Source organism: Podarcis liolepis, assembly GCF_965112155.1.
Source record: "Podarcis liolepis genome assembly, chromosome: 5".
Taxonomy (NCBI): domain Eukaryota; kingdom Metazoa; phylum Chordata; class Lepidosauria; order Squamata; family Lacertidae; genus Podarcis; species Podarcis liolepis.
This window is the reverse complement of record NC_139556.1, coordinates 94,018,351-94,595,066: the sequence shown is the minus strand read 5'-3', so window position 1 is coordinate 94,595,066 and position 576,716 is coordinate 94,018,351. Positions and strand designations below refer to the sequence as shown.

The 576,716-nt window shown below is 45.0% G+C and overlaps 13 protein-coding genes and 1 long non-coding RNA gene across 45 annotated transcripts; 11 read left to right on the top strand and 3 right to left on the bottom strand.

Annotated features, from left to right (window-relative positions):
• The first annotated feature begins 5,478 nt into the window (after window positions 1-5,478).
• AHSG (alpha 2-HS glycoprotein) lies at window positions 5,479-20,125 on the top strand. The gene is made up of 7 exons (XM_083504476.1): window positions 5,479-5,852; window positions 8,953-9,063; window positions 11,637-11,721; window positions 13,168-13,334; window positions 14,431-14,541; window positions 16,758-16,874; window positions 19,163-20,125. Exons 1-7 carry the CDS (start codon window positions 5,526-5,528, stop codon window positions 19,415-19,417), a joined length of 1,173 nt encoding a protein of 390 aa, XP_083360602.1. The 5' UTR covers window positions 5,479-5,525; the 3' UTR covers window positions 19,418-20,125.
• A 4,474-nt stretch (window positions 20,126-24,599) lies between these two features.
• LOC310707318 (fetuin-B-like) lies at window positions 24,600-36,539 on the top strand. Its single transcript, XM_083504384.1, has 7 exons — window positions 24,600-24,914; window positions 26,152-26,262; window positions 28,953-29,040; window positions 29,643-29,809; window positions 31,645-31,758; window positions 33,901-33,990; window positions 35,381-36,539. Exons 1-7 carry the CDS (start codon window positions 24,678-24,680, stop codon window positions 35,963-35,965), a joined length of 1,392 nt encoding a protein of 463 aa, XP_083360510.1. The 5' UTR covers window positions 24,600-24,677; the 3' UTR covers window positions 35,966-36,539.
• Window positions 36,540-43,014: 6,475 nt separating this feature from the next.
• Window positions 43,015-58,246, top strand: LOC310707326 (fetuin-B-like). The gene is made up of 7 exons (XM_083504395.1): window positions 43,015-43,319; window positions 44,569-44,679; window positions 46,682-46,769; window positions 47,380-47,546; window positions 48,714-48,827; window positions 50,932-51,021; window positions 57,104-58,246. The coding sequence occupies exons 1-7, from the start codon at window positions 43,083-43,085 to the stop codon at window positions 57,602-57,604; spliced, it is 1,308 nt and encodes a 435-aa protein (XP_083360521.1). The 5' UTR covers window positions 43,015-43,082; the 3' UTR covers window positions 57,605-58,246.
• Window positions 58,247-66,382: 8,136 nt separating this feature from the next.
• Window positions 66,383-79,339, top strand: HRG (histidine rich glycoprotein). Its single transcript, XM_083504253.1, has 7 exons — window positions 66,383-66,772; window positions 68,631-68,741; window positions 69,481-69,568; window positions 70,898-71,064; window positions 72,994-73,107; window positions 75,248-75,343; window positions 78,450-79,339. The coding sequence occupies exons 1-7, from the start codon at window positions 66,569-66,571 to the stop codon at window positions 79,248-79,250; spliced, it is 1,581 nt and encodes a 526-aa protein (XP_083360379.1). The 5' UTR covers window positions 66,383-66,568; the 3' UTR covers window positions 79,251-79,339.
• Window positions 79,340-81,721: 2,382 nt separating this feature from the next.
• KNG1 (kininogen 1) lies at window positions 81,722-109,828 on the top strand. The gene is made up of 11 exons (XM_083504228.1): window positions 81,722-82,123; window positions 89,453-89,563; window positions 94,050-94,134; window positions 97,425-97,597; window positions 99,488-99,595; window positions 103,319-103,400; window positions 104,335-104,501; window positions 106,193-106,300; window positions 106,750-106,839; window positions 108,010-108,048; window positions 108,536-109,828. The coding sequence occupies exons 1-11, from the start codon at window positions 81,935-81,937 to the stop codon at window positions 109,070-109,072; spliced, it is 1,689 nt and encodes a 562-aa protein (XP_083360354.1). The 5' UTR covers window positions 81,722-81,934; the 3' UTR covers window positions 109,073-109,828.
• Window positions 109,829-127,866: 18,038 nt separating this feature from the next.
• EIF4A2 (eukaryotic translation initiation factor 4A2) lies at window positions 127,867-136,339 on the top strand. 3 transcript variants are annotated; one of them, XR_014526439.1, is made up of 12 exons: window positions 127,867-127,984; window positions 129,985-130,027; window positions 130,108-130,240; window positions 130,487-130,626; window positions 132,070-132,238; window positions 132,465-132,574; window positions 132,832-132,975; window positions 133,294-133,431; window positions 133,826-133,915; window positions 134,149-134,228; window positions 134,792-134,892; window positions 135,535-136,339. XR_014526439.1 is itself a non-coding variant. In XM_083504459.1 (11 exons), the coding sequence occupies exons 1-11, from the start codon at window positions 127,956-127,958 to the stop codon at window positions 135,677-135,679; spliced, it is 1,221 nt and encodes a 406-aa protein (XP_083360585.1). In that variant the 5' UTR covers window positions 127,867-127,955; the 3' UTR covers window positions 135,680-136,339. The 3 variants fall into 3 exon arrangements, 1 of the variants encoding a protein (XP_083360585.1); XR_014526440.1 differs by having other exon boundaries at window positions 134,792-134,896; XM_083504459.1 differs by lacking the exon at window positions 134,792-134,892.
• A 2,146-nt stretch (window positions 136,340-138,485) lies between these two features.
• Window positions 138,486-157,150, bottom strand: RFC4 (replication factor C subunit 4). 3 transcript variants are annotated; one of them, XM_083504497.1, is made up of 12 exons: window positions 156,969-157,020; window positions 156,513-156,580; window positions 155,165-155,318; window positions 153,540-153,618; window positions 147,384-147,463; window positions 146,165-146,284; window positions 145,306-145,449; window positions 144,904-145,024; window positions 142,058-142,183; window positions 140,943-141,023; window positions 139,456-139,572; window positions 138,486-138,675 (listed from the first exon to the last, which is right to left on the bottom strand). In XM_083504497.1, exons 3-12 carry the CDS (start codon window positions 155,296-155,298, stop codon window positions 138,580-138,582), a joined length of 1,098 nt encoding a protein of 365 aa, XP_083360623.1. In that variant the 5' UTR covers window positions 155,299-155,318; window positions 156,513-156,580; window positions 156,969-157,020; the 3' UTR covers window positions 138,486-138,579. The 3 variants fall into 3 exon arrangements, with proteins under 3 accessions (XP_083360623.1, XP_083360624.1, XP_083360622.1); XM_083504498.1 differs by lacking the exons at window positions 156,513-156,580; window positions 156,969-157,020 and adding an exon at window positions 157,128-157,150; XM_083504496.1 differs by lacking the exon at window positions 156,513-156,580 and having other exon boundaries at window positions 156,969-157,070.
• Window positions 157,151-173,056: 15,906 nt separating this feature from the next.
• MCF2L2 (MCF.2 cell line derived transforming sequence-like 2) lies at window positions 173,057-404,627 on the top strand. 10 transcript variants are annotated; one of them, XM_083503911.1, is made up of 35 exons: window positions 189,458-189,485; window positions 190,066-190,210; window positions 216,436-216,519; window positions 230,473-230,587; window positions 235,946-236,036; window positions 242,672-242,791; window positions 244,170-244,286; window positions 253,536-253,685; window positions 255,815-255,939; window positions 256,914-257,028; window positions 258,517-258,636; window positions 260,042-260,233; window positions 261,794-261,985; window positions 262,786-262,963; window positions 269,293-269,396; window positions 270,699-270,787; window positions 327,682-327,748; window positions 328,059-328,174; window positions 328,901-328,970; window positions 348,258-348,350; window positions 352,707-352,799; window positions 356,425-356,550; window positions 358,922-359,143; window positions 363,024-363,116; window positions 364,059-364,137; window positions 367,299-367,371; window positions 377,587-377,696; window positions 381,694-381,789; window positions 389,166-389,255; window positions 390,424-390,495; window positions 392,683-392,769; window positions 395,194-395,312; window positions 397,012-397,124; window positions 399,830-399,933; window positions 401,441-404,627. In XM_083503911.1, exons 3-35 carry the CDS (start codon window positions 216,444-216,446, stop codon window positions 401,539-401,541), a joined length of 3,708 nt encoding a protein of 1,235 aa, XP_083360037.1. In that variant the 5' UTR covers window positions 189,458-189,485; window positions 190,066-190,210; window positions 216,436-216,443; the 3' UTR covers window positions 401,542-404,627. The 10 variants fall into 10 exon arrangements, with proteins under 10 accessions (XP_083360033.1, XP_083360031.1, XP_083360039.1 ...); XM_083503907.1 differs by lacking the exons at window positions 189,458-189,485; window positions 190,066-190,210 and adding an exon at window positions 173,057-173,217 and having other exon boundaries at window positions 242,672-242,785; XM_083503905.1 differs by lacking the exons at window positions 189,458-189,485; window positions 190,066-190,210 and adding an exon at window positions 173,057-173,217.
• On the bottom strand, window positions 272,404-295,245 carry B3GNT5 (UDP-GlcNAc:betaGal beta-1,3-N-acetylglucosaminyltransferase 5). Of its 4 annotated transcripts, none has more exons than XM_083504489.1 (2): window positions 294,934-295,245; window positions 272,404-276,062 (listed from the first exon to the last, which is right to left on the bottom strand). In XM_083504489.1, exon 2 carries the CDS (start codon window positions 275,739-275,741, stop codon window positions 274,608-274,610), a length of 1,134 nt encoding a protein of 377 aa, XP_083360615.1. In that variant the 5' UTR covers window positions 275,742-276,062; window positions 294,934-295,245; the 3' UTR covers window positions 272,404-274,607. The 4 variants fall into 4 exon arrangements, with proteins under 4 accessions (XP_083360615.1, XP_083360618.1, XP_083360617.1 ...); XM_083504492.1 differs by lacking the exon at window positions 294,934-295,245 and adding an exon at window positions 290,243-290,265; XM_083504491.1 differs by lacking the exon at window positions 294,934-295,245 and adding an exon at window positions 278,237-278,775.
• An 8,141-nt stretch (window positions 404,628-412,768) lies between the features above and the next one.
• Window positions 412,769-425,361, top strand: LAMP3 (lysosomal associated membrane protein 3). Its single transcript, XM_083504394.1, has 6 exons — window positions 412,769-413,166; window positions 415,384-416,153; window positions 417,670-417,792; window positions 420,159-420,216; window positions 422,649-422,816; window positions 424,777-425,361. Exons 1-6 carry the CDS (start codon window positions 413,115-413,117, stop codon window positions 424,914-424,916), a joined length of 1,311 nt encoding a protein of 436 aa, XP_083360520.1. The 5' UTR covers window positions 412,769-413,114; the 3' UTR covers window positions 424,917-425,361.
• Window positions 425,362-429,819: 4,458 nt separating this feature from the next.
• MCCC1 (methylcrotonyl-CoA carboxylase subunit 1) lies at window positions 429,820-453,078 on the top strand. The gene is made up of 19 exons (XM_083504128.1): window positions 429,820-430,069; window positions 432,754-432,800; window positions 433,522-433,661; window positions 434,570-434,665; window positions 436,324-436,445; window positions 437,210-437,357; window positions 439,107-439,228; window positions 440,649-440,760; window positions 441,805-441,886; window positions 443,338-443,465; window positions 444,319-444,502; window positions 444,721-444,830; window positions 445,402-445,618; window positions 445,865-445,951; window positions 447,618-447,667; window positions 447,876-448,013; window positions 448,857-448,964; window positions 450,531-450,602; window positions 452,836-453,078. The coding sequence occupies exons 1-19, from the start codon at window positions 430,005-430,007 to the stop codon at window positions 452,953-452,955; spliced, it is 2,148 nt and encodes a 715-aa protein (XP_083360254.1). The 5' UTR covers window positions 429,820-430,004; the 3' UTR covers window positions 452,956-453,078.
• A 7,246-nt stretch (window positions 453,079-460,324) lies between these two features.
• DCUN1D1 (defective in cullin neddylation 1 domain containing 1) lies at window positions 460,325-477,207 on the top strand. Its single transcript, XM_083504560.1, is given in 9 exon segments — window positions 460,325-460,407; window positions 460,409-460,462; window positions 460,464-460,485; window positions 466,793-467,009; window positions 467,854-468,022; window positions 469,034-469,164; window positions 470,238-470,320; window positions 471,478-471,574; window positions 473,094-477,207. Coding segments are annotated over 9 exon segments (921 nt in total). The 5' UTR covers window positions 460,325-460,339; the 3' UTR covers window positions 473,174-477,207.
• A 5,895-nt stretch (window positions 477,208-483,102) lies between these two features.
• Window positions 483,103-565,557, bottom strand: ATP11B (ATPase phospholipid transporting 11B (putative)). Of its 16 annotated transcripts, XR_014526346.1 has the most exons (34): window positions 565,037-565,531; window positions 542,162-542,278; window positions 540,080-540,169; window positions 535,694-535,774; window positions 533,260-533,367; window positions 532,922-533,050; window positions 531,879-531,982; window positions 530,637-530,684; window positions 528,111-528,175; window positions 526,340-526,421; window positions 525,317-525,467; window positions 524,318-524,515; window positions 523,444-523,602; window positions 522,087-522,262; window positions 521,067-521,135; window positions 519,415-519,488; window positions 519,165-519,268; window positions 517,933-518,114; window positions 516,433-516,636; window positions 516,019-516,172; window positions 515,047-515,149; window positions 513,052-513,197; window positions 511,579-511,638; window positions 510,418-510,545; window positions 508,730-508,868; window positions 504,525-504,590; window positions 503,842-503,945; window positions 502,919-503,084; window positions 497,922-498,007; window positions 495,888-496,025; window positions 493,347-493,425; window positions 491,830-491,953; window positions 489,155-489,288; window positions 483,103-485,199 (listed from the first exon to the last, which is right to left on the bottom strand). XR_014526346.1 is itself a non-coding variant. In XM_083503939.1 (31 exons), the coding sequence occupies exons 1-30, from the start codon at window positions 565,061-565,063 to the stop codon at window positions 489,186-489,188; spliced, it is 3,423 nt and encodes a 1,140-aa protein (XP_083360065.1). In that variant the 5' UTR covers window positions 565,064-565,531; the 3' UTR covers window positions 483,103-485,199; window positions 489,155-489,185. The 16 variants fall into 16 exon arrangements, 10 of the variants coding, with proteins under 10 accessions (XP_083360065.1, XP_083360067.1, XP_083360064.1 ...); XR_014526349.1 differs by lacking the exon at window positions 483,103-485,199 and having other exon boundaries at window positions 486,218-489,288; window positions 493,342-493,425; XR_014526347.1 differs by lacking the exons at window positions 493,347-493,425; window positions 495,888-496,025.
• LOC310707469 lies at window positions 554,647-558,850 on the top strand. Its single transcript, XR_014526476.1, has 2 exons — window positions 554,647-555,951; window positions 558,552-558,850. It is a non-coding gene; the product is annotated as an uncharacterized lncRNA (long non-coding RNA).
• Window positions 565,558-576,716: the final 11,159 nt, after the last annotated feature.

The following is a 576,716-nucleotide window of genomic DNA, read 5'->3' as shown; positions in this document are numbered from 1 at the left end:
CCCCCCCCATCCCTATTGGCAAGCCATGATATACTCCAATGAACAGAAATCAAAGCACAGTGGAAAAATCCATTCCACTTAAAATTGTGTGCAGGAGTCCACCACCAACACTCTGAGTTAAACTATCACCCGAGGCAATGAGATAAGATAAGAAAGCGGGGGTGGGGGGGAGGCTATTTTGTTTATTCACTGAAGTTCAGAGAGAAATGTCTGAACTAACAGCAAGATAAGAAGCCCGGCAATCTGAATTATTAACATAGCAGACTTGCTTTTGAGATTGTCCAATGGTTGCAAATGCAGAATAACTCAAAGAAGCTTTCATGGAAGCCTCTGAACATTTAAGGGAGGTGATATGTACCAGGAGCAGACTTCTAAAGGATGTGTGCAGAGCGGATCCAGCAGCCAGTGGTGCATGCAATTCGTCCTGGGAAGAAAATAAATCTGAATCCAATTCTGCACCCGTGCCAAGTGTTGCTGCCCATTTTGCAGCCACAGGCCTCCACAGTGCCAAAGCAGAAGTCCTGGTGGTTTGGCTGCTGCCCTTTAGCATGCTTTGGTGAGGACATCGGATTTCCCCACCTGACCCCTGCAAAAAACAACAACAGCGGCAATGAGCAGCAAGAATTTGCTCATCATTCCAACCTTCCTTCAGATCCATTTGATGGTAGCCAGGAGCATTTAATCAGGTCATTGGTCCATTTATCTCAGTATTGTTGTCAGGGAGCCAGCCAGGAATAAATCACACAGAGTAAGGGAACTTAACTCTTTATTAGAAGAAACAAGGCCCGCTCAGGGGTGCCCGGCCTAATGAACACAGCAACTCTTCTTGGTAGGTCTTGCCCCTATGAGGCAGTTGTGGAGGTTGAAGTTCCCTGTCTTTCCACCGCTGCCTAAATCTCCTCCTCTCCCAAGTCCTTCCCAGGCAATCTGAGACTACACCAGGGCACCTGTCTCCGCTCCTAGCTCTTCATACCTCTCCTGGTTCTTGGAGACCAGGGGGAAGGGGAGTTTTTTGCAGCAGCAGGAGACACCCATGCCTCTTCCCCAGCCGAACTCATCTCTGCCTCTTGGCCTCCCTCCTCTTCTGCTTCTGGACTTCTCTGCCACAGACTCCTCCTGCTCACTAAGCCCTGTTCCTTCTTCCTCTTCCCATTCTTCTCCCTCCGACCACTCATTGTTGTCCCACTACTACTCCCAGGGCTCTGAGCCTTCTTCCCTTGAGGGTTCCCCAGCTGGTTCCTCCTGTCATTCCCCTGCATCCAAACAGTCCATGACAATTGTTTACACCAACTGGCAGAGGCTGTCTCCAGAGTTTCACCCAGGGGGCATCCTCAGCCCAACCTGGGGGTGCCAGGGATGGAACCATGCACAGCAGGTGCTCCACCACTGAACCGCAGCCCTTCCTCTAAATGAAGTCCCACGGTCATTCTCCAGGACATGCCCTTCCTTCTGTACATGCTGATCAGTGGGTAGAAAAATTCCTCATGGGACTTTTGCACAACCCTGCTTTCCCCCACCACACTACCCCATGCTAGGTATGTGGATCCTTTGCCAGGAATGTCGCAGTGTGCCAGACCACTGGATCAGCCAGAGACCCCCCTCCATACTTCACCTTCACCTGGTCAGTGGACCATCCCTGCAGAGGCACTTATGAAAAGCACCACTCCTGCTGCAAGCAATTGGTTTGCCAGCCAGGGCCTTAGGAACCTAGGAAGTTGCCTTGCACCCAGTGGCGGACCTACATTTCTGGAGCCCCAAAGCTTGAACTGTTATAGGGGAGCCCTTTGCAACCAGCATCGAGTTCTGGGTAACCATGGTCATGTTCTTCAATGGGGTTTACTTACAACCACCTTTGCAACACCTGAGCTACTGACTCTCAGACTTTGGGATTGTTGAAATATAGACAACATAAAATCAATTTGAGTTCTGTGACTCAAACTGGGTCTACTAAAGTTGGACTGAAGTTGCTTCTAGGGCCCTTCTGGGATTGGGGTCCCTGGAACTTAAGCTTCATTTGCAGAGGGCCTTCTCGGTAGTGGCACCTGCCCTGTGGAACACTCTCCCACCAGATGTCAAAGAGAAAAACAACTACCAGACTTTTAGAAGACATCTGAAGGCAGCCCTGTTTAGGGAAGCTTTTTAATGTTTAATAGATTGTTGTATCTTAATATTCTGTTGAAAGCCACCCAGAGTGGCTGGGGGAAATCCCAGCCAGATGGGCAGGGTATAAATAATAATAATATGTTGTTGTTGTAAATCCACCCCTGGCTGCGCAGAGTCAAGCCATTGCTCCATCTAGCTCAGTATTCCTTGACTAGCAGATGCTCTCCAAGGTTTCTGATAGGGGGCCATTTTTAGCCATATCTGGAGATGCTCCACCACCAAACTAACAGCCCTAATAACCTTAATGTACAATCAGCATCCTGGATCATTAGTGAGTGAAAGAGCAGCCAACTGGGGCAGAGATGGAGAGGGAAAGGGTTTGCTGCAAGGAACCACCGCTCTGACTGCTGCCTGCACACAGATGGGGCATGAATACAGCCATGATGTTCCCTGCAAAAGCAAATACCTGTAGAAACAGCATGAAGAGGCCGGGGGGGGAGGGGAGAGAAGGGGGGGAGGGCGTGCAAAACTGTAGAATCTGCAAAATGAAGGGAAAACATATATTTCAATATTCTACTGCAACCACCCGACCATGAACCCAGCGCATCAAGCACTGTTGGGTTTGGCTAATTTTCAAAGCGATAAGCTTGCTATGTTGATTTAAACCTTGCCCATTAACCCTTATATGAAACCAAGCATTTGACCTTGAGGGTGATTGATCCCCTTGTCCATCAGGGAAATGGTCTCCCCTCCTTGTGTTATGTAACCTATTGGTGCATGCCCCCACAATCTCTGAGCGGTATAATAATAATAATAACAACAACAACACGGTTTTAGAAGTGAGTCCCTAAGTGACTATGGAGGCCAATTCTGGATCCACACGTCCTTCCACAGCAGGAACATAGGTTTCCTGGCAGGAGTTGATCACGGTGAGGGTTTGCCAAGCGTGCCTTCCTCTTAGCGCGTTTCTTCCTTTCGTCCTGAGTTCGAGCGTCTTCAAAGCCCATGACATCTTTGGTAAAGGCTGTCCTCCAACTGGAGCGCTCGCAGGCCGGTGTTTCCCAGCCGTTGGTGTTTATACTACTTTTTTTAGATTTGCCTTGAGGCAGTCTTTCAACCTCTTTTGTTGACCACCAGCATTACGCTTCCCATTTTTAAGTTTGGAATATAGTAGTTGCTTTGAAGACGACCATCAGGCATCTGAACAACATGACCAGTTCAACGAAGTTGATGTTGAGGAATTGTTGCTTTGACACTGGTGATCTTTGCTTCTTCTAGTACACTGGCATTAGATCACCTGTCTTCCCAAGTGATGTGTAAAAAAAAAAATTCGGTCCAAGATGGTGCTGATTTGAGGAAGAACATCAGGAACCTAAAAGGAAAGCAGAAGGAGTCTTGCAAAACCCCTTAATGTGAGTCTCCTCCTCCATCTTTAAGCAGTTAGGACAGTCTCTGTCTCTCTACCATGTTTATGCATCAAAGCTTCTTTTGAATTAGCCTCTTAAAGCAGGGGAAAGTTCTTCCAATTGGTGCTTTGTTCTGCTTAACATAAGAGCACAACAAGAGCCTGATGGATCAGGCCAACGGCCCAATAAGGCCAGCATCCTGCTGTCTTATATTTTCTGAGAATCCTTCGGAAAAATAATCTCTCAAAGGACCTGTTGATGGCATTTTACAATTGTATTGTTCAGAGTGTGTTAACTTATGGTCTCTGTGTGTGGTGTGGGAGCTGCACGGTCAGGGGGGAAAACATTGCTGTCCAGGGTTGTGAAGACTGCGGAGAGAATAATTGGGTGCACTCTTCCCACCTTGGATCAAATCTATGCTTCCAGGTGTCATAAGAAAGCTGCAGAGATAGTGCAGGATAGTGTACACCCCGGAAATGATCTCTTTCAGCTTCTGCCTTCTGGAAGAAGGTCCAGGGTTATAAAGACTAGGACTAGCCGCCTGAGAAACAGTTTCTATCCAAAAGCGATTTTGGTTTTAAACGCAGTGTAAGGTAGTCTTTATGTGAGTATATTATATTCAATTATGGGGTATCAGAGTTTTTAGGGGCTAACCAGGCTGGGATAGCAAGCTTGTTGGTTTTTGAATGTCTGTTGTAGATTTTTCCAATTTCGTTGTTCTGTATGGGACAATGGCAATAAAGATTATCGTATCGTATCACAGTGGCCAACCAGATGCCTGTGGGAAACCAGCAAGCAAGATTGTAGCACAAGGGCAACTCTGCCTTCCTGTGGTTTCTGGCAGCAGGAACTGACTGTTTTTACTGAAAGGGATGGTGCCGCAGTGTTCATATTTGCATTGTTTTAATAAAGAAAAATCTATCAATGCTTATTGTTTTTATTATTGGTTCCCCCCCCCCAGGTTTTTAACTATTGTTATCTTTATCTGTAAGCTGTCTTGAGTCCCTGTCAGGGAAAATGTGAGGTATGAATAATGATATTACAATTGTTGGCTCGAATATGTTAAAATGGGTGTAAAATGAGATTTCCCTGGATGCTCAGGGTTTGGGCAAGTACTGTTTGGTGAGAGAATTCCAGCAGAAATCTAAAAGCACTAAAAAGCAGCAAAGTAAAACATGGAAATATAGGCTGTTAGACCTTTAAAATATTCCCTTGTGAGTTCCACATTTTCCCTCTTCCCCTAGCATCGAAAAGGACAACACATTTGGTAAGTTAAAAATGGTTTGGTTACAAACTCTCCAAAGGTCAGATTCATGTGCTTCTCCTTACAGCATTCAGGAAAAGTTGCACAGGCAGTAAAACTTGGCTTAGCTACAGTGGGGAAAGATCCTAAATTATAGGAACTCAAGAACGGCTTCGGAGAGCCGTGTGGCTGAGCTGCAGCAACCAGCTTAGGCTCTTCACCTGCCGAGCTTCTCAGGTAGACTGAGGGGGGACAACGGCTTGAATACCAAGTCCCTCCCAAGTCCCTCCCAAGGCCTAGCAGGACAGATTACTCAGTGGTTTTAAGAGAGACATTTTGTGACAACAACAATAATAAATAGTTACACCCTGGCTGCGTGAACCCGTTTCCTGCTGGCAACAGACCAGTGCAGCCAAGGCAGGATCAAACCCTTCTGCCCATCAGATGATGTCACCAGTGATGTCACCTGATGGGCAGGTGGGTGTGGTTTGGGGAAATGGCCTGGCAGGACACACTGGACCCCTGCCCCCCCAGCCAGTGAGCTACAGCCTAATTCCCCATAATGCCCTTTTAGTGTCTGGCAAATGGGACCAAAATGACGCTTTGAGATTTTTTGCCCATGCCATCTTCTTTCTAGCAAACTTTGCAATTTCCCCCTTATCTAATAAACCTTTAACTCAGTGTCCTGCGCATATTTACTTTTCCCTTTCTGTTGTTTGCGGTCGCTTTTTTGGACCCAGAACAAATATTGCAGGCCTCCTCATGGGCCGAGGATGGGAGGCGGGGGGCATCATCTTTGTATAAATGGGAGCTCTGCTGTGGCTCCTTCCACCCTTCCTTCCAGCACAACCCTCCTCCCTAGATCTTCTGCAGGCGAAGCCATGAGATCACTGGTAGCTCCAGCGCTCCTGGGTCTGATCGTGGGATGCATAGCAGATACAGGTGTACTCCTTCCCCTCCCTGAGGGAGAGTTTCCTGGTTGCGATGACGTTGAGACGGAGCACATGGCAAACTTCGCAGTGAAGTACATCAACGCAAAAAATAACCACGGGTATCAGTACGCCCTAAACAGGATCGAGAAGGTCAAGATTCTCCCTCGGGTAAGTGCTTCCCGGCGGGTGGGGAGGAAGGTCATTCTCCAGATCATACAAGGTGTGAGTGAAGGCTATGTAAGATCTTCAACTGTGCGGCACCAGTCCAATAGCCTGCTTCAGAACAAAACCTTCATTATGAGGTTTCATCATCATAATAATATTATTTTTTTGCACCCCACTCACCTGACTGGGTTGCCCTAGCCACACTGGACAGCTTCCAATATATATAAAAACATAATAAAACATTAAACATTAAAAACTTCCCTATACAGTGGTATCTCGGGCTACAGACGCTTCAGGTTACAGATTCCGCTAACCCAGAAATAGTACCTCAGTTTAAGACCTCAGGATAAGAACAGAAATCACACGGCAGCAGGAGGAGGCCCTATTAGCTAAAGTGATGCTTCAGGTTAAGAACAGTTTCAGGTTAAGAATAGACCTCCAGAATGAATTAAGTTCTTAACCCAGGGTACCACTGTACAGGGCTGCCTTCAGATGTCTACTCAAGGTTGTATTTTATCCCCTTTGCTCGGGGGTTGCATAACTCCATTCCCTCCAACTTTTCTCCGATGAAAAAGGGGGTGGCCTAAGGAAAAGCGGGACATTTAGGGATCAAATCAGAAACCAGGATGGCTTCTGTAAATCCAGGACCGTCCCTGGAAAATAGGGACACTGGGAGGGTCTGTGGGCAGCTTCCAAGATATATAAAAACATAATAGAACATTACACATTAAAAAGCTTCCTTCAGATGCCTTTTAATAGTTATATAGTTACTCATCTCCTTGACATCCGATGGGAGGGTGTTCCGCAGGGCGGGTGCCACTACTGAGAAGACCCTCTGCCTGGTTCCCTGTAACCTCACTTCTTGCAGTGAGGGAACCACCAGAAAGCCCTTGTCGCTGGACCTGTGTTCAAGCTGAATGATGTGGGTGGGGACACTCCTTCAAGTATACTGGGCTGAGGCCGTTTAGGGCTTCAAAAGTCAGCACCAACACTTTGAATCGTTTATTCAATGTTGGTTTATTTCACTACCAACCTTCCACTGAGAAGCCATTGGGGTTCAGTTGTTGTAAATAAAAATATGCCCTTTTCCCTTATGGGGTATCCAAGAGCCCATATAGAGTCCTTACATAGGTTCCCTATTGGTAGGAGAGAATAACAGAGGCCAACCAGAGAATATTGAGAAGCAAAGCAGCTAGTAAGCTTGATCTTTATTGATCTGTTGCAACAGGGTGCTCCCCTCACTCGCAGGAGAGGAGGAGGACCCCCAAAAATGCTGTCCAAGGGCTTATAAAGACCTTTGAAATTCCCATCCTGTAGATCAAGACCACCCCCAGAAACATTATACATACATCACAGAAGGGGTGTAACCTAAGACCACTCCTCAGATACATCACAGAAAAGGTGGTCTTAAAACAGAAGTTTCAATATTGTTTTTCTCTTGTCGCTTGTTTATTTCCTGTCTGGCAGGTTACTTGATTGGATTGCCTGAGCAGCCTGGCCATTCTTTTGTAGTGGTAAAATACTTCTTTCCTGGGCCAGGTCACAGGCTCACACCCTATTCATGTTTTAAATGTGTCCTTAAGACAGGATTTGTGAGGAAAGAGACAATGGGGAGACTTTTCCAGTTTGACCTTGCAGAGAAAACATTTGCTCAGTTTAGGAATCAAAATGGTTCCAGGTTGGCCCTCCTGTGCCGATCTATGTACGTGCGGTTATGAATATTGCCATATATCTAAGACCATAAAATTCCTATCACACAGTGTACCCACACGGACAATGGAAGCTTTGGTGTGGATTGCACCTGGGCACGTCTTACTCAGTTGTTTAAAGGCATCCAAATGTCTGATTGTCCAGTGAGTGTCCCTATTGCATTTGGAAGAATCACATCTACCCAATTCTGAAGTTGTGCAAGTCCTGAATGGCTCACCGAAAGTGTTGTGGGAATGAAGGGGTGGCAGTTATGCAGAGGAGACCCACTGAAATTAATTGCCCTAATTTACTCATGCACACTCGTTTCAAGAGGTGCCGGAACGCACCACGAATACCCGCCTTGTTTTCTTATAATGGCAATGGTGTCCACCTGAGAGGTGTTGGAACTGAGTTCCGGTTGAAAAAAGCCCTCGATATAATTAGTTGTACTTAGCTGAACACCACTCAAAGTCTGCACCACTCTCCAGGAACATCCACTTGTTTGCTTGCTTGTTGCATTTATATACTGATGGCTCCAATCCCCACTCAGCCATGAAACTCACTGGGTGACCTTGGGCCAGTCAGTGCCTCTTAGCCAAACCTACCTTGCACAGTTGTTATGGGGATTAGATGAGGGGGTTAACCACATATGCCACCTTGAGCACTTTGGAGTAAAAGGTGGCGTAAAAGGCAATAAATAAATAAATAAATAAATAAATAAATAAATAAATAAATCAAACATAAGCTTCAAGAACAGGAAAGAAGCGAGCCAGGCTTCCAAGAAAGCTTCATAATGCCAGGAGTTCAGAGTAAGTCTCTACAGAAGCTCTCAGACCAGGAAACATTGATAGATTTCCCTTTCCCCTTCATCCTGCCCTCTTCTCTTTAAGGGAGCTGAAAGGAAGTACCAAAGACAATGGCATACCATTTTGAAGATATTTCTGTTTTGGCACATCTGTTAAGAGGGGAACTGACACTGTGAAGCACTCTATGGATTAATAATAATAATAGTTGTTGTTGTTGTTGTTGTTTAGTCGTTTAGTCGTGTCTGACTCTTCGTGACCCCATGGACTAGAGCACAACAGGCACTCCTGTCTAATAATTTATTATTTATACCCTGCCCATCTGGCTGAGTTTCCCCAGCCACTCTGGGCGGCTCCCAATCAAGTGTTCAATACAGCATTAAATATTAAAAACTGCCCTGAACAGGGCTGCCTTCAGACGTCTTTTAAAGATAGGATAGCTGCTTATTTCCTTCACATCTGAAGGGAGGGTGTTCCACAGGGTGGGCGCCACTACCGAGAAGGCCCTCTGTCTGGTTCCCAGTGGGCCTTTTAGCTGTATGCTGGTTAAATAAATGTAAGCAAGTTGTTTTTTTTAATCTACTCACCTTCTCTCATTTCCTCATCCACAGAGGCCATTTGGGAAGATAGCCTTCCTTGAGTTGGACTTATTGGAGACTGAGTGCCATGTGTCGAACCCACTGCCTGCTGAAAATTGTACCGTAAGGCCACAGACACAGCATGTGAGTTCCTGGACCTTTTGCTAACCTTGTGGAGAATTTAAACATGGATTCTTAGGTGCATGCATCATATATTTAGTCAAATTAATAGCAATAATAATAAAGGCATGTCAATACCGGCTGACTGCTTGCAACTCAACTGTCCTGCTCACCAGGACGGTGCTGATTTTACTTTTCAAAGTTGCACCCAACAAAAGTTTAATTTACACAGCAAGCGTTCTTACTCAGGATCCCTTAACATTTTAAGGCATAACTTGCCTGAGCTATATAACCTCAACCAAGTCTCTTGATTGAGAGCGTGGGAAGTGCCTTTATGGATCAAATCAAGATCCACTTACTCAACTACACATTGCAAGGATTTCAGCAGGTACTAGGCTGTCCACAAGAACAACCGAGTTACAATTTAATGGACGACCAGCCGCTAAAGATTAGTCTGATTCATTCCAGTGGAATTCAGCTACCCTAACCTTTCCCAAACCTCAACGGGTGATGATGCCCAACATTCAAGGTCTGTGACTCAGTGATGGAGCCAGTGGTGGAGAAACCCTCTCCGGCTCCCGGGGCAGGACGCCGATGGGCAGGGTGAATCACCTGGTGGCGCACACATGACGTCCATATGGACTGTGCATGTGTGGCATCCTGTACGGAGTGCGCAAGGCACTCGCACACACCGTCCATATGGCTGGCCATCCAGACTGCCATGCAAGTGGCATCCTGTATGGACTGTGCATGTGTGGCATCCCGTACGGAGTGCGCACGCACGGCAGCCCGTATGGATGGCGTGCGAAAGCAGCAGCACCCATATTGACTGTGTGTGCCCTCGGCCGCTCTACAGCTGGAGGGAGGCAGGGGCCATCTTATCACACACAACCCCCCAGAGTGGCACCCAGGGCGGATCGCCCCCCTCTGCCCCCCACTTCGTACGCCCCTGGATGGAGGACCTGTTTTGCATGCTGAGGGTTCTAGGTTCATAGAGTCATAGAATTGTATAGTTGGAAGGGTCATCTAATCCAACCCCCTGCAGTGCAGGAATATTTTGCCCAATGTGGGGCTTGAACCTATGAAACAGAGATTAAGAGTCTCATGCTCTACCAGGTGAGCTATCCCAGACCTCCTAATTTTCCATCATCTCCTTGCCTGAAACCCTGGAGAGCCACTGCCTGCCCTTGTACACAGTAGTGAGATAGATAGACTGACTCTGCATAACCTATTGTGCCAAAATTTGAATTGACAGTGAAAGTTGATTGTGTTCGGGATCACAAACACATCCTAAAATAATAATAATAATAAAAATACAACCTCCCAAAACCTAAATATTTGCCACACATAAAAGCTTTAGTGTTTGAATCTGTGGTCTCAGATTTAAAATCTGGACTCCTTTGAATTACAGTGGTGCCTCGCAAGACAAAAATAATCCGTTCTGTGATTCTCTTCGTCTAGCGGTTTTTCATCTTGCGAAGCAAGTCCATTGACGGATTAGCGGATTAGCACTATTAGTGCTATTAGCGGCTTTTAGCAGCTTTTAGCGGCTTATCAGCTTATCAGATCAGCTGATAAGCGGCTTAGCGGCTTAGAAAAAGGGGGGGGGAGGAAAAAAACACCCGCAGGAACTCGCAAGACATTTTCGTCTTGCGAAGCAAGCCCATAGGAGATTCGTTTTGCAAAGCACCTCCAAAACGAAAAACTCATTCGTCTAGCGAGTTTTCCGTCTTGCGAGGCATTCGTCTTGCGGGGCACCACTGTATATGGTACGTCGTCCAAGTTCTATTTCAACTGGTCAAAGTACGAGACAGAAACTAAGTAAGAAATTCAAATCTATCTCATTATTTCTAGAACGGCATCTTTTCCCACTTTGACTATTCGTGGAAGTTGTGCCGTGGCTCCTTTGTTTATAATTGTCAAGTGCATTGGCAATTCTGGTAGCTTATTACAATTTTCTTTAGTGTGGGCCTTCCAGCCTGAGGGACTTGTCATACAAGTTTAACAGATGGATTAAAAAATAAATAAAAAATGTGTTGACTAATATCAACAATGTGGCTAGAGAAGCAAACAGAAAAATGATCATGGTGCAGTCTTGTAATGAAGTCTACCCAAGTCCACCATGCTCTTTTTAAAGACACCTGTCATCCAATATAAATGGTTAATTGTGTATTTCTGTGCACAATAAACTGGCTATATTAGTCACCGGAGCACCAGGATAGCCTGAAGGTATGGGGAGCATTATTCCAGTTTGCAAAAACTTCCCAGTTTGCTTACCTCGAGGCATTTCTTACCCACCACAGGTGACCAGGGCAGTGACTGCTTGCTAGGCTGGGTTTTGGTCCCTTTTGGGTTCAGCATCTGGGAGACGCATAGCATGGTGTACCAGCCTTGGCCCACCAGGCATTCCCCAGATATTTTGGACCAGAGCTTCCGACAGTCCTTGTCAACACAGCAAACGGACGTTGAGGTCCAAAACATTGCCAAACAGGTCAGCGTAGGCCGATGTACAAGGTGTACAATGATGTACAATGCTGTGGAACAGGGTTTTGCTCACATCATAACCAGCCCATAATCCTCTTCCTTTGAACCGCTAGGCTGTTGAAGGGGACTGCGATGTCAAACTCCTCATTGTGAATGGAGCCTACAAAGTGCTGTCCAGCAAATGCCACTCTACTCCAGGTAATCTCTTTGGCTGCTCTGCAGTCCTCGGTCACCAGGGCTGAGAAATAGGGGGTCAGTGACCCATGCTCCAACTCACCCCATTTACCATGACTCTCCCCAGGGCACACCTCTCCCCAGCCCGGTTTGGCACATCCCTTGAGTCGTTCTGCCTGGCCTGGGGATATGCCCTGCCTCTCAAATGCCTTCCATGTGGCCTCATGAAGGGTTCCCAGAAGGCACTGCTAGCTTGAAGAAGGTTCTCCACCTCAATCTAAATTAGAGAGAGAGAGAGCAGCTGCAGGTGGGGCAATGAGAACCAGTAGCACAATGTGGGGGGCTGTGTTAACCCTTTCTCAGCCCTAGTGAGCACCACTCTTTCGCAGGTGCTGTTTGTCCCTGAGACATCTGGGGCTCCCCCCCCCCAAACTGTGTAGCACAAGATTAAACTCTTGCTCTGTGAGATGTGGATTTGATCCTGACTGGATGTCGCCACACCTGGCGCTCTTAAAAACAACAACGTACATCCGGCAGGTGTGTCCTGTGGCCCTCAGTCCACCTGTGTGCTGTATCTTTGTCTGGAAGGCACGTCCCGGCAAAATCATGGAAGGCACGTCCTGGCAAAATCATGCACATGAATGAGGGATGGAAAACTTGTGGCTCTCCAGATACTGTTGGATTCCAGATCCCATCACCCCCTGCCAGCCTGGACAATAGCCAAATATCAACATCTGGAGAGGAGCCACAGGCTTCCTGTTCTTGATATAAACATGAAGGGACCACACAGCTCTTATAATGGGTTGGTAGGTCTTTTTCTGTTTCCTCTCAGTGTCTCGTTCTCCCAGTCTTGAGTTCACTTCTCCACATTTCCAAATGAGTTTGCCAGTTGGTTTTTCTTTTCTTTTTTTAACCCTCAGGAAAATTGCCCAGCATTTTCTTCTGACACGCACATTTTCTGGGCAATTTTGCATAAAATACACACAACAACAACAACAACATATTATTTGTACCCTGCCCATCTGACCGGGTTGCTCCCGCCACGTTGGGTGGCTTCCAACATAATATAAAAATACAGTGAACACTTCCTGGTACAGATGTCTATGAAAAATTGTGTAGTCATTTATCTCTTTGACCTCTGATGAGAAGGTGCTCCACTACCGAGAAGGCCCTCTGCCTGGTTCCCTGTAACTTCACTTCTCGCAGTGAGGGAACTGCCAGAAGGCCCTTGGAGGTGGACCTCGGTATTTGCAGGGCCATCGTGAGTTCTTGGAGGAAGAGCAAAATAAAAATATAATAAATTCCTTAAATGTTCATTTCTTAAGTTTCTGCCAACACAAAATGGCTGCAACAGCCTATGTCAGCAACTGATCAGCTATCCTAAACCTTTTGGGCCAGCCAGCAACAAAACATTACTCACTTAAATAAATAAATAAAAACACCCTGTACTTTTCTCTTTTTCTTCCTTAGATTCAGTTGAAGATATTATCAATGTTTGCCCTGATTGTAACCCTTTGTCAAAACTGGATGACCCTAAGTTGAAGGAGGCAGCTAATTCTGGGCTCGCCAAGTTCAACGCTGAAAATGTCAATGGAACCCACTACCAGCTCCTTGAGCTTTCAAGAGGGTTTACCTCAGTAAGTATTCAGACAGGGCCACTAGCAGTGCTGCCTTAATACAGAGAGAGTAGAGAGCAGGGATGTTTGAAGACATTGTTCAGTCCACATGTTTAAGGGAGGCAAGCTGATCTGCACTTCTAGTACTGATGCACAGATCTAAACGCAGTTATCCCTTCTACTTTTGCTCTTTCGGATTTTTGCAACACAATTCTCGGCTCCCAAATGGTCCATTCTGGTGTGCAGGTTTCATTCTGGCGGTCCACGCCGTCTGTAGTTGGAGGAGGGAGACAAAATATTCGTTGCATTCAATATTCAAATCCATTTTTAATTTCATTTTTATTACTCCTTCTTCTGAATTGCATTGCGTTTAGCCTAGTGCATGTCAATCACCACGACGGGCAGACCAATTATGAAGACCATCAGCAAGTTTCAGTTGATCAGGCAAGGGCAGAGGTAATTTGGGCACAACAGATCAAAAACAAAACCAAGCAACACCAATTAATTAAAAAGCAGTAACGGCAAGCTTATCCTCTAAAACAAATAGTCCAAACAAGAGTGTTGGACTAAGAGCATTTTTGCTGGCCGCAAATAGTGAGCAGTGAAGGGTTAAGGCATATCTTTCTTGGAAAGATGGTCCAAATGTGGGGGGGCCATGGCAGAGAAGGCCCTGCTTCCAGTGCCCGCTCACTTTACCTCCAACCGTGAAGGGACCTGGAGAAGGGAACATCTGGAGAGAAGTGGTTCCTGAGACACCCTGGTCCCAAGGTCCTCGAGGATTAAAAGTCCAGTCCAGCGCTTTGAACTGAGTCTGGAACAAAGCGGCAGGCAGTGAAATGGATCAAGGATGTGTGTGTGAAGTGATATGCTACCAGCTCCACTAAAAACGCAGGTTCCCCACAGCTGCCCTGAGCCTAACTTCCATTGGAAAGAAGGACTGGTCTGAGTTGCTAGAAGGCAGCTTCATAGGCTGGGTTGGTGGGAGGGAGTGGAAACTGAACAAAAGTGCCCCAGCGTTGCAAATGCCCATTTATATCATTAATATTCTGTGTGACTCTTTCTGCTCAGTTGCGGCATTTGAGAGAGACAGCTAAAATGTTCCTTATTACGTTCCCAGCATATGCCTCTAGGTACACATGTGGAGTTTGCAATTGCTGCCACTAACTGCTCAAGGCAACAAGCCCAAGACCCTGCAGAACACTGCCACGTGGCGACAGATGAGCATGCGGTAAGTAGATGGGATCCCAATTAATTCAGTGCAGATTCCAGGACTGGTAACGTCTGCGGTCAAATGAGGCCTGCCAGCCCTTCTGCATTGCGGGGCCCCTGTGCCTTTAAGAAAGCATTTGAAAAATGAAGTCCACACATTTCTGACCTCCGTGGCTACAAGTCCCTCTCTCTATAGAAAAATACATATATAAACTCGAAGATTTCTAGACTTCAGGTCTAGAAATGCCTGTTTTTCACAAGTGAAAGTGATTTAAATCTGGCCCATGTTCACAAGCGAGTTGCTAGCTCTGCCAGACTTCAAATCGCCAGACCCTGGAAGTTTGCATTGGGTTCCTCAGGATTTGGGTTCCTCAGGATTTCATACCCTCCAACATCTCTCCGATGAAAATAGGGACGTCCCATTCCGCAGTGATAATTTTATTATTTATACCCCACCTATCTGACTGGGTCTCCCCAGTCACTCTGGGTGACGTCTAACATGTATAAACACATATTAAAACATTAAACATTAAGACACTTCCCCATACTGGACTGCTTTGTGTACATTTCATTGGTTAGAACAGCATTGCTGTTACTGGTTTCAGCTGTCTCCTAAAGGTTGTATAGTTACTTAGGGTTGCCATATTTCAAAAAGTAAAAACCAGGACACCCCAAAGTTGTTGAGCTTTTTGAAGGAAACCACCAGAATTCTTGAGCCAAAAAACCCCACAGTTTTTGGGTTGACTTCTCTAAGATCCAGGACAAAGAGCCGCCTTTCGGAAATTCCCCCCGGACATCAATTCTGCCTTTGAAATCCCAGTAATGTCCAGGAAAATCTGGACGTGTGGCAGCCCTGTAGTTACTCATCTCCTTGGCTCAGGGATTGCATAACTCCATACCTTCCAACATTTCTACGATGAAAATAGGGACGTCCTAAGGAAATGCAGGACATTCCAGGATCAAATCAGAAACTGGGGTGGCATCTATAAATCTGGTGACCTTTTTAACTGTACATTCAACCTGATACGCTTGCGCAGAGCTTGCAAGGAGGATAGACTTTATTGAGCATTCCTTCTGTGTGGTTTTTTAAGGTGAGGTCATGTGCATTCATCCTGATATTTATTTGCTTACAGGATATTTATATGCCTTGCCATGAATCATTTGTTCACCCCAAGGATTTCAACGCATTTCCCCATCTCTTTCCTAACTGCAAAACAATATGTTTTATTTCTTGGCAGCAAAGAACTTCAATTTACTTTTAAATTGCACAGATCTAATTAACAGTGGAATTGCCTGCAGAATACTGGCAGTTTTGAGCCATCCCTGATCACCTGATGTCAGTCTTGTGTGGTCTTTCAGAATGTTGGACCACAATCCCCACAGTTCACTTACATATTCTATCTGTAAATAATTTTTATTAATTTTCAATTATTAAAATCCAATAACAGCCACATTTTTTCAATATCAAATTACAATTCCCACCCAAATATAGATCAATTATACGGCCAATTATACATTTTGAATGACTTCCCATGTGGTGGGTTTCAGGGTGTAAAGTTCTTATTTCTTTCTGCTTCCAAAATCTTAGTTAATCCAATTACATTCAGTCCTGATCTTAGTCCCTTATCAACAGCTACTGATTTCTTGACCTCCATTCATGCTGAGATATTCAATTTTTAAAAAAAATCCACGAAAACAGTTTTGTATCCTGTAAATTCCCTGTGTGAGATGTTTATTTTCCCATTTGTTTCTTCATTGTTCTAATTAGATCACTTACATATTCTAATTTACAAAGTCGAGAAGGCATTCTTCACACCTGTTCATAATTATTAATTTGCAGTGCCTACTTGCTCCCCATCAGTGATGTAGAATGCAAGACCAACTACGCTTGCATACCCCACTGAACTTTATTATGTCCCTAGAGTAAAGGTCAACAGGTCTGGGACTTGTCTACAGGTGGGTGGGTGACCTCACTGGGAATAACATGAAAACTGTCTTAACTTCCATGATGGAAAAAAGGCAGTATATAACCTACATAAGTAAAACGGTTTTACTCACATCTTCAGATGCCACTCTAGTCCATCGATTCCCACACTTTTTGGATGGTTTATGTGAGGAAGATGGGAATGAATGGAATTTTCTACACCATGCTGCCTGGCTGAGATGAAGTATTTTCTTTTCGGATGTCCCTGTGGGGATATCTTAACTGCTCTCTCTTTCTTCCTCCTTATCAAGCGTAATGGGTTTTGCAAGGCATCCGTTATCCAGTTGCCTCCTGTTCCTGTTCTTGGTGGTGAGCCCATTCCACCTGCAGAGGATATCACCCTAGATTGTGCTTTATATGATCACCAGGTAGGTGCAATTTTTAAACATGGTTTTCAGCAATTCATACACAGAGAGAATTCACAACCGGTTGCTTGCTCTGAGGTTCACTGGGGAGGGTCTGATGGTGTACACGAAAGCTAGTTTGGAAACCAAAGCCCTTTGGGACTTGAAACACGACCACTTCTCCTCTTGCACCAAATCCTGTAGCACCCAGACTTTGAATGTTTCTAATTATTTGGCCTTCCCCAATTGGCTCCCGTTACCTTTCCACCCACCCACTTTTCCAGAGAAGCATCCTGACCCAGCTCCTCCCAAGGCCAACTTCCCTGCTTCCCTGCAGAACAATTAAGGGATTCTTCATCCCTAGAGCTAAAGAGGCTGCTATCCACGCCCCTGTTGCAGTCCTGCTGCACCCCTTTCCTAGCACTCATGGCATTGCTAGGTACTTAAACTCAGGGCATTGGTCTGTGGCACAAATCTGCATGAAACTTGCTTGTGCATGTGTCTATGTCTCTGTGCATGCCTTGGTAGCTCGGTTGGTGGAGCATGAGACTCTTAATCTCAGAGTTGTGGGTTCAAGACCCATGTTGGGCAAAAGATTCCTGCATTACTAAGGGTTGGACTAGATGACCCTTGTCAACTCTAAAATTTTATGATTCTGTGAATTAAGGTAGGTGATGGGTCGTTATTTAGCACCATTGTGCTCAGCTGCCCTATAATCCAAGAAAGATGCATTAGTTGAAAAGGCGGGGAAGGGGGAGGAGATCATAGAATCATAGAATCATAGAATCATAGAGTTGGAAGAGACCACAAGGGCCATCGAGTCCAACCCCCTGCCAAGCAGGAAACACCATCAGAGCACTCCTGACATATGGTTGTCAAGCCTATGCTTAAAGACCTCCAAAGAAGGAGACTCCACCACACTCCTTGGCAGCAAATTCCACTGTCGAACAGCTCTTACTGTCAGGAAGTTCTTCCTAATGTTTAGGTGGAATCTTCTTTCTTGTAGTTTGGATCCATTGCTCCGTGTCCACTTCTCTGGACAGAAAATAACCTTTCTCCCTCCTCTATGTGACATCCTTTTATATATTTGAACATGGCTATCATATCACCCCTTAACCTCCTCTTCTCCAGGCTAAACATGCCCAGCTCCCTTAGCTGTTCCTCATAAGGCATCGTTTCCAGGCCTTTGACCATTTTGGTTGCCCTCCTCTGGACACATTCCAGTTTGTCAGTGTCCTTCTTGAACTGTGGTGCCCAGAACTGGACACAGTACTCCAGGTGAGGTCTGACCAGAGCAGAATACAGTGGCACTATTACTTCCCTTGATCTAGATGCTATACTCCTATTGATGCAGCCCAGAATTGCTGCAAGGATACAAGGGCCTACCCCAAAAGACCGCCTGGGCCACCTTAAGCAACAGAATTACCTGCCATACATAGGAAGAGGTCCTTTCATCAGCACTAATACCGGCTGGTTTATTTATTTCAGTGAACCATTGTCATTTTTAAATTAGGTTGCCCATCTAGATTTACCTCTGTGAAAGAGGTCTAATTTGCTGGCTGGGAACCCAGACACAACAGAGGACTTTTAATGGCTCAACAGAAGTGGCGATTTCACCATGCTGGTGACCAAAGCTCGTCCTGTTAATGGTGAAGGATTTCTGCCTCCTGTTCCTCCTTCTGTAGGGCCGTGAGGCTGTGCATTGGGGAGAAACACAAGCCGTATAGATCTCTGGGTATGTCTCCTAGGATTGCCTCTGGCAAAATACAGGGCAGGGGAGGGCAGAATGGTTAGGGGACGACTCCCCCCCCCCCCATCTGCTGCTGAAGTGACTTCAAAGCAATTCATTACAATCTTTCGCATCCTAACAGAATGGTCCCTCTACAATTTGTCACTCACACACACAAACACACAAATTTGTAAATCTGTCTGTGCTTGGCTACCCAGAGCTTAATTACATGACCTTTCCCACACCTTTCAAACAGTTGCATTTGGAGAGAATCCCTAACTTGGCACACACACACAGAGAGAGAGAGAGAGAGAGAGAGAGAGAGAGAGAGAGAGATGAAGACCTGAAATACAGGACCTGGCATTTTACACCGACAGTCCTGTATTTTACAGGGCAGGTGGCAACCCTAATATCTCCCATGCCCTCTTTGTTTATGGGAGTGGATGGGGAAAGTCATTGCACCTCATGAGATTTGCACCGGCTCAGAGCTTCAAGCTGAGTGGTCTGTATATTATTTATTCATTTATTTGGACTGTGTTCTGGCTAGCACCAGCAGACTGGACATAATGGTTTTCTTTTCTAGGCCGGCGGTTCCCATTTCATCAAGCATTTCATGCATCATCTTGGGAAGAACATCCCTTCCCCTGGAACTGGCCGCAGGGTCCTTGACCTCATCCATTCGCACAACGACACGCACGCATCCCATGAATCTCACTCTGCCGAAGCTCCAGCCGTCGTGGCAGCAAAGCCTGTCGTCAAGAGAGCAGTGGAAGCTGTGCCACTCCCAGCAATTTTGCCACAATTATGCCCAGGGAGGATTCGCCACTTTAAGATATAGGAGAGCCTGATAGAAACTACGGGACCTGCCCAGTCAATGAAATTCCTTTGTATATTCTCCCAAGCCTGAACTCACATTCTTGCAGCAAAATAGTGATAATTTCTCTCTCACACACACATCCCCCCTAAAAGCCAAGCCTGTCCTAAGAAAGGCTGTGAGTATTGTGTCAGCCTGCTTTCTACCTGCGCAGATTTTGGTGCTTCTGACAGATCCTGCACCTTCTAGCTTCCCTGCTATCTTTAGTTTCTGCCTCCTTTAGACAGATGCAAGGTGGAAAACAAGGACTCCATGCTTGGTGGAAAACTCAGGGGCAGGAGGGGCAGTATTAGGGTGGGGCTTCTGTCCTGTGTGTCATTCCTTGTCCCTCCCCTTGATGGGTGGCAGAAGCCGGATCAGTTGTGCAAATTACATAACAATTTGCTAATCTGCATACTCTACTATTCAGCTAACAGATTGATGGCACTCTTGGGTGGAGAAGCAGGTGTGGTTTGGGGTGTTTCTCCTTTCAAAAGGGAAGAATATACACAGCACCGGACAGAAGGGACCGCAGTAATATATCAGGTGTATTCTCTAGGAATTACTGTTCTTTCCTTCCCCGGTGTCCAAAATTGCAGTGCTACATTATGGAGACCGTGCTGGAAAATGCGTATTCTAACAATACACAAACCAAAACAAAGGTGCTTCCAAAATAAAACACGAAACTCAAAACGCTCCTCGCCTTTTTTTCCGCCTCTAAACTCCCATCAGCCCTGAGACAGTGTGGCAATTGCCAAGGATGGTGGGAGATTCTGTTATCTGGTGGGTCAGATGTTTCCCTCTCCCGATATAAAGGCTTGAACATGCTGTGGCATGTACCCCAATATCCAAGCGAAAGGAAACTCCTGGGTTCAGTTTCCTTGGAATGAAGGTCAACAGAGACTGTAGTGTCTTTAGGGTATGTGGTTTTATTTACACATACAGTGGTACCTCTAGTTGCGGACACGATCCGTTCTGAAAAGTCTGCAACTAGAGCGGCGCTTCTGCGCAAGCGCGGAGCGCAGTAGAGCACTTCTGTGCATGTGTGAAGTGTGCAGAACGCTTCTGCACATGCACGAAGCATGCAGGATGCTTCAGCGCACGCACGCGCAGTGAAACCCGGAAGTATACACTTCCGGGTTTGCCGGGTTTGCAAGCCAAAAAGACGCAACATGAACCTAACGCAACATGAGGTATGACTGTAAATACAATCTAGGATGGAGGGGCACACAGTATTAACACTCCAACAGGTCTTGCCTCCCTGTTGGATTTCTAGGAAGGCCCCAAGCCACAGCTCTGAGTCCAGCAGCGAGCAAGACAAGCCTGTCTCCCAGCTTCCAGTATCTGCCCCAAACTCTCTTCACACACAGCCCCGCTTCGCCCATTCTTACCGCAGCTAGACTAGTGACTGGGAGTAGCCACCAGAACCATATAACACTGGTCCTAAAGGATCTCCACCATTTCCAAGCACAAGAATTCAAAGTGTTGGTGCTGACCTTTAAAGCCCTTAACGGCCTCGGCCCACTATACCTGAACGAGCATCTCCCCCACCATCACTCAGCCTGGACACTGAGGTCCACTTCCAAGGGTCTTCTGGCGGTTCCCTCACAGCGAAAAGTGAAGTTACAGGAAACCAGGAAGAGGGCCTTCTCGGTAGTGGCACCCACCCTGTGGAATGCTTTCCCATCAGATCTCAAGGAGATAAAGAACTAAAAAACTTTTAGAAGACACCTGAAGGCAGCTCTGAATTGAAAAGATTTTAATGTTTGATGGTTTATTATGTTTTTATATGTGCTGTAAGCCACCAACCAGTTGGGTGGGGTGTAAATAATAAAATGATGATGATGATGATATGGCATCCAGCCAGGTGAGGTGGGTAAAGGCCTACCCATATGTCTTATGGCAACAGGGCAGCCTCTTTGGACATGTAAATGGTGGTACTTAATAAGCCAGCCGAGGCCATTACCTTAACAAAGGAATTGGTTCGGCTGGTTCATTTCCTCTTATACATTCTAACCTCAGCTATTCAGGATCACAGGTTTCGAAGGGACCCACGTGTATCATCCACACTGACCTCCAAACCTTTAACATTATTATGCAGATTTTTTGGGGGGGGGGTCATTAGTCATCATTTAGGGCAGTCTTCTCCAATGGGCAATGCCTCCCCAAGATTTCACCTAACTCTGTTGCCAGAAGATGCTATGAACTGAATTTGTTTAGTTAAAAAAAGAAACACTTTGCAACCTGCCTATTATTATTTTTTGAAAGAAATTACATTTTGTATAAACGATCTTGATAAAAAGTTGCACACTTAGTCAGGAAGAACCAGCTGCATAAATATAAGATGAGGGACACCTGGCTTTCCAGCAGTACATGTGAAAAGAATCTCAGGGACTTGGTGGACCAGAAGCTTAACATGGGTAAGCATTGTGACACAGCAGCAAAAAAAGGCTAATGCTATAGTAGGCTGCAGCAACAGAAGTATAGTGTCCAGATCAAGGGAAGTCGTAGTACCACTCTATTTTGCCTAAACAGACACAACGGAAGGGAAGTGGACCAGAAAGGCAGAGGAGGAAGATCTGTGCTTCAGGGCCAGAACAAGGAGGTGAACTTACATGGTATTGATATGGCCAGGTTGATCTTCTTTTGCTGATGTTCTTGCTTGAATCGCAGTTGGTAGTCCTTGTTCCTTTGGTCAATAGATGGGGCAAGAATGACCTTTCCCCCTTATTTGTGCAGCACAACAGCACTTGGAACAGAATGTACTTTTTGGGGGAAGGAGGGAAGAGAGCTCCCTGCCGCTGCTGATGTCCACCCAATTTCCAAGGCATGTTCAGCAGCAGTAGGAAAAAAAAATTCCCCCCCCTCAAGGGGAGGGAATAAGAGCCCCAGTTCTCGGGCTACAGCTCTAGACTGCCATGTTCCAAAGGCTGCAAGTTCATTTGTATAATTGGACAGATAACTGCTCAAGTAACATCAGGGGCAGGTAAACAACTTTTATGTACCTGAGAGTATGTAAAACAAACACACGTAGGATTTGGGTAAATAAACCTTTTTAGAATTGCAATGTAGGGGGGGGGAGTTTGGATTTGATATCCCGCTTTATCACTACCCATAGGAGTCTCAAAGCGGCTAACATTCTCCATTCCCTTCCTCCCCCACAACAAACACTCTGTGAGCTGAGTGGGGCTGAGAGACTTCAGAGAAGTGTGACTAGCCCAAGGTCACCCAGCAGCTGCATGTGGAGGAGCGGGGAAGCGAACCCGGTTCACCAGATTACGAGTCCACCGCTCTTAACCACTACACAACACTGGCTCTCCAGTGTGGTCTTTCTCTCTTTTTTTGGTCTTCCTCTCTTTTTTGGCCACATTTCCAACATTAAAATTGGGAAATGATTTGCTGGTTATTAACATGGCCACATGTTTTCAGCAGAATTCAGCTGGTTTAAAGTGAAGGTAACAGCCTTTGATGTAGCTGGGAGTAAGCAAAACAAAAATGCCTAAGATTTGAGTAGAGTATGAGCCTCTTAACCTCAGGGTCATGGGTTTGTGAGCCCCATGTTGGGCAAAAGATGCTTGCATTGCAGTGGATTGGACTGTTACCCTACAAAGGGGGTTCTGGAAGTACGCTGGTCCTCTTTAGCCAAATAAAGGCAGCAGCATCGTGGAAAGAGTTCGTATTTATTGCGGGCCACAGCGAGAATAAATGATCCAGAGGAATTCTCCAAATTCTGGACCCCGAATACAAAATTGAAGACACTTTTATAACAATTGCATGTGGGATCACCTCGTGCATGATCCTTTTCAGCAATATGATTGGATAACAGAACGCATGGACAGCTTGTGGATGCTTAAAACAAATTTCACCGGTCAGAACAGCCTGCTCCTAATTGCTATGGCAATGGGTATCTTTAAGCAACGGTCACACAAAATGTGCCTTTCTCTGCTATCTGCTACATGAAGACTTGCATGGGTCAGGAGAATGTATGGTTCTCCTAGCATCGATGCCAGCCCCCAGTCTTCTGCAGAAGGCCAGCGAGCTCTTGACATGTTTTACTGACCTGATAAGGTGAAGTGAGAGGCCCATGGTGGGTGCAGTCTCAGCAAAAGACAGAGAGCATTGGTGTGCTTGGTTCTGACATACTTCCTGGGCTGCAACATCTACCTGGGTCCCACGACATCTACCTGGGTCCCAGATCATGACACCCACATATCAGAGATGACTCCCATGGTCTCTTCTAACTACACAGTTCTGTGGTTCTAGATAGTCTGGCAGTGATAAGTTAACATGACTTTTAGGGGTGGCAAACGGTGTTTTCCTCCCATTCTCGCCACAATCTCCCACTGAGGTTCAAATTCTTCTTCTTCCTCCTCTCCTCCTCCTCCTCCTCCTCCTCCTTCTTCTTCTTCTTCTTCTTCTTCATACCCCGCCCACCAGACTGGATTTCTCAGCCACTGTGGGCGGCTCCCAAAAGAATATTAAAAACATGATAAAACAATCAAACATTAAAAATTAAAAAGGGCTGCCTTCAGATGTCTTCTAAAAGTCAGATAGTTGTTTATTTCCCTGACATCTGATAGGAAGGAGGGCGCCACTACCGAAAAGGCCCTCTGCCTGGTTCCCTGTTACCTCACTTCTCGCACTGAGGAAACCTTCAGAAGGCCCTCGGCACTGGACCTCAGTGAACGGGCTGAACGATGGGGGTGGAGACACTCCTTCAGGTATACTTGGCCAAGGCTGTTTAGGGCTTTAAAGGTCAGCACCAACACTTGTAAAGTGTGCATTGGTTAGGTAATAAGTTCGCTTCCAGGCCACGCTCCTAAACACACTTGCCTCTGGTGTGTAACAGAACATCCTCATCAGAAACAGTGTGACTTGCTTCTCGGTAAACCTGTGAAGGATTGCACCATAGATCTTCTTGTATCTGGCTCCTGCCCGGAATTTATATAACAAGTGGTTAGTTTGGCACCATTATTGCTAGATGTTTTCTGCGGACTTCAATCTGAAGCCAAGGACACGGGTCCAGAGCTGGTTAGAAAATCACATTTTCAGCCTGTGAACACAACCTTCTAATCATTGACTCACTGTTTGCAGTTTGAATGTCCAGGTTCAAAGGTGTTGGCCATGGTGAGGAAGAAGAGCAAATATTAGTGACTTACCTCAAAAGTATATAAAGAAACCTGCAAAGCCTGCTCTTCCAGAGGGGCTGCAGAATCTCCCTCCCTGGTACCCAGGCCTTTCCAAAATGGCCCTTTTAATTTCCTTCCTGGTCGGGATACAGGTATTGTGTTCCTTAGCTGGTCTTCCACCTCGTCCAGAACAGCTACCAAGACCACCACTGACAGGACTGCTCTCCCCAGGGTGCAATAATTCTGTAGTCAAAGCAGCTGCAGCTCAGGCCCTAGACTTGATCAATTCCCATGAAAAAAAGGGGTACGTGCTTGGTCTTCAGCGAATCTTTGATGCCCGGCAACTTCCGCAGGTAAGCAGCTACCCTGGTTCTGACTTTGCTCTCTACATTGCAACCACCTTCCAAAACATCAGATAAAAGAGGGGGAGATGAGGGGGAGCCATTGTCCTATCTATTGAGTGGACACTCCAAACCAGGAGTAGCTAACATGTTGCCCTCCTGATGCTGGAATTGTAGAATTGCAGAGCTTGTAAGGGATCCTAAGGGTCATCTAGTCCAACCCCCTAGAATACAGGAATCTCAGCTAGACAGATGGCCAACCAACCTCTGCTTCAGCCCATCCCAGATCTGCCTGCATGTTCCAGCACTGGCCTCCCCATGGCTTCAGTTGTACAGAATGAAAGCTGCAGCCTGTATAATATTTACTGAATTCTAGCTGAGAATTGCTCCATTTTAAAAGAGGAGAAACTGAGGCAGAGGAATAAGCAAGTGTTGGGGCGGATGCAATAGTCCTGGGTGCTATTATCATATCTTCTTCTTTGGCGATCGCTTGTAGCCAAGTAAGATTGTCTTCCATAAACACAGTTTTAACAGTGGGTCCGTAAGTGACTGTGGAGGCCAGTTCTGGATCCACACATCCTTCCACAGTGGGGACATAGGTTTCCAGACGAGAGTTGATCATGTTGAGGGTTTGCCAAGTGTGCCTTTCTCTTAGCACCTTTCTCCCTTTCGTCCTGAGTTCGAGTGTCTTCAAAGCCTTTACACCTTTGGTAAAGGCTGTTCTCCACTTGCAGCACTCACAGGCCAGTGTTTCCCAGCTGTTGGTATTTGTACTACATTTTTAAAAGTTTGCCTTGAGAGAGTCTTTAAACCTTCTTTGTTGACCACCAGCACAGGGATTAGCATATGCTCTCAGAAAGGAGGACCTGGCTGCCGGCATTTTTAGAACACCAAAACGTAACGCTAAGAGCCATTATTTATTGGGGGGGGGGCTTTCTAGTTTAGTTGTGAGACCCTTTTCTTTAAAGGTTTCGAATAAGTGGTTGCAAAAGAAGCAGCTGTTTGAATAAATGATTCCAAAAGGAGGCATTTTGGATCTTTGTGATCCTTGAAATCCCAGGAGAACGAAAGTCTAAGGCTGTAGTCAAAACTTACATGGAATAACTTTGTTGACATCAATGTTAAATTTACTTAGTTCTACAGAAATTGTTTTGTGTGAAAGGCAGCCAGCCAGGCTTGCCTTTTCGAATTCTGCTCTGTCTTGTGCTGCAAAGGGTTTCGTCTTCTTATCGTCTTTCGTCTTCTATAGGAGCCTGAAGTCTCTAAGTATTTTCTCACCTTGGATGTGCTGGAAACCGTGTGCCATGTTCTCAGCGGAAAACAGGCAAAGGATTGCAGTTTCAGAAGCGCCCATGAGACAGTAAGTATTTGATCTGCCAAGTTCAGAAAAGGACTGAACATGCTCAGTTTTGTTTTTAAGCTAGGAATGCCTCCAGACGGCCACTATTTGGTGGGAGGAATTCAAGTGCATACTAGGAAACTTAAAAAGGTAAAGGGACCCCTGACCATTAGGTCCAGTTGCAGATTACTCTGGAATTGTGTGCTCCTCTCATTTTACTGGCCAAAGGAGCTGGCATACAGCTTCTGAGTCATGTGGCCAGCATAACTAAGCCACTTCTGGTGAACCAGAACAGCACGCGGAAATGCCGTTTACCTTCCCGCCAGAGTGGTACCTATTTATCTACTTGCACTTTGACGTGCTTTTGAACTGCTAGGTTGGCAGGAGCAGGGACCGAGCAACGGGAGCTCACTCTGCTGTGGGGATTCGAACTGCCAACCTTCTGATCGGCAAGCCCTAGGCTCTGTGGTTTAACCCACAGCACCACCCACTGTGCAATTAAAGTGGATGAAATTTCACTGTCACCCTAGAGCAGCGGTTTTCATCCAGTGTGCCGTGGCACCCTGGGGTGCCTGGATTGATGGTCATGGGTGCCACGGGCAACACTGGCCTCTGTCCTTCTTTCCTTCCCTCCCTCCTCTGATGACTTCATGTGTCTCTGCCTCCCAAAGGCTTGCAATGAAGCACGTGAAAGTCAGTGGTTTCTTGCCAGGTGCAAAATAAGGATCAGGCAGACTCAGCAATGGAGAATAAGAAGGTGAAGTTTATTGCCAGGCAATAAGGACCCAGTTTGGAATCGCTTCCAAAAGGAACTGGGACCCCGATTGACAGAAATCCAGAGCTCTTTATACCTGAGCAAATCACTGCAAATCATAGATCATGAGACAACCATGAGGGACTCACACTATTGTCAGCAAGAATCAGCCAATTAGCAAGCTGTTGTCACGCTACCAGCTCCTGGTCAAGCACAGGGTTCTAGTTCTGCTTTCCGATGCTTCCAGTGACGCTCAGTCTAACCTTTCCCCTAGTTATGACAGGACAGGGAGTTTGGAGATTTTGTGGTTTTGCTCTTCCTCTTCTGTGGATTAATTTAGCCTGTATCTGAGGGGATTTTGTACCAGAATCTCTGATTCACGTCTTCCCCTTTGTCCAGGGTACACGGATGTTTGTAGGGGAAAGGTCGGTTCCTAACTTGCTGTTTCAAGCAGTTTGCAGTTAGCTAAGGCACAGCTTCCTTTGGTTCAAAATGGATTATAAAGTACTGTAATCCTTGATTTGTATAAGCCTATGTGAATATATATTGAATATATTGATTACTGATAACTGATTATATGGATAGCATAGGGATAGCCCTTCTTCCTTGCCTCAGCACAGCTGTTTGCTGCAGCAGCCCTGGCTACAAGCTCCACAGGAGAATGGTGCCTCTGGGGCTGGCCAGGAGGTTCTGGTTGCCAGGAGTCAATGTGGCCTCGGAGTAAGGTTCTGGCCTCACAATCACCTTTGGCCAGTCTCTGTCAGGTTGCTAAGGCTGGGGGCATCCTCTTTCCATGCCTCTGTGGGGTGGCGTGAGGAGGCACCTCTCTTTGGGGCAGTGGCGGCTGCTGCTCAGAGGACTCCAAAGGAGAAAGGAGAAGAGAGGAGGCTGCAGGAACCCTCCACAAGGGAGCGTGTTCAAAAAAGGGGTGAGAGGCTGCTAGCTCTGCAGGCAAGGAGTGAAATAACTGGGGTCCTGAGCTGCACAGGGTGCCACAGAAAGAATGTAGTTGGTCAACGGAGCCATGGGTTCAAAAAAGGTTGAAAACCTATGTCCTAGCAACAAGTTTGGTTTCAAAAGAAAATGACTTTGTACAATCATCTGGAAGAGCTTTGCGAAGTCAGGATCTGGTGCGACCTGAAAAGATCTATAGTGTATTTCAGATTTGAATTGCTTCACAAGAAAGGTTAAGGGGTTCACATCACCCACCTTCTGCACATGTCTGCACGGTTCCCTTTCTCTCCCCCAAAGCCTTCACCAAATACAAAGAAAATTCTAGTGAGGGAAGCAGATGCCGGTGGCAGTATAGAGTGTGGTGAGATGATTTGGGACTGTGGGAAAGGGGCAGGATCCTGCTGTTTTTAGAGTAGCCCCATTGGGGAGGGAGGTGTAATAGATCATTCTGCCCAGAGAGTTCTGCCAGGCCAGGGCTTAATTTGAAAACAGGCTACTGAAATATCATATATTGGTCATTGGCCACAGAAGTGTTGTTGATTTAATTTACTGGTGACTTCTGGGAAAGGGCAAATCCAGACTAAATTGGGGAGGGAATACAGACTGTCATTTTGAGGCCAGTGAAACTGAGTGGAAACTGCAAAACACAAACAGAAAAACAAAAACTTGCATGCATGGAGAGCCAGAGAGAAGTAATAACAAATAATATCAGTCCAAATAACCAAAAAAGATTTTAAAATGTCCAGTAGCACCTTTGAGACCAACTAAGTTTGTTCTAGGTATAAGCTTTCATGTGCATGCACACTTCTTCAGATACTCAGATTAAAAATAAGAATATTATAATATTATATTATAAAAATAATATCAGATTTTGCAAGGGGGGAGTGATTCTGCATTGCAAGTTGGGGGCTAAGCTGACTCCTTGGTCTGCAAAAGGTGAAGGTTTCTGGTTTGGCAAGACAAATCAGTTCTACAAACATCACTTACCTTTCTGTTGCTCCAGGTCTATGGACAGTGCAAAGTAACAGTTTATGCAGATAACCACGGGAAAGTTTCTCAGCTGTGTTACTACGACTGCGTTTTACGCCCACGTATGTATTTCTATACATTTGCTTGAATTAACGTTTGTAAGGAAATTCATAGTAAAGGGACCCCTGACCATTAGGTCCAACCGTGACCGACTCTGGGGTTGCGGCGCTCATCTCGCTTTATTGGCCGAGGGAGCCGGCGCACAGCTTCCGGGTCATGTGGCCAGCATGCCTAAGCCGCTTCTGGCGAACCAGAGCAGCGCACGGAAACGCCGTTTACCTTCCTGCTAGAGCGGTACCTATTTATCTACTTGCACTTTGATGTGCTTTTGAACTGCTAGGTTGGCAGAAGCAGGGACCGAGCAACGGGAGCTCACCCCGTCGCGGGGATTCAAACCACCGACCTTCTGATTGGCAAATCCTAGGTTCTGTGGTTTAACCCACAGCGCCACCTGTGTCCCCATTGTAACACATAGGAAGTAACAAACCAGAAAGGATGCTCAATAAAACTGAAGGACGATGAGCAAACCAAAGACGTGTCTTTATTTAACAAGATTAAGAAGCAAAGGCCTTTTGCGACTTCTGCTTGCCCAGTAATTTACTGGCCTGTATAAAGGAACATTTAGCTGTGCAAATCCAACTATGCTTGTTTGTTTTCTAAATAGTTTCATCACGGGCTATCGCAAAACTTTGTCCTGACTGCCCAGTTCCCGGGGACCCAACTGAAGCCAGGTTCCAGGAGGCGGCGGCAGAGAGCCTTGCCAAATTCAACTTAGAAAACAACCATGCTCATTATTTTGCCGTCCTCAACGTCACCAAGGCACGGTCACAGGTAAGTTTGCGACTGGACATCCTTGAAAGCAGGAGCAGGGAACCTGTGGCCTTCTGGATCTCGCTGGACCACAACTCCCATAATCCCTGATCCTTGGCCATGCTGACTCTGGCTGATGGGAGTTGGAGTCTAACAAATACCTGGAAGACTGCAGCGTTGCCATTTAGAGGGGAAGTTTTCTCCATCACCCACGCCCCCATTCGTCACAGGATAGTTGATTTCGTTGCCTAGAGGCCTTCTTGCTATCTATAAGCCACGAATAGCTGGAAATTCCATGTTTGGGGGCACAATACTTTCTAATACCAGCATGATGGCATGGTTAGGACTTAGGAGACCAGGGTTCAAAGCCCCTCTCATCCACGAAGATCACAGGGTCACCCTCTCTCAGTCTAACCTACCTCACAGGGTTGTCGTAAGGTTAAAATGAAGAGGAGAAGAAGCTTCAGCTCCTTGGAGAAAAAATTGGATATAAAAGTAGCACTCTCCTGGTGTGCCCCGCGGAGGACCTTAAGGTCCATAAATAACAACACTTTGGAGGTCCCAAACCTCAAGGAGGTTAGATTGGTTTCAACTAGGGCCAGGGCCTTTTCAGCCCTGGCCCCGACTTGGTGGAATGCTCTGTCACAAGAGACTGGGGCACTGCAGTGGAGGGGTGAAGGTCAGGATGACCAGTTGAGAGCCAGGCCAGAGCTAAACGCAAGCAGCTAAAACTAATTTTCTCTCTCTTGCCTTGCAAACAGCAAGCATGCAAGCTTGTGGGTGCAGCTAGCTTGCCCCTGCAGGAAGTTTGCCAGTTGAGGTTAAGCCATTTCTGAGAAACGACCCCTGACAAAGGCAAGTAGCAGGATGTTTGCTGACCGCCAGGCTCCAGATATAACGCTTAGGTGTGAAGTTGCTAAACCACAAGGACATTTCTTGGAAGCGGGGGGTTCAGGGGCACTTCCTGGAACTAGTAAAGAGGTTAAGTAGATTATAAGCCAGTAGCGCCACCTAGTGGAATAGGCAACTTGGAACCGAAAGGACACACCAATTTATTAATTGGTTGAGCTTCAATGAATATGCATCAATGACCATAGGAAATTGTCAATCATTGGCTAAAGGGATGCCAAGGGGCTGAACTATGCTTTGCAGAAAGGTATATAAGTTACCTGCCCCTAAGGAGGGGTGGGCATTCATCATTTTCCTGAATGCACCCTATTTGCTTTTTGTCTGACAAAATCCAAATAAAAACTTTTTCTTTAAGAAACTTTGCTGCCTGATTTTTACATTCCTGGTCTGTATTTCTGAAGTCCCTTTCAGCAGGACTTGACATCTTTCCGCAGGGCCTGCAAGACGAAGCTGTTCCGCCTGGCTTTTGGCTTAGACTCACTCTGACCCCTTATATGGGATTTGGTATATAAATTTTCCCTTGGCTTTTTTGCTGGCCCATGTAGGACCAGCATGGATAGCTGGCTCTGGTGAATATCTGATGTTTCCTCCCTTTATGGCCTTGATTTATGGGCTACTACTAAAATGAGGGTGCATTTTAAGCTGTATTTTAATTAACTGTTTGGTTGTTGTTGTTGTTGTTGTTGTTGTTGTTGTTGTTGTTTCTATTACATTTTATTGAAATTTTATTGTAATTCATATTTGGTGTTAGCTGCCCTGAGCCCGGCCCTGGCTGGGGAGGGTGGGGTATAAATAAATAAAAATTATTATTATTAATTGCACCAGTTGCTGGGGAGCGAGGCGGAGGGCCAACAGGAATGTAAGAGGGCTGTTGTCTTCTATCTTGCTTGCACTTCATCCAGACGACACAGACTGCTCTAACCCGTTGCCTCTGCCCTTTTGCACAGTGGGTCATTGGGCCTTCGAACTCAGTAGAATATACGATCCAGGAGACATCTTGCACCAAAGGCAAGGGTGTCCCCGACATCTCCAATTGCGAACTCCTCCCACGTGAAACGGCCGTGAGTATTCCTTCACTTGGTGCTGATTTTTTTTGTTTTGTTTTTTTGGTACCCCGTCCATCTGGCTGGGTTTCCCCAGCCACTCTGGGCGGCTTCCCAAAAAATATATTAAAATACTCTAATACATCAAACATTAAAAGCTTCCCTGAACTGGGCTGCCTTCAGATGTCTTCTAAAAGTCTCGTAGTTGTTGTTCTCTTTGACATCTGGTGGGAGGGCGTTCCACAGGGAGGGTGCCACTACCAAGAAGGCCCTCTGCCTGGTTCCCTGTAACTTGGCTTCTCGCAGTGAGGGAACTGCCAGAAGGCCCTCGGAGCTGGACCTCAGTGTCTGGGTAGAACGATGGGGGTGGAGACGCTCCTTCAGGTATACAGGACCGAGGCCATTTACGGCTTTAAAGGTCAGCACCAATACTTGTACTCGGAAACGTACTGGGAGCCAATGTAGGTCCTTTAAGACCGGTGTTATGTGGTCTTGGCGGCCGCTCCCAGTCACCAGTCTAGGTGCCGCGTTCTGGATTAGTTGTAGTTTCCGGGTCACCTTCAAAGGTAGCCCCACATAGAGCGCATTGCAGTAGTCCAAGCAGGAGATAACCAGAGCATGTACCACTCTGGCGAGGCAGTCCGCAGGCAGATAGGGTCTCAGCCTGCATACCAGATGGAGCTGGTAAACAGCTGCCCTGGACACAGATTTGACCTGTGCCTCCGTGGACAGCTGCGAGTCCAAAATGACTCCCAGACTGCGCACCTGGTCCTTCAGGGGCACAGTTACCCTATTCAGGACCAGGGAGTCCTCCACACCTGCCCGTCTCCTGTCCCCCAAGAACAGTACTTCTGTCTTGTCAGGATTCAACCTCAATCTGTTAGCCTCCATCCAACCTCCAACCGCCTCCAGGCACTCACACAGGACCTTCACCGCCTTCACTGGTTCTGATTTGAAAGAGAGCTAGAGCTGGGTATCATCCGCATACTGATGAACACCCAGCCCAAACCCCCTGATGATCTCTCCCAGCGGCTGCATATAGATGTTGAAAGGGACATCCGTTAGCTAGGGATGATGGGAGTTGCAGTCCAAATACAGCTGGAGACTCAAGTTTGGCAAACCCAGAAGCAGAACATTTTTGCACCATCCCACCCCCCGCTCTTCTCCAAAGATATGAGTAGAGAGCATAAGAAGAACTGTCCTTGACAACTCCAGACTCCCCATTCATGCCCTGGATGTTTGCCTAAAGGGACCCCTGACCATTAGGTCCAGTCATGACCGACTCTGGGGTTGTGGCGCTCATCTGACTTTATTGGCCGAGGGAGCCGGCGCACAGCTTCTGGGTCATGTGGCCAGCATGACTAAGCCGCTTCTGGCGAACCAGAGCAGCGCATGGAACCTCCTTTTACCTTCCCGCCGGAGTGGTGCCTATTTATCTACTTGCACTTTGATGTGCTTTCGAACTGCTAGGTTGGCAGGAGCAGGGACCGAGCAACGGGAGCTCACCCCGTCACGGGGATTCGAACCGCTGACCTTCTGATCGGCAAGCCCTAGGCTCAGTGGTTTAGACCACAGGGCCACCCACGTCCCTTTGGGGTGTTTGCCTAAGCCTCCAGGCTTTCTACTGTGGGTATAGGGCGGTATGCACATCATCATCATCATCATCATCATTATTATTATTACACAGTTGGACTTGTGCACGTAGTTGCCACTATCCCTCCCTGTCTCTCAATCTCTGGTGAATGCGCAACTGAGACATACGTCGCCAACCTTTTTGGGGCATATGGGCCCATTTGCAACCTGGAGAACCTGTTGCGGGCGCCATGCACATGCCACAGCTCCCCACACCCCAGCTGCAACCTCCTCCCTCACCCCCCAAGTTGCATCCCACACCCAAGTTAGGCTTTCATTGGCTAAAGAAGGCTTCTGCCAAGCCTAATTTCAGTAGAGGTGTGGGAATGGGAACCTGCGGGTGCCAGAGAAAAATATTGTGTTTGGAAGTACATTGTTGACCTGTGGCCATCCCAGCTCCATCACATTCGCTCCAAGGACGGAAAGGTTCCCCACGACCGCTTTAGTTATTAGAACCTAAAGTCTAGGGAGGCTTGTTTTTTTTATCGCTCATGCTTTCCTGATGGAGGGATCTGGTTTATTTCATAGGAGACAGGCCTGTGCAGAGGTTCCGTGGTAAACAGCCGGATAGATTATCAGAAGTATGTCAGTGCGCAGTGTGAACTCTACCCCCCAAAGGTATGTGGCTCAGTCGGGCATATAATAATAATAATTTATTATTTATACCCCACCAATCTGGCTGGGTTTCCCCAGCCACACTGGACAGCTCCCAACAGAGTATTAAAAACAGGATAAAACGTCAAACTTTGAAAAATTCCCTGAACAGGGCTGCCTTCAGATGTCTTCTAAAAGTCAGGTAGTTGTTTATTTCTTTGACATCTGCTGGGAGGGTGTTCCGAGAAGGCCCTCTGCCTGGTTCCCTGTAACTTCACATCTCGCAGTGAGGGAACCGCCAGAAGGTCCTCAGTGCTGGACCTCAGTGTCTGGGCAGAATGATGGGGGTGGAGACACTTCTTCAGGTATACTGGGCCGAGGCCATTTAGGGCTTTAAAGTTCAGCAACAACACTTTGAATTGTGCTCGGAAATGTACTGGGAGCCAATGTAGGTCCTTCAGAACTGGTGTTATGTGGTCTTGCCAGCCACTCCCAGTCACCAGTCTAGCTGCTGCATTATTTTCTGGAAGTAATAACCCACAGTAAATGAGCATATGCAAGGCATTTATATCATGGGTTCGTAGAGCTGGAGGGGGTCTAAAGCGTCATCAACTCCCTGCAATGCAGGAATCACAGCGAAGGAATCCCTGACACACGGCCACCCAATGTCTGTTTACAATCCTTCAGCGAAGGAGAGTCCATCACCTTCTGAGGTAGCCCATTCCACTGTCAAACATCTCTTCCTGTCAGAAAGAGCCTCCTAATTTTTAGTCGCCTGCTAAATGAAACTGGGCAGAATCAGCCAACAACAGAAACCCCAATAAGAATATCCTTTGAAAACACCAGATTGAATGTGTTAAAGCTCAGAGCTTAAAACCTCCAGGAGAACAAAATGGTATTTTTCACCTGGTGCTGAAAAGATATCAGCTCTGGTGCCAGGGAACGCTCTCAGGTGAGAATGTTCCACGGATTTCCCACTGCCCAATCCCTGGGTGCCATCCACTCTGGGAAGCTGGAGGAAAGCCTTGGTCACCAACCAGTACAACCAAGACAGCTTTCCGGGTCATGTGGCCAGCATGACCAAACCGCTTCTGGTGCAACGGAACACCGTGACAGAAACCAGAGCAGTGCACAGAAACGCTGTTTACCTTCCTGCTGCAGCAGTACCTATTTATCTACTTGCACTGGTGTGCTTTCAAACTGCTAGGTTGGCAGGAGCTGGGACAGAGCAACGGGAGCTCACCCCGTTGTGCGGATTCAAACCGCCGACCTTCCGATCAGCAAGCCCAAGAGGCGCAGTGGTGTAGACTTTGGGTAGAAGATAAGTCCCAATAAATGCTGACGTATATAAAGATGAGGAAAAAATTGCAAAGTGATTCAGAATGAACAATTCTAATATTTTTTTCCCTATTAGCCACTCAACACGGATGATCAGAATCCACAACCTGGACCTAAACCTGGGCAGGAAGGACACCGCGAAGATCACAAAAGCAGTGAAGAACTCCATCACCAGAAAGGGCACGGACACGGCCATGGCCACGATCATGGTGACAGTCAGGGTCACGGTCACAGTCATGGTCATGGCCGCGGCCACAGCCACGGCCATGGCAATCGCCACCACCACCACAAACATCACGGGAACCACTCGCATGAGCACCAGAGTCCACCAGGCCAGCCAGAAACACCAGGCCGTGTAGTTGTTCTCCCTCCTTCAAATGAACATGTATCTCTACATTCCCTGCCAGAAATTCAACCTGAACAATTAGATGGGGAACCCGTTCCCCCCGGGGCAGAGAGCCCAACAGGAACCCCTCAAGTCAACCGCCCTGATATAGATGGTGCTCCGGGCAAACCACTGGCTAAGCCAAACATCTTTGCATTCCCTGTTGGGTTTTCAAACTCGGCTACGTGTCCAGGAGACAGCACAATAACTATCCCTGGTGTTGAGCTGCGCCAAAGGCCTGCGATAAAATTGCCCCCAGAGCCCAAGAAGGCCTAAAGTTTGGGTACTGTAGAATCCCCAAAAGCTATTCAACATGTGGTACCTCACAGCATGAGAGGAGCGGTTTTGGAGGAGGAAGGGAAGGGAGGAGGAGAAAAAGATGGTCATTATAATCTCTCACCACAAAAGGTAATAATAATAAAAATTCCAACTGGTTGTGCAGTGAATTGACACAAAGGGCACCAGGGGAATCTTTGTGGTACTAATGTTAGTACCACTAATGTTAGTGCTTTGCCAAATGAGCTCCCTCTTATAGTATTCCCATGCTGTTTGGACCAAAGTCCACAGAGGGAAGGAATGACTGACAGTGAATAGGGAGCCCATCCTGGGCCTTATAGCACCCCAAAAGCAACACTTGAAAAGCCCCAAACGTTCACAGCTCAGCTGTGCATTCTTTAGTCCCTGCGGTGGGTGGGATATTTTCATGAATCTAAACAACATGGTGGCCAGAGATTTCTGTTTTTCCTTTCTTTTCTCCGCCCATCCCTGACCTCCTTGTCCTTGTGAATGTGAGAAGGTTTTCTCTGCTGCAAGGAAGCTTAACAATACTCAATAAACGAGCGGTGTGACATTACTGCCTCTAGAGTGGCTTTTTTGGAAACCAGACCTTTCTCATTTTCGCTTTGAAAAACAAAGCAGGCCTCTAGACCTCCAGGCCTCCAGGTGGTAACCGTGAAGTGTGTGTTTGGGGCAGTTTAGCCTGAGGAAACCAGGAGGTACTGGAGGTTTCTTTCATGTAGAGTGAGAGAGATGAGACATATATTCTGAAATATACTCGGAGTCCTGTAGTGATTCCATGCTCTTTATTGCAGCTTGTAAAACAGTGATTGAATTGCCCCCCAACCCTCAGGTTTTTATATACATTATTTACACAATGAATCCCATCTGATTGGCTGATTCTGCTTCCCTCCTGGAGCCTGATTGGTCTTTTCCCGCAGGCCAATCAGTTGTTGCATTCTAGGATCCTACCAGCCTAATAGGCTGATTAACTTCCTCCTGGAGCCTGATAGGTCTTTTCCTGCAAGCCAATCAGTTGTTGCATTCTAGGATCCTAAAGGTAAAGGGACCCCTGGCCATTAGGTCCAGTTGTGACTGACTCTGGGGTTGCGGTGAAGGGGTACAGTTAGGGTTACCCCAGAAAGCCCTAAAAACTGTTTGTGAATCTCCCCCCCCCCCCAGCCAGCCCTCGGAGTACGCATTTTAAAAACTGCATTTTCCTCTAAGACAAAAAGCATGAGCTAAGCAGTCCTCTCTGTAACAAAAACGCTGTAACAACTCAGAGCTGAGAACAGTAAAGCTTTCGCTTCCCAGATCCAAGCTAACCTTGTCCTGGTACATTGATTTGCAACATACTTCCGGGAACAGAGCCAGAGAACGAAAAGCAACATTTCTATGTAAGAATCTGTGAAGGGGGAGAGAAAAAAAAGGGGTTTGAAAAAAGGATAAAACCTGCTTGTAAAATGTTTTCGGTGCGGCCTGTCTTTTGTGAACTGAATCACACAGGTGCCTTCTGCCCCCCCGGATGGCAGAATAAAACGCTCTTTCTCTGGATTAACCCCCTGGTGTTGTTTGGCTCCTTTTGTCTCTGCTCGGGTGCAACAATTATTCCGACCCATGGATTAATAAGGCTACATATTTCTGGTGCGTTGGCCGGGAAAAAGCACGTTCCCCGAGATCGAGGGACAAAGAGGTCCAGGGCGTCACTGCAAGGCGAGCAGCTCGGGATACCGGGTCAGCAGTTCCAGTGCACATCCTGCCAACTTCGTGGGAGGGACTGGCCACCCGTTCCTGAGTGGACACGCGACAAAGTGACGGAGAGAAAGAGCAACGGCCGTGCAGAAAGAAGGTACCTCGAGAAAAAAGGTAAGCTCCACAGGGTATAGGTGGGAGCAAGCTCCACAAGGATAGGTGCGAGCAAAAAGAGAGCCTGATCAGCTCCGCCAGCAGGGTAGAAGAAGTGCCACTGGTTTTGGTGTCGCCCAGAAAAAGCAGCAAAGGGTGCTGCTAGGGCCCCGGTCGAAGTCTAAGCGCTGCCGGTTATGGTTGGTTGTTGGTTTTGTGCCCAGAAAAAGCAGTAAAGGGTACTGCTGGGCCCCGGTCGAAGTCTAAGCGCTGCCGGTTGTGGTTTTTTGGGGGAAAAGGGATTGGGGGAGGTGCATGGGTTTTTCTGAATGTGCGTGTGGGGACACTCCAGTGAATGTTTTGAGTGTGTGAGACGTTGACAGCAACGTCTGGCCTGTGACTGAGTGAAAAAAATAATGTTAGGAGGGCTGAGTGTCCCAGTGTCCCCAGGATCCCAGAGTCATGGGAAATAAAAGAAGTAAAACAATCCTTGAGACACCACTACAGAGCTTTCTGGAAAACTGGAAAAGTGCCATGAAAGCAGAAGAGTGGGGATGTAAACTCAAAAAAGCAGACTCCAACATTTATGTGAAGTTGACTGAACTTTGTATTTACCAGAATGGCCTCCTGGAGGATCCTTTGATCCAAACTTGGTCAACATTTTATGGAGTAACATTTTCAAGGCTCACACAGATCAGATTCCCTATATTTCTATCTGGAAAGCCAATGTGGATCAAAATCCCTCATGGCTTCGGAAAAATAGAATTTTGACTGCCCAAGTCAAACTGTGTTCAGTACAATTACAAGTTAAGAAGCCACCAGTTTTGCCAGTCCTAGAAGAGGAGATAATTACCCCACCACCACCATATGCAGCCACTGCGCCAAGGCAACCAAATCTGGGAGCAAATAGGGCTGCTTCTCTGCCCAATGCCCAGACTGAGGACCCAAATGAGAAGATTCCCCCCTCTGCCCCTCCCCAACCCCCTTGTGATGCAAGCAAGGAAGGTGAAGAGAAAGGTGATGATGATAGTGATGATGATGACTTCAGGAAAACTCTAGATAAAGAGATAAGATGGACTAGTAAGCAGTCTGACAGAATGTTCCAGTATGTAGAACCGTTTAAAACAGAACTGGATGTGGCCCCCTGGGTTCTAGAAGCAGCCCAGTGCCAGGATGAGAATTGGAGAAAAAAGCAAAAAGTTTTGAGAACAGCATGGGACAGAGCAACAAAACATGTAGAGACACTTAAATCTAAGGCTTTGTCCAAGCCCACTGTGGTGGCCCCTCTTAGGCAAGTGTATGATCCTTTGGAACAGCCAAATGATCGGGGTGTTCGACCCCCAAGGACCTTTACCATTCAGCATGTCCCTTTTACAAGCTCCGATATTTGCAATTGGAAAAATCAAAATCCTTCTTTTGAGGAAAATCCTGCAAAAATAATTAGACTTTTTGAAGGTGTGTTCAAAACCTATATGCCTACTTATGATGATATAAGTCAGCTTTTGGACACAATTCTGACCACTGAGGAGGTCCGCAAGGTAAATGCCTGTGCCAGGGAACAGCTCAAGGCAGCAAATAATACTGACGCTGCAATTGAGGTCTCTTACCCCAGGCGGACCCCCCCTTGGGATTACAATACTACAGAGGGAAGGGCGGCCTTAGAGACTTATCACAGAAATGTTTTAGAAGGCATGAGACGGGCAGCGAAAAGGCCTACAAATATGGCAAAATTATCTGAGATTTTTCAGCTGCACAATGAGCCTCCAGGAGTAATTTTGGAAAGCAGGCTGGGAACAATAAGATTTCTCAAAAATGATTTCTTCTCATCTCTGTTCTTGCTGAAAGACTGTTGCAGCTAGAAGCAAGTGAACTAACTGTTTCTAACATTCATTCATGAAAGTAACAGGACATCAGCTTTTTTCCCCCTTGTGCCAGGTGCTTGGAGTAGCTTATCTCTTGGCAGCTATCTCAGAAGGAAAATGCTGCATTCTCACCACCCAGCTACCCTGAACCTCACACTTTCTGGATTTACAGTTTCGCCACATAAACCAGAAGGCCAAGGGTTACCCACCCCCCTGCCCCAAGAACTAACCTGGAAAAGTGACTTTCTTAAAAAAGCAAGTGAATGCTTTCTGTGAACTTTGCCAAGTTTTTCTTTTTAAGGTGCAATTTTACTCTGAAAAAGGAGCCGCAACATAACATAGGAATTTTGAAACTTTGCCAGAAGCAAGGAGCGCATTGTTCTTTCTACAGACACTGGCAAATGAACTGAAATTTGCAACATGGCTTAGAGTTCTGAAACTTAGAGCACACAAATAAGACTTTTGAAAAATCTCAGCTAGCAAACTTAACCCAAGGAACAGAACTGTTAACCCCTTGCGAAGAAATGTTATCTATCAATTTGTTCTGTGCAATCGCTGCCGTCTTTGTTATCTCTTCTCTTAACAGGTGGACTTTTGCCAGGATACCTCTGCATCCCTATGATGAGGACCCAGATTGGACCCAGACGCCCAGACATCGCTCCAGCTTTGTTGGAAGGGACCCAAGATGCCCAACGCCCACCAGACGACCCGACGCCCACCAGACTACAGCCCTGCTCACGTCACTCCTGGACGCTGGCGTTTTGCACGGCTCAAGAATCCAGCATGGATTGAAAGAGGACATTTTCTTTTCTTTCCTTTTGCATAACTGAACTTTATTGAAGGTACCTGGGCCTGGTTTGCGACCTGGCAACACTTGCAGGTGGCAGCTCCCAGAATTGGGGCAAAAATCAGTGGCCTCCGGAAAGGATACTGGCCCATTATGCTCCAGCCTCATGGAATCGGAGAGAGAAAATCTCTGGGGCAAGGGGGCCGATCTATAACTTGAACCGCGTAATCAGACTCCAGGCAGTGGTAGAGATTGTTGCTAACACGACAGCCACGGCCCTTAGGCTAATTGCCACGCAATTGGATGAGACACGCAATGCGTTTCTCTCAGTCCGATTAGCGTTGGACTTTCTTCTGGCGCAACATGGCGGCTTTTGTGCAGCGTTAAATCTCACAGGTGGGGCCTGTTGCTTTAACATCTCTGATCATGGTGAGGCCATTCGTAATTTGGCAGCAGGACTTGAAACAGTGGCCCATATTCCTACCCAAACCTGGGAGGGATGGGACATGTCATGGCTTGACTGGTTGCCAAACCTTGGATGGGCAAAAGGCCTGTTTTTGCTGCTGCTTGGCCCACTTTTCATTTTGCTAATTTTTTGCTTTTCTGTACCTTGCTTCCTGCAATGCTTGCATACAAGGACACGCAATATGATTTCTCGCATGCTTCGCCCCCAGATTATAGCTCTGACCCGAGAATATCAGCCTGTGCCTTCCTGGGACGAGCCCTTTTAAGAAAAGGGCTGTCCAAAATTGAGAGGTATGGAATGAAGGGGTACAGTTAGGGTTACCCCAGAAAGCCCTAAAAACTGTTTGTGAATCTCCCCCCCCCCCAGCCAGCCCTCGGAGTACGCATTTTAAAAACTGCATTTTCCTCTAAGACAAAAAGCATGAGCTAAGCAGTCCTCTCTGTAACAAAAACGCTGTAACAACTCAGAGCTGAGAACAGTAAAGCTTTCGCTTCCCAGATCCAAGCTAACCTTGTCCTGGTACATTGATTTGCAACATACTTCCGGGAACAGAGCCAGAGAACGAAAAGCAACATTTCTATGTAAGAATCTGTGAAGGGGGAGAGAAAAAAAAGGGGTTTGAAAAAAGGATAAAACCTGCTTGTAAAATGTTTTCGGTGCGGCCTGTCTTTTGTGAACTGAATCACACAGGTGCCTTCTGCCCCCCCGGATGGCAGAATAAAACGCTCTTTCTCTGGATTAACCCCCTGGTGTTGTTTGGCTCCTTTTGTCTCTGCTCGGGTGCAACAATTATTCCGACCCATGGATTAATAAGGCTACAGCGGCGCTCATCTCGCTTTATTGGCCGAGGGAGCCATGTTCAAATATATAAAAGGATGTCAGATAGAGGAGGGAGAAAGGTTGTTTTCTGCTGCTCCAGAGAAGCGGACACGGAGCAATGGATCCAAACTACAAGAAAGAAGATTCCACCTAAACATTAGGAAGAACTTCCTGACAGTAAGAGCTGTTTGACAGTGGAATTTGCTGCCAAGGAGTGTGGTGGAGTCTCCTACTTTGGAGGTCTTTAAGCAGAGGCTTGACAACCATATGTCAGGAGTGCTCTGATGGTGTTTCCTGCTTGGCAGGGGGTTGGACTCGATGGCCCTTGTGGTCTCTTCCAACTCTATGATTCTATGATTCTAAGGAGGGAGGGAAGACCAAGACCTTACATGGTAATAGGAACTTATTATAAGTTTCGATTTCCCAGAAATCAGGTGACTTACAAGAGATCAGGTGACTTACAAGAGATCAGGTGGTATTCTATTCTGCAAATCTATATAAAGAGGGCACACCCTGATTGGGTGTGCAGGTTGCGTACTGATCGCCCTGTACCTTTGCTTTGCATATGCACTTCAAATAAAAATCCTGTTAATAACCTGCAAGGACGTTTTGTCACTTTGTGTGAACCTGTGCTTCAGGGACCCAATAGCAGATATGTGTGGTCCTTCAATGGGAGGAAGGGCGCCACTACCGAAAAGGCCCTCTGCCTGGTTCCCTGTAACCTCACTTCTCGCACTGAGGAAACCTTCAGAAGGCCCTCGGCACTGGACCTCAGTGTCCGGGCTGAACGATGGGGGTGGAGGCGCTCCTTCAGGTATACTGGGCCAAGGCTGTTTAGGGCTTTAAAGGTCAGCACCAAGACTTGTAAAGTGTGCGTTGGTTAGGTAATAAGTTCGCATCCAGGCCGCGCTCCTATACACACTTGCCTCTGGTGTGTAACAGAACATCCTCATCAGAAACAGTGTGACTTGCTTCTCGGTAAACCTGCAAAGGATTGCACCATAGATCTTCTTGTATCTGGCTCCTGCCCAGAATTTATATAACAAGTGGTTAGTTTGGCACCATTATTGCTAGATGTTTTCTGCGGACTTCAATCTGAAGCCAAGGACACGGGTCCAGAGCTGGTTAGAAAATCACATTTTCAGCCTGTGAACACAACCTTCTAATCATTGACTCACTGTTTGCAGTTGGCATGTCGAGGTTCAAAGGTGTTGGCCACGGTGAGGAAGAAGAGCAAATATTAGTGACTTACCTCAAAAGTATATAAAGAAACCTGCAAAGCCTGCTCTTCCAGAGGGGCTGCAGAATCTCCCTCCCTGGTACCCAGGCCTTTCCAAAATGGCCCTTTTAATTTCCTTCCTGGTCGGGATACAGGTATTGTGTTCCTTAGCTGGTCTTCCACCTTGTCCAGAACAGCTACCAAGTCCACCACTGACAGGACTGCTCTCCCCAGGGTGCAATAATTCTGTAGTCAAAGCAGCTGCAGCTCAGGCCCTAGACTTGATCAATTCCCATGAAAAAAAGGGGTACGTGCTTGGTCTTCAGCGAATCGTTGATGCCCGGCAACTTCCGCAGGTAAGCAGCTACCCTGGTTCTGACTTTGCTCTCTACATTGCAGTCGGGGACAACCACCTTCCAAAACATCAGATAAAACAGGGGGAGATGAGGGGGACCCATTGTCCTATCTATTGAGTGGACACTCCAAACCAGGAGTAGCTAACATGTTGCCCTCCTGATGCTGGAATTGTAGAATTGCAGAGCTTGTAAGGGATCCTAAGGGTCATCTAGTCCAACCCCCTAGAATACAGGAATCTCAGCTAGACAGATGGCCAACCAACCTCTGCTTCAGCCCATCCCAGATCTGCCTGCATGTTCCAGCACTGGCCTCCCCCTGGCTTCAGTTGTACAGAATGAAAGCTGCAGCCTGTATAATATTTACTGAATTCTAGCTGAGAATGGCTCCATTTTAAAAGAGGAGGAAACTGAGGCAGAGGAATAAGCAAGTGTTGGGGCGGATGCAATAGTCCTGGGTGCTATTATCATATCTTCTTCTTTGGCGATCGCTTGTAGCCAAGTAAGATTGTCTTCCATAAACACAGTTTTAACAGTGGGTCCGTAAGTGGCTGTGGAGGCCAGTTCTGGATCCACATAACCTTCCATAGTGGGGACATAGGTTTCCAGACGAGAGTTGATCATGTTGAGGGTTTGCCAAGTGTGCCTTTCTCTTAGCACCTTTCTCCCTTTCGTCCTGAGTTTGAGCGTCTTCAGAGCCTTTACACCTTTGGTAAAGGCTGTTCTCCACTTGCAGCACTCACCGGCCAGTCTTTCCCAGTTGTTGGTATTTATACTACATTTTTAAAAGTTTGCCTTGAGAGAGTCTTTAAACCTTCTTTGTTGACCACCAGCACAGGGATTAGCATATGCTCTCAGAAAGGAGGACCTGGCTGCAGGCATTTTTAGAACACCAAAACATAACTCTAAGAGCCATTATTTATTGGGGGGGGGGACTTTCTAGTTTAGTTGTGAGACCCTTTTCTTTAAAGGTTTAGAATAAGTGGTAGCAAAAGAAGCAGCTGTTTGAATAAATGGTTGCAAAAGGAGGCATTTTGGATCTTTGTGATCCTTGAAATCCCAGGAGAACGAAAGTCTAAGGCTGTAGTCAAAACTTACATGGAATAACTTTGTTGACATCAATGTTAAATTTACTTAGTTCTACAGAAATTGTTTTGTGTGAAAGGCAGCCAGCCAGGCTTGCCTTTTCAAATTCTGCTCTGTCTTGTGCTGCAAAGGGTTTCGTCTTCTTATCGTCTTTCGTCTTCTATAGGAGCCTGAAGTCTCTAAGTATTTTCTCACCTTGGATGTGCTGGAAACCGTGTGCCATGTTCTCAGCGGAAAACAGGCAAAGGATTGCAGTTTCAGAAGCCCCCATGAGACAGTAAGTATTTGATCTGCCAAGTTCAGAAAAGGACTGAACACGCTAAGTTTTGTTTTTAAGCTAGGAATGCCTCCAGACGGCCACTATTTGGTGGGAGGAATTCAAGTGCATACTAGGAAACTTAAAAAGGTAAAGGGACCCCTGACCATTAGGTCCAGTTGCAGATTACTCTGGAATTGTGTGCTCCTCTCATTTTACTGGCCGAAGGAGCCGGCATACAGCTTCTGAGTCATGTGGCCAGCATAACTAAGCCGCTTCTGGTGAACCAGAACAGCACACGGAAACGCCGTTTACCTTCCCGCCAGAGTGGTACCTATTTATCTACCTGCAATTTGATGTGCTTTCGTACTGCTAGGTTGGCAGGAGCAGGGACCGAGCAACGGGAGCTCACTCTGTTTTGGGGATTCGAACTGCCAACCTTCTGATCGGCATGCCCTAGGCTCTGTGGTTTAACCCACAGCACCACCCACTGTGCAATTAAAGTGGATGAAATTTCACTGTCACCCTAGGGCAGCGGTTTTCATCCAGTGTGCCGTGGCACCCTGGGGTGCCTGGATTGATGGTCATGGGTGCCACGGGCAACACTGGCCTCTGTCCTTCTTTCCTTCCCTCCCTCCTCTGATGACTTCATGTGTCTCTGCCTCCCAAATGCTTGCACAGCTGTTTGTTGCAGCAGCCCTGGCTACAAGCTCCACAGGAGAATGGTGCCTCTGGGGCTGGCCAGGAGGTTCTGGTTGCCAGGAGTCAATGTGGCCTCGGAGTAAGGTTCTGGCCTCACAATCACCTTTGGCCAGTCTCTGTCAGGTTGCTAAGGCTGGGGGCATCCTCTTTCCATGCCTCTGTGGGGTGGCGTGAGGAGGCACCTCTCTTTGGGGCAGTGGCGGCTGCTGCTCAGAGGACTCCAAAGGAGAAAGGAGAAGAGAGGAGGCTGCAGGAACCCTCCACAAGGGAGCGTGTTCAAAAAAGGGGTGAGAGGCTGCTAGCTCTGCAGGCAAGGAGTGAAATAACTGGGGTCCTGAGCTGCACAGGGTGCCACAGAAAGAATGTAGTTGGTCAACGGAGCCATGGGCTCAAAAAAGGTTGAAAACCTATGTCCTAGCAACAAGTCTGGTTTCAAAAGAAAATGACTTTGTACAATCATCTGGAAGAGCTTTGCGAAGTCAGGATCTGGTGCGACCTGAAAAGATCTATAGTGTACGTATTTCAGATTTGAATTGCTTCACAAGAAAGGTTAAGGGGTTCACATCACCCACCTTCGGCACATGTCTGCACGGTTCCCTTTCTCTCCCCCAAAGCCTTCACCAAATACAAAGAAAATTCTAGTGAGGGAAGCAGATGCCAGTGGCAGTATAGAGTGTGGTGAGATGATTTGGGACTGTGGGAAAGGGGCAGGATCCTGCTGTTTTTAGAGTAGCCCCATTGGGGAGGGAGGTGTAATAGATCATTCTGCCCAGAGAGTACTGCCAGGCCAGGGCTTAATTTGAAAACAGGCCACTGAAATATCATATATTGGTCATTGGCCGCAGAAGTGTTGTTGTTTTAATTTACTGGTGACTTTTGGGAAAGGGCAAATCCAGACTAAATTGGGGAGGGAATACAGGCTGTCATTTTGAGGCCAGTGAAACTGAGTGGAAACTGCAAAACACAAACAAAAAAACAAAAACTTGCATGCATGGAGAGCTAGAGAGAAGTAATAACAAATAATATCAGTCCAAATAAACAAAAATAAAAATAAAAATGTCCAGTAGCACCTTTGAGACCAACTAAGTTTGTTCTAGGTATAAGCTTTCATGTGCATGCACACTTCTTCAGATACTCAGATTAAAAATAAGAATATTATAATATTATATTATAAAAATAATATCAGATTTTGCAAGGGGGCAGTGATTCTGCATTGCAAGTTGGGGGCTAAGCTGACTCCTTGGTCTGCAAAAGGTGAAGGTTTCTGGTTTGGCATAACAAATCAGTTCTACAAACATCACTTACCTTTCTGTTGCTCCAGGTCTATGGGCAGTGCAAAGTAACAGTTTACGCTGATAACCACGGGGATGTTTCTCAGCTGTGTTACTACGACTGCGTTTTACGCCCACGTATGTATTTCTATACATTTGCTTGAATTAACGTTTGTAAGGAAATTCATAAGGTAAAGGTAAAGGGACCCCTGACCATTAGGTCCAGCCATGACCGACTCTGAGGTTGCGCCACTCATCTCGCTTTATTGGCCGAGGGAGCCGGCGCACAGCTTCCGGGTCATGTGGCCAGCATGACTAAGCCGCTTCTGGCGAACCAGAGCAGCGCATGGAAACGCCGTTTACCTTCCCACCAGAGTGGTACCTATTTATCTACTTGCACTTTGATGTGCTTTTGAACTGCTAGGTTGGCAGAAGCAGGGACCGAGCAACAGGAGCTCACCCCGTCGCAGGGATTCAAACCGCCGACCTTCTGATTGGCAAATCCTAGGTTCTGTGGTTTAACCCACAGCGCCACCCGCGTCCCCATTATAACACATAGGAAGTAACAAACCAGAAAGGATGCTCAATAAAACTGAAGGTCCACGAGCAAACCAAAGACGTGTCTTTATTTAACAAGATTAAGAAGCAAAGGCCTTTTGTGACTTCTGCTTGCCCAGTAATTTACTGGCCTGTATAAAGGAACATTTAGCTGTGCAAGTCCAACTATGCTTGTTTGTTTTCTAAATAGTTTCATCAAGGGCTATCGCAAAACTTTGTCCCGACTGCCCAGTTCCTGGGGACCCAACTGAAGCCAGGTTCCAGGAGGCGGCGGCAGAGAGCCTTGCCAAATTCAACTTAGAGAACAACCATGCTCATTATTTTGCCGTCCTCAACGTCACCAAGGCATGGTCACAGGTAAGTTTGCGACTGGACATCCTTGAAAGCAGGAGCAGGGAACCTGTGGCCTTCTGGATCTCGCTGGACCACAACTCCCATAATCCCTGATCCTTGGCCATGCTGACTCTGGCTGATGGGAGTTGGAGTCTAACAAATACCTGGAAGACGGCAGTGTTGCCGTTTAGAGGGGAAGTTTTCTCCATCACACACGCCCCCATTCGTCACAGGATAGTTGATTTCGTTGCCTAGAGGCCTTCTTGCTATCTATAAGCCACGAATAGCTGGAAATTCCATGTTTGGGGGCACAATACTTTCTAATACCAGCATGATGGCATGGTTAGGACTTAGGAGACCAGGGTTCAAAGCCCCACTCATCCACGAAGCTCACAGGGTCACCCTCTCTCAGTCTAACCTACCTCACAGGGTTGTCGTAAGGTTAAAATGAAGAGCAGAAGAAGCTTCAGCTCCTTGGAGAAAAAATTGGATATAAAAGTAGCACTCTCCTGGTGTGCCCCGCGGAGGACCTTAAGGTCCATAAATAACAACACTTTGGAGGTCCCAAACCTCAAGGAGGTTAGATTGCTTTCAACTAGGGCCAGGGCCTTTTCAGCCCTGGCCCCGACTTGGTGGAATGCTCTGTCACAAGAGACTGGGGCCCTGCGGGATTTGACATCTTTCCGCAGGGCCTGCAAGACGAAGCTGTTCCGTCTGGCCTTTGGCTTAGACTCACTCTGAACCCTTATATGGGATTTGGTATATAAATTTTCCCTTTGCTTTTTTGCTGGCCCATGTAGGACCAGCATGGATAGCTGGCTCGGGTGAATATCTGATGTTTCCTCCCTTTATGGCCTTGATTTATGGGCTACTACTAAAATGAGGCTGCATTTTAAGCTGTATTTTAATTAACTGTTTGTTTGTTTGTTGTTGTTGTTGTTTCTATTACATTTTATTGTAATTTTATTGTAATTCATATTTGGTGTTAGCTGCCCTGAGCCCAGCCCTGGCTGGGGAGGGTGGGGTATAAATAAATAAAAATTATTATTATTATTATTAATTGCACCAGTTGCTGGGCAGCGAGGCGGAAGGCCAACAGGAATGTAAGAGGGCTGTTGTCTTCTATCTTGCTTGCACTTCATCCAGACGACACAGACTGCTCTAACCCGTTGCCTCTGCCCTTTTGCACAGTGGGTTATTGGGCCTTCGAACTCAGTAGAATATACGATCCAGGAGACATCTTGCACCAAAGGCAAGGGCGTCCCCGACATCTCCAATTGCGAATTCCTCCCACGTGAAACGGCCGTGAGTATTCCTTCACTTGGTGCTGAATTTTTTTTGGGTTTTTTTGGTACCCCGCCCATCTGGCTGGGCTTCCCCAGCCACTCTGGGCGGCTTAAAAAAATATATTAAAATACTCTAATACATCAAACATTAAAAGCTTCCCTGAACAGGGCTGCCTTCAGATGTCTTCGGAAAGTCTCGTAGTTGTTCTCTTTGACATCTGGTGGGAGGGCGTTCCACAGGGAGGGTGCCACTACCGAGAAGGCCCTCTGCCTGGTTCCCTGTAACTTGGCTTCTCGCAGTGAGGGAACCGCCAGAAGGCCCTTGGAGCTGGACCTCAGTGTCCGGGTAGAACGATGGGGGTGGAGGCGCTCCTTCAGGTATAGAGGACCGAGGCCGTTTAGGGCTTTAAAGGTCAGCACCAATACTTGTGCTCGGAAACGTACTGGGAGCCAATGTAGGTCCTTTAAGACCGGTGTTATGCGGTCTTGGCAGCCGCTCCCAGTCACCAGTCTAGCTGCTGCATTCTGGATTTGTTGTAGTTTCCAGGTCACCTTCAAAGGTAGCCCCACATAGAGCGCATTGCAGTAGTCCAAGCGGGAGATAACCAGAGCATGTACCACTCTGGCGAGGCAGTCCGCAGGCAGATAGGGTCTCAGCCTGCATACCAGATGGAGCTGGTAAACAGCTGCCCTGGACACAGATTTGACCTGTGCCTCCATGGACAGCTGCGAGTCCAAAATGACTCCCAGGCTGCGCACCTGGTCCTTCAGGGGCACAGTTACCCTATTCAGGACCAGGGAATCCTCCACACCTGCCCGCCTCCTGTCCACCAAGAACAGTACTTCTGTCTTGTCAGGATTCAACCCCAATCTGTTAGCCTCCATCCAACCTCCAACCGCCTCCAGGCACTCACACAGGACCTTCACCGACTTCACTGGTTCGCATACTGATGAACACCCAGCCCAAACCCCCTGATGATCTCTCCCAGCGGCTGCATATAGATGTTGAAAGGGACATCCGTTAGCTAGGGATGATGGGAGTTGCAGTCCAAATACAGCTGGAGACTCAAGTTTGGCAAACCCAGAAGCAGAACATTTTTGCACCATCCCACCCCCCGCTCTTCTCCAAAGATATGAGTAGAGAGCATAAGAAGAACTGTCCTTGACAACTCCAGACTCCCCATTCATGCCCTGGATGTTTGCCTAAAGGGACCCCTGACCATTAGGTCCAGTCATGACCGACTCTGGGGTTGTGGCGCTCATCTGACTTTATTGGCCGAGGGAGCCGGCGCACAGCTTCTGGGTCATGTGGCCAGCATGACTAAGCCGCTTCTGGCGAACCAGAGCAGCGCATGGAACCTCCTTTTACCTTCCCGCCGGAGTGGTGCCTATTTATCTACTTGCACTTTGATGTGCTTTCGAACTGCTAGGTTGGCAGGAGCAGGGACCGAGCAACGGGAGCTCACCCCGTCACGGGGATTCGAACCGCTGACCTTCTGATCGGCAAGCCCTAGGCTCAGTGGTTTAGACCACAGGGCCACCCACGTCCCTTTGGGGTGTTTGCCTAAGCCTCCAGGCTTTCTACTGTGGGTATAGGGCGGTATGCACATCATCATCATCATCATCATCATCATTATTATTATTACACAGTTGGACTTGTGCACGTAGTTGCCACTATCCCTCCCTGTCTCTCAATCTCTGGTGAATGCGCAACTGAGACATGCGTCGCCAACCTTTTTGGGGCATATGGGCCCATTTGCAACCTGGAGAACCTGTTGCGGGCGCCATGCACATGCCACAGCTCCCCACACCCCAGCTGCAACCTCCTCCCTCACCCCCCAAGTTGCATCCCACACCCAAGTTAGGCTTTCATTGGCTAAAGAAGGCTTCTGCCAAGCCTAATTTCAGTAGAGGTGTGGGAATGGGAACCTGCGGGTGCCAGAGAAAAATATTGTGTTTGGAAGTACATTGTTGACCTGTGGCCATCCCAGCTCCATCACATTCGCTCCAAGGACGGAAAGGTTCCCCACGACCGCTTTAGTTATTAGAACCTAAAGTCTAGGGAGGCTTGTTTTTTTTATCGCTCATGCTTTCCTGATGGAGGGATCTGGTTTATTTCATAGGAGACAGGCCTGTGCAGAGGTTCCGTGGTAAACAGCCGGATAGATTATCAGAAGTATGTCAGTGCGCAGTGTGAACTCTACCCCCCAAAGGTATGTGGCTCAGTCGGGCATATAATAATAATAATTTATTATTTATACCCCACCAATCTGGCTGGGTTTCCCCAGCCACACTGGACAGCTCCCAACAGAGTATTAAAAACAGGATAAAACGTCAAACTTTGAAAAATTCCCTGAACAGGGCTGCCTTCAGATGTCTTCTAAAAGTCAGGTAGTTGTTTATTTCTTTGACATCTGCTGGGAGGGTGTTCCGAGAAGGCCCTCTGCCTGGTTCCCTGTAACTTCACATCTCGCAGTGAGGGAACCGCCAGAAGGTCCTCAGTGCTGGACCTCAGTGTCTGGGCAGAATGATGGGGGTGGAGACACTTCTTCAGGTATACTGGGCCGAGGCCGTTTAGGGCTTTAAAGTTCAGCAACAACACTATGAATTGTGCTCGGAAATGTACTGGGAGCCAATGTAGGTCCTTCAGAACTGGTGTTATGTGGTCTTGCCAGCCACTCCCAGTCACCAGTCTAGCTGCTGCATTATTTTCTGGAAGTAATAACCCACAGTAAATGAGCATATGCAAGGCATTTATATCATGGGTTCGTAGAGCTGGAGGGGGTCTAAAGCGTCATCAACTCCCTGCAATGCAGGAATCACAGCGAAGGAATCCCTGACACACGGCCACCCAATGTCTGTTTACAATCCTTCAGCGAAGGAGAGTCCATCACCTTCTGAGGTAGCCCATTCCACTGTCAAACATCTCTTCCTGTCAGAAAGAGCCTCCTAATTTTTAGTCGCCTGCTAAATGAAACTGGGCAGAATCAGCCAACAACAGAAACCCCAATAAGAATATCCTTTGAAAACACCAGATTGAATGTGTTAAAGCTCAGAGCTTAAAACCTCCAGGAGAACAAAATGGTATTTTTCACCTGGTGCTGAAAAGATATCAGCTCTGGTGCCAGGGAAGGCTCTCAGGTGAGAATGTTCCACGGATTTCCCACTGCCCAATCCCTGGGTGCCATCCACTCTGGGAAGCTGGAGGAAAGCCTTGGTCGCCATGTCGCGTATTCCACGCGGCATTTTCAGCAAAGCATTAAGAGTTCCAGGTTTTTCAGTGCAGTCCTTTTTAATGTGAGCTATACACAGGCTATATACAAAAGAAACAGTCCATACAGAGTACTTACAAACGAATACTCTCCACCACAGCACCACCACACTACAGCACAACCACCAACAACACTGTTAAACAGGCTTTCCTTTTTAAAACAGGTGATAGCCAATTACACTAATCACACTCCTGCTGAGTCACTCTGACCCAGCAGAGTATTGCATCATCCTGTTGAAGCCTGCAGACTTATCCAGTATCCTGCGAATCCCAACACTCCTCCTTAAGTCAAAGGCTTGAGACCCAATAATTCTCTTAAGTCTCGAAATTTAGGAGCATCCAAACATTTTGTATACAAATCTGCCACATTACATTTTGTGTTACAGTGCTGTACCTTTAACACATTTCTTTCCAAAGCATTTTTCACATTTTCGTATCTTATCGCAATATGTTTACTCTTGCTCTTAAAGTTCTGTTGGTTAGCAAGCTGTTGTGCAGCCATGTTGTCACTTAGCACAGTGATTGGCATTTCAGAAGGTATTCCAAGCTCTTTTGTTAGGCAAGCAAACCACTCTATTTGTGATACACATTCGCTTATGGCTGAGTACTCTGCTTCACAAGTACTTGTGGCAACAAATGTTTGTTTCTGGGATTTCCACTGAACCAGGGCATTTCCAATATATATGGCATAGCCAGTGGTAGACTTTCCATTTTCTCTGTCTCCCCAGCTGGCATCAGCGTATGCATACACTTGCTGATCATGTCCTGTATCCAGCACCAGTTTGTAATCTTTTGTGCCTTTCAGATACCTTAGGATTCTTTTAAGTGCTACCCAATCTCTCTGAGCCGGGTCTGCACTTCTTTGGCTTAACATGTGCACTGCCAATGTTATGTCGGGTCTTGTCCAACAACTTAAATATAACAGAGAACCCAACAGAGAATGAAACGCCGTTGCATTCTCACATTTTTGCCCTTCTGGTTCATTTTTGTACTGGGTAGTTATGGGAGTGCCAACCTCATTTGCCCTCTCCATTCCATATGTCTTCAGTAACTTTTCGATTTTTTCCTTCTGACTCAGAGAGTAAACACCCTCTTCATTTCTCTGAACCTCTACTCCTAAGTAATTCTTAATCTCTCCCAAATACTTCAGTTTGTATTTGTTACCTAGGCTGTTTATAAACCAAGACACTTGCTTTTGTGCAGTTGTTATTAGACAGATATCATCAACATACAAAAGTAAATAACAAACACTTCCTTGCACCATTGCTGAATATAAACAGGAATCAGCCAGGCTTTGTTTGAATCCCATCTTTTTCAAAGTTGTGTCTATGCATTCATGCCATAGACGTGCACTTTGGTGTAAACCGTATAGTGCCCTTTGCAGTTTTAACACCATACTGTCTTTTCTAGCTCATAACCTGGTATTTGCTGTAAATATACCTCGGCGTCAATAGGAGCATTTAAATATGCTGAGGCAACATCAAAATGATTAACTTTTAACCCTCTCAGACTTGCCATTGCTAAAACTGATTTTACTGTTTCAGCCTTTGCTGTTGGGGCAAACACTTCATCATAATGTATCATTTTCCTCTGTGTAAAGCCCCGTGCAACCAACCTGGCTTTCCTCTGACAACTACCATCAGCCAGCTTTTTCACTTTAAAAACCCACTTACAGCTTATGGGCTTTTTACCTTCAGGCAATTCTGTAGGTACAAACACATTGTTGTTTAGCAGAGAGTTATACTCTGCCTGCATTGCCTTTAACCACGCCTCTTTCTCTAGAGTAGGTAACTCTTGCACTTCTTCAAAGTTTTCTGGCTCAGTTACACAAACCTGGTTTATGGTGGCTGGGAACCCATAACGGTCTGGAGGTTGACCTTTATTACTTCTTGCAGACCTCCTTGGTTCATTAATCTCACCCCCTGGGCTATCTTCAGGACTCCTTTTGGGGTGGATTGACTCTGGAAATCTACCTCCTCCTGTCCCTGTTGCACTTTCTTCTCTCCCCTGCTCCATGCTAGCAGCTGGAGAAAAATGCTCAACCTTTATTTCCTCCCTTTCAGTTTCTCTGGGAGAGCTGCCAATTCTTAGCTTTGTTTCAGCTGCCCTATCAGGTATGCTCGGCAGTAAAACTTTTTCTGGCAGCAGGTGTGCATGTATCTTGGGCCAATTTCTTTGCTCGTTAAAGCTGGCTGATCTACTATAACTCAAAAGGTTTTTATCATCTTCAAACCTGTAGGCTTTTGTACCACTTTCATACCCAAGAAATAGCAACTGCTGTGCCCTTTTCCCACCTTTTCTTCGGTTTTTCACAGGTATGTCAACCCATGCCTTTGTCCCAAAGATTCTTAAATGTTGCAAACTGGGACTTTTGTTATAGAGAATTTTATAGGGTATGTCATCTAGTACCCTTGACCACAAGCGATTCCCAATATAATTCGCGGTCTTAATACTTTCAGCCCAGTACTTAATTGGAAGATTTGCATCTGCTAACAATGCTTTCATTTGTGTCTGCAAGACACCTCCTCTACGCTCTGCTACTCCGTTCTCCTGAGGCGTGGCCACATTGGTAAGCCTATGTTTGATCCCTTGGGAACGCAACCAGTTTCTTAGGGAGCTTGCCATAAACTCCCCTCCCCTGTCTGACTGAATAGAGGACACCTTTTCACCAAGTTGCCTTTCTACCCTTCTTACCCAGAACTTCAAAGTTTGGGCAACGTCAGACTTTTGCTTTAATGGATAGACCCAGCCAAATCTAGAAAAATCATCCACTAGTATCAAACAGTACTTGTTGTGGGAGACACTTGGTGGAAAAGGACCAGTTACATCAGCATGAATCAACTCCAGTGGTTTTTTAGTTTCTCTCTGGCTTGCTCTTGCTACTGGGCAAGCCCTGCTTTTAACCTCCTTGCAGATATTGCAGTCTAAGTAATTATCACAACTTTTTATGTTTTTCATCCCCCCACACAACTCCAATGTTTTGTTTAGCACCTTATAGCTAGCATGTGCCAGACGCCTGTGCAGGAGATGAATACACATATCATGGGTCGGGACATTTTGCACATTCGCAACCTTAGACTCACACTGCAGTACATACATATTACTTCTAAGGTTAGCATTTGCCAACACTGCCCCATTTTGCTTTATCTGGCACTGATCTCCCACAAAATTTACTTCAAAGCCTGCTTTTGCCAAGTCAGGAATGCTCAGGAGATTGTTTTGCAAACTAGGCACACACAACACATTCCTGAATGTGTGTCCCAGCTGTGGGAACACAACCTCCCCCTCACAAACCACATTAGCTTTCTGGCCCGTAGCAAGACTTACATGTTTTTTGTTTGAAGCCCTAGCATCAGTTAACAGTCCTTTTCTTTTACAAAAGGTTTGAGAAGCTCCACTGTCCAGAACCCACAGCTCCTCATTTTCTTGACCATCTGCAGACACCCAAGCGGTAGACTCCCTCTGCTGCCACTTGTGCTTCTGCTGTTTTTGTTGTTTTCTCGGGCAGTCCCGCAGCAGATGTCCACTGGACTTGCAGCAAAAACACCTTTTTACTTTGTTGACCACCGGCTGGTCTGCAGCAGCTCCTCCTGGCTGTTTCTCCGGCTCCCGACACCTCTGCTCTTCCCGGCTGTTGTTCCCTCTGGGATGCTCCAACAGCTGGGCTGAGGTCATCTTTCGCTCTGCACGCCTGTCCTCCTCTGCATACAACCGTCCGGTCACGTATTCCAGAGTCAGCTTATCAGTCTCTACAGACTCGAGGGAGTTGACCAGCATATCATAGCTGTCATCAAGGGAACTCAGGACTATAAAGACTTTGTCCTCTTCCCCCACAGGCCTCCTTCTTAAGGCTAGCTCCTGGAAACAGCCTGTTAGGAATTTTAGGTGGTTTACCAGGGAGTCCCCCGGTTTCTTCCGACACCGGTACAGTCTCCTGGTCAGTGTTATCAGTGAGCCAGCCGTCTCTCGCACATGGACAGCCTTGAGCGCATTCCACGCCTCACTTGCCGTCACCTTATCAGCTACGTAGACTAGCTGGCTGTCGTCCACTCCAAGGATGATCATAGCCAAAGCTTTCTCATCCTTTTCATCCTCCTCAGGGGGCTGCGGTGGCTCTTCCACCACTTTCCACAGGCCCTCACGCTTGAGGAAGTGTTGCATGCGGACCGACCAGGTGCTGTAGTTCGTGGCCGTCAGCTTCTCCAGCAACACGCCAGTTCTGGACTGCTCCATCCCTGCAGCTCACCTCCAGCACCCACGGCTAGATAACTGCCACCTGTACTCTTGCGCAGCGGAAGCGTGCTGGGCCCATAACCCTGTCGCGTATTCCACGCGGCATTTTCAGCAAAGCATTAAGAGTTCCAGGTTTTTCAGTGCAGTCCTTTTTAATGTGAGCTATACACAGGCTATATACAAAAGAAACAGTCCATACAGAGTACTTACAAACGAATACTCTCCACCACAGCACCACCACACTACAGCACAACCACCAACAACACTGTTAAACAGGCTTTCCTTTTTAAAACAGGTGATAGCCAATTACACTAATCACACTCCTGCTGAGTCACTCTGACCCAGCAGAGTATTGCATCATCCTGTTGAAGCCTGCAGACTTATCCAGTATCCTGCGAATCCCAACACGCCAACCAGTAGAACCAAGACAGCTTTCCGGGTCATGTGGCCAGCGTGACCAAACCGCTTCTGGTGCAACGGAACACTGTGACGGAAACCAGAGCAGTGCACAGAAACACTGTTTACCTTCCTGCTGCAGCAGTACCTATTTATCTACTTGCACTGGTGTGCTTTCAAACTGCTAGGTTGGCAGGAGCTGGGACAGAGCAACGGGAGCTCACCCCGTTGTGTGGATTCGAACCGCTGACCTTCTGATCAGCAAGCCCAAGAGGCTCAGTGGTGTAGACTTTGGGTAGAAGATAAGTCCCAATAAATGCTGACGTATATAAAGATGAGGAAAAAATTGCAAAGTGATTCAGAATGAACAATTCTAATATTTTTTTCCCTATTAGCCACTCAACACGGATGATCAGAATCCACAACCTGGACCTAAACCTGGGCAGGAAGGACACCGCGAAGATCACAAAAGCAGTGAAGAACTCCATCACCAGAAAGGGCACGGACACGGCCATGGCCACGATCATGGTGACAGTCAGGGTCACGGTCACAGTCATGGTCATGGCCGCGGCCACAGCCGCGGCCACGGCAATCGCCACCACCACCACAAACATCACGGGAACCACTCACATGAGCACCAGAGTCCACCAGGCCAGCCAGAAACACCGGGCCGTGTAGTTGTTCTCCCTCCTTCAAACGAACATGTATCTCTACATTCCCTGCCAGAAATTCAACCTGAACAATTAGATGGGGAATTAGAGAGCCCAACAGGAACCCCTCAAGTCAACTACCCTAATATAGATGTGATCCGGGCAAACCACTGGCTAAACAAAACATATTTGCATTCCCTGTTGGGTTTTCAAACTCGGCTACGTGTCCAGGAGACAGCACAATAACTATCCCTGGTGTTGAGCTGCCCCAAAGGCCTGCGATAAAATTGCCCCCAGAGCCCAAGAAGGCCTAAAGTTTGGGTACTGTAGAATCCCCAAAAGCTATTCAACATGTGGTACCTCACAGCATGAGAGGAGCGGTTTTGGAGGAGGAAGGGAAGGGAGGAGGAGAAAAAGATGGTCATTATAATCTCTCACCACAAAAGGTAATAATAATAAAAATTCCAACTGGTTGTGCAGTGAATTGACACAAAGGGCACCAGGGGAATCTTTGTGGTACTAATGTTAGTACCACTAATGTTAGTGCTTTGCCAAATGAGCTCCCTCTTATAGTATTCCCATGCTGTTTGGACCAAAGTCCACAGAGGGAAGGAATGACTGACAGTGAATAGGGAGCCCATCCTGGGCCTTATAGCATCCCAAAAGCAACACTTGAAAAGCCCCAAACGTTCACAGCTCAGCTGTGCATTCTTTAGTCCCTGCGGTGGGTGGGATATTTTCATGAATCTAAACAACATGGTGGCCAGAGATTTCTGCTTTTCCTTTCTTTTCTCCGCCCATCCCTGACCTCCTTGTCCTTGTGAATGTGAGAAGGTTTTCTCTGCTGCAAGGAAGCTTAACAATACTCAATAAACGAGCGGTGTGACATTACTGCCTCTAGAGTGGCTTTTTTGGAAACCAGACCTTTCTCATTTTCGCTTTGAAAAACAAAGCAGGCCTCTAGACCTCCAGGCCTCCAGGTGGTAACCGTGAAGTGTGTGTTTGGGGCAGTTTAGCCTGAGGAAACCAGGAGGTACTGGAGGTGTCTTTCATGTAGAGTGAGAGAGATGAGACATATATTCTGAAATATACTCGGAGTCCTGTAGTGATTCCATGCTCTTTATTGCAGCTTGTAAAACAGTGATTGAATTGCCCCCAACCCTCAGGTTTTTATATACGTTATTTACACAATGAATCCCATCTGATTGGCTGATTCTGCTTCCCTCCTGGAGCCTGATTGGTCTTTTCCCGCAGGCCAATCAGTTGTTGCATTCTAGGATCCTAATAGGCTGATTAACTTCCTCCTGGAGCCTGATAGGTCTTTTCCTGCAAGCCAATCAGTTGTTGCATTCTAGGATCCTAAAGGTAAAGGGACCCCTGACCATTAGGTCCAGTTGTGACCGACTCTAGGGTTGCGGCGCTCATCTCGCTTTATTGGCCGAGGGAGCCGGCGTACAGCTTCCGGGTCGTGTGGCCAGCATGACTAAGCTGCTTCTGGCAAACCAGAGCAGGGCACGGAAATGCCGTTTACCTTCCCGCCAGAGTGGTACCTATTTATTTACTTGCACTCTGTGCTTTCGAACTGCTAGGCTGGCAGCAGCAGGGACGGAGCAACGGGAGCTCACTCCGCCACGGGGATTCGAACCGCCGACCTTCTGATCAGCAAGCCCTAGGCTCTGTGGTTTAACCCACAGTGCCACCCATGTCCCCTTCTAGGATCCTATTTGCCTATTGTTCTAGGATCCAAGCTTAGTACATAACATATTCTCACAGGAGAAATTTCACCTTCAGCCTGGTGGAGGTGGCTGAGGATGAAAGGGGGAAATCCCTCCCCAAGATTTTCAAGGTGGAGGAGTGAACAGGGGAGCTCATCCTGTTTCACCGCTTGAGGCAAAATGGGAGGTGCTGCCCTGCCATGCCATTGCCACCTGAAGCAGCAGCCTGAGTCCACCTAGTGTCAGTATCGGCTCTGGGAGTAAAGCTCATATAGTGGGCATGGAAGAGAAAAACTCATTGGGTCAGCATCTGCGCTTCCATTCATGCTTGTCCCAATGGTCATGTCGGCCTTTTTTCTTTTCATCTTTGCCCAGAATGGTACCGTGTTATAATATAGCATAGCTTTAGCTTTCGGGGGGGAGGCCAAGAGTGCCTTCCATCACAGAGCAGAAACCTCTCTCTTTATAAACCCAGAACCTCTTGTGACGGTGACACTTCTATATTTTATTTTATTTTTTAAAAAGGAGTGTCCTGCAGCTAATGGGAGCAGCTCTGATGGTTGCCAGACACACACACACACACACACACACACTGAGTTTTGCCCTGTGCCCAAAATCATCTCCCATTTTATTGCCTAGCAAAAAGGTGTGTGTGTGTGGAGCAATACTTTTTTTAATAATCATTTTTATTAATTTTCCAAATTATTTCAAACCAAATTACTTTAATTTAACACAATTTATTAAAATCAGGTTTCCCACTCCTGTTGCATCGTAAGTCCAGGGGCGGGGGGCATAGCAAAACCTTATTAAATTCCTTGTAAAGCATAAATCAACCCCCCCTTTTTTCAAATTGTCTAGCAGAGTAGCAACTACACATGTCTCTTCATTATGTAGAGGAGGAGAGGCAAAAAAGACCATTAGAAAACCATCAGAGAGCACAAAAAAGCACCTTGCCATCCCCCTTTCTTTTCACGGTTGTGGTAGGGATTCTCAAATTTCAGGAAACCATTCAAATACCTTTAGTCCCTGTTCTTTTGGCAGCTGATTGATTGCAACCTATTTGCATGTGACGCTTCGGGAGCGCCTCTTGATTAACGCCTATTGTCCAGATTGAGGAGGAACCTTCCACAAATCATGATGGTAATGGCCAAATTGCTGCCATTCTGCCTTCCAAATTGGCAGACACAGGATTGTGCAACACTGTGGGATACAGTGAACTTCCCAGCCCTCCCTGGAAAGCATCTGGAAGATTAATAATAATAATAATAAAATTTTATTTATATCCCGCCCTTCCTGGTTCAGAAAACCAGGCTCAGGGCAGCTAACAACAAATTTAAAACACTTAATTGATGCTACAAAAAACAGCATAAAATAAGGTATAAAACGTGAATAAAAATAAAATCAAAAATCAACTTAGGGGGGAAATCCATCCAAGAAACATTAGATGATCACCAGGGCTAGCTGGCCAAATTAGTCCTATTTGGGCCAGCGAGGAGACCAGGGGAGAATTAGTTGTGGGATCCCAGAGCGGGTAATCTTCATAAAAAGGGGAGAGGGAGGGAAGGAAGGAGAATAAAAGATCAGGCTAAGTTCAAATTGAAAGCCAGGCGGAATAGCTCTGTCTTACAGACCCTGTGGAAGGAAGTTAAATCCTGCAGGGCCCTGGTCTCATGGGACAGAGCATTCCACCAGGTCGGAGCCATCACTGAGAAGGCCCTGGCCCTGGTGTTTGTGCCTCATTCCCTCCCTTTCCCCTGCCTGAACTTTTTCACAGCCCCCAGAGGGGCTAAGGAGAGCCTCCCCCATGGAATTGTGAGCAAGGCCAGACACCATGTGTGGAGTAATACTTTGCCCATTTTACGCAAGCACTATACCTAATTTCTGTCCCACAATACCATCCAATCAAAGAAGTATTTGCAGAGTTTAGAAGCATGATAAACCCCTGTTTGACCAGAGACAATAGCACATTTGGGAGGGATGAAAACCTTTATATGGAGCAGCAGAAGAGCCATGGGATTCTGTTAAAAGCAGACACGCTGTGAGACAGAGAAATGGAAAGGGGTGCATTTCAGATTCTGCCCAGTGCATCCTCTTTGCCAGCAACAAGCTACAAAAACAGTCTTTAGGCGCACCAAGGAATCTATTACAGGTCAGTGCAAAGCAGCAAAAGGCTTATTATCAGTGGATTTGTATGCTTAAGACGCTTCTTTTTTAAAAAACGACAATTTGGGAAAACATTAAAACAAACTGCAGAAGAGACTGTCAGTCATCCGGCCACTTATGCACTCATTGGCCATTTCATGAATATACTCATATTTATGCCCAATATGTTGTTGTTGTTTAGTCGTTTAGTCATGTCCAACTCTTCGTGACCCCGTGGACCAGAGCACGCCAGGCGCTCCTGTCTTCCTCTGCCTCCCACAGTTTGGTCAAACTTATGCTGGTAGCTTTGAGAGCACTGTCCAACCATCTCGTCCTCTGTCGTCCCCTTCTCCTTGTGCCCTCCATCTTTCCCAGCATCAGGGTCTTTTCCAGGGAGTCTTCTCTTCTCATGTGGTGGCCAAAGTATTGGAGCCTCAGCTTCACAATCTGTCCTTCCAGTGAGCACTCAGGGCTGATTTCCTTAAGAATGGATAGGTTTGATCTTCTTGCAGTCCATGGAACTCTCAAGAGTCTCCTCCAGCACCATAATTCAAAAGCATCCATTCTTCAGCGATCAGCCTTCTTTATGGTCCAGCTTTATGCCCAATATAATTTACCCTAATATATGCATTTTTGCATTTCACTATACACACACCTAGGGACATGGGTGGCACTGTGGTGTAAACCACTGAACCTAGGGCTTGCCAATCAGAAGGCCGGTGGTTCGAATCCCCACGACAGGGTGAGCTCCTGTTGCTCGGTCCCTGCTCCTGCCAACCTAGCAGTTCGAAAGCACGTCAAAGTGCAAGTAGATAAATAGGTACTGCTCTGGCGGGAAGGTAAACGGCGTTTCCATGCGCAGCGGCTTAGTCATGCTGGCCACAAGACCCGGAAGCTGTACACCAGCTCCCTCGGCCAGTAAAGCGAGATGAGTGCCGCAACCCCAGAGTCATCCACGACTGGACCTAACGGTCAGGGGAACCTTTACCTTTACCTTTATACACACACCTGCTATTTCAGCCATGCACCTTCGTTCCTCCAGTGGGCCCATAACACCCACACAACTACCCTTTGTGATACTTGGGCAACACCTGCTATTCCAACCAGCTTGAATCCAACGTTCCACTTTTGCTATTCTGCTCTGGCTCCATTTCTGCATAAATCATTCATTTTCTGTTTACATTTCTCAACCCGGGATCAAGACAGCTGCCTTAGTTACACTGATGCTATATCTTTTTTCTTCTTTAATAAATGAAACAAGTCGGTGTCCTGCTGAGCATCAACCCATGTGCCTCTGTGGGGGCTTTCCTGGTGCAAAGTCTTCACAGAGCACAGAAGGGGTGAGGTGAGCTCCTAGCACTTCTGACAGCTTTGTTCTGTTCTGATGCCCAAAGCCAGGGATCCATGGTTTCTGCAGGCTGCAAGGTACAGAAAAGGAGGCAAGGGTGGCCCTTGACTTGAGCACAGTCCCAGTAGGCCCTTCCTCCCCCCACCCACAGGGAATAAGAACAGCCTGACCCTTGCCAGCCTCCCATGTAATCTCCCGCACGCTGATAAAACTCCTGAAGATCATGCAGGGCCTCTGCTACTGCCCTCCTTCTTGTGCATCGACTCAGAAGGCCTCTGAATGCTATTTTTAGTGCAGTGATAGGATCAGGTAGAATAAGCTCCCTTAAAGCACATTCTGCGTCCCCAGGCGTGTCCCTAAAGGGTCCCGAGAGGTTGGTCCTTTTGCGGGTAAGTTTGGGCTTCTTATTTTCAGGGGTCGTCTTTGTGGGAAATGAGTGCCCTTCTCCCCAGTGCATAGATGGGGGAGGAATCATGCTCACAATGCCCTTTCGGCAAGGATGTCAAAGAGTCTAGGCATTTATTCAACGTATGCCCATAGCCCTGATCTCAGAGTAAGGGAACCCTGAGCACTCGGCTGGACTGTGATGAGTGAGGGTTGAGGTTATTGTCCCCTCCCCTGTTTTGCTTCCCCCCCAAGGACACGCTCCATGGGGAGTTGGGCACCAGTCCCACGGGCAGATGTGGCATTACAAAGATTTCTGCAAACATGGCACGAAGGCTGGCAACATCAAGCCCGTCATGACAGCCGCAGTGCCTGGAGACAGACAGTCAGGTCATGTATCCACAGCAGTGACCAGAGGAGGAATGGTCGCTGGGAGGAGCGCAGAGAGAAGAAACGCCATGTTGCATCTGCAGCAGCACACCTTCATCTGCCCCAGCTGCAACAAAACATGTCTCTCCCATATCGGTCTCTACAGCCACAGCAGATGTTGCAACCTTCCAACAGTTTGACAATGAAGCACTTCTCCATTGTCTCCCGAGACAGACAGATGCCAAGCAGGTTTTGCATTCTCCAGGGTAACACCCTTCGTGGTTTTGTTTGACTAGCATCTGAGCAACGGATCAAGCCACTCTGCAATTTAAAGATGGCAAGCAGGGTTGGTACCACATGAACCCTGGTCCCCGAATGAAGCACCAGCAGGCACTTGCGAACAACTCTCTTCCTTGAATGAGCAATGGAGGCCACCCTGTAAAATAATGGGCATCCCTTTTGTAAGCTGTGTGTGTGTGTGTGTGTGTGTGTGTGTGTGTGTACGCAAGCTGAGAGTGACAAGGTCCAAATAAAAAAGAGCAAAGATTGTGTCTTTGATTTGACAACAAAACCTACTTCTGCTTTTCTCTCATGTGAATCTAATATGGAAGTAAGTTTTTTAAAAATGACACGTGCCAAATTCAATATACAAAGGTTCAAAGAAAACAAGATAAGCAGAGCCAGGCTGTGTGAGCACTGAACCTTTCGCAAAGCTGGGGAGGAATTCAGTCACTGGACACGTGAGCCTGTTGCAGCACCGCGTTGCCCAATAGGCAACTGCCCCCAAAGGTCTCTGTTATGCGCACCTCAATTTCCAAGCAGTGGGAGACTCAGAAATGCCAGTCCACAGCTCAGGCATGGCTTCCTTAGAATGAAGGTCACTGAAGATGGTGGCGTCTTTGTGATATATTATTACTATATTTATTGAATCTGTATACTGCCTTTTATCTGAAGATGGTTCACAGCATAAGAATACAAGACAAAAACACAAAATGCATAATAAAAACAAAACAATAACCCTCCTCCCACAAATATATGAATATATGAGATTCATGAGATGGAAAGGATTACAGCAGTAACATTCCAATAGATCTTGTTCCCCTCTTAGGTTTCTAGGGGGCTCACAAAAAGCCATAGTTTTAGATTCAGCACAAAGAGCAAGTCAAACTCATCCCAGCTCCATGCAAGACTGCCTATTTCCATTGTTTATTTGATTTTATTTATTACTTAGCAAAATGTATACAGTGGTGCCTCGCAAGACGAAATTAATCCGTTCCGTGAGTCTCTTCGTCTTGCGGTTTTTTCGTCTTGCGAAGCACGGCTATTAGCGGCTTAGCGGCTATTAACGGCTTAGCGGCTTAGCGGCTATTAATGGCTTAGCGGCTTTAAGAAAAAGGAAACAAACTCGCAAGAACTCGCAAGATGTTTCGTCTTGCGAAGCAAGCCCATAGGGAAATTTGTCTTGCGGAACGACTCAAAAAACGGAAAACTCTTTTGTCTTAAGCATTTTTCGTCTTGCGAGGCATTCGTCTTGTGGGGCACCACTGTATCCCACTTGACGGGATTAGAACCTCTAATGAATTTACAAGAAATACAGTGGTGCCTCGCAAGACAAAATTAATCCGTTCCGCGAGTCTCTTCATCTTGCGGTTTCTTTGTCTTGCGAAGCACGGCTATTAGCGGCTTAGCGGCTATTAACGGCTTAGCGGCTATTAACGGCTTAGCGGCTTTAAGAAAAAGGAAACAAACTTGCAAGAACTCGCAAGACGTTTCGTCTTGCGAAGCAAGCCCATAGGGAAATTTGTCTTGCGGAACGACTCAAAAAACGGAAAACTCTTTCATCTTGCGCATTTTTCGTCTTGCGAGGCATTCGTCTTGCGAGGTACCACTGTATTACAATTATCAGTAAAAATATGTTTAAAAAATAATAATAAGGAAGTTTAGAAAAAAATGTAAAATTTGTTACTATTAAAAAAAAATAGAAAAAAATTGTAACAAAGATTCAAATATGTCAACATCTATGTGTCTGGATAAGGTTGCCTTAACAAAAATGTTTTAGTGTCTGCCTGATGTTCCCTTATACTCAGTGATAACATAATCTCCAACCACAAAAGAGGGGAAAGCAGTGCTCCCTTTTGCTCCGCTTCTAGATCTGAAGCATCCCCAGCTAGCCATTTCTATGGCAATTCCAGTCACCTGTGCTCATTAGTCTTACAAAGAGATGCTTAACTGACTTGATTGGAGCCGTTAACTTCAGAAAGCGGCAGATACAACCACTTTAGCAGCCTCCCTTTCTGCAAAATCTTAAAGCCCCAAAGATGCTCTCTAGGCCAGGCATAGGCAAACTCAGCCCTCCAGATGTTTTGAGACTACAATTCCCATCATCCCTGACCACTGGTCCTGTTAGCTAGGGATGATGGGAGTTGTAGTCCCAAACCATCAGGAGGGCCGAGTTTGCCTATACCCCGCCTTCCCCCAGTTCTTCCATTTCTGCACACCTCTTGGGTATCCCTTGAATGTAGAGCAGTTTATAAATCCTGAAGTTATGATAGCCATCTTCAAACATCTCAAGGGCTGTCACATGGAAGAGGGAGCATGCTTGTTTTCTCCTGCCCTGGAGGGTAGGACCCAACCAATGGCTTCCAGTTACAAGAAAGGAGATTCCAACTAAACGTCAGGAAGAACTTTCTGGCAGTAAGAGGTGATGGACAGTGGAACAAGAGTCCCTCAGGAGGTTGTGGACTCTCCTTCCTTGGAGGTTTTCAAGCAGAGGTTGGACGGCCATCTTGCATGGATGGTTTAGTTGAGATTCCTGCCTTGCAGGGGTTTCCACTAGATGACGCTTGGTGGTCTCTTCTAACTCTAAGATTCTATGATTAAATACAATAGATAAAATGCACTCTCTTCATGAGACCATCACATCTGTGCAAAAACAGCTGCCTCCCTATTTGCGGACGTTTTATTTCAGCCAAAGCCCACATACCTTTGTTCCTTCACACATGGCTACTTGGCCAACTTGAATCCCGTTCTGTTTGGCTTCCTGTCACTCCATTAATGATTCATTTTCTATTTGCCTCCCTTGACTGTGGATCAAAGCTTTAGCTTTGCAGATGTTGCATCGGTATAAAACGGTGCACCTTTAAGCATCCCCCTGCGTGTGTGCGCATCTCTGGAAGGACACTTCACATGTAAACTCCGAAGGGAGAGCAGAGAAGGGGTGAGCTGAGGAAGCCAGTTTCTACCACAGCCAAAATGGAGCTTCTGGCAGCTGCTGTGCTGATGGCGGTGCTGCTGGGCTCTAATGGCGAAAACCAAGCCGCCGTGGTTTCTGCAGACTGCAACGATGCAGGAATAGAAAGGGATGCTGGAGTGGCCCTCGACTTGATCAATAAGCACCGCAAGGATGGCTATATTTTCACCCTCTTGCGTGTTGCCGATGCTCACATACAACATGCGGTAAGTACTACAGCTCTGACTGGCTCCTTTGCTGACTTTTCTCTTAGGAACACAGTGGTACCTCTGGATGCGAACGGGATCCGTTCCAGAGCCCTGTTCACATCCAGAAGCGAACGCAACCCGCGTCTGCGTGGGTCGCGATTTGCCGCTTCCGCGCATGCGCACAACGTCATTTTTACCATCTGAACATGCGCAAGCGGCAAAACCTGGAAGTAATGCGCTCCGTTACTTCCGGGTCGCTGCAGCGCACAACCTGAAAATACTTATCCCGGAGCTACTTCAACCCAAGGTATTACTGTACAGGGAGTTGCCTTATACCGAGTCCTCTGGCCCATTGTCTACACCAGGGTATCCCAAATTTGGGTCTTCAGCTGTTTTTTGGACTACAACTCCCATACTCCCTAGCTAGCAGGCTCCATGGAGGACAGCCAAACCTGTCTGAAATTGTCTCAAAGCGAGACGTTTCAAGAACACACTGGTGTGAAATACCTCTATACGTCTGATGCGAACTGGAGAAATGTCAAACCAATGATAGCAGACATTCTGACCAAGCCACTACCAAGAAACCATTTTGGGAATGAATCAAAATGGGGCTCTGGGTGGTTCCTTAATTGTGCGTGCAATTGTTTATATTTGCCAGAGAGGGCGTTGGTGGGATAACCCACCTCATATAACCAACATGCTTAAATCTAATTGATGCATGAAGAGGTTACTGTCATAGAATAAGCTGTCCTCCCAGGTTTAGCTCTGTGTGGGATGAACTAGGCAATCAAGACTTTGTCCCCCTCCAGTCTACCTGAGAAGCTCAGTTTGTAAAGAGGACATAGCTGGTTGCTCCAAGCTCAAACCACATGACTCTCATGAGAAGTTTTGTAAGGAGAAATATTGCAGAAAAGATTTATGAGAATGGATTTTAAGCTATGGATTATTAAAAGTAATAGTTAGGATAACAAATGTAAGATTAAGAGATGAGGTTTGAAGACGTGGTTGATGGAAGCCTCATGCTAAAATAGCCAAAATGCTGTATAAGATGAGATGAGATAGATGTTCTGGTTGGAAAATATATGTAAAAACTAATAAAAATGTGTATTTTAAAAAAATGACTCTCAGAAGCCATTATAGAGTAACTATACAAATAATTTGGGAACTTTAACCACTTTGTAACAGCTGAGTTTTACTGCCTGTGCAATCTATTTGGGAGCACATGAATCTGATCATTGGTTAGTTTGAACGTTAACCCTAAAAACACACACACAAAAAACCTTACCCAACATATTGCCTTTTTATATGCTAGGGGAAGAGGGAAACTTTGGAAGGAACTCACAAGGGCATATTTTAAAAATCTAACAACCTATACTTCCACGCTTTAATTTGCTGCATATTTTGTTGTTTAAAATCTCTGCTGCGGTTCTCTCACCAAAAATTACTTGCCCCAAAGCTGGATCTTGGAGCCCAGGGAAGTCTCCTTTGATACCTGTTTCTTTTCCTTGCCACCAATTCAAGGCATGCTGTAAAGGTGCCTGCCTGCTGAGAAATACAGCATTCCCTAATTTATTGCTGCATATATATCCCGCCTTCATTTAATTCCCACAGCAACTGGCAAGGCAGGTTAGGCTGAGAGAGAGGACGACTGGCCAAGGCGAGTTTCACAGCTGCAGCATTTGAAATCTGGCTTCCCAGGTCCAAGTCTAACACTAACAACTAGGTCACACCAATCGCAGGGGGAATTACTAAAAAAAACCCAAACTGTTGGATTGCACAGAATTGGGGGTGGGGGGTAAATGGGGGGTAGCTGGATACTGCCAAAATATCTTCTGCAGAAATGCATTTGATTTTGTTGCATTTCCTCCCATTCCAGGGAAATGATTCCATCATGTACTTAACTCTGGATGTGCTGGAAACAGAATGCTCTGTATTATCTCGGAAAAACTGGTCATCTTGTGGAAACAGGCCGTTCTATGGCTATACAGTAAGTAACAGCATCTTTATTCCTTCCGGCAGACTCACGGATACTGCCGATACTCTGTGGCAGGCATAGGCAAACTCAGCCTACAATTCCCATGATCCCTAGCTAACAGGACCAATGGTCAGGGATGATGGGAGTTGTAGTCCCAAAACATCTGGAGGGCTGAGTTTGCTTATGCCTGCTCTATGGATATCAATGTTTTTGTGACTAAGGATGTGTACTGCAGCTCTGGCACACTCCCACCACTGGCGTTTGAAGCTGAGAGTGCTTGTCATTAGCCACAATCTCTTTGCATTCTGTGGGCCCTTGAGAAATTCTACTGCTTGGTTGATTTCCCCTCAAACCGGCTTCCATCCAGCTTGAAAACGTATGCCACGGTTAAGCTGAGATATGCACATTTGAGACAGCTGCCGCACATGTGCACATGGCTGCGCATGCACTGAGGACAGCTTCAGGCAACAGGAGTTTGCGGGGGTTGCAGGTGCAAGGACACAAATCAGGTAATGTGCATCAGGTGAAGACATTCCAAGCCCCTCATCGATGTGTACAAAAAGGTAAAAATGTGACTTGAATTGCAACAGCGGAAATAACCTTCCAGCGTTTTAAGTCACTAATGTGTACACAGCTTAAGAAAACTACAGTAACCGTCAGAGCAGGGAGGCAAACATCCCTTGTGTCTTTTGGAAAAGACGGGTGCTTGTATCAGAGCTTCCGACAGATGTCTGTCTTTTCCCTTCTCCAGGACTTTGGGCGATGTAAAGCTGTTGTGCAAATAAACCGGTTCCTTGAGGAAGAGAAACTGCATAGATACAACTGCACTATGAGCCCAGGTATTCATAGCTTCCAAATGAAGTGTCTGTGAACTCAGGCAGGATACAGACAAAAAGATGAGTCACTGCAATCTGGTAGCTCACTCACAGCATTACAGGGGAAGCTGCCTTATAACGAGTCAGATCATTGGGTCCATCTTGCTCAGAATACCAGGGCTGGGGAACCTTTCTAAGGCCATTTCCCGTGGAAAGTCTCCTAAGGGGCGCATGGGTGCCGGGGGCAGGAATGGAACGGTAGATGTGAGTCTTAGCCTTTGTGCACAAGGCTACATTCCAGACACACAAAAGCAGGTGGTTTAGTCTAAAAGGACTTGAAGTGGCCCTCTAGAGATGCTAGCTACCTTTGAAGGTGACCTGGAAACTACAGTTAATCCAGAATCCAGAATGCGGCAGCTAGACTGGTGTCTGGGAGCGGCCGCCAAGACCACATAACACCGGTCCTGAAAGACCAACATTGGCTTCCAGTATGTTTCCGAGCACAATTCAAAGTGTTGGTGCTGACCTTTAAAGCCCTAAATGGCCTCAGCCCAGTATACATGAAGGAGCGTCTCCACCCCCATCATTCAGCCCAGACACTGAGGTCCAGTGCTGAGGGCCTTCTGGCGTTTCCCTCACTGCTAGAAGTGAAGTTACAGGGAACCAGGAAGAGGGCCTTCTCGGTAGTGGCACCCGCCTTGTGGAACGCCCTCCCATCAGATGTCAAGGAAATCTTACTTTTAGAAGGTAGTCCTGTTTAGGGAAGTTTTTAATGTTTGATGTTTTATCCTGTTTTTAATATTCTGTTGGGAGCCGCCCAGAGTGGCTGGGGAAACCCAGTCAGATGGGTGGGGTATAAATGATAAATTATTATTATTAATATTAGCAGGGATTGAACCTGGGCCTTTTCCATGCAATCCAGATGGTTGGCCACTGAACCACAGCCCTTAATTGTCATCATATGAATTATCTTTTCTCCCAAGCTGACCCCAGTAGAAACCTTCCCCCCCCCCCCCCCACTTTTCAGCAGATGCTGGCAGCAGACTTTGGTGATTTGTGATGTCAGAAACCTACTTTTCAGGACCATTTTTCAGCTTTAATTTTAAAAATGCACCGTCTTAACTTTCAAAGGTATAAACGCAGTATCTTTAAAAACACAGCCAGGTAATTCACCTGAAGAGAGAGAATTCACTCGGGATTTGATACGGAGGAAGATACAGGGCGAGGGAAGTCAGGGATTAAAGGACGACACTGGGACATCCGACGTGCTATAAATCAATGACTTCACCATGCATGTTAATTATAATCCCAGGCAACAATAATACAATGCTGATAACTGCTCACTTTTCTCAGTTCCACCTGAAATATACGAGTGCAAGGATTGTCCAGTGAGGGTAACAGTCATAGAAGCCACTGAAGAGCACATGAAGTACGCCAACGGGGTCTTGGAGCAATACAATCAGGACAGCAACCAGACAAACTATTACAAGGTGGAGGAAATAAAAAAAGTTTTCAGTGCGGTATGTATCAGTCTGCCCTGGAACTTAAATTGTTGGGTACAGGTGAAGCTTTCCCCATCTCCCATTCATAGCTGTCAACCGTCCCTTATTTGGTGGGAAACTCCCTTATCCCAGCGCCATTTCCCGCTGCTGTCCCGGATTGATGATGTCCCTTAAATTTCCTGGCTTTCAAAGAAAGCAGCTCCTCTCCCTCCCTCCCTGCCGGCCAGGGAGGAGGGAGGCTCCAACTGTGTTGCTTGGCTGTGTTGCTCACCCAATAAGGAGTCTAAGAACGACTGAGGGGTGGAGCTTGCATGCCTTGTGCCGATCAAAGTGGCCGCGTTGCCCGGGGACTCGCCTTTGCTCAGCGCTTCCCGTTGGTTTTCCTTGCTGCATCCCCTTTGCCAGGTTGCTGTGCTGTGGGAACCACCGCTTGAGGCTTTGATTGGCTGCTGGTTGACTAAAATCCCTTATTTTGGCTGCTGGTCCCTTATTTTCGAGGCTGCTGGCCCCTTGTTTTCAAATCTGTAAGTTGACAGCTATGCCCATTTCTTTGCTAGGAAAGAGGCCATGTGCTCTTTTGTGTACTATTAGGATGGTGTCAAAGGCCCACAATGCTTGGCATGTACATTCCCAGAGTTCACTGGGGCAAACCATGTCTAATCAGTTAATTCGACAGTGCAGAACTGGCACTGTTACAAAGGTGACACGTAATGCTTGTTCCGCGTGCAAAAGAAATGGATTTCTTTAGTGTGGTGGCACCTGCAGTCTGGATCTCAGTGCCTGTTGACATCTGACAAGCTTTGGGAGTAAACCTTACATCACAAAACCCAAGGAAAAATCCATACCTTGCAGGACATCTTCGGGAGGAGGAAAGACCACGAGGAGTAAAGCCTACACAAATCTGGAGTGGAGTCCCTAAGACGGTTGGATGGCGCCTTTTATGCTCCCTTCCGGCAACTCCTGTGGCCAAGCTGGTGCCAAATGTCTCACTCTGCTTTCCTTTGGACCACATCAGTGAGTCCGAGAGAGGGGTCTTCTTGTCTGGGCAGCCCAGGACCTCCATACACACTGCCCAGGCTTGTGGCCTGGAGAGATTGTTGCAGTGCTGCTTATGCAGCAAAAACAACACAGGAGGCAGCCATTCCAAGTTACGGGTCTCTGCAGCCACAGCAGGCGCTGTGATTCTGCAGCAGTTTGACTTCACCCCCAGAGGCATACTCCATTGTCAGATGCCAACAACAAAGGCACCATAAATGCACGCTGTTCAGCGCCTGCTTAAATCACTTTTGTTTAGGGAAGCCTATCCCAACACAAAGAAGTTACAAGTGTTATGTTTTATGTTTTAATCATATTTTGAATATTTTTAAATACCTGCTTCCGACTGTTTTTAATCTATGATTTTAATGTTTCAATTTATATATTTGTAAACCTTTTAGAGGGGCAGTGATTTGGGGTTGTTATTGGTTTTTTACAATCATGTGATATATAATTTTTAGTAATTAATTAAATTCAGCTGGTTTAAATTTGTCGTGTAGCTACCAGGGGCCCAACGCAAAGAGGAAAGGTATGCATTGGCATTTCAAATGGCTGTGCCACCTTCATCATTCTGCCCGGACACTGAGGTCCAGCGCCGAGGGTCTTCTGGCGGTTCCCTCGCTGCAAGAAGCCAAGTTACAGGGAACGAAGCAGAGGGCCTTCTTGGTAGTGGCTCCCGCCCTGTGGAACGCCCTCCCACCAGATGTCAAAGAGAAAAACAACTACCAGACTTTTAGAAGACACCTGAAGTCAGCCCTGTTTAGGGAAGCTTTTAATGTTTAATAGGTTATTGTATTTTAGTGTTCTGTTGGAAGCTGCCCAGAGTGGCTGGGGAAACCTAGCCAGATGGGCAGGGTATAAATTATTATTATTATTATTATTATTATTATTATTATTTGGGATCCCCTGCAGATGGCCGATCGTACGGCGTACGTTGTTGAGTTTACCATCAAAGAAACCTCGTGCCCCAGAGCCAGTCTTGCAAGGAATATCTCGGCGTGTGAATTTCTCCCTGACAGAACTGCGGTAAGCGAAGACTCTAGCATAAGCTCTGCAATGTGGCGCTTTCTGGGTGTTTTGAACGACAACTCCCACCAGCCACAGTTCGACAGGCTGTGGGTTAGCTAATGCTAGAAGCTAAATCGTGAGGGGAAATGTGAGAGGTTTCTAGACACACACTCACAGCTCTTCGCCGCCTATCCAGGCAAGCAGGAGCCATTATCAGAGTTCAAGGATGCAATCCAGCCCTTGAGGAGGGTGCAGAGGCAGGGGGTGTGGCCTGGGGAGAGGGCGTGGCCTAGTGAAAGCCCCAAGGGCCTGGTGGAGAGGTCTTGAGGTCCACATTTAGCCCACAGGCCTGAAGTTCCCCCAGGCTGATTTAAATATCATCACAATTACAGCGTAAGTCTTCCTCACAAATTTATTAACAGCAACACGAATTACGATGGCTAGGAAGTGGAAGGGGCAAGCAGAATATAAAATGGAAAAATGGTATAAAGAGGTGTGGGATATAGCTATTAATGATTAATTCACATGTGCCATTAAGGTAAGACGGGGAATATGCAGGAGAAATGATTTTGAGGAGATATGGAGGGCATCTGTAGAATTTGTACTGTTAAAACGGAAAGGGGTCAAACCATCGCAAGAGGTGTTGAAATTTTGGGAGGTTGGATAGTTACAATGGAATGGTCTCAGTGGTGGGGTGCACATTTTTATTCTTATTTGTTTGTGATTATTACTATGTAAATAAAAATATAAAAATATAAATAAAAGAATGAATGAAAAACAAAACAAAACAAAACAATTACAGGGTATATCATGCAGAATAACAAACAAATCATCAGTAAAACAATTACAAATCTTCAGTAAAGGTATCCTGTTAAAGGGATCTGGGGTGTGACATACTGTCCAAAGCTCCTACAGGGACCCCTTGGGGTGGTGCCTCTTGTTTGAATTCCTCCTCCATGGTGGCAGTCATGTTGTCTATCACATGACGGTGTGTGTTTTGACTCCACAGAGTGGGAACTGATGGAGACAGGATGTTTGTGTTACTGTGTTCCGTGAAGTGGGACTATTGTCCTTTGTTCTCTTTCTTTGCTGTCTGATGCTAGAGAGAGGGGGAGCCATGTTGCAGTGCTCCGTGTGTGTTTATATGTAAATAAAGTAGATTAGCCAAAATGCTGAGTTGCTGAGGTCTGTTACGCAAGCTGTGAAGACTCTGCGGATCCCAAAGTGTGCCAGTATCTGTTGGCATCGGTCGCTGTGACTGTTCGGGCTGAGGAAAGCTTTTGAAGCTCCCGAACGATCGACCAGGAGGGAGAGAACATGCCAGTCGGGCATGTTTCTCTGCCAGGGTCCTACTTGAGTGTAGGACGAGCTCCTGACACCTCTATCATAGGTATAAGTCATAGGACACCCCTTATCAGTGGTTTACCTTTCCATGGACTCCCTACAGATGGTCAGGAGTCAAGATTGTTGGATTCTTAAGCCTTATCAGAGGAAACTGGCCACTCTCCAGGCACTCGGCTTAAGCTCCTTGTTGACCTCCCCATCTGCGTCTCCCGGCAGGATCAGGCTAGGTCACTATCGGCGATCCTCCTCAAGTGTGAGAAGAACACACCACTCTTCCCTCCTCCCTGCCTCCCTGCCTCCCCCAGGGAGGGGAAAGAGACAGACAGAAATGTATTTACATGTCTTTATTTCTGTCCTTGCAGCAGTACAGAGAAACGCGTCTGTACTCATCAGACTCCAACAGTAGAGAATCATAACTCCACCCCTGTACTTCCAGTACAGGTCAGATGACACTCTGAGCTAACATCCGGTGCTCAGTACAGTGAATAGACTGCCCCTTTGTTCCCATGGTACAGTCCCAAACATCAACACCCTGTTTTGCATTCCAGCAACTTGCAGCTCGCTCTCGCATTGCTGCTTTTCCGTAATAAAGATATAGCCTAGCTTCACCCCAGCGCCTAAGCCAAACTGCTCACATCTGTAACCAATGAAGTTGTGGCATATTTGAACCCATAAACCAAACTACTCCGTGACAGTGTGTTTTATTGTTCTTCTGGGAACTTTGTGGCTCGGGTGCCTTGACACCCAAAAGAATCCTCGGCATCATCCAGCGCAGGGGCACAGATTCACATTGACATTTCCTCCTTCTCCGCAGCACAAAGGACTCTGCAGAGGAAAAGCCGTTAAGGAGTCGGATGCAAAAGATCCCAGTGTGATTGAAATAGAGTCCTGTGAAATCTACGATATTCAAGTAAGTCTATTTCCCTGCCCCCTGCTCCGTGGCTAAAGGGAGTGGCCTTCCCACCTACCTTTAAGTCAGGCTTCCTCAACCTTGGCCCTCCAGATGTTTTTGGCCTACAACTCCCATGTTGCCTAGCTAGGAGGACCAGTGGTCAGGGATGCTGGGAATTGTAGTCTCAAAACATCTGGAGGGCCGAGGTTGAGGAAGCCTGCTTTAAGGCAAGGACAGAAGCAGGCAGCATCGACAGAAACAAGCACGCCGCCTTGCCTCCATAGTTGAGGGGGCCGGTGCCCGCAACATGCGCAGGTGACATCAGCACGCCACAGGACGTGCTGATGTCATGCGCCATGTGCCATGCTCGCACTGTGGACACACGATGAACTGCATGCTGATGGCAGTTGCGTGACTGTGTGCAATTAAGGTAAGCATGTTACACAGCATGCACACACAGCCGCTGCAGGTTTTTTGGGGAAGCGGAACATGAAGGGGGGAACCTTCAAGGACACAATCTGTGCAGCATAAACCAATCCACCAGGTGGCAGCAGAAAATTTAGGTGCACTGCAATTACAGTGGAACCTAATCCGTTCCGGAAGTCCGTTTGACTTCCGAAATGTTCAAAAACCGAAAATCAAAGAGCTGTTGGCAAAGTGAATGGTGAAAATGGAAGAATGTGCCACAGAAGCCGTTTGACTTCCGAGGCATGTTTGAAAATGGAAGAATTCACTTCCAGGTTTTCTGAATTGTTTGGCAGCCCAGACATTCGAAAACCAAGGTTGCACTGTACTTCCGTTAGCAAGTGGCAATAGCAAATTTGTATTCCACCCAGCAGAGAGCACCAAAGAGGGTTCTATACTGTGCTTTCTTTTGGTCTCTAGAGTTTCAATGAATAGGAAGTACAAGCTGCTAATGTGGCTCACATTAATTGGAGATTTTGCAAAACAAAAACAAAAAACTCAGCAAAACTCAACAAGTTTGTGAAAAAAAGTTAAGCAACTTTTGTGCCCGGAATTTCACTTTTGGAAACATGGCAACCGTATACTAGTGATTTATTGCAAGAAAATGCAACCCACTTATAACGACATAAGCCAGGAAGAACTGCAGCATTCCTTAAAATTAGGAAATCTCTTTTCAAGGATCCAGTACTGCAGCAGTTCAGCTCCCTTCAGTCTTTACTCCACAGGAGAAGAGAGCAAGTGGCCCATTTCAGCCTCCTTGCCTGACTTCTGCAGCGCATCAGAAGCCCCAATTTCACATTTCATTAGTGTGACACCAGGTCTTCCTTATCGAGAGTGGCTGGAATAGTGCCACAAATGTCCCAACAAGCAGTGGTTTGCTGGCTAATATATTACAAAGGTGACAATTAAGCATATGTTGCAGCTCTACCCAACGTGCAAATCAGGCTCCTTCACAGCAATGCATCTGAGTATTTTTGGGTGCTTTTTGCAATACCTGTGCGCTACCTGGCTCCATCATTTGGCGGCTTCTGTTTTTCCTCCACAGCTTTGCACATAGACTGCTATATCGGGGCCATTCAGCTGTAAACTAACACATGTGTTGAACACATCACAGTATATCTATCAAATCCAACTCGGCATTGCAATCATTGCAGGGAAATCGCCAATCCTGATTGGCTAGGCTTATGTCCAGCTTCTCTGCAGGAAGGGAAGGTTTTCTGGGATCTAAGCAATATCAGCAACAGCAGGAGTAACTTTGCGAGGGAAGAGATCCTAAGGAAGGAGGGGAAGAGGAAAGGCTTCAATAGGCACAGAAAAGACCGAAAGGATTGCATGTGTCTAATATCTAGCAGGAGAGAATCCATGAGGGTAGGTGCCACCACACCAAAGCCTAATTCCTATTGCAAGCAGACAAGACCTCCTGATAAGGATGCCTTTTCCTGCGGGACACAGTGAAAAGTGCAGATGAGACAGATAAATAAGGCCAAAAAAGGCAAGTGAAAGAGAAGATTCTAAGGAAATCTCACACTGCTTAAGGCAGGGGTGCCTAATTGTGGCCATTCACAGGATCATAGAGTTCTGGAATTGGAAGGGACCCCAATAGTCATTTGGTCCAATCCCCTGCAATGCGGGAATCTAACTAAAACACCCATGACAGGTGGCCATCCAACCTCTGCTTAAAAACCTCCAAGGAAGGAGAGGCCACAACCTCTCAAAGGAATCTCTTCCACTGTCAAACAGATGTTGTTGGACTCCCATCAGCCCTAGTCAACACGGCCAACATCCAGAGATGGTTGGGTTTTGTGCTGGGCCCGGGGGTAACCCGTGAAACGCTGTCCTGGAGCGGACCAGAATCTGGAGGTTCTGCTAGGAGTCAGTCCGACAGGGCCAAGGCAGGACACAAGGCAGGAAACCAGGCAAGGACAGGTGCAGGATCTCAGGCAGGATCTAACATACAGCAATGTTGCTCCCACAACCTGGGGTGGGGTTGAACAGCCTTTTATCTTTGTTGGGGTAGCGGCCGGTCCTGATCCCCCCGCAACTCACCTCCCTGTTTCGCCCAAAGGCGAGCTCTCCTCCTGCGAGTACTCAGGGGTTACTAGACCCAGGGGCCGCCTCAGCCTCCCCTGACCAGAGTGGAGCAGCTGTAAGTGATGGCCCAGCTGAAGGCAATGAGGTAATCCCCGCATCTGGAGCCAGGGCATGCTCAGGCCCCTGACTCGGCCCAGCTGGTGCTTGTTGCAGGGGAACCTGTGCAGACTGGGACTCTTCAGGATCAGACCCTAGACCTGATTCAGATGATGCCTGAGGCAAAGGATCCGGTGCAGACTGAGACTCCTCTGGATCCGAGTCCCAGGCCATCACAGGCTTATAAAGAGCACAGCTTACAGGCTTACAGGCATGGAGAGGACAAATGGTAGGCTGCTGTTTCATGGTGAGCGTGATAGCAGCCCAAAGTCCAAGGACTGACAATCTACATCCAAGGCAAAAAAAAGGAGTTGGGTGCATTCGCTGGTGCAATGAAAATTGTGAAAGGTTCGTAAGCTAACTCTCTTTCTTTCTTTCTTTCTTTCTTTCTTTCTTTCTTTCTTTCTTTCTTTTCTCCTTTTGCTTCCCGTTCTCATGTGTGCTGCATGCACACCTGGTGGCTGCGCTCCAGGATACAGGAAAAGGTTGCCATGTGTGCGGGCACACATGCAGGCACCCGCCACATGGGCACCATCACAACCATGACCACCACCACCATGGTCCTTGTCGCCATCATCACCATCACAGCTTCGGACCTCACCATCGGCATCACAAACATAATGGGCATCACAGGCATGGGCATCATGGGCATCACGGGCATGGGCATCACGGGCATGCAGGGCCCAGAGATGACCACAATTGCTCTGAAGAATATCCTGACTTTCCCCCTCCTCCAGGACCTTGCTACCCTCCTCCACCCCCTGGCGGACCACACCATTTCCCACCTGTTAACGGTCCCCCGCCTCCTCCAGGGCCACCACATGGGCCTCTTTGCCATCCTCCGCCCCCTCCTGATGTCACCAACGATCGTCCCACGTCTCCCCCAAATCAGCGGGTTCGCAGGAATAGCGGCCACCACAAGCGCTGTCACGGCCCCAGGTGTCGTAGGAGGTCAGCTGGGAGAAGAGGAGGAGGAACCTCTGAAGAGCACAGTTCCTTTGAAGACCACCACCCTTTCCACGGCAGCAAAGCCGGGTCGGTCTACTACATCCCAGTTGCGAGTCCAGACAAAGTCCTCCAAGTTCCTGGGGCAGACTTCTTTGGCAGCCCAGACAGTCAGCAGGGAGGCGACAGGGGGCCGCCTTTGTGCGGCAAAGGCCTTCGCCAGAAACCAGCACTGCAGCCATTCCCAGAAGCTGATTCAGAGTCAAAATCATGCCCAGGGAAGCCCAAGTATGACCGGCCGGGCTTTTTGTCTTTGTATCCGCAATGAAACACATTCCCATTAAGCCGAAGTGTTTCCGTAACTACATAGCTCCACGGCCCTCAATAGTGAAAAATAAAACATCTCTATAAACAAAACAGTTTCTTTTATTCTGAGAGGGAATGAGCATTTATGGAAAGAGGTATGTCTCAAGCAGAAAACCTATGTTTGGTTTGTTGGTTTTATTTGATTTATATATCAGCCTTCATCATAAGCTCTCAGGGCAGTTCACAGAATAAAATACAGGATGAAAAACACGGGAATAAATAAAACGGAACAGCACAATAATAGCACACACACCCTTCCCACACACACATTTAATAGCCTGTAGAATATTAATCTGGCTGAAGAGGAACGTTTTCGCCGGGCACCTAAAAATATATAATGAAGGCGCCAGTCGAGTGTTGCCACCTTCTGAACCTCATGTGAAGGAGGCACATGAAGAAGGGCGTCAGATGATGAGTGCAGAATCCAGGATAGCTCGCTCCATCTTCCATATGACAACCCTTTAGATATTTGAAGATGGCTATCATATCTCCTCTCAGTCTCCTCTTATCCAGGCCAAGCATACCCAGCAACTTCAACTGTTCCTCATAAGCCTTGGTTTCCAGACCTTTTATCATCTTGGTTGCCCTCCTTTGTGCCCATTCCAGCTTATCAATATCCTTCTTAAATTGTGGTGCCCACAACTGGACACAGTATTCTAGGTGGGGTCTGACCAAGGCATCATCATCAACCTTTTATTTGACCATCAGTCAGAAAAAAGTACATTTGTCAATACACAGTTAAAGCTCCAGGAAGGTTTTAGAACTTAGCCAACACTAAAATGGGCTAAACAGATAGCCCCATATCAATACAGTCAATTATAGTCTTGCGACGCTTAAAAGCTAAAAAAAGAAATTTGGCCACCAAGGAAGGTATAGCTCTAGTGACATAGAGCTAAATTGGAAGCTAAATTGACATAGGAGTGGGTCTATAAAATTTTGTCTAAGCTCTGCATAAGAAGGGCAAGTCAAGAGAATGTGTTCGGTGGACTCAACCACACCCATGGCACAATGACAGGTTCTCTGGGCGTATGGTACTCCCCTGTACCTCCCCCACAATATCGCAGAGTCAAGGATATTTAATCTAGCCGCTGTAAGAAGTCTACAGTATTCCACATAATGAATTTCTGCAAGGTAGGGGGCTGGTATGGTCCGATAAATCTGGTCCCCTAGGAACATCCCTGGTTTTACCTGGGCTATGTCCTCTTGTCTGGCAATGTCTGACCAAGGCAGAAAAGAGCGTTACTATGACTTCCCTTGATCGGGACACTATACTTCTCTTGATGCAGTCTGGAATAGCCTGAGGTTTTTTCTCTTTTTTGCCGCTGCATCATGCTGCTGACTCATGTTAAGTTTGTGTTCTACTAAGATCCCTAGATCCTTTTCACATGGCAAGCCAGGTGTCTCCCTTCTTGTATTTGTGCTGGTGGTTTTATCTTGCCTAAGTGCAGAACCTTACACTTGTCCCTATTGAAATTCATTCTGTTTGTTTGGGCCCAGTTCTCCAATCTGTTAAGCTTATCTTGAATTCCAATTCTGTTTTCTGCAGCAAGTTGCTACTATTGCTTCTTCGTATATACAGCCCTTCACATTTGGGGATCAGTTTACTTGTGAGATTGCCTTACCCATATAGGACCGTGCAACTGCTTTGATCTGAAGAATTGGTACGGTTACAGGTGCAAATATTCATTCTGCAGTTTTAAGTAATCCGTACTTTACTGCAGCAGCATCTACACTTTGGAACTCTCTGCCGATTGAAAACAGGCAGGTGCCTTCCCCTTGACTCTTTTTGGCACCTGTTTGAAACATTGTCGGCCTACTTGGAGAAGTGTTTTAATCTCTTTTGCTGTTAATTTCAATTATCTTTAATTGCTTCTAGTTTAGTTTGTTTTTTAATCATTTTAAACAAACTGGTTTTATTGATCATTGTAATATTATAAACCACTCAGAAGTTTTGTTGCAATCACGCGGCCTTCAAATTTTAGCGAAATAAACAAGCAAATGCCAAGGTAAACAGGTGCCAGGTGTGTGTCTCAGGGCAAAGCATCCCACAGTGACTGCCTATGCAGCCAGGGACCTGCATCTCTCCCCTAAGTCATTTTCTTGGTTCTCACCTCCTTGGCAAACTTGCATTCTCTGAAGGATGGTGTTACAGAGGGGGAAAGGTCCCCTTTGGGGGCTGGAACAGGGGCTCTTGGTCTGTTTTCCTGAGGTTCCACTTCGGCTTTCTCTGTATGCATCTAAGTTTTGAAATCGGCATATTCACCATAAGACTGCAGAATGTTCTAGGGCGTACAAAACATGACCTAGAACTGATAATCTTTGTTCTGACCCTGACATCCTGAGGTTCGCCCTGTAACCAGAGCGGCAGGTGAACAAACGTGGTGTCATCACAGCGCAGGGCTGCCTCTTTAAAAAGAAAACAGCAGATGTTTGGATAAACCCAAAAGGTTGTTTGCACTGTACACAGGAAGCGACAAGAGTCCATCAAGCCCTCCTGCCCTCTTTCTGCTTTCGCTTGATTACCTTAAATCAAAAGAAGGCTGTTCCAGTCTTCCACGGCAAGGCATTTCCCCGTCAGGCTTTTGGAGAGTCTTTTCTCTCCCTTTCCCTCTCCCCAGGTTTCAGGACCTTCTTCCTCGCCTGGACATGGGACTCTTCATTCTGTTAGCCTTCGCCTTCTGCTGCTGCCATGCCAGCCCTCTCCAAGGCCAGAAGGTAGACTGCGATGATCCTGGAGTCTTTAACGCAGTGGATCTAGCCCTGAAGGAACTGAATCGAGGCATAGCTAGTGGCAACAAATATGCACTCAGTGTAGTCCTTGATGCCAGCAAAACAGTAAGTAAACTCTGGAACAGCAGAAAAATCATCTCTGATTATTAATCTTCTCATGCAAGGACTATTAATTTGTTCTACAAGAAGACATTTCCTACAAATCAATGGGATCGGTTGCAGGAGGGGACATTGCTCATGAGTCAGGAGTACTAATTTTCTCTCTCTCCTATTGTTGTTGCTCTCATATAGTTCTCTCTCTCCTTAATATTGAAGCACTCTAACTAGTATAAAATTAAATGAGCACCAATTATGACTCCGTTTACTGAATATTTCAATTGTATTAATAATTATCACTGCATAGAGCTCATGCCGGACTTCAGAAAGTGTTCACCCACAGAGTTTTATGCTGGTAACTTGCAACTTACATGAGGGTCCGGTTCCGTGGGTCCATGCAAGTACGCAAAAATACGTAAAGCCAGAAATTCCGGGAACACCGCTCCCCAGCAAGGCGGAGGGGTGCTTTCCCAGTTTTGTCTTTTTCTAAACCTTTAGTCCTTTTTTTAAGCACCTCTCACAATTTGATTAATACCTCCACTCGGTAGCTGACGATTGTGCGGTGGGATGGCAGTGCTCAAAAGACCACCCGTAAGTTGAATGGTTGCTGTTTACTGGGAGGTAGTACTTAGTTTTAGCATTATATTCCATCTTTTCTCCTGAAGGAGCCTAGGGTGGCAAGAGTGGGGGGGGGGCAAGGCAGCAGGGAGGGTGGCACGGTCCAAGTATAATGGCAAGAAGTGCCAGATTGGCTCCAGTGTCAATCTCATTGCTGCCTCTCCTCCTCTAAGGCATCAGTGTGACCAGTTAAAGGTCAGATGAGCATCAGCATCCACTACTGTCTCTGCTCTAGGCCCAGATTACATTGTTATTATTACAGTAATACCTCCAGTTATGTAACCCTTTGGTTACGTAATCTTCAGGATGCGAAAGCGGCAAACCCAGAAGTATTTGACCAGGTTTCGCCACGCGCACATGCGCAGAAGCAGTCCTCAGTTTGCGGAAACCTCGGGATCTGACCGGACCTCCGGAACGGATCCCATTTGCAACCGGAGGTACCACTGTATTATTATTATTAATTGAAGTTATATTGGCAAACTGGCCAAAATGTATAAAAAACCTCAAATGTTTGTTGGAGATTTTAAAAGGGGGATGGTACCTTCATGCACATGTGGTGGGACTGTGTGAGGATACGAGAATTTTTGGGATATAATATACAACAAACTCAAAAAGATCTTTAAATTCTCCTTCCAAAAAAACCAGAAACCTTTTTGTTAGGCATTATGTCCACTGAAATCCAAAAAAACATTAGAACCAACTTTATGTATGCAACTATGGCGGCTAGAATTTTAGTAGCAAAAAACTGGAAATGTGACTCAATTCCTACAAAGCTTGACTGGCAGGTAAAGATGATAGAATACTTGGAACTTGCAAAGATGACTGGGAGAATGAGAGGAAACTCAAACCAGAAAGTGTGTAAAGAATGGATAACATTTAAAGAATATCTAAAACAATATTGTGAAAATGCAAATCTCCTGACAGGTCTAGACTGAATCTTGAATATTAAGGGAAACTATAAATGTAGAAAAAATTCTGGATATGTAACAGATATAACAGGAAATGCGTAAAGTTTAAGAATATGTAGAAAACACAATGAGGTGAATCGGAAGTCAAAAGTGTGTGTGATGTTAGATGATATGTTGTTCATTAATGTTTAGTTGTGGTTCGAGGACCCGATCCCCGCGTAGTGGAATGAAAACACGTGATATAAGGTTAATGGGCAAGAAAAGGCCACAACATTATTGATTACAGCAAGTGAAAAGGTATTGGCTTAGGCACTGGATTACGTCAGCTGACTCCACCCACTCGGAGAGGGGTGAGTCTAAAAGGGGGGGGTTTATTCACCAGTAGGTGGAGCCTGTTGATGCTAATCCAACTATAAGCTCTCCCCTGATGTTACCGAGGGTCGTGCCATGGACCCCCGCCACGCAGGCATCAGACAGAATACACGACCGCTGGATTCCTTTAACGGAATACCCAAAAATTGAAGGCGTAGGCGATGGCCACACCTAGCCCTTCCACACACCACAACACATTATTCCAATGCCTAACCTACCCACCAATACCATGAAAGTTGTGACGATTGCTACGATGTAGGCGAAAAAACCAAAAAGCCTAATGCCAAATGGAAAAATTCCTACCAGGCCCCCCGGACAACCAGGGTGACCAACCTAAGGTCCATAGCAAGGCCAAAAGAAAACTGAGACCCTGAGCTCTAAGGGAGTGGAGGGTGGGTGACTCGCAACGGGACGACGAAGAGTGAGGCCGGGTGGCTGGCGCCGCCGCAATTTACGCTGCCGTTCATGCCCCCTTGGAGGCACCTGGTTGGGTACCTGTCCGTGGGCGTGGGCGCCAGCCAGGTGAGTGGGAGGCAGGGGGTTAACGTCCCCTGCTTGAGGCGGAGACCGGCTCCTGCCCACAACCACTCCCCTCTTTTGCAGGAGGAGAGTCTTTGTCATTGAGGTGTTGTCTTTGTTTGTCTGTGTTGTTATATGTAAATTGTTTTGCAATAAAGTTTAAAAAGGGGGGGGTTATATACCGCCCGATACCAGGGGGGTCTCACAGAATAAAATCAATGTTTCTAGGCCTATGTGAGTGAGTGTTTTAAAGACAAAAAGTTCCAATGACTTTACTTACCTTCCCTTTACATATGTTTTAGATCAGAATGTCCTTCCCAGAGAGGCTTGCTCGCTTGGTACTACCCTTTATGGTCATTTTGGTGCTAGGTGAAGACTTTTAAAAATTATTCCCTAGCTTTTTAAAAAACAGAAAACCTGAGATTTTAACAAATCTGTGATTTTAGTATTGTGAGGTACTGTTTTCACATGCTGTGCATTGATCTGCTTTTACGTTTTTCTCTGCTCAGCACCGCAATGCTGCAATGCTATGGTATTTTTGCACTGCGTTTTTAATTGTATTCTGACATTTCGTGCCAGGAGCTGCCCCCAAGGACCATGTCTTTGGGTAGCTTTCTATTAATATTGTAAATAAGTAAGTAATTTGAGTCCGCATTAGAAATAGTCGCTGCAGCGTTGTAGGATGGAATTCCACAAGCACTGTGTGATGAATTGCTTCTTATTGTAAGACCAAATTGCTGCAGATCAGTTTCTCTGAATCACCCCAAGTTCTTTGTTACTGTGAGAGGGACTCCAATAATCCCACTCATTTGTGACACTTCTGAACGACACACCAAGGTGGCTGCTTCTAGCTGAACTTTGCTTCCCATGAAATTACATGCTTTGGAGTTCTACAGTAATACAGTGGTACCTCGGGTTATAGACGCTTCAGTTTACAGATGCTTCAGGTTACAGACTCCGCTAACCCAGAAATAGTACCTCGGGTTAAGAACTTTGCTTCAGGATGAGAACAGAAATCGTGCTCCAGCGGCGTGGCAGCAGCAGGAGGCCCCATTAGCTAAAGTGGTGCTTCAGGTTAAGAACAATTTCAGGTTAAGAACGGACCTCCAGAACGAATTAAGTTCTTAACCCGAGGTACCACTGTACTGAAATTAAAATGGTTTTTTGAGCTGAAGTTGATGCTAACATAGGAGAGATTTGGCTCATATCTATCTATCATCTATCTATCATCTATCTATCTATCATCTATCTATCATCTATCTATCTATCTATCTATCTATCTATCTATCATCTATCTATCTATCTATCTATCTATCTATCATCAATCTATCATCTATCTCTATCTATCTATCTATCTATCTATCTATCATCTATCTATCTATCTATATCTATCTATCTATCTATCATCTATCTATATCTATCTATCATCTATCTATCCATCCATCCTTAATTTATTCTAGAATATAGGCATTGCTGCCCTGCTGGCATTTCTTAAATGGATCGTTCAAACCCATCTATTATTGATGGACTAATTAAGCATAAAAGCTTGCTTGTACAAGAGACCGGTGTCACTCTGGTTTCAAGCACAGTGGGTAGGGCTCGCCATCGTAGGAGAAAACAGCACGTAGCTTTATCAAAGGAGCCAAATATTGATGTTGCGGTGGGGCAAGTGCAAGTCTGGATGCAGCTGTAGATCACACAGTGCGTTGACCGCAGCAGAATTTGGAACAAGTCTTCTGCTTGGAAAGTTCACAACACGTCGGCTGAAGAGCTAGCTTTGTTTACAGAGGTTAAATATTCCCATCAGTTACCTTTCATTTATGAAATGTTTGCTCTGCTTTGCAGCTTCTGGACAACGGTTCAAAGAATGCTTAGCTGAAAAGGCTGTTTCACGGCATGTAGCAGAGAAACACAGCAGTGTGCTACGTCCAGTTTCATTCTGTTGCTTCTGTGTTAACTCGGCACAAATTACTGCAGTTGAGTTAATGAGTCTGGGTGTTGTGTCCGATTCTGCCGTTTCACACGTGCAACACACTTCTGCTTGTGCAACTCCTCTCTCACACAGCTCCCCCCATGCACAATCAATATCTGTTCCAGAGGATTGAGGGACCCTCTGGAGCAGATTGGGGGAGAGGGCACAGAGAGAGGAGAGGAAGGGAAAGTCCTGTTGTGAAAGCAAAAATATTTATTTATTTGAAGTGCTTAATATTTTTTTAAAATCTGTAAGCGGTATACAAAAATGACACATATTAAAAACAGCATCAGATAGATAGATAGATTGATAGATGATAGATGATAGATGATAGATGATAGATGATAGATGATAGATGATAGATGGTAGATGGTAGATGATAGAGATGATAGATGATAGATAGATAGATAGATAGATAGATAGATAGATAGATAGATAGATAGATAGATAGATAGATAGATAGATAGATGATAGATAGATGATAGATAGATAGATAGATAGATAGATGATAGATAGATAGATAGATAGATAGATAGATAGATAGATAGATGATAGATAGATAGATATAGCTAAAAACAGGAATTCAGAAATTATGGGCTCTGATCTTAAGTGCCAGGGAATTACCAGGCAAAACAATAAAACCTCCAAGAGATATCTGAATACATCTGATATATGCTACGATTTGGCATGTGCTGTCATCTTCTTTCTTATGTGTAGAAGATTTTTTATTTTTCTTTATAGAGAAGTGTATATTATTTATTTCATCTGCAAATTGCTTCCCATAAGGCATTCCAAAGTGATTTAGCATCAGGCTATGAGATTCCCCCACATGCAATGGGGCTACCTAAACACAGGTTTATCACTTCATTTGCCGTTTTCAAAAAACTAGGCCTTACGGCAGGGGGCACCAACCTTTTTGGACCAGTGGGTACATTTTGAATTTGAATTTTGATGAAGTGCTGCATTCTACGATTCTATGAACAGAATGGGAGCTGCTATCGGTTCTCCCACCACCACCCGGCTTAACCGCAGACAACTTCAAGCTTACTATGAGAAATCGTCTATATGTCCTGCTGGTTTTGACTGTGGCACACAACTCGGGCACATGAATTTCATTGGGTTTTCTTTGAGTAAAACCGAGCTGGACACAAGCTTAAAACACAGATGAAATTGGCAGCACCTTCAAAACAAGCATAGGCGACTGAATCGTATGTCCGGATTAGGCTTGCGGAAAACAATGATAAAAGGGTTTTAGATACTTCTTCCACCTCCCAAGTCCTCTTTGCACACCCAAAATCTGCTCTGGAGGATCTCCCCAACCCTCTAGAGCAGATGATGGGCAGGTGTTTGCAAAGAAGCTATAGAGGGGAGGAGAAAAAGAAGGTGGTTTGTGAGACCCTTCACCATCAGGGTCCCAATGCAGGCTACAACAATTTAAACTTGGCTCTTGAACTTAATCCGTTCTAGGAGTCCGTTCAACTCCTGAAACTGTTCAACAACCAAGGTGCAGCTTCTGATTGGCTGCAGGAGCTTCCTGAACTCAAGCGGAAGCTAATAATAATAATAATAAAAATCCTTCCAGTAGCACCTTAAAGACCAACTAAGTTAGTTCTTGGTATGAGCTTTCGTGTGCATGCACACTTCTTCAGATACATGTGCATGCACATGTGAAAGCTCATACATACATAGAAGTGTGCATGCACACGAAAGCTCATACCAAGAACTAACTTAGTTGGTCTTTAAGGTGCTACTGGAAGGAATTTTTTTATTTTGACTATGGCAGACCAACACGGCTACCTAATAATAATAATAATAATAATAATAATAATAATAATAATTTATTATTTATACACCTCCCATCTGACTCGGTTTCCCCAGCCACTCTGGACGGCTTCCAACAAAACACTAAAATACAATAACCTAAGCTGCGTTAGATGTTCAGCTTCTGAAAAACCGGAAGACTTAATTCTGGGTTTGCGGCGTTCAGGAGCCAGGGTGTTCGAGTTCCAAGGTACCACTGTACCAAAAACAGTTCAAAACTAAATACAGTGTGACCTTGAAAAGTATAAATTACAGACTATATAACTAAATGAAAGTACAAAAACACATAAAATAAGGTATCAATTTGCTGTTTATTTTCATTGTAAAGAAAGCAGGGGATGGAGGACGTGGGGAAGTCCAGTTGATTATGAAAATAGATCTGAAAAAGTGAATTTTCTTTTATAATTTCTTTCCTTTTCTGTAAAATCGCTTTTGTTGTCTTACTGACGATGTATTCTGACCTTGGAAAAAAAGCAATAAAAAAAAATTATTAAAAAACAAAACAAAACTAAATACAGTGAAGAATTTGGGGTATTTACTTAATTTTCATGAATACTGATCCAAGGGTAGCGGCACAGGGTATGTGTTTGATATATGGTAATTCTATTTTGATATTTAATTTGATTGGGAAAGTCTTTATCAACCTCCTCTAAACTGAAGCCATGTGGTTTTTTTAGACTCTAGGGCCATCTTCCCCAGTTAGCATGGTCAATGGTCAGGGATGAGGAGATCAGTGGTCGAAAACATCTGAAGGGCCCTATGTAGAAAGCTGATTTAAATATTCATTTTACTATGCAACTCCCTCTTTGGATATTTAGGTGTAGTGATTTCAAGTTGTCTACCACTGGTTGAACAAAAGCACTGAAGTATTCTGAACAGAAACATTTAAAATGAAAAAATGTAAAAAAAAAAAAAAGCTGAGAATATACTGTCTACCAAACAAAATTTCTTGCACACTTTTAGGAAAATGGGTTTCCAGCAGAGAAGAGCCTGGTCATTTATGATCCTGGGGAATAGGCCTCATTTAAAATGCTGCACATATTAATAAGTCGTTAAGAAATCCTTCTGAAAACGATCTTCCTGGCTCGCTGTGGAAATGATGAGCACTTACATAAATGTTTTCTTCAGCCAGGCCCTGGCCAAAATTACATTGTGACATATCAGCTAAAGAAAACCTCTTGCGTTGCTGGAGATGCGACTCCCTGGCAAAACTGCGAGTTCATGCTATTATCGGAGGGAGTAAGTATCTCTATTTTCTCTCTAAAATGTATGTATAATTTAGCACAAACGTGGTGGGAAGGTGCTACAGGAGAGGGCAACAGACACAGGCGTATACCGCTAAACAGTCCCGATTTCTGATTGGATCAGACCAAAAGACGCCCATTTTATTTTATTTTATTGGTCTCATGCTGTGGTGCAAGTCAGCGGATCTGCGCCAGAGTGCCGGGCCAAAGGGCTATCGTTTTTGGGGTGTCTCATGTTCTTGAGGGAATCCTCTGGTTTCCATGAAAACTGGAGATCAAAAAACCAAGCATCCCAATTTTGATCAGCAGGAAGTTGGAGGGTATTCAGTGTTAGGATATAGTTCCATTCCACCTTAAAAGGGTACAGGCATGACGTTTGTGTATTACATGCCTGTTTACTGCCAGCACTGTCTGCTGGGAACTTCCGTTGTGTGTTGCTTTTGCTATGCGGCTGTTTTTGCTGGACACAAAAGCAAGCAGTCATGTTTTCCTTTGCTCCTGGACTACGCTGAATAAATGCTGTAAATGATGCTGGCACAACTCTCTTTGTCTGCCTCTTCCATTGTGGATGATTTATACACTCTGCTGACAGAGTGTGCACGGGTCTCGGAACGTATCTGAGGCTCGTGTCGCTGACTGACTGATGCTGTTCCACGGGAGTCCGGTGATCATCCAGAGCCAGCTGGGGGCCAGCCTGATGCCCGCGTCTCCCCGGCAGTATCCCAACATGCAGGAGTGCCCATGTAGAAATGCTTTACACAGAACATGGGAGAACTGTGCTCTGGGTACAAGTCGCACTGACATCTTTTTTTTTTTTTAATAAATATTTTTATTATATTTTCCATTAAAAAAAACATTTTTACAAAGTTATACATCCATTTTTAACTTAAACCCTTTTTTCCAGAACTTCCCTCAGCTTGTCTGATAATTTTCCGTTTATTTTTTATCCTCGTCTCACATTTCCCAATATTATATTGCACTCAAATACTCTTAATCACATCATATTTTTAAAACAATATTTCTAACAGTAATTTCACAGAGCTTCTTGAAAGCCAACGAACGTTATTTGCTCATCACAGAAATTTTTGATATACTCTGTAAATTTCTTCCAGTCCTCGGAGAATCTCTGATCACGTTGGTTCTGTTGTGAAGTGGGGTTTGTGATTTCAGCTCTCTTGATATAACATGCTGGAGACAGTTCTCTAGTAACACTTCTTTATTAAAGCAACAAGACTAAAGACTGGGGAGAGGAAAGCTACATTTATAGGGACAGGGAACTAGCAAGAAAGGATACATTTTGGAGGGAACAATATCAGGCAATCACAGTCCTGCCTTTTGGAGGGAACCAATAATACAGAGGATCCAAATACAGCAGCTTAAATGAACCAATAGTAGCTGTACCCTCTGGAACCAAAAGGCAGTTACTTTACCCTAATGCGAATACAGACAATAATAATACAGATATAAAATCCTTTGACTCAATACACAACAGGTTCCTAATTCTCCCTGTCAATCTGTCCATTTCTGCGTATTCCATCAGTTTCCTCCTCCATTCTTCTTTCGTGGGCATCTCTTCCTGTTTCCATTTCTGTGCCAGCAAAATTCTGGCTGCTGTTACTGCATACAAAACTAATTTCACATCTTTTTTACTAATTTCATTATCCAGTATTCCCAACAAGAGAGCTTCTGGTTTTTTAACCGCACCGATATCTTTAGCAGGGATTCCAATGATGAAATTGTGTTGGTTGCCCAAGCATGCAAGCTACAGTGTGTATGACCCTTTGCTTGTATATACAACTCACCAGCGTCTGAAGGACACATCCCTAATGTCAATAGACATAACAGCAGTTTCCAAGATGGAAACGGAAGAGAAGCGCTTGCTGGATCTGACCAGAGGCTCTTGCATTGGCCAACCAGATGCCTAAGGGAAGCTCGGTGTGGAATAAGGGCTTGTGTACATCAGAAAGCTGATCCGCGAGAGCAAAAACAAAATCCTACCAACTGCTATATTGTAGTGCTACTATTGATATATTTACTGCTGAAAAACCCAGAGATTCATTTCCATGCTAATTCCATCTTTACAGGGATCAATATATTCGCCATTAGCACTACATCAGACTACATCCACACAGGGTTTTTTTCAAATAACTAAGCAAGATTATCCCTGCTTCAAAGTACTTTGTCATTCATTCGTGAATTACGGCTAAGCAGTTCTCCAGCAAACATTAATCTTTTTAATAAATAAATAAATAAATAAATAAATAAATAAATAAATAAATAAATGAAACCACCCACAATGGATAAAAAAACCCACATTTGCAGCACTGATCCATTATATGATCAATTTTCCTTTATCACGTGCTTTCAACTGACTTTCAATGTGAGATTAATCCTTTTCGGAAACAAATCACACGATATCACCTCAGGATATCGTTTTGGGTAAAGAACGCCTGCTTGGATTAGTTCTGGATGAGAACATTAACAAATGATGGTTTCCAAAGAAGGAGTTGGCTAAATCAGCTTCAAATATCAACCCTAAATTATTCACCTAGTTTTCCATTTACACATAGTCTGCCTGAAGGCAACTGAGGCGATGTTTGAACACACCCTGAAACAATAATAAAATAGAGGGCCATAGAATAATTTTGAAACATTAGTTAAAAGCCAACGGCAACTAGAGATGGGGAAATATTTTTATTCAGTCCACTTTTTTAAACAAAAATGACCTAAATTGAATAATAATAATAATGATAATAATAATAATAATAATAATTATTATTATTATTATTATTATTATTATTTATTTATTTATACCCTGCCCATCTGGGTGGGTCTCCCCAGCCACTCTGGCTCCCAACAGAATATTAAAACACAATGAAACATCAAACAGTAAAAACTTCCCTAAACAGGGCTGCCTTTAGATGTCTTGTAAAAGTCAGATAGTTGTTTTATTTCCTTGACATCTGATGGGAGGGCGTTCCACAGGTCAGGCGCCACTACCGAGAAGGCCCTCTGCCTGGCTCCCTGTAACTTTGCTTCTTCATCTTCCCCTCCCAGCTCCCAATCATAGGCTTGCCATACGTCAGGAAAATTCCTGACATGTCCTAGTTTTTGGATGTAAAAATGGCGTCAAGGGGGGATTTTCCTGAATCGGCAAAATGTCAGGGAAAACCCAGGTGTATGGCAACATGGTGGGAAAAGCAGAAACAGCTCCAAAAACTTAAAATTACCCAAAGTAGCTCAATATTTTTTGAAATATGGCAACCCTACCCAACCACATGTTTAAAAGGTAAAGGTAAAGGGACCTGAGATAGTTAAGTCCAGTCGCGAACGACTCTAGGATTGCAGCGCTCATCTCACTTTACTGGCCGAGGGAGCCGACGTTTTGTCCGCAAACAGCTTCTGGATTATGTGGCCAGCATGACTAAGCCGCTTCTGGCGAAACCAGAGCAGCACACAGAAATGCTGTTTACCTTCCCGCCAGATTTATCTACTTGCACTTTGACGTGCTTTTGAACTGCTAGGTTGGCAGGAGCAGGGACTGAGCAACGGGAGCTCACCCCGTTACGGGGATTCAAACCACCGACCTTCTGATCGGCAAGCCCTAGGCTCTGCGGTTTAGACCACAGCTTAAAACTGTAATTAAAGTTGTGAGTGGGGGAATTGAAGCCACATCTTCTTCCCCTGCCCAACTCCTGGCCACAAGTTTAATCAGAGTTTTAAACCCTGATTAGCACTAAGGCTGGCCTGCAAATTGATTTGAGAGCTTGATCTGAGTCAGTTTGGCCCTGGGTCAGTGCTGAGCCAAAGTGCCAGACTGAGGGGACCTTGCAAAGCCTTAATTCTTCTTCAGGTATTCCTTTATGTATCAAGTTTCTTTCCTTTTTAACAATTTTTTAATTAAATTTTCAACAAAAATAACAAAAATAAAAAACAATAATGAATACAACAACAAAGAAAGAAAAATATACACGAAAACAATATCAGTTCCATAAAATGGGATTCTCTGAATCCTGTGACACACACACACACACACGGTTCCTTAATTTTTTCTTTTCAGCTGCGTATCATTTCTACTCCAAATTATTTTTTATCTCAAATTTCCTATACTATCTCTATACTTACAAATGTTCTTAAAATGCTGCCAATACATTAACCTGTTTACAATACTTTTGCAAATATATAATAAACATTTCCCATTCTTTTTTAAATTTCTTGTCGTCTTGATTTCTGAGCTCTCCAGTTAATTTCGCCATTTTAGCATAGTCCATTAACTTGGTTTGCCAGTCTTCTTTGGTTGGGACTGCTTCCCTTTCTACCCTGCCCTTCTTCCCAAAGAATCCCAGGCCTGCATTTCTCAGAATTTTGCAAGTCTTCAAATTTTGAAGCACAGTTCTAGCAGTAACTAACAGCGTAACTACCAGGGAAGAGGAATTTTATGTCTGGTAAACACTAATCATTGTCCTTCTCACTCCTTGTAGGACTCCGGCGAGTGTAAAGCTGAAGTTCACATCGATGACTCCGCTGAACATTCCAACATTTTGCAGAAATGCACTAACATTACTGGTAGGTGGTATTTTTAAGTTAGCACACAGTAGACTGACCGAATAGGAAAACAGGAATGGGCAGAAGAATGGTCCATGTTGATAAATGCAAAGAAATGCTCCCCAGGAAAAGATGAAAGCCCCAAGCTTGGTTTTATGTTGTTGTTGTTAAGTCGTTTAGTCGTGACCCCATGGACCAGAGCACGCCAGGCACCCCTGTCTTCCACTGCCTCCCGCAGTTTGGTCAGACTCATGCTGGTAGCTTCGAGAACACTGTCCAACCATCTCGTCCTCTGTCATCCCCTTCTCCTTGTGCCCTCCATCTTTCCCAACATCAGGGTCTTTTCCAGGGAGTCTTCTCTTCTCATGAGGTGGCCAAAGTATTGGAGCCTCAGCTTCAGGATCTGTCCTTCCAGTGAGCACTCAGGGCTGATTTCCTTAAGAATGGAGAGGTTTGATCTTCTTGCAGTCCATTGGACTCTCAAGGGTCTCCTCCAGCACCATAATTCAAAAGCATCAATTCTTTGGCAATCAGCCTTCTTCATGGTCCAGCTCTCACTTCCATACATCACTACTGGGAAAACCATAGCTTTAACTATACGGACCTTTGTCGGCAAGGTGATGTCTCTGCTTTTTAAGATGCTATTTACTTAAATTAAAAGGAGCCCATTTTGTGATGGGTTACTTTAGTACGTGTGGAGCAAGATAGGAATTGAGAAATGGGCCACATGGAGATATTCAGCCAATAGGTCCGTGTATTTGAAGGGGTTTGTGTGTCTATGAATATATTTGAGACCTATATGCTACCAGTACTTACCCTGAGGCAGAAGGAAGCCTGGCTAAGACTCCCATTAATATTTCCCAACATGTACATATTTCGTTTAGATTTATGGTTTGTTGAGGTAATTAAGAAACAAGGCTAGGAACTGAAGGCCAGGCTGGCAGGACTGAAGCAGAAGCCTACCAAATTCTCAGATGGACACATGTGAGGGGGCAGTGCCCAGCTCTGAAGAATCGATGTGTCCGAGGCCTGAGGATTTGCAATACGGTTTGTCAAAGCCATTTAGCACTGAACTTGGAGCTGCAACTCCAGCTTCGTGTGGCAGCGCTGTGGAAAAGTTATGTTGTAGCGCCTGTGCAAATGCATCCCCGATTGCTGAAAACCTGAACTGCTTGCAAGCACCTTAGCTAAGCTCCGTTCTGCGAATGGCTGTTTGGCTTTATTTTTACCTACCAGCAAGTCTTCTAAATTCATTCTCAAGCACATTTATAAGGCAATGGTGACACCTAGTTGTCACTGTTAAATGGTAGCTGTATGCGTTCTGCAGGGACACTTTCTGGCCCCTTTGTGAAAGCTGAAATCTAACATGCGCTGTGCACCGCCGGAAAATACGGCTCTGATTCCGAAGTCTGGGAAAGTTCCCCGTTGTATCTGAAGAAATGTGAAAACTAGAAGTACTCTCCAAATCTATTGAATAGGATTTGCTACGTTCAGGGTGCCTTGTCAATCACAGGAGCCAATTCCTAGGGACTATGGGGGCTTCAGCCGCCACAATAAAATATTTGAGGGGGCCACCTCCCCAAGTTTTGGGACATTTCCTTTCAAAGCGGGACTGCATTGTGTCACGGCCTCCACAATATTTTATTCAAATGGCACCCCAGTTGTCAATAGCTGGATGAATTCGCATGGCCATGGGGACCAAGAGAAGGGGAGATTGCCAGTTTGATTAATGCTGCAGCACAGCATTAATCAAATAAAAATTGCCATGTTCAAGCCCAGCGATGGACTATTTGTGTACAGTGCTCAGAACTACTCTGCCTTCAACTCCAGTCCTCTGGTCCTTCACCTCCTGTGTTTTTTATTATCTGTAAGCTGCCTTGGGTCCCTGTCAGCTAAAAAGGTGGGGCATAAATAAATTTATTAGTAGTAGTACCACTTATAAACGCCATCTCTAACTCCTCGAAAGATTCCATCAACGGTGTCTCCAAAAAATTTTACACATCACTTGGGAAGACAAGCGAACTAATATAAGTGTACTGGAAGAAGCAAAGATCACCAGTGTTGAAGCAATGATTCTTCAACATCAGCTTTGTTGGACTGGTCATGTTGTGCGGGTGCCTGATGGTCTTCCAAAGCAACTACTCTATTCCGAACTTAAAAATGGAAAGCGTAATGCTGGTGGTCAACAAAAGAGGTTTAAAGATTCTCTTAAGGCAAATCTAAAAAAATGTAGTATAAACACTGACAACTGGGAAACACTGGCCTGCGAGCGCTCCAGTTGGAGAACAGCCTTTATGGAAGACAATCTTACTCGGCTACGAGTGATCGCCAAAGAAGAAGAGTAGTATTTCTTTTCCCTTGCCTCCCATAGGAGCCCAATGCAGCAGAATAACAAAACAAACAAAATGAAACAAAAGCAGTGTTTTCACATGCTCATTTTCTCCCGCAGGACTATAGCTGTACAGTACAAAGTTGTCCTTCTGGCTGGTGTTCTATGGCAGGTGTATTACGCAACATGTTCCTGACTCAATAATAATACATTAATGGTCAGTTGCTTCTGCTATGCTTCCTGAAAGCTACCACATTACTACTGTCAGGAGGCACTATAATAGCGCAACAAACGCAGGGCAAAGCCAGAAAGTTTGCAATATGAAATGTCACACGATTTCAGCAGGACGTTGTAGGATGTGCACCAATTGCAAGTTAAGCATTGACTGGATGTTAAGCAAAATAAAAAAAATTCCTTCCAGTAGCACCTTAAAGACCAACTAAGTTAGTTCTTGGTATGAGCTTTCGTGTGCATGCACACTTCTTCAGATACCAAGTGTGCATGCACACGAAAGCTCATACCAAGAACTAACTTAGTTGGTCTTTAAGGTGCTACTGGAAGGAATTTTTTTATTTTGACTATGGCAGACCAACACGGCTACCTATCTGTAACTGGATGTTAAGCAGTTTGCCCACCCCTAAGGCTTTGCAGGTGCAAAAGTGGGGTGACGTATGACCACTGAGATCCCATCATGAGCGCAAATCATCATGAATGTGCAATAAAAGGGAGGTTTGGAGGGGCCCTACATTTTGGAGAACTGGGCTCTTGCTTCTATCTAAATTTTGATTTCTGTAAAAGCAGCCACAATTAGACTGGGACCACAGCACTGAAGGAAGAGGGTTGAACATTTTTCTTAATGTTGTTCATCGACTGTGAATGTCTTACCTGAACCACTATTTCCCCCAGGAAATTTCTTTCTGTCTGCATTGTACCAGCTTACCGAAGCTGGCATAGTGCTGTCCTTGTTTTGCTTGTTCTTCAGTCCCAGACAAGGTGACCAGGACGCATGCCGGATGCCTAGGCTGCTGGCAATCCATATCCACCAAGATTTTGGAGTTGCTGCCCATTTTGAGACACGCCATACAGCTACATAACAACCAGAGCGGAATGCCAAACCTTTTTGAAGCTGGAGAGATAGTGAAAGCCCAGCGTCAGGTTTGTATATGTCTGGGGTGGAGGGAACCTAATGTCATGCGCCCCTTGACATCATCTGGGTCTCCATCATCTGGTGTCATGACCTCAGGGTCTGCCTCACCCTCTTCGGGGGATAATAATTATAAATTTTAAATTTTTAAATTTATATCCTGCCCATCTGACTGGGTTTCACCAGCCACTGTGGGCAGCTTACATATACAGTCGTACCTTGGTTTTTGAACAGCTTAGTTCTCTAATGTTTTGGCTCCCGAATGCCACAAAACCAGAAGTGACTGTTCTGGTTTTTGAACGTTCATTTGGAAACCGAACGTCTGACGGGGCTTCCACAGCTTCTGATTGGCTGCAGGAGCTTCTTGCAGCCAATCAGAAGCCATGCTTTGGTTTCCGAATGTCTTGGAAGTCGAACAGACTTCCAGAATGGATTGTGTTTGACTTCCAAGGTACGACTGTGTGTGTGTATATGACATAACATCAAACATTAAAAACAAAATATCCTATACAAGCAACAGACCAATAAATCAATAGAAACCAATTACAATAATAACAACAATAGTGATAATAATAGTAGACTGTTTACAGTTATACCCAAATTAAAGTAACCGCCAACCTCAACTACTGTATTGTTCGCTCCATAGGACGAACCTTTTCCTTCTTAAAAACTAAGGGGGAAAGTCTGTGCGTCCTATGGAGCGAATGCAGGGGGGAGGCAGGCAGGAAAAGCCCCCAAGAGCCGCACACAAGCTTTGCGTGGCTCTTGCGGACTTTTCCCCAGGAGGGAAAAGGGACCGCCACTCCCTGACCTGTTCTGGGGGCTGGGGTTGGGGGAAGCTCGGGTTTACCCCGCCCCCAGCCCCACAAGCTCCAGGAGTGGAGGCAAGGCTGCAGGCAACCTTGCCGCCGCACCCAGACCTGTTCTGGTGGCTGGGGAAGGGGAAGCTCGGGCTTTCCCCGTCCCCAAGCACCGCAAGCTCCGGGAGCGGAGGCAAGGCTGCCTGAAACCCTTGAGCGCAGCGGCAGTTCGAGCTGTGCTTGGGGGCTTCAGGCAGCTATCCGCAAGCCTTCGGAGTGCGGTGAGAGTTCCCCCCACGCTCCGAAGGCTTGCAGCGCCAACTCCCGCTGCGCTCCCCGGGCTTCGGAGCGTGCCCCCAGCCCCGCAAGCTCCCGGAGCGGCGGCAAGGCTGCGCGTAACCTTGCCGCTGTTTCCGGACCTGTTCTGGGGGCTGGGGTTGGGGGAAACTCAGGCTTCCCCTGCCCCAGCCTCGCGGCTAAAAACGAAGCCATGACAGCTAGCGGGATCCATCCCGCTCGCTGTCTTCGCTTCTGCCAAAGCCGCGTGCAGCCTCTCCCGGCTGGAGAGGTTGCAAGCGGCTAAAGAGGAAGCCAAGACAGCCAGCGGGATGGATCCCGCTAGCTGTCATGGCTTTTTTGCTCTTTGGGGCTGGTGGGAGGAACTAAATTTTTTTTTCTTTAATTCACCCCCTAAAAACTAGGTGCACCCTATGGTCCGGTGCGCCCTATGGAGTGAAAAATACGGTAAACATTTAACCAACACCAACCGGACAAAAATGAAACAGAGGAGCCAAAATTAGAACATTTTAAAACATTTTAGCTAGTTGCCCCAACCCAAGATTTGTTCCAGCAAGACTGTGGACTTGGAACAAAAACAATGGGAGGAGTGGGAGTTGCCCACAGAGCCCTTCCCAATGGTCCTCACTGCGACAGAAGGTCCAGCATGGGAAGAGACGTTCACTTCTCCAGCCTGAAGAGGTTTCATTGCCCCTTGTGACTTTGAGAACTGCAGCCCAGAAGCTCAGCAGAACCTCCATCTCCCTTGAGCTGTAGGGGAACTTTTGTGAGTCATTTACAACCTCTCCTAAACGTTTCTTCCAGGTGGTGGCTGGATGGAAGTATAATTTTGAGTATTTGGCCAGAGAGACAAATTGTTCCAAGGCTGAATTTACAGATTTGACTGCAGAATGCAAAGCTCTTCCTCAAGGCGTAAGTGAACCTCTCTGTTTATTCTGGAATAAAGAAGGGTTCCAGAACTTTGTGCAAAAACCACTTCAAAATGTTAGAATCACCAAACGTACATGAACCAATGGATGAATGAAACATACAAATTGGACAAATTAGTATTTTTGAAAATTGCATACAATGTGCATATTTGATTTACACAGAATTTGGGAAATAAGTCTGAAGGAGGACAAAGACAGATGGAATTGTATGTAACCAGCAGAAAAAATACAGAGAGCATAGAAATGTGATAGCATTTGATGTACCTGAGTTTGCCCTCCATCCGTAACCTCTCTCAAACTTTATAATGTATGATGGAGATTGTGAACAGAATCGCCAGGGAGCCAGAGCAGACAGACCAGTTCAGGGAAGGGTTTCTTTTTCTTTTCTTGAACCATACCTAGGGACGAAGGGAAAACTCAATTCAGCTGGTATTTCTTTTATTAATTTATTTATTGTTTTATTAATTAATTTTTTTATACTGCTCTTTATCTGTATATATCTGTGAAGTTCACAACATTTAAAGGCGAACTTACGAAGTTAGCACTTTCCAAAGCAATACACGCACCAAAACACAGTCGTATACTGAAATTAACACTTCTCTGAATTTTGCAAAGCAATTCTAGAGTCAAGTGATATATACAAAAATGCAGTGCTTTTTCCCTTTAAAAAAAAAATGTTTAGGGGTAGTCTCATTTTGACTCAAGAAAATCACTATTTTATAGTTCAAATCGGGAAAAATCAATACAGGAAATGGAGAAAAGTACAAAGATTCACAAAATGTTTCAGGGTATACGTACCCCTGCGTCTCCCCTCCCCAGAAAAAAGCACTGCAAAAATGCATATACTAGGGGATATAAATGTATGTATGTATTTGTGAAAATAGCATACAAAAGCACATTACACATGGAGAAATTGCTTTGCAGAAATGTGTATATTAGGAGACATTCTTTGCAAAAATTTGCACATGGGAAGAAGTTAGCAGTAAGATGCTGTTAAATTTTCATGAGAACGTAAACATTTTTTTAAAAAAAGATTTCAATACTGTTTGCACCTGCAAAGGTTTCAGGGTGGACATACTGTTTTGTTTCTAATCCATACATGTCCCATAGCTTCCTGCTGAAGTCCTGTATCTTTTCAGACCACAAGTGTTCTGGTCCCGTCCCCCGTCCCCCGGTTTTGTTGTGCTATACTGCAAATATTGCCCCTCCAGACTGCAATATTGCAGTAACGTTAGGCTAGCTTCCCTGAACAAGTAATAAAGCAGAATGATGTGTGGACGCTTCGGTATAAATCCGCCTTCGACGTATTATTATTGTGTCAATGACGTGTTGCAGAACGCACCTGCAAAAACAACACCAGCCTGGTGGGATCCCGGGGCTGAACAACACCATAGCAAAAGTGGGAACTAAAGTCCTGTCTAGCTCCTAGACGGTAGCTTCCTTCAGGGATGTTTGGCTGGGCAGCCAAAAGCACTTCAGGAAACAGCAGTCTAATTCATTCTGTTTCTCCTCTTGGCCAAGAGAGCTGTGCTGGAAGAGTTGCCAAAAGAAATAAAAAGATTAAGACAGCAACCAATTTAACTCCAGGCAAATATTTCCATAAAAAGGAAGTTGTTAAACGATCCTCTAAAGCGCATATATATCTGCAATGCAGTTCAGAGGAGGGATGTTTTGAGTGGGGGGAGATTATATATATATATATATCAGCTAGGAATTTACTAGCTACTGCATTGTTAGAGACGCCTCTGAGTTAGAAAGAACAGCTGATTTGCTTGTTCTTGCTCTGCGATTCTGCCTCCTAATTCCCCCATCAGTGGTCCAGGCCAGATTACAGGGGATCGGGGGAATGTGGATCAGGAACATTGTTTGGAGACCCTGCAAAGCAGGCGTGGAGAACTGCAGCTCACCAGACTACAACTCCCATCATACCTGTCCATCAGCCAGGATGGCTGCAGCTCATGGAAGCTGGATTCCGACAGCTGCTGGAGTTTCTCAGGTTCTCCACTGCTGGAGTAGACGAGAAAGAGGAATACATAGGAAGAGCTGTTAGCCATGAGAGCTAATTGAAACCCTAACCCCTATCATAATGAAAGCATGGTACTGTTCTCGCCCCCTCGCCCCAACAGCTATGGCTATTGCCTACCCAACTTTCTTAAGGAACTGCCCAGCTGAACTTAAGCCTCGAGGGAAGCAATGGACATCAAAAAAACTCCGAAACAGAAACAAGGTCATGAGAGGGTAGGAGAGGGTATATTAATTGCAATTCATCCCTCCATATGTGTGAGTTGAATATACACTGAGCAGATCTTAAAGTCCTACCCTTGGCAGAAAAATGGAACGAGGTGCCTCTGCTCAGCTTCTAAACTATGGGTTACTATTTGACTACAAGAACTCAAGGGATGCGGATGGCGCTGTGGGTTAAACCACAGGGCCTAGGACTTGCCGATCAAAATGTTGGTGGTTCGAATCCCTGCGATGGGGTGAGCTCCCGTTGCTCGGTCCCTGCTCCTGCCAACCTAGCAGTTGGAAAGCACATCAAAGTGCAAGTAGATAAATAGGTGCTGCTCTGGCGGGAAGGTAAATGGCATTTCCATGCACTGTTCTGGTTCGCCAGAAGCGGCTTAGTCATGCTGGCCACATGACCCGGAAGCTGTACGCTGGCTCCCTCGGCTAATAAAGCGAGATGAGCACCGCAACCCCAGAGTCGTCCGCGACTGGACTTAACAGTCAGGGGTCCCTTTACCTTTACCTTTACCTTTAACTTTACCTTTACCGTTACAAGAACTGAGCTTAATACAAATGAAATTTCATCAGTAATTTAGTGCCCGTTTCTCCTCATGTACATAGTTTTGTATACAATATTACCTTATTTTTGCAAACCAATTTCCCCCTAATTTAACACAATTATGTATGTTATTCTTTGTAATATATCTATTTTAAGCACACTTTGCCCTAGTATATGCAGCTTTGTGCATGTTGCTTGTCGGGAGAACTGCATTGCAAAATTCAAAGAAGTGTGAATTTTGAAGGCGGTGTTTGGGTTCATGTACTGTTTCAGACAAGGGACGCAGGTGGTGCTGTGGGTTAAACCACAGAGCCTAGGACTTGCCAATCAGAAGGTTGGCGTTTCGAATCCCCGCGACGGGGTGAGCTCCCATTGCTCGGTCCCTGCTCCTGCCAACCTAGCAGTTCGAAAGCACGTCAAAGTGCAAGTAGATAAATAGGTACTGCTCCGGCGGGAAGGTAAACGGCGTTTCTGTGCGCTGCTCTGGTTCGCCAGAAGCAGCTTAGTAATGCTGGCCACATGACCCGGAAGCTGTACACCGGCTCCCTCGGTCAATAAAGTGAGATGAGCGCTGCAACCCCAGAGTCAGCCGCGACTGGACCTAATGGTTGGGGTCCCTTTACCTTTACTGTTTCAGACACTGCAAATTTGGGAGGATGAACCAAATTGAATTTCTCTTCCATCCCTGCTGCCCTATGAATATTAAAAAAGGAATGGGAATGGGGGGGGAGGTGTGGTATGTCCTTAACATCTGGGGATTCCCTTTCTCCTTTTCCAATTCAGCCAAGAGAACCACATCAGGACATCAAAAAGAAGAGCAAAGCTTGAGATGTAGCGGCCAACACACAGCATTTGCTTTTATTTTCGGGGTTTAATGACCACTTCACCTTGTCTTCTTTTTGCTTTCTGTCCCCCCTCCAGCACATAGCTAGTTGTGTAGTTGATGCCGTTGTGGACTTGAAAGGGAAGCTTGTGCATGCTGAACAGAAGTGCATCCTTCGAGGTTTGTAACTGCAGCATTATAAAAAAAAAAATTGGGGGGTGAAGTTAGTATTCATCATCTCTACGTGGGGGCAAAAAAGGTAGGGCACTTTTTGGCTCTGTTTGGGCCACAGTGCTGTGTCACACGGGACCTGGCATTAATTCCTATGGGCCAAAGAGACAAGTGAGAAATGGACCGGATGACAGAGCGCAGGCTCAGCTTACTTAGGACAATGCGGAGATGGGAGACCAAAGCATAGCCTCTTCGACGTAGCTATGGCAGCAGGGGACTGCCATCGGGACTGGAGAGGGAGGGGGATACAGGGGGCCTCCGGCGCTTCTGAGGAGCAGCCACTCGTCAAGCGGTGGGGAAAGCCACACCTCCAGTGGAGCGGAGGGGGAAGGGGATAGCCAGGCAAGGGGAGGGCTTGAAGATGCTACTGAGAGCCCAAGCCTCTCACCTAGCCTGGCTGGCCAGCAGACAAACATGCCGTTTCTGTTGCCCAGCTTACGCAGAGGGGTGAAACATAAGGAGGGGAGGCGGAGATTTGGGGTGTCTAAGTTCTTATGTCGGGGGAGAAACCGGAAGGGGCCACTCCCGGAAACTGCAAGCGACTAGGACGGACATGAACTTTGCATTTCTGCACTGTATATAGTTTGCACCAAATAAAACCTGTAAAAGACAGGTCTGAGTCCTGCCTGGTTACTCGCGAGCAACCACCACCAGCGCCTGACACCCACATAGGCCTTCTATAAGCTTTCTCTGGGCTTCCTCAGCAAACCCCGCTGAAATTAGGCTTGAAAGAAGCATTCTGTTGTAACCAATAGAATGTGGTCATGGCATGTGCTCAGTCACAATGCATGCGTGGTGCCTGCAGCGAGGTCTCCATTTTGAAAATTATTTGATTTTGATGAAATCTAACATGTTTTACTTACGTTTGTTCGTTTACTTACAGAAAAGGAAAAGTTTTCTGGCGCTGTTTGTCCTGGTTGCCCTCAACGTATTCCAACAGACAGCCCAGAACTGAAGGAGCCACTGGCAGTTACCCTGGAGAAATACAACTCGCAATGTGGTGGCGATTTCTATTACAAAATTGAAAACATTACAGAAGCTTCAAGCCAGGTCTGAACTCTGTTGCTACCGTTATATTTCAATGTAATGTTTTAAGAAAATTGACTCAAATTGGGATGAACTGTTCAGTCTGTCTCGAGAGACTATGGGAGGTGCCTCGGGGGGTGAAGTCAAACCGCTGGGGAATCACAGCGCCTGCTGTGGCTGCAGAGACTGATGACTCATAACCGCTGCCCCCTGTGTTGTTTTTGCTGCGTTATCAGCACCAAATTGGCCTCCCTGGGGCACGAGCCTGGGCAGTGTTTATGGAAGCCCTGAGCTGCCCAGACTAAAAGACCCACCTCTCAACTTCCAAGACCCCCTTCTCAGCCTCACTGGTGTGGTCCAAAGGAAAGCAGAGCAATCCGTTTGGCACCAGCTTGGCTGCAGGAGTTGCAAGAAGGAGGCATACAAGACGCCATCCAAACACCTTAGGGACTCCACTCAATTTGTTTTGGGTTTACTCCTTAGCCTTTTCTTCTCCCAAATATATCCTGCAAGGCAGAGGAGCTTTAGAGTCAGAGCTTTCCTACTAGAAGGGCCACCTTCCCAGGTTGATGAGCCCCACCTGTCCCTTATGGGAACATACAAAGCTGCCTTTTACTGAATCAGGCCAACGATTCATCAGCTCAGTGGTGTCTACACTGGCTGGCAGTGGCTCCCCAGGGTTTAAGGCAAGGGGCAATCTGAGCCCTACCTGGAGACGTCGGGGATGAAACCTGGGACCTTCTGCATGCAAAACAGGCAACCCATCACACTGAGCTACAGCCCTTCCCCAAAATTTAGACTTTCCCATACTGGGAGTCAAACCTGGGCCACTTGGGTGAAAACTGTGGGAATGTTCAGGGATGCAATTTAGCAGAGCAAGTTTCCCCTTTTTTAAACTTGCACAGCGGATGTGTTTGCTCAGGCTCGCTAAAGCCTCTAAAATACGTTTTCCTTTTTGGTAATTCCCCATTTAGTCCCTCATAAAAAGATAGACATGACACAGTCTTCTTTAAAAGTATAAAAAGAGTTTACTCACACATTCTGTTCACAATTGGATCACAGAAGGCAGACTTAAGTTGGAAAAGTAATATACACCTGGAAACTATCCCATAAGGAGACGGCTCCTTTGTCCATTCTTGGCTGCAAGCTAAGAGAGAATCTTAGGCAAAGCAGATGTTGCATCTCCGACAAATGTGGTCAGAGAGAGAGAGAGAGATGGCTGACCAGTCGTGCTCTTTTGTTACCTGGGCAGGTGAGCTCACGCCCACCTCTAGTCACATACAGAAGAAGTCTGTCCCAGCCAAGGAGAAACAGGAAGTTCCAACTGGCTGGTCCAGACACCCCTTTTTATGTCCACTCTAGGGATGTTGTACTTGACTGCTCTTGTGTTTCACATCCCACAAAAATCAGGATTCCTAACTGCTAGACCACATGAGAATATATACATTAAGCCAGATAGGATAGTAATTTTCATGCAAGACATGCCCCTACTGCTTAACCCTTTCTGTGCAAAAGTCCTGACTTAGGTTTTGAGGCTGCGCTTGAACTGCGTGAAGGCTTCACTCCCAACATGAGGTGTGTCCCATCTCAACGCCATCCTGACAACCTCCACTCTGTTTTTAAATATAACAATACTAAGTATTCACAGTGTGCTCTACAACATCCATTCCCCTTTACTCATGCTTTTCCTGATCATCTTTCTCCTTAAATTTCAGGTTGTCGCTGGAATAATGTACCGAGTTCACTTTCAAATTAAGGAGACAAATTGCTCTAAGAACATTGTCCCGAAATTGAATGATGATTGTCAGACTACAGAAGACAGTGTAAGTTACTGGGAGAGGTTCTAAGATGAATATTTTATTTCAATCCGCTAAATAAATCTTAAATTTGGATGTGGGTGGGAATATTGCAGATCCATGTGGTTATTTGTATTCTTACTTTTTGAGAAGTCCATTCCTGATTCACTTTGATTTAAGCTTCTTTAGTTCCCTGGTTAGACCTGAATGCTATTTAATTCAGTTAAGATTTGTAGCCTTAATTTGTGTTTGGTTTTGGCCTTAACGTTAATAAATTTTATTCCTCTTCACATGAAAACCCAGCACAACTGTTTATAAACGAAAAGGTTTTTTAAAAAAAAAAAAAAAAATACAGATAAGAAAATGCCACAAGCTTTCACAATAGCATTCTGAGCTATAATAATTTGCCAGGGTTTGTATTTCATGATAACCTTTGACTAGAGATGTGCCGCTGCTCTGTCTTGTTTCGGCTACAGAAACTGTTATACTGCTACGCGTCTATTTACGAGAGACCCTGGACGTCAGAAATCCAGCCCAAATTGAAATGTGATGAGGAACCTCAGGAGGTATGAAAATCCATATTGTTACAGAACCACACCCACTCTGCCAAGCGGTAGCAAAAGTCCAGGGGGTTCCAGGCACTCATCCAGGGTCTGTGTTCCTTTGGAGAATTGAGACACAGCAGGGACTGTCGTAGCTTTAAGAAATATGGTTTATTCACTTATTTACAGCTTCTGTTTGCACGGAAGGAGTCCAGATCTTGCAGCATGGTCATTTCAAGAGGGGCTTGGAGTCCAAGGCATCTGTCCCAGCCAGCCTTTAGCCGACCAGCCCAAGATGGATCCCAGTCTTTCTTCTTCCCAGCACACTTTGCTAAAGGCTCTCTTTTCCTGTCACCTCACATCTAGTTATCCTGGCAGCCTTCTGTCTGCCCAGGCCCAAGATTCCTCTTAGACAGGCCATCAACCCATTTTGTCATATGAATACCTCTATCCCAGGTGATAAGAGTTTTAAGATGAGGCACTGCTGTTTTTAATATTGAATTTTAAATTGCTGTAACCTCTCCTTAGAGGAAGAGCAGGTAAGAAATTGAAATAATAACGAGCCAGATAAACTTGGAACAGTCTTGTCCAGTGATATCTAGAAGGCATCTGGTTGGAGAGCCAGTGTGGTGTAGTGGTTAAGAGCGGTGGACTCCTAATCTGGTGAACCGGGTTCGATTCCCTCCTCCTCCACATGCAGCTGCTGGGTGACCTTGGGCTAGTCACATTTCTCTGAAGTCTCTCAGCCTCACTCACCTCACAGAGTGTTTGTTGTGGGGGAGGAAGGGAAAGGAGAATGTGAGCCGCTTTGAGACTCCTTCAGGTAGTGATAAAGCAGGATATCAAATCCAAACTCTTCTTCTTCCAGTCAAGATGTTGATTGCATTTGGCCTATAAGACTTAATGCTCTTAGCCCAATGTACAGTGGTACCTTGGGTTACATATGCTTCAGGTTACAGACGCTTTCAGGTTACAAGACTCCACTAACCCAGAAATAGTACCTCGGGTTAAGAACTTTGCTTCAGGATGAGAACAGAAATCGCGTGGCAGCGACAGCAGGAGGCCCCATTAGCTAAAGTGGTGCTTCAGGTTAAGAACAGTTCCAGGTTAAGAGTGAACCTCCGGAACGAATTAAGTACGTAACCAGAGGTACCGCTGTATCTGAGATTCTTGCTTTTCTGTGTGCCATTGTAGGAAACAGAAGAAAGCTTGAAGAAACCAGCCATGACGCAGGTACAGGCAACACAATAATGGGGGGGGGGCGTGTTATGCTTTAGCCATTTTGGAGCCACCCCTAGAGTCTAGTCACTCTGGGCACATCTGTTGCTGCAACCTCATAATTTTAATAGTCATTGTGACTTCTCCCATAGAATACTTGGATTTGCAGTTTAGTGAGGATTCTGTTAGAAATCCTGAACTTCCCCTCATAGAACTGCAGTTCAGTAGATCCCTGTCTGGGCTGAGGGAATGGCTTTTAAGCCAGTTTTAAGCCTGAAGTGGAGCTATGCCCTCAAAGTTCAGAACAACTTCCAGAAGGTTCATTATTGGGGCTTGTGGGGGGGTGGGGTCCTGGATTCAGCATGGTCCGAGTTTCCAATTTACATTCCACCATATTTTAAGAGTGAAGTCTAATTCTTGTCTGTCATTGCGCAATCTTGACTTTCGGGATGTGTTGGTCTGTTTTAAGCACCTAATTAAATACATTGTGATGGTTTTTCAGCTTATGAGGAGACCTCCAGGTTACACCCCATTCCGAAGTGCTCGTCTAGCCCTCATCACAGGAACAAGCGGAGGTGAACCAAGTGGGGCTTGTAACCTAGGCTTTGGCAGCAATAATGGCCACAGCCACAAACATGGCCACAGCCACAAATATGTCCTTAAAAAGCCCAAAAGCAAGCCGAAAAACAAGTCTTCTGAAGAATCTGATGAAGACAAAACTACACTTACGCCAGCTGCTGAAATCCCAGAACAGCTACCTACTTTAGACGTGCTTCAAGAAGAGGAAGTTGAGACACCACAAGACATCAATGGACCTCCACCTTCTTTGTTTGAACCTTTACCGGATCTGCCAGAACCACCAGCTCCTAAGTGTCCAGGGAAACCGTGGAAACCCATTATAGCCCTTCAGGAACCTAGTCGTGACTTCACACTTGAAGATCTTTTACCTCCCTCTGTGGACACCGCTGAACCGATCGAAACACCACCAGCTCCCAACCCGTCAATCTCCCTCGATTTTGATCTCACAGATGCTCTGTAACCAGTTTATTATTTCTTCAGGAATTCATGAAATCCCACAGCAGTTGAAGTGGGAAAGTGACTGGGATTTTAAGGCTGCGTGCAAACATAACACTGAAACAGGAGTTGCGGCAAATTGTTTTCCCACACAGCAAACCTGCCCCCCCCCCTTTTGCAATGCAATTGGCAGGTGTGCAACCCCGAAATTTAAATGTTGAGTCAGCAACCTTGCCTCTCACATGCTTTTTTTGTTTTGTTTTTCGAATTATTTATTTCAGCATTTGTCCTCTTCCTCCTTTTCTTACACTGGGACAAAAAAGCAAAATTTAAGAGTTACCAAAGTGTTCCAAGGACGTGGGGGTGGTAGGTTCAGTATATCACAGGCAACCTGCCAATCTGCAATGTATAGATGGCTCCTATAACAAAACTCTCAGAACTAGTTGCCTCTGTACCAATCCCTGGAAAGAATCATTTGTTTGAACAGAATGTCCTAATTGCACTTTTCAAGCAACCTCGCTACACCAATAGTGTTATGTTTGTCTGCAGCCTTGTTAGCCAGTAATTTTCTGAATGAATTCCAAGTATGATCTAGCGTATTGCACCTGATTATTTCCCACTCCCGCCCCAACTCAGTTGAAATCAGTAGAATGTTCCAGCATTGAAACAGTAAGGATGAAAGCAATGTAGCCTACTTACTCTAATGTAAAGTACATTTGGTGATTGAGCTGTGCTCTCTTCCCTGGCTATTGCAAATAATAAAGCAAGCATTGAAAAAGCACTCAAGTACTAAATATACTTTGTTGGCAACAAACCAGGAAGATCTTTGAAGGCTTGGCCAGAGAAACTCAGTTTTCTCAAATGCCTCTGGGCCTCAAACTCAGAGCTAAAGCAAAATTTAAAAAGTGATAAACCTCGCTAAATTTAGGCACCCCCTACTTCATGAACCACAGCAGATGAAATCTTGAATTTTTCAAAAATAGGTTGGTTATGAAATCCAAAATGATGACTCTCATTCCAGGCAATGTATGCAGCATCATCTACTGATAATAATAATAATAATTATTATTATTATTATTATTATTATTATTACTACTACTACTACTATTTATTAAATTTGTATACCGCCCTATACTCGCAGGTCTCAGGGTGGTTCACAAGATAAAATCACAATATAAAAACACAGAATACATAATCAAAACAAAAACAACTCAATAGTCATGTGGCACCGTGAAGCCCGGAACGCATCATAGGATATTGTCACCTGTTGTATCTGTAAGGAGTTCAGCCTACACTCAAGTAGGACCCTGGCAGAGACACATGCCCGACTGGCATGTTCTCTCCCTCCTGGTCTTTCGTTCGGAAGCTTCATAAGCTTTCTTCATCCCGAACATCACATCAACCGATGCCAACCATCACCGACACACTTAGAGATCCACAGAGTTTGCGCAACTTGTGCGTGACAGACCTCAGCAACTCAGCATTTTGGCTAATCTACTTTATTTACATATAAACATACACGGAGCACTGCAACATGGCTCCCTCTCTCTCTAGCATCAGACAGCAAAGAGAAAAAGAACAAAGGACAATAGTCCCACTTCACAGAACACAGTAACACAAACATCCTGTCTCCGTCATTTCCCACTTTGTCAAAACATACACCGTCATGTGAAAGACAACAATCCCATGACTGCAATCATGGAGCAGGAATTATAACAGTATCTGTTTGAAACTTTGCTTTCTTTCCCTTTCCGTGTGATGCTTTATACATCAGGGCTTTTTTGTTTGTTTGTTTGTTTGTTTAAGGGCCACATTCCCTAGTGGATAACCTTTTAGGGGCTGCAGGCCAGGTGTGGGTGGGGTTGGAGGCAAGAGGGTGGGGCAACAGGTGTGACTCATACCTTTTGCAATATCAGACGTTTATACACATACATCTCCCCTTTCAGGAAAGCAAGGTTCATCATCATGCCGCAGCCAGGCAAAAAAACTCAAGGAAAGCAGGACATAGGGTTGGACTAGGGAGAGGTAGGGGTCATGGATTGTCCCAGGGCCTGATAGAGAGGCATGGAGGACTTTATTTGTCCTTTAGGGCTGGAGTTCCCCATCGCTACAGAGCAGGGATTTGAAGCTTGACTTTGGCTGGATCTAGACACATCAAAGAAGCTTTTCAGTTAAATGCCCTGCAAACTTTGTATGAGAAATCGTGTTGGCAGAAACAGAACTCCACATCGCCATCTGGTGTCCCTGCATTAGAATGCATAAACAACACATATAAAGCGCCTTTTCTTCGCCAATGTAGCCGAGTCCCTGGTCAAAGGCAATAAACTAATACTTGTATTTTGTAGGTGAGGACCACTGCAGCCGAGATATAAGAGACTGGCACAAAGCCAGCCACAGCTAGGCATGGACAAAAACTGTTGTTTCTCTTTCTCAGTCTTAAATTCAGTTCTCCACATTTCCGCAGCAATTTGCAATTGATTCGTTTTTACATCCCAATGAAAGCTCATCAGCATCTCAGTGCAAATTTCTCGAACACATTTCAAACACACACATTTACCCCCTTTTTTTTTTCTTTTGGGAGCCAGAAACCCTTTGCCAATCAACTGCAAATCACCCAGACGTGTACATTTATTTATTTATCTACATTACATTACTTATATCACTGCAATTTTTTTTAAAAAAAGCCTGGCCTCCTGCCCCTCAATTTTCCAAAAGGGAGGCCAGCACATAACACCCACCAACTCCTGAATCTACAACTCCAAGAAAGACCGTTGTCTGGCAGGATGTTTGAGAAATCCCAGTGAGAATTTATACCATGGGTAGGAAAACTAAGACCTGGAGGCCAGATCTGGCCCAATCACCTTCTAAATTCGGCCCGGTCTGGGAATCAGTGTGTTTTTACATGAGTAGAATGTGTCCTTTTATTTAAAATGCATCTCTGGGCTATTTGTGGGGCATAGGAATTCGTTCATTTCCCCTCCCCCCCCCCCAGATAGATAGATAGATAGATAGATAGATAGATAGATAGATAGTCTGGCCCCCCACAAGGTCTGAGGGACAGTGGGCCAGCCCCCTGCTGAAAAAGTTTGCTGACCCCCCCCCCGATTTATACCAGTGATAACCATCTTCTGTGTCAGCTATCTCCTCAAAAGGTGTCAAACCTGAAGCTGACCACCTATGCTGTGTTACATGAGAGACAATAATAATCTTTATTTGCATCAGCCACTAGCCACAGCAATAAAATAAAATGTACTGTGTTACATTTGAGGGGGCCAGAAACCTGTTTGTAAGTAACTAGGTCGGCACAGGTAGATTTGAGCAATAGAGCTCCTTTTATTTTCAGAAATTCTACTTTGTGCTCTCAATTTATTTTACACGAGGCACAAATAGTGTTAAATTTTCCTGTGTGTGCAATCCAGCCAATGTTCCCCAGTGTTTGTTGTAGGAACATCTCATTTTCCCCAACATTCAAACTGCTAGAATAAATTGCTGGAGGGAAATGTGCTGGATAGGCTTGGATACGATGGAAACATTGTACGTTTTGAATTCTGGGTGGATATTTATTTATTTACTACATTTAGACACCACCGTTTTCCTTCCAAGGAGCTCAAGGTTCTCCTCTTCCCCATTTCATCCTCACCACAACCCTGTGAGGTGAAGGTTAAGCTAATTGATGGTGACAGGCCTAAGGTCACCCAGTAAGCTTCATGGCTGAGTGGAGATTCGAACTCTGGTCTCACAGGTAATAGTCCAATACTCTAACCATTATGCCACACTGGATAGTGGTGGGTGTTTTTGCAGTTGTTTTGGATTACAGTCATACCTCGGGTTGAAGTAGCATCGGGATAAATATTTTCGGGTTGTGCGCTGCGGTGACCCAGAAGTAACAGAGCGCGTTACTTCCGGGTTTCGCCACTCGCGCATGCGCAGTCAAAATGACGTCACGCGCATGCACGGAAGCGGCGAATCGCAACCCACGCACGTGCAGATACGCGGACGCGGGTTGCACTTGCTTCTGGAAGCGAATGGGACTCCAGAACGGATCCCATTCGCATCCAGAGGAACCACTGCATATTGTATGGAGGGGTTTTTAAAATCTAGATTTGATAGATGGCACTTGTGCCCTCACTGTGATCTGAAATACAAATCCCTCTCTCTCTCGCATAATAATTTATTATTTAGACCCCACCCATCTGGCTGGGTTTCCCCAGCCACTCTGGGCGGCTTCCAACTGAATATTAAAAACAATACAGCATCAGACATTAAAAACTTCCCTAATAGTTGTTTATTGCCTTGACATCCAGTGGGAGGGTGTTCCACAGGGCGGGTGCCACTACCAAGAAGGCCCTCTGCCTGGTTCCCTGTAGCTTCACTTCTCGCAGGGAGGGAACCGCCAGAAGGCCCTCAGCGCTGGACCTCAGTGTCCGGGCTGAATGATGGGGGTGGAGATGCTCCTTCAGGTATACTGGACCGAGGCCGTTTAGGGCTTTAAAGGTCAGCACCAACACTTTGAATTGTACTCGGAAACGCATACCATTTTCTGATTTAGCTTTCAGCCTTCTTCCCCCCACCTTCAGAGGCTATGCATTTTTCCTGCATAGTCATATTCTTCATTTATCTTATGCAGCAGCCTTCTCTGTTCTTTGGATGGGCCACTGGCTGAGAGATACATGAATCATCCCTGCCCTGCCAAAAATGAAAACAGGCAGGCAGCCATCTCAAATTGTTGTTACCCTCTAACTGCCACACCACCAGCAAGACTTTTTCATCTTTTGGCTGCTTCTAACAAGTTGTTGTTCCTTCTCTTTGGCCATTAGAGGGCAGCTTGTTCTGAATTTATTCCAGGTATCTCCTTGTCTGTTGACCCTGCCAGTTTGCAGAAAGGGGTTTGTGCAGATAATGACGCACCATGCCTCAGCTTACTCAAAAGGTGACGCTGGCTTGGCCTATCAAACAAGGTTGCTCCCATTATCAGTGAGAAGATACAAGGCATTTTCACGTCTAAAACGGACGGCTAGTATCTCGCTTGCAGCACGCAGGGCTTATCCAGACACAGTGGTGTAGGAAGGGGTGTGTGCAGGGGGTGCGGGTCGCCCCGGGTGTCATCACTGAGGGGGGGTTGACAAAAAATAACTCCCGCACCCACCGCACGCCCCTTCCTACACCACTGCAGGAGCACTCTCCCCTTGCGTGATTTCCAGAAACCAGAAGCCATTGCTGCCTCCAACTTTGCAGGCAGAGCACAGCCTTTATGGCTAGTAGCCTTTGACAGCCCTCTCCACCTGGAATCTGCATAAACTGCCTCCTCCTCTCTGTCTCCCTCGCCTGCTCGCTTTGGCATAGTATGTCTCCGTGGAGGAAAGCCGCTTCCCTCTGCAGGAATCGGGAGAGTCCTGGCATGGCCAGCCGGGCAGAGAGCAAGGCTCCCCCCTGGAGGCCAGGAGGGGCGGCGGGAATGTTCCTGCCAGCTATCAGTTGCCTGGAAGGTTTCCAAGACTTGATTAGGTTGAAATGGGCTGAGGCTGCTTGGGACAGGTTTCCGTGAGGGCTGCCTTTCTGGTATTGTCGGGGATGGGTGGGAGTGAGTTAATACTTTTTGCTGGGTCTGGGTTTTATGACTGCATGGTGGGACCTGCCTTTGGAGGCTTGTTGCCCTAAAAAGTAGCTTTTGAATAAATAATAATAATAATAATAATAATAATAATATTTATACCCCGCCCATCTGGCTGGGCTTCCCCAGCCACTCTGGCTTCCAACAAAATATTAAAATACAGTAATGCATCAAACATTAAAAGCTTCCCTAAAGAGGGCTGCCTTCAGATGTCTTCTAAAAGTCTGGTAGTTGTTGTTCTCTTTGACATCTGGTGGGAGGGTGTTCCACAGGGCAGGTGCCACTACCGAGAAGGCCCTCTGCCTGGTTCCCTGTAACTTGGCTTCTCGCAGTGAATCTCTGCAAAAAGCCAGAAACCCAAAATCTGGCCCCATTTCTTCCACTCTCAATAAGCAAGCTGCATTTCTCTCACCACCGTCAGCATATGTCCAGCCACAGTTCGGCCGCTGGCTCCTATGGCAGGGTCAAGAGCAATGAGGTGAGGGCTTGGGGAATTGAGGGGGAAGAGTTTGGAGACCCACACTTAGGCAAGCATGAAGGCAGAGGCATAGCTAGGTGAGGCGGGGGGCACTGGGTGTCACACCGCGGGGCCTGCAGCGTGCCTGAGCCACACGTCTCTCCTGAGGGGAAGGCGGTGGCAGACTGCCTGCAAGCTCTGCACTGCATTTTTGAGCAGCGTGGAGCTTGAGTCTGCCCACTGCCTCAACCACCCTACAGCTGAGAGGGAGGCTGCGGAGAGGCTCCAGGAAGCGCACCCTGCCTTGGCTCGCCCTGCCCCCATGGGCGGCTCGCTCCACCCCTGGCTGCAGGGCACGTGCGCCTCCTGCGCACCTGAGCAACTAGCTATGTCGCTGTCCAGACGTCCCCATGTGCTGCAGCTTTCTCCTAGTGCTCAATTGGAGCAAACAGCAAGTAGAAAACTGCTTGAACTGTGCTTTCTAAGCAAAGGAAAAACAGAATTGTAGACGAGCCCTCGGTGAAGAATTCAGCTCCTTTGGGGCAGGAGGACGATTCAGAAATGTAATAAACAAACAAAACAAAACAGACTTCCATACATTTGAAGCACATTCCTGCAATAATACGACTGGAAGCAGGCCTAATTTCAATAGAATCTCAAATATGGTTGCATAGGTTCCGCTTTTGGTTGTAAGTGATACATGTGCCTGTGAAACTGGCTCCCCTTCGCATTGACTGATTCTTTTTTCTCCAAGTGGGGTGGGGGAAACCATCTAAATACCAAATTATTAAATTTGGGTTTCTCCAGCAGCGATATCCCACCCCAAGGATACGATAAAGCAAAAATGAACATTTCAGAGAGATCAAATTACAAAACCACTTAGACCAAGCTGATTCATATCCCGTGCACAGGACAAACAGATTGGCGCCGGCAATTCCCAAATATTGGACAAATTTGACTATCCACAAATTTAGAAAGGCATTTTTACGCAAGCCGAATTTAATGTCATGCCATCTGCTCTACTGGAAGGGAGATACAGAAAAATTCCTCACAGTGAGCGGAGCTGTCCATGTCAGAGTAGTCAAATAGAAACAGTGGGCCGTGTTCTATTTCATTGTAGATTTCATTCAGATTCCAGAGCCTCCCTCATAACTCCTCTGGTACGAAAAGTGCCAGTGAGAATAGAGGAATACTATTTAAAATACCTCTTGTCTGACTGGAATTCATACGTTACTAGAAATGTAGCAAGATTTTGTGCAATAGCCATAAGTCAAAGAAAGCAAAAGATTAAACAGCTACATAAATTCTTAGCTAAATCTCTTGATCTTTTAAACTTGTATGGTGTTTTATTCCTCTGATTATGTATTTTAAAGGTAAAGATAAAGGACCCCTAACAGTTAAGTCCAGTCACGAATGACTCTGGGGTTGCAGCACTCATCTCGCTTTACTGGCCGAGGGAGCTGACGTTTGTCCGCAGACAGTTTTTCCGGGTCATGTGGCCAGCATGGCGAACCAGAGCAGTGCACGGAAACGCCGTTTACCTTCCCCCCCATAGCGGTACCTATTTATCTACTTGCACTTTGACGTACTTTCGAACTGCTAGGTTGGCAGGAGCTGGGACCGAGCAACGGGAGCTCACACCGTCGTGGGGATTCGAACCGCCAACCTTCTGATCGGCAAGCCCTAGGGTCAGTTGTTTAGACCACAGTGTCACCCGTGTCCCATGTATGTATTTTAAATACACTTAATTAGTATACTGGTTGTTAAACCCCAGATTGATCGTATTTATTGTTTATGTAGAGAATTGTGCAGACATTCTGGTTTAAATATGTTGGCTGTTTGCTGTAAAAAACATTGATTGATTGATTGATTGATTGATTGATTGATAAAGCACACACACAGAGAGAGGGGGGGGAATCCTTTGAACTGTAGTTTACCCCTTACAAATGTACAATGCCCAGCACCTTTAGCAAACTACAGCTCCCGGGGGGGGGGGATTGGGAGAGTGCTTTAAACTTATGGTGTGTAAGCAGTCAGAGATGGAGAATTGGAAAAAGCAAAATGGTACACCGCCACCTCTGTGACTCTGTAGCTTCCCAGCACTTCCCATCAAGTGCTGGCCCTGCCAGTTATTGACAAAGCATCAAATTCCTGACCTGCAAGCCGTTTTATGAAATGGAAACCCGACAAAAGGTCCCGCAGCAGCAAAATTGCCTTCTGTAAACAAGGGGAGATGGAGATGCCATCTGAAGCCTAAGCTCAGCTTCAGAACTTCAGAGCAAGTTAACAGCCTTTGGATCTTTAAAAGAGCTTGGAGGAAATAGGAGGAGGGACTGTTGCTCCGTTGGGGGGAGAAATATCCTTTGGCAAAAAGAGAGAGAGGAAATATGCAGCATCGAAAAACAGGGCACAGATCTGCATAACATTTGCATGCCCAATTTATATGTCTGGATGCACATTTAGAGTTGCTGAAATTTAAACAGAAATACATCTCTCCATAATGGGGGAAGCCTGTAACCAGGTGACCTGAGTGCATCTGCTCAGTGTGCTACCCAGGTGCTTCCATTTGATTGACAACTTCAAGCCCCTCCCTCATGCCACCCTGCTCTCCCTTCTTCTGGATCTCTAAACTGTACTTGAACCAGAAAGCCCGTCAAATAGGAAGCTGTCCTCTGGAATGCAGGGCGGACGGCTATCTGACTTTATTTTGACATTGCTGGGTTGGCTCAGTAGGTAGAGCATAAGACGCTTAATCTCAGGGACGTGAGTTCGAGACCCACATCACCCAAAATATTCTTTCATGGAAGGGGGTTGGACTAGATGACCCTCATGGTCCTTTCCAACTCTACAGGTCTGTGTAGACCCATAACAGGAGGTTCTTTGGACAAGCTGCAATAAATAAGTAAAATAAGTTCCTTAAAAACCCACTGAAATACGAAGGAAAACATAAAAAAAGAAAAAGATGGGGATCACATAAATATGATAAAATAGAACTCACTGCCTCCCCCTTAAAAAAAAAACATATTTAAGAATTAAAAGCCTAAACTACCTCAATTAAAAGGCCTGGAGAACAACAAGGTCTCTGCTTGTGCTGAAAAGATCTTGTTCACTGGACCTTACCTTTATTTCTATTTAGCAAGATTTACATACCAGTTACTTTTTTAAAAGTCTCTAAGCAGTTTACATAAAATGGTACAAAATATTCATTTAAAAAGCAGCAACAAAAGCAGACTTTGGGCTTGCTTCTCAACTGACTTATGCTTTGCTCCTGACTACTGCCTTGTGCCTCAGCTCCTGATTTGAATAGCCAAGTCCTCAAAGTGGGCATACAAGATTACTTAACACCAAATTAGTTACCCTTTTAATTTGCAGAGCCCCTCACCCTCACAGTCAGGGTGATGAAAGGCTGCATTTTCCCACCCTTTCAACTGAAGTACAAATGGGCTTGTTCATTGCTCCAAATTAATTAATCCTAGAAGAAGGTAAGATACACACAGAGAGAAAGAGAGAGGGGTTGCTATTCTACGAGTTGCAAGGCCATCGTTTCAACTGCTATTAAGCAGGCTATTCTGATTGCTTAAGTGTCAACTCCTGCTACAAAATGCAGTTCAGTGCTTCTGAACAGCCTGCAAGAAGCTGCCTTATAAAAGCCCCCTGCAAAATAACAATTTAAAAACATTCCAAACAGATTCTTTCCTGCAAGAGGGCACGGGTTAAAGACATGAACAAAACAACTCCCCCAAACATTCCCTGCCTCCCCCAAAATTGACTACCTGGCCGACCCCAAGAAAACTTTGCTGTCAAAGACGATTCCAGCCTAGAAAAAGCAAAATCGCTTGGGCAGTGCCGAAAATCGAGACAGTGAGCTGACAAGGCCATTCAAGGATGAGGAATAGAGGGCATCTTTTTGGCTCACACAGCCCAATTTTTCACACACACACACACACACACACACACACACACACTCCCCTTTTCAAGTTGCTATTCAAGAACTATTCAAGGGACACAGACTGGCTGCATTAAATGCTTTGCTGAATGTCGGAGACGGCGCTCAGCCTTTCAAGGATTATAGGGTCTTCCTTCGCAAAGGAATGGGAACATCTGCCACAGTAAACAGGCTGGGGGCGGGGACTTGGTTTGAAAGAATAATTGCAAACTAGAAAACAGCAAAAGAAAAGAAATCTGGTTCAGCAAAGCTTGAGTTGTTGAGCATCTGATGTAATAATTAAAAGTGTGCCTCTGAGTATAAGCAGGGTAGTTCCTTTCACCCTGTTGCAAAGGCCTCCAACACATCTGAGATTAAGGGAAAGGGCTGGCTTCCAAGAAAGCTTGAGATCTAGTAACTTGGTTTTGATTAGTTAAGGGCAACAAACAGACAAGAGCTTGCCAGGAGAGATTAGCATAGCTAACTTCACCTATCCTAACAGAATAGAGGAACATAAGAAGCTGTCTTTCACCAAGTACAGTCGTACCTTGGTTTTTGAACAGCTTAGTTCCTGAACATTTTGGCTCCCGGACATTGCAAACTCGGAAGTGTCTGTTCCGGTTTGTGAACTGTTTTTGGAAGCAAAACATCCGACGGGGCTTCCACGGCTTGGCTGCAGGAGCTTCCATTTGTTCCCTGTCAAAATATCACCACCAAACTCAGCAAGAGGGCTCCTGAGGTGGGGGCGGCAATCTTTGTTGATTTTTGGATGCCAGGAGCCATTTTGAATCATGATGGCAGCCCAAATGCGACTTTGGCGTGGCCTTGCCCATTTTTTGGCATAGGCTCAGCCACCTCTCCAGATATCAACTTGGTGCAAGGGTTTCCAATGTGGGTGGGGGGCAGTGATCTGCATCAATGTTTGGTTGCCAGGTGCCATTTTGAATCATGAGGGCGGACAGAAATGCCACATTGACATGACGTTGCCTGGGGGTTTTTTGGCATACAGAAGGCAGTTTGCTATGCTCCTGAGTTCTGCCCCTTTCCCATAAATCTGCTCCACTTCCTAGTGAGAAGTTGCAGTGGACCGCGTGACCATCCACTCCCCACCGGGGGACTTTGTCCCCCATTGCCCGGGGGATCCCGGCCACGTCAGAGCCCGGCCAGCCAATCTGCTGGCTGGGGGGGCATGGCCGGGTCCGTTTAAACAGAGGAGCGAGTCCGGAGGGCTTCCTCTTTGGCTCGCTTCCTCAATCACCCGCCCTCCCTCCCTATTTTGAAAGGTTTAGGCCTTGCTATGGACCTTGGTTGGTCGCCGTTGAGGGGCCTGGTAGGAATTTTTCCACTTGGCAAATTGGCACTGACCACTTGGTTTTCGCCTACTTCGCAGCAAACGTCACAACTTTGTTAGGGTTGCGGTTAGGCATTGTTTGACCTTGTGGGGGGGACGTGAGGTGTGGCCATCACCTGCCCCTCCAAGCTTAAGGGTATTCCGTTAAAGGAATCCAGGGGTGTTGATCTTGTCCGAAGCCCAGGTCGGGGGCTAGGGCCATGACACGACCCCGACGGGAACACCAGGGGGAGCTTGAGTTGGTCTGCATTGACAGGGTTCCCCCTACTGGTGGTTTGCCCTTACCGATTTCCTGCACATCGGGCAGAAGTCAGATATAGTCGGGTCCAATCAATGCCTAAGCCAATACCACTCACATTCTGTAATTCAATAAAGTTGTGGCCAAATTTGCCCAATAACATTAACCTAATATCTGTGCCCTTGTGTGAGTTATTTCCCAATGAAGGTGTGATGGCCTGGGAATCTGATTCAGAGGCTGAACCTGAGGAATCCCAGCCTACACAGGAGACCCCGCCTCCAGGGCCGGGTGAGCCAGGGCAGGGGCTTGAACCTGAAGGGTCCTCACCTGTGCCGGATCCTCAGGAGCAGACACCAGCAGAATCCGCTCTGGCTCCGCAGGTGATCGAGGACCCATCGCCTGCAGGTGCTCCTCTCCCAGCCCTGTCAGGGGAAGGTGAGGTTGCCTCTGGGTCCAATAACCCTCCAGTCTCTCCTGAGATGCAGAGGCTCAGGGCAGAGAGGCGGAGGGAACTAGGTTCTCGCAGGAGGAGTGCTCGCCTCCAGGCCAGGAGAGGAGAGTCACCTGTGGGCCAGGACCGCCCTAGGCCTCAGAGGAGATAAAGGCCAGTCAGCCCAGTCCCAGGTTGTGAGAGCAACATCATTGGTAACCTGTTCCTGCCGGCACCATGACCTGCTCTTCCAGAGTTCCTAACCATGCCCAACTCCCTGCCTTGGACCCTGCTTCAGCCTCGGACCGGACACGGACCACACCGCATGGTAAACCCCCCCCCCCGCCCCGGGACCAGCACAGAGGGGGTGACTGCGGGGTCTTGACACGTAATCTTCCTCTGCAATGTACAGCCATGGGGAGATGATCAGGCAACACTCTCTGCTAACTTGAGGAAGCCACAACGCTAAAGGCCAGGAAAACACCCTGTGTGAATGGGGCATGCCCCTCATCCAGGACTTGCCCCAGAAGTCTCTAGAATTCGCAGGGATCCCATGGCAGGCAGAGTGATGTGGAAAGAGATGCCTGGAATTTTAAAGTTTGAAGGAAAAAAACTGCTTTCTTATTTCTATCCCAATTGCCAGCACATCACTGCCAGGAAGCGGTAGATGCAGAGCTAAGCTAGTGTCAAAAACATTGCAAAAGTGACAAAAAGAGAGAACTGCAGTGTGCAGGGCGGCCGGGTGGAGGGGAGGTCAGGGATAAGCGGCTCTGGAGATTTCAGCAACAGCCAAAAAAAAAAAAGGCACTGTAAGCTTCTGTCTGTGTTTGTGGAGATGACTCGCATTTTCCTGTAGAGGATTTTCATCAAAATACGACAGGCAGAAATACACAGAATGCCACCTGAAGAGATATAGGGTTGCATATGACATTTTCGCCCTCCCCACAGCGTTCTGGCCTCATTCTGCTTGCAAGATTTCACTGCTTTCTCCAACTGCAGTGGAAAGTATTTGGGGAGGCAGCACATCAAAATGTTTCGTGGTGCAAACGATGGCTGTAAATATGCCTCAGTAGACGGGACTTTGATTCTGACCCGGCAGGGCTCTTCTTGTGGTTGCATGTTCCCCCTTGACCCATATCAGGTGGCGTAAAGGGTGACTCCGAGTATTGGCAGACATGAACAAATTCTCCCCAAGTCCTGCGCAAGTCCGAGCTTTTGCCCAGTGAAGTCAACCCAGGTATATTTAGCAGTCCTTTCTCGTTCTCCTCGCTGCCGGCCAGACACACTGTACTTGAATAGCTTTCAAGTTTCAGTTGCCCTCTGACCAGCGGAGCTTCTGCAACAGCGGTGCCAACAAGACAGCTCCCACAGCAGCAAAGAGCTTCTGGAAATTTTCACAAAAGTGGCTCGTTCCTTAATTGCGGTGTTTCGTCAGCAAAGCGGAGTGCTGCCCAACTTGCTTGCTCAAAATTCTTTGCAGCCCTGTGCAGCTGAACTAAAAAAGAATCTGTTGGTCATCAGTTCCTTTTCTCTAACATGCCGTTTCCCTTTTTTAGACAGCAGCGAGGTCGTAGATTTTGTTTCTCTCTCAACTCCTCGCTGCTGCTGCCTCGGAGTTTTCATTGTGCCCTCATCTTATGTGGCTTCCCCAGGGGAAGAACTCCAGGCTGAGATGATTTTTTCCCCTTTCCGAAGCAGCGCTATGGCAACAGCACTTCTGAGGCAGCAGTTCCCTCTGTTCATGTTTATGCGCTGCCATTAGCATGCAAAGGAATTGCTTGCTTGCACGCTGTAATATTAAAAAGACACGGTTCCAGTGCGCCTTTCTACGGCAAATAGTTTCCACAAAACTGCAAAATTTGCTTATTCTTTTTTTCTTCTCTCAGGATGCTCGCCTTATTCTTCCCTAGGAAAACTAACATTTGTTTTAGATTATATAAAGTAAACGCCGTTGTTAAAGCTGTAACACTTGTTGGCATCCATCTATCTCGAGACAATGGAGTGCACCTCTGGGGGTGAAGTCATCTCGGGGCGAAAGCCTGAGCAGTGTGTATGGAGGTCCTGGGCTACCCAGACGACAAGACCCCACTCTGGGCCTCACTGATGTGGTCTGAATGAAAGCAGAGCAATACATTTGGCACCAGCTTGGCTGCAGGAGTTGCCAGGAGGCGTACAAGGCGCCATCCAACTGTCTTAGGGACAGTAGTGGAGAGTTTTCCTTCTCTTAGATGAGCTGCATTCCCAGGTTGAAGCCTTTGAGAACTGGATAGAGATGGGTCTGTATCAGGCACCCCGAACAGTTTTGGGGTTTTGGGTCCAGATCACAATGCCTTTCCTAAACAAGGGGAATAAAATATGGTCACCATTTGAGCATGTGTTGTAGGCCAGACCCTTGTGTATTAAGCTGTGTGCTAGACCATGCTAATCCTCTGGAATCAGCATGTGTTAAATGATAATTAAGCCAGGCTGGCCTCCTATGTGAGGCGATAGCCTGGGGACTGGCCATTAGGACAACACAAAAACCAGAGGGAACTCAGCAAAATAAGTGGGGTCTTTCACTCCAAAGATAAAGCGGTATGAGCTAGAAGCTTGGGGCAGGAGTTATGCGACAGGGAAGCAGAAAGGCAGGAGGCATGGCATGATGGCTGATGTTTGCTTGGATCCTAAGCCTCACCTGTGGAGGAAGCAATACCTTCTTGGGGTGTTTGGATTTGATATCCCGCCTTTCACTCCCTTTAAGGAGTCTCAAAGCGGCTAACATTCTCCTTTCCCTTCCTCCCCCACAACAAACACTCTGTGAGGTGAGTGGGGCTGAGAGACTTCCGAGAAGTGTGACTGGCCCAAGGTCACCCAGCAGCTGCATGTGGAGGAGCGGAGACGCGAACCTGGTTCCCCAGATTACGAGACTACCGCTCTTAACCACTACACCACACTGGGTGCAATGCTGGGAACCCCTCCATTGTAGGATAGGGTTGCATTTGGAACTCTTGTTGGAGGAAAGACACGGCAGTGAAGTGTGCATTTTGGAATGAGGAACTAGAAACTGGTAACCTGTATAAGATCAATTTCTGAGTATGTAGGTTTTAGGTATTATTCAGAGAGCGCAATAACAGCCTTAGGCATGCAATGGAGCCTCTTCCTTTCCTCCCAACTGAATAGCCATTCTCTCAAGCCACATTGCAAGCTGTTATTGAAACTCTGAGAATTTTTCTAAGCAGCTAAGAATACAGGATAAATAATCTTCCTTGTGAAGAAACCATTCCCGTTACATTCTGGCTTTCACCAAGTGTTGTATGTGAAATGAAATACAGTGCACTGTAAATGAAATGTTAATGCAACACAATTTCAGAAGTTTATCAGCAGCTATCACCTGCTTCAGCTCCCTTAGTCTATCTCTGTGCAGCCTGAAGGGCAAACTCTGCACTCAAACATGTGCACATTTCCTCCCATTGACCACTGTGCATCACTTTCCCATTCAAGATGTAAGTCGGTAGAGTATGGGACTCTGAGTCTCAGGGTTGTGGGTTCAAGCCCCACATTGAGCAAAAGATTCCTGCATTGCAAGGGGTTGGAATAGATGACCCTTGGGGTCCCTTCTAATTCTACAGTTTTGTAATTCTATGATCTCTGTATGCTGGGCATTGAAAGACTGTACCAAAATGTTGGAGAAAGCTCTTCTCCTCTAGAACGGAAGGCCATCTTCCTAATAGATTTTATGAGGGCAGAGCAATATAAGATTTTTTCCCCATGTTTCTCTTTGTGAGATCCTATCTGAAATTTCTCCTGCTAGCTTGCCACAGAATTACTTGGGTGAATGACATGCTTCTTTGAGATGGTTCCACACCCCAACTCAAGGACTAGGCTAGTTTTTTGTTTTTAAAAAGTCCTCCTGCAGTCCAAACAGTAATAACAAACAGCCCTTGTCCAGTATAGTATTGGCATTAAGGTCCATAATCTCACCAAAGAGGTTGTCATCCTTTATATACTTGACAATTTGTATACCTTTGACAAAAAATAAATTAACATATTGAGCCCTGGATTTTGGTGACCAATTGGCCCCTTGGCCCACATAAATCCCTGGACTTAACTTTTTCTTTCAAACCTATTTCCCCTTGTACTATTTTGCTTGGACAGCTTCAGCTATTTGGAGTTGTTTGCTCAGCTGACAGCCTGAGGAGATGCTTCTACTCTTTCTGATCATAGCACCACAGTGGGCAGACTGAAGCTGTTCTTTTACAGACAGCTACTGAAATTGCAACATTAGCATGTGGCTATTGGAGCAACTGACCCGAAGCTAATGTACTGCTTCAGGTTTACTCCAGGTTCATTTATTTTTGAGGCAGCAAGCTTTCCAGAATAACTATGTTGCTTCAAAAACGGGTAAAATCAGGCCTAAATGGTATGCGGTGTCTATGTGGACGGTAATGGTGGCGAGCTTGCCAGATAAATCCAGCTGTAAAGACTAGGAAGGGCCCAAAGTGTGGTGGAATGCATGCAGAATGAGCCAGGTTTGGTGCCTAACTCCTCTAGCTGAGCACCACAGGGTGAGGAAACAGGGCTGGGAAATAAGCTCTGCCTGAGGCTCTGGAGAATTGCTGGCAGCCAAAGTAGACAATCTGATCAATGATCTGGTATGGCGTAGTATAAAGTAGCTTCTAGCAAGCAATACACCCATCAGCTTTAAAGCTGCAATCTTATACTAATGAACAATCTAATTTTACATACTAAGTTGCCATTGTCTGCAATGGTGTTCCTTAAACTGCTTTACACGGCCGCACCATTTAGGCCAGTATTGCCTTGCTTTACTTTCGCTGGCAGTGGCTACAAATCTTTCCCAGCGGTATCATTTTGAATTATGAGAGCATGTGCTCGATGCTGCTTTAAACAAGTTTTCAAAGTGTTCCACTGAGCCCTGCAAGATAGACAACCTGAATAATCCCCTACTGCAGGCAGGAGAGTCGAGGCAGGCAGAGCAAGAACAGCGTTGCCAAAGGAGCTTGCGCTCCAAACGAGATATGAATCAGGACCTTCCAGGTTCCAACTGTCATTTACTTATTTAATAATAATAATAATAATAATAATAATAATTTATTATTTATACCCAGCCCATCTGGCTGAGTTTCCCAAGCCACTCTGGGAGGCTTCCAATACAGCATTAAAAACTTCCCTAAACAGGGCTGCCTTCAGATGTCTTTTAAAGATAAGATAGCTACGTATCTCCTTCACATCTGATGGGAGGGCGTTCCACAGGGCGGGCGCCACTACCGAGAAGGCCCTCTGTCTGGTTCCCTGTAACCTCACCTCTCACAGTGAGGGAATCGCCAGAAGGCCATAGGTGCTGGACCTCAGTGTCCGGGCTGAACGATGGGGGTGGAGAAGCTCCTTCAGGGATACGGGACTGAGACCGTTTAGGGCTTTAAAGGTCAGCACCAACACTTTGAATTGTGCTCGGAAATGTACTGGGAGCCAATGCAGATCTCTGAGGACCGGTGTTATGTGGTCCCGGCGGCCACTCCCAGTCACCAGTCTAGCTGCCGCATTCTGGATTAATTATAGTTTCCGGGTCACCTTCAAAGGTAGCCCCACATAGAGCGCATTGCAGTAGTCCAAGCGGAAGATAACTAGAGCATGCACCACTCTGGCGAGACAGTCTGCGGGCAGGGTCTGGAACTCCCTGGGTGACCTTGGACCAGACACAATCTCTTATCCTAACCCACCTCACAGGGGTGTTGTGGGGGGGGGGTGAAATGGAGAGATCCATGCACACCACCTTGAGCTTCTGTGAAGATAAGGGTGGTATGTAAACGCAAAGACGACTGGTGGAAACTGGGCCAGGTGGTGTTCAATGGATTCTGGGTGCCCGGGAAGTATAAGAAAGAGGAACAAAAAAGGAAATCAGGTTATAGATATAAGTACGGTAAGTAAGAGATGGAGTGGCCGGGAGAGGGGCAGAACTGGAGTGAAGAAGGGGGAAGAGAGGAGAAATAAGGTACATGAAGCAGCCACTTTTGCTGAGGCAAGCCAGATCTTGAGTCCGGTCTCTGCCTGGAGAGCTCTTTGTAGCCTGATTATATATTGTTTCAGGTGCCTTATTTCTCCTCTCTTCCCCCTTCTCGACTCCAATTCTGCCCCTCTCTGGGTCACTCCATTTCTTACTTCCCCTCATGGATGCCCTCAGCCCGTCCGTCTTGCACCCATTTTACAGTCTCCCCTTTCACGCTTTTTCCTCACATCCATTTCACCGGCGTCCTTTCCCTCGTATTCCTCATTTATCGCCCAACGCCCCCTGGTTTCCCCTCCCCCTCCCCCTTCTTTACCCTACAACTAACCTCCCCTCCCCCATTCTCTCCCCCGTCCTGAAGCAGCAGCAGCAGCCACTAATTCCCCCCCTCGCCCTTCCTTCATTGCTCCTCCCCACTACGATTTCAACCCAGCCGCCTTCCCCTCCGGGGCAGGGGCGAACTCGGAAACCCCGTTTACAAGACTCGGGGTGGCGGGAGGAGGGGGAGGGGGGAAAAGCGGGACGCAGTCGGCCTCCTCAACTGCTGCAATATCCCTCCGCGACTCACAGCGTAAAGTAGTTCCACGCAAGGTCTCGCCTTTTTCCGGCTTGAAAAAGCCAGAATCCTCGTTAGTCTTCATTAATGGGGGTTGGGGAAAACATACAAAGCAACCGGTCCTTCTCTGGACCAGCACGTGGGAGGAAATGGCTGGTTCTGTGGTGGGCTTGCTCTTGCTCTCCCTCCCCCCCGCCCACGCCGTGCCGCAAGTTGCTGTCCATATCCCTCCGCAGCAAGAGGAAGGGGGAGTAAAAGTAGTCCCGGCCAACGGGAAGGCTATATAAAGCCGGCGCAGCGGAGGCGCTGCCTTTTCAGTTGAGCGGTGGTTATTGGAACATGTCAGGCGGCTCCGCGGATTACGGCAGGTAAAGTGTGGCGCGCGGGGAAAGGGAGGCGCGGCCCTGCCTGCCAAGGGCGGCGTCGGGCTATTTAAGGCTCGAAGCGGAGGCGTCGAGAGTGACGGGAGAAGCGCTTTCGAGGGCCGTGACGTTGGACAAGCGGGGCGGCGAGAGGGACGCGCCATGGTCGCCGCGCTGCCTTTCAAGGCCGCTGCGGCTGCTGCCCTCTTCGCCCTCCCCTCGCCCCGTGATCGAGGCCCCGCTCTTAAAACGTCTTGATAGACATCTGCCTCCCTTTCACGAGGCGACGCGGCCGCTTTTCCCCGCTCCCCTCTGTAAATGCCTCGAATGGTACAGCCCGAAACGGCTGGTTCCCCCCCCCCCCTTATCGCTTTCATGATGGGTGCCCTTTCCCCGAGTCCTAGCTGAGCCGCATCGGGGGACGGGCCTCTCCCCCCCCTTTTTTGATGGAGGCCGCATGGTTTCGTCCAAGCGGCGGCCGAGGAAGGCTGCCTCCCCGAGCGCGCCTGCTTCGGAAGATTCCATTTTCACTCTATCGAAAGGGGGGGGCAGGGTCGGGAGGGGTGCGGCTCGCAAGCTGTTCTCGTCCGTCGGCGGCCTCGCCAGTCCCCGGCGTGTCCTCGACTTGCGCAGTCGAGGCTCCGGGGCGGGATTCTCGCGAGATTTCGGCGAGAGGGCTGAGCACGGGAAGGACGGGGACAGGAATGCACGGGTTGAGAGCGGGTCGCGCTGCTGATAACGCGGCACGTGCCCTGCCTTCATTATTCTTAGCGCCCCCTCTTAGCACTCCGCTTTGCAGGCATTGTAAGGTGCGGAAGCTGCTTGTCAAAACCAGCTTTCCTTACATTGCAACCTGTGCTGACTGAAGATAAATGGAGAAGCCTCTCTTCCACGTGTAGGCCAGGGTCTCCCTTTAACGCGAAAATGCCCCCCCCCCAAAAAAAGATCCCTCCTTAATGCAATGCATATTGCTGATGTGAAATTTCCATAGAAAAGGACTTTAACTTACTATAGCCGGGACTGTAGGTGGGGGGTGATCTGGATCTGCTCAACCTAAAATGGCGGAGACAAACTGTTTGCAACGGTGAAGCAACCTCTGAGCATTTTTTTGAGGTAGCAGATAACATGTGAGAAGTAGACTGCAATCTGCTTCTAGCTTTCTTTGAAAAACAAAAACACCTACCAATTTTCCTTAGTTTATAAATGACTTTGTATTCCTGATGGTGGCCTGTATGCAGCACGTGCTGTGTGTGGCCATGTGATTTCCATGCCAGCATCATACCACACAAACATTTCAGTTCTTAGTACAACTGGTGTTTGATTCTGGTCTAAATAGAAATTGATAAATTATCACGAAGACTTAAATGTATTAAGTCTTTAGTGTATATTGGTGGAGCTCACCACCTTGTGGAAAAGTAGGTTGAGTGAAGACTTGCCAAGTTAGTCTTGGGTCTAAAAATTTCCATTTCACAGTACACCAAGTACATTTCTGACAAAGCAATAAATGTGGGTGCTCATCCTGAATTCTGAGAGTGCATTTAATCTGGGTCTTACCATTTTATGCTTACAAAATATACATACTGAAGGGTTTGGAAAATGAACAAAACCAAATCCCTGATTCTTTTGAAATGGCATTCCTTGTGTTTCCTTTTATTTTCTGTTTTTTTGTTCTAAGTGTAACTGGAAATTTCAATTTAAAAAAGAGGGGGGGAAATGGCATTCCTTGATTTAAGGATGATTTTTAAAAATACTTTGAGTACAGTGAGCAGTTCAATAATGGTGATATTCAAATACGTTGCTTAGAGTAAACCAATTTAAATTATTGGCCCTCATTTAGTCACCAATTTGTTTATCTGTTCTAAATAAAGGCAGCTGTAACATTGTTGGTAGATGTGCTCTGGAGTAATTCATCACAGTGTTTGTATCAGTATTTAATTGGCTGCATCCATAGAAGTTAGAAACTTACTGGTTTGGCTGACAGCTTTGGCTTTTTTTTTTTTAAACAGAGACCATGGCCCAGAGGGAATGGACCCCGATGGCGTCATTGAGGTTAGTATTTCATTGATAGTGCCTTTAAAATGTCATTAGGGATGACGAGTGAAGTAAAACATTTTTTTTTTCTTTTGCAGAGCAACTGGAATGAAATTGTTGACAATTTTGATGATATGAACTTAAAAGAATCCCTCCTCAGGGGCATTTATGCATATGGTTTTGAGAAACCTTCAGCTATTCAGCAGCGTGCTATTATTCCATGCATCAAAGGTAAGCTAGTAGTAATGTGCTTATTATTGGTAGGTCCTAAGTACTGTTCTTTGGCTTGAGTTCCCAGCCTTGGGGTGGAAGTAAAACACATCTTTCCTTGTAAAGTGAGATGATGGTATACCATCTTTCGGGACTGACCTGAAATGGAGATAATTTGTAACTGCTGATCACTTGAAAAGGAAATAACAGTTAAGCTGAATCCTTGATGTGTTGTGTGGGAGCAGTAAATATCTATCCTTTTTTTAGGGTATGATGTGATTGCTCAAGCTCAGTCAGGTACTGGCAAGACAGCCACATTTGCTATTTCCATCCTGCAACAGTTGGAGATTGATCTCAAGGAGACCCAAGCACTAGTATTGGCCCCAACCAGAGAACTGGCTCAACAGGTATTGATAGTGTAGTTAAAAGCTGCTTACATGTTGCATAGGTTTCAGGTTTCACAACTGTAGGACAGTTAACATTCCTTGCAGGGTGACTTCTTGTCTCTGGGTTATAAAAATGGAAACAGGCCTCTGTCCCACTGACTTTTCTCCTTTAAATACGTGGAGAGAAGTCAGCTGGGACAATGGGCCTCTGAAGTTGTGATGAAGTTGGGTAACAGCTGTGTAGGAGTGATGAAGGGGCATATCCACAAGTCTCCATTATATTAAAACATTTTAATCTGAATTTTAAGCCTTCGTAAAATAATAATAATAAGGGCACTCTTAAAAAATGCATGCAGTTGTGCAACATGGAAACTGCAGTGCGCATGTGATCAGTTGATTTTTCTCTGTATGTATGTAATTTGTACTGTGTGTGCTTCAGTCTCTTAAATCTTCTGTTTTGAACAGCTTTTTGTGGCACTACACACTTCCATTAAATTCTAGTTCTTCTGAATAGAACATTCAATATTGCAATAAATGTTTAAGACCAACATAGAGCTTCTGGAGAATTTTATAGTTTGACTGAGTGCATAACAACTTAAAAATATTTGAAACAATTGTCCAAGTGACTTAGGGGGAGGGGGAGGGGGGTGGGACCTATGCATTTGCTATTAATACAGTTCAACAAGAAGATCCTAGTGAACTTTTGAGTTGAATTTTACATCATTTCTTGTGGAGGACAGCAGCATATTAGAAATGAAATTGAGCATTGACAGCAATCCAGAACTTGCTTCAGGGAAGGAAAGGAGACTAGGATGGGTTGACACAGCATCAGTTACTTTTCAGTTTAGATTATTTTGCCTAAGTTAAACTGCTTTAAATATAGCATTGTCAAGAAAGCTATCTATAACTGGTAATTTGCAGTTCTTAAGTGGATATACCAAGCTGTTTGATAAACGATAGGTGGACATTTGTAAAGAACCTGCCAAGTTTTCACCTCTAATCTCTGAGGGTCATTTATTTAAATGTTACCATAAAGTTGTACTGTAAGTTGTACACTGAAGCAATGTGGCCCAGGTAGATCCTAGTATTAAAAGACACTACAATGCTTCTGCATGTGTGGTGACTGGTAGCTATTTTCTGTTCCGATGTGCAACCAAAACTAATCTGCAGTTCTACATTGGGAGTACTTTATATCGCTTTGCAAAACCAAGGCTCCCCTCAGTGTAGAAGAACAAATACTTCTCTGTAGTAAACTACCTGACTGAGGACAGCTGCAGATGTATTACATTTCTTTTGGAGATAACGTTTGTGGATAGGAAAGGCATTGCAAGCTGCATGTAAAATAATCAAGTACAAGTTGCATGTGTCAGTCACTGCAGACAGTATCGATTCATTGGGAAGCTGTGGCTGGTGAATAAGTGGAGCACTGCTTAATAACATTCTAATTGAGACATATTATTTCAGATCCAAAAAGTTATTCTGGCTCTTGGCGATTATATGGGTGCAACTTGTCATGCTTGCATTGGTGGCACAAATGTACGCAATGAGATGCAGAAGCTGCAAGCAGAAGCTCCCCATATTGTGGTGGGAACTCCAGGACGTGTGTTCGACATGTTAAACAGGCGTTATCTGTGTAAGTAGTGAAGTACTAATTAAACTCTTAGTGGGAATGTGTTTGAACAAGCAGTGACTAAAATATCTTAATAGGTGTTCTATTCAACTGAATAGGCAGAAGTTCCAGATGTAGGAATGTGCAAGATTGGTGGTTTAGCATTGATTTTTCCTGCTGAAGATGAAATCAAAAGCGTAGTTTAAAAGAACCCTTATAATGCTTCCAAAATGTTTCCTTTTCGTTCTAGCGCCTAAATGGATCAAAATGTTTGTATTGGATGAAGCAGATGAAATGTTGAGCCGGGGATTTAAGGATCAAATCTATGAAATTTTTCAGAAATTGAGCACAAACATTCAGGTAAAAGCAATATCGCAATAACAATGGCCATTAAATTTGGCTGCATTGTACTAGTGCAGGTAAAGTTACAATGTAGCTGTGTAGTGCTGTATTGTCGTTCCCCCTGCACAAAGCAAAATTGTTTCTTTTCTATCCTTGTCTGTTTTGATTCCATGGCAGACAGGGACGCTTGGTTTCATACATTATCTCCTCATTGACCAGCTTCTTGAGCAATTTTAGAGCAAACCACTTAAAAGAAACACTCCTTTCCTGTTCAGGTTGTGTTGCTGTCTGCCACTATGCCAATGGATGTGCTGGAAGTGACCAAAAAGTTTATGAGAGATCCTATTCGTATTCTTGTGAAGAAAGAGGAATTGACCCTTGAGGGTATTAAACAATTCTACATTAATGTGGAGAGAGAGGTAAGGGGAAAGTTTAATAATCTTGAAGGCACTTCTTGTACAAGCACTGTGCTAAAACCACAGAAGCTGGGGTTACGCCTTGGCTTCTGTAGTAATGCTAGTACGGTACACACAAGAAGAAGAACAAATGCACTGGATCAGTAAAAGACTTGGGTGGACCTCTTTCTTAATGTCCAGTGTCCTAGTCTGGAGTTTTGGTGCAACACTACTTAATGTCTAGAAATACGAGTCACCTTTAAGATTCTACTTCGGAGTTTTATGTGTACCTCATGCAACTCTCTTCCTTGTGTGTACATGACAATTACCTTAACTTTACAGGAATGGAAGCTTGATACTCTCTGTGATTTGTATGAAACCCTGACCATTACGCAGGCCGTTATTTTCCTTAACACAAGGAGGAAAGTAGATTGGCTTACAGAGAAAATGCATGCACGAGACTTCACTGTTTCTGCTCTGGTAAGTGTTGATACTGAAGATGCATTGCATGCTATAGTAATTGAGAAGCAAATACTAAGGCGCAGTGTCATGGGAAGTGGCATTCCTAGTCCTAATGGCATGGTATTGCATACTTGAGTGGTGAAATTTGAGCACTGGAAGAGACTTCTAGACCCCTTGGAAGCAAGGTTCCTCTCTTGCTTAACTCCATTCTCAGAGGTTTAAACCTGCTACAGTCTTCATCCCCTCTGTATTTTCCCGTATACCTGCTTACTGCAGATAAGAAATGTACCTGTTACCAGAGGAATAGTTTAGCAAAGTTTTGAATATTTTATATTTAAAAGGCCATAAGTTAAAATGGAGAAGTCTTTGGATACTTAAAAAGTTGGTTAACGAGCTTTCTTTATCCATACAGCATGGTGACATGGACCAGAAGGAGCGAGATGTTATCATGAGAGAGTTTAGGTCAGGTTCAAGCCGTGTCTTGATCACTACTGATTTATTGGTAAGTATCCATGGTCCCTGCCTTTTGTGCGAACCTACCCAAAGCTGTTTTGTTTGGTGCAGGTTCTTGTAACCTGAGCTACTCAAGCTGTTGGAAGAGTAAAGACCATGCTCCACTATGGACTTGCATTATTGTAGTTCATCACTATAACATGGTCAACAAAGCTATAAGTATACTGTGACCCTGGGGGAAGTTTCTTTGTGTTTATAGTAATTTATTGCTTGGGTTTGTAGGCTCGTGGCATTGACGTGCAGCAAGTATCGTTGGTTATAAATTACGATCTGCCGACCAATCGTGAGAACTACATTCACAGGTCAGTTGACTTTCCACTCAGTTTCCATTCCAAAGCTTCTTCAGAATCTGCACACCCTGAATACTTGTCTTGCTTTCTTGCATCATATACTACAGTGTGTGTGTACGTGCACATAGTGTTGTGAGGATGGGAGGGGCAGAGCTTCTTTGTTAGCCAATGAAACAAAACAGTGGGAAAACTTGTTTGTATTGGAACCTCAGCAATTAATTATTGGTTTTCGGGATAGAGCTGCTGAATTAATGTTGAGTCTGCAAAAGTTCTTTAAAGAACTATTACTGTTGTATTGTGATTAGGAAAGCAGAGGTTTATGTTGTTTCCAAAGTTGCTATTAGTTTTCCTTCCTAGAAGTAAGTGCCTCTTTCAGCTTGTTCTGTTGCTTTATTGGAAGTTTCTTTGTGCCAATACCTTCACTGCTGCTCTTTGGTTCTTACAGTGGGATTCTTTCTCTGGTGTATCTTCTAATAGCTTTCAGTTTATCTCCCTAAGCTTAGCTATCTATCATAGTGGCTTTGTCCCCTAAACAAAGTAAATTGTACCTTGTTACTTGATGTAAAAAAATACAGGAGTCGCTAGCCCAGTTGATGACGGGATGGTGCTCAGAAGCGACGTTGGCGTAATTTAGGACGTGGATTCGTAAGCGGCACACTGTTTCAATAAAGAGCGAGTTGGTATTTATATACTTTTCTTTTGTAATGATTGTTGTGAGCTATGTTTTGTCTTAAAAGCTCTTAATACCTTGGTCAGGTGAAAGCAGAAGTTGTGGGTTTTGTTTTTAACCTATATATCTCCAGTGTGCCCTGTAAATGATACTGAAAAAACTGGTGGTTCTGCAAAAAGTGGTGGTAAGTTTTCCCACTGAATAAATTTGTGTCTTTGAGGAAGTAAATGTAATGTTTGGCTTCAAGGGATTTGGATTTGGAAAATTTTGGTTAAAAAAAAGGTTTGTAATTTGTAGGCTGACATCAAGCTCTGTCCATGTTTAAAAGCCGATAGTGAGCTTATAACTTGCCTGAGTTATGCAGAAGGGGGGTGGGGGTGGGGGAGGTTAAGTTTTGCTGGGTATAACGTGGCTTGTCTGTGCTGCCAAAACCTTTCTTTAGTTGGTATCTGCCAGTACTCGAGTAAAATAAATCTTGCATATGCTTTCGGCGCAAAAGAATAACGGTGCTATAGTACAGCGCAACAATGTGTGACAACATTAATCTGCCAGTGAGTACCACGTAAAACAATTTTTGCCCCTGGAAACAGGCTATTTAAAATGAGTTTAAAAGTAGCTTCTTCATACTCTTTTCCCTGTTCTGTGCAGGATTGGCCGCGGTGGTCGTTTTGGCAGGAAAGGTGTGGCTATAAACTTTGTCACTGAGGAGGACAAGCGGATCCTTCGGGATATTGAGACTTTCTACAATACTACAGTGGAGGAAATGCCAATGAATGTGGCTGACCTCATTTAATCCCTGGGATTGAGATGTTTTTGGAATGCAGTGCTCGCTGTTGCTGACTAGGCGATCCACAACGGGCATTGTGCTTCTTTCTTGGGAGATATATTGAATCTTGTCTCAATGCTCATTACGGATCAGAAATACAGATTTTTGATAAGCGAAACGACATTTTGTCGTGAGCTTTTGTGGGGAGAGCCTTTGGCTTTCTCCTCTTTAGGGTTTTAGACTGTTGGGGTTGGGTGGAAAGTCATGGGGTCTGTAAATTTTTTCTTTATTAGAAAATTATTTCCTAGTTCTATAGAAGTGGTTGTGCTAGATGTTCTTTTTCATTTAATTATTTACTTATGGACTAAAAGGTATAAGTGCTGCATAAAATCAGCCAATTATGTTAAACTGGCATACCTACTTTTATTGTATATTATAGTTCTATAATAGACTAAATTGGCCTTTCAAAACGACTAATCTTTTATAATAGCATTAAAAATGCATTTTTGTTTGCTATGTATTTATTGAATAAAGTATTTAATTAGTGTTAAGTGTGATCTGGACCCTGTTGCTAAACCCCAGCAAGCAATCATTACTATTGTCTTAGTTAGGGTTAAACCCATTAAAATTGCCATTTGCACATGTCTTAATGAAGTTTGAATGTTCAATAAAATGCTTATATATTCACTTGACTGAGCTGCAGGTTTCTTTGGATAAGTGCCTATAGTCTTGCATTAGATGCACCAATATTTCATTCTACCCTTGGGAAACTATCATATTTACTCAACTCTAATGTGCCAGAGTGTGTTTTTACCTAAATTGATGCGTTAAGCTTTTGCTCAGTGGTGATAGGCCTTTATAATCTGGTTTTGGCGTATGGGTGCTGTGTCATTCATTAGATCAACAATAAATCTCTTGTTTCTTCTTCAGCCCAGGACTGTTGCGTCCTTTCCGGCTATATGACTTGCGCTTAGACTCACAGAAAAACTTTAGTCTGACATTACAAATCAAATAAAAATAAATGATTCCAGCTTGCAGAAAAAGAAAAAAAACTGGCAACCCAAAGGAACATAAATCAAAACTGGCCTCTGTCAGTGGTATAATTTCACAGAATTATCTGCTGACACTTAGACTAGGAATGAATAAGCCTTTCTAAATACTGGAGCAGGTAGATTTCCTGAGGAAGCTGGTATGTCGGCCCATAAATCGCACATAACCTTACAAATTTTACGGGTTTAACTTAAACCAACGCACCCAACTCTGAGCCCTTGACAACACAATCCTTAACTTCCCATGTGATTGATTGACAGTCTCAACTTTGAGTTCTGTGTGTGTGCTTTAGATAAGGGATTACTACTTTCATCAGGAGAATAGCAGTACTATAGCTCTTGCTACTGTGGCTGGCAAGATACATTTCTAACATAGGTGATTTATAAACTGATTTAAACAGGGGTGTTGATGCTATTTAACTTGTAGTTCTTTATATCCTGCAGTTTTGGCCTCACAAAAACCAATAAGTTAAATGGATACCTTAAGATCTAGTAAAAACATAACCAGAGGTACCACTGTACTTGTCTCACGGGGCTGGCTTTTCACTCGTGCCATGGCCAGTAGTTTACATAAAGCCTACTACTGCTACAACTTGTTGCTTTCTGCCATAATTTGTGAAGTAAAATAAATCACATGTAAACGAACAGCTTCCCCATTGGTTGCTGCCAGTGATGGTTTGATTATCTCAAAAGGGGGATATAGATGCAGCTGACAACCAAGGGGCCAAACCAAAGGGCTTTACTCTCCTGGGCAATTTGGGAGGTCAGCTGTGAATGTACTTTCTCCCATTACCTGATGCAGGGGGGGGGGGGAGGGGGTTGCAGCCTTTTATTCCTTCAGCTCAACTACAGTATAGGCAAAAGCAGTGGCTGGTCTGGATCCAGGCTTTGCAAATGGGGACTATGTCTTGGGACTTTGAAGGTGACATGATAGAAGTTTATGTGTTGGAATGAAGATAAATGAATTTTTTTTTCACACTAGAAAACTTGTGGACATCCAAGGAAGATTGTTGTGGAACTTGCCTCTGCAGGAGGCAGCGATGGCCACCAAAGGATTAAATTCATGGGGGATGAGGCTTTCCATCACTATTAGCTATAATAGCTATAGCTACAATATTAGCTATAATACTTCTGAACACACCAGATCCTGGAAACTGGAGGGGGAGATGGCTATTGTGCCCAGATCCTGCTTAGGGTTTTCCACAGGTATTGGCTGCTGGCCACTGCAAGAACAATGCTGGAAGAGATTGGTCTCCAATAGGCTGTACCTCTGTCCTGTGTGTCATTCCCATGCCCCAGCAATGTTAGGTCAACAGGAAAAGTAAAATCAATGCAAAAATGCATGGTGAAAGGTATTTAGGAGTCAGATTCAAAGTTATTGGTCAAGGACAAAGTACTGTGCTTTCTTATGAAATGTAGCTCACACTAAAACTTTCCTGGAGGTAGCCCTGCTTAAGACACAAGCAAAGTCTGTAAAGCTTATGCCATAATTTATGTAAAGTCTTCAAATTCCACGGGATAATTTATTTCAATAAGACCGCTAGGTGTAGAAAAACGTATCCTGAGTTCTTGTGCATTCCACAGCAACCTAAACCAAAATCCCAGTGAATGACAATACAGTAGAAGGAATGACTATGAAAGGTGAAATGACAAATGCTTAGCTAAGGCATTAGTTTTAAATTTTAAAGTTTTAAAGTATAACATTTAGGAAAAACAAGAATAAAAAGTTGCATTCCTTTTTTTAAAGCAGCTGTAAAAGTAAAGCTCATTTTCGTTGTACTGTTAGGCACGAAGGCTGTATTTTATTATCAAAAAGTACCACAAATAGCTGCATCAAATAGGATGAAGTAATGAAAAGGAAAATATTTTGCCGTGCTGTTAGTTATTTTGAATTAGCTGCTGCATCACCACCGCACAGAGGCTAATCAACTGCAAGAACTCATCAGACCCATCTGCCAAGCACTTGTCTGTCTCCTGCCAAAAAAAGGAAAAGTTACAAGTTTTCAAGATCTCCCAAGATAACTATATAATGCAATCAGAGAAGAGCAGGCTTTTACATCTCCCTGCTTCTCAGGAGCATAAATTAGTTTTTCAAGCTGTTATAGGGAGCTTCAAAATCAAACGTTTGACCACCCCCAAGTACACTTTACTCAAGCCAACATTTTCTAAAGCTGGTTGGCAGAGCTCTGTATGACCATTTGTTAGAGGAATCCCTACCTGAATTTAAATTTGCATTTCTCAGCCAGTCTTACAAGCAGTCACTGTAGTTGCCTGAAACTAACAAGACTGGTCTACAGGTATTGTCTCCTTCCCTCCCAGGACAGAAAAAGGCACACCCAAAAAGTTCTGCCTTTATTTCTCCCTAGCAGGAGTGAAAAGCACACCTGTGAAATCCGTGTAAACTCATTGTGTCTGAACAGGAATAAAATATCTCTGTTAATCACTGCATAAATGTAGAGCAATGCTAAAAATCTTCCCTCTGCTTTTCCATTGTGTGTAATGACTAGACAGGTAGCTCAAGCAAGTTGGCTGGGGTAACAACGGCCAATGTCCATTTCTCTTGAATCCCTTCTTACCACTGCCTGTTACCATAAAAGGAGAATTGCCTCATACAGGGAGAGTACCATTAGTATACCATTCTTTGGGAAGAATTCACTAATGCACAAATACTGTAAAGGATTTCTTATGGCCCCCAAACCACAAGCAAACATACATTCTAGATATAAAAAGAACTGAAACAGAATGAAGACTCACAGCAAGCTTCTCTGCAATAACAGATTTCTGCTTGTCACTGAGATCCTTCCTCTCAATAATGGCATCGTGAAGCTGGTTTATAAACTGAGTAGCTGCGTAACCTTCATTGATCAGATTCTGGACATAGGGGAAAACACATTGAAAGCAGCTAGCATTAGCCAATTTAAACTAATAAGCGACAGGCTTAGACAACCAAAACATTACATCAATGCAGATGGAAAGTACTCCTTGACTTACTGTAAATCACAAAAAGCTAGGAGAGACAAAGCTTAGTTTATCGTTGGCGCCCTACAATACCACATAAGATACTGCAATATGAGATTTCTGAAAATGGAGAGTAACGGTATTACCAAATACAAGCGTGCTATGTGATACAAATTCAGAACAGGTAGTTTAAATTGGATTTGTCTAATACCCAGAGGATTATTTGATGGTTGAGACAACAGGAGGCTATCTTGTTTTATTGTACACAAGTACCATACCATTGTTTAATGAGTCATTTTAGACACAAATCAGATTATTAGCTTAAGTGAAGTCTTGGAGTCAGCCTCATTGAGTATTCTGGAATACGTGTGTGTGTCACATGCCTAAGCACAGACCAGCTGCCGGGAAAGACTAAAGAGGTACGATAAACTAAAAATTCATCTTCACAATTCATCTATTCCATCACCCAATTGTAAGGAAGTATATACAACACTCTAAAGCAAGAAGGAAGTTTGGGGAAGCTCTAACCTTAAAACAGTTGTAGTTGGCCCCTGGTGATGCTAAAAAACTTTAGCTAAGTTGTGATGAAATGTTAGCCACTCACTCCTGCTTTTAAAGTACTAACGTGCACTGTTAATCACAAGCCAATGTCTCATCCACCTAGCCTCATACTACAGAAAGGCCATTTCATATGCAGCTACCACTTATGCTTAGTAGGGCAGCTAGTGAAGCTGCCAAGAGGCTTGAAATGTCAGGCTTGGCAGCAAAGGATCTGGGATTATCAAATGTGCCGCCCCACAAAAAGTGTGCTGGAGATTAATGCAAGCCTACAGTTTTTGGATACACGTTGCAATAAGGACTGCAGAGCTGTTTGCAGGTGTGTAAGGCACATTTTGTAGCTGGAGGGCCCCACTCCCTCTGGGAAACCTTTGGGGAAAGGGGCACATATCGGTGGACAGAACCAGGGACAAAAGTGGGCAATGCTTTTGTGGATAAAATAAATTTTACCCACGCATAATGCATTTACTTCTGGGGATTTTTGTAACCAGGGAGTGCTACTCCTCCCTTTGAGAGTGCTTTCCCACCTAAGGTCACAGGGAATAAATGTCAGAGAGTTCATGTTACATTTACATCATGACTGGCTTAAAGACGAGCAGTTTTTTGTTTCAACATGCTTACATAACCACTACTACCACCTCTACAACTTGCCAATACAGAAAGAAAAGTAGCATTTAAAAAAATCTGATCTGATCCCTGTACATTTTCGATCTAAAGCAAGCTACCTTTGTTGCAGCTTCCAGTTTTTCAAATGAGCCACTCTGACATGCGGTTAGTAGACCATCTAAAATTCCTTGAGGGACAATCTAAAACAAAAGTTGCAAAAGAAAAACATCTCATTGAAGCACCGAGAATAAAAAAAATAAAAACAATGACTGCAAGTCCTGATGTGTAAGCAAAAGTTCAGAAGCCATCACTAGAACATACCATTTTCCATAGGTCTTCTTCACTTCAATGTTCTAGGGTTTACACACACCTTTTAGGTAGGAAAATCCTCATATGGCAACTGCTGCAACACTGGTTTTTTCCTCCAGTTTCATTCATCGCGCAATGCCAAAAAGGGGATGGCAGTACCCCTTTGCCCCACAGTTAGTGAGAGCCAGCAGTTAGATTAGCAGTAAAGCAGCAGCAGTAGATTAGTGAAAGTCGTGTGTAGTTGCAGTATCTGTTGGGGATACCGTAACTTCACCCCATGGCCTCATTTCCCTCCTGACAAATGGTTCAGAGTGGATTAGGTATCCTTCCTATGTTTTAACGACCCCTTCGTCATGGAACCAAGATGGTAGAAACATCAGTTCTGCCACATTTGCAATGCAATTTATGAAAGATTATGAATCCCCAGTGTTGATTTCTGCCATATTCTATGCCTCTCTGTCTTCTGCTGGATCAGCAAACATACTTCCAGAACCACAGATGTTCAGAGACAACATGGTCTGACCCAAGATTCTGCTTTGGGAATGGATTTGGTCTCACATTTCCAAACTTATAAATGACCCTGTGACATAAATCGGTGAGATGCAATAGCATCCACCTAGTAAATAAACATGTAATAAATCAGTCAGACCTAACAAACAGAAAATTAAGCAAAATGAAAGAGGATTGCATTCAAAAGCTTTTCTTCATGTTTGAATGATTCACAAGTTTCTATGGAATATATTTCTGTATGCCCTGTTTTGCACCCCTGTGAACTTTAGTATTCAGGGCAAGTCATGAAAGAAAACGCAAGCGTGGTACAACAGAACAGATAGCTGTGAAGAAAAAAAATACCATTTTATGGAAGCAGTTTTCCAATATTTGCAAGCATAGACCGGGCCAACTGAAATACGCAAACTAGACCTACCCCTGCAATTTCAGTGACAACTTTCTCAGTGACCTCTTTCCCGCCTGTTAATCGTGTAGCGCTTTGAAGAAGTGTGATTGCTTTTCTCAAGTCCCCTTCTGATGCATGGACAAGGTAAGAGACTGCCTGTGGAAGAAATACTGCTTTATAAGAAAATCAAAGAAGAGATGAGACAGTTGAGATGCTTTTCTGAAGTACCGTATTTTTCGCCCCATAAGACGCACTTTTTCCCCTCCAAAAATGAAGGGGAAATGTGCCTGCATCTTATGGGGCGAATGCAGGCTTTCGCTGAAGCCTGGAGAGCGAGGGGGTCGGTGCGTACCGACCCCTCTCGCTCTCCAGGCTTCAGGAAGCTCTGCGCAACCCTCGGGAGACCGGCTCCGAGGGTTGCGCAGAGCTGCCTGCAATCCCGGGACCAGCGCAGCTCTGCCCGGCCACCGGGAGCCGGGGGAGAAGCTCCGCCCCGCTCCCGGTGGCCGTGCAGAGCTGCCTGCGGTCCTAGGACCAGCGCAGCTCTGCGCTGCCATCCGGAGCGGGGCGCTAAGCTCCGCCCCGCTCCCAGTGGCCGTGCAGAGCTGCTTGCGGTCCTGGGACCAGCGCAGCTCTGCCCGGCCACCGGGAGCCGGGGGAGAAGCTCCGCCCCGCTCCCGGTGGCCCTGCAGAGCTGCCCGCGGTCCTGGGACCAGCGCAGCTCTGCGCCGCCATCCCGAGCGGGGCGCTAAGTCCCGCCCCGCTCGGGATGGCGGCACAGAGCTGCCTGCCGTCGCGGGACTGCAGGCAGGTCTACGCCGCCATCCCGAGCGGGGCGCTGAGTCCCGCCCCGCTCGGGATGGCGGCACAGAGCTGCCTGCCGTCGCGGGACTGCAGGCAGGTCTACGCCGCCATCCCGAGCGGGGCGCTGAGTCCCGCCCCGCTCGGGATGGCGGCACAGAGCTGCCTGCCGTCCCGGGACTGGTGCACTTCTCCCCATCGCCAGCCCCACAAGCTCGGGGGACAGCTGGGAGGCAGAGCGTGCCTTCCCACTGTTCCCCGACCTGGTTCTTCCAGCCCCGCACCTGGGGGGGGGAAATAAATTTTTTTTTCTTTATTTCCCCCCAAAAAAACTAGGTGCGTCTTATGGGCCGGAGCGTCTTATGGGGCGCAAAATACGGTACTCTTCTTTTCCTACAGCAGATTCCATATCTTACCCAATTCAGTAGGAAGGCTAACACATTCAGGGGGGGCGAACACAGCACTTTCCCCATTTGTCACATGTAGTTACACATTTTCCTTCTCAACTACAAATCAACAAATGCTCTAATGGTAATCACGTTATAAGTGGTGTGATCTGTCCCCATGGCTTTTGTCCAACACTGTCAGATCTCTGTATCACAACACGGATAACGTTCTAGGAACACAAGAGTAAGCTTTATGTTTAATCTCACAAGTTTGAGCTAGAACAGAATGCTTCCTTTAGCAAAGTTAATCAAATATACAAATAATTTACAAATAAGGTTTCCTCCTCCCTCTTCTGTAACTATGTGTGAGCTCTCTCACTGCTGCCAGAGAGGCCAACTGTGTTTATTTAAACAGGGATGCTGTACAGTGTGACTGTAGATGCCAGGACTGGTATGAATGGGTAGGCACTATTTGCTCCAGACAAAGCCCCGTGACGCTGGCAGCATGAGGCTGCAGCATTCCTGAATAAAAGCAGGGTAGCATGGGTCTTGATATTGCAGAGGCAGGCCTAAGCTCAGCCTCTCCAGCACAGCACTGCACTGCAGTCTGCACCCTAGCTTAATAAACTTAATAAAGCGGTAAGGCCACACCATTGCACTGCAAAACCACTTGTGTACTCTAGAATCCCACTAGTCTGTACTTTGAACTTGTGGCACACTTGCCAAAAATACTAGCCACCACTGACCTGGCACAGAAATTCCCTAACTATGCTTAATTACCCATATTTTTCGCTGTATTGGACACATAGGGCGCACCGGACCATAAGAGGGGGAGAATAGGGAAAAAAACTTTTTTCTTGTTCTCCCCCTCAAAAACAAGGTGCGTTCAAGAGCAGGCCTTGCCGCTGCCCCCCGAGCTTGTGGGGCTGGCAGTGGGGGGAAGCGCTGCTTTCCCCCACCGCCAGCCTCAAATATCCCTGAAGCCTTTGGAGCGCAGCTGCACTCCAAAGGCTTGAGGCTTCGGGGACATCCTTTGTAGCCTCCGCAGGGCGGCGGGGTGCCTTCACCCCGCCGCCCTGCGGAGGCTTTCTGCAGCCATCCCAAAGCTGGAACAGCGAGACGGAGGGCTGCGCAGCGACCCGTCTCGCTGTTTTGGCTTCGGGGACAGCCTTTCAAGCCTCCGCAAGGCAGGAGGCTGCGGAGGCTTTGCGCAGACATCCCAAAGCTGGAACAGCGACATGGAGGGCTGTGCAGCACCCAGTCTCGCTGTTTTGGCTTCGGGGACAGCAGGCTGCTATCCGCAAGCCTTGGGAGCCTGGTGGGAACTCCAGCCGGGCTCCGCAGGCTTGCGGAGAGCTGCCCGAAGTCCGGGGTGCACAGCGCCGCGCTCCCCGGATTTCGGGCAGCTATCCACAAGCCTGCGGATAGCTTCCTGAAGCCTGCATTCGCTCCATAGGACGCACACACTTTCCCCCTTCATTTTTGGAGGGGAAAAGGTGCGTCCTATAGAGCAAAAAATACGGTATTTTGACTAAGTTGTGGGACCAACGCCCCTTCTGTAAAATATGGGTAATGATTATACTATGCATGTAGCTCAGCAGTGACCCAGAAAAAAAATACACTAAGCATTGCGTCCGTCTCTTTTCACAGAATTAAAAACAATGAATCTCTGAATGAACAGAAATCTACCTCACTGCTGACTGTCACATTCTCCTTTTCAGCAATGTCTAGAAGTCTCTGTTGCTGGATTTTGTCTGAAAGGGGCTTGAAACGAAATTTGGAGCATCGGGATGTTATGGGTTCAATTATCCTGTGAAAAAGAGAAAGTGAAACGCAAATACAAGAGGAATCCGTCCTCTCTAGTTTCCGCAGAATGCGACAATACATTTTCCACTACTTCCTGCCCCTTAGCAAAAAAATACATTTAGCAATGTATCAATTATGCTACGTTCTTCATTTTCCAAGGGGAATTAAGGAACTCTTTACAATGCAAGTTTAGGATTTTTACAATGGGAACTAGGAATAAATGTGGGATACTAAATCTTTTCCATCAAATAATAAGTAAGAAAGCATGGTGAAACCCATACATACCTGCTGATGTAATTACAAATAAGGCAGAAGCGTGTTGTTTTGGATTCTCTCTCCATGGTGCGCCGTAAAGCTGCCTGGGCTGCTGAGGTCATAGAATCCGCTTCGTCCAAGATTATAATCTTAAATGGGGGACACGGCCTGCCACTAAACACACACCCATTGCAAAAACATGCATTAACAACTTAAGCTACTAGTGCAGGTAATATTTGCAAATCCAACAAACGATGACATCAGCATTGCTTAGCCACTTTAATCCATTTCTGAGATTTGAAATATGTCTTAATATTTTGGAACTTTTATTTCAAGGATGACACGTGTCTCCGAACATATCCTGTTCAAGTTCTGACAGTGTAATCAGGGCCGGCCAAGGCAATCTGCTTCCTGTTGTGAAGGACAAGATAACGTCCCTCACACTGTTCCAGCGTACTGCAATCTTGAGTTCCCTGGTGTTGTGGCCCACAGGCTCCCATCTTCCCCAGCCAGCTTGGCCATAACTCAGCCAACTCTTCAAGTAACTGACAGACTGAATGTTGGAAATAAAATGTCACACACAACAACTGACAAGCTGCTGTCTGTATGCCAGCACCTGAATCATTCAGGGTGCAATAGAAGACAAGTGCATTCAGCATTTGGGAAGCTTGCACACAATTTCACGGCTTCCATAAATGTCCTATCTGGTACAGTGGTGCAAGACATGTGAAGGATAAATTCCCTCAGAATGCAGTTATGCTCCCGTGACTCACTCGAGAGCCCAAAATCCACCGTGCGATGCTGACTCGTGGCTTAATTTAGCATTACAGAGCGAACCCTTATAAAACTAAATACAATCCTACAAAGCAGCTTTGATCATTGTGCTTACTCTGAACGACTTCCCGACACTGTTAGTTGAGCAAAGCTCTTCACTTTCTCTCGAATGACTTGTATTCCACGTTCATCGGATGCATTCAACTCGAGGACTCTCTGCCGGAACAGTTCGGGCCTGTTTATCAGAACAGAAATTCAGCCAATTTTTAACCTATTTGTTAAACCGAGCTATTAATCTGGTTTTGCATTCTGAATTCTGGACGTTGGTTTTCCTTGGTTAAAACAAGGTTTTCTTGCTCCCCTTCCTCTCTTTTGTTTGGGGACCTGGACTACATATTCATTATTTATTTAACTTATGAATCACTTAAGGCATTATTAACATCCCAAAGTGATTTGACGACAAAAACATGAAACTATAAAAACAATTGTGCCCAATACAGATACAGACTAGGATAAAGCATCTCAACTTGAAAGGCTCTAAGCTCTGGATTTCCCGCATGGAGTAGGAGGTTGGTCTAGATTTTCCAACCAAATGTCCTCCGTATGTTCCCTACTACAACTCCCATCAGCTGTACTTGATAGGTCTGGTGGGAATTGCAGTCCAAAACATCGAAAGGGCATCAGCTTAGTGAAGGCTGTACTAGAAGGCATACAAGGCCTTCTCTAGCTCTATGATTAGTGATCAGAACGTCCTAAATTTGTTAAAACTTCTATGTTGATTGTAAAAGGAGCTGACTTGGATAACTAACAAAACACTCAAATCACTGAGTGACATTCCCCCCATTTCTGTGCATCTCTTCTCTATTTATACATGCAAGTTATGAATATGCAACTGAAGGCAAATCTCAGTTTTAAAAAACCCACCTAGTCTCACGGAGAAGACTGCATGAATGCAGGTGGGCAGTTCAAGTACCTGTCTCGCTCCATAATACATAGTGTTAGACTTTGTGGCCACAAATTCTGCAGCCATGCATTCCTGTTTTGCTTCCAAACACTCAAAATCATCATGATCTCAGTTTGGAAAATTAACTTTTGGTTACCTTTCTTAAAGTCTCAGCTTCAGTAACTATGGCTTAAAACTGTTCTGCCAATGTTAACTACAGGTTTATCTCTTCTGGAGGAAGAGAAATGCCTGCAAACTCAAGATTCACTCTGCCTAATTTCTGCTTCTTCATGTTGCACTAAACCAAGTGCCTACTATTAAGTCACCAAAAGTACTAGAGGATTGTCGGACTCAAAACAGACACTTGAATGCCACTAGATCCCACACTTACCCAAAGAGTTCTCTGGCTGCTGCCAATATAGTGGATGTTTTTCCAGTTCCAGGTGGGCCATAGAACAAGAGATTGGGAAGCTGCAACAGCAGGAGGTTGAACAACGCTGTCATACAATATTTGTAAGTGGATATTTTAGAGGAACAAGAAACCTCAGGCGATGTTATCATTGAGTATTTGTTTTACAACACTTACATAGGTGTCTATGCCACAACTCAAGCATGGGACACGATTTTGCAAATAAGAGTTGTGTATAATTGCAGGCATAGATTTTAATCTGATCAATATTTAGCGGCCTGTTTCAAATGCTATCTTTACGCTTTAGTTTTTTATTTTCAAAATGTTGAAATTGGTAACCCCAAGACAGAAGGAAAGAATTGAAACAGATGCTTTAGATATTTTAAATACTATACAGAGATGCATACTTGAGTTGGACACAGGACAGGACAGGTCAATAGATGATTTGGTCAAATAGAAATCTAGTGTTGTAATTAATTTAATGCTTTAAAGTAATAACAAAAGGCAATTTAATCATCAACAGGTCTGATAATTATGCTAACTATGAAATGAACTAATTGTGAATAAATGAACTAATTGTGAATAAATAAAAAAATGCTTTTTTTAAAAAAAGAATTATAACAATTATAACAACGTTTTCTGTTAAAATCAACAAGAGTTATTCGCTTTGGATTTTGTCACAGAACACAAACAGAAGTATCTTTTGTGTTTTTCTTCAACCAATTTCCTTCAGCTTTTTAAAAAGAAATAGTGACTGTTTATGCCCAATCCCTCAAAGGACCTTTACAGGGGGGGAAATAGCCAGATCACATTGAGGATGTCCTTCAGCAAGGAAGACTTTTGTCGCAGGGCAAGTCTAGGGGTCCAGGAGCCCTCACACACCTACTGACAAAATGACACTATAATAAAATTGAAATACGTAAATGGCCACCTATCCAGCAGCATTTTTGGCTTCATGGAACATTGGGCTGCAGGCAAATAAGTAAGTAGGCTGTCAATTAGAATCACAGAACTGTATAGTTGGAAGGGACCGTGAGGGTCATCTAGTCCAACCCCCTGCAATGCAGGGATCTTTTGCCCAACATGGGGCTCAATTGACAATATTTGATCAGTACATACTAACTAATGAACATGTATGTTTTAAACATTCGGGCAAAAATAGAAAGAGAAAGAAATCAGAGGGATTTCTGGTCCTTTCTCTTGCAACCACAGAAATATCAAACTGTCTTTTGAAAGTCATCCTCTCCACTCCCCTTTTTCAAAGAAGCTCATCCTTGCATTTTTAAAATCTGTGTGTCTTTGTCTCTGATTACAGTGGTACCTCAGGTTACATACGCTTCAGGTTACATACGCTTCAGGTTACATACGCTTCAGGTTACAGACTCCGCTAACCCAGAAATAGTACTTCAGGTTAGGAACTTTGCTTCAGGATGAGAACAGAAATCGTGCTCCGGCGGTGCGGCAGCAGCGGGAGGCCCCATTAGCTAAAGTGGTGCTTCAGGTTAAGAACAGTTTCAGGTTAAGAACGGACCTCTGGAACGAATTAAGTACTTAACCCGAGGTACCACTGTACTGCAAAAGATTTTTTAAAAAGCCAATTGCCTTTTTAAAGAGCCATTTGCCACTTGGTGCTCCATGGAACCCAAACGTCCCCTTGGGTGTGCTGAGAGCTCACTGCTTAGTTCTGTGGATTCCAACCTCCATGCTTCAGAGCATGTTTAGGATTATACAGGACCCATCTGAATTTTCGTTTTCATAATGGTATGGCAGGAATAATGCACTATTCTGCAGGTTTGTGGGGTTCATACACAAGCAGAGCCGCACACCAAACAGCCACTATCCTGCTACTTTACTCAACATTTGGTACTTTTACAGAAAACCTACACCTGCCAATCAATGAATGAATACCACAAACTTGAACAGCACATTTAGCCGGCACCTACAGTAAGGTCTGATGAAGGATCTCCTAATCCTTTATCTAACTTAATGGCTGTATTTTTAGCAGAGCTGTAACATGACCAAGCTGCACTATTTCTGACTGTTGCCAATGATGAAGTTATGGTGCCTATAGGTAGCCTATTATCAGCTAAAGATACATGGAAATTTACAACACACGGTGCAAAACACTTTCAAAGGCATGGACATTTCTACGTAGAAAACAAGTTAGAATCGTAGGGTTGGAAGGGACCCTGAGGGTCATCTAGTCCAACCCCCTGCAGTGCAGGAAAATGCAGCTGTCCCATATGGGGATCAAACCTGCAACCTTGATGTTATCAGCACCACGCTCTAACCAACTGAGCCATTCTAACAAGATGTAGGCTAATTTCAATACATTGGTCAATTGATTACAGTGGTACCTCGGGTTAAGTACTTAATTCGTTCCAGAGGTCCGTTCTTAACCTGAAACTGTTCTTAACCTGAAGCACCACTTTAGCTAATGGGGCCTCCTGCTGCTGCCGCGCCGCTGGAGCACAATTTCTGTTCTCATCCTGAAGCAAAGTTCTTAACCCGAGGTACTATTTCTGGGTTAGCAGAGTCTGTAATCTGAAGCGTATGTAACCTGAAGCATATGTAACCCGAGGTACCACTGTACTTATTATTTAATGATGGTCAAATATCCCATGTAGTACTCTGAATCATCTTAAAATGAAACTATTCAATACAATGGCCAGGACGCAAATAGCTACTTCAGGTGATAAAGAGACTGGACATGTTCAGGGGCAGATTAAGGGGCCCTGGAGCAGTGCTGACAAGAGATGTCCTGCTTTTTAACATGCGAGATGTTTGTTGTAGTAGAGTTCTTAGAAATGAGCCATGTACAACCCATCATTACTGCCCTGCCCTTCCCCCACAAGTATTAGTAACTAGCCTTAGCACTTGCTATCTCCTCCAAAGAATGCATGAGATAGAGTGGCAATTTAGCTGCAAATTTTAAGACGTTCCAGTGGAAGCATATCTTCTTCAAACTCCAGCTAAACATTCTTACCAAAAGACTAGGTCATCAACTTGGGATAAAACATCCCCTACCACTCTCTGGAAGCTAATTGGATCCATTAAGTAGCAGGGGCGGACCATCCGAATCGGTCCCACCTCCCTGCAGAGGGGAAGGGTCGCGGAGAAGTCCAGTTGCAGCAGGAAATGATCTGACCATGGCACTTCTTTTGTTTCGCTTTTAGTTAGTGTCAGATCACCAACATCCGTAGAGGTAAACACCAAGTCTAAGGCGTGTCCGCAGCTATGAGTTGGGCCAAACTTATTCAGGGACAGCACCATGGAGGCCATGCTTTCCACGAAGTCCCGAGCGGCCCCTTGTAAGGTCGTGTCGGCATGGATGTTAAAATCCCCCAGGACAACCAAGCTAGGTGTCTCCAGGAGCATATCTGCCACGACCTGAAGGAGCTCGGGCAGGGAATCCTTGGTGCAGCGGGGAGGTCGGTACACCAAAAGGAATCCTGTACTGCCCCTATTGCCCAACTTCCAGAGCATGCACTCAGAAAACTAGGTCTTCCCAATAGGACGCCTGGTGCAAACTAATGACTTCCTAAAAATCACTGCAACCCCCCCCCCCACCCACATGACCTGGGTTGCTGTGCGTAAGAGAAACCTGGTGGACAAGCAGCGGCAAGGACAGGCCCATCTGCTTCATCCAACCAAGTCTCTGTCACACATGCCAGGTCAAATCCTCCATCCACAATCAGGTCGTGGATGGCAGTGGTTTTATTCATCATTGACCTGGCATTGCACAGCAACACTTTCAGGTCAGGTAATGAACAGCTGGAATGAAAAGATTACAAGAGTAGGAGGAGCCAGGCACTACTGGCCTTTCGTACAAAGCAGATACTGGGAAGAATGATACGAAATATGCGTATGATTAAGCATGATGCACATTTCCCTAGGAAGGCAAGATCGAGCTCTATGTGAAACATCAGATACAGAAAAAGGGTGCTGTTCAGCTAATTTTTTGCTCTAGGGCAAAGGTGGTTCCACCCTCCACACATGCCCTATGCTGTCCCTAAATCTGCTCTGGAGGCTTGAGGGAAACCCCTGAACAGATCATGGGGGCATGCAGAGAGGGGAAAGAACATTTCATTGTGCAAGAGGAAATCCTTGTACTGATGGAAAGCTCATCTTAGCACTAAGTTGAATACAAACCAATACAGTGAAGAAGTTCGGGTCTATGTACAAGAGGAACAGACTTCCATTCATGCAACAGGACTTCCCCCTCTTCCCCTCTCCCTGAAGCCCCCCAATATCTACTCCAGAAGATCCCCCAATCCTTTACAGCAAATTTGAGAACTGTTCAAGGAACTTCAGGGCAGGGGAAGGAGAGGAAGGGGGAAGTCCCACTGCAAGAGCAAGTCCACTTGTACAATGTTCTATTTCACACAGACAAGGCCGGATTTATAATGGTGCCATCACATTAACTGTACCAGATTATTTTTTGTAGCCCTTGAAAGCTTATGCCATAGCCCTTAATATACCACAGTATTTATTTTGTAGTACCTTCATGTGTTCCTTTCAGGGTAAGGGGGAGCCCTATTCGGAAAGGCCCTAATCTCCTCAATCAGGCCTTGCACCCAGACATCCAGCCTTCTACAATTTAAACTGGTAGGTCTGGAGCCTCAGAATTACCTGTCAATCATTCGTCAGAAGTCAATCATCACCACAGAGACCAGGGAGAAGAGTTGGTGAAAGAAGACTGGAAGAAATTTAAAGACTATTTACAGAAATATTGTAAAATTAATGAATGTTAGAAGGATGTTGGATAGAAACTAAGGGGTTTCCAGCTGTAATGCTTTAGGAGATACGAAAAAAAGGTTTATAAATGGGTAAAAGCTTAATGGTAAGGATTTGCTGAACTAACAAATTGAAGTGGAATACAAAGAAGGGAGGTATGAGGAGGTCTGGGGAAATAAGCGTAAGGAAGATATGTTATGGAAAATTATTTGTTTTTTAATTGTTTTTATTTTGTATTTTGTTTTGTTTTTCATTTTCATTGTTATATTTTAAAAACTTTAATAAATATCTTTGGGGGGGGGAATCATCACCACAGAGGTAGAAAAAGGCAGGAGGTAAGGCACTGTGACCTAAGGGTTGGCTTGCTCTGGTTATTCGATGTTTTGCTGAGACAAAAGTGCAATGGGTAACTGGCTGCAAGCAGGTCAATGGGGTGTGAAATGTCTGCATGCAGTGGAGTGCTGGATTTGGCCTGGGAGGGAACCTGAGATGGGGCAAGCGAATTACACTGACCTTTTCTGTGACCCAAAGTACGGGTGTATTTTTGGGCCAGAGAGCCAAACCAGCCACTAACATAAACGACAAGAGAAAGGCCGGGGCGGGGGTTGGGGGCAGAGTTGTCTTAGCTTCTATTGCCACATTTTAAAGCATGGTTTAACAACCCTAAAAATACACATGAGGTTGTACCTAGCTAAGTTCTATGCGTAGAGGAAATGCATTAAAAAATTAATGACTGTAAGTTAGTCATGCCTGTTAACTTCAGTGGGTTCGTTCTGAGTAGGACTAGCACTGGATATGCAACCCTGGTTGTTTCAGAGTTTGGTGTTCATTTGCTTCTTTTAGGAAATGCAGAGGGAAGCCTTTGAAGTTTATTTCAGCAGTGGCACTGGGAAAGGGCTGATTAAATTGGGCAGGAGGTGTAGCTCAGCGGCAGAGCAGCACATTGTTCAGTCTCTGGCATCTCCAGAAAGGGCTGAGAAAGATGTCTGTCTGAAGTCCCAGAGAGCTGCAGCAAATCAGTATAGACTGTACCAAGCCAGATGGACCAACGGGACAATGCAGCTTCCTATACCATTCCAGAACCTTCACTTCTGGTTGTTTTTTTGCCATCAAAATCTATTCCCCACAAAAGGAGTCCCAAGAGCATGATACTCCTGGAGACTCACTCAATAAGTTGTCCCATATTACACGTTAACTCTCAACTGTTAAGGATTTATTGTAATTTTTGTTGTTGTTCTGGGAGCTGTTCTGGTAGCATACAGCTGCAGAACAGCCAATAAATTTTATTCTGACTATATAGACACAAAAGTATGATTCATAAGACTACACACCATAATTATCTTCTACTGGAAAAATTAACTTGCATATGCCATGAAGCGCTGGGAGAACTGCAATACTCACGTCAGCTCCTTGTAAGGTTTTCTTCAGTACTGCAACAACTTCCTCTTGAAATGCAACTTCATCCATGCATTTTGGGCGGCTAAATAAAAAAAAGAATTAAAAAAAACTTAGCATGTATTATTAATATTTTCTGAACAGAAGTATCGATACATGTAGCTTCTCTGTTCCTTTAGATCAATGAGCAAAGCAATTCTCTTTTATGGAAGTTAGTGGTCCAAGGATGCAGAGCACAGCTGTCACAGTTGTGTCACCCATCCTGTGGAAATCATTCCAAAGACCTGCTTTTGGCTTCCTTGCTATTTTCACTGCCTGCTGAAAATGATTTTAGGAAAGCTTTTAAATGAATACACTGCAGAGTCTAATAAATTTCTGCAGCTGCCGGCTTTTCTTTTTCTTTTTCCAGAGATAAACAAGCAACTAACCCGTCAAATCTGGAGCTTAACAAATATTTCAGTCAAAGCAGCAAGTCTTAATAGCTAATACTCTGGTGCAAAAAAACAGACACCTGGCGATGTAGTAGCCAGCCACAGATGAGCAGCCTGGCCTGCATGTGCAAGCATCGCAACATCAAAGAAGCTGTCAACAGAAGTTCAGCTTCTACTTTTCCACAGAAAGAACCTCTGCAATCTTCCACAAGCCACTCCTCTGACACTGCACTGCTTATATAGGAGAATTAACTTTGGACTGGCATTCATATAACACTGTCCTGAAGTGAAACAGAGCACCAACAGAAGGAGGCATAATATAAGTGGAGACATCTAGTGGTTACAGTCATAGTCATTATTTAAAACAGTGGTTTTCAACCAGTGTGCCCTAGCACCCTGGGGTGCCTTGACTGATGGTCAAGGGTGCCGAGGGCAACACTGGCCTCTTTCCCTCTTTCCTTCCCTTTCTCCTCAAATGCCTTCTCGGGTCTCTGCCTCCCAATGGCTTGCATGGCTGCTTGTTACAGCAGCCCTGGCTACAAGCTCCCCAGGCGAATGGTGCCTCTGGGCTTGTATGGGGTGCTGGTTGTCAGGAGCTGAGGTGGCCTTGGAGTAAGCAAGCAAGGGAAGGGAACCCAGCCAGCCAGTCCACCAGCCCCAGGCACCTCTCCTTGGGGTGGGGGAGCAGCTCAGAGACCATGGGTGGCAGCTGCCCAGAGGACTCCCAATGAGAGGGGAGAGGAGGCTGAGGGAACACTCCACAAGGGAGGGGTGAGGGGCTGCCAGATCTGCAGGCAAGGGGTGACATAACTGAGCCCCTGAGCCCCACAGGGGTGCCGCAGAAAGAATGTAGTTGGTCCAAGGGAGCCATGGACTCAAAAAAAGTTGAAAACATATGATTTAAAACACCTCCGATGTAGATGATCACATTCCCCTAGCAATGGGACTGGGAAACCTTTTATGCCAAAGGCCACATTTCCACACGGACAACCTTCTGGGGGCTGCATGCCAGCGGTGGGTGGGTCAAGAGTAAATAGTGGGCAGATCAACAGATGCAATTCTTTATCTTTGCACAGCAGGCTACATGCCAGCCATACAAGAGTCAATTTCTACACACCCCTTCACTCAGTCAAGCAAGAGGCATTCATCTTGGGCAATTACACCACACATTTAGATTCCAAAGCAGAGTCCACTACTTACTATTTTTCCACCCAAGGAATAGCTCTGACCCTTTTGCCCTCTCCACTGCCTCCTGCAGTGGCAGCTGTTCCCCGATCTTTGGTAGATGGGGGTTTAGTGCTGATTGAAGATGGTCCTTTCAGAAATGCCTGCATTGTTGCTGTTTCTCACCAGTCTGCAAAGGAGGAATGGGAAGGAAATGATGCACATGTGTCATTTGAAAAATTAGTTTTGTAATTTGATAGCTCCACTCATTTCTCAGTTGCATCAATCCTAACACCACTGATAAGAATAAACAGTGAAGCAGTTATTTTTGTTGAACCATTTCATTTATAAGCAGAAAAGCCTTCAAGCCTATATTTTTTTCTTCTGGTATAAGAACAAAAAGGGTGAAGTCTGCAAGGATACGTTGTCATATGATCAAGAACCAACAAAGTCTTTTTACTCAGAAATGTCATGGCTTCTCTATGCACATCCATGAAACATACACTACAATCTGCAAGCAAGTTGCACAGAAACCCTGATGACAATTACACAACTCCTCCAATGTCCATGCATTCTTCTATACAGTGAACAGTCCTCTATCTGAAGGGCTGTCAGAGAACAGTTTTCTGTTTGAAGGAGTCCCTGACTTACATCTCCTGTTCAAAGATAAGCAGACTGTATCAAGCTCCCAGTTCTGAGATCTGGAGGGGCGAAGGGATAGCTGTCAGTGGAGCATGAAACTCTTAATCTGAGAGTTGTGGGTTCAAATCCCAAATTGGGTGAAAGATTCCTGCATTGCAGGGAGCTGGATTAGATGATTCTTGTGGTCCCTTCCTACTCTACAATTCTGTGATTCTATCACCCTGCCAGCAGTTCTGCCACTATCTAAAATCCTGCGAGGCAGTCAAGCAAGAGATGGCCTTTTCTGCAGTAGCCACACACACACACACACACACACACACCATTGTTGATCACTCTCCCTCCAGGAGCATTTGGCCCCATCCCTACATTTATTTAAGGTGCACCTTTTTTCGCACAAGCCCCTTTTGGGTGGGACACTACACGGCTTAACTGTAACTAAGCTGCATATAGCCCACCCTGAGACAGCATGGGAGAAGGGCAGACTATAAATACAAATAAGCAAGCAGCCCTAAGGAAGGGGAGCAGTTGGGGCCTGGAAGCTGCCTGTCAAAAGCAGGTGGGCAGCGACAGCAACCCCCACCCCCATTCATGCGGGAGGGTATTTCTATCTCAGTTTGTCCAATATTTCCAAATTTAAACATCAACATACATACATACAATATACAGTGTATATGTGTGTGTGTGTGTATACACATACACATATATACATACATAGTTTTATGCCTATATATCTATTACCTACATATCTATATCTATCTGTGCGATGATTTTTGTCTCTGGTTGGTTGAATGTAAGTCGCTTTGGGCTGCCCTGAGCAGGATAAAGCAACAAAAACAACAACAAGTGTAAGCAACCACCCTCCGGCCACCCCCTCAATGCTCCAGCTACATAATAATAATAATTTATTATTTGTACCCCGCCTATCTGGCTGGGTTTCCCCAGCCACTCCGGGCGGCTTCCAACAGAACACTAAAATGCAATAACCTATTAAACATTAAAAGCTTCCCTAAACAGGGCTATGTTATCTAAGTAAACACAGGGACTCTCGCGGCCCACAAAACACAGCAGTGCCCCGGATCCCTGAAGGGGGTGGGACGGAGGTGGTGGAGGAATAACATCCCTTCTTCCCCCCCCCCCACCCGCTCGCTCCTTCAAGGGGTTCGCCACCGCGTGCGCGCGCCCCCCTCATTAAAGGCACCTGCGAAGCGGCCGCGCGCACAAATCTCCTCAGGCCTCTTTAGCGCGCAGCTACTTAGCCCCCCAGAACTCCCGCCAAAACCGATCGTTCGGGTCAAGGGGCGGGACCACTTCCGTGTATATACGTATGCATGAGGGCGCGCTAGCAATACGAACGGACCATAGAGATCCGACGCAAGATTCCGTTCCCCGAGGGAGGGAAGGGCACTGGCGCATCACGTGCCGCGCCATATATGGAGATGTGGGCAGGCCGTCCCTCGCCGAAAGCGGAGAGGCGAACGTCGTTTGCGAGAGGGAAGCGACGCGCGTGCGCTGAACTGTAAGCTCCTCCCCGCGTTGGATAGAGGAGGAGGACGGAATTGCCCGCGTGAGAAGAGATTTGAGCATGCGCGCAGAAAATATTGCCGACCATTCCTTGCAGGCGCGGGTCGTGGGGCGCATGCGTGCGCGAGAGTGTGCTTCGAGTATTGAACTTGTGTTTTAGCTGCAGGCAGCGTTTTGTTAGTCATACGGCGCTGTCCGTCGCTTATTGGAAACGATGTAGAAATCCAGGCAATTTGAAACGTTGAGGGTCCGCACCCACCAGCCCAGTCCTTTTATGTTCACTCACACCAGGGCCGACCCTAGACATTTAGACACCTGAGGAGAAACACAAAATGGTGCCTCACCCTCCCTGTCAGGGAAGAAGGCATGAGGAACAAGAGCGAGGAATAAAGATCTATATTGGGAACAACAGACAAATAAATACCTACATCATGATCTGCTGCCCCTGTGGATCCTGCCGCCTGAGGCAATCGCCTCATGAGTGGGCCGGCCCTGATTCAGACTGATACTGTGAACTGTGAAAATACCTTTTGGGTGTTTTCCCCCGGCCTCCTCTTTTTTTATGCATTTTTTACTAAATTTTCAGTTTTACAATTTAAAATACTCGTTTTACATCCTTAAAATAACAATCACTTCCCTTCTCTTTCCGTGGTTCATTTTAAGTAGCATAAATCCCTGCATATTTTATAAAAGCTATGCCATTCAGTATTCCATTATTGCCGCCATCAAAACTTGTTTACGCTGCTGGATTTATCTTAACGCTGCTAGCGTTTTCAGCTGTACACAATCACACCAAGGAGGAGGAAAGCAACCAACCACCTCAGATGGTTGGCATCCGCCAGTCTCGAGAGACAAAGGAGTGCGCCTCCGGGGGTGGAGGGAGCCAGTGTTAGCAGCATTGAAGTGACCTCCCTGGGGCGCAAGCCTGGGCAGTGTGTCTGGAGGTCCTGGGCTGCCCAGATGAAAAGACCCCCCTCTCGTCCTCACTTATTTGGCCCAAAGGAAAGCAGAGCAAGACGTTTGGCACCAGCCTGGCTGCAGGAGTTGCCGGAAAGAGGCATACAAAGCACCATCCAACCTCCTTAGGGACTTAGGGTCTACTGCTCAGCCTTTTCCTCTCCTGAAGATGTCCCACAAGGCAGCAGGTACGGATTTTTCCTTGAGTATAGTTGCAAGGCAGTTGAGGTTTAGGATCAGAGTCCCCCCCCCTACAGCATGTGCAGAAACCGCCTTCTTGACTATTAGACCTGTTTTTGGTCCTGTCCGCTCAATCTACCAGATCCTGTCTTTGCATGCAGGGGAAGTCCCTAACTCACCAAGGATTTGAGACCCACTGGCTACCCTCACCTGGTAGGCCTAGCTGGCCAGTCGAAGCCATTTCCACAATGCCATGAGCTGACAGCTTGTTGAAGCCAAAGGTGAGGGCTGAGTGCAGGATGGGGGACCAAAGGTGGACAAACTAGCCCAGAAGGCATGTCCCCCACCAGGGGTACTACCCCTCCCTTGACACCCCAAACATCTCAACATAATTATCCATAATTACCCAGAAAGGGCACATTTCTCCATTGCCTTCCGAGACAGATGGTTTCTGTTATGTACTGAGTTGTATAGGATCCAAAAGGCAGCAGTCTGATTTGTCCTAGAACAATAGGATCCAGAATGCAGTAGTCTAATTGGTCCACAGGAGCCACCCAATCCAGCTCCAGGTGGAAGGGAATCCGCAACCTGATTGGCCTACAAGAGAATCCCGGAATTAGCCAATCACGTGGGGCCCATTGTGTAAATAATGTATATAAGGCAGACATTCTGGGGGAACTTCCATTCCTCCTCACCACTATGAGCTGAATAAAGAGCATGAAATCCACTATTGACTCCAAGTATATTTCAGTTTCCAACACAGGCAGTGGGGAAGAAAGTTTGAGGTTAAGGCAACAGATAAGTTGCAAGAGATTGTAACAAACTTGCTGAGTGTGTGTGTTTTAATGCATCTTTGTGGATTGGTTGATTGATTGGTTGGTTGGTTATTTCTTTGGGTAGCCTTGGGCAAGATAAAGCTATTAACAAATGTAATTATTACTAATGATAATCCTTATGTTGTGGATAAGGTAGGTGGAGGAGCCTCAAGAGAGGCTTGTGATAAATCTCCTTGCACTTTAATTCAGCATTATTTTCAAAGATGGTTACGCACTTTCATTTGTTGTTGGTTTTTTAACTGAATAAACTTCTTTGAGGTGGTGGTGGTTGTTTTTACAATCAAGCGGTGTGTAAAATGTTTATTAAATAAATAATCAGACGCCTACATAAATCACGTATCATTGCACATGGAGGTGAGTGACACTGAAAGGAAGTAACACAGAAGGCAGTGTTGCCCCATCTACGTCCACACAGATACATTGTGCTCTTGAGATGGAGATCTCATACATATTGGTTGGCAGGCATAATATGTATTGTTTTCTGCACACAGTTTTTCCAATGTACCAGATTTGCACAAAAGTCAGTAGAGTGGTTGGACCTGCTGAAGTGTCCTCCTGCTCAAGGATGCTGAGGCAAGTCCTGTGACTACTTTTTCCTTCCTTTCAGACTGGCACCAAGCGGTATGGCCAGCTCGCCACTGATAAGAGTCTGTGCAACAGGGACTAGAAAGGGCCCATTACTTTACTGTACAACAAGTATCTATAGATGAAGTCCAACTCTCTCAGCAGATTTGTAGCTATCCTGTTGTCGTGGCCCTGATTGTCATTGTAGAGTCAACAGTGCTTACTTGTACAAGAAGTGCTCCGCTACACGCATTATTGAGCAAAAGCAAAGGCACAAACTGACAATTAAACTAGACGGCAACAGGAGTAATCACTTGGGAGAGGAGCTATACAAGGGCGTACAGCTAACCTGGAGAGGGTCTCTATAGCAACAACAGTTTATTGAAAAGGAAGCTGCAAGGAAGGCAACATACTGAAAATTACATCATTCTACTGGGAAAGGAAAGCTATAATTTTGTTTTGGGCAATTTGAAATAAATAGCTTCCTGTTATTGGGCACAGTGGCGGCATCCTCTATTGAATCAGACCAAATCACAACTCAAGGGCAACAAAGGGTCAGCAGTATTTGTGCTGTTAAAAAACACACACAAGAGTTGTTTTCTGTACAGTACAAGGGGGGGGGGATGTTACTTGTAAAGAATGGATTGATTATAGACATTTATTTAAAGAAGAAGAAGAAGGAACGGGTTGTGGAAATTCTGGGTGTATAGAATTGTCTTCACAGAGTTGAAGGGAAGCTCATTTGCTCTGGCACAATATGCATCTGGCTTTCCGTGAATTATTTCTACACAACAATTTATCACACCCACCCTCCATTTAAAATGAATTTGCAGGGCAATCCTACAGTCTCTGTACACTTGCAGCTTAGGCCTATACAACAGAAAGATGATTCTACGTTCTCCCAGCAGTTGTCAGGGGTTTTTTTGGTGTTTCTTTAAAAAACAAACCACTAGAAGGGCTAACCATTTGGCTTCTGTGCCTTAAGTGACAAAATGTATCACCCCAGAATACACGTTAATTATTGCATGTGCAATTAATTACGGTATATTAATTTACAAAGACCTGAACAACTTTTGTCCAGGGTTCCTTAGGAACCACTTAAACCCTTACATCCCGGTTTGATCACTGAGAGCATCTACAGGAGTATCCCTGGCCTCAGGTCTGCAGGCTCCAGAGAGCTGCAGAGCTGGCAGATTCGGCCTCCATGGAGTGCGCCACTCACAGCCTCCTGCCCCTGTCTTCTGAAACCATCACTGCACACCTGCCATGCATCCATCCCCAGAAACGCAGCAGAGGATGCAGAAGATGGCATTTTCTGTTTGGCCCCAGCAGCAAAAACGTCCAGGGCCAGCCTTGCTCCCTTGAATTGGCAATGCTCATTTGGTGTAATTCACTTATCTGAGTCTTTCTGTGCATGTTTTATGATGGAGGAGACTTCAAAGTATGCTGCTAGGTGGAATTCTGATTACCGTAAATACTCGTAAATACTCTATCCAGCTAATGGTTCATCTCCCATCCCTTAACCACAAATTCATGCCATAAACTTTGAAGCAAATGCAAAAGCAAAGGTATAGTTCAGGCCCCTTGTCTGTATTTCTGTACTCTCAGGAAATACCATAGCTCTGAGGTATCTCCAGCTTCAAAGGAACAATACAGAAGGTGGTAGTGGTTAGTTTATTTAAAGGAATGCATCTCAATAAAGAGTATTGAGTATTGGAGCCTCAGCTTTATTGTTATGTAGTGTAGTTTCACCCTGGGCCAACAGGGGGATACTGTATATAGTTTTCACTCAGGTCTGTAGATAGTTTTCACTCAGGTCCGCGGCAGTTATTTTAGGCGGGAACTCTGGGCTGTTGTGGTTACAATGTTGACAGCCGGCTGCCTATAAATACAGGCCGGCTGAGCTGTTCGCAGTCAGTTCTATTCCAGCTTACCTTAATAAAGAGCTACTTGAAGAAATCGCTGTGCCGGCTGCTATGTCAACCCACTACCTAACACTGGCGACGAAGGTGGGATTGATGGACATCAGAGCACAGCCAGATGCGGCGAGCCTCTGAACTGAGCTGAATCACAGAGCGAAATCACTGAGCGAAATCACTGAGCGAAATCACTGGGCAGAACCAATTCAGAGCTGACTGTTCTGGCTAGAGCACTGTGTTCCATCCATCGCCCTTCACGCCGGCATCGGAATCATGGCTTCACTTGTGCCTCTACCGCCGTTTGCACCAGCCTCTGAGTCATGGGACTCCTACCTCGCTCGGTTCAACTGCTACCTCCAAGCCAACGAGCTGACAGCAGTATCAATGGATCGGAAGCGGGGCCTATTCCTCAGCCTCTGTGGGCCTGAGGTGTTTGAGACGGCCCGAGCATTGGTTGCGCCTGAAGCAGTCCAGGCAACACCATGGGACACGATCCAAGAGAAGCTCCGCAACCACTACGCACCAAAGCCGTCCAAGATTGCTGCCCGCCATGCGTTCTACCACCGGAACCAGGCAGAGGGGGAGTCAATCAACAACTACGCCACCGCCCTGCGACAGGCTGCAATGCACTGTGAGTTCTGAGACTTAGACGATGCCCTGATGGATCGAATCGTCTGCGGGGTCCGGGACATCCATCTGCAACGGCGTCTCCTAGCCAAGCCAGACCTCACGCTACAGAAAGCCATTGAGGAGGCTGTGGCCTCAGAAGCTGCTGAACGCTCCGCCCAGGAGATCCGCAAGTCCAGCAGCCCGCGTCTTGCTAGGGAGCCAGTTCCGGTGCATCATGAAGAGGCCAGCAGTGATGAGGCATCCTCCAGTGAAGACGATGACGTGCACCAGACAAAGCGGGAGCGCAGGAAGTTCCAACAGAAGTCCAAGGGCCAACCGGAATGTGCTGGCTGCGGAGGCAACCATTCCCGTGCCAAGTGTCGATTCAGAGACGCCATCTGTAGGAGGTGTTCCAGAAGGGGCCACATCGCTAAGGTCTGCCGATCGGCTCCGTCTGACACCCCCCCTTCATCGACTCGCAAGTTCAAGTCTTCACTCCAGTCTGCCAAGGAAAGTTGTTTCGCTCTCACCAACTGCCGCTGCCCGTCTGGAACCACGATTGGCCAAACCGACTCGCCTACGCGACGCAAGCTGAACGTCACGGTGCTCATTGAAGGAGCTCCATGTGACATGGAGATCGACACCGGGTCTGCCCTGTCCGTCGTGTCATGGAGCACCATCAAAAGACTGGTACCCAGAGTGTCCAAAAGGCAACTCGACTCTCACCGCGTACACCTGAGAGACTACCAGGGAAACGACATTCCCATGGTAGGCGTTGGCCGGTTCCGGATCGCCTTCAAGGATTTTTCGGGCCTGCTCCGGTTGGTGGTGGTCGAAGGTCAGCGGCCAAGCCTCCTAGGGCTAGACTGGTTTGATGCCCTCGGCCTGGAAGTCACCGGCATCAACTGCATCTCTAACGCAGAGACTGAGGGTCTGGTCAAAGACTTTGCCGAGGTTTTTGACGGCACCTTGGGACAATATACTGGTACGCCCATCTCCTTTAGCCTTGATCCACAAGTCGCCCCCATCAAGCTAAAGCCACGCCGGGTTCCCTTTGCTCTCAAGGCTAAGGTGGACGAACAACTGGACAAACTGATCGCCCAAGGAGTTTTGGAGCCCGTTGACCACGCAAAGTGGGAAACCCCCATCGTCACGCCTGTCAAGCCAGATGGGTCGGTGAGAATCTGCGCTGACTACAAGTGCACGATCAACAAGGCACTTCAGCAGCACGCTTATCCGGTTCCTGTTGTCCAACACCTGCTGCATTCCCTGGGTGAGGGTAAGGTCTTCGCTAAGCTGGACCTTGCCCAAGCCTATCAACAACTGCCAGTCGATGATGCCACTGCTGAAGCCCAGACGATCGTCACCCACCGGGGGGCATTCTGTTGCCGCCGGTTGCAGTTCGGGGTGAGTGTGGCTCCTGGCATCTTCCAAAGCCTTATGGAGCGTCTCCTGCAAGGGCTTCCGGGCGTGGTACCATATTTTGATGACGTCTTGGTGTCTGTAGACTCACACCAGCAGCTGTTCGAGCGCCTCCGTGCCGTGCTGACCAGGTTCCAGGAGGCCGGGCTCAAGGTAAAGAGGGACAAGTGCCAGATCGCCGTTCCACAGGTAGAGTTCCTGGGCTATCTTATCGATGCCTCCGGCCTTCATCCAACCACATCCAAGATCCGCGCTATCCAGCAGGCCCCCACCCCAAAGGACAAAACGGAGTTGCAGGCATTCCTGGGGCTGCTGAACTTTTATAACATGTTCCTGCCCCACAAAGCCACAGTGGTTGAGCCTCTTCACCGACTCCTTAGCACTAAGACGCCTTGGGCCTGGGGTCATCGAGAGACGGCGGCCTTCAACGCGGTCAAGGCTCTCCTTTCTTCAGACAGTGTGCTGGTACAGTACAGTGAATCCAGGCCGCTGGTCCTTGCCTGCGACGCCTCACCTTTTGGCATCGGTGCTGTCCTTAGTCACCGTTTTCCAGATGGAAGAGAAGCACCGCTCGCCTACTTTTCCAGGACACTATCTCCGACGGAACGGAATTACAGCCAGCTCGACAAGGAGGCATTGGCACTTGTGGCTGGAGTGAAGAGGTTCCATGAATACCTCTATGGCAGGACTTTTGACCTCATCACTGACCACAAGCCACTCCTGGGCCTCCTCGCCGGTGATCATCCAACTCCACTGGTCCTCTCACCACGCATGCTGCGATGGACTGTTTTCCTGGCTGCCTACCACTACCGGCTCATCCATCGCCCGGGGAAATCGATGGGCCATGCCGACGCCCTCAGCCGTTGCCCTCTTCCAGCATTTGTGGAAGACCCGGCTCCAGCTTCATCGCTCCTTCTGATTGAGGATCTTCCGGCAGCGCCTGTATCGGCTGCCACTGTGGCCTCCGCGTCTGCCCAGGATCGCACCATCAGCCGGGTGCTCAACTGGGTGTGGAGGGGGTGGTCACAAGGGCCTTTTGCATCGGAGTTCCAGCCCTTCGCAACCAGACAACATGAACTCTCAGCTCATCGCGGCTGTCTGCTGTGGGGAGACCGCGTCGTGATTCCCCAGGGACTCCGTCAGCGCGTCCTGGAGGCTCTGCACGTTGGCCACCCGGGAATTGTCAAAATGAAGGCGTTGGCTCGGTGTTACGTCTGGTGGCCTAATATGGACGATGCCATCACTGCCTGGGTGTCCGCCTGTCAAGCGTGCCAAGAGTCGAGGCCTGCACCACCGGCAGCTAAGGGACACACCTGGGAGACGCCAAAGACACCCTGGTCGAGGGTGCACATCGATCTGGCTGGCCCCTTTCACGGCCGGACCTTTATGGTAGTGGTGGACGCCTATTCCAAATGGCTGGAGGTCGCCCTGATGCCCTCCACCACTACCGAGGCTGTCATCCGGGTGCTGCGAGGCCTGTTTGCAACGCATGGGTGTCCTGATGTCCTTGTCTCTGACAACGGACCGCAGTTCACGTCAGGCACGTTTGAGCGGTATCTTTTGGGACTGGGCATCCGCCATGCCCTAACGGCACCTTTTCATCCATCCAGCAACGGGCAAGCGGAAAGAATGGTGCGCTCGACAAAAGAGGCACTGGCGCGCCTGGACTGGGGAGACTGGCATGAGCGGGTCGCCGAATACTTGTTCGTGCAACACATCACCCCTCATGCGGCCACAGGGAGGAGTCCTGCTGAACTGCTTATGGGCCGCCGCCTCAGGTCACCGCTCGACCGGCTACACCCAGACTTTGCCGTGGCTGAACCCCCAGGCTGTGCCAACGCACCACGGTCATTTGTCCCAGGAAACCAGGTCTTTGCCCGGAACTATGTGGGGGACATCCCTTGGGTGCAAGCCACAGTAGTGGGAGTCACTGGACCTCGTTCGTACCAGGTGGCACTCGAAGACGGACGTTTGTGGCGACGGCACATAGACCAGCTTAGGCGCAGGGTTGGCGACTTGGACACTACCGAGGTGCCCCCTACTGCGCTTGCGGCTCCAGAAGAGACACGTACAGATGGCGAGGCCCCACCTACACCTCCCTCGCAAACTGCCAGCGTGGAGCCGAACCAAGCCGTCTCAGAACAGACTCAGACCACTCCACTTGCGGAGGCTCCACCCACAGCAGCGGATCCAGGGGAGTTGGTTCCAACGCCACCTAGGGTCGCACCACAGCCGCAGCGAGAACTGTGTGGCCCTCCGGACTTGGCTACCAGTCCCCGGCGGTCTGGCAGAGTTTCCAAGCGCCCAACTTATTTAAAGGACTATGTTGTTGGACAGGTATCACTGTTGGTCTAAGTATGGGAAATGTAACCGATATGCTTTTGTGCCTAATTGAACCATTACGCGTAGTGCTGTATATAAGGAAACCATTACGATTGTAACTAACGCCTTATCTCGGTGGGGAGGGGTGTTATGTAGTGTAGTTTCACCCTGGGCCAACAGGGGGATACTGTATATAGTTTTCACTCAGGTCTGTAGATAGTTTTCACTCAGGTCCGCGGCAGTTATTTTAGGCGGGAACTCTGGGCTGTTGTGGTTACAATGTTGACAGCCGGCTGCCTATAAATACAGGCCGGCTGAGCTGTTCGCAGTCAGTTCTATTCCAGCTTACCTTAATAAAGAGCTACTTGAAGAAATCGCTGTGCCGGCTGCTATGTCAACCCACTACCTAACATTTATGATCTGTCCTTTCAGTGAGCACTCAGGGCTGATTTCCTTAAGAATGCATACAAATGTATATATTTAGTGGCTGGGGAAACTGAGCCAGATGGGCAGGGTATTAAATATTATTGTTGTTGTTGTTGTTGTTACTACTACTACTGAAATTGGCACTAAAAGGCTGGTGAATTTTCATTAGATTTTTTAAAATATGTAAACTGCTGTTGAAATGTTAAGAACTGAACTTAAGATTGGCAAAATTGGATATGGAGAGAAACTAAATTGAACAAATTCATACATCCCCAACTGAGAGTGCTTACTGTACTTGTTTTTTATACAAGTTTTATACCACCTGGCTTTCTGCAGCCCCATGCATGCAGCAAAAACTAGATTTGTTGAACCTCTACACTAAACTGACAGTACAGTACATACTCTGATTTTTCTCATTTCTTCCAAAACTATTGCTTTGAAAAATACCAGGCAACAGGCAGTAGTAACCCAGATACAACCGCATCTTGTGCAGTTACGGTAACTTACATGCCAAAGCATTTTTCTCCCTTTTCTGTAATCAATCCCATGTACCTTGACAGGTACAAGGTCAAAACAACTGTATCGAAGGCCAAAACAAATAAATATAGAATGTTTAGAACAAGACCTAACAGCCATATTACCCAGTTCATAGAAAGCTAAACTTATAATCTCAGACACTTTCTCTTTGATACCTCTTTTAAACCATCCACTGTGCGATAATAAATATAAATTTGAACAATTTAAAGACTGGGAGAAACAAGGACTTTATTCCTTTAAATACATTTTCTCTGGACGTAATCCCATATCAAATGCTGAAATTAAGGGAAAGCTAGGTTCCACTAGACATTCATGGTTACAGATACAACATTTTATTTCTATAAAAAGAGGTGACTAGACACTAGAGCATTTACATGTATTGAGAATTTAATTTCTCAAAGATCATTTACAGATAAAGAATTGTTATCAGAACTTTATAGCATATTGTTATTAGAAATGAGAGGGTCCCTGTCTTGAATAAACCTTGGAACGTGACTTAAACATAACTATTGATCCAGCAAAATGGGGTGGAGTGTGGGAAAGGGTGCCCTTTCATTCAGTATTGGCCAAGTTGAGGGATAACTTGTTTAAGCTGATCCACGGTTTGTATCTGACTCCCTACACTCTTAGCAAAATCACAGAAACCACCAGTTGTCTATCCTGTAGACGGTACGGGGAGACAGGTATCTTCTATCCTATGTGGTGGACCTGCCCAGTGGTCCAGGATTTCTGGGCAATGATATTTCACAAAGCTGGTATAATAACAAGCCAAATAATAAAACCTAACCCCTTGATAGCACTCCTGTGTGCAGTGGCGTAGTGTGGGGGGTGCAGGGGGGGCCGGCCGCACCAGCCGCAACATCTGGGGGTTAGGGTTAGGGAGCGCAAATCCACGGGTTAGGGGGCGCAAATTACTTGCCTTGCCCTGGGTGCTGACAACCCACGCTACGCCACTGCTTGTGTGTACATGAAGGGGACCTACTGACAATTTTGTGGCAGCAAGAATCATAATTGTGAAGCCTTGAGCAATGGCAAGCTTGAAAATGATTAATAACTGGTACAGCCAGGCCCTAATGGAAAAACTGACAAAACAGACTAGAAAAATAACAAATAGAAGTAGTATAGATACATTCAATGAACACTGGTGTAGGTTTTATTTCATATTTGTCCCAGCTATAACATGCCTGAAGTCAACCCTCAACATGCAGAAGATTTCGGAGGGATCCCTTGAGGTGACTTGTATACGGTAGTTATAAATTTATGTATACCATGCTTGGTACAGTGGTACCTCGGGTTACATACGCTTCAGGTTACATATGCTTCAGGTTACAGACTCCGCTAAGCCAGAAATAGTACCTCAGGTTAAGAACTTTGCTTCAGGATGAGAACAGAAATCGTGCTCCAGCAGCACAGCAGCAGCAGGAGGCCCCATTAGCTAAAGTGGTGCTTCAGGTTAAGAACAGGTTAAGAACAGTTTCAGGTTAAGAACGGACCTCTGGAACAAATTAAGTACTTAACCCAAGGTACCACTGTACTTTATTTTTATTATTCTATATGATTGGGCCAACTATATGTGTAATTGATATTGATATGAATGGTATGATTGTTTTGTATCAAATTGTTGTATGACTATGTAATGATATTACATTAATGGTTCCTCGTGGGAAAAAGGGACAGGTGGGGTGCTGCAGGGTTCTGTCCTGGGCCTGTTGTTGTACAATGTCTTGGATGAAGGAATTGAGGGACTACTCGTCAAATTTGCAGACGACACCAAACTGTGAGGGGTAGCTAATGCTGCAGAAGACAGAAGCAGAATTCAAAACAACCTTAATAGATTGGAGCACTGGGTGCAAGCTAACAAAATGAATTTCAAATAGGGACAAATGTAAGGTTCTACACTTAGGAAGAACCAGATGCACAAATATAGGATGGGGGGCTCCTGGCTTACTAGCAGTACATGTGAAGAGGATCTAGGGGTCCTGGTGGACGGCAAATTTAACACCAGTCAACAGTGTAGTGCAGCAGCAAAAAAAAAGCTAGTGCTATTCTAGGCTGCATCAACAGAAGTAAAGTGTCCAGATCAAAGGAAGTAATAGTACCACTCTATTCTGTCTTAGTCAGACTTGGAATACTGTGTCCAGTTCTGGGCAGTTCTGGGTACCAAAATTAAAGAAGGATGCTGAGAAACTGGAACATTTGCAGAGGAGGGCGACCAAGATGATCAAGGGTCAGGAAACCAAGCCTTACGAGGAGCTCTTGAAGGAGCTGGGTATGTTTAGCTTGGAAGAGAGGAGACTGAGAGGAGATATGAAAGCCATCTTCAGATATCTTACAGGCTGTCACATGGAGGAGGGAGCATGCTTGTTTTCTCTTGCTCTGGAGGGCAGGATTCGAACCAATGGCTTCAAGTTGCAAGAAAAGAGATTCCAGCTAAACATTTGGAAAAACCTTCTGACAGTAAGATTTATTCAGCAGTGCAACAGACTCCCACAAGAGGTGTTGGACCCTCCTTCCTTGGAGGTTTTTAAGCAGAGTTTGGATGGCCATCTATCATGGATGCTTTAGCTGAGATTCCTGCATTGCAGGGGGTTGGACTAGATGACCCTTGGGATCCCTTCAACTCTAAGATTCTATGATTTAAAAAATATGATTGTAATGCGATTGTCATTGTCCATTTCATCAACTGCTCTATCCATTTTTTATACATCTAGTCCAGCAGACCAGCTGGACTCCAAATTGGGATCAGAGCTCTCTGTCCATTATGGCTTTTACGAAGGACATCTGGCAATACCCAGGGGATCTATCAGCATCTATCCAAAGGCAGCTGCTCCTCTCATGTATTCAAGCTCAGGCCTGCTTCTGGACAGCCCTGATCTGCAATTCCCACTCTTATTTAATTTATTCCACCCGATAGGTTTTGCTCCTGTACCTTTCCCAATTTAAACAGTCAGTTCTCGCTCTCTCTTCCTCCATTTCTAAAAATTGCTACCAGCCTGACCCAGCCCCCTGAGAGCATCCCTCAGTGCGCACAGGGAATCACATTAATGTTTTATTTTTAAATGATGAGAAAATGATTAATTTGGTGTCCCATGGGATTTCCTGCATATGGATGCTACGTTTGCATAAGGCTTCTTTTTTCTTGCCCTAACAGCAGAATTAGGCATAAATTAGTCTCTGTGCTGGTGTAATCTGTGATAAACTGTATTACCATATTCAGGTTTATACACAGTCACCTGCACAGTGTACAAAATGATGCTTACTCCCCTTGCCAATGACTTTTATGGCTTGTCATTTGACATATTAGGATTTCTTCATGCATTACAATTTGCAGATTTGAGGGCTGGTTCTGCTACCTTCGTTTGCGTACATACAAAAATATACTGTAAAATGCTGTATAAAGCAAAAAAGTAAAATCATAGTTGGGCTACACTAGATATAATCCTCAGAGCACAGTGTGTTGTGGTCAAGCACAGTGAATTAACTAAGTTTCCTTAAGCACAATACCACTAATAATAATAATAATAATAATAATAATAATAATAATAACAACAACAACAACAACAATTCATTATTTATACCCTGCCCATCTGGCTGGGTTTCCCCAGCCACTCTGGGCGGCTTCCAACAAAACACTAAAATACAATAACCTATTAAACATTAAAAGCTTCCCTAAACAGGGCTGCCTTCAGATGTCTTCTAAAAGTTTGGTAGTTATTTTTCTCTTTGACATCTCTTTGACATCTGGTGGGAGGGCGTTCCACAGGGCAGGTGCCACTACCGAGAAGGCCCTCTACCTGGTTCCCTGTAACTTGGCTTCTCACAGCGAAGGAACCGCCAGAAGGCCCTCGGCGCTGGACCTCAGTGTCCGGGCAGAACGATGGAGGTCGAGACGCTCCTTGAGGTATACTTGACCGAGGCCGTTTAGGGCTTTAAAGGTCAGCAACACTTCCACTCTCATTCCCTTTCTTCTCTTGGCCTAGGAAGAAACCTGCTGTAGACCTGTACTAAGGGCTCTTTCCAGAATCCTGCTTTCAGTACTGTTTGCGCCTGCAAATGTTTTGGGGTAGAATCACTGCATGTCCCATAAATTCCTCCTGAAATCCAGAAAGCAACACCGGAGAAGCATTGCAGAGCTGCTACTAAAATGAAATGATATGTGGACAGTCTTAATACAAATATACAAATTAATGCATTATAATTGCATTGATAATATGTTGCAGAATATACTCACAAAAACGACACTAACACAAAAAACAGGAGAGACCAGGTTATTAAATCTAGATATGTTACTGATATCGTGTGAAGCCTGAATTCAATAATCAAGGTATATCATCAGACAATACACACAGCAGAAGGGGAGAAGGGAATCACATGTAAAAATATGTGTGTGTTTTCTCCTGCGGGTGAGAGAGACCCACTGTCTGCAGCTGTCACGCTGTTTCCTCGTATAGCATAGTGGAGGCGTTGCCAATGTGAGGCTCTCCAGTTGTGGACTACAGCTTCCATCATCCCTACCCATTGACTATGCTGGCCAGGGCTAGTGGGAACTGGAGTCCATCAGCATCCTAAGGGCAACATATTGGCTGTCGTTGCCTGAACTGGGAATTTCCAGGTTCAATTTTTACTTTTGCTATGAACTCATTAGGCAAGTCACTCTGCCCCAGCCTTCCTACCTGCATTATAGTGTGTGTGTGTGTGTGTGTGTGTGCGCGCACACACACACACACACACACACGTGTGTTGAGTGTGTGATCAACTTGATCTATGTTACAGGACTGCCCTTTTTTGTGTATTTTATGTATTTTCTGGAATAATATCATTAGAGCACTGTAGATACACCAAGATAATATATACAAAACACTTTAAATGCTCTACAATGTTCTGTGAACCACCCTGAAGTCTTACGATGAAGAGCAGTGTATAAATGAATGAATGAATGTTATATACATGCTAGCTATCACCATCAACATTTTCTTTCTACACAGAAGTGTTTTCTGTGCAGCAGGTTCATCACATTTGCAGTGGTCCGTAGGCTGTATGCCTTTTTGTTCCTGCAAGTTAACTACTGCATGTATGAACTGTCCACCACACACAGGGTAAAAAAAATATCCAAGCCTTAGCCAATGTCATTTTGTTGAAAGGAAGTACATTTTCCTGCACGCCTTCCCTCTTGCAAGAGGCTCATTTGTATCGTTAGTGGTCTGTTCTATGCAGTAGTGTGATTTGTGCCTATTTCATGAATCTTAAGAAATGACTGAATTACTGTAGACCGATCCTGGTACATGTCTATCTTTGCCAGCAAACATGTGTTGAAGATCCTGCTCTCCTCCCTAGGCATCTCTCTCCCTCCCTCCCTTTCTCCATCTCCATCCACGCACCCGCGCGTGCGTCCATGATCCCATTTGTGCTTTCCTCATTCTTCCCTGCCTCTTCCTAGCCATCAGCCTTGAGTGCCTAACCCACATCCATCCCTTTAATAGCAAAGGTGGAGCTGGGAAGCGGAGGAAGAGAGACGGGGTGGGGGCGCGCGAGGGAGACGCTTGATGCCTCTGCCTAAGAAAAGGGAAGCGGGGGGAATGCATTCCGGGGCCCTGGGTCCAAAAGATCTCCTTGTGCAAGCCCGCTGCTGCCTGTTCTTCCCAGTCTTGCAGCCTTAGGGTCCCCTTGGAACAAGCTCTCTTATTCTTATTAGCATCACTCCTACTAGGGATTTTGTAATCCAGGAAAGGTGGCGCCGAGCAGCCGGCTGAGTGGCACCAGGGTTCAGTGTGCCAAGAAGATTTGGGGGGCAGAAGGTTGAGGCCCCCGGCGCCCGTGCGCTTTGGGGAGGACCTGGCGAGGGGCGGGCCAGCGCGCTCAGGATGTGCCCAGCGCCGGCCAATGCCGAAGCCGGTGTAAGACCTACGAAGCCCGGTGGCGGCGGCGGCGGCAGCCGGGAAGGATCCTGCGCGCAGTGGGAGTGGCACAGGCGCCGTGTCTGTGGCTGAGCTACATCTTGGGGGCGGTGTGGGGTGTGGGTAGGCGCTTTCCTCCTCTCTCCCTCTCTTGGATGCTGTGTGGTCCTTTCGGTGGGAGATGCTTTTTTGGCTCAAAGAAGAAGAGATGTCGCATCAGGAGCTGAGCCAGCGGCTGGCTACGGTCATCACCCATGTGGGTAAGGAAAGCATCTCTTTCTCTCTCTCTACCTGCCTGCATTTTTCTTCGATCTCCCCATTATTATTATTTCTGTGGATGTGTTGGGATCTCCTCCCTGCAGGGCTGCGATGGTGCCATGCTGCTCACTCACAAAGGCTAGGAAGCGTTGGTGTGTCAGTGTTACACCTGGGGAGGGTGCGAGTGTGGCATCCTGGTACATCTGTGCCTTGCCCAGAGGGAAGGCGGGGTGGTGCCTCCTCGTGCATCTTCTGTGCCTTGAGCTATCAAATATGGTCGGTGCCTTTCGCCAATTAGCCGGATACTTTTAAGGTTGGGCTCTGCCTGGCTAATTGTTGCATCTGATGCACTGAAGCGAGCCTGGTGTGATCCGTGTGGTTTTGGTTTGTAACTAAAGGTTCTGGAGGTTACCTTTCGTGCTAAATGTGGCTTCGTCCTACTGAGCTAAATTTGCAGAATGTGTGCAAAGGTTGCACATGCATGAATAATTATTGCAGATGAATTCTAGAAGGCGAAGCCATTTGGGAGCGGGGGGGGGGTGGCTGTTACATGCAGCACGTCCGCGAGCGTCGTCTTGTCAAGCTGAAAAACTGCAACCGGTTGAAACGTTCAGAAGCGAAGCGCAGGTGCTCCCTCTCTCCCAGCCATCTGTGCCGCTTCAGCGGTTCTGGAATAAGGAAGCCGAAGGGTAGCCCCAGCCTTGAATTCTAGATGGATCATTTTCCTGCTCCCTCTTTTCCCCCCTGAATGAGGTTACTGCATGCACATCATCTTGTACAGCTCAGTAATGCCGTCGGCTCATTGGAAAGGGAGCCATGACGCCATGCTTGGCACATTTGACAAGAGAATGCAAAGGAAGAGATGTTCCACCCACAAGAGCCCATTTCGGATTAGAAGATGCAATGTGTTGTATGACATGCCCATATCATATAGAAGAAAACACAGCTTTTGCATCTATCGCTGGTTACCCATCTGTGGGCAAGAGGCAGGTGTGGTGTGTCAGAGTAGGACCTGAGGGACCAGGGTTCGAGTCCTCACTCGACTGGAGGGTGACCTTGGCCCACCTCTCAGTTTAACCTACCTCGCAGGGATGCTCTGAGGATAGTGTGGAAAGGGCCATATACTCCGCCTTGAGCTTTTTGGAGAAAGGATGAGATATAAATGCAATATCAATTTAAATAAAAAAGTTGCTTTCCATGGGACCCTCCTCCTCTTCCTCCTCTTCCTCACCTTGGCTGTAGCTGTCAATTCAGCTGCTTCTCCTTTTGGACCACCTCCCAAAGGGAGAGGCAATGGATGTTGAAAACTGCTGCTCTTCCTCCATGTTCCTTTCACTGCTCATTTACTTGGAGAGGGAATGTGGGCAGGCAGCAATGGTGCCAGGAGACTCCAGGGATGAGCAATGGAGTTGAATCTTTGAATCTTGGTGGGTTCTCAGCAGTGCCAACCCTCTGATGCCAGCCTTGCTCTGAGCAGGTATCTTTCTACCCCTTTCATTGATTTGCCTCTTTGTTTGCAAAGTCCTCAATGTTGTTAGGGCTTGTGCAAATTACTAAAAAGAAAAGCAGGCCCTGCCCGGAGATCTACAGCCTAATTAGTCTTTTTACTAGTAGCTGATGGTGATGATTTCTGCTAGAAAGCAAAGGCACTGATTGGTAGTAGTTCTGTTTGTACAGGGCACTCGAGAAATAAAGGGTAATCTTATTAAATAAAAAATTAAAGGGTCTATCCACACAAAGCCATTTGTGGAGTGGGTGGGTGTCCAAGCAGTACTTATTTTATATGAGGCTGTTTATCCAAAAATGATGATTATTACTTTTTTATTTATGTATTTCTACAAATTGGTATTCAAAGCAGTTTACAAAAGAAAGTACATCCAAAACATACGTACATTATACCATGCCTGTCCTCTGCCTCTCAGCCTAACCTCTCATGGGTTTTTGTTGTGTGTGGATGAATTGTAGTGATAGAGGACCTTGAGTTCCTTGAGGGAAAAGGTAGGATAAAATTGCAATTAAAATGAATAAAAATGCATTTAATACAAAATCTAAAATAAACCAAATACTTTTAAAAATGGCAACATTTAATACACACACACACATGTATACAATCACTAAGCAGAACTACTGTATAAAATTGCATGGGATCGGGAGCTCATCTTGGGCAGAAATAAAATTAACCTCTAGTAACCAATGCTCTTGGATGGCAATAATGTCAAAGGGCTGGTTGTTGCAGAAGTGCAGGGTCCACCAATTTACATCTCCATCCTGTAGCATTCAAAGAGAGGATACAAATAGGAGTCAGACCTAATCAGTCATTTATTGAACCAATTGGTTGGAAGCAGTTAAACAAAGGGACATCTCCACAGATTCTCTCCCTGTCCATTTTATCTTAACTCCAAAACCCACATCTAGCTTCCTTTATAGGGCAAGTCTCAAGAACCTTATTTGGTTTTGAACTCTCTTGGGAAGATCCTTTCATTTTCCTTTGAGGACATAGCAATTTTTTTTTAGAATTATTTTGTACCTGCAGCGGGGGTAGTAGTAGCCGGTCCTGCCATAAGCAAGAATTCCTAATGGGAATGCCATTTGGGAAAGTCAGTGGGGTATACCTCCTCTCTCCTCACTCCAGTACTTGTGTGTGTGTTTGAGACCCACCAGTTTCAGCAGAACTAGACTCCTTCCTAAACAAGATGGAATAGATTATAGAGGACCTTGCAGTGTTTGAAGCACAGATAGTTATCTGCAAATGCATGGCCAACCTGTCTTTCAGATACAGTGGTGTTCATCCTTGAGCCACAAGGGATACACTGGCAGTGGGAGTTCACATACATATAATGTAGTAATCACTAGATAACTGCAGCCTTGAGTGATATTTTTTAGTGGAGGTAGTCACATGTGTGCCTTGAGAGGTGGGGTTATTTGAGAAATGTGAATTTTGATTATATGCATACGTCATAACTGCATTTACATTACAGATGCAAAGGGAGGAATAGAAGTTTGAGAATGGGGGTGATGTCAAAGTTTGGGCAGCACTCCAAACTTGTTCAGCCAGGCTGTTGTGGCTTTTGTTAGCCTCCTCCATGAGCAGCAAGAGGTTATTTGTGTGGTGATTCCTTTCCATGTCTTTGCAAACCATGTCAGCACCACTGTTAACCTGGGACCTGTGGCACATTCAGGCACCTCTATTTAATGCACTGCCTGCAGTTAAAGCTTGGCCTAATTATGTTAAATTAGGTTGCTTAGCGCTTTTAAAAAAAAAAAAAACTAAGCTAGAATCACCATGGAAGCAATTTTAATAGCTCCCAGTTCCATTTAAAGGGTTGTATGTAGTAAATTTGTCTTTGAACTTTGCCCACTCTGTCCTAGACATGCCTTACGTGTGATCTGTATATGCTGTGGGTTTTATTCTCTTGTTTCCAGATGATTTGCTATGGACAGCTGACATTTCACCACATCTGGATGTCGTTTGGCATGTCTCTTTCATTGGCTTTTAAAAATCAAAAAGTGGGCACAGAAGATGAAAGCAATTCATGGACTGCTTGTTGCATTACAGAATTCCTTTAAACAGGAGCTATCAGCTGGCTAAAGAATGAAAGAAAATCATCTGCAAATGGCTAATTTATTGACTAACTGAATTGGCTTTTGAAAGTGGCTTAACTTTAGGCTAATAAAAGCGAGCCAGGAAGGGCTGGGTGATGGGCTCTGCAGGGTGGTGAATGCTTCCCTCTGTGAGGGAGCCTTCCCAGACCTGCTGAAAGAGGCGGTCATTAAACCACTTAAAAAAACATCTTTAGACCCAGCCAGTATGGCCAACTATCGCCCAGTCTCAAATCTTCCATTCTTGAGCAAGGTGATTGAGCGGGTGGTTGCTGAACAACTCCAGGCACGCCTGGATGATGCGGACCATTTGGATCCCTTCTAATCAGGATTCAGGCCTCATCATGGGACTGAAACTGCCTTGGTCGCGCTGGTTGATGATCTCCGGTGAGCTAGGGACAAAGGTGAGAGTTGTTTCCTGGTTCTGCTGGATCTCTCAGCAGCCTTTGATACAATCGACCATAACATCCTTCTGGACCGTCTAGAGGGGCTGGGAGCTGGAGGCACTGTTATACAGTGGTTCCGCTCCTTCCTCCTGGGCCGTGTACAGAAAGTGGTGGTGGGGATGAGTGTTCAGACCCCTGGGCCCTCACTTGTGGGGTGCCTCAGGGTTCCGTCCTCTCCCCCATGCTTTTTAACATCTACATGAAGCCACTGGGAGAGATCATCAGGGAGTTTGGACTGGGTGTCCATTAATATGCAGATGATACCCAGCTCTACCTCTCTTTCAAATCAGAACCAGCGAAGGCGGTGAAGGTCCTGTGTGAGTGCCTGGAGGCAGTTGGAGGATGGATGGCGGCTAATGGATTGAGGTTGAATCATGACAAGACAGAAGTACTGTTCTTGGGGGACGGGGTGGGCAGGTGTGGAGGACTCCCTGATCCTGAATGGGGTAACTGTGCCCCTGAAGGACCAGGTGCGCAGTCTGGGAGTCATTTTGGACTCACAGCTGTCCATGGAGGTGCAGGTCAATTCTGTATCCAGGGCAGCTGTCTACCAGCTCCACCTGGTACGCAGGCTGAGACCCTACCTGCCCGGGGACTGTCTCGCCAGAGTGGTGCATGCTCTAGTTATCTCCCACTTGGACTACTGCAATGCACTCTATGTGGGGCTACTTTTGAAGGTGACCCAGAAACTACAACTAATCCAGAATGTGGCAGCTAGACTGGTTACTGGGGGCGGCCGCTAAGACCACATAACACCGGTCTTGAAAGACCTACATTGGCTCCCAGTATGCTTCCGAGCACAATTCAACGTGCTGGTGTTGACCTTTAAAGCCCTAAATGGCCTCGGCCCAGTATACCTGAAGGAGCGTCTCCACCCCCATCGTTCTGCCCGGATGCTGAGGTCCAGCGCTGAGGGCCTTCTGGCGGTTCCCTCATTGCAAGAAGCAAAGCTACAGGGAAGCAGGCAGAGGGCCTTCTCGGTAGTGGCGCCCACCCTGTGGAACGCCCTCCCATCAGATGTCAAAGCGATAAACAACTACCTGACATTCAGAAGACATCTTAAGGCAGCTCTGTTCAGGGAAGTTTTTAATCTGTGACATTTTAATGTATTTTTAATCTTTGTTGGAAGCTGCCCATTACCTGATTTGTTTCCCCATGCCTACAACCCCCCAAACTCCTGTGCAATGAAGCTATTGTCTGCACACACAAAACTGATGCCTAAAATGTGCAACCCTCAGCATCACTATTATGTTTCCAGATCAGATGAAAGGTAGCTTGAGGGAAAACACATCAGACAGCAGCATCTCTCAAGAAAAGACATGAAATGTATGGATTATAGAATCATAGAGTATGAAGGGCCCACAAGGGTCATCTAGTCCAACCCCCTGCAATGCAGGAATCTCAACTAAAGCAGGCTATAATATACCGTAAATTTCGCTCCAAAACACGCACTTTTTTGCTCCGAGAAAGTAAGGGAAAATGCCTGTCAGTGGCGTAGCGTGGGGGGTGCCAGGGGTGCCGACCGCACCGGGCGCAACATCTGGGGGGGGCGCGAGTCCAGAGGGAAGGGACAAGTTCCTTCCTCCGCCGGGCTCCCCGCCGCCACCGCCAGCCTTGCGCCCTAGCGCGCGCGCCCCCCGCCGTCGCTGTGGCTGCGCTCCGCTCACTGCTCGCAGGAGGAGCAGCCGCTGCAGCAGCGCCGACGCCGCCACCGACGCCTGGCCGGGCACGGGCAGCCTCTGCACCCTGCCGCCGCCGCCATCCCCTCGGCCGAGCCACAGGCGGCGGCTGCTTCTGCCTCCATCCTCCTCCGGGCAAGCAGCGTTGTTTGCGCGGCAGCGCCAGCGGCAACTCGCAGGTTAGGGGTTGGGGGGCGCAAATTACTTGCCTTGCCCCGGGTTAGGGGGCGCAAATTACTTGCGTTGCCCCAGGTGCTGACAACTCACGCTACGCCGCTGATGCCTGTGCGTGTTAAGGAGCGAATGCACAGATCAGAGCCATGGCTGCCGTCAGTCAAGCAAAGCGGGAGCCACTTACACGCTCTACGAGGCTCTCACTTTGCTTTCTTTAAAGCGACCTGGAGCCAGGAAGGAGGGAGGGAAGGAGAGCCATAGCAGCAAAGCCGGCAGCAGCCGCTTACACGGGAGGAGGGACAGACGCTAGCAAAGGTCTGCGCGCTCTCTAAACAGAGCAATGAGGCTGCAGAGAGACGGCAGGAAAGATAAAATTTAAGCAACCAGCAGCAAAATAAAACCAACCTCGAGCTCTGAGCCAGCGCAGTGAAAACCAGGAAGTAAAAAAAAAGGCTGGGGAGGGCATGAGGGAGAGGGGAAAACTTCGCAAATCCCCCTTGTCTCAGCTGATCGGCTGGGATGGAGCAGCTTGTTTTCAGGCAGGATAGATTTGAGCATTGTCTGGGTCCTAGTGCCCCTACCGCTTTGTTGTGCTCCATTCTATTGCTGCTGGTGGCTGCTTATCATTCAGGCTGCAAGGAGGAGCACTTTTACACAGCTAATGGCGAATCCCCTGCAATCCAAGTCCTCCTCACTTGCTCAAATCTATTCCGCCTCAAAACAAGGAGCGGAAGGAAAAGGCTGCAAACTGTTAAATGGAAAAAAAAACCCAGGCACAGGGCAAATACCTTAAGTATACCTTTAAAGCAACAGTGCTCTTTCCCTCCCTCCTCCCCGCGGAAAAGCTCCTTGTCCCTTGAGTTCTTTTCCTTCCCTCCCCACTTAAAACGTGGATCCACATGGATCCTCAGGATTTTTGCATTGGGCTACCCCAAACTCACTGTCAGATCACATGTCTGTGGCCACAGCATGAACCATAAAAATCATACATCCACTGTTTCATTTAGAATATTTTTTCCTCGTTTTCCTCCTCTAAAAACTACGTGCGTGTTATGGTCAGATGCGTGTTATAGAGCGAAAAATACGGTATTCAAAATACACAAGGAAGGGCAAAAGCTTGCACAGCTTTATGCCCAGTCATCAGGTGTTCCACTCTGCTTTTCAGTCTCTTGGCCACAACAGATCTCTGAGGAATTAAGCCAGGCCTGGAAATAGTTGCCAGAGCAGACAGATGTTAAGTTGTGGGTGAACATATCAGACGACACAGCAGTTCTTCAAACAGCTCTTGTTTTTTCACAGGTCAGAACTGAACTGAACTGAACTGAAGGGTTCAGCCAGCCTGCTTAAATAGAGCTCCACCACAACACAACTGTAACAACTTTCTGTAACTATCCAATCACTGAACTTCACTTTCAATCCCTTATTTGCATATGTGGACCTGAGTGAAAACTATCTACAGTATCCCCCTGCTGGCCCAGGGTGAGAACCTCAGTACATAACACACACCATGACTTTAAAGCACATAGCTTCCTCCCAAAAAAAGAATTGTGGGAACTACAGATTGCCCCTCACAGATAAAGGCAATAACGCCCTTAACAAACTACAGTTCCCAGGATTCTCTGGGGGAATTAGCTAATCAGATGCCGATGGAAAGCCCACATCTTACGCAAAATTGGAAGGGACCTATTTTGTAAAGTCTCCTTATTTATTTTTTCTTTGTCTGGACCAGTCGCCTGTGTTTTAAATAGTATATCCTAGTGATATACTCCAGCTCAAATGACACAGTCAACCATGAATCATGTTATAGCTGAATCAGCACCAGCTTATTAGAGGTCAGGAAAAAGAGCACCTTTTATGGTGGCTGATGTGATGTGTTTGAAAGGCAATTACAGTGCAGCGGCAAGCACTATTTTACAAGAGCATATTTCATAAGGTGTGTTGCAGTCCCTGCTTCCCCCTCCCAGCAATTCCATAATTGCTTGAAACCAACTAATCCACAAAACTGTGATGGCCATCAGATCAGAGATGGAGCAGCTTCATTCCTGTCCTGTGTGGTACATACTCAGTGAAGGCATAAGTGATCTGTGTTAAGTAATTCTGAGTGTGTACTCTTCCTGGAGAATGTTAGAACGTTCATTTAAATAACCAGCATTGTCTAATCTCTCTGCAAACATGATGAATGTTTAGCAATTCACCTAGAAGCATTCTTGACCTGCTCTGCTCCAAGAAAGCAGTTCTTCTGCTCTCAATTAATCTGTGGAACTCATTGTCACAGGATGTTTTCTTTTCTGAGTAGGAGGATGGTGTGCTTTGGCTGCTCAGGTTTACGGCTCTGTGACTTTACAACCAATTCCACCCACCTTTGCACTGAAAACTAAGAGTTCGAAAAGCGACTGGACTCAGCTATGTTAGTAAAGAAACAGTGATTTGAATATGCTATAAGACTCCCTGGAAAAGACCCTGATGTTGGGAAAGATGGAGGGCACAAGGAGAAGGGGACGACAGAGGACGAGATGGTTGGATAGTGTTCTCAAAGCCACCAGCATGAGTTTGACCAAACTGCGGGAGGCAGTGGAAGACAGAAGTGCCTGGCGCGCTCTGGTCCATGGGTCACGAAGAGTCGGACACGACTAAACGACTAAACAACAACAACAATTAAGCATGCAACACCAGATGATGATAGAGAGCAGGACATTTTAAAAGACGATTTTCCATGGAGATTTCCCCCCTTTTGTTAAAACGATCTAATTTCTGACTTATTTACAGCAGGTTTTTTCCTGTGTTTAGATCTGCCTTCTGCCAAACGTGGGAAAGTTCTGAACACTGATATGCAATGTTCTCAAGTCTTTGTCACAGGATAATTCCTGTTTTGTAATGAGACAAAGGTAGTAGGAAAACAAACAATAACTACAATGGCATCATAAAACTCTTAGCTCTAAGAATAGATCAAAAGTAAGGGTGGATCTACATATGATAGTACCTTGATTTGCATAGGTTTTGGATTACAAACACTTCAGACCTGGAAGTGCGTGCCGTGGTTTGCAACCTTTTTTGGTATTACAACCCATTTTTTTTGGATTACGAACAAATTTTTTTTGGAGGCCCCATTGGCGAAAGCGCACCTTGGGTTACAACCTGTTTTGGTTTACAAACAGATCTCTGGAACGGATTATGGTTGTAAACCAAGGTACCACTGTACACTTTTTGAGATCTACATCTTTTTACCTTTCAGGGCAGCAGGGGATATTTTTTAGCTCAGGGGCCACATTGCCTTCTTAGCAGGCTTCTGGGGGCCACATGCCAGTGCTGGGTGTTATGTACTGAAGTTCTCACCCTAGGCCAGCAGGGGGACACTGTAGATAGTTTTCACTCAGGTCCACTTATGCAAATAAGGAATTGAAAGTGACGTTCATTGATTGGATAGTTACAGGAAATTGTTACTGTTGCGTTGTAGTGGAGCTCTATATAAGCAGGCTGGCTGAACCCTTCAGTTCAGTTCTGTTCTGGTGTGTGAATAAACAAGAGCTGTTTGAAGAATCGCTGTATCGTCTGATATGTTCACCCACAACTTAACACTGGGCATGGCCAGAGTCAGAAGTGGCCAGAGCAAGGAATGGAAATTTTACCTTGGTACAGTAGGGTAGTGTCTACGCACTCTTCTCTTTCCTCCATCTAGGAAAACAAGAGTCGTTATCAGAATTCTAAGACACAGTAAGGTTTTATATATATATACCCACTCAAGAATGGCGTGAAAATAATAGTAGAGGGGGAAGAAAGAACAGACCCTAAAGGAATAAGGAGTGAATTTATAAATTTCTACAGTAACTTATATAATGATCAAGAAAAGATAGGACAAAGGAAGATAGAAAGATTTTTGAAAGAGAAAGGGGGACAAAAAATTCCACTGGAGGGAAAACAAAGACTGAACATACCTATTGAAAATAAGGAAATAGAGGAGGTAATTAAAAACTTGAAGAGGGGAAAAGCCCCTGGCCCAGACGGGTTTACGGCAGGCTATTATAAGGAAATGAAATCAGTCTTAGTAGAACCCCTGAAAAAGACAATGAATATAATATTAAAGAAAGGGGAAATCCCGGAAACCTGGAAAGAGGCGTATATCACATTCCTACCCAAACAAGATTCGGACCTAACCCAAGTCAGAAATTATAGACCAATCTCATTGTTGAATGTAGACTATAAGATATACGCAGGAATCCTGGCCAGAAGACTAAAAGAGGTACTGGCAGATGTTATCCATAAGGATCAGGCGGGATTTCTGCCAGGCCGGCAGATGAGAGACAACATAAGACACATTGTGGACATGTTGGAACTTCTGTCTATTAGGTTTAACAAACAAGTCACAATGATGTTTATTGACACCGAAAAGGCGTTTGATAATGTGGTATGGAACTTTATGTTGAGAAACCTAGAGGATATGGGTGTAGGCAGTGACTTTTACAATGGGGTGAAAGCTATATATACAGAACAGAAGGCCAAGCTGATTGTAAATGGTACAATAACGGAAGAGATTAAGATAAGGAAGGGAACAAGGCAAGGATGCCCTCTCTCTCCGTTACTATTTATAACAGTGTTAGAAACCCTCCTAAACTCTATAAGGAAAAATGGAAATATAAAAGGGGTGACTTTAGGTCAGAACGTATACAAAACCAAGGCCTTTGCCGACGACGTAGTAGTGATGACGGAAGAGCCACTAACATCAACAGGAGAGATAATGAGAGAGATAGAAACATTCGGAAAGGTGGCTGGATTTAAATTAAACAAGACGAAAACAAAGATGATATATAAAAATGTGGATCCAAAGACAACAGAACTAATTCAACAGCAATGGCAGATAGGGAAGGTAAAGAAAGTTAAATATCTTGGCATTTGGATAACATCTAAAAATATGGATCTTTACAAAAACAACTACGAGCCGGTGTGGAGGGAAATAAGGAAAGACTTAGAGAAATGGGGACGCCTAAAACTATCTCTATGGGGAAGAATAAACATGATAAAGATGAATGTTTTACCAAGACTGATGTTCTTGTTTCAGTCCATACCTATAATAAAAGGAAGTAAGACTATAAAAGAATGGCAGAGAGCAGTCTCGAGGTTCATATGGCAGGGCAAAAAGCCCAGAATCCAATTTAAACTACTTACAGATGTAAAAGAAAGGGGGGGGTTTGCGCTGCCAGATCTTATGCTATACTATGAGGCGACATGCCTAAGTTGGCTAAAAGACTGGGTCAACTTAGAGAACACGGAATTACTCGATCTGGAGGGTTTCGATAACCACTTCGGTTGGCATGCCTATATGTGGAAAAATGAAACGAAAAAACACAGGGGATTTAGTAATCATATTTTCAGAGGACCGATAATAGAAGTGTGGGAGAGATATAAAAATATACTAGAACCGAAAACACCCCATTGGTTAGCACCACTCGAAATAATAATAATAATAAGAAGAAGAGTTTGGATTTGATATCCCGCCTTTCACTCCCCTTCAGGAGTCTCAAAGCGGCTAACATTCTCCTTTCCCTTCCTCCCCCACAACAAACACTCTGTGAGGTGAGTGGGGCTGAGAGACTTCACAGAAGTGTGACTGGCCCAAGGTCACCCAGCAGCTGCATGTGGAGGAGCGGAGACACGAACCCGGTTTCCCAGATTACGAGACTACCGCTCTTAACCACTACACCACACAGAAAAACTACCAACATGGGAGGTAACCGGGTAACATACAACCAACTAGTAACTAAAGTGGATGGGAAATGGAGAATTAAACCCTATGAGACGATTAGAGAATATGTGTACGATTGGTTTAGTCACCAACAGATTAACCAGATGTTTAGCAGAGACATTAAAGAAAGAGGGTATGTAGACAATGACTCAAAATTCCAGACGGAAATAATAAACAGCAAGGTGAAAAATATATCTAAAGCATATAGGATGCTGTTAGACTGGAATTTGGCAAATGAGGAGGTGAAATCAGTAATGATTTGTTGGGCAAAAGACGTAGGCCACAGTATTCAATATGAGGATTGGGAAAGACTATGGAAAGATGGATTGAATTTCACAGCGTGTACGGCGATAAAAGAAAACGTTATGAAAATGTTTTATAGGTGGCATCTGACACCTGTAAAACTCTCAAAAATGTATAAGGTGAGCAAAAAGTGTTGGAGATGTAAAGATGCAGATGGCACGTTCTACCATATGTGGTGGGAGTGCGGAAAGGTAAAACAGTTCTGGGAAAAGATATATACAGAACTGAAAAAGATATTAAAGTACACGTTTAGGAAAAAACCAGAAACTTTCCTATTAGGAATATTACAACGAGAGATAAGAAAGGAGGATTGCAGAATGATATACTATGCGACTACGGCAGCAAGGAACTTAATAGCTCAAAGATGGAAACAGGAAGAAACCCCAACAGTAGAGGAGTGGAGATGCAAATTAACAGAATATGCAGAGTTAGATAAATTAACGGGAAAGATCAGATATATAAAAGACCAAGTGTTTATCAGGGACTGGGGAAAATATGCAAACTATCTGGAAAACATCAGCGATGGGCAAATAACGCTAAGGGGGTTTAGAGATGTATTGTGATAGACTAAGGTTATTGTTTAAGGAAAATAGAGATCAACAATGGACATAATGACAATATAAAAGAAGAAACGTGTGACCTTACTTATTGATTCCGTATGATTTGTGGTCAGGCTGAAGGAAGTCCCAAAAGAAAGAAATATGTTATGAAAAAACTATGGAAATAAGAACTTTGCGCGCTTTTGTTTTTCTTGTTTGTTGTGATTGAGAACTTTTGTTTTTTTCTTTATATGTTTGTGTCTCGCTGACTTTCTGTGTGTATGTTGTCTTTACGGAATAAAATAAAAAGAATTTGAAAAAAAAAAAAAAGAATGGCGTGAACCAAAGCTAGTGAGAGGTGTGGCCTCATAAGAAGGTGTGGCCTGACTGGGAAATATCAAGGCCCAAATTGAGAGACCTGGAGGACTGCCATACCCCTGTGGTAGGAAGAAAATCAGATGAGTATTTTGAATAGACCAATGGCTACAAAAGGAGAGCATTAGCCTTCCTCCCCTTCCACAACCCTCCACTCAAGCTATGCATACCCCATACTTTCAAAGCACATATCATAGAGCGATGGAGTTGGCAGGTACCCAAACCGCCTGCAATCACTGCCAGTTATTTCCCACAAAGAATTCTGGGCACCGCAGTTTACACTGCACAGAGTTATAACTCCCAGCAATCCTTAACAACAAACGACAGTGGCCATAACTCTTCCTAGGTGGAGGATTTTGCAAGGCGTACAACTCCAAGCAACAGACAAAATGACAAACCTGGCAGGCAAGCAAGGATCACACTCTAGGCATCTAGAGCATGGAGGAACATCTGTGAACAACTTTACTCCTTCTCAGTACGCATATAGCATTGTTAAAAATATCAAGGTTTTTTTTCCTCCTTGCCAGCATTCAGGAGAAATTGCTCACTTCATTTATTGGTGTTAATCACCCCCTTTTTATTTATATAACTCTTTGATGAATGGGTGGAAGTGAAGCTATTATTAAGGAAAAGCCAAGGCGGCTCCTTTTTGCATAAATGGGAAGAGCAAAATAACAGCATCGCTTGCAATTAATGCCTGGTGCTGTTTTCTACATTCATTTGCCCTTGGATGGTTGCACTTCAGCTTGTGTCCTTGGTTTCTTTTTATTAATGCTGGTCTTTCCAAGACTTTGCAGTGAGAAGAGATGGGCTGGGACAATAATCTCCATTTGTGGCCATTAAGTGGGGATGGGCAAGTTTGTCAGTAAACGTACCAAAGTTGTTGTTGTTGTTGTTTAGTCGTGTCCGACTCTTCGTGACCCCATGGACCAGAGCACGCCAGGCACTCCTTTCTTCCACTGCCTCCTGCAGTTTGGTCAAACTCATGCTTTGAGAACACTGTCCAACCATCTGGTCCTCTGTCGTCCCCTTCTCCTTGCGCCCTCAATCTTTCCCAACATCAGGGTCTTTTCCAGGGAGTCTTCTCTTCTCATTGAGGTGGCCAAAGTATTGGAGCCTCAGCTTCACGATCTGTCCTTCCAGTGAGCATTCATTTCCGTGGGTTGGCTCCAAGCAGGGCTAGCTCTGGATACAGCATGTAGAATATTTTTTTGTATTTATACTTTGTGCATAAATCTTGCTAAAATATTCACAAAAATAGTTGGAAGACTGATAGCTGGGTGGGGAGGAGTCAGGTTAATGACTTTACAGACGTTAGCCAATAGGTGCCCATCACAGCTGGCTTTTTCAGTGCATGATGCTGAAAACCTTGGATTCTGCACGGATTCTTTTTTCTGGGTTCATCTCAGGGCAGAAAAATGTGTGTGTGTTTGCAGCTTCTTGAGTGATAGCTTTGTTAGCTTGATGAAGCAAAAACAAAAACAAGGTCTACCAAATTTCTTACGTCATAAGCTTTGTTGTTCATGTGTTTGCACAGCAGTGACAGCACTATAAACAACTCTTCAATTCTCTTTCTATGTTACGCTTGTTGCTTGAAAGCTGCAGACTGCGCCTGAAAACTGGCTTTGTTTGCGATCCTTAATAGTCTTGTTTCATACAGCACTGTCGTTCCTTGCTGTGTCCCAGACAGCACAGCAAACGGAGTTCAAGCCAAGTTGCACCCTGTCACGCCTTTCCGCCTTTCCTCGATTAGCAGCTGTGCTTTACATTATCAATGTGAGCCTAAGCATTTTATTAATTGTGCTGCATTTGTGCCCTGGCGGATGTGCTCAGGTCAGCTTGCATATTGTTCTATGCATCTGTGGTTTCCTCTTTTAGCCCTTAATCGGGGCCCTGTACTGTCGGCTCCAAGAGCAGCACCGAATTAAAGCTGGTGTTGAAGAGTAAACAATGATCTCAGTTAAGCCAGTTAAGTCACCCAGGAGCAGTGACTCACCACAGCAATGGATGCTGAGTCACCACCCATCCCATCCATGCTTATTTCTCAGGAGACAAGGGCACTTGTTGCAGAAATGGGAGCTGGGTACCACTTTCCCCCTTTAACAGGCCCCCACACCTGTGCCTTCAACCGGCAGCCTGCTCTGTAGAAATCAACCTGGTGAATCTTTCCACAGCATACAAAGGAAATCACAGGAAAATCTTCGCTCACTTGATTTGGGCATTTGCTGTTTTAAAAGCACAGGGGCCGAGTCAGTAACAAAGACCAAAAAAAACGAAAGAAAAAGGCAGGGGGAGAGAAAATAAGTGGTAATCCTACAAGAAGTAAGAACAGCTTAAGTGCTTCGTTTGCTTTGTCCTCGTTATGATAATTAGTTGCAGTGCCTCTGTGCCTTCCTAGAGGCAGGAAGACCAGGCAGGAGTGCTGCTGTCGAGGTTTTAATAGGAAGGAGTCAAGGAGATTTCAAGGACGGGGAGGGAAAATTAACAGCAAGGCTCCACCAGCATCTTGTTCTTTTGGACACCTTCATGATTAAATTGCTCTTAACTGGAGGTCTGGGTGCTACTAATGATTGCGCTCAAAATACGATGAGCATTTGTTGTGGTTGCTCTAATAATAACTGGAGAGAGATGTGCTACTGCAGAAGAGACATCTGTGGTCTGAACCATACAGTGGTGGAAACTGACCCCCTCTCTAAATTGTGCATGTATTTATTCAATACATGTGAACCTTGGGGGATTCCCCAGAGAGGCTGTTTCAGTGCTTTCTGTCACTTCAGGGCTCAGATAATACATCTGGCCCTCTAGATGTTTTTGGACTCCAACTCCCATCAGTCAGTCGTCAGGGAATCTGGGAGTTGTAGTCCAGCAACATCTAAAAGGCCATGGGAGACCATTTGCCCCCATCCCAAACACCTTCCTTCCCTGACCGCTTCATTCCAACCCCATCTAGGGTCCTAGAGCCATGCTTGCAAGAGAAACGGGGATTAATACGTACGAAGAGATTCCTCTGATTCTCAGGTGTGATTTGTCAAACCGAATAGCACAGGATTTAATCTCCTACCTGACCAACTCACTTGGATGTTCCTTGCGTTACTGTGGCATCAGAAGGCTCAAGCCCAGGGCTTTCCAAGTGCTGATCTGGGTTTTTGAAACCTTCTGACAAAGCCTTCCTTGGAACCGAGGGTGAGTTGTGCGGAGCAGGCAGTTGCCAAGGGAAACGGTACGCATCTGGGCTGCTTCTGCTGCTACTGCTGCCTACTACAACCGGGCTGCATGATTTTCCCATTTGCTGGGGGCGATGATGAGACCTTCGCAGCTACCCCTGTGTGCTGCAGCTATTTTTCTGGCAGAGAGAGAGGATGCACAAGACCTCTGGCGCTAATGTGGAAGAAGCCGCGGCAACAGCTCCCAGCTTGGGTAAGCTCTCCTTTGCCTTGCTGCATTGGGGGTACTGCAGGCAAAATGGAAAGGGGGTCAGGACAGATCTAAGAAGAGGAGAAGCATGGGTGCTTGCTGGGTTGGCGTTGGAGGTCAGCACTGAGGACCATACTCATTGCTGACCCTTCCAGAGACCCCCTTTGCCATGCTCCTCTTCCTCCTCCTCCTCCTCCTCTTCCTTGCTGTTCTGGCTTGTTCACCTGCCTTCTGCAAGCAGAGGCGAGAGCAAGAAAAAGGAGCAGCTGCCTTCGCTCGCCTTGTCTTGTCTCCTTCTGGGCAGGGGGAGACAGCGGCAAGCAGGTGGCCCCAGTCAGGAAAGGGGCCCGCCGATGACAGCTTGCCCAAGGACCCCACAAAATCTGGAGCCAGCTCTGCCTGCATGTTTCCCAGAACTGCCCTGTGAAAGTGCAAAAAATTGATAAGAGGCACAGAGCAGAATATCCTGGGTGTCTTCAGCTTTGATGGCTTGCTTGTTTCTCACAGTTTATAGCTCTTAAGGATTCAGAGTTAGGCATCTTCTGGAACACCTCTCCCAGTAATAACTTACCTGGACCCTTAGATCATCGTCTGGGGGGCTTCTCTGAGGGAGTCTTGGAGGAGGAGGACAAAGAAGAAGGCCTTTTCAGTTTGTGGCTCCCTGTCTGTAGAACACACTGTCCAGTGAGGGCTGCCTGGTGTGTTTGCCAACGTCTTTTCAGCGCCAGGTAAAATCCTGCCTCTTTCCCCTGGTTGCTGATGGTCTGTGGTGATGTTGTTCATTGTTAGCTGTGCATTTTGCTATTGGTTTGGGGGATAGCATTGTGGATTTTTATGAATTGCACATGAATTTTGAATAAGAAGCAGCTAACAAGTGATATTACGAATTATATCTTAATATCTAGGCAGTGGCCATCTCTGCCAGTGTAATAGTATATTAATAGTATGGAAAAATAGGCATGGTCATAGAGGGGTGAAGTAGTTGTCTAGTTCCTCAGCTCAACATAGCTTTCTGATCCTCTCTCCATTATTAGGATCAGTAGGCTCAATTTATGCAAATTAAGAAAAACATGCAAATATTGCTTCACATTTCTTGGTACAGGATTTCAGAGCTCAGCTGAGGTTTTAAAGAGGGTGAGGTGAGAAGGATGGGGGGGCATTATTATTTTTTAACCTAAGGGGGAAAGGAAGCTAAGCAGGGCTTAACAGAAGGCAGGCACAAAACCTTTCCTTGGTTTCAGTATCAATAACTAAGAAGCTTTTCCGGCTGAAAATCTGAGAGAGGGGAAGATGGAATCTGAATTAACATCCACTGGGACTGTAATAACTTCAGCCGGGGAGTGGGGTGGGGGGATGTGGCTATTTCAAATATACCAAACCTTGATTGAGCAGAAGATAGTAAAAGAACTAATTTCCAAAGAAAGATGGGGAAAGGGATGCTAGAGATAGAAATCTGGACATATTTTTTCTCTCTGATCGGCCAGTATTGCCTCCTAGTATTAACTTAAAATTATTTTAAGGTATTACATTGTTGGTATCCGACAAATTCTAGAGATGTATGGTTTTTTTTAATTTTAAAAAATATCTTTAATTGTTGTTGTTGAAAAAGTAGTACTCCCCCTGGAAAAACATGATTGGGAAACAACTAGATATCCATTTAATCAATCACATTGCTGACTTAGTGTTACACGTGTGGTTTGTTTCTCCCAAACAAGCCCTGAGCTTGTAAGCTAGGAACAAACTCTGGTTTCCACTCATCGTTTGTTTGGAGACAGGCAAACCATAGTCTCTGATTCACAGTAACTCTAAGCTGCAGTTTGGTAGGTTTCCTCTCTGCTCAGTAAATCATGGAATGATGTGTGTCTTTTAGGGTGAGGGATGGAGAGGGGAACAGAATGGAGGGCATGCCTGACAGGGACCCTGAACACTCCACACTGCAACACTTTGCTGCCGTTCCAAATTACAATATCTATTTCTGTCCTTAGAATCCAGGTCTTTAAGCTTGTTGCTGACAGCTCACTACCTATTTCATAACATTAATGTTGCTTAAAATACACTTAACAACGTGTTGGCTCTGAAGTCAGCCTCTTAATGGGATTACTCTGGCTCCATTGACTGCTGCTCCTGGCCGATCAAAAACCTCCCTCCTATAACAACAGAGGAGGACTGTAAATATTTTCTTCCTGTGCTTTTGAAGTTGAGACCTGCTACACTTCTTAATGCCACTGAAGCTTTGCATGTCTGAAGGGAATCAATACTGGTGTTGCTATACAGGAGCTGTCAGCAAAGCACCAGAGTTATATATAAGAGCTGTCCTATTGATCTGTTATAAGGTGGAGAGAGAAAAAAGCTAGGAAAAAAATGACTTCGTTCCCTGTCTGTCATTGCAAGCTCACAGCAGACAAACTAATGACAGAGCTTGAGAACAAGCTTGAGAAACTGATCAGGTTTTTACCAATCTTCCATTTCATAATTTACTCTGTGTTCCAGACACTGTCAGCCAAAGTGCTATAAATTGTAAAGGGGATAAATAAGATAAGCTTTTCAAGAAACAAGTTCTGCAGAATTATTCCTTGTAGGATAAGCTTTGGTACTCCTTCGAGCCAGAACTTCTTGCATGAGATCAAGAACATCACCGCTGGCAGCTACGAAGTGCAATGTAACTTTTGCAAAAGATAAACTTGTAAATTCAAACCCTAATTATTTGTACTTTGGAAGGGCAAAATGTAGAGTGACTCCTGTGTCAGTCAGTTTAGTCAATATTGAGATAAGTGAGCTGTTGGCGTGACTTGGTATATTGTGTTCCCAGCTAATAATCTAAAGCTGTTCGAATCCCTGCGACGGGGTGAGCTCCCGTTGCTCGGTGCCTGCTCCTGCCAACCTAGCAGTTCGAAAGCACGTCAAAAGTGCAAGTAGATAAATAGGACCACTCTGGCGGGAAGGTAAACGGCATTTCCGTGCGCTGCTCTGGTTCGCCAGAAGCGGCTTAGTCATGCTGGTCACATGACCCAGAAGCTGTACGCCGGCTCCCTCGGCCAATAAAACGAGATGAGCGCCGCAACTCCAGAGTCAGCCATGACTGGACCTAATGGTCAGGGGTCCCTTTACCTTTACCATGGCTTCTCATTTGGGGCCATAGAAAAGAAATGCATATTTTAAGCCAGATGATGAATTTTTGCCAAGGGTCCAACCCCCCTTTTTTTACAATGCAACAGTAATGTAAAATTGCAGTTTTGAATGGGACTCTGTTTTACAAGGCTCATTATAGCTGCCTTCCTCTGCATCGTTTTGTATGGTGCTCTGTTTTGCATGAACCAAAATTGCAGTCCTGGGGGTTTATCAGATGTTGTCAAATCCCATTACGGCTTACCTACAGATTCTTCACCCTTTAATAGAAAGTTCAGTTGCATCATGAACAGGGCGGCAAAAGAGGCGAGGGCACCTTTTGTAGAAGGTGGAATTTAAGCAGGCATGGTATGCATGGCAAGTCTGGATGAATTTCTGTCATCAGATTTTATGTTGTTAGCTGTCCTGGGCAGGATATAAATGGAAGAGATAGACAGATAAATAAGTAATTCAGTGGAGCTGAGTCCCAAGTATAATGTGCAATAGGGTTGAAACTTAACAACTTGTGCATCTTTACATGGCAGTAAGAACATCTCGTCCAGCGTCCTGTTCTCACAGTGACCAGCCAGTTGCCTGTGGGAACCTGCAAGCAGGTCTGGAGCATAAGAGCACTCTCTCCTCTTCCATCAGATGGTATTCAGAAGCATACTGAAAGTGCCACTGAACTTAAAATGTCATCGGATGCAAAGTTCAATAGCACTCCCAGTACAGTGGTACCTCAGGTTAAGAACTTAATTCGTTCTGGAGGTCTGTTCTTAACCTGAAACTGTTCTTAACCTGAGGTACCACTTTAGCTAATGGGGCCTCCCGCTGCTGCTGTGCCGCTGCTGCACAATTTCTGTTCTCATCCTGAAGCAAAGTTCTTAACCCGAGGTGCTATTTCTGGGTTAGCCGAGTTTGTAACCTGAAGCGTCTGTAACCCGAGGTACCACTGTAGTACATAGCTGTCAAGGTTTTCCTTTTTTTAAAGGGAAATTCCCTTATTCCGAATAGGATTCCTCGCAAGAAAAGGGAAAATGTTGACAGCTATGCTGTAGTGGCTCTTCAGTCTGATAATTAATGGTGATGACAAAAAAAGAAAAGAAAAGAAAAGAAAAGAAAAGAAAAGAAAAGAAAAGAAAAGAAAAGAAAAGAAAAGAAAAGAAAAGAAAAGAAAAGAAAAATGCCCATCTTGACAGTGACAAAATCTCATTAAGCAAATCAGGCTAATGCTATTTCGGACACTGACATATGGTGTTAAATCAGAAGACAGTGCAGTAAAAGTCAATGCCAGCAGCTTTTGCTGGATGGATTCAACACAGGCACAACCCTCTTGTCAGCTGAGATGCCCAGGGACAGGGGTAGCACTGCTCAGTGAGCTGGGAGGGGGGTCTGTGGCAGAGAGAAGTCCAGAATCAGAGGCAGAGGCTGAAGCAGGGGGGTGGGAAGAGGGAGGCCAAGAGCCAGAGATGAGTCACGGGGTCTCCCCCTTCTACTGCAACAAGCTCCCCTCCCGCCTTGTCTCCCAGAACCAGAAGAGGCTTGGAAAAGGTGGATGAGAGGTTGACTTGATGCAGGCACAGTCTCCAGTTGCTTGGGAAAACCCTGGAGAGGAGGGGACTTAGATGGCTATGGGGAGGCGGGGGCTTTTAGCCTCAGCAACTGACACATGGGGCAAGACCTACCAGGGATGAGCTGCTTTGCTCATTAGGCCTGACACTCTGCCAAGTCTGTGCAGATAGTTAATAAAGAGTTGACTTTTAACTCTTGCTAATAAAGAGTTAACTCCAACTTACATGGTGTGATTTACTGCCAGCTCACTCCTGACACTAAATAACCAGGAAAAGGTCTGTCAACATGCCAGGTGTGTGGTGTCAATGATGTGGTCTCTCATTCTCTGCACACCTGGGGGGATCCATGTCTGTAAAAGTGTCATCATCTGTCTAGGGTGGATGGGAAGCTTTTCCCCACAGGAATGAATGGCAGGGATGGGTCACTAAACTCTCTCCTTTGGCAACCCCAACAAGTCAAGCATCCTCCTATTTGCATAGCCCCACCTCTTCATCTGCATATCCCCCTCCTGTTTTTTGGCTCCGGCACACTGGCCTGCTTTGTATAGATGCAGGTGTTCTTCCTCATATTATTGGAGGCTTATTGTTGTATGTGGCCAGAACAGAACGCAACGCCAAGACAAACGCTGTAATGTCCTTGGGTGAAGAGCACAAGCTTTATGATGCATCATCAAGCAAGAGCGGGGTGGAGAGAAGATGTTCCAGGTAGAAATGATGCAAGGTCAGAGTCAATGGTCTCCTTTTTTTGAGATGCACAGCGGTATTTGTATAGGCTCATTCTGAACTTAGCTGCAAGCCATAGCGATCAATGGATGATAAGGAGACCATGCTAGGAAGGAGCTGTACTCCAGGTTGCCATTCCCACACAGCCATCCCCTTCCGTCAATATGAAAGTACATGGATTTGATATTTAAAACAAATGAGAGGAAGTAAGCGCAGTCAATAAGCCTATCAAGGCCTTGGCCAATGGCATCGGGGAGATTTCTGCACGTTGAAACGACCTTGAATGAACTTAAGCTGGATAAGTCATCTGCAGGGATTGAAAGCTGGCATGAGTAAAAGCTGACGACTGTCAGGGAAGCATGGTAAGGGGGCGGGTGTCTGATAGCCAGTTTCGCGCTGGCTTGTTCAATGGCTTCTTGGTGTAACAGATGTAGGAAGCATGTGTGTGAAAACCCTCCTTTCTCCACCGTCCGGATAACAGAAGGAGAAATGAAGTCCTACTACAATTTCCTCCGGGAGTGCGCAAAACTGGAGAAAATGGCTTGTGCAGGTATGTTGATGCCTCTTTACTATAGGAACTCAAACAGCTTTGTTGAGATGTAAACATCAGCGAGTTCTGTGAGATTTATTCCGTAGTAAAAGCGCTCAGTTATGCCGTCTTTAGAAGGGAGGAGTGCTGTTGTATGATCAAAGTCCCTATTGATTTTGTGGCTGCATTTTATTGCATTTTAAATTATTTTCCTGTGGATTTTGAACTTCTGCTGCCCCTGAAGGCTGGTGGATAATATTTGGAAATGTCATGTGTGGTTTTGGGTAAATTTACTCAGAAGTAAGACTCACTGAGTTCATTGGGACTCCCTAGGAATTATGTTCAGGATTAAGGAGTGTTTGATCTTAAGGGGTCTGGGCTTGAATGCCCACATCAAGGATAGACATTCGTAGTACAGCCTAGAGCAAGACATTCTCTCCAAGCCTCAGTCCTCCATTTGTAAAACTGAACTAAGAGTGGCCTACCTTTCTGAGCTGTGAAGCCTATCATCATATTTGTTGTAAAGCACAGTGCAGAGATAAAATTGTCTCTCTCCCCCTCATCTTATTAACATTTTATTATTGCTCTTTGTTATTGTATATAACGCTTAATTGCCATTATGGCTTCTAAGCAGCTGACCTGTATCAAGTCAACTGCAAAATAGAGACATGCAATAAAACAATTCCATCATAACATTTTTTAAAAAATGTCCGCAACTGAAATTGCACAGTAAAACAATCCCATTGAAACAGCGCAACAGTTAACACAGCCATTTAAACAGGAGGTTCGGGTCTGGAGATAAGAGGATCTCCTTCAAGACCTGGTGGAATGCCAGTTTTGACACACAAGCTCCTTTCCATCGTTCTGTCACATGTGACTGTAACCAAGAAACAGAATTCAGGGTGGGACCCAGCAATTAGAAGCTTGCTTGATTCCCTGTGACTTTGATCGCTGGAGTCACCAGGGCTAGGGAGCATGTTTAGCTTAGTATATCTATATTCCAAAACTCACCTCTCTTTGAATAGCCAAGATTTACTCCAAAGGACTGCTTGATAACATTCTGGCAACAAGGGCAAAGCCTGCCCTCTCTTTGACACTAGATGGCCCAGTTTTCACCGAAAGGGATTTTACTACTGAGACTGGGTTCGGCATTGCTCTGGGAGATAGGTGGGAACAGGTAAAACACCTTGAAGGCTTAGGCTTGCACACACCAACACCTCACTGTAACAGGTGGGGTGCAGAAAACAAGGTCAAGCAGATGAAATTGGGCAACAATCATAAACATAATCCGGGGTTGCAGCAGTAAAGAGGAGCCCAGGGGTAAGCAGGCAAGGCAGAGGAATCGTGTTGGTCCGGAAGATGAATGGCATACATTGTTCCACCCAAAGCGGATATCACTTGGCCTCCCAGACAGCGCCCAACACCATTTGCAGATGCTTAAATCTACTCTCAGCCCTTCCTCTTAAGGAGCACATTCATTGTACTGTTTTCACCCCCCGCTAAAAATCTTTTTGTTAATGTATGTTTACCTTGGAGAAATAATTAGATTCCCCCCCCCCTTAAGCAGTACAGATATTTTTCTAAGTAGAAAAAGTTTTGTCATAGATTGTGGGGTGTAAGATTTTGATGAATTGGGATATGGATGAAAGTACAAGCTGCTGAACTGCGCCAGTCAAGGAATCCCTGGGCTGGCTTATGCAAACCAACCTGGCCAGGCTAGTGAAGAACAAAGCCAAAATACATTGATAGCTCATCTTAGAGGAATCCGTTGGCCTGAGTAGACAGATGTTGCCAAGGTGGTGGGGTATGTGTTTGAAGTGGCAGGAAAATGTGTGCTTTTTAGCAAGATGTTCTGGGAAGAAGGTGGAGAAGAAAGAATGGGATCCATCTTGGGCAGGTTGGCTGAAGGCTGGATGGGAGAGAGATGCCTTGGACTCCAGGACTGCACTGCTGTGGGGAACAAGCCCCTCTTGAAATGACCATGCTGTAAGATCTGGACTCCCTCCATGCAGACTGTAGGTGTAAATAGGTGAATAAACCACATTTCTTAAAGCTACGACAGTCTCTGCTGTGACTCAATTATCCAAAGCAGTGGTTCCCAGTTAGGGGTCCGGGGACCCCTGGGAGTCCACAGAACACACCCAGGGGGTCCGTGGCACCATCCCCTGCCAGGGACTCACTTATCTTGTTAATTACGCAGAGAAAGCTACAGTGATGATACATGGCTCACCCAGCCTCTGCTCATGACCAGGACCTGCTTGCTGGCAGGGGAAAACCTTGTGAAAGAGTTGCTGGATGGCAAGTGATCTGGGATCGGGCTAAAACCCCAGACAGTTTCTTGAGGCTCTTGCAATTGGAGGGGGCAGAGAGAGAGAGCATGAGAGAGTTCAAATGGCTTGCTCCACAGGGTGGATTCACATGCTTATCATTTTTAAAATGTCTGTTTTGTTGTCTGTATTTTAGTATACCTAAAATCCTTTGCTTATTAGGTAAAGGTAAAGGGATCCCTGACCATTTAGGTCCAGTCGTGACCGACTCTGGGGTTGCGGTGCTCATCTCGCTTTATTGGCCGAGGGAGCCAGCGTACAGCTTCCGGGTCATGTGGCCAGAATGACTGAGCCGCTTCTGGCGAACCAGAGCAGCGCACGGAAACACCGTTTACCTTCCCGCCGGAGTGGTACCTATTTATCTACTTGCACATGACGTGCTTTTGAACTGCTAGGTGGGCAGGAGCAGGGACTGAGCAACGGGAGCTCACCCCGTTGCGGGGATTCAAACCGCCGACCTTCTGATCAGCAAGTCCTAGGCTCTGTGGTTTAGACCACAGCCCCACATTTTCTTCAGAAAATTGCTTTGCACGGGTAACTACCATAGAATTATCAAAATTTTCAGAAGTAGGGGGTCCGTGGCTTGGCTTTTGAAAAATAAGGGATCCTCAGTAATTAACTAAATGGGAACCACTGCTCCAAAGGAATACACACCCTGGGTGAGTGCCTGGGACCCATTGAAATCTTGCTACCACTCAGTAGGGAGTAGGAGTGACACCCAACTTTTGTAACTTTATCATCATCATCATAATTTATTATTTACCTTCTATGCAAGTGTCTCAAGGCAATGTACAATCTGCAAAATCCAGGAAAAACATGGAGAAGGCCCGGCACATATATAGTGGTACCTCGAGTTGCGTTCTGATCTAGTTACGGAATTTCAGCTTACGAACCCGACCAGCCCGGAAGTGTTTACTTCCAGGTTCACCATGTGCGCATGCGCAGAAGCGATCTGCACTCTTTGCGCATGTGCAACAGTGATCTGCGTGCTTCGCACATGCGTGGAAGAGGCGCTCTAGTTGCGGACTTTTTGGGGTGCAAATTGCACCCTGAAACGGATTAAGTCTGCAGCTAGAGGTACCACTGTATTTAAAATACAATACATAATAGAGACCTACTCATCCTGTTGGAGGTGTCTTCAACTGCAGCAATAAATAAATGTTAATTCAGGGAGCGTATGCGCCTATAGGAAGTCTTAAGCCTTGCACCAGGATGCTTTAAAGTACATGGGATATCCCTTAAGCCCTTTTGAGAGGATGCCCCCTGTGTCAAACCGCTTGCTAAGCCCAAATCCAGGGATTGTCCCTTGGAAGGGAGCACCGGCACTCTGCAGCCAGGGCATCCCTGCTGGAAGAAGAGAGGAAAGAGCGAGAGGCCAGCCCTCCCCACGCGAACAGCCTGCTTCCTCCGCCTCACCACCAGCGACACTCCAGCCAGCCAGCCAGCCAAAACAAGGCAGGACCTGCCAGAGGCTGTGTGAGAAAAAGGCTGTCTAGAGGCACTTTTTTAAAACTGCTCTGTTTGTTTGGTTTTCGTCAATGGACCTTTTGCACTGAAGCGATGGTGGCGGCTTGGAAAAAACAGCAGGGAAGAGAGCTGGACCTCTTCAAGCTAACAGGTTGGCTTTTCGTGTGGCGGTGGGTGGGTGTGCACAAAATAAATAATGCCGTTTGCAGCACCGAACTTTTAAAAGGCACCGCTGCATTGTGTAGTCTCTGCATGTCGCAGAGGGCAGGTTTTATTAATATATATATAGAAAGATATATTTCAGAAACTGCTTCAAAAAGCAGTCCAGCCCTGCTGTTCGTCCCCTCCTTCTCCATCTCTCTCTCCCCACTGGTTCTGCTACAGCTAACAACTTCATTTATTTCTAGAGAAGGCTTTATGGGGAACGATTGAGGTCATCCCAGCATGTTTGAGGACACAATCCTACCTTTGCCATGCAGCCTGTTTCCGAGTGGGTGGGTGGGCTTTTAGGGGATTGATGGGCAAAGATTGTGGTGTTTGCTTTGAATGACTTCATTGCCAGTGTAATAGGATCAAAGCAATGGGCATTGCTGTTTGGGGTTGCTTCCTGGCTGCTCAGAATGGACCGAACCCACTTAGTCCCTGTAAAGTTTTTGTAGTGGCAGAGAGAATCGGTTGAATGAGTGGAAGACCTGTGGCATCTCACCCTGTACAGAGCAGTGATCCTGATCAGATTTAAGCAGCAGTAAGTTCCATTTGAACTCCATGGCATTTAACTACAGAGTCTGAACCCACACATAGGATCAGGGTTTAATAACGTCCACAGTGTTAAGTGTAGCTGATAATAAGTCACAGATATGTCAGATCAGACCACTGGAGACTTCCATAGATTATTGTGAAATGAATTTTTCAATGGGAACATTGCCAAGGATTTTCTTTGTTCCTAGGTTTCAGGAAACTCCACATCCCTTCTATGCAAATGCAGAACAATTTGCAATTTTCTTTTATAAATATTTTGCAGCTCAGGCTATGATTCTGTATAAATAAATAAAAATCATTTTAACAGAATAGAGGAGGAAAACTGCTGCGAGAAGAGTGTCATATCCTCTATTTCAACAAGGGAATTCTTGGAGGTTGTCCGGCAGCATTCTTGCACTGCAACAGTTGTCTGCAAGATGGTAAATTAATTTGTTCCCTTTCCCTCTCAGCAATGTGAAATAGTTCAGAACAGAATTATTATGGTTTTTACTTAAGGTAGGCAGGCTGGCAGGCAGGCAGTTGCTGTGTTTTAATGCAGCCAATGGCAATATTGGAGTTTGTTCTCTTGCACAATCTTGCCCATGCAAAATATATATTTTTCCCCCAGTATGAAACATGGACTATCTCTCCATGTCTTTTGCGAGGCTGATGGCATTCATCTTTTCAAATGTGCTCTCATTTCAGTTCCAGCAGATAATGAATAGAGGCAGCGAGTTGGATACTACACATAGAGAAATATTCAGTATGCTCACAATGTGCGCTTTACGTATGCATCACTTGTTGTGATGTATTTTGGGGGCTGCTTCATTATAAGGAACAGACGTACAGCTAGGGCATGGAGGGGAGGAAAATGAGACTTATCTAGATAAGTCTGAGAAAGCTGTCAGTTCAAAAGTTATGATGAAGGCACTGTTCTCCCTAATTAGATTTGTGTGATTGCTTTGCAATATAGCAAACGTTCAACCCTTCTCAAATAAAGGGAAAACACAAAATTTCCACTCACGTAAAAGAAAGAAAGAGAAGGAAAGAGAAAGAAAGAAAGAAAGAAAGAAAGAAAGAAAGAAAGAAAGAAAGAAAGAAAGAAAGGATTTGAACCCTTATCTCAAATGCACTTACTTTCCACAGGCAGGAAGTATTTGACATACATGTTACCATGTGATTCTCCGCTTGCATTCTGAAATTGTGCACTCACAAGTGGCCTGTACCATGTGCTTTTCTCTGCGCATATCAGCACTCCATCAGTGTTTTATGCAGTGATGATGGCTGACTTCCTAACAGGGCTGGCCTATCCATGACATGAGGTTGACTGAGGCAGCCACCTCTGGTGGCAGAATCAAAGGGGTGCAAACCCCTCCCTAGCGCTAGAGAACTGAGGAGAAGTGACTGTGCCAATTTCCAGGTTCTGGCGAGTTCTGCAAACTGCTGACCTGGAGGCACCCACAAACGTTGTGAGATCAAGGTGCTAATGCTGTTGTCCTTCAAGGTTTCATGTTCTCAATGGGGTCTCCTGGAGTTAAAGGAAACATAGGGAAATGGATGCAAGTTATCTCTAACACACATGCATGTAAGTGTTTGCAGATGGAAGCTGAGGGGCCATGCAGTGCACAGCCTGTCATGTTAAAGCATTGCAGCTGCCAATGTATTTTTTGTACTATGGTCTAAACCGCTGAGCCTTGGGCTTGCCGATCACAAGGTTGGCGGTTCGAATCCCTGCAACGGGGTGAGCTCCTGTTGTTCGGTCCCTGCTCCTGCCAACTTAGCAGTTTGAAAGCACATCAAAGTGCAAGTAGATAAATAGGTACCACTCTGGTGGGAAGGTAAATGGCATTTCCATGCGCTTCTCTGGTTTTGCCAGAAGCGGCTTAGTCATGCTGGCCACATGACCCGGAAAAACTGTCTGCGGACAAATGTCGGCTCCCTCGGCCAGTAAAGCGAGATTAGCGCCACAACCCCAGAGTTGTTTGCGACTGGACTTAACTGTCAGGGGTCCTTTACCTTCATAATGTTATAGTAGGTCAGTTGTGTTTCTCTAGTTAGCATAAAAGGTAAAGGTAAAGGACCCCTGACAGTTAAGTCCAGTCACAGACGACTCTGGGGTTGCAGTGTTCATCTCACTTTACAGGCCACGGGAGCTCATGTTTGTCCGCAGACAGTTTTTCCGGGTCATGTGGCCAGCATAACTAAGCCGCTTCTGGCGCAACGGAACACTGAAACCAGAGCAGCACACGGAAACGCCGCTTACCTTCCCGCCAGAGCGGTATCTATTTATCTACTTGCACTTTTGGGTGTGCTTTTGAACTGCTAGTTTGGCAGGAGCTGGGACTGAGCAACGGGAGCTCACTCCATCGCAGGGATTTGAACCGCTGACCTTCTGATCGGCAAGCCCAAGAGGCTCAGTGGTTAAGACCACAGCGCCACCCGCATCCTCTAGTTAGCATAACTTCAACCAAAACAACAAGAATCCTCTTGAGTTTTGAATGGGAGAAAGACAGGACTGTTGAAGGATAAATTCAGTATATAGGAGGCAGAGTAGAGCCTTTAGCAACATGAAGCACCTGGATATTTAATGAGGTAATATTGTATTGTAATTGGGGTATTTCACACATGTGTAAAATACTGAAGCACATGAAATTGGAATTGAAAATTTTATGTAAAATTGCTAAACATACATACATGAAAAAATGAGGGGAAGCATCACCTGCAATCCTAAATAAACTTGCCAGGGAGTAAGCCCCATTGAACTTAATGGGACTTATTCCTGAGGAAATCTATGTAGGCTTGCATAGTATTCCTGCTTTTCGTAGAAAATGAATTTTCTAATACACATGAACTCAGTCATTGGAAAACTCTCTCACCGGTTGGATTCGGAAAAAGTGACCAGAGCAGTTTTCTTCCCACAAAAGTATGAGCTAAGCTGAAACCGATTCAGCAGCTGGCATGGATTAGTAAAGCAAACCCTGAGCAGAACAGAGGGACAGCAGCAAATGAAGCCATATCTGTACGGCCAGCACCATAACCCAGCAAGGCTCGGCATTAGCCAGGACCCTGTGGTGGGCAAAGGGTCCACCCTGCTGATAACAATATATTCTTAGTTTGTGCCAGGAGCACATGAGAAGTTCAGAGGTCAATGTAAGACTCCTTCCCTACCCCAAATAACCCACATGTCCCAAAGGAATTGGAAGGGGGCGTGCTTAATCTCTAACTTTGTGCGGGATATTCTCTTCAGTGCTGTGGAGCACATCTGGATCTTAGTGAGATTCATGGGAGTCTGACATGAAGTGAGGGGACATTTCTGCTCCCTCTAGCACTCACACACACCCTGTATTGATTTATCAATCATATAATATGACTTCTGGTTTAATGGTGAGGTCTAATTTATTTTTTAGTTGTTGCTTTGTTGAAAGTGTTGTATAGATTGTAATTGTTTCACTGATGATTTGTTAATTATTCTATTTGATTTATGCTGCGTTTGCATAGCTGTCAACGTTTCCCTTTTTTAAAGGGAAATTCCGTTCCGAATAGGATTCCTCGCAAGAAAAGGGAAAAGTTGACAGCTATGTGCGTTTGTGGTGTTCTGTCATGTTATAATTACTTATTGTTTGGAAGCTGCTTTGGGATTCATTTGAATGAAAAGCGGCATAGAAATACAACCAACCAACCAATCCCGTGTTCTACCAAATTGACCTGCCAGGCTGTTTTCCCTAAAGCACGTGACGATCACAAATGAAGCAGACACATGGCCGGATCTTTCTGTTATGTACTGAAGTTCTCACTGTGGGCCAGCAGGAGGATACTGTAGATAGTTTTCACTCAGGTCCGCATATGCAAATAAGGAATTGACAGTGACGTTCAGTGATTGGATAGTTACAGAAAGTTGTTACTGTTGCTTTGTAGTTGAGCTCTATATAAGCAGGTTGGCTGAACCCATCAGCCCAGTTCTGTTTTGGCCTGTGAATAAACAAGAGCTGTCTGAAGAATCGCTGTGTTGTCTGATATGTTCACCCACAACTTAACACTTTCCTTGCAGCAAAGAGCTTTGACAGCCCTTTGCTGAGCATAGGACAGGCAAAGCCCCTTGAGCTGTGGTCCCCAAGCACCCAAAATCCAGCTGGCTGCCAGATGCTGGGGAAATGCTGGGGAAGGGACTTTGGTAAGTGGATGAAGCCACTTGCTAATCAGTCAATCTGCTGATGCCATAATGATGTCATGTGATTGACAGGTGGATTGTCCCACCCACCTGTCAAAGTTCTCCTGCTGGGTTTGGGGACAGATAGTGACATATCCCATTGGTCCAAAAAGGTTCCCCACCCCGCAGTAATCTCTTTGCGATACCGCCATTACCCTTTGGAAGGCTCCAGTTACAGATAGGTAGCCGTGTTGGTCTGCCATAGTCAAAATAAAAAAATTCCTTCCAGTAGCACAACAGGCACCTCTTTCATAATGTTGTATGCCACCCCAACCTCCAAGCCGTGTGAGATTCCAAAGGTGATTTCCCAGGGCTTGTGTTTTCCTTAGAATAAGAGACAGCAGAGACTGTGGTGTCTTTAGGATATATGGTTTATTTACACACACACACACACACAAACAACCTGATCCCACGATGGAGGGCTGCACAGTATTAACACTCTCAGAGGGTCTTGTTTCCCCCATAGCCTTGTATTGAAACAGAAATCAAGCATCACTCTGTCTCTCTGGCTTCCCAGCCTGCTGCTTCCAGCTGCTAGCTGCTAGCTCACAAGACCCAACTCTCCTTTCCCCTCTCTGGCCTTTGTATTTCTAACTACCACCCATTTGCTGTCTGGCACAGATCCACTTCCTTCATTCCCTTAATGGCCCATTACCTAGGCTATCACCCAAGGAGGAAGCCAGCCTTGTTATTCCAGAAATTTGAATCCTTATATTTTAACACTTCCTGGATCCAGGGTCTCAGCATAACAGCCTAACACACACACACACCCACCCCACTTCTGTGTGCTGGCATCCATCTGTTTCGGGAAACAATGGAGGAGTGCGCCTTTGGGGGGGTGAGGTGAAGCTGTTGGAAGGTTGCAGTCCGATCCATAGCAATACTTTGAAATGAGTAATTCTCAGATTACTCATATTTCTGCAGTAGGCTCAGTAACAGCAATACCAATGAAAGCCTTTGTCTTATTTGAGTATTCATCATACACAGATAGAGAGCAAACAGTATACTAAATCCTGCTAAAAGCTGTGGTTGGAATAATTATCCTCCTTTTCTTACTCCCTCTTCCCTACACTGCAAGGCTGGCTCAACCATTGGGCAGAGTGAGGCAGTCACTTTGGGCAGCTGGTTTTGGGTATCATGAAAGGGCAGCCTGCTGTTAGTTGTTTTAATTCATCATTATTGTGCTTTTACTCCCAGTGAGAGAGGCTTGTGGGATTTTCTGCCTCAGATGCCAAAATAGCTAGACCAGTCTTGGATGTGTCTATATGTCTTGGTAGGGAGTCATCGCTCACTATTCTGCTTCAGGCAGCAAATGTCTTCTTGGCCGGCCGTATCACACAGACGGAATAGAAACCGAAGCTCTGTGTTAGGAGGATGATCAGCTGAAACACTGATCCAGATTCAGCCTTATAGGCAGAGGATTTTCCTTGTGATTAAATGCAAAAAACCCCCACCCCAACAGCCCTATCATTAGATACAGCTTCTGCCCGTGTATGCTAACTGGGTCACGTTTTTCTCCATCCGCCTGCCCCCACCCGGAGCTTTGCAGAATAAGCTGTGCTCATAACCTCTCCTCCCCTTGCAAGAGCAGCATTCGGATTCCCTGCTACCAGCATGCAGATCTCGTGTCCCAGGCTGGGCAAGCTACGCAGAAATAGCAATTACCATCAGCATCCCCCGGGCAGCTCCTGCTTCCTTTATTTTAACACCTCTGCAGTGCTTCTTTCACCACGACTTGGCCTTCAGAGGAAGAGTCACTGAGCCATGGTAATCTGCCAGCTGCAATTTGTGACTTGCTTCCACTAGAGCAAAGGGGGGGCGGGTTGGGGGGGGTCTGCCACTGACTGTACTTGTAGGGCAGAGATGGGGACATAGAAAGCCCGGGGCCAAGATGTGACCCTCCAGGTCTTTCCATTTGGTCCTTGGGAATCTCCCCAAACTGTACCAACTCCCTGGGCTACATCCTTCTCTGGACCTTCTTTGCACTGTAAGAAGGTTAGAAGAAACTGCTGGATCAGGCCAATGGCCCATCCAGCCTAGCATCATCATCATCATCATCATCATCATCATCATAACAATAATAATAATTTATTATTTGTACCCCGCCCATCTGGCTGGGCTTCCCCAGCCACTCTGGGTGGCTTCCAAAAAAATAAATAAATAAAAATACTCTAATACATCAAACATTAAAAGTTTCCCTAAACAGGGCTGCCTTCAGATGTCTTCTAAAAGTCTGGTAGTTGTTGTTCTCTTTGACATCTGGTGGGAGGGCATTCCACAGGGAGGGTGCCACTACTGAGAAGGCCCTCTGCCTGGTTCCCTGTAACTTCTCACAGTGAGGGAACCGCCAGAAGGCCCTCGGCGCTGGACCTCAGTGTCCGGGTAGAACGATGGGGGTGGAGATGCTCCTTCAGGTATACAGGACCGAGGCCGTTTAGGGCTTTAAAGGTCAGCACCAATACTTTGAATTGTGCTCGGAAACGTACTGGGAGCCAATGTAGGTCTTTTAAGACCGGTGTTATATGGTCTCGGCGGCCGCTCCCAGTCACCAGTCTAGCTGCCGCGTTCTGGATTAGTTGTAGTTTCCGGGTCACCTTCAAAGGTAGCCCCACGTAGAGCGCATTGCAGTAGTCCAAGCGAGAGATAACTAGAGCATGCACCACTCTGGCGAGGCAGTCCGCAGGCAGGTAGGGTCTCAGCCTGCATACCAGGTGGAGCTGGTAAACAGCCGCCCTGGACACAGATTTGACCTGCGCCTCCATGGACAGCTGTGAGTCCAAAATGACTCCCAGGCTGCGCACCTGGTCCTTCAGGGGCACAGTTACCCCATTCAGGACCAGGGAATCATCCACACCTGCCCGCCTTCTGTCCCCCAAGAACAGTACTCATTCTCACACTGATCAACCACATGCCCGTGGGAAACCCAAGAAGATTTCCCCCTCCTGTGGTTTCCAGCAACTGGCACTCAGAAGCATCGCTGTCTCCCATTTGTGGAGTCAGAGCGCATGGCTACTAGCCGCCCTTTAGTGTTTTTGCCTGGGGACAATGCTGTTGCACTTAGGTCATAGAATCAGAATCATAGAATTGTAGAGTTGGAAGGAACCCCAAAGGGTGATCTAGTCCAACCTCCCGCAGCGGAGGTCCCATAGGCATCTGGTTGGCCCTTGTGAGCAGGGCTGGCCCAAGACATTTTGGCGTCTGAAGTGAACCACAAAATAGCACCCTCCCATCCCACCGCCAGGGAGGATGAGGTGAGTGAAGATCTACAGCAGGAACCAAGAGGGAATAAATATCTACATTGGGAACAAAGGCGGGGGAATCAAATCAACCTTATCGGGTGGCTGACCTGGAAATCAAAGGCTGGCACAGGAGAATTGGGGCCCACTCTGAATCTGGAGCAGCAGGAACAGTAGGCAGGGAAGAAATAAGTCTGGAGGTCCTGCAGGATTGCCCAGTGGCATCTCTCAGCAACCAGTGACCCAGACTTGAGGAAGAGCAGTGGGCCATGGATTTCTATAGCAGACACTGGGTGCCTGTTTTGGGAGCTACCTAATTCCAAGGACAGTTCAAGGACCAGAGTTTTGGGTTCATATTCATGTGGCCAAATGCTTGCTGAATCAAGCTCACCATGCCCTCCTAATGCATCTCAGTCAAAATGTCTTGAGGAGGCCTATCCAAACCCAAGGAACTGCTCTCAAGCGGCTTCCAACGTCCATGGAGAGCCTCAACACAGACAAACGCATGATTCTGCGCTGCAAACCATTCCTCTTGCTGGCTCCTTGGGAATGAGTCACATAATCAGATTATTCCTGTTGATCTTATTAACAAGTTCATTGATCTGTTGTGTGTTTATTCTGAGTCAGTTAACTCTTCTTCTTCTACTTGATTGTAATGACTAAGCTTAAGAGACCAGGCAAAAGATCCATAACGGGGCGTAGCACCGTTTGCCGGCGCCTGGGCAGCTGTGCACACATACGGCAGGTGGGGGCAGAGGATGCTCATTCAGCCCAGGCTGGGAGAGGGCGCAGAGGGTGCTCTTCACCCCCCCGCTCCCCAGCCCTCGCCACCAACGGGCGGGTGCTTGCACACCAGGTGGGGCACAGAGGGCGCATGCCAGAGATCTCTGCGGGTGATGCCTGGTTCACACACACCCCAGATTGTGCACCCAGGGCATCGCCCGCCCTGCCCTACCACGCTAGGCCACTGATCCATGATTAGGAATATTTCGCCTCATTCACTTACCAGGGCAAAGATACTCTCATCAGTTGCCAGTGACATCATCGCTCCTGCTTTGAGCTTTTCTCCCACTGCATTACTTCTCCACCACACAACAGCTGGGCACTGTGGACAGCCAACGCATGCACTCATGTACACACAGTGCACACAGCTACCAGTAGGGAGAACGGGTTGCAGTGAAGCACAGAAAGGGAGCATAGGAAGTGGGTGATGAACCATCAGCCCATAGCTAGGCTGAGTCTCGTGCAGAACAAAGATGTCTCAGTGTTCTGCTGTGGCTCAGCTGGTCTTTAATTAAGCAATAAGGCATTGCCCTGTCAATCGGCTGCACACAGTTCGGTCTTTCTCTCCAGCTGGTCATCTTTCTGGCAGTCATTTGGAGGCCATTAACATATAAATGAGTTTGGTTATGTTGAGGAGCAGGAGGGGGCAGCAGGACAAGATGATATTCGCTGTCGTGCACTTGGCTGGAGTTGCAGTGACCACATGTTCTGCTTCAGAGAGGACAGTCGTCTGTTTGAAGGGCTGTTCAGTCTGAGTCTCATTTAGAAAGCTAAGAAGGGAGAACAGGAGGGGCTTTGAAGATGCCCATCACCGGATAGTAAGACTGAGCAGGTCATGTGGTCACAGCCTTCCCTACTATTTTGAGATCATTGTATTTTTATTTACATTATACTTTGAATTCTAAATTTGCATCTGTACACAACTATACATCAGTACCTGGTTGACAGCTGGAACAGAATGCAAGACTAGATGGGCTTTTGGTTTTATCCAGCACGTTTCTTATTACCGTATTTTTCGCCCCATAAGACGCACCGGCCCATAGGACGCACCTAGTTTTTTGGGGGGGAAATAAAGGAAAAAAAAATTTATTTCCCCCCCAGGTGCGCTGCGCTAATCCCGAAGCTTGGGGCGTGCGAAGCTCAGCGCGCCCCAAGCTTCTGGGTGCCGGCAAGCAGTCCGCCAGCCGTGGGAAAGCCACGCGGCTCTCCCAGGGCTAGCGGACCGCTGCGCTAATCCAGAAGCTTGGGGCGTGCGGAGCTCAGCGCGCCCCAAGCTTCTGGGTGCCGGCAAGCAGTCCGCCAGCCGTGGGAAAGCCACGCGGCTCTCCCAGGGCTAGCGGACCGCTGCGCTAATCCAGAAGCTTGGGGCGTGCGGAGCTCAGCGCGCCCCAAGTTTCTGGGTGCCGGCAAGGTCTCCGCTAGCCCTGGGAGAGCTGGGTCTCCCACAGCTAGCAGATAGCTTCCTGAAGCCTGGAGAGCGAGAGGGGTCGGTGCGTACCGACCCCCCTCGCTCTCCAGGCTTCAGCGAAAGCCTGCATTCGCCCCATAAGACGCACACACATTTCCCCTTCATTTTTGGAGGGGAAAAAGTGCGTCTTATAGGGCGAAAAATACGGTATTTTTTGAAAAAGTTACCATGGGCATATTCCATGGGAATCTCTTCTGCCCTCTTTTTTGCTGACACTTTTCCCTTTTCCGGCTATGTGTATGTGGCCACCATGGTTGCAGCTTCTGCTCCTTGTACAGTGCTTGGGCTGCCCTACTGTTAGACAGAGTGAGACAGCCCCTCAGGTGGCAGATGCTGGGGAGCAGCAATGGCACACACACACACACATATGCACAGAGGCTGTTTTTCCTGAGCCCCCAGCCATTCCCCTCTGTTGGATGATAGAGCCTGCTGCATTCAGGTGTGGTGGAGGAGACATAAAGTAGCAAGCACATAGAGCTGAAGGAGGAAGTTGGAAGAGCGGCTTTCTTTCCCACTTCCTGTTTTGGTTCTTTGTGCTTTTCAAGGCTCAGATTAATTCTGCCATATTTGACTTTTACCTGGATTCCTTGGAAAACTGAAGGGTGTTCACGCATGTGCGCTCTCTCTTTCTGTTTCTGAGGGAGATGGAGGAAGGGGGACCAGAGAGGGTGTCGCCCACAGCACCTGCTCAGAAATCCAGATACGCTCACAGGCCTAAAATGGCCGGTGACCCCTTAGTTTATCAAAATGACCCTTGAGATCCCTTGAATAAATGCCTCCCATTGTCACTGAATTAACCTTCTTCCTCTTCCACTTCCAGCGTCTTCTTCAGAATTGGAAAAAAAAACGATGGAAGGGGGAAATGAGTCTGTGCAAAATAAATTAAACGATAGCGTGCTTAACTTCATTTTAAGAAGGGAATTGGGAAGCTCAGCTGTATAACTCTTTGCTCCAGGGGATTAGATGGTTATCACTTATGCTTCTGAACTGGACAGAAGAGTACTATCAGCCAGATGGGACATGGTAATTGCTTCTTCCTTTTTCTTTAGTAGAAGCAACATTTTTTTCAGTGCCATAGCAAAGCAAGCATGCTAAAAGGTGCTTCACTTCATCTCTGCAAACCTGGTTTTGCAACTGAGCATGCGCTTTACAGGGAGCTACAGCTAATCTTTCACATGGGTTTTATTCAAGGCTGGAATCAGTATCTGGTACCGTATGAGGAATAAATACATTCACAGATTTAAAAACAGGTCTCATTTGTGCAGCACGTTTCTTAGGTGCACATTTACAAGTTCTACAAATGCACACCTTTGAAAAATATAAGACAGTATACAACTTGTCTCTCTGTTTATTCCATTTATGTTGCATCTCGAGGTTGATGAGAGATGTTGATCAGGGAGGTGTGTCTGAAGACGAAGGAACTTATATGCATTGGTGTCTAAGTGGTTATATTATGTATTTTTTGTAACTTTTGTTGTTTTAGTTGCACACTGCTTTGAGATATCTGTGTATATTTAGTGGTATAGAAAAACAGCCTAAATAAATATAGTAAAATAAATATTGCAGCTAGCATTCCAGTTTCCTTTCCATTTTTCTACTTGATGGTTATTTATGATGTCTTTTGTTTGTTTTTTAAGTTGTTGCTGTTTATCAGTTTTGCGCCTTTCACTGATGTAGCTGCTTCGAGCATCTTCTGGCAAGACTCTGTGACCCCAAACACAATATCATAAATCACAGTTCCCGGCTCGCAACTCAGGCTAATTTTACTCTGCCGTTGCTTAAATGCACAGTCAGCAGCTTCCCTGAGCCCTTAATTCCACTGAGTAACTTTTCCATATTAATAAAACACACTATTGTGTATGTATGTGTGTGGCTGGCCTTGATATGTCACTCTTGACGGATTGCATTGAAACACTTAAGCTGTGACAACCCCACATTGTCCCTCCCCTCCCTTGTATTAATTCTTGCACACATTATGATAATCCAGCATGCAGAAGGCGATTTGCTTGCTAAATGACCCAGATTTCCTCTGCGGTCGTATGGTGAGTGGGATAGTAGGACAAAGTAAGGACCTCCTGAACCCTTACATCCCAGCTTAATTGTTGAAATCATCTGGTGAAGCGCTGATAGTTGTCCCCCACGTTACGGAGGCCTGACCAACCTTAGCTAGAAGTCGGATGTTCGGTGTCACCAGCCCTGTGCTATGAAATACTCTTCCGGACGAGATTAGACAGGCAGACTCTCTCTATTAACTTCCGGGTGTCTCTTAAGGATCTTTTTAATGCCCACAGGTCATCTAGTCCAACCCTCTGCAATGGAGGAGTGGCAGTGAAAGATTCTGAAATATACTCAGAGTCGCAAAGTGATTTCATGCTCTTTATTCAGCTCATAGTGGTGAGGAGGAATGAATGAAAGTCCCCTCACAGTATCTGCTTTATATACATTATTTACACAATGGGCTGCACATGATTGGCTAATTCCAGAATTCTACTGTAAGCCAATCAGGTTGTGGATTCACTTCTATCTGGAGCAGGATTGGGTGGTTCCTGCCAACCAGTCATACTGCTGCATTGTTCTAGGACCAATCAGACTGCTGCATTTTGGATCCTATTGTTCTAGGACCAATCACTGCTGCAGTTTGGATCTTATTCAACTCAGTACATAACAGATTCCCTGAGGAATTTGCCAGGCGGACGGTGAGATCAGGGATGAATGAGTGTGCGAAGGACGGGGAGAGCAGGATGGGAAAGGCACCGTCAGGAGTCATGACACGCGTCAGCCTGACAAAGTGGGCAGATTACGGAACAGGACTCTTTACCTGGCAGGCTCCAGTCCCCTAACCCCCACCTGAGAGCCCACCAGCACTGCCCCACATACCTGTTTGGCCTCTTGTCCTGGAAAGAAAAGAGAAAAGGAGCAGCAACAGCTATGACTTCAGTTTGGGGCTGCAGTTAGGAAGGCAGGAAGCTGCTCTATAAATGAGTTATATTCCTGGTCTATCTAGCTCAGTATTTGTTATGTACTGAAGTTCTCACCCTGGGCCAGCAGGGGGATACTGTAGATAGTTATGCAAATGAAGGATCGAAAGTGACCAGTGATTGGATAGTTTTAGAAAGTTGTTACAGTAACAAGGTACTGGAGCTCTATATAAGCAGGCTGACTGAGCCCTTCAGTTCAGTTCTGTTCTGGCCTCTGAATAAAGAAGAGCTGTTTGAAGAATCACTGTGTCGTCTGATATGTTCACCCACAACTTAACAGTATTGTCTACACAGACTGGCAGAGGCGCCAAAAGGTTTCAGACTGGGGATTTCTCCTAGCCCTACCTGGAAAGGCCGGGGATCGAATCTGAGGCCTTCTGCATGCAAATTAGATGCTCTGTCACTGAGCCATGGCACCTTCCTCTATGCTGGATGTGTGAGAGAGAGAGGATGAGAGATGGTGTTTTCAGTTTCTCAGTCTGTCTGGGTCTTCCTCTTCTCTCTGTATGTGTGTGATGGAGAGAGAAGGGGGTTGCATTGCCCACAGGCTCAGTTCCTTGAGAGAGTGCTTGTCTGCTGTGCTCAGTTCTGTCGCCACATTATTTGCTAGCTCGTTTTCTTATTTGAGAGATTTCTGTCCCATCCTTCAGGTAGAACCTTTCAGAGCGGCCAGCAAGGTAGAGTGCCTAGGGGTCTTCTTTTACAGGGAGCAACCCTGTAATTTGAAGGGCTGCCCGATTTAAGTCTGCTTTAAAGAGAGAGCAAGCAGCAATGTGTTATATTTCTGTTTAAATCATTCCACTTAAGAATTATTTCCAAACTTGCATCTGTGTGTATAAATTAGCACAACCAAATTTTATGTAGATTTGTGTCCTTTTTGTGGTGCCACAATTCCTCTTTTTGGGCAATGTGCAAATCCCCTCCACCCCACCCCCACCCCATAACAGGGTTAAGCATGGCAGCAAGATATACCATTAAGGCACCAAAAATGTTACTAAGCATTGTTGTTGTTGTTTAGTCGTTTAGTCGTGTCCAACTCTTCGTGACCCCATGGACCAGAGCATGCCAGGCACTCCTGTCTTCCACTGCCTCCCGCAGTTTGGTCAAACTCATGCTGGTAGCTTCGAGAACACTATCCAACCATCTCATCCTCTGTCGTCCCCTTCTCCTTGTGCCCTCCATCTTTCCCAACATCAGGGTCTTTTCCAGGGAGTCTTCTCTTCTCATGAGGTGGCCAAAGTATTGGAGCCTCAGCTTCAGGATCTGTCCTTCCAGTGAGCACTCAGGGCTGATTTCCTTAAGAATGGATAGGTTTGATCTTCTTGCAGTCCATGGGACTCTCAAGAAGATTCCACCTAAACATTAGGAAGAACTTCCTAACAGTAAGAGCTGTTCGACAGTGGAATTTGCTGCCAAGGAGTGTGGTGGAGTCTCCTTCTTTGGAGGTCTTTAAGCAGAGGCTTGACAACCATATGTCAGGAGTGCTCTGATGGTGTTTCCTGCTTGGCAGGGGGTTGGACTCCATGGCCCTTGTGGTCTCTTCCAACTCTATGATTCTATGATTCTATTCTATTCTATGAGTCTCCTCCAGTACCATAATTCAAAAGCATCAATTCTTTGGCAATCAGCCTTCTTTATGGTCCAGCTCTCACTTCCATACATCACTACTGGGAAAACCATAGCTTTTACTATACGGACCTTTGTTGGCAGGTCTGCTTTGTTGGCCTACTAAGCGTTAGGAGACAACAAAGATGCAGTCAAATGAAAGATCTTCAGTTGGTGCCCAAAATATATCAGTCGTAATGCCCGTCAAGCCTCCCTGGGATGTTTGGGGTGCCACAACTGAAAAGGCTTTGGCACCCACTTTTCTTCTGAAGGGATCTTATTTTTTTAGTTTATTTTTTTAGTTATTGCTTTGCTAGCAGTGTTTTATAGATTGCGGTTGTTTCAGTGAAGACTACTTTGTATGATTTATGCTATATTTGTGATGTTTTATCACGTTCTATCATGCTATTGTTGTTTATTGTTATGGTTTGGCATTCATTTGACTGAAACGCGGCATAGGAGTATAATAAATCAAATCTTCAATGCTCAGGCAGGTACATAATGCATGTGTGTAACATGACGTATAATCTGTGGCTTGGTTCACTATTTCGAGTTATATACCTTGCCCATTTGGGGGGCTCCGTGCTCTCATGCGGGTCACGGAAGACAAACGCCCCGGGTTTGGGCTGCAAAATGTTGGAGGGAATGGATTTGTTTTCTGTTTTCTGACTGTGAAACAGCCATCGGCTGGATTGTGTTGTGGTTTGTCAGGAGCGGATATCTTGTCTGGTACTGATGTCGCTGATATTGCTTGGCGACAGTAATCTGCTTGTAAGCGCATGCAATTCTCGTACACCTAAGATGAACATAACATTTTTCCCGTTAGCTCTCCCCTTAGATGTGGAAAGGGCCTCACCCAGGGACCAGAATTTTTTTGTTCCAAGAGCTGGCAACTCTAACTACTTCATCTTTTATCCTTTCCCTACAAAATTCCTTTGGTTAGGAGGGGAAAGCCTTCAATACCAGGGACTAGTCTATTTTTAGAAGCAACCTCATATGAAATATACGTACAGGAGAGTGGGGAGGGGGAACCCAAGCAAAACCACTCCCATTCCTCCAGCAAGCCTGTTAAGTGTTAGTAATAAAATTTCTCTTTCTCTTTCTTTCTTTCTTTCTTTCTTTCTTTCTTTCTTTCTTTCTTTCCATCAGGCAGATTCTCAGGCAACAGGCATGCAACTGGAATGGCCTTTGAGGCCATTACCATTTTAAAAATATAGCTTAAAGTCATTTCTTGTACTTTATGCCGTGTGTGTGTGTGTGTTCACAATGCCTCCCACTTCCTCCTAGGTCGTGTACTCACTATATCTTTAAAGCACACTCAAAACACATCCTTACCCTCAAAGAATTCTGGGCACTGTAGTTTTCCCTGAGCAGAGCTGCAATACCTAGCATCCCTGAACAAAAATACAGTCCCCAGAATTCTGTGAGGGAAATAATGTGTTTCAAGTTACCGGTACTTTAAAGGTGTAGCGTGTGCACAGCCCCAATGCCAATTACTGAGAGCATAAGCTGATGATTTTGTTTTATTTTTATTTTATTTTGGGGTGGAGGTGGGACATTGGTATAAACCCAAAATATGCATGCAGGGCAGGTGTACACTCCTTCTCCTGGATTAATCAGCCTTGGGGAGAAGTTGAGCTTTCCCCTCCATCAACTGTTGGCATCTCTATTGGCGAGGACTGTACCAGATTTTCAGAAGCCTGGCTGCAGTGGAAAAAGCAGAGAGGAGAGAAGAATTTGTTGGGATCATTGTGCGCTCTGTAACTTTTGAAGAATGAAGTGCTTGTTACTCAGATGGGGGGCAGGCCTGAGTTACCAGCATTTTGCTCAAAAATAGGCAGTGCTGTTTCAAAGGACTGAAAAGGGGCTTTATCTCACGCCTGGACTTAATATAGTCCATGAAGCTCATCGCCCTCAGCTACACTGCGATCAGCACTGGCAAAGGCTCCGTTTATGAAGAGCCCGTTTCTGCAAAACACAAGAGGACAAATGCTGAAAGCAATCAGCCTGGAGATGGGACTCTTCTGTCGACGGCACGCCACAAGTGTCTGTGCCGTCAAGAGTCATATGACCAAATGAAAGCCTATGGTCAAGTCGAAAAGGTCTCTTTCTTTGCGTTGCTGTGGAGATCTGCAAGAGAGCTTCTTCCCAGTTAACTGACTGGAGGTTTCCCTCATTTCCACCACTCACTCTCTCTCTCTCTGTTTTTTGCGCAGATGAAATCATGCAACAGGAGATCAGGCCTCTCGTTGCTGTGGATATCATAGAACAGCTTCACCGGCAGTTTGCTATCCTGTCAGGTAAGGGTTGGGATTCATTTGTTTTATAGCTTTTGGTAAAACACACCCCTTTAATTGCCCGTTGACAGCTAACCAGGAGAAGCTCTGTCGCAGCTGCTAGGTAGGGGCAGGGGCAAAATTGGGTTTGGTTTGCATTTCAATGCAAACCTACCCAATTCTGTACTTCCTGAAACACCATTCAAATTCAGTTTGTCATAGGTGACCGGGATACATGAGCCGAAACACAGATATCAGTTGATGTTCAAGTGCCTGTGAATTTCATAATGCAGTTCCCCAACCAAAAAAAATGTACCCAGAACAGCATATGTTTGGGGGTAAGCAGGTGTAAAAACCCACGCTGGTGGAAATAAAATAGAACAATGCATTATATTGGGGAAATTGCTTGTAAAAATATGTATATTCGGCAGAATTGCATTAATATGTGCATACTAGAAGAGAAGGACCCTAAAATGTAGATGAATTTTTGTGAGGCCCTTGTTTTAAAACATTATAAATTGATGTAATAATGTGGGTGGGGGAGGGAGGCTAATGGTTTGTTTTGTCATTGTTTTTATTATGTATCTGAGATCTACAGACAAAGGGCAGTATAATAATAATAATAATAATAATAATAATAATAATAATAATAGTAACAACAACAATACAGAAATGTGAAAAACTGTCCCTACAACCAAAGTCCTAGGTCTCTTGAGCCTCATACCCTAAGATTTAGGGAAAGGGCCTGGGAGTTCTAGAATGGGGAGAAGAACCCAGGTTTCAGCTGAGCAGGTGAGTTGCTTCTTCTTCTTCTGTTTAACAGAAGAATTAGAGGTGAGGATGAGTTGCAGCGAGTGTGGTGTAAATGTGCCTCAACCTTTCCTCATAAGGCTCAGTTTCCAGACCCTTGAGCATCTTGGTCGCCCTCCTCTGCTTACATCCCAGCTGGTCCATATCCTTCAGAAACTGCGGTGCCCAGAATTAATGTATTATTATATTAATATTTAAATGTATGTATGTTTCTAATGTACACAAAGCCTCTGTGAAAAAGATGTATAGCTGGAAGTTAGAGTGAAGCTGTTGCTAAAGCCTTGGTAGATTTTATTGTTTTTATGCCAGGAGAAAAAGGGAATGGCAACCCACCCTCTTCCCATTTCAACATCTTGTAATAACAGCCTGGAATTATGTGCAAATGAGTCCAGTGTGCAGTCTGCACCTATGTGACTGATCCCATTATGCACACCAGGAGCTTCTGAGACAAACTGTCACCAAAGATATTAGAGGGGATTTCGTTTCCTTGGCTAGCTTTCTTTCCTTTTGCCTTGGAAGTCGGCTTAGTGCCCTGTTTTCCCCTTCAACGGAAAAAGGGAAAGCCATATATATATATAGCCGGGATGAATGGATCTAGAGCTCGCTCTATCTGCTAAAACCCAGAACTGGAACGCCCAGAGCTCAAAAGCCTAAAAACCATGTTTTCACAAAGGATTTCCACATTTTAGCCCAAATCTGAAAGTGCAGGAAGCAGTGGTGGAATCAGAAAGGAAGGGACCAAGATGCATGTCCTTTCTTCTGTTATGATGTACTCTTCTTGATGGTATACTCTTCCCTCACTTGAGAAGCAGTCAGTTCCAGGGGCAGCTGTAAAGCCTCAGCTTCCTTGTGAAAAAAGAATCCCAGAGACTTGGGACCGTGTCAGCAATATCTGCTTGCAGACCGGGCAAGTGCGAAGTATGCCGACACACACACAAGCAGTGTTGGTCCTAGGTGTAAGCACACTGGAATATCCCTGCCAGGTTGTACCAAAAGCCTGTCTAGTCGAGCATCCTCTTTCCCATAGTGGTTAGCTGAATGCCCCTGGGAAGGCCACAAACAGGGCACCAGCGCAATAGCCATTCCCAGCACCTGGCATCGAGAGGCATGCTGCCACTAATCCTGGACTTCGTATTTGGCCATCATATCTAATAGAGCAATAGCACTGTAGAGTTGGTCATCCAGTCCAGCTCCCTGCAATGCAGGAATCACAGTTAAAGAATCCCTGGTGAATGGCCATCCAATCTCTGTTTGAAAACCTCCAATGAAGGAGAATCTACGGCCTTCCGAGAGAGTCTGTATTTTCCCTTGGAGCAACAGAAAGTAAGGGCCATAGTATTAATAGTAATAGTAATAGTAATAGTAATAGTAATAGTAATAATATTACTATTACTATAATTTCTCAAAGGACCTGTTGATGGCATTTTACCACTGTACTGTTGAGAGTGTATTAACTTATGGTCTGTGTGTGTGGTTTGGGGGCTGCACGGTCAGGGGAAAAAACAATGCTGTCCAGGGTTGTAAAGACTGGATCAAATCTATGCTTCCAGGTGCCGTAAGAAAGCTGCAGGATAGTGCACACCCTGGAAATGATCTCTTTCAGCTTCTACCTTCTGGAAGAAGGTACAGGGTTATAAAGACTAGGACTAGCCGCCAGAGAAACAGTTTCTATTCAAATGCGATCTTGGTTTTAAACGCAGTTTAAGGTAGTCTCTATGGAAGTATACTGTATTTAATTATGGGGTATCAGAGTTTTTAGGAGGCTAACCAGGCTGGGATAGCTGGGATAGCAGGCTAGTTGGTTTCTGAATGTCTGATGTAGATTTTTTCAATTTCATTGTTCTGTATGGGACAACGACAATAAAATTATCGTATCGTATCAACATTTGTATACCACCCTATACCTGCAGGTCTCAGGGTGGTTACAATATGAAAACACAAAATACACAATAAAAATAAAAACAAGAACAACCCAATAATCTCCCCACTCCTCAACACATTTTAAAAGGGCCTTGGATGTCAATCAGCCAAACGCCTGGTTAAAGAGGAACATTTTTGCCTGGTTCCTAAAGGTGTACAGCATCGTTGGTGTTATGTAGTGTAGTTTCACCCTGGGCCAACAGGGGGATACTGTATATAGTTTTCACTCAGGTCTGTAGATAGTTTTCACTCAGGTCCGCGTCAGTTATTTTAGGCGGGAACTCTGGGCTGTTGTGGTTACAATGTTGACAGCCGGCTGCCTATAAATACAGGCCGGCTGAGCTGTTCGCAGTCAGTTCTATTCCAGCTTACCATAATAAAGAGCTACTTGAAGAAATCGCTGTGCCGGCTGCTATGTCAACCCATGACTTAACACTGGCGACGAAGGTGGGATAGATGGACATCAGAGCACAGCCAGATGCGGCCAGCCTCTGAACTGAGCTGAATCACTGAGCTGAATCACAGAGCGAAATCACTGGGCAGAACCAATTCAGAGCTGACTGTTCTGGCTAGAGCACTGTGTTCCATCCATCGCCCTTCACGCCGGCATCGGAATCATGGCTTCACTTGTGCCTCTACCGCCGTTTGCGCCAGCCTCTGAATCATGGGACTCCTACCTCGCTCGGTTCGACTGCTACCTCCAAGCCAACGAGCTGACAGCAGTATCAAAGGATCGGAAGCGGGGCCTATTCCTCAGCCTCTGTGGGCCTGAGGTGTTTGAGACGGCCCGAGCATTGGTTGCGCCTGAAGCAGTCCAGGCAACACCATGGGACACGATCCAAGAGAAGCTCCGCAACCACTACGCACCAAAGCCGTCCAAGATTGCTGCCCGCCATGCGTTCTACCACCGGAACCAGGCAGAGGGGGAGTCAATCAACAACTACACCACCGCCCTGCGACAGGCTGCAATGCACTGTGAGTTCCGAGACTTAGACGATGCCCTGATGGATCGAATCGTCTGCGGGGTCCGGGACATCCATCTGCAACGGCGTCTCCTAGCCAAGCCAGACCTCACGCTACAGAAAGCCATTGAGGAGGCTGTGGCCTCAGAAGCTGCTGAACGCTCCGCCCAGGAGATCCGCAAGTCCAGCAGCCCGCGTCTTGCTAGGGAGCCAGTTCCGGTGCATCATGAAGAGGCCAGCAGTGAGGAGGCATCCTCCAGTGAAGACGATGACGTGCACCAGACAAAGCGGGAGCGCAGGAAGTTCCAACAGAAGTCCAAGGGCCAACCGGAATGTGCTGGCTGCGGAGGCAACCATTCCCGTGCCAACCGGGGGGCATTCCGTTGCCGCCGGTTGCAGTTCGGGGTGAGTGTGGCTCCTGGCATCTTCCAAAGCCTTATGGAGCGTCTCCTGCAAGGGCTTCCGGGCGTGGTACCATATTTTGATGACGTCTTGGTGTCTGCAGACTCACACCAGCAGCTGTTCGAGCGCCTCCGTGCCGTGCTGACCAGGTTCCAGGAGGCCGGGCTCAAGGTAAAGAGGGAGAAGTGCCAGATCACCGTTCCACAGGTAGAGTTCCTGGGCTATCTTATCGACGCCTCCGGTCTTCATCCAACCACATCCAAGATCCGCGCTATCCAGCAGGCCCCCACCCCAAAGAACAAAACGGAGTTGCAGGCATTCCTGGGGCTGCTGAACTTTTATAACATGTTCCTGCCCCACAAAGCCACAGTGGCTGAGCCTCTTCACCGACTCCTTAGCACTAAGACGCCTTGGGCCTGGGGTCATCGGGAGACGGCGGCCTTCAACGCGGTCAAGGCTCTCCTTTCTTCAGACAGTGTGCTGGTACAGTACAGTGAATCCAGGCCGCTGGTCCTAGCCTGCGACGCCTCACCTTTTGGCATCGGTGCTGTCCTTAGTCACCGTTTTCCAGATGGAAGAGAAGCACCGCTCGCCTACTTTTCCAGGACACTATCTCCGACGGAACGGAATTACAGCCAGCTCGACAAGGAGGCATTGGCACTTGTGGCTGGAGTGAAGAGGTTCCATGAATACCTCTATGGCAGAACTTTTGACCTCATCACTGACCACAAGCCACTCCTGGGCCTCCTCGCCGGTGATCGTCCAACTCCACCGGTCCTCTCACCACGCATGCTGCGATGGACTGTTTTCCTGGCTGCCTACCACTACCGGCTCATCCATCGCCCGGGGAAATCGATGGACCATGCCGACGCCCTCAGCCGTTGCCCTCTTCCAGCATTTGTGGAAGACCCGGCTCCAGCTTCATCGCTCCTTCTGATTGAGGATCTTCCGGCAGCGCCTGTATCGGCTGCCACTGTGGCCTCCGCATCTGCCCAGGATCGCACCATCAGCCGGGTGCTCAACTGGGTGTGGAGGGGGTGGCCACAAGGGCCTTTTGCATCGGAGTTCCAGCCCTTCGCAACCAGACAACATGAACTCTCAGCTCATCGCGGCTGCCTGCTGTGGGGAGACCGTGTCGTGATTCCCCAGGGACTCCGTCAGCGCGTCCTGGAGGCTCTGCACGTTGGCCACCCGGGAATTGTCAAAATGAAGGCGTTGGCTCGGTGTTACGTCTGGTGGCCTAATATGGACGATGCCAACACTGCCTGGGTGTCCGCCTGTCAAGCGTGCCAGGAGTCGAGGCCTGCACCACCGGCAGCTAAGGGACACACCTGGGAGACGCCAAAGACACCCTGGTCGAGGGTGCACATCGATCTGGCTGGCCCCTTTCACGGCCGGACCTTTATGGTAGTGGTGGACGCCTATTCCAAATGGCTGGAGGTCGCCCTGATGCCCTCCACCACTACCGAAGCTGTCATCCGGGTGCTGTGAGGCCTGTTTGCAACGCATGGGTGTCCTGATGTCCTTGTCTCTGACAACGGACCGCAGTTCACGTCAGGCACGTTTGAGCGGTATCTTTTGGGACTGGGCATCCGCCATGCCCTAACGGCACCCTTTCATCCATCCAGCAACGGGCAAGCGGAAAGAATGGTGCGCTCGACAAAAGAGGCACTGGCGCGCCTGGACCGGGGAGACTGGCATGAGCGGGTCGCCGAATACTTGTTCGTGCAACACATCACCCCTCATGCGGCCACAGGGAGGAGTCCTGCTGAACTGCTTATGGGCCGCCGCCTCAGGTCACCGCTCGACCGGCTACACCCAGACTTTGCCGTGGCTGAACCCCCAGGCTGTGCCAACGCACCACGGTCATTTGTCCCAGGAAACCAGGTCTTTGCCCGGAACTATGTGGGGGACATCCCTTGGGTGCCAGCCACAGTAGTGGGAGTCACGGGACCTCGCTCGTACCAGGTGGCACTCGAAGACGGACGCTTGTGGCGACGGCACATAGACCAGCTTAGGCGCAGGGTTGGGGACTTGGACACTACCGAGGTGCCCCCAACTGTGCTTGCGGCTCCAGAAGAGACACGTACAGATGGCGAGGCCCCACCTACACCTCCCTCGCAAACTGCCAGCGTGGAGCCGAACCAAGCCGTTTCAGAACAGACTCAGACCACTCCACTTGCGGAGGCTCCACCCACAGCAGCGGATCCAGGGGAGTTGGTTCCAACGCCACCTAGGGTCGCACCACAGCCTCAGCGAGAACTGTGTGGCCCTCCGGACTTGGCTACCAGTCCCCGGCGGTCTGGCAGATTTTCCAAGCGCCCAACTTATTTAAAGGACTATGTTGTTGGACAGGTATCACTGTTGGTCTAAGTATGGGAAATGTAACCGATATGCTTTTGTGCTTAATTGAACCATTACGCGTAGTGCTGTATATAAGGAAACCATTACGATTGTAACTAACGCCTTATCTCGGTGGGGAGGGGTGTTATGTAGTGTAGTTTCACCCTGGGCCAACAGGGGGATACTGTATATAGTTTTCACTCAGGTCTGTAGATAGTTTTCACTCAGGTCCGCGTCTGTTATTTTAGGCGGGAACTCTGGGCTGTTGTGGTTACAATGTTGACAGCCGGCTGCCTATAAATACAGGCCGGCTGAGCTGTTCGCAGTCAGTTCTATTCCAGCTTACCATAATAAAGAGCTACTTGAAGAAATCGCTGTGCCGGCTGCTATGTCAACCCACGACTTAACAGTTTGTATGCAAGAGTGATTTGTGGGCATTGATAGCCTTATTCTCTTCAGAATTTGTCTGATCCTCCTGTAAAACCTTCTAAGTTGCTGTGCCTCACTAATCTTGTGGGGGCAGTTTCAATAGTTTAGCTATGCACTGTGTGAAGAAGCCCCTACCTCCTTTAGCCTTCTGGCTCACCTGAGTTCCAGGGAGTGGGCAACTTTACTGTCCATGAATTTCTGAATGAGTCGTGAGACACAATGCTTATGGGTATAATTCATTTTGCCAGAGATTCCAGACTCTTTTGCAGTTTCAGAGGAAAGGTGTCCCTTTTTTCATTTTAAGGCAGCGGTGGGGAACCTCAGGCCTGCAGACATAACTAGTGCCCGCCACACCTCCCTATTTCATCCGTAAGGCTGTTATAGCTAAGCCATGACAGCTTCCCCTTCCCCTGACATAATATATTTGCCAAATTGGAGTTTGCAGGCACCAGCAATCAGCTGATTGGCAGCACCTTCAAAGTCCCTTGCACAGCATTTTGCAAGCACGGACAAACAGCTGGTTTTTGGTACTTGCGTAGCACTGTGGATGGTGCTTTGCAAGCCCCGGTGATCAGCAGATTGTCTGGGCTTGCAAAGCACCGTCCGCAGAGCTATAGAAGTCCTGCATTGGGGCACATGGTTTTAAACTGTGGAGACAAAAACAGGTTACCTGTCAGACTTGACCTGTGAGCTCTGGTAAGGGAGAATAATTATCCTGATCCTCAGCCATTGTGAAAGGGATCTGTACCTTTTATACATTTTACCCCCATAGCCATAACTCCCCTGGAATGTCCTTTTTAGTAAAATACATGGGAATCACTACTATAAGTAATCTACTGTTGATATTTGAGCAAAGGAAATCAAATCCGTTTTTGTTTTTTTAAAGTGCATTATGCCTTTAGGAATCTAGAAAACAAAAGATGTAGATGACTGCAGGTTTCTGACCGTTGAGAAATCTGCAGGAATTTGCATAATCTGAGCACAATAAGCACTGCAGCAAAGCTCGTTTTAATTCATTTCCCCCTAAGACAGGCAGAGAGAGACAAATGAGAGAAGATTGAGGTTTGACAGCTGCGTGATCTGCTTCCTCCATCAGCTATCGTTGATGGACATCTTTTGTTAACTGGCTAGATGCAGAGAGCGATCTGAGAAGCTGCTTTGCTAAATGTGTCAATTTAGCTCCGGGCCTTGGTCCTGGGTGCGAATGCCAGTTCAGCCTAGGTGATGGCTAAACTGTTTTGGCCAACATGCCAAAGATAAATTCTGAAGTCTGAGCTGAGGTAATGCCACTGTGGAGCGGGCAAAAGACTCAGGCTTTGCCTGCATTGGTGACCCATGTAAAAGACCCCTGGATGGTTAAGTCCAGTCAAAGGCGACTATGGATTTGCAACGCTCACCTCGCTTTCAGGAAGATGGAGCCAGCGTTTGTCCACAGACAGCTTTCTGGGTCATGTGGCCAGCATGACTAAACCGCTTCTGGCGCAATGGGACACTGTGACGGAAGCCAGAGCGCACAGAAACGCCGTTTACCTTCCCACCACAGCGGTACCTATTCATCTACTTGCACTGGCATGCTTTTGAACTGCTAGGTTGGCAGAACAGAGCAATGGGAGCTCACCCTGTCGCAGGGATTCGAACCGCTGACCTTCTGATTGGCAAGCCCAAGAGGCTCAGTGGTTTAGACCACAGCGTCACCCGCGTCCATATATATATGTCTGTGACCATGTAAGGGCTTATCCACTCTTACCATTTGACCCACACTTTCCAGGCACAGCTCCATGTCCAAGCATGTTTGGGGGTTATTTTTTGCCCCAGAGCCTTCCCCGAGAAAACCTGCTGTGACCCATCTCTGCCTCTTGGCCATCTTCCCCTCCAGCCTTGGAGTCTGAATTGCTCTCTGCCACAGCCTCTCTCCTGCTCACTAAGCCTTGGTACATCTTCAGATTCTGACACCTTCTCCTCCCAGTCCTTCTCCCTCTTCTCCCCATCACTTGATGGGCTCCGAGCCTTCTTCCCTGGGGAGTTCCCCACCAGGTACCTCCCACCACTCCTTGGCCCCCAGCCATGACAACAAGGGCCCTAGGTAACTCAGAAGCTCAGCTTCTACAGAAATTTTTCCTGTGTGCTAATCAAGAGATTAATATGTATGTGTTTGTAACAGTAAGAATGCTTTGTGAGAGAAAGTTAAGAAGAGCAGCAACAATAACTGTTGTTGCTGTTGACGTTATTTTTCTCTCACCCTGAGGGGCCCATGGCAACAAACAACTAAACAGTGAAAGTAATACAATATTTTAAAAAATATTTTGAAATGGAGGAATCAAGTATATATTTGCGTGGCTCTTTCTAAACTGAACAGTTACATGAGAGTAAGGGCAGCAAAACAAAGATGAAATTGATTTTTGGTAGAACACAAACCCTTTACTGGATTTTGGCAGAGCGTAGCTCTTGCTTCTGTCAATGTGCACATTTATTTAGGTTATTATAATGTTAAATTTATTGGGCTGTGTCCAGCATTAGCCATGTCAAGTCCATTGGAAATAGTGGTCACAGCCAACTTGGTGCCACTAATTTCAAGGGATCTGCTCTTGAGTACAATTTTGCATTTAGAACATTCCTTTTTAGTGTTATATAAAGGCACCTCTCTGCTTTGTAATTATCAAGGTGTGCGTGAATAACACAAGTATGATCCATTCCTGATCTTTTGCATTTCCCATTCCCCTCCCCCGGGCACAACATTACCTGTCTTCTCCACAAGGTGTCACTGATTCCCCTGCCTCTGAAGGTTTTTTGGCACCAAAGCCATTTCGCTGCCATACGTCTGCTCCACATATAACAATCTTCCCCATGTGAAAACACTCTCCTGCAAGAAATAGTGTCAAACCATTGTGCAGATGTGGGGTCTGCGCATTCATGTGTTTAACTGCAGGCACACACGGCTATGCACAGGCTAAGAAACTATGGCCAGTCATGCTTCCTCAGGGCATATGCTAAGTGTAAATGTGTGAAATCTTCACATGGGGAGCATGTTCAAATGTACTGTATGATCCGATTTGAAGTCAGATCATCTTTGGCTGTTTTGTTGTTGTTTAGTCGTTTAGTCTGTAGCTTCTTGTCCCACATAGAGATTTCTCAGGAGACAGATGAGGTGATCAGGCACTCCCATTTCTGTAAGAACTTGCCATAGTTTGCTGTGGTCGACACAGTCAAAGGCTTTTGCATAGTCAATGAAGCAGAAGTAGATGTCTTTCTGGAACTCTCTAGCTTTCTCCATAATCCAGCGCATGTTTGCAATTTGGTCTCTGGTTCCTCTGCCTCTTCTAAATCCAGCTTGCACTTCTGGGAGTTCTCGGTCCACATACTGCTTGAACCTTCCTTGTAGAATTTTAAGCATAACCTTCCTAGTGTGTGAAATGAGTGAAATTGTGCGGTAGTTGGAGCATTCTTTGGCCCTGCCCTTCCTTGGGATTGGGATGTAGACTGATCTTCTCCAGTCCTCCCAGCCTGCTATCGTCCATTGGGAAAATATATGCCCGTTTTTTGCTGGCAAGGTTGATGAAGTGGTCAGTTGAGGCTGACCTGATTGGGCATGAGCAAGCTGGATTTAGATCAAACCGTTCCACAACAGACCAGGCAATTATTCTTTATCACTTAGCCCGGAAATACTCGACACCTCGACGGGGCCAACTTTGCGCAGCCTTCATAGATTTGAAAGCTGCGTTTGATAGTATTCCGAGGCAATTACTATGGGATAAACTTGCCTGCTGGGGAATAGACAGAAGGCTCCTGTGGCTTATCTCCCAACTTCATGCCGGGTCCGTGGCCAGGGTAAGAATATCCCCTGCTGGAGACCTAACTAACCCAGTGCCAGTAAATAAGGGTGTACGCCAGGGTTGTATTTTAGCACCTCTTCTTTTTAACTTATTTATCAGTGATATGAGGAACCCATTAATCGACTCACAAAAAATTATCCACACCCCCCGTATAGCAGATTATCGTTGTCCTTTACTTCTCTATGCAGATGATGCGGTACTACTCTCCTACTCCAGAGTGGGTTTAAGGAGGGCACTAAAGATTTTTGTGTCATATTGCCATTCTAATCATCTGTCTATCAACCATTCCAAGTCCAAAGTACTGATATTTTCAAGGAGTCGAAAATTATATTCATGGAAATTGGAGGGCACGAAAATCGAACAAGTACATAAATTTAAATATTTAGGAATTTATTTTCAATATAATTTAGGGTGGAAAGCGCACGTTGAATATCTTCAAAACAAGACAAAAGCCCTATCACACTCCCTCCTCCGTTTTTTCTACTCTGAGGGGGCCTTATTCATCCCTGCGGCCTTGAAAGTGTATAGCATCAAAGTGATGGCCACAATGGCCTATGCTGCACCTTTATGGGCTGCCTTTGCAAACCTCTCACCTTTAGAGTCGCTTCAAAGCCAATTCTTACGCCGACTTTTAAAACTACCAACATGCGTAAGTAATGCGGCTATTCGCTTAGAAATGAAGATCCCCTCAGTGGAGTTAGTTTTATGGAGGAGAGTTTTGATTTATTGGATATCCCTATGGCATAAACTCCCGAACCACTATCTCATTCAAAGCATGTGGCGGGATGACTTCACAAATTTGTGGTCAGGAAAAATCCATGCCAAATTGCTGTCCTATGAGATCTCGCCCACGGAATTGCTCAAACTGGATCTAAACGCGGCAAAAAGGTGTATAAATCAAAGGCTGGATGATGTGGAGCTATACCAAAATTTCTTAGCTGGTGGTGGAGCCTGCTCGCCGTTAAATCTCGGCATAACCCCTATCTATCGTGCTCCGTCCTACTTAACATCGCTTATAGCCGCATCTCACCGATATGCCTTCATTAGAGCCAGGTTCAATGTTTTTCCAACAAACGTGCTGAGACATAGATTCACTAAGGGCCAAGTCCCTTCAATGTGTGCTTGTGAAATGAAAACATCTGAATCTTTACATCATGTTATGTTTATCTGCCCTATGTACAGTTCAGCTCGTGCTAGTATACTAAACTCCATAATCCAGCCTATGGCTGACAAACCAGTAGACCTACAGCTTGCCTGGGTTCTTCAAGATGTAGATTCTTATATTACTCTACAGGTTGCTAAATTCCTAACAGCCGTCCTCTCGTACAAGAGACGGAATGGAATGTTAGCTGATTATTGATAGTTATAAGAATTTTTGATAATGACATCAGATATTGATTTTAGCGTAGTGCCTAAATTTTTAACTTTAATCTTAAATTTTTTGTTTTGATTTGCCAATATTTGTCCTTGTGAGCTGTGAATTGTGCTATATTACTTGAGGCTTGTACGAGACCGCTGTTTTATTTGATTTGTTTTGTGTGTTGTGCTTTATGATGGGCGTAAAGCCGAATAAACATTTTGATCATGACTCCAGTCCTCTGGCCACTGCTGAGTTTTCCAAACTTGCTGGCATATTGAGTGTAGCACCTTGACATCATCATCGTTTAAAATTTAAAATAGTTCAGCTGGAATACCATCACTTCCACTGGCCTTGTTATTTGCAGTGCTTTCTAAGGCCCATTTGACTTCACTTTCCAGGATGTCTGGCTCAAGGTCAGCAACCACACTACCTGGGGTGTACGAGACATCCATATCTTTCTGGTATAATTCCTCTGTGTATTCTTGCCACCTCTTCTTGATGTCTTCTGCTTCTGTTAGGTCCTTATGACTTTTGTCCTTTATTATGGTAATCTTTGTATGAAATATTCCCTTTCCTATCTCCAATTTTCTTGAACAGATCTCTGGTTCTTCCCATTCTGTTGTTTTCCTCTATTTCTTTGCATTGCTTTGGCTGTTAAATGCGCTCAAATACAGGCAGAATTGGGGTGGGTGTTTCCTGTATTTGCATTTTTCATTTATGTCTATAGGTAGATGCATGGAATTTATATACCAGCTTAAGTGCCATGGCTTCCCTCCGCAAACCCTGGTAACTGTAGCTTGATAAGGAAACTGATCACTAGGGATGCAGGAGAAATTCAGTGTGTTTCGCATTCTGCGCCAACAAATGCCTCTACAGTCATACCTCGGGTTACAGACACTTCAGGTTGCGTTTTTCCGGGTTGTGGACCGCCGAAACCCGGAAGTACCAGAACGGGTTACTTCCAGGTTTCGGCGGTCACACATGTGCAGACACGCTAAATCACGCTTTGTGCATGCACAGACGTGCCGAATCGCAACCCGCGCTTGTGCAGACGCGACGCTGCTGGTTGCAAACGTGCATCCCGCACGGATCACGTTCACAACCCAAACGTCCACTGTATACAAACAGAAACCTGATAGTTGTTACCCCGCCCCTTATAAAAATTGCTTTAGAAATGAGACATTTTGGAGTGGAGAAGTAGCAGGCGGGGCTTAATACTCCACCCCTCCCCCCCAAAAAATCCTCTACTCCAAATTGCCCCCCTCCAAAAATGGCTTTTTGCTGAAGAATAGGAATGGGCTGTCAAGGTTCAGTTAAATGAGTTTCCATGTAAGGTGTGGGGGGGGTGACTTCATGGGGATTCATTTTGTACAGGTGGCTGGGAGCGGGGGCGGGGAAGGGGTACAGAAAGAGATAGAAAAGGGATTATGAGAGGGGGTGAGGGAGAGAGTGGGGTGCTAAGAAATTTTTTGGCTCCAGCCTTGCCCACTGCCATTATCTGGCTCCTGGTAGATTATTTCTAAGGGAATGTGGCCCTTGACAGAAATAAAAGTTGTTCCAACGGTGAGGTGTGTATACGGTCATGATCCCTTTTCCCAGCTGAAACAGAACCTTAGTAATGCACTTGACTGCATTTGCTTTCGTTGGTCTCTTACCATGCTTGCCCTCATCTCCTTCCCTGTAAGCACTTACCGGTATATTATACGTTCCTCAGACAGGATAATTCACCCCAGGAGCAAACTTCCAGGGCACTGCAGTCGATTCATAAATAATAATCAGAAGAGTTATTGGCTAGTGGGAAAAGTTGATGTATGTTGTTTTCGTTTTGTGAATGACACCAATTTGATGAAACGCTGTTGGCAGGGGAGAATTGACCGCTGTGATCTGTATTTAGCCCACTGAGGTCCCCTCTCTCTTGCAGGAGGAAGAGGGCAAGATGGTGCCCCCATCATCACCTTCCCTGAGTACGCAGGTTTCAGCGAGATCCCTGATGAAGATTTTCTGAACGTCGTGACGTATTTGACTAGCATCCCCAGGTATGTCTGACCGCCAGTCTCCTCGATGGCTTGTGGGCCCAAATTAGCTCACCGCTTTCTCCAGGGCAAGCCCAAATGAACACCTTACGGCACCTCCCATTTTGGCGTATTTCCCCTCTGACACCCAAAACCCACACAGCCTAGGGCAGGGGTCAGCAACCTTTTTCAGCCGCGGGCCGGTCCACCGTCCCTCAGACCATGTGGTAGGCCAGACGATATGTTGAAGGAAAAAAATGAACAAATTCCTATGCCCCACAAATAACCCAGAGGTGCATTTTAAATAAAGGGACACATTCTCCTCATGTAAAAGCATGCTGATTCCTGGACCATCCATGGGCCAGATTGAGAAGGTGATTGGGCCACATCTGGCCCACAGGCCTTAGGTTGCCTACCCCTGGCCTAGGGTGCTGGCCTGGGAACTGGGAGTCCAGGGTTCACATCCCCACAATGCTCACTGGGTGGCCGTGGGCCAGTCACTGCCTCTCAGCCTAGCCCACCTCACAGGGCTGTTGTGAGGATACAAACGTATGCCCCCTGAACATGAGCTCCTTGGAGGAAAAGTGGGGTTTAAATATAATACTAAATAAATGAAATAAAAGTAATTTTCATATGTGATTCTCCCTTGGGGAGCTTGGTTTATAGTGAGTAAAAAAACAACAACTATTGGGGTGAATTCTGCCTATATCTTTTGTGAGAGGAGAATTGTGTAATTGAACAAATGTCAGATTGAATATGGCATTTGTGTATAAATATATCCCCGTATACATATTTGGCAATGCAATTGAGGAACATAACCACCCAAGGAGCTTCATTTGAGGAAGAAGTATTGTTGATGAGCTTTGCGTATAGCATTTATAAAATCAAAATTTGGAAGAGGCTGAGTTTGTTGCTGGTGAATGTGGGAGCCGCCTTTGCAATTTCTGTGTTTACGTATTTGATAACACACTTTGGAGCTACGTTAACGGTTTCTGCAACTTTACCTGCTGTGGAGCTTTGGTGTGTTGTGCAATTTAATGTGCCCTGTAAGTGTAGCTGCGTGTTAATGCATGCAAGACGCGAGGCTGTCACCGAAAAAATGTATCTCCATGTTGAGTTATTCCTTGCAAATGTGTAGAATCACCTCATAGAATCATAGAGTTGGAAGGGACCACGAGGGTCATCTAGTCCAGCCCCCTGACATGCAAGAATCTTTCACCCCACATGGGGCTCAAACCCACAAGCCTGAATTTAAGCCTCATGCTCTACCAACTGAGCCAGTGGCGTAGCGTGGGGGGGTGTAGGGGGGGCCGGCCGCACCAGGCGCAACATCTGGGGGGGGCGCTCACACTCGCAGCTCTCTGCCCCTACCTGGCTCACTCACTCTCTCTCACTGCAGTGCTGGCTGTGCGAATCCGATCCAAGCCGCTGGGTCACCGCCCACTGTGGGGGGGGGGTGCCAGGCGTGCGGTGCGGAGAGAGAGCGAGGGACTATCTGGAGGAGGGACAGTGCAGCGGCCGCCCAGCGCAGCGCTGAGCGCAGGAGAGAACCACACCAGACCAGACCAGGCAGCAGCAAGAAGAAGCTGGCAGCGGCGGCAGGTTAGGGGTTAGGGGGCGCAAATTACTTGCCTTGCCCCGGGTTAGGGGGCGCAAATTACTTGCCTTGCCCCGGGTTAGGGGGTGCAAATTACTTGCCTTGCCCCGGGTGCTGACAACCCACGCTACGCCGCTGAACTGAGCTATCCCAGCTTTGGAGAGCTGGTATAGTGTAGCGGTTAGAGTGTGGGACTAGGACCTGGGAGAGCAGGGTTCAAATCCTGACACAGCCATGAAGCTCACTGGGTGACCTTAGGTGAGTCCCTGCCTCTTAGCCTAACGAATGTCACAGGGTTGATGCGGTGATTAAATGAGGTGGGGAAGAGCCACGTACAGCACCTCAAGCTCTTTGGAGGAAAAGGCGGGAAATAAATGAAACAAACAAATCATTACTTTGGTCTTTCCTTCCCTCCATCATCATCATCATTAGCTTTTCATATGCCACTTTTCCAAATTAAATAAGTTGGAGTTCTTGTTATTAAATACACCGAGAAAAAAGCACTGACTATTGATTTGTGAGTAGGGACCACTCCCACTATTGAAACTTACACTGGCCTGAGTTCTTGGCGTACTTTTCCAAATTATGCTCAAAGCATCTCAGAAGAACAGTAAACAAAGAGGTGCAACAGAAACAACCATTCATAATATCATATTTAAATCCACATTTGGAAGCTAAAAAAAAATGATTAAAAGTTTCCCCAAACTTCATGGGCTGCTGCTGGCAATGGCAGGAAAACTCAGTTTGAGCCCAGGTGAGTAAGGGGGCTTTATGGCAGGGGCTTAATTTGGAAAAGAGTCGTTGAGATGTCACAGACAGGTCAGTAGCAGCAGGGCTTTTTCTTAATGTACTGTATTGGATTTCCCCCAGGAAGGGTAAATTGGATTAAACCAGGAAATAATATGGGCTGGCATGTTGATATAAACAATGTCATGTGGATGCTAGAAGAAACTTCCATGTGTGAGAAGCACCCATACCATAATAAGCACCCATCTGAAAGCAGCTGAGATAGGACAGAAAATTCGACATAGGATACTCTTTTCAGTGACAGCTCTGTGTCATGAGTAAGGTGCAGATTGTGATTTTATATATATGTATGTTGACAGCTGTATGGATACATCACTAGCTCTTGGATTTGATTTTTTAAATACTGGTATCCTGATGTAACAGGAGTGTGTGGTTTGGCTTTGTGTGAAATTCTGCTAATAGTCTCTATATAGTGAACAATGCCTGAGAGGTTTTAATGTGTTGACCACATTTTTAGTAGCTTGCACTGCTTCCATTTCCATTGTGGTTGGCAGATTGCCCACAGGCCGGCCCTACCATTAGACAGAGGGAGGTGGCTGCCTCAGGCGGCAGCTGCTGGATTGGTTTTGGAGGAGAGAGCTGTATGTAGGGGCCTGCCCTGTGCCTCCTAAAAAAGCTTGAGTCCTCGAGATATGGCGGAGGATAATGTAAGATTCAACTTCTGATCTGGTTGGCTTTTGTAGGGCAGCTGCCTCATACAGCAAAATGTCTTGACACAGCTCCGCTGGTTACAATTGTACATTTCCTCTGTGCCACATAGCTCCACTGGCAGAGCAAGAGGGGGACTGGGGGAGCGCATTGCCCCTGGCACCATGATCCCAGTGGGGTGACATTGCGGCCCCCCCACACGCTGGGCTCCACACCCCCAGGACATGCACCACACCACTGCGGGCGGCGTGACCCCCCCCAGGACATGCGCCAGTCATGCCCCCGCCTGTTCTCCGCCCCCGGTGCCGGTGCATGAAGCTCCACCACTGCATAGCTCAGTACCAAAAAAAGGATGGTTGGATGTCATCATGACATCACCACAGAAGGGAATTCCTGGGCCGCCATATTTCATAGGATCTACTATTTATTCTGGAAAGTAGTTTGTCTCTTCACTATTCATTTGGACACTTCCTTAAGATATTATAACCAAATTTTGCATGATGGTTCCTGAGATCATCAATGAGCAGGATTTTATCTATGTTTGGATCCAATTGGATGCCCGGTTTGGGCAGAGGGAGGCAAAGGGTAGTTCTCTCTGCAGGCGTTGGGGGGATTTGCCTGACAGGTGGCGCAGCATGGCCCTGCTTGGCTCCAGTGGGGTGGGGTATCACTTCAGTGGCAGCGGCGGCAAGGACTGGGCTGGCAAGGCAGGCTCTATTCACCCTCTGTGACCTGCCTAGCGTGCCCTGGGCACCAGCAAACAATGCTACGCCACTGCCTAAGAGTCAAGAAGCAGGCGAGTGAGAGGTGGAGGAATTATTTCCCTGCCCATAGCTTTTCTTGCTCCAAATAACCGCACCAAAAGATTTATTTTTTTCTGCTGCAGGGTTAAATGCTCACACGTTTGATTTTGTTTTGAGCACTATGGTGGGAAAAAGTTGCTGGGGTCTCAAGAAGAGAAACATGAGAGCAGGGAATTTTGTTAGGCATCCCTTTCCGTCCCCTTTGCTTCTCCACTCTAAATGACTTCCTGGGGCACAAGCCATTGGTAGTCCTAGCCTGCCCAGACAACAAGACCCCCATCTTGGCCTCACTGATGTGGTCCAAAGGAAAGCAGAGCGATATGTTTGGCACCACTTTGGCTGCAGGAGTTGGTGGAAGGGGGCGTAGAAGGCACCATCCAACCGTCTTAGGGTGGTTTACAGTATAAATATCAAAAAGAACCTAGTAGGCCCACAGGATATTGTGACATTCACTGCACTGTGGCTTTGAAGCATGAACAACAGTGACATTGATCAGATGGCTATATATACTTTAAAGAAGAGGCATAACCCCAAATGAGAGGGGGAGGGGGTGTTCTAATGTGCATGGCTAGGGAAGGAGATATAGGGCTAGGACCAAAACCAGAGAGATGGGTAGAATTCTGCTTCCACCCCAGCTGGTGCCTTTATCATCCAGCTGTACCAATCTTCTCCAGTGTTTCTGTTGGGGATCGTCTTTAGTTCAGGGGAAATGCCTCCAGTTGCTAAATTAACTCCAAGTAGGTGGGTTTTTTCCCCAATTAAAGATTGCCCTCTCCTGGGGCCACCAAGCAATGTCATAGCTTTCTGCCCTGCTCAGTGGGCAACTCTGACAGATTTCAGCATTTGAGCACAATGTTTGATCGGGGCACAAAATCCAGTGTACGTAGGCCTGTGAGTAGTGCAATCTGTCTTACAGAGAAAGAACCCCAGGAAACAACCTGCAGTTTGGTCCTACATGTGTCAGATTTCACATGTGTACATCTTTTTCAAATGTTATACCGCCCCTTCATAGGTAGCTGCCAGCTTCGCAGGCATGGCAGCTGCATGGGGGGGGGGGCAATGAGGAACAGGGTGGGGGGCAAGGCTTCACACCTCTCCCCCCAGAGAGGGGAGAAGCTGGGGGTGAGGTTTATCTGAAACATTTCCAGGCTTTTTCCTCCCCACCAGCCCGAAGCGTGTAGGTGATGGTGAATGGTTCACAGCGCTGCTGGTTGGGGAATCTGCAGCAAAGCAGCCCGAGCAATCGGATGAAATATTCATGTATTGTGCAAGCGGCTAACCTGATGCTGGGGCGGAAGAGGGGAAAGGGGGGAAAGGAAAGAAGGAAGGAAGGAGGAGGGGAAGTCGCTTGCCTCTTCCTGCAAACACAGCTCCCGGTCTGGTTTGCTCACGCTGCTGCTGCTGCTTACCTAGCCTGGTTGTTAATCATGAGCTCAGAGCGAGCCACGGAGCTTTTGCTGCAATACCATTGCTTGGAACGGGGCTGGCCCTGTGTAACCCCATATACCTGCTCTGGATATTTTGCAGTCTGGAGGCTGCCAGCATCGGGTTCATCATCATCATAGACAGACGGCGGGACAAATGGAGCGCAGTAAAGGCGTCCCTCACACGAATAGCAGTAAGTGCCTAGAATCATTTATTTTCATTGCTGTTTTGCCTCCCGCAGATTGCAACTGCTACCCAGTTGTTTGCTGTTTACCTAGGCTGCGCTCCCTTGTTGCTCGTGCGGCTGCATCTCCTTCGCTGCCCTACAGATTTCTGCCAACCTTGCATGCTGAGAAGCAGCGGAGAGTGCCAAGGCAGGACAGGCACATCTTGCCCTGTTTTCCTGCTGAATGAGAACGAGATCGTTCCAGCCCTGGGAAGAGAAAAGGGCTTGGCTATTTCTATAGCGTTCTGCTGCATGCAAGCTGCTGTACAGTCCTAATCTCATTAAGTGTAGTGGTCCACGGGGTCAGGTGAGGGAGCCTCCTAGGTCAAGCCCTAGCTTAGGTGATTTGAGATGGCGGTGGAGCAGGGGCTTATGCAAGCATCTCTCTCTCTCTCTCTCTCTCTCTCTCTCTCCCTCCCTCCCTCTCTCTCTCTCTCTCTCTCTCCTTCTGCTCTCTCTCCCCCACCTTCCCTCACACTTGCACCAGTACCTAGAGAACGGAGCTAAACACACTGGTTTATGAGCTTATTTGAAGGGTTTCAAACCTTGCTTTTCAGCTGAAAAAAGGCTCCCAGAGCAGAACAGCAATAATCAGGCTTTGCACAACACAGGAGGGTCACAGGAGGTCTAGCTCAGGCATCCCCAAACTCTGCCCTCCAGATGTTTTGGGACTACAACTCCCATCATCCCTAGCTAACAGGACCAGTGGTCAGGGATGATGGGAATTGTAGTCCCGAAACATCTGGAGGGCCGAGTTTGGGGATGCCTGAGCTAGCTGCATGTATACATACACAATTCTATTAGTGTGCCGCCTTTCAACAGTTCAAACCGTGCTCAAGGGGGCTCACAACATGGAAGGAATACACAATTGCAACATAACAAAAGTAGTGATAAATGAGGCGTGACAGAGGAGACATATGGAGTTCTTGCCCCTCCTCATGTCATTTTCCTAATTGAGAATCGCAGATGGGAAAAGCAGATTAGGAAGGGCAATTTCAATAGGGAAAATTTCATAGAATGGGAATGGAAAGGGACCCTGAGGAATATGCAGCCGTCACTTAGGAGGATTGAAGCTGCAGCCTTGGCATTATTAGCACCAAGCAATAACCAAGCTCTAACCAATTGAACTATCAAATCAAATTTTATTATTTCGGTCACAGACCAGTTCCAGCCCACATACAATATCAAGGAAGTCATAAAACACGATAGGGATACATTTGAATTTGCAATTAGGTATAACAGGAACAGTAGGGACCCAGGTGGCGCTGTGGGTAAAACCTCAGCGCCTAGGACTTGCCGATCTCATGGTCGGCGGTTCGAATCCCCGCGGCGGGGTGAGCTCCCGTCGTTCGGTCCCAGCTCCTGCCCACCTAGCAGTTCGATAGCACCCCTAAGTGCAAGTAGATAAATAGGTACCGCTTTATAGCGGGAAGGTAAAGGGCGTTCCGTGTGCTGTGCTGGCTCGCCAGAGCAGCTTCATCACGCTGGCCACGTGACCCAGAAGTGTCTGCGGACAGTGCTGGCTCCTGGCCTCTAGAGTGAGATGAGCGCACAACCCTAGAGTCTGTCAAGACTGGCCCATACGGGCAGGGGTACCTTTACCTTTACCTTTATAACAGGAACAATACAGATATTGTTTAGTCGTGTCCGACTCTTCGTGACCCCATGGACCAGAGCACGCCAGGCATTCCTGTCTTCCACTGCCTCCCGCAGTTTGGTCAGACTCATGATACAGATATAGCAACAGATATAGCAACATAATACAGATATAGCAACAGTTAAAAAATATATAAATTAGAACTTAGTCACTAACATATGACCTAAAATTATCATTTAAGGCCTTAATCATTATGATAGCACAGCTATTGAACTATCCTGTATGTGTCCTGTGGGGATAGGTTCTCTCTTAGGTTCTGGCCCAATACAAATTTGGAGCTCGCTACAGCTTTTTTGTTGCTGTTTAGTCATTTAGTCGTGTCCGACTCTTCGGACCAGAGCACGCCAGGCACTCCTGTCTTCCACTGCCTCCCGCAGTTTGGTCAAACTCATGTTGGTAGCTTCGAGAACACTATCCAACCACCTCGTTCTCTGTCGTCCCCTTCTCCTTGTACAGCTTTATTAAAGTAAAAGCAAAGAGAGCCATGGGTAGGCATAATGTTGGGCTCCCATGTTGCATTGTCCGTGGGACTCTAGCCGCCTCATTTTCCATTGCATTCTGCTGCATGTTCAAACCAGACTTCAAGCATTAATGGTACAAGAGCAGAGGCAGAAATACAGTTGGCAACCATACCAGCGACTCGTAGGGAAACGGTTTGGACAGAATATGATGAAGCTACAGAAGTACTTTTTAGATGGTCTTCTAAAGCAGGGTGAGTCAATATGGTGATACACACACACACACACACACACACACACACACACACACACACCACCCTTCCTGGTTCAGAAAACCAGGCTCAGGGTGGCTAACAACAAATTTAAAACACTTAATTGATGCAACAAAAAACAGCATAAAATACAGTATAAAACGAAAATAACAATGAATTCAGAATTCAAAAATCAACTTAGGGGGGAAATCCATCCAAGAAACATTAGATGATCACCAGGGCTAGCTGGCCAAATTAGTCCTTTTTGGGCCAGCGAGGAGACCAGGGGAGAATTAGTTGTGGGATCCCAGAATGGGTAGAATCATAGAATCATAGAATCATAGAGTTGGAAGAGACCACAAGGGCCATCGAGTCCAACCCCCTGCCAAGCAGGAAACACCATCAGAGCACGCCTGACATATGGTTGTCAAGCCTCTGCTTAAAGACCTCCAAAGTAGGAGACTCCACCACACTCCTGGGCAGCAAATTCCACTGTCGAACAGCTCTTACTGTCAGGAAGTTCTTCCTAATGTTTAGGTGGAATCTTCTTTCTTGTAGTTTGGATCCATTGCTCCGTGTCCGCTTCTCTGGAGCAGCAGAAAACAACCTTTCTCCCTCCTCTATGTGACATCCTTTTATATATTTGAACATGGCTATCATATCGCCCCTTAACCTCCTCTTCTCCAGGCTAAACATGCCCAGCTCCCTTAGCCGTTCCTCATAAGGCATCGTTTCCAGGCCTTTGACCATCCTGGTTGCCCTCCTCTGGACACGTTCCAGTTTGTCAGTGTCCTTCTTGAATTGTGGTGCCCAGAACTGGACACAGTACTCCAGGTGTGGTCTGACCAGAGCAGAATACAGTGGCACTATTACTTCCCTTGATCTAGATGCTATACTCCTATTGATGCAGCCCAGAATTGCATTGGCTTTTTTAGCTGCCGCGTCACACTGTTGGCTCATGTCAAGTTTGTGGTCAACCAAGACTCCTAGATCCTTTTCACATGTACTGCTCTCAAGCCAGGTGTCACCCATCTTATATTTGTGCCTCTCATTTTTTTTGCCCAAGTGCAATACTTTACATTTTTCCCTGTTAAAATTCATCTTGTTTGTTTTGGCCCAGTTCTCTAATCTATCAAGGTCGTTTTGAAGTGTGATCCTGTCCTCTGGGGTGTTAGCCACCCCTCCCAGTTTGGTGTCATCTGCAAATTTGATCAGGATGCCCTTGAGTCCATCATCCAAGTCGTTGATAAAGATGTTGAATAAGACCGGGCCCAAGACAGAACCCTGTGGCACCCCACTTCATAAATCTTCATAAAAGGGGAGGGGGAGGGAAGGAAGTGGAATAAAAGATCAGGCAAAGTTCAACTTGAAAGCCAGGTGGAATAGCTCTGTCTTACAGGCCCTGTGGAAGGAAGTTAAATCCTGCAGGGCCCTGGTCTCCTGGGACAGAGCATTTCACCAGGTCGGAGCCATCACTGAGAAGGCTCTGGCCCTGGTAGAGGATAATCTGACTTCCTTAGGGCCCGGGACCTCTAAACTATGATTATTCAAGGACCTTAAGGTTCTCTGCGGGGCATATCAGGATATATTGGACTATTATTATTTATGTTTGCCGCTATTCAAATTTCTTAATTGTTTTACTCATAAATGTCGCTCAAATTGACTTACATAACACAGTAGAAATACTAAAGCCTATTACAATAAATACAATAAATAAAAATGTAAAAAAACAAGCAAGCACATCTATGCAAATAAAAGAGGGCTCTAGCAGATCCTGCGCCACCAAAAGAGGGCACAAATTCTTTTAAAAAAACCTTCAAATTAAGGACCAAAAGAACAGAGAAAAGGGAAGCTTTTTCCTGGTGTGTAAAACTAGAGGGTGCCAGGCAAGCCTCCCTGGGAAAAGCATTCCACAAATGAGGGGCCACCACTGAAAAGGTCCATTCTTCTGTTTCCACCCTCCAGGCCTCCCATGGAGGGGGGGCACAAAGAAGGGCCTCAAATGATGGTCACAAGCTCTGGGCCAGTTCATATGAGAAGATGCAGTCTTCGAGAGCTATAACACAATCTGGAAAGTGGCTGGGACCATCTAACCAGCCAGAATAGCAGTCTGGTGGCCATCTATACCAGGGGAAATGGTACAGCTATTCCATTCCATGGGGTTCCATCTGAGCTACAGAAAAGCAAACCAAGTGGAAGCTGGACAGAGGAAACATGAGAGGGAGATGTCCTATTAAAAATGAGGGAGCCAAATGTGTCTACGCTAAAGGAAATGCCCAGTGAGTGTGGAAGCAGCCTCAATCACTGACATGGATGGAATAAGGGGTAGGGGTGGTTCCTCAGCACCTTATATCTTTGGTCTCACCATTGACAAATCTGCTTTGACAGTTTTTCTGGATGGTTTTCTGGATTTTATATTCTGATACAAGCTGTCCTCTTCTGGACATCTGATTTGGTACAAATGCAGTGGATGGGCAGTCAAGAGCCCTCTTAAAATTCAGCTAAAAATGTGCATCCAGAACGCCATTTGGAAAGATGGTTCTATGCATAACGCTTATGGTTCTGTGTACTATTGATACAAACCGCTCTGGTTTTTTTAAAACGAATAGCAGCACATAAATATATTTGTATACATAATTAAAGACAGGGCAAAAAAGTGAGATATGAATATTTAAATTAATTAGTACATGAAACAATGCTGTAATTAAGACATATATAAACCAATAATTAAATCGGGAATGGGGAAGTTTAGTTTTTCCTATGGGGGTGAGCGGTGGGTGGAGCCAGAACAAAAATAGGAAGTACCATTGGCACTTCTAGTTTAGTATTGTCTACGCACTAACTGGCAGTGGCTCTCCTTGGTTTCAGGCAGAGAGTCTTTCCTACCGGGGCATAGCATGCGGGGGAGGCTACCAGCACGGTGGCCCTTGGTGCATTTTCCTGGGGGGGTACGGCTCATGCCGCCCTGCCAGCCCTGTGCTGCTTCGCAAGGCTGGCATCAGCCTTGCAAAGTGGCTCAGGGATGGCATCACTACAGCAGCATTGGTGGCAAGAGCTGGGCTAACGTGGCAGGCTCCATTCAACTTCCACGTTCTGCCTCCCGGGTGCCAGCAAACCATGCTACACCACTGCTTTCCTACTTGGAGAGTCACTGAGGATTGAACCTGGGACATTCTTCATGCAGATAATAATAATAATAATAATAATAATAATAATAATAATAATAATAAAATTATTTATACTCTTCCCATCTGGCTGGCTTTCCCCAGCCACTTTGGGCGGCTTCCAACAAAATCTTAAAATACAGTAGTCTATTAAACGTTAAAGCTTCCCTAAACAGGGCTGCCTTCAGATGTCTTCTAAAAGTCTGGTAGTTGTTTTTCTCTTTGACATCTGGTGGGAGGGCATTCCACAGGGTGGGTACCACTACCGAGAAGGCCCTATGCCTGATTCCCTGTAAGTTGGCTTCTTGCAGCGAGGGAACTGCCAGAAGGCCCTCAGCACTGGACCTCAGTGTCCGGGCAGAACGATGGGGGTGGAGATGCTCCTTCAGGTATACTGGGCCGAGGCCATTTAGGGCTTTAAAGGTCAGCACCAACACTTTGAATTGTGCTTGGAAACGTACTGGGATCCAACGTAGGTCTTTCAAGACCGGTGTTATGTGATCTTGGAGGCTGCTCCCAGTCACCAGTCTAGCTGCCGCATTCTGGATTAGTTGTAGATTCCGGGTCACCTTCAAAGGTAGCCCCACATAGAGCGCATTGCAGTAGTCCAAGTGAGAGATTACTAGAGCATGCACCACTCTGGCGAGACAGTCTGCTGGCAGGTAGGGTCTCAGCCTGTAGATGCTCTGCCACTGAGCTTACCGCATTGCAAGATTGCATGGCTCTTTTCCTCCCTGTGCTACTCCATCTTTTTGACTCTTGCACACACACCGCAGTATAGGAAGCAACTCCTCGAGGGGTGGTCTGGAGAGCGAGAGTTGGCCTGGGGGTTGATCATGCTGAGAACTGCATAACGCTAGGGCTCCTCCTCCCGGAATTCAATGAATAAAATAATTTCATACGGGGTTGTGATTTTGCCGGGGTTTCCAAAAGGGATTCTATAAAGAGATGCCCCAGAGAGCTCACAGACCTTCCATAGCACAGTGGCTTCAGATGGATCTTGTCCCCAAATCATGTCCTCCTCGGCAGTTTCTATCCTCTTCACCGCCTCACACTTCCATGCCTCTTCCAGGGCGCATTTCCAGGGAACCTGCAGTTGGTCTTCGTCCTGCGGCCGTCCCGTTTCATCCAAAGGGCAATCGCTGACATTGGCATCAAACTGTATCGCGATGACTTTAAAATGAAGGTACCGGTAAGCACTTCTCTTCCTTGCTGTCTTCTGCATCTTCTCTTTCTTAACTGTCAGCAGGATCCCTTTCTCTCCTCCTCTTCCCCCTGGAAGTTGCAGCTTTGAGAGCGACATCATCCAGGGAACAGAGACAGGCTCCTGCGACGCTTATGCTTTGATCACGAAGCAAAGGGTTTGGTTGTTTGTTCCTCAGCTGCACTGAGGAGAGGGCTGCAAAGAACCCAGGTGCAGAATGAAGTGACAGAATGAGGCAGTATAATTCTGGATTGTAGGAGGTGCTGTAATCTTCTCTTTCATGTCTAGTTTTTCCGCCTATTTTTCAACCTAACACAACTCACAGGTTGTTGTGGTGGCAAAGTGAAGTAGCCTCCATGGATGCCTCTCTAAGTAACTTAGAACAGGGGTGAGAAATGTGATAAACACAGAGTTTTCCTTCACTCCAGGTAAATTATGCAAAGAATGCAATTCATTCATTTCCGATTGTGGCGATCACACAGGGTCCCCAGACATTTCACCGTCTATTGATCCCTGTGCCACCACTTTATTTCTCGCTGCCACCACCCAGGCCCTACCTGGTACAATACTGAGTCCAGTCAGGGTTAAATTGGAACATAAATTTCTGTTTATCTATTGTAGTTTAACAAGCGTGTGGCTTCATAAACGGTATCGGTCAATTACAATCACGGGGTGCCTATCCAGACCTATAACCTCTGCTACCTGCTCTCACTAACTAAACCACCTCTCAGATATTTACTTGTCTTCCTAGCTCCTAACTGTTCCTGACTCAGCTTATTTCGCTACACTAACTCAACCTACCCACAGACTATATCCCAATTCACTCCCACTCCAACCAACCACCCAACTCCCAACGAACTCCTCTTCTCCCCTCCTATAGCTGGTTTTATAGTCCCTCTGACTCCACCCCCCTGGGTTCTGATTGGGTAACTTGTTTAACTATTTCACCTCCAGCACTCTCATATGTTAACATCACACCGATATGCTTGCTCAGGTTTGATTCTGGACCAAATATTTTAACGTTTGCCAGATTTGGCCATTGTTGCAAGGCATGGTCAGATAGCAAAAGAAGAAGTAGGAGTAAAGGTGGAGGAGGAAAAATGAAGAGGATGAGCAACATGACATGAGGGATGTCAGGCGTGTGGTCAATAGAAAATCACCCAGGCAGCTGCTTACCCTGTGTATATTCAGATGCATACACTGAGCTCCATCAGTTGAATTAAGGAGTTTCGCATGTGTATCAGAGCTTCAAAGATCTGCCCACGAAGTTTAATAACAGAATGCTAAATTGACAGAAAATAAAGGGATGCCACAAAACTGGGGTTAATGCATGGTGCTGCTAATGGTCTTTGTTTTGTTGGTGCAGATCATCATGTTAAATTCGGTTTCCGACCTACATGGTTACATCGACAAAAGTCAGCTTACCCGGGAGCTAGGGGGAACCTTGGAATATGGACACAGTCAGTGGATACACCATCGGACTGTAAGTTACACCTGTTTGGTTCCTCCATCTCTGATGGCTAAAAATGTAAATATGCAAATAGTTTTGTAAATGGTAAGGACTTCTTCCGGGTTCCCACACTCCTCATTTTTATTAAAGAAAGTGGTAGGTAAGTGAGTTGTAGCAGGTTATGAAACAAATAGTAACAAACTTGGGTCATCTTTATTGGGCTGACAAAAGTCAGACAATTTGTCTAAAATAAAATAAAATCCAGTTTTTGCTTTCCTTCTCTAAGAAACATATGTCTCTTTAATTGGGGCCATAGCCAACATTTTCAAAAAGTCATCTGCAGATGATTATTATGTTATTGTTAGAAATAACTTATACCAAAAATACAATTTCCATACACACTTTAAATTTGTTTGGAAGATATTTAAAACTGCTCGATAACTCTTAAATGTCACATTTCATCAAAAAATATCCTACAACTGGAAATGATTTTAGCTCTTTAAATGCAACTTTATTAAATTTAGGCAAGATATACATACATACATCATCATTTTATTTGTATTTTACCTTACCATAGTTCAACTATGCTCAAGGTGGCTTACAATGTGAAAAAATTACGTAACTACAAACATAACAAAAATTGTCATAAACAATCAATAAAACACATCAGAAAGTGCACAATCAAGTCAATGATTTCCACATTAAATCATAATAAGAACTAAAAATAAAGATACAAAAAACAGCAACAAGCCCTCTAAACAATACACCAGTTCAAGGGTCTGTTCAGCAGCCTCAGGTTTTGTACGTATTCAGTTGAATTTAGCAAGGTGATTCCTTTATTTATTTGTCACCTGACACTAGTAGGGTATCAAGGCAATATGCCTTAATCTAGGGCAACCTTCCCATTGGATCAAGAGAAAAGGAGATGTCAAGATGCATATATCTTTGATAGAATATTTTGTTCTGTCCTTTGTCATGGCAGCTGAATTTGATCAAAGATTCGTGACCTCTAAAAATAACATCTGAGCACTTTATTTAAGTAATCATGTTTATTTTCATATTCTGATGAAAGTACCTTTTTAATTCTGTCTTTACCCTGATCAATCTTGCAGTGTGCACAAAATAAATTTCAGGGCTAAATTAGGCATGATAGGAGCAGTTCCCTTGGTTTGCTATCTGCTGCATTCAGCTTTAAAGCAGGGGATACTGGGGTCTAATTTTAACACGAAAAGGGTGCATGGATGCGGGGAACTCAACCTCTCCTACCTTCCTTTCCTGCGCTCTGCCGCTTCAGGCAGTTTTCTCCAACACTGTCTCACTTCTGGCACAGGAGTCAGTTCATTTAAGGAATCTCTAAGATGGTCAGATAGGACGCGGGTGGCGCTGTGGGTAAAACCTCAGTGCCTAGGACTTGCCGATCGTATGGTCGGCGGTTCAAATCCCCGTGGCGGGGTGCGCTCCCATTGCTCGGTCCCAGCGCCTGCCAACCTAGCAGTTCGAAAGCACCCTCGGGTGCAAGTAGATAGATAGGGACCGCTTACTAGCGGGAAGGTAAATGGCGTTTCCGTGTGCGGCTCTGGCTCGCCAGAGTAGCTTCGTCACGCTGGCCATGTGACCCGGAAGTGTCTGCGGACAGCGCTGGCTCCCGGCCTCTAGAGTGAGATGAGCGCACAACCCTAGAGTCTGGCAAGACTGGCCCATATGGGCAGGGGTACCTTTACCTTTTACCTTTAAGATGGTCAGATAGGATCTTGTACGCCTCCTTCTGGCAACTCCTGCAGCCAAGCTGGTGCCAAATGTATTGCTTTCCTTTCCTTTGGGCCACATCAGACAGGCAGGGTGGGGTATTGCTGTCTGGGCAACCAAAGACATACTGCCCAGGCTTGTGCCCCAGGGAAGTCACTAATGCAGCAAAAACAATGTGGGACGCAGCAGTTATGAGTTACTGGTCTCTGCAGCCACAGCAGGCGCTGTGATTCTGCAGCAATTTCATAGAATCATAGAATCATAGAGTTGGAAGAGACCACAAGGGCCATCAAGTCCAACCCCCTGCCAAGCAGGAAACACCATCAGAGCACTCCTGACATATGGTTGTCAAGCCTCTGCTTAAAGACCTCCAAAGTAGGAGACTCCACCACACTCCTTGGCAGCAAATTCCACTGTCGAACAGCTCTTACTGTCAGGAAGTTCTTCCTAATGTTTAGGTGGAATCTTCTTTCTTGTAGTTTGGATCCATTGCTCCGTGTCCGCTTCTCTGGAGCAGCAGAAAACAACCTTTCTCCCTCCTCTATGTGACATCCTTTTATATATTTGAACATGGCTATCATATCACCCCTTAACCTCCTCTTCTCCAGGCTAAACATGCCCAGCTCCCTTAGCCGTTCCTCATAAGGCATCGTTTCCAGGCCTTTGACCATTTTGGTTGCCCTCCTCTGGACATGTTCCAGTTTGTCGGTGTCCTTCTTGAACTGTTGTGCCCAGAACTGGACACAGTACTCCAGGTGAGGTCTGACCAGAGCAGAATACAGTGGCACTATTACTTCCCTTGATCTAGATGCTATATATTCCTATTGATGCAGCCCAGAATTGCATTGGCTTTTTTAGCTGCCGTGTCACACTGTTGGCTCATGTCAAGTTTGTGGTCAACCAAGACTCCTAGATCCTTTTCGCATGTACTGCTCTCAAGCCAGGTGTCACCCATCTTGTATTTGTGCCTCTCATTTTTTTTGCCCAATTTGACTTCAACTCCAGAGGCATTCTCTGGAGAAAGATGGATACCAACTTTCAAGGAATTTGAAGTGACAGAGCGCAGGGAGGCAAGGGGAAATTTGGCTCTCCGCACCTACACATCCCTTTTGATGTTAAGATTAGACCCTCCTGCCCCTCACTTTGTACGCAAACAGGACAAGCGTATAAGCAACAATCCCAGCCATCTATTATTGTGCCTGCTTGGTCTTTTAGCTGGAGGTTTAAAGAGATCGGAAAGGAGTAAATAAGCAGCATTCTGCAAGGGTGACGGAACTTTTCAGCCTGAGGGTTGCATCCCTTCTGGGGGCCACAGGCAAGTGGTCAATTTGGCCAGAGGCCAAAGGAGGTTAGAGTAGGGGATGTGATTATTCCCTTTGTGCAATATTCTGTATTCCAGGCTTGGGCTTGGTACTCAGGCCTGTGCATTTTCAAAAGTCTTTCCACCTGCAAAATTCGCGGCCTAGGACCCTCGAACCTACGGGACCGCCTCTCCCGGTATGCCCCACAGAGAGCCTCAAAGTCCATAAATAGCAACACCCTAGTGGTCCTGGGCCCTAAGGAAGTTAGATTGGCTTCAACCAGAGCCAGGGCCTTTTCAACACTGGCTCCGGCCTGGTGGAATGCTCTGCCTCATGAGACCAGGGCCCTGCAGGATCTGATTTCTTTCCGCAGGGCCTGTAAGACAGAGTTGTTCCACCTGGCCTTTGGCTTGGAGTCAATTTGATTCCCTCCCCCTCTTTCTTTTTCCTTTTTCCTTTCTCCTCCTGTGATGAGGCTGCATTTTAACATTTTAATGTTTCAGTATTTTAATTGTTGTATTTTAATCTTGTTTTTAAGTTGTATTCATTCAACTTGTTTTTATTATTGCTTGTTGTTAAGTCGTGGGTTGACATAGTAGCCGGCACAGCGATTTCTTCAAGTAGCTCTTTATTCTGGTAAGCTGGAGTAGAACTGACAGCGAACAGCTCAGCCGGCCTCTATTTATAGGGAGCCGGCTGTCAACATTGTAACCACAACAGCCCAGAGTTCCCGCCTAAAATAACTGCCGCGGACCTGAGTGAAAACTATCTACAGACCTGAGTGAAAACTATATACAGTATCCCCCTGTTGGCCCAGGGTGAAACTACACTACATAACACCCCTCCCCACCGAGATAAGGCGTTAGTTACAATCGTAATGGTTTCCTTATATACAGCACTACGCGTAATGGTTCAATTAAGCACAAAAGCATATCGGTTACATTTCCCATACTTAGACCAACAGTGATACCTGTCCAACAACATAGTCCTTTAAATAAGTTGGGCGCTTGGAAACTCTGCCAGACCGCCGGGGACTGGTAGCCAAGTCCGGAGAGCCACACAGTTCTCGCTGAGGCTGTGGTGCGACCCTAGGTGGCGTTGGAACCAACTCCCCTGGATCCGCTGCTGTGGGTGGAGCCTCCGCAAGTGGAGTGGTCTGAGTCTGTTCTGAAACGGCTTGGTTCGGCTCCACGCTGGCAGTTTGCGAGGGAGGTGTAGGTGGGGCCTCGCCATCTGTACGTGTCTCTTCTGGAGCCGCAAGCGCAGTTGGGGGCACCTCGGTAGTGTCCAAGTCCCCAACCCTGCGCCTAAGCTGGTCTATGTGCCGTCGCCACAAGCGTCCGTCTTCGAGTGCCACCTGGTACGAGCGAGGTCCAGTGACTCCCACTACTGTGGCTGGCACCCAAGGGATGTCCCCCACATAGTTCCGGGCAAAGACCTGGTTTCCTGGGACAAATGACCGTGGTGCGTTGGCACAGCCTGGGGGTTCAGCCACGGCAAAGTCTGGGTGTAGCCGGTCGAGCGGTGACCTGAGGCGGCGGCCCATAAGCAGTTCAGCAGGACTCCTCCCTGTGGCCGCATGAGGGGTGATGTGTTGCACGAACAAGTATTCGGCGACCCGCTCATGCCAGTCTCCCCGGTCCAGGCGCGCCAGTGCCTCTTTTGTCGAGCGCACCATTCTTTCCGCTTGCCCGTTGCTGGATGGATGAAAGGGTGCCGTTAGGGCATGGCGGATGCCCAGTCCCAAAAGATACCGCTCAAACGTGCCTGACGTGAACTGCGGTCCGTTGTCAGAGACAAGGACATCAGGACACCCATGTGTTGCAAACAGGCCTCGCAGCACCCGGATGACAGCTTCGGTAGTGGTGGAGGGCATCAGGGCGACCTCCAGCCATTTGGAATAGGCATCCACCACTACCATAAAGGTCCGGCCGTGAAAGGGGCCAGCCAGATCGATGTGCACCCTCGACCAGGGTGTCTTTGGCGTCTCCCAGGTGTGTCCCTTAGCTGCCGGTGGTGCAGGCCTCGACTCCTGGCACGCTTGACAGGCGGACACCCAGGCAGTGATGGCATCGTCCATATTAGGCCACCAGACGTAACACCGAGCCAACGCCTTCATTTTGACAATTCCCGGGTGGCCAACGTGCAGAGCCTCCAGGACGCGCTGACGGAGTCCCTGGGGAATCACGACGCGGTCTCCCCACAGCAGGCAGCCACGATGAGCTGAGAGTTCATGTTGTCTGGTTGCGAAGGGCTGGAACTCCGATGCAAAAGGCCCTTGTGGCCACCCCCTCCACACCCAGTTGAGCACCCGGCTGATGGTGCGATCCTGGGCAGATGCGGAGGCCACAGTGGCAGCCGATACAGGCGCTGCCGGAAGATCCTCAATCAGAAGGAGCGAGGAAGCTGGAGCCGGGTCTTCCACAAATGCTGGAAGAGGGCAACGGCTGAGGGCGTCGGCATGGCCCATCGATTTCCCCGGGCGATGGATGAGCCGGTAGTGGTAGGCAGCCAGGAAAACAGTCCATCGCAGCATGCGTGGTGAGAGGACCGGTGGAGTTGGACGATCACCGGCGAGGAGGCCCAGGAGTGGCTTGTGGTCAGTGATGAGGTCAAAAGTCCTGCCATAGAGGTATTCATGGAACCTCTTCACTCCAGCCACAAGTGCCAATGCCTCCTTGTCGAGCTGGCTGTAATTCCGTTCCGTCGGAGATAGTGTCCTGGAAAAGTAGGCGAGCGGTGCTTCTCTTCCATCTGGAAAACGGTGACTAAGGACAGCACCGATGCCAAAAGGTGAGGCGTCGCAGGCAAGGACCAGCGGCCTGGATTCACTGTACTGTACCAGCACACTGTCTGAAGAAAGGAGAGCCTTGACCGCGTTGAAGGCCGCCGTCTCCCGATGACCCCAGGCCCAAGGCGTCTTAGTGCTAAGGAGTCGGTGAAGAGGCTCAGCCACTGTGGCTTTGTGGGGCAGGAACATGTTATAAAAGTTCAGCAGCCCCAGGAATGCCTGCAACTCCGTTTTGTTCTTTGGGGTGGGGGCCTGCTGGATAGCGCGGATCTTGGATGTGGTTGGATGAAGACCGGAGGCATCGATAAGATAGCCCAGGAACTCTACCTGTGGAACGGCGATCTGGCACTTCTCCCTCTTTACCTTGAGCCCGGCCTCCTGGAACCTGGTCAGCACGGCACGGAGGCGCTCGAACAGCTGCTGGTGTGAGTCTGCAGACACCAAGACGTCATCAAAATATGGTACCACGCCCGGAAGCCCTTGCAGGAGACGCTCCATAAGGCTTTGGAAGATGCCAGGAGCCACACTCACCCCGAACTGCAACCGGCGGCAACGGAAAGCCCCCCGGTGGGTGACGATCGTCTGGGCTTCAGCAGTGGCATCATCGACTGGCAGTTGTTGATAGGCTTGGGCAAGGTCCAGCTTAGCGAAGACCTTACCCTCACCCAGGGAATGCAGCAGGTGTTGGACAACAGGAACCGGATAAGCGTGCTGCTGAAGTGCCTTGTTGATCGTGCACTTGTAGTCAGCGCAGATTCTCACCGACCCATCTGGCTTGACAGGCGTGACGATGGGGGTTTCCCACTTTGCGTGGTCAACCGGCTCCAAAACTCCTTGGGCGATCAGTTTGTCCAGTTGTTCGTCCACCTTAGCCTTGAGAGCAAAGGGAACCCGGCGTGGCTTTAGCTTGATGGGGGCGACTTGTGGATCAAGGCTAAAGGAGATGGGCGTACCTGTATATTGGCCCAAGGTGCCGTCAAAAACCTCGGCAAAGTCTTTGACCAGACCCTCAGTCTCTGCGTTAGAGATGCAGTTGATGCCGGTGACTTCCAGGCCGAGGGCATCAAACCAGTCTAGCCCTAGGAGGCTTGGCCGCTGACCTTCGACCACCACCAACCGGAGCAGGCCCGAAAAATCCTTGAAGGCGATCCGGAACCGGCCAACGCCTACCACGGGAATGTCGTTTCCCTGGTAGTCTCTCAGGTGTACGCGGTGAGAGTCGAGTTGCCTTTTGGACACTCTGGGTACCAGTCTTTTGATGGTGCTCCATGACACGATGGACAGGGCAGACCCGGTGTCGATCTCCATGTCACATGGAGCTCCTTCAATGAGCACCGTGACGTTCAGCTTGCGTCGCGTAGGCGAGTCGGTTTGGCCAATCGTGGTTCCAGACGGGCAGCGGCAGTTGGTGAGAGCGAAACAACTTTCCTTGGCAGACTGGAGTGAAGACTTGGACTTGCGAGTCGATGAAGGGGGGGTGTCAGACGGAGCCGATCGGCAGACCTTAGCGATGTGGCCCCTTCTGGAACACTTCCTACAGATGGCGTCTCTGAATCGACACTTGGCACGGGAATGGTTGCCTCCGCAGCCAGCACATTCCGGTTGGCCCTTGGACTTCTGTTGGAACTTCCTGCGCTCCCGCTTTGTCTGGTGCACGTCATCGTCTTCACTGGAGGATGCCTCCTCACTGCTGGCCTCTTCATGATGCACCGGAACTGGCTCCCTAGCAAGACGCGGGCTGCTGGACTTGCGGATCTCCTGGGCGGAGCGTTCAGCAGCTTCTGAGGCCACAGCCTCCTCAATGGCTTTCTGTAGCGTGAGGTCTGGCTTGGCTAGGAGGCGCCGTTGCAGATGGATGTCCCGGACCCCGCAGACGATTCGATCCATCAGGGCATCGTCTAAGTCTCGGAACTCACAGTGCATTGCAGCCTGTCGCAGGGCGGTGGTGTAGTTGTTGATTGACTCCCCCTCTGCCTGGTTCCGGTGGTAGAACGCATGGCGGGCAGCAATCTTGGACGGCTTTGGTGCGTAGTGGTTGCGGAGCTTCTCTTGGATCGTGTCCCATGGTGTTGCCTGGACTGCTTCAGGCGCAACCAACGCTCGGGCCGTCTCAAACACCTCAGGCCCACAGAGGCTGAGGAATAGGCCCCGCTTCCGATCCTTTGATACTGCTGTCAGCTCGTTGGCTTGGAGGTAGCAGTCGAACCGAGCGAGGTAGGAGTCCCATGATTCAGAGGCTGGCGCAAACGGCGGTAGAGGCACAAGTGAAGCCATGATTCCGATGCCGGCGTGAAGGGCGATGGATGGAACACAGTGCTCTAGCCAGAACAGTCAGCTCTGAATTGGTTCTGCCCAGTGATTTCGCTCAGTGATTCAGCTCAGTGATTCAGCTCAGTGATTCAGCTCAGTTCAGAGGCTGGCCGCATCTGGCTGTGCTCTGATGTCCATCAATCCCACCCTCGTCGCCAGTGTTAAGTCGTGGGTTGACATAGTAGCCGGCACAGCGATTTCTTCAAGTAGCTCTTTATTCTGGTAAGCTGGAGTAGAACTGACAGCGAACAGCTCAGCCGGCCTCTATTTATAGGGAGCCGGCTGTCAACATTGTAACCACAACAGCCCAGAGTTCCCGCCTAAAATAACTGCCGCGGACCTGAGTGAAAACTATCTACAGACCTGAGTGAAAACTATATACAGTATCCCCCTGTTGGCCCAGGGTGAAACTACACTACATAACACTTGTTAGCCGCCCTGAGCCCGGCCTTGGCTGGGGAAGGCGGGGTATAAATAAAAATAATTATTGAAATGAAATGAAATCAAACCTTTATTAGGCATTATGCAAATAAAACCATAAAAGAGAAAATAACATGTAAAAGCCTTGAAATATATATAAAAAGGCAGCAGTTGGCTACATACATATATATATATATACATATAGAATCAGTGGTTTTCCTTATTAACCTGCTCCTTGGAGGACTGCTACCAAAAACTCGGCTACCCCCGCCGTTATCCTTTGGTCAACGTCAGATAGGCAGAATCCCACACATTCACCTTGCTGGGGTTCCAGACCACCCAAAAGAGGGGACAGCACGTGTTGACGGAGCGTACTGTACAATGGGCAATGAAAGAGAATATGCTCTACAGTGTCCGGGACATTCATAGAGCATCTGCAGAATCTCTTGTTTCTAGGGATGTTTTGATATCTTCCCCAGACAAATGCTGAGGGAAAAACATTCAACCGGGCCAGCATAAAAGCCCTACGTTGGGCTGGGATTATTAATTTAGTGACGTAATTGGCTCTGCTATCTAAGATATTTAAATCATAGAATATGGGGGAGCAAATTTTGTTTACAGCTGCCATAATATTTTGTCTCTCGACATCCTTTAGTCTAGTTAGGATATTATGGAAAAAATAATTATTAATTATTATTATTAAAATCCTTCCAGGCCATTGAGAATTTCGCCATGACTGTGAAAACAATAGCGCAGATGTTGCAGACTTTTGGAACGGACTTGGCGGAGACGGAACTTCCCAATGATGTGCAGTGTACGGAGGAGCTCCTGTCTTCACACACAGACCAGCACAACAAGCTGAAGGTGAGCATGCGAAGAGTTCCAGTGCTGGGAGAAAGGGGGCGTTCAGCGCATAAGGCCTGCCATTTCTGCACACCCCTCCAGTTCATCCTTAGATTTCTGGGATGCAGGTCAGGTCCAAAGGCTGGAGATAGAGATGGGTGAATCAGCTGCATCGCTTTTGTGTGTGCTCATTCCTAAGTCCGTTCTGTCTCATCACCACATTAATCTGCAAATTTAAAAACACACACGTGGAAGTTCATATTTAAATAAAGCATTTTCTCACAAAATAAAATTCCTCTCAAAACAGCACATTTCCAGTTACAGGTAGATAGCCGTGTTGGTCTGACGTAGTCGAAACAAAATAAAGAAATAAAAGAATTCCTTCCTTAGAGACCAGCTAAGTTTGTTCTTGGTATGAGCTTTCGTGTGCATGCACACTTCTTCAGATACACTGAAACAGAAGTCACCAGACCTTTATATATAGTGAGAGGGTGGGGAGGGGTATTACTCAGAAGGGTGGTGGGATTGGGTGATTGGCTGATAGGTGTGGTAAGCCTGTTGACGACTGTTAACGACTGCAATCGGTCTTACAGGAAAAAGCACATTTCCAAATATTCAAGTCTTTCTTTATTGAATTTCTATCCCGTGCTTCCTCCCCAGGAAGCCAAGGGGGCCAAACTGATGCACAATTTAAAAACAAAAACATGCAAAAAAAATCAGTATAAAAGAAGTAAAACATTCTAAAAGCAATTACAATTGAAACACTCCTCCCAGATTGAACCTGGGACCTTTTGTATGTGGTATGTAATTCAGCATTCAGTTCTCCAGTAATCTTTTGCTTTCTTGGATGGCCTCGCAGAAGCTTCTTAAAGTGTTTCCGGATAATTATTGCACCCACTCACTGTTGCTCTTTTTAGCATTGTTAAAAATAATGCAATTAGTCAGTGCCGACACTTCGATCTAAAAACAACTTTTTCCCTTGTACTGTCCTGTAAGGGAAGGGAGAATGGATGTATAGTCCTTGCATTATGCTATACCATTGTTTGCCAACCTGGTGCCCTACAACTACAACTCCCATCACCCGGCACCACATAAAGTCCTGCTGGCAGGACAGGGCAAGAGTTGGATTGTGACCTAAAATGCATATTATTCATTGACTTAAATGCTCTTGCAAGTTTACTCAAAACACTTACACCAGTGTGAGATGGTAGATTTGCCTGCCTCAGGCATCTCACATGGACCCCTTGATCATATAGTCAGCTTATGGCTATTAATACAGTGTTACAGTCAGTGATGTTTTCTTTTAAGTAGGGAATAATTAGGCTGTCAGACTCAGAACAAAGTATTAATGTCATTAGTAGCTGGACACAGCCCAGGGGACCCAACTGATGCCAGAGAGATGGTGACAGCGGTGGGAACAAGCTGTGATGCACCAGGAAGCGAACCTCCCTTGGCTGCAGCCACCTACCGCCATTCTAATTCAAATCCCTTTCCCCAAAGTGAGGAGGGTTGCAGTGAGCCAAGCCAGTCAAATGCTACCTTTGGGGCGATGGGGCCAATGAGGGCACTTTCCAGGTCAGGGAGAGCCAATAGCTGGTTTGGGTGGGTGGGTGGACACCTAAGGAACATTTTTGAGGGACGCGGGTGGCGCTGTGGGTTAAACCACAGAGCCTAGGACTTGCTGATCAGAAAGTCGGCGGTTTGAATCCCCGTGACGGGGTGAGCTCCCGTTGCTCAGTCCCAGCTCCTGCCAACCTAGCAGTTCGAAAGCACATTAAAATGCAAGTAGATAAATAGGTACCGCTCCAGTGGGAAGGTAAACAGTGTTTCCGTGCACTGCTCTGGTGTGCCAGAAGTGGCTTAGTCATGCTGGCCACATGACCTGGAAACTGTACGCCAGCTCCCTCGGCCAATAAAGTGAGATGAGCGCCGCAACCCCAGAGTTGGTCACGACTGGACCTAATGGTCAGGGGTCCCTTTACTTTTACCTTTAAGGAAAATTTTGACCTGTGTTCTCAGTGACTTATTAGAAAGGGCAGCAGTGTACAGATCTGGTAGTCCTTAGGTCTAGCCCCAGCAGCTCCTGGTGATATTATGGGATATTCTGATGAAATGAGGACATTTCTTCTCTCCCCCACCTCTCTCAACAGGATGAGCTGAAACTTGCGGTGAAACAAGGGGCCACGCTGCTGACTTGCATCAGAGAACCCGTCACCCGAAGTGCCACCAGCAAACTGAGCCCAGACGAGCTTGAAAACGTGGCAACCGTGGAAAGGTCGGAGAAGAGCTCAGCTTCTAGCCAGCTTTCTGATTAACCAATTGATTGATCATTATATTTGCATGCCGCCTTCCAAAGATGAAACCGTGCTCAAGGCGGCTTGCAACCATACAGAAAATTACAAACGTAACAGAAGTAGTCATAAACAATAAAAGCATCAAAACGTACACAGCCAAACTGAACCCTTTCCACATAAATCATAAGATGATAAAATAAAGGTACAAACAATTAATATCAATAACAGCAACAACCCCCTCCTAAACAACCCCCCGGCCCAAGAGTCCGTTCAGCAGCCTCAGCTTTTGTAGCTGGAGTCAGTCCGGGCTCTGGCTTCCTAGGCCAGGTGAAAAAGGCCTGCAAAGCAGGGAGCAAGTCTTCAAGGACTCACAGCCAAGATGGTCTCTGGCATCTTCATTAACCTCAGCTTTCGTAGCTGGAGTCAGTCAGGGCCAGTCAGTCAGGGCTTCACCCTCCCAGGCCAGGTGGGGAAAGGCCTGCAAGGCAGAGAGCAGGTCTTCCAGAATTTCACAGCCAAGATGGTCTCCTTGAGACAGAGTGAATTTGTCTTCAGTTTCAATTCGCACTGTCGACAAGTCTGCATGTGTTGTTTCTTAGAGAACATAAGAAGAGCCTGCCAGTGTCCTACCTATAGCATCCTGTCCTCACCGTGGCCAACCAGATGCCCATGGGAAACCAGCAAGAGAAAGGCATGCCGTTTGTAGTTGGCCCTCTACTTCTGTCATGTCCACACTGCCTGACAGTGTCTCTCCACGGTTTCAGACAAGGGTCTCTCCCATCTAAACTTGCATATTGCTGAAGATTGAACCTGGAAACTTCTGCATGCAAAGCAGATGTCCAACCTCTGAGCTACTGCTGCTCCCTCATCTGGTTCAGCTTGATCTCATTGCTCTGAATTTGAGGGAAGCATTTGCCTACCCAAATCAAATGCCGTTCTCTAATTGCCTCAACAGGTTGCTAGCTCAGCTGGACGAAACAGAGAGAGCCTTTGATCAGTTCTGGTCCAAACACCACCTAAAACTTGAACAGTGCTTGCAGCTCCGACACTTTGAGCAGGATTTCAGAGAGGTATTTTTGATTTATCCCGCACAGTTTTTAGAATGGCTCTCCCTTGCCCCTTTACCCCCTCCTAGTGAAATATCTGTTGAGGGTGATAAGCATTAATTAATACCACAATAAGGTATAAAAATGCTGCCTCCTTACAAGTGCTATACATAATGTTCATAACTGAGTTTGGGCAGCTCTTTGGAAAGGAAGGTATATTCAGAATCCCTTGAGCTGAAAGAAATTTTTCCTAAACATTTGCTGTTGGCCCAAGCAGTGGGTTCACCAGTCAGGTTTAGCATACTGTTGTGTGGCGAGTCTTGGTTCCAGTTAATATGTGCCTTGTATGAAATTCACAGACAAAGACACATGGAATCATGGGATTATAGAGCTGGAAGGGACCACAAGGGTCATCTAGTCCAACCCCCTGCAATGCAGGGATCTTTTGCCCAACATGGGGCTCGAACCCATGACCCCATGGGACATATGTCAAACAATTCACATTACATTGTGGAGGCATAATGCATAGGCAGTGACCCAGATTGTTTATCTCTGCCGCAGCCAGCTGTCTCAGCAGCAAGCCTGGATTTACTCTGCATTTGGAGAAATTTGTAAACTGCTTTGAGGTTTTCTAAAATCAAGTGGTATATAAATTTTGTGAAATAAATAAAAATAAATGTAGAGCTCTGCTCTCTCAAATACCTGCCTAGCTGTTAATATTTTGATGTTATGTTTAATGGTGCTGTTTTAGCATACCCAGATGCTATTTTAATAATCTGGAATTCTGTTTTATCACAATTGTGTTCTTTCATTTTTATTTGCTAACTGAGCCCATAACATGGTTCTTTGCGAGACCATATGGTTATTGTACAGGAGAGCCACCTTCCAAGGGTATATACTTTATTTTATTTTATTTTTAGTTATTAAATTTATATACCACCTTTCATCTGAGGATCACAGCGTGATTTACAGTATAAAAACACAAAAATACATAACACAATAACAAACAAAACAGTAATACCCCCCTCCAGTTTAAAAGGTCTTAGATTGTTTAATCAGCCAAAGGCCTGTTTATAAAGGAATGTTTTTGCCTGGCACCTAATGATACGTAATGAAGGCGCCAGGTGAGCCTCCCTGGGGAAAGCATTCCACAAATGGGGAGCCACCACAGAAAAGGCCCCACAGTTGCCACTCCCCAGACCTCATAAAGAAGGGTCTCAGATGATGATTGCACATACCATATGATGATCCTATATACATCCATCCTAAAATGTGGGGTAGAAACGTTTTGTATTGCTTTAAAATGTTTATTTTATACAGTACATAGATAGATTTGTGCGACTTGCGGTATGGAAATTGAAGGAACAGGCAAATACATAGTAAACGATTAGCAGAAGAAGTGTCCTATTCCTATGGCCATTTCTAAATGGCCTTGATTATGACCAGGTAACAGCCAGGAAGCTTGTTAATTTGTTCCATCTGTGTTGTTTTTTTGCAAATATTCTTCTATAGGTCAAACTGGCCCTGGACAACCTGATGGAAGTGCAGGCAGGTCTCACAGATATTGGAGACAGTGTCTCCCGCGTGGAGAACATTCTGAAGGAGCGGAAGCAATTAGAAGAGAGAGGACAGGTTTGCCTCCTTTAATTTTGTTTTATAGACCTTATAAAAGCAAAGCAAGCTACAGACCTTATAAGAGCGTATCACGGATATCAGAAACTGTTTGTTTACTTTAGCGTTGTAAAAGTACGGGGCACATTGCAGAGTTTCTCAAGCGAAAAAGAAAAAAAAAGGATAGGCCCCTAGCACAAAGCACTTACAGTCAGAAACTACAGAGGGGAGGTGTGAGAGGAAGAGACAGGGCAGCAAAGGCTGGTGGCAAGGAAATGCAGCTAGACTTACCGTATTTTTCGCTCCATAGGGCGCACCAGACCATAAGGTGCACCTAGTTTTTAGGGGGGGAAATCAAGAAAAAAAATCTTATTCCCCCCCCCCCCCCCAGCCCCAAAGAGCAGCGGAGAGGCTTCTGGGGCTGTCAGGGGAAGCCAGGGTTCGCTGTCTTGGCTTCGTTTTTAGCCGCACGCAACCTCTCCAGCCGGGAGAGGCTACGTGCAGCTTTGGCAGAAGCCAAGACAGGGAGCGGGATCCATCCCGCTCGCTGCCTTGGCTTCCTTTTTAGCCGCGGGGCTGGGGCGGGGGAAGTCCGAGCTTCTCCCGATCCCAGCCCCCAGAACAGGTCCGGGAGCGGCGGCAAGGTTGCGCGCAGCCTTGCCTCCGCTCCCGGAGCTTGCGGGGCTGACGGGGGAAGCCCGGTCCCCCCCCCCCAGTCCCAGGGACCACACATTCACTCCATAAGACGCACAGACATTTCCCCTTAGTTTTTAAGAGGAAAAAAGTGTGTCTTATGGAGCGGAAAATACGGTAGTTGCAGGACCAGCATCGAGAGCTAGAAAAGTTGGGCACCTGTCGAGAGCCTATACGCCAGCAGGGGGAGCATGGACAAAGAGGCCTTCCTCATCATTCATGGAGGAGAGGACTGTTGATGGCTGCTAGCCATGGGTCCTGCTTGAGGGCTTCCCACAAGCATCTAGTTGGCCACACTGAGAACAGGATGCAAGACTAGATGTGCCCCTGGCCCTTCTTCTGTTGTTATCCTTGAGAGTTGCTCGCCTGGAGGCGGTTGGAGGATGGATGGCGGCTAACAGTCCTGTCTTTGGGGGACAGGAGGTGGGCAGGTGTGAGGACACCCTGGTCCTGAATAGGGTAGCTGTGCCCCTGAAGAACCAGGTGCGCAGCCTGGTAGTCATTTTGGACTCACAGCTGTCCATGGAGGCGCAGGTCAATTCTGTGTCCAGGGCAGCTGTCTACCAGCTCCATCTGGTACGCAGGCTAAGACCCTACCTGCCTGCAGACTGTCTCGCCAGAGTGGTTATCTCCCACCTGGACTACTGCCTTTGTGTCCGCTTCACCTGAACCTTATATCATAATATCTTAAACCTTTAAAAATGCTTTTCATGTTACATTTTTCTTTTCACAGGAGCCATTGGAAAAAGCCCAGTCCTTAGCGCTCCATGGAGACCAGCTGATCCAAAACAACCATTATGCAATTGACTCCATTAGACCAAAGTGTGTTGAACTCAGGCGCATCTGCGATGATTTTGCCAACGAGACCAAGAAAAAATACGATATTTTAGGGAAGTCGCTGGAATTGCACAAACAATTAGATAAGGTAAGAAGTGTGGAACTAGCAGACACAAGGGCAGGGGATGTTGATTTTTCATAGTATTTAACTGAAGATGAACAGATTAACCTGACAGCAGCATGAAACAGGCAAGTGATGCACACCAAAGAGGCAGCTGCACAAACAGGAAACACAAACCCACTATGGGAAGCCAGCGTGTTTCACGACTTTCCTGGGAGAGAACCATTTCTTTGTGAAATCAGTGGCTTCCTGTTGAAGGCTTCTCTGTACTTTAGCATTCTGGCTGGGAGTTTTTGAAATATGAAGTGCAGGCGTCATATTATGCAGGTGTACTTTGAGTGGGGGAAAGGATTGGTGCCTGTGGCGTTTGCCCTCCTAGGTGTGTGACATCATACTGGGTTCATAGGGAAAGGGTTAACTAATTGTAAAATGATTAACCAATGGGAACCTGGGGGCAGTTAACTGTGTATAAGGTTTAAGCACAGAGGGTTTTTTTTGGGGGGGGGAGTTATAGTTAGGGTGGAGAAGACAGATAAGGCTGTGGGTTGGGCTAGTCTGGTGTGAGAGAGTGAGAGAATTTGTTAAGAGGAGTCAGTCAAACAGTTGAGATAATCAGTCAGAAGGTATTAGGAAGGTATAGGCCGGTAAAGAAACAGTACTGACAGGAATATTATCGGAGAAACCATAAACTTGTTAATGTTTGTAAAATAAACTTGGGGGTTTTTTTGGTTCACTTTTAACAACTGCCTGGACTCAGTGTTTTACCAGAGAGTAACTGGTTGGTGGCAGCGGGGAAGCGAGCACAGTGGTGGCACAGGGATCAATAGACCGTTAAACGTCTGGGGACCCTGTGTGATCGCCACAGTGCCCATCGCACTTCTCAATGAAGCCTCAGGCCACCAAGCATTTTGTTTCCATGCCTACCCACCCCCTCCACCATTATTATGGGATACTTCTTCTCAGTGCTCTTTTTCTAGAAAAAGAGGTGGCGGAACTCACCTTGAACGTCTCTCTTGTTCTCTTATAATGGGAATGACGCCCATCTGAGTGGTGCCAGAACTGAGTTCTGGTGATCTCCAGCTGAAAAAAAGCCTTGTGTGTACTCTTAATTTAAATTTTTTATACCAAGAGTCACTGGTTGTGTACACACCGTACATTTAAAGCAATCCCTTCCCCCCCCCAAAAAAGAATCCAGGGAATTGTAATTTGTTAAGGGTGCTGGGAATTGTAGCTCTGAGTAAACTACAGTTCCCATGAGTCTTTGGGGAGCAGTGCTTTAAATGTATGGTGTATATGCAGCCATTGTGTAGAACCAGTGAGTTGGCCCAACATGTAGGTCCTTCTGAGGAATAATGCGTGGAATCTGCAACACAGCAATGGTGTTGGATTGCCTCTCTGCTGCTCATGTGGGGTAGCCAAAGAGGACAAAGCTCCTGCACATTTAGTAGTTGCATTGAAGGTATGCACTTATTAAAGGTACAAGAGCTCTCCCCTTTTTTCACTGGGCTGCTCTTTGCCCAGACTAGAAAGACTGAAGACTCCTTAACATTAGACGTTTTTAACAGCGCACTTTTCCCTCCTTTCAAGGCAAGCCAATGGTGTGAAGCTGGGATCTACCTCTTAGCTTCCCAAGCTGTAGACAAGTGTCAGTCGCAAGAGGGAGCTGAAACGGCACTTTGTGACATCGAGAGATTCCTGGAAACTGCCAAGGACCACCAGCTGTTGACAGCAAAGGAGTTCTACAATCAGTTTGATACGATTCTGACGCCAGAGATCAAGGTAAGGGCACTGGAAGAGCCTGGCTGCTGGATCAAACCAAAGGCCTTCCTGCTTAGGCCAGTATTCTGTTTCCCAGAGTGGCCAGCTAGATGCCTCTGGGAAGCCTGCAAGCTGGACGTGAGGGCAACAGCACTTTCCCCCCTTGTGATTCTGGCATTCAGAGTCATAGGCTGCCTCCGGCCTGCCAGTATTTTGCAAGAGGGATTCAAGCACATTCCGGAAATTTAGGTTTCCCCCATTAAAGTGGGTTAAAGCTCTCTGGTGCAAGAAAGTCGGAATAGCGAGGGACTGCAGGGGTTCCAGTGTTTATCCAAGTTTGGTTTTCTTGGAGTGAAGGTCAATGTAGACTGTGGAGTCTTTAGGATTATTTACAAACCTGTGCAACCTGAGCATAGGATGGAGGGGTTCACAGTCTAAACACCTCAACAGATCCTTCTTCCCCACTTGCTTTCCAGGGGAGCTGCAAGTCTAGCAAAGAGCAGACCAATAACTATCCATCTCTCACACACAACTCCCACATGCCCAATTCCCCTTGGCATATTGTTCTGCGTCCTAGAAGAGGTGAGAAAAGGCTCATCCATTTGTGTCTATAGCCACAGAGCGGACTCTGTGCATATGGTAAATAGTAGTATTTAACAGGCCAGCCAAAGCCATCAGTTTCACAAAGGAACTGGTTTGGTTGCTTTTGTCTTACAGTTTCAAAGCAGGCCTGGAAGGGGTTCAGGGTGTCGTCCAGATTGACACACACACACCCTCCCCCAAACCCATAACAATACTCTGCACCTGTCTTCTTCCACCAGAGCAATGCCCAAAGAGTTCTACAAAAGCTGGAAGATGTGCAAGAAATGTTTGACAAGAGGCAAGTGAGCCTGAAGAAGCTGGCAGCCAAGCAGACCCGCCCAGTGCAGCCCGTTGCCCCACATCCCGAGTCGTCACCAAAGCGAGCGTCACCCAAAAGCATCCGGCCAGCCACATTAGGTAAGGCACTGGAAAGATTTAGCCAGGGCTACCCTCTTAGCATGGCACGACAAAGGGTGGGAAAGAGCCCTGTTGGAAAAAGTTACCTGTGAATTAAGAGTTGCAAGAGAACCAAACAAAAGAAACCAATTCTTTGGAAGATGGTGTGGTTTTATTGAGTATGTAAAGGATGACTCGCACCATTTGAACCTGCACCCAGCGTTCAGAAGTCTGTGGTTGGTTTGATGAAATACATATGATGATCCACCCTCTCCCTACACGCTGTCTCTCTATACCAATGTGTAAACTCAAAACATGACTTTCCATTTTCTGTTTGTTAAGTAATGTTTAAATATGCACCGAACAGTCCCTTTCCCCTGCTCCAATCCTGACCACTCCTTTGTTTATTGCTTATTTTTGTACTGCACATTTTTTAAACAAAATGCCTGATTAAGATTTGTAAGCTACATTGTACGATTATCCCAAATCTTTGCATTTTCTTAAAACCAATAAAAATTGCTTTTAATAATGTTAATAATAACAACAGACATTAGGTGTGGCACAGAATGGGATGTTAAGTGAGCCTTCTGTCCAAGGCTTGAAAGACATGCCTGCTGGCATTTATAACTGATTGATTCCGCCTTTCTCCCGAGTATAGGACCCAAGGCGGCTCGCAGCATAAATTAAAATGGACAGAGCCAAAGTACACATTACAAATTTATATTTGTTGTATGTACTTTGGCTCTGTCCATTTTAATTTATGCTGCGAGCCGTCTTGGGTCCCTACACTTGGGAGAAAGGCAGAATCAATCAAGCAATTTAAAATCATAAGGGGAGGGAAAGTATAGCACCCACCCTCAGGAAACCCTGCCAGAACAGCCAGTTAGTGGCCAAAGACATGTTGGAACAAAGAAGTATTTGCCTGCTGGGGAAAGGATTGTAAAGGAGGAGCTGGCATAACCTGCAGCAACCTTGTTGATGGAGTGTGAGTCTAGATAGAATGGATCCATGCACCGATATGCTGAGGCCATCTTCTGCGCACCCAGTTTGTCCTTCAGCTACATTTACGCTGCATGTGGAAGCAATGTCACAACTCCTTTAGCACGCCACAAACACCGCGCCTGTGTGCTCAAGTCCATATCCACAGATTTGTGCAGTTCAGCTGCACCAATCAGCTCCCGGAAGCTGACATAGCAGCTTCGTTTTGAAGGGAAACGCAGCTGGAGTCCGTCCAGTCCTTCTAAGCATAATAAAACCTGAAGCGAGTCATATCCCATGTCCAAATATCCGGCTGCCTGTTGGATCCATCATGGCATCCCACATTGTTGGTGGTGTGCAGAAAGGAAAGAAAATCGCTTAATGAAAAGCGTCTGGAGCAAAGATGAAAGTAGAGCGAGCCAGGGGCAGATTAGCTGACTCAGGAAATGCTGCAGATGTGAATTCCATCGCTGTCTCTTGGGGAAGCCACTAGCTTCTTACAACCTTGAATGTTTATTTTAAAAACAGAAGTGAGGGAAAGACCTTCTCTTTCTTTTTTGGCTCCCTCTGTATAGGGAAGTTGTAACATATGTCAAAGTTAGGACGGGAACCCTGATCACCAAGGTTTCCTCTTACTCAGGGATGCTTTTATAGTATAAGTGGCCTCACTGGAGATTCCTCTCAAAATCAATAAAAAGAACAAAGCCCCTATCATTCCTGCCTCCAGGAATAGCTGAATTAGCTATTACAGTATAGTTTGTTTATATACTACTTTTTAGCCCAGAGGTTCCCAAAGGGTTGAATAGCATTAATATGTATTTGCCAAAATAAATATACAATAAAAGTACAATATATAAAATACATCAATCAAAATAATATAAGATAGTGGCTGCATTTTCTGTGGTCAACATCATGAATGGCATTATTATGCTAAGTGCCTAACAGAATACAGTCTATACAGCTGCAGTGTTGTGAGTTTTGGTGGAGTTGTCAGGCACTGGCAGAATAATGTGAATGTTCCTTATTGGCTGTGAATGATCTCTAATACACTGGAAATCGAACTCCCCTTTCCTGTCTAAGCAGTAAAAACAGAGATTCACTGAGCCCTCGGAACATGGTTAGTGCCCTGGGATTGGCCCGGTTCAAAGCACTACTGCTCAAACCTTATTTCCATAAACCTTATAACAAATGTTTACAAGAAGTTGGTATGATCATTGCCTCATTGCAGGCTAATGCTGAGAGAAAGAGCAGCTTTCCTATACGGCCATGCAATGAGCTCAGTGAGATATGAACCCATAGAGATTTGGGGGTCTGGTTCTTGGCCACACGACACCATCACTTTCCATTAAGCTGTGCAGACCTGCCAGTTTCATTAAGAGTCCTCATCCTATTGTTGCCTATTCCCGGCAGCAAGTTCTGGGGTTCTCATATGCATCTTAGTTGGCCCCCGTTGAGAACTGAGAGCTGCACTTAGATGGACCTTTGGCCTGACCCACTAGGCTTCTCTCAACTTCTGCAAACTTGGAGATTCCCTATGCTGGCCTTCTTCAACCTGATGCCCTTCACATGCTTTGGCTAACGAGTCCCATCACCCCCAGCCAGCATTGGAAGGTACCAGGTTGGTGGTGAAGGCTGCTTATGCAATCATGCTTATCCACCTGGTAATCAGCTAGCAAATGTTACAGCTACCCAATCTCCAACCTAAGAAGTGCAACACCATGTCCACATGATGGTCAGTGGCTACCTTTCCAACAAGATTTACCGTATTTTTCGCTCTATAGGGCGCACCGGACAATAGGAGGCACCTTGTTTTAGAGGGGGGAGAACAAGAAAAAAAAATCTCCCCCTCTCTGCCCAGCACCCCTTCAGCGAAGCAGCAGGAGGCGCTGCGCAGAGAGGGGGAGAATTTTCCCCTCTTGTTTTCCCCCTCTAAAACAAGGTGCCGTTCAAGGTGCGTTCAGCCGCCTTCAGGCTGCTACCTTGGAAGCCTGGAGAGCGAGAGGGGTCGGTGTGCACCGACCCCTCTCACTCTCCAGGCTTCAGGTTCCTTTCAACCTGCTCTTTGGGGCTGGCGGGGGGGGGGGAAGCCCACCACCAGCCCCAAAGAGCAGGTCGGGGAGCAGCGGAAAGGCGCGCAGCGGAGAGGCTCCTGCTATAGCCGCGCGTCACCTCTCCAGCCGGGAGAGGGTCGTGGGGCTATGGCTTCTTCGCTCCATAGGACGCACACACATTTCCCCTTCATTTTTGAAGGGGGAAAAGTGCGTCCTATAGTGAAAAATACGGTAGTCTGCAGCCCTATTCAGGGTTTTTTGTTGTTGTACTTAATGTATCAACCTGGGAAGGTAGTCCATCTAGGAGGAAAACTCTGGCCCTAAGTTTCCACTGCCTTTTGTGGCATTTTGTGAAAGGAAATTTCATTAGTGCAAGCAGTTTCTGAGCTCTGGACGCAGTAGTGCACCTAAGATTTCAGATTAAAACTGCAGAGTGGAAGGAAAGGAGGACTTTTTTTCTGCCTCTCCACTTCTGGCTACTCTCTGAAGACTGAAGAAAAGACCCTCTTAAGAATATTAGGGGGTGGGCAGGAAAAGGACTAGACCATGTGAAAAATGAACTTAATATTTTAGCTGGAGTTCATTTGTTTTCTGCTTTGTATTCTTGTTATAAAAAAGCGTGCCTAGGCATTCCATTGTTGCACCCATAGCGTAGGTTTAAGCTGTCATTTAGCTCCTAGCTTTCATATCTCAGTTTCTAACACTGCTTGTGGGATAACTTCGGGAGAAGAAAAGACTAAGGAATAAACCAGGCGTAAGCAAACTCCGGCCCTCCAGATGTTTGGGACTACAATTCCCATCATCCCTTGCTAACAGGGCCAGTGGTCAGGGATGATGGGAAATGTAGTCCCAAACACCTGGAGGCCCGGAGTTTGCCTGTGCCTGGAATAAACCCTACACAAATCCAGAGTGGAGTCCTTAAGATGGTTGGATGAAGCTTTGTACGCCTCATTCTGGCAACTCCTGCAACCAAGCTGGTGCCAAATGTATTGTTCTGCATTCCTTTGGACCTCAGCAGTAAGGCCAAGGTCTTGTCTGGGCAGCCCAGGACCTCCATACACACTGCCCAGGCTTGCAGTTTGACGTCACACCCAGAGGCGCACTCCATTTTCTCTCGAGACAGATGGGTGCCAACAACAACCTATGTATCACAATGGTCATAGTCCAGGAGGAACCAACATGGAACCCCCAGAGACGTTGTTGAACTACAGCTCCTATCATCATCTTTTACCCATTGATCATGCTGGTTGCGGATGATGGACATTGTAGTTGTACAACATATGAAGGATACCATGATAGCTACTCCTGCAATAATCAGATGTTTCAGATAAAGGAATACATATTCCATGCTGTCATGTTGGCACAGGTACAGGGAGGGGGAAACTGGAATGGAAGGGTGGGTGAAGGTCCTGTGTGAGTGTCTGGAGGCGGTTGGAGGATGGATGGCGGCTAACAGATTGAGGTTGAATCCTGACAAGACAGAAGTACTGTTTTTGGGGGACAGGAGGCGGGCAGGTGTGGAGGATTCCCTGGTCCTGAATGGGGTAACTGTGCCCCTGAAGGACCAGGTGCGCAGCCTGGGAGTCATTTTGGACTCACAGCTGTCCATGGAGGCACAGGTCAAATCTGTATCCAGGGCAGCTGTTTACCAGCTCCATCTGGTACGTAGGCTGAGACCCTCCCTGCCTGCAGTCTGTCTCGCTAGAGTGGTGCATGCTCTGGTTATCTCCCGCTTGGACTATTGCAATGCGCTCTACGTGGGGCTACCTTTGAAGGTGACCCGGAAACTACAACTAATCCAGAATGCGGCAGCTAGACTGGTGACTGGGAGCGGCCGCCGAGACCATATAACACCGGTCTTGAAAGACCTGCATTGGCTCCCAGTATGTTTCCGAGCACAATTCAAAGTGTTGGTGCTGACCTTTAAAGCCCTAAACGGCCTCGGTACCCGAGGTACCACTGTATATCCGAAGGAGTGTCTCCACCCCCATCGTTCTGCCCAGACACTGAGGTCCAGCTCCGAGGGCCTTCTGGCGGTTCCCTCACTGCAAGAGGCCAAGTTACAGGGAACCAGGCAGAGGGCCTTCTCGGTAGTGGCGCCCGCCCTGTGGAACACCCTCCCATCAGATGTCAAAGCGATAAACAACTACCTGACATTCAGAAGACATCTGAAGGCAGCCCTGTTCAGGGAAGTTTTTAATATGTGACATTTTAGTGTATTTTTCATCTTTGTTGGAAGCCGCCCAGAGTGGCTGGGGAAACCCAGCCAGATGGGTGGGGTACAAATAATAAATTATTATTATTATTATATGATTCACATGCGTGCTCTCAGTAGCAGGGTGCAAGGACGCACCTGAGTAAGGGAAAGGCGCCATATAAAAACCAAAATGTTCATATTATTTTGATGGGCAACCTTGAGGAAGGCAAACTGGTTTCTTTCTCACCAGCATTACTGGCTGTGAAGGAGGTTTTAATTAAGGGCAACTTGGACCTGTTCTCTCTCTCTCTCTCCATTCCTTCTATGAACATCTTTTATGCTGCCATAAAAGGTTTGCACATTTGAGCTCAAAATGCAAAACCTAAACATTCTAAATTGCTCTTCCATTCATCAAACCCTTCACTTCTAAGGCAGGGCAGTTTCTTCCAACTCCATCTGCAGACCCCTTCACTGTATTCCACCATAACCCATTCCCAAGGGCTTCCCTGCTTTCGAAGGATAAGTGAAAGGAAGAGTGAACATGAACTCAGTTTTGTGCGCAAATGGGCTCAGATCCAAGTCAAACACTATATAGCTGTGTCCTCTCACCCCTTATCTGTTCAGGAATAACAATAGCTGGTTCATTTTTCTACTCTCATAGTAACTATGTTGTTTCATCCACATGCGGAACAGTTATTTCCCATGTTGTTTCTCTGTGGGTAATTTCAACCTTCCCAGCATCTCATTAATGAGAATGAGCCTCTCATACTTGGTTGGATTGAATGATCATACATGGGTGAACCAATATTTATTTAATGTGTTCCAAAATTACAGCAGCTTCTAAAAAGCTCCATTCTCACCAGCTGGGATGAATGACTGTTCAAATGGCAATATAAAATACAATGTAAGAAATAAAAGCAGCAATTAAATGCAATTAAAAATCAATAGTAATATTTAATCCTGCCCTGCCACGGACCACCCAAATGAAGTTCACAGACTGCAGATTACAAACCCCTGCTCTGAAGTGACCCAACACTACGGTCTTGGTTTCATGGGGGGGGGGGGGACTTTTCTGGTAGTGCTGCATTTTCTGATACTATATGGGGCTTTTTGTCTTATTTCAGCTGCCAACAGGAAATCAGTAGAAATTTCTAGTCCTCCCAAATCCATCTCTGAAGCAGACTTGTCGAAAAAGAAAAGTGTAAAGAAGATGAAAGGTGGAATTAAGGTAGGAAGGTAGTTTCTTACTTTGGGTACAGTCTCCAAACGAGAAAAACCAAGTTACCCCCACTATTTTTTGCTTAGTGCCTAGCTTTTTGATAAAAAGATTGATGGCAGAGTCTTAAACTCTGAAAATGTCCTAAGGTGCTTCCATCTCTCCTTGCCCCCATTCAGAGCATTAAAAGATTTTAATTTCAGGGCGTGATTTTTCAATATCACTGTCTCACAGTAAACAAAGAGGCAATCACACTTAGACCCATAAATTATGAGTCTCCTGCTGCTTTATCAGCTTCATTGTTCTAATCCACGTTTCCTGTCTGTGGCTTCTTCCACAGACTGTTGCTATTTTGCGAGTGGAATTCAGTTGACAAGGTCAATTCTAAAAGGTTGTTAAAAACGTCTCCCAAGTGCCCTAAAATGGCGCATGGCGCTCCTCCTGCTACCGCTCTGCCCCACACAACAGCTGATGAGCGGGAATCACTCACTGCTTCCCTGATCTGCTTCCCTTGTTTGCAAGCGGCTTGAGGCAAGGGAACAGCAGCAAAAAACACAGTCTCTCTGGCTCAAAATAGGACGTGGGAAGGGAGTGGGAACAGGTGAAGAAAGAAAACCTTAGAAAGCAGGAAGTCCACAGAAATAAATTCCGGTGGAAAATGAAGAAAAGCTCTAAAACAAGTAACTGTAGAAATTAAAATTCCAAATCCAAGAAGAAAGTTTCTAAGATCTGTTAAAAAAACAACACTGAATTTATTCAGCACTTAGAATTGGGTCATTTAGCAGCCTATGGGAAGATGGTGACAGGTTTAACCACGTCTTTTTAGGCTATAATAAAAACTGCAACAGGGAAGGGGCCATAGCTCAGCCATAGAAAAAAACACTGACCAAGATCAATCTAGTGCAGAAAGGATCAAGAAACAGGTGGTGACTCTCCTCAAGATCCCAAAGAGCCACTGAGAGTTGTCAGAACAGGAACCAACAGTCTGACTTCATATAAAACTTCCTATGAGCTTACAGATACTAGAAATCTTTTCCACTAGAATTCTTCAGCACGAAAATCATTGTACACACAGCAGCAAAAGTGTATTATCAGCATACATATCACTTCTTATTGATCTACATCATGAATAGGACATGCTACTAAGCAGGAATTTTGTAGCATGTGTGTCTCCAAGATACTGGCTGTTCTGGAGACAGACCACACTAACAAGCCACTACTGACAGCTATCTGGCTGTTATTATTATAGAGCAAAGTATTGTAGATGAAAAGAAGCCTTTAGTCAGACATCTCTGCTATGTGTTCATTTTCCAGATTGAAGTAATGCATGAAGCAAGTCAAGGAGGTTCCAGCAGAGTCTTAGTGATGAGCGAAAGTGAAGAAAATCTTTCCACCAGGAGGAGGTAAGGATGAAACCAATTTCTACCAGAAGAAATAATTAGTTTAAAGAAAAAATACATTTTTTGCATCGCAACCCATGTTTTGCTGATATACTGCATTTATATGCCGCCTTTCTGCAAAGGCCCCCAAACAGGAGATTTACAATACAACAGACTGTGAGTTATAACTTAGACCTGCTCTGCCAGCAGACATTTACGACCTTTTAATGAGTATTCACAAACTTTCTTAATGCCTTGAATAACAAGCTTCCGCACTCAAAATAGGGTAACACTGTCCACCGGTCTCTAGAGTTAAGGCAGGGAGTTGAAAGCACCTGTAGAAGGAGCAAATGAAAAGGACTGTATGCATTAGCTACATTTGCTTGTAATGGTAAACCATGGCTCAGTGCTACATAGATGAGCCTGAACAAATTCCTGCATAGTGGTGTTTTGCTCGTCTTCCCTCATCCTCTCTTGGGACAGTTAAGTTTCACTTTTACTTAGCATGTAAGAAAATAGTAAAATAATAAACTCTGTCATAAACAAATATGAAATGGTTTTTCAAATGACGTTCCTCTGGTATTTGTGACATTTAGTATTGCACAAAGCACACTGCAAAAACTCTTGCATGCAAGTAAGGGTGGGAGAGGTTTAATTTTGAAGTTTAACACATCTAGATTTGGTAAATTCTACACATTATTAGTAAAAAACATCTCTTTGCCTTTGCGCAGCGGACTGGTAGCTTACACTGTAAAGGTGGTTAATGGTTAATTCCATTTGAGAGATGGAAACCAGATCTTTCTCCCACCACCATTCTGGAGTGCAATTTCCTAAACCAGGAAGTAAGATAATCTCTCACTAAAGGTCACATTTCTGCAACAGGACCAAGTGAAAGGGCCCAGACATTGTTTTGATATACACTTTCCAGTCTGCTGGAAAGTGTATATCCGGATACGTGAAGACTTTAGGGATGTGCACAATTCAGTGGAAGATTGGAACTTGCCAGGGGGAAAGCAAGCCTTTAAATAGATTGAGTTACTCTATCTATGCCTTTAAACCAGCTTAACTTAAACTGTGTTCCCAACTTGTTGATTATGCTGAATGGCCTTAGGATCCCATCATTGCCATACCCCTTTTCAGGGCTTATGCTGGTTTAAAGCAGGGGTCAGCAACCTAAGGCCCATGGGCCAGAAGCGGCCCGTGGAGGTCGTTTGACCAGCCCACAAGCCGCCCCCGAACCGAGTTGCCCACTCACACACTGCGCTAAACTGGCGTGGCGCGGGGACTCGCTTCCGTGGCGCCAGAAGTCGCGTCTGCGCAGACACAGATGCTGAAAATCACGTCTGCACAGAGACAGATGCTGAAAATTGTGGGCACGCACGCGATCCGGCCCACGGAGGGATCTCCGCAGGACCGTTCTGGCCCAGGCAAGATAAACCTTGCCGACCCCTGGTTTAAAACGCTAGCTAATCTGGGACATACCCCAGCCTATCTTCTGCTAAACCAGGTTGTTGGAGTTACCGTAAGATGGTGACCTTCCAGGTGGGCCAGAGATCCGCTGGCTCCCAATTCTGCTCATCCCAGCAGATGGAGCCTTAAGATTGTATCCTCAGTGACTTCAGATATCAAAGTAGAACACATTTACAAAATAACACAAAATTGTTTATTGAAAACAAGTATTTTACAAAATGTGATACAGAGCAAAAGTGTCACGAATAAATAGTCATTTCTGTAATAAAAAAAATCATATCAAATAGCTGCAAACCAAACAAGTAATTGCTTTAAATAAACACTTTTGTGCAACAGTGTCAAAACTAGTACCCGAAGTTACCATTCAGGCTGAAGCAATTTTACCTGTGAAGTGGAAAAATAAAAGTCTAACAACCTTGCATCTGGAGCACTGGCAAACTCAAGAATTTCCAGTTTCAAATATATAAAGACAGTCAATGTTCAGAACCCAGAAGGATAAGAAAATGTCGAGCTCTCTTTTCCTGGAAAGAGTGCCTTCATGACTTCTTTAAATTGTTACACATTCTTCTGCAAGCTAAAGTAGTACGAAACCATCTCCATGTCCCTTTAAAGCTAGCTAATAAATACTTTTAAAAGCAGAACATACCTGCTGTAAAACACAAAACACATACAGCACTTCCAACAGTCAACATAAGTTTTAGGTGCTAGCTATACATTAGGCCTTAAATCTTGTGGTCACTTGAGCATTGTGGTCACTGGACTAGCACTTCAGACAAAGCAAAGGCCTGCTAACAAGACCCAAACTCTTAAGCATATTTCGACTGTTATTGGGTGGCATTAAGCTAGCTGTCAATGGGATGTCTGTTTGAAACTGGTTATAGCAATATAGAAATTAAACACCAATAAAAATCCATGTTCCATTAGCTCTACATTGTATGCAATTTTGATTTTAAAGCAAAGCCAGTAGCCTGGGGGAACAGGGCGATGAGGAGAGACGGCCAAGATTCTCCCCTCCCCAAACTATGCAAACCCTTTTGCCTAGAACCTTATGCAGCATGGTAGGTGCAAGCAAATAAATTCAGTTCCAACCCACCCTGTAAAACAGCACGGGGGAACCTGTGCCCCTCCAGATGTTGTTGAACTACAACTTTCATCAGCTGTGTTCCAACTGGCATGGCCAATGGTTAGGGATGATGGGAGTTGTAGTCCCATATCTGGAGAGTCAGAGGTTCCCCATCCCTGCTGTAAAACAGGACAGCATACAACTAAGAAACAGCTTCCACTCCCTCTTCTTTCCCCATGTCCCCCAAATTTGCTCCAGAAGTTTGAGGGAACTCTTACAACATATTTAGGGGGCAGAGAGGAGAGGGAGGGAGAGTCCATTTCTGCGGGCAAAAGTTCTTGCACTAGCAGAACTTATGCATTTTCTATTTCGGATTCATAGATTGATTGCAAAGTCCCTTAAAACATGAATTGGTAGGGAATTTACTCATGCAAGTAGCTGACATGGATTCGTGTGTTTTACACCTTTCTGAACTTTAGAAGCCACTCTTGTGCTGTGTAATCCTACACTTTCAGATAAAACAGTGTCTCCTGCTGATTAAGTTTAACAGAAGTGAACAGGATGAAAATATATTTGCAGTGAAGACCAACTGGGAGGCGAAGAATAATTAAGTGTGGTTTTTTTTGTTCAGAGATCAGTGCTTCGGTTGCAAGATTTTACATTTTTTTAAGTTGTTTTACAAAATTTTGAAATAGAGATGAAGTTTTTCAGGATTCATTTGAACCAGTGCTTGAAGCCAGCATGAGCACCACTTGTATAGGATCAAGGTTTCTAAAGTTAGGACTGAATTATCACTGTGATGGACTGTGATGTAGTGGTAACAGGCATAGTGCCATTGGATTGATAAGACATACAATCAACATGTGACTGTGCATTGGAGTGGGGGAGAAAACATTATTTAACTAGTACATCAATACTTTCATCATTGCATTTATCTGAGCTGCCTACTTTACCTGCTCTTTCCAAATCGTATTATAAACAGAAGATGTACATGGTTTTCAAATAATCTGATTTCCAAATTCAATTCCATATGGTAATTACAGCTAGTTTAGAATTGGAAGTGTAAACATACAGTTTTCAGTAATATCTAGCCAGTTCTTTAAGTCTCTTGGACAAATACACTCTAACATATGGGAGCAAATGGTTCAATAGAGCCAAGAAAACTTTGTTGAAGCCATTAGATTAGTGTGGGATATAGGCAAACATTCACATTTAAAGTTTTCACATAATATTTTATGTTCATTTTTCTTGTGTCAAGGGAGAAAAGAGCTGGAGATTTCAGATTTTTGGCTCAACAAGTCTATTCAAGTATTAGGAAAATGCAGCAACACAGGGATATGTGTCCTGATAGTCTAATCTGCAAAGAAGCATAACATTAACAATTCTACAATATATTTTACCCAAAACTCCAGAGGAAATGTTTTTCACTTTTGGATCCGTAGCCTGCTTCCAAAGGTAGCGAAGGTCTTCTACATGTCCATGAGAAGTCATCATTTTGTTGTAAATGCATGGGTGATATGGAGCCTTCCCTTCCCCAGAAAAAAAGGGATGGTGTTGTGGTTCAATTCCCATTTTGTTGGCACAGAGACCCATGAAAACATCATCGATGTAAAGGCTTGAATTAAGAGTCTGCGAGGCTGCATATACTTTAGCTGCTACGTCACTCGATATTACATACGCAGCTCCTGCTGTGTAATCCGGATACGCAGGCCAGGGATACATTTCATAGGAAACGTAGTATTTGCTTTTCTTGTCTCTTACGGGAGGTGCTCCACGATGGACACGCCCAATCCAAAAATTCTGAACACCAACTTGTGCTAGATTTTGGAGGTATGCAACAAGATTTGGCATGTGGATGAAAATGTCATCATCTGCTGACATAACAAACTTGGCGTGAGGACAGAACTTATTTACCCAGCTAAACTGCATGAGTAATTTGTGGGTAAGGTTGTAGAAAGTATCTAAGAAGTCTCCTTGAATCAGGTCGCCGTAAAACTTGTCTTCTGTTTGAAGCCTCATTTGCATATAGTCTCTGTCTGTAAGGTTTCTTGGCTGCCCCAACACAAACAGGGTCTTTATGTTGGCCTGAAGATAGTAACGGACGTACCTTTCATTACCCCATGTTTTCCGAATAGAGTCTCTCCGGTGACGGTTCTCAGGTGAAGACTTCACAAGCAGCAGCAGCAGAACATCTTGCTTTTGACATTTCTCCTTGTGGTTGATCAAGTATTGACAGCCTGCTACCCTATCCAAGTCCTTACTGATAGATAAGCTTTCATTCACAAAATCATAGCTATTTATGAGGTATCTATAAGAGTAAGACTTCATGTGGCTCACAATACTATTGTCAAGTGGTCCCCAAAAAACCATGAGAGACAGCACAAAACAAGTGGCAAACAGCTGTACAAATTGGCATTTTCTTACTCTTCTATGATTAATGTACATTCTGATGCACTCTTCTTATGTCCAACTACAGTTAAGGATCTTTATTTTTAAACAGAGTTCTTGTTTTCGCAAAAGAGTTCACAGTCTCTCCTTCAGGGGAAGTGTTCATCGTAGATGAATATTTATTTTGGACAGCAGCCTTAATAAAATCCTCATACACCAATTTTTATAAGTCATCTTGCTTCAAAAGTTGTTTTGCTGGAATGGAAGGTGTGAAGTAGAGTCTGGACAACAGCACTTGCTGAATATAGTCTTTGCTCTGCTGCATCTTTAGCTGATCGAAGAATTACCTTGCATTTGTTCTTTTACGGCTTAAGACATCTGCAAAATATAGGAAAGAAAATACTTTAGCCAAATGTTATTACATTTTAAATTACATTTATAATCCCATAGAAGACCCCTAAAAATACAAAAACACAACAAGTGAAGGATAATTACTCAAATTTTGGACTTATTTGTATCAAACAGATACTAGCACTTCCCGATGCATGGCTGAATTCCATGCCATTACAGAAACCAGGGGTGGGGAACTTGTGGTCGTCCAAATCTTGCTAGACTACAACTTACATCATACCTGACCGCCGGCCACGCTGGCTGGGGTTGATGGAAATTGGGGAGTCAAACATCAGACTGCTGCAGTCATAAGTTCTTGACTATCTGATATGCAGCAATCAAGTACACAGAATTTCATCGCACTACAGAACATTTATATTGAAGTTCAATGGTTCACTTCAGACAAATTCTCATTAATTCTTAATTGTTCTCCATGGCAAGTCAGTATTATCCAATATTGCAGATAGGGGGAGCAGAACTAGCAGCTTGCCCAAGCTTATTCATTCTTTGCTAATTTACAAGACCAGTTTACACCACTTTCACGAAAAAGACATGTAGTATCCTTTTAAAATGATATTCTGACAATGTTGAGACAATGAAAAACGAGGTATTCCAGGTATGTACATTTCTTTGCCAGTATTCAGCCTTACATGGTGTTTTGAGTGTAGGGCTCGGCGATACCAGCTTTTTAACATCACCAGCCAAACATCGCAATCTGGCAATATACCAAATTTTTCCCTCTGCGCAGTATGAGGGCAGAGTGGGATGGCGGTTTCACCAGCGATATACAGCTGAGTGAAGCCAACATCGCTGTCTGCTCCTCATACCAGTCCTGGGTGATAAAAATGTTGATGTATCATCCAGGCCTATTTGAGTGTATGTGTAATTTTAAGGGAAACCTGACAGCATGATGGAAAAATGCAAGTAGTATTTCTCTACCCGTGGACATATTAACAGGCACTCTAGAAATTAAAATATCCATGTGTCAGGTACTCTGCTATCCTATTCAGCATGCACCCATAAAAGCTTCTTCAGTACAGGACTTAAATCTGAGGAGGGGGCGGGAAGATGGCCTCAAGCAGATGTTTACAAGGAAAAGAAAGGAATAGCATCTTTCATAAGGCTGCATAAAAAAAATCTTCAATTGTCTCAATTGAAGCGGTTGAGTCATTAAAACGAGATTTAGTAGATCCAGAACTTGCAGAAACCAGCAGAAGTACTTAGGTTTCTGGTCACGAAGCATTAAAAATGGCCTTGTACTGAGAAAGAACGTGGTTTTTGTTTGTGCCATAGTTTGCTGTTTAATTACAAACACTGTCTGTATGTTTGGATGCAATGGAGGTCATAAATGGAGCTAAACACCTGTGCTGTCTTCAGCCAGCCCTCTGCTCCCCCAAATCAGACGCCCTGTGCTTCAACAGGGGGCAACTGTCCCCCCAACTGTGACCTCCTAGGAAAATTCATCCCTTCCCAGGCCTATTAGGATCAAAATCTGTTGTGTGGAGTCCCAAATGGGTTGCCTAAAATGAATTTATCTGAAGGCAGCAGGGCTGTTAACCTGTGTGGGCAGGGATGCTTTTATTAATTTTTCCTTTTGGTTTTAATGTACTTATGTGTGTTGGGGGACCTGTCTGTCTGGTTGTTTGGGGCTGTCTTGTGCAAGATTAACTAATTAAAAAACAGAATACCTAAAAGCAGAAAGCTCCGTGTGGTAAGCAAGGAACTCTTTCTTTGCCCAGGGTGCAGCTGTAAGATACCATTTGAAGCCAATGGCTAGCAGGAGATTTGGTTGTTTAAAAGGCACATATAAAAGCCAGCCTTCTGTGTGAGGACTGGGGACAGTGGCCGTGGCCTAGGGGGCAAAAAGGTGACAGCAATGCCCCCGTCTCTCCTAAATTTCCCTCAGGCTGCCTGAGGAGAGACGCACTTCAGTGAGGAGGGCTAGGCGGCCATGACGCTTTCTGAGCAGAAACAGTCGCCTGCCTGCTTCCATAAAAAGTCCAAGTGGGGGAGGGGAAAGAAACGTGAAATTTGAATCTCAGGCCTTTCTTCCATCTCCACTGCATGCACTAGCTCTTCAAAAAAGCAGCATTTGTTCAGACACAGGAAGCATGTTCATAGCCGCCACCGCCCACAAAAACAAGAGCCTTTTATTACCACACCTGAAGGTAATCACAAGGCAGGCAGGCAAGCATTTTCTTCACTCATTCTCCACAATGCAAGATCTGATCTCTATCACTACCCAGTTTTTCCCAAATGAAGCATAAAGCACTGTGCTGTGACGACTTGAAAAATAAAATCTATAAAGCACCATGCTAACTTTATTGCTAATCACCCTAATCGCTACGTCACAAGGCCAGAAATTTAATAAAGCAGTCACCTCTGAAATAGCAGTTTCACTATAATCTGTTTGCTAGGGTCCAGTTAAAGCTACTTTTGGTCTCCATTTGGGTCCATGAGAGGCCCTAACTACCATTTCAGAGTGAGTGTGCCTGTGTGTGAGATAGACAAGATAGACAGGGGACTCTATTCCTCTGCCCTCTCAGTGTTTTAAACCACTTTGACTTTGAATATATCTCATGATCAGGACTCCGATCCCCCTGCCCAAAAAACCACAAAAGCCCCTTAACAAATATGAAAGCAGAAGTCATGCAAAACAGCATTGTACGAGTGTAACCACTGTCCCGTCAAGTGAAGCTCATGACTACCAACTGAAACAACCTGCGAGTCACTGACCGCACTGTGGCTTGGTAATGTGGTGAAGCAGGAATCCACACCTGTATTACTCTTCCCCAAAACCTGAGGCAATGTGAAAGAGCCCTTTGTGACAGGAGAAACAAAACTAGAAAGAAATACAGGGGGAAAGCCTGTCTTCCTATAAGCCAAAGCTGCAGAACTCTCAGCCTCATGGTGGCTAGAAACACAATTTTGAATTTAAAAGCAATGCACAGCAACTACTGTATTTTGCATTAGAGTGCATATTCCATGTAGAAGCAGGGCAGGCTTACAGCCAGGCATCTCTGGTTTCCAACTTTCTTTTTTTTTGCCATGCCCCACCTAAGCATCTCTAAAATCCCCATAATACTTAATATTCAAAAAGTGAACTCCTGTTCACGTGGAGGAAGCCTAAAAGGCCATTAACTTGGTCTAACTCATTCACGAATTGCCCCCCTGTTGGGTGTGTGCCCAACATTGGGAACCACAACTCTAGGCCAAATTAAAGAGTTCAGCTTGGTCTCCTCTCACAAGTAACTCACAAATTCCTGTAGTTGTTTGGAACGTTATCTGTGAAGTACAGTGGTGCCTCGCAAGACGGAAAACTCGCTAGACGAAAGAGTTTTCCGTTTTGGAGGTGCTTCGCAAAACAAATTTCCTATGGGCTTGCTTCGCAAGACGACAATGTCTTGCGAGTTCCTGCTGGTTTTTTCCCCTCCACCCCCCTTTTTCTAAGCCGCTAAGCCGTTTATCAGCCGATCTGATCAGCAGATAAGCCGCTAAAAGCGCTAATCCTTCAATGGGCTTGCTTCGCAAGACGAAAAAACCGCTAGACGAAGAGAATCACAGAACGGATTCTTTTCGTCTTGCGGGGCACCACTGTAGTTTAATTAAACCGTGGCTGGCCAACCCATAACAGACAAGCATTATATTCTAAATAATATTCATCACAGCTGTTATTTAACCATTCCTCGGTAGAGGTTTAGCAAGAAAGGGAATTGCTTGCAGAACTTGCAACAGCCTAAATGCCTTATAATTTCAGATTTATAGTAAGAGGAGTACAGGATCTTTGTCTCGGTTCAAAGAAATTCAGGCATCATGTGAGATGCAGCTGGCCTGAAGCAGTCTTGAGGTGCTCCAGCTGAACACAACCAGCACATGGTATTTACACTCGTAGCGGAAAGGGAACCGTTTGGTTTTTTTTCCTGGTAGATGGCCTGTGCTATGATTAACAACTTGGACAGCCGTAGCCAAGGTTTGCAGCTTGTGGTGTGCAACAGGAGGGAGAAAAGCTGCAGAAGCAGTTTTTTTTTAACACAGTTGAAATCAGCACTTTCCGCAGCACGAGTCAAGCTCTATTATTTTAGTTACATAAAATTACACAAACAAATGAAACACTCAGCAACTGCCTCAACAAGGATCGTTTCAGCCTGCATGCTAAAAAAAATAAATGCTAGAAAGCAGCCCTAAGTTATTGGGGGGCTGGGGCGGAAAGAGAAGCAACGTTATTTTGCCCAATCTATCTGGATTGCCAGGGTAACTCTATTCTTATCCCAGTTGCTAATTAATTAAACAAGTTCATCTTCCAGTGATGCTCACCCCCACCCAATTTTTTCTGCCAACAAACCCCTACAATTCTCAGAAGATTTAGGGGAATGTTGTGGGCTAGGGAGCATATTCAGTTCTTGTGGGGCACTGGCCAAGCCTTCAGGGCCTCAGATCTAGCACATCTCAGAACACTGTGTATCTGAAGAAGTGTGCATGCACACGAAAGCTCATACCAAGAACTAACTTAGTTGGTCTTTAAGGTGCTACTGGAAGGAACTTTTTTATTTTGACTATGGCAGACCAACACGGCTACCTATCTGTATCTCAGAACACTGTTTGAAAACCACTGTCAGATTCCCTTCTTAACACAGCGCAGGCAAGTACCAGTTATTTCAGCTGCATGCTACTGTTGTGGTATACTTCTACTCAAGCACTCGTGGTTTTTACATCCTTCCCCAAAATGGCGCATCTCCACACTACAAGTCATGCTGATGACTAGTGCCAGCAAAGTAGGACATTAATAAGCACAAAATCCATTGTGATTTTACTTCTCATGCCCAATAACAATGCATCTTGGAAGGCCCAAATAATCCCAACACTGGGATCTCAGCAGCTCTCCAAATAACTCGTGATGGTATACCTAGGATTCTCCCATATTTATACTCGCAATGCAGCAGGGGAGATTGGGCTGGAAGATAAGCTTTCTGACCATGAAACTTGTTGAGGGTAACTAAACGTGCATGGAGGGTTTGGGGGGACCAGGAGGCAGAGAAGGAAATGGAGAGGCGTAATGACAAAAGGTTTGCTCAGATTTTCTTCTGGCAACAAGTAAATAGTCTTTTTTTAAAATGTAAGAACTGCCCTACTAGATCAGACTAAAGATCTTACCTAATCCAGGATTCTCCCTCTAGGCACTCAAGGCAGCTTGCCCATTTATCCCCAGGAGAGGTATAAACGATTATCAGTTTGGACTACTTGCATCAATTCAAAACAAAGTTAGAAATGCTGGTACTTTTTAATCTCCACCATTCCTCCAAGGATGACACAATAGCAAACAGAGGGCTCTAATATTTAAAGTGTTCAGAATGCCATCCTAGTGGCATTTATTGGAGAACGCTCTTTTTCTTGCAGGAGTTGTATAAGCTGTTCTTTAAATAGAGAGAAAGAATAGTGAAAATGCTTAAATCAGAAATATGAAAGTTCTACAGGAATGCACATTCACTATTTCTTGTTAAAATATTTTCAGTGCTTACACTTAAGCGCATACTTTATTGCCAAAAACAAAGATTTCCCCCCCCCCCAGGTGTTCGGATTCCAGTTATAGTTAAAGGGCTTTTTAATTAAATATGTACACACGCCCAGTTTCTAGTCCATTACAAACATCCCTTTGGTACAAGTTGTACTTCAATCACAAAAAAATACACCCTCTGATCAAAATTACAATATTTCATTAAGTATCGGGCTGAGCTTTGTAGTCTTTGCAAATGCACTGTGTCATGCAAGAGTTACGCAAGTGTCAGGGCATGGAAAGCTTCTGTATGTAACAATTTCTGAAGCCTCGCTCAGACAGCGTGCCTTGCATCCAGGTGGATTAATGGAATAGTAATGTAATGACACATGAAGGAAACCATGAGAAAACTGTCAAGGTAGAAGTGGTTTTTAAAGTCTTTTAAAGCGTAAGTGTAGAAAGCCCAAAAGGCACACAATGTGCAATTCCAGGAAGCAACTCCGATTTGAAAAGGCTTCACTTCCTCCCTTGCACTCCCTATAACCTTTAAAACTATCAGTTTTCATCCTCACACCCTTGACTGATGCATTTTTGTGCCCTCGATATGCAACCTTTTACAGTGGTGCCTTGCAAGACGAAAAGAAACTGTTCTGTGATTCTCTTCGTCTAGCGGTTTTTTCGTCTTGCGAAGCAAGCCCATTGACGGATTAGCGCTATTAGCGGCTTATCGGATCAGCTGATAAGCGGATTAGCAGCTTAGAAAAAGGGGGGAAGGGGAAAAAAACCCGCAGGAACTCGCAAGACATTGTCGTCTTGCGAAGCAAGCCCATAGGAAATTCGTTTTGCGAAGCACCTCCAAAACGGAAAACTCTTTCGTCTAGCGAGTTTTCCGTCTTGCGAGGCATTCGTCTTGCGGGGCACCACTGTATACATCTTAGGGAATGGAATATTACCCACCCCCTATTTGACCTTTCTGGATGCTTCTCCCAATTTGCCCAAGCAGTCACCTACTGACTGTGTAACTGCGTACCTGAGTGGGGTTACCATGCAAGCTGGTTTGCATATTACTCTTGTATGAAAATGTGCAATGCAAGCCTGGAAGCTAGACTTTGCCCCAGAGCGTAATCTGAAGGCAAATGAGGCAACCACCTTGTTAATGGTAAGCAGGTCAGAGTCTGGTCAGTGCCTGGATGGGAGACTGCCTGGATCACGACATGTGGTGTCTTGGGTTCCACAACAGAAGAAAGCCTGGATATAAATTTAAGAAATTAACAAATTCATGCTGAATGGTTTAACACAGAAAACTAGATTCCATAGTGTTTTATTTGACACCTTCACTTCAAAAGTGTCTTCAGACGAAAAACGTTGCAATATAATTTATAGTTTTCAGGTTTCTAATGTCAGCAACCCCATCCCAGGGTCGTCTCTGTGTGTCTCTCACACATTAGCCACACAAAAGACACCTCCCCATTCTGCCAGGGTAAGCAGCAGAAAGTATATACCCCCTCTATATACACTACACCGTTTGTACATGGATAGGATAGCATAGAAATGTGCTAACAGAAACAGGATGTGCACATGCATCTGGCTCCCCATAAAACCACTCAGCACACTGTGGTTTTCAGGCGGCTTCCAACCTGTCACTGGTTGTTAAAAAAAGAATCATTTTATTTTACTCATTTATGAAATTTATTCCCTGGTTCGAAGGTGGGCTTCAAGTGAAACAGTTCCAAATGGAACAGGTCAGTACAGATTCAGCTAAAGGGGTGCGTCCCACAAAACACCTTAACTTTCAAAAGGCCAGGGTGAAGAGGTGCATTTCAGCATATGGTGAAAGCTGTACAATGCAAAGATTCCTGCACCGAAGGGGGTTAGACTAGATGACCCTCTGGTTCCCCTTCCAACTCTACAATTCCATGAAAATGCTAGATGCCCTCCACAATTGGGGGGTGCGGGGCACAAGGAAAGCCCCCTATGCAGACCTTAACCTCTGAGAAAATGGACAGGGAAAGTATTTCAGATATTTTGGACCTAAATCATTTATTCAATTACCCTAGGTTTATATATATATATATATATATATATATATATATATATATATATATATACACACACACACACACACACAGGATAAGAACAGAAAGAGCTGTCTTACATTGAATCAAGACCATCTGTCCTACTAGTGTAGTATTGCCTACAGGGCTTCAGGCCACAGCAGATAATTCAGTTAAGATGTTGACCCTGTGTGCATCAGTGTGAAAAAGGGCAAAATCCATGCTAGGGATCATTAGGATTTCTTATGCTGGGACCACACTCGGAATACTGTGTGCCGTTCTAACTGTTTCACTACAAAAACGATACTGCAGACCTGGAAAAGGTTTAGAAAAGGGCAATCAAAATGATTGCTGTGGTCTGTAGCAACTCTTACGAGGAAAGGTTACAGTATTTGTGCCTTTTTCCATTTAGAGAAAAAGCAAGTGTTTAGCGGGGTATAAAATTATGCATGGTGTGCAAAAAAGCAGACAGAAAATATAATAATAATAGTAATAATAGTAGTAAATAATAATAGTAGTAGTAGTAGTAGTAATAATAATAATAATAATTTATTATTTATACACCACCCATCTGGCTGGGTTTCCCCAGCCACTCTGGGCGGCTTCCAACAAAAGATTAAAAATACATTAAAACATCATTCATTAAAAACTTCTGTAAACAGGGCTGACTTCAGATGTCTTCTAAATGTCAGAGAGTTGTTTATTTCCTTGCCATCTGATAGGAGGACGTTCCACAGGCCGGGTGCCACCACCGAGAAGGCCCTCGGAGCTGGACCTCAGTGTCCGGGTTGAACGATGGGGGTGGAGACTCTCCTTCAGGTATACTGGGCCAAGGCCATTTAGGGCTTTAAAGGTCAGCACCAACACTTTGAATTGTGCTCAGAAACGTACTGGGAGCCAATGTAGGTCTTTCAAGATCGGTGTTAAGTGGTCTTGGCGGCCGCTCCCAGTCACCAGTCTAGCTGCCGCATTCTGGATTAATTGCAGTTTCGGAGTCACGTTCAAAGGTAACCTCACACAGAGCACGTTGCAGTAGTCCCAAGCGGGAGATAACCAGAGCATGCACCACTCTGGTGAGACAGTTCGTGGGCAGGTAGGGTCTCAGCCTGCATACCTGATGGAGCTGGTAGACAGCTGCCCTGGACACCAAAAAGTTTTCCTCCCTCTCCCCTAACACTAGAATTCAGGGCCATCTAGCGAAGCTGAATGTTGGAAGACTCAGGACTTCACAAGTGGGGAGAGAGCTGTCGTACTCAGGTCCTGCCTGGAGTCTTCCCATGGGCACCTGGCCTGGCCACTGTGAGAACAGGATGCTACTCTAGATGGAATGCTGGCTTAATCCAGAGCAAGCTCTGCCAGTGTCCTTAACCTAGGGCGTCAAATTTGGTGGTGCCTTTTACCCAAGTGAAATAGCTTTCTCAAATCAATACACCACACCCCCCAAACAGTATGGATTATTCCATTTACCAAGATCAGTTGTCACTGAGCCCTGGCTCGCACTGTCCCACTACCATGTTTAAGCGCAAAGCTTTAAGAGTACGGGCATACAACCCACAACAAAGGACCTTACAGGGTCAGAAATGGTTTCCTCAAGGCACAGAAAACCTATTTAGCCATCTATAGAAGCATTACTCAACCAGTCCTAGCTTCACTCCTCAGTACTTATTTTTACATGAGCATGTGATGGTCACAGGAAAAAATTAGTCAGTGTTAACACCCATTGTTACATACCAAGCTGCTCGCATAAACCCACTGCTGTGTGCGGAGCTCAGCTTTTACAGCACATTGAAACTTGCAAGCCCTCAACATCTTGGTTCCTTCAGATTATATTGATCCGGCCTTCACCTAGCTTGTGTCTTCTGGCCTACAGAGTACTTCACTGGTGCCTTAGCTCAGAACAAACTGCCTGTGGAAAACAGCAGATTCACTCACCCTGGACATCAAATGAAGCTCAATGATACCAGCCAGTTACAGGCCTTGGGTCCCCCCCCCCCCCAGGGGCATTAAATGAAGGCTGCTGGCCAGACTTTTTCTTAGAACTACAGCTTTGGAACAAAAAGCACACGCAGCCAGTTAATTGACAAACAAAGCATCCTATGCGCCTCCCATAGCTCAGTTTTAGAGCTTTGCAAGCAGGGATGAAACACAGCACCTCCAGTTAGAAGGATCAGTTAGGTGTCAAGAAAGAGACAATATTGAACCACTAATGTCTCACATCAAACGAAACTGATCTGTAGAAAACACAACCTGGAAAAAGAGACAATGCACGTACAGTGGTACCTCTGGTTGCGAACGGGATCCGTTCCAGAGGCCCGTTCGCAACCTGAAAAGAACGCAACCCGCATCTGTGCGGGTCGCAATTTGCCGCTTCTGCGCATGATGTCATTTTGTGCGTCTGCGCATGCACGAGTGGCAAAACCCGGAAGTAACCCTTTCCGGTACTTCCGGGCTGCAGTGGGACGCAACTTGAAGCAAATGTAACATGAGGTATGGCTGTACAAAAGTAAACTAAGAAATCTTTAATAAATAAAAAAAATCAAAAAATAAATAAAGCCAATATTGGATGGAGCCAATAGCACATCTTGTCTGGCATCCTGTTCCATGGGTCTCCAAAAGCATTATTACTTCAAGCTGTGGAGGCAGAGCTTGGTAGACATGGTAGCCAACAGTCTTTGAGTGCCCTCTCCTCCATGAATTTGTCTAATCCTCTTTAAAGCCATTCAGGTTGGTGACTGCCTCCTGGGAGAAGGAGTTCCATAGTTTAACCATGCTCTGAATGGAGAAGTGCTTTCATGGACCTGTCCTGAATCATCCCAACATTCAGCTGCAAGACTTCTACCCAAGAGTTATTGCCAGTAGATACTACTGGACCGGTTGGACCAACAGACTGACTCAATGCAAAGCCTGAAAAACAAAACTACATTACAATCAAACTTACACTAGGTAGCATTACTTGGCAAATAGCTTTTAGGTGTTTTAAAAACTCAACTCATTGCAACTCATTACCAAACTCAAAACCATGGAGAGACCTGGTCTGAACAGAGACATTGGATTCTTATCTCATTATACATGACTAAGCCATTTTTCACCTTCTCACCCCTTGCCTTTTCCTGTAAGACCTATTGCAGTCGTTAAGAGTCGTCAACAGGCTCATCTCAGCTATCTGCCAATCTCCCATTCCCACCACCCTTCTGAGTAATACCCCTCCCCACCTTCTCACTATATAGAAGGATCTGGCAACTTCTGTTTCAGTGTATCTGAAGAAGTGTGCATGCACACGAAAGCTCATACCAAGAACTAACTTAGTTGGTCTTTAAGGTACTACTGGAAGGAATTTTTTTATTTTAAAAACTCAAGACTGTTTAAAAACTTAGGTGTTTTAAAAACTCTAGAGCACACTATAGTGTATAGGCGCACAACTTGATATCTGGAGCTACTTGTACAACAATAGGCTTACTTTCGCTTCTGTCATTTGCTGCACTTAGAGCACGCATTAGTTTTTGTAAAGGTCATTCACTTATCCAGTTTGTAACTAGAACAGTTATCTAGGCCAGGAGAGGAGAATGGAGAATCTCTTAGTGCCTCAGGTTTCTCCCTGTTCCATAGCTCAGACAGACATAAGACTGAGTTCTCTGTAAATTGAAAATTTGGAGGATGGATTTGCGTGCATTGCTGACCAAAGCAGAAGCAGACCTGCGAGTCTCTGTGGAGGCTGCAATTAAGAGACTGGTAATATTTGCATATCACAGCAAGCCATGGTTAGTGGGCTGCCATGAATACACAGATTCCTTCAATCCTCCCTGCTAGCAAGAATGATCACCCAGCAACAATCCCTGGTTTACCTGTTATGTCCAAGCCAGGAATTGTGACCCGTTTCATTCAAACACACTGTCATTCCGATGAACAATTGGTAAGCCAAGAACAAACCTTGGCTTTAGGTCATGGTTTATTTAGAGCGAAGCATCATCTCTCTCCCCCCCCCCCCCAATTTGGACACAGGATCCAAGGATTGGGGTTTGTTGCATCTGCTTACAAGCAGGGAGGAGTCAGGTGTGAGCAATCTGTGCGTTCTTAGTAAGCCATAAAACATGGCTTACCATGACATGCAAAAAGCAGCCAGCATGTAGGATGCAATGTCAGATAGCCATGCCAATATGAAGAATCCTCCAAAGACTGTTTCACACATGAGTTTCATCATATGCAGCAGTGTGTTCATGAGTAGGGAAGAGCAGGCTGGAATTATGTAGAAATTGTTGTGTGTGCCGGCCTACAGGAAATATGCATACTGAAAACGATTGAACTGTAGATGCAGCATACCAAGCTGGCTTTAAGACAAGCCACCCAACAATTACTTAAGAGGCCTTTTTAGTTTGCATACCTGTCCCCAAAGGGAATTCAGCCCAATTCCATTTGAGAACAGAAAGTTGCCCAGCAACCAAGGTCAATTTTCATTGATTCATTTTCTAAGATTGTGGGGTGGGGAGGCTGATCATCCGTAGCTTCGGAATGCAAGGAACAGTTAATTATACCAAAAGTTTTCAATCCACAAAACAAGTGGCAGCTACCAATTACATAGCTAGATAGTTCCTGATGCACCCAGCTCCATGCTGTTCATAACCCAATGTCAAGCATACAGTGCAGCTTGAGACTTGCTTTCTTCTCCTTTCCAATACAGGCAGAAGAGAAAATATAATTACACACCACCCCAATCTCCACAAGCAGTGCGAGATTCCAGGGGTTGCAGGCATGCTTCCCAGGATTTGTGTTCCCTTTGGGGACAATGTGGCACTACAGAGACTATGGTTTCATATGGTTTTATTTACACATATATGCAACCTGCACCTGGGTGGAGGGATTGTGGAGCATTCACATCCTAAGAGGGTCTGGCTTCCCCCTTAACGGCAGCATTAAATCCAAAGGACAGCAAAAAGCCATCCGCTGTGTCTCTTAGTTCCAGCCTGTCATCCCACTAGTACCCAGCAAAGAAGGGCCCCGGGGCCCCAGTCACCCTTGCCTGGCAGTCTTGTCCTATGATGATTTATTATTTAACCTGCACCCATCTGGCTGGGTTTCCCCAGCCACTCTGAGCGGCTCCCAACAGAATTAAAAGCATAGTAAAACATCAAACATTAAAAACTTCCCTAAACAGGGCTGCCTTCAGATGTCTTGTAAAAGTCAGAGAGTTGTTTATTTCCTTGACATCTGATGGGAGGGCGTTCCACAGGGCGGGCACCACTACCAAGAAGGCCCTCTGCCTGCTTCCCTGTAGCTTCACTTCTCGCAGGGAGGGAACCATCTGAAGACCCTCAGAGCTGGACCTCAGTGTCTGGGCTGGTGGTTTCCTTGATGGACCATCACCTATTTTGTCCTCCACTAATGGCCCATCCACCTGACTCTGGCGAGGTGGCTTGGCTCCTCAGCATAACTAAATCCAAGGGCTTTCCCAAAGTTTAATCAAACCTTGATTAATTTGAACTTTTACTAAATCCAGGAATTATGGGGTGAACCAACCAATTCATAACAGTATCTTTCATCTCTATGATGGGGATTTCTTGCAAGGAAAGTCTGCAGTCTCTTTTCCATGCCATGCTCCTTACAGAGATGCAAAGTCCATCCCTTGCCACCCCATTAGGAGTGCACACTTTGCTTCCTCTTAACAGCTGCATGCAAGGAGGTCACTGCTATACTCATGAAATCTGTAATCTACAGCCTAGGAACAAATACTTAAAATCAATGCGGCACATCCGTGGCCATGCAAGGACTGGATTCCAGATCGACTAAGCCAGGGATGAGGAACATGTGGTCCTCCAGATACTATTGGATTCCAGTTCATATCAGCCCCGAGCAGCATGGCCAATGATCAAGGAAGGATGAGAGCTGCAGTCTAGCAGCAGCTAGAGCCACAGGTTCCCACTCTGTGTTAAATGCAGTTGTTTAGCCACTATCTTTTGTACTGGGAATGCAGAAGCATCGCCCAGGTTCCCTTTATCTTACTCAATGAGCAAGAGAGCTTCTTATTACCACACCACACCAAATCTCTTAGCGAAGCTACAACATAGGAGGATAGAGCAGAGAGATAATGGTATACGGGAAACATTTTTTGAAGGCGTAACTACATGGGACTCTTATCAAGGCAAGATGTTCCCACTGCCATTATGCTTAAGCCAAAGCAAAGCTACACATAGACTTAAACTGATGCAACAGCTATTCTCTTCCCCAGAAAACTCATGGGAAATGTAGTTATGCAAGGGGAGAGGACTAATCTCAGCCGCGCCACCTCACCATACCATAATTCGAAGATTTTTTGTGGGAATACCATGATAATTAAGTTGATATGAACATAGATGTGCTTTTAGTCAAGATAGCACAGTACTAAGCAGAACACACACACAAAGACCCACCCAAATAATCAGAATAATCTTTAATGCTATCAGCACCAATGAAATAAAGGGAGGATTGGAGATGGTGGGGGCAGGTGTCTGAACAACAACAACAACAACAACAAGGCAGCCTCCATCTATGGGGTTATCTCTAACAAAAAATGTTCCAAACTGCACCTTTACATTTGACAACACTGCAGCTGACACACAATATAATAGGAACTGTGTAGACCACGTACTTACAGCATTTTAGACAAAAGATCAGCGACCTTCACATTTTTTCCACGTTCTGCTCTCCCCTCAACCTTTGAGCTCTTTAACCATTCATGCTCACGTCACTCAGTCGGCTAATTTAGTGACAGATACATAAAGGAAGTTTAAGAGCAGGAAACACTGGTGGAGGGGAGGTGTCTGCGTCTGCCATAAACAGATGGCTACTATAGGAAATGAACTAATTTTGCAAGCAGTGATTACCACAAGCCCTAAGCTCTATATTCAACACCGTACAACAAAAGTCTGTAGCCGCGTTCTTAATAAAAGCAGCTGCTTAAATGTACACATTAGCTTGTTTCTTCTTACCAATAGCTGAGGCTAATTTTGTTGGCATGAGAAATATACAATGCTGAGAAACACGGAACTTTGCTATGTTTTCATATGTGCTGTAAGCCGCCCAGAATGGCTGGGGAAACTCAGACAGGCAGGGTACGTATAAAAAATTAACGCCACATGCAGAACATCTTTAGAACCCATCATATCCCATCAAATGCAGGGCAGCACAACAATATTTATCTTAGTCATCTCTTGAGTGATTTTTACTATACAGCTGTAACAACTGGGAATGGAAGCAACAGTGACTTAATAAGAGACCTATCGAGAATTAGATTTGAATGCACATTTCGCCTTCTAAATACAGTGTCTACCCATTCATGGTACAGAGGCTGGATGTTGCCATAAACTGCTTTGTTACAACCTGTTCCAAGTATAATGCAAGTTATTTTGCACTTCTGCTATCATATCAGCGTATATATCCCTGCTTATCACCACCTCAGGGAATTATTTGCACATATTCCATTTTGTATATACAATAAATACCCTTGCCTTTAGCAGTGTTAAGAATAGAGGAGGTTTTCTTAAACCACCATCCAGCAACAACTCTCCAAGCAAGGGGTCTTTCCCAGCCCTACCAGGCAATCCCTGGCATTGAACCGGGAACTTTTTTATTTGCAAAACATGTACTCTACCAGAGAACTACAGCTCTTCCCTCTCATGCAGCCTTCTACAACTTGGTGCCCGCCCACCCACTGGTCATAGAACTGTAGTTGGAAAGCACCCAAGCGTTGTCTAGTCCACCCCCCTGCAATTCACGAACCTCAACACATCAAGTTTTTAAAAAATTATGTATTATTATTTATTAAATTTGCATGCCACTCTATACCCGCAGGTCTCAGGGCAGTTACAACATATAAACCACAATACAAAAACACAAAATACATAATAAAAACAAAAATGAAGGCACGGTTTGAAACCATACCAGAGCCTGCTTAGCTTTGCAAATGTTGAGACTGCAGCTCCCATCAGTCCCAACCACAATAGCCAATGGTCAGGAGTGATGGGAGTTGTAGTCCAACATTATGGAGAGGACCAGTTTGAGGAAGGCTGCTGCAATGTTATAATCGCTGCCAGTGGTTCTCAAAGCTCAATGTCACCCTCTCCTTGGAAAGCCTCAGAGATATTCCTGGGCTTGATCTACTGATGCCTTCACAGGCATGGAATGCAGAGGAACCACTCGCTTCCACCATCACTCCAGGAAGCTCTTCATGTTGTTCCACAAGCTGACTGTCAATAAATCAGCAAAGTACCTTTTTTTTTTAGCATAAACTTCCCTATAGGCCCTCAACCATATTAACACACACTATGGAAATTTTTGTTCTCAGGATAGGCACAAAATCATATTCTGAGTCATCGGCCTCCATTAGCAACAGGAGTGAGGGGACGGAAGAGGCTTAATGGGTGTGTTTTTTTACAACTTGAGAAATGCCTGTGAAAACAAAAAAGAAAAGAAAAGAAAAAGGCCTCTAGTAAATTCAGATTGACAAAGTTAGCAGAGGCTTACCAGCGCTCAAAATGTTTTCCCCACCCCTCTCCTCACAGGTCCCGTAATTCACTCGCAAACAACAAATTGTAGACTTTCATGTACACTCCAGCCAATTAACTTTTCAATTACAGGTGTGGAAAACAGCAAAAAAATAACAATAATAATGAAAGTAACAAATACCCAGCTGTATACTCCAGCCAATTAACTTTTCAATTACAGGTATGGGAGATAGCAAAGAGAAGTGAAAGAAAAAAAAGCCCTTAATTGAAACATCTCTTGTGTAAACAGCCTAAAGCAGAGCTAGGCAAGGCCTCGTCCCTTCTCATCAGCTGCTACAACTAAAGGACAGGTGTTACCTACACTCCCCTAATTGCAAAGCTAAGTTAGAAGGATGGTTACCCATTTTTAGTCTGCAAGCCCTGAAGGAGCGTCTCCACCTCCATCGTTCAGCCTGGACACTGAGATCCAGCGCCGAGGGCCTTCTCGGTAGTGGCACCCGCCCTGTGGAACACCCTCCCTTCAGATGTGAAGGAAATAAGTAGCTATCCTATCTTTAAAAGACATCTGAAGGCAGTCCTGTTTAGGGAAGTTTTTAATATTTAACGCTGTATTGTTTTTAATACTTGATTGGGAGCTGCCCAGAGTGGCTGGGGAAACTCAGCCAGATGGGCAGGGTATACCGTATTTTTCGCTCCATAAGACGCACCAGACCACAAGACGCACCTAGTTTTTGGAGGAGGAAAACAAGAAAAATATATATTCTGAATCTCAGAATCCAGAACAGCAAGAGGGATCGCTGCGCAGTGAAAGCAGCGATCCCTCTTGCTGTTCTGGCTTCTGGGTTAGCTGTGCAGCCTACATTCGCTCCATAAGACGCACACACATTTCCCCTTACTTTTTAGGAGGGAAAAAGTGAGTCTTATAGAGCAAAAAATACGGTAAATAATAAATTATTATTATTATTAGCAGACAGACTGCAACCTGGCACCCTCCAGATGTATTGGGCTGCAGCTCCTATCAACCCGAAGCCAGTGGGAGTAGTAGGTTAGCATCCACCTGTCTCAGGAACCTTTGGGGATGAAGTCGAACTGTTGGAAGGAATTGCAGTGTTGTTGCTCTTTAAAAAAACTGACTCGGAGAGCCCCAAGGTGGGAGTGGATGTGCTACAGTAACCTCTTCATATGTTGCTGCAGAACATACAGGCTACCTAGATCCTCTCTCAAGAGAGTCATAGAATTGTAGAGTTGGAAGGGAACATGGAGATAATCCAGTCCAACCCCCTGAAATGCAGGAATTTTTCGCCCAAGGCGGGGCTCGAACCTCCGACAGATTAAAAGTCTCTGTGCAATTTAAAAGATTACAAGAGGGGGGAGGGTCATGCGATCCATTTGGGATCCCACCTGCAGGGGACAGCAGAGGCTGCCAAAGGAACCAGCAAATTCCATCCACCGTGCAAACGAAGGGAGAAACTCCTCCTCCCAAACCAAACAAGACACTACTATGGAAACTCCACAGGTCGTCTAAAAAGACCAGCGATTTCTTTTCTTTTTTTAATGGCGCTGTATGGGACTCTGGCTTACAAAAGCAGATGCCACAATGGACTCTGTTGCTTTCTCTCCAGTGCCCCAGGACTCTTGTCGATTTTGCTGCAAAGGATTAAAACTGTTACTGTGGGAAGTCTTTTGTTTCTTTGCTCCCACTCCCATCCCACCTCCCCTCCAAAAAATAAAATGCTAAACGAGGAAGAGGCGAAATCCCCGCCCTGCCCTCTTAGTTGGGGGCGTGGGAGAAACTAGCCCGCTCCGGGTAGCTTGCAAAGCATAATAGCCCCAACGACGCAGAAATGAGAATGCGTCGGATTGCCTAAGCAAGGAAGCTTGAAAGCGCACTCGCCTTCCCATTAAGTGTTGGCGGGTGGGGAAAAAAGCAAGATTTGCACAACAGGCAATTCAAATGAAAAGCAGAGGGCAGGGGGAGGGCCTTCTGCGGAGACCCGGCTGTGCAAAAGTTTCTTACTAAACCCCCCATGCGGGGGGATCGGTCTCGTTCCCTAAGGCTGGAGGAAGAAGGAGGAGGCGGCGCCTCTCTGTGCCTTTGGGGTCGACGTTGCAATTTTCGCCAGAAGCCACAGGCAGCTAGATCGGCTCGTTTTTTGCCGGGAGGGAACACCCGCAACCACACAAAGCCGGGAGTGTCTGACGCGAGAATGTGCAAAACGAGGTGAAAGATCAGTCGTGGGTAGAGGTAAAAGTCCCTGCAGTTGCATTTAAGAGTTTTTTTTTTGCGGGAGATCTCTTCCTTTTCAAAACGGGAAGAGTAAGAGGAATGGCGATTGCAAAAGCAAACCCAGAAAGGCACTCGATTCAGCTGCGAATAACTCTTACCGGAACGAGCGAGTCAATTACCACACCTACTTTCGGGAATTTAAAAGTTAATGGTCCCGCGCATCCAAAGGAGAAAGGAGCCCAAACGAGGCCATAAAAGGGACCCTCTTTTTCCAAAGGCGTGAAAGGGGAAAAATCCTAGACAATAGGCTGACCTCGTGAACTATTTGCAGCGTTTCAGGCTCCGTTAATAGTCACCCTTTCCGAAAAACTCATGGGGTGGGGCGGAGCGCAGGAACGTGCTCGGAAGTTTCGAAATAAAACTTTATATGAAGTTCCTATCGTGTTTTCCTGCTGCGATGTGAAAAACCCAGGAAAAAACTTCCGATCAAGTTGCTGCCTTTTACGAAGGATCTCGGCAAAAGCTCCCCAGCCCATCTCCCGAAACGAAAAGCATTCTGTCCACACACAGTATTTTAAAAAAAATCGGATATGTAATTAATTGAATGGCTTACCCTCGCAAAGGCAGGAGAAACCACCCGGCTGCCAAAGGGACGCTCCTTCGGCCTCTCTTTGGGAGCCCCAAAGCAAAGGCGCGCCTGCGAAGGACCACGCGCGGAGAGAGAGGAAACCCGGGGAAAACCCCGCATTCACGCTCCTCCTTCCTCCCGGCCGGGCGCGCCACTGAGCTCCATTCGCTCCTGGGCAGGATTAGGCGAGCTCTGGGGAGGAAGCTGATTGGCCAAAATCACTTTGTAAAAGCGGAGGCAGTTCCCCCGCTTTATACAATTCGCATTCCGCCCTCTTGGAAACCGGCAGCCCTGGGCTGTGGGCGCTTGACTCAGGAGTCAGCCTCCCCGGCTACCACTTGCCTCCCCGAAAATGCGCCCCAGGATCTCCAGCTGGATCTGTTTGCCCCGGACGCTGCTTGTCTCCTCGTTTTCTCACGCTGAGATAATCACCTGCCTTTGGGGAATGGCTTAGCTCGTTTTTGTTTTAAAGATGCTCGAGAAGTTAAATCTCAGAAGACAATTAATTTGCAGTGTCTGTGCACGCCCAGGAACCGATACCAGGGCATGGTTTGCAATTTCTCCCTCCGCAGTTGCTGAGGCACATTCTGAACTGTTGGTCAACCTGTGTTATGTTTTTCTCTAGTATCTTTAACCGATCAAGCACAACGTCTCCAACTCTAATAAGTGGCAGTAAACTGAATGCAGGCAGCTGATTGTTCCAGAGACGTTTATTTCTGGGGAGTATTCTGGGGACATTTATTTCTGGAGTGTAGCTCACCTCAGATGCTCCCCATGCAAAAAGTCCCCAGATTCAATCCCTGGCATCTCCAGGTAGGGCTGGTTGAAGAAGAGTTTGGATTTGATATCCCGCTTTATCACTATCTGAAGGAGTCTCAAAGCGGCTAACATTCTCCTTTCCCTTCCTGCCCCACAACAAACACTCTGTGAGGTGAGTGGGGCTGAGAGACTTCAAAGAAGTGTGACTGGCCCAAGGTCACCCAGCAGCTGCATGTGGAGGAGCAGGGAATCGAACCTGGTTCCCCAGAATACGAGTCTACCGCTCTTAACCACTACACCACACTGGTTCTCAGTGAGACTACTCCCTAAATCCCTCTTGAGACCTGCTGCCAGCCAGTGTAAGCAGTACTGAGCTAGATAGCCCTGTGCTCTTTTCGACAGCACATATGCTAAAATTGGATAGCCCAGTGCTCTGACTTAGGTTGTGAACATGATGCCACCTTAAAACAAAGCCTGATCTTTCTTTTAGCCAGTGTAGATCAAAGCTGGAAAACAGTATTTAATAAGAAATGACAATATATGGATTGTCATCCCAGTGGTGGGATTGCACTGGATGCAGCTTAAGCACAGGTGGTTTCCTGTGTTTGAGTAGACCTTTTTGAGTGGCCTTCCAAATGTTGTTGGACTACAACTCCCATCCACCCACGGCTGGGGAAGATGGAGGATTTCAACAGCATCCAGAGGGCTACAGGCAGGTGTGTACTGTTGGGAAAAGGTCGGTGATCTTTGCTTTGAGGCTGAGGTGTAACAAGTGCATCCCTAAATTCCGGTTCAGGCAGTTAAAAAATGATGGCCGATTTGATATGGAGTTTGTCTTCCCAACTGGCAATTATAAACCCCCACACACCTTTAGTTTGGGTCAGTGGCGTAGCGTGGGTTGTCAGCACCCGGGGCAAGGCAAGTAATTTGCGCCCCCTAACCCGTGGATTTGCGCCCCCTAACCCTAACCCCCAGATGTTGCGCCCGGTGCGGCCGGCCCCCCCTGCACCCCCCACGCTACGCCACTGGTTTGGGTTTATGTTGGCATACAAGTGTACAACCAATATAGCAATCAGTGTGCTATATATAAGTACTAAAACAATTTTGATAATGAGGAAATCGTTCAAAGCCCAATTAACAGTTTCATTTGTCATCCTCTTGCTAGTAGGTTTGTACCATTGTCCCACTCCAGGTATGTAGCACACAAACAAGGTCCACATTTGCATAGGTTCATCCTTAATAGGCTGACAATCACTGACATCATTTTCTATTGATGGTTAACTTGCATTCTGCCATTGTTTCGCCTTTTCCAGTCCCTTAGTCTGTCTCTTCTGCTTCTTTCAGTCTTGTCCTGACTTTTCCTTCCCTCACATTCAGGCACTCAGCAGGCCACTTTTCTGGTTAGTTTTTCTCTCTGTGTGTCCTTCCTTCCTCTCCAATTTAGCATGCCACAGGCTCCCTTTCTACTCAACTCCTGTTTTCCATCACTGTGTACTACCTATGTAGGGCACCTGGTGCTGTTAGGCTATATAGAACGGCGGGAGGGGTTGTGGCGCCAAGGCCCATCTGAAAGTGGGTTGAGGTCCAGATTGAGAAACGCTGGCCTGGGACATAATGGAATTGCATCTTTTCCCTACCACGCACAAACCAGCACAAATAATAATCTGTTTTCCACAGGTGAGTGTGGGAAATTTTGCAGGCAGTTGTATTTGGTATGCTACTGCAAACAAGGATCTATAATCCCAAAAATAGCCATAGAAGATGAATGAAACGGGATTGTTCTCACCAGCTCCTGAAGTCAAGCATAAGGAAATGTTCCCAAAAATTCCAGAAGCGGGCAGAATATTTACCAGCAATGACAAACCTAGACAGCATCTTAAAAAGCAGAGACATCACCTTGCCAACAAAGGTCTGTATAGTTAGAGCCATGGATTTCCCAGTAGTGATGTATGGAAGTGAGAGCTGGACCATAAAGAAGGCTGGTCGCCGAAGAATTGATGCTTTTGAATTATGGTGCTGGAGGAGACTCTTGAGAGTCCCATGGACTGCAAGAAGATCAAACCTTTTTGGGAAAAGAGAGGACCCAAATAATTACCGCCCAGTCAGTCTGACATCAATACCAGGGAAGATTCTGGAGCAGATCATTAAGCAAACAGTCTGTGAGTACCTAGAAAGGAATGCTGTGATCACCAATAGTCAGCATGGATTTCTGAAAAATAAGTCATGTCAGACTAACCTGATTTCGTTTTTTGACAGAATTACAAGCCTGGTAGATGAAGGGAACGCAGTGGATGTAGCCTACCTTGATTTCAGCAAGGCATTTGACAAGGTGCCCCATGATATTCTTGTAAAGAAGCTGGTAAAATGCGGTCTTGACTATGCTACCACTCAGTGGATTTGTAACTGGCTGACTGACCGAACCCAAAGGGTGCTCATCAATGGTTCCTCTTCATCCTGGAGAAGAGTGACTAGTGGGGTGCCACAGGGTTCTGTCTTGGGCCCGGTCTTATTCAACATCTTTATCAACGACTTGGATGATGGACTCAAGGGCATCCTGATCAAATTTGCAGATGACACCAAACTGGGAGGGGTGGCTAACACCCCAGAGGACAGGATCACACTTCAAAACGACCTTGACAGATTAGAGAACTGGGCCAAAACAAACAAGATGAATTTTAACAGGGAGAAATGTAAAGTATTGCACTTGGGCAAAAAAAAATGAGAGGCACAAATACAAGATGGGTGACACCTGGCTTGAGAGCAGTACATGTGAAAAGGATCTAGGAGTCTTGGTTGACCACAAACTTGACATGAGCCAACAGTGTGACGCGGCAGCTAAAAAAGCCAATGCAATTCTGGGCTGCATCAATAGGAGTATAGCATCTAGATCAAGGGAAGTAATAGTGCCACTGTATTCTGCTCTGGTCAGACCTCACCTGGAGTACTGTGTCCAGTTCTGGGCACCACAGTTCAAGAAGGACACTGACAAACTGGAACGTGGTTGTTTTCTGCTGCTCCAGAGAAGCGGACACGGAGCAATGGATCCAAACTACAAAAAAGAAGATTCCACCTAAACATTCGGAAGAACTTCCTGACAGTAAGAGCTGTTCGACAGTGGAATTTGCTGCCAAGGAGTGTGATGGAGTCTCCTTCTTTGGAGGTCTTTAAGCAGAGGCTTGACAACCATATGTCAGGAGTGCTCTGATGGTGTTTCCTGCTTGGCAGGGGGTTGGACTCGGTGGCCCTTGTGGTCTCTTCCAACTCTATGATTCTATGATTCTATTCTATGATTCTAAACCTATCCATTCTTAAGGAAATCAGCCCTGAGTGCTCACTGGAAGGACAGATCCTGAAACTGAGGCTCCAATACTTTGGCCACCTCATGAGAAGAGAAGACTCCCTGGGAAAGACCCTGATGTTGGGAAAGATGGAGGGCACAAGGAGAAGGGGACGACAGAGGACGAGATGGTTGGACAGTGTTCTCGAAGCTACCAGCATCAGTTTAACCAAACTGCGGGAGGCAGTGGAAGACAGGAGTGCCTGGCGTGCTCTGGTCCATGGGGTCACGAAGAGTCGGACACGGCTAAACAACAACAACTGACAAAATGGTTTGTCAGCAGTCACAACAGAAAAGCTTTACAGTACTCCCCTTTCTAAATTAGGCTGTTGAGATGAAAAAAGGTTGGGAGGAGGAGATCTGGAGGGGATTTTGGTGTGACATTATTGTAAGCTCGGCTCTGATACTGATTCCTTGGCTGAGAATGTGCTGAGAGGGACCCTGTGCTTTAATTTGGTGTGCTCTTCCTTGCACCCCCCCCCCCCACAAACCCATATTTTGCACCTGGCTCCAGTTAGTGAATCTTGAGGTTCTAGCCTGAGAGCTACAGGTCAGGACATTTTGTTCTGAAATTAGCAAATACCATATTTGCCGAGTACCCCTAATGTAAAAGATGCAATCTTTGCCATTTCTGGGCTACAGATATTCAAGATACACACAGTGGCTATTCAGAACAGCAGGAACTGATGATGACACAGTTAATTGGCCTTGCTGATGACATTAAAAAAATTAAAAATCCAGCTATCAACTAAGATAATTGTGTGTCTGAAGAAGTGGACTGTACTCCACCCTTAGGGTTTTTTTTTTTTTTTAAAGATACCACAATACTCTTTACTGTAGTGGACTTTCTTGATTCTGTATTTAGGATGCTGCAGCTCTTTGTCCAGTCTCCCTTACCTCTTTCAATATCTCTCCTCACAGTTTTATCTGCTCAGACTTCCTCTTCTGTGCAGCTATTAAAAGTCCAGGAACCCAGCGCTTTTTTGCATATGGCCTCATTGACTGTGGGCACATCACTCTAAGTGACACTGCGAACTGACTGCATGGGACGAAAGCGGATTACTTATCATATCCCTGCCATCTCTATGAGTCTATAAAGCAAACCTTCAGGTTTGGGGGTGGGCGATGGACAGGAAAGAGATTTAGGGAAGGGCTGCATGCAAAAGGTCCCCGGTTTGATCCCTGGTGTCTCCAGGTAAAGCTGGAAATCATTCCTGCCTGAAACCTTGGTGGGTTGCTGCAAGTCAGTGTTGACAATTCTGAGCTAGTGGGACTAGCTAGGTAAAAGGTAAAGGGACCATTAGGTCCAGTCGTGGCCAACTCTGGGGTTGCAGCGCTCATCTCGCTTTACTGGCCGAGGGAGCCGACGTACAGCTTCCGGGTCATGTGGCCAGCATGACTAAGCCGCTTCTGGCGAACCAGAGCAGCGCATGGACACAACGTTTACCTTCCCACCGGAGCGGTACCTATTTATCTACTTGCACTTTGATGTGCTTTCGAACTGCTAGGTTGGCAGGAGCAGGGACAGAGCAACGGGAGCTCACCCCGTTGCGGGGATTTGAACCGCTGACCTTCTGATCGGCAAGTCCTAGGCTCTGTGGTTTAACCCACAGCGCCACCCATGTCCCTAACTAGCTATAAGGCTCCTCTAAAACTAGGGACTGGTGTCTGAATGGTGCAGAAAGGCTTTTGAAAGTGCTCCCATTTAGAGGAGGGAGGCATTTGCAAGAATTTAACTACAATGGTATCTCCGGTTACGAACTTAATCCGTTCTGGAGGTCCGTTCTTAAGCCGAAACCATTCTTAACATGAGGTGCACTTTCGCTAATGGGGCCTCTCACTGCTGCCGTGTGACTTCCGCTCGTGTCCTGGGGCAAAGTTTGCAACAAGGAGCATCTACTTCCGGGTTAGCAGAGCTTGTTACCTGAAGCATTCATAAGGAGGACAGTACATAACACGAGGTTCCACTGTAGTCCACTCCTTCTAAAGAGCAGGTGAAGCTCTTCATAGCAGGAGATGAGCATTATCCCCCTCCAAAAGTCTGCAGATGAAGCAGCTTTTAATGCTGACTGGGATTCTTTGGGCTCAGTTGGACTTGCATCCGAGTAGACCTGCAGAGGCTTGAGTTGCCCATAGGACAAACCTCAGGATTAATGAACCAATTACATTTCTATCCCACCATTTTCTCCAAGGAGTTCAGAACTGGTGTACATCCTTCTCCCCTTCCCCATTTTCTCCTCCTTGTCAGGTAGTAAGGTTAAGGTCACCCAGGGTCATGCAGTGAGCTTCATGACTGAGTGAGGATTTGAACCCTGGTCCTGGTGAGTCCTGCTCCAACGCTCTAACCACTACACCATGCTGGCTTTCCCCTTTAGATCAGTGCATGCACATCCCTCGTTGTGATACGTGTAGAAGGACAACATTAAACTCTACTAACTTCAGCATTTGCAAACGCTACCAACTAAATTTGACCAAGCCCTCTCAAATATTTGCAAAGTAATATATTTGCATTTGGGTGTTGCTCAGTTTTGAAACCCAAATCCGTTTGCAAACTGACCCAGACTGATTTCCCTGCTTAGGGGATTTAAGGGTCAATACGGAACTCAGTTTGGGCTTTAAATACTGAGTTTCTCCTCCACAAAACTATTTTTGTTATTTTTGTGGTCAAGAGGAATGAATACCCAGACACTCTGAATCTTAAAGATGCAAATATAAGGCTGGTAGCCTTGTTATTGAAACCTACCATCAGCGTCATTTTGATGTTCCTGAAAATCTGAATAAGAGCCAATGGCCTTTATGCAACCCTGAGATTGCAGGTGCTCAATTTAGTTGCAAAAGGATAGCAAGGAGATGGGGAGTACCCACCCCACAATTCCCATAGCCTCATCTTAAGAGTTTACACTTTTTCTGTGATTCTGAATGCTTGATCCTTATAAAGAACCCTGCAAGATACGTGAGTTTTATTCGTCCCATATTACAGATGAACTAAGGCCATTGAGTCAGCAGTGCACCTCTACAGCTGAAGTGAGATTTCAACCAACAACTTCCAGATAGGTTAGCCAAATGGGAAAGGGAGAGGAATCCTGCACTATTAAAAGAAGGGATTTTAGCAGATGCACGGACTACACCAGCTGGAATTATCTTTGCTACACAACTCTTAAAAGAGCAGCAGCCTTGTCCTCTCTTGTATCTGCCCACCTTGCGATCACTTCCACACTGCCTGTTTTGTTAAGCATTCATCCTGATTTGTTTGCACAAACCTTCACTGGAGGTTTTAAAACAAAGGTTGGATGGCCACCTGCCATGGATGCTTTAGTTGCAGTTCCTGAATTGCAGGGGGTTGGACTGGATGACCCTCAGGGGTACCTTCCAACTCTATGATTTCATGATCTATTAACTGAGAATTTGTTCTGATTTGCTTGCAGGGAGGTTAGACAGAACTTCATCAAGCATTATCCCACATTTTTGCATTTCTTCCTCATTTTCGTAATCTCTAAAATCTCTTGGGGTGGGTGTTATTGCAAAGCAGCACCAATTCAGCTTTAACTCTGCAACCTGGATTTTGGGGTGTATGATTGAATGATGCCCAAAAGTACTTACAGACTAGAAATGACTTGTGCTTCCTTGCCCCTGCATTACAGCAGTCAGCCTCAGATTCTTAGTTAATTTCCACAGAAACTATGTGGAAATTGCCTGTGTAATTGCCAACATTCGAACCATTTACACTAGAAAAGCCTCAGAGGATTCACTGAGTGTACTCTGTCACACTTCATTTTGGGAAAGGGAAATTATATAGGTACCCCTTGCCTGAAATAAAACAATAGATACAAAGAGAAACGGGATATGGAGAATGTTGCTGTGCCGTGTTCTTCTGAGTCATTGATCATAATGTTACTGTCAACCCAGACGTCAAGAGTGGAAATTGCTAAATTTAGTGTGGGACCAGTTCCTGAAATCAAGATATCTTGTGACATCATCATTTACAGCTCAGAAGCTTATGGTTGGAACAGGCTGCAGTTGCAAACCACACTTTCCCAATCTGTCAGCTGTTAACTTGAAGAATCCCTCTCTGCTTTATTTTCAATTCACTTTTGATTTGTATGCTGCCTTAGAATATTGCTAGGCACACGGCAATTTACACGCTACTCAGAAAGAACAAAATGTGCAACAGAGATCACACATCCTGTCACAATCCAATCAAATGTGAATGTCTTAATGAAAAATGAGACTTTAAAATAAGCAACTTACATCAAATTAAGTAATTCAATAACCCGGTTAGAATATAATATTGTGCAATAATATTAACGGTCAAAATGCCAGCAAATAATAATTAAACAGAAATTCACTCTCAGCAATGACAACAAATCATTACTGCACCATGATCTGTAAAAATAACAGCAACGTCACAATTCATAAAATACCACAATACATAAAAGACCATGCAGAAATTTACAGCTCTTCCCTCTTCCTGTCTTTCCTGGATGGGGGTGGAGGAAAACACCATTTTGTGGTTCACTTCAGGTGCCAAAATGTCTTGGGTACAAATGTACACACACTGTTCTTGTTTCACACTAGGCTGCGATCTGCAGAAGATGACTGGCCCAACCCACTAGCTCTGCCCTCATCTTCATTCCTCAACACTCTCTTGTTGAACTTTCACCTGCCTTCCCCAGAAAAGACTTGCACGCCTTGCCAGATCCTGCTTCCTTCTACTGCTTATTTTAAAAATCCCATCTTCAGGCACCCAGTTCCCACAGGAGGGGCCTCACTGTCCACGAACCTTGACTTGTAACCGAAACATTATCTCCCTCGGAAGGTGATGGACTCTCCTTCCTTGGAGGTTTTTAAGCAGAGGTCGGATGGTCATCTGTCCTGGATGCTTTAGTTGCAGTTCTTGCATGGCAGGGCTTGGGACTAGATGACCTTTGTGGATACCTTCCAACTCTATGATTCGATGATCTATTAATTGAATATTCATTCTGATTTGCTTGCAGGCAGGTTAGACAGAACTTCATCAAGCATTATCCCACATTTTTGCATTTCTTCTTCATTTTCATAAACACTGAAAGTATGCTTGGGGTCGGGTGTTACTGCAAAGCAGCACCAATTCAGCTTTAACTGTGTAACCTGGAATTTCGGGTGTATGACTGAATCATACCCAAAAGTACTTACAGACTAGAAATGCCTTATGCATCCTTGCCCCTGCTTAGCCCCTATGTTACAGCAGTCAGCCTCAGATTCTTTGTCAATTTCCACAGAATCTTCTGCCTGTGTAATTGCCAACATTCAAACCATTTACGCTAGAAAAGCCTCCCAACTCTCCAATTCAATAATAATAAAATTTATTATTTCTACCCCGCCCATCTGGCTGGGTTTCCCCAGCCACTCTAGGCAGCTTCCAAGAAAAGATTAAAAATACATTAAAACATCAGTCATTAAAAACTTCCCTAAACAGGGCTGCCTTCAGATGTCTTCTAAAGGTTAGATAGTTGTTTATTTCTTTGACATCTGATGGGAGCGCGTTCCACAGGGTGGGCGCTGTTAGGATCGTCCTACTCGCATGTAGGACCCTGGTAGAGACACATGCCCAACTGGCACGTTCTTTCCCTCCTGATCAGTCGTTCTAGAGCTTCAAAAGCTTTCTCCAGCCCGAACATCACAGCAACTGATACCAAGAGCCATCAGCACACTTATGGATCCTGCAGAGTATTAGCGGTTTGCGTAACAGAACTCAGTAGCACAGCATTTTGGCTAATCTACTTTATTTACATATCATACACTCGGAGCGTTCTGACATAGCTCCTTCCTCTTTCTCATCAGACAGCAAAGAGAAAGAACAAAAGACAGCAAAGAGAAAGAACAAAGGACGATAGTCCCACTTCACGGAACACAGTAACATAAATATCCTGTCTCTGTCACTTCCCACACTGTGGAATGAAAACATACACCGTCATGTGATAGACAACAATCCCATGACTGCAAAGAATCCTAACAGGCGCCACTCCCGATAAAAAGGTGAATCAGTTCCTGCACCACCCTGCTGCATTTATAGGCTGGTATGCACTGGGATTGGCTTTCGGGTGGATGTATGTGCCCATATCAGATACTTATTTACAAACACATGCTGCTTTCATTTTTAGGTGTATACCTAAAACATTAAGGAACATGGGTGGAGCTGTGGGTTAAACCACAGAGCCTAGGACTTGCTGATCAGAAGGTCGGCAGTTCAAATCCCTACGACGGGGTGAGCTCCCATTGCTCGGTCTCTGCTCCTGCCAACCTAGCAGTTCGAAAGCACATCAAAGTGCAAGTAGATAAATAGGTACCGCTCCGGCAAGAAGGTAAACGGCGTTTCCGTGTGCTGCTCTGGTTCGCCAGAAGCGGCTTAGTCATGCTGTCCACATGATCCAGAAGCTGTACACCGGCTCCCTCGGCCAATAAAGCGAGATGAGCGCCGCATCCCCAGTCGGTCACGACTGGACCTAACGGTCAGGGGTCCCTTTACCTTTACCTTTACCTAAAACATTATCATGTGAAGTGTCCCACATACACAAAGCCTCAAATTGTTTCTTTAACCAAGGGAGCTTTGCAGTGGAAAAATCTGAGAGTCTGATGTAGTCAGTAGTACTCACAATAAGTAGATGCATGTTTGTTTTCTCGGGCATTTTCTTGAACCCTGCTTTGATACAGCAGGGTGGATCCTTTGCTGTATCTGTGGAATGCAGCTTTGCAAAGATAGTTTTTTTGTGAGGCTGTCGGACGAATCTATTTGTTTGTGGGGGCTGCAGCAAGAGGCCTTTGCCCCTTTGCCAGATACCCTTGGAATGTTTGTCTGCAAAGAAAACAGAAGGACCCAGAGTCATTGATCCTCTGATTTAGCCAATTGTGCATGGTATCAATAGCATGCTTACTGAACTTGAGAGCAAATCCTTCTACACATGGGGCACACTTAGCTGAGAGTTAAGCTACACTGGATATAGTGGGGCTTTCTTAGGGGTAAAGATCCATAGGACTGGACTGGATGTCTGATTGTTTCCAATAATCTGGATCCCAGGCACATGATCGCATAACTCAGGTGGAGTCGAACACTACCGATGTTATTATGTGAACATATAAATACTCCCAACACCAGTGATATATTGATCAACAGGTTTGGTTTTTTTAAACAACAGGAATTAAGTATATTAACCTCTTAGTCTCGCCTTTCCTCAATCTTTAGACTGAGCATCCGCCCTGATTTGTCTGAGGGGAGGTTATATGAGGTCGGCTGTTGATTGAGCATTCATTCTTATAAGGCCAAGTCAACCAGCTGTTATCCTATAATAATTTATAATAATAATAATTTATCACACACACACCCAATCTGGCTGTGCCCCCCCAGCCACTCTAGACGGCTTCCAGCAAAATATTAAAATACAATAATTCATCAAATATTGAAAGCTTCCCTAAAGAGGGCTGCCTTCAGATCCTACATTTTCCAGTGCATTTTCTCAACACTTTCTGTACCGGGGGGGGAAAGAAAGAGTGTGATTTTTAAAATGTGTTTGTTGCACTTTAATTGTGCAACCTGAATTTGCCAATGTGGAATTTAATCCCACCCAAAAAACAGTGAAAGTCGGGGGGGGGGGTACTGAAATAAGTGAAGACTGTAAGACTTTCAAATGACAGGCACCAGGAGCAAAAGCAAACTGCCCACTCACAGTAATCTTAACCTTTGCACAGTTGCTTTCGGATATTTAGATATCCTGTTACACAAGCTCCAAAAATATAACATGAGCTATACCTCAAGGAAAGCTTTGGAGCTGTTTATTTTTTTAAAAAAAGAAGAAGTGGAAGCTGGTTTTAGTGTTTGTGCCAGGGTTAAAGAGCCAGCTTTTTAAAAGAGTTACAAAACTTTTTGGAGATGGAGCCAAGACAGGTCCACAGGCAGGAGATAGAGGCAGAGCTTAATGAAGATGCTCAGCCAAGGGCAGGTTGTTCAAATTTCCCCCGAGGGTTTGGAGCCAGCACAGAAACAGATGGTTTGAAGGTGGAGCCTACGGAACTTGATGAAACACAGAGAGAGAATGTTAGTTGTGGGGTGTGATGTTCGTAAGAGTAGCAGAATAACTGGACAACGAAGGGAAAGTCCTGGCTCTTAATCCTCGTTGCCGTTGTTGCTGCTTTCAGTGAGGATTATGAACAATGGAATATATAGCACCATCTATGTCCGTCTTATCCAAAGACATGGGTGCAAATCCCTGCCCCAAAGCGTTTACAATCTAAAATCCAATACAGTACAAGGTAGCCGAGGGAGATGAAGGCAGCGGAAAGACGAGGGTTGTATTCAAAGCAGCACTAGCAGAGTTACGCAGAAACTTCTGTTTTCTTCTCCCCTCTATCCTCCCCAACTTATCCAGAGGATCCCCCCACTTCCAGGGCTGATTTTGAGGGTAGGTGGGGGCCTGCAGGGTTGAAGAGGGGGGAAAGTTCCATTCCACAAATCCACATACCTTGTACTGGCAGAATGGGAGTGCCAGAGACATTTTTTTCAACTATGTGTTTATTTATGGCAGGTGACTGAAACCAAAGGATTGTACGAAAGGCTTTGAATATATATATATATATGGGGGGGGGGTTAGAAATAAAACTTGAAAGCAGATGTTCTGGAAGGGTGTTCTAGGAAAAGCAGCAGCAAGGGACCGATGGCAGATTTGTTTAAGGGCTTAGTGTTAAATACCACAGAGCTCTGTTTTGCAAATATTGCTTTCTCAAAGTCAAACACTTGTGTCACTTAATTGAAACTTTGCTATGACTGTAACTCAAATACTGCATAAGTTTCCCCTGCTGGAAAACAAGGCTCTGTAACAAAAGATTCGTGTACGGTTCTGTTCGTTTAAGCCGTCTGCTGGCAGGTGCCCTATCCCACCCTTATTTTATTTATTTCTATTGATTATTACATTTATATCCCATTTCTTTCTCCAAGGAGCTTAGGGTGGCGTACAAATTCCTCCCCCTCTCCTTCTTATCCTCCCAAGAACCCTGTGAGGTGGGTTAAGCGGAGAGATAGTGATAGGTCTCCCAGGGGGCTTCATGGCCAGTGGGGATTTGACCCCTAGCCCAGCACTAACCACTACGCCACACTGCCTCTCTTGGCAAACCTCCCCTACTGACCGCATCCACTGGTTCTCTCAATTACCCATGCCATCATTTACCCCACCGCACAGCAACTTGCTAAAAGAAGCACCAGAGTTTGCCTACATTTCCATCAGGCTCAAAATAGAAAATCAACTTTAATGCAAAGCAGGCACGCATCATTGAGTGTAGAAACACATTACGCAAAGGGCTTTTTTTTTTTCTTTAGTCTGTCGCAAAGAGCTGTGACCCTGTTCATCCCACAGCGAGTGGCTGGAACTTTGATTGTCCTCCTTGCCAGTACTGCCCCTTGGACTTCAGGGTTGCTATTTACGTTGCCTCTGCCTGTGAAAACAGCAACTAACTAAAGATGCTGTTGACTAACCGCGGGTTTTTCATGTGTTTGGGGCATTCGCGTCTTGCTTCCCTGGGGACTCCATATCAACCAGGTCTCCCCCCCCCCCCCACAGAGTCACAATAAAGTGTCAGCTCAACAGGCTCGTAGTTTGATTTATAGAGGACACACAACAGCATTTACAGTTCTTAAGTGATGAAACGAGAGCTGGCAGCAGGCTCCAGCGTGCTTAGGAAGTAGCCAAGATGATCCCAGAATAAATCTGCAATACAATTTAATATTGCAGGGCACTTGTGTACGCACTGCATGATAACGCACAACCAGTCCTGGCGCCTTTTTTGAGGTGCTGCAGACACAACGTCATCCCCCCTGTTGTCCCCGTTTATATAGAGAATTGGCTTATAAACATAGGCGGGTTGCATGGAAATATTAACATTTGGACTTATATTTTTGACACACTAGAAGTTATTGTGATTTATTTCCTTTCTTGCTGTTGTTGTTTAGTCGTTTTGTCGTGTCCGACTCTTCGTGACCCCATGGACCAGAGCACGCCAGGCACTCCTGTCTTCCACTGCCTCCCGCAGTTTGGTCAAACTCATGCTGGTAGCTTCGAGAACACTGTCCAACTATCTTGTCCTCTGTCATCGCCTTCTCCTTGTGCCCTCCATCTTTCCCAACATCAGGGTCTTTTCCAGGGAGCCTCAGCTTCACGATCTGTCCTTCCAGTGAGCACTCAGGGCTGATTTCCTTAAGAATGGGTGCGTTTGATCTTCTTGCAGTCCATGGGACTCTCAAGAGTCTCCTCCAGCACCAGAATTCAAAAGCATCAATTCTTTGGCGATCAGCCTTCTTTATGGTCCAGCTCTCACTTCCATACATCACTACCGGAAAAACCATGGTTTTAACTATACAGACCTTTGTTGGCAAGGTGATGTCTCTGCTTTTTAAGACGCTGTCTAGGTTTGCCATCACCTTTCTCCCAAGGAGCAGGCATCTTTTAATTTCGTGACTGCTGTCACCATCTGCAGTGATCACGGAGCCCAAGAAAGTAAAATCTGTCACTGCCTCCATTTCTTCCCCTTCTATTTGCCAGGAGGTGATGGGCCCAGTGGCCATGATCTTCGTTTTTTTGATGTTGAGCTTCAGACCATATTCTTTCTTATTTTAAGCTTCAGACCATTTCCTTTCTTATTTTAGTAATATCTTATTATATTTTATTTATGTTATTAAATTTTATTAATAAATTCTAAATTCATAAATTAAATTTATTAAAGTTTCAAAAGTTTCACATATACACTCCTATACATAATAAGTTTTTCTTTTGCTTTGTCGACTTCCCACCCCATTTTCCAAGGTGGTTTTTTTATTTCTCCCCTTTGCTGCACCCTATTTTCTATCTCTTATACCATATCAACAATACAATAATCTCTAATTCCTTCTGTTGCTTATCGTTCAATTCCTGCTCAACCAGTTCATCATCCTATAGTATTAGTTTAGGTAGTCTGCAAAAGGCTTCCATTCTTCCACAAAACAATCATCATTAGGTTCTCTTATTTTAGCTGTTAATTTTGCCAATTTTGCATAGTCCATATCTTTACTTACGGTTTATTTCCTTTCTGAATGGCTTCCCACAAGACATCGCAAAGTGGTTTACAATAGGATAACATATAAAACAGTTACATATATAAAAGGAGGGTCTCCACCCCCATCGTTCAGTTCCTAGGTCCTTCTGGCCATTCACTCCCTGCGAGAAGAGAAGTTACAGGGAACCAGGCAGAGGGCCTTCTCAGTAGTGGCACCTGCCCTGTGGAACGCCCTCCCTTCAGATGTCAAGGAGATAAACAACTATCTGACTTTTAGAAGACATGTGAAGGCAGTCCTGTTTAGGGAAGGTTTCAATGTTTGATGTCATATCATGTTTTTAATATTCTATTGTGCACACACACACACACACACAGAATCATAGAGTTGGAAGAGATCTTGAGGGTCATCTAGTCCAAACCCCCTGCAATTCAGGAACCTTGACATGCCATCTCCCATCCACTTTGAAACCATACCGGGTCCTGCTTAGCTTTAGCAAATGTGCTGGCAGTTATATCGCTGCACCAGTTTAAAAACAACAACATAATGACTTTAGCAGGCTTGTGGCAAGAGGCACACGGTAAGAAAGCTCCTGAAAATGCAGTAGAGAAGGTGACTGTCTGATATGTCAGAGACATTTTAATTCATTCAGCCTTAATCACTCCAGGATGTATTTAGAAGAAGAAGAAGAGTTTGGATTTGATATCCCGCTTTATCACTACCCAAAGGAGTCTCAAAGCAGCTAACATTCTCCTTTCACTTCCTCCCCCACAACAAACACTCTATGAGGTGAGTGGGGCTGAGAGACTTCAAAGAAGTGTGACTGGCGCAAGGTCACCCAGCAGCTGCATGTGGAGGAGCAGGGAATCGAACCCGGTTCCCCAGATTACGAGTCTATCGCTCTTAACCACTACACCACACTGGCTCTTACTTTTACTTTTATAAGGAAGAAAGCACAACCAGTAGGGCTGCCATAGAAAGGCTAGGGGGGCATTGTTCTGTTTTCTGCAGTGGCACCTCGGGTTAAGAACTTAATTCGTTCCGGAGGTCCGTTCTTAACCTGAAACTGTTCTTAACCTGAGGTACCACTTTAGCTAATGGGGCCTCCCGCTGCCGCCGCTGCGCGATTTCTGTTCTCATCCTGAAGCAAAGTTCTTAACCCGAGGCAATATTTCTGTGTTAGCAGGGTCTGTAACCTGAAGCATCTGTAACCTGAAGCATCTGTAACCCGAAGTACCACTGTACAGGATTGCCTTCAGACGCCTTGGGGGTCAGATAACTCCATACCCTCCAACATTTCTCCAATGAAAATAGGGACATCCTAAGGAAAAGTGGGACATTCCGGGATCAAATCAGAAAGCGGGATGGCTTCTCCAAATCAGGGACATCCCTGGAAAATAGGGACACCTGGAGGGTCTGCATTGCATGTGTGTTGCATGCATGATGTCACTCATGTGCAATGCGGCCAGGATGTCACGGGTGTGCACTGCACACTGGGCCCCCTCCTGGATGAGACCTTCCTTCCTCCCTCCCTCCCAGAAAACATCTCCATCACCTGGCCCCCTTTACCCAGCATGCAGTGAGTTGCTGGCATTGATCCAGCCAACCAGCTGTGGCACAGCTAGGGGGCAGGAAGCACTGGGCAGCCTGTGGCACTGAAGCTCACCTGAAAGTGTCCGAAGGTCCACCAGTGGATCTTGTCCCATTGTTCGAGTAGCACTGGTTTATACTGGCTCTCCAGGGTTTCTATCAGGGGTCTTTCCCAGCCCTAGCTAGAGATGCTAGAGTTTGACCCTGTGACCTTTTGCATGTAAAACATGGTCTATACCACGGATAGGGCCTGGTGCACACTTGGGTTTGTTGCAGAGGGAGTCTTATTTCCACTCTTCCAGTCTTATCGTTGCTGTTCAGGGAAGATCTGCTACATTCTTTTCTCCCTCATTCCAGCCTCTGAAGCATCACCAAGCAAACTTGTGTTAAGGCTTGAGAAATGTTTGCATGGGGAATTAGTCCGATGCCTCCCCATTGCTTAAACATGAGTCAGCAGTGCTTGCTGCTACTGTTCATATGGACAGGACTTGGAGTTTAGGGCTTGGCAAATTTGGCAGAAAGGGATATTTCCTCATATTTTCTCTGCGTCTCTTTCTCTCTCTCTCTTTCTCTCTCTCTCTCTCTCTCTCTCTCTCTCTCTCTCTCTCTCTCTGTATTTACTCATCCATTTTCATATACTTCCTCCTCCCACACCACAACTTCTCCCTTTTCATTCCCTCATACAAACCCACCCAGGTTTTGAGGTCTTCAGGAGAGGCACTTCTCTCAGTCCTGCCACCCTCACATGGGTGGTGTTATGTATCCAGTGGTCTGTGTTAGCCTGAGCTTGAGTCTGGACTAAGGATTCTGAGCTCCTGTGTTCTGATTCGATACATGATGCCCAATCACAGAACATTTCAGGATTTGGACCTCTGCCATTGGCCCTTGAACTGGTCGTGATTCGCAGCTTGGGAGTTTAGACAGCCAATCACGTTGGGAGTGGGAGTGGCCCAGACTTTCAGGAACGTATATAAGCAGTTGCTTTGCCCGTTTCCCAGTTACGCAGTTCAATAAAGGTTCTTGCTGTTATCATTGTGTCTTGCCTCGTGGGAACCCACCTACCCTTCAGGTGGGGACACAGAACTCCCTGCCTGGATAAGTTAGACTGGCTTCTTCCTTGTAGTTCTTTCACCAGTGAAGACCTTCTTGTTACAACAGGCTTTGGGGGACCAACTGCTTTTAACGAAAGAACAGGCGCCATGCTGTTCTTATTGTAATTATTTGTATGTTTTAAACAGATTTTATATACAGTTGTACCTTGGCTCCCGAACGCCTTGGCTCCTGAACGATCAAAACCTGGAAGTGAGTGTTCTGGTTTTTGAACGATTTTCAGAAGCTGAACATCCAGCATGGCTTCCGATTGGCTGCAGGATTCTCCTGCAGCCAATCGGATGCCACGCTTTGGTTTCTGAACGTTTTGGAAGTCAAACGGACTTCCGGAACAGATTCTGTTTGACTCTCAAGGTACGACTGTATGTTGTAATACTATTAATGTTTAATTGTTTTTTAACGATAGCCTTTTCTATGTTTTTAGTTATTCTTGTTTTTTGCTTGGTCTGTAAGTCACCTTGAGTTCCATCAGGGGCAGAGGCAGGGTATAAATAAATATATCATCATCATCATCATCATGCAGTTCATGTTGGGGCTCCATAAAGAAACAGGAACTCCACCTTACTTGCTAACTGTCCATACCTCCCTGAGACCCCCCCAGGTATAGAGCGGTATGTATAAATAAATAAATACTTTTATGAACACCACCATTCAGTCCATCACTGAGACTAAATGGAGATAAGTGGAAAATATTAACTGTTAATCTGTCACTGATGCTTTAGCTGAGATTTCTGCATTGCAGGGGGTTGGATTAGATGACCCTGAGGGTCCCTTCCAACTCTTAAGATTCTATGATTCTATGAAATGTGCCCTCAACATCTTGGTTCCTTCAGATTATATTGATCCGGCCTTCACCTAGCTTGTGTCTTCTGGCCTACAGAGTACTTCACTGGTGCCTTAGCTCAGAACAAACTTTGCCTGTGGAAAACAGCAGATTCACTCACCCTGGACATCAAATGAACCTCAATGATACCAGCCAGTTACAGTCCTTGGGTCCGCCCCCCCCCCCCACCACCACCAGGGGCATTAAATGAAGGCTGCTGGCCATACTTTTTCTTAGAACTACAGCTTTGGAACAAAAAGCACACACAGCCAGTTAATTGACAAACAAAGCATCCTATGCGCCTCCCATAGCTCAGTTTTAGAGCTTTGCAAGCAGGGATGAAACACAGCACCTCCAGTTAGAAGGATCAGTTAGGTGTCAAGAAAGAGCCAGTATTGAACCACTAACGTCTCACATCAAACGAAACTGATCTGTAGAAAACACAACCTGAAAAAAGAGACAATGTACGTACAGTGGTACCTCTGGTTGCGAACAGGATCCGTTCCGGAGGCCCGTTCGCAACCTGAAAAGAAGACAACATGTGTCTGCGCAGGTCGTGATTTGCTGCTTCTGCACATGCTGTCATTTTGCGTGTCTGCACATGCATGAGTGGCGAAACCCGGAAGTAACCCTTTCCGGTACTTCCGGGTCGCCGCAGGACGCAACCTGAAAACGCACAACCTGAAGCAAACGTAACATGAGGTATGACTGTACAAAAGTAAACTAAGAAATCTTTAATTTAAAAAATTTAGAAAAAGAAATAGAGCCAATATTGGATCAAGCCAATAGCACGTCTTGTCCGGCATCCTGTTCTCACGGTGCCTAACATATGCCCGTGGAAACCTGCAAACAGGACTCAAACACAACACCACTCTCCCCCTCCAATGGTCTCCAAAAGCATTATTACTTCAAACTGTGGAGGCAGAGCTTGGTAGACATAGTAGCCAATAGCCTGAGTGCCTTCTCCTCCATGAAATTTTTTAAAAATTTTTTTAATTAATTTCCAATAAAAAAGAATTTTTAGTCATACATTTTCAGTACAATCACAAATACATATTTTTGACTTCCATCAGTTCATCCGTGAATCCTCCGTATTCTCGTCTTTATACTGCAAGTTCAAAATTTGTCATTGTCTTTCATCTTAAAATCCACCTACTCCCCCTCTTCCCTTTTTTACAATGTTTCTATACATATTTATTCACAAAGCTTCCTGTAAACCCACAAACGTTATTTGTTCATCACATATGCTTTTCATATAATCCACAAATTTACTCCAGTCCTCAGAGAACTTGTGATCTCGTTGGTTTCGGACTTTCCCTGTTAATTTATCTAGTTCTGCGTAGTCTGTTAATTTCATTCTCCACTCTTCTATAGATGGTAGTTCCTCCTGTTTCCATTTTTGGGCCAGTAGTATCCTTGCTGCCGTCACTGCATATAGAAATAATTTCTGATCTTTTCTATTTATTTCATTTCCAACCATTCCTAACAAAAAAGCTTCTGGTTTTTTAGCAAATGTATATTTCAACATCTTTTTCAACTCATTATATGTCTGTTCCCAGAATACTTTAACCTTATTACACTCCCACCACATATGATAAAACGTTCCTTCTTTTTCTTTACATTTCCAACATTTATTACTTACTTTATACATTTTTGCTAGTTTTACTGGAGTGATAGACCATCTATAAACCATCTTCATCACATTTTCTTTCAGTGCAGTACAGGCTGTAAATTTTATCCTTTCATTCCATAATTTATTCCACTCATCAAATTGTATATTATACTCAAAATCCCTGGCCCATTGAATCTTTACTGATTTTACCTCTTCATCTTTAGTATGCCATTCTAGCAACAATTTATACATTTTTGACAGGTTTTTAATTTCATTACTCAGTATTTCTTTTTGAAACTTTGACTCTTTTTCCAAAAAGCCTCTCTCTTTTAACTCTTTTTTAAACATTTCATTAATCTGATAGTAATGCAACCAATCATTAACATATTCCTTGACTTCCTCATATGGTTTTAACTTCCATTTCCCCTCTTCTTTAATAATCAAATCCCCGTAAGTTATCCACCCCCTTTCATGTTAATTTTTTTCACACTCATAACTTCTAGAGGTGATAACCAATGGGGTATTTTTTGCTTCTAATAGGTTTTTATACCTATCCCATACTTCTATCAGAGATCTTCGAAAAATGTGGCTTGCAAAACCTTTATGAACTTTTTTCTTATTATACCATAAATAAGCGTGCCATCCAAATCTATTATCAAATCCTTCCAAGTCCAACAATTCCGTATTTTCTAATTTCACCCACTCCTTTAACCAACAGAGGCAAGATGCTTCGTAATATAATTTCAAGTCCGGCAGGGCGAAGCCTCCTCTTTCTTTCGCATCTGTCAACAATTTAAATTTTATTCTAGGCTTCTTGCCCTGCCAGATATATCTTGAAATTATTTTTTGCCAATCCTTAAATATAGTTGCCCCTTTTATAACCGGAATTGTCTAGAATAAAAATAACATTTTCGGCAAAACACCCATCTTTATCGTTGACATTCTTCCCCAGAATGATAATTTCATCCTTCCCCACACCTCTAGATCTCTTTTAATTCCATTCCACATTGGTATATAATTATTTTGAAATAAATCAATATTTTTGGGGGTCACCCAAATTCCCAAGTATTTAACTTTTTTCACCACTTCAATCTCTATTGTTGCATTATTTCTATCATATCTTGATCCATATTTTTAACAATCATTTTCATTTTCTTTCTATTCAAAATAAAACCTGCCATTTTACCAAATTGTTCTATATCCTTCTTTAGTACTTTTTAACGGTTCCTCCACTGTTAAAACCAAATCATCAGCAAATGCTTTAACTTTGTATTCATTTCGAACAACTGTAACTCCCTTAATTTTTTCATTTTTCCTTACTGATCTTAGAAGAACCTCCAGTACCATGATGAAAAGTAACAGTGACAGAGGACAACCCTGTCTTGTGCCTTTAGCTATTTTAATCTTTTCTGTTAGTACATGATTTACTATCAACTTTGCTGTTTGTTCTGGATATATCACTTTGATACCATTGAAAACCCCTTGACCTAAGTCCATCATCTCTAAATTCTTCAACATAAATTCCCAAGATATATTATCAAAGGCCTTTTCAGCGCCCACAAATATTAGCATAGCTTGTTTATCATTCCTGGCAGTCAGATATTCCACAATGTCTATTATATTTCTTATATTATCTTTCATCTGTCTGCCAGGTAGAAAACCCACTTGATCTTTATGAATATAGTCTTGCAATGTTTTTTCCAACCTTTGCTGATTTGTGAGCCACCTGGAGATTTTCGGAGAGGTGGGAGCAAGAGGGGGAAATGCTCCAAGTCATAAACAACTTTTGCAGTCACCTTTTGTCCCCGCAAGCAGTGTTGACGGTGGTAATCAGCGGGTGAACAGGATCTCCTTTACAAGGAGTGTTGGGTTACACTCATTTGCTCATCACATTCAGGACAGAGGAAAAGTTCCACACACACACCCAGCTGCGTGCCTAGGATATGGGATGACGTGATGGCAGATGTGTTCTGCTTGGCTAGAAGCATCTCAGGTGTCCCTCAGTCCTGGACATCCATTCTGCATTAATACACAGGCCTGCTTATGCGACGAGACCCCTTCTCCCCGATAGGCAGTTGGGAGGGAAGCGCCCTTTGAAATACTTCCCTGTGATTCTGCATGCTTTCGTGTTGCTGTGGGGAGTTCCTGTGAGTCAGAAGCAGAGCATGGAATGGGGGCTGTTTACAATACAGCATTTCTATAGCACCGCACCGTTTAAAAAATTCTGCGAAAGGTTGCACTTTTGCTTTGGAAGATCAGGTTCAGCAAGATTGGTAACCAGATTGGCTGGTGATGACGTTTGTCTTCTACCTTGATTTGCGTCGCAGTACAAATAAAGTCAGGGTCTAACCTACCTGTTACGTTAATGGTGTGATTTAGCAATCCAATTTTTTTTTAATACCAACCATGCTGGCGGGATTGGGGAGAAATCGTTCTTGCCAATTCAGAGTAGAGATGTAAGGTTTAAGGTTTCCTTTTCCGGCATGGCAATTAGCATTAAAAAAGAGGGGGGAATCCCATTGGCCCCAATAGCAACTTTCCCCCCAAATGTTAATTGTCACATGGCAGGGCGGTTTTCAAGAAGGTGGAAAGCTTAAAAGCTTCAAGTTGTGTTTCTAGGGCCAATGATAATACAGTAGTACCTCAGGTTACATACGCTTCAGGTTACATACGCCTCAGGTTAAAGACTCTGCTAACCCAGAAATAGTGTTTCAGGTTAAGAACTTTGCTTCAGGATGAGAACAGAAATTGTGCTCCGGCAGCGCGGCGGCAGCAGGAGGCCCCATTAGCTAAAGTGGTGCTTCAGGTTAATAACAGTTTCAGGTTAAGTACGGACCTCCGGAACGAATTAAGTACTTAACCTGAGGTACCACTGTACACTCTTCAGAGACTCTTTAACTGTGGTTCCTTCTCTGCTTAGCAGGGGTTGGAGAAAAGCAACTACCAGACTTTTAGAAGACATCTGAAGCCAGCCCTGTTTAGGGAAGCTTTTAATGTTTAATAGGTTATTGTATTTTAATATTCTGTTGGAAGCCGCCCAGAGTGACTGGGGAAACCCAGCCAGATGGGCGGGGTATAAATAATAAATTATTATTATAGATGACACTTTGGGTCCCTCCAAACTCTACAATTCTATTATTTTACTCCAGTGCTTTCCGTTAGCAGGAACAAAAGTGCACCCTAATAGCAAAAAAAATAAAAAAATAAAAATGAATGGATTTCTCACTACCTTAAGAATATATATATATATTGAGATCTTCCTGGTTTTCAGAAAGAAAAGCAGTTCCAACCAACACACTAGCCCAAAACAGCTGGAGGACATCAGGCTGGGGAAGCCTGTGGTGTAGCAAAAGCTTCGGTTGTGTGCACGCCATTCATTTAAAACACGTTTAAAGCAATCCCCCCCAAATAATCATGGGAATTATAGTGTATCCTTCTCAGAACTACAGTTCCCAGCACCCTTAAGAAACTACGGTTCCCAGGATTCTTTTGCAAGTGTTTTAAATGTGTAATGCGCGGACAGTTAACTTCCCATAAAACAAGCTTCCTTGCCTTTCTCGGTCAAACATTAAGTTTCACCATATGCGAAGCAAGATCCAGTTATACTGGCTTTGGCAGGCCTAATTAGGGACTTGAAGCTGAAAACCCATATCATTATTATTTGTGGTATACCTGCCGGCTCACGCATATCTCGTGTGCCTATAAACAGTCAGATTAGCTCTAATTAAGAAATGCCGCAGTTCCTTTGAGCTTCCCTGGCAAGCGCATGTTGCCAAAACAGCAGTGCTGGGGTGGTTGGACAGTCATGGTTGTTGGATGAATGAGGAGGTTTCATAAAGAGCTTGGAGAAGAAAGAGAGCCAAAACAGACTTCTGATGACTATGCGCGTTTTTGGTGTGTGTTGTTTGGGTCAAATGTCCCCCCCCCCCCGCCCAATCGCTCAGAGAAAAACAACCACACACCATTGCTGTAAGTGAGGGATAGCAGAGCAAGATGATGTTGGCGGAAGTGCACTTGGTTGGAATCGGAATGGTCACATGGCTTCCTTTACAAGTCCTCTCTGAAGATGTAATAAGGGAGAGCAACAGGGCCTTTGAAATGGCCCATCCACAGCACCTGAATAAGCAGGCTGAGCATGAAGAAAAAGCTCACCTGGACACAACCTTCCTCCTCATAAGTCATTCATCCAAGAATCCAGGTCCCATAGGTAAAGGTAAAGGGACCCCTGACCATTAGGTCCAATCATGGCCGACTCTGGGGTTGCGGCGCTCATCTCGCTTTATTGGCCAAGGGAGCCGGCGTACAGCTTCCGGGTCATGTGGCCAGCATGACTAAGCTGCTTCTGGCGAACCAGAGCAGCACACAGAAACACCGTTTACCTTCCTGCCAGAGTGGTACCTATTTATCTACTTTGACGTGCTTTCGAACTGCTAGGTTGGCAGGAGCAGGGACTGAGCAATGGGAGCTCACCCCATTGCAGGGATTTGAACCGCCGACCTTCTGATCGGCAAGTCCTAGGCTCTGTGGTTTAACCCACAGCGCCATCCGCGTCCCATGCTTTCCCCATAATAAGGACTGGTGGCGTGAGCTGTTCATTGAGGGTCGGAGAGCCTCTGCACTGTTGCCGCACAGGCAAAGCCTCATCTCAAGAGCAGGCAGAAGCAACATTTGGGGAAAGGGAAATAGAGAACGCAGTTGCACACTCATTTCAAAACATGCCCACCCACGTGCACAAACAACATGGACCATAGCTTTTGTTACCGGAAAAATCCGAGGGCTCCCTTGGACAAAAACAAAGACACCAACCAGGATAACTTGGAGCAAAACAGCAGCCTGTAGGCTTGGCCTTTATTGAACTGTTGCAACAGGGTGTTCCCCTCACTTGCAGGAGAGAGGAAAGACCCAGAAAGATGGTGTGCAAGACAAGACCTTATAAAAACTTTTGAAATTCCCATCCTCTAGGTCAAGCCCACCCCCAGAAACATCATGCATACATTACAGAAGGGGTTGACATCATGCATACATTACAGAAAGGAGGGGTTGAGGGAGGAGTTGTGGTGGTAACCTGAGTGTCCTGTCACCTGGCTTTCCCCCTCCCCATGAGTCACCTCCAGGAGACAAAGGGGAGTTTGCAGTTTCCTGCCCCCAGAGGGAAGATCTGATCATTGTCCTTTGTTTCAGTCCATACTGAATCCACTCCCATATGCAAGTTCTTTGTGATCTTGATTGTCTTCTGTCTGGGATCATCAGGGTTGGCATAGCAGCTGGGCAGGGCTCCTGTGGATGTACTGGGATGGTGAAGGGATTATGGCTGACCAGAACCAAGCCTTTGATAGTCCTTGTCATATGGAGTAAAATAAAAATGGAACAGTGCAATCCGATGAATGGTTGATTTTTCTATGAATTTATAACAGAAATGTGGCGTATGTAATGTGTGAGTGTGTGTGAAGTTTGTACAAACAGAATGATGGGGGGGGGGTTCCTGCTACACTTTCACTTTAGATCATTTTATTGCAAACCACTATGTACAGAAGCATGCTGTGAAACCACCCCACCCCCACCGGCTCCTGTGCAAGGGCAACGTGTTTGTACACACACAGGTAATGCAAAATTGGGCAAATTTGGGTACAAAGTCAACATCCACAGCTCTATCCCTGCAGCAAGACAATTAAATGTTGCAATCGTTCGGTTGTGTTCTCTGACTTATCTCTTAAACAACAACAACCACCCAGCCTTTTGTTTTGCTGAGCAAGGGTTACTAAGAAACCAGGTGGCAAATGATGGGTTCTGTGCGCCCTGGTTGTTATCAGCATCAGGCTATAAGGATGAGACACCATGGCATGTTAATCACACGCAGTTCCTCCCTGCTCAAACAACAGCTGCTCTGCATGTTCCTACAAGAGACTTCACCACCATTTCCCAATCTATTCCTGCTCTCCCACTTTGCAGCTACTTTTGAACCCACTGGGCTTTCTAGAAGCCCAGCACCCTGGTGCTTTCTGGCTGAGAGTCAGCCTGCTATTGCTGCTCACATTTACTGTGCCACTGAATGCCACTCCTAGAATCATATATAGAGTTGGAAGGGACCACAAGGGTTTTTGAATTCTGATTTTTTTGTTATTCACGTTTTATACTGTATTAATCCATATCTGCATAATCTTGTCTAAATGAAAAAGATTTAAGCAGGTGCTAAACAGAATAGACACAGCAAACTATGGCAAGTTCTTAAAAAAAATGGGAGTGCCTGATCACCTCATCTGTCTCCTGAGAAATCTCTATGTGGGGCAAGAAGCTAGAGTTAGAACTGGATACGGAACAACTGATTCGTTAAAAATTGGGAAAGGAGTACGACAAGGCTGTATATTGTCTCCCTACTTATTTAACTTACATGCAGAATTCATCATGCGAAAGGCTGGGCTGGATGAATCCCAAGCCAGAATTAAGATTGCCAGAAGAAATATCAACAACCTCAGATATGCAGATGACACAACCTTGATGGCAGAAAGTGAGGAGGAATTAAAGAACCTTTTAATGAGGGTGAAAGAGGAGAGTGCAAAATATGGTCTGAAGCTCAACATCACAAAAACGAAGATCATGGACACTGGTCCCATCACCTCCTGGCAAGTAGAAGGGGAAGAAATGGAGGCAGTGAAAGATTTTACTTTCTTGGGCTCCATGATCACTGCAGATGGTGACAGCAGTCACCTGCTTCTTGGGAGGAAAGCAATGACAAACCTAGACAGCATCTTAAAAAGCAGAGACATCTCCTTGCCAACAAAGGTCCGTATAGTTAAAGCTACGGTTTTCCCAGTAGTGATGTATGGAAGTGAGAGCTGGACCATAAAGAAGGCTGATTGCCAAAGAATTGATGCTTTTGAATTATGGTGCTGGAGGAGACTCTTGAGAGTCTCATGGACTGCAAGAAGATCAAACCTCTCCATTCTGAAGGAAATCAGCCCTGAGTACTCACTGGAAGGACAGATCCTGAAGCTGAGGCTCCAATACTTTGGCCACCTCATGAGAAGAGAAGACTCCCTGGAAAAGACCCTGATGTTGGGAAAGATGGAGGGCACAAGGAGAAGGGGATGGCAGAGAATGAGATGGTTGGACAGTGTTCTCGAAGCTACCAGCATGAGTTTGACCAAACTGCGGGAGGCAGTGGAAGACAGGAGAGCCTGGCGTGCTCTGGTCCAGGGGGTCAGGAAGAGTCGGACACAACTAAACGACTAAACAACAAACAGAATAGAGCAATGAGCTTGCCTGATATCAAGAGGCAAGGAGTTTCAAAGTGTAGGTGCTGCGACACACACACACAAAAGATTTCTTACAAATGAGGAACAAGTATTAGGTGGCACCTCTTAAGTGCCGGTTCTGCTAATCAAAGCAGTTGAGTGGGGTAAGGTGATCTCAAAGGTAAGCTGGTCCCCAGTTGTTAGGGGCTTTATATACTAATAATAACACCTTGAACTGGTAGCAAACTGGTAGCAAATTAGCAACCAGTGCAGGTCTCTGAGCACAGGTATTGTATGTTGGCAGGATCTCACTGCTGTCAGTAATTGTGCTGCAGTATCCTGCGCTAATCCAACCCAATGCTCCTCCGTAAAAGGAAAGTGGGTCTCCAGGGCCCCAAACTCTCCTGCCCTTTTAACTTTGTCAGTTCTGCCTCCCTGCCTGTTCCCAGAACATATTCTCCAACACTGCACAGACACTTGTGTGCTTGGGACACACATTCCAGAGGGGTAGCTGTTATTAGCCTTGTTACAACAAACAGAAGGATTGTGACGCCTTAAAGACAAACATATACATTCTCTCTTCTTATTCTTCTCTTGGTAGCAGCTTCCTTGGAATCAGAGCCTAATAGAAAAATAAAATTGTAGAGTTGAGAGGGACCTCAGGGGTCATGTAGCCCAACCCCCTGCAATGCAGGAATCTCAACTAAAGCACCCATGACAGTTGGCCATCCATCTTCTGCTTACAAACCTCCAAGGAAGGAGAGCCCACCACCTCTCGTGGAAGTCTGTTCCACTGCCAAACAGCTCAGAAAGTTCTTCCTGGTGTTTTACCATATTTTTCGTCCTATAAGGCGCACCGGCCCATAGGACGCACCTCGTTTTTTGGGGGGGGAAATGAATTTAAAAAAATTATCCCCCCCCCAGCCCTGGCTGCCGCCCCAAGTCTTGCGCTCACCTGCCCGATGTACGGGGCACCCTCCGGAGGGCTCCCCGTGCTTCGGGCGACAGGCTGCCGCCCCAAGCCTCGCTCGCTCGGCGGGACCTCCTGCCGGGCCCACAAGGCTTGCGGACACTCGCGGGGGCTGCAGGCTGCTGCCCGCAAGCCTTGTGAGCCCGCGGGAACTCCCACCGGGCTTGCAAGGCTTGCGGATAGCTTCCTGAAGCCTGGAGAGCGAGAGGGGTCGGTGCGCACCGATGCCTCTCGCTCTCCAGGCTTCAGCGAAAGCCTGCATTCTCCCCATAGGACGCACACACATTTCCCCTTCATTTTTGGAGGGGAAAAAGTGCGTCCTATGGGGCGAAAAATACGGTAGTTGGAATCTCCTTTCTTGCAACTTGAATCCGAGTTGGGTCTTACCCTCCAGAGCAGGAGAAAAAGAGATTGCTCCATGTGACAGCCCTTAAGATATCTGAAGATGGCTGTCGTATCTCCTCTCAGTCTCCTCTTTCCCAGGCTAAACATACCCAGCTCCTTCAACTATTCCTCATCAGGCTTGGTTTAAAGACCCTTTAACATCTTGGCTGCACACACATTCCAGCTTGTTGTCAATATCCTTCTTAAATTGTGGTGGCCGGAATAGGACACAGTACTCCAGGTGTGGTCTGACCAAAGTAGAATAGAGTGTACTATGACTTCCCTTGATTTGTACAATTTATTTCTGTTAATGCAGCCTAGAATAGCATTAGCTTTTTTTGCTGCTGCACCACATTGTTGACTCATGCTCTGAGTATAGAGACAGCTGAAACCACAAGTCTTTCCCTCCAGCTGCTTCCTTCTTGTAGTTTCCAGCTCTTTAGCAGGTTTCCGTAGCACCGCCTCCAGTTTCCTGTGCATCAATGAAGTGATTATCCCCAATACTAAGTAATATTGTCTCTCTCCCCACCAGGACTTAGTTTGAAGCTCTCCTGATCAGGTTCATGAGATTCTGAGGAAGCACATTCTTCCCAACTGTTGTGAGGTGCAACCCATCTATCCCCAAAGCCCTTCCTCAAAGAAGTAGAGACCATGGTCCCAGAAGCCAAAACTTTTATCACAATGCCACCTATGCAGCCAGTGGTTTTACTTCCAGTATTTCCCTCTCTGTCCTGCGTCATGACCTTCAACAGGAAGGAGTGGTGAAAAAGCCCCTTCACTTTCCTACCCAGAGTCTCTTAGTCCCTAAGACTAAATCAGATGCAAGATAAAGTATTGCTGAGGAAGTGAGCTCCTGGCAACAAAACCCCAAGACTATCATTGCCTCGCATCTTTGCAGCCTCTCCACCCCCTTATCAAAGATCGCTGCCTGCACCCGATTTCCTCCCCTTGCCGCAAGCGCCTCTCCATTCATTTGCTCTGCAAACATCTCCCTGCATAGGCTTTTGAGGCAGGGCGTGCGAATAAACAATTTACCCAGTTTGCTTATTTAAAAGAGCACACAAACATCGGTGTTCAAACAGAATGTCTAAACCCACAAGCCCTGTTCCCACATTCCCTTCGTACACCACCATCTCCTGACCCCAATGTCTGTGGGTCTAACCAGTTCCACCCCTCTGACTTTGGTGCATTCAGAGAAGGTCTGAAGCAGGAACTGGCTATACATGTATCGGACCCACCTCCATGTGAATCTGGAGCCCAAAGGCTCCACTATAAGGGCCAAATCCTACTTCTGGTCTATGCTGGGAGGTCAGAGGGGCAAGAGCCAGCTGGCTGTGCAAACATCTGGACACTAGGAAATGCAGCCCCTACAACTCCCTCAACGCATTAGCTTTATTATTATTATTATTGCATGGAGGGAATGCCTGCAAATGGGTGAAGCAGTGCACTGACATGAGGACGAGAATCGTGTCCACACCCTGGAGATTTAACAGGGCCGTTTTACAGTTCAGCCTAAAAGTGTCAGACCAACCAGCCTCCTCTTCCACAGCTCTTCCTTTTTAAAAAAATATATATTTATTAACCTTTCAAAATTTATACAAGAAAAAACAAAAATACAAAAATTAAAAACACATATAATTTCATTCACTTATTTTCTTTTAACTTATTTCTCGGACCGCCTCGTACCTCCCCTTTTTGTATTCCAATTCAAATTATTCATTCAGCAAATCCTCACCCTCAATTTTTACTTAATTTTACACCTTTATTTCTTCTACACAGCTCTTCCTTTAAACACACCTCTCCCTCCCTCTAACTCACACTCCCCTTCTTTCATTCCCAACCCCCCTCTTGATCCTCCATAGCACCACAGATCCCACCTTTAACCCCAGCCACCCTCTCTCCGATATTGCCACTCATTCCGCCTTGACTCCCAGCCACTTCCACCTGCCCCTCCCCAGTTTCTTCTCTTTCCCTCCCCGCCCATCAGAAGACAAAAACTGTTATATTTACCTGCCCTTGCTCACTTTCCTTCCCACCTCCCAGCATCACACTGTTTTTACAAGAGCAACCTTTCCCTGCCCCTGCCTTTATAACCTTGGGAAACAGCCAATGAAAACAGACTGATGACGCATTGCAAATTTATTATACAGTAAGATAAATCATTTATGTGACAAAGTAGAGAGCCAGTCCAAGAAACAGAAAGCAGAATTGTTTATATTAAATCGTAGTGGTGTGTACCTGTCGCCAAATCATATCATATTGAAAACAATCAAACGCACACATGCAGTTAAGTTAAACGCTGCTTATTTGTGTCACTTGTTAATGTTTCTTTGTTGTGAAGAGCGGTGTTGGGAGTCCTGGAAGTAATAATTAGTGCTGACAATGAATGGGGGTCCAGCTACTCATATAAAAAAATGTTTTAAGAAGGCAAACCCAAAATCCAGGCAAAACAGGGACAAAACTGAACAATGATTTGCCTGGGCCAGGTACAATCAGGACTGCAGAGGGAGATGACTGATGACATTTACCACCCCAAACCTTTTGTCCTTCATTCCCCATAATCCACAGGAGGTCTGGAGGGTGGCAACATGAGAACAGGCCATTTCAGTGGTGGTTCCCCACTTGTGGAATGCTCCCTCGGGGAGACTCGCCTGGCACCATCATTACATAAATTTAGATTTTTGTTTTCCACCAGGCCATTGGCTTCTGATTATCTGCGACCTCCTTCAGTGAGTGGGATTTTTTAATCCTGCTTTAAAGGGGGGGGGGGGGAGAACCTGTTTTAGATTTATCTATGTTTTGCTTTATGCTGGTTTTAATGTATGCTCTTTAGTTATTGTTGTAAGATGCTTTGTGTTACATTGGTATTTTTTTTAAGAAAAGGACCAATAAATTTAATATAGATCAATTCATTGGATGTGGCATTGCAGAACAGGATCTAGAATTTATATCCCAATGTGAAAAGGGATCCTCTCTTTTCTTTGGCTACCCTACTTCCAAATCTGGAGTACTTTGCATCAACAGTGTGGTGTAGTGGTTAGTGTGTTGGACTGAGATTCGAGCTACCCATGGAGTGACTTTGGGCCACTCACTGACTCACAACCTCACCACTCAGGGTTGTGGTGAGGATAAAATGGAGAAGAGGCTTGGGTTCCTTGAAGTGGGAGGGGAAAGGCAGGATATCTGAGTCTTTGGGCTTGCCGATCACAAGGTCGGCGGTTCAAATCCCTACAACGGGGTGAGCTCCTGTTGCTCAGTCCCTACTCCTGCCAACCTAGCAGTTCGAAAGCATGCCAGTGCAAGTAGATAAATAGGTACTACTGTGGCAGGAAGGTAAGCGGCGTTTCCATGCGCTCTGGCTTCCATCATGGTGTTCTTTTATGCCAGAAGTGGTTTAGTCATGCTGGTCACATGACCCGGAAAGCTGTCTGTGGACAAATGCTGGCTCCCTTGGCCTGAAAGCGAAGTGAGCGAAGCAACACCATAGTCACTTTTGACTGGACTTAACCGTCCAGGGGTCCTTTACCTTTACCTTGTTGTTGTTGGTTAGTCGTTTAGTCGTGTCCGACTCTTCGTGACCCCATGGACCAGAGCACGCCAGGCACCCCTGTCTTCCACTGCCTCTCGCAGCTTGGTCAGACTCATGTTTGTCGCTTCAAGAACACTGTCCAACCATCTCGTCCTCTGTCATCCCCTTCTCCTTGTGTACCTTTACCTATAATGTTTTAAAAATACTGTGCAATGCTCAGCCTTGAATTAAAATTTATTACTTCACCTTCTGCAAAGCAACATGTATTTTAAAAGCACGGTTTAGCAGCAGAAACTACTATAAGTCTCTCTCTCTCTCATCTTTCTCTTTTCTTTAGCCATATAATAAATGAACTGATAGAAACAGAACGGGTTTATGCAGAGGAACTTCAAAGCATAATAGAGGTAAGTTGAGTATTTGCAGAAACTGAGGGTGAAGACTGATGGGAGGGAGCTTTCACATACCCGCCAACATTTCTCCGATGAAAATAGGGATGTACTATTCAATAATAGTAATAACAATATACTGTTTTATTACAGATTAGATTATTATAGATTGTGGGTGTGATGCTTTGCTCAGATTCATGGTTGAGCTTTATATGCAAACCATTGCTTTTCTTAATTGACAAAACAGCAGCAACTACAGCACCCTAACCTATATTTTTACCCTTGTGTTCTCACCATGTAACTCTTTCCCCCCTCTTATCTTAAACAGGGCTATGTATCTGAAATGGACAATCCTGATTTAATTCACTTGATCCCAACGGCGGTGTCAAACAAGAAAGAAGTTCTTTTTGGAAACCTCTCAGAGATTTATGAATTCCACAACAGGTCTGCACACTTCCTGACATGCTGCTCTTTTGGGACCACACACGGGTGCTTTAAAACAGCAGCACACATGGACGCAGTGCCTTTTGTCTGCAGCCTTTGATATGTGATAATTTTGCCTTGCAAACAATCATCTTCCAGCACCAGTCCCCAGGGCTAACTTCTGATCATCCTTGGCTGAAGCTATAGACCATGGGTAGGCAAACTAAGCCCGGGGGCCGGATCCGGCCCAATCGCCTTCTAAATCCGGCCCATGGATAGTCCGGGAATCAGCATGTTTTTACATGAGTAGACTGTGTCCTTTTATTTAAAGTGCATCTCTGGGTTATTTGTGGGGCCTGCCTGGTGTTTTTACATGAGCAGAATGTCTGTTTTTACTTAAAATGCACCTCTGGGTTATTTGTGGGGCATAGGAATTCGTTCATTTTTTGTTTCAGTCCGGCCCCCTGCAAGGTCTGAGGGACAGTGGACCGGCCCCCAGCTGACCCCTGCTATAGACCAACCTGGCGCTCTCTGGATATTTGAAACTACAATTCCCATCAGTTGTAGCCAGCAGGGGGGAGAGTAGCAGGATGGCCCCCAAACATGATGTGGAAGCATTTACAATATACACAATTGCCTTCTGGTAGATATTTCCCACCAGGCCTGGTTCCAGATGGGGGTTTGACACACAAATGCAGAATGACATAACTTCTCCTCATGCCCCTTTTGCTTTTATCTCCATTCCAGAATCTTCCTCAAAGAGCTGGAGAACTGCATTGAAAACCCAGAGCTTCTCGGTCGGTGTTTTTTAAAAAGAGTAAGTGAATGTCAGCTGCTCGGTTAATCTGGTTTGTGAGGCAGGTGTGTGAATTAGGCTTCGGCAGCATTTGGTCACTCAGTAGACAGTGTCCATTAGCCAGATTGTCAGGGCTGGCACAAGTAAGTATTTAAGTTATTGTTATTTAGTGATAGGGCCTGTAAGACAGAGTTGTTCCGCCTGGCCTTTGGCTTGGAGTCAATTTGATTCCCTCCCCGTCTTTCTTTTTGCTTTTTCCTTTCTCCTCCTGTGATGAGGCTGCATTTTAATATTTTAATGTTTCAGTATTTTAATTGTTGCATTTTAATCTTGTTTTTAAGTTGTATTCATTCAACTTGTTTTTATTATTGCTTGTTAGCCGCCCTGAGCCTGGCCTTGGCTGGGGAGGACGGGGTATAAATAAAAATTATTATTATTAGTAAGGGTGGGCCCAGATGTTCTGAGGGGCCACTGGCTGCCCCCCCATCCAGGACATCAACTGGATGCATGGGTGGCCGGCACCGTTGTTGCACCAGGACTTCGCTGTCCACCTGTCACAAGCACAGAGTACATCCTTCCAGGCAGGCCCCTGGAGCCCAGCGTTTCAAAAGGCAGCGTGAAAGCCCTGCCAGAGTTGCAGGAAAGTCAGGTGGTACCCAGTGCAGAAAATTTCTTGTGTCCCCCCCCCCATTGATTTTTTTTTGCCTGCAAAAATGGTTTTACGTTTTTTCATATTTTCTTACAAAGGAATAATAATAATAAGTAGTAGTAGTAGTAGTAGTAGTAGTAGTAATAATAATAATAATAATAATAATAATAATAATAATAAACTTTTATTTATATCCAGCCCTCCCTGAAGTCGGGCTCAGGGAGGCTAACATCAGATACATAACATTGGTATAAAATCAAACAATAATTAAATTACCTCCTAAAAACATGTCAAAACCAAACTGACGTCTAATTAGATGGCTTTCGGCAGGGTTAGGGTTGGGAGCAATAAGTGCTCCACTGAATTGAAATTTCAGCCTTCGTGACAGGAAAACGGCCAAGTAAAGAGGAGGGTCAAGATATTAACTGATATGCATGAAATTTCATATACAGCTATATAATCCCTAGTGTAGTAAGGTAAGACCTTTGGAGCAGGCATTTTCTAAAAAAGAAAGTTTTTTATGAACTGCCCTAGTAGCGCAGTAATTGTTCCTTGATAATTTGTCACCCCCCCCCCCCATGATGGAACCTGGGGTGGATCGCCCCCCCTTCCTACACCCCTGAGCCCCACACTGCTTTTTTTGTTGCTCCTACTGCATATGTTGGAGGGATTGTCTCTAATGCAGAACACCGATTGGCAGTAACATAGAAGCCTAGAATTGTCGAGTTGGAAGGGGCTCTGAGGGTCATCCAGTCCACCCCTGCAGGCATAACATGGCCAGGGCTTTGGTACACTGCATGCATTAACACAGATGACACCAGTGCATTCCTTTTTCTGTGTGGAAAGCGTTATATGTTGACAACGTCTCTTGTTGCAAGAAAGGTCTGTGGTCAGCTGTGTGACCCGCGTTTGGATTTCTGTTCTCAGTTCTTATGTTGAGGGGTCCCACTGCTTACACAAAAGCAGCATCAGACAATGTATAAATAGGACTCGCAGACTGTCTGTCTGGACTTCATATGCAATGTGCTAAAAGACAATCCTCACTTTTGCAGGGAGAAATTTGAGCATAGATGCATTTGTCATCCTGTATCTCCATAAAGGCTGTTTTGCACCATAAATGATTTAACCTAGCTTGTGAAATAAATACACTGAGGGACAGTTATTTGATCTCCACCACTCCAGCCTTCCACTCCCTGCACTGATCATGATCCTTTCATTTTATTGCAGCTTGATATAAACAGGTAGCTGGTGAAGCTTCTCCCACGATTCATCTTTCAGCCGGAAAAAGTTTCCCCACTTACATTCTTGTGTCAGGCAGCTGTTGAAATTACAGAGCCAGTTTTTAAAAATGCAAGTTGTCCAATATTAGGAATAAGTTTCATTTGTTGTTGTTTAGTCATGCCCGACTCTTCGTGACCCCCTGGACCAGAGCACGCCAGGCACTCCTGTCTTCCACTGCCTCCCGCAGTTTGGTTAAACTCATGCTGGTAGCTTCGAGAACACTGTCCAACCATCTCGTCCTCTGTCGTCCCCTTCTCCTTGTGCCCTCCATCTTTCCCAACATCAGGGTCTTTTCCAGGGAGTCTTCTCTTCTCATGAGGTGGCCAAATTATTGGAGTCTCAGCTTCAGGATCTGTCCTTCCAGTGAGCACTCAGGGCTGATTTCCTTCAGAATGGACTCTCAAGAGTCTCCTCCAGCACCAGAATTCAAAAGCATCAATTCTTTGGCAATCAGCCTTCTTTATGGTCCAGCTCTCACTTCCATCCATCACTACTGGGAAAACCGTAGCTTTAACTATACGGACCTTTGTTGGCAAGGCAATGTCTCTGCTTTTTAAGATGCTGTCTAGGTTTGTCATTGCTTTCCTCCCAAGAAGCAGGCCTCTTTTAATTTTGTGGCTGCTGCCACCACCTGCAGTGATCATGGAACCCAAGAAAGTAAAATCTCTCACTGCCTCCTTTACAGTGGCGTAGCGTGGGGGGTGCAGAGGGGGGCCGGCTGCACCGGGTGCAACATCTTGGGGGGCGCAACATCACGGGTTAGGGGGCGCAAATTACTTGCCTTGCCCCGGGTGCTGACAACCCACGCTATGCCACTGCTCCTTTATAAGTTTCATGGAGCAGGATTATTGCTACATTGTTAGGTATGGTTCCAGTAATTACTACTGGTAGCAACTGCAGGAAACTGGGGGTGCCATATTGTAGCTGAGGGGAACCATCTCGCCTTCCAAATGTTGCTGAACTGCAACTCCCACAATCCTTTGTCCTTGTCCTACTTGCTGGGGCTGATGGGAGTTGTAGTTCAGCAAGTATCTGGCAGGTCAAAAGTTCCCCAGACCTGCCATATTGCTGATTTTAGGAGCAGGGCCAAGAGGGTTAAGGAGGGGGAGGGACAGGAGGGGAGAGGCCAAGAGCCCCCAGAAACCTGGAGCCTGCCAGGCATGTTTGGATAGCTCAGTTGGTCGAGCATGAGACTCTTTATCTCAGGGTTGTGGGTTCAAGTCCCACGTTGGGCAAAAGATTCCTGCATTGCAAGGGCTTGGACAAATGACCCTTGTGGTCCCTTCCAACTGTGATTCTATGACCACAAGAAGGATGGGGGGTGATGAGAATAGCACCCTCTTTGTGCTAGTCCCAAGCATCAGGCAGTCTGCTGGCTTTCGCAGATCCAGAGGCTATTCCCTAGGCCTAGACCAACCTGCTCTTCCCACAGTGGTGGCACCCCATCTGTGCCGTTCCATCGTCAGAGAGAGGCCTGCCTGGCACCAACACTGTTTTCCTTTCAGTGCCAGGCAAAGGCATTTTTATTCTCCCATACTTTTCAACATATTTTAACGGTGCAGCCCTATCTATCTATCTGGAAGTAAGACTCAATGAGTTCAATGGGACTTACTGTATCAGGTATGTGAGCATAAGATTGCATCCTCAATGTGCTTTTATTGTTTTGATATGTCACTTTTTAAGTGTGGGGTTTGTTTTGATTTTGTAAATCTCCACAGAAGTGTGGACATGATTTATTTTAAATTTTAAATGCATAAACAATTTGTTAAGTCCAAGGAGCAGACCATACTGCTCTCCCCCAACTCTGATAAGTTGGCAACCGTATGGAATGATTTATCTCCTTCTCATGTAGTCTGGATTCATTTATCTCCTTTTCTCTTTCTTTCTTTCTTTCTTTCTTTCTTTCTTTCTTTCTTTCTTTCTTTCTCTCTCTCTCTCTCTCTCTCTCTCTCTCTCTCTCTCTCTCTCTCTCTCCTCTCTCCCTCTCCCTCTCTCCCTCTCTCTCTCTCTCTCTCTCTGTGTGTGTGTGTGTGAGAGAGAGAGAGAGAGAGAGAGAGAGGGAGAGATTTCTGAAAGACAAACCTTCCTTCCTTTTGTGCGCAAACGGCAAAAAATAAATGCAGAGAATTGCCTGCAACTGTTGTTTCATTGAAGTGAGACAGTTCCAGTGTATTCCTGCTCATTCAGCAGAATATTGACATCCATCCTGCTGTGGATTTCCCCGTTCAACGTAGCCAGAGACAAGTGCTTTGCTAGAGACAGAGAAAGGAACAGCATGGGAGGGCTGGACAAAGGCTTGCTCAGACTGGGAACTCCATCACTGCAAAACCATGTTGTCTAGGAAGAACAGCTTGCTTTTAAAAATAGGGCTCTGCTATCTTTAACTATATTGTATCTATTTGTGCAGATGGAGACAAACCCTTTTATGATAGTGCAGGGGTGGGCAACCTCCGGCCTAGGGGGCTAATTAAGCCTGCCAGACCTCCCAGTTTCGGCTGAGGTAGACACTGCTGGGCCAAAGGGGGTTTGCAGGCACCTGCAAAACCCGTCTCCAGGGCTTGCATAATATGGTGCCTGAAGCGTTAAGCATGCTCCCACAAAGCAGGACACAGTGATAACAGCAAGAACTTTTATTGAACGAGCAGAACTGGACAACAGGGGCAAAGCAACTGCTTATATACATTTCCCAAGGCCTGGGCCACTCCCACTCTCAATGTGATTGGCTGTTTAAACTCCCAAGCTGCGAATCATAACTTAAGAGTTTAAGGGCCAATGGTCAGAGCCCAAATCCTGAAACGTTCTGTGATTGGATATCATGTATTGAATCAGAACACAGGGGTTCAGATCCTTGGTCCAGACTCAAGCTTAGGCAAGCACAGTCCACTGGATACAGAGCAGTGCCTTTGCCCCTGACATCATTTTGACATCAGGTGCTGCATCAGGAAGATTTCGGGCATCACATGGCAGGACAGAGTTTCAAACAAAGGCCACGTTCCCAGCATGTTGATACTCCTGTCTCAGCGACGTCTACGCTGGCTTGGTCATGTGCACAGAACGGAAGATGGCAGGACCCCCAAGGATGTGCTCTATGGGGAGTAGGTTTTAGGCCTGTTGGCAGACCAATCCCGCATTACAAAGATGTCTGCATACACAACGTGAAGGCTGGCAGCATCAACTGTGGAAATCCCTTGCAGACGACTGCAGTGCCTGGAGACAGACAGTCAAGTCATGTATCCACAGCAGTGACCAGAGGAGGAAGGACCACTGGGAGGAGCACAGAGAGAATAAACGCCATGGTGCATCTCTAACAGTGAAACCAGACGCCTTCATCTACCCCAGCTTCAAGAAAACATCTCTCTCCCTTATCGTCCCCTGCAGCCACAGCAGGCGCTGTAATTCTCCAATGGTTTGACGTCACCCCCAAAGGGGCACTCCTCCATTGTCTCCGAAGACAGACGGATGCCAACAACAGATTGACATCAGTGTCAAACGTGATGCACAGGGTAGAGCAGACAAGGATCTGACGCGCTGGCTGAATCTAGCTCCCCATCCCTGTGATAGGGATGTTTTAACATGCTTATGGTTTTAGCAGTTCTTGTTTTTATCTGTGAGTTGCCTTGAATCCTGTCGGGCGAAAAGGTGTGGTATAAACAAACAAACAATATTATTATTAGATTTTTACGATTGCATTTTTACTTTCGTTGTGAATCGCTTTGGGACTTTTTGCAGTGGGAATTAATATATAAATACAATCATACCTCGGGTTACAGATGCTTCAGGTTGCGTTTTTTCAGGTTACGAACGCTCCGAAACCCGGAAGTACCAGAACGGGTTACTTCTGGGTTTCGGAGGTTGAGCATGCGCAGAATCGCTAAATCGCACTTTGCGCATGTGCAGAAGCACCAAATCGCAACCCGCGCATGCGCAGACACACCACTGCGGGTTGCGAACGCTGCAGGTTGCAAACGTGCATCCCGCATGGATCACCTTCACAACCCGAGCGTACACTGTACAGTGGTACGTCAGGTTAAGAACTTAATTCGTTCTGGAGGTCCGTTCTTAACCTGAGACTGTTCTTAACCTGAGCTACCACTTTAGCTAATGGGGCCTCTCACTGCCGCCGCACGATTTCTGTTCTCATCCTGAAGCAAAGTTCTTAACCCGAGGTACTATTTCTGGGTTAGCGGAGTCTGTAACCTGAAGCATCTGTAACCTGAAGCGTCTGTAACCCGAAGTCTCTGTAACCTGAGGTAGAGCTAAACCCAAATCTTATAATCACCTCCAAACCCCAAACCTTATAATCACCTCCAAGCTAAATGCCTGCTCAATCCTTTTACCTAGGGAAGGTTTCCTAGCCCTGGGTAAAGCTTCTTCCTGGTCCCATACTCACTTGGATTGTGTATGTACGTAAGTAAGTACATGTGGTGTTAACATGCACCTCATCTTTCTGAGTGGTGATAAGCTTCAGGGGGGCAGTGCTGGACATGGCTGGCTTAGAAGGTCTGTTGCTCAGTGAGTAGAGCATTTGTTTGGCACGCAGAAGATCCTTGGTCCAATCCGCAGCATCTTCAAGTAGGGTGGGAGAGACTCGCTGGCTGAAATCCTGGAGAGCCACTACCAATCCGTGTAGGCCAGGGCTTTCCAAACTGGGGTCCAAAAGCTTCATTCAGTTGTTCCGTGGCATGTCCGTAAGAATACAATTAAAAACCATACAGCATACTAGCACAGGGCATTGCAATGGCTGCAACAGGCAGAAAAATCATTTAGTGGCTCTCCAAGACTTCAGCCCTTTTCAAGTGGTCCGTGATGGGGGGAGAGGGATAGTTTGGGAACCACAGTGGTGAGGGCAAAACCGATCTAGATGGACTCAGTAGAAGACTGAAACTTCTTCCTGAAGACCTTGTTCCAACAGGCCTTGGGGAACTGTCTGCTTTTAAGGAAATGGCTGCTTTAATTATAGCTATCTGTTTGTTTTTAATAGATTTTATCTATGGATATAGTTTTAATTCTGTCACTGTTTAATTTTTTTAATAAATGATCCTCCCCATGTGTTTAGCAGTTCTCCTTTTTATCTGTAATCCACCTTGAGTTGTGGACCACCCTGTGATTTTTGAATGAAGAGCAATATACAAATTAAACAAACAGCAAACAGAGTCCCGTCAGGGAAAATGACAGAATATAAGTACATAAATAAAATAAGACAGTTCCCTATGTTCCTTCAGAAGGAGGAAACTGGAGACTTACTGGCATTTTGTAATGCTTGTCTTTACTTAAAAACAGGTTGAGCAGATCATGTAACTTTTCCGGAGTCTGATCTCTTATCAGATCAACCAGCACCCGAAGATGTTTACAGGACCCAAATCTCTGTGTCTTTTCTCAGTCTCTACCAAAGCTGCAGCCTCTTGTTCCTCTTGCAGACACCTGCTTCTCCACATCCCTGCAAGGAAGAGGTGTTAGGGTGGCCAGGTGAAAAAGAGGGCTGGCCCCCTGTGCTTTTAACTGGGCAGAGGGCCTTCTTGGTGGTGGCGCCCACCCTGTGGAATGCCCTCCCATCAGATGTCAAGGAAATAAACGACTATCTGACTACTAGAAAACATCTGAAGGCAGTCCTGTTTAGGGAAGTTTTTAATGTTTGAAGTTTTATTCTGTTTTTAATGTTCTGTTGAAAGCTGCCCAGAGTGGCTGGGGAAACCCAGCCAGATGGGCGGGGTAGAAATAATAAAATTTTATTTTATTTTATTTTATTTATTATTTTTGTGTAAAAAAATGAGTTTCATCTGGTGCAGCTGGGCACAACAAGTTCTACACTACCTGCCCTCCTTTCTGGTCCCTGCCATGTGGAGGGTGGATGAGAAAAATCATGCCCATTTTCCAAAATGGATCCCATCTTCTAAAACATTTTCAGCGTATTTGCTATGCATTGTGGACCATTTGCCTGTCATTTCCCCAACAAGTGAGATACTTGCTAGCTAGTAATCTTCAGTAATCCTATGGGCTCCATTAATCCTGTTTTGTGTGTATTAATATAACAAAGATGTTTGTTTGTTTGTTTTTAATCAAATGAATTTTCTAATCAAACTTCTTTATCAAATCAAGATGTTTCTAATCAAACATCTTTATCAATGACTTGGATGATGGACTCAAGGGCATCCTGATCAAATTTGCAGATGACACCAAACTGGGAGGGGTGGCTAACACCCCAGAGGACAGGATCACACTTCAAAACGACCTTGACAGATTAGAGAACTGGGCCAAAACAAACAAGATGAATTTTAACAGGGAGAAATGTAAAGTATTGCACTTGGGCAAAAAAAATGAGAGGCACAAATACAAGATGGGTGACACCTGGCTTGAGAGCAGTACATGTGAAAAGGATCTAGGTGTCTTGGTTGACCACAAACTTGACATGAGCCAACAGTGTGACGCGGCAGCTAAAAAAGCCAATGCAATTCTGGGCTGCATCAATAGGAGTATAGCATCTAGATCAAGGGAAGTAATAGTGCCACTGTATTCTGCTCTGGTCAGACCACACCTGGAGTACTGTGTCCAGTTCTGGGCACCACAATTCAAGAAGGACACTGACAAACTGGAACGTGTCCAGAGGAGGGCAACCAAAATGGTCAAAGGCCTGGAAACGATGCCTTATGAGGAACGGCTAAGGGAGCTGGGCATGTTTAGCCTGGAGAAGAGGAGGTTAAGGGGTGATATGATAGCCATGTTCAAATATATAAAAGGATGTCACATAGAGGAGGGAGAAAGGTTGTTTTCTGCTGCTCCAGAGAAGCGGACACGGAGCAATGGATCCAAACTACAAGAAAGAAGATTCCACCTAAACATTAGGAAGAACTTCCTGACAGTAAGAGCTGTTTGACAGTGGAATTTGCTGCCCAGGAGTGTGGTGGAGTCTCCTACTTTGGAGGTCTTTAAGCAGAGGCTTGACAACCATATGTCAGGAGTGCTCTGATGGTGTTTCCTGCTTGGCAGGGGGTTGGACTTGATGGCCCTTGTGGTCTCTTCCAACTCTATGATTCTATGATTCTATGATTCTATGAATGCCGGTTGGGGGGAAAGCAGCATGTTTTTATGGTGCTCTTTTATTGGGGTTTTTACTTTCAGAGATTTTAAATATTAAGTGGTTTACAAATACATACAAATTAAATAAATACATACAACCATAGCTGTCAACCTTCCCTTTTTTTGCGGGAAATTCCCTTATTCCAGCGCCGTTTCCCGCTGCTTCCCACTGGTATCCCGGATTGTTAGATACTGTATACCGTAGACTGTCCCTGGGACAGGTGAGGCTGCTGATCCCTTATTTTCAAATCTGAAAGTTGGCAGCTATGCATACAACTGATAACATGGCAAATAAAACAGGCTGTGCATACATTTTCAGCAAATACTAGACATATCCCTGTTCATTAAAGACTCAGGGAATTAAAAGGTCGTAACTAACCTAAACATTGACAATGAAGGAACTAGATATGGGGAGAACAGACACCGTTTCCTGAAAAGGCTCTTTCCTCGGTCAACTGCCTGAGATCTTCAGATGAAGGGTGATATACAAATTTATTAAATAATAAAAATAAACAATAATAGCCATGACACAAGCGTAGTGCTGGGGGTACATTTTACAGAGTCCCAGAGATTCCAAGGGGCCCAGCTCAGGATTCAATCATATTACTATGAGGAAAGAAACTGAGTCTACATTGTTGACCGTGCTTGACTATATTTACGGAAACTTATTTCCACGTAATCTGCTTTACAGATCTTGTTATATTTGCTGGAGTCAACCAGGAGTATTAGAGCAGAACAAGCAATGTTCTTTACATTGCTTGTCCCAAGCTGAAGACTCAGAGAATATGCCTGGGCGGTTTGAGATATACAGATTTGTGCTTTTCCTATGTGACATCATCTCTCAATACCGCCAGCTCCAGCGTTCTTTGTGCAGAGCCAGGAGAGTCAGTCGAAGTGAGGGATAGGGCATCATAACAACCCAGGCAGCTTGTAGGATCTGCAGAACCCAAATATAAATCAGTAGATGTCTGTTTCAGAAACAAGCCAACGCTTCTTCAGAGAATTTTCCATGTGATATCTTGCACCTGAGAAAGAAAGAAAAAACCTACTTCTCCAAAAGGAAATGAGCTATCTTCACTGGTGTTATTTATACATAAATAAACCCTGCGACTAACATACAAGGAAGTGTGCATAGCTCTATGGAGCAAGGATATTTTTTCCGTCGTGTGTGCCTGCAAGAGAAATTAACATCAGGGAGATAATTCATGATTTTGCTAGAAAGAGCACCAGAAAAGCAAAGCTTTAAAGTTGATTATTTATCAAATATTTGTACCTGCATTGGTCCAATAGCACTAAAAAAATAAAAAATAAAAAATGACAGGGCCATGCCTTTATTAGGACCAACTAAAAAGGTTGCAAAATAAATAGCAATCTTTGCAGGGGCTTCTCTAAGCTGCTCCATAAGCAATAAGTGCCTTTGTGTTTCAGTCTAAAAAGCAGTTTGAAGGGAATTAGCACATTGATTTTATTCAATTGTATTTATCCGAGGGGACGTGGGTGGCACTGTTGTGTAAACCACTGAGCCTAGGACTTGCCAATCAGAAGGTCGGCGGTTCGAATCCCTGTGACAGGGTGAGCTCCCATTGCTCAGTCCCAGCTCCTGCCAACCTAGCAGTTCGAAAGCACGTCAAAGTGCAAGTAGATAAATAGGTACCGCTCCAGTGGGAAGGTAAACAGTGTTTCCGTGCGCTGCTCTGGTTTCGCCAGAAGTGGCTTAGTCACGCTGGCCACATGACCCGGAAAAAGTGTCTGCGGACAAACGTCGGCTCCCTCAGCCAGTAAAGTGAGATGAGTGCCGCAACCGCAGAGTCGTTCGTGACTGGACTTGACTGTCAGGGGTCCTTTACCTTTACCATTTATCCAAGGAATGCATGCATTGCCTTCTGCTAATTTATTTATCTAGTTATTAAAAGTTGCACCCCACCCTTTCTCCAGGTAATCTCAAGGGTGCCAGTAGTAGATATGAAAAGGATCTTGGGGTCTTAATGGGCCACTACTTAATATGAGTCCACTGTGTGATAAAGCAGTAGAAAGAAAGAAAGAAAGAAAGAAAGAAAGAAAGAAAGAAAGAAAGAAAGAAAGAAAGAAAGAAAGAAAGAAAGAAAAGAAGCTCAAGCTATTCTAGGCTGCATCAACAGAAGTATAATGTCCAGGGAAGTAATAGTAACTTTATTCTGCCTTGGTCAGACCACACCAGGAAGGAGTACTATGTCCAGTTCTGGGCAGCACAATTTAAGAAGCATATGGACAAGCTGAAATGTGTGCAGAGAAGGGTGACCAGGAAGATCAAGGGTCTGGAAACCAAGCCTGATGAGGAACGGTCGAAGGAGCTGGGTATGTTTAGCCTGGAAAAGAGGAGACAGGGAGAAAATTTGATATGGAAGATGGAGCAAGCTTGTTTTCTCCTGCTCCGTAGGGTAGGACTCGAAGCAATGGCTTCAGTTTAGAAGAAAGGAGATTCCGGCAAAACGTAAGGAAGAACTTTCTGACAGGAAGAGCCGTGTGACAGTGGAATAGTCTCCCTCGGGTGACTCTCCTTCCTTGGAGGTTTTTAAGCAGAGGTTGGATGGCTATCTGTCATGGATGCTTTAGTTGAGATTCATTGATTGCAGGGGGTTGGACTAGATGACCCTCAAGGTCCCTTCTATGATTCTATCTGCAGAGGAACCAAACCCTCAGAAAAAACAAATCTAGCTGGAGACTTGCGAGCATCAGAATCACAGACATGATCTGGTTCGCGTTGCCTTTTGTGTTTGTGGAGCTCCTTGGTTTTATTTTCCTCGTTGCTTTGGTTACTTTTGTGGTCTGTCAGGCATGGAAGAGAACACGATGAGTTATTTAGATTCCCGAAACAAATTTACTGTTAATTTTGCATTAAACCAGACCATTAATTTTGATGCGCTGTGTATTTAAAAGTCCCGTGCCCATCGAGCAGAAACTGTGCAGCTATTTTTCTCCATGGAGAGGAAAGAAAAATTAGGGTGTTGGGTTTGGGGGCTTTTTGTTTTTTTTGTTTTTAAAAAGCCGTTAACGTGGTCCCTCATAAATTGGGCAAGGCTATAAATCTTGCAGAGGCAATGAGAATTGCTCATTTGTGAAATCCTTGCAGCTCCTGTGAGGAATAGCCTTTTTTTGTTTCTGACCATCTTCTCTGAAGCATTAAAGCATTCCTGTTTTACTGGTGACGCTGAGGCACGGAGGCACGGTCTGCGCCAACCTTCGGCCACAATTCAAGCTTTGTTTCCAGGGAGTGAAGAGGGGCCCGGTGCTCATCCCAAAACGTAATTCTCTTGGATTCTCGTGCTCTCCCTGACACAGCACAAAAAATCCAAGCTGAGGGAGACATGTCCGCTCTTGAAAGATTCTTCTTTTCTTGAGGCAGTAGCTGGAAGAAAAGAGGAGGCTGGGTTCTGTTTATATGGTTTGGTGCTGCTTCTAACCAAGGCGGCCTTCTGTCTACTTTGGCACAGATAGTTCCCCATCTGTGGCTCTCAACGACAAACTTGATTTCAGACAGAAAATGAGCACCTCATTTTATCCTGAAGCATTCCCAGGGCTTTCTAGGTGTTCTTAAAGTCGGGCCGTACCTTGGTGTGATTCCGCCCTTTGCTGTGATGCAAAGTTTAAATATCCATCCTTTTGGTAGTATTATCGGACGAGCGCTTTTTAGCCATTTTGTCCTTTTTTTTACTTACTTTTTCATGCAGTTTGGTTTTTAACTGCCTTGTATTTTATGGTTCTGTAAGGACTCAACTACATTAGGCAAGAAACAGCTTTTTGAATGTGTTGTAAACATGCAATGCCGGGTGGCGCCAGAGAGCAAAAAAAAATTCTAAGCTATTTTCCATAGCATTTTTTTCTTTTGTTATAACAATTTAATTTCTGAATTATTTATAGGTTTTTTCCCCCTCTGTGTGTAGATCCACCCTAAGTCACTTGGAGAGATTCTTTGTGTAAAGATTTTTAAATCAAATTTTTAAAATTCGAACTAAACTAAAAGAGAATTTAAAAGACAGTATATCCAACAGAAAAAACTATAGAAAAGAATACATTAATAAAAATCCTCATATGATTCTCATAAAACACAAAATTATAAATATGTCTATGTAGCACTCAGGCACCATTTTATCTTAATCTTCACACAAATGATGTTGTTGTTGATGATGATGATAGAATGATAGAATTATTATTTCATAGTGGCCGTTGGAGTAGGACCCCTCTCCCATGTTCCAGCAGCCTGTGGCTAAAGTACTTCTATTTCTGCTTAACAGTCATGTCTTCCCCACAACGAATCCTGGGAACTGTAGCTTGTTAAGGGTGCTTAGAGTTGTTAAGAGACCCCTATTTCCTGCACATAGATGTGATTTTCAGAGTTCCCAAGGAACAAGGATCGACTGTTAAACCCCTCTGGGTTTTGTTCTCTGTGAGGGGAATAGGGGTTTCCTAACAACTCTATACAGTGGTACCTCGGGTTACAGACACGTCAGGCTACAGACGCTTCAGGTTACAGACTCTGCTAACCTAGAAATAGTACCTTGGGTTAAAAACTTTGCTTCAGGATGAGAACAGAAATCGTGCTCCGGCGGCGCGGCAGCAGCAGGAGGCCCCATTAGCTAAAGTGGTGCTTCAAGTTAAGAACAGTTTCAGGTTGTAGCAGGCACCCCCCCACCCCAATCATTCTGTTTGCACAAACTTCACACACACTCACACTCACACACTACATACGTCCCATTTCTGTTATAAATTCATAGAAAATCAACCATACATTGGATTTGCACTGTTCCATTTTATTTTACTCCATGTGACAAGGACTATCAAAGGGGGGTGGCTTGCTTTCTGGTCAGCCATAATCCCTTCACCATCCCAGCACATCCACAGGAGCCCTGCCCAGTTGCTATGTCAACCCTGATAATCCCAGACAGAAGACAATCAAAATCACAAAGAACAGTGGATTCACCACAGACTGAAACAAAGGACAATGATCAGATCTTCCCTCTGGGGGCAGGAAACTGCAAACTCCCCATTGTCACCTGGAAAGTACTCATGGGGAGGGGGAAAGGAGGAACCAGCTGGGTGACAGGACACTCAGGTTACCACCACAACTCCTCCCTCAACCCCTCCTTTGTGTAATGTATGCATGATGTCAACCCTTTCTGTAACGTATGCATGATGTCAACCCCTCCTTTCTGAAATGTATGCATGATGTTTCTGGGGGTGGGCTTGAGCTAGAGGAGGGGAATTTCAAAAGTTTTATAAGGTCTTGCAGCCCATTGTTCTGGGTCTTTCCTCTCTCTTGCAAGGGAAGGGAATACCCTGTTGCAACAGTTCAATAAAGGCCAAGCCTACAGGCTGCTGTTTTGCTCCAAGTTATCCTGGTTGGTGTCTTTACTTTTTGTCCAAGGGAGCCCTCAGATTTTTCCGTTAACAGATGGCGACCATGCTCAGGGACACTTGGTTCTCCTGCAGAGGTGAGGAGGGAGATAGAGGGGATCAGGCGCCACTGGGCAACCTTAGCCCAGAGATCCTTCTTCCTCTCCCTGCCTCCTCTTTGCGGGCGGTAATCAATCGTCACCAAAAGCTCAACCAGGGGAGCAAAGGCGAGGTCAAGCCGGCTAAGGGAAAAGGATCCCGGGATCTGCGGGGGGACATCTTCGAACGTGAGTATGGTTTGAAGTAAATACATTGGGAGGGGGGTGGAAAAGTAATGTCCCCACAACAGCCAGACTTTCCTTCTTTCATTTCCGACGTTCCCTCTCGGGGTCGGCCAGGAACGTTTTAGCTCTATTCTTTTCTCCCCCGATTCTCCCCCTCGGAGGGTGGCCAGGGAAATCGCGGAACTTTTCTGTCTGACGTTATCTCTCGGAGTCGTCTAGAAACGTCAAAACCTTTCCCCTTCTCTCCCCACAAATTCTTGCGTGGTGCTTGGCCGGGGAAATTGTGGTACCTTTTGCTGTTTTCCGACGTCCCCCCCCGGGGTCGTCCAGGAACGTCTTAATCTCTCTATCCCTTTTCTCCCCCGTTTTCCGTCTTGGAATTGAGTCCGGGAAAGCGTGGCTCTTTTACTGTTTTTCTCTGACATCCCTCTCTCGGAGTCGTCCAGAGGAGTCTTTCAAGTATTCTCTTACTCTCCACCTACCCTAACTATGCAAATGAAGCTTCCCCTCCTGCCTGGTGACCTTTGTTAGGGATGACCTGGGTATGTGAGAACGCAAGGTCGTTTGCTCCCCTTTCAAAACTTTGTTTTCTCGGACCCCCAATCTGGCACTGCACAGCGCAGGCGTCCAGTAGGGAGCCCAAACTTAGTCTCAAAGGCTAGGCAAGAGGCTGTTGTGGAGGGTAGAAGGGGCGGTTCACGAAGTGGGGCCCCACAGTAGGATTAGTCTTGTGAAGCAGCGCTGAGGAAAAGGAATTTTAGTTTTGTGGCTGGAGTTTTCTCGGGCAAGGAGTCCCGTGGCTGGAGTTTTCTCGGGCAAGGAGTCCCGTGGCTGGAGTTTTCTCTTTTTTTTTATAAAATTTTTTATTGCGTTTCTTTTCATAGGTTCACAAGTTAATTTACATAGCAACATGCAAGAAACATTTATATATATATATATATATAAAGAAAAATAAGAAGAAAAGAAAAAATTGAATATGTTACACATCATCTTTCATAGATTTACTTTCTTTTGGACCTCCCCACATCTTCCCAACATTGCATTCATTGTTCTAACCTGATCAGCAATTTGTTACCTTGTTTCACCACTTATTATATCTTTGAATTTATTATGTTACCAATTTCAAAAGTTTGTAGTTTACTTTTACTACCTTCACAATAAACATAATATATTGTTTCAAATTTGTTTCCTTTTCTTTTTAATCTGAACTTACTTTATCATTTGCTTAAATAGGTTGCGGAAGCGTGACGTTTCCTAATCGTGCACAATCTTAACATTCAAACAACTTATAATATTTTTGCAAATAATCCTTGAATTTTTTCCAGTCCTCCTCTATTGTTTCTTCGGTCAGATCTCGAATTCTGCCAGTCATTTCTGCCAGCTCCATGTAGTCCAGCAACTGTGTCTGCCAGTCCTCCAGTGTGGGTAAATCTGGTGTCTTCCAGTACTTTGCGATGAGGATCCTTGCTGCTGTTGTTGCATACATAAACAAAGTTCTGTCCTTCTTTGGCACCTTCCGGTCCACCATGCCCAGCAGAAAGGCCTCTGGTTTCTTAAGAAAGGTATATTTAAATACCTTTTTCAACTCATTGTATATCATTTCCCAGAAGGCCTTTACTTTCGGGCAGGTCCACCAGAGGTGAAAGAATGTCCCTTCTGCCTCCTTACATTTCCAACACTTATTGTCAGACAGGTGGTATATTTTAGCCAACTTGACTGGGGTCATGTACCACCGGTATACCATTTTCATAATGTTCTCTTTCAAGGCACTACATGCCGTGAATTTCATGCCGGTGTTCCATAACCTTTCCCAGTCCGCAGACATAATGTTATGTCCTACATCCTGTGCCCATTTTATCATAGCAGATTTAACTGTCTCATCCTGTGTATTCCATTTAAGCAGCAAGTTATACATTCTCGAAAGTACCTTAGTTTTGGGTTCTAATAACTCCGTCTCTAGTTTCGATTTCTCCACCTGGAAACCAACTTTTTTGTCCATTTTAAAAACCTCTTGAATTTGAGCATAATGTAACCAGTCTCGCACCTTATTTTTTAACTTGTCTTGGCTTTGGAGCTTCCAGTTGTCTCCAACTCTTTCAATTAATTCCCAATATTTTGGCCAGTAGGCCTCCATATTGGGCCTTTTTTTAGAAACCTTGGCTTCCACTGGTGATAACCACCTCGGGGTTTTACTTTCTAGTAAATCCTTATACTTCATCCATACAGCAAAGATTGATTTTCTGACAATATGGTTTTTGAACAATTTATGAACCTTTGCCTTGTCATACCACAAGTATGCATGCCAACCATAAACATTGTCGAGGTCTAGGACATCAGTGTTTTCCAACAAGAACCAATCCTTCAACCAGCAGAGGGCTGCAGCCTCATAATACAACCTTAAATCCGGCAGGGCAAACCCCCCTCTTTCTTTTGAATCAGTTAGTATTTTAAATTTTATTCGGGGCTTTTTGCCCTGCCAGACAAACTTAGATATATCCTTCTGCCATTTTCTGGAGTTTTCTCGGGCAAGGAGTCCCGTGGCTGAAGTTTTCTCGGGCAAGGAGTCCCGTGGCTGGAGTTTGAGTTCATGTATAAGATTTCTTGAAATGAGTTTGTAGCTTGTAGATATGTAGGAATTGTGTTAGTCAAGGGTACTTTGAGTACTGAAAGGACATTTTTTTCTGTCCCCCCTTTCTTTCCCATTGCCTTTCCTCCCTTGTGTGTGTGTTTCCACTCTTTCTGTCTTTAGCGTACTTCGTTAACGGGGGAAAAAAAGCCCAATAATAACATATGAGAGAATGGGAGCTCACTAAACACCCTAGCTGGACTCCTCCTGGCAACAAAGCTTCCATGAAGCCTTTTTGCCCCAGAGAGGATTCTAATATGCCCCCCAGCTTGTCATCTCCAATTAGAGAAAAAAATAGAAATAAAATAAAGGGGAAAAAATGGTCAAGTTTGTGTTGTTAAACTGTAGCCTAGAGCTGGAACATGAAACTGTAAACTTAATGGTGCACAGAAGGCAGTAGATATAATAACAGCCCATGTTCTTAAATGCACATAGTTTTAAATTGCAAGCTTGCTTCAAAAAATCTTAAATCTAAGGAAGCCATGTTGCGCCTTATCAATCTTAAAACAAAACAAAATGGAGAATGGAGTGTGCAAATGTTTGTTATTTGAGAGAGGCTCTAAAAGAGAGTTTCCCTCCCAAGTGGTGAAATCCTGTATACGTGCTACTTGTGTCCTGAAAGGGAAGGGGGATTACCCCACCTCTTTCTTCTAGTTTTAAGTGAGGAGGGTGATTCTAAGTCTGATGGTAAATGATGTTCTGTTGTAACTTTTGAGTTTGTGAGAAGGTGAAGTTAACCTAATGTTTCTGCTGCAAAAGCCTAGTTGAGCACAACTGCTCTCTCAAGCTAAAATGCAGTGTATGTATTTCATTAAGCGTATGCCTATAAAAGTATGGTGTTCATTCTAAGAAAAAAATATTTGAGTCCAGTTTTAACTTTGATTTGGTTGGACAGAAGAGTTATTGTAAGGCTCCTGATATCAGTCTCTATAAGACTTCATGGCCTCTTTTGTTAGAAAATGCCCCCCTCCCCCTTGTTTCACTCTGCCTCTTTCAGTTGTTTTCTCCCTTCTTACTTCTGTGCCAGGTAAATTTACTCCCGAGTAAGCTTCCTTTAAAGGAAACTGCAAAGAGGGGAGGGGGCAACACTTGTGTATTCCCTTTAAAAAAATCAAATCTAGGGCTGCTTTAACTGTGCTTTATAAGAGATCCTCTCCCTATCTTACGAAAACTGTTCACTTCTTCCTTAAATATCATTTCAAACTCACTCAAACTATCTCAAGATCTGCAAAAAGGGTTCTGTGTAAAGTTATGTACTTTTATTTTCCTCTTCCTTAGTACATGATATGAGCATAGATGTTTCCTTTCCCAGCTATAAATCTGTACTTAAATGTGTATGCCTCTTTGGTAGTACAAATCTTGCTGCGAAATCTTGCTGTGAACCCTATATTTTGGAGGGTTGGACTAGATGACCCCAGGGTCCCTTTCAACTCTCCCGAACGGACCTCCAGAACGAATAAAGTTCTTAACCTGAGGTACCACTGTAGCGCCAATGGCAAACTATAGTTCCCATTTTGGCTGAAGAAATGACTGCTATAGTGGCGCTTTAAATGTGTGCTGCAAATGCAGGCTGATTAAGAATTATTTTGGGTGAACATGCCGGGAACATCACCACAAACCTGTTTGGTGTAGTTTGGAAAGTGGCATCTAGGCTAGCCAAGATTTCCCTTCAAGCAGGCTCTGAAATTGTGATATGAATGTGGTTCAGATCTGAATTAAGGGGAACCCTGGTTAGCCTTAGCCGTGGTTAACACTGGACTTTATAAAGAGAGCTGAGGTCGGGGGAGAAGACATTATTCCGCTGGAGGGGCTGTGCAGAGGAAGCGTATATTCATCAGCCTGGTTTCCTATTTGTTAACCATGGTTAGAAGGCAGGCAGAATTATGACACACACCCATTCCTTGCAGATTTCATTTGAAATATGAAGTGGTATACAAATCACCTAATTTAATAAATAATTTGGGAAAGAAGATGTTCGGTTGCTTATTTTTTGTTGTTTAACATTTGCTTTCTTTTTGATTCAGAAAGAAGATCTCCAAATATACGAGAAATATTGTCAAAACAAGCCACGGTCAGAAGCTCTCTGGAGACAATGTGGAGACAGCCTCTTCTTTCAGGTAGGTATTATTATTATTATTTAAATTTACTAGATGCTGCTTCTTGTTGCAGGCAACTCAGAGAGGCTTACAAACAACCACCCACCCACCCACCCACCCACTAAAACCAAGAAGAAGAAAAATACATTAAAAGCACACACACAGGCAGTTAGATCCAGGCAGTGAAGCTCGCACAGGCTTCTCCTATTTCTGTATTCATTACGCTCATACTCTTGAACCAAGTGCTTATAAACCCTACAGAGGGAAAGAACTGCTGAGTGGGTTCATCTGTCCTTCCTAAGCTCACACCTTCCCTTTTCTCTTTTGGAGGCTGCTGCCAAACGGCATCTTTATTGATTTGTTTGCACAAAGTTTGCAAAGAGATTATATGACGTCTGCCGTTTATTGAGCATTTATTCTGATTTGTTTGCGAGCTTGCAGCAATAACTTGTTATCCCACACTTTTAAGTGCACTTTCCTGGTCGCAAAAAGGTCTCCCCTTTTCTTTTTGGAAAGCAAGTTTCTTGCACAAGAGTGCTGAATCTAACTTAATAACACACCCTAAATGTGCTGGTTTGGGTTAAATCCCACTTGCAAAATAGCCACAGTCTGGAAGAGGCCTGCGTGAAAGATTTCATCTCATCCTTGTTTGCTTCTTTGAACCTCTGTCCTTCCTACATAGGGGCATACTTTGTTCCACAAGGCTTCTTAGCTTTCAGAAGGAATGTATAGACCCCAAAGCGCACACACCTCAAAACACAATATTAGTCAGGGACTGTGCTGAAGAGGGCTGCAATGAGGAAGAATGATGGGAGCCTCCCCCTCCCCCTGCTCCTGAATCTTCCCAGGAGCAGGAGGACACTATAGATTTAGAACAGTGGTTTGCAGAGGGGCCTAGTTCCGAAGGCAGAAGCTGGGAAATACTGGATGGGGAACTGCTAGCAAAAGAAACACTAGAAGAGAGAGAGCTAATAATAATAATAATAATAATAATAATAATAATAATAATAATTAGTGATGTCTTTTAAAGATAGGATAGCTGCTTATTTCCTTCACATCTGAAGGGAGGGCATTCCACAGGGCGGGCGCCACTACCAAGAAGGCCCTCTGTCTGGTTCCCTGTAATGGAACTTCTAGCAATGAGGGAACTGTCAGGAGGCCCTTGGCGCTGGACCTCAGCATCCGGGCTGAACGATGGGGGTGGAGACGCTCCTTCAGGAATACAGGACCGAGGCCGTTTAGGGCTTTAAAGGTCAGCACCAACACTTTGAATTGTGCTCGGAAACGTACTGGGAGCCAATGCAGATATCTCAGGACCGGTGTTATGTGGTCCCGGCAGCCACTCCCAGTCACCAGTCTAGCTGCCGCATTCTGGATTAATTGCAGTTTCCGGGTCACCTTCAAAGGTAGCCCCACATAGAGCACATTGCAGTAGTCCAAGCGGAAGATAACTAGAGCATGAACCACTCTGGTTAACAGATTCACAGTCTCTGTACAGCATTCACCCCCCTTCTTCAAAGGCACAGAGAGCTCAGAAAGTGTTAGAAGAGAAAGCGCAGAGGGTACAAGCTCAGATTACAAGACCTAGAAGTGACGTAGTTTAATAGGGACGGAGGAGGGAGGGACCACCATTTCTAGGAGATGTGTTCTTTGTTCTCTCGCTGTGATTATTAAAGATTCTAAGTGGTAAGACGTTTCTTTCATTTGATCTTCTTGTCTACTGCCATGTGGGGGGGGGGGGGAAGAAGTCGATTCCTCAAAGCTTGACAGTATTCCTTTTTTCCTCTCCCCCACCCTATATTTTCCACATAGGAATGATTTCTTTTCTACGACCATATGTCCCAGAAGTCCCAGAGTTATAAAGCCAGATATAAAAGCTATAAACAAAGCCATGTTTATCTTAAATGTCCAATGGAGGTTTAAGGAAAGCCCAACTTCTAGACTCCGACCTCCCTCATCCCTTACAGGATAGGCACCCGCTTTTGGAAAAGTATTTAGCAGATGGTGACTGCCCTTTGAACTTTCGTAGATGGTGACCCAGAGGGTTGATCCTTAGATGGCGAAGACATTGTTCAAAAAGGATAGTGTTGTAAAGGCAGTCCTTTTGATATCTGGAGCTGTTATCACGTTCCTTAGATACAGAGATGTGGTACTTTTAGCTTGGGCTATTTATTCACTCTTAGTCAACCTTACATTGTCACTGGAATAAGCCTTCCAGATGATAGTGGTCGCCCAGTTCCTATCAGCCTTAGCCAATACAGCCAAAGGTTGTGCACAAAGAGAGTTATCCAGTTTTTTGGAGAAGGAAACAGAAAATCCACTTCAATTTTAGTGCAAGGATGGGGAGCCTTGCAGATTTTGCTAGAATACAGCTCTGCTCATTGGTGATGACCATTAGCCATGTTGGCTAGGACTCATGAGAGTTGGAGGCCACGGCGACTGGAAGGCCACAGGTTTTCCATCCCTGTTCTAGTGAATGATCTGAGGAGGACATCCATTTTTATTATGGCGCCACCTATCTCTATAGGGCCAAACTCTGTTGAAGCCTAAAATGAGAATACAGTGGTGCCTCGCAAGACGAAATTAATTCGTTCTGCGAATTTTTTCGTCTAGCGAATTTTTCGTCTTGCGAAGCACGGTTTCCCATAGGAATGCATTGAAAATCAATTAATGCGTTCCTATGGTCAAAAAAAGTCCAAACAAAGCCAAATTTGGTACAACAAGAGTTTATTAAGTGCTCTTTAAAGTCACACATACTGTAAAGAGCATTTCAAAATTCAAACCCAGAATTTTTTATAAAAAACAGCAGAGTGGCCCAATGGTCACAGAAAATCATAAAAATGCAGAAAAAAAACCACAAGCTTCCAGATTCTTGCAAACCCCTCCCCAACTGTTCCCCCAGCCACCCAGCACACAGAAATTCAAATCCAGAATTTTTTTTAAAAAAACAGCAGAGTGGCCCAATGGTCACAGAAAATCATAAAAATGCAGAAAAAAACACACAAGCTTCCAGATTCTTGCAAACCCCTTCCCAACACCAAGTCCTTGAATTCCAAACACCCCAACCCAAAATCCAACCCCCCCCAAAAAAAGTTTTAAAAGCTTAACTTACCAAATGGCTGCAAAAGAAGTTTTGGAAAAGCTTCAAAAATCACCAAAGTCTTTAAAAACCTCAAAAAAGGCTACTATGTACACTGCGTTCTATGAGTTGCTCCTCGAAGTCAAGTCGCAACTGTATTAACGGTGTTAAGAAAAAGGAAACAAACTTGCAAGACGTTTTTGTCTTGCGAAGCAAGCCCATAGGGAAATTCGTCTTGCGAAGCAGCTCAAAAACGGAAAACCCTTTCGTCTAGCGAGTTTTCTGTCTTGCGAGGCATTCGTCTTGCGGGGCACCGCTGTACGAACCCTTAGAAATAAGGGACATGATGTTTTCTGAACTGATCACGTTCTTTTCACAGGGTATCCACTAGCTCCTGATCTTTAAAATAGGCCATGGGCCTCTTCTCCATGTTCCCACAACCCTGATAATGGGTTCTGTGATAATGGATTCTGCGTCCCTGTGGAACGCCCTCCTGCCAGATGTCAAAGAAATTAACAACTATATGACATTTAGAAGACATCTGAAGGCAGCCCTGTTTAGGGAAGTTTTTAATGACTTATGTTTTAATGTATTTTTAATCTTTTGTTGGAAACCGCCCAGAGTGGCTGGGGAAACCCAGCCAGATGGGCTGGGTATAAATAATAAATTATTATTATTATTATATTCTCTCAGTGGGTTCTGCTGGAATCATGAAAAACAGCGTAAATGAATCAGAGATCTTAACTACCGTAATCTGGGATAAATGATGAGGAACTTTGGAATAAGCCATTCTTGCTGTTAACCATGAGACACTCTAAGCATCAGTCTTGGGACAGACAAGCATAGTCCTTACAGCCTGTAAAACAGGCATTTGGACACTGTTGCTAAAAGGGAATGATTGTCCTAATGGGCCCTTTAAGATATATTTACAAGATTCTAGTGTTGGCTAATGTAAATCTAGTTCCTAATTATGCTTCAAAGACACGGGGCATAATTTGAATTGTATTATTGCAAGCTGCATGAAACCTTATTTTGAAAGCTACCAAAGGACATCTGTGTTTGTGAACAGGAAAAGATGTTTACCTCATAAAAACAACAAGCTTCTCACTTATAAAAGCCATTAAACTGTAATTCAGTCCTGACCGTTGTGTTTAGGGCTGCCATACGTTTAGGTTTTCCCAGACCCGTCCGGGTATCGGGCAGCCATTTTGAGTCCGGGCGGATTTTCGGCAAATTGGCAAAACAACAAGAACAACCTGGCATCATTTCACCCCCACCTTTTGCTTTGTCTTTTCCAGGAGTGCCAGCGGAAACTGGACCAAAAACTCTCGCTTGACGCTTATCTCTTGAAGCCAGTCCAGAGAATTACCAAGTACCAGCTGCTGTTGAAGGTATGTCTTCAGCTTATCTTCAGCTACTCTGCAGCCGGCTCACAGGATCCTATGACTGCTCAACCTTGAAGGGGAGGGGAAAGCTGGTGTTAGATAATGGTACCCGAGAACACTGTGCAGTTCTGCGTGGGATTTTATGATGGACTTAGCACTGGTCACGCTTGCAGGTTTTGTGCAGGATGTTGCCCTCGTCAAAATGCTCTTCTGTATTATTTCCCTGCTTAATTTGGATTTACTGCAGATTTGGAACACCTTAAGCATTGTGACCCCACAACTGAGGATTAGCATGTAGATTGCGTAGAAAGGCCTGGGATTTGGGGTGTGTGAAAAAGGACTCGTGGCTTTAGAGCAAGAACCCCCAACCTTCGGCCCTCCAGATGTTTTGGACTGCAATTCCCATCATTCCTGACCACTGGTCCTGTTAGCTAGGGATCATGAGAGTTGTAGGCCAAAACATCTGGAGGGCTGCAGGTTGGGGATGCCTGCTTTAGAGGCTGAGCCAAAAGCACTTGCTGAGTAGCTAAAACCACCACTTTTCTTTCTAGCAATGCTATGTCAGGGGGTAGCGCTGCTTCTTCTAACAGACTGGTCCTTGCTGACCTTGGGTGGGTGCAAATACTTCCAGGACAGCTATGCCATGTTTGTTGTGAGATAGAGCTGCCATATGCCTGGAATTTCCTGGACATAACCAGGATTCGTCCGTCGAAATTTGTCAACGTCAAAAATCGTTGAGAATGTCTGGGAAAATCTCAACAACTTTGCCAAAAAGTTGCCAATAAGCAGAGCCCTGGGTAGTGGATCCGGGGGTCTGCAGTACTTAGCTAATTGGGAACCACTGCTTTAAACCCTTGTTCATGGCCTCATCCTGCCTCTGTATTCTCTTCCTCCTTTTCTCTATGGCAGTAAGCTTGCATGCTCCTGCCTATAGAATTGCAGCAAGGTGGTCTCTGATGGCCGAGCTACAGATTACCTAGGGATGCTGTGAATCGTCTTCAAATACTGTACTTTTATCTTTCTTTTTTTAAACAAACTTCTTTTTTGGGCTTTATAAACAGGGATCATAGAATGAGAAATGATACAAATAAATAGACCACATCTTCTCGTGCCATTTGTCTACCACAAAAACAACAAATTTGCAGTAATCTCTACAACATATGGTTCATTATTTGTGGTCATTGTACAAGTTCTTGGTTCATGGAGTGGTTTAAATAAAAACCAATAACAGTAACAAAGGGGAAACAGAACAGAGTTAACATTCAACATTGCATAGCTAAAACACTTAATCAGGAGCCCTTGCGGTTGTGCTTAGATTAAGTATGAGTAAATACTTTTATCTTTTTTAAACAAAGGATTGCTGCTGTGGGAGACGTATCTGTTTGAGCACAGGAATGGCAGTGGGGTTGGGGTATCTTTAGCCATTTCTCTTGGTTCTTCAGCATATACAGAGAGAGAGAGAAAATCAAATTTTCAACAAAAGCATTTGAAACTTTTATTTCCTGCCATCTGTTTGGGAACTAATGTTTGCTCACTAGAATATACAACTGAATCTGAATTTGATTAGTATGCTCAGTAGTGATAAGGAAACCTTCTGCCAATTCATCCCCCACTACTATCTTTTCCCTGTTTATCTATCACAGGGGGCAGCAAGGTTTATCTTGCCTGGGCCAGATCAGTCCCGTGGAGATCCCTCCGATCTTGTGTGAGAGAAAGCCTGCTTTTTTTTGGCATATGCGTCTGCGTTTAGCGCAGCGCGCAAGCAGGCGACTCAGTTCAGGGGTGGCTCGTGGGCCAGTCAAACGACCTCCGTGGGCTACTTCCGGCCCATGGGCCTTAGGTTGCTGACCCCTGATCTATCACAACACGTTCTTATCTTTGTTTTAACTGAGATCTTGTACAGTGGTGCCCCGCAAGACGAATGCCTCTCAAGACGGAAAACTCGCTAGACGAAAGGGTTTTCCGTTTTGGAGGTGCTTCGCAAAACGAATTTCCTATGGGCTTGCTTCGCAAGACGACAATGTCTTGCAAGTTCCTGCGGGTTCCCCCCCCCCCTTTTTCTAAGCTGCTAAGCCGCTTATCAGCTGATCCGATCAGCAGATAAGCCGCTAAAAGCCGCTAATAGCGCTAATAGCGCTAATCCGCTAATCCTTCAATGGGCTTGCTTCGCAAGAAGAAAAAACCGCTAGACGAAGAGAATCACAGAACGGATTCTTTTCGTCTTGCGAGGCACCACTGTATCTTTTGTTCGGTGGCTTTTGTATATCTGCAAAGCAAATTATTTTAAAATGGAAAAGAAGAACCAGACACGTGCACCCAAACTGCTTTTCTACCCATAAGGAAAAAGAGGAGGAAGCTTTCCTCTTTTCTTTCTTTCTTTGTTTGGGAGTGCATTTTTCATTAGTTTGTATATATTAGTACTGTTAATTGTTTTAAATTTTTTTATGATGTATTTTGTGTTTTGTGAAACTTTGTGTTTTGAACTGCCCCAAGAGCTATGGGCGTAGGGCAGTATACAAATGAGTAAAATAAATCGTTGCAGCTCATACTACCTTCTAGTTCACCTCCTGAGTGTGAAAGATGTATTTAAGTTAGTCAGAATAATAGAATCGTAGAACTGGAAGGGACCCTGAGGGCAATCTAGTCCAACCCCCTGCTGCGCAGGAATAAAATAGTTTTAGTACTATTGTGCTACACTAACCAGGCAAGCAGAGTCCCTGTTTATTTGCTAGCAGCGTGTTTGATATAAAAATATATATTGGTTGTTATGGTGTTCTTTGTTTCATTTCCCCGAAGGCCATTTGTGCCTCTGTAGCGAAGCATGCATTGCAAATACCTTTCCTACTTAGGGGTATTGTGGTGCTTATAATATCCCATAAAGCAGTGGGAAATGTGAGCAAACATAGACTTACTGAGCTGATGAAGGATGAGACGCAAATGTCTTTGTCTTCTCACCTGGCAACCAGCAAATGCGGACTTTTCGTAAACAGGTGAGCACCAGGGTCAGAAAAGGGAGTGGCCTGAACACCAACTTAAAGTGGCATAATAAATTATAGTTTGCTCTCTTGCCCCTGTTGGTGAAATGATGTCTTTTGCAGATCTGATCAGACAGATTAATTTACCGCAATTTACAGGGGTTGCAGCAATTTCATAAGGTTATAAGGGTGATGCTGAATCAGACTAAGTCTCCCTTTCTGGGGCTTCAGATGCAGCGCTAGCTGTGCCCATTCATCAGACGAGGGTTGGGTCTGTATCCTCAGTAATTTTTCATGGAATATAATGTCAAGATGGCAGAAGGTGACCCTGACCCAAGTGGTCATTTATTTTAGCGTGCATATACCCTCTTGATTGTACCGGCTTGCTAAATGGCAAGGAGAATCTTAGCATTCATCTGCACCCATGAATTTCTGATCCAGTGCAAAAACACAAGATTTTCCTCACTGTTCAAGCTGGAAAATAAAACTTGACAAGTGGCTATACTAAGGTAAATTCCACTTCAGCGAGTGGTTGCTTTGAATGCACTCAAGCTTCTGCCACAAATCTGTGCCTAAAGATGTTTCTGTGACGGGAAATGTTAAAGAGGTCTCCTCGGGCATAATCAATCTGTCTTTTGTATCCATTTCAAAAACAGGAAATGTTGAAATGCAGCAAGAATTCAGAAGGCACAGCTGAACTAGAGGAAGCTCTAGCCACCGTGATTGATATCATCAAGTCGGCGAATGACTCCATGCATCAGATAGCAATTACAGGTTATGAGGTGTGTCTTTTAGCCAACGTAGAGTATCCTGTAGATCAACAGCTTTCAAACCCTACTGTTCTTTGCAAGCTTGTTGGTTTCCTCCATGGCAAGATAAATCTCTAGGGCCCCAAATCAGAGCTGCCTAACCTTTTACTCCAGACCCCAGATGTTGCTAGACTACAGCTGGTAGCATCCCTGATCAGGCTGCCTGGGGCTGATTGGAAGTTGGAGGCAGTGGCGGAGGAAGAGGAGAGCGTGATCCTGGTGGGGTGCCATCATGGTTGGCCCCCCGGCGAGCTGGGCACCACGCCCCCGCAGACAGTGCGCCTCACCCCCAGGATGCCCGTCACGCCCCTGTGGGCAGCACACCATGCCCCCGGGATGCACGCCAGCCCCGCTGCCACCTGCTCTCCGCCCCCCGGTGCTGGAGCATGAAGCTCCGTCACTGGTTGGAGGGCCACAACATCTGGAGGGCCAACTCTACCCTACCCTAAATAAGCTTGGAACAGGATATCTGAAATGCCACCTCGTCTCGTACAAACTTTCATACCCCCTTAGGGCTTCATTAAATGCTCAGCATCCCAGCAACTTTGGGGATCGGGTGGGTGGATACACAGAACATGCCTTTTCTGTCGTCTCACCCAGACCTTGGCATTATTGTTTCAGGATGCTTGCCTGCCTGCCTTCCGTGTTACCATAAAGCACCAATGCTGCAGCAAGCAAAGGCTCCAGCAGCTCAGTCAGCTGCTTGTGGCTGGAAAGCCAGACAGGATGTTTGTGACTGTTGCCATGGAAACAAAGGGGCAGTTCATTCTGTACTGAGCACCGGATGTTAGCTCAGTGTGTGTGTGTCATATGACCCGTACTGGAAGTACATGGGTGGAGTTTCTTCTTGCTGTTGTCGAGTGCAGACATGTTTCTCTGTACTGATATGAGAGACAGAAATAAAATATGTAAATAGTTTTCTGTCTGCTTCTTTCCCCTCCTGGGGGACACCAAAGGGGAGAGATGATGAACGGTGTGTTCCTCTCACACATCTGAGATGAATCGCCGAGACCTCGCCTGCTTATCAGCAGAGTGGAGACGCGGGGAGGTCGACAGGAATATCTGCCGGTGCCTACGCCGTGGCACATTCCTCTGACCCAGGCAGAATTCCAACATTCCGGAGAGTGCAAACATGAGAACGGGCCTTTTTTACAGGGGCTCCCCGCTTGTGGAATGCCCTCCTCCAGGAGGTTTGGCTGGCGCTTTCATTATACACCTTTAGGCACCAGCCAAACCGTTCCTCTTTAACCAGGCCTTTGGCTGCTCAACATCCTCCACCCCTTTTAAATGTGCTTGTGCGAGAGGGTTATAGGAGGGGGTTATTGATTTGTTTCTTGCTCTTATTTTTATCATGTATTTGGTGTTTTCATGTTGAATATTAGTGTTGTGAACCGCCCTGAGATCTTCGGATGAGGGGCAGTATACAAATTTTATAAATAATAACATAATAATAAAATAAATTAAAAAATTGTCCTTAGAGACCAACTAAGTTTGTTCTGGGTAGAAGCTTTTGTGTGCATGCACTTTTTAATAATAATAAAATATTAAGGTATTTCCATTTTAAATAGCACAATTTGATTAAGCCAATCGTTTAATTTTAAGTCATTTGTATGATAGCTCTTCTACCTCTTTGGAAAGCAGACCCCCATCATTATTAAAAAGCTGCCGCCCTTTTGCTTTTTAACCTTTCTACCCAGTACAAGGCCAACCCAACTCAGTATGTTCTTCAAGCTATGCAGTATAAATTCCGTGTTTGTAGGCAGTTGCCTAAGTGCCCCAGGTACTTTGATGTCAGCAGTGTGTCAAATCAACTCAACATTCCACTTATGCTGGCTGACAAAACAGGAAGTGATTTCCGTCAGAGGGATTATGACCCGGGGGATAATTAGAAAGTGGAACCTTTTTTCTTGGTGGTGGGGGTGTGCAGGGGTGGAGGAAGGGGTGTGTGGTGGGGGTAGACCGCCCTGGGTGTCTTTGCTGAGGGGGGTGACATTTGGCAGTTGTGGGTGGGCAACGCGCCGAATGTCCACTATCAGTGGCTCGTTACACCCCCGGCTGCAAAGCACGTGCACCACCCTGTGTATCTGAGCAGCTATTCCACGCCTGGGAGGGCACCCTCTGTGCCCCGCCCCTGCCCCCCTCGGGAGCACGCCTGCCCTGGGCAGCGCGGGCATATGCTCTGCTGCTGGGTGTGTAGAGTTTGAATATAAACAACAAAGACTCATCGGGCACCTCAGAGGCTAACAGATGTATTAAGGCATATGTTTTCATGGACTATAGCTATTTAGTCAACTGACTTATGGGTTAGCATCTTCCTTCGTACAATTCTTCCCTCTTTCAATAGGGAGATGTGCACGAGCTTGGGAAACTGCTCCTGCAAGGCTCCTTCAACGTTTGGACGGACCACAAGAAAGGTCACAGCAAAGTGAAAGATTTAGCCAGGTTCAAGCCCATGCAAAGGCACCTCTTTCTCTATGCAAAGATCCTGCTGTTCTGCAAGAAGCGCGAAGAGAATACCGATGGCCACGAGAAGTCTCCTTCGTACAGCTTCAAAAATTCTCTAAAGGTAAGTGGTTTGTCGTGGTTGAAAGCGGTGTGGAAATCTGCAAGCCACCAACTGTTTTAAAGCACACATCTGGAATACCACTGGGATATCGGAAGCTGCATTCTACCTTGGTTATTCTAATGGCATCACTGGCACTGATCAGCAGCAGCTCTTAAGGGTTTCAGACAGGGATTAATTCCAGGGACTGCGGGGAGACGGCAGAGTTGAACCTGCAAAGTTCTGCATGCGAAACAGATGCACTACCACTGAGCCTACCAATATGGCCTGGAATAAACTTGTGCCTGCCTGCTGCTTGTAGAGAGCTGTAGATGGGAGGAATACTGTTATGTACTGAGCTTGGGTCCTAGAACAATAGGCAGGTAGGATCCTAGAATGCAACAACCGATTGGACTGCAGGAGCAGCCCAATCAGGCTCCAGTAGGGAAGCAGAATCAGCCAATCACACGAGACCTATTGTGTAAATAATGTATATAAAGCCAGTGGTTTGGGGGGAAACTCATTCACTGTTCTGACGAGTTGCAATAAAGAGCATGAAATCACTACACGACTCTGAGTATATTTCAAATACCCTCACCTTTTTTGGAGGAGAGTACTGGAGACTTGTTCCCCGACTTACATTCTTGTGTCAGGCAGCTGTTGAAAGAGCAGAGCCAGTTTTGAAAAATGCAAGTTGTCCAATATTAGGAAGTAGTTTAATTTGTTGTTGTTTAGTCGTTTAGTCGTGTCCGACTCTTCGTGACCCCATGGACCAGAGCACGCCAGGCACTCCTGTCTTCCACTGCCTCCCGCAGTTTGGTCAAACCCATGCTGGTAGCTTTGAGAACACTGTCCAACCATCTCGTCCTCTGTCGTCCCCTTCTCCTTGTGCCCTCCATCTTTCCCAACATCAGGGTGTTTTCCAGGGAGTCTTCTCTTCTCATGAGGTGGCCAAAGTATTGGAGCCTCAGCTTCAAGATCTGTCCTTCCAGTGAGCTCTCAGGGCTGATTTCCTTCAGAATGGATAGGTTTGATCTTCTTGCAGTCCATGCAGTCAAGAGTCTCCTCCAGCACCATAATTTGAAAGCATCAATTCTTTGGCGATCAGCTTTCTTTATGGTCCAGCTCTCACTTCCATACATCACTACTGGGAAAACCATAGCTTTAACTATACGGACCTTTGCTGGCAAGGTGATGTCTCTGCTTTTTAAGATGATGTCTAGGTTTGTCATTGATGAGCCCCTTATCCTAAAAAGGGGCATTTGCAACCTAATACCTTTGGGTCCTGAAAGGGCTTCTTCAGGAGGGGATGTACTACGGTCTCCTTCAAAGCAGTTGGAACCATTCCCTCTCAGAATGCAGCAGTCATCCCTCTAGCCAGCCCCCCTCTTCGAGATTATGCAAGCCAAGATGTGCAGGGGTTGGCAAGGTCTGTGGTCTGCCGAACCCTGCAAGTATTCTGTCCACATCAGCAGGCTATACGAGAACTCAAACTGATCCCACAAGGTGTAACTAAATGGAACTCTAGGGATAGTGCCAGGATTTGCATTAACTGCAGTGTCATTCATGCCAACCAAGTCCGTGAAACTTTCTTTGCCCCGGGGCAAAAGAAAAGTGCTCGGACATGGCACTTTAAATCATGGGTGTGAGTCTAGAAATGCTGCACAAAAAAGTCTCTGGCAATAGGGCACACAGCTTGTGGGTGGGTGTGCAGGGCAAGTTGCCTGGCATAGACAGCTCTGTCCTTCAACACCTTGCCGTTCCTTTCTGCCGCCCAGCATCTTCCACCTGAGGCAGCTTTCTCACTCTGCCAAACAGTAGGACCGGCCCAGGGAGGGTCATTAGAGCCTTTTAGCTCCAGGGCTACTGAAGCCATACCTCTTTATACACGGGTGGCGCTGTGGACTAAACCACAGAGCCTAGGGCTTGCCAATCAGAAGGCAGGCGGTTTGAATCCCTGCAACGGGGTGAGCTCACATTGCTCGGTCCCTGCTCCTGCCCACCTAGCAGTTCGAAAGCACGTCAAAGTGCAAATAGATAAATAGGTACCTTCCAGCGGGAAGGTAAACGGCGTTTCTGTGCGCTGCTCTGGTTTGCCAGAAGCAGCTTAGTCATGCTGGCCACATGACCCGGAAGCTGTACGCCGGCTCCCTTGGCCAATAAATTGAGATGAGTGCCACAACCCCAGAGTCATCCGCGACGGGACCTAACGGTCAGGGGTCCCTTTACCTTTTTACATCTTTAGGAACCACCCTTTTTATGATTATAAAGTGTTTAAAACTGTTTTTAATGTTGTGCTTTAATTGCTGTAACCCACCCCAAGAGCTTAGATTGAAGGGCAGGTAATACAATCAGTTAAAACAATAGCAACGGTGACAACTAAATTTGTCTTGCAAACTCTACATAGTCAAGGAGGATAATTCTGCATCTTTCTTGTTTTAGAACTGATTTTAGCATTGTGCTTCCACGCTTGCCTTTGGGTTGCTGTTTTGTTTTTTTATCGGAGTGAGGGAAACTGTACAACTTCTGCCTTCACATCGAAGGAGAAGGGGGATTGTACACTGTAAACAAAAGAAGCAGCAATTTCAGCTTTGTTTTCACTGGTGCTTGTAGCATTTCAGCGTCACTTCTTGTGTAAGACTTTCGGTAATACAGCAGGCTCTGCCTGCTTTTGAAGTATTTTCTTGGCCCCAGGAGAAAAAATCCAGTTTCGTAAACAGTCTGACCTGCTAAGCTAAGATTTGAGGCATGATCCACCATGCATTTGCCTGTGATCAGACCTTTTGTAGATCCCCATCGTTCAACCCGGACACTGAGGTCCAGCGCCGAGGGCCTTCTGGCGGTTCCCTCACAGTGAGAGGCGAGGTTACAGGAAACCAGGCAGAGGGCCTTCTCGGTAGTGGCACCCGCCCTGTGGAACGCCCTCCCATCAGATGTCAAAGAAATAAACAACTATCTGACATTTAGAAGACATCTGAAGGCAGCCCTGTTTAGGGAAGTTTTTAATGACGGATGTTTTAATGTATTTTTAATCTTTTGTTGGAAGCCACCCAGAGTGGCTGGGAAAACCCAGCCAGATGGGTGGGGTATAAATAATAAATTATTATATCATGATGATTATTTAGATTTATATACCACCTTTATCTTCCAAGGAGATCAAGATGGCGCACATGGTTCTCTTCCTCCCCATTTCATCCTCACAACAGTTTATATATAAACTGAGGCAATGATTCACAGTCTCTGTGTGAGTAGGCTTGGTTATCGTGGAGTCGAAAGGCCTGGCACGTTCATAGAACTGTAGAGCTGGAAGGGACCACAAGGTCCTGTCTAGTCCAGTCCCCTGCAATGCAGGAATCTCTTTGCCCAACCCATGACCCTGAGATTAGAGCCTCCTGCTCTACCAGCTGAGCTATCCTATTTGCGCTCTTACCTTGCCTTTTTATCTTGTGAACTGCCCTGAGATCTTGTGATGAAGGGCAGTACAGTGCTACCTCGGGGTGCGGACAGGATCCGTTCCGGAGCCCTGTTCGCATCCTGAACAAAACGTAAGATGCGACAGTGCGTCTGCACGTGCGCAGGTCGCATTTTGCCGCTTTCGCGCATGACGTCGTTTTGACCGTCTGCGCATGCGTGAGCGGCGAAACCTGGAAGTAACGTGCTCCGTTACATCCGGGTCGCCGTGGAGCGCAACCTGAAAATATTTATCCTGAAGCGTATTTATCCCGAGGTATGACTGTATATAAATCTTAATAATAATAACAACAACAACAACAACAACAAATGCATGTTGTACTGGTTTCATGTGCTCTGTTATATGAACTAAAAAGGGTTAGGGAAGGCAATATCATTCTATACTGTGGAGGCAAAATATTGTGTTCTACATTCAAGGTTCTCTTTTCAACAGATGAGCACGGTTGGTATTACTGAAAATGTCAAAGGCGATAACAAGAAATTTGAGATCTGGTACAATGGCAGAGAAGAAGTCTATATTATTCAGGTACTGTAAGCCATGCTTTTTCTGATCTCCCCCTGCCTTTCCTCTAATCTACTCCCAGATATTATTAATTCCACCGGTGTGATAGTTGGGCAGGTGTGGAGATGACAGAGGGAAAGAGAGCCTGATGGGAGTCACACATGGCTCCCAAGACATAAGACATGTCTCAAAAGAGCATGAGCCGAACTGTTCCTAGCTAAGATCTCCACAGCTGCAAATTCACTAGACAGTGTTAAGTAAGCCACTATTCGCTTAGGGTTAAATGGCACACTCCGTCCCCACCATATGCCTTTTAATTCATTTACTTATTTATTATTGCCTTTATATCCCACCTGTCCTCCGAGGAGCTAAAGGTGGTGAACAAAGCTCTCCTTATCATCACAACAACCTGCGAGGAAGCTAGGCCAGACTGAGAGACAGTTGCTGTCCCAGGATACCTCAGGGAACTTCAAGGCTGTGGACTCTTGTCTCCTAGGGCTCAGTCCAGCTTCCCCCTCACAAATTCTCCCTGCTCCACACACCAGTTGCCTTGCTCCTAGCTGTCTGTGATGGAACATGCTCATTTACCCCATGCTTCAGGTAGGCTTTTAAAAAAAACATTCCCCAGGTGCCTGAATATTAATCCAGCCGGATTTTCATCCAGCACATTTTCTTTTTTAAAAAAACAGCAACATTCTCCTTCCTCCCTGAAACACTGCTCCAAGCCAAAAGAGGGGTGGGGTTAGCTTCACCACCGAACCTTCTGCCTACAGAAATCATTTTTTGAGGACAGAAAGGGAAGGAATTGTATATCTGTGGATGCAGATTTCCTGGTGGAGGAATACTCTCATGATCTGAAAGACGGCATATGGCAGCGCAGATGAATTCACATGAACTATTCAGGGCTATTCAAGGTGACTGCCTGGATCACTTGTGATTTACATCTGTCTTTTTATTCTCCCCTAGGCTGCTTCCGTGGAGCTGAAGAACACCTGGGTTTCTGAGATTAGAAAGGTCCTGACGGGACAACTGGAAGCTTGCAGAGGTAGGGCACTGCGGAGAGAATGGTTTGATATGTGTGCGTCACAGCTGTATTCCCCATCCCTCCCTTTTCCGAGGGCTTAATATTTCCCAAACTGTGTGTCACAATTGTTCATGCAATGAACAATAAATTAATTGTATTTTTATAGGTCATTTTGAGCTCACAGATCCACCCACTGCTGTGCCTGCCCACTGTGTCTCTGTATGAGTCACTGTTCTGACCTTGCCTTCACCTAATCTGGCTCCTTGGGGAGGTTTGTTTTGCTGCAGCTCTGCCTCGATCAGCTCATTTAATCTCTCCTGAATTTCCATCAATCTCAACCCATAGTTTTGCCTGGTGGGGCTGATGGGAGTTGTAGTCCGAAATGTCTGGAGGGCACCAAAGTTGGCGCAGGCTGGGTTAAAGCTGTGTGCTGGATGCTTCCTAGGAACGACACAGCTCTGACACTTGCTGTTGACATTATTGACACCTTCTGCATTTATACCATCATGAGTGTGCACACACTATGCATTTGAATCCTATGGCCTCCCCCTAAGAATCCTGGGAACTGTAGTAACCCCCCCAGGATTCTTTGGGAGAAGCAATAATACTTCTCACATATGGTGTGTTTGGCATTACTGAAAATGTCAAAGGCGATAACAAGAAATTTGAGATCTGGTACAATGGCAGAGAAGAAGTCTATATTATTCAGATACTGTAAGCCATGCTTTTTCTGATCTCCACCTGCTGTTCCTCTAATCTACTCCCAGATATTATTAATTCCACTGGTTGGTCCTCAGCTATCAAAAGAGCAGGAAACATTGACATTGTGGAAGGGGCTGTAAGTCGGGCTTTCTTGCAGAGCATCCCAGCTGTGCTTTGCTCCTGAGAAACTATTTTACAGTGGGTGGGAGGGGAAGCATGTGAGGACAAAGTGATTCCTGTCCCTCTCTTCTTGCGACAAATCACTCAACTGACATTGAGCCAGGTGACGTTGGAGGATACCTCTGCCAGATACAACTCATATGCCTGGAAGAGAGTATCCCTGTCCTTCAGGTACACCCGTCTCCTTTGTCACTGGATTTCCATCCAGGGTGTAACATTCGAATCCTGCCTATGCACATAAAATCCGGTGCACAGAGATCTAGGTCACACAGTCATGAATGGAATCCAGCAATTGGCCACTATGTGATTCACACCATTCTGGTAGCCGCCAGCAAAGGGTGGCTTTAAAAGTGGGTTAGACAGATTCACGGTCATCAGCGGGACTCACTGTGATGGCTGTGCCTTTGCTGTAATTGTTGCATGTCATATTCTCTAATGCAAACGAAGATATATCTCAGTGCAACCATGTTAAGTGGTTTGAAGATGAAAGTGAATAAAAACAATGTTCCAAAAAACTTCAAACCTGCAGGCAAACAGGAAGGGGGGATTAAAAATACATTAAAGCATCGGTCATTAAAAACTTCCCTAAGCAGGGCTGCCTTCAGATGTCTTCTAAAAGTCAGGTAGTTGTTTATTTCCTTGACATCTGATGGGAGGGCAGACACTACTACTGAGAAGGCCCTCTGGCTGGTTCCCTGTAACTTGGCTTCTCGCAGTGAGGGAACTGCCAGAAGGCCCTCGGAGCTGGACCTCAGTGTCCGGGTAGAACGATGGGGGTGGAGACGCTCCTTCAGGTATACTGGACCGAGGCTGTTTAAGGCTTTAAGGGTCAGCACCAACACTTTGAATTGTGCTTGGAAACGTACTGGGAGCCAGTGTAGGTCTTTCAAGACCGGTGTTATGTGGTCTCGGCGACCGCTCCCAGTCACCAGTCTAGCTGCCGCATTCTGGATTAGTTGTAGTTTCCGGGTCACCTTCAAAGGTAGCCCCACGTAGAGCGCATTGCAGCAGTCCAAGCAAGAGATAACCAGAGCATGCACCACTCTAGCAAGATAGTCCAGCAAAATGCTTTTCATTTGGCAGATGGAGGGCACAGTCCCCTGCCCTTCTGCACCCACCACCTGAGGCATGTGGCCCAATGAGGTTCATGATTCATCCGGCCCTGTTAGCTCAAGAACCTGGGCATGGTGTTCATATCTGCCTGGTTCACACATACTACTAAAACTGTGGGCTATTGTTAAGTGTGAACCCTGCCCAATAGCTTAACTCTGGTTTCTTTACTCTCTGGTGATCTGAAGCCATAGGCTGTTTCTGGCTTAGAAACCTTGGTTTGTTTTAACCACGGCCTGATGTTGCATGTGAACACAGCACCCTTCATTAACCATGGTTTGCTTGGTCACCTGGCCATGAAGTCAGACCGGCTGGAAGACAAACTTTGGAAAGCTATGCTATGATTGGTTTGATTGCCTGTTGGGCAACTCATAGTTAACTTGTAGTATGTGTGATCTAGGTCACTCTCTTTATGCTTGTGCACAACAAATCACATAGGGCGGCACTTAAACGGATGGGGTTGTGCAGGGTTGTTAAGGCAGCAGAGAGCATTATTGGCTGCCCACTTTCCACCTTAGAGCAGATTTATGCCACAAGGTGCCATAGGAAGGCACTGGACATAGTAAAAGATCCATCGCATCCTGGTCACTGTCTCTTCGAGCTCTTGCCGTCGGGACGGAGATACAGGTCGATGAAGACAAGAACGAGTCGTCTTAAGAACAGCTTCTTCTCCAGAGCGATCTCGGCCCTGAATGGGAAGCCTGGACTTTGAAAGTCATCTAATCTCGCTCGCTGTATTATACTGTATCGTTTAATTAGTGTTTTTATGGAGCAGTCAAGTAATTTTGTTGTCCCCGAAGGGGGCAATGACAATAAAGATATTATTATTATTATTATTATTATTATTATTATTATTATTATTATTATTATTAATTTATTTATACCCTGCCCATCTGGCTGGTTTCCCCCAGTCACTCTGGGCGGCTTCCAGCACATATAAAATCATAGGAAAGCACATTTAAAACTTCCCATTACAGGGCTGCCTTCAGATGTCTTCTAAAAGTTGTGTATCTCCTCATCTCTTTGACATCTGATGGGAGGGTGTTCCACAGGGAGGGTACCACTCCGAGTGAACTTCTTAAAATTAATAGACCTAACTTAGTCATGGTCATGAATTTCAGTGGGTCTATGCTGAGTAAAACTTCGTTGAAAGCTGCACAAACCCAACCTTTCCTTGTTTTCTTTAACAGAGGCAAGCCAACTACACCAAAGAATCACCGAGAGTGTGTACCATGCACCCATGAATTCATTCAGCTCCTCCAGGTAATTGCTATCTAGGATGCTATTTTATAGTACAGTGGTACCTTGGGTTACATACGCTTCAGGTTACATATGCTTCAGGTTACAGACTCCGCTAACCCAGAAATAGTACCTCGGGTTAAGAACTTTGCTTCAGGATGAGAACAGAAATCGTGTTCTAGCGGCGCGGCAGCAGAAGGCCCCATTAGCTAAAGTGGTGCTTCAGGTTAAGAACAGTTTCAGGTTAAGAACGGACCTCCAGAACAAATTAAGTACTTAACCTGAGGTACCACTGTATGCTGTTTCATTTTTGAAAGCACATGGGAGCCATACAATCCAGCTTCACTGCAGAGCATGCCAGATATACATACATACATAATCTTAGGGTGGCGCTGTGGTCTAAACCAGTGTTTCCCAACCGGTGTTCCGCGGCACACTAGTGTGCCGTGAGACACCGGCTGGTGTGCCGTGGGAGGGAGGCGGGCGAGTTGGGCGGCGAGCGGCGGGGCGGCGGCGAGGATCCGCGTCGAGCCGGGGGCGGCTCCGCGGTGCTGGTGCCGAGCGGCGGGGCAGCGCGCGCAAAAGGGAGGCGCGCGAGACAGCGGAGGAGGAGGAGGCCGGCATGTCCGGGCAGCAGCAGCAGCAGCAGCAACTCCCGGCGACGGCTCCTCCTCCGCCCGCTATCGCCGCCACCACCACAACAGCCGCTGCCGCCGTCCCTCAATCCCTCGCTCTGCTGCCTCCTCCCACCCCGGCAAGGGGAAGGGAAAAAACTTTAACTTTTGTGCGTCCCCCCCCCCCGCGTGACGCTGCGCGCTGACGTCACGGGGCGGGGCTTTAATGGTGGTGTGCCGCGAGATTTTTTCCCGGTAAACAGGTGTGCCGTTGCCCAAAAACGTTTGGGAAACAGTGGTCTAAACCACCGAGCCTAGGGTTTGTCGATCAGAAGGTCGGCGGTTCGAATCCCCGTGACGGGGTGAGCTCCCATTGTTCAGTCCCTGCTCCTGCCAACCTAGCAGTTTGAAAGCACATCAAAGTGCAAGTAGATAATTAGGTACCGCTCCGGCGGGAAGGTAAATGGTGTTTCCGTTCGCTGCTCTGGTTTCGCCAGAAGCTGCTTAGTCATGCTGGACACATGACCCGGAAAAACTGTCAGCGGACAAACGTCACCTCCCTCGGCCAGTAAAGCGAGATGAGTGCCACAACCCCAGAGTCGTTCGCGACTGGACTTAACGGGCAAGGGTCATTTACCTTTACCTTTTTATGCCACCTTTCCACAGTTCAAACCATGCTCCAGGCTGCTTACAACATGGGGGAGGAGGTTTATTGGTTTGTTGTTGTTTATATTATGTATTTTGTGGTTTTATATTGTATTTTAATGTTTTGGGCCACCCTGAGATCTACAGATGAAGGGCCGTATACAAATTTAATAACAAATACATAAATATATAAATGCATAAATAAAAAAATACGGAACTGCAATGTGACAAAAAGTCATGCCGTAATAATAATGTAAATAAATAAATAAATAAATAAATAGTACACAAACTGAACAATTTTCACATAAATCACAAGAGCTGAAATACAGATACAAAAAACCACCACCAGCAGCAGCCGCAACTCTCCCCACAACAACACCCAAACGAAAGCATCTTTAGCAGCAGCCTCAGGTTTTGTAGGTGGAGTCAGTCCTTCCTCCCGAGCCAAGTGGAACAAGACCTGCAAGGCAAGGGGCAGTTCTTCCAGGACTCACAGCCAAGATATAACTAGGACTACAGGAGAATAGCACCTTGGGTGGGGCCGCTTTGCATCTCAAATTGCTTCACACCTAGAGGCTCATGGAATATACTGAAAACCAGGAAGCCTGGTTAAATTGATTAGCAACCTGGTGTGCTGTGGGAGCCTGTTGCCATCTCCTCTTCCTGCTTGCTCAATCCCATCTGCCCACTATTGCTAAACTGTTCCTCACACAGTGCAGGCACCTTTCCTCTGGTGCCTCTGGTGTTCCCTGCTTATTGCTCGATATATTCTGGAGTCGTTGCCTGATTCCTCCCTTCTTTGCTCATGTACAGTGGTACCTTGGTTTACGAACTTAATCCGTTCCGGAAGTCCGTTCTTAAACCAAAGCGTTCTTAAACCAAGCTCTGCTTTCCCATAGCAGCGAGGGATTCAATTTACAAATGGAACACACTCAACAGGAAACGGAACATGTTCTGCTTCCAAGGCAAAGTTCAAAGACCAAAACACCTACTTCCAGCTTTGCAGCGTTCTTAATCCACGTTGTTCATAAACCAAGCTGTTCTTAAACCAAGGTACCACTGTATCTGCTAGGGGCTCTTTCAGAATGCCACCTATCTCAGCCTCCACTCGCTGCCCCTTTCCCCAGTAGTCACTTCTGTTAGATCCCAGTTAGATGCTGGTGGCGCGCTCAGTGGCTGTGCTGGAGCAGCTGGAGGGCAAGCTGCGTGCCCGTGTCCAGCACTCTGCGTGCGCGACCTGCCTGCCAACCTGGCCTCGGGCGATGGGCAGCAGCACCTGGGAGCTCCGCGGGGACGGGCCAATGGAGCGGCTGCTGCTTGTCAACAATGCCGGTGAGCGGGTGGTGCCGAGACGCGCTCCTGAGCGTGTGCAGAGTGCGTTCCTCCTCCAGGTCCAGAGGCAGCTGAGGGACCGGCTTGCAGAGCAGCTTCCTGCAGGGGCTGCTCTGCATCCTTGGAAAGGCCACATCTCCCCGGAAAGGGCTAAGGCAGGGCTTTAGGAGGATATAACACTAGGGACATAAGCCACACATTAATAAATCTTTCTCCCAAGATCTGACAAAAGCTGCATCCTACAGATTTCTCTCCCTCTCCCCCCCCCTTTCCCACCCACTTCTCCCTTTAATAGCTAAAACTTGGCATCTGCTATTTCTAGTTATTTCTGCCCCAGTGCATCAGCTTGAAGCTGCCAGGTACTTAAATTCACTGTGTGCGTTTGTAAATTTATTTGGAAAGATAAAGTGTAATCAGTGGATGGTGGGATTGGGGGGGGGGGTGATGGGGTTTCTTTTCTTTCTTCCGGGAAAGAGATTTATTTGAACCAGGAAAAAGCCAGACGCCAGATCGTATTCTCCTCCCCTCCTCACACTTCCAAAATTGTAATTTTGATGGGTTCATTCTCTTTTGACCCCCCCTTTCCCTCCCCAGTTGCTCTGATATAAGACCACTGTGCATTTTAAGGAATCCATATTTTTTATCTCCTGATTATATTTTAGTTAAATCATATAGAGATTTGTTTTGTATATAATTGTTTACAGATCTCTTTTTTACATCGAGACGTGTATTAATTATATAGATGAATATAAATTATATAGATAAATTCCACACACGTGATTACCCAGGGAGCATGTGACCAACTAGGTGCAGTAGTAATAAGCTCATATACAATCCTGACACACCACCTCAGAAATGTACGGGTCTGAAGAGGTGTTTAAGTGTACGCCATTCCTCTGAAATCATGCTCTTTGGGACCATATGATGTCTGGCACCAGCCGTTTATTGCTGCCATAAATTCTAACTGGGTAACATCTCTTCAGGGAAAGTGTCCCCGGGTTAGCAAGTTGGAAGAGCAATAAAGTATCATGAGAAGTAATCCCAGTCTGCTTGGACTTTGAATATATATTTATTTTGGTGGTGGTGTTTGCAAAGAAACTGAGGCAGGGAATCATAGAATCATAGAGTTGGAAGAGACCACAAGGGCCATCGAGTCCAACCCCCTGCCAAGCAGGAAACACCATCAGAGCACTCCTGACATATGGTTGTCAAGCCTCTGCTTAAAGACCTCCAAAGTAGGAGACTCCACCACACTCCTTGGCAGCAAATTCCACTGTCGAACAGCTCTTACTATCAGGAAGTTCTTCCTAATGTTTAGGTGGAATCTTCTTTCTTGTAGTTTGGATCCATTGCTCCGTGTCCGCTTCTCTGGAGCAGCAGAAAACAACCTTTCTCCCTCCTCTATGTGACATCCTTTTATATATTTGAACATGGCTATCATATCACCCCTTAACCTCCTCTTCTCCAGGCTAAACATGCCCAGCTCCCTTAGCCGTTCCTCATAAGGCATCGTTTCCAGGCCTTTGACCATTTTGGTTGCCCTCCTCTGGACACGTTCCAGTTTGTCAGTGTCCTTCTTGAACTGTGGTGCCCAGAACTGGACACAGTACTCCAGGTGAGGTCTGACCAGAGCAGAATACAGTGGCACTATTGTTATATGTATAACAACTGTTTGTTTTCTTCTCTGGATCATGTTTTGCCCATTGATGCTTTTGGGGGAGGTTGTCAGGAAAAAGCAGCAATGCAAAAGCCAGCTGCAGATCTCTGGAATGCAAAACAGGATGTTGATGTGTGGAACTGTACTGTTGGGAAAAAGGGGCAGTCTATTCTCTGTACTGAGCACCGGATGTTAGCTCAGAGTGTCATCTGACCTGTACTGGAAGTACAGGGGTGGAGCGGTGACTCTACTGCTGGAGTCTAGAGAGTGCAGTCACGTTTCTATGTACTGCTGAAATGACAGGAATAAAAGACATGTAAATAGACTCCTGTCTGTCTCTTTTCCCCTCCCTGGGGGAATGCAGGGAGGGAGAAGGAGGGGGTGTGTTCTTCTCACGTCTGAGGAGGAGGATCGCCGATTTACGACCTTGCCTGCCGGGAGACGCAGACGGGAAGGTCAACAAGTATCTCAGTCGGTTGCCCGGGGGAGGCCAGTTACCTCTGACTGCGAGCTGAGATACTGACAACTATTACTTCCCTTGATCTAGATGCTATACTCCTATTGATGCAGCCCAGAATTGCACTGGCTTTTTTAGCTGCCGCGTCACACTGTTGGCTCATGTCAAGCTTGTGGTCAACCAAGACTCCTAGACCCTTTTCACATGTACTGCTCTCAAGCCAGGTGTCACCCATCTTGTATTTGTGCCTCTCATTTTTTTTGCCCAAGTGCAATACTTTACATTTCTCCCTGTTAAAATTCATCTTGTTTGTTTTGGCCCAGTTCTCTAATCTGTCAAGGTTGTTTTGAAGTGTGATCCTGTCCTCTGGGGTGTTAGCCACCCCTCCGGGTTTGGTGTCATCTGCAAATTTGATCAGGATGCCCTTGAGTCCATCATCCAAGTCGTTGATAAAGATGTTGAATAAGACAGAACCCTGTGGCACCCCACTAGTCACTCTTCTCCAGGATGAAGAGGAACCATTGATGAGCACCCTTTGGGTTCGGTCAGTCAGCCAGTTACAAATCCACTGAGTGGTAGCATAGTCAAGACCGCATTTTACCAGCTTCTTTACAAGAATATCATGGGGCACCTTGTCAAATGCCTTGCTGAAATCAAGGTAGGCTACATCCACTGCGTTCCCTTCATCTACCAGGCTTGTAATTCTGTCAAAAAACGAGAACAGGTTAGTCTGACATGACTTATTTTTCAGAAATCCATGCTGACTATTGGTGATCACAGCATTCCTTTCTAGGTGCTCACAGACTGTTTGCTTAATGATCTGCTCCAGAATCTTCCCTGGTATTGATGTCAGACTAACTGGGCGGTAATTATTTGGGTCCTCTCTTTTCCCCTTTTTCAAAATAGGGACAACATTTGCCCTCCTCCAGTCTGCCGGGAAATAGCATGTAAATAAACAGTCGGTCGAGGTGGCTCAGAGGCAATGGGTGGGACCAAAGACCAAAGTGGCCAAGGCAACCCCCACAGGGGGTTGGACTAGATGACCCCTGGGATCCCTTCCTTATTCAATGTCAAGCTGAATAACTGAGAAAGGGATTATGTGCTTGCACACAAAAAGGTCCCAGATCCAAACCTGGCGTCTCATCCAGATAAGACTGGGTATACCCAGAACAAACTTAGTTGGTCTCTAAGGTGCTATTGGACAATTTTTAAATTTATTTTCATAGAATCATAGAATCATAGAGTTGGAAGAGACCACAAGGGCCATCGAGTCCAACCCCCTGCCAAGCAGGAAACACCATCAGAGCACTCCTGACATATGGTTGTCAAGCCTCTGCTTAAAGACCTCCAAAGGAGGAGACTCCACCACACTCCTTGGCAGCAAATTCCACTGTTGAACAGCTCTTACTGTCAGGAAGTTCTTCCTAATGTTTAGGTGGAATCTTCTTTCTTGTAGTTTGGATCCATTGCTCCTTGTACGCTTGTCTGGAGCAGCAGAAAACAACCTTTCTCCCTCCTCTATGTGACATCCTTTTATATATTTGAACATGGCTATCATATCACCCCTTAACCTCCTCTTCTCCAGGCTAAACATGCCCAGCTCCCTTAGCCGTTCCTCATAAGGCATCGTTTCCAGGCCTTTGACCATTTTGGTTGCCCTCCTTGAGTGCATCAGACCAACATGGCTACCTACCTGAATCTAGATAAGGCTGGGTAAGACTTCTGTCTGAAACCCTAGACAGCCACTGTTGGTCAGTGTGCACACACTAGATGGACCACATCCATACGAGTTTGCAACCCACATTCCCATGCAGTTCCGTGTGATCCACATTGTACATGGATCAGGCAGACCTGTGAGCCACAGGTGTAGTTCTCCCTGCCACGTCTGCTTTGCCCCTTAGTTACCTCTGGTGACTAATTGCAGAAAAGAGCAGGAAATTTTGCAGCAAGACACTTTCCCTTCCTACCTACCATTCCAGAGAGCAGCTATTGTGCTGGTGAGAGCAAGGTTTATGCAGCCTCTATGCAAATGAATTGGGCGTGAGTGAGCCAAACTGCCTGTGTGAGCAGTTCAGTAATGGGGGTATTTTCCTTTGACTCCAAAGCAGTAACTGCTGTTGATTTGCGCGTCCTGCACTCCCCTGAGAGCACCGCTGGCATTTGAGCCCTGCAGTTTGTAAAGCAGTATAATGGATGCATGTTCTAGAAGGCTGGCTGTGTTTCTGTTATCTCTGCACTATATGTTTAAATTATTTTAAACATTCATTCCCTTTCACGAGAGAATCATGCAGCCTGTAGTTCCCAGAGGGAGGCAATAGAGATGGGCAAATATGCCAATTTCGGTTTCTCTCGTTTCTCCAGATTTAAGTTCAGTTTGGCACATCAGTTAACAATCGAGTTGCCATATTTCAAAAAGTAAAATTCCTGACACCCGCAAAGTTGTTGAGCTTTTAAAAGGAAACCTAACCCTAACAGCTTTTTGAGCTGTTTCCGCTGCTTTTCCCATCCGGTTTTTCCCTGCCATACATTGGCATTTCCCCTGACATTTTGCTGATTCGACATATGGCAAACCTACTTAACAACTTAAAAAAAACAATTCTCATGAAAAATTGTCAGCATTTCCATGTATCTCCTTGACTTCACATTTTTGCAAGCAATCTCCCTTATTTAATGCATTTGGGTATGTCATTTTCATTTATATGTGCATTTTTAAAGTCACACTTTCCTCTAATATATGCTTTTTTGTACACATTATTGGTTGGGTAAGTTTTGCATTGCGAGATTTGGAGAGGTGCAAATTTCAAAGGATAGCTTCATTCCAGTTTGTGTACTGTATCCAAAAAATGGGACTTAGGGAAGTTTGCATTAAAATCTGAACCAAACCTAAATTTCTTCCCCATCCGCTAGTGCAATCTGCTAATTTTGTGAATGGTTTCTTATCTAGTTGTTTGGTCCACAGATGACTGAGCCTGGCTTGCTGCGCTTATTTATATTACCATGCTCATTATATGCCCAGCAAATTATCTTCCATCTCTCATTGTACATTTTTTTTATTTTTATTTTTTTTTAAATGATATTTATTGAGAATTTTAAAGTTACAAAGAAAAAAGAAAGAAAAGACAAGAGAAGGAGAAAAAGAGAGAAAGAAGTAGATAAACATAACAATTAAACAATACAGATCAATAAAAACCAAAGTAAAAAAATAATAATAACAAAACACACAATGCCTCTAAATCAAAAAACAAAAATAAACAAAGAATTAAAAAACAAGTCTAATATTCCCAAATCCTTAACTTTCATTAACTTATTTCAACGACCTCCTCACGCCTCCCTTTTTTGTATTCTAGTTATTAATTATCTCAGCAAATCCTTTCCATCTTTCACAATATTCTGTCATTAAATTACCTTAATCTATTTTAACCTTATCTTACCCTAAAAAACCCTAAAACTTAAAACTTAAATCTTATATATATCAAATTCTTTTAACCATAACATATTCTTACATAATTCTTTTTGACATTTCTGCTAAAGCCAAATAATTTCATTCCAACATTTTTCTAATACTCATTAATTTTACGATACTTTTCTAAATAATTTTTTAAAACTTTCTTCCAATCTTCATCCCTCGTCTCTTCTTCCTGGTCTCGGGTTTTGTCAGTCCTTTCTCGTCCATCCATCAACCTGGTGCTCTTATGTCCGAGGCTCTTAAGTCTTTTCCATGTCCCTTCTGCAGGTCTTCTTCTTGTTTATACCTGCCCTTTACTTTGTCTTTTGTTGATCTTTTTCTTATTTTCTTTCCTTTCTCATTGTGGGGTAGGTCTCGGGAGGACTCCAATCCAAAAATATCTCCATTTCTCCTCAGCAAATCAGCCCATTCCCCACATTCCCATTCCCCACAGTCAACACTGTAGTCCAGAAAGTATTTAAAAGCATGTTTCAAAGTATTTCCAAAATTAAGAGCCCTCACAACTCCAGACCCCCCCTGGTCCAATCCAGATTCAAACTTCAAAAACAGCGGCTTATACTCCTGCAAGGCCTCGGATCTCTCCATTTGTGTTATTTGAGGTTCAACAGCAACCTCCTCCATTTTCTTCTGCACTTGCACTTGCCCTATCAAAACAAATTCCTGGGCTGGTTCCTGAATGGTTTCTATATGGGTATTCGCCCTTTGTCCAAAGTTTTTAACTGCAACAGTCATCAAATCCATCTTCTCATGCATCTGCTCCAGCAAAGCACTTGTCTTGCAAAAAGCAAGCACCAAGACTTCTTGTAAACACATTTTTTCCCCCAAGGTTAGAGTCTGGTCTCACGATCCTAATCATACAGCTGTGAGGTCCCCAGATCAGCTCCGGCAACAAATTAACAAGCTCCCTCTAGAGGAGACAATTTCTATTTGTATCCATCTTTTGAAAGCAGGACCAACAACAACAAAAATACTTTCACTTTTCAAATACTTTGTTTCTTTTGATTGCAAGAAGCAACATTGGAATCAATTTGTTTCTCTCTTCTTCTTTTTTAACTATCTGTCAAAAGACGTTCCATTCACAGTCGATGAACTTCCCCATAAATTTCTGTCTTTGACACCCCATTCCCAGGTTTGAAACGGTGGAAAATTTATCTTTCTTTACTCTCTCTCCTGCAGGCTTAAACAGTCAAAAATCCCCCTCTTTTCTCCTGCTTCCAAGAGGGGTTTTGGTGATGATGAATGGAGTTTAGAACTTTATATACGACTTTCCAGACTTTGGCTTACAAAGTTTTTGCTATCTATTTACAAAAAACAGGAGGCGGACTTCCTGTTTAGAACCTTCCCGTTTCGGTGCCAAATTAAAATATTTCTTAATCCAATTTTCCGTTCTACTCACGGGTACTTGTTTAGAGTCCAATTGTCCACAGGAAATAGTCAGCGCTCTCCGGCAACGGCTGTGCGGCTTCACTCCGTAAAAGTAGCGGTTGATTCAAAACACCGCGCCACTCACCCCACGTCGCTTTGGATCCCCGAAAAAGGGTTTCCCTGCGAGTAGGGGAGGTGCTCCTGGTGTCAGCCGAATCCCACGTTCCCAGGCTTCCTCCACCTGGGATTTTTAAAGGTTCTCCGCCTTCGCCGCGGCGGCAGGACCCAATTTTCAAGGAGCAGGTTCCGCTCAGTCAGAGGAACTCCGCCATTGCTGATGGCGCTGACCGGAAGTCTCCTCTCATTGTACATTTTTACAGTCCAAAGCTCACTCTGACAGGAAGGTTTTTAACTGGGGTGACATATTCATGGTGAGATGGGGAAACTCTGCAACAAGAGGACCATTTCTGATGGTGCCACGAGGACTGGGCTTTAGGGCAGAGGACCTGGGCAGGAGGGCCCCCAGATGTAACAGGGCATGTTGAAGCAAGTGCAATAACAGACACACGGCACTCTGGAAAGGACCCTCCCTATAAGAGCATGAAGTCCAAAGTCTAGAAATCGCCTCAATGCACCATTGCACATCGATGCCCTTTTAGTGCCTATTTTAACAACGCTTGTTGCATTTCTTTTGTCTCTAAAGGTACGGCAGGAAGTCCATGAGTTTGTGCGAGAACAAATCTGAGCTCTCAAGCCTGGAAATGTCCAACAACCGGGACAGGAACATCAGCCCCAACGCCAGACAGAAAAGAGGTAGGCAGTGCAGAGACGGAAGAACTCTGAGGCAGAAGCCTAGAGGAGATGGTGCGCATGCTGTTTCCCTCTGCAAATTTCTCCTTTCCCACACCAGCAGTTTGACAAGAGGGCAAGAATTGGGGCTTCAAAGTGACCTGCATGAACTGCAGGGTGCCTGATCCACACTTTGCAGGCATAACACACACAGGGATTTCTGGAATTACCTTTGAATAACAACACAGGGCTCGTCCTCACTTCTGCTTGTCCCATGCCTAGAAGGCACGGGTTCAAGTGATTTTCCACTTGACCCGCTCCTTTCCCAGGGGAAACCCACTCTTTGGTGCTAAATCAGAGCAAGCATCAATCCAAAGAAAACTTGAATTGCCGATTGCTCTTGGGGGAAGGGGGAAGCTGCAGGACAAGAAGTGTGAATGAGCCCTTACTGAACTTGCCTTGGCTGTTATGCAAAGTGCTGGGCCACTTCACACAAGAATGGACAGGACATCCTTTCATCTCTTATCACTTGGTTGCATGATGCTTGGGACTTCTATCGCTTGGAACATCAAGTGATGAGTGCAAAACCAAGTGATGGCTTGGGCACATAGTGCTGGACTTTCATGTCACATTGTATGCAGGCAGGCTTTCCCACTCAAGGCGCTTTTTAACTGGAGTTGCTGAGGATCAAACCTGTGGCCTTTTGTGCTCTGCTACTGAGCTAAAGCTACTCCCTGAATGGTTACGATTTTGACACAGGGGCCATACAAAGCTTTGACAGCAAGTCAGTCGACTGACGCTCTGTATTATCTCAGCCACTATTGTCTCCCCTGACTAGCAGTGGTTCCTCAGGACCTCAGATATAGGACTTCTGAAGCTAGTTGAGCGTCCTTTTAGCTGGAGGTGCCAAGGGAGCAGAATCTGAATTCAACTGGCAGCTCATTTGCATGGTGGAAAGTTTATATCAGGCAAACGTTTCTCTAGTTTACAGCAACTTGTTTTGCAAACGCTGTTATGTGGGGAGAGGGCACAAGGCAAACCACTCACCGTGTGGTCGTGTGAATTCTTCATTCATTCTCCAGTGAAAAACATATACTGCAATTCCATTCATCTGAAGCATTCTGTAGATTTGGAGAGCAAGCGTGCTGTTACCTTAGGATTTTTCAAAATATGAGGCTACACATTATGCATTTAGTAAGCTAGCAGTTTCAGCCGTTTGAGGTTTGGTCAGTCTTGCCAAGTAGCAGATTCCAGACCATTTGAATAGCAGGAGAGCTGCTCCACAGTGTTAACGTTATTTTTCAAACCACCCGTCCAATAGTTTGTGTGCACCCTCTGCTGGCTGAATTGGGATTTAATTCCATGTTCATGTCAGGGATCCTCAGTCATTTTGTGGCTGAAATTCCGCAAAAAGTCGTGAAAAGCTTGAACCTAGTTCACAGGTGTGTCATAAGGAAAAGCAATATGTTTCTTTTAAAAAAGGGGGGGTAAATTAGTGTGCAAACGATGGCACTCTGGCATGAGCTAACCTAGATGACTCATCTGTTGCAGAAAAACAAGGAGGGGCCATGGTGTTTTGGTTATAGTTGCTTTATGGCTCCCCAAGATAGTATTGCCAGGCAGTGCTGACTCCAGGATATGGGGGGGGGGCTTGGACAAGACACCTTCAATGGACCCCACTTTCCCCCCTGAAATGCAGAACCTGTGGCCCTTCCATCTCTCATCAGCCCCAGCCAGGATGAAAGCCAGAGTTCAACATCTGGGTGATGGGGGGGGGGAAGAGCACAGGTTCCTCATTCCTGTTCTGTCCCTTCATTGCCGTTGTTGTCTGTTGATGCTGCTCCTGTGCCTTGTCGTTGACCCTGCTGCTGGCAAGGCCATTTCAGATTTCAAGGTAGAAAGCATTTCTGGGGGAGAGGAGAGTTAAAGATTAAATTTCATGGGGATCCCCACTACGACCCAGAAAACCCTGTGTCTCAAATGTATGAGCAAGTCAGGTTAGCCAGAGCAGATCCTTGATCTTCTTTTGCCAGCAGTCAAAGGCAACCAGCCTCCCAAAGGGAACCAGCTAATGGAACACCCACCAGATGTCAAAGAGAAGAAAAACTACCAGACTTTTAGAAGACCTCTGAAGGCAGCCCTGTTTAGGGAAGCTTTTAATGTTTAACAGACCACTGTGTTTTAATATTTGTTGGAAGCCGCCCAGAGTGGCTAGGGAAACCCAGACAGATGGGTGGGGTATAAATAATAAATTTATTATTATTATTATTATTATTATTATTATTATTATTATTATTATTATTATTAACACTCCTGCAGGCCCCACGGCCTCCTCCGGCACTGGAACAGCCACGCAGCATTCCTGGGAAGGGGTCCTGGTGTTCTGGGACTCACAGCTGCTGTCTTGTGAGCACCCGGTATACCAGAGTAAAAGCAGCGCAGACGGAGATGAGGTATCTGGGCATACCTACTTTATTTCTACTAATTACAGATTAAAGAACATAACAAACACGTATGAGAGGAGTAGCCCTCATACAGACATCCCATCTCGTCGCAAGACAGAGCAGAAAGAAAAAGTACAATAGTACCAGAGACAGAAGTCACACAGATTGGCTTCCTTTCTCACGGAACAGAAAATAAACAAGAATCTGGTGATCATTGCAATGGGAGGAGTGCAATGCTAACACCAGCGTGGTGTAGTGGTTAAGAGCAGTGGACTCCTAATCTGGTGAACCGTGTTCGCTTCCCCGCTCCTCCAAATGCAACTGCTGGGTGACATTGGGCTAGTCAGACTTCTCTGAAGTCTATCAGCCTCCCTCACCTCACAGAGTATTTGTTCTGGGGGATGAAGGGAAAGGAGATTGTTAGCCGCTTAGAGACTCCTTAAGGGGAGTGAAAGGCGGGATATCAAGTCCAAACTCTTCTTCTTCTTCTTCTTCAACCTTTTCTTATGCAGAAGTGTACAACATGGACACTGTGGTTATACAGATTTGTAGATATTTATCTTGATTTCAGTTGACAGATTCTTCTTCTTTTTTTGGTATTGAGTTTTCCCCGTGATTTTTTCTTTCAGCACAATATTATTTTTTGTAAGTAGCATTGTGAAAAGTCACTCAAACATTTGTAAACATAAATAATATTTTGGGAGGATTTGCTGCGCCGGGGCACCTGCAAAGAGACAGCTTTGCTTGGGGATGTCTGCTGGTGAGCACATCATGAAGGAGGGCTTTCACCTTAATACATGCAGCTCATATTGTTACACTGGAAGCCCTATTTCAGAACAATCCCTGCATTGGGAATGGGGAACCTCAAGCCCTAAAGATTCTCCCCCTAGGCTACAACCCTCCCCAACCCTACTCCTCAAGTGCCCTCCTCAAGTAACTGTGACTATGCCTGTTGCTTGCCTGGCTGGAGGATGGAGAGGTGTGATCATTTGCAGAAACCTCTGGCTTTAGCGTGGTCTACTGCACAAAGGTAAGAGCCACACCCATTGCTCCACCCACTTATGATTCTGGCTCCGCCCACCCTGGATGGTTGCCGGCAAGGGAATGTGGCCTTGATGCTTTAAAGGGTTCCACTCAATGGTCCATAATTCCGTGAGCAGCCTTGGGTGTTTTGTGGACACTAGAGTTTTTTTGGTCTTTTTTTAACTATTCGCTTTTCACTTACTTTCCTGCTGACTTGTCTTCCTTTTGGAACCGTGTGTTCCCTCCCTCCCCACAAAGCACCTTCCCGCCTTCTCCATTTTGCTCCCAGGTGAAACCTAGCTAGTCAAATCTATCCCTTGCATAACAAGAAGGATGTTTGGCTCAGCTAGTTTGCTTCCTTGTTTCCACAGCCACCTTCCCAGCTAGTCACTTGCTGCGCAAGCTCACGGCTGGCCAAGCGTTCCAACTTTTTAATCACCTCCCCCTTTCTCTCCCCCCCCCCACAAGCTCTTAACTTTGCTCTCTCCACAAGCTGCAAGGCTGACCCCTCTGCCCTGCCTCACCTCTCTCTTCCCTCTGCCTCTTTCTCCTAGCTGATTATTCCACCAGCCTTAATCTTGAGCGCTCAGCTCTTGCTCGAAAGCGGTTCACATTGCAAGGTCTTTCCAACCGCAGAGCTCCACCCAAAGGTAAAACCACCGCCACTCTCAGCGCTTGATCGCCAGCCACACGTCTCCCGAGCACGGTGTCCATCCCATTACGTCATCCATCGCACCCTGCAAGGGTGACTGCATCCCATCATAATGTCCTCGTCCGTTGTACCCATCCCCTAGCTTCACCCGGGCTGTGTTCACATGACCTGCTTAAAACACAGTGAGGCCATTTCCCCACGCTGCGTTTCAAACTGCATTTGCATGCTGTTGCACAAAGCGGTACGGCAGGATACATTTCCCCCCAAATTGCCCACTTTTCTGTCTGTACCACCAATGGGTGGAGAAGGGGTGCGGATGTCTTCATAGGGCTTACGTCTCCAAATCGTATTGAAGCTAGTTTGCAGGGAAATGCATCAAAATGCAATATTTCTCAAGGAACTACAGGATAGATGTGGATTGCGGCTTCAAAGCAATGGGAGCACTCTGGATTCAGAGAGAACAGGGGTGTACACAGCCTCAGTGTTTTCTTCTTCTTGATAGCTACTAGGTGGTGTTTTTCAAAGGTAGCAGCTCTGCATTTAGGATGGTGCAGGTGGTTCCTCACCGCCCACAGGGCCCTGAGACGAGAGGATGCAAAACTGAGAAGATCCAAAATTGAGATGATCCATTTGTGGGTGCCCATTTTTGGCCTCGCTCAGGGCGCCATATTACGAAGGATTGCCAAATCTGGGGGCACTCCCTGGTTTTACTCACCTGCCTCTGACATACACATTAACTTCGCCTTCTCAATTTCTGTTGTCAGGCTGCTGTTAAAGGCCTGTTAAGAGGAGCGGCAACCCAAGCTTTTAAATGAATTCCCTCCTTTTTTTAAGAGCTGGAAAGAGCAACCAAAATGATGGATGCCCCTATGAGGAAACATTACAACTTTTGGGGACATTTTTAGTTAAAGGGAGGGGAGTAAGAGGAGACACAGTAGAGTTATAGGAAACCGTGCATGGGGGGGGGGGATGAATAGAAAAAAAGTTTTCCTTTGTCTCTCATAACACTATAGCCTAGAGCTGTCCAACGGAAGTGCTTCTTTACAAAGTGTGAAGTTAATCTATGGAATTTGCTCCCTCAAGAGGTTGTGATGGTAACCAACTTGGATGGTTTGAAAGGATGATTAGATGAATTTAGGAGGTGTAAGGCCTGTTGGGATGCTGCTGGGGAGACGGGGGCATCAGGCAGCCCCCCAGCTGGCTCCAGCCACCAGCCGGCAGCCGGGCGAACTCCGGTCTCCCTTGGAACAGCATCAATCAGCGACTCATAGCTTCAGAAGCCTTCAGAAACTTGAGCACGCTTTATCAGCAGAGTGAATAAATCTTCACAATGGAAGTGGCGGACAGAGACATGTGTAAGCATTATTTACAGGCGTTTATTCAGCATAGTTCAGGAACAAAGGGAAAAACATGTCTGCTTCCCTTCGTGTTCAAGCACACAGCAATAGAGCAAAAGCAATATACAAACGGAAGGTCCCAGCAAGCCTGTGCTGGAAGTAAACAGGCATGTGACTCACAACAGTCATGCTTGTTCCTTTTAAGGTGGAATGGAACTATATCCCAACATCCACCCGTGACTGTGAGCCACGATAGTCATGTTCCACCTTGACTATCAGAGGCAATAAGCCTTTGAATACCTATAGCTGGAAATCGCGGGCGGAGTGTTATTGTGTTCAAGTCAGGTCCTACCTGTGAGCTTCCCACAGGCACCTGGTTGACCACTGTGAGAACAGGATGCTGGGTCCAGCAGGGCTGTTCTTATGTCCTGGAGATGTTCTAGAAACGGTGCAGAAAAAACTGGAGCAACTGCTATATGAGTCAAGACTAGAGCTTTTGTATTAGATCCACTTGCAAGCCGTACCGTATGTTATATTAGCTGTGTACCCTAAAGCCCCAATCCAGATTGGAACTCTGGCATGGGGGTAGTGGAGCTCTATGGAAAGGGCCTAGCTCAGTGGCAGAGCTTCGGATTTACATGCAGAAGTTCCCTAGGTTCAATTCCTGGCATCTCCAGGGAAAACCCCCGTCTGAAAGTCTGGAACATCACTGCCAATCAGGATGGACAATCCTGAGCCCAGGTGGACCACAGAATCTTAGAATTGTAGAGTTGGAAATGATCCTGAGGAGCATCTAGTCCAACCCCCTGAAGTCTAGGAATCTCCATCCAACTTCTACGAATGGTCTTGGTCAGTATGAAGATAGCTTCCTGTGTTCCTAGTCTGTATTGGACCCCCTGTTTGCATAAGAAGGGGAAGCTCACATTGATGCAAATGAGAGAGTTCCCCTCCCAAATCACAAATATGCAGGGGGGGGCGCTGATCCAGATTGAGACCCCCCCCCCCGTCTCCCAGCTACCCAGCTAATCTAGCACATCATTTTGCCCTAAAAGTGATGGCCCAGCCTCCATGGTGGCATTGCAAGGTACAATTGTGTGGCATTGTATGAGGCACACAACTTAGGCTCCATCTCAAGGGAGATGCAGGATCAGATCTCCCAACATACTTTTTTTTTTAAGCCTTAAGAACACCATTTAAGACTTAAGAGCACCATAAGAGGGCCTTCTCGGTAGTGGCGGCCGCCCTGTGGAACGCCCTCCCATCAGATGTCAAGGAAATAAACAACTATCTGATGTTTAGAAGACATCTGAAGACAGCCCTGTTTAGGGAAGTTTTTAATGACGGATGTTTTAATGTATTTTTAATCTTTTGTTGGAAGCTGCCTGGAGTGGCTGGAAAACCCAGCCAGATGGGTGGGGTATAAATACATTATTATTATTATTATTATTATTATTATTATTATTATTATTATTATTCCAACAGGAGGGGACAGAGACAGGCAGGCACAACACAGACATTTGCCTTCCTCTTATATGTGGCTATTAACAGCTTTTTGGGTGGGAGAGGGGTTGATTTCAGTCACAAAAAAAGTCACAGGGGGTAGGGAGAGAATTAACCTCCTCTCTCAGACCTCTGATCAAAATGGATTTATTTAGAGGTGTGCCGGCTGAGGCCAATGTGAGTTGTGGTCCGGCAACATCTGAAAAGCACCAGGCTGTTGAAGGCAGATTTAGGACACTTTTAGCTGGCTTTTCGTGAAAATAAATTCCAGAGTGGGGAAACAAACGTGTGGCTAAAAAGGCATTGAGAGATCTAAGCAAGGGATCTCCTGTGCTAGGCAAAGTTTGCAGCTCAGATGCTTCAGTGTTTCACTGGTGGTAGTGCAGGATGCTACCCAAGATAAGAACTGAACCCCTGGCCCTCACTCTGTGGAACTTTGTCCAGCGTAGTTACCTTGGGAGGCAAAACATGGTGGGTTGGTGCTGGGAGCTCACTGGACAGTAGATAAACGCAGGGCTCAGTGAAGGAGGGGAGACAGAAATAACTTGGCCTACATATTTTATTTTCAGAACTTTTTCTTGCCAAAGGCCTGTAATAAACCCCGAGCCAATTTCTATTTGGCCTTTCCAACATTCCAAACAGATACTAAATCCAGACCACTAGGTATAAACATGCATGTGGAGTGTATTCAAGATCTTGCATAGATACTGGGCTGGCACAATAACTCTTTTTAAGTTGCCAGTAAATATGAATCCTCGCGGTGGTACTGTGAAGATGTTCGTTTGCTGTGCTGCACAAATCCCGCAGTTGATCAGCTTTTTCATGGAGCGCCTGTGGACAAGGCTGTGATCAGGCGACCTGTCATTTACACAGCAATAAAATACATTTCCTAGGGACGTGGGTGGTGCTGTGGGTTAAACCAAAGAGCCTAGGACTTGCCAATCAGAAGGTCGGTGGTTCGAATCCCCGCGACGGGGTGAACTCCCATTGCTCGGTCCCTGCTCCTGCCAATCTAGCAGTTTGAAAGCACGTCAAAGTGCAAGTAGATAAATAGGTACCGCTCCAGTGGGAAGGTAAATGGCATTTCCGTGCGCTGCTCTGGTTCACCAGAAGCGGCTTAGTCATGCTGGCCACATGACCCGGAAGCTGTACGCCGGCTCCCTGGGCCAATAAACCGAGATGAGCGCTACAACCCCAGAGTCGGTCACGACTGGACCTAATGGTCAGGGGTCCCTTTACCTTTTTAAAATACATTTCACCCTGGAGAAGGTTGTCACCAGGTGAACTGAGTGCCTGCTCCACCTGCTGTCCAGGTACTAACTATTGATGAGCAATTTCAAGGCACCATTGTTCCCCCTCCTTAGGGGTCTTTACCTATAAACTGGACTGGACTGGCCAGCCCTTCTGGATTGGCCAGCCCTTCAAACCAAGAACTGTAAAGTAGGACAAATGGCCATTGAGGCTGACATTTCAGTGACACAATAGGTCCTTCACCAGCAGAGATCAGCTGGGCTGAGTGGAGGGATGTCTTTGTATCATCCAAACCACGTCCAGGATTGCTCTGCCCAAACTTCTGGGAAACCACAACAACTAAACTGGCATGAAACTGATACAGATCTGTAGTGTAGGTAGGCCTGATTTTGCTGATCACATTGATTTTGGAAAAAAAAATGCTGATCACCCTCTAAAGATCCTGCTCAGAACTGATTTTGCAAGCTTACTGCTTTCAGACGTTCATTTTCTCTCTCACACACGCTTGCACAAATAAATCATTAGAGTTTTCAGTACAGGCTTCTGCGCCTGCTAGATTTCCAAACTCACAGCTCAGTGTGTTGCAGCATAAAACCTGATAGTATCTTAATGCTCATGAGAAAATGGCTTGTTTAGAAACTTTAGATGTTTGAAGACGCACTGGTGGTAACAGGATCACCTGCAATCACATTGCATCCGATTGTCTTGTTAGTTTGTGCTTCATCAGCTTTGAAAGGCCAGAAAGCAAACATTCCCGCTGGCAAATTTTTAAACCTGCATGCAGCTGTGTTACAACATGTATCATCTTGGCTGTCATGCTCATCTTCCTGTATTTAATAGGGCTTCACTCATGTTTAACACAAAGTACTGCCGGCTGTGATCTCCTTTCAAATTGACCGTGCCTATGCAGATGGCACAAGTGCTGACTGTTTTCAGAAGTAACCTTTTACCGTGATTGCTACTCCTAGCACTCGTTTACATGTCAGTTATTCTGAGAGATGAACCCAGCTCACTTCGATTGCAAAGCAAGGGCCATATCAGAGTTCGGAGATGGTTGTACATGTAAAACAGAGCTCCGGATCATTGTGAGCACTCCTGTTCTGGTTGTGAAAAATGAGAGGAATTCGGGATTCAGTGACCTGTTAATGACTTGGCATTGGATGAAACCTGGAACCATGGACCCAAATGGCCCAGATGTTGTTGGGTTACAACTCCCATCATCCACTGACCATGCGGATTGGAATGGGGACTCCAACGAAACATCTGGAGAACCTCTGGTTCCCCTTCCCTGCCCTACATGAACTGAAATGCAACTCACCTACAAAACATGGGCACCTCCAACTTTTGTGAAGCAGTTCTCCAACCCCCCAAATAGGTATGGAAAGTCATATATGAGGGGGAAGGATGTACGTTAGTGAAAGTTAGAGGTTGTGTTCAAAGTAGCGCTAAGGAGATTGTTCTGTTGGCCCAAGTGTCTCCGCTTGCCCAGTGGAATAATCTCCCCTCTCCTCATAATAACAGCTGCATCAGGCCAGGGCCCATCTAGTCCAGCGTCCTGTTCTCACAATAGGCAACCAGATGCCTGTCGGAAACCAGCAAAGCAGAACATAAGCACAATGGCCCTCTCCCTTCCTGTGATTTCCAGAAAGTGGTATTTGGAAGCACTGCTGCCTCCAACTGGGGAAACAGAGCAGAGCCATCATGGCTGCTTGCTATGAAAGCCCTTTCCTCTTCCACGAATTTGTCTAATCCTTTTTAAAAACTAAAATATACTCAGAGTCGAGAGTGGATTTCATGCTCTTTATTCAGCTCATAGTGGTGAGGAGGAATGGAAGTTCCCCCCAGAATATCTGCTTTATAGACATTATTTACACAGTGGGCCCCACGTGATTGGCTAATTCTGGGATTCTCCTGTAGGCCAATCAGGTTGCGGATTCACTTCCACCTGGAGCTGGATTGGGTGGCTCCTGTGGACCAATCAGACTGCTGCATTCTGAATCCTATTGTTCTAGGACCAATCAGACTGCTGCATTCTGAATCCTATTGTTCTAGGACCAATCAGACTGCTGCATTTTGGATCCTATTGTTCTAGGACCAATCAGACTGCTGCATTTTGGATCCTATTCAACTCCGTACATAACAAAAACCATCCAAGTTGATGGTCATCACTGCCTCTTGTAAGAGCGAATTTCATAGCATGACTGTGCGCTGGGCGAAGAAGTACTAAATCTGCCCTAAATCTTTCAACGTGGATGTCTACGAGTTCTAGCGTTTCTAGAGAGGGAGCAAACCTTTACCTCTATCTACTTTCTCCATGCCAGGCATAATTTCATACAATCATGTCACCTCTTCCTCGCCTTTTCTCTAAACTGAAAAGTCACAATCGCTGCCGCCTTTCTTCCTAGGGGAGTTCTCCCAACCCTCTGGAACAAATTTGGGGAGGGTGTTTAGGGCACATGCAGGACTAGGAGAGGGACAAGTCCCTTTGGGAAACAGGAGTCATTCCGCTTGCTCCCACCTGCTGAAATATTCAGTTGAATATGACCCAGTGTGTGTATAAAAGCCTTGTATTCAGGAACGATGCTTGCAAAACTGCGAATATCAAGACAAAGTTGCAAACGAAAATGTATATGTTATGAGAAATGCACACAAAACTGCGCTCAGAGTTTTGTTCGGACTTTTTCTTTTTTACTGGAAAATTATGCGGAAATGGGTCAAACTGAAGGATGGAAAAATTAGGAAACGAAAGAAACCAAAACGGACAGATTCATTCATCTCCGTACTTGCAGTGTGTGCCAGTAATTGCGTGAGAAAATGTCGTTTCTGTTATCCTAGTGGATAGGAATTTACACACCCAGCCACTTTAACACCTCATTAGCAATCTCAGGAAAGGAAAGAGTTGCAACATTTAGCAGGGCAGCTGATCAGTTTACCAAATGACCACAAGCAAAGGGTGGTAAGTTACCAGTTGGTAAATAGCTGCAGGGAATCATTTTGTATCTGGTCATTCATAGGCCATTGATGACCTCCTGCATCCCTCCATGGCAAACCAGGGGGTGGGGTTAGAACCCCCAGGGACTCCTTGGCCATGCAGACAATGCATGTTTTAATACAACAAGCCCTGAACAGAACTGTGATACGGTTTGCTGCAGTTTTCCATGGAAACAAGCTACCTTTCTCCAGCCTTCTCCTAGTTGTTGTTGTTGTTCTCCTCCTTCCTCCTCGTTTGCTTGCTTGCTTGCTCACTTCTAACCCTTCCTTGACCTGACTCTATCTGTCCTCCCAGATCCAGAATCTAAAGAGAGAGATGTAACCCGCCGCTTTTCCCTAGCTTCCTCCATCAGCACCACAACTAACACATCTGCTCTAACCAAAGGTACAGTCCCATTAACACTTCGCCGCCTTCCTTCCTCTGCCGACGTTGGTGCAAATGTGGCGGCGCTTGGAAACCCTTGCAAGCCTGAACCTGTGCTGTGCTCTGCAAGGCAAAGAGCAGAAAGGGTCAGGCGCACGACCCCCTCCAAACATTGTGCGCTACGGAGTTGCACCACCAGGATGGGAAGCAAGCCAGAACGGTTCAGTCTCTGGGTGCAACCAGACAGGCATAATTTCAAAGCCTGCCTGGTGCAGAAATGCACTCAACTGTGCTTCTGAGAGAAGGGCTATCGTCTCACCTGGACTGAGCTCTTGGGGGGGGGAAACCCCTTTTCTGGTTTGGAGCAGAAAGTGAATGTGAACACTGCTGATTGGTCAGCTTTTGGGTCAATCATGAAGTGACCCTCCTTTCAGAATAGGGCTTTGCTCGGCACTGACTGGCTCTCTCCTGAGTCCCTATGCCGACTTATAACTGTGTTTCAAAGGGGGTGGGTGGGAGATTAATGATAACGATAACAATAATATAATAGAGAAGGGGGGCAAAGGTTATGTTCTTTTGCTTCTCACTATGGAATGCTTTTTGGTTATTGCAGCATATCAGACGTTATTTTGGGGTGGATTTCCATAAAGTTATTTCAAGATAGAAAATAGTAGTTACGTGTATGTGAAATCAACACTGAACAAACTTGAGTAGATAAAAACAGTATTACGGTGGGGAAATGTAACATTTGTCAACTTGAGTTCTTTTCAAAACCATAGTAGACACCCTTGCTGGGTTGTTGCCTATGGTCAGAGAGAATGATTTGTAATCATGCTCAGATAGGTGCATATAGTTTTCACGTTAACACAAACTCGTCTCTGTGGGCATCATCTATGTATTTGGAATGGTAATACAAGTCCATTATTGGGGGGGGGGGGCTCTCTGCTTTCCTTCAGAATCACAGTTATTATTTTAAAAAGCAAGGTTTTTGGTGCTTTTGTTGCAAATCACAAGTATGTTCCCCCCCCACCTCTCGACAAGCTGACTTTAAAAAACATTATGATTGTGTTGTATGCTAAGATAAGCTAACCATTGCCCTCTGCTGCAAATCCTATTCTTTTCCATGCCAAGAGAGCCGGGTGAACCTCTAACTATATTTCGATTCTTGTTATCTGCAAACTCCACACAGGTCCCCTTGTTCCTGCAGTTAAAGTCAAGAGGCATGAAATTAAAAGCGATCCAACTCCTCTGGGTTTCGAAGGTACATGATGCATGAACCATTTGGTGACAGTCCCTTGATTATCCTTCATGGAATGCCTATACTTTCATCATCACCGGCATATGACATATGAGAGAGTTTGTAAGGACTCTCGAGTCAGCATATCAGCCCATTTTCTGGTTTCGGAATTAATCATCCTTTCCTGTATGCATATGTCTGACCTGCCTGCCAAGTTCCAGTTAAGGCATATTGGAGGCTGAAACGAAGAGAATGAGAAAGCCAACTCGACACACTCTCTTCCCTCTCAGACACGCAATGCTTCCGATGGCTATTGGGATATTTAATAATAATAAAAATAAAAAATTATTTATACCCTGCCCATCTGGCTGGGTTTCCCCAGCCACTCTGGGCGGCTTGAATATTAAAATGATTCATCCAGTATTAAAAGCTCCCCTAAACAGGGCTGCCTTCAGATGTTTCCCACAAACCACAGGATTGCAGGGTTAAACCACTGTTTTCCATTTCCCTTCTTATGCAGATTGAGTGCAGAAGCTCAAGAGACCCAGATGTACATTTGATTTTAAAACTGGCCCCTTTCTGTACTATATATTCACAACGGTCCCAATCCTGTTAAACGGTACTCATAGCATCATTGGTGAAAACAACAGCTGTGGGCTTGGCGCAGTCCGTTTACGGCCATTTCTTCATTGCTGCATCAGTTTCTTCTGTTCCATTATTTCTCTCTTGAAAGCATGTCCCGCAATTGTCTCGTGAGTTTGCTGTTGGTGGTGTTTAGATGGTTCCTGTGTCCTTTGCTGCATGCCGGTGTAAGCTAGACCTCTTTTTCACCTCAACCTTCTTTCCTTTATTAAACGGCTCTAAAATGAGCATCACTCTGGTATCAATGGTACTCTGCATGCACCCTCCATCACGTAACATCGATGAATGGTCTCCTCGTATACTTGGCCTACCCCTTTTATGCCAGGGGAGGCAAAAGCAGTGGGCACCCTTCTTTCAGCGCATGCCATGTAGGTAATTAATCCAGACCTGAGATGAGGAATCTGGACTACCATTCCCATCAGCCCCAGGCCAGGAGTTGTAGTTAACCTCTGGAGGACCAAAGGTTCCATATCCCTATCCAGGTCAAACAGGGTTAAAGTTTTCTGTTCCCTTGGGAAAGAGGGGTGGGGTTCTCCCACTGCATTGGAGGCTCCCACTGTGATGTTTTAGGCAAATCTGGGGCACCCTATTTTCTTTCTGGATCATGCCCTCTGTTAGCATGGTGAGCTGGCCATGAAAGAAGGCCTAGTTACTTTGGGATTCCCAAAGTTGCAGAAATCCATCCGATTGCACCACCATAGGCAGATACTTAGGGCAAAGGCAGGCACATAATATTATGAATGGTGGAGGTAGCTTGTAAGTGCTGTTACTGCCATCTAAACCCAGGCATATTTGTTTCTGTCCTGTGGCAAGCTCTGAAGAGACCTGTCTGAACCAGGGAAAAGCTGGGTGTGGTGAGCTCTGACTGGTTAGCGCCAATGATACCATCAACACCCACTGCATCAGTCTTGCAAGCGATGTTTAAATGCTTGCAGTTTTGTTTTAATTAGGCAATGAATGAATGAATGTATCTATGAGCAGATACACATGCAAATTAAAAATGCAAATTAAAAGGTTTGCAGGCTTATCTGATGCACATCTGGTTCTCCTTGTCGTGATTTGCCAATCCGCTTTGTTGGTGAGGTATTCCTGCAGCACAAGTTGCAAAATCAGGTTCACACCGTAAGTAAAGAACCTGGTAGGAAGTTTCCTTACAGTGAGTCAGACCATTGGTTCACGTAGCTCAGTAATGTCTACACAGACTGGCAGTGGCTCTTCAAGTTTTCAGGCAGGGGTCTCTTTCTGAATTCTACCTGGAGATGCCAGGGACTGTCTGCCCCTCAGCTATGGCCCATCCTTGTGGTGCTCATCCTTCGAACGCTGCATCCGCCTTCATCCTCAGCAGCAAAATCCTGCGTATGTCTAGTCAGAGTAAATGTGTATGAGTGCAGGCCTTTATAGGAGAGCTGGTCCCAATTTCAGGTTAATCCAAAGGGACGATCTTGCGTACGTAGCGTCGATCGCATTACTAGCAAGGAAAACCTTCTGGGTGGGGTTGCATGTTCGACCTGACATTTTTGAGATCCCAGCTAGCACCCAAACAAACAAACACCCTACTTCCTGTCACAGATGCCTTTGAATGCAACCTCTTGGCTCAAGCTAAATGCAGCGCTGTTCGCTCTACGAAGCCAGTCCCTAGATCTGCTTCACAGACAGGTAAATAGGAATCAAAATGTGTTTTGAGATGCAAAGCCTGTGCTGCTCAGAGCATATCTGAAGACAAAGGGCGCTACTAGTATGCACTGTGGGTTTTTCCTGTGCACAGCTCTGCCGAAATGAATGGGAGCCTGTTGCTAAATGAATGGGAGCTTACACAGTCTAGCGTGATGCCCAAGCATTTCACTGAGGCTTCCTGATGTGTTGTGCCTGAAATGTTTTTTTTTTTAATTAAAAAAATACTTGCTTCCAGCTGAGTGTGGAATTCTTTGCTCCATCTCATTAGTTTTATTTTGCTTCTGCTTATCCTTTGTTCACCCTTGTACCTCCCTCTTTCTGCTCTCTTTCCCCCCTTGTTGTTGGCATCTGTTTGTCTTGAGAGAAAATGGGGGTGAAGTCTACACACATCTCAATGTAGGTTGTAAATCGCCTCACCCCCTCCATACCCAGCTGATCACTGCATCCCACAGGAGAGGGCACTCTGCGGGTACCATCCTATCATGAAGTGTGCTTATTACATTGTCAGAATTGAGCCATTAGTGTGGCTTCACCTACCCTGTGGAACTACCCACCACTGCATATCAGACAGGCACCTTATCTGATGTCTTCCTAGCACCTGCAGAAGATGCTCATCTTTCATCAAGCCTCATAAAATCTCTGCCTCATGTTTCTTTCTTGGATAGAGGTTGATTGTATGCATGCCCTGCTATCGTTAAACATTGTTTTTCTATATGCAGTTGTTTTAACTGTTTTTTAATATATGTAACTGTTTTATATACAGCAGGCCCAAAACTTGTACGCTGTTTACTTACATGATATCAGCCTTGTGCACTTCATAGAAAAATAAATAAACAGAAAGAGGCTGGGGAAAAACCCATCAGAGGGGTCTATGCCTGATAAGCGAGGTGGAGGATATTAAAACTTTCTGCAGCAGGAAAACCCAGTGCGGAAAGAGCTTTTTAAGCCCTCTGCCTTGCTTACTGGCGTTATTTGCCTTCGGACAGATAAGGATGGTTGCACAAATGTCTGAGTGATTGCAGGGGGTCTTCCTGACTTTGTGCAATTTTGCCTTTGTGAGTGGACCTCCAGAACATAACCCCTGGGTGAGTTTCAGGCCTACTGTATATTATTGCAAATTGCTTTCAGGTGCCTTATAGGAAGCAATTTATAAATGACGTTTAATGATGCTGATGCTGATGTCTTCTTCAGAGGAGGGAGCTATATAGTGAAGGCTGGTCCTCCTTCATTTTTACAACTAGTCCAGAGTGTGACCCTGGCTGTCAGTTTCATCCTCTGTAGCATCAGTGTTGCCAGGGGTGGACTTTGGTAATCTTTTGTTGCAATATGGCACCCTGTGCTAAGTCAAAATTTGGTGCCCCCAAATGGATCTTCTCCCACTATGGATCTTCTAAATTTTGCACCCCCTCAGCTTGGCACCTGCATCGCCCTAAATCTGATGCTGGTGTTGCTACTGCAGAACTCTGCAGGGAGGAGGGTAGAAGCAAAATTAGAACTACAAGGCTCTGCCTATCATGGACTCTGGCTCCACCTACTGGTGGGTTCCCTGCTTCCCACCCCATCAGCCACCATAGGTCACTTACGTTCCTCTGTAAGACAGTATGCTCCTCATGATGCTAGCTAAATTATCATGAAAATGAACTTTCATGATTTGCTCTGCTGGAAAAATGTAAATCCACAGGGCTGGGTCTTACCAAGCTTGGAAACCAGCATATAATTTGATCCTGAAACGTTGTGAGACAGATTTTAGAGATGTATGTTGAAATGCAGATTTTGAAGGCAAGTTCCCACTCGCTTTTTAGGTGGGGTGTTGTTGTTTTGAACTGAATTGTTTTAAGCATCTGCACCACTCCAATCAGTTCCACAACTCAGCTTTGCTTCTCTGAGGGCCAAATTTCACACGCTGCTCCTGTCAGGATGGGGAGCAGGGAGATAGAAATCCGATTCAGTGCTCATTTAAGGGTAAAATTACCTAAGTCATACAGTCCCCCCAAAATGCATGAACCAAAACTCAATACATGAGCCTCTGAATTCACATTTCTCCGAACTTCACAGCACAGTTCTTCAGCTAAATAAAGTATATATTAGGGTAAAATGTGTGTAAAATGCATATAATAATGAAAAGAACATACAAAAATCACCACGCTTCACTTCCAATAACCCTTTGCATCCACTTGGCCTCCCTTGCAGGTTAGTTTTGAAGCTGTGCTGATGCTCCAAGCAAGCTTCTTGGAGGAAGGGATGTGATGCAGAGGCAATAAATTAACCTCTTTGAGTGGGTCTCCTCCAGTAGAGAGCTGCTCATTTGTTTTTTAAAAGGCTGGATTTTCATGCTGTGCAGTGCCATCAATATTCTGTCTAAAGTATGCCAGCTGCTGATGCCAAACGCTCTCCTTCTTTGCAAAGGTTGGCCCAGCAGGCAGATGCCGTCGCTTGATACGTTTGAGGATTTTGAAGCCATCCCATCCAGCGCTGAGGAACTCTCCAACTCTTCGGATATGGAGGAAGAAAGCCAGCCTAACAACGTAGATAACACCTTTTTGTAATGCTGTAGGTTAAGCTTAGCTCAAGCTGGGCGCAAATGCGGCAGGAAATGCAGTTTTGCATTTCCCCAAACTATGAGAATGTTTCAGAACAAGAAAAGGGACAGTCTCCAAGTAGCCCTTTGTAAACATCCTATCAGTGCAAGGATTCCTGATTGCACAAGGAAACATTTACCCCCCTCTCCTCCCTTTGCGCCCCACTAAATCTGTTCTAGAGATTCCCCCAACCATCTAGATCAGGCATAGGCAACCCTGGCCCTCCAGATGTTTTGGGACTACAACTCCCATGATCCCAAACTAACAGGACCAGTGGTCAAGGATGATGGGAATTGTAGTCCCAAAACATCTGGAGGGCCAGGGTTGCCTATGCCTGATCTAGAGATTTGGGGAGGGTATGGGGCACATGAAGGGTGGGGGAATTCCTGTCCTGCAAACAGAAATCCTTATGCCAATGGGACATGTTAGTTGAATACCACCCATGGCATTGGGTTGGGTGGGTTCTTCGGGTACCACCAATATTTGGCTATCAACTTGTGCAGTTTTCTTAAATCCTCCCTATAGTTGTTGTTGTTATTTCTCAGGCTGGGCAATAGGTGAGGAGATAACGTGAGTTCTGTCTATCTAATTACTTTGATTTATAACTTGTTCCACATTGAGGGATCAGCGTGCAGACCAGCTTTGCATGTTCTGCAGCTGCACCACACAAGTGGAGAAATACTAAAGTTAGCATTCAGCACCCTCAGGTCCTCTGATTCTTGTTAGTTAAAAACCCACAATGTTTCTAATCTACAAGGCCTAGGTCATCTTTTTCTGACCTGATGCCCTCCAGATGTTTTAGACTACAATTCCTATCAGCCCCAGCCGGCATGGCCCAGTTCTTATACAGTGTCTGCCACCCAGCAACCTTTTTGCCTACCAAAGCACTGGCCACACTCTGTTGGACAAAGCTCCCTTGCTTTTGTTTGTGCCACTGTATCTGGTTTTAATCTAGTTTTGGAAAGAAAGAAAGAAAGAAAGAAAGAAAGAAAGAAAGAAAGAAAGATCATGATGGTTTGATATTTTGCTTTGAGCCCTTTGTGTTTCTGGGAAAGCAGTTCAGGATTTAAAAAAATAAATTGGTAAGATTTCAAAGATGAACTTTACAGGGCAGTCCTGTATTTAGAGGTAAACCCCACCCAATGCAGTGGGGCTTCTCTCCAGGCAATTATAATTGGGGTTGCATGTGAGCTTTTCATGTGAAAAAGACTATAGACGTGCTTTTTAAAAACAGTGAAAGCAAATGATTTTGCGTTGCCCAGTCCTTTGCATGATTACTTTTGCAGAGCTCTGCACACCCCGTACCTTTAAAGCACATTTAGAGCACACACATCCCCCCCCCACAAAGAACAAGAGGAAATGTAGTTTACCCCTCATGTAACTACAATTCACAGCACCCCCAACTGCAGTTCTCAGGAGTCTTCGGAGAGATGGGCTTTAAATGTATGGTGTGCGCACAGAACATTAGGAAAATTAGAGTGTTTGAAAACCACAGCAGGTGCTCCTTTTCTGGATACATTTGTCACTCTGAATGTCTGAAAGGCATCCCTTGGGCCTTGTAGTAGACTATATTCCTGTCTTATCCCTGCCCATAATCTTTCCTTCTGCAATAACATCACGTACCACCTTGTTTCATTTGTTTTAGGGATCCAACCTTTACCGGGTAGAAGGCAGTTTTGACACTTGTTTCCCAGATTCCCTCACTCTAGAGGATGGAGATTTAGTGCAGTTTATACAGGAAGGCGAGGATGGACAATGGTAAGTATAGCTGCCAGAGAGAAAGGCTACAGTGGTACCATTTTCCAGCTGTTAGTTGAGTATTGAAACAAACCTTGATAAACAACAGCCAGAAGAGAATAGGGTGTGTCAATTTTTATGCGAACTCCATTAGTACACTAGCTTTGCTTTTATTATTATTATTTGCTGCAGAGATAAATTTATGTTGGGGGAGTTCAGAAATATACCCATAAAGCTTAGGGGAAGACTCTCCTCCCTTCCTCCCAACATGTGTTGAAAGCAATCTTTCTCAGTCCAGCGTCCTCCAGCTGTTTTGGACCACAATTTCCATCAGTTGATAAATTTCCGTAAGGGCTTTTTTAAAAAAATAAAAAAGAATAAACTTCCACAAACTGAAACGGAAAGGTGGAGATCTGAACTTATGATGGGAAGAGCGAGAAACTGAGAGAAGTTGAAATGGACAGATTCATCCATTCCTAGTGCCTGCATAGAGTTCCCCAGGACACCCCTTGCCTCTGCTCTCAACAAGCAAATCAGTCAAAATGAAAGATCCTTCTCTTATGTGAAACAGCTTTTCCATGTGGGAAAAGCACAGGATTTGAATGAAAGAGATGGGAGCATTGTGGAAAAGGCTGCACAGTGGAACCTTGGTTCTCGAACAGCTTAGTTGATGAACAAATCGGCTCCTGAACGCTGAAAACCCGGAAGTAAGTGTTCCGGTTTTTGAATGTTTTTTGGAAGCATAATGTCCAATGTGGCTGTCAGCCATTGTTTCCAGGGTGCCTGCACCATACCTTGGTTTACAAACATTTCTGGAGTCGAACAAACTTCCGGAACAGATTAAGTTCAAGAACCAAGGTTCCCTTTTCCCCAGATGATGATGATGATGATGATAATTTGTTATTTCTACCTCGCCCATCTGGCTGGGTTTCCTCAGAGGACTCAAGATACACAAATTCCTCCAGAAACAAACTGGTGAAGGAAGAACAATTAGGAAAATGGGGATGGGGGAGACCTTCCTTTTATGTTCTTACCAGGTCTTTTAAAAAATATATATATGATGATTTAAAAATTTATTGTAAACCCTTTGGAGGTTTTACTACAATCAAGGGGTATATATATTTAGTTTAATACATGTCAAGGATAATTTCTTTCCTCCCCCAACCCCAAAAACTGGCATTGCACGCTTTTTGCAAAAGTAGACAGGTGGGTTTCACAATGCTGATTTGAAACCAAAGGCACGCCTCCAAGCAGTACAATGCAAAGCCTGGTCAGTGTTGTGAGGATAAACATGTACTGCGCTGCTATGCAACATCACCCTGTTGCCGTACACCTGTTTGTGTACATCGCCACGTCTCCTTCATAAGTCTATAAGACCCTACAGTGCTACACCTGCCCTAGAAGCAAGCAGCAATTTTCCATGGGTGTTCGGCCATCACATAGATTGCATCACCAGATAGCATCCAAGGGAAGAAAAACCGTTGAGTGTGCATGTGCTCCCAGTTGCAACCCATTTCCTGCCTTTGCCCAGGACAGATGCATTTGAGCTTAGCTCCCGGATAGCTTGTGTTTTGTGTCTGTGGCCCTTGGGTTTTCAACCTAGCGGGAGGAGAAATGGAAGCAGGAGGGCATTTCACACTTTTTAGTTTTAGGTGTACACAGGGCACACTTCTGAACGTTACGTGCGTGTATAATAAAAACCATGTAGAGACATGTAGCAGATTTGAGTTGACTAATAAATGTGTTAGCCTGTTGAAGTTTTAAACTATATGGATAGTGTTTTTGGAGATCTAGACAGGCTATAGTTCCATGCCGAATATATACCATCTCACACTTTTGCTGCCGCATTGTGTGTAAAGTGGGTCATGGACTTTTACGGTTCTTTTCAGCAACTGGTTTTACTGGCAGGACAGTTTTACTAGGGGGTGAGGGGTGCTGAGCCAATAAATCTTTGTTGACAAACTGACCACCGGGGACACGCGGTGGAATCTAACATAGTACTAAGTCTCTCATTCAGTCGTCGTAAATATATATCTCCTCGGTGCAAGATAACTTCCCCTCCGCCAGCACACCCTTTAAAACTGTTCTAGGGGTTTCCCCCTACCCTCTGCAGCAAGTTTGGTGAGGGCACGAGGTCCGCTTGGGGAAGAAAGGAAAATCCATTTGCAAAAATGGAAATCCTTACACTAATGAGATGTGGAGGTTGAATACCACCCACTGGGGAACAGGTAACATATCTCAGAGTGCTGGATATGGCAAAAGGGTGTCTAGAAGTTGATCCCCTACCCCTGGCGTCCTCAACATGGTACCTTCCTTTGTGCTTATCAAGCCTCACTGCCCTTTCCAATTTTATTTAGAATTGAGGGGTTTGGGCTTTTTCTTTCTGGTTGAGTGTGGAGTTGTGGCGAGTGTTGCTTGCTCCCCGCACCCCCAATAAATAAATAAAAATAGTATATGCACAAGCCCTCCAATTATTTTCACGGAGAATTCTTGATAGGGGGTTGTGAAACCAAACTTGCAAAATGTCACAATTGGGGGCATGTTTCCGAATGCATGAAAAACGACTGATCAGATTTGCCCTGTTTTTGTCCTCCAACGCCTCTCTGTAACAAGCTTCGTTGTCCAAATCCGGGGATATTGTAGGAATTTCCTTGGAGGCTACAGCAGTAGCGGCATTACTGAGGGGAAAAAGATGGTGATTCTATATATTTCCTTTGAACGTTCAGGTTAGTGAAGAAGTTGGTTTCTGAGAAAACAGACTGGGTCCCTTCCAGTCTGCTGCAGCCGGCAGATGGCGACACCAGCAACATCCGCAACATCAGCAACGCAGGTAACCAACCAACATTTCACAGTGTTTGGAAAGCTCTGTGCTGTTCCCTTTCTTAACAATCACTGCTTTTAACTCTGAAGATTATTGTGCAGCAGGAAATTGTAGACCTTTAAGAGCTCTGTTTCTCAGCTAGGAGAGAGATCTGTAGTCTTATGGTTTTGTTTGTTCAGGCATGGCCGAACTTGGCCCTCCAGCTGCTTTGGGACTACAATTCCCATCATCCCGGACCACTAGTCCTGTTAGCTAGGGATGATGGGAGTTGTAGTCCCAAAAACAGCTGGAGGGCCAAGTTTGGCCATGACTGTGTTTATTGGATTTCTTACCCACTCTTTACCATAAAGTCCAAAGATGGGTTGCAGCAATATAAAAGTAAATCAGCTAAATCAGAAAAATTGAGTGGATGCTAAAAATAAATCCCAGGTTGTTGTTTTATGCATAGAAAGCTAACTAAATAAATATTATAAAAGAAAAAAGCAACCAACCACAATAATCAGGTGTCAAAGGGCAGGATAAAAAACTGTGTCTTCAGCATATGCAGTGAAAGCGATGAAGATGCTAGACACACCTCTTTGGAGAGGAAATTCCACAGCTTAGAGCAGGCGTCAGCAAACTTTTAAAGCAGGGGGCCGGTCCACTGTCCCTCAGACCTTGTGGGGGGGCAGACTATATGGGAGGGAGGAATGAACGAATTCCTATGCCCCACAAATAACCCAGAGATGCATTTTAAATAAAAGCACACATTCTACTCATGTAAAAACATGTTGATTCCTGGACTGGGCCAAATTTAGAAGGCGATTGGGCCGGATCCGGCCCCTGGGCCTTAGTTTGCCTACCCATGGCTTAGATTTAGAGGCTGCCTCAAAGAATGCCTTTTCCCAAACCACCACCACCACTTGAACTTCTGAAGGCAGTGGCAATACCAAGAGATACCAAGAGGGAAATAGGTAAAGGGACCCCTGACCTTTAGGTCCAGTTGTGACCGACTCTGGGGTTGCGGTGCTCATCTCGCTTTATTGGCCGAGGGAGCCGGCGTACAGCTTCCGGGTCACATGGCCAGCATGACTAAGCCGCTTCTGGCGAACCAGAGCAGCGCACAGAAACGCCGTTTACCTTCCCGCCAGAGCGGTACCTATTTATCTACTTGCACTTTGACGTGCTTTCGAACTGCTAGGTGGACAGGAGCAGGGACCGAGCAACGGGAGCTCACCCCATCGCGGGGATTCAAACGGCCAACCTTCTGATTGGCAAGTCCTAGGCTCTGTGGTTTAACCCACAGCGCCACCCACATCCCAAGAGGGAAATAGAGAGATGTTAATCAGAAAATGCAGAATCTAGAACTTAAATTCAGCTGCAGATGAGGTCTGAGATGGTTGCAGTGGCCTTATCTTTCATGAAACTTGGGATCCATTTGGTGGGTGGAAAATTGTTATGCGAATATGCACACACCATACCCAGCATCTCTGCAAGAGAGTTCCTCATTACCAATAGAGATGTGTTCCTCTTTCAGATGTCTACGGTGGTACCTGCAGCACAGCACCCACAAATTCAGAAATGAAGGAGAGCGAGCTGACAAGAAGCTTAACAGCTGAACAGAAGGCTGGGAGTTGAACACACCTTGACGCATTTCCTCAGGACTCCATCTTCTTCTCTACTTACTGGTGGACGCTGGACCAAATCGCCTTTCCCACAAGCTCTGAACTTAAGAATTCTGTGAAATTTCATCAGCATGGAACATATTTTTTAAAAATTAAAAAAAAAACTCAACAACTCGCTAATCTAGGAAATATGGAGGATAATGGAAACTTCAGAGGTATCTTAGAACTTGACAAATGAATCGACAGTATGCTTTTTTATACTGCATTTTTGGAACCATTGAAAAGGGTGTTGCCTAAATTAGGCTGACAGCATTGAAGGCCTTCCGCTTTGTGGCTATGTTGGTTAAATACTGAACTATTTAAAGAAAGGTCTGCAGATTCCACAGGAGATATTCTGTTGCAGAGGCCATCTCAAATTCCTCCATCCATTCAGATCAGCTGCTCAGCCTCTCCTCAACCGCAGGCTTGATTTCCTCAAGACAATCATGGTCGGCAAGAACAACGGAAATAGGTTGGGTGAAGAAAATACCGTTCCTGAACCTGAGCCAACTAGGACGCCTTTGCACAACAGCAAAGGATGCAACCTGCTTTGGGATATGATCTTCTGTCCACAGAATGCTTTGAGTGGGGGCTGGGAAAAGATGGGCATCTTGGGACGTGTTAGGCAAAAGCAAGGGACGGTGACTGTGAAGGCAGTTATGGGGTTTGTCTGTCGTTTCAAGAGGGTGCCTTTGTTTCCCCCAGTTTGTGATTGAGGGAACATATCCTCTGCATTTGGTGCTGACAATTCTGTCTGATGCTGCCGTTCAGGGCTCCACACTTCATTTTGGAACATTGTCATATGCTGGGCTCTTGAACAGGATACATTCACCTCCCCCCCCCAAAAAAAATGCTTCCCCCATGTGATGTCCTCTACTTGTTTAGGTGCTTGCAAATGGACCTACGGCTGACGAGAACGTGTGGTCATCTTAAAGGTCTGTTGCCATGCCATCTTATTTCGAGGAAGACTGTGCCACCCCTCTGCTGCAATGGACAATGTCACAATTTTCCCCTTCCCTCCGCTTTCAAATCCCTGAAACAGAAGGCACTTCCAGAAATATATAAAGGTGTTTTTGCATGAAGGCATATTGATGGTGATTGGGAAGCGTAGGTCCCACAAAGCTGCTATAGTAGTGTGATGTTTGAAATGAATTTTGGTCTAGGAATAGGGCTACTTGATGGATGCTGTATGTAAGGCTGGTAAACAGAGAAAAATCCCTATAAAGTCACCTCCACTTGGCATCTGGTCAGTCCCCCTTGTGGCTGCTTGTGCAGTTGGGCTGACTCTGGTTGTGCTGTGGGGGAGCAGCCCAGAATTTATGTGAGCGTTAAACCGGCAGGAGGGCTTTGCAGAAAGGCTTCTTTCCGTTGCAGTACTGTGACTGAAATTTTAGGCCATTTCCACAGAAAATTCCTCAGCAACATAATTCCAATTTAAAGTGTCTCTTCTGCTCCCACTTCTGAGCAATTTTCAGTATGCAGATTGAATATCTGATATGCAGCCCTCAACCAGTGGAAGTGGTACATTCCAGCACACATTTTTTTAAAAATCAGAAACAAAGATGGAGGAGCAAATTAGCCTCCTGCTGGTGAGAGCTGGCATGGCTTTGGATAATGCAATTCGGCCACCTTTGGATTTCCTTGCACGTAAACACAAGCATGTAAACACAACAGGGGACACAGGGGGCGCTGTGGGTTAAACCACAGAGCCTAGGACTTGCCAATCAGAAGGTCGGCAGTTCGAATCCCTGTGACAGGAGTGCAAGTAGATAAATAGGTACCACTCCGGCGGGAAGATAAACAGCGTTTCTGTGCACTGCTCTGGTTCACCAGAAGCGGCTTAGTCATGCTGGCCACATGACCCGGAAGCTGTACGCCGGCTCCCTCGGCCAATAAAGCGAGATGAGCACCGCAACCCCAGAGTCGGTCATGACTGGACCTAATGGTCAGGGGTCCCTTTACCTTTTAAACACAAGCCTAAAGATGACACAGTTAAGAGCTGGTTTTCACATGTTGCAGCAGCAGCAGCAGCGAATGCCCTAAAAACTTGCCCATGATGCCCACATTCTCATGGTGAGAGCAGCCTGCAAACAACTGGAGTTACACAGATATCCAGCTGCGTGCCATTGCTGCGATTGCAATAGCCTGTTTTTCGGAGGCTGCAACAGCAGGACTTGCATGCAAACAGGTATATGTGTTGCTTCCAGTTCACACAGCACTTCACCCATGCAGATGTGAGCCCACAAATTATTTGTGCAGCAAAGTCAATCAGATGGCCATATTTAATAAAGTAGTGCTCCTGCAAAATTGCAGTCGCTGATTGGGAGAAGTTTATGATCATCAACATACCGCAGCCCCAGACTTCTAGAAATTCCATTGAGGTGTCTTCTGATTTCTGACCCTTTAGTTGAAAACATTATTGGCCCCCACCATGTTTTCCCTCTCAGCTGAAGGAGTCTCAAAATATGAAGCTTGATTGTTGAAGTGGAGACAGGTTTTCAAAAATGCAAGAAAGCTACCAACTTCTGCGTATTTTCTACAACGCTCCATAAAGCCATATTACATGATTAATTGCACATCATAGCAGCGGTTCATACTCCTGATCCCCCCTGCTGTCAGGGGACATATGCATACAAATTTGGTGCCCCAATTGCTTTAAAAAGAAACTTCCCATAAATTGCTCCCTCTTCCCTACATAAAGGAAAGTGTGTGTGTTTGTACTGGGGGCGATATGGAGACATCTGGTGTCCAGATCTGATGTTAAGGATGGGTTTAGACTAAATCAGAGTTGCGTTTCATTGGGATTCTAATACATGCATACAGACACAGGTGCCAATAGAATTTCAACAGGGTCTTCAAACAGTTCTATGCTGTTGCTTCTTATCCCTGCCCCTCCTCTATGAAGTGCAGCCATTTCATTTGCAGCTGGGATTCTCCATGCACAGCCAAACGAACTATAGACAATCTTTCTTTCTGAACACCGTAAGCCACTATATATTATGCCAATTGTGTGTGTGAGAGTACTTTATTTTGCAAATTAATTATACGTCCTTTTCTGTTTTTATAATGTACGAGAATAATACTGGGATGTATTGAAAAGGGGGAAATAGCTACCCACAGAGAGAGATCTGTGTGCAAGAGCAGGCTTTTGTACACACAGCCAATGCCACCCACATCATTCTCATTATCTGAGTCTCAGTGAATGGGTTAGGTAGAACTTTTCGTGTGTCCTTGTTGCACACAGCTAGTTGCACATGACTCGAGCTGGATTGCAACCTGGAACTTTATGGTTTGGGCTCATTATTATTATTTTTAAAAGAAAACGATCAGAATTTTTTTATATTAAAAAAATCATGTTCTAGATTTGCCATATGTGCTGCTGATAAATGCTTGGGGAGGGACATAAGCAGCCCACAGTTCCTATACCACTTGCAACATCAACCTTGGTGGTTTGCCAGCAATATAAGGAATTTGTTCCACTACAAATGCTAAATGTCAGGTTAACATAATCAAAACACTTAATTAACACTTAGCACAAGATACCTTTTCCAGTTTTATTGAGGGTGTGTATGGAATAGGCACAGAAGCCTTTTCCAAAGCAAGAAAAATATGTGACATCACTCTTGCTAGGGCACTTCCAGTCTAAAGATATTATGTGCATTACCCCAGGGAGTCTACGTAAAAATGAAAAATAATATTAAATACGGTTGGGAGGAAATATGCACGTTTGATTTTTACTTTTGAAATAGCATGGAGAAAATGATGTAATATGTAGATTGATTAAAACCAGCATACTTACATGCATTGGTTTTAATGAGTCTACTCTAAGTATGATTTAGTTGGATATTGCCTAATCTACTTGCCCTCTTTTGGAAAAGACAGGTTTGTAGAATGTGGTTTAACAGACTCCTAAAGCAGAGGTTCTTGGACTTTCTAGTAGCTTCAGGAAGCCTTTAATTTACCAGCTAGAATGCCATGGGGAGGCATATTTGAAAGCAGGGGTAGAGGACATGTGGCCCTCTGAATGTTGCTAGACTACAACTCCCATCATTCCCTGACCATTTCTGCCGGGGCGGATGGGAATTAGAGTTCAACATCGACTGGACGGCCACAGGTTTCCCACCTTTATTATAAAAGATTCTCCTGGGAGATGCTCTAGGCCACACACTCATGGAATCATAGAATTGTAGAGTTGGAAGGGACCACAAGAGTCATGTAATCCAATCCCCACCAATGCAGGAATCCTTTGCCCACTGTGGGGCTCGAACCCGTGAACCTGAGATTAGGAGTCTCATGCTCTACCAAGTGAGCTATCCTGTTGCGTCTCACCATCATCCTGCACAAACTGGGACTGGAGCCTTGACCACACCACTTTCCAGTAAATGCACATTGCTCTGAACAGGGTCTGCTGGCAAACATTTGCCATAATTGATGTTCTGACCAAGAAAGAAGAACCCCACAGTTCCTCGGAACACAATCCGATAACCACTGCTCCAAGGCATGACACCATGTTATGGATCCTCAGAAACGGCATTCCCGTGTGTTTCTCTAGGAAAGGCAAGCAGAAGTAGGAAGGAATGTCTCTACTGGGTTTCGCAAGAGTCCAAAAAACAACGAGACCCCAAATCTCTTAATCTCTTTACACCAGTTGTATGGTGCAGAACCACTCAACAAGAGGGTCAAAAACACTGGGAGATGTGGGGTTGAGGTGGCTGCCCCCATCATCACACCTCTCACTAAGCATAAGATTTGTGTGTTTCATTTCGAACTGATTCAGGGCATTAAACACACACACACACACACACACACACACACACACACACACAGCATTTCCTTAGGTATACCTAAGAACTGTGAAAGACATCTGGAGGCTTGAACAATCTCATGAGTTGGTTTAAGATTGTGGTGTTTCAAATAATCCTGTGCTGTATTTCGTACAGCAGAAAGATATTGTACTGGAACCGCTGCTAAAAAAAACAAAAAACTTTCTTTTGCAACTGCTACTTGGTCTGAGACGTGTAAGTTACCCCTTTTCCACATTGAGGGTAATGATGTTATTTGTAGTTTGTGGTTGCTGGAAGAGAGGCCGGTGGCGAATCACAGAAACTGCTCTTCTCTCTTTCCTACTTTCTTGTATCAGGACCGAATGTATGAATGTACTACAGAATATGTATGTTTGTGTGTGAAGCTGGACTTTCTGTAAATAGACCATTACGAACTGTGTAAAACCAACCCTTTGTTTGAACTTTATAAGAATTATAAATACTGTATTACAAAATTGCCTGCAAAACGGGTTTTTCAGCCTTATTCTGATTACTTGTTTTTAAATGCGTAACAATAAGGAGTGCAAGTTTGCACATGAGACTAGACGGGATATTAACAGTGTAGATGCAATTCTTGGTTAATTAAATTGCAGGTGGGAAGCCTTAGCAACCTTTGGAGTATGGGAGTCAGATGGGGACGGGAAGTTTAACACTTTCATGGTCATGATTCTGACAAAATCTCCTCTCTAGTTGCTTTTTAATGGAAGCCCTCAATGCATGTGCAGAAGCGGCCGAATCACAACCCGCACGTGCGCAGACGCGGCGCTGCGGGTTGCGAACGTGCCTCCCGCACGGATCACGTTCGCAACCTGAGGTTCCACTGTATTAAAATCGCCAGGACACTAGAAGATCGCAGAGCAACATGGATATCTTAGGAACTGGGATAACAGAGAGATGGTGCAAATATAAAGCACCCATACAATAAAAATGAAATGCCAGCACAGAACTTGATAATATGGAGACAACTTACAAGTTCAGGTCAGCTCATCTTGAAAAGGGATATTGGAGAGCTGCAAAAGGTTTAGAAAGGGGGATCCAAAATGGCCAAAAGTAGCAACTCCCATGCAATAAAAGGACATTTGTGTCTTTTTAGTTTCAGGCTGGGGGGAAGGCAAGTAAGAGGGAACATGACAGAGGTATAAAATTATGCTTTGTGTCGAGAAAAGGGACAGGGAGAGATCCCACCTTGCCAAAAATACTAGAAACCTGGGCCATCTGTAGAAGCTGAAAGTTGGAAGATTCAGGACAGACAAAATTAATAAATAACTATTTGCATGCATTCATTTACATATGCAAAAGGTTATTTATTGTTGTTGATGATGATTTATTAAATTTGTATACCGCCGCTCATCCATACATCTCAGGGCATTTCACAACATAAAATACAAAATAAAAACACAAAATACATGATAAAAACAAGAACAAAAAACACAAACCAATAAACCTCTCTCCTCCCCACCCCTGAACCCATTTAAAAGTGGTCTGTGAGGTTAATCAGCCAACGCCTAGTTGAAGAGGAATGTTTTCCCCTGGTGCCTAAAGGTGTCTAATGAATGTGCTAGCCCAGGGGTCTGCAACCCGCGGCTCCAGAGCCGCATGTGGCTCTTTTACACCTTTGCCGCGGCTCCGGGGCGGATACTAGCGAGGGGAGGAGGCGCATTGTGCGCCCCGACACTCCCCACTGTGGCGGGTGCTGTACTGGCTCTGACGTCGCATGGGGGCGGTGCATGCGTTAGTCACGCACCGTCCCGACGTCAGCTTCTCGCCCGCCCGCCCGCTACATTGTAAGGGGCATGTACGCTGGTCACTGCATTGAAAGGGGGCATGTACGCTGGTCACTGTTTTGAAGGGGAGTGAAGAACACACACACAAAAAAGGTAACTTGTTAATTTAACGTTTATTTCTATTAGGAGGACTAATTCTGAGGGGTCAAACAAAGAAATAATAAAAAAGTGACCTAAAAGTTATTTTTATAATGACGAGTTTTGCGGCTCCCAGTTTGTTTTTTCTTCGGAAACGGGTCTAAGTGGCTCTTTTTGTCTTAAAGGTTGCAGACCCCTTGGGAGAGCATTCCACAAACGGGGAGCCAATGCAGAAAATAGTTAAAACTATGGCATTTGCTTCCGCAAGGTGTAGTGATGGCTGCTAACTTGGATGGCTTTAACAGAGGATTAGACAAATTCATGGGGAATAATATCTGCAATCCACTCTGGCTATGCTCTGCCTCTACAGTTAGAGGCAATGGGTTACTGGAAATCACAGACAGTAAGAGCTGTTGTTGCACCCAGACATGGGCATAGCCAGGATTTTTGTTAGGGAGGGGAGCCCTTTTGCGGGGTGTGTGTGTGTGTGTGCAGAACCTCAGTTAGCTATGTATTTTTATTGATTTTTATTGTATTTTTTTATTGATTTGGGAGAGGGCAGCTGCCTCTCTCTGCCCTGCCCCCTTGATGTTGCTGCTTACTATATGTGCCAGATTTACTGTAAGGAACAGGCTACAAAGGCAGGAGAATTAAGGTTGCTTCCAGATGACCAGTGTGTTGAGCATTTATCCCTTTTTGTCTGCACAAAATTTGCAGGGAGGTTATACAAAACCTGCTGTTTATTGAGCACATATTCCGATTTGTTGGGGGGCAGGGAGTATTAAAGGAAGTTGTGTTAAGTACCATATTTTTCGCCCCATAGGGCGCACCGGCCCATTGGGCGCACCTAGTTTTTTTTTGGGGGGGGGGAATAAAGAAAAAAAATTATTTCCCCCCCAGGTGCGGGGCTGGGGCGGGGGAAGCCCGAGCTTCCCCCGACCCCAGCCCCCAGAACAGGCTGCTATCCACAAGCCTAGGGAGCCCGGCGGGAAGTCGTCCCGGTCTCACCAGGCTTGCAGATATCTGCCCGTGCTGAGCATGCCCCAGGCTTCGGGATGCAGGCAGCTCTCCGCAAGCCGTGGGAGAGCTGCGCAACTTCGCGCCGGGCTCCCACGGCTTGCGGGGAGCTTACTGAAGCCTGCATTCGCCCCATAGGACGCACACACATTTCCCCTTCATTTTTGGAGGGGGAAAAGTGCGTCCTATAGGGCGGAAAATACGGTAGTTGTCATCGCATATTTTAAAATGCATTGTCCCATCACTTTCCTTTCTGTCATGTTTGGGGTACAAGCAGGTTTGTTGTGCAAGAGCGCCAAATCCAGTATGGTGAACCCCATCTGCAAAATAGCGACAGCCTGGAAGTGTGGATTTCTATGACAGTCAGTGATACAAAACATTGTCCACTAGGGGGCTACAGAGTTCTTAGGAAATATCTTGTCTTTATCAACAGGAGGGCTTAAATAAGAAATCTGTTTCTACCTCTCAAAATGCCCTTTGCCTCCTGTGCTAAATTCCGGCAAAAAGAGATTTCCAGACCACAAGCAAGCTAGCTGGTTGTGGCAGTTCTACTGCAACTTGTCTCTCTTTTTTAAACAACAACAACAACAATGATATTTCATTTCTTTTCCAATTTCTGAAAATCCCTGCCTTCCAGGACCTCTGGGTATAGAAGAATAACAGGTCAGTATGATTCCAGTCTGAAAACTCATAAAATCCTTAAAGGGGCATTGAAATGGAGAAAGAGACTGATAATAACTTGAAGCGAGATACTTATGAACTGCATCACATATTCTCCAATTGCCGCTATTTACCAGAGATAAGGGAAGGGGGAGAATTTTGATTCAATTTACATTCAAAGGTGAACTTATCAAATCCACATTTTCTGAAGCCATATGTCAGTCATCCTTCAAAATTTGCACTTTTTCTAATTTTGCGGTATAGTTCTTCAGCTAAGCAATGTTTCCGGAAATGTTTATCTGGGCAAAGTAAGCACATTAATGCATATATTGGTGAAAACATCATACAAAAATGCATTGTATTCGGGGAAATTGCTTACAAAAATGTGTACATTTGTCAAAACGGTCTTTTATTCAGAGGAATTCACACTAAAACATTGAAGAATTTTCCTCTGTTTTTTAAATTTTATTGCAGACTGCTGCAGAAGTGTAGAGAAGCGAATTTAAAACTGCAAAAATAAGAAACTAAGAGAACTTTAAATTGACACCGTTTGTCCCTATTTTTTCTTTTTGGGAGATCTTGCTAAAACTTGTCCTCACAAATGTGTGTACACCAGAGTTGTTCAGTTTTCAAGTCTCCTTCTTTGGGTCTCTAGAAATTACATCTCCAGGGAAGGGGAAGATGAGCTGTGGCACATGCATGGGAACCAGGGATTGGGATCCTCTGGCTCATGTGCCAGAAGTGGCCCATGAGGTTGAATCCTGACAAGACAGAAGTACTGTTTTGGGGGGACAGGAGGCGGACAGGTGTGGAGGATTCCCTGGTCCTGAATGGGGTAACTGTGCCCCTGAAGGACCAGGTGCGCAGCCTGGGAGTCATTTTGGACTCACAGCTGTCCATGGAGGCACAGGTCAAATCTGTGTCCAGGGCAGCTGTGTACCAGCTCCATCTGGTATGCAGGCTGAGACCCTATCTGCCTGCAGACTGTCTCGCCAGAGTGGTGCATGCTCTGGTTATCTCTTGCTTGGACTACTGCAATGCACTCTACGTGGGGCTACCTTTGAAGGTGACTCGGAAACTACAACTAATCCAGAATGCGGCAGCTAGACTGGTGACTGGGGGCGGCCGCCAAGACCATATAACACCGGTCTTGAAAGACCTACATTGGCTCCCAGTACGTTTCCGAGCACAATTCAAAGTGTTGGTGCTGACCTTTAAAGCCCTAAACGGCCTCGGTCCAGTATACCTGAAGGAGCGTCTCCACCCCCATCATTCTGCCCGGACGCTGAGGTCCAGCGCCGAGGACCTCATTGCGAGAAGCAAAGCTACAGGGAACCAGGCAGAGGGCCTTCTCAGTAGTGGCGCCCGCCCTGTGGAACGCCCTTCCAGCAGATGTCAAAGCAATAAACAACTACCTGACATTCAGAAGACATCTTAAGGCAGCCCTGTTCAGGGAAGTTTTTAACGTGTGATATTTTACTGTATTTTGGGGTTTTATGGAAGCCGCCCAGAGTGGCTGGGGAAACCCAGCCAGATGGGCGGGGTACAAATAATAAATTATTATTATTATATATGGATGTCCCTCCTCTGCATACCAGCCTGGCTTGGAAACAGCCTGCATTTTTATAGCAGAAGCACGCATATAAAGATGCCTGCATGATCAGGCCATAGATGCATTAACTCTCGCATTCAGTTCCCCTCATTTGCTAGCCAGATGCCTCCAGGGAGCTCAAAAACAGAGCAAGGTGGCAAAGTGTGTTGAGCATGCTGGCATTCAGTGGCATCCTCTGAACCTTGAGGTTGCTGTTGTTAGCATCTGTCTGTCTCAGGAGGCAATGGAGGAGTGTGCCTTCAGGGGCAAAGTGAAACTGCTGGAGAGTTACAGCGCCTGCTGTGGCTGTAGAGACCGATACAGGGGAGACATGTTTTGTTGCAGGTGGGGCAGATGAAGGTGTCCAGTTGTGCTGCTGCAGATGCACCATGGCATTTCTTCTCTCTGCACTCCTCCATCATTCCTCCTCTCGTCACTGCTAGGGGATGCATGACCTGTCTGTCTCCAGGCACTGCAGTCGTCTGCAGGGGATTCCCATGTAGTGGGATTAATGCTGCCCACCTTCATGTCACATTTGCAGGCATCTTTGTGTCGCAGAGTTTGTAACTTGGAGTGCCATGTAGTCATCATGACTTAGGGTGCTTCCAGATGACCTGTTTATTGAGAATTTTTCCTGCTTTGTTTAGTGGGAGATAAGGCAATATTGGCTATTTAATTAGCATTCATTCTCACTGTTTGCAAGGAGGTTAGATGATGTCACTTCAAAACAAGTGTTGCCCCCCATTTTCCCAGTGCATTTTCCCAACTCCTTATCACAAAAGGCCCAGTGTTTGGGGGGATGTTTGTTGTGCGAAACCTCCCAGTCAATTATCATTGCACAACCTGAATTTGCCAGTATGTGATCGAGTCCCGTCCGAAAATAGCTACAGGTCTGATGCTTCCCTTCTTCCACTCCATCCCTGATGACCTCCTCCAGATTGAAAAAGTTGCTGAATATAAAGTGTGCAATACCACTTTAAACAATCATGCTTTTCCCCAAAGAATTATGGGAGTTGTAGTTCCTTAAGCGTGCTAAGAGCTGTGAGGAGACCCCGCTATTCCCCTCACAGAGCTACAACTGATTGCAGTCAATCCCTCTTCCCATGGGAGTCTGGGAACTGTAGTTCTGTGGGTGGAAAAGGGGTCTTCTAACAAACAATTCTCAGCACTCCTAGTGAACTACAGCTCCCATGAGTCTTATAGGTAGGTCAGGACTGTTTAAAGTGCTATCACAGTGTTTTAAATGCATGATGTGAATGCAGCCCAAGGCACGTCAGGGAGAATTAAAATGAACTGGGCGGAGAACAATGCTAATCTTGCTTCCACTTTCAGCTCCACCAATGTTCTTCAAGCACTTTCTCAATGGTTCAAGGATGCTTCCCCACAATCCATTCTTGCTTTGCATGTAACATTCCAGTTCTTGTGCTGGACTTCCCCTTTGCTCGGAGCTCTTTGCAAGAGAACAGCAAACTTCTTGTCTCCCAGAGGAGGAGGCATGCTAGGCTGGTTGTAGGGAAGAAGAAGAAAGAAGCAACGTGTACAAAGGTTCCTTGGGGCATCTGATCCGTGAATATTACTCTTTAATTCCTTCACCATGAGCTGGGAGAAGAACCTGTTTGTGGAACTCCTCCTGGTTGCAGCTGGCGGTGAGTAGATCAGTATACCCAGTTATCACTGTATTGTGTGTTGCTTTGTAAGGATACAGGGATGCAACAGACTCTCTAGCTTTTCTTTGCCTGTGTTAAAAGAGATAGTATTTTCTACAGGTTTGTTGTTTAGTCGTTTAGTCGTGTCCAACTCTTCATGACCCCATGGACCAGAGCACGCCAGGCACTTCTGTCTTCCACTGCCTCCCGCAGTTTGGTCAAACTCATGCTGGTAGCTTCGAGAACACTATCCAACCATCTCGTCCTCTGTTGTCCCCTTCTCCTTGAGCCCTCCATCTTTCCCAACATCAGGGTCTTTTCCAGGGAGTCTTCTCTTCTCATGAGGTGGCCAAAGTATTGGAGCCTCAGCTTCACAATCTGTCTTTCCAGTGAGCACTCAGGGCTGATTTCCTTAAGAAATCAGCAGTACAGCTTGTTAAGAAATCCTTAAGAAATCTACAGGTACAGCTTGTTAAAAGCTGTGTTAAAAGAGATAGTGTTTTCTACAGGTACAGCTTGTTATGCAGGAGTAGGGAAAGCCTGTACAGGATCATCTGGTGACAAGATCCACTCCCCACAACCACCTTTGAGCTTTTTCCTGAAGAGCTTTGCTGCCATTAACCTTCCTTGCGGCCCTGAATCAGGTGTGACAAAGCTTTGACTCTCCAGATGTTGTTGGACTGTAGCTTCCATAATCTTTGGCTATGCTGGCTGGGGTTGGTGGGAGCTGTAGTTCAGAAACATTAGGAAGGACCAAAGTTTTCCCCAACCCTGCCCTAAACAAGGCATGTGCAAAGAGGCTTTAGAGAGTACCTGCATGGGGTTGTTTACTGCAGTGTTTTTGATAGAAAATCTAAGTTTCTGGGTGGTTTGGTCTACTGAAGAAGCCTAAATATGAGGACACCTCAGTTGTGTTTTCTGTTTTGTACCAAATACACATGTTAAAGATAAATACGGAGAGAGCATCAGGCTACTGCAAGGCTACAAAATACTGTGGAAATATCCCAAGAAATCAAATGTAGAAGAATGGATGCATGGGATTTGCAAGGCAATCTTGCCCATTTTGTCAGACTCCCTGACAAAAGGTTCCATGGGAAAAGAATAGTTCTTTTTAAATCTAACTGGCAATTTTATTCTACTTAAACATTGGAAATGCAGAGGTGTTTATGGTCCTGAGTTCAATCAGCAGAACGTTGTTGATAAAAATGCTTGATCCAACCTAAGCTAACCACTTTCCAGTCCTATTGATTTTAGTGAAAGAGTTAAGTACTGTACATGTGTATCTTTTGCCTCCTGGAGTCAGTTTTCTTCTACCTATCAGCAGATCCTTTGCAGGGCTGCAAGTTCCTTAAGTGGGGAGTGATATTAGGTTTATTAGATAAATGTGTCCCAGGAGGTCTTATTCACTTGAGGCAGGCAGGACTCATACATACTTCTGCTTGCCCCATTGCTTTCTCCTGGGGAAACCTGCTGTTTACCGTTGCATTGGAACAAACATCAATGGCTTTATCTGCAGATTGGTGGACAAATGAAAAACCACTCAGACCCATGCCTAGAAAGAGGGAAACCTATTGGACTTTCTAGTCACAGGGCAAGTGGGAAATGTGGATGAGCCCTAAGAGCAACACATTTGAGGAGGAAAGGTGTACAAGTCATCACTGCTAGGTCTGGGCGATATCGGGTTTTCAACATCACGATAAATCAGCTAAACATTGCAATATACTGATATATCACAAAGTCTGAAATAAGGATGGAACTATGTAGAGGCAAACAGTTGGGCTGGGCGATATCTGGTTTTCAACTTCATGATATATCACCAGCTAAACATTGCAATGTACTGATATAGCACGACGTCTGAAGTAAAGATAGAGCTGCTTTTCAATTTTGTGATGTATTACCGTCTATATATCACAATGTCTGAAATAAGGATGAAGCTATGCAAAGGCATTGGCTGGCTTCACGGTTTTTCCCACGCGGTGATTGTTGCATAGCACATGTGCACAAACATACATCATAATTTGCAATATATTGCCAGGTCAAAAATTATGAAACCGATATCATGATATGGACTTGAGCCAGGTTTTGGATGATATATCGCTCAGCCCTACTCACTTCCCATGTCTCCGTCTTTTCAGAGACATGACTCGAGCTGAGAGATGCTTAGAATGGAAGGGATTTTTGGAAACGAGATTAAACTTACTCTCTGCTTGTTTGCAGCTGTTTTATCCTGCAGTGGAGAGGTGCAGGTTGGAGCAACTCCACAGCCCATTTCAGTCTTGCAGAGAGCCAATCAAAGGATCACGACTCTTCCATATGGTCATTCAGAAGTTTCAGTCACACAGATAGGCAAGCAATCTGTACAAGAGGCTACCCAGAGAGCCCAGTCAGTGTCAGCATTACCTGAAGATGCTAAGATGGTAAAAGCAGATTCTATACCACCAGCCAAACAAGTTTCAGTCCACAAACAGGCAAACACAGCAGCCACTCCTCTAGAAACATCTGCAAACCCCACAAGTCCAACCAGTCAAGCTGCAAGTCGCAGAGTGATTAAAACTACAGTTGTTGCCAGGAGCACAGCCGTACAATCTGAAACACAAACTGATGAAGCTGGAATCCACGGAGCCATAAAAACGACAGCGGCTGCTCAGAGGACAGCTTCACAACCTGCAGCCCCAAACAGCTGGAACACTGCAGCTCCTGCCTTGCCAGCGAAGGCAGGAAATGCAAAGAAGACAGTAGCTGGAACAAGCGACAAGTGCATCACACAACATGTGCCAGCCGGAACGCCAAGCACAAACAGTACAGCCCACAGCAAGATGCCATCTGGGCATAAAGCCACTGTTCCTGAGCCAACAGCCCCAGTTGGGCCAACCCTCACACCCAAACCATCGCCAGCTGCAACGGGGGCTTATAGTGTTTCTAATGGAACTGCTGAGTGTATTAAAGCATCAGTTGGCTTGACAATGATAGCTAAAAATGGAAAAACAGTAAGCTGCATCTTCCCCCTTTTCCATTATTCCCCCCCTCCATTTTTTTTGTTCAAAATATCAAAACAATCAGTTAATTCCAGGAACTGTGATTCTGGGTTCCAAAAGCTATTTCAGAAAAGCCTTAGGTTTGCATCTATAGCATGGGTAGTATCTGATGCCGCCATGCAGTCAGCGCAAAGATTTCTGTTCATGCAATGGAACTTCTCCCTTCTCCTTAACAACTACTAATACTACTTTCTTATTTGTACCCTGCCCATCTGACTACTTTGCCCCAGCCACTCTGGGCAGCTTCCAAGATATATAAAAACATAATAAAACATTAAACATGAAAAAGCTTACCTATACAGGGCTGCCTTCAGATGTCTTCTAAAGGTTATTTAATTACTCATCTCCTTGACATCTGATGGGAGGGCATGAACCCCCAGAGCAGATTCAGGGGTTGAGCCAGGGGAGAGATGGAGGAGATTCATTGCAAGAACCCTTGCGCTAATGGAACAAGTGACTTAGTGCTACTTAGTGATACATGCCTTCCTCCTGCCCCACCCCCCAAAATAACAGGAACTGTAGTTTACACCTCACAGCACTACAATTCCCAGCACCCAGGACTCTTTTGGAGGAAGCTATGTGCTTTAAATGTATTTGAATTGATTCAGTTCATACCCCAGGAGCCCAGGGCAGCAAACAAACAATTAAAAGATCTTAAAATTCCAGTGCAGATGCAGACTGGGAAAGATCTCAACTTAAAAAAGCTTGGTGAAAGAGGAAGGACAACAAAGACAGTGCCTAATATTCAAGGGGAGGGGATTCCATAGGATAGATGCCACAACTTTGAAGGGGTGGGTCCTATATTGTGTGCATTGGACCTCCTGGCAAGAGGGTATCTTCAAGGTGCCCTCACCTGTAGAGTGCAGAGACCAGGTATATAACTAGGTACCTGAGGGGTGAGACAACCTTTCAGGTGTTCTGGTGCCAGGCTGTATTGGGTTTCATATACCAAAAGAAGTATCTTGAATTAAGCTCCATAGCTGATTGGCAGCCAATGAATGCTGTGGATGTGACCAAACTCTGACATAAGTTATTGGTCGGACATAGCACCAAATCAGGATAAGGGAGGTATGTGGAGGTATTGGGAAAGGGATGTGTGTGTGAACCTGTAGCTCACTTCTTCGTCCCCATTAACAACCAGCAGCGCCAGCCCACTCAGATGGGGAGTGTCAAGAAGGGACTGTGCAAGAACCATTCTGACCTGAGCTATGTGATGGGTATAAGAAAAGGCTCCCAGAGGTGCTGCTGGAAGCAAGTGTTGTTGAAATAGATGGGACTTCTAATAGTTAGCAAGGGACTATAACTCTCATCATCCCTGACCATTGGCTGTGCTGGGTGGGACTGATGGGACTTGGGAGTCCCCCAACATTTGAGTGGGTGGGCAGGTGCACAGGTTAGCCACCCCTGTTTTAGAAAGAAAGCATGTGTCAGGCCGTGTTGGGATTCATGCGCCGTTTCCCTTTTACAGAACAACCTGGAATACTTCAATATCAACCCAAACACCACGCGTACAGTTGGGATGTGCGGGGTTTGGGTGTCAACTCTGAGAATCTCATTTGAAGGTGGCTTCATACGTTTTACTTTCACCAAGGTAAGCATTTTAACCAGATGTTGTTTTGGGGGGAGTGAGGAGGGAATCCCAGAACGTTGGGAATTTTCCTTGGAAGAGTGATTTGACATTTGGCTTTGGCTCGCTTTCAGTGGTCGAGCGTGAATTTTACCTTAGTTCAGTAGGCTAGTTTCTACACATGCTCACCTCTATTTTTTCAGGAGGTTTTTAACGTTGGCCTACTAATAACTTCTGGTTTGTGCATTTAAAGTGGATTAAAAAGCTTTCTCTGCCACACTGGAGCAGCAAATCCACTTCAAAAGCAAAACAAAGAAATGGAAATGCGGCTTAAGTAGGAAAATGCATTGAGAAATATGGGGTAAGCAAATGATTCACGAGAAGCTATGTAAACACCCTGCAGGCAAATTGGGATGAAAGAAGCAAGAGGGATGTTTATTGTCGTGCAACTGCCCGTTAAACATGTCAGGGGATGTGTGCGCTCTGTTTTCTCAACAGGGGACATGTGAGAACTCCTCGTTTGGAAGGGCCCCTTGCCAAACCAAAGCAACACCCTAGTTGTCAAACAAAGACCCAATTTTAAGTGTTTGCTCCGGCTGCTCTTAAGAGAGTGGTGTTGTTTAACTGAAGTAAGAGCCTTAGAAACTGTTGTGTCGTTGAGAGCCACATCACAGAGTGGCTTCAGTGAAGATGCCGAGGTAAAATTTTGAGTTGGCCACCCCAAGCAACACCCTCCAGAAGCAACGCAACTATTGGTGCAGCATTGCACAATCCAGCCTCCTCTTTAAGATAAGCATTCAGAGGCTGTTGAGTTTGAACCTGCTCTTTGAAATATATGCAGGCATGAATTCGGCTGCCAGATTCCCAGTGTGTGTGTGTTTGCCTTTCAGAAACTATTACAGAGGCCTTATTCTGATCAGTTAGATGTGATTTTGTACAGAGTGTGCCTTCCATTAATATGACGCATGCATAACCTGAGATCAGGTGTTGTGTGCTACAAAAATTGGATTGTGAAGTGTGTGGGAGGGAGAAGCTGCGTACTTGCTATACCTTTAAAGTATTTGAAGCACATTTCCCCCCTCAGGTTTGTCAAGTGTTCTTGGGAACTGTAACTCTATGAGGGGAAAACTCATGCTGCCCAACTTTTTCAGATCAAAAACCAGGATGCACGTCTTCCAGGGCACATTCCAAGGGAGCTACGTAAGCTGCGTGGCAATCTCACCCTGAAAAAAAAACACTTTGGGGGGGTGTCATCTTGCAAGGTGCCCCAAAGGCCCTTTTAGGGGGGACAAGAACGCATGAGGTCACTTTGGCTGGGGAAACCCAGATGGGTGGAGTATAAATAAAAATAAAAACTTTTTCCGGGACACTTGGTGGGTATGAAAACAGCAGCGCTTAGAATTCTTTGAGGTGAAGAACATGCTTCAAATGTGTTTTAAAGATACAGTGTAGACACAGCCAGAGAGAAAAAATGAAAGCGTCAAGCCTGCTTTGGGGCTACTCAGAAATGGCTTTCAGGAAGCTTCCAGAAAAGGAATGGGGAACTTCAGGCCTGGGAACCAAATACATCCAGCCTTCCAGTGCTCTGTTGGGCTCTTGGGACTTTCCCCGGGTCACAGCCCTCACCAGCCATGCCCACATGACAGCATGTGGTAGAAAGGTCAGGCTTTTCTGTGGCTCAGAGTAGCCTACTGCACATAGGTTAAGAGTCATATCCGTTGCCTCTGGCCTCACCCGCCACTGAAATGTGGCCCTCAGAAGATTCCCCATAAGGAAGGTTGCATCAGTTGGCCTTGGTAATAAACATTGCTAAATGAAAAATATTCTGATGTACCCCGGAGTCCTCAGGAGAGTGCTTACCCCTCTTGCACCCTGGCACCTCTTGGATGTCACAAGAAATACCAAATTCGCCGGGTGTCTGAAGCATTTCCCCTTGCTTTACCTAATGGTAGGGCCAGCACTGACTTTGAGGCTTTGTTATGATATGGGCAAAGGTTTCAGTTCTAAATGTTTTGCTCTAAAGCGCCCGAGGAGCATGGCTACATCCCTGCTGCAGGTACCATGTGGACCAAGGAACTGCTTTTCCAGACATGCACATCATACTTCCCAACTACAGAGCATGAGTCGAACACTCCAGTCCTCTATGAAGGGCAAATACACTTCACAAGCAGCTAGCACAAAAGAAAGCTCCCTTCTGTTGTATTAGAGGAGGATATATGGCCTGAAATAATAGGAAAAGGTTTTAGTTGGTTTCCACTGAACTCCCTCTATCTGCCCTTGGTCATGAACCTTCTATGCATCTTCTTGTGTTTTCTAAATTGTAAGCAGTGATATTGGATAAAACGATACTTGCTTCCTTCCTCCCCCACCTTTTTTTTTCCCTTCCCCAGAGTGGAGAAGTGTACTATGTCAGCGTGATTGAAGCTTCTTTAACTGTACCATCTGAGGGTAAGTGACATGGCGATTCTTCCCCTGCCTTTGAACAGTTAGCAATTACGAAATCTTGAAGATTCTCTTAAGAGTCAATGCACTGGGTCACAAAACTCATAGCTGGCATTTGAGAAGCATGTAAAGGAAGTTGTCTTTTTTAGCACTTTACTGCGTGCATTGATTTAAGATGTGTTGGGGATGAATCAAGCTTTCCGTTTCATTTTCTCTCAGCTTCTATTTTCTCTAGCCTTCAGTTTGACCTGTTTCCAAATCAATTTGCATTTAAAAAAATAATCATGAAAATCTGCATGCATTTTGCTTACATTTCTCTTAATATACACATTTTTGTGCACCAAAATGAACACATATTTCCAAGCAATTTTCCCTAATATTATGCTCCCCCCCAAAAAAAATTATATTAGGTGGTATTCAGCTAAATTTTATCCAGCTGCTGACATGCATCTGTCTTGAGAGACAATGGAGTGTGCCTCTGGGGGTGAAGTTAAACCACCAGAGGATCACAGCGCCTGCTGTGGCTCAGGAGCATAGCATGGGCAGTGGCTGCCAGGGTGATGGCCCTGAGCGCATTTTTCTGGGGGGCGCTGCTCACGCCACCCTACCAGCCCTGTGCCACTTTGCAAGGCTAGGATCAAAGAGTGCATGGCTGCTGTGTCCTTCGTAAGCCAACCTCCCCAAGCCACTTTGCAAGGCTGAGATGATACAGTGGGAGCTGGGCTGGCAAGACAGGATCTCTTGGCCCTCTGTGCCCTGCCCACCTGCCCCAGGTAAACATGCTCCACCACTGCTGGGGCTGCAGAGACTGGTAACTTCTAACTACTGCCTCCTGCATTAGTTCTGCTGTGTGGGTCATTCCATGTCAGTTCAACGTGGTCATGCCACCCACCGTCTCGGATTTTGATGAAACATGGTGTACACCCTTCCCCTATGGTTGAAAGAAACCCCCTTAATTTTTTCCCCTCTATCACAAACGGTTTTGATTTTATAGCACTTCAAAGTTTCGTGAAATCTGCATTTCTGTCCCTCTTGAGATCCTCGGCCTTGTGTATATTTTATTTTATTTTTCCTCCATAACCAATGATCTGAAATTTTACAGAGCTCAATAACATGATGAGGATTTCAGAAAAAAATACACCAGCACTCAAAAGATTTTATAAATGCCTAAAAAATGTATAAATGTAGTTTTTTTGGCGGAGATAAGAGGCAAGAGGCACCCTCTTATTTTAGACGGTGGAAGGGGCTGAAGCTGCTTGCCTTGCATTATGTATGTAATGAGTTTGTGGGAGAAGTGAGATTGCATTTAAGGATTCCTGGGTCAAGACTTTCCTTCTTGCCACCGCACTGCACTTTTTCTGGATTGCACTTCTGAGGCTTATTTTATGAGGATAAAAAAATGCACTCATGGTCATCTTTGGTGTACTCAAAATCAGTGGAACTTGAGCATACATTTCGAGTACTTCTTAAAGTACTGACTTCAAAGAAGCCGACTCTCTGCAGAATTTAGAATTGTAGCAGGCTGTTCTTTTCCTGAATAATCATCCACTAAGAGTCAGTTGAATAATAGCAACACATGAACCCCCCCCCCCAAATCCTGGGAACCTGTAGTATACCCCTCACAAAGCTATAATCCCCAGTACCCTTAAGAAACCAGTTCACAGAAGTCATGTGCTTTAAATGTGTAGTGTGTGCGCAGAGCTAGTTTAACCCTAGTTCTTCATAAATTTGCACAAATGTCTAATGACCAGGTGGAACACGCACTGTAGGAGACAGCTCCAGAAGAGGAGCCAAGAGAAAGCTGGTCTTAGCAGAGCTGGTGGAGGATCCTCACTGCCTTGTCTGCTGTGGTCAGGTGGATCTAGTGCTATGGAAAGACAGTTCTGGGACTGGAGGAGATGGATGAACCTGTAGCTTGCCGTATGTGGAACATATTTGCCTTCCACCGTCAGGCACCCAGTTCTAAATATAAAGGGGTGGCAGACTGGCCGGCCAGTTGGCAGGTAAACAGTCTGGTGATGAGGATTTGTATGGTGGCTTTGGGCTGCTCTTGGGGGTTATCTCAACCCCTGAGCAGATCTGAGGTCTTAGTGTTTGCATTTGAACTGCCTGCAATCCATCCTCTAAGCAGCAGACCTAACAGCAAACCGAACAGGGGAACGTGCTTGATCTATAGCGGGGTTTCCCAAACTTAAGTCAACAGCTGGTTTTGGACTACAACTCCCAACATTCCTAGCTAGTAGTAGTAGTGGTTGGGGATGATGTGAATTGTAGTCCAAAACCAGCTGGAGACCCAAGTTTGGGAAATCCTGAGTTATAAGATCTTAGCTCAAGCTATGCAGCGCCTACTGCACATCACTTGGTGACCCTTCATTCAAGGAAAGATTTTGCCTCCAGCAACACCATTTGTCGTTTCTTTTTATTTCTGTATTCTTCAGGTGTGCTGTACAGTGGAATTAAAAGCGACCAGCTCTTTTCAGTGCCTTTAGGGAATTGCTTCAAGTGTCTCAGCATGCAAACCATAGAGATGTCCAACAACCTTCAACTCCTGCTTTCCAGCTCTCAACTTCAAGCCTTTAATATCGTTGGCAACCAGTTTGGGAAAGGTTGGTAGCAGTACTTGTCACTGGACCTGTGTTAAAGCACTCCTTCTCATTCAGTTGATTTAAACACACCACTGTGAGCAAGTCCAGGCTAGTAGCATGTTTTTAAACAGCTAGACACTCCTGCTGCAATCAAAACTGTGTGAAGCATGGTTCAGTTTCAAGTTATTATCAAGGACTTTCTCTCAAAAAACATATGAAATGCAGGTTCAGGTAGTATTCCTTGCTTTCATTTGTAGCTTAACTGGAATAGCTAGTTTGTTCATTTCACCAGCAAGCACATAGCAACCCGTGTGACTGTGGCAGATGGCAGCTCCTTTCCCACGGCAATTGACAATTGCATGGGGATCGCAGGTAACCTGAATGCATGAAAGGGGATTCCACTCGCTATCCCCAGCCAACGTGCCTTCGGCCAATGGTCTGAACAAAACCAGTATGCATGCAACTGTGGGTGCAATCTGTGACCCTGCCATTTATTTGCAGGATTCCCAGCTGCACAGAGAGATGTGCCATTCACACGTTGCAATTTATAGGCATAACCCACACCTTCAGTTGAACAAGTGAGGACCAAGAAGGTGGGATCCAGATCCTCATACCCACGCAATGGCTGATAGGAAATGTTCGGTTCACATTTCTGCACTGAGCTTGTAAATTTTCGTTTAGTCCTTCTGAAAATTCGCCAACATTCTAGCGTGCATATCTTGGCACATTCACACTTCTACGCAGCTTTGCCCAATATACACCCTTGCAATTCATGTAATGAATTGTGTTTGTTATTTTCACATACCTGTGCATTTTTCTCAGGGCTGTGATGTGAGGGTGGATAGTTCTTTGGGGATGTGCAGGCTCAGAGGTGACTGACTCATGAGATTTCAATTCTGTGATCACTGACAAGCTCTAGCTCAGGTCCGACCATGATCCTGGAGTCTTGGCCTGCACCGAACACCTCTGCCTCCAATACTGTTGGTCCAGCTACCTCAATGATCGTACCTTGTTGCAGTCAGAGTTCAGGCTGTTGCTCAGGGTGGGGTTCATGGCACAATATTGTAGACATGTGAAGACTTGGCAGAGGAGTTTCAGTCCGAAGAGTCTTCCCCTCCACTCTTGCTTACTGACATCCTTTTAACTGGGGATGCCAGGGATTGAACCCAGAAAGGTCAACCCCTGGGCCATAGCTTCTCCCAAATGGATTGGGGTGCGACTGTCAATTAAAGTATTTAGTATCAGATAAGAGGAACCAATATGTAAGGCATTCAGGCAAAGGACAGGTAGAGGGAAACCATACATCTAGATGCGCAGAGAGAGACCCAAGCAGTCTCCCCACACTGACAAGATTCAGGGGCAGACTTTGGTAATCTTTCATAATATAGTGCCCTGTGTGAGGCCAAAATCTGGCGTCCCCCAATGGATCTTCTCAGTTATGGATCTTCTCAATTTTTCGCCCCCTCGGCTCAGCGTCCTGTGCAAAGGAACTGCCCATCCTTCCTAAATTCGGCCCTGCCAGACTGAAGGAAGTTTTAAAGCTCTCCATTGAACCAGACTGGTCTGCCAGCATCATCTGACTTCCCAGGCCAAGAGGATTCTGGGTCTCTTGTAAATTCCTAGCCAAAACTGTAATTCCCAGTGCCTGTTCCACAGAATCTCCAGTTTGCAGCCCTGCCATGCCCAATATAATGGTTTGAAATGGACTATAGATGGATGGCTCAAACCCTGATTAAAGCTAGGAAAAGTTCCAACCTACCTCACAACAATTAACTTTTATAAAAAAAAGTTGCCTTCCATGAGCATTGGGGAAAGGATATGCTATGCATCAAGAAATTAAAACTGACCAAAGTGGCAGCTCTACAGACAGTGCTCATGGGTTTTTGTATAATTATCAGTAGCTGTATTTTACTGAGCAAGAAAATGATGAAAGCACATGATAATTGTGTAATACGCCATAACATTCTGATTTTTATTGCAGAGAAAGAATGTGCTCTTGACAGAAACAAGAGATTAATTCCAGTTACCGTGGGCCTCAGTCTCGCAGGATTATTTGTCATTGTCTTTGCCACCTGTGCGATTTACAGAAGAAAGCGCACCTCAAGCTATGAACGAATCTAAACCACTTCATTAAAGATCTGTGCAGCAGCGAGTGAAAAGGTTGTAGATAATGGAAGGAACGCTCTGCTTCTGCCTACTTATTTGATTGTGGCAACTACAATTGTAAACTGTTTGTGATGTGTATTTACTTGTGTGCACTTGAAAATTGGCACTATTATGTTGTTATTTCTATATTCATAACTTGCCTTTCTGCTTAGACAAGAGCAGTTATATATATCTATATATATCTAGGGCTATGACCTTTAAGGAGGACGCAGCAGATTTTTACAATTTTTTTCAGGTTTCCATCTTCAAAAAAGCATTTCCCCTTCTCTCGTACAACAGGGAATGCTTCCATTCTATCTTGTCTCATCTATAAACTAAGGGTGTATGCTTTTTGCTTCAAACTATGGTTGTTTTTACTCATATGCAAATATAATTAAATTAATAAATTAACCAACTAAAATTTCTTTAATTGTGTCCTATCCCTAATAATAATAATAATCTCTTTTTCCTCTATCTTTCACACATACAGAAACATATACACATCTCACCCACATCTCTGTCTTAGGCCAGAGCAGATCTGGGAGAGCCAGAACAGAAAATGGTCCAAGGAGCCCAGTTTTTACACCCTTCTGGACAAAGGCCTCAAAAGAAAATCCCAGCACAGCTTTGAATAAGGAGGTGCCACTCCCCATGTCCTATACCTAGGATGGACTCATGTAGCCAGAGTGATGGGAATTTCTTTTTGTGGATGCAGGTGGTAGCATTTATTATTCAGATAGTTTGATTAGATCTAGATTTGAGCAATGTAAAGACACGCAACTATTTTTGGAATGCAATGATTGCATTGTGAAATCTTGTGTATATGACTTGCAACATCACTTCCACTGCAGTGACTCATTTAACACTTTCCCATCGGGTCTCCTGAAGCCTCTTTACCAAGAGAGCCAAGCAAAAGCCATTCTTATAATCATACATGCAAGACATAGTAGGGTGGAGTGTCTCCCAGGTTCGTAAGTCCCCCAGCATTACATAGAGCCACTGGCGGAGGAACAGGAGTGTGGAGGGAGCGGACCGCCCCCGGCAGCACTATTCCAGTAGGGTGGCATTGTGGCGGCCTCCCTGGACACACGCCGCCTACCCCCTTCACACACCAGGTGCCACGCCCCCACAGGCAGCCCGTCACGCCCCCAGAACGTGCGCCACACCCTTACGGGTGGTGAGCCACACCCTTGCAGGAGGCATAGCACGCCTCCTGGGGGCGCCAGCCACGCCCCCACCTGCTCTTCACCCCCGGCAGTGGAGCATGCAGCTTTGCCACTGCTCGGAGCTTCCCAAAATGGTACATGGAGACTCCCCAGCTTTCTCTGGCCCTGGGAGCAGATCCTGTCTCCAGGCAACTGTAGGGGTTTGTCAGGGGTCACGTCATTTGGCCCCCAAAAAAGGCACACCAGGTGCAAGCAACCTTGCCAAAGAGTTCCCTCCCACCCCTAAAAGTGTTTGATAGATATAATTTCCATAGAGGAAAAAACAATTACTGCTACTTGTGAAGAGTGGCATAGTATCTGCTTTACTATAACAGGAGTTGTGAAAGTGCTATAAAATGTTACCATTGTGGGGAGGGGCATAATGACAAGAATATATTTTTAAAAATAATGGAAGTCATTAGGGCTTAATTGATACCTCAACGACTTCCACATGTGCTGTGTCAGGAAGATTTTGGGTGTCACATGGCAAAACAGCCTGTGCTTTCCCAAGCTCACATTCCCAGCACGTTCGGATGCCTGTCTCAGCGACGTCTACGCTGGCTTGGTCGTGTCCGCAGAATAAAGATGGCAGGATCCCCAAGGATGTGCTCTAGGGGGAGCTGGTTTCAGGCACCAGACCAGCTCCGCACTACAAATATGTAAATGCGGCATGAAGGCATCAACCTCGCTGTGTGGGAAATCCTTTCGGAGGACCACAGTGCCTGGAGTCAGACAGTCAGGTTGTGGATCCACAGCAGCGACCACAGGAGGAATGACCACTTGAAGGAGTGCAGAGAGAAGAAATGCCATGGTATACCCGCATCAGCAGAACTGTGCGCCTTCATCTGCCCCAGCTGCAACAAAACATGTCCCTCCCATATCGGTCTCTACAGCCACAGCAGGCACTGCAACCTTCCAACAGTTTGACTTCACTCCTAAATGTGCACTCCTCCATTGTCTCCAGAGACAGGCGGATGTAAACAACTGACGTTATGTAACCCTATTTATATAAAAGGTCATTGGGGTTTTGTTTTTTAGGGTTGCGAGGATCTCATCAACTGGGACATTCCTAATTTCTTCACAGCTTTCCCCGCCCTCAGCTGTTTATAGTGTCATCTTGTTTGGAATCTTGGCTTCCACATGATCATATGTCTCACAAGGGATGCATTTTCTATGGTGCTTGCCTCAAATGCAAACCATCAGTTTATGAAGAAGCCCTGCTAATAACTAAACAATTTCAGAAGAAGGAATGATAGGGGAATTAACCTTACTAGATATTGTAGACAAGCTGTATGTAAAATGTGAAAATGCCTTCCTCATGTGCCGAATTAAGATGGCACCACCAGTGTATTCATTACATTACCACCAGTGTATTCAATACATTTAATGTATTTTTAATCTTTGTTGGAAGCCGCCCAGAGTGGCTGGGGAAACCCAGCCAGATGGGTGGGGTACAAATAAATTATTATTATTATTATTATTATTATTATTATTATTATTATTATTTACAGAGTAACAAGCAAAAAGAACAGGTCTCCACCCTGAGAAGATTACAATCTAAAATTCAAGAGAGTGGCTATTTACAATTACAGGTGCCACATAATACTCATTCCACAGGGGTAAGAAATTGATATTTTAGTGTGGCAGCAGCTGCTCTTTGGAACTCCCTGTCTCCTGATATTGCTATCAAGTGCTCCTACAGAAGGAAGGGTAGGATGTAAATTCAATAAATGTTGAGGCTTTTGCTCCTTGGCTGTGAAGATACATGGCAAAATTGCATGTCACAGTACTTAATCAATTATCACTTAAGTGTATGGTAAAGAAGGCAGTGTCCTGTGACTCTTGTCTGACTGAAGCATAATAAATGCATTATACAGTTCATTTCTGATCTTGGGTTAAGTAGCAGAGCCAATAATTTTGACAAAAACATGATTCAGAGGTCATCCTTGAAACACTGTTCTTTGTTTATAAGAGAAATGCTTACCAAAATTGGTGGAGTCCTTTTCCTTGAGCCCACCTTTCTCTGAAGGTAGAATATTCTCCATCCTTGTAGCAATATGTCAAATTTATTTTGGCATTAGAGACATTTTACATGCATGCAAATATTCAGCCCCATGAACAGGACTACTAATTCCCATAGATAGGGTGAGAAAATAGTTTCCTAATCACACTAAAATATGTGTCCTCCTAATGTCAGTAAAAACTCCTATGTATTGGCTCATTAAAAGCAACAACACTTTATTGTGGTTTTTTTAATTAAAGCTTAATGAGAACAAATTCTTGTGATGATTCACATTATTAAGCTGCATATTGTTATTTTCTAATCTAAATAGACAAGTAACTTCTACACACGTTAAATGCTACAGTATTTAGCAACCTCTTTTTCAGCAAAACTCAGCATTGCTTTCCCAGACTGCTAAATGATTACATAGGTTGCCACCTAGTGTACTGAAGCACATATTACCCAGTCACCAAAGAGCAATATTGAACTTGATCTGTTCTCTTTGGAACAATCCATGAACACTCAGTCACACCTGCAGAATGGGGATAACTGACAAAGTTTTCGTTGGTTTGCATTTTGGGCAAACCTTGTCTAGTACGGTGCTTTCCTGTTTCTGCAATACTCTCCCCAGAGAGAGTATATCTGGCGCCTTCGTTGCATATATTTAGGTGCCAGGCAAAAACATTCCTATACTCCTGTATATCTCCAATATAAGTAGAAGCAGAGATTTCTTTTCACCAAAAATAAAAAAATATGCACAGGTTGCCTCAAATAAATATTTTATATTTATATTTTATATAGAAGAAGAAGAAGAGTTTGGATTTGATATCCCGCCTTTCTATATTTTAATTCTCTTTCTTTTTCTTTCAAGTGCTCTGTGTTTCTGCCCATTGTCCTGTTGCCTTTGCATTTCTTTGCTTCTGGGAAATCGAGATTAACGGCCTGCCCTTTTAAAAATTTATTTTTTAAAATATTAAATGTATACACTGCCCTCCATCCGAAGATTGCGGGAATTGTACTCTTCGCAAATGATACAACAGGGTACGCACTTGGTCTTGACCGATAAACTTGTACAAGGCTGGGATGTGTGGGGAAACCAGGAAACATAGTTTGATGCTGACTAGCTTATAGTATTTTTCTTTTGTTAACAATCACTGTGAAGGAACCCCCACCCTGCCCTGTAACTCATCTTTTCAGCTAGGTTATTTAACATGCTATTATTTTCTGCTTTATATGCACCATGACAATCTATCTAGCTATGCTGCCTTATTTTCTGCCTTATACACATTATGTCTATATATATATATATATATATATATAGACATATGCGCGATTTTAGCTGTTCTTATTTTCATCTGTGAGCTGTCTTGAGTCCCCGACAGGTATTTATATGTGTTATAAATACATATAGAATAATTATCATCATCTTCATTTGGCTTTGTACCTGGTGACCAAGACCCATTATTTGTTGTTTTGCGTTGTTTCGTATTATTCTTACTATAACTTCTATACAGAAAGCTCGGTGGTTGATCTATATTTCTCTTTTTTATTATTATTTTTTAAAAACCCATAAACCACTTGCAGACGAATAACAAGCGTTCGTGTTTCTGAGGTGGCCACACGCAACTCTCTGCCTCTCAGAGAGGCGACAGACCTTCGCCTTCGCCGCCTCAACCTGAGGCGGGAACGGAAGAATTCGTTCCCTCGGTCGGCAGAAGGGCGCTCCCACTTCCCGCGTCGTCGTCCTCCTCCTGGGGCCGCCCATGCCCTGCCTCCTCCCGGGCCCTCCTGATAGGCCCCTCCGCCGCCGCGGCCCAGCCTCCCGTTCCCGCCCAGCCCACCTCCCTCTCAGCAGCCATGGCGGCCTCTGCTCTGGCGGCGGCGGAGTGGCGTCTCCAGGCCCTGCGGGGGCTGCAGTGCCCGTGAGTGCGGCTGGGCCCCGGCAGGGAGGACGGGGCGCGGAGCGGGAGAGGAAGAAGGGAGGCCCTGCAGGAATGGACGGGCAAGGCCGACGCCTCGGGGCCTCGTCGTGGGGGCGGGGAGGGGGGGGGAAGCTGAGCCGCAGCATCCCTCCCCCTCCCCGCTTTTCCTTCAGGCGGAGGGGGAAAGCGGCGAGGCTTCACCCCGGGGCTCGGCGGCCCCAGAGAAGAGGGCGCCTCTGAGCATGTACAGAGTGCATTTTTATTCCACCCTCCAGTCCGCAATAACAAGCAGGACACTCCCGCATGTCTTTCGTCCGAGGCAGAGTAGAGCAGGGATACTTCCACTGTTAATTTCCACAAAATTGCTGGGTTGGTATGGGGGGTGGGTTATGTTTGTGTGCGAGGGGAATGGGAACTCTTCTGAATAATAATAATAATAATAATAATAATAATAATAATAATAGTAATAGTAATAATAATAATTTACTATTTATATGCTGCCCATCTGGCTGGGTTTCCCCAGCCACTCTGGGCAGCTTCCAGCAAAATATTAAAATACAATAATTCATCAAATATTCTGAAAACAGTGCTCGCATTTAATAAGAAGCAGCTCTGGCTCCTTCGGATCTTCCAGATGCCTCTTGAAATAAATAAATACAGGTGTGCCAGGGCCAGATTTCACCTGACCAGCTGGCAGCTTGAAAGGGCATTGGAGGAATGTGTGTATGTTGTCCGGGAGGAAGCAAGATCTGTTTTTCTCAGGCAAAGTGTTACTCAAGAGGTATCAGAAGGAAATGTTTGAAAACTGATGAATGACTGTTATAGATAGATAGAAGAGGATTTACCCTACTTGACTATTTTGTGGACGGGTTATAACAGGCATAGGCAAACTCAGCCCTCCATATGCTTTTGGATTACAACTCCCATCATCCCTAGCTAACAGGACCAGTGGTCAGGGATCATGGGAATTGTAGTCTCAAAACATCTGGAGGGCTGAGTTTGCCTATGCCTGGGTTATAACAATGTATAAAAGCAGAAATTGGTAATTGAACAGGTGATGTGTAGGGGGGAGAAGGGATGAATGTATTTTGAAATGATAGTTGGAAAAGTTATTTTACTGGGAGCAGCAAAGGAAGGGGGAAAATAAATTATGGAAGATCAATAAAAATAATTGGCAAAAAAATTAAAGGGCATTGCTTCGTGGCGACAGTGTTACTATAAGCGGTTTGCGTGTGGAAAACCATAGGGTCCCAGTGATGCTACAAAGCATTGCTGCCAACAAGTGGGTTAGGTTTTTGTGTTTTTGTCTGCAGAGGTTGGCTTGCATGGCAAACACGAGGATGGCATGGCTGCGTGGAGCAGCTGGAAGAAGGGTGGTGGTGTTTGGGCGAAATGGAGCTTAGGGCTGTATTCTGATGTTGCTGGATCGGCATGGGTAAACAGTTCCCGTCATCTGTAAAGAGAGCCAAGCAAATTCCTGCATTGCAGGGGGCTGGACTAGAGGACCCTCGGGGGTCCCTTCCCACTCTACAATTCCATGATTCTATATACTCTTCTAGGACACAATGGAGGAGCTCTTGTGGGATCAGGCCAGAGGCCCATCCAGTCCCACCATTGTGTCCTCACAGTAGCCAGGCAGGTGCCTATGAGAAGCCCACAAGCAACATGAGCACCACAGCGCTCTTCACACCTGCCATTCCCAGCAATCGGTTAGAGGTTTACTGCCTCCAACAGTGGCTAATATATTGTGGCTAATAGCCACTTATAACCTAATCCTCTGTGAATTGGTCTGAACTTCTTTTAAAGCTACCTGTTTGCTGGAAGAAACCAGACACCCCGAATGGCTCGTCCTTGTGGAAATTGTTGAATGGGTATAGGATTTTGCCCTGGGATGGCCAGTCCAGTAACATATGAATTCAAAACAACTAGGCAGGGGTGTAGTAGGACCCAAGCAGCTGCACCCTATAGGTGAGACAATATTGCAACCAAGCTTGGTGGGATGAGTCCCATCACTGGCTTTCAGACATCTGATAAGGCAGCTTTCTGTGCTTCTAATTGAGATCATTATAGACCGGGCATACTTTTTGAGATGGCATAAACAGTATTTCCAAATTTGGCCTCACCACAGAAAAGGCAACATTGATTGTCTTGTTCTCTGTCCTGGGGAAACCCAGCCAGATAAGCGGAGTATAAACATTATTATTATTATTATTATTATTATTATTATTATTTGCTTCCTAGACTGGAATTTCATACTTGATGCTGTATACTGAGCTGCCATTTCTGTTGACTCCCAAGATTTCTCTTTCGGTTAGTTACCATCAGTTCAGACAACCCCATCAGCACATAGGTGAAGTTAGGGTTGTCCCTATGTGCATTACTTTACACTTAACTTACATGGAACCACACCTGACTCTTCTTCTCTGTCTTGTTCTCAGCCATGTAGATATGACCAAGTGTACAGTTTAAGTGCTGCATTCACACAGCTATGTTCTTCAGATCTGTTCTTACCATGTAGTAGCTCAACTGCAAAAGGAATTGTTAAAGATCAGTCAGGTTTTTTCTTTCTTATTGGGTTCCTCTACCCTTAACAATTGTACCCAGCATTTTATTTCCACCCCAGGAATAGCTCTATCGGCTAAATTTCTACTTTTGTTTTATACTATGGTGTTTCCCTCTTACAGAAAATGGATCTGGACAGCAAGAGTCAGAAAATACTCTTCTGCAAAAGGTGAACTGTTTGGATTATTGTATTTACAGGGGGGGGAGGGTATTTAACGTTAACATTTTTGTAGCATCAGCTCTGCTTTTTTAAAAAATTAAACGCTCACCCTGGGTGCTTGCATCTGAACTTTTTATTTGCAAAGAGCTTGCTGAAGTTTGGCAAGCAGGTAGATGGCAACAGTGTTTCTTTACGTATTGAGCTTTCCTCTAGAAAGGGTAAATCCAGATTAAATGGGATAAATACACAAGCTGACATTTCGATGGTAACCATACAGTGGTACCTCAGGTTAAGTATTTAATTCGTTCCAGAGGTCTGTTCTTAACCTGAAACTGTTCTTAACCTGAAGCACCACTTTAGCTAATGGGGCCTACCGCTGCTGCTGCGCCGCCAGAGCACGATTTCTGTTCTCATCCTGAAGCAAAGTTCTTAACCTGAAGCACTATTTCTGGGTTAGCGGAGTGTGTAACCTGAAGCGCATGTAACCTGAGGTACCACTGTATTGTGTTGATGATGCAAAAAACTTGCATGCACGAGGAGCACCCATCTCACACAAAAAAACCCCACCTCTGCAAGCACCCACTTCCTTAAGCGAAGAAGCTTTTATTCATGATGTGGAAGACATGTTAAAAATAATAGGAATGAAGTTGTGCTACTGTTAGCAGTAACAATCATGGTTTAACACTTTTGAAACTTATTTTCTCCTTTTCTAAAACAAACAAACAAACAGGACAAAGAAATATTGAGAAAGTCCTTGTGGCAAATAGAGGTGAAATAGCATGCCGAGTGATGCGGACTGCCAGGAAGATGGGAGTGAAATCTGTGGCCGTTTACAGTGATGCTGACAGGAATTCAATGCATGTAGCAATGGTAAAACACACATTCGTTAAAACATGTAAGGGGCCAACCCTGAAAACAATTGTGAAGAAACGGAATTAAGTTGAACATGCAAAGCTGATTTAAACTGAGTCAGATTGTCGTTCCATATGAAACTGGGTTGTCTGCTCTGCCATCTCCCCTCCATGTGGCTGATTTGTTCCCCAGAGTTTGTAGACATCAGCTTTCCAATTGTAAATTGAAGTGACATCTTTTCTTTTAAAAGAAAGGGACAACTGAACTTGGAAGAAACAGAAAATGCTTGTACAGCCATACCTTGGTTTTCAAACAACTTAGTTCTCAAACCTTTTGGCTCCTGAATGCCACAAACCTGGAAGTGAGTGTTCCAGTTTGCAAACTATTTTTGGAAGCCGAACATCCGATGGGGCTTCTGCAGCTTCCAATTGGCTGCAGGAGCTTCCTGCATCCAATCAGAATCTGCGCTTTGGTTTCCGAACATTTTTGGAAGTCGAATGGACTTCGGGAACGGATTCCGTTCAACTTCCAAGGTACGACTGTAGTAATTAATGCAAACATTTCCACATCTGGAAACTAATGACTCAGTCCTGCTTTTTTTGTATCTAGCCTTATTCCAGTTCCCTGGAATATGTTGGAAAGCCAATATACAGATTTATTCTTAATTATATTGCAGACTCAAGTTAAGGGCTCTTTCTTTTAAATTTTCAGACCTACACAGTTTCTTATGTATAAGTCTCTGTATACTCAGTGGAACTCAAAGTAGTCTATAAATTCTGATTCAATTGCGGTTCTGCTGTTTAATGTCCCCCCCCCCCCCAAAAAAAAAGGTGTCTTGGAATGTAGCTCTAAAATTAGCTGTTCTGCAATTGTCTGAAATGTAGCCAAATAATAATGTAAACACAGGTCCCTTTATTTCATTACAGGCAGATGAAGCGTATTTTATTGGCCCAGCACCATCTCAAGAAAGTTACCTGTCCATGGAAAAGATAATGCAGGTGGCCAAAAAGTCAGCAGCGCACGTATGTATTATAACTCGCTTCTTCATTCAACCTGCTTATACATGTATTTTTAAATAGATGCTATTCAGTATTGAGTTTTACGGGGGCAGCCAAGGCCTTAGGAGCAACTTAGCGCAGAGTTCTGTAGTTCCACAATTGAAGAGATTCTCAACATGGTAAACGTGAAGTCCTACATGCATCATTTTAACAGTTAGAAAGACATGAACTTCACTTTAAATCAGATAATTTTCCTTGGATCCCCCACAAGACATTAGGAGTTGCCTTCCTGTTCACTTTTGTCTTTCTCCACTAAAGCTACTTGTGTGGCTCATCTGAATTTTACGGGGAGTGTGTTTTCTCATGTGCTCCTCCCTGTGCACCTAAATCAGCAGCTGAGGGAAAGTTGGTGAGGATATGGGACGGGACTTTATTCGTGATGGCACACACATTGTGGAATTGACTCACTCCTTAGTGTTTACCACCAGAAGCCAAGGATATCTTAGAATAATAGAATCCCAGAATCATAAAACTGTAGAGTTGGAAGGGACCCCAAGGGTCATCTAATCCAACCCACTGCAGTGCAGGAATATTTTGCCCAACGTGAGGCTGGAATCCACAATCCTGAGATTTTGAGTCTCATCCTCTAATCTTAATCATGAGCTTTCCCATTCAGCTAAAACATTGCTATTTTCTTTTGACTCTGATATTCCAGTTGGTTTTGTTTGTTTATACATTTGCTGGTATTTTAGCTTTCATTTTAAGTTTGTAAGGTTGTATGTCTAGCTTTAAAAAAAGAAAATAGAAAACATGGATTGTGTGTTTATTTCATAGGTTTGTTGTTTTATTTTGCTGCTTTGAATGCCCGTTTGGTGGAGAATGCTGTAAACAAATGGTACAAATTAATTTTTAGGGCTTTAGCTACATAGGGATCTGCTTTATACCAGATCAGATTTCTCAGCATCGTCTGCTTTGACCAGCAGCATCTCTCCAGGCAGAGGGCTTTCCTACCACCTTCTAATGAGAGATGCCAGGAACTGAACCTAAGTTATTCCACATGCATTGAGTTGTGGTCATTTCCCATAAAGCTGAGCTAGGGAAGGCTGTGTTCTTGCAGCACTGCTGATGCTTCTGCGGTGTTCTGCGCTTGGGCAGAGCTTAGTAGTTGCATCCAGCGTCCTGGTCACACTCCAATGACGCAACATGTGCTAACTGAAGCAAATGAAAATTTGTGCATTAGATATAATAGTATAGAACTTTGTGTGCCATAAGCCACAGGCATAGGCAAACTCGGCCCTCCAGATGTTTTGGGACTACAACTCCCATCATCCCTAGCTAATAGGACCAGCGGTGAGGGATGATGGGAGTTGTAGCCCCAAAACATCTGGAGGGTTGAGTTTGCCTATGGCTGCCATAAGCAGTTAATAAAACGGTATTTCCAGTATCCAAGCCTAGAACTTGATTCTACGTTCCTCACTGACTTTCAAAGAAAGCTACAAGAAACCAAGGCAGACCGTGGAGCATCAGAATGTCCTTCTGATGAACAATATCCTCCAGATATTAGGTCACTGTATTTGGGGCTCTGTGCAGCTTCTGAAATAGTTAATTGAGGGAAAGCTCATGCAGGGCACTGTGAGACCTGCCAGTCTCATACAATATGCCCTTGATACTTCCTGTTTTAGGCTATCCATCCAGGCTATGGCTTCCTGTCAGAAAACACAGAGTTTGCAGAGCTCTGCAACAAAGAAGGAATCATTTTTATAGGTCCTCCTTCATCTGCCATCAGAGATATGGGCATTAAGAGGTACTCTGTTTTGCTTCACGGCTAAACCTTTTGTACAGGGATGTTTACTATAATGGTTAAGATGGTTTTGGGTCTGACTGTGACGGTGCTTTACCAACCTAGTGCTCGCCAGAAGTTTTGGACTACAATTCCCATCAGCCCCAGGTGCTGCAGCTGATGGGAGTTGTAGTCCAGAGTGTCTGGAGGTTACCCAGTTTGGGCAAGGCTGTTAATATAGCCTTGTGTTTGGGCTCCCCCATCCCCTCTTCTGTATGTGCAATGAATTAAGCCTACAGCGTTGTCACTGGTCTGTGGGAATGACCACAAAGTAATATGGTGAACCTCAGCATGGAAGGAAATCTGACTGTGTTCAAGGCTGTAGAGCAAGACTAGAATCAAGTTTCAGAGCGTGACATGGCACTTTTCTTACGCAAGCATAAAATTTGCGCTTTTTGAATTTAGCCCTCAGAGAGTTGTGGGAAGAACTTTATAAAGAAAAATAAAACAAACAGGAATTTCCCATCTGCTAAAACTGTTTTAAACCTCATGGGCTGATCAGATAAGCATTTTATATGCTGCATGTTCACATACTGGCAAGTTCTAGTTTGCCCCCTTGTGGCTTCCCAGCATGCATACATGGCAAAGGATACAGTTCCTTTCTGTATGAGAAAATTGTAATGTTGGTAGCAGTCCTAGATTGTGGGAATAAAATGCAGACGATGAGATGTGTAACAATAAGCCCTCACTGACATTGCCACTGAGTATCGAAAAATATTCTTTTGAAGCACTTCCAAAGCTATCATGTCTGCTGCCGGGGTTCCTGTTGTCGAAGGTTACCATGGTGAAGATCAGTCTGACAATTGCTTGGAAGAGCAAGCCAGAAGAATAGGGTATCCAGTCATGATCAAAGCAGTTCGTGGAGGTGGAGGAAAGGTAAGGGCAAAGGAATTTGATCCTCAGCTGATCTACTGTACAAACAGAACAGAGCAAAGATCTTCAGCTCCAGTAAATGAATGCTTAAGGTGTAATGTGCCAATCACTGTGCCAGCCTGACATCTTGGACCCTGGTCACGCTACAAAGTTATCCTATATGCCAAGGGTGGCTAATCTGTGGTCCTCCAGATGTTGCTAGACCACAACTCCCACCAGCTTCAGCTGGCATGGTCAATGGTTAAGGATGATGGGAGCAGTTTTAGCCACATCTGGAGGACCACAGAATAGTCAGTCCTGCAGTGCATTAATAGTGAACTCAACCTCTTTGTGAGAATCTATGTATTCAAACAGCACCATTCATATTCAGGTTTGCAGGAATACAAAAAAAAAAAAAAACCCTCATTGGGGGGAACCTAAAGGGACACGGGTGGCGCTGTGGGTTAAACCACAGAGTCTAAGGCTTGCCAATCAGAAGGTCGGCGGTTCAAATCCCCTCAATGTGGTGAGCTCCCATTGCTCAGTCCCTGCTCCTGCTAACCTAGCAGTTCAAAAGCACATCAAAGTGCAAGTAGATAAATAGGTACCGCTCTGGCGGGAAGGTAAACGGCATTTCCGTGCGCTGCTCTGGTTCGCCAGAAGTGGCTTAGTCATGCTGGCCACATGACCCGGAAGCTGTATGCTGGCTCCCTTGGCCAATAAAGCGAGATGAGCGCTGCAACCCCAGAGTCGGTCATGACTGGACCTAAGGGTCAGGGTCCCTTTACCTTTAAAGGGTTTGGGGGCAGGGGCAAGCATGCAACAGGACTTCAGAAGCTGCCTAATAAGGACTGTGGCTGCTCAGTGGGCACAGAATGCTGACAGGGGGAACAGAAACAGAAAACCAGGGACGCGCAGGAATGGGGTGTCCTGGAAAAGACATGATGACTAGCTGACTGGTGGAAGCATGAGCCAGAGCACTCCATGTTGCAACATTTGCATGTGGGTCTCAGCTGTCTTTTATCCTTATTTAAATTGCTAGCTGTCACCTCTCCATTAGCACCAGGGCTTGTTGTTGTTGTTTAGTTGTTTAGTCATGTCCGACTTCGTGACCCCATGGACCAGAGCACGCCAGGCACTCCTGTCTTCCACTGCCTCCCGCAGTTTGGTCAAACTCATGTTCGTAGCTTCGAGAACACTGTCCAACCATCTCGTCCTCTGTCATCCCCTTCTCCTTGTGCCCTCCATCTTCCCCAACATCAGGGTCTTTTCCAGGGAGTCTTCTCTTCTCATGAGGTGGCCAAAGTATTGGAGCCTCAGCTTCAGGATCTGTCCTTGCAGTGAGCACTCAGGGCTGATTTCCTTCAGAATGGATAGGTTTGATCTTCTTGCAGTCCATGGGACTCTCAAGAGTCTCCTCCAGCACCATAATTCAAAAGCATCAGTTCTTTGGCAATCAACCTTCTCCAAGGCTGAATTACTTGGTTTCATACAACTTCGCCATAATGCATGTTTTGACGATGGCCGTAATGTACCTAACAGGGAAGCGTGAGACAGTGGTTGCCAGTTTGGTCCCTCCTCAAAGTTATTACAACTATATGTTATGTACTCAGTGGCACCTGAACAGTAGCTAATTCAAAGTTAGTACTTTCGTGAGTGATTCATCCATATTGTAAACCAACCTAGCAGAAAAGGATTTGGGAAATCCTATTGTTTTTCACTCACTATTTTTTGCTCAATATTATCCTAATATACTGGTTTTTATCACCGTAGGGCATGAGAATTGCTCTTTCCGAAAAGGAGTTTAAGGAACAATTGGAATCAGCCAGGAGAGAAGCCAAGAAGTCTTTCAACGACGATGCCATGCTGATAGAGAAATTTGTAGATAATCCACGGTAACCAAACCATCCATCTGCTTGTAATCTCTTTCATGAGTTTGTAGAACGAAAGTAGGAGAATTGATGGGGGTGTCTCTGAGTGGCTACTGTCCTACGGCAGGTGAAGCATCAGCAGCGAATTTGTCCCCCCCCCCCCCATCTCAGAAAAGCATGTTCGGGACATTTGGTAGGTGCACAGCACTCCTGCTGCCCTGGAAGATCCAGCCATGGCTGGAGGGAGGTCAAAGCTTGGGTGGCTGTTGGGGTGTTGAGCAAGGGAAACTGAAGATGCCTGATAGACGATTTCCCTAGAGCTCTTGGGACATGGCACCCCAAGGTTGCTGTTTTTGCTGGGTGAGGAATTTATGATAGTAAGAGATGCAGCTATCTCACCCCCCCCCCCAAAAAAACCCCCTCTTTCTCTTATCACTTTTTCCCACTTCGAGATACTTGCAGTATCAATGTATAGTACTATATATTTTAATAGTAGCAATGAACTATCTATTTAGAAGGCATATGCTGGGTTGTATGGTGCATGCTACAGTAGACTTCACTACAGTAGAAAATATTTCAGGGTTATATTGATCTCTCTAATCCGTGTTAACAATTGTGAAGCCCCCTTAAAGTAATTGCAAATCACAGGTCCTTCAAGATAACAGTTGTGAGAACAAAACTTACATACACTGAGAAAGCAGGCAATAATAGTTTGTTTATATGTGTATACTTTGTTATCTGGTAGCCTCGTGACACATAATGTGTGAAAATGCATTCTGAAGTGTGGAGTATTGATTCCAGTATATTAGTGATAATTATTCTGGAATATGCTCTGGCCCTATAGACATATATAGTTGTGACAGTGCAAAGTGTAGCTTGCTATCAAAACTTCCTAAATGGGGCACTTTAAGTTCCAGGATAACAGTTTACTACAATGCAGATCACATGCTTGGTTGTCTTTCTGATCCTCCCGTTCATTTAGGGTTTTTAGCACAAGGTAACGAGTCAAGACCTAGTATGTGATATTGCAAACATCAGACACATTGACCTTGTTCTGAATTGCTGTTTGAATTCTAGATCTCTCTGATAACTTACTACTATTTAAAAACAAAAGTGTGCTTTTGATAAATGTTTGCTTAAGTGCACAGACCTGATGTTAGAGATTAGCATGTTTAAAGTTCTTTTAAGTATGATGAAGGGTAGAAGAAAACACTGATCTTCCTGAAGTTTAACATTGTTTCCAATTCTGAAAAATAAGATTATCTTTAATAGATGATAGGTTGTGCTAGTTGTCTTGAAGTGGCACAGACTACCATGATGGAATAATGCACTTTGCTCTTTAAAAAAATGGCACTAATGCTTCATTGGCACTGATGGACGTGAACCTTTATTCATTAATATTTACATCTGAACCTTTATTTGTTAATTTTTACACCCGAAACAGGCATGTAGAAGTTCAGGTATTTGGAGACCAGCATGGCAATGCAGTTTATCTGTTTGAAAGAGATTGTAGTGTACAGAGAAGACATCAGAAAATTATTGAAGAAGCTCCAGGGGTGAGTGACTAGTTTCTGAAAAGGTGATTGAAATAGATGTAAGTGCTTTTTTTTGTTTCCTTTATTAACATATTTTTTGTTTTTCACATGTGATACCAATGGCTTCTTGGTATATATTATTTTTTTTTTTTGCAGATTGTAATACTAGTTTCAGAGACACCCAAACACTTCTTACATGGGATTTTGTGTGTGGGGTTTTTTTTTAACCACATTGAGTTTGGAAATCATGACTGCTACCCCAGTATCCTGTTGCTAAACTGTATAGCACATGCACACACTTCTGAAACTACTAGAGAAGCTACTTTTTCTGGAATGTTCTGTTAGTTTATCTGGGGTATTCTGAGCTACCTAAGCTATTCCTGAAATATGTTTTATACTGGTGATGCCTCATTGGTTCAACCATGTCTCTATTATGTTCAGCTTACTGATGACTTTGTAACTTATAAAGTAGCACTCAGTGCGTTGGCAGCTAAGAAGATCAGGAGGAAAGAACTAGATAAAATAGCGGTCAACTGCAAAGGGGATTCAGATACAGTATTTAATTTGGCACATTTTACTAGAGAATCTTCTGCTATTCTGCTTTATGCAACAAACAATCTTAGCAGTTGTGACCGTGGTTTATATTGTATGTGTGCTGCCTGATGATTTTTTATGCTTATTGCTGTTTTTCCTTTTGTTATTTTTCTGAATGATGCCATGGCCTATGGCTAACGCAATAAAAGTCTATGATGATGATGATTATGTTCAGCATGTGGTTCCAGCAGACTTTATTTATTTAAGCCTTCCGGCAACATGCTTATATTTAAAGGGGCTGGATATTTTTCTTTACAGGTTTTTTAAATCATAAGAGTACAGTTAGGTGATCTGTTCTGGTACACCTTCTCTGTAAGGTTCATTTTATACAGATGAAATGTGGCTTGAATAACTGCATGTGAAAAGAAGAAGGGTTTTTTAAAAATCTGTTTTTCCCCAGATAGATGATACCTGCATACAAGCACATAAATGTGGTATAAATGTAGTAACATCATTTCAACCTTTTCTTAGCCAGGAATTAAGCCTGAAGTAAGAAGGAAACTTGGAGAGGCAGCTGTCAGGGCAGCTAAAGCTGTGAACTATGTTGGAGCAGGTATTGCAAACTTAACTTCCTTTTAGTGCTGTATTTAGTTTCACATATGTTTCACATATGTACCCATAGTTTCACATATGTACCCATATGGGAGGCATGTTTAGAGGAAGGCTGCTTTAAGTGGAATGGTAGAGTTTATAAAGTGATTCTAGCTCTAACTTGGGTGGTTAAAATTCTAAACTGCAAAGGAAGGATGAGAAAAACACCACCCAGAATAATATTGTCTGTACATTTATTTATTTTTTCAATCTAGACGTGAAGTCTGCAGCCACAGATTTAGCTAGCTATTTTAAGTGAACATGTAAAGGTCACTCATCTTTATCTTTGTGGCTCTTGGCTGTGTGTTCCCTTTCTCTCTGCCGTTTCATTCCTTGTTGCCTTTCCCCTCTCAGTCTCCTGTCTTTTGGTTTTCTTTTCATGCCCTTCATAATTCCCAGCACCTTGTACTTTTATTTTCCTGGGATGTTCAGCCCGGATACTGAGATCCAGCACCGGGGGGCCTTCTGGTGGTTCCCTCACTGCGAGAAGTGAGGTTACAGGGAACCAGGCAGAGGGCCTTCTCAGTGGTGGCGCCCGCGCTGTGGAACGCCCTCCCATCAGATGTCAAGGGAAATAAGCAACTATCCTACTTTTAAAAGACATCTGAAGGCAGCCCTGTTTAGGGAAGTTTTTAATGTTTAATGCTGCATTGTGTTTTTAATATTTGATTGGGAGCCACCCAGAGTGGCTGGGGAAATATTATTATTATTATTATTATTATTATTATTATTATTATTATTATTATTATTATTTTCTGCCTCACTGCTTCTGTCCAGAATAAGGGAAGCTCAGCCAGCCACTGGCCCAATTGCACATCATTCTAAGCCAAAGCATGACTTAGCACAAATGTGCTGCCTTTCAAGGAGGATATCACAACTACTTTGCTTTCCCAGGGGTTTTTAAGTCAGTGCAGTGCAGCAGCTAAGCCCAGGTTTGACTTAGTGTGTCATTCAAAGCCAGGCTCGTGGGTGAGATCTCTTCTCCTTAACCACGATCTGTAGCTAAAGCTTGTCCTATGGTTTGTCCTATGGTTGCAGGTTATGGTTTGAAAGGCATGCTGTGCCAAACTTTGGCTGTCCTGCACTGTCCCCAAAAGCCCAGGGAGGGGCAAAATGACTGCAAGCTCCTCTTCTGAAGCCAGTGTGTTTGTGTGGTCACAGTAAGCCAGAATCTGAATAGGTTTAAGACTGCATTTGACTGAGAAATATTTCCACTGGATTAGGGTGTTATACTTCCTGGAGGGTTTCCAAGCTGTGGTTTTGGATCAGGTTTTTAAAAATATAGTTAAGATGCTTCATATTGACAACAGACAGCAAACTCTGCGGACAGTGGCGTTATGCTGGGATCAGTGGGACTTTGTTTAGAGAAAGCATTTCCACCGCTATTAAATGTACCAATCTTAAATATTTCAGGAACAGTGGAGTTTATTATGGATAGCGAGCATAATTTCTATTTCATGGAGATGAACACCAGGCTGCAAGTGGAGCACCCAGTTACTGAGATGATCACTGGGACAGACTTGGTGGAGTGGCAACTTAAGGTAAGGCTTATGAGGGCAGCATCCATAGGAAGCTGACACATACTGAGCCAGACCCTTGGTCCTTCTGATTCAGAATTGTCACTGCTTATTGGCGGAAGCTCTCTATAGAGTTTCAGACTGTGGGCATTCCCAACCCTACCTGAAGGTGGTGGGGATTGAACCAGAGACTTTGTGCATGCCAGTAAGATGCTCTGCCTGTGCCTCCATTTGAAGCCAAGCATTGCTTTTTACCACCAGTGTGGGAAGGTTTCTCCTTGGGACAGTGAATTCTCACTCTTTCTGTCTGGGCTGATGCTAAATTGGGCATTGAATGAGTATGTAAATGTAGTAATATTAGAAGTTAAGGATGCATAGAGAACGGCATGCGGGAAGTCACTTGAACAAAATTGTATTAATTGGGAAATATTTTGTATAATTAGGTTGAGATCTGGAAAATCAATAAAAAATAATTGGCAAAAACGTGAACGAGGATCTGGAATAGACTTGCTTCAAGTTATTCCACTGTGTGAGTGCTTTCCCACACAACGTTTGCTACAGTCTGACATGAGAATTAAAAATGGGAAGGATTAGCTAGTTGCAGGTATTATAGAATTCAATCTGTTGCTCTGTAGATGGTTTGTGAATGAGAGTTTAAAGCAGGAATTGCCAACCTTCTTTTCTGTCTGCTGTACAGCTGTCAAAGGCAAAAGAACCCTGGTTTTTTGTGCAGTGTAAACCCTAAACCTCAAATACCTCAAGGATTTCTACTACTCAAATTTTGCTGCATGGTTTTTCTGTGATTCCTTGATACCCTCACAGTCCAAAGACACTATTCTCAATCCTGTAGAAAAAGCAAAACTCTTTTTCTTTACAGGTTGCTTCAGGGGAGAAGATTCCTTTGACTCAGGAAGAGCTCTCTCTTAATGGACATGCTTTTGAAGCTAGGATCTATGCCGAAGATCCAAACAACAACTTCATGCCGGGGGCTGGACCCTTATTGCATTTGTCTACACCACCCTCTGACAGTTGCACCAGGATAGAAACCGGGGTAAGACAAGGTAAACTGAACCTCCTTGCTGCAAATTAGTGTCAGGGACATTCTTTTCGCTTTAAGGGGGCGATCGTAGTTTCAAAAGCAAAGGGGATGGTTTACTAGTCTACCCTTTGCCTTGACCAGGTTTTCCATACCTGACTAAAGGAAGTAACGGGGTACGAACTGACTCCTTTTTAAGTTACTCATTCTGGCAAATTGCTTCCCCAACTCTTCCTATTTCAGGGGATGAGGTTTCTATATACTATGACCCAATGATTGCCAAGTTAGTCGTTTGGGCAGAGGATCGTCAAGCAGCGTTAAGGAAATTAAGATACTGCCTTCGGCAATATAATGTAAGTACAGACGACGTTATGATTTATAAAGTTTGGGTCCTATCCAGTGCTTTTCCTCTGGGGGGACGCAGGGGTACGCGTACCCCTAAACATTTTGTGTTGCCCTGACCAACAGACCAGCTGTCTCTGCAATAGCAGCACGGACTGGACATTTGTCATTCTCCCTGCTGGTGCCCAGGGAGGGGAGTCTGGGGCAGCCGTGGTGGAGGCGATGGCAGTCCTCCTCCTTCTCCTCCTGCCGGGCTAGAGCCAGCCAGTGAGTGCTTGTCCCTCCTTGTTCAAGCCAACCCCGCCATCGCCATCGTTCAAGCTCCGCCACCTTGAGTCCCTCGTCTGGGGGTTGGGGGGGAGGAAGAGGGGGAGCAGCCAAAATGAGAGTACCCCTAAACATTTTTAAAGAAAAAAAAGCACTGGTCCTCTCTGATAAAGTAGGGGAGGGAGACCTGTGGCCTTCCGGATGTTTTTGGACCTCATCTCCCATCATCTGTGACTATGCCTGTTGGAGCACGTGACTGCGGCAAATGGCTTGCCTTCACCTGGTGTGCTTTCTTTGTTCCCTTTCCCTCGGCAGATTATAGGGCTAAGCACCAATGTTGATTTCTTGCTGGACCTCTCAGGCCACCCGGAGTTTGAGGCTGGAAATGTTCACACCAATTTTATTCCACAACATTACGATGAGCTATTTCCACCCAAAGAGGCAATATCTGAAGTGGCCTTATGCCAGGCAGCGCTTGGACTCATACTGAGGGAGAAAATTGTGACCGACACTTTCAGAATGCAATCAGGAGGTAGGCTTGAGGCATCTTTGGCTTTTTAGAATCCTTTCTGTTACAGGGAAGAATGTGCCATGTGTGTCTACTCTCCCTCTCTCCCCCCCTCTCTCTTTCTTTTATTTATTTGTTTCACATTCATAAGCAACAATTTTCCAGATCCTATAATTGCTTACATGCAGAATTCTCTGCTTGAAAGAGCTCCCCCATTCATTTCAGTGGAGCATTAACTGAATCTTTCTCCCTCCATTTTTTATATTCCAGATAAGTTCTCTCCATTTGCATCCAGCAGTGGAAGAAGAATAAATATACCTTACGTTAGAAACCTGACTCTCTTAGATGGTGAAAATAGTAAGTGACTTAGTTCTGAATGCCAAGAATTTGAGTGGCAATCTTTATTCTATAGCTGAGGAGGACAAAGAGACATACAAGAGTACAATAATTCAAAATGCCGTTCTTTTTATGATTTATATAGATCACTTGGCATGTACTTAAACTGCAAGCATGGCTTTTTGTTTTCTTTGTTACTTTCATCAGAGCTGCCCCATATTTCCTGGTTGTTTTTGCAAAGACCTGTTTTGTTCATGCTGTTCAACATTCTCAAAACTTCGGGAAGCAGGCCTTGCCACTACTGCATGCTTACATAAGATTAGATGTGCCCTAGGTATAATACTGAGGGATTTTAGTATTTTGTGGGAGCACTCAGGGCTGATTTCCTTCAGAATGGATAGGTTTGTGGGAGACCTTTTTTGTGCTAAGGGCTGCTTCACCCTGCTGGAAAGCTGTTGGGAGGCTACAGATATGTTTCAGTGTTGTATGCGCACACACCCTTAACACATTCAAAGACAGGCACATAGTCATATATGCACAGAAAGCTATTTCCCATGAAAACTCTACTCAAGTTTCACATTCTGTTTTCTCTAAAGTTTCTGAAAAGAAAGGAAGTTCTCCAACACCCTTCCCTGCCCTGACATGCAAAAAGAACTCAGTTGTCTAAGCAGCACATCTGAACCACAACCCCTCTCTTAAAACAATACATTTCAGGATGCAGTTGCATCCTAAAAATTGATGGCATGCAGTTGCTTTTTTGCAAAATGGCATGCAATTGCTTTTTTGCACACTTGCAAGGGGCCACAATTCGAGACCGAGCCCTAGAAGGCCTGCTTCTGCATTGACACCAAGTGGTCATCCACAACTGGCAGTGCCTTCTCAGAAGTTCTTAAAGATCAGCTTGGCCTGTATTGGGGAAGTTGGTCTGCTAGGTAGCCTAGTCCAAAGTTGTTTAGGGCTTTAACTGCTAACAACAAAACATTGAACATGGCTCAGTAGCTGACAGGTAGCCAGTGCATATCTAATACAGTGGTACCTCTAGTTACGAACTTAATTCATTCCGGAGGCCCGTTCTTAACCTGAAACTGTTCTTAACTAGAGGTGTGCTTTCCTAATGGGGCCACTGCGCCGCCGGCACACGATTTCCGTTCTTATCCTGGGGCAAAGTTCTCAACTCGATTTAACTCTTCCAGGTTAGCAGAGTTTGTAACCTGAAGCGTTTGTAACTCGAGGTACCACTGTACGTGTAAAGCTGTGTCTCCCACTGAGCAACCTAGCAGCTACATTTTGTACTTTTCGGCCACTTCTGAATCAGGTGCAAGGGCAGCCTCACGTTAGTTTAATTGTGAATCACTGTAGAGGCACAGTATGGCAGAAGGTGGAAGATGATGAAGGGAACAAGGAGCCCACTCTTGTGGAGGAGAATGGGGAGAGAGAGTGGAGGTGAAACTACTTAGAGCTTTCAACGGATAAGTGGCATACAAATTTTAAAAATAAAGATAAATGGAGAGGAGTTGAGCGACCTCAAAGTGGTGCAGCTCAATTGGATCTGCATTATTTTTGGGTTTTAATTCCTCCTCTCCCCTAAAAAAAAACGCACGCACGCACGCGCGCACACACACACACACACACACACACACAAAAAAAAACCCACTTGGAAGTAATTTAAATCTTTATTTTCTAACAGAAGTGAATATGACCGTAACCTACAATCATGATGGATCATATGACATGCAGGTAAACATCCTCTATGTAATTTGAGTTACTTTTTCTGTGTAGTTTTTTGCAAATCCTTTGTGGCCTATATGTATTTGACCCAATCCCATCTCTGTGGACTGAGACAAATAGGATAGAGTTTCTAAGGGGCATATGGGTGCCTTTTTCCATATTGGTGAGCCTTAAAGTTTCTCCTCTCATTGTCTGATGCTATGTAATTGTATTTCAGATACAGAATAAATCTTTCCATGTTTCTGGAGATCTTTCGACTGATGGTGATTTGGATTGCATGAGATGTTCAGTAAACGGAGTTGTTCATAAATCCAAGGTGGTGATTTTGGGCGACGCTATTCACCTCTTCTCACCGGTAATATTTTCTACTTAATTTATCTGGAGAATAAATTCACAGCCAGTGTGTGTTTTTTTTTTAAAAAGGGAAACAATTACAGATCTGGATACATCTATTTACATTTGGGAGAACAGGGACTGAATGTGTGGCTCTAAACTTTTATGTAAGCAGCCCATAATATTCTTGTAACACTTGAAAATTCATAGCTTTAATTAGTAGCTAAGGCTAATTAGTCGATACTGAACTGTTCAATGAATATATTGGCTTGTAAAGCTAAATGCCTCACATCTTTAAGTCATAAGGATGGGGAGTTGAGGCATGGATCTTAAAATTTAGAAGAGTATCCTAAATGACTAGATGTCTGTGTAAGCTCCTGTGAATCAGGGCTGCAATATTTGAAATGTATTCATGAGGAAGTACACATTTTTAATCTAGCCCATTCATATTCATGTTTTATATCATTTCCAAAATATGTGTTGGCTTAGACTCGAATCCTTTTCATACATTATTGTTATTGCTACATCTTGGAAGTAAGTTAAGTCTAAGTAGGCTTGGGAAGTAAATTGAAAATAAGATAACAAATTACCTTGGTGTTTTCTGAATTACATTGACAACCTCCTTTATAAGAAGGAATATTCTGTTGGTGGCCTCAGAAGGCTGCTTTTTCAGTAAAAAGTGATTAAAGGGAATTAAAATAGTTCTCTTAGTGAACATCATGTAAACTCCTTGTCAATAAATCAAGTGTTTAACGTCCATCCTAGTTACACCTGTCATTTCAGGATGTGGGAAATATAGGTTTGTACCAGCTGTAAAAAGTGTTGTTGCGCTCATCTGTTCTTGGTGTATTTTTATTTTCTCCAGGAAGGTAGTGAGCAGATTGGTCTTCCTGTGCCAAAGTATTTATCCGGAGTGGGTTCAGTTGGAGATCAGGGTGGGGCTGTGGCCCCCATGACGGGGACAATAGAAAAGGTAATTCTGGAGGGATCTGTGTGTGGGTGTGGCAGAGCTTTTTCTCTTTGTAAACTGCTTTACAGGTTTTTAAAAACAATTGGCGTATGGATTTTATGAAATAAATAAATATGTGAGGCGCATTGCCCTATTGTACCAAAGGTGATGCATTGATGTGTCCTACGGGTTTCACTCCTGGTTACTTATCATCCTTCCTTACTGTAGAGTGTGGTTGCCTTCAGTAGATTGCTACTTACATTGCAACTAGCCGCTTCCTTTAAGCTCCTCTGCTGAAGAATCTTGAGGAATTGCAGCAAATTCTGGAGCATGTTCTCACTTCATGCAAGGCAATTAGCAGGTCTTTTGAGTCTCCTCCCCCCCTCCCCCATGTGAACTGAGAATATGGCCAGGAACACACCAGTCTCCCATGCTTGTATGGAAGACACGTAGGGGAACTGAAGACAAGATTACGTTCAAGGAAGCTTGTCCATTGCTATGGATCTTCTCACTGAAGCTCATTGAGTTCCTCAAGTAAATTTCCTGGGACTCCCTTGAAAAGGATTTCTCAGCTGTCTTCCTTCTTCATTGCCATCTGACTGTAATCTCTTTGTCCTCACAACTAGCTGTTGGTCCACATCATCTGCTGTCAAACATTATAAACCCTTTAGGCTGCATTGCTGTTCTGTGCTGCTGCTTTGTTCATCAGTTTGCTTTGTGGCTTTAGTTTATGATATTATTATTATTATTATTATTATTATTTGTACTTGTTTTAATAGTGGCATTTTTGTAACTTGCCCTGGGACTATTCCATGAAGGGCCAGGCATTAAGTACGACTCATAAACAAAGATGGCAGGTCATTTCATGTTCTCTAATTCTTACAGCCCGTTTACTCATGGTGTGGATTTACTTGCAACTGGGGGCTCCTCTGGACTTTTTTTTTAATTGCACATGCATGATGATATGCACTCACGATGCTGTCAGGGTGGTCATACATGATCCCAATTTTCAATATTTTGGGATGCTCATACAGCTTCATGTCCAGTCAGTGCATATACTGTAGTGTCATGCTGAAATCCTGTAACCACAATAATTCCGGGGGTGTTTTTTTGTCCCACTTTCATTGCACTATTGCCCCTCCAGACAGCGATGATGTGGTCGCATTGGCGAAGCAAAGCAGAACAACTAAAGCAGAATAAATCCATCAGCAATACACTCTTACTATGTCAAGAATATATTGCAGAACACACCTGCAATAAAACACCAGTCTGGAACATACATATATAGCAAGAGCCATGACCGGTCATCCCTCCCTAGTCCATGTGCCTCTATAATACATACGTGGTGATAAATGTTCACATGAACAAATTATATTTTTGGGCGCACATTTTCATAGGTGCACTTTTAAAATGTCACTGTGTTGAAGAAACCAGCTGCAAAGGTAAACCTAGAAAAAGATTGCCATTCTTCATCCTCACACAAGGAATCTTTTGTGCTCTTTATTGCTTTCTGTAAACTTGGAGAGAAACTCTATATTTGTATAGGAGGAACGTGACACCTGGTTTCTCACTCGCTTTTCAATTTGTTAGGTGTTTGTGAAAGCTGGTGATAAAGTCCAAGTCGGAGACCCGCTGATGGTTATGATAGCTATGAAAATGGAGGTGAGTATCATAACATTTTAATCATGGAGAAGACAAGAGGGATTTGGTTTTGGTTTATTAGCACATCATATAAAGTGTGCCTTAAATGTTGCAGGCATAGTATGTTAACTGACTAGTTGTTTAAGGATTGTGCTGGTTTTATTGGCATGACAGATTTCTAGCTGTAACAAACTGTCCTAATGTTTCCCAGGAGCAAATCTTCCATTGCGTTTGCATGCTGGAATATTCTGTATAGTTTAGAAAAATGATCCCTCCCCCCCCCCTGCCATTTAAGCATTTCTATTCTATCCAAGGCTTGGTGCTATACAAATTCCAACAAGCAAAGAATCTCTCTAAAAACCACTGCATTTTTTCTTCATAATGCTCCTAGTAATTAATCTAAACCGTTGCAGGGTATGCATTTATAACTGTGTTTTGGCCTTGCTGGGTTCCTTAATAATAACCTCAAACAAACTGGCTCAGTTTGCCTTATTAATTGGATTCCACCTTGCGCACTGAACTATTGTTAGGCACTGTTGTAGAGCAGTGTGTAAACAAAAGTGGTGCCGTGTCAGAAATGGTAGAAATCGTAACTTGATGCTAAGTGACCCTTTTCCTCAAGCATTATATCATGTGCGAGCTTTTGACCCATCATTTTGATATAGCCTTGCATGACACACACTTAATTTCTAAAGCCAAAACCCAAAATTATCCTCTTAAGCACTCAGTCTAGCCTTAAAGGTTTGGAGCAGGGGAGAAAAAGACAAAATCTAGGGCAGGTAGACGCAACTCATGGAGGGCCAGGTGATAGAACCTTCAGCATCCTACCAGAACTTTGGCCAATGTCCCAGCCACCTCTGCCAAAGTAATTGAAATGTGGTCTTCAATAGAATATAATTCGTAATACGCTTTTACAGGTATAAATCTGTGAAATTTGTAGGACAGCGATCAGTGCTGTGATAAAAGTGCCCTGGGAGCAGTGCTATCATGGCACCGGTCTGTTTGGGAAAAACGAGATCCTCGGCTGAGTCTGGGTACCACTTCCTCCCCAGCAGACAGTGTGATCACCTGATTGGCTGATGGGAGGATGCCCCATAGCTCTGATGCACCACAGTGCAATAGATAACCATCGTTCGCACGGAAAGGGTTAACTTCCCACTTTGCCCCATCCTACTCTGCAGATAATTGTTGCTGTGATTGTTGTTGTTTAGTGGTTTGGTCATGTCTGACTATTCATGACCCCATGGACCAGAGCACGCCAGGACTCCTGTCTTCCACTGCTTCCCGCAGTTTGGTCAAACTCATGTTGGTAGCTTCGAGATCACTGTCCAACCATCTCGTCCTCTGTCGTCCCCTTCTCCTTGTGCCCTCCATCTTTCCCAGAATCAGGGTCTTTTCCAGGGAGTCTTCTCTTCTCATGAGGTGGCCAAAGTATTGGAGCCTCAGCTTCAGGATCTGTCCTTGCAGTGAGCACTCAGGGCTGATTTCCTTAAGAATGGATAGGTTTGATCTTTCAAGAGTCTCCTCCAGCACCATAATTCAAAAGCATCAATTTTTCAGCGATCAGCCTTCTTTATGGTCCAGCTCTCACTTCCATACATTACTACTGGGAAAGCTTTAACTGTTGCTGTGATAAGGTTACCTAAAAGCAAAGTGATATGTTCTTATCTGTTGGGATGGAATAGAGGAATCCAATACTGACGCTAGGTAGCTCTCCCTGCCCCCCTACCTTAACATTTCTGCATCCATTGTTGTACTTGGATATATATCTGTATCGATAAAAATTAAAATTTCTGTTCAGTAAATCAGCATTCTTTCGTTTGAGCCCTGAACCATGGGTTTTGGGTATAATGTCTGCACAGGAATCCTGTACAGTAGTACCTCAGGTTACATACGCTTCAGGTTACATACGCTTCAGGTTACAGACTCCGCTAACCCAGAAATAGTACCTTGGGTTAAGAACTTTGCTTCAGGATGAGAACAGAAATCGTGCTCCGGCGGCGCGGCAGCAGCAGGAGGCACCATTAGCTAAAGTGGTGCTTCAGGTTAAGAACAGTTTCAGGTTAAAACGGACCTCTGGAACGAATTAAGTACATAACCAGAGATACCACTGTATTGGCTTATAGATGATCCGCATATTTTAAATGAGGTGCCCTAATATATTGCTCTTATTTGTACAACTGATGGTGCCAACTTGAAGTTTTAAATAGAGAAACAGTGATTGTTTAGCTAATGTATATTTCTTTCTCTGCAGCATACCATACGGGCTCCAAAGGCGGGAATAATTAAGAAGGTTCATTACCAGGAAGGATCACAGGCCAACAGACATGCTCCACTAGTTGAGTTAGTGGAAGAAGACTCTGAATCTGAATAATCCCTGGTGAATGTCGGTGATGCCTTTTGATTTTTTCCTGATTCTTTTTTATTCCTCAAGAAAACATCTTTATATTTTATTAATTTAATTATTACTAATAAAATTAATTACTAATTATTTGAATAGTTTCTCATCACAACTTTAGACTGCCTCCAAATTCTGTGCTTCACTCGATTATTCAACAACTGATGCAGAAACGGCAGAGTTTTGTGGCCCCTTAAAGACTTAACACATTTATCACTTTCATGGGCTGCAGCCCATTTCACCAGGCACAGGAAGCGTTATTCTGAGTTGTGGGCGCTTTGCGCCTGGTTGGGATGGAATCATAAGCAGTGAGGTCACTAAATTGGAGAGAAGTACAGACAGTGATGATTACCAGCCAGATAGGCGGGGTATAAATAATAATTATATAAATTATTATTGCATATTTCATAAATTATTGCATAAATTATTATTGCATATTCAAATATATAAAAGGATGTCACATAGAGGAGGGAGAAAGGTTGTTTTCTGCTGCTCCAGAGAAGCAGACACGGAGCAATGGATTCAAACTACAAGAAAGAAGATTCCACCTAAACATTAGGAAGAACTTCCTGACAGTAAGAGCTGTTTGACAGTGGAATTTGCTGCCAAGGAGTGTGGTGGAGTCTCCTTCTTTGGAGGTCTTTAAGCAGAGGCTTGACAACCATGTCAGGAGTGCTCTGATGGGGTTTCCTGCTTGGCAGGGGGTTGGACTCGATGGCCCTTGTGGTCTATTCCAACTCTATGATTCTATGATATTTAACCGTGGTCATTCAGACACACACACAGAGTTGGAGTGATTACACACCTGAAGGGGGGGGGGCAGAACTGCCTCCAAGTTGACAATGGGTGATGTGAAAGTTCTGGCTGTTGAAGGAATTTGTAATGGCTCATTCAGATGAGCAAGGCATCACGGGATGCTGTAGTCAATGAGTGGTAAGGATGCATCATTGGGAGATTGTGGACTCTCCTTCATTGGAGGTTTTAAAGCAGAGGTTAGATGGCCATCTGCCATGGATGCTTAAGTTGAGATTCCTGCATTGCTGGGGGTTGGACTGGATGATCCTCGGGGTCCCTGCCAACTCTACGATTTTATTATTCCATGGTACATGCCCCGTAATGGCTAGCTGGTTGTGATGTACACTGACAGAGCACTCCGAACACATAGGTCGAAAGAAAGACACTTGTTAGTAAATGTGCAGTCTTTTCACTGTTTGCACAGCTGAATGTGTTCCATGTAAATGCAGTTTAATTTAGCTAGGCTAGCTTGTACAAAACTTCTGTTACAGGAAAGTTTCATTTTGGACAGTTGGCCAAGTGTGCTCCATCAGTTCCAAAGTGCACTTAGTACAGAATGCTCCACTCCATCTGAAGGAAGCCCTGAATTGGGAAGTTTTTAATGTTTGATGCTTTATTATGTTTTATATACTCTGTAAGCCGCCCAGAGTGCTTAGGGAAACCCAGCCAGATGGGTGGGGTATAAAATTATTATTATTATTATTATTATTATTATTATTATTATTATTATTATTATATAGTTGCTCCAGCTTACAGTTGCACTATTCAGTTTCTTTTCTAAACTCAGTGTTTAAAAAATGCATATAGAAAGACATAGGTTGAAGTTGACCTCTATCAAAAGGGGTTTTGATGCTTCTCCAATGCATTGAAAAAATGCATAGGAGGGGCTCTGTGAGCTGTCATGTCGTCCTCACAGTTGGATCAACATATGTACTAAAATACAGTGTGTACCTAGAGCTCTTCCAATGAGTCCTTCCTTGTTTGAATCTCTTAGCACATTATTATCTTATGGTTCTGTATTTATTTATACTCAATCTTTCCCCCTGTTGGGACTCAAGGCAGCTTGCATATAAAAATGAGAAGATGGTGATGATAGATAGATGATATAGTGTCTGTTAAAACCATACAAATAATTACAATAGAAGCATCACAACACCAGCCCTTTCATTTGTTTAGTCGTTTAGTCGTGTCCGACTCTTTGTGACCCCATGGACCAGAGCACGCCAGGCACTCCTGTCTTCCACTGCCTCCCGCAGTTTGGTCAGGCTCATGTTTGTAGCTTCGAGAACGCTGTCCAACCATCTCGTCCTCTGTCGTCCCCTTCTCCTTGTGCCCTCCATCTTTCCCAGCATCAGGGTCTTTTCCAGGGAGTCTTCTCTTCTCATGAGGTGGCCAAAGTATTGGAGTCTCAGCTTCAGGATCTGTCCTTCCAGTGAGCACTCAGGGCTGATTTCCTTAAGAACGGATACGTTTGATCTTCTTGCAGTCCATGGGACTCTCAAGAGTTTCCTCCAGCACCATAATTCAAAACTCCATGGACAAAGACAACAGGCCCTTTCATTAAAAGCAGTCAATTCCCAAAAGCCTGTTGCAACAACAACAAAAAAGTCTTCCCCTGCTGGCGTAAAGAGGAGCGAGCCAGTCTAGCTTCTCTAGGGAGGGAATTCCAAAGTCTGGGAGCAGCTGCTAAGAAGGCCCACATGGAGCCCCTTAATCCACCAATCACATGTGGAGTGTAGTTAGCACCCCACAACAAACCATAGTTAAGATTGATCACAATTTGTTGGGTTGGCTGTCCAACAAGCTGTGCTTAAATCAAAAATGGAAGTGAATGCTTCCATAGGTCTCGTGGCAATGTGGGAGTAAGAGAGGGGAGTGTGTGATGGTAACATAATTTATTCTCATCATGCCAAACTTGTTCAGCACAGGCGGGAATCTATGGCCCTCCAGATGTGGCCAGACTCTGGTTACTACCAGGACCAACCCTTATAGCCAATGATCAGGGGTGATGGGAGTTGTTCAGCTACAGCTGGAGGACTAAAGTTTCCCCAGCCCTGTTTTAGTGTGAACAGGCCACTGCTTCTGCCTCTGTTTACACCTGAAGGATAATTAGGTAGCAATGCCTTGAAGCACTCAGGAAGAATTGGGTCAGAGATTCAGGCAACACAGCTGGGACACCCTTGACCTGTAACCTCAAAACCCTGATATGTGTGCCGTAAACTAATTGCCACTTCAAAGTCCTCATACTATTAGGCGTAAACAGGAAGAGAAAAGTTGCATCAGCCTTTTCCTACATTGTTTTGTAGGTTTGTAAGCTTTGAACAATTTAATTATCCATCAACTAAAGCTGCAATCGTAGATTTGCCGTATGATGAATCGGTGAACCAGTGAAACTCGGAAGCAGGGCTTGAAGGTTAGCAGTATTTTCTGCTGCCCCTCTTTGGCAAGTGGTACCCAGCTGTGCATTGCCTCTGAACTTGTCACTTCTGTATTGCTGTTGTGGCTAATAGCCACTGACAGAACTATCATGCGTGAATTTGTCTCATGCCGTTTCCAGGCCAGTGGGTGAATTTCACAAATTAATTGCACGTTGTGGGAAGAAGTACTTTATTTGGCTTCTACCCAAATCTATTCCCAATCAATTTCATAGCACAACCACCCTGAGTTCCAGTTACCTTTGTCTGCTTTCTCAACACATTGGAGACTGTGCCTTGGAAGGATAAATCAGATCAAAAAACAAACAAAACAATTTTGCGTGCTGAGTAGTTTATCAGAAATGACAATTTACAGTAATGCCAGGCAGGGGACTGGCAAGATCAGCGAAAGCTTCAATGAAGTCTGATTAAGTACAGTAGTAGGTTCTGCACTAATTGTTCTTGTTTATTGAGTCATAGAGGTACCAGGAACCACACACATCCAAGCCAAGATCCTTCAGGCTCCCCAGTAGCTGACACAATCCACGTTGTGTCACAAGCAGGACTTGCCAGGAAAAATAGGGCATTAATCCAGACTTATTGCCTGATCGTGTGTAATGTTAGGTGTGCCTTGTTAAAAAAGCTGCAGTAGCATCTCTCCATGCTGGCTGCATAGCTGGAGAAATCTCACTCACAACCAATACGGAAGTGCAAGGTACTAGCCCCTTAGCAGGTTTATAAATATATACTGTATTTTTTGCACCATAACACTCACTGTTTTCCTCCTAGAAAGTAAGGGGAAATGTCTGCGTGTTATGGAGGGAATGCGTACGGGTGGCATGCCTACGGATTTTGCTCCTCTAAAAACTATGTGCGTGTTATGGTCGGGTGCGTGTTATAGAGCGAAAAATACGGTATATATGGATAGGCCCATCAGTCACCTGTGTGAAATTCCTAGTTGCAAGATGGTGATTTGTTAAATACAATCTAGCCGAAGCTCATTGAAAACTGCAAAGGATTGGGCTGCATGATGCCTCCAGAGTAGAAACTATTTCTTTTTCCTAGTTGCCTGGCCAGTCCTGCATCTTTTCCCCTCCCTGGCTTTTGTGAAATGTATTTTTGGGAAATATAAAAATATGCAAATAGCCATGTTGGTTCATAGGAAAAGAAAACACATTCCAAAATATAGGGTATCACCTTTGTTAGAATTAACATTTGTGATTGTTTTTGAAAGCTTGGCTACTATTTGGGGGGAAATAGAGGCTTTGAACTGCATTGCCTGAAACACCTTGGAGGAGTTGGGAGACAAAGTTGGGAGTATGTGTAAATAATTCTTTTCTCTTGCTTTGGAGCTCCTATATCGCACTCTTGAGCAAAAGGAGATGGATACAAGAGGTGGGAAGAGTTGGACTTGCCAGGAAAACAGGGCACTAATCCAGATAGTTGGATTCAGGAATTATCACCCCAACATAATATACATGTATTTTTGAAAGATCATCAAATAAAGAGAATTGGAAAGGGTCTCAGGGGACACCAAACAACAGCATACATCATTTTGCAAATGTTGGGAGGTTATAGCACTGCGAGCAACCTACAACTTCAAGGATGATGATGGTGATGATGATGATAATACAGTGGTACCTCGAAAGACAAATGCCTCTCAAGACGAAAAACTCTCAAGACGAAAGAGTTTTTTGTTTTTTGAGTTGCTTCGCGAGACGAATTTCCCTATGGGCTTGCTTCGCAAGACGGAAACGTCTTTCAAGTTTGTTTCCTTTTTCTTAAAACCGTTACAGTAATACAGGGTGCATTGCTTGAAGAGGTGCAGTTGCGACTTGACTTCGGGGAGCAACTCATAGCATGCGGTGTGGTAGCCTTTTTTGAGGTTTTTGAAGATTTTTTTGAAAAAATTGAAACCGTGCTTCGCAAGACGAAAAAACTCGCAAGACGAAAAAACTCGCAGAACGAATTAATTTCGTCTTGCGAGGCACCACTGTAATAATAATAATTTATTATTTATATCCCGCCCATCTGGCTGGGTTTTCCCAGCCACTCTGGGCGGCTTCCAACCGAATATTAAAAACAATACAGCATCAAACATTTAAAACTTCCCTAAACAGGGCCACCTTCAGTTGTCTTTTAAAAGTAAAATAGTTGCTTATTGCCTTGACGTCTGCTGGGAGGGCGTTCCACAGGGCAGGCGCCACTACGGAGAAGGTCTCTTTCCCAGTAGGTGGTCAGTCACAGTGAACTGTGTGATTCTGTTGTTTACCCAATCCCCTTCTCTCTGCCCACTGGAGTTTGTGTGTGAAAGGCAATTGCAATTTTAGTCAATCTGGAGGGAGAGGAAGGTGAGATTTCCCCCCAGTACTATCTACCCCATGAGACATTCCTCTCCCCCACTGCTTTCTTCACACAATATAGGTGTTTTCACTCCCATCAAACCAGGATCTGCTGTGATCACTGCCATCACAGATCTATCCCAACCTTGGGAATTGTGGGGTGGGGGTACATTGGGGTTGCCCCGTTTTCTCTCCACGATGACCCTGTGATGTGGGTTAGGTGGGTCATATGCAACTATAGCCCAATACCATCTAGTGAGTTTCATGGCTAAGCAGGGATTTGATCCTGGATCTCCTGAGCCAAAGTCCAAAGCTCTCCTGCGTCCAAGGTTCTCCTCCTATTTCACTATGCTGGCTCTCTGGCGTTTATAAAAATCCTGTTTCGGCCACACCAAACAGGCGCACACCATACAAGCATATACACAAGGATACCAGTTTTCTTCCTTTTCCTTATGAACCACCTCATTAAAGCCCAAGTGTCTCAGTGCTCCCTACGGCAGGGGTAGGCAACCTAAGGCCCGTGGGCCGGATGCGGCCCAATCACTTTCTCACTCCAGCCTGCAGATGGTCCGGGAATCAGCATGTGTTTACATGAGTAGAATATGTCCTTTTATTTAAAATGCATCTCTGGGTTATTTGAGGGACGGTGGACCGGCCCACAACTGAAAAAGGTTGCTGACCCCTGCTCTACAGGATCATGATCCTCATTCACATGTCAGGGAAGGCATCATTAGCCAGAAGAGGGCTGTGAAAGAGTGACCCTGCTCACCTTTGCCCCTTAGGGGGTCTCCATCTCAGGTGTGGCCCATCCAAAGAAGGAGGGGGAGGAAAAGGACCAAATCTCTCCCCCCCCCCCATAAAGAGCCCCTGTGATAAGAGGCAAGACTCAAATTGGCTTGGGGGTTTTGCAGGGGCGTAGCCAAGATTTTTGTTAAGGGGGGAGGCAGCCAAAGCTGCTGCTTTTTTTGGGGGGGGGGGTTATTCTTTATAATCACACTTTCCTCCAGGGACATTGAATAACTTACAAAAAAAAATTAAGTGAAAATCTAACTATAAGATACATCAAAATCCTCCTCCTATTAGTTATGCACAACAGTATATTCTTTTATCTATCCTAATTTTCTTTTGTCCCTACTTAACTATCCTATTCCCCCCCTTCCTCCCTCCCCTTTAACTCCTCCCCCCCCAAATTGTTCTCTCTTGAAATCTTTAACCATGTGCACAGATTATTCATTCTAATTTGGATGCTTGGGTTGGCTTCCCCCTTTTTGGGGGGGGGGGGAGATTGCTCCCTAAAGTTGTTGGAACTTTTTTTTTTGGTTGGGGGGGAGAAATCACAGGTAAAAATACCCCCCCAAAAAGAGGCCATGGGGAGCAAGCTTTCGTGGGGGTTTACTTTCGATGTTTTTCGATCATTTTGAAAATGCTCCCCCCCACTGGGATTCGCCAGCCCCCCCGAAGACAGAGGGGCGAGCAGCTCCATCAGGCCTCCCTCTGCCCTTTCCCCACATAGGTCACCCCACTGAGCTCTCGCTGTCACCCCGGGAGACCCCAATCTCCGCCCACCTTATTTCAGGCCCCTAAATATATGGGGGTGGGGGTGTCATGATCTCTTGCCCCCCCCCAAAGAGCCTTCCTCAGAGGCGCCTCAGAGGCTTCCTCGCGCGTGAGGAGAAGAAGCCCCCACGGCCTATTCCCCCGCCCCCCCCCCTCGCGCCTCGCCTCGCCGGATCCCCGGCCGGCCGGGCGCCGTTCTCGCTCTCCTCACACCGGTCGGTCTCGGCCCGGGGCGGCCCCGCCGCAGTGCGCATGAGCGGGTCGGCGGCGGAAGGCAGGGCCCGCGAGGAGGAGCCCCGGGAGCCGCCGCCGCCGCCACCGACCCTCCTCCCGCCTCCTCAGTGTCCGCCTCAGCCGGCCCGGGAGGGGAGAGAGGCCCGCGCGCAGCCCCCACCATGGTGAGGCCCTTCGGCCCCGGCAGGGAGGGAGAGCGGGCGGAGGGAGGAAGCGCCGCCATCGCCTGGCAACGCGGGGCCTAGTCGGGGGTGGAGGGGGGGGGAGAGAGAGAGACAGTGGGGGGGGTGCAAGGGTTGGGGGGGCGGCCTCGGCGCCGGTGAGAAGCAGCCCGGCCCTCACCCAGTTCCCACAAGCCGCCTATGCTGAGAGGGTGGGGGGCTTTGAGATATAGTGGCTGGGGGTGGGCCCTTGTGTGGAAATCCACCCCCCACCCCCCTCAGGGAGCTGAAGTGGGGGTGGGTGGGGGGATTTGGGGGTGCCCCGTTGGGGTGTATGGAGGGGCTCCAAAGGGTTTGCGTGTGGCTGGGCTTCAGGGGTTTCTGTATATGATGTGTCAGGAAGGTTTAGGGTTATTTTTCTCTTCTCCCCCCCCCAAAAAAAAACACACCTTGGAGGACTGGTGGGGTAACTGGTAGGGGAAGAAAAACCCCCATGGCATATGGGTGCTGCTTGATCTTGGGTGCCTGGGCCTCCTCTTCCTTGTTTCGTTTTTTTCTTTTTCCTTTTCCCTCTATCTCTCTCTCCAAGCTGGGGGAAGCATCTCTCTCTCCCTCTCTCTCTTTGCATGCCTCACCTATCTCTGTTTGCAGTTGCGTTTTGTGCAGACACCTCTTTTGTTGTGGTGTGTGTGTGCACGTGTGCATGCAAGCAGGCGGGTACTCCAGAGAGGGTTAGCTGGGGTTAGCCTGGTTTCAGCAGAAGCTCCCCCAAGTGCCTCGTGGCGCCTCAAAAGACAGTTTTAAACCCTGCGAAAGCGTCCGTGGGCAGCAGCAGCAGCTGCATGGTGGTTGTCCTTAACTGGCAGTAGGGGTGGCATCCTGGCACTTTGTCCTCCAGCTCTGCCTTGTGGCAGGCATTGTTAAATCTGCAGCACGTCATGAAGCTGGTGCCCAGGAGTTGCCGCTCACTACAGGACAGGACCTGGAAGCGAAAGTGGAGGAAATGTGCATGTTGCCCTCTGCGGCCCCCAGCCAAAAACTGCTTCAGAGTGACATAAATGACCTATGGAAAGGCCCATTTTGCCAATGGACAGCTCCATAACCCAGCGGTTGCTCACTTGCAACAACTGGCTGCCTGATAGAAGCTCAGACAAAGGGGCTGAGCCCTGCTATGAACCCAGATGCCAACTCTGCTCCTGTATTGTGTCATGTGATGCTATTGCAGGACCTAGCGCCAGTAATTCCCCTTAGGGGCTTGGTTGCTTGCTTGCTCATCCTGCGATGTGAATGTGCCATCACCTCTCATTAATGCCTTTTTGTTATTCACGTCAAAGAAACAGGTAGATGCCAAAAAAGGGGGAAATAGAGACAGAAGGAAAAAACGATACTGAGAAATGGAAGTGTTCAGAAGGTAGTGGGAGAGAATCTATTGCTCACCTCAAAAGCGCCACATTTCAACAGAAGACTCCAAAGTGAGGCTCCGGTTTGAAATTGATGCACTACAGTTTATGAGCAAATTCGGTTCAGGTTGATTTAAGCTTGACTGGACTAGAGTTTTTCTTCCCACTCCAGATGTTAAATTAGCATAGTGCACCTCGAAAGATATTGAACAGTACCACCACTGACTGCTGTTGTGAACAGTTTGCAAACCTGTTGCTATGCTGTCACTTGGATAGCATGACTTTTTTACGTGTGTGTGTGTGTGTGTGTGTGTGTGTGTGTGAATGATTGCATCCCATGCTGTCCTTCTGTTCTTTGCAGTCCCCCTGTGCCAGTGTTCATGCTATTTAGAGGAATGGGATATGCAGAGGCAGCACAGGGAAGGGGGGATTCCCCCCATGCCTTCTTACCTCTTTCATTCACAGAAAGCTTTACTGAATCAAAAAGCTTTCCATGAATGGAAGGACAACATTGGATACATACTATATAATATATATATCTGAGGAATAATCTCAGGTAACTGCTGAGTAATCTTTTATGCATCTGTTGGAATGAGATCCAGTTCACAAAAGCTTAAGACCATAGAAATCTGTTAGTCTTTAAAATGCCACAAGACTGCTTGTGAATGCATATTTCATTTATGTTTCTCTGTGTTGCACATTTTTTCTTGCTTATGAGGCAAGGAAACCATATCAACCATATTTATTCAGATGTAATCCCCTCTTATTTCATGGGGAAAGCATTTTAAGATGACAATCATATGCACACTTACTTTAGGAGTCTGTCTCATTTAGATTGGTAGCTCTTACTTCCAGGTTGTTGTTGTTGCTGCTATTATTTATTAAATTTATATACTGCCGTTCATCCGAGGATCACAGGGCAGCTTCAGATCTGTTTGTTAGAATAGGGTTGTAAGGTGCAGTCATCCATATTTACCTTTTAGACTAGATTTTAAACATCATGCTGAAAGGCTTCAGTTTCCATACCTTTTTTTTGCCATTAGAAATCCTTACTAAAAGGCAAGCAGAAGAGGAATAGATTTTTAAAAAATGATTTTCTAGGTAAAATTATTTTTCAAATTTTTTTCAAGTTAATGGGATTGTTCCATAGTAAGTCGCTTGAAAATTGTAGCCACGGTAATTTAGTTTACATAAATTTAGTTGATTAGTGGGCTTCTGAGGTTCTTTCAGGTACTTTAGCCTGTTAAGCGGTTTGAGAACTTCTAACTACTGGCTTCCTCTGCCACATTGCACAGGCTTCAGGAAAACATCATGCAAGATTCTTCAGGAAATACAGTGAGTGTACCGAGGCTCCTGTACTACTCAAGGTGCTTTGAGTGCATTTAACTTTGGCCTCACAGCACACACACCCAGGATGTTTTCTCCTTAAAACTAATTTATTGCCTTTGCACAAATCAACACCCAACTTCCTGTGAGGAGGAGACTAACACAATGGAGCACTTATCCAGTCTAAATATAAGCTGTGTCAAGCCATATTTATACTGTAATAAGTTTCTCAAGAGGTGTGGGACACCTTCCTCTCTCTATAAATAGTTGGGCTAAAGAACTAGAAAATGATTGGATATGTCATGTGGACTTGAAATGTTTGGATATATAATTAGGTTCCAAGTTTGTTCTTGCTATCATAAGTTGGTGTTCTTCAGTAAATGTGGGCCAGTAAATTGAAGCTGAATCTTGAAAAAATAGAGGTGCTGTTCTGCGTTCCGAGTTCTTGAGTGTGGAAGATGGAAAGATGGCCTATTTTTGATGGGATTGCAGTCATCTGAAAGGTGCAGATCTGTAGCTTGGGGGTGTTCCTGGATCTAACACTGTCACTGGAGGCTCAGATGTGCCTTTTTCCAACTCTGACTGTTTTGCCCCTCATGGATAGAGATGACTTGGCCACTCTATTGCACCTTCTGGTAACCTGGATTATACTGTTGCAATGCATCTTACTTCAGACAGCCCTTGAAAACAATTTAGAAACTTTAGCTGGTTCAAAATGTGGCAACCAGATTACTGGCCAGGGTTCCTCTTAGATGTCATATAAACCCTATTTTAAAACAGCTGCACTGGTTGCCGGTGTGTGAATTAGGCCCGAGATATATGAATGAGAATACACACACACACACACACACAGTCATACCTTGGGATAAATACGCTTCAGGATAAGTATTTTCGGGTCGCGCTCCACGGTGACCCGGAAGTAACAGAGTACGTTACTTCCGGGTTTCGCCACTCGCGCATGCACAGATGGTCAAAATGATGTCACTCATGCGCAGAAGTGGCGACACGCACAGACGCGCTGTCGCGTCTTACGTTCCGTTCGGGATGCGAATGGGGCTCCGGAACAGATCCCGTTTGCATCCCAAGGTACCACTGTGTATATGTGTGTGTGTGTGTGTGTGTGTGTGTGTATACACACACACACACACACACACACACACACACACACTGCCTTCATCCAGAGGGGCTTTTCTTGGTAGTTTCACCGCCCTCAGGATTGAGAGGAATGGCAGCCCAGGGAAGGACTTTCTTTGTAGCAGCCCCCAAATTGGGGAACTCCTTTTGCACAGAGGTTATGTTCTGGGATTGGTGCATAGACATAAAAGCACATGAACAGTCTTACCTTCTGGAGCCAGTGTGTCAAATGGTCTTTGCCCTCAAGCAGGGCAGAGAGCTTTAAAACTCCCACTCTCTGGTTGGCTTTTACAAGATCTTGTGGGGCCGTTGGAGATCTTGCGTGAGCCTCCCAGAGCGTTGTAAGAAAACCAGAGAGCTTAAAAGTTCATTCTGGCATCAGCCCAGTGCCATATAGGCACATCAGCAACAGCCGTTTGGTCGCAGTATGGGGGCGATGATTACTGCTCTGTTGTCCTCAACACCTGCTCATGATACTGCGTTTTGGGATTGTTCACTGATATTTAAAGAAATGTAGCTCCATTGAAAGTGTTTCACAGGTACTGAAGTGCTGAGTGACATGGAGTTGCTGTTCAAAACGGCCCTGTCCTTTCTCCCTTGTAACCTGCCACATCATAATGTCGGCATGCAACACATTTCTCTGCCTGCGCTCCACCCCTTAAATGACAGGGATGGGGAAATACACAACAGTGACATCACAACATGGCTAAGTGCTGATGAACACTATTGTGGGGAGTGGAGTGGAGAGACTTTAACAGGGAGGTTCTTTCTTCCTTCCTTCTTTTTTCTTTTTTAAATAGCAACACACCTGTTATATGTAGTTCCACTCCAAGAAGTTTCCTTTAGCGTGTTGAGGTAGCACGCCAAAATGTCACTTCCTTAAAGCTGTGCTAAGGTGCCTTACGCCCACTGTTGAGGGCTGAGTTCCCAGCTTCACTGAACAGCCAGCAAGTGGGTTGTGCTCCTTTATCTTATCACATGTTTGTCAAAGGGAAAAAGTAAACAACCTGCCATTTTTAAAATTTGTGTAGACAGAATTATGGAATTGTATTTTTCAACTTCCTTTTTTTAAATTTGCTGTGGCTGGGATGCAAAGCTTGTTTGTTTGTTTATTAAACTTGTATACTTTGTTGTATGCATGTTTGTCTTGTTAGCCACCTTGAATATTTATTGATAAAAAAGCAAGGGAGAATCTCTTCAAATAAGCAAACAATACAAGATAGAAACACTGTAATTGTTTTTTATGTACAGAAGCAATTAAAATAGGCATGCCTATAAATAAACTTGTAATATAGCATCTTTGTATAAGCTGAGAGACATGAATAGAAATTCAGTGAAGCTATATTCTGTTTGTACCATTTGTGGCTTTTATACTTGCCTTCTTAAGCCAGGGGGAAATAGGTAACCATAGATAGATGTGGATTCTTATCACAGTCGTAATGTCTGAAACCACTTGCTTTATCATGTGACTGTTTGGTGTAGTTTCTCCATCAGATGATGCTATCGTATGGCCTTGTTTACTGGCTATGAATCTCCATTAGTCAGGAAGCCAAATTAATTGTTGTGTGATAATGGAGCAAATACACCAACAATTTGCAATACTGAAGATTGTGGCAGGCTGTTAGCAATAAGGCTTCAGGGAAGGTATAGGGCGGCTGTGATCTAAAGGGACATACGCATATGCCTCCTGCATGCTCCTGCATTTTTGCATTTTCATTGCAACCTCACATAGCTCTTATATAACACTTCTTCCCCAAGTTCAGCCAGTAGTTTGGGGGATTTGGTGTGAGAACAGTTTATAGGAAACCTGCCAGTAGTGTCTGCGTAGTGCTGAAACCTGTTGTGCAGGTTTCCCTTCTAACCGCTCTCCTGGAAACTGACATGTGTGTCTCTTTGTGTCACAGCTGTTGTCCCCTCCTAAGCCCTGTAATGTGCTTTCTGTGGAACATTTAGAGCCGTGGTTCTCAACCTGTGGGTCCCCTGATGTTGTCAGACTACAACTCCCATCATTCCTAGCCAGCATGACCAAGGGATTATGGGAGTTGTAGTACAACAACATCAGGAGACCCACAGGTTGAAAACCACTGGTTTAAAGGATCTGCCATGAGTGTTTCTGTGGCTGCTACATCCTCCCTATCACAAAAGAGCGGGACACATCCATGAGCCAAGTTGCTGGTTGTCTCAAGTAGAAAGGAGATGTTCTATCCTTGATTCTGTTGCATAGCTTGTTTGTTGAACTTGTGAGCTGCTTTGGGCACCATTGAGCTTGGAATTAAATTCTTAATTAGAAGGAGTTGAACACTACAGGTAGACTTTCTGTATGTCCACCTTAATTCTCTATTCACTTGAGGAAAGTGGCCCTTTTGAGCTACAGGTTGAAGTTGGATATTCCTCCTCAGGTAAGCACACGGGAGATCTCACTGTTCTTGTGTTTTCTGATACTTTTCTAGAACAAGCTGAAGTCATCACAGAAAGATAAAGTTCGACAGTTTATGATCTTCACACAGTCCAGCGAAAAGACCGCAGTGAACTGCCTGTCTCAGAATGACTGGAAGCTAGATGTTGCAACAGATAACTTTTTCCAAAATCCTGAACTGTATATACGAGAAAATGTTAAAGGATCATTGGACAGAAAGAAGTTAGAACAGCTATATAATAGATATAAAGGTAAGTATAGTGCAGTTTTTCTTTTTCTTTTAAAAAGGTGTGTTAAATGCATCATTTTGCTGGCAATAGATTCCATTTGGAATCCAGGCCAGAAACGTGAGTTTCAGCTGTGGCCAGAACAGACCAAGAACGCAGTGCCCTATGAGCATTACAACAAAGGCTACCCTTTATTTATGATATTTTTATCCTACCCTTCCTCTAGGCAGCTCAGGGTGGGAAACATTCCCCCACCATCCTACATTGTATCCTTGCAACAACCATGTGAGGTGGGTTAGACTGATAGACGGTTAAAGGGTCTTAAGGTGAGCGTCATGGCTGAAAGTAGATCTAGACCTGGGTCTTCCTTCCGATTGCTACACAGATGCTTGTTCTTGCCGTCATGCTGCTAGACTTACTGGCAGAGCATCTGGGTTGCCCAGTTCGTTCTCATCTTCCCAGGCAATCATTTGTCAAGCCATCTCATCAACCCCGAGACACAGGAAAGCCTTCCTTTTCCTTCTCCCGAGAATCTTTTGTCCTGGACTGCATTTTAACTCCTCTTCACAGAGGTAAAATCCAGTCCTTCAGGGAGCACATTGGGTTGAGTCATGCTCTCTTTCTTGAAACGGGAATAAGTGACCCACCTTCCAATGCAATTGTGATTGCAGGTAAGATGAGGTTTGCAGAGGGAACACACTTAAAACAGCGCATAAAAGTGAATGCTATGTAGCAGCTGACAGCATTTAATGGCCTTAGGAAGCGGGTTCTTGAATGAGTGCTTGGCCGCCATACCTTTTATTAGAAATGGTTTCAAAAAGACGAAGACTTCCATTCATTTTATTTTGTTTCCCTCTTATACTCCAAGATCCTCAAGATGAGAATAAAATTGGCATAGATGGCATACAGCAGTTTTGTGATGACCTTGCGCTTGACCCTGCCAGTATTAGTGTATTGATCATTGCCTGGAAGTTCAGAGCTGCGACGCAATGTGAATTTTTAAAAACGGAATTCATGGATGGGATGACAGAACTAGGGTAAGTGCTCAACAGCTCTATGAAAGTAGGCGGGCCATGCTATTCTGTGCATGGAAAGGTTTGTACTTCCATGCTTGAAGCAGAATCTTACATAACTCGGGAAGAGCCATTCAAACTCTTATCTGGTGGAGGAATGTGTATTATGTGTTTGTGCCTCTATGAATGAACACAATTTATTTCACACACACACACTTGATTTCCCAGTGCCAGCCTCAGGTGCAGCTTTGCCATAGCATCTCTGGGCTCCTTTCAGTGCCATGCAAAGGGCTCCTGGCAGCTCCCTCAGTCCCCATGAAGCTCCTAGGAAATCATACGTACTGCTACTTTCAACTCAGCAACAATATAGGTCAGGGCCATACGCTGAAATTTAAAACAAAATGCTCCATGCAAATCTTCAGCTACAAGGCATTCAGACGATCTGATACATACATTTGCTCAGTGTTTTGTCTTCTAAATGCCAATAAGCATGCCGATGCAAGGTTCGATTGAGGTATGAGGGAGCACAGATGGTGTATTTGAGCACGGCATTCTTTGCGCTCCTGATCATGCATTTCTTTGAGACCTTGCCTGTTCACAAGAACAACTCACCATCTGCCAGATTGTTGAGATTAAACAGCCTGTTTTCAAATGTTGCCCCTTCCCAGCTGTGGTATTTTGCTTGATTCTTCTTTGATGGTGTTTGCCGCTGGAATCGTATCCATAGATTTGAACAGAAGAGGAGCTGGTGCCCAAAGGGGGTTTCTTGTATTTCTTGGAGAGGTGGCCCCAGCCTCTGCCTCCCAGGAAAGTTCCACAAATGTGTTGGTGATAATGTATTTTCAGCACCGCTTAATAGAAAAGAGAGCTTCAGGAATGATCGGACTATATATATATGTGATGATTACTTTTTTTTTGTTAAAGCAACTATTTAGTAATGCCATTTTACAAAGTATTTAGAACATGATCCTAAACTAATGCACAGATAAACTTTTGTGTTTGTTTTTTAAACCAAACCAATAAACCCAACAACAGATGTGACAGCATAGAAAAACTAAAGGCCCAGCTTCCAAAAATGGAACAAGAATTGAAAGAGCCAGGAAGATTTAAGGATTTTTATCAGTTTACCTTCAACTTCGCAAAGAATCCGGGACAAAAAGGTTTAGGTATGTATGCCAATATTTCATTGTACAGAAGTGAGTGGTCCAAGTCAGGGTCCATATTGGGCTACAGCTGATTGTGATGAGAGAAAACACCCCTTGCCTCCAAAGTGGTGTTTACACATTGAGATTACCACAGTACGCTTCCCTAAGCAAACGTATCTTCTTGGAAAAGTGTCCTGATACTTTGGCATGCTTGCGCACTGGAGGACTGCCGATAAGTTTGGTTCTCTTTTCCCAAAAGCATTTTCAATTGACAGGGAATTGTAAGAATTATAACAAATAACCTGTATTTGAAACTTGGTATAGTTTAGGAGGGACACAGGTGGCGCTGTGGGTTAAACCACAGAGCCTAGGACTTGCCGATCAGAAGGTCGGCGGTTCGAATCCCCGTGACGGGGTGAGCTCCCATTGCTCGGTCCCTGCTCCTGCCAACCTAGCAGTTTGAAAGAACGTCAAAGTGCAAGTAGATAAATAGGTACTGCTCTGGCGGGAAGGTAAACGGCGTTTCTGTGCGCTGCTCTGGTTCGCCAGAAGCGGCTTAGTCATGCTGGCCACATGACCCGGAAGCTGTATGTTGGCTCCCTCAGCCAATAAAGCGCGATGAGCGCCGCAACCCCAGAGTCGGTCATGACTGGACCTAATGGTCTGGGGTCCCTTTACCCTTTATAGTTTAGGAAGCAATCTTAGTCACAGTGTGCAAAGCTGTCCAGGGGGAGGGAGGGAGAAGGTGATGCCGCATTGAACATGGGCAAACTCCTGCCTGCACGCTGCCTTTAATATCTTGAGGAAAGTGCGGATACCCAGGATCCGGATGTGGCTGGACTACGACTTCCATCATCCCTGACCATTGGCCAGGCTGGCTGGGACAAACAGGAATTGGAGCCCAACCACATCTGGAGAACCACTCATTCCCCAGCCCAAGATCCCGAAACACTCTTAAGTGTTACTGTACTAAGAGAGTGTTCTTTGCAACCCTCACTTTTACTGTGCAATTCCCAAACAGGTGTGTCTGGACAAGCGGGGAGGGGGAAAGCCTCAATTACTTATTTAATTACCCGTTTTCTTTAATGTTGCAGACTTAGAAATGGCCATCGCCTACTGGAATTTAGTACTTCATGGACGATTTAAATTCCTAGACTTGTGGAACAAATTTTTATTGGTAAGCGCAAGTATGGATTGCCTCATTAGGAATGACTAAGTGCCGAGTTCTGGGAGGTTCCGCGGCCTGACTCTTCCCTACGGGACCCAGATCAACAATCTTTGCCGCACGTGGCATTGGTCAGCAGCTAGTGGCCCACCACCCAAATCCACACTGTAGATAACCGGCAGCTTTCCTTGCCCCAAAACCTTGTTTGATTTTAAAACTTGAAGAAAGAGGGCAGATTTGAGGGTAAACCATATACAACACGGGTCTGCCCTTGTGGCTCGTTGGAAGTTGAAACTGCTCCACACGTACTATTACGTTGTCGTTTTTATGAGGATATATGTTTGACTTTTATTACACCTGTTTTGCAAAAGTCCAGGAAAGTATCGGAACTCCATAGTTTAAAACTACTGCTAGAGGACAAGAATCCCAAGACTACATTAAATGTAGCCAAATTCTGTGTGTCAGCAATCAATCGCAGGAAGCAAGTGGTATCCCATAATGACCAAACCCCTAAATGTTAACTACAGGGAGCACGCTAATAATTTTTAATGTTATATTTAAATCATATATATTTTAATGTTATATTTAAATCATCGTTATATTCATATTGTCCTTTGTATTTCTGATATTATTATTTTTTATGATCTGCGATATTGTGTGTGTTGCGGCTGGTCTGTGACCGTATTAATAAATTCATTCATTCATTCATTCATTCAAAGAGGGTGTTGGGATGACAACCAAAAGCAGAAATCCCAAATGGCATTCTTTTAAAAAAGGATTATTTTGGATATCTCTTACAGAATTATTTTGGGGGTTCCCCCCGACCCATCATGGTTCTAAAGCCTGTGGGACTTGCAGCTGTGTAAGGCACCTGACTGGCTTTGCTGCAAAAACGGGCCTGGTTGGTGGGCTGTGTTTGACTTCACAGGTCATATGTGAACATGCAGTGGTGCTGCAGGTTTTGTATCTTGAGCCACTAGCCCAGTCTGTTCTTATTGGCAGTAGCTCCCTATGAACAGGATTCATAGCCAGTCCTAAGGGCCTCTCAGCTGGAGATTGAAGCTGGGACATTCTGCACGCTCTTGCATTAGACAAAGCCTTTCCTCTGGCCCTTCCAGGGTTGTCATGTGTAGCTAATGCTTTTCACACTCTGGTTTCTCTCAAAACAGGAACATCATAAAAGATCTATACCAAAGGACACTTGGAACCTTCTTCTAGACTTCAGCGCGATGATCGCAGATGATATGTCGAATTATGACGAGGAAGGTAAAGTTGCTATTTGTTCCTCTTGTGGCCCTTTGGCCTGTGTGGAGTGCTCTGTCCCCAAGAAGCTTCTCTCCCTAAGCGCTCCTGCTTTTGCCCTGGACCTTCTGTATTTTCCTGTTGGCTTCCCCTCCTACTATAATTTTCAATTTGTTGGAAATCCCTGATATCATAAGGGGCACAGTGGGTATTAAAACAGTTTCTGGAAAAGTAAAGCCGCTCATTTCTTGCGTATACCGAGCTGAATCCAGGACTTGAACAATTCTAGTCATTGCCATCCTCATAGTGACCACGAATCTAATTCTGGCAAGCCAGCCTCTCCACAGCAAGGAACACCTGTTGTTGTTTCCACTATTGAGTTTCTTCTCTTACGCTGCTCAGTTGGGTTGCCAGGTTGGCCCCTGCACCACTGAATCTGCCACACCTCCGTGTCTGATTGGCTGAAGTAGCAACCATGTGTGACTTCCCTTTCTGCCTGCCCTTGAATGTTTTGCTCAGCTCCCCAGACTTGCTCTCTTCACGTCCCTTGGGTGCGAACGAGGAGCTGCCTGTTTCTGCATGAGGGAAAAACCAAGATAGTGGGGCGAAAGACAGTTCTTAGCTGTGTACAGCAGGGGTGGGGGATCTTGTTCAGTTTGAGGGCTGCCTTTCCTTCTTAGCCACCTTCCTTCCAGGGGCCATTTGGCAGTAGTGGGTGGGACCAGATGTAGATGCAGATGGAACAATGAAGGTGAACTGTACCTTCATATAGTGGGCAAGCTCCTGCACATGCTCTCCCCTCCGGCCAGGCAAACGAGGCATTTTCAGAACACAATCCAGCCAGGAGTAACACCCCATGAAAGAAGCAAAGTAGGACAATGGGTGGTGGTTCGGAGAGACTCTCATGGATCAGATAGAGAGGCTTGGAGCATCTCTATAAAGAGGAGTGCAGAAAACAAGGGGGGAACAAGCCTTGTAAACTTCTCTTTTGTGCTGTGCAGGGGTAAGGCTGCACTTGCATGGCGGGGAACAAAAGGCACTCTGCCCACGTTTCAAAGATTTTAAAATATAACCCTGCTGGCCCATTGCTTGATCCAAAGATCTCCTTCTGCAGCAGGGTGCTGTGTGTGGCTCTGTGAATGCTAATCTTTCTTTTCTTTTTTAAATTATATAAAAAAATCCCAAAATTAGCATATCCAAGAAAAAAACTTAGCATTCCATCTTATAGAACCTTGTATAAAGTTTTCTGACTAATTGCTCTCACTTTTTAAAAAGTTTGTGTCCAAAGAGTGGCTGTCCCAGGATTAAAAAAATTAAGATTCTTTAATTATTATTAAATGATGAAAGTAAAAATACTGGCGAAAATTGAAGGGCTGTTCTGAGGTCACAATGCACATGAAGAGCTTGGAACTCATAAAGTGCTAAATATTTTCTGGTGACATTTTCTTGTAGCAGCTAGGGGGGGCAAATTATAGTCCCCAACTCTTCAGATAAGGCATTCTGCAAGTTTAATAATTCCACCCCTCTCCCTCTTTTCTTCCAGGGGCATGGCCTGTTCTTATTGACGACTTCGTGGAATTTGCACGCCCTCAAATTGCTGGAATAAAAAGTACGACAGTGTAGTGCTAAATGAACCTTCTAGAATGTACATAGTCTGTACAAAATAAACAACATGGGGGAAAATTGCACAGTCAATTTCTGCTGACTGACTGAACAGGACTGAAGACCAATCCTCAAGAAATAAAGGCTGGGGGTTGAGTCAAACCTTTAAGGATCTACTTTGGACCATATCAGACGATGGGTGGTTTGGGCTTCTCATCTAGCCTGGGCCAGCCTTGCCCACTTGAAAACTCCAGCATTGTGGATATCATTCTTTTTCTTTTTTAAAAAATGAAGCACCCTAATCCTTTCCATAAATCTTAAAATGCTTTTTGGATTTTTTTTTTAATTTCTTGTTCCTCCTAAAGGCACATGCTGTCTTCACCAAGCAAAATCTTTTGACGTAATAATTTCACAGATCAGCATCGCAGTCTGTTTCAGAAAAGCTTCAAGTAGCACATCTTTGGGCTAGCTGCAAAGACTTTGCTGAGAATATCCTAAAAGAGTGATTCGTTGGATCTGGTTCCGTACGGTCCGTTCACAGCTATTGTCTATGTGAGTGGCAAGGGGTTTCTTTGCTTTGTCCTAAAGCAAATGTCAAAGATACCCTGGCAAAAGGTCTGGGCTTTTCTGCCCGCCAATATCGGGCTATCCATCTATGTAGGTGCTTGACTGAAGTTCTGTTGTGTGTAACAGTGAACGCTGCTGAAATGCAGGACAGATACGGCGCTCAACAGTATCCATATTTTAATAATCTAGTCGGAAACACTGGGTGCCTAATGTTGAAAGGTGAACCATCCTTTAGGGCCCCGATCCTCAGTAGCTGGGCCATGTGAATCTTGCTAAGTCTCTGCCTCTTGCTTCTTGCTGTCCCCCCTGCCAACACTTGGTGGCTTCCCTTGTCTGCCAGCACTCCAGCCTTGACCACCGCGTTTCTTTGCAATGCCATGCATGCAGAGAGAAAGAGGTAGGGCCTGGAATACCTGTGCCCAGCTAAATTAGTGATACCCTCTCCACCACCACGCCCTCAGTAGACTGTCTTGCAGCTAACTTGGATGACACCATTCCAGGGCGGCAGGGGTGTCCACCTTCTTCAGGGAATTGGGGCACTTACCATTACCCCTCAATCCTAGGGGCAAAGTATCATGGGCCATGTTATTTCTAACTTCCAAGAGTGGGGTCGGGTTTTCTGATAGAAAGACCAGCAGGATTCATCCTAGAATGTGGGTGATAAGTTGCTCACAACTGCTCTTAGTTACCCAATAAATTTTTTTGTAGCATCTCTTTGTCCAGGAAATCTTTCCCGCCCCCATTAACTTCTACTGAAATGTTAAAACTTGAATACAGTACTGAATTTATGATGTTTGCTACACAATACATAGAATCCTTGATTAGGGCCAACAGAGGTTTTTGATCGTGGGTATAACAATGAGTGTGATACGCATTTTCTTCTATACTTGATGGTTTGAGCCATTAATACAAAATTTTTATGATGTTAGCGGTACTGACATTATGGTCCACGTCCTTCATCGGTGACAGGCAACTTACCATATTAACCGCAAATCGCTGTGGTTGTCAAAACAGAGGGATCCCTACTCCGAGCAAAAGTTCTGCCAGGCTCTAGCACATAGACACCTTGAGCAAGCAGGAACGCCTCAATTCATTTTTGCAATCGTGGCCACAGAAATCCCTGCGCGAGGTTATTGCTAGCACAGGAGCTCTCCTGCTTAAGTGAAGCCTTTGTGTGAGCTCCAGACTTGCTGGGTTCACAAGTTTATCTTTCCCAAGCAAGTACATAGTATAACTAGCATAATCTGGCCAAATGGGTTAAGCACTATTAGTGGGAGAGTCTTAAGTGTATCGTTGACTCTTTAGTGGTGCTTAACTTTGGCTGGGTCAGGCGAAAGAAATGTTTTGCTTAACCATGGTGGAGAAACGGAGTGCGCTTTGGGCTCATGAACCCCTCTTCCCTTTTAGCCGTGTGTAGCAATCCCATCTCCCCAATGCTTTTAAGATAGAGTTTGAAACTTAAGTGAAGGAGCTAGTTTGCATACCTTGGTTAAAGTTGACTACAGTATTGATCTTGGTTCAAGTGCCACACTAAACATGGTTAATAAAAGGAATGGGGAGAGATCTGGCGTGGGAGAGAGTTAGTGGGAGCCCCTGGGATCTCCCAGTCTTCCCCAGTGCAACAGGGAAACTTTTGCATCTGAACTGGGCTCCACTGCACTTCATCTGCTTCTACACTTGTGTCCAGTTCACAGAGTTTGGCTTTTCCTTTTGAGCCATGGCTTTAGTCCTTGTGTTTTTACATGGCAAAAGCAGCACTTGAAACGCCTTCTGGCTATAATGTCATGTAACTTCATGAGCGATACTAAGCTGTTTTCTGGAAATCATTTTGCAGAGGAAACAGGAGTTGTTTTCCCATCCGATATTAGAAGTCCTTTTCTAACCTTTAAACAAGGAAAAGTTCAAGCTTGGCATATTGTGTCCTGTCTCATTTATCCATAAAATTAGAAAGAAAGAAAGAAAGAAAACACGTATGCACATGCTAAATAATTTTAGGGGAAATACTTGAGTATTAAATTGCTTTATCTTTTTTAAAACCTGTATGATGGTGTGAGAAAGGGGCTTCCCTTTTTCCCAGCTGTGCCCTTTTGGTAAAGCTCAGTCTTGTGTTAATTTAAGAAAACCATTAGATAAAAATTGGGAATCCCTTCTTCAGAAGCCAGAGTTGGCAAAGTCAAATATATTGCTTTACTGCTTGCATTCTTTCTTTTCTCTCTCTCGTGTAAATATCAGTGGAGACTTGAATTATGAAAACTACAAGGTGTGTGTGCTGTTTTCGGTCTTAAGAAAATTTGGGTACAGTTTTTTCAGAATGAGTCATTGATGTATGTATGCTGTGTATTTTTTGTGTTTTGGTGTTCTTTTTTTTTCTTCAAATGAGATGTACTTAACTCTGTCCCTGTGGAGAAGGTTGGGGCATAAATGCTGTGCTGTTTTTTGTTTCTTTTTAAAGATAATTCCTTTTGCAATGTTAAGGCCTTTTCAACAAAATGGATTTTGCCATCAGTTTGGTACTACACAATTTATAATTACTGTGTAATTATAAAACTGCATTACATAAAGCATTGCTGTCTTAAGTAGCAGAGAAACTAAGGTTATTTGTGTGATCGCCTCTCTGAATTTTAAGAAGAGTGTTCAGTTCAACAGGCACAAACTGGTCAAATTTTCTTTTCAGTGGGAAGTGTGCTATCAAATCAGCGCTTGGTTGGATTGTGTCCAGTGGCAAGAGATGTTTGGCTTATTGTTGGCTTGCTTCTGAATGTAAATGCCCAGCTCTTCGAGAGACTGAAAAATGCCCAAACTTTATGCCCATTTGTATGTGTGTGTTGATTTTTTTTTTAAAAAAATTAAAAGTTGTGAACCTTTTTGGGTTGATAGTATTCATAAAATCAACCCACTCTTCAACTTGGCAGTAATCTTCCCCTTCACAAATCACTTTCTTTTGCCAAATATTAGAAAAAGTGAATGCTTAAACAAAATTCAAACCCTCGTATTTGATTTTTTTATATATATATACCAATATGTAGAATTAGAAATACCTTGCTACATGAAAATATTTGGGAATCAAGGCTTTTATTTCAGTCACGTGATCAGAATCTGTAAGTTAAATTGTAACTACCTAGAAAAATCCCTCCGACAGACCAGAGGCAATAAAGTTCCGGCCCAGTTGTCATGGTGAAACTTTCTCATGAATTATTTTGTTTAAAAACAATCCCAAACTTGATGCATTCTAAAAAATTTTTTTAAAGCAAAAGCAACTCATGGCAAGGAATGAGAAAGCAGAACCTTGCTAACAGCCATGACATGCCACGACTTTCTGGTTGCACAGTGGAGGGGTTTTTATTCCCAGCCGTGGCACATTGCTTTGAGATTACTTGGGGCGGGTGGGGGAGAGACTGAGGAACCTCCATGTTTAATGTGGTTGGTCCAAAAGCTACAGCATTTGTCTCTTGAAGAACCTGTTAAATAAAGTAACTTATTTCTTAAAACTGTTCTCTGATGAAAATCCATTTGAGTAAGTTAAAAGACGATTCATATAGCTTTAAAAGCTTTAAGGTAACTTTTCTCACGGGTCTTGTTTTCAAGATGTGACGGGAATTTCCAGAGGGCTCTCTTGAGCAAGAGGAGCTGGTTAACTTAGGAACGTTTTACACATTACACAGAGGCAGATCTCGATTTTGCTCTCGATTGTGCCACGAGTGTAAACTCTACATGGCTTCTTAATGAATGTACCTACGTGCTACATGCATTTATATTTATATTTTGGGTGTACACCTAGAATTGACGCGGAGGTAAGGTTTCCACCCTATGCTCCAAACTCCATACCTCTGAATAAACACTTGTAGGAGTTGTTAAGATTCTTTACACGTTGTCTTTGCTGGAATCTAGTGAAAAATTGAGGTCCAGATCTCATCTGGGGGGAAAAACCTTTTATCAGCAGTGTAATGTTACAAAATCAGCAGCCCCAAAGTATGGTACACAAAGTTTCGATTTCTTGGCTTCCCCCAATTTGTGATTGCTATAATGATGCTTAGGTGCTTGTGAGCCAACTCTCCATTCACTAAATATTTAGAACACACACACCCCACCCTAATTTCATGTGGGTGGCAAGGAAGGGGGAAATGGAGACTGCATTGCAGAGCCCTACCCACTACCAGCTTTGTGTTAAACCACAGAGCCTAGGACTTGCCAGAAGGTTGGCGGTTCGAATCCCCGTGACGGGGTGAGCTCCCGTTGCTCGGTCCCTGCTCTTGCCAACCTAGCAGTTTGAAAGCACGTCAAAGTGCAAGTAGATAAATAGGTACCGCTCCAGTGGGAAGGTAAACGGCGTTTCCGTGCGCTGTTCTGGTTCACCAGAAGCGGCTTAGTCATGCTGGCCACATGACCCAGAAGCTCCCTCGGCCAATAAAGTGAGATGAGCGCCACAACCCCAGAGTCGGCCACAACTGGACCTAATGGTCAGGGGTCCCTTTACCTTTTACCCGCTGCCAGCTTTGTGTGCCAGCCACCAGCACTTGGCCCAAGAGCTTCCCTTGGAGGAAACGAAGGTTTTTATCCCTGCGCTTGAATATCCCAAGAGGTCACCTCAATCTCTTCCTAGCGCAGCGTGACGGCGGGTGCTCAGGAGTCCAAACTCAGTAATTCAAGAGCATCATTTGCAATGCTTGCTACACCTGCAGCTGCCTTTGTGGTTGTATAGCAATTTCTGATTTGGGCAGGCAGGTTGGTGTGTACTGGCCCTATTTTTCTTCTTCAATGAAAAGCACAATATGAGCCATGGCTATTTGCTGTGGTGGATTATTCGTGTAAATATAAAGCACTGTATAACAGGTTTAGGTTTTGGTTTTTTTTAGCTTGATATTTTAACTGTAGACCCGACAGTGTAGGGTAACAAACAAGAGATAATGGATTATTGTTCTATGAGTGAATGAGTGTGTGTTAACACTAGCTGCTATTGTGATGCATCCTAAAGAAAGCTTGCAAGTATTGCAGCCCTGCTTTTAATGGGACTAAACAAGAATCTAAACCAATGCGCTAAAATCTGCAGAGTAAGGATGGGGAGCTGTGGCCCTCCAGGTGTTAGAATCAAAAAGTTTGAAGGGCCCTTGGATTCAAGTGAGAGGCTACTGAAGCCTCATCCCTACTGTGGAAGCGCAATGAAACACACAAAACACTGGAAAAAGCTGCCACCTTCTATTTGAACTCCTTGTTGTTGTTTTTTTTAAAAAATGGCAGGTGGATAGCAGAGTTGCTGAGCTGCAAACCTTTTTCCTTCCTCTACCTGTGCACAGACAATTTGCAGAATGCACTAAAACATGCAATTCCTCACCCTCGAATCCTTAAGCACCCATTCTTAAGCAGTGAAGACAAGACAAGTGGCATAAAAGTCAAAAGATTTATTCAATAAATATAATTTCCATAAACTTTTGTAGAACAACCTATTGACATAGCAGTACGGTCAGCACGCTATATTAAACTCTGTTTCCACAGAGGATCTAAAAATGATGGTAGAGGTGGCCACAGTGCCCGGGGTCAAGATTCCTTGGTACCTATTATTGCTCTGGTTCCCAACAGGCAATGCTGCTTTAATGTCCCTCTTGCACAGTTTCAAACAGCTAAGGTGGGGCTGCATTCGGTGCTCCTTCCAACAGCACCATGCAGGGGCCTTTTCAAACCCTGAGAGCAGTGCACCCCACCAGGCTTGTCCACAACTGAGAATCAAGAGGGCTTGCTGTGTCTTCATGAAGGAGGACCAATTTGCAGGACCTTGAATCAAGCATGTTTGATGAAGCGCAGTCTTTGGCATAGTAAGAATAATGTCTCATACCTGAAACCACCCTGGTTTTAAAAATAAAGTATTTCCCAGCTTCTTTAAAAAAACACAAGTCAGTAAATATTTAATCCTGCAGCTAAGTAACAAAATAGGCTTTCTCTGAAATGGCAATTCTTGTTGAAAATGGTGAGTACACACACAACAAGCACTATCTGTCGCACGGGATCTCATTGAAACCTAAATTCTGCCCCAAGACGGAGATTATAAGCTGTGCTTTACCCACCCCCCATTGATTTTAGTGAGACCGAATTATAGCACAATCCTATCCAAGTTCACTCTGCTACAAAAGTCCACCATGCACAGTGGAGCTAAGAGACAGGAGGTTTGAGCATGATCAACCATCCCTTTGCAGTGATTTTTCTCCAACTTGGTGGCCTCCAGCCACTGCATGTGGTACTTCAACAAGAGGACGCCAAGTGAAGGAAAGCACAGCCTGCATACTTCCTAATATGTCTCTGGGCCCTTCTCAGTCACTTATCATTCTACTGTCCATCAGCCGTTACAGAGGTTCAACGCATTTACATGACACATGGCAAAAAGGATAAAGATGGCCATAGTTGTGTCTGCCACCAAATTATTGTTGGCATTGCTCCATAATAAGCACACAGGCTCTACTTGTAGTCAGTCCTTCAACATTCCCAGGGTCCAGCGTTAGTCACATTTCTCAATGTGGGGCCCGGGTTTAACACAAGCGTCCCTCCTCAAGCCAGTCTACACTGCAGAAGTTTGGGTTTGCATTCCTTATCCCTGGGGAACCCTGGAAGTTCTGTAAGTGTTGACAAATGTGTAGTACCTGCACCCAATTGCAATCCCTGGGATTTTAGGGAGTGGAGCCACAGCAGGTTTCCGCAGCATCCTTATGACAATGGGTATGTGTTACAGGAAGCCACTATGCATCAACTTCCTAGCCCATCTAGCTCAGTAGTCTACATTGGTTGGCAGCTCTTCGGGGTTCAGTCCAAAGTGTTTCAAAGCCAGTTGACGCCAGGGCCTAAACTTAGAACCTTCTGCGTTCAAAACAAGGTCTCTACACTTGAGCTACCTGAACTCCAGCTCCTGGCTGCTTTCCCCCTGCTTTTCCTATTGGGCATTTAAGTCATTCCAGCATGATATATATAGAGATTTCAATATACAGTGGTGCCTCGCAAGACAAAATTAATTCGTTCCGCGAGTTTTTTCGTCTAGCGAATTTTTCGTCTTGCGAAGCACGGTGTCGGAAAAGTTTTGGAAAAGCTTCAAAATCGCCAAAAACCTCAAAAAAGGCTACCACACCGCGTTCTATGAGTTGCTCCTCAAAGTCAAGTCGCAACTGTATTAAGGGTGTTAAGAAAAAGGAAACAAACTTGCAAAAAACGCAAGACGTTTCCGTCATGCAAAGCAAGCCCATAGGGAAATTCGTCTTGCGAAGCAGCTCAAAAACCGCAAAACCCTTTCGTCTAGTGGGTTTTTCGTCTTGCGAGGCATTCGTCTTGCGGGGCACCACTGTACAAATGTTCTACTGATTGCATGTTAGATACACTTGGAAAGTGAAGTTCACAAAGCAATCAAATTTGGAATATTAAATTTTAAAGAGAGATTCTATTCAGCCTTAAAAACTTTTGGGGGGGGGGCAGGTCAAAAGAATGTTTCAGACTACCTTCTTTCAGGGACACAGGTGGCGCTGTGGGTAAAACCTCAGCGCCTAGGACTTGCCGATCGCATGGTCGGCGGTTCGAATCCCCGCGGCGGGGTGCGCTCCCATCGTTCGGTCCCCTGGGTGCAAGTAGATAAATAGGGACCGCTTACCAGCGGGAAGGTAAACGGCGTTCCGTGTGCTGCGCTGGCTCGCCAGATGCAGCTTGTCACGCTGGCCACGTGCCCCGGAAGTGTCTGCAGACAGCGCTGGCTCCCGGCCTCTAGAGTGAGATGAGCGCACAACCCTAGAGTCTGGCAAGACTGGCCCGTACGGGCAGGGGTACCTTTACCTTTACCTTACCTTCTTTCAATGGCTGAGTAATGTTTAGCACTACAAAATGCAGCTTCACACAGGGCGATACCGGTGAAACTTTACATGGGCAGAGGCTGTGCAGGCCCACTGAAGGCAATGGGACTTTGCAGGGAGTGTTTTTGGTACGATGCCCCCTCCCGCAAATCTCCAAACATCCTTAAATATGCATAGCATGTTTTAAGCAGACAAAACTCTATAGTATTTGGAAATAAGTAGACTCCTTGGGACTCTGCAGATACCCCCAAAGTATTGCAAATAGAGCTGCATGTAGGAGATGCCTGACCCACTGAGTCCCTGAGTCCCAAGCTTATTCCTTGTCTGTTGTCATTAGGAGTTTCTTTCTCCCAGCAGCAGAACTTCTGAGGATGGCCAAGTCCCCTTTTGTGGAAAAATCTGTAAAGTCTGAACTGGTTCTAAACAAGGGGACCTAAACACCTGATTTCCATGGGCATTTAAGTCTCCTCTCCACATTGTACTCTCCAAGCCATGGGTGAAGAACTCATGGCCTGCCCCATGTTAGTGAACTACAACCGCCATCATTCCAGACCACTGGCCATTTTGTATTGGGCACGAGGGAGCTGGACGTTCCTTACGCCTGTTCTCATGATAAACAAGGCCCAATTGTCAAAGGTTACTGTGAGAGGAGGATTCTCTTCTGTCCCTGTTGAGCCAGATACATCCCAATATTTTCTGTTGAGGGTAACATTTGGGGCAGCAGCAGAAAGCTTGTCAGCAATGCCAAAATACAACAGATGCAAGTCGCAAAAAGACAGCCGCAAAACTCTTCCCAGAACCACTCCCACACCAACACCAATGTGGAGAGCAGGGAACATGCTCCACAATCAAGGTGTGGCATTTAGAAAAGGCACACCCCACTATGAATGGGGATGCCACAAACTTGGCCATGTGCAGACTGGGGTTGGAAGAAAGAACGGACTTGGCTAACTTAAAGCAACACACAGAGCTGCCCGGAAGGTGGAGGACAATCCATGTTGGCTTGTTCTGGGCACGACTGTGCCAGACAGCATGAGGCTATATGCACAATGTCACACTCTGTAAGAGAGATGGCTTTCTGAGTCACTTGAGTACCTCCAGAAGCCCCATCTAGAAATCCTAAGGAGCAAAGTCAAGGGTTTAATGCAGATGCACTTCTCCGTTGCCAACGTTTTTGCAGAGTTCCTACCGTGGTGAAGGCTTCCACAGTGATATGAATGAAGAAGGCCCTGTTCGTACATCATGCCTCTTCGCAGGGTTTCAGACTGGGAATCTTGTATGAACATTTGACTGCTGAACTGCGATTTTGCAGTTCAGATTCTTCCAGGGAATCGGCAATACGCAACGCTAATTTGACACTAGGTTTCCTTGTGTGTATTCCGTGAACTAGAGAGACTTAACAGAACTTACCCCTTACCTAAAATCAGTAAAGCAGGAAAATGGGCCCACTCTACTTTTCCTGGCTGGTCTTAACAGGTACAAATATGTTATAATTCATTAATTTCACACTTGATTCATTTTGTTCGGCCTATGGCTGAACCTAGAACTAATCAGACCAAGAAACCAAAATGCACAAACATTATTTTTTTTTAAAAAAAGATAAAATTATAAAAGCATCTGTGGTCCAATACAAAATATATTAGCTCTGCTTCCATTTGCCCCAGGTCCTGTTTATCATGCACAAAACAAATGGTACAATGAAATAAATCTTCTCTGACTTTGCTTTTTCCCCTCAGAAAGAAAATTATACCTGGGCTTGGACAGATGGACTCTTATACGCTTCCTGAATTTGTTTAAATACATGCTTCTTCTGCGCCCTTACATACACTGAGGAGGGGAGGAGAGAGAGAGGAGGGAGAAATGGGAAGTTTTGAAAAAATGAAGTCAATCACTCTTCAAATTGCGCAACTGTGGACAAAAGTATTTAAAAATCTAACTCTTCAAACACTCTTTTTTTTAAAACTTAAGTTATACACTTCAATAAATGCTTGGAGCTGGATTATTTGTCAAGCCTGATGCCTTTTCTAACCTTTTGCCTGAAAAGATGAAATGAGAAGATGAAATGAAAAACCAGGAGGGCAACAGAATGTATGAATTAGTGGTTTATGTCACTGAGAAAATGGACTGAATAAGGAGAAAAAATGGAGACAAAATCATTTATGCAAACAGCAGCTATCTGATCACAAGGGGTGTCATCCACCGGGAACGCCTGCCTTCCTTTGCGCATCTGAACTGAAATGCACGGGAGCTGTGCCAGAGTGCTGCCGGCGTCTATTGAATACCCCGCCTTTCTAAGGAAAACATGAACTTGTGGCTAAAAACACTTGCAGACATTCCTAGAAATGACAGTATCTGCAAGCAGAGGACCCAACCCAGAGGTCAATGCAATGAGATCCAAACACGGAACGGGGTTCTTTGAGGCTTGCTGCATTTTTGGAAGCAGCCACCGACGCAGTTAGTTAAGGCTGCCTTCAAAAGCAGCGTGGTGGGAAAAGCAATGACACTTCCAAAGTGGACATTTATAGGGGCACGTGGCTGGTGAGAGCAGCAACCCCACTGGTGCCTGGCAAAAGATGAAGGGTGTCATGAGCTCATCGCACTCAATGCAGTTGAGCCCCGATACGGAAGCGAAACACAATGGCCTCATTTTACGCATTGTGTTTTTTTCCCCACCACCAGGAAGATGATGCTCTTCTCAGTGTCGCTCATGACCTGTTTGGCTCAAAAAGGAAACTGCAGTGAACATGCGAGCAATTTGCACAGGGGTGGCATTTTGAAATGTGAACTCCTGCACAGGGATGATACGGGATTCATAAAAGGGCTGCCACTAAGTCTGCAGTCCCTGCAAAAACCGGGAGAATAATTAACTGCTTAAAAGTGCTCTCCTATTAAGAGGATAATATTACTAAATAAATATATGGAGGGGGGGAATGTGTACAAAAAAGCAGCCCCCTGATCATGCATGCCTGGGGAACAAAACGATTATTCATTCAACAACACTTTGCTGTGATTTTCCATGTTCAAAACTTCCAGGTAGTCTAACAAGGGTATGACAAATATTGAGTTCTCAATAGTGCTAGCAACGTCCTATCTTGATTATCTTCTTAAGATTACGGATCTCTGGACAGCAAATCAAACTACATCTTTCCTTTTAAAGTAATTCCAACATATTGTTGTTGATTGACTCGATCATGGAAAACCAAGAGTATCCATCTGAAGAATGCCAATAGGCTTCAGCTCCATTAAATGGCATTTTCAACATGGTTCATTGCAAATGATAATCTGGAACCTTCAAAATCAATATTCTTATAGTAGGACAACCCATAACTGCTTTCCAGCGACATTCAAATGAAATACAAACTATTCCGCCCAGGCTGTTTGGAATGGAACCCAGAGGAAAATCTCCTTAAATCTTCTGCAACAATTTGGGGGGAAATAAGAGACATTCCAGGACAAAAATACTTTTCTTTAAAAAAAATTGGGGGTGAGGGGTGGGTAGCAGATTTACTAAACCAGTGGTATACTACTGAATCTGTCTGTAAGCTAGCAAACTTATGGATTTCCAAAAGACACTGAGAAAAGTCTCAACATATGATTGAGTCCATTGTGGACAACGTCAAGATGCTTCGGTCGTTGGTATAGAAGGGTTCCGTAGAGCTCCATGATCTAAAGTAACAATAAGAAAGAAGTTTTGCTGACTGGAAATGTGAATTTCTGTTTGGAAAAAAGTGGGGAGGGGGATTTTAAAAGGGTTAAAAAAATAAAAGCAAACGGAAGCGAGCCAAGGGCCTATGTTTCCCCCACTGGTGTGAATAGTTTAAAAACAGGGAGGCCTTCCAGAAGTTGCTGGACTCCAACTCCCATGAGCTCCAGCCAGCACGGCCAATGACCAGGGATGATCATGGGCATCATCTGGAAGGGCCCTGGGTTTCAAATCTGGGCTTTGTAACATTTTGGATGCGATCAACAGAGATGCAGAACATTCCCCCAGAAAAATGGAGAAAAGCTTCATGTTAGAAGCACCCCTATTACTAGCTCATATGGGGCTTGTTTTCATGTAGTGGCCATGATTCGGAACCCAACTCCTGTGGAGGATTCTCAGGATTGTCTACAGGGGAATTGCTGCTTATCATGCACTAGAGGTGGCTAACCTATGGCCCCCCAGAACAATATCCACCATCCCTGACAATTGGCCACGCTTGATGGGGCCAATGAGAACTGCAAGTCAACATATGGAAGGGGCCATAGGTTAGTCACTCGTGGCATGCAGTGAAGAGCAGGATCGTCTAGCCATTGTGGAATATTTTCCTCTCATTGGAACGAGCGCGAAACCTTTGTTAAAGATGCGTATTAGTGGCATGCAATTGTGCCACATGTATTTCGGGAGAAAGGTGTAAATGAGCACAGGTACTGATTGGGAAGTTTAAAAAAAAACACACACATTCGGAACAAAAACCAAAAATAAATAATAATGGAAACATCCATCTCCATCCCAGCTATCTGAAATATCTTGAGGAAGTAGCTGTGAACATGTATCATTAATAAAACCACACGATTCAGTATTAGCACTTGAGTGACTAATGCAATGACGAACAGTTTGATTGATGGAAGACAGACGAGCAACATATTTTGGCAACTTAGAAAAGTCATGCACAAATTCTTGTTTTGAAAAATCAATGAAAGCTCAGAATAGAAATCATATTTTAATTTTAAAGCATTAAAAGAGGATTTCATGTGCTGTACCCATTTCCCCTTCACTCCAAGCATTTAACACCATTAGATGAAACAAAAGCATTCCCATTCAGAATGTCACCAGGTACTGATTTCACATTCCAGTTCTCTTATTTGACAGAATATTCAGTGCTGGTAATCATGGGTGTCACACAATGTCTTCAAGCCAATAAACCAGGTAAATTGTTAGCATGGGTAAGTCAAGAGACTTGATGGATACTGTTGGCCAAGTGGAAAAATCGTAATACTGGAAGTGGATAACTGAAATGGCTGAAACAGACGTTCTACCTATACTACCAATCATATGGAAAACAGAGCCTGAAGACGTGTGTTTCATCTGACAACAGACAATCCTGGGACAGATAACTAGAAAGTTCTCAGCTCACACCCAAAGTGTTATCAGTCATAAGCACATGGCGAGTCTACTGTCACTAAGCTTACTTATTTCACCCTGGTCCAATGACTCAGGACAGACACTGAGGCCCCCCTGCTAAGAACAGGTTCCCCATTCATTCCCAGTGCAGCAGCTGATCTGAATACATGCTCTGCAGCCTTTCATGAAAGTGAATGAGGACTTCAGGTGCCCAAGAGTTTATTCTGGGTGCACATCTCAGTGCTCCGATAGATTCGGGGAAGAAATACTGAAGACTGATACTGTCCTGTCTGTCTCAGGATCACAGTGATTTGGGCAACATCTACTCCATGTCTAGAGCACAACTGCTCTAAATCCATGATTTTAGGGAATCAACTTTTACTCTACAATTGCTGCTTTATAATCTTGACGAAGAGACGAGCTACAATTCCAAACTGTCTGAGGAACGGTGCTGTGCAATTTACAAAGTAAAACTGGGCCAGGAAAATTATTAAGTCTCTTTCAAGTGATGGTCTAAAGCAGCGGCTCCCAACTTGTGGGTCCCCGGATGTTGTTGGACTACAACTCCCATCATCCCTGAGCTCTAGCCTTGTTAGCTAGGGTTGATGGGAGTTGTAGTTCAACAACATCTGGGGACCCACAGGTTGAGAAAGGCTGATCTAAAGGGAAACCAAATTATTTCAGCAGAATTTAAAACCAAAACAGAAAATGCTGCGGGGTGCGCTGCGATGCTGCCAAGTCATGTTCTCGGATTGCTTTTTAAGATGCATGGTAAGTTCGAGAGGGTACTATTCTGTCAAATAGGAGACTTTAGTCACACCATGCTGGCCATACACTTATAGATGATGCAGAAACAAAAGCAAAAACCATCAGAATTGTTAGCCAAAGTTGAACATGAAGCAGATTATACCTACCTTTTGTGAACACCAGGCATAGCCAGAACCTTTGTGATATTGGCCTGGTTTGCATATAACACTAAACCCAACGATGGCTTAGCGAGAACAAGAAAGCTTCGCTCCACCCCCCAGTCTTGCTGCTGCTGCTACTCAGAGCTAAACCACGGCTGCACACTCTTGCCTTGCATAGGAATCTGTGCTCATGGTTTGTCTCACTTCCAGAAAACCATGAGCTGCAACAGGCAATTTTTTCCCCCTTGAGTAGCCGCTCGTGGCATGTTGGCACGTGAGCCAGATTTGCACATAACTCTAGGTCTATCCATGGTTTAGCTCCGAGTAGTACGGTGGCCGCAGGGCCGGAGAGGGAGTGAAGTGGCTATGATTTTCCAGAACGTGGTTATCAATCAGAGGTGTTAGGAGAAACTCAGCTGCAACAGGTGATTTTCTACCCCACAAATATCTCTCTGTGTTTGTGTCACGCTGTTTCCTCCCGACTACCCTAGTTTCAACAGAAGGACGAAGTTGCAGACAAATTCTGCAGATTCTAAAATTTGCTGTTTTAAAATGGTTCCAAACATAATAGTGCTCGTCAAGGATATTTATATGGGCTCTATTGGATATACTGCTTTTTTAAAATAATAAAAAATAGGTATCTACAACTGAAAGGACATTTAGCACTGATTTCTGAATGGCATGTATTGCAGATAGAAGTAGAAAAGTCCCAAAAATTAAAAAACTGTTATATTGAGCTGCTTTGGCTCCGTCAAGTTTTGCTATTCAATTGTACGTATATAAAACTCCTGTTCCATATTGTTTTAAAAGTATTTTTTAAAAAAACAAAACACTGCCAATGAACAAATAAAAGCCCCAAAATAAAATAACACCCTCCCCAAAGCGTTCCTTTTACATTTGCAGAGGAAGTTATATTTCAGGGGAGAAAATGCAACCTTTGTATAACTAGAATCAGACACTGCAATATATGACTAGTGAGCAGACAGACACTGAACAAACAAGGGATTGCACAAACCGTTTTCTAATTTGCGAACACAAGGAAGAGCTAAATCAGGGGAATAAATCAGGACAGTGATCAGATTTTGAGGAAAAGGAAATACAAGGCAAGAGAGGAGGGAGGAAATCACATTGATATATGCACACAAGAAAAGGAGAAGCCAAAAACGGAGCTTTTTTTGGACTGCGGCACACGCACAAAGCTTGGCATGAGCAGAAGCTACTCTCTTCTGCTCCCTGGCAAATGCACTCGGATCACTTGTTGGTATTGCAGAGAGCAGGGGAGCCCCGGCTCATGTGCAGCTTCATGCGTATGTCAAAGCCGCTCTAGGCACACTGCAGCTGCTGGATCGGACGACGTCGCGGGGAAAATTCAGGAAGTTTTCGGAACAAAATACCAATACAAAGGCAGCTTCCTTTCTTGCGCTCCACTGAAAGGGCTTCCAGGAGAAGCAGAAACACTGATCTTTTGAGATCCAAAAATAAAAAAGGGGGGTGGGCCCTATGAGGAGCGCCGCCTGCCTTTCCTTAGACATCTACAGCTGCCGGCTCGTCGTGCTCCAGTTTATAAGAGAACCGTCGGCAGCAAAGGCAATTGAGAGAAATTCCACACCTGTTGATTCGCGTCGGGCTGCAGCTCCCCATCATTCGCTCCAGCATTCTTCTAAGAGGCGCACATGCTGTTTCTCCATCTGAGAAGCAGCACATGGAGTCCAAGCAGTTGATACCTGCACTTGTCTCAGTAAGCTGAGGGGGTGGGGAAGACAAAGGAGAGATCAGCGTATCAGATTCCTTTTCTTATTTCCTTTCTTTGCTATTACAGGTCACAAACCTCTTTAGAGAAAAAGGGGGGGGGAAGCAACACAAATCTTAGGAGCATGAAGGCAATACGTATGAGCTAGCCTACATGCATCCTTCTTGCAGATCCTGTAAACTTATGTTGGGCAATTCAGTATAATGGAGGTGCAGCAGTGATGGGGCACCATTTAAAACAGGGGTAGGCAACCTAAGGCCCGGGGGCCAGATGCAGCCCAATCACCTTCGTTTATTTATTTATATTCAAAATATAGTCCGGCCCACCACATGGTCTGAGGAATGGTGGACCGGCCCACGGCTGAAAAAGGTTGCTGACCCCTGATTTAAAACCTGGACACCTTGCCATTAATGAGAGCACTTTCTTTTGCACTAGATCCAAAATGGGAAACCAAAACAACAACATTAGCTACGAGGTCTGGGACCCAGGATACTCACCCCTCATCCCTGACCCATGGTGCCCCACTAGCTATTTCTGCTTTCTGTTTAGGTCTCATTGGCCTAACCCAGACCATACTTTTGCCCCTGTTGTTATTTCCCCCACTTTCCAGCAGTGCCCACAAGGTCAAAAGCAGCTTTGACTCAGCAACCTACTGACAAAGTCTCATTGACCTGCTGGGTTTGAACTCAACAAGTGGGAATCACTTCTGTGGCTGCGTAAATGGAGAGAAATAAAAGGAAACGACGAGGAAACCATTTTGAATTGGCATATGCCTGACATCCTGCCCACAGCTGCTGCTGCTGCTACCGTGACAGCAGGGATGATTTTTATCGAGAAACAAACGAAGGGGCATCCGTTTTCTTATGTGGCGTCAAGGTGCTAAACCTGAGAAGGCAGGTGATTGGAGCTCCTTGGAGGAAGTGTGTGGTACAAATGCCAATGAATAAAATTATTTCCACTTGAATTGGGGAGTTTGGGGAGACAGAGCTGGGCAAAGGAGGGGAAAAAACATGTTTAAAGCAGTAACATTAACAACCACCAATAGCACAAGCAGCAGGGCATTCAAGCTGAAATGAACAACAAAAAAGTAGGCTTGTCTTATTAGTTAGTATGAAACCAGCTAGCGGAAAGAAAGGCACTGAGGACCCCCCCAAAAAAAAAACCACCCCAAATGGTTAGTGAGGGGAAAAGCAACAATTACATACACGCTTGAACATCTTAGCTGAAACCCATGTCAGAAGTGTCACAACTTTTTGTACAACTTCAAAACCACATTTCAGAAATCTCACAAACGCTGCAATTGTCAATTGAATTGAAGCTTATCGCTGGCACTTAAACAGCCATTTTCTACTGTAAGACTCATAAGCCTAAAGTCTGCACACCCCTGCCCTAAACGGCCTCGGCCCAGTATACCTGAAGGAGTGTCTCCACCCTCATTGTTCTGCCCGGACGCTGAGGTCCAGCGCAGAGGGCCTTCTGGCAGTTCCCTCATTGCGAGAAGCAAAGCTACAGGGAACCAGGCAGAGGGCCTTCTCGGTAGTGGCACCCGCCCTGTGGAACGCCCTCCCATCAGATGTCAAGGAAATAAACAACTCTCTGACTTTTAGAAGACATCTGAAGGCAGCCCTGTTTAGGGAACCTTTTAATGTTTGACGCTTTATCGTGTTTTCAATTTTCTGTTGGGAGCCACCCAGAGTGGCTGGGGAAGCCCAGCCAGATGGGCGGGGTATAAATAATAAAATTATTATTATTATTATTAGACAGCTTAATGCCCTTCTCTCCTCTTTCTTCCATTCACTCCCACATCACCACAGTCCTGCCGAAATAAAATCCATCTTCTCCCAACTTCGACTTACCAAGACATATTTGACTACATTTGAGAACAGTGCCCCTGGACGCTTCAGGTTCCTTGCACATACCCACCCATCCCACCTCTCTGGTGGGTCCCCAACCCTCCAGTGGTGCTCAGAGAGGTCCAAGAGACTACAGGAAGAAGAGAAAACTAATGGGCCCTCCTATAGACAGATCTCTTTGGGTCCTACCCAGGAAGTCCTTTCCCAGAAAGGGAAAAATGTTCTATGGACACCAAGCAACAGACCAGACTACAGGCTACAAAAATAAGAGGAACTAGCTGAAGTCTGCTACATTTCTGAGGAGGATAGCCAACAAGTGGCCTTCCCATCATTCTTGAACACTGACCATATTACTTGGGGCTGATGGGACTTGGGAGTTCAAAAACATCCAGGAGGACTAGCCATCCCTACTTTAAATATAATCAGTGCTCTTAAAACGCTTTTTAAAAGACTGCAATGCAGCGCATCCCGTCCCACCCTATTAGTTCTTAATGGAATTAAGAAACCAAATTAAATCAATGTGACAATATTAGTGATCAAGGTTTGTTAGGAAAAACACAAAACCAGAGGCATGCCAAGATGTCAAAAGTGCTTCATGGTGAAAAGTGCAGGGCACAGGGCACCACAGATGAATCGATTCATGATGAGCTAGATTATTAGGATATAGAACTCGGGTACTACCTAGGGCACACGGTCACTCTCGCTGCCTAAGGGCATCTGCTAGCAGTTGCCTGCTGTCCTCCCCTCTGTGCCTGCCTTCAGTAAAATCACATGCTGGGGTGACTGAACCCCTTTCTTCTTCCATCTAAAAAAGGACACAAAAAGCAACAGACCTTATAAAGCACCCAGCCGTTCTACAGAAATAAAGACAGCCGTTACACTCAAGTAAACGAGGCGCTCAGGGCAACATTCTCGGTGCTAGTGTACGCAATTTGCTTACCCACAAGCTGAAATGCCAGCAAGCAGAAAACAAAAATTAAACAGAGAAGATGCAAATGTTTAATCAGCAATCTGTCGTGTTTTCTGAAGAGAGCTGGTTCTATCCTTGACCAATGCAGCAATTGTGGCACTTTAATCCACTGGGGGACGTAACCTGCAAAGCAGGGTGTCTTGAGTGCCACCCCCCGTGTTCTGTATAGCACCTTGCACAATAATGGCGAGTAACATGAAAAAGGCTACAGACGTTTGCTTTATTGGACCCAAGAGAAGCATACTGGCCCTTGAGCATGGCTGGTCTTGCAGTTTCCACAGCTGGTGGCTGTATAAATTGTGATAAATTGTGGGGGGAGATGCGTCAAAGGCTAATGGCTTAAGCAGCACACCCTGGTAGCTGAACTAGACCCAGGGACAGTGGCTACTTTAAGACAAAAAGGTGTAGAAACTCAAGCCTGTGATTAGTGTCAAGGTATAGTGATTAGTCTCGGGACAACGACTTGGGAGACCAGGTTTCAAGCCCCAGTCATCCATGAAGCTCACCGGGTGACCTTGGGCCAGTCACTGCCTCTCAGCCCAATCTACCGCACAGGGTTGTAGGGATTAAGTGAGGAGGGGAAGAACAATGCTTCCCATCTTGAGCTCTCTGGGGGGAAATGCAGGATATAAATGCAATTAATAATAATGATAATACAATCAACCTTTTCCCCCTGCTCCTACAACTTGCTCTGAGAACAGAATGAAAAATTCCAGGAGTTCTCTTGGTTTGCCAAGGTATCTCTGATGACCACAGAGGGAGTGGCTACCTTCTCTCTTTTCTCTCTCTCTCTCTACAGCAGCTTGCAATGACTTATGGTCAAGTTGCCAGAACGCTCCTGGATCCACCCCCTGCCTCAGTTGTGATTTCACAGAATATGCTCTTCCTTGCAGGGTAAATACGGACCTGAGCATTACTGAAGACAGTTGCTTTTCAGTAATGCAAGTGAGCTTCATTGAGAAAAGATGAAATGGGCGGGGATGAATTTTCATATCTTGTAACTATAATGCAAGAAATCCAATTCATGACGTACATAAACAAATTAGGGCTTTAAAACAAAATAAGGGGACCACTGGTCTGCTGTTCTGCATGTGCTTCTGCTAGAAAGGAGTTAATTCCTAAAAGCTGCTTCAGCATCCCTTTTCAATGTACTTCATGTACAATATCTAATAGCACTATTCTATCAACTGTTATAACTTTTACTAAAAGCATATTTAAACCACCTTACTATTGCTTTGGGTCAACATGCTCCTGGTTCCTGCCTGATTTACTTCACAACTTCAGAATGAGCAATGAGGGATTCATTCCTGGGGAAATAATGTCATTTACATGAGATATTTTCCAAGATTAGATCTGGATGCTCTGATGGCAGCAAGAAGTTGCACAATAATTATTTTATATTGGTAAAAGCAAAAAGCATGAGATCTAAACCAGGGTTTCCCAAAATTGTGTCTCCAACTGTTTTCGGACTACAGTTGCCAACATTCCTGACCCCTGGTCTTGCTAGCTAGGGATGAGGGGAGTTTGTCCAAAACCAGCTGGAGGAAACAAAACCAGTGCGGGAAACACTGATCTAATCAAATCTAAAGGTAATTACTATGCTCATTGTTTTTCAGTACAGTACTGATTTGCAATGGGCTTTGATAATTGGTATTTATTTTGCATTTGACAAGATTCACATACTACTTGATCAGTAAAAACCTCCAAGGGCTTTTTAAAGTAGCATACTCCCAAGTCAGCTTTCCATAAAAACCAGCAATTCATTTTTAACTGCAGTATCTGCAAGCTTCAAAATTAGAACTTCAGATTTCAGAGCGTCTTTTGTGAAGGCACTCTGGCCAATGCCCCGGGCTTGGAACACAACTTTCTCCTGGAAACAGGGAATTAGGCAGAATAGATTTAAATTTGAGGGGGCTTGCAGCCTGATCCTCAGAAGTAAATGCCACCAAGTCCAATGGTATTTACTCTCACGTGTGCAGCCTTAGTCCTGTAAGCTCAGTGGAACTACAGTCTATCAGACATTTATCCATTAAAGCGATCCATATCCTGCTTTACAAATTTGTTCACAAGCTTTAAAGATAGAAAGCCGTTGAGTTCAAGGCTTTATGCTTCTGTGGGCTCTGTAATATGGTGGCATGCTCATTCCTGCACCTCCAGGAAAGGAAGAACTGATATGACCTTAAACACTACACTGGTCCAATTGATTTTTTAGTATATCAACTCTTCCAGCAGTGGATAGTTAACAAAATAGCCAAACCACATGTCCTAGGCTCAATACATTTACCGATGAAGCTACAGTGCCATGTGGAGTCCTTTTTGGCCTTCCTTGTAAATGGTAATTAACATTTTACCTGGGAGGGGTCATTTATCAGTAAACCTGAAGAACTGTTAAAGCAGGCTGCCTCAAACTTGGCCCTCCAGATGTTTTTGGCCTACAACTCCCATGATCCTTACCTAGCAGGACCAGTGGTCAGGGATGATGGGAACTGTAGTCTCAAAACATCTGGAGGGCCAAGTTTGAGGAAGCCTGCGTTAAAAATGGGAGGTCATAAGCTAAATACTTTATCTTTTGCAGATTTAGCAGGGAAGCTGGGAAACACCCACAATTATGAGGTGCTGAATTAATGTTTCTGTCAAGTCTTAACTCCGTTCACAATCAACATTATCCTTAATGTTTCTGTTACTTGAAAGCTGCTATTCTGATGAAAGGTGCAGAAATGCTTGAGAGTTTATTGACAACAGAAGAAAAGCAGCATATAAACAGAGATACAGGGACCCATTTATTCATGTCTGCAAAACTAATGTCCGGAATGACTTACTCATGTCTGGAAAACAGCAGAATCCACCACTGCTTCCAGACTAAGGTTTTCTTCATTTCTATTGCTAATACATCATTAGAATTTGTTATTGTTGTTGAAGATCAAAAGAAAGATACTGGGTCATTGATTGCAGCAACCATGGAATCGGGTTTTTGATTCTGACATTTAGTAGCCGCCAGCGACTGACTAGGAAAGGGATTTTGGATCACAGTTGATAGCTCAATGTAAATGTTGCCCCTGCATGTGGTTGCTGAGAACGGGGCGAATTCCACGGAAAGAACCCAAAAAATAAAACCGGCAACATCATAATGTCTTTATACAAATTTATGGTCTGATGGCACTTGGAATATCATGTATGATTCTGGTTGCTGTACCCCATTATATTATTGCCAGGAAAGCTGAAGAAAAGGGAAACCAAAATCATGAAGTGGTTGGAACAAGTGCCCTATGAACAAAGGCTAAAATGTTTTGGAGAAAAACATGAGGAGGAGGGAACAAAAGAGAGGGACAAAAGAGAGGTATGTAAAATTATGCATGGCATGGAGACAGTGCAGAGAGGTTTCTCCCCCTCTCATAATGCCAGAACCTGAGACCATCTATTGCAAGATGGATGGCTGAGGATTCAGGACTGAAGGAAGCACTTCACACACTGAATAGCCAGACCAGGGTTTCCTGAATGTGGGTCTCCAGCTTTGCCGGACTACAACTCCCATCATCCCTAGCTGGCAGGACCAGTGGTCAGGGATAGTGGGAGCTGTAGTCCAAAAACAGCTGGGGACCCAAGTCTGGGAAACCCTGAGCTAGTTTATGGGATTTGCTGGCTAAAGCTGTACTACTACCAACTTCAAGAGGTTTAATAGGTTAACCATATTAATGGAGATTAAGGCTGTCAGTGGTTACCAACCATAGTGACTAGTAACCACTGTTGGAGGCAGTGTGGTTCTAAATACCTGCTTCTGGGGACCGCAAGTGGGTAGAATGCTATGGCATGTAAATCCTGGCTTGTGGGCATCCCATAGGAAACAGGATGCTGGGCTAGAACACGCCTTTATCAGATGGAGCAGAGTTCTTCTTGTGAGATTTAATGCCTTGGGAAACATCAATATTTACTATTAAATGACAGAAATCAAGCTGAAACTCAAGTCATTCGGATGATTTGTGTTTTCACTGTTCTGTGTCAGCTTTCTGACCTTTCCCACTACACTTCCACACCACCACCATAGCAGAAAGGCTGCTTACGACTTTTGAAAAGAAAGATAAATGGAATGAGCCACTTGTATGGTGTGGTATGGCTAGAAGAGGCACAAGTACTTCAGTGGCCAAGTTTCATTTCTCCCAGTTTCCTGCCTTCGAGCAACAGGTGATGCTAAACCCACTTGGGGGCATCAGCACCCAAGGCAGAAAGCAGAGGGCTGCCCACACAAAAAAATGCGGAAGGAGTAGTCAATCACGGTAAGATATGCTATCGGCTTAAAACTATGCGAACGGGGGAAATGTGCTTTGGATAGGCTGGAAACCACAAAAGCCCGTGTGATGCCCCAGGAGTACCTAAGACATCATATGAGTACTTCCAAATATCCAAGTAAATGCTGACACATTATTAGTACTTATTGTGATGACATTCTACCCGCCAGGGACAAGAAGTCTCGACAGTTCAAATTTTTGACAGGTCAGATCGGAACGTGTTTGCTTACATACTGCCAAGGAAACATCTGTATTGACTCCGCTGCAAAACCAATTCGGTTTTTTTTTCTTGTGCTGTCACACACCAGCCCAGTTCGGAGAAATGTATATTGACTTAATTCACTAAGGTATGCACGAGCCTTGTGTGCACATGCTCTGACCTTGAACAGCCCCTTTCTCGGCCCATCATGAAAGAATACTTCCAAGTTTAATTGACTGCAGCTCTCCATTATGTCTGAGCTGAAAAACTACAGTTACCACAGCCAGAACAGACCAGGACCTTAAAAGCAACTTCCAACTGTGTTTTAAAATTCCCCGATTCAGAAGCAACCTGGAACTATGGCAGATTGATCCAGGAAGTGAATCCAAAAGGCAGGAAAGGGCCAATACGAGGGCAGAGCACATGGGCAGAAGGCTTGTACATATCTTGGCATGTTAAGCTCAGAAAGGTAGGCATGTCTGAATTTGTAATTCACAGTTTAATTCAAGATGTCAGTTTTAAACCTTGGATGAGAAACACCACCTTATAACATGGATGAAGAGCAGAGCTGGAGGCCTAGAGGCCTTTAAACTGGGCCTTTATTTTTGTGCAAATTTCTCCTTTATTTGCTCTCTTTAAGTCCCTGTAGATCATCACCTGCTGTTCAAGTGAAGTATGTTTCGGCTGGTAATGCATTCACTCAGTCTAATCAACACCGTCCCATCAACCCCTTGCTTACAATAAACACATCCATAGGGCATTCCGGTGCAAAACACAATATAAAGCTGCACAAAATTTACACATATATACACAAACCACAAGGAAGTTGCCCATCACTTGTGCTTTTTTTGTTTTTTTAAATCAAATTAGCAAAAGTCAAAGGAGTCAAGAATGAACAGTTATGTTTGCTGCAGCTAAAACTGTCCGACATGCAAAAAGCAGTTAACATCATGGATGGTTAAGTTAAGCAGAAGCGCTGGGACCATGCTTGAAGGATTTTAGTTATTTTATACAGCAGAGCGGGGAGTAGACTTGGGATTCTGAACATTGATCGTCATGCTTGCAACCTCTCCCCCACCCGCCCAAGCCCCCCAAGAAGAACTATTTATGTTTTTAAAATGCATGCTGCGTTTCGGTCTGCAAACACAGAGCGAAGCTAAGGGCTGTGTGGGAGACAGGAAGGCACGAACGTGCGCTGCCACTACTGCGCTCTCAGTCCACACCACTGTCCATGCCTCTTGCCCCTTTCTCTCTCTCATTGCTGGTTAGCTGGCCTTCAGCATGCATAAAAGTGGGGAAGGAGCTGCTCCTCCTACTCTACCTAATTTTGCTCAGCTGACTCGGAGCCCTGGACAATGGCTGCAGTGCGATGCATTCCTCGCTTAAAGCAACTCTGCTGGAGTACATCTACAGGTGGACAAAGAAGGGATGGAACACACAGGTCAGTGAGAAGCAGTCACCTTTATATATATAAAAAAAGACAGACACAGGACAGGATCTTTAAAGGCAAAGATCTTTTTTCAAAACGCAGGGACTAATCTCATAGGCAGAGCACATAAGCGCAGGGACACTGGTTTCCGAATGGTTAACACGTGTCACCTAGCCCAATGTGGGCTGTATGTAATGGTTTGATAAAGGAAGAGGAAAAGCTTATGTTCGCAGTAAATTAAGAATGCACTGCGCTGAATTAACACACGGCTGTGTCAGTTACGGGGAACATATGCTCAGCTTGCACAGTGTGGCTTCCTGGCTGCGTTTGTCTTTTTGCATTTGTTGCAAACCAGTGTTCCTCCACACAGGGGATTTAATACAAGCAGGTCCATTTCTAACACCATCCATGTCATTTGGCCTTTGCCATCCCATTTTCTGATTCCCGTCATGTGGGTGGGCTGTGGAAAATAGGGATAGGCGAACCAAAAACCTGACTTACATCCCATCGTTTGTACCAATATTTTTAATTAAGAGGTTTCCTCCGTGGGTCATTTCTTCCCACAAAGTTTTACATAAGCTCTGGGACAAAAGCCAAGAGAAGGAGGTTGCACAGCAACCATGGACTGGTTTGCACATCATGGTAAGCCAGAATACAGTTTACTGTGACCACACAAATGCACTCTCTCTCTCTCTCCTGGAGGGGAGCTTGAATCCACTTTGCTCCTCCTTGGGGTTTTTCCGGCAAGTGTGGGATGGCAGCTAAGCAAAGGTTTGACTCAGCGTGTCGTCCAAACCAGGGATCATGGTTAAGGCACCTCTGTCTCCTTGACCATGATTTGTAATTAAAGGACAAACCCTGGCTACAGAACATGGTTAAGGAGGAGTGACTTTAAGCACAATCTTAGGTTCGGACAACATGTTAAGTCAAACTATGGCTTAGCTACAAGGTCAAGAAAGCCAGGGAAGGAGACAGTGGGCTCATGCTAAGCCACAGTTTGGCTTAATGACATCTGCAAACTTGGCCGCTGTGAACTGAAGCTGCGGCTTTGAGCCAAAAAGGAACATTTTACAGGCACACAAAACGGGAAACAGAAAAAAGCACACCCTTAGCAGACTCCCCACGAACTATTCTTCATTAATAGGAACTGGAGCACATAATTTTAATTTAAGGCTTTTTCAAATGCCATTGTTGGTGAGTGTTTCTATTAGTACATTAACAATGCACGCTGTAAGTGAGGGGACCTGTCTCTACAGAGGATGGATTTGAAGCCATTTATGATTAATGGAGCTACTATTTATTTCATATTTTCATCAGTTATTGGCATCGCTCACGCACAGCAAATCAACACTAAACACATTTAATGCTTTATTACTTAAGCATGAAAGCTGCAAGCTATAAAAATCGTCAGGGGATGTGTGGTTCAAGTACTCTTGTTGTGGCACAAGACTAATTATATAGTTAAATCACACAAGCAGCTGAACAGTAAACATTCACTTCAGCTGTTTTAGTGTCACTTCGGAACAGCTAGATGTCTACTTTCAGCTTTGACTCTCTAGCCATAAACTGACATGAAATTCATATTTTTTTTTTGAAAAAGACACAATGTGGGTCTCATTGCATTCTCCTTTACAGCTAAATGCTCAGTGCTCGGTTCCAAATATTTTTTTTTCTCCTTTTCTGAACTGAAAATAGCATCTTAAATGCCAGCTTTAGTCAGGTAAAATAAATCTAGCTTAACAACTGATGAACTTAAACAGGAATTTCAGATAATGCATTAAGTGGTGTGAATATCAGCAGAGAATTCTCTAATCTGCTCTCAAATGCAGGACTAGTTGTCACTTGAGTTATCAACTGTGTCTTGGCTATACCAATTCAGAAAACAGGTGGGGGCTGAGTTGATGGATATGCAAGATGTTTATATGGAAGACAGCTCAGACTAGCACATCAAACAGGAGGATTCTAGCCTAGCTGTCTTCTCCCTGATGTGTCAGTTTTCTAGGAATAGGGGTAAACCCCAGTCTAATGTGGTGTAGTCCAGATACAGGATTGTTGCCTCTGCGAGAGGCCCACTGTTGTCCATTCTGACCACAACGTTTGGATACTTTTTGTAGAAAGGTCATTTAGAAAATTTAACAATAAAGTTCAATAAAAACAATAAATAAAGATCAATTAAACTGAGATGTAACGAGTCACTTGCATGATGAGTTAAGTGGGGCCATGAAGTATGGCAGGCGTAAGACTGCCAGGAGAAACAGAAGTACTGCCCTAAAGTGACCATGTTTGATTTTCACTTCCTGAGAAAGTATTTTGTATTAGAGGGTTGCCTGCAAAAAAGTAGTTAGAGATACAATCCAAATGCATGGAATGAATTTTGCATCCCTTGCACTTAACTAAACTCACATTTATAACTGTTTTAAACATGTCTTAAGGCATGACTCAGTATGGTCGGGAAGGATGAGACTGATTCCAATAGGCTGTATGCAAACAACAAGGAAATATGACTGGTGTTTTCAGATGCAGCTCAAATGAGACATTCCATTAATGCACAAAATACAGATCACATTTTATTAACTGCACATCACAAATTGCTGGAGGACCATTAAATGTCTTGAAAGACCACTGATAATTATATGCAGATATTAGCTGCTGTGTTGGCAGTCGTGTTTAAGAAATACCTAGAACTGGACTTTCCTAGCAACTGCCCCTTGTACAGCATCACAGGTGGTTAATGGACCGCCTACCAAGTTTAAGCTGAGGAAAATAAACATCTAAATGGAACTGAATTCCTAAAGCACAAAACAATGATTCACACACCCTGGGCTGGATCCAGGCTTCCTGTGAACTGAGTTCTGCTTGTAGGGAATACCTGCTGGAGAGAAGCAATTTTCGCCAATTCTTCTTTCCTCCTGTAGCCCTGTGTCCTATGAAAAGCGGCCCCAGAGGGTTGGGAGCTCCCCCACAAACAACATGGAAGATGGTGCAGAGAGCTGCAGAGTGAACTGGGGTCTCCCTGCTTTTCCTACACTGGGAGCCCCTACAGTGGGTCTCCAGCTGTTTGGGGACTACAATTCCCATCGTCCCTGACTACTGGTCTTGCTAGCTAGGGGTGATGGGCTATGTAGTTGGAGACCCACGTTTGGGAAACACTGCTCTACGGGATCCAAGCCAATGATTCCCCCCCCCTGCTAGTTGCATATGGAGTCTACTTCCAAGACAAATAAGAAATGAATTACAGATATTGGAAGTGCTGGAGGAGGCTTCCTGTGGCTTACAGACCTACAATTCAAAGCAATAAACAAGTCACTCTGATTGGACAGAGTGTTATTCTGTGCCACAACATGCTCCGGTCTTAAGGCATTGTTTATAATGGGCTGTATTGTGGAAGTCAGAGTTGTTAAGTACAGATTCTGAATAGCCACTGGCGCAGTTTGAGACTTTGTGGCATCCTGAATGTAAGAAGAGGATTGTTCTGTTTATCAAATAATCACACACACAAAAACCAGGGATGGGGAAATACCAGCAGGAGACCAACCTTCACAAGCCTCACCCTAATACGAATCACCATGATGCTTCTCCATGCGTCATGCCTAGCAGGAGTAGTTTGTAAGAGGCCGAGGCAGGGCTCACAGAGACTGCCAAGCACAGAGTATTACAGCAGGTGATTTACTGCCTGCTCAAGGAGGAAGAAGCTACTGGGAAGGGGTTCTCTCATGTAACTCACTAGAAGACAGGACCTTCTACTGTTTGGCGGTACACAGAGGAAGCGCTGCCTCTACATCGTCTTCTCATACTTGGCTCTGCTTGTCTGGGAAAGGAAGAATCTACTGTGCATTCAGCTGCCATCCGCTGAATGCAGAATAGTGCATCTGTATAGTTAACGGGCAATATTAGCACACACGTGTGTGTGTATATATAGAAACGGCACATTTGTTGCCCAAATGGCTCCGGCCAAGAAGTTCCCTGAGCTTGAACCGAGACTCAGAATGCTTAGGATGCACATTTATAAGACATGCTACCATGTCAACAATGGCTGATCTCCCACTAGGACTTAAATGCTGGAATCCACGGAACATGACCCAGGAACTAGTGGCTACCGACAGAACTGAAACACAGCCCCCAAAAGACAGGAGCACTACAGGGGAGGCCGTTACAGAGTACTTTGGGCTGCCAAGGATCAAGAGGAAACCTGGTGTAGTATCTGGTGATCTGACAAATGCAGAGGGTTGGGTTCACAAACCAAATTTTAGACATTTTCCTATCTCCCCAGATCCATTGCAGATTATAGAGCTCAGGCTTCCCGGGGTCTGGCCTCATCCAAAACAGATCCATAATTGCCTCAGCTCTGTCATGGCGTTACTTGAGGAATTAAAATCACATACACATGCCCTTTCTGGACAATGTCCTAGAGGCAAGGGGAAAATAATGGGGGCAGATCCAGGCACAGGAATTATGATCCAAGGTGCTGTGCATGCAAGAGAAGCTGAGAACTGTGGGGAGAGTAGTTCCCCTGATGCTGTAATCATGTGGATTATCAAATCATCATCAGTGAGTAGTTGCAGTGATCCACTTGTGACTAAAAGTAAAGTGAGCTAGACTGTACCTGGAAGAATTCGTAAGATCTTAAGCAAGAATATTTATCACTGAAAATTTCCATCCCTGGCAATAGCCACACTTTCACTTCCATTCTAGTCAAGAGACTAACAAAAGAAAAAAAGCCATTTACAATCTTCCATTTCTATTTTACGCTCAGCAGCATCACAGTGATTCATCCAAGAACTGCAGGAAAGGTTTCATATGCAGAGAAAAGTTCATCAGACTTGCAGGGGGTCTCCCTGGTAAAGTCTCCTCTTTTAATGTTAGAAAAACCACATGTAGGTGCAAGTTACCTGGGCTTTTTCTGTACTTGTGGGCTGCAGGTGTCTGTACAGTACTTTTTTCACAATATCGAAAAACAAACAAGTGACAACTATGATGATTATGGCAAACCAAGCAGAGCCACTGGAGAGCAACTGGACAAATACGAAGTACATGTCTTGGGTGTGCAAAAATGGCCTGGAATAGTAAGAACAAGTTACAGGAAAACAGATGAATGAACAAGAACAAATCAATTTTTACCACTGGCTAAAACAGAAAAGCATGCAGAATCCCACACCCCACACCCCAGCTGCCCAGCAAGGCACCAGTAGCAGAAGACTCACATTTTATACTATTTTCTAGGGGTAGCTTAAAATTTCTGGTACCAGTCATCACTCCTTTTTTTGTCTTTTGAGCAGATTTTGGGAATGGCTATCTAACACGCTGTTGGGATGTATGCATGTTCACTGACTCAAGTCCTGGGATGCTCCTTGGTTCTAGAGCATCTAGATCAGAGGTTCTCAACCTGTGGATCCCCAGATGTTGTCAGACTACAACTCCCATCATCCCTGAGCTCTGGCCTTGCTAGCTAGGGGTGATGGGAGTTGTAGTTCAACAACATCAGGGGACCCACTGGTTGAGAAAGGCTGATCTAGATGATATACCACAGAAATACTACCTACCATTTTTTGATCCATGGGGCTGTGACTTGCCTGCTCAGGGGAGTACTTGAAAGAGCCAGTAACAGCAATCCAAGTTTCTTGGGCACATGCATATGTACGGTTATCCTGCATTCTGCTCACTGACCTTTTAAAACCTGTCACTTAACTTATTCCCATCAATCCACTTCACTGCATTCATGGCAAACGTTCCCCTCCCACCCCCTGCACATAGTACAGACCACAAGATACTGACTCTTCTGTTGGCACGCAAACACACACACACACACACTTACCAGATAATTCCCCCATAGAACAAGGAAAAGACAAAGTAAAAGACAATGGAACCCCAGGTAACAAAATGGTTTATCCAGGTCCAGAAATGAGTCTCTAAAGCCATCTGAAAGCAAAAGAACACAACAAAGTTGGCAAATAAAAATCACCAAATAGAAAATACATTTAATTAGTATAAAAGTGGTCCCCACTCTTTAATGGGGGTTCACCATAAGGCTGTGGAGTTGTTGGAAAAAAGCAACGCTGGGATTCTTTCCTAAGTTGACACCTTTTGGCCTAGGCTGGTGGCAGAACAGGTTCCCTTTAAAGAAGCCTTCCAGTACTTCCTCTTAGGGTTCACTGGGAACTACACCATTTTCCCAACTGGTGTATTCTTTTAAAGTTTCCCTGAGAACTCCAAAGCCAAGGACATCCCTTTGAAACAACCCAAATCCAAAAATGTATTTGACACAGGATGCCTACTTTCTTGGCCTCACTGAAAGGTGAAATTTTCAATGTGAAAGTGAAAAATGATGAAAAGTTAGATGACTAATTCAGTTCAGCCCTAGTTTACATCTAAATCTGGTCGTTCTTGAACATTCAAGAAAAAGCTAGAAAAGGAGCGTGAAAGCCTCACTTTCTAAACCGTTAGGGAAATCTAAGACAATTAAACGTGCACAGCAAAGTCACAACTGTGTTACTATACCTTCATTGTCACTGTTATAACCATAACCGTGAAAACCAGAGTACCAAATGTCCAGTTTCCAAACATCTGTGAAAGGAGAAAGAACAAGATCCAGTGTGTTTAAAGCAGATGAAAGTTACTTTAACTCCCCCCCTGCCCCCCGCCCCCATGAATGCAGCTACAAGTGATGCAACTACACTGGTCAAACTAATTCTACTGAAAGCACAAAAATGGAAAATGCTAACTATTTAGTAAGGCAAGAGGGGAAAGTGCAAAGCAAAACAGGGAAGAGGAGTATGAGTTACAACATTCAGATCCCCACCAGACAGCCAATTATACGTAAACACCCGGCTACTGAAAAATTCTACAGCGGTGGGAAAGCAAGTAGCCTTGAATTACTGGGGTTGGGATATTTTCCTTTCAATGCAGCATCGCATTTAGATTTTGCAAACCAGAGCCTGCAAAACTCAAAAATAATGGTGGGCACTTATTTCAAGGATCAACTGTACAACAATTTAGAGCAAGGCTGTGCAGACTTTTATGAAAGAAACAGTGTGAACTAAGAGAATTCAGGCACATGTCCATCAGTTGTGGTATCTGTATTCCTGCTACAATAAATGCAATCACTCCAAGTATGTACCGTATTTTTCGCCCTATAGGACGCACTTTTTCCCCTTCAAAAATGAAGGGGAAATGTGTGTGCATACTATGGGGCGAATACAGGCTTTCGCTGAAGCCTGGAAAGCAAGAGGGGTCGGTGCACACCGACCCCTCTTGCTCTCCAGGCTTCACAAAGCCCTGCGCAACCCTAGGGAGACCAGCGCGGCTCCCTAGGCTTGTGGTTAGCAGGCTGTTCTGGGGGCTGGGGTCAGGGGAAGCTCAGGCTTCCCCCACGCCAGCCTCGTGCCTGGGGGGGGGAATAAATTTTTTTTTATTCCCCCCCCCAAAAAAACTAGGTGTGTCCTATGGGGCGGTGCGTCCTATGGGGCGAGAAATACGGTAATCATTCACATCCTCCCATCTTAAATCTGATCCAGATAGCTTTGTTGATGTTTTTGTCAGAATTTGGGATATACTCCCTGGACTCTGCTATCAAAATCTGACCACATATTTTTAACTGCTACCCTTAATGACCATGACGTCTTAAAATATTGCTGTGTAGATTAGATGAAGGTGTGAGAAGATGCATTTCATCTCACGGGTCATTCCGAGGATTACCAGAATGGAGACAATGAAAGACTCTAGCCAGAAATGTACAAGGAAGGAAAGAATATTCTACTAAACTGTATTCAATGGAAACCTATAGAGGAGGAAGGGATCTTCACTTCACCCCTTAGCCACACACTGGAGGAAACCAAGTACATGAAAATTGCTGGCTGGGCATCTTCAGCCCCAGCACAATAGCTGCTTTAAAGAAAGAAACACACGGCAACTCTGAGGCCTATTTGTTGAGATGCTCAATATGAAGACACCATAGTCTCCTAAAGAGGAAATTTATCCCACACCCCATTTCTTGGTTTGCCCTTCCAATTTCTCCCTAAGAATTGTACAGCAAACCCTCTTGAGAGCTACCAAAAGCTGAAAACCAGGAGCACTGCTGGGCTCACTTAAAGTGTGGCCTGTGTCCTGCCCTCACCCAAAAACCACTTAATGGACGACTTGTCCACAAAGACTCCCCCTAGCAAGCAAGCAAGCAGGAGGCACTTCTGACCAACAGCTTGTGGCTATAATAATAATATAATATAATAATTTATTATTTGTACCCCGCCCATCTGGCTGGGCTTCCCCAGCCACTCTGGGCGGCTTCCACAGAAACCAAAAAAACACTAAAATATCATACATTAAAAACTTCCCTGAACAGGGCTGCCTTAAGATGTCTTCTGAATGTCAGGTAGTTGTTTATCATTTTGACATCTGATGGGAGGGCGTTCCACAGGGCGGGCGCCACTACCGAAAAGGCCCTCTGCCTGGTTCCCTGTAGCTTTGCTTCTTGCAATGAGGGAACCGCCAGAAGGCCCTCGGTGCTGGACCTCAGTGTCCGGGTTGAACAATGGGGGTGGAGACGCTCCTTCAGGTATACTGGGCCGAGGCCATTTAGGGCTTTGAAGGTCAGCACCAACACTTTGAATTGTGCTCGGAAACGTACTGGGAGCCAATGTAGGTCTTTCAAGACCGGTGTTATGTGGTCTCGGCGGCCGCCCCCAGTCACCAGTCTAGCTGCCGCATTCTGGATTAGCTGTAGTTTCCGAGTCACCTTCAAAGGTAGCCCCACGTAGAGCGCATTGCAGTAGTCCAAGCGGGAGATAACTAGAGCATGCACCACTCTGGCAAGACAGTCCGCGGGCAGGTAGGGTCTCAGCCTGCGTACCAGGTGGAGTTGGTAGACAGCTGCCCTGGATACAGAATTGACCTGCTGGTGATACTATTCCACGGAGAAGCGCTAAATGACGGTAAGCATCCGAAATCAGCAACAATTTTTTTGGATGGGGGAGATGAAGAGAAGCAGCCCACACTTGTGCAAGTAGTTATGCTCATCTGCTCTGTGCTCAGCATTGTAAGAAATACACTGTCAGTCTGTTTACACAGATAGTCCTTTAATACTGGGTTTAGTACAAGGGTTTCTTCATCTATTCCAGGATTATAATATAGAAGTACTTCTAGAGGAAAATTACACTTAACACATAAAGTGCCTATCCATCACACGGTGCCGCTGTCACCTGAAGTGAGACACAGACAGACAACTTCTTGCCACCATTTATTTTTGAATGTATTCATGGAGGATACATGCTGCATTCTTCACCACAGATACAAAGACACTGTATCTGCTGATTTCTGTATCGCTCTTCCTACAACACAGACTCTTACCATTTGCCTGTTAGATTTCAATATCTGATGACATGCACAGCGTGAAAAAAGGGGGGAAAGAAAACTAAAAGATCAAATTGAAGTACAGTATGACAGAGTAAGGCTATGAATTAGAAAGAGAGACAGAGGAGATAGATAGGAGAGAGAGCGAGAGAGAGGCAGAGACATTCACAGAAAAAACATTCTCTCTTAGCTTCAACCGTGACAAAATTCTTGGTTGAAACCACTGTGTCCCATTCTGCCGCAGATTTCAGGTTGGTTAAAATGATCTCATGGGGAGGGAAAAGAAACTCTGCCTGCAGTGCAACTATGACTGATAACAAATAAGCATTTAGCCACAGATGATGCATGGCCAAACTGCTCCTTATCGCTTGACAGGGTGAAGCCAAGCTGTACCCTGGAGTGATTTTTATTGTGGCAGACCTGGACCATCAAAACCCTCAGTCTCACTTTCAATGTGAACAGGCTACGAACGGCCTAGGAAGCAACCGAAAAAGGAGAGCCTGGAGGCTCAAACTGACTACTGAATTAGTTCAGCTATGGTACCAAGGTTGCTGGCAACTGCCAGCAATAGGTGAATTTTGCTGCAATGACATGGATAGCACAGAACCAAGTTGCTGAATTCTGTTGTGGGACGCCACCACTAATTGCCACTCCCCGATCCTATGCATGCACAGACAAGGAGGAAAGCAGACACAATCCTCCTTCACTGCTAAATGGAATAAATGTTGTGACTAAGTTATAAACCCAGAAGTCCTTGTTCTGATGGCACTTCCCCCATAAACTTGCCAGGTAGCCTTAATGTAATTCCCAACCTCTCAACCTGCCTACATCCAATTTGCAATACAGGAAAGAGTAATGCAATCACCCCGTAAGGATTAGAGAGAACATATGTCAGCCCAATTAACACAGTTAAGTGCTCTGTTAAAGTATTTTGAGTTATTCGCCACCATATCAAGGCACTGAGTGCATTGACATAGTGATCCTCAAGTTGGGCAAGCCAACAGCATTTTTAACATTTCCAAACAGCTGGAAGAGACTGGACTAACCACCACATGATAAACACAAAGACCATTATGCTCTGCTATGATCTGGGCAGCCCAAGAACAAGATCTCTGCATTATCCAAGTGGAGGTACCCTCACATTATTCTTGTTTAGAAGGCCACCATATGCTTTTGCACACTTATAACAATGGTTGCATGAGAGGTCAAAGCCTACAGAAAATCATATTTAAATAGCTTAAGACACCCATGGTTTAAATATGCCTAACAAGTGATTTTGCAGTCGATGGAACATAAACTTCCCAGGAACGTTACAGGTGAGTGTGATTTCTCTATCGTAAGTGTGCATTCTACCTTACCTGGCCATTTCCCAGCAATGAAGTGTCTTCTCCCATCAGAATATATGAGCCAAAGAAGAAAACAAAAGCATGAACGAATCCCAGGAAGGTCCAGTAAAGGAAAGGCTTAAAGCCCAAGTGGGAATTTTTACTGATGTCTCTGTAAAGGGAAAAGGATACAAGGCCTTTACTGCTACTTTCCAATTAACAGAAAGCCCATTTTACGTAATTCTGGATGCACTTGAGATACAATCACCATTGCATCAGAGAGCACCTCTTCTGGTAAAACCATAAAAACGTTCTCTAGCCACCTGAGATGCAATAGGATAAACATCTGATAGCGTCGCTGCAAAATTAAATGATGTACTGACCTTGCGGCCTCCAGGAACATTCCCCAATGAGCCAGTTTCCCCCATTTGTCAAAATACAATTGGCTTGATTGATGAATTTATGGGAGCCAGGACTTAAACAGATAAACTGACCTTTTAACAGATCAAGCAGTACATTTCAAGCTTTGAAACCAGAGGGCTTCACAGGTTCTTAGCTTTTGCAGCTCTGTGGTGATGTGGTTCAGGCCAGTCTCTCAAAAAAAATCTCTTGGCATTCTCGAGCAAAATTCTTAAATTAACAAAACCTAGGATTCAAATGTTAAGGGTAGCATCTCCGTAGTTTTCGGAGCGGAATGGAAACATCTGTGACTGACCTCCCTCAACAAATGAAGGCAGCCAGCTATCCATCCTGACATTTGATTTTGAAGTTTTACTCCGTACCCGATTTGAAGAATGAAAAGTACCATGGCAGGTTCAATAGTTTTCCAAGCAAAGAAAACTATTTTGCGTATTCTGAGTGTCATTCTGTCAAACAGATGAGAAGATGTTCTGTCATACTATCAGAGAAGGGAGAGGAGAGGACAGCTTTTTGGTGTTCCCTGCACCGACACAAACGTTCCTGAACGTTATTAAAAACTGACCTCGTGAACATGTGATTGCCTTATAGCAGGGGGTGGGGAACCTGTGACTCTTCCAGATGTTGCTGAAACTACAAATCCCATCATCTCTCACGGTTGGGACCAAGCTGATGTGGATGGGAGTTGCAGTCCAGCAATATCTGGAGCGCCAGGGGCTCCCTAGCCTCAGAGTTACAGCCTGACCCTTGGACTCATTTAGCCTAGTGTTGCCTCCCTTTCTTTGCAACAGTCTCAGCCCAGTCCTGCTGTCATAAACGGGAGATAGCTAGACTGAGCAAGGAATCTTCCATGTGCAAACTATATACAGTGGTACCTCGGGTTACAAACTTAATTCGTTCCGGAGGTCCGTTCTTAAGCTGAAACCATTCTTAACCTGAGGTACCACTTTAGCTAATGGGACCTCTGGCGCGTGATTTCCGTTCACATCCTGGGGCAAAGTTCACAACCAGGAGCAGCTACTTCGGAGTTAGCGGGTCTCATAACCTGAAGCATTCATAACCAGAGGTACCACTGTATTTGCTTTGACGACTGACTGTGGCTCATCCACTTTTCAGTTATTCAGTGTTCACAAGAAGAATATCTGCCAGTTACATGGAAACAAGCAGGCTGGGATCATCTAGTACTGGTGCTTTTAACAGCTTCTGGTGCCACTGTTTTTCTACCACTTGAGGTGGTGGTGGGGGGGGAATGCCCCATTACTCATTTATTAATCACAGCCCTCCCCCCAGCAGCGCATGCTTACCGATACAGCGTTGGCTTGCTGTGTAATACATGGGGATGCACGTGCTGTTCAAAAAGACTGTACATGAGGACTGGCAGGGAGGTGAAACAAATGTTGTACAAAGTCAGGTACACACTGTCGTACAGAGTCTGAAAAGCAGGAAAGGAGGGGAATTAGTGGTTCTGAAATGCAGAAACAGGAGACAGGACTTACGAGTCAAAAGTGCTCAGTTGCGAGCAATTCAAAAGCCAGGTTTTATTTCTATAAAACCAAAAGGCATCCAGTTCTATAACGTCAAAGATACACCACAAAACCAATATGCCCCCATTCCCTCACTGCAGCTTACTTACAGTGATGCTTCAAACCACAAGAACTAGTGAATGTTACGAGTTCATCATGCTTTAAATGTGTTTTCAGCTTCCTAGCACAAGGCTACCTCTTTTGAAGTTTCTCGTAGACCCTAACACCTCAGAGAAAGGAAAAAGGTTGGCACCCAACCAACTGGTACAAAGATGGGTATCACTTCACTTTGTGCATCTCTCATTCTGCAGGGCAAAGTCTTTAAATGACCCTTGAGGCTATTTTCACATTGAAAATAAAAATCTTCCCCACAGACACGGAAGAGTTCTTGTATATTTCTACGACTTTACAAATGATAATTTTAAAGGAAGATAGACAAAAAAAGGGGGGGATAGAGAAGAGAAGTGATACCAAGATGTTAAAGGTAAAGGTAAAGGACCCCTGACAGTCAAGTCCAATCGCGAATGACTCTGGGGTTGCGGCGCTCATCTCGCTTTACTGGCTGAGGGAGCCGGCGTTTGTCTGCAGACAGTTTTTCCATGGCATGTGGCCAGCATGACTAAGCCACTTCTGGCGAAACCAGAGCAGCGCACAGAAACGTTGTTTACCTTCCCACCAGAGCGGTACCTATTTATCTACTTGCACTTTGACGTGCTTTTGAACTGCTAGGTTGGCAGGAGCTGGGACTGAGCAATGGGAGCTCACTCCGTCAGGGACCAAGATGATACTTAAGGGTTATTTGGCTGTAGGAACAGTCATTCTGTTTTAGCTATCGTATAATATAAAATATTCTATTTTTCTTTCTCTCACTTCTCTATATCCACCCATAAATGCATTGCGGTGGGGTGTGGAACTGGAAGAAACATTCAAATGAATACTTACTTGTTGTGAAAACAAGCAAAAGAATTGATATAAAAACTGTGGTGTAATAAAGCACACATTCTGGAAAACAAAAAGTGGAGAAGAACCAGTTAAGCGACATCAGGCAAGTACAGCATATCACGGATATTAAAACGGGTCTAAGTTTATATAGGCCACTAGCCATAATATTTAATTAGGAATCCTAGGAGGAACAGAGCAAATCCCAACCTTACACAGATTTTTAATCCTGGACACTATCAAATTCAGGATCAGGGTAATAAGATACAGCTAGCTAGGACACACTGGCTGGACTAAAAAGGAAAGTTCTAATGTGGGTAATATTCATGATACACTAAAATGCTCTCCTGTATCTCAGATACCATCGTTTCCATTACCAAATAAAGAATCTCAGGTCCTAAGTCTACACTAGAGTGAAGACTTAACAGCTCTGACAATTATGGTTTACAAATAGAGAGCATGTGGACCCTGCCTCCCCCCCCCCCCGAGGGATCCCTCCTTCCTTGTCTATTGACCATGGTTTTTCATTATGTGTTCATTACATGGAAGCCACAGTTACCTTATAAAACTAGGTAAAGTATGATCACATCTTGTGCACAATGAACTTGCACAATTTCAACCTTGTGTGGTTGAAGGCTGGCTGGCTCAAATCCTAAAAATTAATTGCACATAAGGCAGAGAGCTAAAAAGCTCCTTTTGCACTGGGTTTTCCCAGCATGGAAAGAGATGTTAAGCTCTCATACTTAATTTCTGGGCTCCAGGATGCTCTTGTGAGATTTTACAGGAACTCAGATGGCCCCGTGAGATCTTGCGAGAGCATCCCAGAGCCTGGAAAGCAAGCTGGAAAGCTCTCTGCCTTGCTTGGAAGGTAAGGTTCACCATATGGGGGTGGTTCAAGTATATACACATTTTTTGTGTAGATGTGCCATCCCTGGAATGTAACCCCCGACCCATGACACAATACTACTGTACTGAAACTACCTGGTTTGCAAACCATGCTGTTTAAATGACAATCATTTTCAGCTTGAATCCCAAGTTAAGGGAAGGGAAGTTACCATACTCTTATCCCATCTGCAAACCCCAAAAGGCCTATCTGGAAGACCAGAGGGCGTTCTTGAGGAATGCAGGATGGAGCAAAAGAAGAAGAAGAAACAGGAAAATTTCCTTCTCTAATGTAAGAAAGTTCCAGACTGAGTCAGTTAAAGGTATCTCAGCTCTGCCAATAAATGTTAAGAATGCAAAGTACCATGCTGAAGACAATTCCATATTATAGCTTTGAATGATGTGTGTGGCAATGCAGAGTCCTTAAAAGACCCGCAGTGGATAACTTCTGAAGTTATGTGTTTGGTTAACTGAGGTCCTGTTTAGGCATTTCTGAATGTTCTTCCACCTGGTGCAGTTAACCTTAAGGAAGTACCATCAGAACAAAATGTTTCTAGCAACAGAAAGATGCAGTCATGATCTGCAGGAACTTACCTTGTAAAAAAAGTACTGTACAAGGGTTGCTATTCTAATATAATAAAGGTGGCCGTGGACCAAAAGTAATTTGGAAAGAAATTTAAATCTTGCAATTGCATAGTCACTGTTTCTTACAGCTTGTCTTCCTTCTTTACCCATAATACCTGTAATATATGGAGAAGAAAAGAAAAATTAAGGTGAATTTATCACCTGCCCCCAAGGCATGCAAAAATCAAAGGCAGTGGCCTGAAACACAGTAAAACTAACACAAGCAACTGGAAAAAATGACTAGAAGAGAGGTCTTGCACGTGTAAGGCTGTGTTATTGTTGTTGTTGTTGTCGTATAGTCTGGGGCTTTTAATAACAACAACAAGCCCAATAATGCTCAGTTCCGTACTGCAGGAATGAACTCAATTCATGTAGCACAAGTTTCTAAAAAAATCACTTGCCTGTTGGTTTGGATTAGAAATAAAAAGGCCACATGTAATTAGCATCACTGTGTGAGAGCAAGTAGGTGAATAAAAATGAAGGCTTCTAATTTTTGCAAGAAAATACTGGCGTAGTATTTTCCCTGTGTAAATGGTCTTCTAGAACAGATTCTGCCCAACTCTATACACTCTTACAGATGCTGTAGTGCTACAGAAAAGGGCTGGTGCTCAGCACCTCCTTCTGGCATTCTGAATTGTTGCGAGTGTGTATTGAATTGTATTAATTCATCAATGGTTTTTTTTGTTGCTTTATTTGTATGCTACTGCATTTTTGATACTATTATAGGGATTGTGATGTTTGCTAATTTTCAATGCCATTGCCATTACTGTGAGCTGCTTTGAGCACAATACAAAGGTTAAATCAATGGAGTGGAAAGCAAGCTAAGCGTCTACAAAGTAAGGACACACAAACTCAAGTCCCACGTATGCTCCCCCCCCCCGCTTCTTTACATAGGTATTTCCCCTATTTTCTTTTTGGCACCAGGTACTTGGAAGGTCAATGGAAGGGCTGCTTCTGCAGACTGGCATTTTCACCATCTGCTAGCCCTTTCCGTCATGTCCCTCTGGGAGAACCTGGACTGGGTCATATATTCCCAGCGGTCAGAAGTCACTGCCTCCCCCCCCAAGCATATCCTCCTTCCTCAGCTGGGTGCCCTCTGGATGTTTTGCGCTACAACTCCCATCAGCCCAAGCCAGGCACCAGGCTGAGGAAGGCTGTTCTATTTTTTTTAAAGTAATATTTATTAAAATTTTACAAACAATAAGAAGTTTCAAAGTTTAAACATAAAAAATAAGAACAAATAATAACCCTAATAAAAGAAAAAAGAGCTACAAGTATACAAAAACAAATCACGTGAAAAATGCAAAATAGAAAACAGTTAAAAAGAAGAATAAAAAAGAAAGAAATCAATATTTTCATATCTTATACTTCATTTACTAGTTTCCTGACCTCCTCACACCTCCCTTTTTGTATTCCAGTTCAGATATTTAGTTCAGCAAGTCCTTACCCTCTATCATTTGTCCTTGCTCAACATCTTAACCTATTTTAAATATATATTTTCCACCATTATCAATCCATATTTACATACTCTTGTTAATCTTTTTACCAATACCGCTTGTTTTCAATCCAACATCTCTTTAACATTCATTAATTTTACAGTATTTCTGCAAATAGTCTTTAATTTTTTTCCAATCTTCTTCTACCACCTCTTCTCCCTGATCTCGGATTCTGCCAGTCATTTCTGCCAATTCCATGTAGTCCATCATGAGGAAGGCTGTTCTAAACTATATCATACCTTTGCTTTAAAAATTGTAAGCCTCTTTAGAAGAAAACCTTGGCTAAAAGGGAGCTATAAATACATTTTTATATGTCATCCGTGTGCAGACAGAGTCTCTTGTTTATCCCCCAGGTCTTTCGTGCACAGAGCAGATACGTATCATAACTCCACTTATTGAATGCAAGGAGACTCTGAAGACTCCAAAACAAAAAAACCTAGATAGAACTGCACAACAAGAAGGCTCTTACCTATCCCAACATGAGCTTCCTGTATCATGCTCACATCATTAGCTCCATCTCCTATAGCTAACGTGATAGGCTTCTCTGGAGAGGTTTTCAACAGCCGCACAACCTGTACAGAAAAAAGGGTTTTAAAAAATGGAACCCCAAGTACTGCCTTTTGGGGTTGTTGTTTTTTTTGGAGCTGCTCAAATACAAAATGCCATTAGCAATGTCAGTACGCAGGACAGTGATTAAGAATCCACCAAAGCTTGCATACATTAAAAAAATACTTTAAGCTTCTTGGGGTAAGGACCTACCCCCTCTGTTCTCCAGACGCAGATTAAGGGAGTAATGTATTCTTGGATGGTAGCTGGAAGTCAAATTTTTGATGCCTAGAGTAAGAATGTGGACTGTAATGTTTTCGCAAGTTTCAGGCTTGCTCTATAACCATTCAAGTGCGACAGACTACATCAGTATAGAGTACTTGAATGGGAGATAGGAAGGGCGTGGCTATGCTGCTGTTTGGCTCTCAACCAGTCCATTAAAGGTAAAGGGACCCCTGACCATTAGGTCCAGTCGTGACCGACTGGGGTTGTGGCGCTCATCTCGCTTTATTGGCCGAGGGAGCCGGCGTACAGCTTCCGGGTCATGTGGCCAGCATGACTAAGCTGCTTCTGGCGAACCAGAGCAGCACACAGAAATGCTGTTTACTTTCCCTCCAGAGCTGTACCTATTTATCTACTTGCACATGCTTTCGAACTGCTAGGTTGGCAGGAGCAGGGACTGAGCAATGGGAGCTCACCTCGTCACCGGGATTCGAACTGCCGACCTTCTGATCAGCAAGTCCTAGGCTCTGTGGTTTAACCCACAGCGCCACCCGCGTCCCGAACCAGTCCATTAGCAAGGCATTAAATAAATAACAGAGGATGCTACAAGTGTTGAGGGCGCCTCCACAGCAGATCGTGGCTGCCAGATGACCCTGCAACCTAAGCAAATTACCTTTGCTTTCTGCAGAGGCGCCATGCGACAGCACAGGACGGCAGAGCAATTTCTGCAGACTTCCATGAAGAGCTTCTCGTGCTGCCTGAGTGCGAGGGAGAGGCTGGTCCCGTCCACCACCAGCCCATGCTGGATTACATGGTCCTCCTCTATTCTAACAAGGGAAGGAGGAAATGTTACTGCTTGCACTCCATTCCTCACCCCCACCCCCTTTTGCTGAAGACCAAATCCTCAAAAGAACCCGAAGGACAAAGATCCCCTCTCCTTTCTCAAAGCAACAGGCTTGGTAGCATCAGGTGAAGAGTCATGCCGGAAAGATGGGAGATGCAAAGCGACTGGCTTATTTATGTATCGAGAGAGTTCTGCATTAAGAGCTGTTAACGTTATCCACCCGGACACAGCACAGCATTTTACCTTCTGGCTAGCTGCCTCAGCTGCTCTGCACATGTACTGTCTGATTTGTGTTGCACAAGTTCCAGGATGTTCATGGTTCTATGGAAGTGTCCGCAAGATAAACTGACACTGACAGCGGTTTCGTGCTTGTCGCCAGTGAGCACCCACACTTTAATACCTGCCAGCCGGAGCGCTTCTATGGTTTCCTGGACTTTGTCTTGGAGTCTGAAAGTAAAACAAGCCATTCTCGTCAACAATGCTACAACTGATTTGTTTATGATTACAATGTGTCTCCCCGTGCTTGATTTAGTCTGGTTTTGCTAAAGAAGCCCTGTTCTCAAATCACCGGAAGAGTTATTCTAGAAATGCTCTGGCTTCTGAGATTATCCTATCCGCAGTCCGCACACTCTCAAGCATGCCTTTTCCAACCACAAATGTTTAAAAACCCTCCACAAATTCTCTGAATTCCAGTTTTAATACCAAGTTCAGTGTTTTGTTTCAGGCCCCAGTAGAGCGCAGGTGGCGCTGTGGTGTAAACCACTGAGCCTTGGGCTTGCCGATCGGAAGGTAGGCGGTTTGAATCCCCATGAAGGGGTGAGCTCCCATTGCTTAGTCCCAGCTCCTGCCAACCTAGCAGTTCGAAAGCACGTCAAAGTGCAAGTAGATACATAGGTACCTTATCCAGAGGGAAGGTAAACGGCATTTCCGTGCACTGCTCTGGTTTCACCAGAAGTGGCTTAGTCATGCTGGCCACATGACCCGGAAAAACTGTCTGTGGACAAACGCCGGCTCCCTCGGCCAGTAAAGCGAGATGAGTGCCGCAACCCCAGAGTCGTTTCCAACTGGATTTAACTGTCAGGGGTCCTTTACCTTTCACCGGTAGAGCTTATAATGCATATTATGTATGTATATTATGTATATAATACCTGCACTAGCTTCAAGAGGCACCCATTATCTTAGGTTACTACACCAAGCCTTTACACACCTCACTTTTAAACATTTGTATTTGGTAACATACTTCACCAAATTCAATGAATGCTCATGCCTGCTACCGAAGTGGTCAGAGGACAATCCCAAGGAGGACTATTGCCAGGCGTTTTTTCTAGTGTCAGGCTGGCTGGCATAAGGTATATAGCACAGCCACACAATTACGATTTTCCAGCCACTGAACACCCAAGGTTTTGATGCCGAGAGCATTGATTTCAGCCCAGTACGTAGAAACTGCATGCTGCCTATTCACTTCCCATGATAGTATGGAGTTCAGAGCGAAGTTACTGCACTTGCAACTACAGGTGCAATGGCCCTGACTGTACTCTCTTGCATTCTGAGAGGGTGAGAAGCATCACAGACTCTGGCTACTTCCACACAGCTTATCATGTGATTGAGGGGTGGGATATATGCTCAGACCACCCCCACAGGAAGGGAACCAATTCCCAATTTGCATGGAACAGATTAATTTGCAAGCTGCCCTGCAGTGGGCAGAAGTCCCACATCCGAATAATTAGTTCAGGTAGTACATACTTGTCTTCCACTCCTGTAGCTCCAAGTAGTTCCAGGTCATTTTCTATAAAGTTATACACCTCCGACAATCGCTCTTCCCGCTGTTGTAAAGCGGTTTTTGCCTCAAAAAGGCGTTTTTCGACTTCCTGATACTCCTTAGCGGTGAATTTTCTGTAAGCTACACACAGAGTTCTTAATCCTTTCTGTGAAAAGCAAAAAGGGTTACTCAGCATTAGATAGGTTCAGCTGACATCCATCAGATTTCTAAATGATTTACTGTTTATTTACAAGCTGGGTGGTGACCCATTCTCTACTTTACTCTCTTTCATGTATTTTGCTTTAGTTTCGTTTGCCATGTGGTGTTAAATGAGATCTTGTACGTGGCATATATTTTATATGCGTTTGTGGTACAGAAATAAATAAATGATTGACACCCAAAGGCCTGTTGTTGCCCCATATCTTGCAATAAACAAAATGAAGAGAAAGGGTAGGAAGAGCACCTGAAGGACAAAAGCAACGCAAAAACCAATTCCACAATACAACTGGTTGACCATAATCTGCAGGTGCTCAGGACAAGGCAGCTTTCATTCTATTATTATTCAGATTAAAAAAAGGGATAGCCCCCATCTCACTGCTCTGGCCTCTCGCAAGGGAGTGGCACTTTTTCAAGGCGTTCACATCACGGGAATGACAGTGGCCATAGAAGCCTATCAGCAGGGAGTAGCTGACACAAATTCAACTTTTACTCAACCCTGCCTGGGTGTCTGAGCTGACAAGCCCCTGAAGGAGACAGCAAGGGGCGGGGAATCCTCCATGTATGAATCAAGTTACAGGGAACCAGGCAGAGGGCCTTCTCGGTAGTGGCACCCTCCCTGTGGAACGCCCTCCCACCAGATGTCAAAGAGAACAACAACTACCAGCCTTTTAGAAGACATCTGAAGGCAGCCCTGTTTAGGGAAGCTTTTAATGTTTGATGTATTACAGTATTTTAATATTTTTTTGGAAGCCGCCCAGAGTGGCTGGGGAAGCCCAGCCAGATGGGTGGGGTATAAATAAATAAAACTATTATTATTATTATTATTATTATTATTATTATTAGCTCTTAGACCCACACTGAACAGTCATCAATCTTCTGTATCCATAAGTCATCTGTGTCAACCACAGCACTAACTGGTTCTCAACTTTGGCAGAAGTTTTACGTAGATCTACTAGCAAATTTGAAAGAAAAGCAAAAAAACCCCACTTCTACATACCAAAGCAAATTCATCCACATGAATTCTGGTTTTTTCTACCTCTCCACTTGTACTGCGAGGAAGAATAACGGATTCTGCACCTTTGGTGAATAAGAGCTTCTCACCTGCAAAGGATTTAAGTGTAAATCATGTTTACAGTTCATAGTAACCTGTTCAGCATCCAGAAGAGTCCCCAACAAGGAAGCTGATGCAGGAATTTTTGGTTTAAGAAGCAAGGTAAGGAGCAATAAAAATGCATGATGTTTCTTACCTGATGGGCTTTCTACAATTACGCTCATTCTTCTGCGATTTGCATCAAACTCCAAAACATGTAGTAATTTGTACCTTCAAAAGGGAAAGATCATGTTTACAGTATGTATTAAAAAACTGAAGGCAAAAATATCAATACAGTATTACTTGTAAAACCTAACGAAGAGTCTTGTAGCACCTTAAAGACTTAACAAATCTATTATGGCACAAGTTTTTACAGACCGTACCATAAGTTTGTTAGTTACTTAAGATACTCAAGACTCTTGCTGTTTGCTGCCCAAAACTAAGGCAGCTACTCCTCTAGAAATTGTTGAATCTAAAGAACCACAAGAGAGCTACATAAAACTACATGCCTGCTGCTGTACTGATGAGGCTGGAGAAAAGAAGCAGCATTCTCCCAGCTCAGACACTGGGTGGCTGCAGGAACAGGGAGCAGCTTTTAACCGAGACTCAAGGGGCATCTGAGACTCAAGTGGCAGGTGAAGAAAAAGGGAATACGTGTACAGAAACAAGCATGTTTCTAGATATAATCCTTCTACCAAAGCTCTTCCATTTATCTAGTCTACGTTCCTTGTGTTTTCAGAATTCCTTTCCTTTGGAGGAACTCAATTTAGGACCACACACTTCTCTTCATTGTATATTAGAATATACACTTTGAACAAACAGAATGCTCGCTACATATTTATCTGAACGTGTTTTAAAACACTAGAATGTTTTAAAGCTGTGACCTGCCAAGCGACAGTTAAAAGCAACAAGCTTCTCGTTCGTGGCTTATGAAGAGCCACTGCCAATCAGACAAGAATGTATCTGTGACCGACATACAGCTATCATATTTTCAAGCAAACATATTATATAATTGGCATTTCCCCCCCACCTCATGCAGTTGCAATGTATCATAGATAATGACTAAATAAGCTAACTATGGTGAAGATATTGCAATCAAATCTGCCTTCAGGCCTGCCTCCATTTGTCATTTATGAATAATATGACATAACTGGACAAACTGATCAATAGGCATAATAAGTCCAACCAATGGCCCATCTAACTAAGTCTTGTTTAACCTCCACCCTAATATATAAGAATCTATAACTGGAAATGCCAGAGACTGAACTTAGGAGCCCAATGAGTTTCCAGTTAAACTTGAAAATGGAAAGCGTATTGCTGGTGGTCAACAAAGACTCTCTCAAGGCAAATTAAAAAAAAAAGTAATATAAACATTGTCAACTGGGAAACACTGGCCTGCAAGCTCTCCAGTTGGAGAACAGCCTTTACCAAAGGTGTCATGGGCTTTGAAGATGCTCGAACTCAGGAAAGGGAGAAATGTGCTAATGCGGCGGCACGCTTGGCAAACCCTCACTGTGATCAACTCCCACCTGGAAACCTATGTCCCCACTGTGGAAGGATGTGTGGATCCAGAACTGGCCTCCACAGTCACTTACGGAATCACTGTTAAAACCGTGTTTATGGAAGACAATCTTACTCAGCTTCGAGTGATTGCCAAAGAGAGTTCTCCTCTGAGATTAAAGGCAAGCCAATTAAACTGCTTTTTGCTAAGAGGGCATAATGCAGATTGGTTTGATGTATCAACACTGATTGAGACACCTTACAGAATCTTAGCGGTCTGAGAAACATTATTACTGCTTAATTACTAACCTTTCTGGCTTTCCACAGCTTTTAAGCTCCATACTTTCTGCGCTTGCTCCAGTAAACACAACACCAACCCTTAAAAATTTGGAAGAAAGAAGTCAGTTTAAAAAAGTGTCCCCATGAAAACAATTTGCTTGGATAATACCAATAAGCATACTGCCCCGCTCCAGCAGGAAGAATTATCTTAGAAATAAAACAATATTTTAAAGAAGAATTAAAGTCATTGTACAAGCAATCGTGATTCCAGACATAGAGCTAATCGGTAATACTTCTTAATTTCCCCTTCTGTGTCACTGGCCACTAATCAAGCTCAGAGATCACTGAGCTGTTTGGGGTTGGTATTCTTTTTCTAACATTTCTCCTGCAAATCTTTTGGTTCCTCTAAATATCATGGTGCGTCTATTTCATTACTCAGGAGCTACATTTTGACTAAAAGCTGTAAGCTGCAATTTTTTTGTATTGGAAAATTATTGTTTTATTAAGTTTTATATTATTTCAATACAGTCCTTTGTCCTATCAATGAAATAGTCCGTGTAATAATTAAAAACCTCTAACAATAACCCCCTCTGTATATATTTGTATATACATCATACAAAAACAGTACTGGCGGCTGACGTTCCAGCTGACCTTGTCTCAAAAGCACCTTTTCATCAAAGGAAAGTTACCAGTGAGGAAGGGCTATAGCTTGAAGAGGAAAGGAAGGGGCTAAAAGTCACTGCTACCCTCCTGCCAGAGATCTGGCCTTGTGCAAAGTTCCTCTGCATGATGACCTTGAGTCACTACTTCATTATGCATAGCTGCTCCAGGGGCCCCATGAGATATTAAAGAAAGTTATACTCTGACTGACTGGCACTCCAATAGCTACGCTTGCTTTATGAGCTAAATCAAGGAAAGGCAAAAAGCTTGGTTCATCACTCTCCTTGCTCTTCTGGGCTCAACGGGACAAACGATGCAAGTTTCAACTTCTCCAGCGTTGCCATTTTTGCCTGCTAAATAATGCACAGAACCTTGGCTTCTAATCCTCACCTGCGGGCAGCTTCGACTAAAGCCTTTTCATCTGGGGAGGAGGCATAGTATTCCAGCTGAGAGGATATGCCATTGCTACGCCAAGGACTGTCACAAATGCCGTCAGTTTGGTCATTATTAATTTGTACCGTGTGACAGAGGCAAACCGCTTTCAGGAAGATTTCTTCCTCTTCCGTCTGTTTTTAAAACATGAAGGCAAAACATGGTATTAATACAAGTTAACACAAAATTGACAAGCAATGCTTTTTATTCTTCTCTAAAGAAAGGAGTTACTAAAACCTGCGGAACTTTCAGACCAAAAGGGAAGAGAAGCAACTTCTCAGCAAACAACATAATCACTGTCTTCTCCTGAACCCTAAGACTGTGACACTTGTCTACTGCCAAACCTTGGAAATATCCAACCTGACATCATAAAATATCCTAAGTGCTGCAGGGTTATAGTGGATCTGCATCTTACAGCAAACGTGGTGCTACCAATCCTTTGCAGCAGTGGTATTGTGAGCTTGGGCAATACACAAGGCCACATTTCACAAAATCTAGAAGTCTCTCTCACACAAAAATGAGCCAAGAGGATGCACAACATATATAGTCGCTCTTGCTAAAGGTTGCACTCCTATGCAGCACTCACTTGGGGTAAAGCCCCACTGCAAGAAATCAGATTCGCTTCCAAGCAAGAACATGGATAGGCTCAAGATGCATGACTCAATGCCTTATGAGGAACGGCTAAGGGAGCTGGGCATGTTTAGCCTGGAGAAGAGGAGGTTAAGGGGTGATATGATAGCCATGTTCAAATATATAAAAGGATGTCACATAGAGGAGGGAGAAAGGTTGTTTTCTGCTGCTCCAGAGAAGCGGACACGGAGCAATGGATCCAAACTACAAGAAAGAAGATTCCACCTAAACATTAGGAAGAACTTCCTGACAGTAAGAGCTGTTCGACAGTGGAATTTGCTGCCAAGGAGTGTGGTGGAGTCTCCTCCTTTGGAGGTCTTTAAGCAGAGGCTTGACAACCATATGTCAGGAGTGCTCTGATGGTGTTTCCTGCTTGGCAGGGGGTTGGACTCGATGGCCCTTGTGGTCTCTTCCAACTCTATGATTCTATGACTCCAATCCAATGAACGTTAACTTGGAAAATGTCCCATGGAACACTGTTCGAAGTAAGCGTGCACATCATCTGGCTGTTCTCTCCATATAAACAATTCACTGTCCCTCAAAAAAAAAGCACCTAAACCTCTGCTCAACGATCATTCAGTTCTCCTACTGAACACTTTTGCAACACAATCTTGAGGAGTGTTAAGCTACTTAACTGGAATATTACATGAGACATTAATCAATTGAAACTGGGAGAAAATCTTACCAGTCTAGGCTGTATTCCATCTGGAACATCCTCAATCAGCCCTTCTGGAACCAGTTTGCCATTGATCTCTTGGTACTTTATACCATTAATGGAACATTCCCGAAACTGCATCACATTTTCAGTTAATGTACCAGTTTTATCTGTAAACACATACTCCACCTATGGTAAGTTGAGAAGAGAGATAAGAAAAATAAGTTTAGAAGCAGTGAAACCATCTTTGCCTGTTCCCCCACCTGCACACAAAATGTTGATGTGATCTGTAGGACACAAGGCAGAACCGAGAGCAGTACTCAAATCCCATTACATAGCAAAACACTGGGGAAAAGCCACTCTCTCACCTTCAGTGCATAAAAGTACTTTCTTTTGTCTATCATGAATCGCTCAACACTGTTGACCTAACACACAAACACACATCAAGATAACACAGTTCTCTGGTTTCTGCAACCTGCATTATGGAAAGTTAGCATAAGTTTTGAATGTACAAAACTGTTTTACTCTGTGCTATACAATTTGTTCTACCGTCAGTGAGTAATAAAAAGGATCAAGGCACTATTGCATCGCATTGAAGCCCCAACCCACAGCAACTAAAAATCCCATTGAATTCTCTCTGGTCTCAGAGATTTCTACACATTTTCTAAGGGGTAGTAAGCGGCTTTTTAAAACTAAAGTTCTCAAGATAATGAATGTCAGTTCAAAATTCTGCAACTTTCCCATGCTTGTGTGAATTGTGCATCACTCTGCTTATAGGTAATGCAAAGTAAGTACACAAAATCACTGATCAATAACAACTTTAGAATGAATTCAGCAGATACTGGAATTATAGACTGTTCTGAACCTGGGTGGGGGAAATCATATTGAAACATCCATTCTATACCTGTCCCAGCTCTTCATTGAGGTCTGAAGTATTCACTTGGGCCTTCTCATTTGTTTCTTCATGATAGAGGTCAAGATCCCAACCAATAAAAAAAGATCCTAGAAATTTCTGCATCTCAACAGTCACGTACAGTGAAATGGGAATAATGAAGTTGTAAAGGACCAGGAAAGCAAGGAAGTCTGAAATAAATCTCAGAATCTGAATGAGAAAGAAAGAGAAATATTATTCACCAGACTGAAAGTGAAACATATTTATTTAAGAAGAAATAATAATCATTGCAAAATGCCCCACTGTCCTTTAGTCACTTGTTATCAAATGGACACTGCAACACCTCCTTCGAAAAGCTAACCTTTCTGTTTGGGTTTATATAAAAGCTTTGAACTGGGATGATTATTTTGTTTTTATTTTATTTAGGTTATAGTTGCATCCCACCTTCAGATAGCTTTGAGCGGCATCCATGGTTGCCCCCCCCCACTGCCATATTTTATCCACAAAGCAACCCTGTGAGGTCAGTTAATCTGAGAGACAGCAACAGAACCAAGATGACCCAGTATGCTTTGTTGTGGTTCAGTCAGGAACAGAACTCAACTCTCTGCAATGTAAGCCTAACCACCGTGCCACATCTTAAAATACACCTTTGCTATGAAATACTGGACCCTTTGCAAAGTGCCACCTAGGATGCAGTGCACCATTTTCCTAGGAAATCCTTTTGCAGTACTAACTTCATAGGCTAATGTGCCTCTGTAGACTTGGCTAGTGCATGCACAAACCAATGCCAGTATCAGTTACTCAATGTGCAAAATGGCTTGTAACAATGGACTGTCTCTCAAACTTGGGAAACTTACTTTCTTGCACTGCTCCCTAGAAGTGAAGAGAAGGAATCTCTGAGCAAGTAACTGTCTAACCAGTGTGACTACATCCCTCTAGTACTAGGCAAGGCAGCATGGGGGGGCGGGGGGCGGAAATCACCTAGAATGTGCACATAATTTTAAACTGTACCTTGCTGCTGTTTCTTTCATGATCAGTTTGCTGGTTATACCAAGGCTCATGCCACTTTTCTTCAGACTGCCAGGCATATTTCAATATTGTACTCAAGATTGCTTCAAAGAGGAGGATTATTAGATAGATAATCAAAAAGGAATTCATAGACCTAAGGAAACAAAATTGGTGGGTGCCCATTTAATGCACAAATATCCACAGGATGGCAATAACCCTGTGAAAAAAGCTTCATTAGCAAGCATGGAAGACTGGGCACAATTCAAACACAACCATACATTGCTGCAAAAACACATCCTCATGCATGTTTGTGGATGGAGATAAAAAGCAACTCCAGTTAAAAAATAAGAGGGTGATTCGGTCTTTGCGTGAATATGACCTTCTAGTTTGTAGCCAGAGGTCAAAATTGCCCACAGTAGAGGAAGATTATCTTGCTCAGGACAGAAGAAAGGAAGAACTGTTCAGTCTTACGTTCCCCTCCTGTTTCTAACCATCTCTGGTTGCGCAAGAAGAACGCTGCTCTTCCCTATGAGGAACAGGGGATGCAAAGTCAGGAGGAGAAATCCTCTGTTCCCAACCTAGGGAGAAAAGGGACTGGAAAGACAATATGGCTATGGGGGAGTTTGGAAGGACAGGCTCATTAAGCAGAAAGTGCAGCAAAGCAAATCCTTGGAGAGTGAAGGGCAAGTAGACACGGCTGATCAGTCCTAAAATACTCTGGACTACGTCAAATATTGTTTTTGTTTTTGTTGTTGTTTAGTCGTGTCCGACTCTTCGTGACCCCATGGACCAGAGCAGGCCAGGCACTCCTGTCTTCACATCAAATATAGAAGGCCCAATTCTTATGTCATTTTCCAGCACAACACCTCAGTTCTCTTCAAAAACATAAGAGATTACAATAGGATTCTTTTTCCATTCCCCCGAAAATTAGCACTTAAAACTTCCAGTTTTGCAGCTTACAATACCCTATGAGAACTTCTAAAGCATTACAATTTTCCAGTCAGTGAAAATCTGCAGGACACATACTTTTCTACTGCTGATCGTTTCTGTGATTTACTCTTGTAATTTAATGCCATCTTCGTCTCCATTCCTGTATACACTGCAACACCTACAACAAACAAAATCGATGTTTAGACTTGGTATCTGCAGCATGAGCTGATTAAAAAAGAAAAAAAGCAGAGTGCTATTTTTATCGTTGCGACTGCAAAGCCATACAAGAAACATTAGATTTGTAGCAATACTCTGTTATGAGAAACTGTGGGCTTGTTCAGATACAAAGCTAAATCCCAGCTTGGCGTCATGAGAACTAGCTGCAGTGCACACTCCCTGCCACCACCGCTGCCTCCGGCAACAGCTGTAAGGAGGCGTCTGAGAGTTATTGCTTCTGTTTTAATTTAACTGCAGCTTGTTTTGCCATCCCAAACTATGGACTAACTGTTGCTCACTATGGTTAGGGGAAAACCAACTGCTAACCATTGTTTATGAAGCTGTTTTATTTCAACTAATTGTTGTTAATCTTAACTATAATCTGGATTAACCATTGCTTATGCTGAACTGTGATGCATCTAAATGGAGGAAGCAGCCTCTTCTCTTCTCATGGTCATGCCAGAAGGGGGGAACAGGCCTGCCTTGTACAAAGTTATGTCCAAACACAGCCAATTTAAGTCCTATTGTGAGCTTGTTCTGAAGTCTGTGCTAATAGCCATTATACAAGGGGTATGTGAAACCCGTCAGCCATAAAGTTTTCATTTGTGGAATTTCCTCCCCGAAGAGTTGTGTCTAGCATTTTCATTAAGCAGTTTGCGTTGCACACTGAAGATGGACTTCTTTACTCAGGCTTTTGACCCCAGAGAGAGAGATTTTTAGGACCCAGACTACTCTTGTGACTGCCATTTGTTTTCAACTGTTTTCAATATTGTATTTTAAATTGCTGCAACCCACCCCAAGACCTTACGGTGAAGGGCAGGCAATACATCAAAGTATTAATTATCATTATTATTACATTTCATCTAATATACTGCAGTTGCACATGAAATTTGCTTTGAAAGTAACAGCCACCCAAGTCAAATGCTCCACAAAACTGCATCAGCTTTTTCACTCTTTGAAACATGCTTGGGAAACAGCTGGTCAGGCATATAACCACCAGGGTATTAATTAAGGCATTCCAAATGTAGATATGCTGGTTTTGCAACATCTTCATTGACTTTCAGTTGGTTTCAGAGTCCAATTCAAAGTGCTGCTTTTGCCCTTTAAAAGCCCTGTATTGTTTGTGTCCAGAATATGGCAAACTCTTATCTTTTCCTAAGGGGCTCTGCTCTGTGTTCACCCAGAGTCAAAGTATGGTTGGCAGAACGGTGGTACCTGGGACAAGGCCATCTCTGGAATGGCAGGAAGTCGGTGAAACTCCTTTCCCAAGGGACCAACTCCAACCTTTCTGTTAGTTTTTAGAAGCCAGACAGACATTTTATTCTAAAAGGAGGCTTTGCGGGGCTGGTAACTGCATTTCTGGTTGATGGGTCTGTTGGGTTTCTGCAGCACATTTAGTCTGTGACTATTTTAGCAGTCTGTAGAAACTGTACATTAATAATTATGGGTGTGGGCCCTTAAGCCACCCTGATTACTCAGGCTATGCTGGCGAATGGCAATGCCAGTGGCCTACTCAAAGGGAGAGTGGGAAGATGATTCAAGGTACACCAAAGTGTTCCCCTCTGACTGATGCTCAAGAGATAACTACATTCTGGGGAACCTGCCTCAAGAATCTTTGAGCAATTTGTGAAATACTTATGTGGTTACAAACCAAAAATTTCTTTGGTGTTTTTCAATCTTGCTCCACGAAGTAAGAGACTTTCAGGTCCAAGAGGTCTGAAAAAGAAAGAGCTCAATTTTTATGTTGACAGAACACAGTATATCAACAGCCATTTGCTTAGATGTCCACTCCACCAATTCCAAAATGCAACTTGCACCATATGAGAATAAACAACAGGGATAAAACTAAGGTTCATTCAAGGTGAAGAAAGCTATGCGTAACATTTCATCCTTGGTAACAGTCAAGAGCCAAACAGAACAGGTAACATTCCTATTTTGCCTAAAGCAACTCAAAACAGAAGATGAAATGGGGAGGGAGAGGAAGGAGGTATACACTGCAGTTAAGATAGCTTGTTCATAAAAGGGGCTACAACAAGTTAATGGAAGACTGCCCTTGATAGACGTCTTAACACTATATGGACTCTCGCTGGTGTGGAGGCTACTAAATACCAGCTGATGGGGGGTGGCAGTCTCCTACTGCTGTTGATCCTCAAATCTAGTTTCTGAGTATCCTGCAGGCATCTGACTGGCCACTGGAGGAAAAAAAATGCTAAACTAAAATGGACTTATGGCATGATCCCGAAGGACTTTTAATTCTCCTGTGCACGTCTAAGAACTAAAGAACATTTGGTTTCAATAAATTCATCCAACATTAATTAGCTGCACATTTCCTGCAGTAACTCCAGGATTATTTGTACCTGTAGCAAGTGTAGCATCTGCATGTAATGCTCACAGCACTGAACAGTGGCTGTATTAGCTTGTGTTTCTTTTAGAACGTCATTATTATCCTACCATTTAACAAGACGCAAACCTTGGGCTACTCACAATTTCATTTCCCTTTGCAAACAGGGGGTTGAACTTGTAAAATTACAGTTCTGTGTTATTTTTTACTGCAAGGAGTAACAACTCCAACTCCTGCAGTTACTCTTAACAGATACCCCTGGGTGCTTGAAACTCCTGCTGTTCCAGTAACTACTGTACCAGTATTTAAGGATGTGTTTATGACTCCAGGAGAGTTAAGTCAGTAAATGGAGGCCCTCGGTCAAATAAGGCCGCTACCCAGATGAGTGTTGTCAGTCTCTTTCCCACAGCTATCACGCCAGAGAGGAAAGATATGGGGAATGTTGGTGCAATGACTTGTTTGTAAGCTGCTTTAGGAGAGAAGCATGGCGCACACCAGAAACTTCTCTGATTGACTGTCCACAGAAACCAAGTCGTTTAGGCATAAATGGGGGAACAATCATCAATTGCATTAGGTCACATTTCATCTAGTGGTGGGGCAGTCTACTTAGGGAAAAACAGTTTCTATAAGACATTTGTAAATTCAGGATTGGTATATATGTGAGAGATACATCTTCTTAAAGGATTGACATGATTAATGGATCTTATCAGCAAGAAATAAAAACTGGCTTTGCAAGTTAGTTCACTCCAAACTGGTCAAGCTGGGATGCAGCAGTTCATGGCATTGCTAAGTGCAGAAAGAAGTCACAACCTGTAGCCACCTCTTCACAGTTTCTGCCACAAAGAAAGCCTAATTAGCTGTCCAAGATTATGTAAGAAGCACTGGAACTGAAGTTGGCACACTCCCTAAAAGTATTTATGTGCTAGCAAAACAAGCTCTGGAATAAGGAAGCAAATTCTTTACTAACTACCTGAACGTTCTCTGCTACACAATTAAAATGGTCATTTTCTCATAAAAATGCTATCAAAATACTGAGGAAGTAGGATGCTAGACTAAAATAGACCTACGGCCTGATCCAGGAGATTTTTTGTGGGTTTTAATTCTGTTATGAATACCTGTCAAAGAAGATTGGTGGTTTCAATAAATACACCAAATTTTTCAAGTAGCACAAAAGAAGGAAATTAGGGGGCAATCCTAAATGTGGGAAGCCAGCATAAGTTACAATGGGTTAAATAATGCTAGCGTAAAGTATGCCAGAGCCAAACTCCATTCAGGAGTTTGGCCTAAGTCCGGAAGAGGAAAAACAAGTCTTTAAAACAGAGTTGCAACACACTTTTTGCAAGCTTAACTTACACGAGATTGCCAGTTCATGTAATCAAACTGAATGGGCTTAGCATAAATTAGAGGGTGGTTTTTTTTTTAATTTAACTCAACTCAGTTAAGGAACTGCAGCTCATGCCTCCATGATCCAGCAGCCACACCTATGTCTGATCTGGGCAGTCCCAGGCAGGCAGCAAAAACACAAAATTGTCCCATACAGAGCCAGGTCCTCGGCTCATTTTGCACAGTATTTTGTACTGGCAGCATTTCACCAAGGCTTCAGGAAGATGCCTTTACAAAGCATTTCTATGAACTGGAGATGCGAGGCACTGAATCTGGAAAAGTCTTATGTGCAAATTATGTGCTCTATCACTGAGCTTCAAGCCATTTACTGAGTCCCTGGTGGCTGATGGATTGCCCCCAGCTTGGTGGTTCACAAGCTGTGGAGCCCTGCTGTAAACACATGCTGTTTAAATTCAAGGCAAATCACATGACCTTTACCAACGCTTGGCTTACCGTACTATTTCCTCAATTTGTTGACTTATTGTTATTCGTCCAACAAATCTGCAAAAGAGATTAATGTGTCAGAAAGACATATTTCTTCTATTCCAGCTCTGCGAGTTAGCAAAAACTATGCAATAGAAGGAAGAGAATGTTTATTTATTTATAAAATTTGTCTACCACCCTTCATCCGAAGAGCATAGGGCAGCTGACCAAAAAAGAAAATAAATACGAAACGAACACACAAAATACATAATAAAACAAAAGCAAAACAAACCAATAAACCCCCTCCTGTGATCTGACAAAGAAATCCTCCTGGTTTGTGAAGGATTCTAGAATGTTGCAGAGATCTGTTCCAAATGCTGAAGAAACTACACAGATCTCCAGAGTTTTTGAAAATTATGGGACAGTTGTTCTCATTCTGCAGCTGCTCAGAGTGATGCAGATGAATGTTCAAATCAATTGACCCATTAAGTCAGGCATTGTCAACCTGGTCCCTACCGCCCACTAGTGGGCGTTTCAGGATTCTAGGTGGGTGGTAGGGGGTTCTGCGGCACAAGCTGAATCCTCCTTCCATTGAGCACTGATGGGCGGTAAGAAAATTTTACCATCTAGAAAGACGCATTAGTGGGCAGTAGGTATAAAAATGTTGACTACCCCACATTAAGTACAGTGGTGCCCCGCAAGACGAATGCCTCGCAAGACGGAAAACTCGCTAGACGAAAGAGTTTTCCGTTTTGGAGGTGCTTCGCAAAACGAATTTCCTATGGGCTTGCTTCGCAAGACGACAATGTCTTGCGAGTTCCTGCTGGTTTTTTCCCCTTTCCCCCTTTTTCTAAGCCGCTAAGCCGCCTATCAGCTGATCCAATCAGCAGATAAGCCGCTAAAAGCCGCTAATAGCGCTAATCTGCTAATCCGTCAATGGGCTTGCTTCGCAAGACGAAAAAACCACTAGACGAAGAGAATCACAGAACTGATTCTTTTCGTCTTGCGAGGCACCACTGTAATCTGGTCCTTGCCAGGCCTTGCAACCAGGTTTATCATTTAAAAAGTGGATGTTTAAGTCAGGAATGTTATGTATGCACTGTCACTGCAAGATTCTCTACTTGTACTTACAGATTTAAGTAGCTCATGCATTCACATAAAGATGAGAATTTCTAGAAGAGTTTCCTGCAAAATCATCTAATCCTTAGAACACTATAAACATTGCTTTCCAAATCCTCTTTGGGGGGGGGAATATATTATAAAAAATGACACCTGTATAGATCTGCTTCTGGTTGCTGACATTCTATAACAGCTACAAGTTTGTCCAGATTGGCAACTGACTGCAATACTGCTGTTTCGGGGACCGCGACATGCGTCTGAAATAAAAAGAAATAACCACTCAGGTTCCATTAGACAACAATGAGCAGCACATTGTGCAAATGCTATAAAGACATAGGCTTGCAACTTACACACACATATATATACACACATTAAACAGAGCTGTCTGGTTAAGATACCAACTAAGCCTCCAAACCGCATATTAAATTTTCCAGTACATCATCAGCTCCCAAAGCAACACTGAGTGAACATAAACACCGATTTGTCAAGTGCTAACTTGCCAAAATGTGCATATTACCTTTTGAAAAATCAGTCAGCTGTACTGTGCTGCATCTGTTCAGAAATCCAAAGTGTTTAGATTTCTCATCATTTAGCAGAGCAATGCAGATGACAGGCTTATCAGGTGATTTACATGCACACCACTTGATAAAACTGTTGCAGGCTTTTGACTGATGAGCAAACACGGAATATCAATCTTGGGTGGGGCAGCCATCCCCTCAAGTTACTGACCCCTATGTGTACAGAATGCACACATCATCACATGCACATAAGCCTTGCATCTCTGGTACGCCAGTAGTACACACACAGTTTTGTTCATAGCACAGCACATGCTTTTCTTACAGATTCTTCCATCTATAGAGAGTTATAAAATTATTTTCAAGGGCAGACGGTAGTAACTATTTCAGAATCAGAATACCGTAAACGCATACATCAATTGCAGTTCTGTCACATGCTATTTTAACTGTGTACAGGTATAACTGAAATTAGGTTCATTTTTCTCCAGGTCATGTCACTACTGATGCAGACCTTGTTTAAACAACATGCTTTGAGATTCTGATATTCTGAGGTGCACCAAGGGGAATTCAACATTCTCCTTTTCTGTAAGAGGGATTTGGAATATATCAATCTTAGTTATCAGGAAACAAAACCTAATTGTGTTTCTAACTTAAGGTATACAAAAGGTGATGAAAACAGACCTTAAGATTGGTTTCTCCATCCAAGCTTGCAGTAGTAACGTAGCAAGAGCCATCTGCTCTGTCAGATGATAGAAGTACGAGATCAACAGGGAAAGTTTCATCTTTGGCTACTCTGACAATATCTCCCACCTGAGAAGACAGGCAAAAAAATCTGTTCAAATACAACTTCACAAAAATATTTTTGTAACTTTCATTAACACACGCTATGTAAAGCAATGGCCCTTTAAATTGCCTTTTTAATTTGCATGTATATACACACAAAAACACACACACATATATAAACATACACGCACACTTTTGAAATGTTCAAAATCATTTTGCACCACTCACACACATACCCGAATGTTCTTTGATCTTGTTTTTACAAGGCCACCACTGCGAACAACATACACTGGAGCTCCATTCACTTCATTGTCTGCTTTATGGCGTAACCAATCTTCATAGCCCTGGAAAAGATGCAAAGAAGCATTTTGGGGGGGAGGGGAAAGCCAACAATACACATAACTGCCTAAGAAAAAGCACCTATGCAACCGATTTGCTGAAAACTACAGGCAGCTTCCAATTTATGCACATTCTATTTGCTCGCAACCGTGCACACGAGCAGTGCTGGGGAACTGGAAATGGGGAGCATCCTAGAGAGTCTGCCTGGCTCACAAACAGACCCTCCCCGAAGAGGAAGTCCTCTCTGGGCTCCAGGCAGGTTGTTCTCACAAGCTGGAGAGGCAGCAGGGTTTTATTGAGCTGCTCAGCCTAAGAGCTGACATTTGGGGTAGCGCAGCAACAGCTGTGGCTTCCCTGTGTGTCAGCTGAGAAGTCCCGCTGCCCCTCCAAGCTCACGTGGAGGCTGTCACCAGAGCCCGAAGAGGAGCTCCTCTTCAGACTCTGGGGAGTGAGCCTGAGGCTTGTTGAGGTTGCTCAGCTGAAAGTTTATTTCCTGCATGTCAGCTAGGCTGGTTGACAAAGCTCTGCTGTCCCTCTGGCTCACGTGAGATGAACTGTGGCGCTTGTTTGTGCAATATGGAGGGGCAGCAGTGCTTGGTTGACCAGTCCAGCTAACGCACGGCGAAGGTTCCTGCACATCAAGCTGAGCGAGCTGGGGTGGGGAAGCGGGGCTTCCTCAGCTGACACGCAGGGAAGCTGCTGCTGCTGCTATTGCACTACCCTGCACATCAGCTGTAAGGCAAGGAAGCTGAGCAGTTCAACAAAGCCCCACTGCCCCTCCTTGAAGACTCTTCCGGGGGTGCTCCCCATTTTACACAACTTTATGCACAAAGGAGTCCAGACTGTAACCCCCAAATAAATGGGGAGTCACCTGTATAACATTATCAAGTCAAGAACAAGGATCAGCAACTGGCAGCCCAGTTGGCTCTAGGTAGGGTGTTGCTTCCACTTTAAATTGTGTTCCATGACCAGAAACGTAACTTTTTAGATGGCTTTGTGATAGTTGGGCTGAGAAAAAAATGCCTTAGGATAGAAAAAGAAGGGAAAAATAAGCAGTATTTTGTATTGTTGATATGCAACTCAAATTCACTAGGCAAGAGGTGACACAGATAGCCTCAGAAACTTATTAGAATTTCCATCACAGCACCTGCCTGCAGACATGCTATGACACATGTCCTCTACAAATGGGACAGGTCACGTCCACTAATGGGATAATCTGCTAGGTGTTGCAGTTCAGCTCATGTGGAATCTCCCACTACATTGTCAAATACAGTTAATGCCGCCTTCAAGACACACTCAAGTGATTTTGCCTTATTTATGGCCAGCATGTGTATTACAGAAATGTTCCCAAAGAAGACAGAGCTGGTGTGAGAAATTCTGTAGGCATGCCTGGAGAAGGGTCATGAGAGTCTAGAGGAAGCCACAGATGTCTGGTCTTCCCTTAGTTACCACTAACTTGACTGAATGCAAGGCAGTGACAGGCTGTGACAAGGCAATTACAATAGGCCTGGAGACTGGGAAGAACAAAAACAAAAACAAAATGTGTACAGCTTTCAAATACAGCATAGCCTCTCTCAGTACATAAGCTATTGTTATGCAAGAACTTACTCCTCTGGGTAAGTGTGAGGCTGCTGGAAATAAGAATTTATGATGCACACTGACATACAAAGTCCTCGCACAAAAACTGGGGGTGAGTCTGTCACTGCCCACTTAGGGGTGTTGATATGAGTCACTGACTGCATGGCAGCGAGACAAAAATAACCCTAGGCTGACCTGCTTGATTGGCAACATAAAACATATTTACTTGTTTTCAGCTAGAAGCTAGAGTCTAGTAGAATGCTGCTCAAATTTCATGAAGGTCCAAACAGATTCAACAGCAGCAGACATGCCCAGACCTTGGCTGGCTGAGCTCCATTACATACAAAGCTTCTCCCATTCTATCTCAGATGAACTGACAAATCCATAGAACATGTACGACAAACTCATATCTAGACTCTGCTCCACAACTGTCCATTTCTGCCCAAGATTCTCCACTCACTGGTGCATAGAAATGATGAATTTGACATGTTTCAGGTCAGAATTGCAGGTCACATAAGCCATTCTTGTAGCAGGTTTATCCTCTGCAACATACAGGATTGCATAGGGTGGCATCATGACATCATGTTAAGCACTGCTTTGCAGTGTGATGATGCCACAACACAAGGGAAGCAGCCCTACACATTCTGGAAGACAGGGAAGTAACCTGAACACAGGGATGTTCTGTTCTGTATTACACAAAGCATGTCCATCTGCCCTAAGCGAGTACCTTCTAAAGCACCTGTGTTTCCTTACCTGCTTTATGGCAGTCACAGTTATTACAAAAAACAATGGCAATCCACTGGTTATTGGACTTGTAGGTGTATCTATCATAAGCTGGAGAGGAAAACAAAGATGAAGACAGCATCAGCACATGCCACAATAGTACACTGAACGCAGGGCTCTACAAGTCTTAGCTGGGCTTGGTAGCTAGCCAATGTTTGTGACTGGCACTGACTCTGCCCCATCCCCAACTCTTCTCCTCTACCACATGAACTTTTGGGAATGGTATGCTGGTTCCAAGTGGCTGCAAAGCCTGGTTGAACGTTAGGCATGTACCAATCAAAATGCAGGGCTCATCCCCAATGCCATGTTGGGCTTTAGAAGCATTTAGGACAACAGCAAGTGAGAATGAAGAAAACGTGGTGTCCATCAGTCTAGGGTGAGCACAAGGAGTGGACACAGGTCTGAAAAGTGGCTTCCTAGATTTCCACTCTCAGCACAGAGAGGACTGCTCACAGAGCTGCTGGGAGAAGGGCACATGTGAAACAAGATTTCAGCATGACAGAGAGACTGAAGTTGCACAATGCCTAGCAATGTACCTTAATCCTAACTAACAGGTTCCCTTTGCTCTTATTGCAAAATAGGCAATCACAACCTGCCCTATTAACACTGTTGTGCTAACTGCAGCAGAAAATATCAACAAGCTCTGCTTTTATTGTTTTCATGTTGCTGGAAAGAAAACGCCATCTTGCAGGATATGATGCATGTCTTCAAGAAAATAAATGAATGGAACAGCAATTATTCAGAAACTAACATTAATCCAAGAGACTTCCTACCTCTAAGGAGGATTTAACACATCTCTAGGAAGCTAGAATAAGAGATTTTGTGCAAACAATCACGAAGGAATTTCAAGGATTAGCATCCTATATGCCAATCTTTATTGAAAAACAGTTTAGGGCAACGTAGTGACAATCTGTCATCCACTTTGAACACTGAAGTTTCACTTAAAGGAGCCAATATGGGGGGGGGGGTTAGTAGTCCAAATTGCTTTGTTTGTAGAGAACTAGTTTTAAGGCTTGCCTACTTATTAGGTATCAGTTTGCAGCTAAGTACCACTTGGTATTTGTTTTGACAACAAGCTTAGTCACACTTTCATGCAGCGGCATGGGAGGTGCTGCCTTGTGGTCAATCTAAACCATCTGGAAGACTGTGTGGTGCATGCAGCAGATAATGTTAGCAAGTGAGTGAAGTAACCACACAGTGACACCAGTTAAGTTCTTTCCCACCCACTCACTGAGGCAAATGGCACCGACCAATTCAAGCATGCACCTAAGTAGTATGGCACTGAACAAGAGGCGAGCATAGCCCTGTGTAGGAGAGAATACAGTGAACACAGAAACAGGGCTCACACAGCACAGATTTGACTAATGGCTTGTAGCTTTTTACAATCCCAGGTGCTAATGCTAACCACCATAAGTGCAGCACCACAAACATGCGGGAAAGGATATCTTTGAAACTGTTGGCTAGCAATGCATTTATCAGGACATGTTGTTTCCAACTCTACACCAAGAGTCCTAGATTCTGCACTCATTAGTTACAAATTCATTTACATCCATTTTGCATGCTCCAAAGGCACCTTTTCCAGCATCCTTTATGTTCCGTAAGGACTTGTATTTTTTAAATTTGTAAGTAGCATTTGACATCAAAAGGCATCTAAGGCATCTCTAATGAAAACAAAGGCTATACCAACAGCCAGGTTGAAAGAGCCTGGGCTGCAGATTCCAGTGTGCGTGATAAGCCATGAAACCTGTATGCTATCTACAGAGCTCTAAAGCTCTACAAAGAGTGAAATGTCTCCAGTTCTCATAAACTGCAGCCGGTATGTCCAGTAATCAGGGATGGGAGCTGTAGTCCTGCAACATCTGGAAAGCCACACAGTCTGCCTTTTCCAACTTTAGCATCATGCATGAATGTGGCCTATGGGACTTCCCTTTTGCAACCATGAAGTCAGTCAGCACTCTACTGGAATGAGGTACAATCGTTTGAAGAGCATTTAGGTCGGTCTTTTGTTTCCTGGGTTTGTTTTGTTTGTTAACTGTATGCTAGATGGCTTCTTGCTTTGTTTTGTGTTTTCATTGTAAATCCAGTCTGAACTCCTTTGTGGAAGAGGTATAAAAAAATGAAATATGCTAGTTCAAGCCAATTTCATTGGGGGCGGGGTGAGGAGAGTGTGTGTGTGTGTGTGTGTGTGTGTGTGTGTATGCATGCACTGAAATCCGTTAATATTATCCCAGTACTGATTCTAACCTTATTTGCAAACAGAACAAGTGTTGCAAATTAAATTGCGTTTTTCAATTTGTTTCCCTGACAGAAATTGAAAGCATTCAAGTACCAACTAGGAAATACACCGGTACGGAAAAGTGAGACAAATGAGCCAAAGTAGTTCATATTGACAATACAGTTCAATAGAACTCGCTGCTCAAACATTAACATTTGTGTGTTTTCTTATGAACCAGCTTTTCCTGGATGTCAGGATTCCTTTCTTTCTCAGATCTATTTTTAGAGGGGCAGAGGCTTCAACAGAACTTGTGAAATAAGTTATAAAAAGTGTAAAGGAAAGCCTGTTCCCGATGACTCACAACTAGATGACATCACTATATGCCAACCTGCACAGACAGGATGAATGCCTACCCAGAAGAGAGAAAAGAACCTTTAAACACGTTTATTGAGAACCTGAGGTTTCATGGTTTCCCGCCCTCTTTGCCCTCACTTTTTAAAAAATTATTAAATGGCTACAAATGGATTTTTAATGTACTATTTTTATGCAGAAATCCCAGCGAGTATTCTGAAATCACCCAGTATAGAACTGGCCAATGATACAAAATGAAACAAACAAATGAAACCAAACCAAGCCCAGGGGTGTGCATGTGCACAAGATGGAAGCAAAGGTTGTGTCAACACTTGTGTCCTGTTGTTAGGGGCCAGTTACTGCTACCACACAGCTCATGCTGCACTGAATCCAACAGGCTGGTCCTAGTTGTTCCTGGTTGTGACACATCAAGGGGACATGTTTAGTGCCAGGCTGAAGCTGAAGAGCCCATGCCATGAGGAAGTACTTTTGTTAAGACCCTCCTAACACAGCTGGGGCAAGGAAGCAGTTCTAATACCTTTAGAAAGGGTTGCCTTGTCATGGACTGCAATGACAATATCATGACCCAATATTACAACTGGAGGAAAGGTGCATTAGACCAAAGGTAGAAGGGGTGGGTTGAGGTTTACACTGCACATTTATTATCTATCACTGAGAGACATCAAGGTTGTGAAGGAACACTTCAGTAATGCTCTCTTAGGAAATTATGCTCTCTCATATACATTTCTAGAAGGGTGCTTTATGACTTTGCAGTCTAAAGTGCGCTTTGAAATTACTTAGCAGTTTTGGACAATATTCAAACTTTAGGTTGCCTGATAGGTGTTGCACCTGTTATTGCAAAGCAATTTAGAGGCATTTTAATACTCTGCTACAGCACTGCAGCAAAACAGCCAATATAACTCCAAGCACAGGCAGCCCAAAGGCCAGCTCAACCGAGTAAGAGGGCTGATCAGGTCGCCAGGGAGAAATCTACCCTGCCATCTGACTGGTTATTAAATAAATAGCAGAGGAGAAAGAGATGATTTAACTCTCAAGCTCTCCTTCATATGTTATAGAGGATGCTCCTTATTGACAGGGGTTTGAGAAACTACTTATCAGATTACCAAAACAAGGAAAAAGGATGTCCTTTCTTATTTTGACAGTGATGGAATACATGCCACCATGCATTTATGCTCCAAAGCTAATGCCTGAGTATTCTAACTTTCCTGAATTCTTTTCTATTCATGGTAGGTGGGTAGTGAGAATATGCAAAGTGTATCACATCAAGCAAGTTACCTGGTCATTTTCTGGCTTAGCGAGAAATGAATATAGATTACCTCTCCCACTCCACCTCAGAGCAAATCCATTATTACTGACTATCTCACTCTTACCAGCAACATTTGACTATAAATTTCTTTCAAGGTTTTAACTCTTCCTTCTAAATTATTCAGGTAGGTAGCCATGTTAGTCCTACGAAGTTGGTCTCTAAGGTGCTACTGGACAATTTTTTAATTCTAAATTATTGTATTAAAAATCAAATTCACTGGAAACCAACCCCCCATATTTGCAAAATGTCAAGGCTTAATTCTATGCATTAAGAGTTTCTAAACCAAACCCTCATACACTAGCATCCTTATATTCAACAATCAACAACCATAACAATCAATTCCCGTATGTGAGAGTCCACATCTGTTATATATCCTAAAGCAATGCTAGATTACCCAATCACTTAGAAGCCTATAAATTACTTAAAGCTTATTTTGGTATTAAGCGGAATATAAATTACTTACCTGAACCAAAAATATAATAAGAAAATAAAAGTTGGCTACCCTTCTGAACTGCTCAAATAAATTTTTGGGAACAAAATTCCATACAGTATACTGTAAGAGAAAGAAATATCAACAGTTACAAGCAGAGTCACAAGCCACACTGCAGAAGATAAAACAATTTTCAGCTTTAAATATTAGGGAGTTTCCCCAAGAAATTTATTAAGTGGATCTAAAATAAGATAACCCTCTTCCTAAAATCTCATGTCAAATTTTTTTTTACCATTAGTTTAACACCACACCAAGGAAAAGACTTGAGAGATAGCAATTAGTGACTGAAAAACTTATTTTCCAAGTTCAGCTTTTGACCACCTAAAATCTGGCAGAGGGATGGCAACCTCCAGCCCAGAGACCTAATTTGGCCTGGTTTGGATTCTACTTTGGACCATAAAATCATTTCCCCCAAATCACAGTCACCTTCCCCACACTTGACATCACATGTGGTGCGTCTTATACATGGAAAAATACGGTAGATTATATTATACCTAATAAAGGAGTGTGCATGCACACGAAAGCTCATACCAAGAACTAACTTAGTTGGTCTTTAAGGTGCTACTGGAAGGAATTTTTTTATAAAGGATTTACATGTTTCTGAACTTACACCAATGCATTATAAATGTACTTTCCCCCCACAAAATGGCCATAAAATTGTTTGACCTCTCTGACTTTGAATACATTAGTCACTTTGATTGTTTATACGTTTTACGAAGTCAAACTGGACTGGATAAAATGTCTTTCTTTTGTTACAATCCTCTATAGAATTGAACTTTTGGGGTTAGCTTTTCAGACATGGCCAGCAACCAGACTTTATCATACCATGTTTACATCGTGGCTTTTCCCTATTATTTCCAAATGCATGTGATGGGCAGTCTTGCTGTAACCTGTAAATAACCAGTTAATCCCCTCCCCCCTTACAAAACACATATACACAATATAATACACAGAGTGGGAACTGGAGATACTACATCTCCAGTACCTCTGAGAAAATGATGGTGAGGTGGAAGGCAATTTAATAGGCATGAAGTTCCAACAGAAAATGTTTTTATGCATTGCTTGCTTTCCTTACATTGACACAGAATGCACTGACTTCTTACTCCATAATTTTGTCCATGCAGCGTTGCCTATTGCAACTATTGCCTATTTTCGTATTGCAAAGCATAAAGTCCCATTCCCAACATTCTTTCAGCCTTTGCAGCGTTCTCATTTCTAAAAAGTTATCTAAAAGAATAAACTGACAGTGAGTTTTAGAAATCTGCCCTGTAGAATCTACGGTTGCCGCCAGCACCATTCATTTAAATTCCACTCAGATTTCTCACCAGCCAAGTTTCACCAAAATATTGTGCTAATAGCCATTCACACTCTGCTATTCTTTTTCAGCATCCACTGTCATGACATCTGGCCAGCACTTGGGGGAGTTTAACTTCTTATTCTTTTATGGACACAGACACGGTCCCTAACAAATTCTCTTTTAAGCAGTGAGCAGAAAATCAGTGTACTGACCAAGAATAGGCAGTTTGGGGAATATACTGTACTTTGGTTTAATGGATTAATTGGAAAGGTCAATCATACATTAAGTATTAATTTTAAAGAAGCCCCGATCTCTATGCGGGATTGCTTTGTAAACATTTCCTACTTAATCATCCTCACACCCTAGATGTGCTGGTGTATGTCAAACCATTCCCCAAAACTCAGAATTAGGACCAACCCAATGATTTTCTTGTACATGATACAAATGGAGACGTCAACGCATATTCAGCAGGTGGATGAATGGTTTTGCATTATTTGATAATGCTGTAACAGCAGTTTTAGACTTTATAGGAAAACAAGGCATTCAGAAGTTAAGTGTGCTACAATCAATGTGAAAATACACTAATATGTAGGTACATATTATTGCTGGTATGAAATCTGAGCTTTTGGACATATGTTTTTGCTGCTGGTTGGTTATTTTTTGTATTCTGACATGACCTGAATAGACAAAGTCAAAACCTACCTTTATCCAGCATGCGGGACAAAGCAAAAATTCAGGTAGGTAAAGGTTTCCCTTACCTTAGAGGAGATTATTCTGTTTTCTGCAAACTTCTGAGGAACATAATGACCATGCTGAGGAAAACGATTGGCTATATAAATAGTTCGGTTATCACTCTGATGTGGTGGGTCAAAACCCTGAAAGAAGAAAAGTGATTCCACTTATATCCACAAATAATTTCTACAGCATTTACAATACTTGATATCAAGTAAGCCTGGCTTTTATCCTCAGACGATAGTGGGTGGTACTCAGCCAAGTTTTACTCAGAGTAGATCCATTGAAATTAATGATCCTAACTATGTTACGGCACTATCTTCAATAGAACTACTCCAATACCACCAAATGACTCCTTGCCCAAGAACAACCAGTTGACCTCAGTGATAAGCATGTATTGGAACTAGCATTCAACATCTAACCCAAAGATTATGTTTACTGCTATAGAAATCCCCAACAGTTTAAACAATTAATTTCCACAATTAAAAAACCTCTGCTGAATTCAACATATGGTAGAAAGAAGGAACATCTGCTATTCATTCCTGGAGTGCTCTTTAATATAATTTAAATACATTGATTAATGGTATTATTTTAACCTTTGTAGTGTTTCCCAAGAGTTTTGGACAAGTGCCATGAAAACAAGTATGAATTTAGGCAAGTGTCAAAAAGTATACAAGTGTCAGAAGAAATTAGCACCTGCAGGTAGTGCAAGTTAAGGGAAAATTACTGGTTTTCTGCCAGAGCATATAAAAAGAAGGAACTGGGGTGATGGTGCAGAATGAATACATCAAAGCGAAGTGGAAACAGATACCAAAAGGCAGAAGACATTTGTACAGAAAGTAGCAAGTGAGGTGGCAAAGGTTTGATACAGAGCAAAACCCACAAGAGTTAGTCACCGAATAGGAGACCCACACATCCGTTGCCCAAATTTCACACTCTGAGAAGTGGGGGAGGGAAGGAGGGAGGGAGAAGAGCACCCACCCCACCCTTTGCCTCTCCCAGCCATTGTTCATGAACGCAAAACTAAGCACATATCTCCTCACCCTACAGAGTGGAAGGAAATACAGGCACTTGGCCATGCAGCAGAACTAGCTACTGACCAGGGATGTGAAGACTACCTCCTCCTCTTCCCCAAGTCCTCTGACTTGTACAGAGAAACCTGTGGGACTGGCATATCACTTTGCTGGAACACACTCTCAAGTGGCAAGAGTCAGAGAATTTAGGGCAGGCACAGGCAAACTCGGCCCTCTAGATGTTTTGGGACTACAACTCCAGCTTCGGATGGCTTTCCTGAAGACTTGGGGTGGGAGGAGGGTTTTCCTTCCCACCGCCAACATTCAGAATGCTGTTCTGAATGTTGGCGGTGCGGAGGAAAAACCCTCCTCCCACGCTGCGCGCCTTCCCCTCTGTTCCCGTACCTGTCCTGAAGGCTTGCGGTGGGGAGAAAAGCCCTTCTCCGCACCGCCAGCCTGGCAAGCGGTTTCCCTAGGAACGCATTAATTGATTTTCAATGCATTCCTATGGGAAACCGTGCTTCGCAAGACGAAAAACTTGCAAGAAGAAAAAACTTGCGGAACCAATTAATTTCGTCTTGCGAGGCACCACTGTATATAGTGAGAAGGTGGGGAGGGGTATTACTCAGAAGGGTGGTGGGAATGGGTGATTGGCAGATAGCTGAGATGAGCCTGTTGACGACTCTTAACGACTGCAATAGGTCTTACAGGAAAAGGCAAGGGGTGAGAAGGTGAAAAATAGCTAGTCATGTATAATGAGATAAGAATCCAATGTCTCTGTTGAGACCAGGTCTCTCCATGGTTTTAAGTTTGGTAATGAGTTGCAATTCAGCAGCTTCTCTTTCCAGTCTATTTCTGAAACTCCTTTGTAGTAAAACAGCTACTTTGAGATCTTGTATAGAATGTCCTGGGAGATTGAAGTGTTCTCCTACTGGTTTCTCTGTTTTGTGATTCTTGATGTCTGATTTATGTCCGTTTATTCTTTGGCGTAAGGTTTGGCCTGTATATATATAGAACTTCTGCACAAATTTGGGTTCAGTACTTCCAGGCTAGGGGATTCTCCTCAAATTAGCTTAAAGGGGTAGGACTTCCTTTCACTGATGGGCATTTCAGACTGGAAAGCAAACACACCAGCGATCCATCATTTCAAGAGGTATTATACCAAAGGCTATACCCCTTTCTAAAAAATCTACAGAAGTAGAGACAGAAAACATTTAGAACTCACTTGTAAATACAGGTTTAACTGTGGGCCAACATCACTAAGTCTGAAGCATCTGGCCATTAAACAAAATTTCCTCTAATGGTTCATCCCATTCCCTAGTAAGCATTATAAAGCCAAAATAGAGCAAGAAAACTCATCAATACAGAGAACAGAAAAAAAACACTACTTGCAATCAAAATGACGTATAAAGGACAAGAAGTAGAGTAACATGTGCAACTGAAGGTCAATAGAGAATTAAAACCATCTGACCTGAAAGATAAATGTGTGTGGTGCCAAACTATGGTCTGGGCCCAAAAAGTGATTTTGTGCCATGACCAAGGAATTGACTGTGACCAGTGGCTTTCTTTTTAACAAAATTCTGAGATTTTTATATATTAAAAGCAGTTTAAAGCCTTTATAAACAATAAACTCTCTTTTAAAACTCCCCTGGGCTTCAAAGATGTTTGTTATGGGGCAAAATGAACTGAAGATCCCTTGGGGCTATGGTTTTATGAGCCAGATTTGGGAATTAGAAGATTTTATACCTTTTCTGAGTATCCTATACAACTCAGCAGTTATTAAACAAATTGTAGTTGCAACACTGGCAAGTTATTAGGCAGGACGGACCTGAAAAAAGTTGGAAACTATCTTTTCAGTCAAAATTACTTAAGATGCAAAATTCTTTGCCAATGTTCCACACAGCACTGGCAAAATACCATGTTATTATCTTAACTGGAAGGGGTAAGTCCATTACTAGCTGTTTTATTATTTAAGAATGAGTCAGTGGCAATGAGTTTGAGATTTTTTAAAAAATTGCTGGTGCACAAGAATTTTGCAAAGTTATTTTCCTGCTATATTTTCCTCTCCAAATGCACTAATTCAACGGCTGGTATTTGGTCCTGTGTAGATAAAATGTTTGTTGTCAAATTTTTCAACTGAAGGCCATGGCCAACTGCTCCTAGTTAGAAAAGACTTGGAACTGGACTTTCCTGATGTGGGAAATTGCTACGAAGAGCCTTCAACTGTTCAGTTTCGATCAGCCTTCTCCAGAGCATTTGGAGAGCACGATTTCCATCTTTCCTACCTACACATTGGCCATGTGACTGAGGCTGATGGTTGCTGCAGACCGAAATAGTAGAGAACACCAAGTACATGAAGGCCAGTTTAGACAGGTTCTTACACTCAGAAGCAATTATTGTCCACCGAACTGTTCATTATTAAGGTAATTTCTCCCTTATCTTACATCAACTCACACATGCTGTGACCTAGTAGACCAGGCATAGGCAGACTCGGCCCTCCAGATGTTTTGGGACTACAACTCCCATTATCCCTAGCTAACAGGACCAGTGGTCATGAATGATGGGAACTGTGGTCCCAAAACATCTGGAGGGCCGAGTTTGCCTATGCTTGTAGTAGACGAAACTAGAACACATGATCAGCTAAGAGGAAGTAAGACAACCTCAAAGGTAAATCAAGTTATGAAGAAGCAATGTAAGTTGTCTCTGAAGAGGTTTGTTCAAGATCACGGAATGCCATTTTCTTCTCTCAGCTGCTGTATCTTCCAAAAACAAAAGCAAAACACCCCCTCTCTTTTGTTAATAAACAGTAGCAATAAATAAAAAGTATTATTAAAAGAAAACTGTGTACATCTCATTCACTAGTACAAAGACAAGAATGCTTGTCATCCATAGGTAGATCAGATTATAGCCAAGTACGCTCCCCACTGAAATCAATGTACTTAAATTATTCACCCACTGATTTTAATAGGTCTACTCTAAGTAGCTCAATTGGCTACAACTAATCGTAACCAAACCCTTTCCCTGATGTATTTTGCATGTTAATTACAAGACAAAGACTAATTGTTGGGAGCTTGTTCACATTACGAACAGACTCCATGACAAAATGTTTCATGTAAACAAGCCATGAAGTGACAAAAATGTCATCTGGCTCTTATCTAACAGAGGCATATTTTTGAACATTACTTATTAAAATTCAGCTCTCTCATATCCTCTAAGGATCTCAAGGCAGTGTAGATGCTGCTCCTCAATTTATCCTCATAGCCACCTTGTGATGTAGGTGAGGCTGAGGCACAGTTACACTCTGCTATAACAACACTGGCTCCCAAAACGTAAGTTTTTCCATTCTTTTAAGCAGGGCACTCGGTTCACTGCAGCCTGATGCTTACTCTACAGCAATGCTTCTGCATAAAAACTGCAGTGTTTAATATTTCAGTTTCCAAGCCATAAAGTAAACGAGAGCCGTTCCCAGTTTCCTAAGTTTCAGCATGAAAACGTTGCCACTATGGCACATAAATCCTCCTCAGAGCCCCTGAATTCTGTAATATAGAAAGTTGTGTAATATAGTTCTATACTAAAGTTCTATAATCTAGAAAGCTCTCGCTGAATTGCTGCATTTCAAAAATCTGACAAGGCTGTGGGTTTTAATTAGGTTTAGACTGGGATTCATGCTTCCATTCCTTTTTCAAGCATAAACGCATTTCATTTACTAAATTGTTTCTCTCAAAAATCTTTTCACAGGGAAGGAGACATTTACATAAAACAGAGCTTAGCTGCAACCGTGCCACCTGCATTCTGCCAGGCAGAGATGACCTTGTGTTTCAGGAAGTGCTTTGTCAGATCAAATCCAGCTACTGATATTTGCTGGCTCTCAAAACTTTCATGCAAGCAATTAAACGGCTCTTGTGCTTTTTTTCCTAAAAGGCATGGCTATAGAAGGAGGGTTAGAAGGAGTTGTGAGTGCTGGGCCATAAGCTACAGGGGACCATTGAAAATCAGGTCAATGAAGTAACTACTGAACGCTACAGACAAGATGCTATGCTTTTAAATGAACTTTTTTTAAAAAAGCAATTCTATTCCTCTGTCGAGTTACAGCTCGGCATCCAAAGAAAAATCAGTCTCACACCATGATAGGTTCCGAAATATGGCTGCTCCTAGGGAAATATGGCTGCTCCTAGGGCTAATGCAGCACAGCTTTTATTGTGTGAAATAGAAAGATACAAAAAATACAAGCCAAGCAATTTGTTCTAGCCAGCAGATAAAGACCTTCGTACGAGCATCAGGCCATGCCACGTTAGCCAATCATATAGGACAGCACGAGCTGTTCACGCGCTATTCATGCTCCAAGGATGCTTCTAGCTATGAGATCACCCTGTAACAATAAGAACTTTGCTCATGCTCTCATGTACAAGCAATCATTTTCCCACATGTCCCCTTTTCTTGTTTATATTATTAGAGGAAAAGAGGGACCATTAGTCCAAATCGTACACTTCATTGCCTAAGCGTCTACACTTTGCAACATAAATTCCTCTTGTAACCCCTGTGGTGGGCCGTGGTCGGTACCACCATGCAGTGCATTGGGAAATCAAAGAGGGTATGCATTGAATGCAACAACACACCATAATGAAGCCAGCAATACATGCAATTACAATCAATAATATTTTTCTTAACCATAATCCATTAGGTAACCAAGAAGACAACCACTCCCATGGATCAAAACCTTCAGGTGGATTCAAAGGATTATGGGCTATCATTTGTTCCATATGATCAATAGTAGCTGAGATATTGGTCGATTGATCAGTTATATACATGCAGCAATGAGAATGAATTAAGGCACAAATTCCACCTTTAGAAGCAAGGATCACATCTAAAGCATAATGATGTTGAAGAACTACATTTCTTATTTCTGATATTTCTTTGTTAATCATTTTTAAAGCCAAAATAGTAGAATTAAACAAGACTTCGGTCGAATTTGCCAATCTATGCAAATCACGGTAATTCATGGCTGCACCTAAAGAAGGCAGAAGGGACCTAGAGATGGCTGAACCAAACATAAAAGTCTCTACACGCAGCTTGTTGTTCATAGGTCATGTAAGTTGTGACATTATTAATTAAAACCTTTGGTCTGCCACTCATGGTTGTAACATTAAGAAAACAAGAAGATCCGTTAATGTATACATATGTCCAATTACAATATGGATAATGACCTAAAATTTTTTTGCTATTGTGATTAAAATGAAAACAATAAGGAGCCAATTCTACGAGCGATAGAAATACAGGAGGTAAACTTATGCGATTGTCCTTCATATTATTGCTAATCTTATATGAAGCATTTACTGGAATGCTAGAATACCATCACCAAAAAAGAGGTTCAAAGCTTTGAGAAGCTTTTTAAAATCATTTTTCTCAGCAGCTAAAAGGGCACTAGCCAAGCATATTCTTTTCGCTTCAAGCATATTCCACTTGCTGTAACTAAAAAGATTGCAACAAGGTCGAGAACAGAGCCCATTGTCTTCGTGGGCCGTGTTAAAAAACCATATTGCAAGTTGCTTTCTGTCCGGGAACCATGCCAAAGCACAAAAATGAAACAACTGGAACACACTGAAATCCCTTCACCCCCTCCCTTGCCAAGAGTCCACAATAGTTTCAAGACAGCCCTCTGTACATGCTCAGAGGAACACATCATAGGGCAGGACTCCTGAGGGAGGAGAAAAAAAGATCTGGGGGGTAAAATCCAAGTGATGCCAATAAAGATGAGAATGGTAAATTAGTCCAATGGCCACTTCCAAGCAACCTGTGTGATATTTCATGGCTCGATTATTGGCATGTAAAAACCACAATCCAGGAGAAGCCACACAGCCATTTCTGCAGATACAGGAGCCCATTTGCTGTAAATAAGTCTGATGTATTGCTCCTTGTACTGCTGAGTCAAAAGTCCAAGCCCAATGAAACGTGGTGACACAGATGGGATGATCGCTATTAGGAGGCAGCAAAACTGTAATGATGTTTGGTGGTTGAAGTGGCTTCCCAGGGAAAAGGGGGGCCAATGCAGTAGGGGTGAAGATGGCCTTTCAGCGTGCCAGGAAACACTGGAACAGCTGTGGAAGAGCCTCTTCCATTGCAGAGGTGATTGTGATCTTGTCCGCTGGATTCTTGTGTTCTTTAAGGGCAGAAAATAGTGGAGACAAAGTAGAGGTGGGCAGGTCCAAATAACTCTTTATCCAATTCAGCTGTCCAAGAATTTGTTGTAAATCCACCAGTCTAAAATCAGGAAACTGTAGTTGAGGCGTGACTGGAATGGCTGCAGATGCTGTCAGCTTGTGTCCCAGGCACGTAATAGGTAAGGTCCGCTGGATTTTCTCCTTAGCCACTGTCAATCCAACAGGTTGTAGCCTTTGCAGGATTTTGGGACACGGCGGAGGATAAGGCCGTGGCTAGCAGGCCGTGGCTAGCAGTGCCCACTGACTGGCAGGCTTTAAGCATATCAGCAATGGCTATATTTGATGTTGCCATTAGAGGGCGCAGTGCTTGCTTACAGTCCTCATTTCCATCATCAAACACAAGCTGGCGTACAATCAGTTCTTGTGCTGCCAGGTCCTGAACTTGCCGCTTGAAGGTATTATACAAGCGATCAACAAATTGTCCATAGGGCTTTGCAGGACCCTGTCTGATGCTTCCCCATCGGCCATCTCGCTCATTCCTGTCATCAGGGACAGAGGCCAGAGCCTCTTGGGCTGAGGCTGTGGTGGCTGCCCAATACATAGGATCAAGGGCCAACTGTTGGGCAATAGGAAGAAAATTGCCTCCTCCTGTCAGCCCATCGAGAACATCGGTTTGGGTCAGCATGACGGGGGCTGGGGGTGCAGGAGCAATCACAGGAAAGTGATTTGGAGTATCAGAATCAAAAGGCAACAACGGAGCAGTGGTACAAAGAGTCTCTTCTTGGAGAGGAATAGTAGGAGCGGTGCCAAATGCCTTGGGCGGAGGAGGTGGAAGAACGGGGGGTGCTGCAGAATTTGAAGAATGCAGGGGAGTGACAGGAGGAGCCGGAGAGAGAATGTCCGGCGGTTTAGGAGGTAGGTTTGAGGCAGGCAAAGCGGGAACCGGGGGGGCGTTTGAAGAAGCTGTTGCAGCAGCCAGAAGAATGTTTGAAGGAGTTAAGCACGACATAGCTTTGTAGACGTTACCCCAGGCATGCAAAACCTTTACATCAATCTGAGGATGATTTTGAAAGAAGTGTCCAATTTTTTTCCAATCGTCTAACCCCCAATTTCCGTCCTGGGGGAACCACGGGCAGTGAGTGTCCAGGGCTTTTATAAGGGACTTAAGGTCAGCTTTCCGAACAGCAAGGTTGTTACTGGCCAAAAGGAATTTAAGGTCTTTAAAAAAATTTTTCTGTGGTGCAGAGAGAGATTTTCCCATGATTGCAAGAGTTGCAAAAAGAGCAGGGAGCACTTACCGAGGGATCCTTAGGAGGATGAGGGAGGCGCCTTTTTGCCCTGTCCGGGCGGAGATAAGTGCTGATAAGTCCGTAACGTAGTCCAGAATCACATTCACACGGGAGCTCTCACCGGGGATCCACTACGTGGATGAACGACGCGTCTGCAGCCCTTGCGGGGCGAGGTGAGAGCTGAACGTTGTAAAACAGCATGAAGTCCGAAAGAAATCACACGGGAGCACTCACCAGGGATCCACTACGTGGATGAACGACGTGTTGGTGAGTGCTGAATAATGAAAAACAACGTGAAGTCCGAAGGCCTCACACGGGGCACCAATTGTCGAGTTACAGCTCGGCATCCAAAGAAAAATCAGTCTCACACCATGATAGGTTCCGAAATATGGCTGCTCCTAGGGAAATATGGCTGCTCCTAGGGCTAATGCAGCACAGCTTTTATTGTGTGAAATAGAAAGATACAAAAAATACAAGCCAAGCAATTTGTTCTAGCCAGCAGATAAAGACCTTCGTACGAGCATCAGGCCATGCCACGTTAGCCAATCATATAGGACAGCACGAGCTGTTCACGCGCTATTCATGCTCCAAGGATGCTTCTAGCTATGAGATCACCCTGTAACAATAAGAACTTTGCTCATGCTCTCATGTACAAGCAATCATTTTCCCACATTCCTCCTCCAGGCTTCTGGGGTCAGCATCCTCCTCCCAGCCAAAACAGAGATAAAAGGTTAGCAAACACAATTTCTAACTGCAAGCACAATCAAGGAGTGGAACAAAGGATGTTTTATTGTTAACTTACTAGAAACCTTCCAAAGCACTTTTCAGCAACGTTCAGTTTCTTGCTAAGAGCTCTCACATCCCCTGGTTTCATTTTAATTATAGTCCTAACCCTTATTGATTGAAAAGATGTGTTCGTAAACAGGATAGTAAAGGTGCAGAACTGCTAACAAGAATAGAACCAGGCATGATTCCACTACTTAAGAGAACTAGATAAAATCAATATTGTAGCATGTGAAAAGTGTGTTGTTTATGATTATTTATTGCATTTATATACCACTTTTCTAACAAAGCTCCCAAGGTGGTTTACAATTTTAAATATTATTACAATCTCCTTAAAGAGAGAAGTAGTTCACATTCAATAAAGATTTCATACATAGAATTGTAGAGATGGAAGTGACCCCAAGTCCAATCCTCAGCAATGTAGCAATCACAGCTAAATAATCCCTGATGGATGCCTACATGGAAATCCATCAAGGAACAGTATATGAGCTGCTCAGTGTGCAAGGACAGTGTATGTCCACTGAGAATAGTATATAAGCAGAAGCAGAGCAGTGTTAGAAACTGGGATAGAAAAGCTAGGAGTCAAATGGCTTCTGGGACCTGGTCTCAGGCACCAAAACAGAATGTCTAGTGACCGGGGGGGGGGGGGGTCCAGCAACACTTTTTATTTCTTATTTTGATAAGCATGAATTAATACACAATTCACATAAGTGACACATTATTAATATCACATTTTTAGCAGAAATTGATAATGCATGTTTAATTTTGTGTTTACAATAAAAATATTGCTACCATACTTGCTTTCAAAACACTCTACTCTTTATTGTTAAACTCTTTAACATATTGTCTATCTTTAACATATACTTTGAAGCTTCAAAGCGCATGCATTTCAGTAATCCTTGAGTGTCAGCCAGGTGCTCGCAAATGGAGAATCTTTAGATGTAAAATGCGCCTGGTGCCCTGCTAATTTTGAGCCCTGAGAAGCAGGTGTATATACCATATTTTTCGTCCTATAGGGCGCACCGGCCCATAGGACTCACCTCATTTTTTGGGGGGGTGGGAATGAATTAAAAAAAATTATTCCCCTCCCCAGCCACGGCTGCCGCCCCAAGCCTGGCACACCCGGCGGGACCTCCCGCCGGGCGCGTGAGGCTTGCGGACACCTGCCCGAAGCACGGGGAGCCCTCCGGAGGGCGCCCCGTGCTTCAGGCTGCAGGCTGCTGCCCGCAAGCCCTGTGAGCCCGCAGGAACTCCCGCCGGGCTTGCAAGGCTTGTGGATAGCTTCCTGAAGCCTGGAAAGCGAGAGGGGTCGGTGCGCACCGATGCCTCTCGCTCTCCAGGCTTCAGCGAAAGCCTGCATTCGCCCCATAGGACGCACACACATTTCCCCTTCATTTTTGGAGGGGGAAAAGTGCGTCCTATGGGGCGAAAAATACGGTAGTTCCCCTAAAGTCAGTCAATCTTGTCAGCTTTTATTACAAATTTTTATCTTATGAAGAGAGGAAAGTAAACCCCACCCACAAAGAACAAGTTTACTGAACTTAGTATGTCCTGGAAGGGGGTGGGGAGAGAGGGAGTTGGGATTTTGTTTTAGTATTCTTTCTTATCTTTTTTGTAATTGTTATATATTGGAAATCTATCTATCTGAACTTTGCATGTCTATAGCAAAATAATCCACCAAGCGTATACGCAAAACTATTGGTCTGCCATCCACACCAAGGGAGCCCCATTAGTGCAAACATTCCTAGATCAGAGCCACCACCAGTCCATAGTTAACTGTGATACGAAAGAAAACAATTCCATAACTAACAAAGATAAGCACTGATCTTTAAGCTTTACTCCACCTTAAACAGAGTTATGATTCCATAATATTCACTCACACCCTGAAGTGACCTTACAAATGTGCTGGGCCATGTTTAGAAAGAAAGACACATTTTTTTTGGGGGGGGGGGGTTTAAAGCAGTAATTGTCTGCGGCCCACAGGACTCTTTGATTGCACACTGCTTGAGGTGAACACTTTGCCCTTCAATTTGATTGATAAAAAATGTAAACTGTGCACTTGGCAAGATGAGCTGGCATATCACCTCACACACAAGCATACAGATGGGGCAGGGTGGGCAGCACAGGATCTTGGAAATTACTCTTATGCAGACGTTCCCGAGAAATATTCCTACACTCCCAAGTGTGTAGCACTGGACAGCACTGGCTGACAGTATTCATATTGCAGGTGGAAACTCTATGCACATGGAAGTTTCCAAAAGGTTCAGGAGACACTTTCACAAATCCTAGATGGAATAGTTAAGTCCCATGGAGAGAACTGGGCCTACTCAATAGTTCATTTGCAAAGTTGCATTCATATAGTGAAAGATTCAAAATACCATTGTAAATAATCTAGGCTACAGAAACTGGGCAGGTATCAAATCAAATATCTTTATAGCGGTCCATAGACCCACAAAACAGTTTCCAAACAAGATACAGTTAAAACAACCAAACAATAGGCGAAAGAGACCAAGGTAGTCATTTTGTTATGTCTAGAGCATGATGGTCTTTTGTTTATTGTGACCTCCGAAAGAAACTTTGCCACGGTCAGTGTATTATCATTTGACCTAAAGGCATTTAATATGGGAGACTTCAGATTTCCCCGCCAAATTTGCTAGTAAGGGTATCTGAAAGCCTTCCTATTTGCCCAGACATTTCAGAATATAGATGATTCTCCTTGGAATTGTTTTATATTGTTCTTAGCTTTTAATTTTTTTTGTCTGGTTGCATTTTTATTTGTTAAGTTTTAAACTGTATATATACGCTGTCTTGAATATTTTAATGAAAAACAGCTAAGAATTTTTTTAAAATATACACAATGAATAAATCATCACCAATGGGAGAATTTTGCAGGTACCATACATAGACGTTGTGAACATCCCTTTCAAATGTAGCACACTCTCTCAGTCAAACTAATTTTCATGACGATGTGGGATAAACAAGTTGATATCTGTATTGACTTTTAAAGTTATTTTCACATTCTGTGTGTGCACACATTGTTTTTCATATTGGTTATATATGAACTGCATTTAAACATGCAGGTGTTTTAGCTGCTTTCATATATTTAAGTTCTGTGTGTGTGTGTGTGTGTGTGTGTGTATAAATAAATAATGGTATCTGAAAAAGTGTGCATGCACACGAAAGCTCATACGAAGAACAAACTTAGTTGGTCTCTAAGGTGCTACTGGACAACTGTTTTTTGTTATTATTTTTATATATATTTCTACCACGTCAGACCAACACAGCTACCTACCTGTATGTTTTTACTTCAGGATGCCTCATGGGAAACAATTTATTCATTAAATGATTAATAAAAGTAACTTTTTAAGGAACATTTGCAGTAATCTCTGCATATCCATATGCATTGCCAACTCACCCCTGCAAAGAGGATGCTGCCCAGTTGTTTGTGCCAGCGTGGCGAAAGATACAAATAACAAGTTGGCTATATTGAAAATTGGCACACAAAAGAGGTTTGAGTGCAGAAAAGCAGCTGGCTGACAAATAACACTTGGAAAATTCTCAGCTGTATCTGTTCCCAGATGCAGCCTAAGTGATGCTTATTTTATACATTTATTTTCCAAATGTATGCCTAGTCTTGCGGAACAAGCAGGACTATCTGACCTGCACATTGCTACTGTGTGGCAGGAAGGTAAACAGTGTTTCCATGTGCTCCGGCTTCCATCACAGTGTTCTACTGCGCCAGAAGCGGCATAGTCATGCTGGCCACATGACCCGGAAAGCTTTCTATGGACAAATGCCGGCTCCCTTGGCCTGAAGCGAGATGAGCGCTGCAACCCCATAGTCACCTTTGACTGGACTTAACCATCCAGGGGTCCTTTACCTTTTACCTTACTGCTTTTTTAAAGGGGAGTTCTTACATTAAACAGGAAGCCAACGAAAGGCAAGCTAAATGTTTCTAGAACAGAATGTCCACTTCAGGGAGAAAGACAACAGCAGTAGCTGGGACCAATAACAAAAGGACAAGTAAAATGAGAAGAGATTTATGAATGGAACATCTGTAAAATGATTACAGCAAAGGCAATGCTTGTGCGCAATATCAGAGGGGAAAAACAGCTTCTCCATCCTTCATGACACAAATGAAGACACTTGTTCTTATACACACAGAGTCAACTCAGTACAGGATGAGTGTGAAGCACGGCAATACGTTTCAGGTGTTGTTATAAACCAGACTGATTCTCAAATGACTCTAGCTTTATGTGATGCTCCAATTACATGTTATTGTGAAGCTCAAGGGACCACAGACCACTGAGAATTCATGGAGCCAAGCCAGGGATATCCTTTATTCAGCCACTGTCGCCGCCAGAACCCTCACCATCTGTTCCACATAAATGATGTAACAATGCCAGAATCCCCAACAGAAAGGCTGACCTATTAGGATTACTGCACATTATCAGGAACTAGCTAGTTGCTTCAAAAGGAAGCTCAATAGCAGTTTAAAAATCCACCCTTCTTTCAGACTCAGAGATGCCTTCGGTTAGGTTAAGTTAAATCAAGCTTCAGGGGATGCTCAGACGTAAGTGCTTCTAAATGCTTTCCCTTGCAAGTGCAGCAAGTTCTGTCTCCTTCAGGCTACTTTTAACAGCTGCAACCTGTGATCTCTGTATTTATTTCAGTTCAACACCTGGCTCAGGGCTCATCTGCACTTACCTTTTGCCTTGTGATTTCTAAGCCCAGATCTGCACTCTCCTGGTCAATGTCCAAGCACTTTCGGTTTTGATTTTTTTTGCCCCACTGCTTACCACTTTCCACACGAAAACCCACTCTTTACTGCTGAATTGGAGCAAAAGTCAATTCAGGTTTTCTGCAGATTGCTGTTTGCTCCGATTCAGTGGTAAAGAATGGGTTTTCGTGGGGAAAGAGCCAGTGCAAACCACCACCACCAGACCTGGACCTGGAAAACTCAGACATGGGCCTAGAAATGCAGAGCAAAGGGAAGTGTGGATGAGCACTCAGCTTTCCCCATTCTCCAGGCTGCATGGAGGCAGCTATTTTCCCAGCTTTGCCTTAAGCTTAAGGAAAGCTGGAGAACTAAAGCAGATGCCCAATCAACAGCCAGGGATGAGCCAGGCTCTCTCCACCCGGGGTCAAATAAAGTTCATTTTTAAAATAATAATAATAGTAATATGAGATTTCAATAAGGCTAAGCCTTACTTAAACCACATTAAGACTAAATCCTTAGAACACAAAAACCCACCTTCCTCATACACATATTTAAAATTAAAGGCTGCTTTTCTATGGAAACACCCATAAAGAAACAGACATGAAGTACTCTTGAATGACACAATGAATTGCAGGTTGTTTTTATACCGGGCTTCCTAATGAACTTGTTGAATAGCAAGTTAGCACAGGTGATTTCACCAGGATCATATAGAGCAAGTGTCATCAAACTCTTCAGACCCAGGACAAACATTCATTTGGGTACCAATACTTTAAACTTTTACTATATAATGGCATGGACCAGGCCACAACCCACTAGTGGTTCCTAAGCTCCTGGCCCACCAGCTGAAGACTAGTGTTCTAGAGCAGTGTTTCCCAACCTTTTTTGGGCAAAGGCACACTTGTTTCATGAAAAAAATCTCGAGGCACACCACCATGCCAGATGGGGAAAGGTCACTTTTTACTTATGTAAAAAAAATAAAAAAATAGTAACAGCATAGAAGGTAATGGTTAGGCTAGCATCCCTCTTCCAAATATGCTAGGTTTTTATTTGCAGGGACTGTTCTACATGGGAAAGCATTCAGCACTGTCATTCTCCCATCTGCCATCTGAATTGGTACTATTCTGGGTCAACTTACTCTGCTGCATGTGTAGATGAAAATGGCACCAAGTGTGGGGGAGGGGGCAGAACAGGTTTCAGATACAGGATATTAAGCATACACATACTTCACATTGAACTGGTTGCTTGCTTTGCAAGTTTTCATTTCCCAAATGACTGCCTTGGCAAGCGCAATACCTACCAGGCTCAACGCCGGTCTCGCGCTGCCGCTTCCTGCGCTCTCAAGGACCCGGGAGGAGGAAGGCGTGAAGGGAATCCCGAAGGCGCGAAAACCTCGCGCATGCGCAGGCCTTCCGCCTGCGACAGCCCAGTAGGCCGGCCGAAGCGAGCGACGATGGGATGTGGGAGGGAGCTCGCTCGCCGCCCCGCGTGTGCCTATGTGGGGCACGTTACAGCCTCGTGACGTCAGTGCCACGCAGGCAGCCAGGCAGGCAGACGGCGAGAGCCCCGCGCTGGGCGGCCTCTCCTTGCCTCCGCCGCCCCGCCTCTCGCCGCCCGACTCGCCCGCCTCCCTCCCACGGCACACCAGGCAACGTCTCGCGGCACACTAGTGTGCCGCGGAACACCGGTTGGGAAACACTGTTCTAGAGAACTTACAGAGATGAAATTTTGTACTCATTTCATGTCCTTCCAAACACCTCTGCAATCTATTCAGTTCTCAAATTTGTGGATATTTATGACGCTTCCAAACACACTCTTGGATCTTGCTCAATTTAGCTCCTAACCAATATGCTTTTTGTTACAGCAACCATTTAGTATGCATGCCTGCTCAAGAAATATAAGAATTTCAAAATGGGTAAAACTTGGTTGCCTTGAGGAATCCACCCTTTCTCCACCACTTTGCTTCCAACGTCCCGCACAACACTGCAGGAGCTTATCCAGGGCTCATGCTTCAAAACCAATGTCTATTAACACAGTATTTATTACTGAATCAGTGCAGCTGGCTTGCTAACTGCTTCTTTCCAATTTGGCTGGGCCTTTCTGCACAAATAGCTGCACCTAGCATGTTATGCAACTTTCCGCAAATTCACTCAGGCTAGAGAAGGTTACTGGCTCCTTCACTGCCGATAAGCAGCACTGAATTTCATTTACATAGCACTCCTTATCTCTTCGTACTCCTCACAATAGTCCAGTTAAGTCACTATTATTCCTACTGGGAAAAGGTGAACTATGGCCGAGACTTTCTTATCTGCATTCACCGCAAAGGCAGCATGTGAAACCAAGAACCTGAAGCCCATGCCTAGTATTCCATTTACTGCATCCATATCAGCTTTCGGAAAGGTTTCTCCCAGTGACACCAATGTTTTTACAATATTCAAAATCTTTTTTACCACAAGGTCTGTTTGCAATACAAGAATAACCCAGCTGGCTCACTCCTAGCCATTCCACTAATACTTCAGTGCTAGAAATGGGACTTGAAATGACTCCAACAACTGCTGTAGGATCTTGAACTTCTGGAATTCATCTATTTCCTCCTTTTCTTATTCTAGTACCAGCTCTGTATCTCCATTACACTATTAGATTTTTAAAAATTCCATTACGTTGCTCTTATGTACTGCGTTATATATTTTTTTTTGTAAACTGTCACAGAATCAATTTAAATGAAAAGTAATACAAAAATATTTTGAAAAAGTAATGCCTACAGATACTTTTGCTTTTTGATGATTAGAATTGTAGAGCAAAGATTAATCCTGGCGAAAAGTAGATTTAGACTCATATAGTGACAAATTTGTTTGTATCCTGATGTTTTCTCTCAAATTTCTACACATATCATGAGGATGTGAAAAGCTTTCTCAGTGTATAACTGAATAATGCCATTTTGGACCAGACAGATTTGGTGGTGGTGGTGGTGGGGACTTAATCCAAATGAGATGGAGGTACTGTTGACTGGGAAATTTGATGACCTCTGGAGTGGTGTACAACTTATCCTGAATGGGGTTATATTTCCTCTAAAGCAAGAGATTTGCCATTTCAGAGTACTCCTAGATACTCAGGTGTGGGGTAGAATTGTCTCTAATCAGGTTGATCTGGAAAGACAGCTGCATTCTTCTGAGCAGGAACCAAACTTAGTTTAGTCATTCATTCATACTCTAGTCTCCTCTAAGTTGGACTACTGTGGGTTCCCAGGGTTTGGGAAGGGACTATGAACTATGAGATCAGAGCATATTACTCCAATCCTTTACTAACTGCGCTGACAGCCAATTTGTTCCTGGACTGGATTTAAGGCACTAAAATCATCTCCTTGCATATGAACAAGCCTGAGAACTCTGTCCCTCTATGGGGACTGTCCTCTGTGTGCCCTTGCCATCTGAGATGTTATGGATGGGCAGAAAGGAGGGGCCTTCCCAGTTGTGGCAGCCATGTACACTTGGCCCCTGTCACTGCATGCCACAGTGTTATATTATCATTTTGCTATACCAGTCCTTTTTTCTATGGTGAGATGCCTCATGTACACTTGGTGGAGAAAGGCAGGATATACAGTAAACATATGTAAGGAACACATAGAATCAAAAAAATCATAGACACAAGATTAAACTGTGTATATAGAAACTGTAGTGCTCATTGCCATATAGAAGTGCTAGATGTAGGCGTTTAACAGCTGTACAATAAATTGTGATTATCATTCTCCTTTATTATATAAATTAGGAGGAGTAAAAGAACACTGTAAAGAAAAACTCCTACTTCCTAACCGAACTCTATAGCAAAGCATTTGCAGATCTTGGTGCCTGTTTGCAAAGCTGTGCAATTGTTATTCTGTTTGGACATTCTGACACCACGGTTGTACATGTTTATGCATTATAATGAAAGCAAACAACTCTTTCAATTATTATTTCAGAGAACAGTGAGACACTAGAATTGGCTTCTTTGCAAGACAGTAAATGCTAATAAGCCAGAGGTACATGATAGAACACTCTGGCAAAAATCAGTGACCATTTTCCTTAGAAAATAAAATAATTTTGGGATTCTATATCCTTCCAAGTTGCTTGGGAAGGTGCTTTTGACCCCTGATTTTCCTCACCCCAATCATAAGTGTTCTGTAGCTGGAATCTCATTAATAATAATACAAGTGGGACCAGCAACAAATGTTAGGAGTTCTGTTCAGGGTTCCAACCAACCATGTTCTCCACTAGGAGACTCAATTCTACTCCACCTGCTTTTCAATTCACCTCCCACCCTCAACAAACATACAATATGCTTATTACACAGCATTTTGCTGGGCATGCTCATTGGGCTCTTAAGGTGGGTACGGGTTTTTAAATATATTTTTAATGTACTTCTTGTAACTATCAGGATTCCCACAAGAATGCAGATTTTTCCCCGCTGGCTTCTCAGTGACCCCATTTTGGCTCCATTTTTACGGTATTCACCATCAGAGTTCAGAATTAAAAGGGAGCAATAGGAAAGAACCACCATTCCATTTCTCAAGGAATGAAAATGCAAATAGGTAAATGGTATTATCTGGATGCTACAAAAACAATCCGGTTAAATAAATGAAATAATTAAGTTATCAAACCTTCCTCTTTGCTATGGTTGCTCAAAATTTTATTCATGCTCTCATCACTAAATCTGACCTAACTTCTACACTCTTGGCAACTGCATTAAGCCTTGGATTTTAATCCAATTTCAGAACAATCGACTGTGCCGACTCTTCTACTTTGCACTGCAGATAGCCAATCTTTGGCAAGTGCACACACACAAGCTCCCTATATAGCCATTGCAAGTGCTATTGTGACAAGCTGGAGGAGTGGAACAGCTATTGGTTTCAACGGGGCACACTGATCTTACAATTCAAGACCCTATGCCATGAAGTATCCCATCCATCACATTAAATTGTTCACCATGTGGGGTCTAGTCGGGACCCCAGGGATGTCTGAAGTTCGATGAGGCTAAAGGATCTAATTGCCTTTAACTTTAAATTCCCTGCCTCATTGTACTGAAACACTAATTTTAATAAATTTTAATAAATCCTCCTTATGAACTGCTGCTTCCAACACACAAATTCAACTTTTGCTCAGCTTACATCTGTTTTTCAAATCCAAAGTAAACATTCTTCCCACTGTGTTTTTAACAAGTATGCTACCCACACCTTGTCTCTACTGACAGGTATCTCTTCCCTATTCAATGAACATTCATCTCCACACCTTGATGAGTTATTCTTCTTCCCTGCTATTCAGGAAGTGTTACGTACCTTGCTGCTACTGCAGCAGCAGCAGCAGCAGCAGCAGCAGCAGCAGCAGCAGCAGCAGCAGCAGCAGCAACCACCACCACCACCACCACCACCAAAAACAGAGGAAGAGAACAACCTGGCTTTGAAGGAATAGCCCTGTGGGATATCACAGGTAATAAGTGCTGCAATGTGAAAGCTAAGAAAATTGACTATCCTAACGAAGGAGCTCTCCCATGAGGGTAGAGGTCTGCAAAAAAACCAAGTCAATCAAACATGCGTTTATTACATGCAAAACCCCCAGCTTTTGAGCTTGCAGATAAAGCATTGTCTCAGCATCACATTTAGCTTATTATACAGTGGTACCTCGGGTTACAGAAGCTTCAGGTTACAGACTCTGCTAACCCAGAAATATTACCTCGGGTTAAGAACTTTGCTTCAGGACGAGAACAGAAATCGTGCTCCGGCGGCGCAGCAGCAGCTGGAGGCCCCATTAGCTAAAGTGGTGCTTCTGGTTAAGAACAGTTTTAGGTTAAGAATGGACCTCCAGAACAAATTAAGTACTTAACCCGAGGTACCACTGTAGTATCTGGTAATATCATAATAATGAATGAATAAAGTTAGCCCCATATAAAAATTACTCATTGTAATGTTAAAAGGAAAAGATATCTGGTTGTTCATATGCAAGTGACCAAAATGCACAACCAAAGATTATTTGTTGTTTTTTTAAAAGGCAAAAATTAAAAACCAAGTTCCCTCTACCAAACACACATAAAACTTTTGGTCATAAAATTGACATAGTACAGTTAAATATAATGGCCAGGGAGCCAAAATGTGAACTATTAGAATGCAACTAAAAATAATTATCTTTCTCTGCTCCCTGTTTAGAGCAGGGTTCGCACTGCTGAGATGTACAACTTTATGCCTGCCTTTCCACAGAGAGTGCCCAGTGTAGCTAATATTATTTAAAACTCAGGGTTTGCTTTTCTGAATTAAAATGAGAGACACACTGCACTCAGATGCAAAAAAGCTTAAACTGAGTTACACTAGAGGAGTCTAACACATATTTTTTCTAAGAGGGTCACTGTTCTGAGCATGACAGCTGACTTGGAAGAAGGAAAAGCCAGAGGAGTGAACTGTACAGTACAGAGAAGCATCTGGTTGGGTGCTTTCGACTCACATGAGTCTTTAAGCTATTTCTCACACCCATTAGCAGATCTATCATAGCATGCTAGTGCCACCCTACACACATACCATAGTTTCAAGATTGCTGTGTTAGGAAGCTATTAGTTAGCTGAACCCATAAATAAAAACAGCTATATGTAAGTGAAATACAAGACCAAGTATCAGTCATATCTAAAATATTAAGGCAGCCAAGATAAACCAAAAAATCTGAAAAACCTTTCCCAACAGCTGTAGTATAATAAACACGAATCCATCCTAGACAACAGATTAGCAAACTGCACAGGGACAAAAATAACCCCTTCATAAAGAATTGTTCCTAGTATCGTCTCAATGCGATAAAGTATCATTGGACTGACAACCAATATAAACTGAAGCTCCAACTGAAAATGCATCACTATATGGGCAGTTTGCAAAAAGCTGCCTCTCTCAAATTCTTTTAGAACAATTATAAAGATTCCTAGGATATTTATAAATAAACCACATGCTACTTTAACCATGGTATAAAAGCTAAGGCATGCAGTAAATGCAAATATAATCAATTGCAAAACAAATAGGATCTAAGCAAATATAAGATACTGTACTTGAAACGTTTTTATTCATTTAGTATAGCGTTCTATAAATTTAAGTACATTGTTGTGGTTTACTTCCTAGATGACTTATATGAGCAGACAGCTGATATCCTAACCCTAACCCTTGTAAACAAGCTGCAGATGTACTGTCTGTTACCATATCACGTCACTGTTGTGTAGGCGTGTAACGCATTAGGACGCAACTCCCCTTAAGTCATTACTATCAATCCAACACTTTGTTCCAAAAAGCAGGAAGTTGTTGCATTTTGAATTACATTTATTACTTTAATTATTTTGTTGTAACAGTTTTCAAGAGCCTGAGTATTGAGAAATGAAGCTGAAGCGGCTGTTAGAAGATAATCTTCTCTCTCTCTTGTTCTGAAGGCATCCCTGTCTAGGGAAGTTTTTAATGTTTGATGTTTTATTCTGTTTTTAATCTGTTGGGAGTCGCCCAGAGTGGTTGGGGGAAAACCAGCCAGGTGGGCGGGGTATAAATAATAAAATTCTTCTTCTTCTAAGAGGGAAATAGGCAAGAGGCAACAGTCCTGACCCTCTGTACCAGAGCTTTCTAAAACTTTTTGAAGTTGGCTTGCAGCCTGTAGCAGCCAAAAGAATCTTCTTCAAATACAGTATTTACAAACTTCCAATAGGCTTAAACTTTTGCCATTGCACAAAAGTGATCCTAAACCCTGGTCAAGCAATCAGGGAAGGCTCCAACAATGACTTCCCGGTCAAATATCACTGCCATTTATCATAGTTGCATTCTTGGATCAGATACAAATTATTTTGAATCGTAACATCTTGGTTAAAAAGCCAGAACTTGCTGGCAATTGCAAGCTGTTATCATCAGCCCAAGAACTGCAGACCTCACCCCATGATTCATTCAAGAAACAACGGGATCCTAACTGTCTACTCTCTAGAAGGAATAATGGAAAATAAAATATTACATTCAATATTAAATAAAGTTATAGGTCCCGTTGTAGAGTAAAAATCTTGCCCCCACAAACACCTTCAGGCTTGTGAGTACCCCCAGGCTACTTCCTTCTCCACCTGGCCCCCAACCTAACTTTCCCTATATCTGTTTCCTTCACCTACTGCTACTAAACTGACTCAACCAAAATGCTTAAATTTGAAAGTAGGAAATTGCACCTGTGGGGAGACAACAGCGAGCAGAAAGAGAAAAAAGAAGAAGATTCAGCCGCCACAAACCACAAGGAAGCATTTTTTAACACACTAGGCTGGGCAAACTCAGATTTGTCACCCAGCAGGAAGCTAGCTACAAGATGTCCCACATCTCCCCAGAGAGCACACATGCATGTGCAAACTGGCACACCCTTAAGAAAAGCCATTTCAGGCTTAGTCCTAAAAACTTAAAGGGAACAGGGAGCAAAAAGCTGGGTGAGGTGGGCGGAAAGAGGACCCACTTAGCAGGTGCTGAAGTTGAAAGCAGGCAGGTTTTATTGGGGGGGGGGAGTAGTTAGCCCCCCCCCCCAATTCACCACTCGAAAAGTAACAAGTGGGGCGGGGAGAGAAAAGAAGCAAGAAACTAATGGAGGCAAGAAGAAAGGAGGGGGGAGAGAAAATACAGTATATTATTTGAGGAGAGGGAGTGAGGAGAGGACATCCCCCCACAAAAAAAGGACGGGAACTGGACCAGGTGTGACACCCGCCTCAGAAAAAGAGGGAGGGGGCGAAGTAAGAGAGAAAGTTGCAGGGAACCCCCCCCCCACAAAAAAGGTTGGGAACGGGACCAGGTGTGACACAGAAAAAGAGGGAGGGGCGAAGTAAGAGAGAAGAGAAAGTTGAAGAGGACCCCCCCTATACACACTTTCCTCAGGGGGGGCCAAAAGCGAGCCCCCTTTTCCTGAGGAGAGACCCCTCCCCACCCCAACGCCCCACCTACCAGCTGCTGCCGGATCCACCGCCACATCCCCTCGACGGGCCTCTTCGGTGGCTCCCAGCCCCCGCTTCTCCGCGGGCGAGGCTTCCCCTCCCGAAACCCCCCCCCACCCGCTTAAAATACAAAAACGGAAGCCGCCGCCCCTCAGTCCGGCACTAGCGGTGCTGCTGCTGCTGCTGCTACTGCTCGTGCTGCTGCTGCTGCTGCTGCGGTCGCCTCCTCCTCCGCCTCCTCCGCCGTCGTCGTCTTTTTCTTCGTCTTCTTTCGCAACCGCCGCTCCCGCTCCCCATCAGCGCAGGGGCCGGGCGCTTCCCTTCAGCGGCAAGGCGGAAGCCCAGCGGCGGCCGCCGCCGGCAGCAGCGGGGGCCCGGAGGAGGTGCGCGAGGCGCAGGTGCCGCTGCCGACGCCGCGGCCCCATCCCGGCCGCCATCCCCGAGCACCCGCTCGACGCCGCCTTGCGCCCGTCACCAAAAAGGGTCTCCCCGCGCGCCGGGACCCGCCTCGCGGAAGTGACGGCGCGCCGGGGGAAGCGGGGCGGGGCCCGGCCGAGCGCGCGGCGGGGAGAGAGGCCCAGTCGGGAGAGAAGCGGCTGAGGTAAATTCCAGTCCCTTCCAAGCGCCGCCTTTCAAACTCCTCGCAGGCGTGTTTTGAAAAGTAAGGTTGTGGGCTTTCCTCACGCCCCGTCGTTTTGTTTTTTTTTGTAAAAATGGTAATGGTGATGATAGTTTTTGTTATTATTTTAAATATATAATATAAAAATAATAAGTTTTGTTTTCTGTAGAAATAATAAAGATAATTGTTGTTGTTTTAAAGATCTAATATAATCAGTTTTTCTGTAAAAATGGTAATGATAATGTGTTATTATTTTTAAAATATAAAATAATAAGTCTTTTTCTGTAAAAATAATAGTGATAATGATAAGCGTATAAGACTCCCCCATGTAAAAGACGGCCCCTATTTTGGGGGACTCCAAGTTAAGAAAACACACCTCAGCACTACACATGTATAAGACAACCCCCAATTTTAAACCTAATTTTTGGGTAAAAAAACCCTAGCCTTATACACGGGAAAATACGGTAAGTGGTGTTGTTATTTTAAAAAATCTTGTGTGAGTTGGAAATGTTTTGACGACTTTTAATTATTATTAAACAGCACCATGATCAGTAGCCTCCAACCTTTCCTCTGATGAAAATAGGGACGTCCTACTCAATAATAATAATATTTTTTACTATTTATACCCCTCCCATCTAACTGGGTTGCCCCAGCCACTCTTAGCAGCTTCAAACACATATAAAACATAATAAAATATCAAACATTAAAAAGTTCCCCAAATAATAATAATAATTGCAAACCACTTTGAGTTGCTTTTTTAATAGTCAAGGGGTGCACAATTTTTAATGAAACAGAGCAATGAATGAGACAAAATTAGGCAGCTGCTCTATGCCAAGTCAGGTTTGCCTAGCTCAGGGCTGCCTACACTGACTGGCAGCGGCTCTCCAGGGTTTGTTTGTTTTTAAGGTGGAGGAGTGGGGCATTACTTTCCCTGTCTTACTTGGAGATGCCCTCCGAGGGATTAAACCTGGGACCTTCAGCTATGTAAGGTTTTGCCACTTAGTGGAAAGTCGCCTGGCTTACAAATATGTGGTAGAATTATTAGTATTATTGCACACAGGGTCTGCTCTCTGGACACAGTGTGTTCCTAGGAAATTATTTGCTGGGCGATTGTTCGCATGATGAGTCTAGGTTTCCCATTGATTCCTATGGGGAAATTTCTAATGTGTTCCCAACCATGGGATTTTGAGACATACACACATACACACCCACCCCAGAATGATGAGAAAACCCAGGAAAACCCTTTGAAACCTTGCAAAAGGAAAACAAGGGAAAATTTGCTCTCTTATTTGTCCGATCTCTTCCCTCCTTCCCACATGGATCCTGGCAAAATGGCTATAGCAGACTAGGAAAACACACAAAAAAGCAATACTTTTTAAAGGTTGCTTACTCGTTTACAGTGCTACACTCAGGTCTGTGGAGTGTATAGTGAGGTTTGGGTACTAATTCATTGTGTTTGGGTAAGTGAAATTTTCATGTAACGAGCTTTTGGAACATGGGATCTGCTTGTCTTATTCTTTATTGAGTTTGTTAGTCACTTTATCTTGCCCAGTGCAACCCACAGCAATTTACGACCAGACAAACAAACAGACAGTAGAACCCAACCCAACACAGATACATTAAAACCAAGAGGAGAGAGAAATCCTGCCAACTTCTAAAGGTCTCAGATAGTTACGAGATTAAAGGCCTGGTTATAGAGGAATGTTTTTGCCAGGCACATAAAGATATGCAATAATGGTGCCAGCTGAGCCTTCCTGGGGTGAGCATTCCACAAATGAGGAACCACTGCGTTTTACATACAGAAGGGGGGGGGCAGAAAATTATGGGCCCTCCAGAAGATGTCGTACTACAACTCCCATCAGCCCCCTGCCCCAGCTTGTAAGGCCAGTGCTGGAGGATGATAGGATTTGTAGTCCAACAACATCTGGAGGGCCACTGGTTCCCCTTTCCTTCTGTATGTAGTAGTTCAGGCAGCAGTTTAGGAGGTGGTGTTGTATTTGAATGCCCCTACCTGCCAATGTGTAAAAAACAATTTTAAAATAACATCCTGCAAGTAAAATATTAACATTTCAGAGCAAGAGCTCTACCCCACCCTGTTCTTTGCTAGTTTTCTGCCTGTAGGGAGTTGTAGGTTTTGTTCTGTTTTACTTTGGTGAGCACTCAGCAATTAAACACTGGGAAAGTTTTCTGACAGTTGGTGAGTTAGGAATCAGTGCAGCTTTGAAAGGTTTAGTCATTCATCTTGATTCAAAATGGCATTTAATTGCAGCCAAAGCAAAACCTCCATCTCTATGTCAGGAACCACCATGCAAATTTTTGTGACGATATCTTAAGAAGCACCCATACCTGTTCAGTTTTGAAAGGTTCAGTCTGCCCTCTTGAGTCATCATGTCTTTCAATTATAGGGAAACATAAACTTACTTCTTGATCTTGGGAACCATAATGCAAAATTTGGTAAGAGGTGTCCAAATGCATGCAATTTGGAATGACTTAGTCCACCACACTGATTCCAAATGACATTCAGTGGTGTTCAAACATAGTAAAAAAAAACCTCAGTTTCAGGAACCATCATATTTTTATGAGGCGTCCAATGTATGGAGAACAGATGGAAAGTGAACAACTTTCCAAAATCTAAATATAGTATATGTACTTGAAAATGTTTTCTTTATGCTACGGTTGCAGCAAGAATACTTATTATGACAAATTGGAAAAGTGCTAAAGTCCCTTCTAGATTAGAGTGGAATTAGATAATTTATCAGAAAGAATAAAAAATAAATAAAAGGAAGTATTTATCTCAAACTGGGAAGTTTTTAAACTTTATTTGAAAAACAGTAATGACAGTTTAAAGTCTGTAGCAGCATTTGAATAACTTCAGTAGGAGTTTTAAGTTTGTTTTATATTTCTTTTTTGTGATGTATTAAAGTGAAACAATTATAATAAAAAAAGAAAGAAAATGTTTCTGTGTCATGTCAGTGAATCTATGCTTGTGAGACTTGGAGTGAGACAATCACTACGGACTTGCATTGAGTACATTTCCTATTTTTCAAAAATGTTGTTTTGAGCAGTATTTTGAACATTAGAGAAAAATACTTTATCTCTGTGTGACCTGGGTCATGCCTTAATCTCAGTTCAATTTATTTTATCATAGTCAAAGCATCAAACTGAGTAAACCCTAAATCCCTATTCAGATGACCTGTTCAAACAAATAGTAATTCCTGTTTAAAATCTACTTTCCAGGGACTCGTTTTGAAGCTATGGGAGACCAGTGCCATTACAAACTTGAAGTTAGCATACTACTGTGATGAGTACCTTAATTTCAGAACAGAGGTGGTTGGTGGAGGAGAAAGTGTTTTAACTGCAGTGGGAGAAACATCTTACAAACTACTGAGTTGTGTATGTAGAGAGGGAGGTAATTACAAGTTGTTCCTTTTTAAAATTTATATTCCAGTCCATTAAATTTATCTCTCATGCTTAAGTTACATCCCTGAAGTACAGTCCTAATGCCCTAGCTGTAATGCTACACTGATTTGGGTCCATTATCCTAGGGATATAGAGCATGACACAGCAGCCCACAAACCTGCACCAATTAGACCTAGTTCACCCAACAGCACCTAGGAAATATTTAGAATATTTCTGGGCTGCACCACTTCGTTCTTCAGGTGTGGAAAATCACATGACCTAAATGCTTTTTCCTATTAACACATACAAAAATGTAGAAACGTAGACACTGGGGATGTGAATTTCTAGCCTGTACTTCTAAACTGATATATGAACATTTGGGATTCAACCATGCATTTCCAGAATTTACCACCTTTAAACAGGACCTTAGTTCCTTCGGAGTCCCATTAAAGGTAATGGAATTGGAGGATATTGGTGCTATGACTAACTTGAGACCCACTGATTTGATTTTAGAGGGAGGGGCACTGTCCAATTGCACTTGGGCTGAAATCCCTTAGTGGGGCTTAAAGGTAAAGGGACCCCTGACCATTAGGTCCAGTCACGGACGACTCTGGGGTTGCGGTGCTCATCTCGCTCTATTGGCCGAGGGAGCCGGCGTACAGCTTCCAGGTCATGTGGCCAGCATCACTAAGCCACTTCTGGCGAACCAGAGTAGTGCACAGAAACACTGTTTACCTTCCCATCTATTTATCTACTTGCACTTTGACGTGCTTTCAAACTGCTAGTTTGGCTGCTGAGTAAATCATACCATAGGATCAGGCTGCACAGTTTCCAGACTAAGCAGACTTGCTAGTAGTAAATACAGGATGCTTCTAGACAGTGTTTATTGAGCATTCATCCTGCAGCAACTGATGTGAGGCAATAGTTGAGGAATCTGACACAATAAATAGCAAACTGCTCTGACTCAGTGTAAAGTGGAGATACAAAATTAGAAAGGGCACACAACATAAGCATGTGTGTGTGCTGTCCAGCACTGGATATCATTTTTAAATCAGCATAAAAAAGGGCTACCCAAGCCTCAGTGTGATACCTTTCTCAGAATATATCATTAACCAATAAGTAAGCATCCTTATATGGGTATTACTGTGTGAAAGCAAGCCTGTGGTTGCCATGTGTTTATCATAAAACATTGCACAATGAACCTGAAATAAAATGCACAAATTAAAATGCTCTATTTGGCAATTAAATAAGCTGCACTGAGCCATTGTGGAATTTACTTGGAAGTTTACGCAGCAAAGGTAGCCGGACTGCTGTCAAAAAAGAAACACACGCCACACACATGGCCAGACCATCCATGTAAAAAGGTAAAGGGACGCCTGACCGTTAGGTCCAGTCGTGACCGACTCTGGGGTTGCGGCACTCAACTTGCTTTATTGGCCGAGGGAGCCGGCGTACAGCTTCCGGGTCATGTGGCCAGCATGACTAAGCCGCTTCTGGTGAACCAGAGCAGCGCACGGAAACACCGTTTACCTTCCCGCTGGAGCGGTTGTGGGAAAATGATTGCTTGTACATGAGAGCATGAGCAAAGTTCTTATTGTTACAGGGTGATCTCATAGCTAGAAGCATCCTTGGAGCATGAATAGCGCGTGAACAGCTCGTGCTGTCCTATATGATTGGCTAACGTAGCATGGCCTGATCGCTCGCATGGTCTAGTACCAAGGTCTTTATCTGCTGGCTAGAACAAATTGCTTGATTTGTATTTTTTGTATCTTTCTATTTCACACATTTCACACAATAAAAGCTGTGCTGCATTAGCCCTAGGAGCTGCCATATTTCCCTAGGAGCAGCCATATTTCGGAACCCCTCTTGGTGTGAGACTGATTTTTCTTTGGATGCCGAGCTGCAACTCGACAATTGGTGCCCCGTGTGACTGCCTTCGGACTTCACGTTGTTTTTCATTATTCAGCACTCACCTACACGTCGTTCATCCACGTAGTGGATCCCTGGTGAGTGCTCCCGTGTGACTGCCTGTTTTTCATTATTCAGCACTCACCAACACGTCGTTCATCCACGTAGTGGATCCCTGGTGAGTGCTCCCGTGTGTACAACGTTCAGCTCTCACCTCGCCCCGCAAGGGCTGCAGACGCGTCGTTCATCCACGTAGTGGATCCCCGGTGAGAGCTCCCGTGTGAATGTGATTCTGGACTACGTTACGGACTTATCAGCACTTATCTCCGCCCGGACAGGGCAAAAGGCGCCTCTCACTCATCCTCCTACGGATCCCTCCGGTAAGTGCTCCCTGCTCTTTTTGCAACTCTTGCAATCAAAGAAAAATCAGTCTCACACCACCTCCTCCGCCCAAGGCATCTGGCACCGCTTCTACTACTCCTCTCCAAGAATCTCTCCGTGCCGCCGCTCCGTTGCTGCCTTTTGATTCTGATACTCCAAATCACTTTCCTGTGATTGCTCCTGCACCCCCAGCCCCCGTCATGCTGACCCAAACCGATGTTCTTGATGGGCTGACGGGAGGAGGCAATTTTCTTACCATTGCCCAACAGTTGGCCCTTGATCCTATGTATTGGGCAGCCACCACAGCCTCTGCCCAAGAGACTTTGGCCTCTGTCCCTGATGACAGGAATGAGCACGATGGCCAATTGGGGAGCATCAGACAGGGTCCTGCAAAGCCCTACGGACAATTTGTTGATCGCTTGTATAATACCTTCAAGCGGCAAGTTCAGGACCTGGCAGCACAAGAACTGACTGTACGCCAGCTTGCAAATGAGGACTGTAAGCAAGCGCTGCGCCCTCTAATGGCAACATCAAATATAGCCATTGCTGATATGCTTAAAGCCTGCCAGTCAGTGGGCACTGCTAGCCACGGCCTGCTAGCCACGGCCTTATCCTCCGCCGTGTCCCAAAATCCTGCAAAGGCTACAACCTGTTGGATTGACAGTGGCTAAGGAAAAAATCCAGTGGACTTTACCCATTACGTAAACTGGTGGATTTACAACAAATTCTTGGACAGCTGAATTGGATAAAGAGTTATTTGGACCTGCCCACCTCTACCTTATCTCCACTATTTTCTGCCCTTAAAGGACACAAGAATCCAGCGGACAAGATCACAATCACCTCTGCAATGGAAGAGGCTCTTCCACAGCTGTTCCAGTGTTTCCTGGCACGCTGAAAGGCCATCTTCAACCCTATCGCGTTGGCCCCCCTTCCCCCTGGGAAGCCACCGTTTCTACCACTTATCGTTACAGTTTTGCCGCCTCTTGTCTGGGAAATGAACCTGGCTTTGAAGGATGCCCTCGTCAGACCGGCATCGCCTGGGTTTTGCCCCCCAATAGCGACCATCCCATCTGTGTCACCACGTTTCGTTGGGCTTGGATTTTTGGCTCAGCAGTGCACGGAGCAGTACATGAGGCCTATTTACAGCAAATGGGCTCCTGTATCTGCAGAAATGGCTGTGTGGCTTCTCCTGGATTGTGGTTTTTACATGCCAATAATCGAGCCACGAAATATCACGCAGGTTGCTCGGAAACAGCTATTGGAATAATTGACCATTCTCACCCCTATTGCCCCCCCGAGCAACCAATATGGCATCGTCCTGAGTGGCCCCACAATTCCACTTCACACGGGTGGAGCCTCTCCGGGAACTTTGTAAAACGCCGCTTTCGTCGTGCTGCTCTTTTGCAGAAGGCCAGGAGGCCTGAACTTTATCATCAGATTTGGACTAACAATACTTACGTTAGAGACATTAATCATTTTGCTTCTATGCTTAACCTTTCTGATTGTTGGATGTGTATGCATATCCCTCCTCAATCAAAAAGATCTGGCATTTTATTACATGGTATTCCTATAAATGCTTCATATAAGATTAGCAATAATATGAAAGACAATCGCATAAGTTTACCTCCTGTATCTCTATCGCTTGTAGAATTAGCTCCGTATTGTTTTCATTTTAATCACAATAGCAAAAAAATTTTAGGTCATTATCCATATTGTAATTGGACATATGAATACATTAATGGATCTTCTTGTTTTCTTAATGTTACAACCATGAGTGGTAGGCCAAAGGTCTTAATTAATAATGTCACAACCTACATGACCTATGAACAACAAGCTGCGTGTAGAGACTTTTATGTTTGGTTCGACTGGATGAGAAAGAGCAGCAGAACTACATGTTTGCTTCAATCTGACTTATGGTTATTTTGTGGCACACATGCCTACAAAGAAATCCCCTCTGCCTTTTCTGGTACCTGCACGTTAGGCATAGTGGTACCCTTGGTGTATAAAATAGATAAGCTCCCAGCGGTCCGTTTGCGTAACAGAAGGGAAGTACAATCACCTATTTCTCAATATACAGGGACAGCCATTTCTAGGTCCCTTCTGCCTTCTTTAGGTGCAGCCATGAATTACCGTGATTTGCATAAATTGGCAAACTGGACAGAAAATTTGTTTAATTCCACCATTTTGGCTTTAAAAATGATTAACAAAGAAATATCAGAAATAAGAAATGTAGTTCTTCAACATCATTATGCTTTAGATGTGATCCTTGCTTCTAAAGGTGGAATTTGTGCCTTAATTCATTCTCATTGCTGCATGTATATAACTGATCAATCGACCAATATCTCTGCTACTATTGATCATATGGAACAAATGATAGCCCATAATCCTTTGAATCCACCTGAAGGTTTTGATCCATGGGAGTGGTTGTCTTCTTGGTTACCTAATGGATTATGGTTAAGAAAAATATTATTGATTGTAATTGCATGTATTGCTGGCTTCATCATGGTGTGTTGTTGCATTCAATGCATACCCTCTTTGATTTCCCAATGCACTGCATGGTGGTACCGACCACGGCCCACCACAGGGGTTACAAGAGGAATTTATGTTGCAAAGTGTAGACGCTTAGGCAATGAAGTGTACGATTTGGACTAATGGTCCCTCTTTTTTCCTCTAACAATATAAACAAGAAAAGAGGACATGTGGGAAAATGATTGCTTGTACATGAGAGCATGAGCAAAGTTCTTATTGTTACAGGGTGATCTCATAGCTAGAAGCATCCTTGGAGCATGAATAGCGCGTGAACAGCTCGTGCTGTCCTATATGATTGGCTAACGTAGCATGGCCTGATCGCTCGCATGGTCTAGTACCAAGGTCTTTATCTGCTGGCTAGAACAAATTGCTTGATTTGTATTTTTTGTATCTTTCTATTTCACACATTTCACACAATAAAAGCTGTGCTGCATTAGCCCTAGGAGCTGCCATATTTCCCTAGGAGCAGCCATATTTCGGAACCTATCATGGTGTGAGACTGATTTTTCTTTGGATGCCGAGCTGCAACTCGACAAGCGGTACCTATTTATCTACTTGCACTTTGACGTGCTTTCGAACTGCTAGGTTGGCAGGAGCAGGGACCGAGAAACGGGAGCTCATCCTGTCGCGGGGATTCGAACCGCCGACCTTCTGATCAGCAAGTCCTAGGCTCTGTGGTTTAACCCACAGCACCACCCGTGTCCCTTTAGACCATCCATGTAGCCCAGTCTTATATATGCTTGACAGGCAGAAACCCTCCAGTGTCTCAGGTAGAGGGTCTTTCCCCATCCTTTTTAATTGGAAGTGACCTTTGAATTTTAGATCTATTGTGCCTTGGATATGAAGTGGGTTTGGGGGAGAAATTTGGTTTCGTTCAAATTTTAGTACAAACCTGCCTAATTTGCACTTCCCAAAGCAATATGTGAACCGAATTGCAGCAGTCTTTCGAAATCCACACTTCTCCCTATTTTGTGATGTAGTTCTGCAGCCAAAGAATGCTAAGGGGAAAGTGTGCATGTATTTGTAGAAAGAACATAGTATCATTATGGTAGGGGAAATTACTTGTGCAAATGTGCACTGAAATCATGGGACATTTTCATAAGTACATCCCCACCCCCCCAGTGCAAACTGATGTGGAAAGGTGGATAACTGACCTTAAGACTGGAAAAATGAGAAGAAGAAGAAGAAAAAAGACTTTGTCCATCCCTAATGGAGAGTAGTAGTGGTAGTGGTGGGTTTGGGGAGATGGGAAGTCCAGATAATGACCTATGAGAAACCATCCAGTTTTGTGATTCAAAGGCATAAATATGAAAAAAAAGGTTTTGATTGAGATTTTATTTATTTAAGAATGTGGATCCTTTGTCCTTCTAATAAATATTTACTGATATTTTAAATTAATTTTTAAAGGGTGCTTTTATTGCTTCTATTGTGTATATACCGCCTGGATTTACACTGCTTCAATATATTTTATGGAAATGTGGATTGTGGATATTTCAATACATAAATAAATAATGAAACACTCAAGTAGGCCAACTTAAGCTAAAAACAAACATTAACAGACTAGTTATTATTATTAAAAAAACAACACTATAGCAATTCATGGTTGGGTGGTAAACCAAATAAAGAGCACCTAAAAACTGCAAAGCAATTTCTGGAGAGAGCAAAATGCAAAGTTACGGCTGGTTAAGACAGAAGAGCGTAAAAAGGTGGCAGTACATTGACAAAGAAGGGGCAAGCAAGTCTGATTTCTAGGGCAGTGAATCCCACATCCATGATCAGTTATGCTCTTTCTTTTGTTCCCAGGTGATGCTACTTCTGATAGTGATGGGAAATGTGTCCGAGCCTTTCTGATCACAGTGGACAAGGAGGTTCATATGGGAGAGATGGTCCTTTAGGTATTCTGGACCTTAGCCATGTAGAGCAGTCAGTGCAATTGGTGTAAGAGAGGAGTCACATACTGGCATCCAGCACAGACTAAGATTATTGCTGCAAAACACACCCACACAAAATCCTGTCCTCCTCCAACCCCATCTTTCACTACATGACAATGTGATGTGCCTTTTATCTTTACGTTGCCTCACTACCAAGATGTGATTTACGGTTGGGAGGGGGCAGCAAAGAAATTTCAGCAGTCATGGCAAGGACTTTGCTTTAATACAGCAAAGGCTATATTAAAAGAGTTAAATAAAAATTCAGCATTCTGTTCTAAGAGCATTTGCTGTGATAACTTTTTATTCCTAACTGATTGCCGTATCTGGCAACTGTTTGAAATCTTCAGGATATGACCATTGTTGGCCTAAGAGTGGGTCATGTCCGGGGCTGCAGCACAGTTCGTAGCAACTGCTGCAGAACATCCTTCTGGATCAGCCATGGCAAACGCCACTACAGCTGACAATCTAAAGCTATAAGGAAGAGGGTGAACCATACAGAACTGTTGGTAGGCATGTTTAATGTTTGTGCTTTGGGGAGCGGCAACTTCTCCTAGCACATTGCAAGATTTAATATGCTATTTACCCAGGATTTCCGGCATGTTTTATGCCTGGCTTTAGGATTGCTTTATAGCTCTGCTGGATTTTATAGTTGATTTTTGGCTCCTCCCCCTCCTCCTTTTGATGTTTTATATGGCATTTCTATTCTATTTCTCATTTTTTAATTTGATAGTGCCCTATAAATTTGTCAGGGAATGAAAGGTCTTAGGCAAGCTGAACTGAAAAATAAAATTTAAGGAATATTACAAGACAGACCGGAAAGGTTTGTGGTTGCAAACTGGAAAGTTAATAGATGCACATTTAATAAAATCATCATCATCATAACTACTATTTAATATTTATTAAGGGCCTGTACATAGAACAAT

Coding starts and splice junctions, on each gene's coding strand:
- EIF4A2 (XM_083504459.1), top strand. CDS start 127,956: ATGTCAGGCGGCTCCGCGGATTACGGCAG. Junction 130,028..130,107: donor ACCCCGATGGCGTCATTGAG/GTTAGTATTTCA, acceptor TTTCTTTTGCAG/AGCAACTGGAATGAAATTGT. Junction 132,976..133,293: donor ACATTAATGTGGAGAGAGAG/GTAAGGGGAAAG, acceptor TTAACTTTACAG/GAATGGAAGCTTGATACTCT.
- LOC310707318 (XM_083504384.1), top strand. CDS start 24,678: ATGGCCCTTTTAATTTCCTTCCTGGTCGGGATACAGGTATTGTGTTCC. Junction 26,263..28,952: donor TCAGAAGCGCCCATGAGACA/GTAAGTATTTGA, acceptor CTGTTGCTCCAG/GTCTATGGACAGTGCAAAGT. Junction 31,759..33,900: donor TCCTCCCACGTGAAACGGCC/GTGAGTATTCCT, acceptor TTTATTTCATAG/GAGACAGGCCTGTGCAGAGG.
- RFC4 (XM_083504498.1), bottom strand. CDS start 155,298: ATGCAGGCATTTCTGAAAGGACCATCTTCAATCAGCACTAAACCCCCA. Junction 153,619..155,164: donor ATTCCTTGGGTGGAAAAATA/GTAAGTAGTGGA, acceptor TTTTTTATTTAG/CCGCCCAAAATGCATGGATG. Junction 138,676..139,455: donor TTATTGCAGAGAAGCTTGCT/GTGAGTCTTCAT, acceptor TTTTTTTGGCAG/GAGACAGACAAGTGCTTGGC.
- LAMP3 (XM_083504394.1), top strand. CDS start 413,115: ATGAGCTGGGAGAAGAACCTGTTTGTGGAACTCCTCCTGGTTGCAGCT. Junction 420,217..422,648: donor TTTAACTGTACCATCTGAGG/GTAAGTGACATG, acceptor TGTATTCTTCAG/GTGTGCTGTACAGTGGAATT. Junction 422,817..424,776: donor TGGCAACCAGTTTGGGAAAG/GTTGGTAGCAGT, acceptor TTTTTATTGCAG/AGAAAGAATGTGCTCTTGAC.
- MCCC1 (XM_083504128.1), top strand. CDS start 430,005: ATGGCGGCCTCTGCTCTGGCGGCGGCGGAGTGGCGTCTCCAGGCCCTG. Junction 432,801..433,521: donor AAAATACTCTTCTGCAAAAG/GTGAACTGTTTG, acceptor ACAAACAAACAG/GACAAAGAAATATTGAGAAA. Junction 440,761..441,804: donor TTATTGAAGAAGCTCCAGGG/GTGAGTGACTAG, acceptor ACCTTTTCTTAG/CCAGGAATTAAGCCTGAAGT.
- AHSG (XM_083504476.1), top strand. CDS start 5,526: ATGGGAGGCGGGGGGCATCATCTTTGTATAAATGGGAGCTCTGCTGTG. Junction 11,722..13,167: donor CAAATGCCACTCTACTCCAG/GTAATCTCTTTG, acceptor TTTCTTCCTTAG/ATTCAGTTGAAGATATTATC. Junction 14,542..16,757: donor TGGCGACAGATGAGCATGCG/GTAAGTAGATGG, acceptor CTCCTTATCAAG/CGTAATGGGTTTTGCAAGGC.
- B3GNT5 (XM_083504489.1), bottom strand. CDS start 275,741: ATGTACATTAATCATAGAAGAGTAAGAAAATGCCAATTTGTACAGCTG.
- ATP11B (XM_083503933.1), bottom strand. CDS start 565,063: ATGTGGCGGTGGATCCGGCAGCAGCTG. Junction 515,150..516,018: donor CGCCTCTGCAGAAAGCAAAG/GTAATTTGCTTA, acceptor TTTTCTGTACAG/GTTGTGCGGCTGTTGAAAAC. Junction 503,946..504,524: donor TTATAACAGTGACAATGAAG/GTATAGTAACAC, acceptor TTTTGCTTTCAG/ATGGCTTTAGAGACTCATTT.
- MCF2L2 (XM_083503905.1), top strand. CDS start 173,139: ATGCTTTTTTGGCTCAAAGAAGAAGAGATGTCGCATCAGGAGCTGAGC. Junction 236,037..242,671: donor CGTCCCTCACACGAATAGCA/GTAAGTGCCTAG, acceptor TGCCTCTTCCAG/GGCGCATTTCCAGGGAACCT. Junction 269,397..270,698: donor AGATGAAAGGTGGAATTAAG/GTAGGAAGGTAG, acceptor TTCATTTTCCAG/ATTGAAGTAATGCATGAAGC.
- HRG (XM_083504253.1), top strand. CDS start 66,569: ATGGAGCTTCTGGCAGCTGCTGTGCTGATGGCGGTGCTGCTGGGCTCT. Junction 66,773..68,630: donor ATGCTCACATACAACATGCG/GTAAGTACTACA, acceptor CTCCCATTCCAG/GGAAATGATTCCATCATGTA. Junction 75,344..78,449: donor GTGAAATCTACGATATTCAA/GTAAGTCTATTT, acceptor GCTGCGCTCCAG/GATACAGGAAAAGGTTGCCA.
- KNG1 (XM_083504228.1), top strand. CDS start 81,935: ATGGGACTCTTCATTCTGTTAGCCTTCGCCTTCTGCTGCTGCCATGCC. Junction 104,502..106,192: donor TTACAGAAGCTTCAAGCCAG/GTCTGAACTCTG, acceptor CTTAAATTTCAG/GTTGTCGCTGGAATAATGTA. Junction 108,049..108,535: donor AGAAACCAGCCATGACGCAG/GTACAGGCAACA, acceptor ATGGTTTTTCAG/CTTATGAGGAGACCTCCAGG.
- LOC310707326 (XM_083504395.1), top strand. CDS start 43,083: ATGGCCCTTTTAATTTCCTTCCTGGTCGGGATACAGGTATTGTGTTCC. Junction 43,320..44,568: donor ATGCCCGGCAACTTCCGCAG/GTAAGCAGCTAC, acceptor CGTCTTCTATAG/GAGCCTGAAGTCTCTAAGTA. Junction 48,828..50,931: donor TCCTCCCACGTGAAACGGCC/GTGAGTATTCCT, acceptor TTTATTTCATAG/GAGACAGGCCTGTGCAGAGG.